General features: G+C 37.7%; 1 protein-coding gene across 3 annotated transcripts; it reads left to right on the forward strand.

The window, feature by feature from the left end:
* The first annotated feature begins 10,460 nt into the window (after positions 1 to 10,460).
* ZMAT4 (zinc finger matrin-type 4) lies at positions 10,461 to 461,470 on the forward strand. 3 transcript variants are annotated; one of them, XM_079142182.1, is made up of 9 exons: positions 10,461 to 10,584; positions 82,095 to 82,200; positions 128,299 to 128,388; positions 221,426 to 221,582; positions 244,367 to 244,594; positions 334,357 to 334,453; positions 337,899 to 337,929; positions 459,756 to 459,825; positions 461,253 to 461,470. In XM_079142182.1, the coding sequence occupies exons 2-8, from the start codon at positions 82,099 to 82,101 to the stop codon at positions 459,801 to 459,803; spliced, it is 753 nt and encodes a 250-aa protein (XP_078998308.1). In that variant the 5' UTR covers positions 10,461 to 10,584; positions 82,095 to 82,098; the 3' UTR covers positions 459,804 to 459,825; positions 461,253 to 461,470. The 3 variants fall into 3 exon arrangements, with proteins under 3 accessions (XP_078998308.1, XP_078998309.1, XP_078998310.1); XM_079142183.1 differs by lacking the exon at positions 337,899 to 337,929; XM_079142184.1 differs by lacking the exons at positions 337,899 to 337,929; positions 459,756 to 459,825; positions 461,253 to 461,470 and adding an exon at positions 377,252 to 390,841.
* The last annotated feature ends 115,246 nt before the right edge of the window (positions 461,471 to 576,716 follow it).

Consider the following 576,716-nt stretch of genomic DNA (forward strand, 5'->3'; position numbering starts at 1 on the left):
GCAGATGTAGCTCAGTAGTAAAGCATCCCTGTGTTAAATCCCTGTTACTGGAAAAATGATTAAGGTTTTCTTTTTATTAATTCATTCTTAAGAAATTTTCTTCAAAGCACTCCTTGAGTTGTATCCAGTAGCTTCTGTTAAGTAGTGCTTTCATAGCTCAGGACTATCAGTGCTAGACACATGTCTCTGTAATGCCATAGTTAATATCATGATCTTGAAGACTTTTGTTTAAAGGAACAAAGATGTAGAGTCATAAACTTATATGAAAGAATTTTATGCTCAAATATTTAGGGGAGGAAATCAGGTCAAATTAACATAAGTTGGATAAGTGTTTAAAAACTGCCAAGTTGTACTTATTGTTTGATTTCCTTAACACATTGTTTCTGAACACTGTCTTTTGAATTAATGACTATGCTTAAAAGGATTGATGTGCCTTTTTCAACAAGTTTTCCAAAAAAAAAATTAAAAAAGAATCACTGTTATCTTTGCCCTCCAAAAGTCCTTTCAATAGCAATTTTAAGAGGAACTGACTATTTTAACATTCATAAGGAAGAAACCATAGTTTACGTTGTAGCAATGTATTTCAACTGAGTACTTACCTGATAGGGAGTAAACAGTTTGGCAAATGGTGGAAGATACATTAATAAGAACTAATGCATTGTTCTCATGCAATGTTATTCAAGTTCAAAATATATTTGTAGAGGACAATTACATATACAGTCCTGTGCTGATGAATTCATCTACTTTAGTTCATGTGGAAATACTCCTAACAATGGCCAAGATACGTGTTGATTGGCCTTTTAAACTTGTGGAAGTTGAACCTCAAAGGAGTTAGGTTCTTTTTCTAGACAAAAAGGGACATCAACACTAGAGCCACTGACTCCTAATCCAGCTCTTGCTAAATAAAAAGAACACACTGAACATTGGTCCATTGCTTCTATCCTGCTATTAAAATAGCAGTTATGTCAGATTAACAGACGTGCCATTCTTTCTGTAAGCATTTATCAAGCATCTACTTTCTATATATCTCTCCTCCCACTGAGATCTCCCAGTGGAGACCCACGGAGGGTCTGCTCACTTGACAAGGGGGTAGGTAATAGGGCTTATGGCAGAGCACCTCAGGAATCAGGAAGAGATCAATTGAGAAACATGCAGACTTGGGATTCCGGAAGAAGCTCCAAACATTGAAGATGCAGTTGGAGGCTATTAAAGGCAGATAATAACAGGCAGGAGGAGAGATAGTGAATAGTTCAGGATATCAATAATTGTGCATATAAGTTTTGTTTTACTATGCTTTATTTTAAAATTCTGCTATTGAAAATTAGTGGACTTAATGGCAACACTGAATGAAATGAAAAGGGAGAGGCAAAATAAAATGAAAGGAAAGGAAGGTAGTTTCCAGAGTCATAAACATTTACTTTGGGGAAGTATGAGATATTGGGATGTTGCCCCATTCATTCTATTTCTTTATCTCTAGGGATAATAATCCTTAAACTATTCTAATAAGATGAAAGACCGCTGTTATGGGCAGAATAATGTCTCCTCACCACCCACATGTTCATATATTGAAGCCCTAACCCCCAGTGCGATTGTATTTGAAGACAGAGCTTTTATAGAAGTAAGCAAGGTTAAGCAAGCTCATAAGATAGGCTCCATTCTGATTCTATAGAACTAATGTTCTCATTTGAAGAGACATCATTGAGCGCACTCTTGCTCCACCACCTGAGAACACCATGAGAAATCTGACATCTGTAAGCTAGGAAGATTGATCTGGGACTCCCAGTCTTCAGAAATGTGAGAACATGTTCCCTTTGCTTAGGTCTCTACATCTGCAGTATGTTGTGGTGGTAGCTTGAACTGACTGATGCAAGCACTTCATATTTTAGAATAGTTTCCTAAAACTAGAACTACTCACTAGTCACTCATAAGCACCAGTGGCCTTGGCTGTGACCAGATATAAACAAAGGAAAGGTGAGTAATGAGGTGAGAAGGTCTTCCAGAGAGGCTCACTAAATCAGTAAGTCCTTTATTAATCCCATGTACCTATTGTCCAGAGTGTAGTTTTAGGCAGTGTTAAGGAACCTCTGGAAATTTGGGGAAGATATTTGATGAGATAAATTAGAAAAGTTGAGGATACCTTTGTGTGATGTTGCATGCATGTATAGAGACTTACAGAGATGTGATGGTTTGGAGACGTTAGCCATCTTTAAATGTGATGTCAAGAAAGAAAATCCTCCTACACACATATCATTCTGGAAACATAAGTCATAATAAGTAGGCCAAAGGTTTAAGGCCATAATAAAATTAATTAATTAGTTAATTCATTCATCCACCCATCCATCCATTCATCCAGACCTCAAAAAATATTTATGGAGCCCTAGTGTGTACCAGGCCCTGGGATCTGGTCAGATCAGGAAGCTGATCACTTAGATTTTCTAACTTACATCAGCATTACTTCTCAAACAGAAAACATTTTGGTTGATCTTCTTAGATTTTTGATTCTCTTGGGTTGTTTTGGTCAGAGCTCTTTGATAAAGTTTTGTTTATGGTGCCGCTTAAGATGTTCACTATCAAGGTGAAGAGCCCAGCAGTAGTCTCCAAAAAGCTCCGCCTTTGCTTCATAACCTCAGGAAATATTTTTGTAACCAGTCAAGACGAAGAATCCCAGCTGGGCCTCTCTGTGCCACTGATTATAAGCTTTATTAAAACTTCCCTTTATGACTCTGTAACATTTGTGCCGATCAGGTATTCCACTGTGCTCATTACAAGGGCAGAAGGACCATATTTTCTTACACAAATGCTGCTCTCATTGGAGCCGAGAGGAAAGAATCATGAAAGGAATAACCAGTTCATAGATGCTATAAATCACAGAAGCCCAGCAGTGCCTGGAAAGTTGGAGAAAAGATTAAAGTCCACCCCCCAATAATGGCAGTGGCATTGCTATAAATACATTGGCAGATCCGCCCTTTTCCAGCTCTTCAGTGTCTTGGGCTATGGAGACTGTCTTAAGGCACTTGTGTCGATTTCAAAGCTTTCCTCTGGAAGCTTAAACCTTCTTAACAGTTCTTTAATAGCTGGAAAGCGGAGTTGGATTCTGAAACTCCATCACTCAGACATTTTGTAAAACTGATGTTAAGAAGATTTAAGCCAAAATGTTGGCACCACCATTCTTTTCTTCTTCATCTGCCACTCTGCTCGATTCTCCAGCCCCCTCAGACACTCACTGCACGATCCGAAATGGGATTGATTTGAATGAATTTCAGCACTATGGAATCACTTGTTGAGATTACCTGAGAATAATCTCCCAACTCAACTTTTGAGAAAAATCGATAAAAAGCTCAATAAAACCATTACGCTATGACTTGATGTCACTCTGCCCTCATAAATACCTTTTAGTTTAAAATCCTAAAAAATTACTTGCTGTTCTGTTTTTCCCCCTAACCAATCTAGACAAATAAGTGGGATTTTATTTCCCCTATTTGGTTAGATTTTCCTTTTCCTCTAACTGGTTCACTAATCTGCATAGATTGATTTATAAGAGATAGAAGGTAATTTGGGGAATATTTATCTGGAAGGTCCAATATTGAAAACTGAAAAGGACAGTCGAGTCATAAAGAAGGGAAGAGATGAGAGAAAGGGACACGAGGGGAAGAATGGGGGAATCCTAAGAGACAAACTGCTAGATTTAGAGGGAAGAGGAAACCTGTTGGGGAACCTTTCAACCATTCCAATAAGAGAGGAGGGTCTTCCTGTTACCTTAGATCCCTACAAAAACTGACACTGACCTCTACTGTAGGATCCAGGATGCCCCTTCATAGCCACAGCAAAAACCAGTGACCCCTTCCCCTATCTCTATGGGAACTGCTAATAATGGGTCATTCCCCACCCTTCAATGTGTGAAGAGACCTAATTTAAGTAAATCCTGTTGTTTGTATGATCATAAAATGAAGTTCAAAGAGAAAGTGTCTGGCCCTTTAATAAACTGGGCGTTAAAATAGAAACCTCTCTCACTAAGCAGGACGGAGGCTTTGTTAGTGGGGAAGGGGTGGCTAAGGAGCATCTGATGGAATCTTATCAGCTCTCTTTTAGCAAGAGTAGTTCAGAGCCTTTGGCAAAGACAGAGGATCAAAGGCTCGGAGCTCTATGAGCAAGGAAGAAGGGCTTTGTGGGGAGAAACCAAGGGAAACTGGAGTTCTAGAGTTGTTATGGAGGAAACCACACCTCAAAAATCACATGCTCAGAAGGTACTGAGTAGTGGTCCTTGTGCAAATCCGAGCCTGGGGGATTTGCCTTCTCTAAAAGCAAACTCAGCTAAACATTCAGATGACCAAAGCCCACAATGGTTATGTATAGTTAATTTCTACTTAGGTTTTTGTATTTTTTTTTTTTTTTTAGCTTTTAAAATGCACAGATTATTGAGGTAGCTTTTATGACAAAAAGGGAAGGCATCTATATCATACAGTAAACCCTTGGGGAATGTTATTCTTGAGAGCTCTTTTCTAGACACTTGATGCTGCCTTAAGAGTGTACTTAAGCATAATCTCAACTTTCTTTAATAATTTCAGAGCATCACTATAACATCACCTATCTGTTCCTGTTGCATTATAATGTAACTCATTGGTTGTGCCACAGTGATGGGAAAGATGCACAGTTATTTGCACATCTGAAGACATTCACTATTAGCCAATCCCAAGTATGAGTAGAGTGCAGAGGATTGTGTAAAACCATTGGTTGTCTTTCCATCAATCACCTTTTAACTTTAACAGTGACCACTCAGAGGAGCACCCAGGAACTCAGTCCTCCTTTATTTTCCTCTTCAATTCATCTCTAACTTCCCTTTGGCCTTTCTACCTTTTGCTCCCTCCAGGACCTTCTCTCATCCTTTCTGTTCTTTTTAATTTTTAAGAATTCGTTCTTTTTATATATACATCACAATAGAGTGTATTTTGACATATTGTACATACATGGGATATAACTTACTCTAATTAAGATCCCATTCTTGTGGTTGCACATGATATAGAGTTACACTGGTCGTGTATTCATATATGAACATAGGAAAGTTAGGTCCGATTCATCCTACTGTCTTTCCTATTCCCATATTCCTTCCCTTCCCTTCATCTCCCTTTATCTAATCCAATGAATTACTATCCCCCTCACTTTATTGCCTTATTATGTGTTAGCATCTGCATATCAGAGAGATCATTTGGCCTTTGGGTTTTCTCTCTTCCTTTCAAAAGGGGCAAATACACTAGCTCTGAAACATTGGAATAGAAAGGACTTTCTGCAAATACATCTTCCAGACACAGTAATGTTTCTTTTCTTATATTTATCACTTTTCTAGGTAACTTGAATGCAGTTTTTTGCTAAAAACAAATCTCTTAGGCACTACTAAGACTCCTTGCCTGCCGGAGAAAGAATGAGGGTGTAGAGAGGAGGGAATATTTGGTGCTGCCACCATTGGGATGTTTTGGGGCTTCCTGATACTAATAGATTTGTTTATAGATGATCAAAGAGGCGAAGATGGGTCACTTTATTCTCCCCTGAACATCTTGAACAGGCCAGGGTGACCTGATATCCTTCCCTTTGTGAAAGCAGTCCATTGCCTTCAGCCACGAATAAAGTAGATCCATCTACTTTGTAAGGAGCCTCTCATTTCTGGTGTTTCTAAATGTGTGTCCAACATGGTCCTGGCTGCTGTCAGCATTGTTGATTGGGTGGTAATGTGGGTCATTTGGAAAAATAATAAAAATATAAACAGAGATATAATTGACTTTCATTTGAGTGGTGCAGGGTAAAATTAAAGGCCTGGCAGACAGCAATGGTGAAGGGAGAGAGATGTGGGTTAGGCCTTGAAGAATGACTGTAATTGCACTAGGAGAATACAGGAGGTGGGCAAGATCTGGGAAAGCCATGGGGAAGTCAGGAGGTTAGACCGTGCAGGCTCATGGAAGGACTGTAATGGATAGGAGCACAGGAGGAGAGTGGAATGAAGCTGGGTAGATGGGATGGGGTCAGATTTTAGTTATCTCTGGAAGTCAAAGAGAAGGGCAGTCTAGAGGCATTAAGCTTATGCTCCTCAAACCTCGGGCTCCACAAATTTGGGACATTTTCCTTGAAAGTTAGTATTGCAAAAATAGGACAAGTTCTTTCTTAAGTCATGCCCTGAAACAAACATGCATATAGTTTAGAGTTTGTATGATTTAAGTAATAAACAATGTATATCTGAAGAAAATTTGCCTGTGGGAGGAGGGATGACACCTTCACACACCCAAGTCCTTTCCTCCAGCCTGGTGTACATGGATGGAAGAGTTTTCCTATTCATTAGGCAAGAGCTGTGGCCCTGTGAGTGGAGCATCTCTTTGGTGCTCTGAGTATCTTCAGGTTCCACTCTGAGAGCTGATCTGACATCTGGTCTAATAGATCCAGATGTTTATGTATCACATTTATACTGGCTCATGCCAAGACATTATTGCTTTATCACGAGGCCTAATATCCCATGATAGGGTATTTGTTTAGTCCTTTGTAGGTTGATTTGCCATCATTCTTTTAATAGCCTTAGAAATAGTATTATCACCTGTTTTATAAATGAGATGACATGTGGCAGGTATTGTAAATATGTTTGATGAGTTCTTTGAAGAAAATGTCTCTGTTAGGATGTGGGTCCTGGCTGGCAGGAGTTCCAGCAGCCACATTCATGTGTGCAGCCCTTTGTCCTGGAAGAGTGCTTCATGTCACACGTGATCTGCCAGCCTCACGGTAGGCATGCTGACCTTCTTAATTCAATTCTCCAACTCCTGTCAATTGGTGCATTGCTGGACAATATTTCATGACAGTTTTCAGCTCTGTATTTCTTATGAAGAATTTAACTGAAGCAAAACAGAATTTAGATGGGCAATTTAGCCTTGCAAATCTCTTTCTGTCTCTCAGTCTCTGTCTTTCTCTTTCAGGTTATTTACAATGCTGGCTCACTAATAAACACAATCATGATTTGAATGAACAGAATCACCTGCTTTTATTTAGCAGAGTGTTTTAAATAATAAAATATTCCTTACTGTCTTGAAACCTCGTGAAGGCCTATCTGATACCAACTTCCTGGAAGACTCATTAGTAATTAATGAAATCATTAAGAATGGTTCATGGTGACTGATACCCTCCTGGCAGCCAAATCTCCTCTTACACTTTGTTGAAATGCCATTGGCTCCATAGGTTTGATTTGGGGAAATGGGTTGGGGAGGTGGAGGGGAGGGAGTTTGATTACATTAAATTTTACAACAGCCCTCCACTAGAAGGGAAAGCTGTGAGTATATCCTCTAAGGTTTTTGCTTAGGAAACTGCTGGGAGAAGTTTTCTGAAAAAACCTTTCATTTATCCAGTGCTAACAAAATGATTTTTTTAAAAAAAGAAATGCCGCTAATGTCATGGTTCCACTAAAATGGTATCGGGTGGCTTAAGTCAATAAGCAAAGATGTAGTGTTGAAAATCACCCTCCTTTTTTTTCCCCTCCTGTTTTCACACGTTTCCTTCTTTCTTGGCATTGCCTAGATTTATTCTCTTCTTCTCCCTTTTAGGAACAGAATTTGGTATAAATAAATGATAACTGAGAAAATGGTATAAACAGACTAGTAAATGCCAGTTTCTCCAGTCTCCTACTGTAGGTCATGATAATTTGTTATATCAAGTAGTTACCCACAAGAAAGATAGTGACTTTGGTGACTGCTATTCAATTTAAATTTTAATACTAAAAAAAAACCCATTTTGTTTCTTTAATGATGTATCTAAAAATGGAAGGGGAATCCCCCAAATCCTTTCAGACTACTAATGCACTCAAACCGTTAACTCAAAATGGGCTACTTTGTCAGAGTACTGTCCACAAAAATGGAATTTGGTACATTTCATAGCCCAGTGAATTTAAATTGTATGGAGCTGATATTTAATACAAATGCAAGTACTGGTGGAATCTGCATAATTAATATGCATTCTCTAACTCTCAGAATTAAGCAGTTGATCTATGGGACACAAAGGGATCATCCTTCTCTCAAAGAGAATATTTTATGACCAGGAAGTTAAAAAGACACTGACATAAACAACTGTTTGCATCTCTCTCTCTCTCTCTTTCTCTCTCTCTCTCTCTCTCTCTAACTCCCCCATCTCTCTTTCTCTCTCTCTCTTTCCTGTCTCTCATCTTCAAAAGAAAAAAAAGGTAGATGTAAGGACATGCTGTTTTAGACAAAGCATTTTAGAAAATCACTTGATATGCTTTCCTTTTTCTTTAGGGACAACTGAACCTTTGATAGTTGCTCAAGTGAGTTCCTGTAATTTAGTTTATTTATTTCTTTATTTTGGCATGGGGGAAGGGACAGTATGAACCAAACTTCCTTGGAAGTGGAAATAATACTGCTTACATTATAAAGTGTAATTCATGGTTTTTACACCATGACTAAACATATCAAATTTTCTGGGACCATGTCAATTTTAAATGTTTCATTTCAATTTAAATTGTTTAATTCTATCATTGTACATTTGTAAGAAGTTCACCTAGATAAAGTAGGAAGATAGAAAATAAATATTTTGGTACATTCCTTGTCCTAGTTTTTGATTCCTAATATACAGTCACTCTCTTTTAGTCAGGCCAATATTTAGAAAGACACTATGAAAGTGACTGAATTTTTGAGGTGAGACCTCCCATGAAAAGCAGGCATCCCCTAGTTTTTCCTTTCCTTCAGGTGCCTGAGGGAGAAGGAAGACATCGGGTGAAGAGTTGCCTCATTTTCTTGAGAGAAAACAGTGATGCTGAGAGCCTGGCGTGACTTCTGTATCTGCCGCATTTCCTAGTGTTCAGAATTGAATTTCTGGCTCCTGGACTCCAGGGTGGGCCCCCTCCCCACTCTGCCCACTTGGGTGAGCATCACAGTGAGAAGATGATTCCATGAGGCTCAGAGCTATGCACACTTTTTTTTTTTTTTTGAATTACGTTTTATCAGGCAGCCTGCTTATTGAGTGCTAGGTGCTGTCTGTGGAGTTATAAAGATATACACGATACTATCTCTGTCCTTCCAGAGCTTGAAATGTACTTAGACAAGCCAGGCATGTACACATGAAATAGAGACTTGCTGTACCAGGTGGTGGGGGACATGCTATTTGCTACTGAGGATGTAGAGGAGGAAAAGGATTACAGTTGTATGACTGGGCTGGAACTGTAGCCTGTCAAAGACGTGGGGTCGCAGTATGAGAAGCTTGGAAGACTAGTTTCTGATTGATCTGGAACTTGATTTTCTATGTTTGTAGTGCCAGGGGATGAACCGTAGGGCCTCATACATTCTAGGCAAGTGAGTTTGCCACTGAGCTACACATCCAGTCCCAGAACTTGATCATTTAACAGCTTTATTTCAAAGACCCTTTCTAACTTATTTTTTTTTTCCTCTTAAATTCAGCTGCTAAATAATGTCCTTTCTATGTGGTGAACAAATTTATTTAAAGGGGGAAATCAAAACTTGGGCTTTATGATTCTCTGATGAACAAGGAAAAGCTGTTTCCACTGCTTGGTGGATTGGTTCTCCACTCTTTTCTTGCTTTGGCTGATAATGTGAGTGTAAGCAATTAACTGAAGCCAGATCAGAATAAGCAAAAGCAAGAGTCCCAGCAGAATGATTAGATCAAGAATGCCTGTCCCTTGGACATTCCCATGAGGATAGTGAAAAACTCCAGACTTTTATAGACTTTAAGAACAGCTCTTTGGAGACTCTTTCAATAAGGTCCAAAGGGAAATTGCCTCCTTACGTTGTTGTGTTGAATGGACCTGGAGGGAAAGAACTGACATGTAAACTGTAGTTTAGGTACACAATATGTTCCCCTAAACGATCTAAAATGACCTTCACATGCCCTCCAGGATGTAAAAATATCACTATATTCCTTCAGCCCTCAACCTTGCTCTGCTTTCCAGAGCCTGTCTGACACCAACAGAAACCCCACGGTTATAATTCTCTCTGCCCTCAGGAACATTTACCAGTAAGGGGGAAAATAAGGCCAGAAAATTGTTGCTATGAGCTCTGTTTTGTGGAAGTTAAAATGCTGGAGCGAGAATCTGATTGCTTGATAGCTCCATCCCTCTTCCTCCCTCCCTCCCTCTCTCTCCCCCTCTCCTCTTCCCAATCCCCCCCCCCACCCTCCGTTCTCTTTCTCCCCCAACCCCCACCTTTTCCTACTCTTCTCCCATCCCTCCACTGGACTCCCAGTTCTGCCCCCACGCCGGGCCAGAGAGAGCCTTACAGGTTGTCAATGAAACATGGAATTATTTCCTTTGATGGCTTAGATAATAGTAGGAGCCAAAGCAATGAGTGAGGTCGGCTGAGACCAATGCAGTCCTGCCCGGGACTGGAGAGCCAATCGCAAGAGCAGAGGGCGGGGCGTCGGCGCCAGCAGATAATTGCTAAGTGCATCGCTAGCACAGTTGGTCCGAGCTGCTGAAAGGTCTGGTCGCAGAGACAGAAACGCGTAATCCTCGCGTGCTCCATCCCGACAGCATCCTTCCACCGCTCCGCAGGGCAGCGAGCCTCTAGGCAGCAGCCCCTCTGCTCCGCGGAAAAGGTACCTCTGCCTGCGTCCCGGGGGTTGCCGTTCCTGCATGTCCGTTCTCAGTGGCTTGCAGTTTAGCAGAGGTGCAGGGATTGCAGAAAGAAAAGTTTAGGGGAGGAAATGTGACAAAGGTGGTAATTCACTGTCTTTTGTTGGGAGGAAAACAAGTCGACAATTTGGAAAACTTCTGCGCTGTCAGGAACTGGGCTTGTTTACTACTCTTAATTAACTGCACTCAGGTCTGTGGGAATCAGTCGGTCTTAGGCTAGGGGGCCTGCAGGGTTCAGGTGTAGACTCCGGTTTGTTGGGTGAAGGAAGCTAGACCCCAGGTTGTGCAGTCTCCTGGCCCCCAGGACGATTCTGTGACCCATCACTGGAAGGATGGTTCTGATAAATGTGATTGGTTGGTTGGGTTTTCTGCTATAGGGTCTGCCCCATCTTCATTACCTTGATCCGCCTTCCCAAAACTATTGTGACCTTCAAGTCAAGTCCTTTCTCAAACTTCTGTCTCCTTCTCCTTCTGCCCCTTGCCTGCTCTGTCTTCATTCATTTTATTTCATGGGAGAAGACATTTCCTGGGGTGTGGGGGCCCGTCCAGTTTGACCCGGTGAACATCTGCGTGTCACACAACTTGGTGAGAAACCAACACAATCTTTGTCAGAGAAAGAGGAATCACTTCATTAATTAGCTCCCAGAAACTCTGGTAGACTTTCCAGATTTGGTGTGTCCCGAAAAAATGGGGATGGAGCTAAATTTTATCCCATGTGTGTCTTACATCCTTACCAGAGAAGTGTCCATCCTTGAGCATCCAGACAGCTCTGGGAGCTCAGGCTGGTGGGAGGGACAAGTGGTTCAGGGCTGCCTCTTTATAGGTGTGCAGATTGTTTAGGTACGCAGGTGCGTTTGTGGCAGAAAGATGGTGCTGAAGTCACCATCCACACTGCTGCTAGTAACTGCTGTTCAGGAAGAAAAGCTGACCATGGCAGGGAGCTGGTTCAGCCCTGCATCATCTCTGAGCATTCTACATTGTAGGACCATAAGGGCCTCCCTTGCTCTGAGACCTACTTTGGGTTCTATGGAAAACTCCTTTTCTCCAGCATCTGCCAGGGGGAGATGTTAGGAAAGTGAACCTTTACAAAGTGGTGTCCCTGTGCGGGAGAAGGTGATGAACTTGGACTTGAACTTCTTTTCTGCGTTTGTGCACACAGCTCCTTTTTTCATGCCGCACAGCTCTTTACCAGGTATGCCCTCCATCATACCTGATGGATACTCTGAAGTGGTCAGGCTCTGCCTAATATTACAAGTCTGCAAGCCTTCGAAGGGGAGGGTTCAGGTGAGTTTTCTTCTTCTGATTTCTGTCCTGGACTTGAAGTTGGGGAGTCCTGGCAAGAGAATATTCTGGGAGGGACTTTCCAGCAACACTTCTCCCTTATGAACACCTCCAGCCAAGGTGCAGATGACAGTGTCAGTTCTCCAAGCTCTACAAATCACTTTCACCTTTTAAATTCTTATTTCCTTTCAACACCTGCACACAACAGGTTCTCCTCACCTCCTTTAGATAGCTCTTCTGGGTGGGAACTGTTAGTATGGAAGCTCTACTCACAATGGTTTTAAAAAATAGCTGCCTGACTTTTTGTTGTGGGTCAGGATGCAGTCAGCTTTCTCTTCTGCACATGCCCTCTGACAGTAAACAAAACCAACTTGCAGCCCTGCATAGTGTGATTCCTTTGTGTTCCGGGGGACCTGGAGTGGAAACTGAAATCTGTTCCAGGACTTTGTCCTTTGTGGTCTGTTTAGGGCATGTGACCACCCCCCCAAAGGGAGCCCAGAAAAGGCAACATCCAGCCCATTGGGGGTCTTGACTGCAGACCTCTTGGTTTTCATGAAGACAGTAATAAATTAGAATATGCTTTTGAGTTTGAGGGGTGTCTAGGACCAGAAAGCAGGAGCAAAACCAGAACCAGTGACCCCTTCAATTGATGCTGATCTGCAGGATCCTATCGTGATAGAGAACATTAAAAGTAAGGCATTTAAAACAGCTCCTGAGTGGTGACTCATACACAGAGGAAAAAGACTGGGCTGCGGGGAGAGAGCAGAGGGAGGTTTGAAAAGTACAAGTGGGACACGCTGGAGGAGCACTTGCTTTTTCTCCCTTTCCCTCCTCCTCATTCCTTTTCCTTGTATTTCCCCATTTGGAACAGAGATCATTAAAATAACAACTTAAACGCTAAAAAAAAAAATACACACACACACACACACACACACACACACACACACACACACATGTATATATTTAGAAACTGAAGAATAATTGACAAAACATAAAACACCATCATAGCAGCTTCACCTGGGGTAGGTTGGGGTGTGAAAACCAGGATCCTGTGCCTCTGCTGTGATCCAGTTTGGAGAATTTAATTGCTGGTGTTTGGCTGATTAACTCCTTGTGAAGCTGGGTGCCTGTTTGTATATGAAGGGACTGACTGATGTTCAGGAAATTAAATTTGTTACTTGTCATTTCATCCAACGTGATAGCTTTAGTCAGGACCCTGCATATAAGCAACATCCAGAAATCCAGCATTTTCTCTGTTCTCCGACTGGCCCAGCCGGGATTTCTCTCATTTGGCCACTGTGGTGTGGAGAGGTTGCATCTTCCTGCTTTTCCAAGATTTACCTGGCAAGTAAAATTCTCATCCCTACTTTCCTGACCTTCTATCTTTGTCATCCTTTCTGTCATCTCTTTTCATCCTACACACATCAATAAATAATCTCTTTGCCAACCCGATTTGATCTTGTCATTTTGTGCCAATTTTGCTGTTAAAGAAAACTGTCCCCTGAATAAGATGGAAAACATATTGTAATTTTTTTTTTTTTTTTTTTTTATCAGAAAAGTGCCTTTTTGTCTTCTCTTTTAAAATCTAATTTTGTGGTTTTGGGGAAATCAAATAAGCACATTTATTGGGTTAGGTGTTTTGGTAAATGCTATCACAGTGTTTCCTTTTTCTTTTGTGGATGTCTGAGTCCCCCAGTTATCCTCAGGGAGGGTGTGTCTGGAGATTTCAGTCTGGAACATCCCTGAAAGTTGATGAGATTGGAGCACAATGTGCTCCTATTTATTCAAAATGGGGAAAAGGCTGTTTTGAAATCTAGGCTCTGAAATGTATTCAGCACACTTTGGTATTGTCCCCCTCCATGCTTCACTTAGGAAAATTTTGTGGGCATATTTTTAAGCAAAGAGTTCATCTGACTCATGCTTCCTTATATTCACATCCCCCTTCCTTTCACCTTGATGCAGGTATATGAAGAATCTTACTCAGTCTTACACCTCTCTTTCTTCCTTCCCTTCTGGTTCTTCCTTCCTGTCATTTAAGAGCACCATCAGGTTGAGATTTACTTTTGGGTGCCCTGCTTGCCTTACTTGGGGAAAGAGTTAAGCAGAATACTTTAGGGAATCTGGAATATTTATGGGAGCCAGCCCTGTGGGAGCTATAAGGTCATCCTTTCACCAAGTTCAGTTCTACTGCAGACCTTGCAAGAACACCTGGGGCCTCACAGGTGACCTGTGTGAGGCAGACAGGGCAGATGTGTCTGAGTCTAGGAGATTCCCACCAGGCATAAGGTCCTGCTGCTCCAACCTCCTGAGACCTACCTCCTCCCACAGCCCCACGTACAGCCCTGACTGACCTTGGAATCATTAGCAAACAGCCTGTCATTCTCTCAGGTTCTTTTTTCTTTGTTTTCTTGTCACCTTAAATCTATCAATAGTTGAAAAAGATTAACTCTATTCATTCATACTAAGGTGTGAAGAGTGAACAGTATTGCCAATTACAGAGGTATTAGGAATGTTTTTAATTTTAAAATTTTAAAAATTTTTTGATGCTGGGGATTAAGCCAAGGGCCCACTCATGCTGCGCAAGTGTTCTACCACTGAGCTACACCCCCAGTCCAGTATTTGAATTTTTCATGGAAATCAAAGATGTGCATAGTAGAATTTCAGACATCTGCTAGTGGGAAGATGGGAGATGTGGCCCCTTGCTTTTCAATTAAAGTTAGTTCTGCTTTTACCTGCATTGACGACACACTGTGGCCATTCAGGGCTTTGTAGCAGTATTTGGTGTCTTGTGCCTGGTGCCTGATCCCTTAGTCTTGACCTTGGGCACTAAATTTATTTACCCTTTCTGACTTTCAGTTTCCTTCTATGTATAAAGCCAGGGCCTTGAACCATTTTCTCATTGTGCTCTGACCTTCTCTCTCAATCTTGCTGTAGAGTCCTACATCTTGCTGTGGATTCCACGGCTCTAGAAAGAGGTGGAGCTTGCAGAGCTACCTTCAGTGTGGGCCACAGTGACCGGCGATACTTTCCGAGTTAGAATCTATGAAGGCAGGTCGGGAGGAATGGTGTATGTTATGCCAGAAGAAAAACAGGCTGAGGGGTGATGTCATAACTGATTTTGGTTTAGGAGGGGATGTTATATGGAGGATGGCGACCAGCTGTTCTCCATCTCCAGTAAGGATTGAACGAGAGAAAATAGACAGAAATTGCAGCAGATGGACTTAGATTAGGTATGAGGAAGAATTTTCCATCAGCAAGAGTTTTTAAAAAGGGAAGGTTGTGGAGCCTCTGTGATGATGATCTTTAGGAAGTGGATAAACTAGAGGTTTTAGTTGGAGGAGGAGTCAGAGGACCATGAGGAGGCAGGGGCTAGAGTCTGGGGATCCATGCCCTCTCCCAAAGAGGTTTTCTCCAAAACCTTACCCTTGCTCTGGGCCTATTGAAGTGGTTGAAAATCGAAGCCCCCTGGGTGAGTAAGAAGGGAATACAGTCAACCTGTGTTCCCCTCACCCCCAGGCATTGCTGCCATCGTGATGGGCAGATCCTGTTGGTTGTTTGGGGAGCTCCCGTCAAATCTAATCATTAATTTCCAGAGGTGGCAAATAAGGCCCAGAGAGATAAGAGGCTTTGATGTTGTCACACAGTAAGCTGGTGGCAGAACCAGGACCAGAATCAAGGTTCACCATCTCCCAAGTCAGTGTTATTTTTTTCATAGCTCATTTCCTTTTTGTTTCCAAATTGAATAAACCATTTGCTTTTTCTGGGCTCCTAATTTCTTTCTAACCAAGTGGCAGAGATAGGGACACCTACAGTTAAGCAGTATTTATTGAGTGCCCATTTCTAACGCTGTGTACTCTAAATTCTCTGATATATGCAGCAAACTCTTCAGTCTCCAGTCATTGGTTGGGAGGGGGTTGGCGAGCCATGAAATATATTTAATCTGAATTTTTAAGCATTGAATAAATGAAATGAGAGAGGCCCATGGAATGGGCTATGCCCTGGTTAAGCCACTTCACCTATTACCTTTAATAAACAGAACAAATGATGAACTTTAGGGGAGGGTAGAGGGACAGTCCAGGGAAAGGTGTAGCCTGCAGCTCCTGGGGGTGGGCTATGACAGGGCTCAAAGTCTGGCCCTGGGAGGGATCAGGATGGAGCCTAACACTCCTCCAAATGAGGCTTTGCTTCCTTGTGGGCTGAACTACATAGAAAGCAAGAAGAATTGTTGATATGAGCACCACAAAATAAATCTGGAATTAGTAAGTGCATGCATATAGTTGTTGAGCAAAATGAGGACAATGACCAGGTTTGTGCTGTGCTAGGGCAGCATGGAATGGGCAGCAAGTGCCTGGCAGGGCAGGCATAGCCCTTTGATACCCACAGGCTGCTGACATCTCTCCACACTAACAAAGCTATCTGGGGTCTTTCAGCTGAGCACTGAGGTGGGCATGAGGGGGCCTACCAGAAAGAAGATGTGGTCCTTCTCCTGTAAGATGTTGCAGGGCAAGTCCCTCAGCTCCAGAGACAGCAGGGCAGAGTGTCTGTCCAGAGAATGGCCACAATGGAAAATGTAGCAGATCACAAAGGAGAAAAGGTCCAGTGGACACCAAGTGCTAACTGGCTGACCAACCTGCCTGGATGCCAGGATAGGAGATGGGCTTGAAGAAAAGAGAGCTATTGGGAAGATGAAGAGGAAGGAAGAGGGATGGGTTAGCACAGAAAAGGCACAAAACCACAGGAATGTGAAGCTTGGCTGCAGAGGGTAAAGTTGCCCACCAGCCACAAAGAGAATCTTCAGTAATACATCAGAGAGAAAGGCCAGGGTACCAGTTCACGGTGCTTTCACCATGTGTCCTTGTCATTCAGAATGATGTTCAGTTGAGTTCACACTTGTGTCCTCAATTTTGATGCTATGGACTATACTCAAAGACAGTAAGTGGTATTAAGTGTAATAGAGATGTGACCTGAATGCAGGGTTCAGGGTGAGTGTCCTTATTTGGGGTGGTCAGAGGAGGCCTCCTGGAGGTGGGTGGGGAGGGGAGGGAAAGAGGGGTGTCATGTTTGCAAGACTCAGAAGCATGAGACTGGATGATGAGTTAGTGATAATCAAGAGTTGCTGAATCTGAACATATGAGATGTTTGGGGTAAGGGTTAGGTGCAGGTGCTTGCTGTGGGGTGTGTGGTCATATACAATTAGCCAAATCAAGGAGTGGAAAAGTTTTAGGCAGGAAATGACATGGTCACCTTTGGATTTAGGAACAACAATCTCAGTAGTTTCCACGTGAAGAGTAGGTGTGAGGCTTGGAAGGGGCAATAAAGAAGGGCCCAGCCTGGGACAGAGAGGTCTCTTCAGAAGTAATTTGCTGCTGTCCAGATGAGAAATGAAGAGGGCCCGAAGGAAGACCTCGGCAACAGGGAAAAAAGGGGCAGCATCAAAGGGCGAGACTCTGACTTCTTAAGTTACACTAGATCAGGCAAAAATAAAGAGGAATTATTCATCCTTGGGAGGAGAAGCTGACAGGTGACAAGGAAGGTCACACTGTTATATAAGACAGCAGCATCCCCAAGGAAGATGGGATGAGAGGAAATGGGATTAAACTACAGGAAAAGGATATAAGTGAGACATTTGAATTAATGCTTTAATGGAAGGGATTGTTAAACATGGGGACAGGGTCACCAAAGGAGGTGCTGAACTAATTTTCTTTTTCTGCAGTCTTAAAAAAAAGCAGTCTCTTCTCTGATAAAAAAAAAAAAAGAAGAAGAAGAAAAAAAACAAAGTAGGCAAAGAATGTGAATAGGTAGTCCAAACACATATACGAGAAAATAAGTGGCCAGAACATTATGTAAAAGTGTCCAGCCTCGTTTCTAGCTAACATGTAAAATTAAAACCAAGATATCATTATCCACCCAGCCAAAATGAAAAATGATAATATCCTACCCAGAGTTGTTAAGAGTGTTGTTGGGAGTGGACGTTTTTAGACTTAGCTGGTGGGAAGATAATTTGCAAACATGGGAGACGTGTCTCAAAAATATATATCCTTTGAACCAGTAAGCAATTCTTCTTCTAGGAATTTATCCTAAGGAAATAATCAGAGATGTGCAAAACAGTTCTAATCAAGGGTACTCCTTTCAGCATTATTCATTATAACAAAACATTGCATGGGGGGGATTAATTAAATCTAATATGGTTCATCCATAAAATGGAAATCAAGGAAGCTATTAAAATTACATTGAATAATATATAAGACTATGGGAACATGCTAATAATATATAGTAAGCAAAGATTTAAAAGTAAATAGAGTGTAATTGCAATTAAAATAAAAGGTATGTGAATTCCTGAAAAATGAAATGGAATACAATATATCAAAATCTTAACAGTGACTACTGCTGGGATTTAAAGAAACACACGATTTTTAATTCTTTTCTATATTTTTGCATTTCCCAATTTCCTACAGGAAACATGTTATTTTGCAAATCAGAAAGCATGCTTTTTAAATCAGCCATTCCAAGCACAAATGTTCAAGTGGTGACTATACATGACAATGTGTTAGGTGTGATGTTTTTCAGTAAAGTGAGTAAGTTCAGCCCTGTGTCTTCAGTCCATTTGGTGAGATAAGATAAACATGCTCATGAAATCCAGCAAGTTCTGCCCTGCATCATCAGTGAGTGCTAGACATCTGCATCTCTGAACAGAGCGTAGTCACTGTGGGCTCGGGTATCCTCATTCTTCCTCCTCTCCCCAGTCACTCAGTCCTCCCACAAGGCCCCTCACTTACAATGGTCATTCTGATCTTAGCATTTCCAGTAGTGTGTTTTCATGCTCATTTCACAGACAGAGAAGCTGAGGTTCAGAGAGACTCTGACTTGAGCAACTCATGAAGATAGATAGAGAGTGGCATTGCTAGGTATGAAACCAAGGAACATTGGTACCAGATGCCCTGCTCTTTACTTAGTTGACTGTTCTGTGCGCCTGCATGTGCCCCTGGGATGGGGAGGGCTGATAGATTTCCACAGGAAGATGTGGTGACGTTCTTTCCTCCTCCTTAACATGAAATCAATGTGCTGACAGTTATCACATTTAGAGCAGGGGTTTTGGGTGCTGAGGGTTCTCCAGAGGCCACCCTCTGTCTTTGGCTCCTCCTGACTGTCTCATTTGTTACTGCTTTTTTGGAATGTGTGTTGCTTTCCTCTGTGGGTTCCTTTGTTGCATAAACTGGGCATCCTGAGACAGCCTGCTCGGGCTGGAAGTCACAGCTGGCTGACTCCATGATGTGTGCTGGAGCCACATGGGGGCTCTGAGGCACCTTACAGCAGCAGGGCAGGTGGTGGCTCTGATGGACATACCCTTGGGGTTTTCATGGGTTTAATTGGGAAAAGTAGACAGGCCTGCTGGAAGGTATTGCAGGATGAGGAGGGGTATGGGCTGCACAGATGATTTACCGCTCTATTTATTTTAATAAGAACTCAAATTTGTTTGGTGTTTTAGTTTCACAAGCTTGAGAGGTGGGTGGGGAAAGGGTCGCTATCCCCATTTTGCAGAGGAGGAAGTTGATACCACAAAAGCAAAAGGCATTCATCTTAGTTTGTAAAGGCAGCAGGCACAAGTGCCAGGCCTGGAAAGAGCTAGATTTTCTGCCTGCAAATATCACTCCATCTTATAATCAGCAAGGATCTCACTGGCCCATGGTTCTGGATGAAGGAGGGGTGTGTAATAGTGCTTTGTGTGCCCCTAGCCACTACTTGGGAATTAACAGCAGCACGCACGTGATGACTTTAGGTACAAGGGTGTGTTCAGCTGAGTCCTATGATGTGAGGCTGATAGACGTGAATGTCAGTGAGGGTGAGAGTAGTCTCAGAAGGCTCATGGAGGCAGAGGGTTCTGAACCCTGAGCACTGAAGTGTGAGGGACATTATGAAAGTGAATGGACATCTGGAACGAAGTGCACCAGACATCTTTGGCAGCTGAGGGGCTGAGGGGCTCTGTCAGGGTGAGGGTGAGAGGTGCCATGAGTGTCCCATTATTTTAGGCTTCACTCCATTCTCAGAGATTTCTTCTGTTCAGTAGACTCAGGACAATGTGGCTGTGAGAGGAGTGAAGAGAGGAGTTACTAGAGGCAGGGGAGATGGACTTGTGGGTCTCGTAGGTTCTTGTTCCCTTCTCCTGTCTCCCTGTATTTCTGTCGAAAATGCAGTTGCCGTGCAGACTTAGAGTCAATAGCAAGGAGATGGCTGCTATTCAGCTAGCCCTTCTTTCCCTTTCTGGATTTCTAAAATGTGCAACAAAGGAGGAAAATCTGAGACAATAATAAAAAGGAAAAACTAATGGGAGTAGAGTGGACAGTAAGTGGGGAACCCCAAAGGGAGGTTTAGACGTGAGAGAATGACGGCACATCGAGAAACCTAAATTAACCTCTTTTAAAGATATATGTTGTAGACTCTAAGTGTGATAATACACAAATAAAAAAGAAAGAAAAAGAGCCCCAGGTTGCCCTTTGATTTTAGTTTTTTATACATTTGGTCATCACTCTCAGGAAACAGACACAGAGTGGTTAAAACTCGCCAAGGTAACGCTGCCAGAGAGTGGCAGATTCATAGCCCCTGCTATGAACCCCAGCCAGCTCCTTGTCCTGTGTCTGTGACCAGAATTCCTACTTTGGTGACTATGAGGCCCCGGAGGGACGTGAGAATGAGGTAGGGCCAGGGGTATTACCCAGTCTGTTTCCAGAGAAGCTGCTTCTTTGTTCTGCCTCACCTGATCACCAGGAGGCCCTGCAGAAGGGTCTGAACTTGTAGTTCCAGACACTGGATTGCCTCAATCCATTCCCTGGGACAGGTTAGCAAGGGATATCACTGGTTCCAGAGCCATATAAATCTTGGGATGTGGCCCTATTCTCTGATTTCTTCATAATGCAAGCAACGTGCTTCTCTTCCACATCCTTCAGTTTCCTTAATAGGAGACACAAGCTTCTGACAGTTTATGAATTCATTTATTCACTGCTAGAAATTGAGAATCAATAGGCATGCTTCCAAGGTTTGAGAATCCAGCAGTGGGCAAAACTGACCCAGGTCCCATCCTCGCTGAGCTTAGATTCTAGTTGGGGAGACAGATGGCAACCACATAAGAAAACATGTCTGAGGGCCAATTCATGCAGAAAAATGGAGAAAAACGAACCTGAGCAGGGGAACAGAAACAGTGCATAGGCAATGGTGTGTCCAGGAGGGCCTTGCTTATGAATAATAACTGAGGTAGAGACTTGAAGGCTGTAGAGGCTGGTCCATAGGGATATTTGGGGAACCAGTGGTTCAGGTCAGGAAAGTCCCTAAAGCTGGAGACACTGTGTGCTTCCTTAAATCCCTGGAAAGTTTTGAGCCATAGAGTAATAGTATATGATGTGGAAGGATTCCTCTGGCTGACACACTGAGAGCACACTGTAGGAGTGTCATGTGCAGGCAGAGAACAGCCAGGAGATGCGGATCCTGGGGGCTTAGATTAAGGCAGTGATCAAATTCTGTATATGTATTGATGGGGGACCTGGTAGGATTTGCTGATGGGTAAATGCTGGCTTGGAGAGCAGAGTTCAAGAATGTTTGGTATGAGATGGAAAAGACTGTAGAAGGCGTAAATGGGCATGGGGGCAGGGAGGAACAGGAAATGAGGAGTTTGTTTTTGGAGGTATAAAACAACCAAGCAAAATGTCCACTGGAGTGTGGAGTTATGGGTCTGGAGTTCAGAGAAGAAGTCAAGGCTAGAGAAAAACTTTGGGGTCACTGGTGCATCAGATATAAAGTCATGAGGTCAAATGAGATTACTCCCTAGAGTGAGTGTAGGTATAGAGGAGGTAGAAAGACTGAGCTCTGAGATCTGCAGTATTTATAGATTTAGGAAAGGGGCTGGCAAACTTTTTCTTAAAGAGCCAGATAATAAATATTTTATATTTTGCAGGTCATATGGTGTTTGATGCAACTGTTCAACTTTGCTATTGTAGCACAAAAGCAGCCAAAGATAATGTAGAAAAGAATGAGCATGGCTGTGTTCCAATAAAACTTTATTCACAAGCCAGACAACTGGGAGATAGATGCCCCTGACCCAACACAGAAGGAGAGGGACAGAGATATGACAAAAGAGTATTCTGACTCCCTAAATCAAAATTAAAAGGTTTCTGCCAATGCTATGACTTGAGCTTTTCACTGAAAGAGGGGCTTTCTAAATTCAGAAGAGTTATGACTGAATTAATAAGGCCAAGATGAGGGTATGAATGCAAAGTCCTTAAAAAATAGTCTGGTAGATTCCTGCAGACCTGGGGCTGCCTACTACTGTGTATTACTGCATTCTAAATAAACAGAATAAATAAATAAATAAAAAAGAATGCCAGGAATTATTAATTACTTTCAGAAACCATACAGGTGGGAAAACCACAGGTGGCCTGGGTTTCTTGGGGAATTCAAGGGTAGCTGCTATACTTTTTTCTCCCCCTCCCCCCATAAAACTTTTTTTTTTTAAATTGATACTTAAAAGAAAACATTTTTCTATTAGACAGGAGTGGGGAGTAAGATGAAGATTATCTTCTCTGATATTTAGCTTAAAGTTTTTTCCTAGAGAGAGAAGGAAATTACTCAAGGTAAGGGTGAAACTCAAGAGTTGGAGCTGGGTCCTCTTCTCTTTCTTGCTGATGTCTAGGAGGAAGTGAGAACCGAAGGAGACAAGAAGAGGATTTGCTTCTACATTTCAGGCAATCTGGGAAGAGGGAAATGCTGGTATGGACTATGAAGACATAGCTCACTTCTTTGTTCTGTGTCTATAGGGGGTAAAAAAAAAAAGGAAAACAGTGAGAACTAGTTGGATTGGAAGGAAGGAACATGAGTTGGGGCTTTTATGAAAGAGAATAATCTAAGAGCATGCCTTCACCAGGCAAGCTGGCCTGGGACTTTGTGCAGGGGCCACTGTGTTGTGGCCGAGGAGGGAACTGCAGCTCCCCGGAGTGGTGTGTCTCTCAGGGAGCTTCCAAAGAGTGCCAAGTGACCTGCTTATGTCAATGTACCATCAGTTCAGTCCCAGTAGAGGGATGGCTGTGACCCATGATTGATCCTGGGTTTAAGTTTTTTGGAAAGGGGTCTCTTCTTGGATTGCAAAGGGTCTAACACATTGTTTTCATATTTCAGTTGAGTTTGTCATGGGAGTAATAAAGACAATGAGGAGTTTGTGGATCAAGTTGGAGGATTTAGCCGTCTTTTCTCCAAATCTTATTCCTGAGGGGTCTTTTTGAGATAAAACATAGGATAGGGAAGAACAAAGATGTAGATACTCAGAGTTTATTTAAGCCAAGGTAATGCCACAGACCTGGCTCAGATAGACAGGTGACTTCTCCAAACCTTAGTTTCCCCAGCTCAAAAATACCTGATACTGGCCAAAAGGTTCGTTTTAGAGGTTAAATGGGGTGTCAGATGTAAAGTATTTAGCATAGTGCCCATAATATAGAAAACACTCACAGATCTAGGGTAAGTCATGAAAGTGATGAGGTAGTGGGGAGTGGTTTCTATCTTAGAATGGTCTAGACTCATGGGCTGATCATTGATTCTGCTTGGAGATCCTGGAGTATTAGTGAAAGAAACGACTGAAATACCTGTTTTCATGATTCAAAGCTCAGGCTGGTCAAGGTTTTTGCATTCTTTGGAAGACACGAGAGAGGAACAAAGTAGAGCTGCCAAATAGTGTAGCACCTTCAAAAAATAAATCCTGGGGAGGAAACTCTGAAAGCTGCAAGAACCATAATATTGAGAGAGATTTAAAGGGAACCAGGAATTCCTGCAATGCTTAGAACAGCAGGAACATAGATTTCTCATACTAATCAAGTGATTTGTGGGAAAATCCTATCCATCCCCTTACCTGAGCTGAATCAAGCAAATGATCAGCTGTGAGTTGCAGAGTGAGCTCTGAAGCAGGCGCAAGGCTGGTTTATGATCCTGCGGAACTTTTCTGCGGTACAATTTCCTGGGCAAGCAGGTGACTTCTAAGCAAAGAAATGCCCTCAGTCCTGGCCTCCCTTTGGCTCTCAGTGCAGGGCTCTGACCAGGACCAGGGTAGGGCTTCCAGGGCTCTCATCCTTTGAGATGATTCTACCTCTGGGGGTGAGAAGGGGCATGACATATTTCCTCAGGCCTCTGAGGAGTGGCTGTGATGGACAGTGGCTGGCCTGGTGATGCACTTGATCGTTATGTTGCCATAGAGCTGTCTGGTCATGAGCTGCTCCCATCTATGTTTGAAGAGAGCACATTGACTTCTAATTCTACCTCCTACAAGGAAGGAATAGATGTTCCCATAGAACAGGTCCTTGCAGGAACTGTGTTTTCAAACTGGCCCATTATTGAATCCCTTGCAGCTGTTCCTAAGGATCACATTTTTTATTGAACTGGTATTTCCAAATTGCGGTTTACAGAACTTTCAGGATACATTTAGTTCTCTCAGGAAAGATTAGGTGAAGTTCTTTAAATTCTTTTCTACTGATAGAGAAGTCACTGTGCCTCATACTTATCACTTGTAGGGAGATGGGTGGTTGTTGGGTTGAACTGAGACAACAAGGAGAGTCAGGGGTGATATGTGGATCTTGGTACCGATTAAGAGTGTCAAACTACCCCAAATGCTTGGTGGGTGCTGTGGCCCACACCTGTAATCCCAGTAACTCAGGAGGCTGAGGCAGGAGAATCACAAGTTCAAGCCCCACCAAGGCTCCTTAGTGAGACTCTGTCAAAATAAAAAGTAAGAAGGGCTGGAGATGTGGCTCAGTGGTTAGGGGCATCTGGGTTCAACTCTTTTCACGCCAAAAAAAAAAAAAAAAAATCCCAAATGCTGAGAATTGTTTTTCTACACAGAAAAATAGATTTACTCTGATTAAGAGAAAAAGAAATACGGTGACTGAAAATCTAAAACAAAATGGTTGCCTCCATGAGTATAGTACCAGAGTTGGGTGGAGTCAGGCTCAGAATCCTGGCTCTGAACGTTAGTTGTTTGACTTGGACAAGTCACTTTCCTGGGCCGTCTTTCTTCCCCTGCAGAATGAGGATGAAAGGGGGCAGCCTCACAGGGATGCAGTGTGGTGGTAAAGTGAGTTAATTCTAGTTAAGTGCTTATCACCGATTACTATTCCAATAATAACAATAATAAAGATGCTAATTAAAATGGAAATGAGATACCATTTTTCCAGCTATAAAATTATTGAAGGTTAAAAATGACATTGCTTGGTGTCATAGAGATACAGAATGGTACACTGCCCTCTTCATGGAATTGTAATTGGTACCAGTCTTTCTGGGAAATATGGCTTTCGAGGGTAAACTTTTGATTTACTTCTAGGATTTGATTCTAGGGAAATGATCAGAAATATGTGTGCACAATATCATTTACTGTGGTGCTACTTGTCTTCCTGAAAAACTAAATTCAACTTCCCCCCACAGTTGGAAATAAATAAATAAAGTTAAATAAATTATGGTACATCCATACGATGGAGTAGTAGGCTTCTGTATAAATTTATTTGAAGAATTTAATGACATGAGATAATGCTCATGAAGCTGTAAGTGAAATATCTTCTAACCTAATGGAATATATATGTGTGCAAAAACTTGCACAAAATACACCAAAATGCAAATAGAGTTTAGATGGTGAGAATAGAATGATTTTTGCTTTCTTTTAAATATTTTTTTGCTTGCAGCTTTCAAATATTTTATGGGCAGCTTTTATTGATTTTTATAACACAAAATAATAAAAATTATAGAAAGGAAATGAGATCCTGTAACCCCTGAGTGGATTATGTTCTTATGCTGTTTAGGAAAGTGTTCTTTTTTTTTGTGGATCAGACCTGGCATGGATTCCTAGCAAGCCTGGCTTTGTGTGGCCTCACCTCTTACCCCTCCGTGACCCATATGGAAGAAATAAATGTTTTGGGAATAGACCCAAACATTTTGAAATAAAGAGATAGAAGTGGGTGTGCTGTGGAGCCCATTGCTCTCTGCCCTGAAATCCATTTGCTTCCAGCAGCCCCAGACATGATAGACTCCCAACATGTTAGTCACTAACAAAGCCACAGCCAGACTGGGAACCGCTGTTCCCTCTTCTTCAGTTGTCACTGGGAAGCCAGGAAGAGGTTTTGTAAAACAAAAAAGCAGGCCTGCCTACGCAATGCTAATAGAACATGGGGGCTGGAGATGCAGGATAATGTAGGAAAACACTTAGCAAAGAAGATGGGCGTCTCCCAGGAAACAGGCCTCCTCAGCCAGCCTGCATCACTGATATGTCCTCCATGACCTGCGTGGAGATGGGGCGGCCTAGGAATTCAACATTTGTAAATTCTGTAGTGTGTTCCTTAGTGTACCAATGGAAGCAGCTATCCCACAGAGACACTTTTTTTTTTTCTTTTTTTTAAGTGACACATATCTTTTGAGGATGTGCTGCCTGTAGGGTCTTGGACTATGTGTTGGACATCCCTGTTGAATTAAACAAAGGCCTTGGTCTTCGCGGCATTTACTCTTCGAAGTTGAACCGCTTCGTTCTGATGTCTCTGTTTTCAAAATCTGGATTTAAAAAAAAAAAGATATTGGTTTTGTTGAAAGTAGGGCACACTTGCTTTAGGTCTGCAAAATATTGTAGAAATAGTAATTTTATTATTCTTTTTAGTGTCGATGTCCCAAGAGTTTTATAAGTTTAAATATCTGTCTTTAATTCATTCTTACAACATCTCTGTGAGGCTGGGCAAGAAGGGGGCATCATCTGCCTTCACTTGAGGATTTGGGGAGCAGTTTGGCCCTGCCAAAAGCTCCAGTTTAAGAAGACCCACCTCTCACCATTGATCACTGGCTGTGGGCCACGTGGAAACCCTGCACCTGGGAGCTGTTGTGTGTTTTCTGCCATCTAGCAAACTATTCATTCACTTTAGAACTTGCTTTAAACTTGAAAATACAATGGCTATTGTGTTCTTCTTTCATTACACTGGGTGCCAGAATGAGGTTCCCAGAGAGTCTCTAAGGCACAGGATTATGTTTAGCAAATGTAAATTGCAACTTTTGTGAAGATGCAGCTTTGCACTGTGGAATATGTTGTGACTTGAGCTCTTCCTTTCTGCTTTGGAATGCGCCCAGATGTTTTGCCTCTTTTAAAGCTCTGACATGACCGTGGCCAGCTCTATAAATAGCACCCCACATCAGCTATCATGCTGGCATGATTTTCTTTTTTTTTCTGCCACCCACTGAAAGTATTGGGAAAAAATTCTCCTCTCTCTCTCTCTCCTCTAGTCCCCATCCCCCATTCTCCACCCCCCCCCGTTTCTTTGTTTCTCTTTCTACACATACTATATACACATACATGCACACACATTTATAGTTATATGTCCAAATAAGTAAAAATCTTGAATGTACTTAAACCCACTGTGTTTTTATTTATTTTCTTTTTTTCATTCTTTCTTTTTGGAAAGAGGTAAAATGAAGTTAAAGAGCTTTCAACAACAAGGGAAAACGAAATGACTTTCCTAAGATTGTACTGTGTCCAGGCACAGTGCTAAATTAAATTAGTTCCTGTCATCGAGACTCACAGTAAACTAAGAGAGCAGCTTCATTAGCAACTAATCACGCGAGGCTTCCTGGGATAAAGTGTGAAAAGATACTTTTATGAGTTCCTGGGGTTTCTCCTGTTTAACCTGGAGGAACTTTAATGGCTGTTAGTTTTAGTGACACAGCCCTAGTCTGGGTAGCTGGCTTAAATAACAGGGATTCACTGTCTCAGCTTTGAAGACTGGGAGTCCAAGATCAAGGTGTCCATAGGGCCAGTTCCTTGGGAGGGCTGAGAGAAGGGTCTGTTGACTCTTTCCTTGACTTGTGAGTGGCCTTCTCAATTTGTCTCTTCATATCATCTTCCCTCTGTATGTCTTTATCATAGATGCCCTAATTTCTCTTTTTAATAAGAACACTAGTCATAATGGATTAAAGTCTACCTGCCCCAAAGATCTATCTCATTTTAATCTGATACTACTGTCAAGACCTTTTCTCCAAATAAAGTCACATACCAGAATACTCAGGGTTAGAGCTTCAACCTATGAATTCTGAGAGGACACAATTCAACCTATAACAGTCTTTTAGGTAACATTTCTAGCTTTGGGAATAACTTTCCATAAACCATCAAGATTGTCAAATTGGTAATATTTCTCTTCCTCTCCCCGCACTAGAGTTTCCAGGATCCACATTTCTGTCCATTTAATTCTGCTAACCTCACCCGCTCCACATAGCCAAACACATTCCATTTTCTGTGGAGCAAAGGAGGACACTCAGTCGCCACTCTTGGTCTGTGGCTTTATAGACACAACCTCCTCCTTCCTACTCACATCTCTGCCTCCCTGTGGTAGAGAAGTCTCCCCCCTCATCATGACCAGTGGATACCTATAAGGGAAGTTTTGGAGGAGGTCCTGTCCTCTGCCAGATGGATGCACAGATGGGCAGATCACTGGCCTCCCCTGCTCATCTACTGCCTCACTATCCTGGGTTCTGTGGGAGGAATCAGTGCTGCCTGGGGAAGAGGAGCTCACCCATCTTTTAGCTCGCAGCCTGGCCTTCACTGTCCCATCCCCATGCCCTCCCCAATGGCCTGGAATGTATCATGTTCCACACATGTACCGTTTCCCATGTTCTTCCTAAGTTAGAAATCCCCTAAGTCATAATTCATATTTTTATTGTGTGTCAGTGGCAGGTGGTGGGGGGGTGTAGGCACAACAGGCTGTATTGGTATCTAGTCTTTTTAGATACATGTTCATTAACTCCAGACTCTTCCCTCTTCCATGCTTCCCAAAGACCCTTCTTTCTCTTTAATCCTTTTCTCCATGCATTAGCATGGTCTTGCCTCTTTGGGAGGCAGTATTCATGGTATGGAGATTATAATATAGGTTAAATTCCGTGGGGGTCTTCTTTCCCAAATCCCTCGTTCCTGAAAAATAAACTTGTACGCTTCTTAGTGTCCACATGGTGGACATATTCACAGTCATCACCCTGCGCTCTGAGGACAGTGCTGGCAAGGAATAGGAGTTGGATCCAGGGACATGTTTGTGTGAGAATACATGTCTAGAAAGAGGTTTTATGTGTACTACAGGAGGTGAAACTTGCACAGGGACTCAAGTGTTCAGTTATGTCTGCCCAGGGAGAACCTGGAGTCCCCCTGTTCCCAGGAGGATCTAGAACTCCTAAGGCCAGGGACAGAGAGAAGTGAGAATTTGACTTCATCACTGGCTGCCCCAGGATGTTCTTTTGATGCTGTGGGGGTTATATTGCCATTTCCCAAGTGAGACACAAAGAAACGCAGCACATGGAAGATTGGCTGGCATGTGTGCATTTTCTTGGGACTTTCACTGACCCTCCCCTGATGTTCCAAAGATCACTACATGCTGAAGATTGGAAATCTAGTAGGAAACCAAGAAAAAGGAAGCATTTTTTTTTCCTTCCCCTGAATTATGTGTACAGTCAACGCCACCTTCTCTGGTTTTGTCTATTGGAGTAACCTAGGTCTGAAGCCACAACTGCTCTCTTCCAAGCAGCTTAGGCCAACTATTATAGTTAGGGAAGGTCTTAGCCACTGATCACAGAAAAACTGCTAAGAAATATTGCCAGTAGCCCAAACCACTCATATGCAAAAGTATAACCATCAACAAATTATGTTTTTTAAGATAGGCTTGCTTAGCTCCCCAGGGAAGGGTATGGAGATAACAGTCCCAATATCTGGGAGAAATTTGGTCATTTTTCACCTGAGGGTCAGAGGGAGGGAACACATGGGAAAAGACATGATATGTTGCTTTAGGGGACCAGTCTTCCCTAGAGTGTCAGCCATGGCTGTGAACTCAGTTGTAAGATTTTACGTGGGTGGATCATTCTAATCGCAAAGTAGGAAACTATTACAGTGAATTTAGATGTTCACTCCCACTCTGGGGATCTGCCAAGTATGCATTTTATCCATTAGTTAGCAAACCCAATTTATTCAATATTTACCAAATACTCACCTCCCCACCATCTTTAGGTGAGACCAGAATTTGACTCTTGTTCTCCCAGAAGATTCTTTTCTTCAGAAGAATCCCCAGTAGTGGTGGTACCAGCAGATGGAAGTGCTGGGCATGGTCACTAGGGATGCTGCACTGGATCAGCTGGGGTCTGCCCATGGAGGAGCACATGGGTACAGGCCTTCAAAGGGACACTCTGTGGTACTTAGATTGTGCTGAAGTCACAAAAGAACTCTATGGTATCAACTGGCTTGGCCCACAATAGCATATCGTGTGGATAAGGAGGCAGAATGCATGTCAAATGACCTGACAGCAAAGACAGATTCAGTGAGGTGCAGGAGGATGCAGTGAGCTTTCTTTCTTTTTCTTATCCTTTTTTCATTTTGGTACTGAGGAATGAACCCAGGGGCACTAAACCACTGAGTCACATTCCCAGCCTTTTTTATTCTTTATTTTGAGACAGGGGCTTACTAAGTTGCTTAGGTCCTTTCTAAGTTGATGAGGCTGGCTCTGAACTTATGATCCTCCTCCCTCAGCCTCTTGAGATAATGGGATTTCAGGTATGTCCCACTGTGCAGGGTAGCAGTGAGCATTCTGAGAAGGGGTGGTCCGTGGGTGGGTAGGCTGAAGGGTGCAACTGCAAAGAGGAGTTGAGCTAGGGTTTTATTAATCTTTTGCAAGTAAGAGATGGGAAAGAGCAAGGACCCAAGCTAAGGGAGGAGAGGTGAGGATCCAAGACTTCTAGGGCCTGAGCTTGGAAAATGTTGGCCTAAGCCTCTGGGCCAACATTCTGTAAAGGTATAAACACAAACAGTCCCAAGTTGTGTTTTTATGGAACAGAGGTGGCTGAACAGAAGCCAGTACCTCCAACTCATCATAGTATATCGGCCACTGCCTTCCAGAGTCCTCTCATTCGTCCTGGAGGCTATGGCTCCAGTCTACATGCCTAACCTAATTCTCCATTACCTACCTGCCTGTCGTCTACCTTGTGCCTGATGGGGCCACCCTACTCTTCTCTACCAGACCTTTATTGTCCCAAGACATACTATTCTTCTCTACCTGAATGCCCTTCCTGTCCTTCAGGGTTTGGTTCAGTTCTTATATCCTCTGTGCACCCTTTGCTGATTGTCTCTCCTCTCCTGTCCCTGGCTGTCAGGAATGTCCCTAGTCATTTATATGAACTTCTCTTACTTGTTGTTACTACTTACTAGTAAAGGATTGAGCACCTACTATGTACCAGGCACTATATTGTCTGGGCTTTGGATAAACCAATGAACAGATCAAAGACTTCTGCTCTCACTGTTTACCTGGGGCAAACAGATAATGCATAATAGAAATAGCACACCAATAAATTACATAAAAACGTTAGAAGGTAAGAACTATTCTAGAAGAAAGAAAATGGAGAGCCAGAGAATGGGGCCGGGAATGCTGTGATAAGGGAGTGGCACTGGGTTTTCATTTTAAACAGGGTGTTCTTTAAATTGACCTTCTGAAGAGCATGATGTGTATGTGAAGGCCTGAGATGGAGGAAGAAGCCAGGATGCCAGAATTGTTATGGGAGAGTGAAAAGTGGGCAGCGGGGAGGAGAGGTGGGGAACAGAGTGAAAGAAGGAATAAGAGGAAATGAAAAATCACAGAGAGGCTTTTGGTCATCTTTAAGGACCAAGGTCGACATGAAGCCATTGTAGGATTTTTTTTTTTTATTTTAAATTTTCTTTGTTCTAATTAGTTGTACATGACAATAGAACGTACAAGAGTAAGATGGTATGGTTTATTTTTAACAGAATTGCTCTGGGTGCAGTGTTTAGAATAGATTGAACAAAGACGAGAGGAAGCAAGAGACCAGTCAAGAGGCTTCTGCAGTAGTCTAGGTAGGTGAAGGTGAGAGAAGGCAGTCAGATTCCCCATGAACTGTGGATTTTATTGTTATTGAATAGATCATGATATATAGGAGAAGGAAGGAATTGAGAATGACTGTGGGGGTTTTGGACTGAACAACTGGAAAGCTGTAGTTGCCAAACCAGAGATGGTGATGGATGCTTCTGAGTGGGGCAGCTGGCAGATGAAGAGTTTTGAACTGGTGCCCACTGGATTGGAAACTACTTAGGAATAGGTTTGCCATGTGATTCATCTTTGCTGCCTCCTTAGGGACTCAGGAATTATAACTGATGGATGCATCAGGCTGTTATGGTTACAAAGAATTCCTGCTATGGGAGGACGTCAATTAATTTCCTGATGGTTTAGGTCAGGTCTCTGTGTCCTGCTGCTTCTCCAGCTGGAGATTTTTGCTTCTTTGACACCATCCAGAGGGTCAGTGACAGGTTGCCAGTGGAGCAGGGTTGATTTGATGAGGATTTGATCTGAGGTGGGCTAATCCCATGAGCCACCAGAACTCTCGATGTGGGCACAGAATAGTTTGATGACAAAATCTTTTTCTCGTCTTTTTCTCCCAGTCATTATCACACCTAGTGGAGATGATTAATCGGTGTTAATTGGTATGACAACAGAGTGTGAGTACTGTTAAAAATTAAATCTTCCTTTTGGATCTTGGGGAGAGTGAAGTCGGGGTAAGGAGAAGGAGGAGGAGGGCATATCTGGCTTTACACATAACCTCAGACTTCACACATGACTTCAGAGGTTCTTGTCCTAATGTCGCTTTGTTGGTTGAGATTTGGCTGAATGCATATGGCTGAAGCGGGGGTCAACGTAGTTGAAATATTCCCAGTGAAGTTATACCATTGATGAGAATTGGTTGACGTTGAATCTGCTTGTGTCTACGTCTCTCCACAGGTACTTAAGAAATATTTGCTTAGTGCCAGCTATTATGTCAGGCATAGGAGAATTTACCATGCCTGCACACCCAGGTCCTACCTTAACATTTTGTCTGTTGGGAGAGGAAGGTGCCTGAACAATGATGGGTAGAGTTGGGCTCTAGAAGAGGAAGGGGTGCATTACCCAGCTAGATCTGGAGGAGTATTCTAGAGGAGATGGTGGTTGAGTTGTGGGGAGGAGGATGTGGGATGTGGTTACTGTAGATAAAAGGGGAAGACCATTCCTGGGAAATGGGAATAAACAGTAGAAGATGAACCCTGGCAGGCAGGGCCCTGTCATGAAGAACCTTGTAGGCCTTAACAAGGAGTTTGGATTTCATCCGATTTGCACCTGATAGATATTTAAGATTTCTTTTTTTTTTTTTTTAATTTTTGATTTATTTTTATTTTTACAGACTGCATTTTGATTCATTGTACACAAATTGGGTACAACTTTCCTTTCTATGGTTGTACACACCATAGATTCACACCATTTGTGCAATCATATATATACATAGGGTAATGATGTTTGTCTCATTCCACTATGATTTCCAAGGGAAAGAATGATATAAATTAATGACGTGGTCCCTAAGTATCATGGAAGAGGGATTTGAAAGGTGGGATTCTGACGTCATAGACACTAAAGGCTTTTTTGCATAGTCCAGGCAAAGGTGATGATGTCCCAGTTTAAGGTCTTAATATTGGGGGCTAATTAGAAAGTTATTGCTACCTTTTTTCACCTGGTTTCTTTTGATTATTAAAACTACACTACAGGCATAATGATAATTATTAAGAGTGGGGCACTTTTCTCATTCAGTCTTATCAACCACTCTGTGGGGTGGGTACTCCTATGAATTCATTCTGTGCATGATGCAAACCGAAGCATATTTTTGATTAAAGCAGCCAAGGTCTTACATAACCAGAGTATTGATTTCACATCCCCTTAACCACACCATACCGTGATTACTGCCTCCCAGAGAGGCAAGACCATGCTAATGCATGGAGAAAAGCATTAAAGAGAAAGAAGGATCTTTGGAAAGCATGGAAGAGGGAAGAGTCTGCAGTGAGGAGTCTTACATATGGGGAATGTGAACATGCTGCTGATAGGTCTAAGTCTTCCATAAGGGGTGGAAGTACCTACTCCACAGAGTAGTTGAGATGATTAGGCGAGGATAGTGTCTACTGTTAATAGATTCCATCTGGGGTGGAAATGGGTGTGTTCCTGGAGGGAAAGACCTTCAATCTGAGATACAGGTCAAATCCCATGGGTTCTTCTTTCACAAATCTGAGAATGGGAAGTCTGGCTCACTCTGAGATTATCAAGCTTCCTTACCCCTTCTCACCAACATCCAACAGGGCTATGTTTTGGATAAATGTCCACAAAAGATCCATGTATTGAAGGCTTGATTGGCAGCTAATGGCACCATTGAGTGGTGGGGAGCCTTTAAGTGGCAAAGCCCAGTGGGAAGAAGTTAGGTTTCTAGGGGCATGCCAGCCCAGTCCCTTCTTCCTCTTTTCACTTCCTGGCTGCCTGTCAGCTTCCTCTGACACAGGTTCCTACTCTGATGTGCTGCCTCACCATAGGCCCCAAACAATACGATAATGAACCTCTCTCATACTATGAGCCCAAACAAACCTTTCATCTTTTCAGGTTGATTTATCTTAGGTACTTTGTCATAGTGATGGACAAGTGACTAATACAGAGGTGAAAGTCAGGTTGTCGAAGTGGAATTTACATCACCCAAAAGAACAAAAGTTGAAAACAGTAAGGAGGACTGATGGTCTTTTAAAGATCACATTTCCTTATTCCCAATAAAGTAGAACTCTTTTGAGACCTTCTAGGATTTGTCATTGGAGCAACCTTGTCTGCCCCAGTGCCGCATATCTGTGTCTTCCAAAAAAGGCTGCGGTGCTGGGGCAGACTCCCTCTATATAGGTCTTCCTCTATGACTAGACCACTAGGCTTTTTCATGAGATGCTGGGAGTCTGCAGAGACAACGTTGGAAGGAGATAACATTTGTCTACAAAGGCTTTCTCTATAAAAAGGGAGTCGGCCCTTCAGGGACCTTTTTACCATTCTGGGATCTGTCACTCCCTAGAGCAAAGTTGAGGGGTGGACATTTCTCTACTAAGTCAGGGGATCCATGCACTGAGTTAGGCCATCAGGAAAGTCTGGTGTTGATTTGGAAACATTTCCACAGCAACGGGGAAAGGTCATAGCAACAGCTTTCAGTGATTCATTTGCATCTTGGATAATGTTTTAAAATAGCTTTATTTCAGAGAGCCATTAAATCCTGATAAGTGGGCATTTTTGTAGACAGAAAAACAAATAAGAAGCGACATTAACATTATCTTTTCTGAGCACATGTCCCGGTGCATCCGAGGAAGGCTGATTTGGGGCTTGGGTTGCCAGTCAGGTGATGCTGGGGGTTTCTCAGATGGGCTGAAGGCAACTCATCCCTTAAAGCTGCAGCTGCCCCCTTTGTTCCTCTGAAGGATTCTTCATCTAAATCTCTTTGTCACCTTGCATGGAGAATTTTTTTTTTAACCTCTTGGGGCTTCAGAGACAGAGGCTTATTGATACTGACAAGCCCTGATTATTTAAAATCCTGGAGGCCATGGTTTCTGCTGTGCCAGTCCACAGGGAGTTCAGCTGGCTGGCCCCTGCTGATTACTCTAGTGGTCTGTGCTTTGTGAAGGGCTCAGAGCCCCCTTTAAATCCTAAAACAGCTATCCCAAACTAAAAACACATGAAATCCCCTTAAATCCTCCCACCCTTCACTCCAAGCAGCATTAACCCTCTCCCCAAATTCAAATCTGACAATTGTCTTATAATTTTAAGCACCCCAAATGTCACAGACATCAGGTGTTATCCAAGGGGGTATGGAGTGAGGGATTGCCGGAGGGGGCCTCACTGTCATGACCATCTCTGACCCACCTCACTGCCCTCTGCACCTGTAGCACTATGACCACTCCTTACACAGCTTACTAAGGCAGAGGGACAGATGATAACCTTCCCAAGAGAACAGCTTTGAAGGTACATTGGAGGCAGATACCATGTTGTTTACTCTTCTTCTCCAGGATTGGGGGGGGGGGGGGCTGGGGACTGGAAGGCAGGAAGGGAGGGGGAGTCACTGTTACCTAGCAACAGCCACATTCTGTGACATGACTTGGTGTGAAGGAAAGATGTTTCCATCGGCACCTGGAGAGCCTCTCTCTGTCTCTTCCCCAGCTGCTGAGCTTTTGGTGGTGCTCTTTGGGGTGCCCCCTTGAAATTTCCCTGCATTGCAGAGAGGTTTCCTGCTAAAAGTGTGCATGCACATACGTGTGAGACTGTGTATGTGTGAGGGTGACTGAGGTGACAGGAAGTGGAGATGCTGCGGAAGCAGCTTCACCATCCATGTGTAATGTAAGAGGTCTTGGAAGTTGCCCTCTACCTTCAAGTAGAAACTTCTCCCCTGAGGCTGATGGCTTGCAATGACCAGAGCTCCTGAACTTGCCAAAGTTGGCCTGAATTTCAAATGTTCTCTTCTGTTTTGAAATCATGTCACATACATACTATTTTGCCCTGAAAGTCCAGAATTTGAGATGAATTTCTTTTACATTAGGCTTTCATCTAAACTGAAAATCCAATATATATAGGAGGGGTAACTCACAAGTTCTTATTATCATTTTAGACTCATCAGGAGGTAGTTTATCAAATCTTGTCCTGAGAAGACATTTTTATGGAGGTAGAAAGAGTGTGAGACAATGGAGTCCTGCAATGGAAGGGGCAGGCCTGCACTGCAGAACAAGACAATCACTAAGAGCCAGACAGTGCTGTTGCTGAGGATGGATTAGGCCACACATTAGCGATGTCCCCGGCTGGTGGTGGTGTTCCTGTTCATCCTTGGGAAGACTGAATCCCCCATTGCTGATGTTATCTTTTATTGCCCCACATCCTGCCTGGGAATGTTTTCCTCATCCTCATTCCATCATTCTCTTGCCTTCACTCCTCCTCAACTTCTCTGCGGCTCAGTGGAGGTTTTGAGAATGCCCTGAATACTGTGACTTCATGCTTATGATATTTCTGGAGAAAGGTGGTGGTCTTTTCTCTGCAGCTTTCAGTTCCCCATAATTGTGTTTGTTTTCTCCCCAGCCATTTGGATGTGAGAGTAGGTGGGAAGAAAAGAGACAAGAGGCACTTTGATTCTGCATGAAGAGAAGGGGAAAGTGGAATAAAAAGTGAGAAGTTTTTAAATTTGGACCCTCATAGAAGCAGGTGGAGTAAGCATTTCAAAAAGTTCTCTCTTTCTGTTTTTTGTTTTTTTTTTTGTTTTGTTTTTGTACATGGAATTGAACCTAGGGGGGCTTATCCACTGAGCTACATCCCAGTCATTTTTTATTTTTTATTTTGAGGCAGGGTCTCACAAATTTGCTGAGGCTGGTGTTGAACTTGTAATCCTCCTGCCTCAGCTTCCCGAGCCCTGGGATTATAGGCATGAACCACAGCACCTGGCTCAAGTTTTTTCTCTTTTTCATCCTCTTTATCTGTCTTATACCCTGAATCAAATGTTATAGCTAGTAGTATGAGATAGGAATTCTTGCCTGATGTCTCCTTGGGGCATGGAAGACATAAGTTGCATTTTTAAAAACTTGTTCTCATTCGTTATACATGACAGTAGAATGCATTTAGACACATCATACATAAATGGAGTTTAACTTCTCATTCTTCTGGTTGTACATGATGTAGAATCACACTGGTTGTGTGGTCACATATCCACACAGGGTAATAATGTCCAACTCATTCTACTGTCCTTCCTCTCCTCTTTTCACTCCCCTCTGCGTAGTCCAAAGTACTTCTATTCTTCCCTAGCCCACACCCTCATTGTGAATTAGCATCTGCATATCAGAGAAAAGAGTCAGTCTTTGGTTCTTTGGGGTTGGCTTATTTCTCTTAACATGATATTCTCCAGCTCCATCCATTTACAGGTAAATGCCATAATTTCATTCTTCCTTAAGGCTGAGTAATATTTCATTGTGTATATATACTTTCTTTATCCATTCTTCTGTTAAAGGACATCTAGATTTGCTCCATAGTTTAGCTATTGTGATTTGAGCTGCTATAAACATTGATGTGGCTGCATCCCTGTAGTATGCTGATTTTAAGTCCTTTGGGTATAACTAAGGAGTGGGATAGCTGGGTCAAATGGTAGTTCCATTCCAGGTTTTCAGAGGAATCTCCATACTGCTTTCCATAATGGTGAACCAATTTGCAGTCCCAGCAGCAATGCATGAGTGTACCTTTTCCCCACATCTCGCCAACATGTATTGTTGCTTGTATTCTTGATAATTGTCATCTGTCTAGAGTAAGATGAAATCTTAGAGTAGTTTTGATTTGCATTCCTGTAATTGCTAGAAATGTTGAACATTTTTTCATATATTTGTTGGTCAAAAGTAATCACTTAAGTTCCATTTTTACCTGAATGAATATATAGTGTCTTAATACACTTCCTTTAAGTAGCTCTTTTCCCTTGGGGATAGAGAATATCTCCAGGGAACTGTCTCATTCATCAATCAATCTCCTCAAGAGGTCAATGGAAAAGTCAAGGGTCTGGCCTATAAATAGGATGAGGGAATGGTGACATACATGCCTCTGGACAACTACACAAAATGGGCAGGTAGCTTTGGAAATGGCAGCTCCTCTCCTTCTAAAAGAGAAGTGGCTCTTAAGGACTGTGACTGGTCTCAGCATCCTTTCCTTAGCCTGGGAAGGAAATCTTTTAATTTGCTAGACTAAATCCAGACCTATTTATGTCTCAAAGTTCTAAGATCCACAGTTGTAGAAGAGGTGTTATATAATCAGCCCTTTCATTCATTACTCATCAATTTTATTTTTTCCCCTAGCATCTATTTTATACCAGGTGTTTGAGGGATAAATAAGTGAAGAAATTTTCTTTGGCTCTCTGAATCCATTCTCAGTCTGGAGAACATAGGACATATAAGGAAAGAATGGTTCAGAGGACTTTAGTAGCACAAAAGAGATATGAATGAAATAAATAACTAGTATATAAAGAAGAATGATCTTCCCTTTCAGAATTAAATGGGCTTCTTAGTTATGTTGTGTGTGAAGGGGAGGGAAACATGGCTTCCTTCCATGATCTAAGGTTCTTTGGCTGGGTTATGAATTAAATTGGCCTAAGACTGATGAACAGGAGATAAACTGTGTTAATTATGTACACAGGCACACGAGTCTTACAAATGAGACTTGAGAAGGGCCAGATGATTGAAGCTTATATAAGTGTCCAGAACTACAGAAAGGAATAGGGACTTAGGGCTCTGTGGGGCCGGGTGGTAACCACAAAAGTTAGGGAGAATGAGGACAAGAAGACCTTGGTGAGTGAAGATTGACTTCTAGTGCAGATAAGAAGTCTCTCATGTAATAAAAGAGGTCTGGAGCAACCCTCTTCCTAATCCAGATATTTTAGTAATATAACTTTCCTTGAGAGGTGTAAATCTCTTTTACAAAAGCACAGCTCTTCATAGCTACTCCAGTGTCTGCAGTTTTTCAGAAAAAAGCAGCTCAAAATAGGCCAAAGGAGTATATTTTGGGGTGGCATACTCTGTCTCCAATTGTCATATTTTGGTGTGGTGTATCCTGAGCCCCAACATGTGGAACTTTGAAAAATCTTCAAGGAGGTTTAGGGAATGAGAGGGTTAGGGAATGGGCACCAGAAAGGGCTGAAGGGCCTGCCGGGAGCAGAGCAGGTCGAGGGGGCCCTATGGATGCCTGGCGGCTGTGTGCAGCAGCTGACTGAGTGGATGTGCATTCATCTTCAGTTTGCTTAAGCCTCGGTAATAGCTGGATTTTGATGATTTACCACATGTTGGGCATTGTACAAGGAATTTTCTACACATCATTTACTCATCTTTCTTATTTTTGATGGTGATGTGTCTGTTACTGTCCTGGGCACCAAGGTGAATAAGGGAAATTCCTGCCCTAATAGAATTTTGTGATTATTTCATTTTTTTTATTGTATTATTTTTGTGAGATTATCAATTTATAGATATGTACATATCTATATATATGTGTGTCCATATCTATATCTGTATTCTATAGGGAATAAAATTGAGACTGATGAAAGCTAAGTTGTTTAGTCAAATTCAGATATATTAAGTGGCAAGTTGGAACCTGAAATCCAGGTATGTCTGGTATCAAAGCCCAATACTATGTTTCTTTTTCATAGGCAAAACAAAAACAAAACAAAACAAAATAACCTCCCCCAAAACACCTTAGATATCAGTATAAGGGAAATAGACACCTGTCAACTAGTAAATGTTCACTGGGAAGCTTACATGTGGTCACTCAGTAACATATTGGTCCAGTGTTGTTATACAGACTGAAAGTATTGGAAAGTTTCATAAGAGGAATAGAATTTCTCAGTGAAAATGGAAGTTGGGCTGGGTCTTCTAGACACATGACTGGTGTTTGAGAGGCCAGAAGGAGGGGCGTCATGTTAAAGGGAATGACAGGATCATAAGGGAGAGGTAAGAAAATGCATGCTCATGTTTTCCCAGGTGAGGTGTGATGAGTACTGAGGTGTGATGAGAGGTAGACAGGCAGAGCTAGGCCCATCTCTGCAGGTCAGGAAGCAGCCGGTCAGTTTGGGGTAATAGCTCATTCTGCAGGTTTTCTAATAGGGTAGCTGCCTAAGCGTGATGGAGTCTGAAGATCATGCCTGGCAGTGGTGTGCAGGATGGATTGAACAAACAGAGCCTGAGGTCTGCTTTTGGTTTCAGCAGAGGCAATGGAGAGGAATGGACAGGCATTTTTCCAAAAGCTTGTTAGAATTCAGTCTTAGATCCCACGGGCAAGTTTTAGGAACCAGAGGGGTTTGTGATGAGCTTGGCTTGAAGAGGGGGGAAGGGATAGAAAGGTCAACAGATGACCTTGGATTCTGCTACCTCAGTAATTCTAACACAATCATTTTCTTTCCTTTTGTGACTTGGCTCTGTGGAGTCCTCATTAATGTCCCAATTGACCCTGACTATCCTAGAGGAGGGAGATGTGTATGGAGAGATGCTGGGAGTGAACCCCCAGACAGTGATCACGGGAGGGGCTGGGCTTGCTCCTGTTCCCAGACTCTGGGACTGAGGCTGGTTGCTCCTGCAGGCAGAGTCCTAGAGCCACTAGGAACTATAGGTATAAGGAGAATTTCTGCTTTCCTTATATGATATGTGTTTCCAAGCTGTTGTGACGGGCAGTTGTTTTGCCCACTGGTCCCTGATCTTCCTTAGATCTCTTGATTTTGTCTAATTTTATCATCATTATTTTTTTTAAGTATTTTTTTCTTTTTTAAAAAATTTTTAATTGTTCTGATTAGCTATAAATGACAGTGGAATGCATTTATATGATAGATCATTCATAAATGGAGTGTAATCTCTCATTTTTCTGATTGTACATATTGTAGTATCACATCACATCAGCCATGCAGTCATATATGTACATGAGGTAATAATGTCTGTTTCATTCTACTATCATTCCTACCCCAAACCTCTTCCCCTCCCTTCACTTCCCTCTACCTAATATAAAGTGACTCTATTCTTCCCTATACCCCATTATTGTGAATTAGCATCCGCATACCAGAGAAAACATTTAGCCTTTGGATTTTTGGGTTTGGCTTATTTTACTTAGCATGATATTCTCTAACTCCATCTATTTACCAACAAATGCCATAATTTCATTTTTCTTTAAAACCAAGTAATATTCTATCATATATATCATATATATATATAATATTACATATACCATATACATCACATTTTATTTATCCATTCATCTGTTGAAGGGCATTTAGGTTGATTCCATATTTTAGCTATGGTGAATTGAGCTGCTATAAACATTGATGTGTCTGTGTCACTGTAGTATGTTAATTTTAAGTTCTTTGGGTATAAACCAAGGAGTGGGATAACTGGGTCAAATGGTGGTTCCATTCCAAGTTTTCTGAGGAATCTCCATACTGCTTCCCAGAGTGGTTTTACCAATTTGTATTCCCACCAGCAATGTATGAGTGTACCTTTTTCCCACATCCTCGCCAACAATTATTATTGCTTGTATTCTTGATAATTGCCATTCTGATTGGAGTGAGATGAAATCTTAGAGTAGTTTTGATTTGCATTTCTCTAATTGCTAGAAATGTTGAACATTTTTCCATATATTTATTGATTGATTGTATATCTTCTTCTGTGAAGTGTCTGTTCAGTTCCTTAGCCCATTTATTGATTGGGTTATTTGTTTTTTTAGTGTAAGTTTTTTGAGTTCTTTATATATCCTAGAGATTAATGCTCTATCCGAAGTGCATGTGATAGAGATTTTCTCCCGATTTGTAGGCTCTCTCTTCATATTTTTGATTGTTTCTTTGGCTGAGAAGAATTTTTTTACTTTTAGTCCATCCCATTTCTTGATTCTTTATTTTATTTCTTGTGCTTTAGGGGTCTTGTTAAGGAAATCAGATCCTAGGCCAACGTGGTGAAGATTTGGGCCTACTTTTTCTTCTAGTAGTCCCAGGGTCTCTGTTTCAATGCCTAAGTCCTTGATCCACTGTGAGTTGAGTTTCATGCAGGTTGAGAGATAAAGGTTTAATTTCATTTTGTTAAATGTTGCTTTCCATTTTACCAGCACCATTTGTTGAGTAGGCTCTCTTTTCTCCGGTGTATGTTTTTGGCACCAATCATATGATTATCTCAATAGATGTAGAAGAAGCAGTTGACAAAATCCAGCACTTCTTCATGTTGAAAACACTGGAAAAACTAGGAATAATAGGAACATACCTCAACATCATAAAAGCCGTATGTGCTAAACCCAAGACCAACATAATTCTAAAAGGAGAAAATTGAAAGCCTTCCCTCTATAAACTGAAACAAGATAAGGATGCCCTCTATCACCACTTTTATTCAACATTGTCCTTGAAACTCTAGCCAGAGCAATTAGACAGAAGAAAGAAATCAAAGGTATACAAATAGGTAAAGAAGAACTCAAATCACTGTTTATGGATGACATAATTTTGTATTTAGAAGATCCAAAAATTTCCACCAAAAACTTCTAGAACTAATAAATGAATTCAGCAAAGTAGCAGGATATAAAATCGATACTCATAAATCAAAAGCATTCCTATATATCAGTAATGAATCCACCAAAAGAGAAATAAAGAAACTACCCCATTCACAGTAACCTCAAAAAAAAAAAAAAAAAAAAAAAAAAAAGATAAAATACTTGGGAATCAATCTAACAAAAGAGGTGAAAGACCTCAACAATAAAAACTACAGAACACTAAAGAAAGAAATTAAAGAAAACCTTAGAAGATGGAAAGAACTCCTATGCTTCTGGATAGGCAGAATTAATATTGTCAAAATGGCCATACCACCAAAAGTATTATACAGATTTAATGAAGTTCCTATTAAAATCCCAATGACATTCTTCATAGAACTAGAAAAATTCATCATGGAATTTATTTGGAAAAATAAGAGAGCCAGAATAGCCAAAGTGATCCTTAGCAAGAAAAGGAAGCAGGAGACATCACAATAACAGACCTCAAACTATACTACGGAACTATAGTAATAAAAACAGCATGGTATTGACACCAAAACAGACATGTAGACCGATAGTACAGAATAAAAGACACAGACAAACCCACATAAATACTGATGTCTCATGATTTTATTATTTTGGACACAGAAGATTTAAACATATAAACTTCAGTGGGATTATTTTTCACATAAATAAACTTGCAAGTCAAAGCAAATAATTTGTCCGTTCTTTTTTAACATATGCATTAGTAACACAGTAATATATTTGTGCTACTTGTTGTAGTTTCTGGGTTACAGCTCAAGATAGTAATTCCTTCCCTCAAGGAACTCACAATCTGCTAGGTAGAGATGAAAAGAAAAATGAATAGGCAAATTCTATAATATTTTGTAAGATAAGTGCAGACTGAGAAAATAAAACTGGGTATGTTGGCTAAAATGTCATAGTAGAGGGTTAGAAATCTGTTCATGGTGGCATTGAATAAAGACTCTGCAGTGTGAGAGAGGAGCACATGGAGAACCCAAGAAGTGCCTTTCAGGGGAGCTAAGAGCAAGTGCAAAGACCCTGTGGGGGAATGTCAAGTTTGAGAACCAGCAGGAGGCCAGTGTGGTTGGAGCTAAGGAGGAAGGCTAGAACAGCCTGTGATTTTGACAAGGAGACAAAGAGGGTGGAAAGTTATAGATCATGCCCAGAAGTTCTGGTAGTCACTATAAGGAGTTGGTTTTAATTCAGATAAAAATGAGAAGTCAGTGGGGAGGCCTGAGCACAGAGGTCACATGATCTAAATCTAACTGGGGTTTGTCAGCATCACTTTAACTGCTCATTTGAGAACAAACTGTAGTGGTTGAGAAGAGGACATGGGTGTCCAACTAGGAAGCTATAATAACATAAGTAGAGGCAATGGTGTCTTCTGACTGTGGTGGCTGTCGTGTTTTCGAAGCAATAGTAGAAGAGAAGAGTTAGGTCGATTTGTTAGAACATCTGTTCTGATCTCACAATTGCAAACGACAGATACCTACTCTGTGAGCAGTCATTAAGTTTACTGTGCCCTGAGGGTGTTGCCTAAATGCAGCACAGGGGGACAAAATATAGCATTGTTTTTCCATTTGTGTGCCATATGTATGTATATAAATATGTACATATGTGACTCATATGTATGTGTGTGGATGTGTGCGTGCATAGGTATGCGTGCATGTGTGTGTTTTTGTGTGCTAATACATGTAGTGCCTTTCCTGTGGGATACCCGCAACCACAGCATCAAATCCATTAATCGAGGCCATTATCTCTGGACTCCCCAGGCACTTGCCAGCTACTTACACTCTGGAGAGAGGCAAAAAAAAAAAAAAAAACCCTTTGCATTTTGGTTGCACATTTGTACGTGTTACCCTCCTTTTAATTATTCATCAACTTCCTTCCTAATCCCTTCTTTCTGGAACTTGTGAAGAGAGAGAGAGTGACAGAGAGAGAGAGAGAGAGAGAGAGAGAGAGAGAGAGAGAGAGAGAGAGAGAGAGAGAGAGAGAGAGAGAAAACAGCCAGGTGTGAATCCAGTCTCATCAGTAATCTATAAAACACCAAGTGCACCCCACTCATCTCTCATGCTTTATGATAAGTTAAAATTAAATCAGGGCAGCATTATTAAGCTAAGTGATTTTTGCTGGGTTCGGATGAATTCCTGTGTGTGCCACATTGTTGGGTGGAAATGTGCCTGGGGTGCCAGCAGGCTCAGAATGCACATCCACCAGCTATTAGTGGAAATGGATTTGCTCAGAATGGGGCACTTGAGGTTTCTAGTCCTGGGACCATGCATGGTAGGCAGAACCCTTGTACCCATAGCCCTGGATGCTCTAGTGCCCACCAACCATTAAAAAGCAGAAAGGCAAGACAAAAGCTAAGCGGTCACAGACACAATCCTGGTGTAGTAATGGACTGCAATTCAAGAGGGAGAATGGTAGGGGATCTTTTGGGTGCCCCTCAAAACTCAGGACTGGCAGTACCATATTTTGGGCATGCTGAGACTCAGAATTGTTGATCTGTGCTTTCAGCTGTGAGACACTGAGAAGCAGTGAGCAGGTTTGAAGCTTGGAGCCAGCTGGTTTGAAGCTGAGACTTTCTCGTACCCATGTACTTGCTTGCTTCACGGCTATGCTGTCTTTTGAGCAGCTGGAGAGTTTGTTGTTTAATGTTTTAAAGTCTAAAAAGTTATAGGGACAATCAGAAACATGTTTAGCAAATAGGTAGAAGTAAGGGATGTCTCTTAGAGCCCAGGAGTTGCCTCATTCTGTCTGCCTGGTGCAGTGAAAATAGCAGAGGATGGAGTCAAAAGGTGGGTTCACACTCCAGCTTTGCCAACTGAGGGCTGTGGGTGACACACTTTCTGAGTTCCAGTTTCCTCCTGAGTCACAGGAAAGTAGTGAAGGCACAATCCCTCCTAGAACTGTCCTTGGGAAGAGTATTTAGACATGTATTTAAATCACTCTGCTGGGTGTTCAGCATGGAAAAGATGCTGGACCAATGTCCATTGTTCATTTTTACAGGACCTGGAAGGAAGAGGCATGGAGTCACTAACTGGGTTGCTCCAGGGGGCTGAATTCATGTCCTGCCTGGAGGTCCTTCTGACACCAGTCATTCGCTGTCACTCACCCCACCACCAATCCCTAGTTCTCCAGATACTGCAATGGGGATGAAGGTGAAATCATTTGAAAAATATATATTTTTTAAAGGGGACAGTTTCTGAGGAATTATCAGTCCTGGCTTATACGTGCACATTTGAGTCTGCATTCATGACTTCGTTTTGTCATGGACTTTGTACCTCAAAACATTGTATAAAGCTCAGAAGTGAGAGGAAATGGCATTTGTCACTCTTGCTACCAGTTGTTGAGAATGTGTGATCTCAGCAAAAGGTTGAGTTTTCATTTTTTTCAGCCCTTGCTTTTGCTGAGAGGTATCTATGCACAAAAAAGGGGAGACATTTTAAAAGGGAACCTTGAATTGAAATTTGCCAAGATGATTTAATTTCATATTTTCCCCTGACCCTGCTCAGAATTCATTCAGTAAAATTCTGTGCTTTGCACAATGTCACTCTTTTATTTAAAGAACCAACATCCTAAATAGAGAAAGAATTTCAATAAGCACTTCAATAAAAGTGTTCAAGATTTTATATTTTTAGGAACCCTATACCTCATAAATATTGTAACTTCATATCCAAATCAGCTTTAGTGCATTTTCAATTTTTGATATGTTGTGACACATAGTTCAGTTTTTGAGAAATATAATTTGGTAGACTTTTTTACAGCCATCTCCTAACATGCTGGATAGAGGCTCTGTCTTTATATATACATATATATTTTTTTTCTCAAATTTAAGATATATCATCACAGCATAAAAATTTCAGTCCCTTGGGTAAGTCATGAACCCCACTGTAGTCACAAAGAATTTAAGACTGAGACATTATACCACCTGTATTAACTAGGGTCATGATGTCATCACCAGCACACAGGTGCCACAAACTGTGGTGGGTACCCCAGGCCACATAGGGTAAGCGTGACTCTTGACCTCTTTTGTCTCTGCCAGCATGGTGCCTCAGCCATCAGAATCACTCCTGCCCACCTATATGGAGAGGGTCTTGGATGCACCAGCCTAGCCATCTATCCCAGGGCCACCTTGTCTGACACTCCAGCATTAGATATCCATTTTTCTCAATTTCTCTGCAACCTGTTTTGAAATATAAACTCTTTCATTTTTTGCAAAGCTTTAGAGACAAATCTGTGAGCATATATCCAGTGTAGTAAGGGGAGAAAGGTGAACTCTCAAAGGGGAGAGGAATTCCAACCTGGATCATTCATGCTGACTTTCCTCACACTGGCAAATGGGCAAAGCTTTTCTTTCTGCTTCAGTGTGAGATGACCAGATTTCCTGAGCCTGGGACAACAGAACCCTGGTTTAATACCCATTCAAGCAAAAGTCAGATACATCTATTGTTTGGGAAGGGAATTAAGAAAATTATTTAATCAAAGAATTCCTTTCCATGCTGTGCACAAACACTGACTGAATCATGTTATATATGTTGGACATCATGCAAGGAACAAGTTACAAAAATATGTAACATACAAAGATATATTCCTATTTTCTAGGACTTTATGATCTAATTGCTAATATAATAATGTTTGATAATTATTTTATTTAGGTAAGTTTTGCAATAAAAGTGTAAGTGGAGGTAAATAATTTTTACATGAATACTAGATCATGAGAATTGGTGATGGATAGCTTTATTTTGTTTTTTGACATGAATTAATGATTTTCACAAGATCTTCCATAATTGGTGTCTCGGGAAAGTATATTATACTGATTGATTTGGTGGAGGGAATTCCATGTATCCCTCTATATCAATGAATACCATTATATGGGTTTTTTCCTCAAATCTGTATTTTCAATCTAAATCTTGTTCTATGCTGTTTTGCTCTGGTACATTCAGTTAGCTGCTGGGTATTTCCACCTAGAAGCTACATGGGAACTTCAAACTTAGCCAGCTATAAGTCAAACTCATTATCTAGGTATACACTTACAATCTCAACTTTTTTCCAGCTCTTTTTGGGTTCTTCTCTGCCATAGTGAAAGTAACTGCCAAGGTGTAGCTCCTTACTCTTCTTTAGCCATTTCATTAGAAGGATGCCCAAAGCATGCAGATCCTACTTTGTACTGATTTCTATGTTTCCTCCACTTTTTCCAAACTCTCTTCCAATTCTAGAACAGCCCACCATAATCCTTCTCATGGTTTCATAACTATACTTCTAACCAGCTCTCCCACTTTCAATCTTCTTTAAAATTCTTTTTTAAATAATCACATATTAACTGTATGTATTAATGGGTTGAGTGTGATATTTCTATACATGCATGAAGTGTACACTGATCAAATCCAACCTTCCATTTTCTGTCTTTCTCATTCTCCACACGATTCTCAATCTCTAATAATCACTTTTAACTTTCTTTTTAAAACTTCGACATATGGAGAGAACATGCAGTATTTATCTTTCTGCGTCTGGTTTGTTTCACTTAACAGAGTGTCCTCAGTTCCATCCATTTTGCTGCAATGACAGTATTTGATTCTTTATAGCTGAATAATACTCCTGTGTGTGCATGTGTGTGCACATAAGTGAGATCATGTTTTCTTTATCCATTTGTCTGTTGATGGGCATCTAGGCTAATTTCATGTCGTAGTTACTATAAACACTGCTGCAATAAACATGGATGTGCAGGTTTCCCTTTGGTTTGCTGATTTAATTTTCTTTGGAGATATACTCAGAAGTTGCACTTCCAGTCTTCATTCCTTCTAAACATTTTCCATATTGTAGCAAGAGTGATATAAATCCAATCACTTTGCTTCTTTCCTAACATTCTTAAGAGGTCCACAAGAGCACACAAGAAAATACCCACACTCTTTCAAAAGGCTTAGATGATGCTGTCTTATTGGTTCCCTACTTTCTTTTCTAGATTCAGTTCTGCTACTGTCCTGGCCCCCAGATGATCTCTGTTCACCTGAATGACTTCCTATTCCTTGACTGCATCCTCTGCTTCCAATCCTCAATCTCTTCTTTGCACAGGCTATTCTCTCAGCCTAGAACAATCTTCTCAGGCATAAGTCACCTACTGCATATGTACAGAGCACTTAGCAAGTGCCAGGTACTGGACCTTTTGTTGTTGGTAAGCAAAATAGACATGGTCCCTTCCTTTATAGGGTTTTGAATTAGTTGATGGTGAGTATTCACTCTATGTGAATACAAGTGGGAATAAGTAAGGGAAAGTACAGGGATGATGAGAGAGTATCTGAAGGACCTAATTTAGTTATGGAGGGGTGATCAAGGAGGGCTTTCTTGAGGAAGTGATGTTGAACCTGCCACCTGCTCTTCATTTGGATCTTTGTACCATAGCTTCTTGCCAGAAGTTTCTCTTGGCTTTCCAGATTGTGGTTCAAATGGTTTCTTTAGGGCTTCCATGGCACCACGTACTTCCCCATATGAGATTACATGTCCTATTCGATTGCAGCTATCTTTCCATCTCCGGATGGCAAACCCCATGGGTAGAAGGGCAGAAGTACATAAGTAGTTGCTTATAAATATCCGTTGACAGTTTTGGGTAACACCGGAAGCACTTCCTAGCAAATGGAGACACACTGTAGTGGATAGTCTGTAATTTCTGCCAAAATGCTCTATTAACTGAAAAGATTTGGGAGCTATTATCCTAGTTCCAAAGAGGCAAGCCTGTAGTTCTAGGGCTATGTTACTATTCTCAGTCTGAGGCTCTTCGGAGACTCATGTGTGGCCCTGGAAGCAAGTAGGAAGAGATGTTGCCATTGTGCAATGTAACATTGTCACAATGCAAAAGAATATTGTATCCTTTGAAGAGCCTAAGATGATTTTGGCTATTGTAATAAAGTGAAAATATGTCTATTCTAATTGATAAATTAATTATACATATAAATTCTGGAGGACAAAGTGCAAAAATGATCCTGGTCAGGTCTGGGTTCAGCTTGGTTTCTGGTCAATTGAGGGATCACTTGCCTAGCTTCAGGCTATACTAAAACTGTGCCAGTGATCATGGTTTTCTTGTGGTTTGGAACATCTTCACGAAAAAGGTTTTTATAGCAGGTGTCACTTCCAAACACTGGTGTGTGTGTGTGTGTGCATATACTATTATACACATTTTCAGTTGTGTAAACTGAGGCTAATATATCTGTGTCTTGCCCCAGGCTCAGGTCCCAGACTTGGGATTAGTCCTTGATCACTTTCTGTGCTAAAGTTCGTAGAAGTTTGTGATTACTTCTTTCAGACTAACTCAACATCTTTCTTTGTATTTTATTTTATTTTATTTTTGTGCTGGGAATTGCTGAGGGCCCTGTACATGCTAAGCCCATGCTGTTCCACTGAACTATACCCCAGACAACATGCATTTTAAAATGGTTTGAGGAGTGAGACTGGAAAGTCAATCTTGAAGATGTTGCAGGAACACCTCCTGTGACATCACCACACAGATCACCACAGCACTGTGGTGCTTCCTACCGTGGTTCTCTACTTATCTCTCATGATTTTGTAACTTCTCGTAGTTACAAAGCTTGGTTTTATTCCAGGGAAATTTATGTCCTCCACCAGTCCAGTGGCAATTGCTGCATCTCTCATATATATATGCAGCTTTTACTTTGACATCTGATGTAACTCATTTAAACTGGTGGTAGAGTCACTGCATCCTATCTTGAGCTTCTGTTCTTAATCAGCGTTATTTTGCTTATATTAAAAGCCTATGGAAGGCAATAGCTGGGCTTGTGGTTCTTGTCTGATAACAAACTCAGAATCCCTAAGGGATGTGTGTGTGTGTGTGTGTGTGTGTGTGTGTGCGCGCGCGCGCTCTCACACACATGCATGCTCTGGCAGGGGCTGTGAAGGATTGAAGACTTGGGTATGAGTGTACTCCTTGTGGTAGGGCAGGAAGTAGAGAGGTAAAGAAAGGAGCATCACCTTTCTTTCTGTGGATTTGTGTCACCTGAGTAAACTCTTCATCCTTTGATGTGGGAAGCATCTCTGCTGTGTAAGAGAGCCACTGGGACGCCTCCCCTGGCAGCTTCTGAGGCAGGAGAAAAGCAGTGAGGTCTTGAAGGCAGTCATATGACTTTATGAGTATTTTGCATAAATCCAATTTCTCTAGGGAAAACACAATCCTTCTGATGTTGCTGAGGTCAGGACCAGTAAGGCGGGCAGGCGCTGGCAGCCCCGGCCCAGCTGGGGAGGAGACAGCATTTCCATAGTGTTTATTCTCTCCTCAAGGGCAATTACAAAGGTTTTCTTTGGGCCTTTGGAGTCTCCCCAGTTTAGTTAGGAGCAAGTGAAGTACATCTTGATGATGAGAAGATTATAAGACATGCTTTGCCATTGATCATAAACATGGCTGTCCTGAGGGACCCCTTTTGATTCTCAGAGCAGGTAAATGGCAGAGATCCATGTATGAAGAGTGTGGACAGATTTCCTGTATTTGATCATGTTGACAAGAAAGCCAAGGGGCAGGAAGATGAACATGGCAGAGAAGCAGAGAGGAGAAGCATCAAGAAGGGAATTCTGATTCAAGGAGTCAGCTAGTACCTTGGAGATTGAGACAAGTCTTCACTGATGGAGTAGATGATATGGGCTGAGGGGTGTGAGAAACGCTTCTTATCCTATCTCTGCTGCTGGCCTTCCACAGAGCCTAACCTCTTACAATTAGTCATGACATGTCTCTGGGTCATGGCATTCAATCTTTTAAAGAATTACAGAAGGGGAACCAAATTTTTAGCTAGAGGTAGCACTTTCACCTGTCATCATTCATTAATGCCTCTGCTTATTAAACCTGTCAATCATAAGCTCCAGAGGGAAGAGAAGAAATTACCTCCCAATCTCAGTTGCAAGGCAGCACCCACTTACTGATAATCTGCTCTGCACAAGAACTTGTACTTAAGGGGACTCCAGGGAGCTTATGATCTAATTGGAGGGCAAAGACACAAACAAGTATCATAAAGTACAAAGACTCAGTTTCATGAGAGTTGAAAATGAGTACTGTATCCCTCCTTCCATTTCCCTTTGTTCTTAGTAACCAATTTCTTCTTCCTGTCTATCTGGTTACATTATTGAGTCACCTATGACTTGCCCTTCCCTCCGTCTCCTTGTATGAAAAAATGATGGAAACATATTTTCAGGCATGCAGTGAAGTCTATAGATGTGAAGTGCAGAGTTCAATGAGTTATGCTAAGTGTTACATTAGGAAACCCCCACCCAGATAAAAACATACACCTTCCTAACACTTCTGAAAGGTGGCCAGTAACCTTTCCTGCCAATAAATCTTTCCAAAAGGCAAGTGTTATTCCAAATGGCAAGAGTAGTCTTGCCTGGTCTTAAATGTTATATACATGGAGTAGGTAGTATGCATTCTTCTATCTCTGGCTTCTTTTGCTTCACATTGTATTACCTAAGATCATTCCTTCTATTAGTTCATTCCTTCTTATTGCTGATTTTTTTTTTTTTTATTGTTCCATTGCATAAATATACCAAAATGTGGTTATCCATTTTCCTGTTGATGGGCATATGGGATATTCCTATTTTTTTTTTCTTTTTAGCATCATTGCTATGTTTATTTCTATATGAGTCTTATTGGGAAGACATGTGTCTTTATTTCTCTTGAGTAAATATCAGGAGTGAAATAGCTGAGTCATGAAGGTATATGTTTAATGTTAACAAAAATTGTCATACAGTTTCCCAGCAATGGGAGAGTCTAGAGACTCTACCTCTTCCTCCCCAACCCTTAGTATTGTCAACCTTTTTAACTATAATCATTCTAGTGGATTTATAATGGAATCTCATTGTGGGTCTTTATTCAAAATTAACCATCGGATCCCAATGAATCTTATCTGAATGTTGTCTCTTGGATCCACCCCTCCCTTTTTCTATAGTTTTGCCATCATAATCCAGTCCAATCAACTCATCTGAACCAAACCATAGTCTCTTCAAGAAACCAGGCTACCAGGACCACCTAGGTAGCTTCCTTATTCCCTAGGTCCTTTGCTGCTGAAAGCTAGTAATAGCTAACACCAATACAAGGATTTTTCCAATTTTTAATTATTTATGATGAACTAAACTAAAAACTCTGTTCTTTCTTTAGATCAGAGCTAATCTTCCTGAAGGGGGATGAAACCCAACTACCCAACTTATTTACCACTCCAATTTGCCACCCATTGCTACTGTAGCTCTTGAAGTTCCTCTGTGAAACTGCTAGGGCTTTTTGAAGCGTATATTGAAAACTACCTACTGACCAGACCCTCCCTGACCAGACACCTGTCCACATCAGGAACAATAGCCCCTACATCTCCCTCACATTTTCTTCCAGTTCCACGTTAGTGATAAATTCTCCTGAATGCAAAATCTGTTCCAAGCCTTAGGTTCTGTTCATGCTGTCCTTGTCCTTGGGAAGGGCATCTCTGTTCATCTCCCAGTGTTTGCCTGGGAAACATGGTGTCCTTTAGGCCAAGATGTTGAAGCATCTGTCCTTCATAAAGTCTTCAGTGTTGGTATCTCACTACCACCAACCTTGTATTCACCCTTGCAGGGTATACCTTTTATACACCCTTGCTGCAGAACTCTGTTTTTACTGTGTCCTGCAGTCTTTATATTATGACCTCAACCTACTTTTCTTAGCTCCTACTTTTCATTAGCTCCACTAATCTGCATGCTTTACCTTGTTCTCCTGCCAGAGTGCTATACACAGTACACTATTCAAGTGACTCTTTCCACATCTTTGCCCAGAATGTCCTTCCTCACCTGGAATACCCTCTTCTCTTTGTAATTTTTTTTTTTTTTTTTGGTCTTTCCCATTTTGCATTGGAACCTGAATTCTGTTTCCCCCATGAAACCACTTGCTCTTTCTCTTCTGAATCACACTTAGTGTCTCCAAGTATTTTTTGGCACCTAACATCCCATCTTTAAGAAGGTTGCCATCTACTTGGAGAAATAAGACAAATACAAATGAAGAGATCAGTAACAACATGATTTGGGCCTCATTGTCCACCCCCTCTCTCTGTCCCACTTGGCCTGTGCAGACAAAGATTTACTGGTCCCTGTACTACTCCATGCATGGAGATTTGCAGAAAGGACAACTGGGGTTGGGGGTTGGGGCTCAGTTTAAAATGTTGTGGTGAGCAGTATGACAGCACCAGATGCTTGAGGTAGGGAGCTGCCTGTGTGTGGTGGGGAGGCCTGAAAGACAAGTGGTACCGTCATCAGGAGTTGTCACTGGTCGGGAAAGTACTCCAGCCTCCTTGAGAATTCATCTATCAAGGTCCATTGGCTATCTGCTGGAGGGCTCTGGTTCCCCACCCCTACTGAGACCATGGACTTTTGTGGGGAGGGAAAGTTTTCATCTCTGCTAAAGTTATCTTGGGCCCTCTGCTTGGAATCATCTGAGCCTAACAACAAAGAGCCTGAGGGGTTTTGAGTCATTTGGCATCAGAGCCGAAGCAGCCAGCAGAAAAGCCTATAACCACCTCTGATGGACTCCAGTGGGCCCCATTAGGATTCAGGACATCCTGGCTCCGCAGGGTAAAATACCACAGCTTGTCAGAAAAATAATACAGGCTCAAATGGCTTGTGGTCTGGACAAACCATTTACAAAGAGCCCAAGTTAAGTGGGCAGGTGGCCAAGTTTTGAAGTTTAGTGTCATTTGAAATGAACACAAACAGCGGGGGATGGCAGGAAACCGTGAATGCCAATGTGTTCAAATTAGCTGTGGGAGTTTCAGATATTGTTGGTGTACAGTAGTCATCGGGCACAAACCTCATCTCCAAAATGTCCTACCTGTCCTTGGATTTTGATCTTCTATCGAACCAACTTTATAGATTTATGTGTGGTGTGTGTGTATGTATGTGTGCCCGTGCATGCACACACATGGGTGGGTATGTGTTAATGATTAGAACTTTTAAAAAAATTATTATTTTAAAAGAATAATTTACACTTTAATCATTAGTAATTGGCTCTTGAAACTTTTAGCCCCTTAAAGATTAACTAGTCCTTTAACATTTAACCCTTTAGAGCATCCTATAGTATTTCCTATCCTGCCTTCTTTCTCTTACCTAAATGTTTAACCTGCCCACCTTGGGTGTGTTGCCAGGGACTTTTGCCCATCTCTTCTGTACTGCTTTAACTTCCAGAGTCATTTGCACATACTCTTGACATCCCTTCTCCCTGCCTATTCTGAACCCCCACTGCCCCTGCTGTCTTTAGTTGAGACTCTAGTCTTTGGAATCCTCATGAGGTGAAAGCACCTAGTAGTGAGGTGAGAGGAGAAATCCAGAGGCTTGAGCTAATTCTGCCAGAGGACTGACCTTCTAGATTCCCTGCCTTCCTATTTCCTATTCCCCTGACTCCCTGAGGATCACAGTCTGCATTCTCTTACCACTTTGAATTCTCACTGTAGTCTAGTCTGTTATCAGTGGTGAGTGCCTTTTTTTTTTTTGCATCTGTTTTCTACAAAACTACATAGGCAGGAACTTTTGCTTTTGTGCTATATTAGCTTCATTATTCACAGGAATTTAGAATTGTGATTATATACAGTTGGTGTTCAATATGTGATTGCGTTTTAGAGTATATGACCAGTAAATCATTCAGAACAGTGGTTCACAAAATGTGACCTGCAGAGCACTGAGGTTTCCTAAGACCCTTTCAAGGGGTCTCTGAGGTCAAAACTATTTTCTATTTTCATAATAGTGTTAAAATGCTGTTTTCATAATAGTGTTAAGATGCTGTTTGACTTTTCCACTGTGTTGATATTTATACTGATGAGGTAAAAACAAAGATGGATAAAAGTGTTGGCATTTTAGTCCAAATTAAGTCAATGTTACCAAAATGTTACCAGACTGGTTAAAAACTAAAAGCTAACCCCCTCTGAAAATGTGTCTTGAATGAGACAGACATCATTACCCTATGTACATGAATGATTACATGAATGGTATGAATGTACATCATGTACAGCCATAGAAACGAAATTATGTACCCCATTTGTGTACAATGAATCAAAATCCAGTCTTTAAAAAATTAAAAGCTGAAAAAAAAAAAAAAGAAAGAATGTCTTTGCTGGGCTGGGAATGAAGCTCAGTGATAGAGTCCTTGCCCAGCATGCACAAGGGCTCCTTGGGTTCCATCCCTAGTACTACAAGAAAGAAAGAGAGAGAGAATGAGAGAAAGAGAGAGAGAGAGAGAGAGAGAGAGAGAGAGAGAGAGAGAGAGAGAGAGAGAATATGTCCTTGTAAAAATGATTTGAATGTCAACCCTTCAATAAATACATGTCTTTTTAATATTCTGAGTGGCAAATTGAAGGCATACATAAAGGACTTTACTCCATACCAAAGTACAAAATATGTTTTCAGAAAAAGTACTTGCACAGTTTTTGAGTTGTGAAGTGACCTAGAACTTTTCTCATGGAATACCATTTTTACTTGTAGGTAAACTGTGGCTACTCAGATTTAGAAAGTTGGGAGATATTTTTTGAAAGTCAAGGAAATGAGCCTCCCGTTTTAAGGAACTCAGTTGAATGCATTCTCTCTCTCTCTCTCTCTCTCTCTCTCTCTGTGTCTATATATATATAATATATATGTATATGCTTATATATTACTTAATGTATTATATTAATTTCTCTTGTTCTATATATGTATATATAGGTATACATATATCTATATATGTGTGTGTATATATGTATAGGTATACATATACCTATACATATATACACACACACATACATATTTCAGCATTCAAGCAAAAATCAGAATTTTGGAAAATCCATTATGACCAGTGACAGTTTTCCCAGCTTGCAGACTTTTATGATGAGATGATTAATAGTAATGAATGTACTTTTTAGATACTGTATAATGAAAATGTGTCAACATTTGGAAGGTCTATATGACTCAGTGAACAGTTTTCCACATGATCAGTACATGATGGTACAAAATCATGTATAGGTAAAAGATCCATCCAACGTGCAAGGTGGACCAACAGAAGTTAATTTATCAGAGTGTAGTAAGTTCACTTGTATGGTTTCAGATAGCATAGAACAACTTAACCTTTAAGAAGCAACCTCTTTTTAAACTTTGGTTTAATAGCAAAGAAAAAAAATCCATAATTATGGTGAACCTATTAAATTTTCTCTTTTCCAACTATTTTTATGTGTGGGGATGGATTGTTTTCATTTACTTCAACTAAAACATATCTCAACAGATTGAATGAAGACATAAATATGAAAATCCAGCTATTGTTTACTTAGCCAGGCAGAGAAGAGACTTATAAAAATAAAAAAACAATGTCATTCTACTTACTATTTAAAAAAATGTGGTCTTAAAAATAAAGTTTTTAAAAAAAATAGTTTTACATTTAAAGAAAAGTTGCACACATAGTACAGATTTTCTAGAAAGAAATCACTGTTTCCCCTAAGGTTAGCATCTTATATGACAATGGTATGTTTTTCAAAACTAAGACACTAATGTTAGCATATAACCATTAACTGATTTCACCAGTTTTCTACTAATGTCACCACTGGCCTTTTTCTGTTCTAGGGTACCACATTGTATTTAGAATGTAGCTCATTTTTTTTGTAAATGTATTATGAATATTAATGTGCAGTGGTTTTATAATTGCTATTTTCAATAGTTTAACAAATAGTTTAAAAATTCTCAGTTTTAATTTTGAGCACAGTAAATTCAGATAGATGATACATATCGACAAAACCTTTTTTGGAATCTCAACAATTTTTAAATGTGTTAAAGGGTCCTGAATACAAAATGTTTGAGAACTGCTGACCTAGAATATTCTATAAGAAGAGAATATTTGTATTTGCAAACTTTTAAGCTGTGAAGATAGCTATAAGGTGAGGGTTTACATAATGTCTCTGGAGAATTTTATTCCCTCCTCCTTCAATGTGATCTATAAATATACATGAGTGTGCACAACTAAACTCACTGAGAAAGAACTTGGGCATTTGTGATAGCACTAGATTTAGCAGGTGAATTTCAGTGACCCACAGATATTTATTGGGAACCTTCTCTGTACCTGACAGCATTCCTGTAAAACATATGGAGCTTCTACCCCTAAAGATCTAGTTTGTTTGGGGGAGAAATTAGACAACAAATACATAAACAGATCACATCAGTTTATGTACTGATGTGTGCTCCTAGGAAGAACAAATAAGTTAGAGGGCCTTGTGGATAGAGAGCGTTAGATGGTGCCTGTGTGGAATTTGGTTGAAGGAGCATTCCAAGGATGAGGTGGGTGCTTTTGAGATGATCCTGGGAAGGTCAGTACAGCTGGAGGGAGGAGAGCGAGGAGGGAGCAGGGGAAGATGTGGCTGGAGAGGCAGACAGGGAACAGGTAGTGTAAGGCCTGGGTCAAGCCAGGGTCTGCAGTTTATACTTATGCTTAGAAAGTTTTTCCATACTTCAAGGAGTGAATGATAGAATCCCATTGACAATTAAATTTACCTGTTACATGAGGATGGATTGATTTTCATTGGCAAGATGAGGCAGGGAGAACATCAAAGTACTTTGCAGTAGTTCACATGAGAGGAGGTAGCAACTTGGGCTCTTGGTATTCTTCTGACACCTGTAAAACCCTATCAGAGTCTACACTGGAGGTGGAAACATTATGTCTTGCTCATAAATTGAATGTGAGTGGGAGGCAGAGAACTATCCAGGAGGGGTCCTAGGTTTCTGTTCTGAGCAGTTAGGTGAATGGTTGGACCAGTTACTGGTTGGGAGACCTGTGGGGGCAGTGAACTTGCAGATGTCAGTAGTTCTCCTTGAGTTTCCATCACATTTGAGCCCCATTGATTGTCCAGGAACATATAATTTAATTGAGCAGATACTGGGCAAGCACCTACTCTGTTCAAGATGCTGATCTAGATGTTGAATGAGGTTCCTGTAACTGAGATGCACATAATGAAAAATCATGTTTATCCTTCTCTACCATCATGGTGCTGACAGAATGAATAATGCCATCTGGGTGAATTCTCTTCTCTCCCCACCCTATTGTGGGGGCTGTGTGGAGGGTGACCCAGGTATAGGAAAATTTCAAACAATCAGGATAGTTGTGTGTTGTTAGGGGACAGGTGGCATAATTCCGTAACCATTTTGCAAGATGTGGGAACCCAAAAGACATAAAAATAACATCTTTTATCTCTTTCTCTTGGGAAGCTTAGAGCATTTTATCTTACTCCTCCTTCCTGTATCTGTGGGAGAGAGGTGGGTGGAGAAATGTCATTACTTATAAATATATTACAAGTAAATAATGAAAGTACTCAGGAAAAGCAGAAGGAAAGACTGTTCCTTGTGGAGTGACTGGCCATGTTTGTTTGGTTTAAAGATGATGAAAACAGGGTTGGGGGTGTAGCTCAGTAGTACAGTGCTTGCCCAGCATGAGTAAGGTCCTGGTTTCATCCTTAGGCTTGCAAGCAAGCAAACAAGCAAAACAAAACAAGATGATTAAAAGCAGGGTGGTTATGTGTTAGAGTGTCCTAGGGCCAGGAGTGGCCCTTGCAGATCAAGGATGAGGCTGACAGGCTTCACTTCTTCCTCCCACATATTCTCCCACCCCCACCTTATTTGTACCTAGATTTGCAGGCTTGGCTTCTTCTAGACAGCTGTGCAGTCCTGACCTGGCCACTGCGATGCCAGCATGGGGTAGTACCACCAGCCTGACAGCAGCTTGTCAGGCTCCCTGCAGGACTTGCCATCTGCCAGGAACAGAGCACAGTGACCTGCAGAAGACCTCTGAGGTTTCCTTGGTGGTTTGGAGTCTGCAGTCCCTTCTGAAGCAGGTTCTTTGAGGTTGGTTGGAACGATACAGGTCCTGACTTCATTTTTTATGGAACCAGAAACCATAAAAGGGATTTGTGAATTGGGGAAGGCAATGGATGAATACAGTAGACCCTTTTCCCCCACCAAGATGGAATAGCATTGGTAGGAATAAAGGTAATAGTAATTACCATTTATTTAATCCTTACTCTGCACCAATAACTCCTGGGCACTTTACATTATTTTTTTCTCCTCACAATGTTATGATGTGGTCATTATTCTCTCTATATTACAGATGAGTCACCTGAGACTCAGAGATTAAATGATTTCCCTAAAGTTATATAACTAGCAAATGGAAAAAAAAAAAAAAATCAACATTCACACCTTGATATGTGTGTCCTCAAAGCCAGGGCATTTTCTTACCCTATTTTCTACTGCTACCTGACTCATGCCAGCTCACTTCTCATTTTTCTTCAAAAGGTTCAGATCCTTCCAAACAATGGAAAATAATCAATCTTATTTGGTGATGATTTATTTGGAGATGGATGACTTAATTTAAATATGTTCTGGGAATACCCAGAATGCCTGATATGATCAACCCTGGCCACAAGTTCAGACTCTGGGTCAGAGAGTGGAAAATATGACATCCAGGGAGAGAAGAGGGGACACATTACTGTTAGGACTGCATTCTTTCTTGTGGCCTATTGTTGCTTTGGGACAGATTTATTTCTTTTAAAGACTTATTTTTTACCACTTGAAGTCCTTTCTCCTGGTTTCTCTAGTCCTTTGGATTTCATTTTCTTCTATTAGGATTACCAGCTTGTACCCCAGAACAGCTAATGGCATGAGCAGGTAGACAGAAGGGAAAAGTAAATCCAGAGTTCCAGTAGAGTTCCTCTCATCATTTTTGAAATTATCCACTACTGGAAGGCTGCCTGGTCCCTGTGGGTCTAAGACAAAGTCTGAGGCTTAAAATTAGAGGCCACATCATGTGTGGTTTCAAAATGATTTCACATAATCCATGGGTATGTTAGCACTCTCTGGAGGCAGAGAAGGGCTGACCTCAGTTTTCCTATTAGAGCCCTGCAGACACTAGCTTGAATGAGATAGGTTCAGTCCACATTTGTTTGGTGCATGGACTAGAGTTGCCACAGAGGGATGCCCGGGAAAATTACTCAGAGGTCACTTCTGCAGGTGCCTTCATGTCCCCCACAGCCCAGTTATAGGGAACATGCCAGATAAGAGGAGGATTTTACTTACCCTTGCTAATGAATGGAGACCCTTGGGCGGGTAGTCTGTGATGTGCAAGGGCTTGTCCATGGTATGAGGACTTTGGGAGCATCTTATATGTTGGAGAGGAAGATGTGGAAATTTCCCTGAAATACCCTTTTCCCTTCCGCGTCCTCCTCTTCCCTGTCCTTTCTCAGTGTTCCTTGCTTTAACTGGAGAGACCAAACTGCTTTGGGAACCAGTCAAGCTTGCTGCTTCTGCAGTCTTAAGATGCAGGGAGGCAAAAACATGCCAGCAACTGATGGACTTCCTATACTATGTTGTAGTTGGAGGAGAATCTTCATGTAAAACACATTGTTTAATTCTCATAACATCTTAGTATGACAAGTAGAGCAAAAAATCCCATTTTACAGATGGAGAGACTGAAACTTAGAGAGGCCGTTTTCTTAGTGGAGCTGATTGTCCCTACTTCTTTGTCACAGGAGGGGTGTCCTTAAAAGCCAAACAGAACTGCCAGAACTTAACACTTTCAACTTTTTTCTATAAAACAAAGATCTGCCTGGACCTCTTCTGTCCTGGAACAGTTGTGAGAACAGTGCCAACTTTTCCTGTGAGGTCATCCTCCAACAGAGCCCTTTGGGTGAGTCCTTCCAAGTCTCCACCCTCCCTCTGTGCTGCCCCTGCATCTGCATTTCCTGATTCAATCAACAAGGCTCCTTTGGCTCCCTAATTGTTTTCGACATTTATCAAAGGAAATGAAAAACAAACAATACAGAGATTTTCATTATTTTGCATCTAGGAGGTGATCAAACATCCAGTGACTTTAATTATGAAATCCAGAGGCAGGCAGCTCAGAGGTATCTCAAGGAGCTGTGTGGTGGCTGCTGCCTTGCCTAGGGTGGAGCAGGACTCCATTGTCCTCACAAGCTCCAGGACCTTTGTTCTCCCTGCATGTTAAGAAGGATACCTGGAAATGGGAGAGAATGTGTCTTCCTCCAGGGCTGGTATTGGGTTGGGGAAGCAATGATGGATGGATGAGGGAGAGAAATACATAAAAAGGTATAAGACAAGAAAAAGAGTAAGTGTTATTTGGGGAGCCCATTTGGAGCAAAGCTCACACATAATTACTAGCCGACTGGTCTGCAGACTATTTAGTGAAATGTTGACAGATCTGGCTGCTCTTTCTCCTAATGCCTCAGGAAGACTATTGTAGAGTTGGTCTCCATGGGGTTTGAAAGAGGCTCAAGTCCAAACCCCTGAATTCCAGGATTCACAAACCAGGAAAAGTCTTGCTTCCTCCCTGCTTGGAGCCCATCTGTCAGTTGGCTGGTCCTTTTCTTGACATCTTGCCGTCTTTGTGGGCTGATCCTAATTGATGCTTGGCTGTATGTTTGTTAAATACATTTTTACCCTCAATGCCTCTTCCAACTGTAGTTGTATTTGTTGTTGTTCTTCTTCTTTTTTTTTAACTAGCAAGTACATTCAGCTTGTAAGGTTGAAACATTTCATAACAGGCTCTTTGTGATTCCTTGGGACAGTCAACACAGATTTTCACCATGTACTCCCAGTGGTCTCCTGGGGTTCTCGCTATGTTAGGACTATCTTTCCTGAACATAAGTAACTGTCTTGCCTGCAGTCAAATTACAGGACACTGCTATATTTTTTCAGAAGGCTGCCACAACCTGCCAGTTGATAGACCATTTCACCAACTGCACTGAAGGTTACATTATCTTTTAGAAGCAGAAAAGTCATCAGTTGGCACACAAAGTCTGAGGGAGATCAGACACCTGAGGGTAGTATTTTTAATTGCCTGGAGATGCTCATCAATAACTTCACTTTTTGTCTACTTTTGTAGGCAACCAACAAGGTGTTGAATCTCAATATAAGAGTGTTTTCTCTGGAGAAACAAAGCTGTTGGAAATAATAATGAAGATGCTTAGAATTTTCTTTTTGGAGTCATTTGGATATATTGATCTGGGAACACACCCAGGGCTTCAACACATTTCTTTAAGGAGATAATCCAAGTCCCATAGAAATGGGGGAACTAAACTAATTGAAAGGTGAGGCTGTCAGGGTTTTTAATTCTAGATTTATTGGTGGTTGATACTCTGCTCGAAGGTTTACCTGGGTCCCTGCAATCATGTTAACTCAGACTGAATCTCTCAGGAGACAGAGGACTCAGTGCCTGCTTTCATCTCAGTGATGTTTGTGTACAGACTGTGGCACTGAGTCACCTTCCTTTCTGGAAGAACCTTATGGTTGCCACCCTCACCCATGCTATGGGTGCCTTAGTTATTACCCTAACTCTGGCACAGACTGTGACATTTAGGCAGGTCACTTCATTTTCCTAGGCCTCAGTTTCTTCATCTGTTTAATGTGAGATAAGATAACCAAAACATATATATATGTAAATAGGTATAAATACATAAATATATATATATAAACCATAAATATACATATACAAAATATATATGGAGATATGTATATGTATATCTGTTGTACATAGCTGGGCACGGTGGTACTTGTCTATAATCCAAGCTACTTCGGAGGCTGAGGCAGAAGGGTGACAAGTTCAAGGCTAGCCTAGGCAATTTAGTGAGACCGTGTCTAAAAAAAAAGGGGGGGGGGGGGCTGGGGGTATAATTGGTTAGAATGCCCCAGTTTCAATCCCCTGTAGCACAAAAAACATTCCAAACATATATTACACATATATAAGGAGATTTATTTCAGTAATTTACTTTTGAGATTATGGAGGCCAAAAGAAGGCCGACCATCTGCCCTTTGCATGCTTAAGAATCAGGAAGGTAGTGGTGTTATTCAGTTTAAGTCCAAAGACTTGAGAATTTGAAGTGCCAGTATGCCAGGGTAGGAGAAGATAGATGTCCCAGTTCAAGAAGCAGAAAAGAAAATTCACCCTTTCTCTGCCTTTTTATTCTATTACAACCCACCCACATTGGTGATTAGAAGATCTTTTGTGCTCAGTTTACAAATGCAAATGCTAAGCTCTTCTGGAAACACTAAAAATAATGTTTGACCAGCTATCTGGGCATCTCTTAAACTCAGGTTGACACATAAAATTAATCATCACACAGGATAAACTATTACTTCATTTAGATCCTTAAAAAAAAAAATTCCCTCTTCTGTCATTCTTCAATTATTAGGTCTGCTGATGGAATCCTTGGGCATTTTTCAAAGTCCCCCAGGCTAGGCTAATGAAGATGCTCAGAACTGATTGGTTGGACTTTTGCTAAATTGTTCTATTTCTAGCTATATGAGTTCAGGTTTTCTGGATGTACTGTGTACTCGGCTTATAAACCAGAAGGAAAAGAAGAAAGGGACAAATCATAAAAACTAGTGCACTGCCCTGCTGGATTTATTTATTTTCTCATCATGCCCCAATTGCCCAACCAACTAAAAATCAAAGTTAGTCTCAAACCCATTTTACCAGTCTTCATTTCTCTGATAGTTCTTGGGATGGTCTCCATTTGAGCTTCTAATGTTGCCAGGATATGTTGATGACTTACAGACACAAATTTCCCAGCAAATAGACAAGGAGCTCTCAGGCATGACACTTGAGTACCTAGAGTCAGCACTTGTTGAATAAATAATGCCCTTCTACAGAATAGCAATTGTGGGTGATGATGACTGCAGACATGCTAAGTACTTGGAGATAAAGTCCTGAAATATTTAGAGCTTACTGTGGCTGCTTGGGGAAGATCAGAGGACAGATTAGTTCAGCAGATGGAGGGAGAATCCATGTCCTTGGTAAACCTTTTGGTCCTTGGAAAAGCAAATTCTCTATGTCTCCCCCACCTTCCTAGTTCTGTTCTATTTTCCAGCATACAAATTCCACCTTGGAATGATCTGCACACAGGGTCCAGGAGATGCCATCTCTGGTTCAGCTAGCAGTTGGTCAACTGTGCATTGGGGTCTCTGTCCTGGAGCCTGATGCTGAGCAGCACCCGAAGGGTCACACAATGTGAACTGTGATAAACTAAAGGGCTCTAGTTCACATTTTGAATCAAGGTCATAGCAATGGGTCATGTTGGAACTGTTCAACTTAATGCAGAAGGGTGAGACAGAAGGAAACCTAAAGTGTTTCCTGGTCTTATCTGCCCAGGGCTTCAATTTTGTGTCTACACATACTTTGGAGAAGTTCTATAATATTTTGTAGGACTGTGGTTGATTGAAGACCAGCCAAGGACTAGTCAGATCAGTGCTCTATAATTATTACATTCTTCTTGCACAGATTTAAAGTGGAATTAAGTGATTAGAAGTGTCTAATTGCTTATGGACTCCCTTTATGACACTGGCAGGTGAAGACAGCTTTTAAAGACTGCTTTCTCCTGATCCCCAAATCAGATGCGGGAATTCAGACAGGCTCTAAGACTAGGTTGGGCAGGCTGCAGCTGCAACTGACTTTGCCTTTCATGGCTGGGAGATCTGGGATTCTGTCAGAATTGTAAATTATACTAAGAAAAGAAGATAACTTAAATGTTTTGATAAGGTTTAGAAGACCCTTAAAACAGAAATGATAGTCGTACCCCCTTTGTGTGTAATGAATCAAAATAAAACAACAACAACAAATGCTGAAACAACAATTTGATTTAAAACACTGGAAAAGCTGTTGGAAACACTGATTTGAATCCCTGACCTATTTATGCTAGTCCCATGGGCCTTACACTGACCTTTCCTTGGGCATGTTACATAGACCTCCATGGCAGCAAGCTCTACTTCCCAGGATAGTTGTGAGGATTGGATAAAATTATTATGTGGAATTATAGAAAGTGGCATAAGATGGTTGTTATTGTCTGTGAGCTGCTGTAACAGAGTGTCACACCTAGGGGTACTTTAGCACAACATCAATTAATTCTCTAAAAGTATTGGAAGTGAGAAGTCCAAAATCAAGGTGCTGAGAGGTCTGTGATTCTCTGAAAGCTGTAGGAAGGATCCTTCCTTGTTTCTTATAGCTCTTCCTGCTGGTTGGCAATCCTCAGCATTCCTTGGCTAATTGATTCATCATTCCTGTCGTGGCCTGTCATCGCTTGGCTTTCTCCCCTGTGTATTAGTGCTCATATTTCCCTTTCCTTATGAGGATACCTCATCTCCATTTCATCTATGAGGACCCTATTTTCAAACAACATTATGTTCACAAGTTCTAGGAGGTAGGATTCAACTTAGTTGATGTGTTTTTAATGTTTATTTTTAGAAACAAAATCTTTAAGAGCTGGTGAAAATGTTAATCGTGAAAATGAGCATCTAGTAGATCTTCTCAGGACCACAGGTACAGTCTGAGTAGTGGGCATAGCTAAACTAAGGCCATGGAGAAGTGTATCTCAGAGCAGAGGTACTCTTGGTGGGAAGAGGGAGAGTTAGTGAGCTCATGCAGTGCCCCGGATGTTGCTGCCCCTGCTAACCATCAGAGAACCTATTTACTTCTTCCTCTTAGTGTCACATCCAGTTTCAGCTAAGACCCAGTAAGCTCCACTTATGGAAGGGGAGGGAAAACCTTATGCTGATTTCTCCTCCCAATCCTGCTCCTGGTCACAGAGGCATCATTTTCTAACTGGAGACCAGACCCCTTACATTGACCCTGGGCACTAGCATGTGTCTGTAAGTAGGTGAATGATGCTGGGCTCTCTGTGGGGAAGGCTCTGCCCCAGACAGCCCAGAGATATGCCCTCTTGTGCTTTTGGAGTTATTCTCTTTAGGACTACTCTCTGGGATGTTTTTAACATTTTTCAGGACAAGTCTCAAAGAATAGAAACAGAAAGTCCTATTTAGGCATGGTTGACCACACCAGTGCATTTTAGTTTTGTTCTTTTATTAGGTTTTATTATATTTTTATTTTTATCATTTATTATCCAGCTAAAGTGCTTAGAATGGTGCTGGATACTGATTATAGAGAGGAGAGATAGTTCCTTCCTCTAAGGGGCTCACAGTGTATAAGTGAAGCAGGAAACCAAACACATCTTTGCAGGAGTGTATTTTAACACTAGACATAAGTGTACCCAGAGAACTAGGCACCTAGAAAGGGGTCCTGACCCAGCCATGGGGAGATTAGAGGAAAGGCCCCCTGGGAAAGGCTCTCTAACACTGAGTGATGAAGACAGAAACACAGTGTCATGTTTTAGAACACTTGGAGGAGAGAGAGAGTAGGGCACGTCTTCAGGGACGGTGACTGGAATGCCTGGAGTTGGTTGACAGTGCAACATAGCACAATGCATTTCCACTCAGGAGGAGTTAGCAGTTGTTCAGGTTTCAAACTGGTTCTCACCAGAAACTGTAAGAGCCTTCAAGGTCTTGGGGGAAGGCCAATCAGCAAGTGGGGCCGGCTCCTCTCTTGGTGTATTTGTGGAAAAATACATTATACTGTACCCAGTTTTACCCTAGGGTGGAGCTGACTGTGGGTCAAATGACATCTCCTAAGGATACCTCTTCTTTTAGGACGAGATAACCTGTGAGCTCGCTCTCTTTTTTGCACCCGACACTAGCTTCCAGTGGGGTTCGATTATGTACAGTTTCTGTTTCATGGGGTGCCATAGAAAATTAACCAAGGAACTCCCCTGGGTGCCAGGTGGCTTGAAATATCTCATTAGGAATAGTTGTGTGGGAAGAAACACTATTTTTAGCAGTGGGTAGGAAGTGTTACTGAAATATGACTTATTTGACATTATGGAACTTAGAAGCATCAGTTGGAGTCAGATGGTATGATAGTAACTGTAACTACACTGGGGACGAGATCAAAAGAATGGGAATTAGGATTCAGTGCTGGCATATTTCTCTCTCTCTCTCTCTCTCTCTCTCTCTCTCTCTCTCATGTTATTAAATAGTGCTGAACCTATCTCAGGATACAACATCATCCAAAACAATTGTTTGCCCAGTATTGAATAAATGCTACTCCAAGAACAAGTTTGTGAATTCTTGGAGGAGTTCTGGGGCATTGGAAATTGAAATAGTCTCTGGCTAAAGGATTTAGCATATTGTCAATTTCTAATGTGATGGGGTCTGCTGTGGGATTACCATGTGAGGTCCATCCCATGAGAAGGCAGGCAAGATGACATGCCACACTTGGGTTTCCTAGCAAATATATTTTGTAGATTGTGATGAGTGTTCATGGAGTGATGCCTGTGGAGGGGAGAAACAGGGCAGGAGAAGTCAGGGTAAGCAGAGGAAGAAGTTGGGTTTCAGGTACAGGAGTCTTGATCAAATCTAAATTTAGTTCTGGAGCTGAGATGGCCTGTTGGTATTAGCCCACGCTGAGCTGCAGTGGCTGGGCCTTTCACCTTTGCATTATTAGCCAGTGACTATGGAGCTGTGGGTGAGGCAGCTATGGGCAGCAGAGGCCATTCCTGAAGGGGCTCACTGCTGAGGGATGAAGGTCAACTGCAGTCCCCTCAGCCTGGGCAAGGGCTTCCTTCCTTCCCTCCCTCCCTCCCTCCCTCCCTCCCTCCCTCCCTCCCTCCCTTCCTTCCTTCCTTCCTTCCTTCCTTCCTTCCTTCCTTCCTTCCTTCCATCTTCCATTGAATTCAGAGACTCTTACTCCACTGAACCACATCCCTGATACTTTTTAAAAATTTTGAGACAGAGTCTCTCTAAGTTGCTTAGGGTCTTGCTAAGTTGCTGAGGCTGGCTTTCAACTTGCACTCCTCCTGCTTCAGACTCCCAAGTTCCTGGGATTATAGGTATGCCTCACCATGCCCAGAAAGGAATTCTTTCTTGAATGGGCACGTGGGGGCTGTGTATCTCCCTGTCCACCATAAAATGTTCTGAGTTTTCATCTTATTTTGGGCCCTGGCCACTCAGTCAGTAAGCAAGTCACAGCTCATTGACTTGAGAGAATGGCCTCCTATTCTTTGTTAGCGAGAAATAGGAATTACTGCTTACAATAAGAATTCATTGCTAGTGCTGTTTTAGATGGAATCAGTACTTAAACTTACTTCCTACTCTCAACCTGACATCTTCACATGTCAGAGGTATCTAGACTTTACTAGTAGACAAAATGTCACACACCCCAGCCCAAATACCTGCTCCTCCTGCTCTCAGCCCCTCCATAGCTTCTCTGGGTGTGACCTGGAAGATGGTTTTCATTAGGCATCTCTGTACCTTTGTCCTCCACTGGTCAGAGTTACATGGGTCTTATTTTCTCAAAGCTTAAAAGGTTAGACTTTGTTTTTCTTAGCCCCAAATGATTCCTGAAAGGAAAGCAGTAAGTATTCTGGACTAGGCAGTGAGTTGTAGGGGAGGAATGTTGTTTTAAGTGTTAGGTCTTCCCATTTTTCCTTTTACCTACAAGGGAGAATGTGGATAAGTCCCATCATCCTCTGGGTGTGTTTTTTCTGTCTACTTTGTGAATGTGAAAAGATTAGGCCAGACAAGTCCTAAGGCCCTGTCTGGTGTTGTGATGTTTTTAATTTCTGTCTCTGTTGTGGGATGTGACCTCATTCTCTCCCCACTCTGTTCCACTCCAGCTTGCCAGGGTCTCGTTCCCTTTTGACCTGCTTCACCTTTCATTCCTTTTTCCCCTGTCAGCCCACATGTTCTCTGTTTCCTTGCCATTCTTCCATGACACTGGGCTTTTCTTCCTCAGAGCAGCTCCACCTTCCCTCCCAGCAAGTGCAGAGAGGAAGGAGGAAAGCAGGATTGGCATCTTTGACTGAAGGTCAGTCTGGGCAGGATGGATGGAGGTGCTGGCTATTCCCTGTCAGTCAGGAGGCCAGTGTAGAACTGGAGCAGAATGATGGGGAGAGTAAGCAGGGGCAAGGGAAGGGCATTGCCATCCCATATCTATGCACCCACTCTTCCCACAGCCTAAACCCTGCCTAGCCAGGTGATGAATTCACATTAATACAATCTCATTTCCTGGAAACATTTCCCAACCTCTGCTTACCTCAGCTGAAAAGCAGAGAAGACTTGACTTTGGGGAAGAACCTGAAAGTGTAACTACATTAAGAACAGGAGTGTTGAGTTGCGTGCCTCCTCCCCAACATCAGGGCTGTTGCCAGACGGCCGAGCTGTCACTTCTGGCTGGGTGACAAGACCCGGATACTCTGATGTGAGGCACTTGCTCATTACCTGGCATCCCGGTGGTCATGACCATCTGCTCCATTTGCCCCCTCACAAGATGGCAAAGCAGATTTCACAAGACACCAACACCATGGTGCCAGGGGCTGAGTAGGACCAATCTGTTCAAAACTAGAAAGAGAGCAGCCTTCCTGGAAGGTGCCTTGGGTACCTAGATACTTACTCCTAGTCAATACACCAGTACACAGGTCTGTCCTAAAATAATGCTGCCATCTATTTTCACAAATTATTTCAATTTAGACCCCATAACTTATATTGTGTTCAAATGAAGACTAGATTGCTTCTGCCATGAATAAGCAGTCTCTGTGAGGTCTGGGCTGTTTAGTGCCATTTCCCAGAGCACAGAGTTAAAGAGGCAAGTGTAGGAGTCTAATCTCTGGAGTTTAAGACCCTTGAAAGTCTCTGACGTTTTCCAACTCCCCCATAAAGCACATAAGAGGTTTAACTAGGTAAAAAGTGCACTTCTGTGTAATTTTTTTCCAGCAGTATCAAGCTCCTTATATTCAAAGCGACTTAGTTAAGGTAATGCTTGATAAAATATAGAATCAGAGTGGCTTGGTATTGAGTTTTTTTCTCAGTCATATAAAGTTTAGTGGACAACAAGAGTGGGGACTTGGGACTCCTCCATGTTCAGGGATTGAGATTTTTCAGAGATTATGACATCTTCAACATTTTGCCTTTCAAGGTTGACCAGGGCAGTAGAGTCCAGCCTGCAGAAGGGAGAGAGGAGGCAAGATCACACTGCAGATTTTTAAGGACTAGGCCTGAAATGTGCATATCACTTTCATATATAATCTACTGGCCAAAAGTCAGTTACATGGCACACTAACTTCCAGGGAGATTGAGAAATTCAGTCTAATCTTTTGTGATTGGAGGAAAGAAAACAAACAAAAAAATCCCTATATCCTGAATCTTGGACACAGAGGGTGAAGAATTCATTTCTAGAAAGTCATCTCTCATGGTTAGTACAAATATGGTGTGGTGGTCAGATTTTCATCTTGGTGACCAAAATACCTGTCAAGAACAACCTAGAGGAGGAAAAGTTTATTTTGGGCTCAGGGTTTCAGAGGTTCATGTCCATGGTTGGATGACTCCATTGCTCTGAGTCTGAGATGAGGCAGAACATTATGGCAGAAGGGCATGGTGGAAAAAGCTGCTCAGCTTATGGCAGTCAGGAAGGAGAGAGAGAGAGAGAGAGAGAGAGAGAGAGAGAGAGAGAGAGAGAGAGAGAGAGAGAGAGAGAGAGAGAGAGAAGTTGAAAAGAGAGATGTATATGTATTAGGGACAAAATATAAACCCCAAAGAACCTGAGAGATCTTCCTCCAGCCACATAATACCTGCCTACAGTTACCACCCAGTACAGTAGTCTTTTCAAATTAATCCATCAAATAGATTAATCTACTGATTTGTTATAATTATCATAATCCAATCATTTCACCTCTGAATACTCCTGCATTGTTACATACATGGGCTTTTGGGGGACACCTCGTATCCAAACTATTTGTCATAATGTCTATCTATCTATCATCAATCAATCAATCATCTCTCATCATTTACCATCTTTAATAACACAATAAGCCTCAACTTACTTCTGGACATGGGGTTCTTTCTCATCCTTCTGCCTCCCCCACCTGAGGTAGTCATCACTCTGAATCCTGTCCTCACAAAATGGACAGTTTTAGGATTGTATTTTATCTGTTTCCCCAAGATGCATACATTTTTATTCTAATTGTTTTGACTTTACAACAAAGACTTATATACATGCTGTTTGCACTTGCTTTACTTGTGAATATTAGTTTACTCTGATCAGTCACTCTGGTGTGTTGTTGTGCTTCATTCATGTTGTGACTATATCTCAATTTATTCATTCACTCTCCTGTAGCTGTGCATGCAGGCTGATTGCAGGTTTGCTATTTGAATAATGCTACTATTATCTTCCTTTACATGCCTCATGTTGTGCATGAACAAGGGTTTTTTTATGCCTGCAACTAGGAGTGTGGTTGCTGGGTTGTTCATTTTGGTAAGATAATGCTTCACTTTCAACTTATTGTCCTCTCAAAAATTTATAAAAGATCTTGTGTTCAGACCTTCCCCAACACTTAAATAGCCAGATATTTTAATTGTCACTAATTCCTTCATTGCTTATTAATAAGCAGAATATGTATACAATAACCTTTGCATTCTTACTATTCCATGGTCGCTGAAATCCCTCATTACTTTCATCACTTCTTGCTGTGTCCAAAAGCATGAAGTGTCACAAGATCTCAAACCAAAGGAAATTCTGGTTGAAGGATTGCAGGGAAGGGGAAGATTTACAGTCATTTATCAGTTCATGGATAGGTAGTCCTTTCCCCTACCCTTGCAAATATTTTAATTCCTGAATCTTGCACCTTGGCTACTCCAGGATACCACTCCATATTTTCTGATTTTAGGAAGGTCAGGAGACAAATTAGAACCCAGCAGTTTGGATTCTCTGGAGAAGCCATGTCAAATTAGTATGTGGTAATAAAGAAGGGAGCTGGAAATGTCTGCTGGTTGACTGACAGTCCATGCAGCAGCCTCAGAGTATGGATGCAAAAAAAAGTAATAGTTTTCCCTGCAGCAGCTTGGTCTGTCTTGTCTGTGCTTCCCTCTGCAGTTGGACACAGGTGTAGAACTGTGCCTACCCAAATCCTGGATGTGATAGCTGCATTTAAATCTGCCCTCAATCTGTCTGGTTCAGTAGGGGCAGTCTTGTGAAGATAAATCATGTAAACAAGTTACAGTAATGGAATACTTATTTATAAACTGCATTTTTGAAGGCTTGCATCCACTGTTAAAAAGAAGGTTGTGTGGTCTTTCAGCTTGTTAGGAAGCTCGACCCATCTTGAGCATACACCTGCTTTATTCAGGTGGCTAATGTGTTGCAAAGTGAGGAATCCACTTTCCTGTTCTCCTGAGTGGGGGAGGGTGGGAGCCTATTCTTTAAAATGCGAGTGGCTTTTCCGCCTGGGTGCACAGCCCTTTTAGTTTGATGGAATGAGAGACAGAAAACATAAGAAGCATGTTTTACTCCCTCATATTTTCTCCTTCCCTCCCTTCTTTCTCTTTGTGGGTTAGTGATCTTTTTATTTTATTTTTCCTCTGCCTTTGACTTTCTTCCTGTAATGTGGGCTCTGTTTTTGCTCTGACTCCAAGTGGTAACCTAATTGAAAATTCAAGATTTCCACCCCCACCCACACTCCTCTCTGAAACTGCAGAAAGACATAGCTAATGCCTCTAACCCACTGTGATTGGTGAAGGTGCTTGAGTTTATCCAATAGTGTCCTACAAATGCAAAGGGTGCTTTCCCTGACGACAGTACTCCATCACCCTGCCTAGACCCACCAGCTGGGTGCTAACAGGCTTGTTACTGTCAGACCCCTCAGGATCTCCCCAAAGCTGATGCTGAAAAGACCTTTAGAAAACTCAGATAGAAAGATTTTCCTCTTTGGATTTTCTGCTAGTCCTGCTTGCCTTTGGGACTTGCATCCCCAGTCTTCTTGTTAGGTCAGGTAAAGATTCAGCATTGAAATCTTAGCCAGGACCAAGGGGGCAAGAAGAGATTCTGGAATGACATGAATGACATGTGAGAGTGCCAAAGTCATGTGTTCCAGCTGGTGTGAATATATTATTAATGTGAAGAGGGAAAGCCTGTCTGTGTTTATGTAGAATGGAATTTGCTGGATCCCAGGATGTGAACCTCCTCTATGAGATCAGGACCTTGTAAGTTTGTTCACAGTTGCACACCTCATACTCAGATCAGCACCAGGCACATAGTAAATGCTTGATAAAATCCATTTAATGACAAAAGAAAGAATCCAAATGAGGATGTGTAATTTCTTAGGCAAAGGCCATTTGGTGAATGCTATTTAATATCAGAGGAATTTATATAGAATTACATAGAAAATCTGAAGCCTTGGGCTTGTCTGGTCAGCACCAACTCCATTCATGCCATCTGGGATCTGTGATTCAAAGTTGCCCATTTAGACAAAGGATAAGAGATCAGAGAGGGGAGAAGTGGCAAGGAACCAGGCACATATGTATGCCCAAAGAGGTTGGCCCAGAGTGTCCTCCTGTGAGCTGGCGCTGTGTTTGCTGCCCTCCTTTCCAGATGCCACCAGGCCAGCCTGTGCCATATGTGAGCAAGACTGACAGATATGATTCCACTGCCCAGGGCCGAGGGTGAAGTGTGTGTGCCCAGCAGTGGCAGATGCCTCTGAGTCAGGAATCACAGGGCCTGGTTTTACAAGTGAAGAAAATGGTGCCATTAAAAGGCAATTATTCAAGTGGTGTGAGTCAGCTCTGCAGCTCCTGGCAATGCCAAGCAAGGGAAGGGAGTGGTGTGGGGAGTGTCTTTCTCTCTTTCCCTTTAAACAAAGCTCAGGCTCAAAAGCAGAGTTTGCACCTGCATCTGGATAATGAATGGTAAGGGGCCTTCACTGCCAAATTCCTTTATCTGAGCAACATCAGGAATAGGGCAGGCAGCACCAGCTCAGAAAAAAAGGTTCCCATCCCTAGAAACAGAAAAAGTCTTCAAGCTGGTCATGTATCTGCCTCTCACCCTGCTTTCAGCCACTGCATGGATGATTCTCCTGTCTGTTGACCTGTGTGGTGCTGGTGTCCACAGCACTGAGACCAGGGTCTAGACATCCTCGTATGTGCTGCTTTGTAACACTGACTGCATGCTGCCCCCTTTCTCTGGCCTGATTTCAAAGAAGACCAATACACTTTCATTTCTGGAGTACTTTTCTTAGTTGTTTTTTTTTTTTTTTTTTTTTTTTTTTTTTTTTTTTTTTTTTTTTTTTTGCTTGGTCTGCTGCCACGGCAACCAGCTTGCTTTAACCCACCTTTACTTGGAGGGAGTTATGATGGAGCCTGAGCAGGTCCCTGTTTCCAGCCCATCCACTCAGGCTCCACTCAGGTTGTTGGGCATCGGTGGAGCCTGCAGGTGGGCAGTGCAGAGATGTATTCTGAAGTCACCTGTTTGCCTCCCAGATCTTTCCCTTTTTGTTGTGTGGGAGCAAGGAAGAATTTTTGTTTCTAGCAAGGAAGAAGTTTTTACTTGCCTTGGAAAGACAGTGGCAGGAACCCAAAAGGGGAAAGGAGCAAAAATCAGGTCATAACCATGAAAGCACCAAAAGATGCTCCAGGGTTCAGGGAATAAAAGCTCAAAAGGAAAACAAAGAGGCAGACCAAGGTTTGCTTATTTGTTAAGTGCTAAAGATGGGCTATCCCTCATTTCCAGGTTTACCCCCTTTCTGAACAGTTTTATCCTCTCTAATATTAATAAGTCAATGATTTCAGCAGCTTTTTGGATATTAATAATTTTAAAATATGGGCAACTTTAAAGAGCAGTGGAATGCTTCACATCTATTTCACATTTATAATCAGAGGTGGTTAATTTAAATTCGTGGCATTTTTACCATTTTGTGCATCAACAATGAAGAGGGTTCTGGGAGGCAGAGGGTCAGAGCTGTTAAGAACAGCTGTTTGGTGTTGGGCATGTGGTATATAGTGGCAAGTCCCAAGTGGGAGAGGAGGAGCCAGCTGGCCTGGGCAGGGCATCCAGAGCCTTCTTGAAGTGTTGGCCCACATGGAAGGGTAGCAGTGAGTCCTAATCTGAGAGTGGTCAGCTTGCAGAGGTCCAAACTCTTTATGGAAGCAGAAGCAGAATATTGAGGAAGATGTTAGTGGGATTCCAGCTTGGTTCAGGCATACACAAAGAAGGTAGTTGGGGCACTGAGGTCAGAGGCAGCTTCCAAGGCTTCATTCACCTGGACAGTCTGGCTTTTATGGCCCCATCATATTCTATGTAGGATGTCTACTCTTGACTTTCATTTTAGTAGTTTTTAGTATCCGTAGATTGAGGAAGTAGAAAACAGACTGATGGCCTGTCCCTCACTGAGGAAGGCAGACCAGGGCAGAAGTTAAACTTGTGTGCATAGGACTCAGCCCTTGCTTTAAAAACTGACCACCACATAGATTGTGGTGACCTGTGGGCAAGTAACTCAGCCCTTAAAACTTTGTTTTCTCATGTATAAAAGGAGGTTGGTGTTTCTACAAATCTCTTTGAGGGAATTAAACCAGGTGATGTGCATATAATAAGGCCCTGAGTGCAAAACCCAGCTCAGGCAGCACTTAAGAAAAATATGCCTGGCAGGTCAGGAATTTTTGCAAGGAGGAAAGCACACCTGAGGCCATCTTTAGAGGAGACACAAACCCGATGCTGAAGAGCTCACAATGTCACAATGAGTGGTAATTGGGAAATTCAGAACCCCTGTTCTAAGGGCAGGAGGAACTCCTTGGTTGAGGATGACATGAGTTTTAAATACTGTCCTTAAAGGAATAGTGAGGCAAGAGAGTGGGTGGAAGGCAGGTTATTAGAGCTCCTGGATGAACTTTCAAGTGAAAAATGCCCCAGTCTATGACAAAGCCTGACTCAGTGGGTCCCTAAGGCAGGGGCTTCTGCCTACTAGAGAATGGGATAGTGGAGATGCCACCCAAGAAGCATGATTGCTGTGGCTACCTTGGAGAAGCCACAGTGAGTGACTGTGTGCTCAGATTGGGCCTCTGCCAGACTTGGATGACATGTGCTTCTCCTGTGTATCCTTGGGGTGCAGGTTTTGGGACAATGAGCACTAATGGGAGGGACAGAGGGTGGGTCAAAGTTGTAATCAAACTCTCTGCTCCTATCAGCACCTTCTGGAAACAAAAATAGATTTTAGGCATTTTATGAAGTGCTGGGTCTTCATAGGCACAAGGCATGCATATCAGCTGGCAGGAGGCATTGCCAGCTGCATTTCAGTGGAAACAGGCCGTTTCTGAGGATTATATTGTTAATACAAAAGACTATAATAGCAATGAAAGCTATGATTTCAGTACACCGGCTCTGTTATCTTCCCTCTTAGCTTCCAATATAGTTCTATTTATTTCTCTTCTTAAATATTTACAGCATCATTCCAAAAATAAGAATGACAAAATAAAGTTAATAATATTACTAATAATGGTGGAATGGTGGTAATATTGGCTTCTTGAGTGTCTGCCATGTGCCACCGTCTGTTTGATGCTTCATGTACATCATTTCTAATCCTCACAATAACCTTGTGAGAACTTTTAACCTCTTTCACAAGTGAAGAAACCAAAGCTCAGAGGGAATGGGATATGATGAACAATCTAGTTGGTAAGCAACCAGACCTGAATGGGAATTAGCATCTTTGTCCTCTGAAGAGCCCTGCATGGGTTTTGAGATCTCTGGTGAAAAGTTATTTTCACACCATCAGAAGTAGAATGAAATGAAGAACACTAGTCTTTTCTATGGAGCCCCGGGTTTCTCTTGAGGAGGTAAAAGGAAGGCTTCAGTTGTGAGAACCCTGAAAAAGGCTATTGGTTGCATATGGAAATTATTTACGACTAGGCTCTTTTCCCTTAGTCTCTCCTTCCTCCATATAAGTCTTGAGTTTTTTTTTTCTGATGTTTTTCTGCCCCCCATGTTGTATTTTATCCCAAATTAGCTCTGCCACTACCCATCCTGTGTATCTTCTTATGCCTATTGGTAATAAGATTTTTCTCTGTAGCATAGAAGAGAATTGCTTCTGAGTTGAAACCCATTCCCCTCCCTGCTAATCCTACCCATCCTCAAATTTTCAACTCTTATACAATGTACAGGAAGAGTTCTTGATAATCCCTTCTGTCTTCTCCAATTTTCAAGCACTTTTCACCTGTAAAATTACACTCGCTATTATGATTTAAATGTGGTAACCCCCCACAAGCTCACGAGACAATGCAAGAAGGTTTAGAGGAGAAATGATTGGGTTATAGCCTTAACCTAATTAGTAAATTGATCCCTGATGGGATTAGCTGAGTAGTAATTGGAGGCAGATGGGGTGTGACTGGAGGAAGTGGTTCATTGGGGGTGTGGCTTTGGGGTGTATATTTGCATCTGGAGAGTGGAGTCTCTCTTTGCTTCTGATAATAATGTGAGCTGCTTCCCTCCTCCACACTCTTCTGCCATGATGTTCGGCCTCACCTCAAGCCCCAAGAAATGGAGCCTGTTGTTCATGGATTGAGATCTCTGAAACTATGAGCCCTTAAATAAACTCTTTCTCTTCTATGGTTGTTCTGGTCAGGTCCTTTAGTCACAGCTGCAAAAAAAGTTGACCAAAACACTTGCATGCTGTATCTTAGGTACTGGTGTGTGTGTGTGTGTGTGTGTGTGTGTGTGTGTGTGTGTGTGTTCTCATTTACTAGTTCAAGAAAATTTGGAGTCTGGCTGCGCCTTCTATTATCCCTGAACCTCAAACATGGTAGATTCTCAATAACCCTTATGGAATAAAAAGTTAATAGCCTCTATATTTACTTCATTTATTATATCTAGGTGCACATTTGACTTTTACACTGTCACTGCTACCCACAATAATGGATCTACTGAAGAATAGACCCCTGGGACAGGAAAAGAGAATCTGATCAGACTTTAGTACAGCCTCCACTCTGCTCTGGACCTTCTAACTAAATTACATGTGGCACTGTCCTCTGTGAGTTCTGAAGACTGACAGAGAAATTATTCAAGTCCTCCATGGTTGCTTTTGAATGCACTTTTGAAATGTTCTGGGGTTGGACAGCAACAAGAAAGCATTTTTTTTTGCATATCAGGTTCAAACTCAGGAAATTAGATTCCTTTCTTCTCCTATTCTTGTCTCCATGCCCATGTCCCAAGATCTTATGGTATTGTACAATAAGCATGTTCCTAGTGTGGATGTCACCATACATTGGTTGTGATGGAAGAGTGTGAATTGACCAGCTGCTGGTTGAGGCAAGGACTCATCAGGACCATGGATAAGGCTAAATAGAAGCACTGTCTGTTTTGCCTTTATTTTTCTTACCATTTTTCCTATGCTGAAAACCAGAGAGGTTGAGATTCTCATTCCAAACAAACTAGGAGAGGGGAACTAGTGGCAACTTTCCCCCTGAGAACTCCAGGCTTTGAGTCATAAATCAGACTCTGGTTGTCTAAAGCGACCTACATGGAGAGAGTTCTCTTCCTGGAGGAAGGTCTTATGCACAAGCCAGGCTGACACTTGTCCACTAATTGCCTCCCACTAGAATTCAACTTACTAAAGTATTTCATTCATGTCTCAGGTTTCAGAAGGGCCTTTATTGCCTTTTTTATTACATATGGACTTGTTCAAATCAATATTCTTATATAAAACTGTGGAAAAAGCCATGATATTTTCTCTGCCTTTGAATTTTTTTTTTTTTTTTTTTTTTTTTTTTTTTTTTTTTTTTTTTTAGTATACACATTTTATATTCTGCCTTTAAAGCTATTTCTGCAGCACAGCTGCTTTACCGAGACACAGACTCCTACGGGCCTCACTCGGTCCATCGCGTACCTTGAATATCCTTTCACAGTGTTTGATTTCTGCAGTTGGTTGTATAATGAGGAAGGAGTGTACAGGGAGTTTGGAGATTCCTATTAACCAGGTCACCCATGAATCTATCTTCATGCTCTTCTTTATTAGAAATAGCAGAGAACACGATCATATTTAAACACAACCACTTATAGAAACTTGGTTTTAAAAATATACTTTACTAAGTTTTCTTTTCCCATTTGACATTTCAAAATGTTGTACTACATTTTCTCATCATCAAAACTCCTTTTCTCCATGTTCGTTCTGGGATGTGAGTAGAGACCACGACAAATGGCCGTTGATGTTTGGATGGTCATCTGGATTTGTGCTCCTCTTCCCCAGGTAGACTCTCTCTGGAGTGCCCCATTCTGTTCCAGGCACTGCTTTAGAAGATGGTGAAATAGAAAACAAGATGATGAAGCAGAGCAGGACTTGGGAATAGATAGGAAAGAGTCGTCTTCAAAAACCTGAAATATGTCTCATGAAAAAGGGAGAATAGAACCATTGTGTGCTGAATCTAAGACAATTCATGAAAGCTACGGTGTGACGGATTTTGATTCAACCCAAGAAAAAACTAACAGTTAGAGCTTCCATCCTCTCTGGAACAGGTTGCCTCATGAGGGAGTAGTGACCCTAAGGCATGGCAGGTGCTGGACTCCAGGCCAGCTGAGCCATCTGCCAACAATGATGCTTCCAGAAATAACATGTCCACATCAGCTGTGAGACTCAGTGGTTTTAAGTATCTGGCATGATTATTGGTTGCTCTGAGTACTGAAAAATCAGAGGTACTTACTATTGTCTTTCAGGAGAAGAATCTATTTTTGAATTTTTGAAAACAAATGCCCTCTGAATGGAACATTATAGTGAAGCCATAGAAAGAAAGAGAATTTCCAGTTGTTAAGGAAACAGGATTTTATTGCAGACAGATACTGTACTTACACGGCTTAACTATTTAGAGGGTTTTAAAAGTCACTTTAAATGGACCACAGTTCTTACATTGGGTTGCATTGCTTAGGTCTTGGTCAATATTTTACCAGCAATATGATTGTCATTAAAAATATGATAACACTTCCTTACAAATGCAGAGAATTTTAGACTTTATATAGTGCCTTCTTATATATTTCTCTATTTGATCTTCACTGAAATTTCTGAGGAGGCATGTAAACTATTTCATCTTGATTTTTATGGGGAAAATTGAGGCATGAACAGTTGAGTGACTCACTCAACATCACCTGGTTTCATTAGACCTGGAATGGAGTTGATATGTGGAAAGCGAAATCATGCAAGAGGCAGTATTTCTTCCTATCCAGTAGCCATCAATGTGATCTTGGACAAGCTTACAGGTGAAACAAAGGCACTGGAATAAGAATGCCAATGTGCATACCACATTATTGCTATCTAAGTTTCTCTTGCTTCTCCAAACAGACTGCTGTCTGGCACAGATTTTACTTTTTACCTGGCATACAGTAGGTGAAATGGAGTGGAGTTTGTGGGCATTCTGATGCACTGGTGTGTGTTTCTGAGTGGTAACATGACCCTCAGCTGCTATAAGACACAATTCTGACAGATCACTTTCACAAGCATGGGATCCTTGGCTACATTTTAATGTAGGGTTTGTAATCGGAGGATATGTCTATTTACCCTTGTGGGTTCAGTTGTGTGGACTGGTGAAGGTGGCTTTGATAGTGTTTGGCAACCCTAAGTGTGTAAATTAGCATGTAACAGTCTCCCAATGTAACAAGGTATGAGGTTGCAAAGAAAGTCGTAGTTTAGTCTATAGTTTTTAATTTCATATATGCAGTTATTGAACTCAAAACTAAATATTATATTGCTTATAAAACTCTTGATGAAGAGTGTGTTTCTTGACTAAAAAGCAGAGTGTGCATTATGATTACACAAATGGTGTGAATCTACATTGTGTACAACCATAGAAATGAAAAGTTGTACCTCATTTGTGTACAGTGAATCAAAATGCAGTTTGTAAAAATAAAATTTAAAATAAATAGACAATTTCAAAAGCATATTTATCTATAATCTCTGAAATATAACTGATATTAAAATTTTCCTAAAGCTTCTTAGAATGTTTTCTATGTATCTATATTTAAAAATAAATTCAGCACCATGTTCCACACGCTTACTGTAAATCTTTTTTGTTATTTATGGTAAACTTTTTAAAATTATTTTTTAAATTTTTTACAGACTGCATTTTGATTCATTGTACACAAATGGGGTACATCATTTCATTTCTATGGTTGTACACAATGTAGATTCATACCATTTGTGTACAAAATTTTTTATATAATTAAATATTCTCTCAAAAGGGATTTGACTTGAATTTGGATTTGGGAGTCACATCTTGTTTTACTGTGTGGATGTAACAAAATTCCTTTGAGCTGTTTCTTATTGTTGCATATAATGGATGCTTCATAATATTTTCTTAATATACCTCACATGTATATACCCTCTCACATAAATCCTTGACCAAGAATTAAATACATGTCTGGTTTGTTTGAACAGAAAAACTAAAGCTAGATTCTTATTTTTTTAAGGTACCAACAACCCTACTGGGAATTTATGAAACAAGTATGAACTATATACTTTTATAGTTAGTCCATAAGATAACTTCAATATTTGTAGAGACTTATACTGCACTTCTTAAATGCCTTGCATGAACATCAAAGCCATGGACTCACTTTTCTTTTCTTTTCTGTTGATTTCCTTTAGCCTGATGAAGTCCTCCGATATTGATCAGGATTTATTTACAGACAGTTACTGCAAGGTGTGCAGTGCACAACTGATATCCGAATCTCAACGCGTGGCCCATTACGAGGTAAGGACAGCTTTGCCCACTCAGGCCTCAGAGTTGTGGTCATGGAACCTGAGGATACTCCCTTCTGGACTTGGGGTGGATTTTCAGAACCACAGAGTGTGAGCCTGTATGATGTGAGGTCAGGCCGTGACAGATAAATCTTGTCTATGTGAGGTAGGAAGTAAGGGGTTAGGCATATCATTCTCAGACCATAGCTGCTTCCTAGATTTATTTACTTATCTGTTTCCCTCCCTCCCTTCCTTCCTTCCTTCTTTCCTTCCTTCCATTCTTTCTTTCTTCTTTCATGTGTGACTCATTTCCTAGAAACTTCAAGGATTTTCTCTATTTGTTTTATCTGTCATTACTCATCCTTGATATTTTGTTCAGGAATACATGGCAGGGTGTGTTAGTCCCAGCTCCTCTTTCCACCAGTGACCCTGAAGATAAGCTCAAAGGCTTTCCTTAATCATTAGAGGGAAACATGGCAGATGAGACAAAGGCACTGGAGACCACTTCATCCCCTCAAATTTCTTCCACTTGGTGACTGATGTCTTAAATATGTGGCTCAGAATGGAGACAACCCCTGCAGAGTTATAACAAAGTTGGGAAGTCCGGTTATTCTTGAAGGGCATAATATAGGAGCTTTGACTCTTTAGGATGGAAGAATTGGCAGCTACTTTTTGTTCCTTTTTTGGGAACAGAGGCTGAGGGAAGAGAGGTTGTTCTGTGTCCCTGGAGGGAATGAGGTACTATGGGTGGAGGAAAGAGAAGCTACTGGTCTCAGGATGTTGAACACTGCAGGGTGTAGTCTGTCTTTCAGAGTCCATACACCAATGGGAATTTGAGTTTTCAGGTGTAACAACTTGTAAGCAATTTTAGATTGGAGGGCTTGTCTAGCAATTTTGTTTTTGTGATGATTCTGACAAATGCTCATCTGTCACTAACCAGACTCCTCTGGACCTCAGATTCTGTGAACCATGAAAATGACAATAGTAATAACACACACATACACACCCAGAAAGATAATAATTGTCTGTGCTTTCTCTTTAGGGTTTTGTGCTGCCTAAATGAGACCAATTGAAATAGTATTTGTGGAAATTTTTAGAAGGTGTAAAGTATCCTAAACATGCAAATTATGTTATTAGTCATTATTAAGTCATTTGCAGAAATATTTGATGAAGTCAAATAAAATTTACCCTTTAGAGAAAACTTTTAAAGTCAGCATGAACAAAAATGAGTACAGTTTCCCTCAGGATTGCCAAGAGATTGGTTTCCAGAACCCCCTGTGGTTATCAGAACCTGCAGAACCTCAAGTACCTTATATAAAATGGTGTAATACTTGCAATAAAACCTATACACAGGCTCTCATATGCTTCTTTAAGTAATTTCTAGATTGCTTACAGTCCCTCATAAAATGCCTGTATTTCTCTTTGTTTGTATGGATTTAGCATAGTTTCATCTTGCAGCAAATTCAAGTTTTGCTTTTTTTGAATTTCCTGAACCACCTCCCCAGTTCTTTCTGTCTGTGATTAGTTGAATCTATTGATGCGGAAACAATGGATCCAGAGGGCTGGCTATATTCTTTTGTCAAGAGGGAAGCAAGTATTGAAAGAAGTATATGTGAACTTAATCATCTCAGAGGGAATCAGTCCATTTATTTTGAAATTAAGAACTTTCTAATTTCTGCAGATATTGCTTTATAAACACATAAGGTTTTATTAATATGAAATCCCTAGTTAAAAATTGGGGGAATTTGTCCCTGCTCTGAAGTTACATATCCCCCTATTAGTCCTTTTCTAGCCTTTTTGTGTTTGTTTTTAATCATCTTTCTAGATTCCTAAGGACCAAAACAAAGTTTTATTCATTTAATCTTCTATAGTTCCTGAAACACTATAGATGTTCAGTTAGCATTTGCAGAGTGAATGGATGTGTTACCAAAATATACAATGGTATCTTCCAGTATTTGGTTGTTTATGTGAACCAGACAAGTAATGTCACAACACTGAGAGCAATAACTGATATTTCTAAGGAAAAAAAAATTTATCTTACCTGCTCAGTTACAACTTTAGTTATTTGATTTCAAATTTTTAACATTCTGTATCCTTGTAGCATTATCTGGAGACTTTAAAGAATGTATTAGTATTTATTGACTGTACCATAGATAGAATAAATAATTTATTTGCTTCATTGCAATTACATCAGATCAGCAATTAATACATTGTCCGGCAACATTAAATAGGTTCCCTTGAAATGTAGCAGGAACTCTGAGTGATGCTTCCTTCATCTCCCAGCAGAGGTGTGTGTGTGGGGGGTCTTCCTTCTCTAAGAAATAGCCTGTGTGTTCTTGCTGCAAAGCTGCCCAGGTTGTGAAAATGGCAGTCAGAACTGAGGAGACCTATGCCTGTCTCATATCTTCTAACTCAGCTGGGACACTTCCTTCAGTGTCACTTCCTCATCTCTAAGAGAATGGCTTATAATTTTATGCTCCCAGATGCAATCAGATCCTCCCTAAGACCTTTTGAAAACTGATATTCTGATTCTATCTATCTATCCCTTTCTTCTGCTCACATCCTTTGCTGAAATTGCACATAAAGTGAGACTATTCAAATTGAAATCCCACTCAATTCACTGAGAATGTTGTCGCACTTACTCTCAATGCCCTCAGACTGATTTATTGTTTCAGCCTGACTTCACTCTCCAGTTCAACTTGATCATATTCTCAGTTTCCCTACGGGGCAAATTAGTGAGAATCCACTGTGCACTTTCTGTATGTCCAACAATATTACTGTTAGTTATGGTAGGGAATTCCGAACCTATATGAGAGATAGTCTCTGTCCTTAATAAGTTCATCAACTTCATTAAGAAGAAAAAATGCAGATGTGATGCAGATACTTGTGTGAGTACTGCATATGAAATCTGTAGAATTCTTCAGCCTGCTTCTGTGGAGCTTCTGATTTCATTTGATACAAACCAAGGTATAATTCTTTTTCCATTTGGCTTCCTGATGTATGCTCCATCATGCAACTAACTTTTTAGATCTTTGCATATTCCAAATTCCAAAGAGTGAGGTATCAGGAAGAGCTAGTATGGTCAAGAAAGAATTGTAGGGGACTATCATTTATCTAGGCTTCAAAAGACGGGTTAGTTTAGGGGTTGCAGGAATGAGAAACATCTCATCTGCAAGGAGTATTGAAGAGGCTCACCTGGAAAGTGTGTTAGGGAAGGGGGCAGGCAGCAGTGTGTATAGAATGGAGTGGTTAGGGTGTTAAGAAAAGGGGGAGTTTGGACCCTTGTTAGCCTCTTTAGCATCTGGGAGCATAAAATTATAAGTGAGCATTTCTAAATGATAATCATCTAGTGGTGATAAGGGTGTATTTTTGAGGAAAAGAACAGCCTTTGATATAACTTTAGCCATGAAACTACTGTGCTAGTATTCTGAAGTAGGAGAGAAAAGCAAATGGGTTAATGCCTAATAGCTGCATGCCCTATTTAACAGGCTGAATCTTCATACAAGAGGACAGAAAAGCCTAATATATTTCTAATTGATCGAACCCTTCCATGCTATACTTTAAAAATCTCTTTTTGCATATGTGAAAAAATCCCTGGGAAATATAAGAACATTATTACTTTTCTTACTTGCTAAGCATTAATAGCATGCTAATGTTTCAGTGGAAAATATAATTAGATGTTGCTCTGTTTACTGGATGAATAGTCTGGAATCAATAGAACAAGTAGACATAGACACAGAAGGAAAGAGAAAGCTTTCAAATGAGAGTTCCTGAATGTTTTGGAGACTGGAAATAGTTTCCTGAGGAGGCCACTTGAGTACTTTGCTGTAGTTTCAAGTGGCTAAAGAACAATTTCCTACAAAGGGAAAGTGCTGCTTGCATGAGTGAAGGGGTGGCTTCCTGGCATGTAGAATGAAGAGAAATTGTACAGGGCAGATCACAAGAAATGGAACCAAAAGGATAGACTGTCTATATATCATATGCTACCATATGATATATATATGTATATATAGTGTGTGTGTATATGCAGTATATGCATACATGTGGGTGTGTGTTTTGTAAGTATATACATATATATGTAAAGCCCAGGGAAGAAAATAGATGGGCAAATCTGAAAGGACAGTGAAAAGGAATTCTTGTTGGATAGGTCCCATAATGCCACATGATGCAGCTATAAGTGTGGCAGTTTCTATTGCTTGTCTATTCCTGTGGATTCTAATACCCCTATGTTGCTGTGTCACATATCTAATTAATTAGATTTTGCAAAATCAGTGCCATAAATATCCTGGTACATCCAAACAAAATTGTAAGTTTTCTGAGGCAGGTGGGAGTCATGCAGTGAGCATTTATTCCCATAGCACCTGACATAGAGTTTTGCTCCCTGGCACTTATAGGTTGATGAACTGGCTGTGTGGAGAGGGGTGGCTGGAGGAGGAAACAGGGTAGTCTTAGGGTCTGCACCATAAGAAGCATTGTTATGTATTGCAAATCCATCTCTACTTAGGATCTGGGTTTCAAGGTATAGATGGTGGTTTTGTTTTTGTAGTTATGGAAAAGACAATTCTCCAACCCTTTGGGAAACACTTTTGATATCTCTCACTCTTGATGCAATGTCAGTCCTGGTGAACATAGCCTATCAGTCCACCTGGGAATGGTAGACTCCACTATTGTTTTCTCATCAGTGTAGCAGCAGGCACATTGGACCTAGAGAGACATGCCGAAACAGATTGTTCCTATTTCAGCAGTCCTGATTGCCTTCCAACAGAACTTTGGCTGTCTCTAGCTTCTATTTAATCCAGGGAACAGCCAAAAGGACACTTTATGGCTTCTGTAGGTCCATTCGGAGATGAGATGTAGGTGTTGTGTGGGTAGTGACAATGAGGTGAAGGTCCCTACCATGTGCAATTGAAGTTTCATGACCTCCAGAAGTGACAAATGCCTTTATTTCCTTCTCTCACAGTGTCTCCTATCTTCTTCTCAACTTTGCTTATTCTTTTGTCTCATTGCCTGAGTAAGCATACAGGTTGAACAACTCCTTTCTAATGTATGTGAGTTATGAGCCCTATATCAAGATGTGCTTCTGTAGCTTATTGGTCCTGCAAGGTACAGCACTAACTGGACTTAAGTACAATGTGAACTCGCTGGGTCCACACCTACCCTAAGGTTTTCAGCTGAAGTACTCCTGCAGATTCAAGTACTAACTGGGTAAATGCAAAGCCAGGTATTCACAGCAGAATTTCTGGGGAGATGTCTTCTTTTCACTGTACCTTGGGATCATTGTTTCAGTCTCCTCAAATATGTTGACATGCCTAATTTCTCCTAGATATTGTTAATATAATTATTGGTGCATTTGCTAGACTAAAGTAATTTTTATTTTCTTTCATCATGTCAAATGATGCCAACCTATCTCTGACTGCTTGCTAGTCTATACCTTTGTTTCTTTGACTATTTCATTGAGGATGCTATAAAATTTATAAGTATTTTATGTATTTTTTTGTTTTATTCCAGCAAGTCCAGCATGGTCATCTTACCTTTTATTAGTTACAACTTGTCAAAATAATTCACTAGAACACAAAATGAGCTGCTAGTGGAGAAGCTATAATAAAGGAGACAGTAGTAGGCTGAAGAGCACTCAACTCAGGACAACACACACATTGGCACACCACTGTTGATGGTGTGCTTAATGCTCATTGACTAAGAATATGTAGATGTGCTCTACAGCATGAGCTCTCATTTTCTGAGCACACATGATGTGCCAGTTATAACCTCATCAGTGAATTAATCCACTTTGTGGATTAAAAATTTGAATGGATGGATGGTCACACTAGGCAAGTTGGAGTGTGACTGGAGAAAGTAGGTCAGTGGGGGGCATGATCTTGGAGACCCTATCTTGTCCCTGACTCCTTATTTTCTTGCTCTGCTTCCTGGTTGCCATAAATTGAGCAGCTTCCCTCCACAATAACCTTCTGTCATGTTGCCTTACTTCAGGCCCAGAACAATGGAGTCAGCCCACTGTGGACTGAGACCTCTGAAATGTGAACCCCAAATAAACTTTTTCTCCTCTAAATTGTTCTTGTCAGGCATTCTGTTCACAATAATAAAACTCTGACTAGCACAGGATCATAATATCTTTATGATTCTCTCAATAATCTGGGAGGTTTATGATTCATTTTCTTTCAGAAAGCCCCATGTGTCCATAACCATACAATGCTCTTCTAGACACAATTTCAAAGCTATGTATTTAATGCTTCTTAACCTTGAGATTAAGTTAAAATTTTTAAGATTGAAAGGCCACACCCTTAATCTGATTTTTACTAAAATCCCATCGTGTTCTACTGAAAAGTCTTGCTGTGTCCACAACACTTAATGTCTTCTAAAATGCCATTTATCACTGTTTGGTGTCTAGAAACAGTTGTCAAATGACTTTTCCAACTCTCTAGGTACAAAATTTTTGGATTATCTCTATTCTGCCTGCTAATGAGTCAATTACACTCTAAGCTTTCTTTTTTCTATGAAGAATCTAAACAAATGCCAATAACAGAAAATTAGTAACAAATAAGATTACATTCAAGTGTTCTACTCTTCTTCCTTTCCTGGTTTTTCTAGAACTATCTACACCTCCTAGAATAGAACTATATGCTCAAGTGGCAGACAGTATGCTTTACAAAGTTTACGGGCAGTAGTTTTGCCAATATTTTGCCACTGTACTGTATAGCTTAGATATGCAATATCTGTACCCTTCCCAATTACCATCCATCTGCTAAGCTAATGTCATACATTTATGCTTTTTTTTGTTAAGAATGCTCCCAATTTCTACATAAGAAAAAGCAGGTAACTGTGCTAAGGATCTCAGCTCTTAGAAATAAAACCTTATTTCTTGTTCACATTATAGCCCATTGTGTGTCAGTAGAGGAAGATTTTGTGCCACAAAATTATTTAGAACTCAAGCTGTCAGAGGAACCACCATCTTTGCTTCTGACATTTCCCTGAACATCAAAATCCAGCTGACATCTGGGGGACTAATGGGGAGTTTGGAGGAATGCATGGGACTTCTTAGGGGACAGGACTGGAAGTGGTAGTACTGTATCTACCCACATTCCACTGACCAGAACGCAGTTCCATGTTTTCTTCTTGTGGTAAGAGAGGCTGGGAAATAAGAATTCTCTGGGTGATCAGGAGAAAATCAAAACTGCTTGGTCTGTGTGTGATGTCGTGGGGTCCTAGGGATTAGGATCTGCCTTAGGGATGTTGGGGATGGAGAGTGGGGTTGAAGAATAAAGGGAAGAGATCAAAGGCTGTGATTCCCTACAGGAAGTGGTCTTAGCACATCAAAGCAACTGAAAATTGAGTGGCTGGGGGCTGCCATGAAGTAGATTCCTGTTTGTTTAGAGTGCCATGTAGAAACAGAAGCCATTAGCATGCTGTTTGTATGAGAGACAAAGAAACAACATGCTACTGAATTAGGATTTTTCTGCCTTTCTCTTGACTTAATTCATCAAACACAAATGATTTTTCAGTTGTGAGTTGGAGCCTGTGTGCTGAGAGGTATTGTGGGATTCCTCTACGTGGCACCTTTGCCAGGCCCAGCAGTCTCCCCAGCCTTGAGCTCTGTGGCCTTCCAGTGGTGAACAGCCCACTCCATACCAATCACTGTGCTGGGGTGTATAAATTTGTGAATGTCTAATCTTTTTTCCTCCACATTTTATTCATTTTTTTGAAAAGGCAGTAATTCATGTGATTGAAAATTGAACTAAAAGGATGTAGAATATGAAAAGTCTACCACTTCTTCCTGTTTCTTAGGTATTCAGGTCTTCTCAGATAAAACCAGTGTAACCGGTTTTCTTTGAAATATTCTATGCATGTGGATGCAATTTAATTTTTTCTTTCATATATTTTTCACCAATGGAGATATGCCATATTTTTTATTTAAAATTTGTTTTAATTGTGGCATAGAGTTCCATTATATGGTCACATCATAATAATATAATTTATTGACTGATAACTCCTTGGTAGACTTGATAAAACTCCATGTGATCACTTGTTTAGTAAATTGCAGATCAGTTGCTTCTCAGATTCCAGCTTGTACAAATTGGTTATTGACATTGATGATTTTTCTCCTGGTTTATCATCCCTAGCATTCACTTAGAAACATATGCATTCCTGACCTCTAAGTAACTAAGCCATCTGGGATTGTTAATTTTTTCAAAAAGATATTAGCAGGATTTCCTGCTAATAATGCCTTATGGTCTAAGTAGGTGGAATTGAGAGTTGATCTAAACCGTGTATCTTTGCTTAAATTTCTTTTGATGCTCAGAGGTATTGAAATAGCATGCTCTTCTTTCTCTCTGATTTCAGAATTTAAATTAATTTTCTTATGTTTTACTAAGATATCTGATTCTGAGTAGAATTTTTCTAACTCTGAATTGCATCACTTTATCTCAGGATCTTATATATTCGTGATTGTATCTGGTCAGGAAGTAATTGGTCAAGTTCTTTCTTCCTGAACCTGCTGCCTCACCCTCTCTATCCATCCCCACCCAACCCCTTGTACCTATTCCCCCCACTTTTACTTGGTCTTTACATAGTACCCCTGGCTAGTTGCTTTAAAGGATCTATTCTAACCTTGGAGTTATAACATTTGCCCCTGACTTGGGAAGTCATCCTGGCTTCTGGTCCAGGAAACCCTACCCATTCTTGTTTTTCAGTATTTCTATGGTGCTATTCACACGTCAACAATTCTCTCTTCTATAAACTCCTGGATCTGCCCAAACAATGCTTCTTATCTTACTGACCTGACCGGTTTTCTTTGGCCCTAAACTCAGCTCCCATCTTTGACTACAAGAAACCATTCAGGATGCTATCACTTGCTTTAAAGACTCAAAGTAACTTTTTCTTCTTTTTCCACTTTATGGAAAACTCCTTGCATTCTGTGGGCTCACTTGCTGAATTCCCTATTTACTACCTATAGAAATCTTACTTTATCCTCAGAGTGGGTCAAGCAGGCCTCAGTTATAAAGAGAGTCTTTGGTACACTCAAGGTCAGAAGGCCTGTGTTTCAAATATAGTCTTAGCTAACCCCCCTAACCTTTCCTGATTTTAGTTCCTTCATCTGTAGCATCGGAGAACGAGGTGACTCCTTTCTTTCTATCACCTATCCTCCTGCCCATCCCCTCCCTGCACCCCATGGGTAACCATTTTGTTATATTTGATATGTCTTTTATTTGTACATGATCTTTAAAATGTGTAGATATCTTTGGGGGCATGGATTTTTTAAACATGATTTTTAAAATTTTAGACTAGTTTTAGATTTAAGAAAAGTTTGCAAACTAAGTATGGAAATTTCCATATATCCTTGACCCAATTTCCCCTAATGTTAACATCTTACATTATTCTGGTAAATTTGTCAGCTAATGAAGCATTATTGATGAATTATTATATAACATGCATTATGAAATATTAAGTCCAAACTTTATTCTGATTTCCTTATTTTTTCCTTCAAATCCTTTTTCTATCACAGGATCTCATGTGGGCTTTCACATTACACTTAGCTATCTGTCTCCTTAGGCTTCTCTAGACCAGGACAATTTCTCAGACCTTGATGATTTCTGATGATCTTGACAATTTTGAGAATTAGTGGTTCAGAGATTTGGTCAAATGACCCTCAACTGAGATTTGTTTGGAGTTTTTCTCATGAATAGATTGGGCTATGCGCTTTTGAAGGGGCAGACCACAGAGATACAGTGCCCTTTTTATCACATCATATTAAGGGTACATGCAAACAACATTCTTATTATTGCTGATATTGATCTTGATCCCCTGGCTGACACGGTGTTTGTCAGCTCTCTCCCTTTCCATAGTATACTGTTTGGAAGGATACCGTGATGCTCAATGTAGGCACATATTTTTAATGTACACGAATGTCATTTGATGTGGGATCCATTCTTCTCTATTTGTAACCTGAGTTTCTGTATTTGAAAAGGTAGGAATCCACTCATTTTCTGCTGTACAGTGAACCAGTTTTCCTACCACTGTCTATAATCCATTCTTTCCCTCTTATTTGCAGTTTCATCTTTAGCATATGTTCTTTTTTTGCATGCACATGATTCCAATGTTTTTTCCTGTTTCTGTTTTTTCCCCCTGTTTCTGTTCATCTTGATCTGTTCCAGTTCATACTATAATTAATTATTACACCCTAGTATTATGTCTTGATATGTAAGAATGCAGAATCATATCTCTTTGTTCTTCTGTTGAAGAGTTGACTTATTAGTCCAATGTATATTTTTTTGGTGTGTATAAATACTTGAATAAGTTCACAAATCCAGTTGAAATCCTCATTGAAGATTTATCAAGTTCAAGAATTAAGTTTAAATGAATTGATATCTTTATAGTATCAAGTTCTCTTGAAGCAGCAACATCTATCCTTCTATTCAATTTTTTTTTTTATCCTTCTATTCAATTTTAAAGAAATGTGTACATTAACATTCCAGAGAATGGTGACTTAATAAACATGTAAACCAGGAGAACACATATATATCATCATTGTGTAATTTGGTTCTTAATGTTATCCTTTTTCTCTTATACTCTTCTTTTTCAAGATTTAATCATTATACTTCAAGTAAAGTGTAATCATGTTGAAGAAAGGGTCATGCTTTTAATTTATTTTCTTTCCTCAACTCTGTCTTAACAGAGTTAAGAGAAGCCTTTGTAAATACCAGTTATTTTTTTTTTTTTCTTTAATTAATTGACCTCTAGGAGAAACATCCTAATGGAAGTTTATTTTTCTGGCCTTATTATTTTATCCCTCCATGTTTCTTTCTTTTCCCTTCTTTGCTGATTTGCCTGCTCCTCCCACCTTATTCTTTTTGCCTCCCCCAAGTGAAGATGCCTAAGTGGCCATTTAACTAGTAGCTCACACCTACCTCCATTTATCCAGTAAGGCTCAGCACTTTTTTTTTTTTTTTTGCAATGTGCTATGGTTTCTCTGGGGTTGAGCAATGTAACTTAAAACTCAGCTGTGTCAATAAGTCAAGGTGAATTTTTGGCTTTATACGACTGCAGTCCCAACCCTTAGAAAGATGTTAACATTTATAGTCAAGCTGTCTTTTAAATATCCTGTAATAAAAAGTCAAAATATGCTGTCTTTTTTTTCCTGTTTCGCCAGTAAGCAGCATTTTCATTACCACATTTTCTTTGTAAAGTGCTATAATATTCTTGATTGAAAACTTCATTGTTTTCAGGTATTCCCATAGTAATCTCCTTTGATCTAGAGAAGAAAAATGTTTTATACTCTCAAAAGAAAGATAAGTGCAGTCTCTTTATTTTGCTGGTAGCATGTGTAACTCCTGCCCAGTTGGCTATTATTGCCTTATGTCTTATTTTCAGCCTGTATCATTAGGATGATCCAGAGATGATTTGACTTTTACCCTATCCAAATCTGTATATAATAAACTTTATGATAATGAGGTTTTCCTGCTTTAAAGAATATTTTAATTCAATTTTGTCACTATGCAACAATTGGTCATCAGTTTTCTCTTAACAGTATGTGTGGTAGGAAGTCAAGACCATGTTTGAAAAAAATCATTGTAAAAGTCTAATGCTGAATACACTGAAGGCACTAAACAGGCATGGATGGTACTCTGTGGTTCGAGTACTATAAGAATCCAAGTGTTTTTTTAATGCCTGGCATGCTTGAGATAAGCAATCCTGGTGATAGTATTTGTGAACTAATCAATATTCTGATCCTGTCAAGGAGGAAAAAAGTTTTGAAGTTAATCTGATGTCACTGGGTCTCTATGGAATTTCAAATTTCTTCATGAAATGTTTTCTGAGCAAAGGAATATGAAATCATGTTTATTACACAAGCGCTTTAAAGGCCACATACAGAAGGACACATTGATTAGGGGAGGTTTTCTATATTTAAGTCACCTAAGCAGCATAGGCTCCTAAGAGCTGGGTAACTTGAAGCTATTTCTGAGCATTTTCTTCTGAGTTAGGAGCTTGGTGATGAACAGCTCTGATGTGTCTCTGCATTTTTTTCTTCCAACGTTATTTTTCGAACATCTACATTGTGTAATAGCAGCATAATCGATTCCATTTTCCTACTCTACGGGGATCCCTAGATGAAAAAGACAAAAATTCTGCAATCACTTCTGGTTGGAAGTTTTGACAGCAGCAGAAATGACAACCATACAAATGAGAAGTGTGCATATAGCCTGAGAGAGGCACAGGTATGTGTTATCGGTCCCAGAGAGAGACAATGACTTGTTGAGAAAGAAAATGCAATTTGACTTGTTCTCTATTCAATAAAATGTGAAAATATCTAAAGTATTGCCTGTGTCTTTTCTGTCGATTAAATTTGTATATGCAATATCTTTAACATTTAAAAGGGGAAATGCAATTGCTTCATATGCAGAACAAAGCCCATTTTATGACAGCACATTTCTGAGAAGTAAGGCTGCTCTAATTCAGACTCGGGAAGCCTTGCTTTTCTGTCATTTGGACATTTGTCATTTGTGTGATCATGAGGAACTTGGTATCCATGTCATTAAGAAATAAAGCCATTCTGAATGCCCTAGATTATAAAAAAAGAAAGAAACAAAGCAAAACTCTGATAGTGATGCTTTTTGTTTCCTACCAGGCAGGTTTAGAAGTTTGAAACTCCAGGTGGCTCAGTGAACATTCATATACGAGGTGCTGAGCAGTCCAGTTGCAAAGCATTTAGAATAGTGTTGCTTGAACCTGGGTGCAAGGACACAATCTTGAGAGTCTGCACATTCTTTTAGACTTTCAAATTTTGGGTTTCAGTGATAAATTTTAATGCATATATTTTGCCGATATATAGATGCATTGTTCCCCCTTTCCGTTGGAACAATATTTTTGGAGATTATTAACCTGTTGTTTTTTTTCCTTTGACAAGATTCATCAGATCCTTGAGAATTTTGTTCATGTGAACACTTTAAGGGTTTCTTCTTTTGCTTTTTTTGGAGAAATATTGGTTTAAACTATGCACACAATAGCATATTGGAGCCACCTCTCAATCACCTCTTTTTGGTCTGAGTATTTTAAAATTGTTTTGGTGTGAATAATTTCCAGAGTCATTCAACCAACAATTTAGTTTATCAAGATACTCACTAGATTGATTGATTTAATGATTGATGCATCCATTTTCAAGATATATTGATGTTGCTTTTTTATGGACTTTATTTTTTTAGAGCAGTTTTAGTTGTATGAAAGGTACAGAAATTGTATGAAAGGTACAGAAATTTCTTATATGGTTCCTGTTTCTACACATGTATAGCCACCTCGGTTAGTAACATTCCCATATGCTAAAATTAATAAACCTACATTCTCACATGATTGGCATCCAGAGTCCATAGTTTATATTAGTTAGGTTTCACTCTTAGTGTTATGCATTCCATGGTTTTGGAAAGTTATAATAATGTGTGTCCAGCATTATAGTGTCATATATGGTCATTTCAGTTCTCTAAAAATCTTCTGTGCTTTGCTAATTCATTTCTTGGTCCCTTCTGCCCCTTGTTGTTGTTGTTTTTTAATACATATATATTTTTAGTTGTCAATGGATTTTTATTTTACTTATTTATTTGTATGTGGTGCTGAGAATTGAACTTAGTTCCTCACACATGCGGGGCAAGCTGTCTACCACTGAGCTACAACCCCACCCCGCCTGCCCTACGTTTTTAACTGACTTTTTTTTTTTTTTTTTAATTGTATCTTTAGTTTTTGCCTTTTTATTTTAGCATGTCATATGCTTGGAATGATCTAGTCTTTGGCCTTTCTGGGTTGACTTAGTTTGTAAGAAACCCTCAAATTGCTTTCCAAAGTGGCTGTGCCATTTTACATTCCCACCAACAATGAACGAGAGTTCCCTTGCTCCACCTCCTGACTAGCTTTTGATGTCAACACTCTGGACTTGTGCTGCTCTTTTGCTGCGATGGACTTTTGCTGATTTACAGTATAGGTGTATAGTGATCTCCTTGTTATTTTAATTTGTATTTTCCTGATGATATATGCCTTTGTCCATTTTGTGCTACTACAACTGGACTTCAAAAAAGTGGATGATTTATAAGAAACAGATTTATTTCTTATAATTCTGGAGTCAGAAATTCAAGATTAAGGAGCTGTCTCTAGTGAAGGACTTTTTGCTTTGCTATTACACAGTAAGAGAAAGTTACAATGGGCTGAACTTGATTTTGTAGCAAATCCACTCTTGTGGTAACAAAGCAATTCCGGTGATAATGACATTAATCCATTTTTGAGGCCAGAGCCCTCATGACCTAAGCGCTTCACAGAAGTTCTGTCTGTCATCACAGTTGCATTGTCTAAATTTCTAACACATGAACTTTAGGGGATACATTCAAACCATGTTGCTATGATCTGATGTGAAACGTCTTTTCATATGCTTATTTGCCTTCTGTATATCTTCTTTGGAGAGACATCTTTCAGGTCTTGGGCCTATTTTTTAATCAGGTTGTTTGAATTCTTATTATTGAGTTTCTAGATTTCTTTGTATATTTTGGATAATAGTTGTTTACCTGATAAAGCTTTTTCAAATATTTTCTTCCAGCCTGTGGTTAGTTGTTTTCATGACAATTTCTATTATGGAACAGAAGCTTTTAATTTGAATAAAGTTCAGCTTATTTTTTTTTTTTTTTTTTTCTCTAATAGCTTTGGTGTTAGAACTAAAAAGTCATCACCAAGCCCAAAGTCATCTCAAATTTTTAAGTTATCTTCTAGGCACATCTTAGTTAGTATTTTACCTTTAGGTATATGATTCATTTTAAGTCAATTTTGGGAAGGGTATAAGGTAAGTTCTGTATCTGGATTTTTTTTGTTGTTGTTGTTGTTGTTGATGTCTACTTGTTCTATTTATTGAAAAGACTGTCTTTTCTCCATTATATTGCCTTTGCTCTGTTGTTAAAGATCAGTAGACTCTGTTAGGAGTTAGGAGTATTGCTGAAAGAGTTCATAGAGAATTGGTTTAATTTCTTCCTAAGGTGGGTTTGGTTAAAGTTGCTAATGAACAAAACTGGGTTTGGTGCTCTCTGTTTTGGAAAAAAAGTATTAATTCGATAATCCTCTAAATGAGCAATTTCTTTAATAGTCGAAAGCCTATTCTCATTGTCTTTTTTCCTTGTGTGATTTTTGTCAGATTGTATCTTTCAAAGAGTTGCTACATTTCATTTAGGTCATCAAATCTGTGGACATGGAGTTGTTCATAGTATTCCTTTAATATCCAAGGGGCTAGTAGTGATGTCCCCTCTTTCATTTGTGATAATAATAATTTGTGTCATCTCTCTTTTGTTAGCCTGGGTAGAGGCTGATTAATTTTACTGATCTTTTCAAAGAACCAGATTTTGATTTTGACAATTTTCTCTTAATTTTGTTTCCAATTTCCTTGTTTTCTGCTCTAATTTTCATGTTGTCCTTCTTTAGATTTAATTTGCTTTGTTTTTTCTAGTTTCCTAAAATGTAAGCTTAGGTGATCCATTTTAAATCTTTTATTTTTTATTCCTTATAGTCAATGGTATAGATTTTATTTTCAGTCCTCTTTTCATTGCATATCACAAATTTCAATAATATGTTTTTATTTTCATTTGTTCAAAAAAATTTTTTTTCATTTTTCTTGATTTCTTTTTTGACCCTATGTTATGTATAAGTATCTTGTTTAATTTCTGCATAATTGGGGATTTTTCAATTATCTGTCTGCTTTTGATTTCTAGTTTAATTCCATTGAGGTCTGAGAACAGATGTCACATAATTTCTATTATTTAATTTGTTAAGGTGTATTTTATGACCATACTGTGGTTTATTTTGGAGGCTTCTGTATGAGTTTCAGAAGCATGGGTGTTCTGCTATTCTTGGATGAAGTAGTCTATAGATGCCCATCATATCCAGTTGGTTGAGAGTGGTGTTGAGTTTACCCATGTTTTTACTGATTTTCTGTCTGCTTGATCTGTCCATTTTGGATAGACGCATGCCAAAGATTCCAATTATAATAATGATTCATCTATTTCTCCTTGTGTTTTCATAAGATTTTGCTTCACATGTTTTGGTGCTTTGATATTAAATGTATACACATTAAGGATTATTGCATATGCTTCAAGAAGTAAACCCTTTATCATTATATAATCATTCTCTTTATCCTTAATAACTTTCCTTGGTCTGAATTCTGCTCTATATAAAATTAATATATTTTTGCTTTCTCTGATTAATATTAGCATGGTGTTTCTTTCTGCATCCATTTAATTTTAATCTTTATGTGTCTTTATATTTATAGTGGGCTTCTTGTAAACAATATATGATTAAGTCGTGTTTCTTTGTCCACTCAATCTGCCTCTAAATTTTTGTCCTTAGACCAAGGACATTCGAAGTGATTATAGATACATGCACACTAATATGTAACATGTTACCATTTTCTTATTCTTATCCTTGTTTTTTCTTTCACATTTTATCTTATATGGTTTTGGGGCATTTTATATGATGCCATTTTCTCTCCTAGTTAGCATATTAGTTATATGCTAATGTATATATCATTACTCCTTTTAAGTGGTTGCCCTGGATTTGCAATGTACACTTAAATCAATCCAAGTTCACTTTCAAATAACTCCATGCTGTTTCATGGGTAGTGTGAGTGGCTTACAATACCAAAATTGTCCTAATTCGTTCCACCCATCCCTTGCACCTTCTTTACATATATATTTACAGAATTAAACAAGCTATTGCTATTATTATCTTGTATAAACTGTTATTTCTTAGGACAATTAGAAAAATAAAATTTTAAATTTACCTTCTTCGATTTTCTTCTTGATTTTGTATATATCTGTTATGGTTTGGATGCGAGGTGTCCCCCAAAAGATCACATGTGAAATAACGAAAGAAGTTTTGGAGGAGAAATGATTGTTTTATAGCCTTAACCTAACCTGATGGGATTAACTGAGTGGTAACTAGAGACAAGTGGAGTGTGGCTGGAGGAAGTGGTTAATTGGGGATGTGGCTATGGGGTATATATTTGCATCTGGAGATGCTTTGCATCTCTCTGTTTTCTAATCATCATGTGAGCTGCTTCCTTCCTCCACACAATTCTGCCACAATGTTCAGCCTCACCTTGAGCCCCACGGAATGGAGCCAGCCTTGTATGGACTAAGACCTCTGAAACTGTGAGCCCTCAAATAAACTTTTCTTCTTCTACAATTTTCTGGTTGGGTCCTTCTAATCACAGTGAAAAATCTGACTAAAACAACATCTGAATTTCTGTTCTTTATCATTTTTCTTTAAATTTTTTCATACTTTCAAATATTTGAATAGCTGCTGTCTCTTGTGTATTCGATTCACAAACCATTCAGAGAGTCCTAAGAGCTCTCAGAAGAAAGATTTGTTGGTGAAATGGGACAAATTTGTAAATATGAAATAAAGAAAAAACTGTTTCTTTTCTTGCCTCTTTGCTTCTCTCTTTTACTATCTCTGTCTATATATTGGGAGAGAAGGGTGATAGGGAACGAGAGATCAGAAACACTGTTTCTTATATCTGAACATCATCTGATGGTCAAAGGTAGTATCTATTTATATAGCTATCTAGACAGAAACAGATTAACAGATTCCTGAAGAGATAACCTTGGAGTAGTTGCTAAAAGTAAGATGAGCTGGGAACATGTCCCACTCACCATCCATTGAGGTGATTGGCTTGCAAACCCTTTCTGACAGAAGTACAGTTCAAAAACCTGGAGTGGAAAAGTTGGGGTGAAGAAAAGTCTGTATGCTGCTAAATGTGCTTAAAGTTTAGCCATTATTTTGCACACTGATAAAACACTGTGTTGGCCTGGGTTGAAGCCCTAGGAAGTAATGTTGAGAAATAGCAGGAGGAGCAGCAATGGTAAGGGAAGATTAATCTCAGCTGAGTGCTGCTCTGGGAAAGCAGGGGAGAATTATCTACTTTGTCAGTGAAGTTTTCCTCTGTCAGAGCCACCAGGAGTTGGAAGTGATTGGGACTATCAGGAGGGCAGATGGGGATTTCTGCAGCTCTAAAATGGGGTGGATTTATGCAGCACATGGAAACTCAAGGCAGCTTTTCAAGGTAGAATCAGTCAGGGAGTAGAGATGTTTATTGGTTTCTAAGTGTTTTTTTTTCCCCCTACTTTTCATAAAGCTTGCAAGCAGACCCTGAATAATAAGATGTCTTACCCACTGAAGATTTTCATACATTAACAGCCTGGTATTAGGACCTTGCAACAGAGTCGGGGAGGTTGGCAAGAACACTTTTCACTGTGGGACTTGATAAATAATTTGTCAGAGAAGCAGGATGAGAACATTGAAAAGTTCTTCCTTGGATGTGTTTGAGTCATTAACTTACAGATCAAGTCTCTGAGCACATATGCCCTGGTTCATGGTCATATTCAAATTCTTGAAGACTTTAACTGACCAGGACAAAACACAGGAAGAACCGGTAAAGAGCCTGAAGCAGAAGTCTCCATCCAGATTATTTGGGGTATGTTGTGCCATTTAACTTCCTCTGCTGTGAGGCTATGACTGGGGAGCAGTCAAGACCCTGGAAAAGAGTGGAAGGCCTGAACCCCTGTCTTTGGCCCTCTTAGGAACTTGCCTCAGAGTGACCAGCCAGCACCCTGCTCACGCCAGCCTCTATCAGCTTGCTGTTTAGTACCACTGAACTGTTGAGGAGTGTGTGAATTGTCAGGTGACTCTCTGTCTTATGTGCTTCTCTGCCCAAATCTTATCTGAGGTAACATTTCCATATCCTGAGGACTGTGTCAATCTTAATCTATATATGAATTATATCATTTTATCCTTCCCTTTTAAAAAATATTTTGAAGTGCTTGGAATGGAACCCAGGGTCTCTCACACATGCTAGGCAAGTGCTCTACCACGGAGCTACTCCTTCAGGCTCATTTCATTCTTTTGATAACCCTGCAAGTGGTAGATATCGGGATTTTGCATTTTTCTTTTGAGGAAATTGGGGTGTAGAGAACTTATGCCATTTTTTGTTTTGGTCCAGTTGCAACCCAACACCTGAGCCCTGTTAATTGGGAGCCCTGTTAATACTCCTCTTGTTCCTTCCACTTTTCCCCTTCAGCTTCTCTGAGGAGAAAGGACAGGTGATAATTCCATTGAGTTCAATTGTGTTCAATTCAATAGTAATTGTGGTCTTAGAGTGTGCCAGGATGGCTGGGTGGCTGCATCCTCAAGGGTGGGAACTAATATATACACAATTGTTATATAAACCAGAGGGATCCAAGTGGTATGAAGGAGTTACATTGATTGCCTTGCCAGGGGCTAGTGCTGTTTCAGTAGTGGTAGTGGGAGCAGTATGTGGGGTCTGGTAGTAGGGAGACATGAGTGAACCTCTGAAAAGTGAGTGTTTTCTGTAGACAAGGGGAAAGAATATTGCCAGTAAATTGTACAAGAGCTCACAGTTCAGGGTGGATGGAAGTCACCTGTAGCATAGATTTGCTGGAGCTCAGAAGAAAGGGAGTGAATCTGGGAAGCAGAGCAGGCCCATGTACCTTCCTGTGACCTCTGGAGGTAAAGATCAGGCTCAGGGGCTGACTGCAGGTGTGAGGCTTTGTGCTGGAGTGAGTCCTACCTGGGGGTTGGTTCTCTGAGTACTGTCTGCGACTTCAGGCAACCCCTCTCACACCCAAAGGAAGAGAGAAAACAAAGTGACCTCTGCCTACAACGGAAAGAATTCTAGATTGAATTTGATGAAGAAGCAAAAGGCAATACTGTGAAAAATGCTTCAGGCTTGCAAATCCAGGCACCTTCGCCTCTCCTGTGTCCACGGCAGCTGTTAGGGGTGGCGCCAGGGAGGGAAGGAGATACCCTTCTAATTAGTGCATTTAACGTAGAACTGTAGGTCTGCAGTTTTGAAAGATTTTTTCTTTTTTTTTTTTTTCTTCTTTAAATACCACTGAGACAGTGATAAAAAGCTGGGTGAAATGCAAGGGTTCTGGTGAGCAGACCATCACTTTGTGAGTTGCTGACTTAAGCACTTGTTCTTTCTCTCCTTGAGTGCTTTTCTACTCCCATGCTAAACAGTACCCAAAGAAACATCCTGAGATGGAATATCAATGATCTTTGTTTCATTTTTCATACTGCTCTGAGTAAATTCTGCAGTGACCATTTACCTGGAAAAAAAAAAAAGGTGGTGATGGGGTAGAGAGTGTCATGACTTGAGGTGGGGGTAATGGTGGGGGTAATGTTGGGACAGGTCCAACAACAGTGGGATCTGTTGTGTTTAGGTGTAAGTTGAGAGGTGAAATTATTGGGTTATGAGAGCCTTAATATAATCAGTGCATTAATCCACTGATGTGAATTTACGGGGTGGTAACTATAGGCAGATAGGTGTGGTTGGAAGAAGCAGGTCAGGAGGGGTGTGCCTCTGGGGTTTGTATTCTGTCCCTGTTGAGCAGAGCTCTCTCTGCTTCCTGATTATCATGTCCTGAGCTGCTTTTCTTCTCCACACCCATCCAGCATGGTGTTCTGCCTCACCTCTGGTTCAGAGCAATAGAGGCAGCTGTCTATGGACTGAGACCTCTGAAACTCTGAGTGCCAAATAAAATTTCCCTCCTTGAAAACAGTTTTTGACAGGATTTTTGGTCATAGCAATGCAAAAGCTGACCAAGACATTTTCTAATGTCTCTCCATGGTTCATCTTGGAACCTGCTGTTTAGTGTGTGCACTCTGGTATAGATGCATACTGTCTGCTGACACCTAGGCATCCAAGGCAGTTTAAACATGGAATGGAAGCTCCCTGGTTTTCTTATCTTCTCTTGCCCTTGACAGGCAGTTAAAGGGGGAATGTGAGGTTGTTCTACTAGAAAGAAATCATAAACTTCTCTATCCCCTCACACATTTAAGACTGAGTGAAAAGACAGAGGGGCTATGGGGAAACAAAGAAAAAGAAAATGCAGAAAACTCAAAAGCCGTGCTAATATAATTTTAAGAATTTCTTTTTTTTTTTCAGGTTCAATTTGTAATAGGAGGAGATCAAAACCTAGCTAGGCTCAGTCCTGTATAAACTGTGTGATAGTGGAATGGAATATAAAATTCCACGTCAGATGTTCAAGAATGTCATCAGTTTGCATTTTGTAGAACAGAAAATGTTTATTGTAAAGCACGAAGAAGTTTTTATATGCAACATGAATGCAGCAGATTGTATAAAATAAATCTGGGGAGAAAGTTTATATCCCAAGTCCCGGAGTCTCAGACCTTTAAATCAATACTCCACTCCACTGATGAGGACAGTTTCCCAATTGATGTATCAGTGTAGCCAGTCAAAACATAAAAGGAGCCCCCAGGGAAGAAGCAGGTGTGACACTAAATTCTCTTCTCAGTCTAGGGACAGCCTGGCCTCTGAATTGAATTTCTGTAACTGTAAATTCTACAGTTAACTATGTTGGCTAGAAATTGCACTAAAAAGCAGTCCTACGGTCTAGCAATCATGGTATTTCAAGGATACCTTGCAGTCTTCAATACTTGTCCTTGAATGCCTGATGGGACAGACCTGGTGGAGTTTATGTTTGTGTCCTCAGGAATCAGAGACACAAGGCCCTCTTTGCAGAAGCTCATTGTCATTTTCAAACCATTGGCCATGATGGCTCATGGAGTTTGTCACCAGGTCTGCTGGAGTGATGGACACAAGGCTGTTATCATGGGCCCAAGGTCAGGGTTTTCAAGGCAAGGACTAACTAAGTTCACAGTAACAAAGGACTGTGAAGTGGTGACCATTATGGTAGAGCCACAGAATAAAATGCTGATGAGTTTTTATTGAGAGGAGGAGGAAACAGAAGCCCAGTGAGGACTTCTGAGCTATGTTGTGGGTTTCTAAGCGGGGGCAAAGCATTTCTGCATCTGTTCTCCTCCCTCTTCTGAGCTTCTGGGGCCATCTGCTCCTTCTCTGCTATCAGGAGGATGAGGTTACAGTTGCTATTATTGCCCATCTAAAGGTTCTTATCCTCACACAATGCAGTGGCACAAAATCTCAGTGATGACAACTGGCTTGCTGGCCATCTGAGTACAGAACTGAGATAGAGACACAAAGAAGAGAAAACTGAGTTACAGGGAGGTACATGGGCTGGGAACACCTGTGTCCATCAAGGAAGAGAGTGTTGCAAGGGCAAGAGGCCAGTGTATGTGTCATAGCATAAGTAAGCCAAGATCTACCATGTCACCACATGGTTTCTTGCTCCAAAAGTAATTTCTTACTGATGGCTCCATTGTTTCTCTCCCATCCCTGTACTCCAGAGAACTCCTCAGGAAGAAGCCTGATATAGAAGCATGTCTAGTTTTTTTTTTTTTTTTTTTTTTTTTTTTTTTGTACCAGAGATTAAAACCAGGAGTAGGCTGGGGAGATAGCTCAGCTGATAGAGCACAAGGCCCTGAGTTCGATCCCCAGTATCGCAAAAAAAAAAAAAAAAAAAAAAAGGCCAGGAGTGCTTAATCACTGAGCCACATCCCCAGCCTTTTTAAATATTTTATTTAGAGACAGGGACTCCCAGAGTTACTTAGGGCCTCACGAAGTTGCTGAGGCTGGCTTTGAACTTGTGATCCTGTTGCCTCAACCTCCTGAGCTGCTGGGATTACAGGTATGTGCCACCTCACCTGGTGAAGCATTACTATTAATCACTCTGTAAATAACACTTGACAACTTTTGACTGGAAAAACACTTCATGAGATGCAATATAGTGGGTGTTTCCTTTCCAGATGCCCCAAGTTCCAGTTAATGATGGAGATGTATAGTACTATATGGTTGTTCTTTTACAGAGCATTGAATAAATCCATTGTATTGCTGAAACACTTGGTGTCTAAGTTGAGTCAGATCCCAATGCTCAAAGTGCCAGTAGAGTCTCTTCACCTATTTCCCATCCATGTTAATGAGTGCAGTTCTGCCCTGGATGTATCTCAACTTGCTGATAAAGCTAGTAAGGCTCATTTTCCTGTTCTGTATCATGTTATGCACCAACACTAAGGATCAATGGATTTTATTAAATTTTATCTGGGTTTTAGTCCATTAAAGTTAAAAAAAAAAAAAAAAACAAAAAAAAAAAACCTTTGAATCTCTTATAAGTCAACTGGAGGATAACTTATTCCAAGAGAACTTCTCTTCAGTGGAAGTGGGCATTCTGCTTAACTGAATAAGAGTACAGAGGAGGAGGAAAAGTCAATACATTTAGCTGGGCACAATGGTGTATTCCTGTAATCCCAGCAACTCAGGGGCTGAGGCAGGAGGGCCAGAAGTTCAAAGCCAGCCTCAGCAACTTAGTGAGACTGTCTCTAAATAAAAATATAAAAAGGGCTGGGATGTGGTTGATTGATTAAATGCCCCTGGGTTGAATCCCTGGTACCAATAAACAAACAAACATGTTATGTCTTCTACAGATGGAAGCATACAATTGTCCTTGAAAAGGGTACAGATCTGGGGAAGAAAACATATAAATATATGCTTCTACCAAGATAGCTATAAGACAGGCAGGTCTGTGACCCTTTTTCTAAAGAAGGTGACAAAAGGGCTCTAGATGGATTATAATTTCAGATGTCATGTCTCAGGGTACCCCTCCACCTTGAGAAACCTCAAGGCTAGAAAAATGTCATGGATAAAAAGGAGTGACTCTAGTCCTCAGAGACCACTAGGTCTTAAAAACACCAGGGACACTGCTTGTTGTAAGCAGTTCATTTTACTTGTAAATGTTTAAAGTGTTAGACTTTTAGGTATGGCTTGGAGATAAGATTAAATGTCACCAGGGCTTTAGAAACACCCCCAAATGGAAAATTTGGTATGCTTGAAAAGAAGCAGCAAATTCACTAAAGGATTTCAAGGCTGTTGTTAATTCATGCTATTAGGAAAGAAAGGTCAGTGTTAGGCCGATTGGAAAATTGATGGAGCGTGTCTCAGGGACTTGTCTATGCTCCTTGAGGGCCTGTGTGGACAGCCAGAGACTGCACCCACTTCCACATGCATAGCCTTCTATACTTTCTCTCAGTTCTCGCCTGTCCTTCTGTCTTTCTACCTGGCAATGAAAGCCAAGGTGAGTTCATCATGCTAGCAGTTTCACGTGGTTCAGTGTAACATAGGCTCACATTAGGTAGCACAAATACAGAATTGTAAAAAATTTAAAAGGTAACATAGGTGTTTATTATAGGTAAAGTAACACATCATTAACCAAAGAATATTTGAAGCCTCAGGGCCCATCTAGACTTGTGTGCCCCTTACCGAGTCCCAAACTGAACTTTCTCTTTCATCTGAGAAGAGTATGACTGCATGCCTTGGATGGGTAAGAGGGCAGGTGCACAGTGAGGCCCCACCTTGGCCTGGAGGCGTGGCTTCTGAGCTCTGCAGTGAATAATAAACTATCTTTTCAGTGGCAATTATCTCTTGATTTGTTGGCCTATCGTACCTAACTTTTCTATATATTCACTGTGTTTTAGAGTACACACAAGGAAGCTGACCTTGCCTGATTTAGCTGAAGGTCAGAGGGCAAGAAATTGAGGAAGTTCATAGAGATCACCACTTGGGTTCTGAGAATTATGGTAAATAGGATTAAGGAAATGGATTTGGTGGGGTGAAATACATTCAGCACATACCTTGTCTTTCCTAATAAGGTGTCATGAATTGGTATTCCTTTAATAAAGGACCTAAACATCTTCTATCTTATTTTACTAGTAGTCACTAGAGAACAATGAGGGTGAAGTATGCCATTTCTTGCCTGACATGGGAGTCATTTTCCTTAATAACTTTATTAAAGTATGATTGACATAGAATATACTGCCTATTTTAAAAATGTACACTTTGATCAGGTCTGGTGTATGTACACACCTGTGAAAGCATCACTAAAATTAAGGTAGGAAGTGTACCTTTTCATCACAAAATATTCCTTTATCCCTTTACACTTCTTCCTTCCTGACTGTGTCCACTCTCAACTGCCTCTGGCAGCAATTGATCTGCTTTGTTACATATATTTGTTTACATGTTTTGGAAAATATGCATGGAATTATAGAGTTGATAGTCTTTTTTCTGACTTCTTTCACTTCAGATTATTCTTTCATATATATTTATTCTAGTCAGTTTTATGTCACTATGCTGAAATACTTGAGATAATTAACTTATAAAGAGAAAAGGTTTATTATGGCTCACAGGTTTGGAGCTTCCATTGCATGACCAGGTGGCCCCCATGGACCTGTGACAAAGTAGCACATCATGGAGGGAGTGCATGGTGGGGCAAAATTTCTCACCTCATGACTGGGAAGCCAAAGAGAAAGAGGGAAGGGCTGGCATCCATTATCCTCTTTGAAGTCACACCTCTAGTGACTTAATGACCTCCTCCTAGACTGCACCTTTTAAAAGTTTAATCACCTCCCAATAGTGCCCCCTTTGGGATGAAGCCTTGAACATGTGGGTCTTTGGGGGGGCATTTAAGATCCAAACTATAGCAATATTTTATATATGTATATATATATATATATATATATATATATATGAATAGGTTATGCTTTTTAATGATGAGCTTGTGTTCTATTTTATGGATGTATTGCAATTTATTTGTCCATTCATCTGTTGACAGACATGTGTATGTTTTCCAGTTTCTATCTTTGAGAAATAAGCTGCTATGAACTTAGCATGTTCAAGTCTCTGAGGGGACATATGCTTCATTTCTGCTGGGTAAATATCTAGGAGTCGAATGATCAGATTACATGGTGGGACATGTGCTCTGAATCGAGTCCCCACCCAAGTCCATATGTTGACATTAGAACTCCCAGTAATTTAGAATGTGTTCATATTTGGAGATGGGGCCTTTAAAGAGGTAACTTAAGTTAAAATGAAGGTATGAGGGTGGATCTCATGCAATATAATTGGTCTTTTTAAAAGAGGAAATTAGCATATAGATACTCACAGAAGGAAGACCATGTGAGGACAGGCAGGAAGGGGGCCATCTTCAAGCTCAGGAGAAAGGTCTCAGAAGAAACCAAATCTGCAGACTCCTTGGTCTTGGATTTCTAGCCACAAGAACTGTGAGACAATTCATTTCAGTTGTCTAGGTCATTCAGTCTGTGGTGTTTCTTATGGTAGCATTAAAAAATTAATTCAGTAGTTACATGTTTAACTTGTTTTCAGAAACTGCAAAACTGGTTTCCAGAGTTTTTGTACCATTTTTATAGTCAATGAATGAAAATTTTAGCTGCTCTGAATCCTTGCCAATACTTGTATGGCCAGTTATTGTAAATTTAATATTTTAATAAGTATATAATGAGATTTCTTTGTGGTTTCAATAAGCATTTTCTTACCAACAAATGATGTTGAGTATCTTCCCATGTGCTTCTTCAACATTTAGAGATATTAAATTTAGAGGTATGTAAATCTATTGATTTTCTTAAAAATTAAGGTAGTTGTAATTGAAATTTGACAATTTTTATATTTGCATGAAAATACACTACCATATTGAGATATGCAAATATTTTCTCTCAGGTAGTGGCTTATTTTTTAATTCTCTTAATCATGTCTTTTGGATAGCAGGAATTCTTAATTTTAACTAAATTCAAATAGTCTATTTGTTCTTAAGTGGATTATGTATGTTGTGTCAGATAAAAATCTGCCTAAACCATGACTTTGAAAATTGTATCATTTTGTCCTGAAAGTTTTATTATTTTGGGTGTTACAATTAGGCCCGTGGTTCATTTTAAGTAACTTTTTAAATATGGTTTCTTTGATTGAAAACATTCTTTCTCCACTGAATCACCTTTGGCAAAAATCACTTGACTGTGTGTATGTGTGAGTCTGTTTTTGGCACTGTTCTGTTTCATTCATCTGTTTGTTATACTGATGCCAATACCATACTCTTGTGATTATTGTAGCTTTATAATAAGTATAATAGGTACTGTAAGTCCTTTCACCTCATTCTGTTTCCAAAGTTTTTCTGACTTTTCTAAGTGCTCTGCAAATTCATATGCATTTTAGAATCAACTTGTCAATTTCTACAAATAAAAGGTGCAGAGATCTTAATTGAAATTGCCCTGTTTCTTTAAATAATTTGTATAAGAATTGACAGTTGAACAATGTTTTGTGATTCATTAATGTGGTATATCTTTCTAGCTATTTGGGTCGTCTTTAATTTCTCTTAGCAATGTTTTTATTTTTGATATATAGGTCTGATATTTTATCATACTTATCCCAGAATATTTCATATTTTCAACGCTAAGTGAATAAATTTCTGATTGTTGCCATACAATTGATTTTTTTAATATCAATTTTGTATACTGAAATATTGCTAATGCATCAATTAGGCCTAGAGACTTTTAAAATACATTTTAGGATATTTTCCACTCATGCAATCCTGTTGTTTGTGAATAAAAGCAATTTTTCCCTTTATTCCATGAAAATAAATGAAAACTACCCAAATGAGAGGAAGCAAAGCATATTTACTCATAGTGTCCTACAGCAAGGGAGTTAACCACCATCGCTTGTGTTTGGCAGAGACCCAAAGGCAATTAGAGGAGTGGGAAAGCTTTTTAGGGGACAAAAGGGAGATTTTATTTTTTTTATTCTAGCAGCATCATTTTTATAGGTGTATTGTAATTGTACACAATAGTAGGATTCATTGTTATATATTCATACATGCACATAATAGAATGATATTATTTGGTCAATTTTGTTTCCCAGTATTTCCCCTTTCCCACGGGGGATAATCTGAGTATGCACTGCCTGGAGGCTGACTTGGGGAACTTGTAGGTAGATTAAGTAGAAGTGAGGCATCTATATGATTGATTTGGTGGATATTTGGCTGTTTCCAATTGATCCCAAGTGAGAAATGGACAAAATCAATCATGTCCTGGTGGTTTGGAGTTGATTGCTACAAGTATTGTTTGGCTTGTTTGCTACAGACAGTAGTTTGTCTGTCTGGACTGATTACAGATCAGGTTGGTTTCTTGAACTGGATGCTGCAGGTTGTTGGTCAGAGTTCTGGTTTTATATATGGTCTGACCATTGTCCATCTGTTTATTTATTCTTTTGCTTTGCAATCTGAATACAATTTATTTCTTTAGCATGCTGTGTTGCATTGATTAGAATCTTCTGTAGAACATTGCAAAGAAGAGGTGAGAGTGGCTTTCTTTAGATGATTGGGCAATCATCTGTAGAAAACATTCAGTCTTTCACCATTAAGTGTTAGCTATAGTTTTGTTTCATAGATGCGTTTTATAAAGTTTAGGACTTTACTTCTATTCGTACTTTTGATGAAAAATTATTTAAAAAAAAACAAGAGGAATTTGTTAGATTTTCTCACATGCATTTTTTAACATCTATTTCAATGTCGATGTGAATTCATTTTCTTCTCTCCCTTTCTCTTCCTCTTTCTGTAGAAATGGTAAACTTGATTGATTGATTTTTAAATTTTTAACCTACCTTGTGTTCCTGGGATAAATCCCATTATGTCATGATTTTTATACATTGTTACAATTGAATGACTAAAAATTTGTCAAGAATTCTTACATGTGTATTCATGAAGAGTCACTTCCTGGTTTTCTTTCTTGTAGTGTCTGCTTTGTATTAGAATAATGCTGGCATTGAAATGATTTGAAAAAAAAAAAAGGTTCTCCTCTTCCATCTTCTGTAAGAGTTTGTGTACAGTGAATACTGTTTCTTTAGTGTTTGGTAGAATTTCCCAGTAAAACTATTCAAGTGTGATGTTCCCTTTATGGAGAGATGGTTTAACTACAAATTCAATTCCCTTAATAGATACACTATTTGGGTTATCTGTTTATTCTCAAATGAATGGTAGTTCCCCCCCCCTCCGCCCCCAAGTAATTTGTTCATCTTATCTAAGTTGTAGAATTAATTGGCAGGAAGTTGTTCATAACATTGCAATCTGTAATGCTATTATTTCTCTCATTTCTGAGATTGGTGATTTGTGTCTTTATTATTTCCAGTCAGTTAGACCAGAGCCACCAATTTTACTGATCTTCTCAAAGAACCGGCTTTTACTCTCATTATGTTCTTTATTATTCTTTTTTTTTTTTTAACTTTCTTGATTTCTATTCTGATATTTCCTTTTTACCTTCTACTTTAATTAGGATTAATTTAGTATTCTTTTCCATTTTTTTAAGGTAGAAGCAGAGGTCATTGAGATTTTTCTTCTTTCCTTTTATAAGCACTTAGTACTATAAATGTAAGGTGTATTTTCAAAATCTCTGATAAAAACAGTTAAAGTTGATAGAGGGTACAAATTTTCATGTTCTATCTTTATATTTTGTAGTTAAGGAAATATATTTTAGCATCTTAAAATTAATTTATATGCCTCCAATGATGCTTCATTTTGAAATCTGTTTGAGGATATTAGAGGTATTTGTACTCAGACTAATATTCTGTCCTGTTTTCTTTGTAACTGATCTTAAAATTACCTTCTATCTACACATTGTTGGATCTAGAATAGCCTTTGGTGCAATGCAATCCTAATTTTCTTCTGTTAGCACAGCCTATGTTTGTGTATATCTATCTTGGAGGTCACAACCCAAGGGGAGTGCTATTAAAAGCCCAAAGAATATGTTAGAAGAGTAGCCATGAATTGTGGCTAATAAGTCAAAGGCACAAGAACTGAATTTGAAGGGCAAGTGAATATGTGTTTCATGGAAGGAATGTTGAGATTTTACAAAAAATACTAGAGAGTTGGTTCTGGCTGTTCTTTGTTTTGGTAGCAATAATTCAAACCAAATAATCCACATTCCAGATGATTTATGCTGGTGTTTTTCAATTTATGACTGCATATCATATGCATCAAGGATTTGGAGAACAAATGAATGCATGATATGAAATTCTATGTACTATTTACTTGCTATAGTTTATGGCTATTTAACTGCTCTCATAGCTAAAATATGTCTGGAAGGATTTTTTTTTTTTTTTGTAGAGTTAGTTTAATCTAGTAAAAAGAAGCCAAGAATATTAATAGGCCCCCACAATTATTAATTTCCTCCTTACTTTGGCCCAATTTCATAAATTCACTCTTGGCTGAGAGGAATAAAATTAGAAATACCAGGAATTGGATTGAAATATGACTTAACATCAACATATCACCCCTTCTTGAAGTCCAGAAGAAAGGACTGTGTAGAGGAGAACAGATGGTTGTGTTTAAGGCACTAATTTCTGCTGGATTCCTAATTCAGCAAAGAAGAAAGGAACCAGCAGCCGCAGCCTCCCCTTGGCTGCTGTTTTTTGTCATGTAAGTCAGAAACAACTGCAGTGGGCTGTCGAGGAGCTGAAGACAGCTAAACCCTCTCTTTTTTTTTCTTAAATAATAGTCATAATTTTTCCACCCTTATTCATCAGTTTTCAAAAATTTAGTGCATTTATATGGAATAGCAAATCAGTCAGCAGGTGAAAAGAAGTGGGACAGGCTCACTTGAAATCTAGTTAAGAGCAGGTGGCAGGAGGGGAAGGGCTGAGCATGGTGCTGCATAATCATGTGATGCCCATTGAGGTTCGGAGGAAGATGTGATTATTTTCCTTGGATGAGAAAATGTCCAGCCTGAATATATGATGACACTGGTTAAACACTTCTCCATCGTCTTGGACTAACTTTATATATGCATATTTATCTGTGGGCTGACTTTTGAGAAAAGACTGAATCAAAATTAGATTTTCCAGAATGATGAGGGTAAGGGAGAAATTATAGAATACTGACCATGTTTTTGAGAAAGACAAGCAGAACTGGGTTTGACAGACAGTTCTGTTTCCTTTATTATCAGTCTCAACACAGTAAGACTAATGAATATGCTATGTGTGATCAATTGAAATCGAGGCATTTTTTTTTTTTTTTTTTTTTTAACGCCTACAGTGTATTCTGCCTTGTTGGAATGTAAGTGATTGATCTAACATAGTTTTTGTTACAAAAGGGGTTGTGTTTGGGGGCAACATGAGATCAACAGGGCGGGGGTTATTAGGCTGTAGGATTATATTTGATGAATTGTTTAAATAAAAATAAAGGGACTAGAATGTATACTAAGCACCATGAGACACATGAGGGGTTAGAACAGGGTGAAGTAAGTGTTCTGGACTTACTAGAGGTTTTTGTTGTAAGGAGTAAGTCTTGGAATAGACATAGAAAGGTTGGTATAGTCAAACAAGTAAATAAGAGGCACACACGTATTCCTGGAATTGGGGCAATAATCAACAAACAGAGGCAGGGATATGCTTTCTGTGACCTTAGAATGGAGAGGGGAAATTATCCTGTGGTACAGCATAATCTTGTAGTTAAGACTTTGGCCTCTCAATGCAGACGATCTGGATTCCAATTCTTGCTCTATCCAATCCCCTGGTTGTGCAGTCTTGTAAATTAAATATTAATCTCAGATGGAGAGAGTTAAATGAAACATACTCAAAGTTCATGATACATTCTCAAAACTGATCTATGCAAATATTCTTGTTATTTATTTATTTATGCACTTTATCACTGTATTCTGGGAAGAACTTACCTTGGACAAGGCAGGTCTTTCTAGCTGAGGTGATCCCTACAGGTTTGACAACTGATGATTGTCTGATGACAGTAATCCCAGTAGTAGGACAACAAATTCTCCCTTGAAGCAGAATTGGCCGGTGCATCTTTGTAACTATCAAGGTGATTGACTTCTCTGTGTTCTAAGTCTCTGTATTGATTTTGTCCATTTTTCTAGGTATATATTTGCATTATTTGCAAACAATGAGTTTAGTTTCTTTTTTCTTTCTTTACAGAGTTTATGAGAAATTCTAGCACTGTTTAGCAGCAGTAGTGATGACCGTCCTATTCTTGTTTCTTTTCTTGAAAAGAATGCAACAAGAATTTCTCCACTAAGTGTAATGGTTGTTATAGACTTCTAAAATAATCCATAAGGAATGAAGAATATTTTTCTCTTTTCCTATCTTACTGAATTAAAAAAAAGTTATAAATAGGTGCTAGATTTTTATCAAATTATTTTTTTGTATTGGTTGATATGATTTTTTTCTTCCTTCAGTCCATCAGTGTGGTGAATAACAAATTTTTAATGTTGTGTAGTGCTTGTGTTTCTCAGATATGCTAATCTCATAAAATGATCTGGGTCTCTACACCTTTGTTGGTGATGGTAGTTGTGGTGATGGTAGCCCCTATTGCCAATCTATTTGAAATAGATTGGATTGGATATTTCACATATGTGGAGTCATATATATATGGTCTTTTGTGTCTAGCTTAGATCACATAGCATAAGGTTTTCAAGGTTTATCCTTGTTCTAATGTGTATCAAATACCATTTTTTTTTTTTTATGACTGAATGATACTTTTTCAGGATATACTGCATTTTGTTCATTCAGTCAACAGTTGGTGGACATACAGATTGCTTTCACATTTTAGCTATTAGCAATAATGTCACTGTAAATAATTGTGTACAAGCTTTTGTATGGACATATGCTTTTAAGTTCTCATTAGAGTCTGTCTGGAGTAGAATTTTCGGATCATATGGTACTCTATCTTTTTCAGCAACTGCCAAACTGTTTTCCAAAGTAGTCTCACTACTTCACACTCCCACCAGGAATGTATGAGATCTCAATTTCTTCACATTTGAGGACACTTGCTATTGTCTATCTTTTTGATAGCTATCTTGTGTGTGAAGTGGTATCCCATTGTGGCTTCTCTTTGCATTGCTTTAATGTCTAATGATGGTGAGCATTTTCTCATGAACTTATCGACCATTTGTGCATCTCTTTTGGAGAACCAACATCTCACTGTAACCCCCACCATATCTACAACTTACTCCTTGACTTCAAATTTCTACTTGTTCTGGAATCAAACTCATTTTATATAGGAGTCTCTCTTTCCATTCTGCAATAGTATTTTTGAATAAAATCCGTTTCAGTGTTTTAAGGCCTATTTGGCTCTGGCTTTAAGAAAGTCCTTTGCTCATTATTTTAATTGAGATATGTGTCTTTTTATTTTTATATTGTACTAGTTTTTAATATGTTTTGAATAAAAGTAGTCCTTCAACAGACAAATATTTTCTCCCATTCTCTTGGTGTCTATTTACTTTCTTGCTAGTGTCCTTGAAGCACAAAAATTTTAAGATTTTTATTATGTCCATTTTGTCTTTTTTTTTTTCTTATAATATATGCTTTTGGTGCCACTTGCCAAATCTGAGATTACAAATATTTACTTGTATATTTTCTACAAAGGGTTTTGTAGTTTTAACTCACTACTACTTCAATGTCAATAATAAATTTTGAGTTAAGGTTTGTGTATGAAATGAGATAGGAGTACAACTTCATTCTTCACATATGGATCTTCAGTTATTACACCACCATTAGTTAAATTATCTGGATACTCTCGTCAAAAAAATCAATTAACCAAAAATTTAAGGCTCTATTTATAGATTTTCCATTTTGTTCCATTGATCTATCCTTATTTGTCTTGATTACCATAGTTTTAAGTTTTGAATTGGGAAATATGAGCTTCCCAATTTTGTTCTTTTCAGATTGTTTTTGCTAATATGAGTTCATCTGGTTTTTACAATTAGCTTATCCCAAGTATTTTTTTTTAATTTTACCTTTTTATTACCTTTTTAAATGAAATTGTTTTCTTAATTTCCTTTTTGGGTTGTTCACTGTTAGTATCTTGAAATGCAACTGATTTTTGCATATTAATCTTGTATTTTGTAACCTGAATAAACTTGTTTATTAATCATAATTTTTAATGGGTTCATTAGTGTTGTGCCTCTGAAAAGAGATAATTTTGTTTCTTTCACTGCACCTATAGTAGAATGTTGAATAGAAGTGGTGAAAAGGAACATTCATGTCTTGTTCCTTAGGAGAAAATCTTCTGAACTTTCACCATTAAAAATGTTTTAGGAGGGCTGGGGATGTAGCTCAATAACGGCAGTGCTGGAGATTGAACCCAGGGCCTTGTGCTGGTGAGTCAAGCACTCTGCCAACTGAGCTATACCCCAGCCCCAAGAACCTAAGTTCAGTTCTCAGCACCATATGTATACAAAATGCTGTTAGGAAAAAATATTCTGTTAGGATTTTTCTCTGACCTTATTAGATTGAAGAACTTCACTTACCTTCCTAGTTCTTGAGTGTTTTTCTCATCAGAGGATGTCAGATATTGTTCAGAGCTGTTTTTAACCATATTTAGATGATCATGGAATTTTTTTAATCTCTCATTGTATTAATGTGGTATATTACATTCATGGATTTTCATCTATTAAATCAATAAACCTTATGCTTTCATGTTTTTGTTCCATATTGGTATAGCTATTCAATTCTTAAAATATAATTATCTTCTTTAAAATTTTTGGTTCATATATTCAATGTTTTTGCTCCACTTGGTTTTGTGCCTGCTGCCTGTGAGAATATTGGTGTTCCAGATGAAGACAGGATCCAAAAGGGGATTAGATTTAGGAGGGGAGATGATGAGTCCTCTTTGGAAGTGTTGAGGGGCTATGTTCTGAAGGCTGTTAGGAAGAGGCAAATGAAAGTGTGTGGGGGTGGGAAAGAGAAGATCCTAAGAAATGAAAATTGGCAGCCTCAGAGTTTGAAAGCTGGAAGCACTAAGTGGTGCCCCTGCCAAAACCTGGCATCTTTCAAGCTCTGTGCTTTCCACCTTCTCTTTGCAGGTCCCTGGGAGCCTGGCCTTGACACAGGTTCTTCCTGATTTTGCCTCTTGCACTGAAGTGCCATCCAGCTGAAGCTCGGAGATAGCTCTCAGTCTGTTTTCTTTCCCTGCCAATCTGGGCTTGGCAGCCATAGAAAGGAGGGGAAATGGGAGGGTTAGGAAGGGTGGAAAGTCAAACCATGGTTTATAAAAATCCTCTTTCCTAGGAACTGAAAGGGAGCTGGTGAAAACCTAATTCCCAGACCTCCACCCTAGTAAATGTCATTATTAGATCTGAAACCTTCCCTTTTGAAACTCCCTGTGATGCTGAATCATGTGCGACAGGGACCAAACTTTCAGGAAGACTGGGAAAAACTTCTTCAGGTGTGACCTGCCTTTAGAGGGTTAAGTGATAAAGTGGGGCCTGGGAATCTCTGCAGTTACCCCTCAGTCCTCCCCAAGAGAGTGTGCTTGCCCCTCACACCATGGAAATACACACTTTTGTCTGTGTTTCTCTCTCATCCTTCTAGTTGAGGGACAAGAGTGACATACAGACTCAGTACATTTCAGAGAGGGGGATATTGCTTGAGTAAAATTATCTTCCGCTCAACCACCTGTCTAGAGAAGATGGATTATTTCAGAAATTCGCTATTTTTCTTTAATCATGCGATCAGTTGAAAGCAACCTGCAAACAGAGTAAAATCTGGGACTTGAGTAGGCAAATAGATAAATTGAAAAGCAGGTGGCAATTGAGCTGCCGGTGATAACAGAGCTGCAGCTGTCGGTGTGTGCAGGTTTCCCCTTAAGGTCTGTAAAATAGTATTAAAACAAACATCACTGGAAAAATAAAACATGCTTCTGAATAGTTAACTCTGTTTGGGGATGCTGTAGCATGTGATTCAAAAGAAAAAAAATTGTTTCCCCAACATTAGGTGAAACAAAGCTACTAACCTAATTTCCTACTAGGCATCATCGCTAAACCCTATGATTTCAGAATTGATGTGCAGTGATGGCCATGCCTGCCACATTTCAGTTAGGTAATTTTATGTGCAAAAAACTAGCTGAAATCTACATGTGTTAAAGTGTATGTGGGGTGGAGGGGCAAAACAGAGAGTCAAGATGGATATGCTTTTTGTCTAAATTTTTTTGCACTGACTCAGAAATGTTCTTCATAAAATTTTCTGATCACTTTTTTATTAAAAATGTTTTCTACACCCTGAAGTATTTTTTCAATCAACTCGGATATAAATTCTTTGAAAATAAAATTATATTTCAAGGAACATTTAAAAATGTAATTTGCTGAGAGATGGAGAATCCTTTTGTTAAGCAATTTTTTTTCCTTGCATACTGGGGATTGAACCCAGGGGTGTTTTACAACTGAACTATACCCCAGACCTTTTTATTTTATTTTATTTTGAGACAGGGTCTTGTTAAGTTGCTTAGGGCCTTGCTTAGTTGCTGTGACTGACTTCAAACTTGAGATTCCCCCTTCTTCAACCTCTTGAGTTGCTGGGATTGCAGGCATGTGCCACCACACCTGGCTAATTATTTTATCAGTTCACATTAAAAAAAAAAAACTTGCTTTGTTTAAAGTAGGGCCCAGTTATGTTCTGTAATCTGATTTACCTGGTCTCTTGAACAGTTAATGGGTATTTATAGAGGAACTTCTCTATGCTGATTGTTTAAAAGTGCATTGTGGGGATAGATCAGGACTATAAAAATAATAGGAGATGGAGGATTCAGTTTTAGAACAGAGTTCAATTTGGGAATAATTATATGCCAAGGATTATAAAATAATAAGGTAAAGAATTTAATGAGAAACTGTTATGCAGAATAAAGAGGGATCAGAGCAGAATGGGGCAGCACAGGTGAATCCAGTTGCTGCTGACCTCATTATGGTTGCTGGTGTGATTGTCCCACCTTGCCCAGCTCATCATCCATCTCACAAGAACAGAGACTCTTATTACCTTGTTTTCTTTCTCCAACTAAATTCACTCCAAACAAATAGGAGGTGATTGCAGTAATGTTTGCCAGTGGCATTGTTGGGGTTAATCTTGGAAGACTTCACACAGTGGTATCTTTATAAAGTGCTAAAATTTTTCTTAGTCCAGCTGTGAACTTCATAGGAGAAACCAAGAGACCTTGGGAAATTATAGCCTAGGATTGGCTCATGTTGTTTAAGCTTTCACATTTCAGGAGGATTTGATAGCTTTGTTACTTCAAATTGCTCAGTGTTCTCTGACTTTAATCACTGATCTCACTGCCTTCTTTTCCCCCTCATCTCTAATGTGAACTTCTTGACAAGGGACTTATGGAGGAATTGCACTTTTGTTTTTTTTTTTTTTCTAAAACAGGAAAAAAAAAAAAAAAAAAAAAAGGACGAGATGAGCCCATGTTCTTTTATTTCTCATGTGACTGCTTAAAATGCATAGACATCATGGAGACATATTTAGCTCTGTACTCACACCACAGAAAAACTCTTCCTCCACGCTTTGGTGGTAATTTAATTTTTTGAGTTGCAAGACTTTGATTTAAAATTGTAATGCATTGATGTAGTCACTTGTGTAGGCAGACAGCAATATAGATTTTGTACAAACATGTTTACAAAATCATGGTAAAGCTTACCCCACCATACTTGTTTTCTTCAACAAAATTTATTTTTTTCCTAATAAACTACTCATTGAAGATAAGATTTTCTCATCTTAAATGATCTTTTAAAAATATTTGAGAAAAACAAAGTGATCTAATTCTAGAAACTTTGAGACTATTCTTTCTGCTTTGGAAAAATGGCCTGATTACTGTGTGCAAGAGACTCCAAGAGAACATCTAGTTTAGATGGATGGCATATGTATTTGTCAGCACTGGCTGTCAAAATGAGATACCACAAACTGGGGGCTTAGATAACATTTATTTCCTTACAGTTCTGGAGGCTAGAAGTCCAAGGTCAGGTGCCAATTCGTTGCTTTCTGGTGAGGGCTCTTCCCTGTCCTGTAGATGGCTGCCTTCTTGTCCTGTCCTCACATGGCCTTTCTGCTGGGCACAAGGAAGGGAGGTAGAGGGATGGAGAGAGTGAGGGAATAAGGGGGGTGGGGCAGGGAGAGATTGAGTGTTTCTTTCCCTTTTTATAAAAACACCAATCCTGTTGGACCCTTATGGACCTTATTTAACCTTAATAACATCCTTAAAGACCCCTTCTACAAATACAGTCACATTGGGGATTAGGGTTTTGACACAGGAACTTTGAGGGACTCTATTTGATCTATAACAGCACAACTGCTGGGATGGTATAATTAAAAACTAAGAGATGCTGGGGTTATGGCTCAGTGGTAGTGTTCCCCTAGCATGCCTATGGCCCTGGGTTCAATCCTCAGCACCACATAAAAATAAAATAAAGGTATTGTGTCTACCTACAACCAAAAGAAAATAAAAATAAAGAAAATCCCCAAAACTAAGAGACACACGACCCTTGGCCACAGCAGCCTACGTGTCTGAGCACAAGTTGAAGTAGACTTCTGCACAGTGGAGGAATTAATTCTGCTTTGTCCAAAATCTCTCTTCCTCCACAGGCTAGCTCCATATGTGCCCTGGTATCTGCAGCAATGGATCTGCCACCCTGAATCTCCATTTTTTGCACCAGTTGCAACAATTCCTCTATTTCTCCAGAGCTTTCGCTTCTAATACAGTCTTCATCAGTTCACCTGCAGTGAGGTTTTCCTCCAATGCGCACATTCTGCAAAGTGCCTGCAGGTGTTGTTGCTTAGGACTCTGGACTGCAGGCTCCCTGCTTCTCTCTGACCAGCACTGCAGCAGTCAGTGTAGCAATGGAAACAGTAGGATGATGGTCTTGATTTCATTTTTAGAATGCAAGGGAATCTGCACAATGATGACTTCAAATGCACACAATACTTTCATGCACTTGTCTTCATGGGGCATCTTGGGCTCTTCTGGGATTGCCCTTTACTTTCATCCCGTGCTTAGTCACCCACTGGACAGATTCTTACTGAGCACTGGCTATGTGTAAGTCATTGCGATAACTTATGGGGATATGGTAATGACCTAAACAGATATAATCCCTGTTCTCTGAGAATTTATAAATTGTGGAATATCAAACTTTTTTTTTTTTTTTTTTTTTGGGTCTTTCTGAAACTAACATTTCTCATCTTAAGGTAAGGATTATTAGGAGGAAAAAATGTCACTGTTGGAAAGAATCTTTATGATTGTTATTTTCCCTTCTGATTACTGAAATGATCTATCTCTTAAAATTTTAGAAAATTCAAACTGGTATATATAAAATTAAAAGCCACTCATAATCCACATAGGCAATATTAATCCTTTGGTATGTCTTGACTTTTGCTGTTATGTAGGCATTCATCCAGATAAGTACATACACACATATATTTTTGTTAAAAATTGGTGCCTTTATATTCTGATTTGAAATTGCATTTTTTCTTAATATTAATTCAGATAAAGGAAGACTTTTTATTTTTTGGCAGTGCTAGGGATGAAACCTAGGACCTTGCACATGCTAGGCAAGTGCTTCATCACTGAACTACAGCCCCAACCCAGTGTGATAACTGATAAAACACCCAGAGGATTGACAAAGCCTCTTCACAAAACATTTGCTATTATAAGCAGAAGTAATTTTCATGTCATTGAATAACATTCTGCCTGCTAATGGCTGCTTGGTAATCTATCATAGAGATACATCATACTATTTATCCCTCTTGTTTCAAACATATAACTATTTTTCCATTTTCATTATTATAAATCAATGGAAATGCATGCTTCTAATTGCTCCCTTGAAATAAATTCATAGATATAGAATTATTGGATAAAGTAAGTGCCTTTTGAATATATTTTGCAAAATTTTCATCCAGGAAGCTAGTGTCAACTTACATGCCTGTTAGCTCTGTACAGAAGAGTAGTTTTCCTGCATCTTCACTGATATAGATATGCATATTTTGTAAATCCTTGATGATTTCATGGGTGAAAATTTATGTTTCTTTAATTAAAAATTGTAAGCATTTGATGAACTTCTTTGTAAGTGTCCTTTAGCTATTTGGGTGCCTACAAGTCTTATTTATAGTTTTTAAAATTTTTATATTATTTTTTCGGTGTAAGTTTGTGACAGTGTTATATCTCAAAGGTATTCAACAATTTTTTTACATGTTGCAAAGATTTTTCGTACTTTGTTGGGTGCCTTTTATATACAGTATTTCAGGTTTAAAATATCCATTTTTTACGGTCTACTTCTCAATTCTGCTTCTTTTGCTTCATTGTTTAGAAACTTTCCAATTCCAAGGTTTGACACATTTTCCTAATTTTTTTGGTCTAGTTATTGGATCTATTTGGGGACATTTTTTGGGGATGGTGGTTATTGAGATTATTTTTTATTGCTACATTGCTTAAGGTCTTGCTAAAGTTACTTAGGCTGGCTTTGAATTTGTGATACTCTTGCCTCAGCCTCTTGAGTCACTGGGATTATAGTCAGACACCCTCACACCAGCTTATTTAGGGACTTTGAATTCTATTTCATTTGTTTGCTTATTCATTCTGCCAATAACGCCATAATATCTGTCTTCTGGTTTTTCACGTATTAGTTCTAGTTTCATTTTTTTCCTTACTTCTTTATTCTGTCCTCTGTATTCTAAAAATTATCTCTGTCTTGACTTCTACACAGATCTGCAGTATTGATTCCAGTCTTGAACTGCAGTGAAAGACCTTCAGTAGATGTATGATATTTTTATTTTATTTTTAAAATTTATTTTTATTTTATGTTTTAAAGACTGCATTTAGATATTTTTAATTTCCTTACTTTTGTTAACTCAGTAGACAGTATCATCTCATCTCAATCAATCATCTCATTTTTTAAAAGACCCACATTAATCATCTCCTTGTTTAGCTTTTACCCTCAATTCATGTTTTCCTGAATTAAATGATACAAAAAATGCACCATTTACAATTACTTCTGCTTATAATAGCAAATGTTTTGTGAAGAGGCTTTGTCAATCCTCTGGGTGTTTTTTCAGTTATCACACTGGATTGGGGCTGTAGCTCAGTGGTGAAGCACTTGCCTAGCATGTGCAAGGTCCCGGGTTCCATCCCTAGCACTGCCAAAAAATAAAAAGTCTTTCTTTATCTGAAGCGACTTCTTAAATAAGTGCCACTCATTCCTGGTAGAATAGAAGTTTACTGTGGCTTGCCACATGTCCCTGCTTCATGCGGATTGGCCTTGCATCCTTTCATAGTTCATCTGATTCCTTTTTAGGATCTTCTGGTCCAGTTCCAACTCCAGGACTGGATTACAGACCATTTCATTAATCCAGCACCTCCAGTGGGAAGCCAGGACCTGGGGCCTTGGGAAGTTCCAGCAGAGAAACTGTATCTTTCTCTGTTGGTGAAACCTTCTTCCAGGGACTAGTTTTCTCTTCCTAGTTTTTTCGTTAGCCTATCTTTCATACTACATGCAGTAAGTTTTTGTATCCAGAATCCTTCTAGTGGTAACAAGGGATGATGCATCAACAGGGAAAGATTCCCCCTCAGTAGAAGAATATAACACTTGAATTTTTTCTCTTTGGTTTGTCTGCATTTAAATGTGACTTCTTAATACAGCTGTGCTACAGCTTTTCCAGGGCTTATGTCCAGAGACTTCAATAATGGAATCTTAAGGGGGATCTGCGGACATCCTCTCCTTCCATCCCACGAGAGAGAGAGCTCCTTTCTAAGTCAGCCAGTCATTCTCTGGACCACCCAGTGCATTAAGCCCTTGGTACTTTTTGTCCTTTTCCTAATTGTCTCCTCTTTGCCCTGAATGTGTAGAAATACCTCAAAGTGGTGGCCTGTGAAAATCACTGTTCTATAATTATCAGTCTGTTCCAGGTTTTCCCTTTTTCTTGAAGTCCTTGGCTTATTTTAGTTGGTTTCTGGAAGAGGTATAATTAGATGCCTATGATGAAATAAGATGGTGGAAGACTTATCTAGGAAATCAGGAATGGATCGTAAAGCTTATTTGAGATAACACCTCTCCTGCCAGCCTCACAACTGTGATTTAAGGATGAAACGAGATGATAAATGTGAAAGGACTTTGAAGACTGCTTGAAGCATTATGCAAATATAAACTTGCTTTGTTATCTCTACATTTTATAATACCAGAAATCAGTAGCCTTGTTGGAAGCAAATTTGAGTTGTGAAATTTTTTTTAAGGAATGTGTGATAATGGAAGATGGTTATTTAGGTGAAGCACAAAGCCATTCTATTTTTATGTGTTTCGCCCCCTTCTTTCACAGAAATACATCTGAAATAGAGGTTTGTCTTGTTCTTTATCCCCCCAAAGAGAAGGCTGGCCTGAATTTCTACTTTAGACAATTCCTTTGAGTGCCAGGAGATTGTTTCAACAAAAGAAACTAATCTTCAAATAGGTCTGACCCTATGCAATGCCTATGATGGGGGCAAAGGGTTTAATTAAAATGGAAGAGTTGGTGATTTCTGGCCTATCTGGGAAGCTTAAAGTTGATGTGGTTTGAGTGAAAGTAATGACTTTTGCTTAAAATGCAAATATTAATGCAGGAAAGAGTCTGGGATGGACTCTCTGTGCAATTGGAAGAGATTGTTGTTTCTTTTTCATGTTTCTCCTTTAAAGTAATGTTCCCTTTCCTCTCTTGAAACTTTGTAATTAATACATTTAACATGTGGGGTACTTTTTTTCTCCTCAAATTTCCCTTTATGTGGCATTTGTTTGTCTTTTTGAACTTTTGAAAGCAGTGCAAATTTTAAGTATTAATAAATCTTTGAAAAAGTAATAGGATTTGCTATTTTTTCTTGTCTGTTTGAATGACACAGAGTCAGCTTCGAATGCATGTTTTCCTCCAGTCTTTCTGTGCATAGTCTGGGATTGCAGTGGCTTTTGTGTCCTGGTGTGTCTATACATGCTCAGAAGCTGAAAGTGACCACATGGTGAAAGCACAGATATTTACCGTGGCATTTGTGGGTACCAAACTAAAGTTTTAAAGTTTTAAATTGAATATATTGTCCTTGGGTTATGAAGGCTCATCTAATACCAACTATTGCAATGAGAAAAATATGCATTTTGATTGTTACTAAGCTATTAACAAGAATAGATGGAAATGTCATCAATTATGCCAGTACATATTAAAAGCATTCCAGATCAGTGATGCTTTTTATTAATTATAATAATTCTGAGAAAAAGTATACTTAATGTGGAATTATCATGACTTGAGCATTGTAAAGGTATCATTATTATGCTTATATTACAGGCAAGTTTGTTATAGAAATAAAAAATGAAAACCATACTCCCTCTAACCTAATAAACCTTTTTTTCTTTTCCACTTCTTCTTGATGTATTTACAGAGTTATACATAATTATAATCCTAATATATGCGGAGTATGAGTTTAGCATTTTTTATTTAACATTCATTATGTAGAAAGCATTGCTTTCCATCTCTCTGCTTACCATAAGGGCATTCCATGGTTGCTTTAATATGTCTCTTATTCAACATGCAGCTGCCCACTCCCGCCCCCCCCCCAATTTTTCTTCAGGTTTAGGTAATGCTTCAGTGAACATATTTGCTCCAATTTAATTTTAGCTTTCTTTTTGTGGGGATTTTTTTTTTGTTTGTTTGTTTGTTTGTTTGTTTTAGAATAAATTGAAAGTAGTGAGATTACAGTGCCAAATTTTAAGGAATTTCTGGTAGGCAAGGGGTTGAGAAGAGCCAGTTGGAGGCAGACATTGGAAGTGACTTGGAGAATCTTCTAGGGAAGATGTGATGCCAAAAGAAGGGAGTGGACTCATAGCAGTGTTGCAGGCTCATGTTGACAGCCCCAGAGTGGAGGCAGGGTAAACTATAGTATGCTCAAGAACAATCTGCTGGGAACCTCTTTCCCTTTGTCAATCACCACAATTTATTTAGAAGCAGCATTTGATTTGGATCAATCTACCTGGGAAGGTGACTCCTAACTCTCAGCACTGAGCAGTGGGCTGTCCACAGGATTTATATTTCCTACTGGAGTTAGGGTTGGCTTCTAGACAGAGAAGGCAGAAATGAGGGGGAAAAAAGATGCCCGAGCAGAGCAGAGGGCATGCTCTATAAAATGAACAAGGATGCCTCTGTCATCACTGTAGAGTTAGGTGGTATTTACCAAAGTTCTGTTGCTCTTCATCCATAACCTGAGGCAAGGTTGCCACCTGTATTGTGCTCTGACCATCTTCACCAACATCAGAGTGGGGGAGCTAAAGGATTAAAAGAATCCCCAAATAATTCAGATTGCTCAGAAGCCTCAAATTCCAACCTCTTTCATCACTAATGGCTTCACAGAAGAGCATGTCATTTATTTGCCTTTTCTTTTCAGCTAATGGGCTTTTAACATGTTTTTTTCAAACTGGAATTAAGGAACTCAGTGAACTTTGCCTTTGCTGGAAAGTCTTTTGAAAAGAAAGGGAATACTTTAGAAAAGTGAAAAATACCAGGCACAAAACAGGCAGCATTATGAGATTTCCAATTTTGCCATAATTTTGTTCTCTGGAAATCCAAGGCTTTAAGTAGATTGATGATACAGGAACTGCAATGAGAAGTTTTTCGGTGCTAACAAATGCAAAATTGAAAACCTACTTGGGCCACGTTTGAGCTCACACACTTACCACTTTATCTTTTCGCCAGTTACCATCTACATGCACTTTTCCACCAGCCCAGACTCTGTCCATGTTCAGCAATTTGCAGGTTTTTAAATGTGTCTTTTCATTCTTTTGAATGCAGCAGCATTTCTAATATTACTATTACCTCCAAAAAGTCTGACGAAATGGTAGAAAACACAGATTTTAGTAATCAGCATGTTCATTTGAAAAACAAAAAACTAGTCTACACCATGTCAGTCTCAAAACAAGCAGAAGTTGAGCAATAATATTGAATCATCTGACATCCATTCACACAGATCTATTTCTCTGCTACCAATTTTTCAGTTAAAAAAGAAGGTCGCCAGATAATCTAAATTAAAACCTACTTTGGAACATTGAAATAGCCACAAATGTTGACAATATATTTCAAGTCATACTTTAGTACTTTTATACATCTTTAAAAACTTCTCATTCGATTAGCACTTTTAAACCCATTTAAAGGCCTTAAAAGTGTCCAGGGACTGTTTAGGGAAGCCTTCTTGCTTTAGGCAGAATAAAGGAATTAAAAAAGTGATGAATGAGGAAAGCCAGGCACAAAGGATTTACAATGTATCTTGTAAACAAGATGCAACTTGCTGTGTGTTCTCTAAAAATCACTCTGCCTTTGTGGCTAATCCATAAAAGTAAACCATCATGCCAGAGATTGGCTAGAACTCAACTGTAAATAAAGGCAAAGTGGAACAAAGACCTTGAAAAAAAGAACATAATCTCCAAATAAAGAAAGGGAAAGGGGATTGATATTAGCTAGAAATGGATTCAATGTTTGGAATTGATGTAGTCAATAGTAAGAAATGATTAGCATTATGCAAATTACAATTTTTCATATACACTGTCTCATTTGATTCTCACAGCAACTGTAAAAATATTATTATATTCATTTTGTACCTGGACAAAGCCTCTTTGGATTATAAACACTTTCAATCAATGACTAGTCCAGCATTACACAGCAAGAGAGTGGTAGAGCTGAAACTGGGATTCTGAACTTCCAGAATACTTTCTTATTGCTCTTTAACTCTGCCATCCTGCCTCAGAGAGAACTTGCAAGTGAGAACTGCAGCATTCTTCAAAATGATGAAAAGTGGGCTTTCAGTTAAGCAAAGGATAGAGGAAGGGTGAAACTGAGCAGGGATTAGTTTCTCTGTGATGACCTTAGACCAGTTAGCACAGCCAGAAATCCACAATCCCATGGATCCCTGAGAGGTGGGCTTTCATTTGTTCACTTACTTCTTCTCACTCCCAGGAAACTTGGGCTCCAATCAGTTCCTAGACATGCATACAATATCATTTATTTGTTCATAATACCAGGCTTCAGAGAGTTACTCTTGATAGCTGGTTAACAAGATGAGACTCTGGTTCCGAAGAACCAGAAGAAAGGACTTTTGGGGATGTGGGCCTTGCTGTGCCTCCCAGGCACTCACAGAGGCCACTGCCCAGATCCCTTAGGGCAGAATAACCAGAGTGAATGAGAAAATCCCTTTGCCTCTTTTCATCACAATTAATCCTTGTATTGTTTCTTCTGCTTACATGTTTTACTTTCCAAGAAAATTAAATACATTATTCACTTTAGGCTAAACAATCTCAATGCTTTTTACTCTTCTTCCTTAGTGTGTTTTTAGTTATCCTGAAATGCTATTTGTTTTATGACTTCAGGCGAGTCACTTAATCTATCTGAAACTGTATCCCGCATAACTCAGGAGGGCAGGCGGAAGTGTTCTCTACTGAAAGTACCTCTTTGCATTTGTGGTCACTGGCTATGTTTCAAAGGATTTAAAATTCCTTCTCTTTTACAATATCTCTTTCTGCTTTTACTTGCCAGAGTCGAAAACATGCAAGCAAAGTCAGACTGTATTATATGCTTCACCCCAGGGATGGTGGTTGTCCTGCCAAGAGGCTCCGATCAGAAAATGTGAGTATCTGGTACCACTTGATATCCTCAGATGATTTGTTCTGTTTGCTAAGAACTTTGCAGGTAATTGGAATTATAGTCATATCCAGTTTAGTAGCAAAGCTAAGTAGAAATATTTCTTATTAAATATTACAGAAAATAATGCACATAAGCCAGTCTTGTTTGTTTGTTTTTGCTTTCCTGCAAGAACTTACCAATTTTGGAGGACTTTTTGATGACATTGCACTAAGATCACATAGAGGGAAAATGTGTAGAGGTCCTGGGACAGAGCAAGGCTGGGTGATTGGAGACAGGGCATTGAAGTTCAAAGTGTTAGGAAAACAAGACCTAAGGGGCAAACCTGTCAGAAATATTCGATGCTTTGCTTTTTACATGTTTTGTTTCCCCTCTGCTATGTAGAACAGAATGTCAGTTTGTTAATTTATAATGAAGACTGTACATATCTTGCAAATAAAATACTCAGGCTTTGACAAATGACAATTAAAAAGTTGCTTTGAGGGTGTAAAGTCAGAGCAAAGGGTTTATTTCAGCGAGGCTAAGGCAAAGACTGATGAAATAAACATTCCTTCCTCCCAGGGGTTATTTTTCCTAATGAGTGGAATATTCATATGTACCAGCTGCAGAGGCCCTTCATGATAAACACTGTGGATTAAACACAGAAATTCCTTACTCTTTGAGTGTGGAGGAGGCTGCAGGCAAAGAACTGTTATCCCTTGCTATCAATTGCACTTGTGATCCTTTTTCATAGATGTGTGTCCTCTTTTCCCATTAAGAATTAATATAGGATTATTGAAGAAAGTTTACAAAACATGGACTTGAGGATTTCTGAGGGGAGAAAATAAAAAAGGGGAAGCAAGAGAATTGCATGTGACCAAAGGTCAGGAGAAGAACACCAGGGCTGGTGTTTTTAATGAATTCCAAGCACTCCTCTCAGCATCACAAAATGAGCTGTTCATACACAGACTCATCTGGAACACTGCTGAAGCTGCCTTTAGTTCAGGGTGAAATGGCATTTAGAGCTCATTGGAGGCAAAAGATGTCATGAAAACTCCTCAGCTGCTGAGTTAGGATTGACTCTCCCTCACTCGTATCTTGAGCACCTTGGGCAAATAATTGATCCTTGGAGCTTTTAGTTTTCTCAGTCAGGCTATAATAATCATACTTTCCTCAATGGGCTTTTGTGTCTTTTAAATTAAATCATAAATGGGAGGTGCACTGTGCAATGAAGAAACAGATAAATAAGACACAGACTTCCCTTAAAGAAATTCAGGATAGTGAAGGAGATTAATGTTGTATCAAAAAGTAGCTATGATCCCACAATGTAAGTGCTAATTAACAGTCAGCACAAAGAACCATGGTGACAAAAGGCAAATGAACAATCATGTCAAGAGGGTAGTGTGAGGGTGTATCTTGGTGGTATGTGCTTACCTACCATATGCTAGTTCTTGAGTTCAATCCCCAACACTGCAATATTGAAGAATTGATATTTGCTGCCATCCTTGAGTGTGACTGGGTTTTAGCAGCTGGAGGAGGGTGGCAGGGGTGAGGAGGAAAACCTCCTGATTTCTCTGATGTATTTCTACACACACACACACACACACACACACACACACACCAAACAACAACAACAAAAACTTGATAAGCCATAGGAGAGTTAGAATACACCAGCTTTCCTGTAATCTCAGAATCCTGTTTCTATGGTAGGATCATGTCTTGTGTTAGATGAAGATCTATCAGTGGGTAGAAAAATTTAGTTTTTTCTTCCTCAAAATTATCCAGCAATGGCACCTGGATTGTGTCATTCAATAACTGTTTAGTGTCTAATTGTAATGTTCAGCAAACTATGTGGTTCTGGGCTACTTGACAATCAGCTGTTTAGACAGGTTACTTTCTGACTACTCACATTCTAATCTGGAATGTTTTGCTTACATCTGAGCTCCCAAGGAGGGCTCCAAATATAAAGTAGACAAAGGACCTCAACCTGGTGTTTTGTAGACTTGAGGACACTATCTTTGTCTCTCTGGCTTGATCCGTGATTCACCTCTTGGGCTCCATTCCTGCCAGTAACCTGGGACTGTGTTTGTGGAGGGGGAGATGTTTAGATTTGGGAATAAAGAAGCTTTTGCAAGCACTCCTTACCAAAAAGCCCTTTGAAAACATTTTCCTTTGATGTATCCTGGGTTTTGAAAACTTTTATCTACCAATGATTTATTTATTAAATCATTTTCCTAACTTATTAATCATAGTGTAAAAGCAAATCAGTTGACAGAAGCAGTAAGATAATCTTACTTTTTGAAAGATATGGTTGATGTTTTGGTTACACTGTGTGTGTGCTTCACAGTTGAATATATCATTTCTATTATGCATTTTGATATATTGGGTACAGTGTAGGACCTGTTTCCAGTCCCTCTCTGAGACTGTGAGGGTACGTGTGTAATTATTTGAACCAACTTTGTTTTGTACAGACTCATACTGAAGTATTGACATGCTGACTATATAAATGGACTACAGCCAGACCATTTAAAAATAGAACTCTGATTCCCAAGTCCAAGAAAGCAGCCTGCTCTAAGTCAGACCACCATCTCTAGTAATAAACCAGGATGCCAAGCAATAACCCCTGTGACAATAGGTTAAAACAGACAGGATTTGAATAATGACAGAAACTTTAATTTTTGCCCCTGCTTGCAAATTAGGGCCAAGTGGAGAAAGTAAAGTATGCACCCCTGAACAATAACTCAGATACCTTATTTCTACTTACTCTTCCTGTAGCTTTCTCATGCTGACAGGCTCTGATCAGGCCATGCCTGAAGGCTTCCTCTTTTACTGCTATAAAGTTTTTCCACTCTTTGCCTTTGAGTCTCCTCCAAATGCATTTGCTGGCAGCTGACACCCTTGGTATAGGAAGCTCCAAAGAGATATCCTCTGCTTTTCTCTTTGGGTGGTCCTTGTTCAATCCCATTGGGCTACAAGATGGGACTAATAATAACATCTGAGATATAGGTTTATCATAAGACTCAACTGAAATGACTCATATTATTTAGTACTTTGCTTTCACAGCACTTTCCATGTGCATTTTATTGCTCCAGTCTTTTCACCAGCCCCATGTTCTCAAAAGGATGCAGTTTCTTCTGTTTGCTCCGCTATTTCTACCTATCCTCTTGCTTCCAGGGTCTGTGGCAGGTTTGCATCCCAGTATGATTTGAGAAAGCTTCCATATCTGCTCTGGATTCTCAACAAAGTGAGTGGTTTCTGAAAACAGAAAACTTGTTTCCGATTTTCCACAGGCTGACCACACCTGAGCCAACTCACCCATCATTCATAACCCTCTGGGAATACATGAGAACTCCAAATTTACTCAGAATGGAAAAGAAGTGCCTATTATTGTTCCCATGGTCTATTGGGCCTATTCCATTTCTACTTCAGATCCTTTGGCCATTTTGTTTTTTATTGTTGGTGTCATTTCCTTCTAAAAAATGAAAATCATTTCCAGCTCCTCTTTTAGCATTTCCAGTTTTTAAATGCTGCCTTCATTTAGAACCCTCATTTGGATCTTTTAGTTTTTTTTTTTTTTTTTTTTTCCTGAAATTTTAGAGCGAGACATTTTCCCCTTGAGGCCCCAGAGTAAAATTAAATGAGAAATAAATTGTTATAGTTGATTGCCTTAGAGAAATGTTCAGTAATCCCCTGAGCCGTAGAGCTGAAAGGACTTTAGAAATCATCTAGTCCCCTGCATCCCTCAGTTTTTCATCACTGGCCCCTTTTTATTATCTTCTTCTCTGTGGATCATAGAATTTTTGGGAAAAAAATCTGTTTGGGAAATAGCACTTTCTAGTAAAAAGGTGATTTAGTTTTATTCTTTTTATTTAAAATTCTGGTAAGACATAATTAACTGCCAATCAAAATTGCCAGTCACTATTAAATAAATGATGTTTCTACATGGAGTTAATATAATTTCCTCTAAAAGTGTAGAAACTTAACATTTGTTTAGCATGATTAGGTACATCACTCCTAATGTTTGATGCTTTTTTTTTTTTTTTTTTTTTTTTTTTTTAGATCTGAAACATCCAGCATAGTTTCAGGCTCCTAACTGTCTTAGATTCCAGGAATCAGTCTCATTTAGACTCTTATTATAAAAATAAAAATAAGGACCTAAGTAATACTATGACTTGCTCAAATTAGTCAGACTTGAGATTAAGATTCTGTTTCTGTAAGTCTTATTCCTGGATTTTCCCCACATACCTTGAAGTTCCATCTTATCTTTGGGCATTGATATGTTGCTAGGTTCGGAGCCAGGGAACACTGCTGTTCTGGGCAAAGTCAAAATAGTAACTGGTGCTCATTTGGCACTTCCCATGTGCATTATAAATGCTTTACATGCATTAGCACAGTTAATCCTCACAACTCCTGTAAAAGGTAGGAACTGACACTATCCCCACTATACAGAGAGGCAAGCTGAAACAGAGATCAAGTAGATTAAGTAGCTCTGGTCACACAACTTGTAAGTGGCAGACAAAGTTGGAAAGGTAAAACTAAACTTAAAGGAGAGACCAGTAGAGTAGAGGAAGGGGACCAGGGAGAGGGAGGAGGAAGGGAAAGGGAAGAACTGGGGTATGAAATTGACCAAATTATGGTATGAGCGTGTATGAATATGTAACAGTGAATTCCACTATTATGCATAATAATTATGCACAAATAAAAAATGAGAGAAAGAAAAAGGAAACAAAAGACCGTTTCCTCTGGGACTGCAACCAAACTCTACCATGTCATTCTATGAGACAGGTTGTAAAACATCTGCTAAGCACTGGGAGATGTGGAAACCCTCCCCAACAGAGGTTAGGGTCTGGGGGGAGTCAGCTGCATAAGTTGTGTACCTTAATTCAGAGTGGTTGATGCTGTCATAGGTATATGCCTGGGCAAAGGGGAGGAGTCTGCAACTGCCATTGGGGTGATGGGGTATGAAAAGGTTTCTTGAAGAGAGTGACTGAACTGACTCTTCTAGGAGGGCTATGTGTGTGAGCCAGGTGAAGAAGGAGGCTCTTCTGAATGTGGTCTCAGCATGAATCATGACTTTAGAGAACCAAAGTCAAAAGTATCTCTAGAATTGTTATGATGTGAATCTGAGGTATCCCCCAAATCTCATGTATGAGACAATGCCACAGTTTTCAGGGGTGAAGTGATTAGATAAAGAGAACTTCAGCCTAATCAGTGATCAACAGGTGGTAACTGTAGGCAGGTAGCTGTGGCTGGAGGAGGGAGGTCATGGGGGCTGTGCCTTTGGGATTTACATTTTGTCCATACTGAGCAGAGGCTTGCTTGCTGGTTGCCATGTCCTGAGCTACTTTCCTTTGCCATGCCTTTCTGCCATGATGTTCTTCCTCATCTTGGGCCCAGAGCCCAAGTCAGCTGACCATGGATGGAACCTCTGAAACTGAGCCAAAGTGAACTTTTCCTCTTTTACATTGTTCCTGTGGGGTCTTTCCTCACAGTGACAAAAAACCTGATTGAAACAAGACTATAAAGTGTTCATGGTCAGGTGTCTGGTGTTTAGGCATACTGCAACAAATTACTACAAGGTAGATGGCTTTACAGCAGACATTTATTCTCTCAGGCTTCTGGAGGCTACAAGTCTGAACCATGGTGGAGATTGGGCTATCCTCTGGAGGTGCAGTGTGAACCTGCTCCATTAGAATGGATCTATGACCCACTCTAATCCAGTAGAATCTCTTCTTAGCCAGTTACATTGTACAAACCCCATTTTCAAGTAAGATCCCAGGTCCTAGCTGGATGTGAATTTGGGGGATTGTTACTCATCAGTACAGTGACAGAAACAAACGTTGAGGTTGGAATGATGGACAAGGGTTCCCACTGACATGCTGCACAATTTGCTGCATTGCCTCTCAGTGGTTCATGGGCTCAAATAAAATCTTGTTTCTGAAGAAGCATGATATATTATAATGTGTATATAAATTGTTAACTTGGGCAATTTTTTTCTTTCTTTGTTGTTCAATTATTCATGATCTCTGGCACCTCCCACAATTAATCAATTAATCAGTCAGTTTCTATGGAGCTTCTATAGAAGTACAGGGGTTTATACTGCAAAGGACAGAAAATGTATGAAACATGGAGCTTATCAGGTAGCTGGAGAGAAACGACATATATAAAGCAATTTAAAAACAATTAAGGGCTAATTTGTATCATCCTGGTGTTAATGAAATAGGTGATCAGAGAAGTGATTGGTGGGAGCTGGAGTGTTTAACAATGGCTTTCCCAAAGTAGATGCTTGACAAAGTTCTGGAAGACAGGATGGGATTTGTATGAGTGTGGGACTCATAGGTGAGGTCACTGCTGTGCAAAGCCTCCAGGAAAGAATGGGGAAGACCTATGGGGAAGCGCCTGAGGCAGAGACTTTCAGAGTCCCTTTTACACTGACTTTTATTCTTTATTTAGAAGTCCCTTTGAAGAAATGCCAGTAAGTAGTTCTTTTATATTCAAAGTAAGGTATCAAATCCACAACCCAATTATAACATTAAAACTTGTTCAGTATTGGATCTGTTGTGGATAGCTACAGTTACATGCATTTGGTAAAGATACAGATTATTTTCATGGATACAATTAGGAAGTGTCATTTGAAATGTTTTTATAGTATCTCTTTAGTGCCTTTAATTATGACAAAATGTTCTCTTCCTTCTTTCTACTCCTTTCTTCCTTCTTTCATTCTTTTACTAATTTTTGAACAAACAACTACTTGGGAGGCCAATTAAAGGTTGATAATTTAGGTAATAATATAAATCCCCCCTCTTTTCAATGTGCAGGGGTTTGAGCCCAGGCCCTCATATATGCCACACCTGAGCTTTTACCGCTGAGGGCTTTACCCGCAGCCTCTAAATCTCCCATTTTTAGGAAACCACATGCATTATTGGACTCAGGATTTTAGTTGAATTCCAGATTGTCCTGCCCCCAGTGTCAGTGCTGAAACCTGTAGCAGCTCTGTGCAACTTACACATGGAGAGAGAGAGGGAGGAGAGAGAGAGAGTGAGGAGAGAGAGAGAGTGAGGAGAGAGAGAGAGTGAGGAGAGAGAGAGAGAGAGACAGAGACTGACTGTGTCCAGTACAGTGTTTGCTAGGAGCAAGGGCTATTTAGATTTACTTGATGGAATCTTGGCTTAACAAGCATTTCTCTTCCTCTTCCTTATTCTTCTTTCCTGATTTCTTCCAGCACAGATTTTGCACCACCTCCATTATGTGACCCAAGCCACTACTCAGCTCAACCACTCTGAGTAGGGTCTTGTGAAACTGGGTTGGAGCCTGGGGTGCTTTTGAGGAGTAGAGGCAACCGGGTTGACTGTGGGGCAATGAAAAAATGTCTGAGGGTGAATAGAAGCAAGTGCAATGTCGATTTATAGATATTTAAAAAGTATGTGTCAAATAACAAGATATCTGGTCTTGGGTAAGAATGCATTTTTAAAGAAAGTCTCTTGAAATTGACCTCTTGTTCCAGGAGTATCTCAGAGCAAAGCTTCAACTTTGTTCTATGGGAAAGAGGTACAGGGCTAGACAGAATACATGTGGGAATGGAGGAATAGGTGCTATGATGGAGCAAAACACTTCCTCAGTGATAAATTAACTATCATTATCATTGGTACATTATTGGGAGGGACTACTGGTGGCGTGAGGTGGAGGCTTCTGTATTCTAATGCTTGGCATAGATCTGGATGCTTGCTTCTGCCTATGGGCTTGACAGAGTTCATGGGCCTTGGGGAAAGGTAAGTAGGTGGACTACAGTTTGGTCAAGTCAAGTTAGTGTGCATTTTGTCCAGGTTGATTTTTAGTGACCACAAATAGTTAGCCTAATTATTTGTGAGACAAAGAATGGGAATTTGAGGGTCTGTGTCTAGCCTAGGCTTAGGTGAAGCCAGTCATTCATGATCCTTACTTTAGTCTTAAAGAGAAGGTTTGGTTTTTGCAGTGATCCCTTTCCTGGAACACAGAAGGATGGGGGATTTCTTAGTATCCTTGTTCCCCAGGAGTGTAGAGCTCAGATAAAGCTCAACATTGTCATATGGGTGGGACATGACCAAGGGTGTTGACCTTGCTTGGACAGTTATAATAAAGATAGAACAGCCCAGGTGGCTTCAAGACAAAAATTTATTTCTCTTGGTTCTGAGGCATCTAAAATGAAGGTGCCAATTTGATTCTTTTTTTTTTTTTTTTAGTTTACTGATGGACCCCTTCTTTCTTGTATCCTACACGGCAGGGTGATATGGGTTGTAGGAGGAGATGATGTCATCTCTCTTGTATTTTCTCTAATAAGGACCCCAATCCCAGTCATGAGGGTTCTACCTTCAAGATGAAATTACCTCCCAAAGATTCTGGCTCCAAATACCATCACATCAGAGATTAGGGGCTCAATATATAAACTTTGGAGGGATACAAACATTCAGTTCGTAACAACCACAGACTCCAAGCTGGCTTTTATCAGATACCATTCCAAAAGGCTAGTTTAATATAATTGTAAAGACTACAATACTGTTCTAGAAAGTTTTTCTTTTCTTTTTTTTTTTTTTTTAACTCTTTAGTAGGCTACTAGAAGGCATTGCTGACTCTCTTCATTTAGTCCATTGAATATGTAATATTTTTCTAGTGTTTTATCTTGAACCAATACATAGCCAGTTCACTTTGTAACCCTAAGAGTCTGTTTTCTTTATAGAATCATATTAGGGACTAACTACATTAAAAGTTTACCATGCAACCCTATAAGTGCCAGATCTTATTTATTTTCAAGACATATTTGTTTTTTCTTTCTTCTGAAGGTCTCCAGGTATTCAGCCTTTCTTCTTCTCACTATTTAGAATTTTTCTATCAGTGTACATTTTTTCATTGTCCATACAAATGAAAAATAAGACCCCAGACACAATTTTCAATGAGTCATTGTTATGTATTGAGAATCTACATTCAGAGAAGAAAGAATGGAAGGTTCTAGCTAAAAACCTGGTCATGACCACATCACTGTAGGTCGATGTGTAGGGATTTTTGTTTTACTTATTTTTGAAAGAGATATTGATGATATACTTTTGAAAAGAGTCATGGTAACTAATGAAAAAACATCATATAATGTCATTTTCTTGAGATGATTTATGCCTTTATTACTGACATGGAGTACTTTCTTTCTATGGAGAGATTGATTTCATGAGCATAAGAGAAAGGAGATGTAAAAAAATTGGCTTCCCTACTAGTCCCTCAGACACTCAAAGGTTAAAAAAAATTATCCTCCTAGAGATACTTTATGTGTAGATCAGTTAATAGGTTCATTTCTATATTTTACTTATATTGTAAATATACACGTTGTTTTGCTTTTCCTTTTTTTCACCTAATGATATATATTGTGGAGACCATTCTAATACTAAGTAAAGTGTGTGTGTGTGTGTGTGTGTGTGTGTGTGTATGTGTGTGAGTGTGCATATGTGTATGCAGGAACACAATGGATCCTCTTTATTCACTGATCATATAATTGCAAATTTGCCCATTTACTAAAAGTTGTTTGTAACTCCCCGCCAATACTTGAATATGTGTATGGTCATTCACAGACATGTGCCTCTAGAGCAGTGAAGAATTCAAGTCATCCAACGTGCATATTCCCAGACCAAGTCAAACAAGGTGATGCTCAGCCTTCTTGTATCAGCCATACTGTAACATGTGTCCTCCTTGAAGTCTATTCAGTGCCATGTTTTTCACATTTCTGTGCTTTTTGATGATTTTTCTATTTAAAATGATTCCCAAGAACAGGGCTGAAATGCTACCCCATATCCCTAAGAACTGGACGGCTATGATGTATATTAGAGAGAAAATACCTGTGTTAAATAAGCATGAGGTATATAGTTCCATTGGCTATTAGTTCAATGCTAAAGAATCAACAATACATATTAAATAATGTGTCTTTAAGCAAAAACATGCATAAAACAGGTTACATAGTAACTGGTGATGTAGATATGATCAGAGACTTGCAGGAAACTAATATTGTGTTTCTCCTGGAACAAGGATTTGATATTTGTTAATTCAGTGTTCACACTGATTTTCATAGTACATAACTACCACAACATCTTCTGTCCAGTATCTTTATACATTTACATATATATATTTGTATATGTACAGTTTGCATAATATTCCATTATATGTATATCCCATAATTTATATAGTCTGTTCCTGATAGATATTTGGGTTTTTGTTATCACTTGCTAATAAAAAGAAGGCCATGATGAATAAATATGCATGCTCTTTATCCAAGGTATGCATGAAAATAAATATAATAAATAGTAAATAAATAGATGTATTCAACACTTTCATATACATATCTGTAAATATATATTTATATACTCTATCCTCTAGGTTGGGTCTCCTAGAAGTATAGTTGCTGGGTCAAAACATATGTGTCTTTGCAATTTTAATAGCTATTACTCAACTGTCTTCATAGAGACTGTACTCATATACCTGCCTGGCACTGCCAGTACCTAACATCTCTTGGAACACTTGTCCATGAGCCAGGCAGCATAATATACCAGGACTCTGGATTATTCTTTATATTTTCTAAGACAGACTCACAGAACCTTATTTCTGAGAGGTTGTGCTGTATGCCAGGGACATAAGAGTAACTTTAAGTATATAGATATTTTCTGGTTCTTCTCAAAGAACCCCTACATAGAGAAAAGTGAAGTGGTACTGTGCAAAGTTCCCAATAAGAGAAGCAGTGGTAAAGGATGCATGCATATGGGTCCTTCTCTTTGGGTCTCTTTAGTGCAATATAGAGCTTCTACAATCTGGTTAGGGACACAGGCCTGCTGTTCCCATCTAGAAGAACTGAAGAACAATTGGAAAATCAATAGAATGAATTAGCATTCATTCGTATATCCTACAGTCTTTAGTCAGGAGTCAGAAATTAACCACTGGCCAAATTCAGCTACTTCCTGTTTTTGCAAAGTCCACAAGCTAAGAATGGTTTTTATGCTTCAAATGTTTGAAAAAAAAAAATTCTAAAAGGAGGATAACTTATATTGTGACACATACAAATTACATGAATTTCAAATTTAATGTCCATAAATAAAGTGTTATTGGAACACTGCCACACTCATTCCTTTAAGTTATATCTATAGCTGCTTTCTTGCCACAGAGGCACAGTTGTGACAGAGACCTTATGTCCCAAAAGCCTGAAATATTTACTCTTTGGCCTTTTACAGAAACTGATTGCTCATGTCTATCTGAAGTGGATCAATCATAAGGAGGAAAATGGGGTTGCCATTTCTCTAGGTATGGGTCTTCTCACTCCCAGGGCATGACAGACTTCAAAATGCCTTTGTCAGCTTTCCATTGCAGAGTGGTAATTTTTTATTGGCCAAGAAGTTGAAGATGGCCCAATGGAAAGCATCATTTCAACCCCTGATCTAGTATCTGCATGTTGCTACTTTGCTTTGCTTCTGTCAGTATAGATAGTTTGAAATTTAAGATCAGGTTATGTTAAGAACTTTGAAGCTTGAAATGCTATAGAACCAATAAGCATAATTTGTGTCTTACATCAGGGACATACCAAAGCTAATTTATGGCAATCAATTTCTGTAATCAATTTCCAAGAAGTCCTATTTGAATATTCTTTCTTTTCATTAAAAGTCACCTTTCCCAACTATGCCTGAAAACAGAATGAAAAACTTTTGTCATATGTATACAAATTTATAGAGAATATGGTCATGCGTAATTGACATTTTGATCAATGGTGCACTGCATATACAATGGCAGTCCCATAAATTATAACACTTAGTGATACGCCATTTTAGTTTGTGCTACGATGTTTGCACAGAGACCAAACAGTATCCCTGGTTTAAGTGATGCATGAATTTAAATGGGAAAAAAATACATATAGCAGCACTTTTCACTAATGCAAGAGTTCAGTCTCTGCTTCAGCTAAACACGATTTTCTAGGTCTGAGACTAATTCTCTAGCTTGGAACTCTGGTTTGAAACTCCTTTATACTGACATGTATAATGGGGTTATGATTTCTGCCTAGAATCTGACACAGAGGAGAGGAAAGAAGGATTCCCTGAAAAGACAGCTGTGTAAGTTATTTTTTTAACCAGTAGAGATAGTTCAATGGGTCTTTGATATCTAGAAAGCCTTGTGCCTGAACAGGATCCCTTCCCCCCATATTCTGTAACTGTATTATTATTTTCTTGATACATCATTCTGTACATTTTCTTTTAGCATGCTACTTATTAAGTCTTCTTTATATGTCAGGCCCTATAGAAAATACCTGGTAAATATTTCATTTGAAGTTCACAAATATTGTATGAGTAAAATCTTTATTGCCTTTGTTTAAAAAGTTATGAAAACTCGAGCTTAAATCAAGAATTTTGTTCAAAGTTACATACTCTGTAAGCAATACTACCTAGATTCAAACTCCATAGTTTAGTTATAGAACTTGACATCACTATCCACTATGTATTCTTCACACATCTAGTCTTTCATTTAAGAGATATTAATCAATGATATACCAAGAGCTAGGTGCTATGTTAATTTCTGAGAAGTTAATGGTGGATGAAATAGATATAGTTACAAGTTTATAGTATTTACAAGGATAATGAGGGAAGTAGACATTAATTTAAAAAAAATCATACAAATATATCAATGTAGGAAAGTAATGGAGAACCTTAGAATGGGAAATCCACAAAGTCTTTGGAATCTGGGAAGACTTTCCTGAACAGGTGATATTTAAACTGAATTTGGAAGATAATTAGGTCATAAATAAGTTAAGAGGTGGGGAGGGGGTAGGAGGTGGAGAATTTCAGGCAGAGGGAGCAGTCTATGCCAATCCCTGCAGTCAGAGAAAGCATGCTATACTTAACAGAGGAAAAAGAAAGCCACCATGGCTTGTGTTTGAGGTAGCAGTAGACAGTGATACAAGAACAGATTGATGGAAAGGAGAGTCAGGTGAGCTGTCAAGTGTCGGGCTCACGATAGTCCATTGAGACAGTGTGTCCTTGGAGGAGAGTAATGGCAGCAGTGAAAAATGAGAAAGAAAGGTTATAATTAGGTAGGTAAAACTTGATGAATTGGATAATACATGTGAAAGAGAAGGACATTTCTCAAAGACTTTCAGGTTCAGAACTTGTGCAACTGGAAGGATGCTGCCTGGTCCTTTAGTCACAGTAACTTTGATCTTCAAGGTCATGACTGCAGACAGCAGAAAGACCTGAAAAGCAAGGAGGAGGCAAGGAAAACCCTTTCTCTAGGTTGTTCCAGGCTGATCCAGGTCCAATGGGACTAAACTTTCATAAAGCTGCTGTGTGTCTCCAGCCCAGTGGGTAGACGAGACTGAGAGAAGGGACTAAGTAAACTTTTGTCCTCAGAGCTTTTATCAGTTGAAGCTTTCTACTCTCTGATGGAGGGGTAATCAACGCAGAGCAAACCCTGCAGGGGTAGAGGAGTCCCACAGAGGCACACTGCAGAGGCACATGCTGGAGGTGTTTTTGTACCCAAAGCTGGGTGTGCGAGCTGAGAGAGTTTCAGCCAGGCACGTGACGGGGCACGGAGGAGGATAGTACCTACAATCTGAAATCACAAATAAGAGCAAAAGGAAGTTGCCTGGAGGTTTCCTGAAAGGGATGTAGAAGTCAGCAGTGGTTTGCTAGGTGCTTCCAGTAGAGGGCTGGGATTATGTAGACAGTTGGCACAACTCACGTGTGGTATTGGAATCTCAGTCCCAGTGAAGTTCCATTCTGTCCTTTTGTTTAAAAGGCAGTGATGGGCCTTACCTTATTCATCCTTATGTCCTTGAATTTTATACAGAGGGGGGTCCCTGTATGATTGCATATTGCCATAAGACATTGTCCTATTTTTTGAAAAAATTATCATTCAAAAAGTAATTTTAGGTAAAACTATCCTTTGTACAGAAAGTCTTACAGAGTAATAGCTTCTAATCAGGTTTCAGTTATGCACCTATCCTTTGTTAAAAATAGTATTTTGTGAAATTGTGTTTGTTCAGGAAAACCTGAGGGTTAGGGACACTGTTTCCATAAGAACTTCAACATAATCTTAGTGCCATGCAGATTACACCTAAGTGGGGAAGCTGGAGGAAAGGGAGGGGCAAAAGCTTGAAGCATTGCTCTTGGGAGCACAAGCTGTCCCTCCAGCGGTTGCTTCTGACCTGGGACCTCTGTGCTCCGGCCCCATTTGCCCTTTCTATAACTGATTCTCTCTTGCAGTCAGTGCTTCCCTCTCCTGCTTGCCCCCAGCTTGACTCTCTTCACCACAAATCAGTGCAGAGGTTGATCTGCAGCTCACAGAATACATCTCCTTCCCAAATCTGCACCAAGTTTCAGTCATGAGTTCCAGAAGCACTTCTCTGGAAAAAGTTACAACCCATGTTGGGGTAAAGAGATGGATCTACCTATAGAGTAAAGGTCACATACCTTAGCATGTGTCTTTGCCTTTGTATGTGAAAAGCACCCTTGAATAGTGAATCAAAATATTTTTTAATTTTTATTTATTTATTTATTTGGGGCAGAATTCTGGTGACAGTAGACTGGAAAATTGCTATTGTTGTCATGCAGCAATTGCTCTCTACTGCTATTCTGAAATGTTAGTTTTATATCCTGGCTTTTCTTTTGGGAGGGGTGGGCTGAGGCGTGCAGGGATCTCCAGACCCAGTTCCATGACTCACTTGTGTAAGGCAGCAAGCTGGGTTCTTCAGCTTTCTCCTCCTCTCTGCTCTGCTTCCTTTTTTTTTTTTTCTTTTTAGGTGTCTAAATCTTAAACCTGTCTTTCCTATCTCAATTTTCCCCCTGATAGATAGATTTCTTTGGTTAGTATGCTAGAATCCCACAAAATGTTAAGTTTATTTTTCTCTTAAATCTCAAGTCTTTTCCAAAAACTGTTTATCATTTACTTCTAAACACATTTCTTTCCTTCTGTGTCTGAGTTCATTTATCTTTATCTTTTGCCCAGCTACAGGGAGGGATCTGAGGGGATTTTACCTGTTTGCGTTTCTTTGTCCTACATAGCACAGTGAGTCGTTCCTTTCATAAAGCTGTGTCATAAATCATGCTTGCTGTCTTCCCATTAGGTGACCCCATGTGACTATTCTGTTTCTCCTTAGTAACCTCTGGGCATTCCTCATGCTCAGAATATTATTCCTGTAGAATGAAGAAGTCTATTTCCTTCACTACATTCTGTCTTGTGACTGGCTTTGTTCAGGTTAAAGCATTATATATACCTGTGTGTGTGTGTGTGTGTGTGTGTGTTTATAACATATATATATATATGTATAAACATACACATATGTATATATGTATATTGTACATATATTACACACACACACACACACACACACACACACACACACCTTTGTTTTCCTTAGACTCAGTCAAGGGTGTGTAGAATACAAGATATATTTATAACTTCATGTGACCTGGATTTGGTGCAGGTAATGCCAAGACAATGATGAATGTCTCCTGATAAACATCCGAAAACTTTACAGAAAATACATTTTAAAAATAGGAGTCTTGTATTGAGTTCTACTAATTTGCTGTTAAACATCTTTTTGGACTTGGATCCAGTAAACCTTTCTTGTGCACCCACCCTATATCACAGACTGCACTGGGTGTTCTGCATATGTCATCTTACATAATTTTTAGAAAATTGCATCATGTGACCATTCCTATGCTGGTTTCATACATAAGATAAAGAAGGTTCAAAGGCCAGAGGAAGCAGAGATAAGATCAAAACTGAAGTTATCTAATTCTAGTACCTTTTTCAACTTGCCACCTCCTGTGACCACCTTTAATGTGTTGTTTCTTTATTTTGAAGAACAAAGTCATCCACTCACACCTGGCTCAGTCATTTCACATTTGATGACACGAGAAGTTCCAGGGTGCTGTCGAATATTTTTCAGGGGAGTGGCTTATGAATTTTTCCCATTATAAGTCTGTGGTGTGCTAGAGCAGTTGGCAGAGTATCATCCTAATCACATTCTTCTTTTCCCCAGGTCCTTGCTGGGGGGCAGGGTGGGAGGTTGATGGTCTCACACACCTGTTTAAAATCTGGTGGATACTGTAATGCCATCCAGCTCAGTGTTGTGTAAGGGAAAGGTCATTAGTCCTGGGGTGTGATCTGGCTTCTAACTTCTGTAGCTGAGTGGCCTCTGTCAAGTTCCTCAATATTTCTTAGGCTTAGTTTCCTCATCTGAAAATTATGAAGAATAGATATGCTAATGAAAACATCAAGTAGGGAATAAAGGTCTGGTGAGACAGACGTGCTCAGCAGTTGCTACTTTCCCTCCTCTCTAATAGACTGGATGATGGGGAATCCCTTTCCTATCCTATTCTTGATAGGGAGAACAACAACCACAACAACAAAAGACTGATTTGAATGAGCTAGTGGGGCAATTCAGTGGTCTGGATTCCAGGACTAAATGCTGTTCAGATATACATTTTTTTTTTTTAAAGTCATAAGTAATTGCCAAGGAACTGGAGAAACTGAGTGAAAATGTTACTGTGTTCAGTACCATTCTTGTTTTAAAGAACTTCAGCTAATACAAAGAGTGAAAAATATGGTGTTGGCATTTACACATCAGAGCTTTGCTTGGAGGAACACGTACATCTTGTCATTACTTGGCTGTTATCCAGCCCCAATATTTAAGTCTAGCCAGAAGAGAGCTAAGATATTTAGAATAGCTCTGGATGAGCGTGCACAACCCTCAGCCATGTGTGCAAGCATTTGGTTGTATTCCCCTTCCTTCTGCTCACGGGTAGCATTATTCAGTCCTGGCACGGTGACTTTAATAGATATTAAAAATGCAACTGTTTAAGCGTGTCATTCTTGAAACCCCATTGCAGCTCTCTCTGGAAGCATATGTGAATGAACATGGTATAGGACCATTACCTGCTCTCAACAGGAACCATTCCTTTTGATCTGTGACACTGTATAGCAAAATGCTCTTGTAATCATGTATAATTCCTCTATTAGCTTTGTCTTGATGCCAAGCATAGTTAAAGGAAAAATTGCATGGAAAAGGAGATTATTTTTATTGTGAGTTCATGATGGAAAAACACATTTCCTTTCAAGTTATTAACTTGGTTTTACAACTGACCTTTAAAGGAATGTCTATAACTTCAGCTACTCAAGAGCTCAGCAAATATTATCTTCCATATCATTTAAATAGTCATTATAGCTTTGGCTATAAGCATAGCATATGTATCATAAGACACAATGTTGGTTTTTAAAATTTTTTTGATGCTTTATTGTAAAGAAAAAATCTTGTTTTGTTGGTGCGTTGAGTGATAGTTGACCTTTTCTTATTAAATTTTCTCTTCACATTTCAGCTGTATGTAATCCTAGAAGGTCACTGGCTGGCATTAGCAATCCCAGAAATGAATGGTCATGATGTCATATCCTAGAACCAACAAATTAGTTTGTCTGATCTCTCATTATATATTCTGTCCATTGTGGTAATGGACAATGGAAAAATTCAAGATTGAATTATGGGCTGAAATGTCTCGAACACCAAGAAATGAGGATCTGTAGTGTGTCTCTCCTTGCACTCTCTTGTGATACAGACATTGTATGTTTATGGTTTTTCAAGGGAAAAGTACATTTAAATCATAATCAAAGAATATCTGGATGTGGAGGAGATTTTAAGTCTTCTTAATGGAGTTTTGTCAATGACAAATAAAACAGAAACCCATAGACCAGTCTTCATTTCATTTGGACTTTCAAAAAGGCTGAGAAATCTTGGATGAATCACTTAACTTTCCTGGATTGATTCTTCATATAGTCTAAATGATCACTTATTCCATTCCAATTATAATAACATGTGATTTAAATAGTCTCTGGAAACCAATACTGTGATTCACAAAAGGAATTGGTAGATTGCTTATAATTTCAAGTGTTTCTTTTCTTCGTAATTTAATAATTATTCATCCATATAAGCTGTTAACAAGAGTTTAGTGGCTATTTGTAGAAAAAGAGGAAAAGGTGAGAAAAACCAGACAGAGCATCGTCGACTCCACTAAGTGCTGTGGGTGAGTAGGCATGGCACCTGGGAAGAGGAGTCTTGTCTGGGAACTGAGGGAAGTTTTCTCTAAGAGTGGTTCCTGCTGGAATTTGAAGGATGCATTGGCATTAACAGGGCAAAGAAGTCAGGGAAGAACATTATTCCAGGCAGAGGCAACAGCATGTGGAAGTTCTGGGAGGGATAGAAAGGCAGGGATGATTAGGGCAGAACAAAGCCAGGTGTAGTGGTAGAAAAGACTACGAAGAGCCATAAGTAGGGGACAGAGAATGTGAGGTTTCTGGAGGAAAGGTGATAATATAACTTAATATCCAAACCTGGACATCTCTGAAAGTGAAAGGACATTAATGATAATGAATTGGAAGAACCTGGAATAACCTGATATATTATGATTTAGGACCCTATTTAAAAGCTATTTTAAGAGCTTTTGTCTTAAACTTAAGTGCAATGAGAAGACATGGAAAAATTTTAAGCCAGTGGACTGAAATGAACAAATTTGGTCTTTTAGAAGTGCTCTGTTGCAGGGTAAAGACAAGACTGGGAAAGGTCCTTGGAAGGGAGTGAGCAATCCTATTCAGTCTATTCTAGAAGTCTAGGGCAGACATGAATGGAGTGTCAACTAGGGTGGAAGAGGTGGTATTAAGAGGAGGGAACAGATGGAGGGAATTTGAAGTTGACATCTCTAGTGATGGAGAATTGATTACACAGAAGGCCTTTATCTGTTTCTATTTTCTTAAATCCTTGCCCTTTAATATTATTCTCCAAACTGACTCAGGGATGGATTATGTGGTTTGCTTTGTCCAGTGGAATAGTGACCTATGTACCACAAAGCAGGGATATGAAGAACATGTGTATTACTCTTCGATTCTTCTTGCTTTTGGATGAGAGAACATGTGGAAAGTGGCCTGGGATTCCAGGTAGAATCCACTGTAAACCTCAGAACCACCATTGCCAGTCAACCAGATAGCTGACTGTAAACCCAGAGAGCAGCAGAACCTGGTTTAGACCAGGAGAGCCACTCAGCAGAGCCTTGCCCACATGTCTACCTGTTGTTTTAAAATCCTGAAGTGTTGGTTGGTTTGTTATATGGAGGTAGATGCAGCAGCTATTTGTTGGAAGCAAGTTGGAGAAGAGGACCCGGGTTGGTCTAAACTATTGAGTGTAGACACGCTGACTTTGAGGAGTGATAAGGACATTTAAAAAACGAAAAAGGTAATATCCAAAAGGAGTGGACATTTCTGTCTGGGGCTGGGACTCAGGGAAGTGATTTGGGTGGAAGATGTAAACTTGTATGTTAGCTGTGTGGTTGAGAACCTCTAGGAAGAGAATGAGGAAAGTAGAAAAAAGAATCAAGATACTCAAGGCTGCACAGGAGACGTGGAGGAAACAGGCAGAAAGTAGAAGAATGGTAGGGCTGTGCTGTATAGGAGAGCTGAGGGAAGCTTAGCTGATTCCTAATTAATGATGGAGGATAAAATCAGCTATCAAACACAATTTTTGTGCATTTTACTATTATAAGTTCAATAAAATATACACCGAATGGCCCATTTGTGTTTATCCGAAAGGGGAGTTGAGTGACAAGCTGTATAAAATACCAAATGTCCCTTATTTTCTTAACTTCTGGCATTGGTTTTAATGACCACAGAGACTGGCATTGAATAAACAGATCCTTTGACTGGAAATGAGCACGATCCTATGGGGAGGGATATGCTGTTGGTCGTCCTTCTTCTGCATCACCATTCCCTCTCAGAGCCACTGTGCTTGTCTCTCAGACCCTCCCTTCACCTCACTTCTAGAATCTTGGCTGGGGAATGAACCTTCCTAGCTCATTTATAATAAGAAGAAAATGACTGATAAACCTCTCCTGTTTTCATTAGTGTACTGAGAATTACCAAAAAATTGCTCTTTGTTCTGGGAAAAGACTGTTCTATGCATGTGGGAATAATGTTTTCAACATGTCTCTTATTTGGATTATCTCCTTGCAGGTTCACCCACACCCAGCCTAGCATAGAGGGAACAGAACCCCTTATTCACAGAATCATAGACTTTTGGATATTTTCAGTCTAAAAAATTCACATCTCACTGAACTTATTTTTTGTTTCACCCCCAAACCTGCTTTCTCTTCTATGCTTTCGGTAATGGTTTGATTAATACACCAAAATTATTCCACTATCCAGGCTAAAAACAATGAGCCTGCCACATCTACATCCTGCATTTCCCCATCTGACACTGTTCACCTCCTCTCAGTTCCTTCCTGCTGTTTCAGAATGAGATCAAGCCTTTATCAACTCCCACTTGTTGTGATGCCTCTGCCTTTTGACCCTTGTTCTATGTCTGTTTTTTCTTCCATCCAGCCTAGAAATCTTGCTGTCAGAATTGCTTTTCTTGTGTAAAAATCTGGTCTTGTTCATATCTCTATTAGACACTGCTAGAGTTTACATCTTGACTTCTGAAGGCCTATGTTAAAGCCTTGATCCCTTGTTGGACTTTATTGGTAAGTGGGGGACCTGTAGGAAGTGGGGACTTATGGGAGATTCTTAGGTCCTTGGGACATGCCCTCCAAAAGGGATTATGGGAGCTCAGATCATGCTCTGTTCTTCTTTGCTTCCCAGCTGACAAGGGATGTTTTCTCTGCCTTGCACTCTCTGCCAATGTCATTTGGCAACAATGTAAGAGGTCCAAAGCAAGGAATCCACCAAATCTTAGACTGGAATCTCCAAAATTATGAATCAAAATAAACCTTTTTTCTTTTTAAAATTAATTAGCTTAGATATTTTGCTTTAGTAACTCAAAGCTGACTAACATATGTGCATTTGATCATATATTTTATCATAAAACTTAACTGTCTTTAAGGAATAGACATGTTCTCTAAGGGCGGACATTCTGGGTTTTGCCTCATTACTTTTGTTTGAAATTAGATGGAAATTGCAAGTTAATAAGGGTGCAGCCCTGCTGAAGAATTTTACCCTCCCTTCATTCTCAGTCAAATGTAGTATCTGTAGTTTTATGTGTCTGTGTGAAGATGCAGACATAAATCCAGGGAGGGTGTTGCTGAGTCATTCAGTGGGGAGGAATGATTGTGAGTAACAGCTGAGTAGTACCAGGTTACTCTACCAAGGATGTGGGTAGAGGGATCATCCTGGTGTGTTCTTTTAATTAGGAGAAAAGTGGTGGGCCCTGGGACATCTTATTATATTTATCTTTCCTTATTTGGAACACTGAAGACCAGGGTGTTCCTAATATTTATATGGAAATGTAAAGGTGGAGTGAACTTGATGTCCAAAGCAGCTGGGAACCTACAGTTGGGTCATGCTCCTTGGCCAGTCCTCCATCTCCCCACCCTACTTCCACTCCAACTTTGGACAGGGTGATTCTATTCCTGCTGGTTAGGGTCAGACTCCTTGGATCAATCTTATTTAAGAACCCAAGATGGTGGTTTCAATCTGTGAAACAGGCCCTTATGCTTCTCAGAAGAAAAAACATTTTAATTTGTAGTGTTAGAAAGTCTTAGGTCCCACAAAGGGAATTTTCTCCAAAAACTCCCCTACCAGAGCTTGGTTATCACATCCCTGCCTATCTTGTTGGACTCAGTTTCAGGAATTCACCCAGCTGAACCCCAATCATTCTAGATGAGATACTTCTCATTACTGGAAGCATGTGCCACCAACCTTCTTTTTTTCTTCTTCCTTCCTTCCTTTCTTCCTTCCTTCCTTTTAGTTGTTCACCCTTCTGGAAATGAATTTCCATTCTCCCCTTCTTTGTTCAGAGAACTCCATTCCTCATTCATGGATCATCTCAAATAATACCTGCACCACAAAGACTACCATAAGCCGTGACCTTCCAGAGAGAATTTATTACTCTGTCTCTGTGCCCCTCTCAAGATTCTCTTCTGTGGCCTACACATCTGTGTTTCCTGATGATGGAGGGATCTCTTGCTCCATAATGTGACCAAGAGGTAGGAATTATATTAGCAAGCATGGTCCTTCTACAGCACTCACTCTTTAAGTCCTTATATAGTAGGTACTCAGTACCATGGGATGAAAGAATAAATGAAAGACAGAATGACCCTGGGGCTTTAGCTAGATCTGCCAGCATGGAACATCACTTGTAGAGCTGACCTTGTGGCCTTTTGGAAATGCTCAGTACACAACCTTATTTGGGACAATCTTAACTCAGCTATCTGGGGCCTCTCCTGACATTTGGAACCATTAGGCAGTGATCAGGAAAGAAGCTCCCTGTTCAGCTGACATCCCAGGTTATGCTTTCAGGTATGACTTGAAACAACCCAATTAAATACATGTTCTAAAGCGCTGAGTTCTTGTTGGGCAAAGAAAAAGCTCACTTACTCAAAAGCTTCTTTCAAAGAAGTTGACCTTTGGCTGACAGAAAACACATCACTTTTCTCCAACAGAAATATCATTACATATTAGAAATGATATTTCTAATTAAAAATGGTATATAATGATCATTATTTTCTATATTCTCTTATTTATTTTGTGTTAAAATTAAAATTTCATCCTTAGGAGGTATCACTGCTAACAGTATGGTATAGTTTATGGTATAGCTTCTTTATGTTTATGTATCTGAAAATCTATCTGCACACATACTTATATATATGCCATATATACTTACTACATAAATTAAATATGAATATCTATACATAAATTACATTATAGAATGATATTTATAAACTATATATAGTAGGTTTTTTTTTTTGTAGTAGAAGTAGGATCATGCTACAATAATGTTCTATAGTCTACTATTTTAATGCACTAAAATAGTTTAGCCAAATGCCTATTTCAGTACTTGTAGATATGTTATTTTTAATGCTTTCTCTAGTACATTATATTGAATAGATACTCTAATTATGTAACCAATCTCTTACAATGAAAATTTGTTCTCAAAATTGCACTGTATTTTTGTCCACTTGTAGCAGGTATTTAGAGTAATGTACATGTGGTAGTACATGTACATTTTATAGCCTTTTTAAAAAATTTGTTCTAATTAGTTCTACATGACAGTAGAATGCATTTTGAAACATACATAAATGGAGTATAACTTCTCATTCTTCTGGTTGTACACAATATAGAATCACACCAGTCTTGTAATCATATATGTATATAGGGTAATAATGTCTTTTCCATGTATATTTAACCACATTGCCATCTGAAAAGATGGTACTGATTTATATTCCCATGAAGAATGTATGAAGGTCTCTTTTTTACCTCAACCACACAAATACTAGACTTTATTAATTTTTTTCAACTTTGCCAATTAGGGAGGCAAAAATAGAGTTTTCTCATTTCGTTAATACAGATTTAATTATTAGCAAGCATGTATATCATTTCATATGCTATGCCTCTTTTCTAAATCTTCACAGGCTTTTCCAGATTTTCTGTTCTGTTACTTATTTTCAATTGTTGATTTTACATTTTGTTCTTTGTGTTTTTTCCTCATTTGTGAAATTGTTCTCTAACTTGGGAAGTGGTTTGTGTATGTGTGTGTGTATACATGTGTATTCATCAAAAGTCAGTATTTTGCAAATGAAGCTTCACTAAAGGAGATAAAGTTGACTGAAGAAATTCTTCCAGATCTACATAAGAGTGGATTAAAGAAGAGGAAATGAAAATTGGGGAAGCATCTTGAATCTGTGGTCCTGATAAAATTAGAATATTTCTGTCCCAGCATTTTCGTCCTTCAACAATGGGTCCGTGAAGTTCGATGGGTAGAATTCTAGAGGTCTATGAACTTGGATGGGAAGAAAAATCACATCTTTCTGTGCACCAGTGTCTTCAAAAATAGTATTTCTTTTCATTTATTACCTTTTTAAACTTATGAATCTATTTCATTGTTTAAGCTGTGATAGATTCACTTGCAACATAGATTATTTGTTTTATTTTAAGGTAATTTTTTAAAAGTATTTGTTCTAATTAGTTATACATGACAGTGGAATGCATTTCAACTCATTGTACAAAATTGAAGCACAAATTTTCATGTCTCTGGTTGTACACAGTGCAGCTACACTCCTCATGCAATCATACATGTACATAGAGTAATAACATCCATCTCATTCCACCATCTTTCCCACCACCATACTCACTTCCCTTATTCCTCTCTGCCCAATCTCAGGTTCTTCCATTCTTCCCTTGCCTTGCCCCACATTATGGATCAGCATCCACATATCAGAGAAAACATTTGGTCTTTGGTATTTTGGGATTGGCTTATTTTGCTTAGCATGATATTCTCCAACTCCATCCATTTACCTGCCAGTGACATAATTTCATTCTTCTTTAAGACTGAGTAATATTCCATTGTGTACATATACCACATTTTCTTTATCCATTAATCTGTTGGAGGGCATCTAGGTTGGTCCCACAGTTTAGTTATTGTGAACTGAGCTGCTATAAACATTGATGTGGCTGCATCACTATAGTATGCTGATTTTAAGTCCTTTTGGTATAGACAAAGGAGTGGGATAACTGGGTTAAATGGTGCTTCAATTCCCACTTTTCTAAGGCATCTCCCTACTGCTTTCCAGAGTGATTGTACCAATCTGCAGTCCCACCAGCAATGTATGAGTGTACCTTTTCCCACATCCTCACAAACATTTATTGTTGCTTGTATTCTTGATAATTGCCATTCTGACTGGAGTGAGATGAAATCTTAGTTTTGATTTGCATTTTTCTAATTGCTAGAGATGTTTCACATTTTTTCGTATGTTTATTGATCAATTGTATATCATCTTCTGTGAAGTGTCTGTTCAGTTCCTTAGCCCATTTATTGATTGGGTTGTTTGGTTTTTTTTTTTTAATTTTTAAATTTTTTTTTTATTTTATTGTAAACAAATGGGATACACGTTGTTTCTCTGTTTGTACATGGAGTAAAGGCATACCATTTGTGTAATCATAAATTTACATACAGCAATGTTGTTTGATTCATTCTGTTATTTTTTCCCTTCCCCCCACCCCTCCCACCCCTCTTTTCCCTCTATGCAGTACTTCCTTCCTCCATACTTGCCCCCCTCCCTAACCCTAACTCTAACCCTAACACTAACCCTTCCCTCCCCCCCATTATGTGTCATCATCCACTTATTAGTGATATCATTCGTCCTTTGGCTTTTGAGATTGGCTTATCTCACTTAGCATGATATTCTCCAATTTCATCCATTTGCCTGCAAATGCCATAATTTTATCATTCTTTATGGCTGAGTAATATTCCATTATATATATATATATATATACCACAGTTTCTTTATCCACTCATCAATTGAAGGGCATCTAGGTTGGTTCCATAGTCTGGCTATTGTGAATTGAGCAGCTATGAACATTGATGTGGCTGTATCTCTGTAGTATGATGATTTTAAGTCCTTTGGGTATAGGCCAAGGAGTGGGATAGCTGGGTCAAATGGAGGGTCCATTCCAAGTTTTCTAAGGAATCTCCACACTGCTTTCCAGAGTGGCTGCACTAATTTGCAACCCCACCAGCAATGTATGAGTGTACCTTTCTCCCCACATCCTCGGCAACACCTGTTGTTGCTCGTATTCTTGATAATCGCCATTCTAATTGGGGTGAGATGGAATCTTAGGGTGGTTTTGATTTGCATTTCTCTTATTACTAGAGATGTTGAACATTTTTCCATATGTTTGTTGATTGCTTGTAGATCTTCTTCTGTGAAGTGTCTATTCATTTCCTTAGCCCATTTGTCAACTGGATTATTTGAATTCTTGGAGTAGAGTTTTTTGAGTTCTTTATAGATTCTGGAGATTAGTGCTCTATCTGAAGTATGATTGGCAAAGATATTTTGTTTTTTTTTTGGTGTAACATGCATGATTACTAATGAGAATTTCTTACACTAACCTGATTGTCAAAAAAGTTTTTTCTTATGAATCAAAAAACATTTGTGTTACTTGAGGTATAGTCTATGTGTTGTATCAAAATATATTTTTTTCTTTTCTTTTTTATTTTACTTTTAGTGGTGCTGAGGATTGAACCTAGGGCCTCAAGTATTTCTTTTAATTATAAATATGTCCTCAGCAACTTAGAAGATCCTGTCTCAAAATAAAATATAAAAAGGGCTGTGGATATGGCTTAGTGGTCAAGCACCCCTGGGTTTAATCATGGGTACAGTCAAATAATCAATCAATAAAATAAATATGAACAACAAAACACAGAAGTATTAATAGTTTCTGACATGAAGAACCAATATTTTATAATCACACTATGGTTGTTGAAGATGTCTTCAAATATCACTACCTATGACATCCAACAAGATTTTTATTGTATGGAGATGTATATATGTTCTCCTACCTTTTTATCATGAAAGCATTAAATATTTTGATAGCTGCATTTCAATATAATTGGTTTCTTTTGTGATCCTGTGCATTTTGCTTTATGCATTTAAAAGCATTATTTTGAAAAGGCTTCTTGGGACTTCATCAGACTGTTAAAAGCATCTGAGGTACACACAGGTGAAGAATTCCTTGAGGAGGAAGTGCTAAAGCCTCCAGACATTTCTAACTTGCTCTTTCCTGAAATGCTGGGGTTTCTTCCTTGCCTTGCCTCCCTTCACTGTGTTCTTCCTCCTCAGTCCTGACCTCTCTGCTTCCTGAGACCTCTGTTTCATGTAATTTCTTTAAGACCTTTTCACAGGTTCCCGGAAGCTTTTCAAATGCTATACCCAAGATACTAGCATCCACTCACATTCCCCATTAAAAATATTTTACTATAACAATTTAAAAGAATGATCATAATTTTATTTTTTAAATCCTTGCTTATGAGAATCTAGTATAATTTACAACTGACTGTGATTTCTTGACAACCATCATGCTTACTCAGGGATTCTTGCAGAGTGGAAAAATCTAACATACAAATTGTTTTCTAAATGTAATGAAATTTTTATGAACACTAAATTTGACAATTAATGAAGTTGACATAATGATACAATTTGTGTACATTTAATGAAACATCTAGAAATAGCAATTTTTTGCCAGTTGGCTTTCGTATTTTGGAGTCATTTTTTAAAGAGTCTATTTTGTTGGTTTGAGAAAGTACCTAGCTCTTAGGCACTGTACTTGTATGGTTGAATGCAATAAGTGCCCTCAGAGGCAAATTAACAGCCTTTCTTTGTCTTTATTTATTTGATTGAGACAATATTTGTACTTTATAAAGTATGGTATTATAACTCCATATGTATACAATAATCAAATCAGAGTAATAAGCACTTCTATCTCCTCAAACATTAATCATCTCTAGGTGTAGGAAACTTTTGTACTGTTCTAGTTATTTTGAAATATAGCATAGATTACTGTAGACAGTTGTTATTCTACTGTTCCATGGAAAACCAAAAGAATTTCTCTTCACTGTGTTGGGTGCCCCTTAGCTAACTGTCCCTGCATTCCCTTCTCTCTTTCTTCCCAGTCTCTAGTGATCACCTTTCCATGCATTCTTCTAGAGTGAAGTTTTAGTTTCTACAAGTAAGTGTGAATATGTGGTGTTTGTGTTTCTGTATCTGGCTTATTTCACTTAACATAGTGTCCTCTAGTTCCATCTATGTTGCTCCTAATGACAGGACTTCATTGTTTTTATGGCTGAGTAATAGTCTACTGTGTATGCATAACACAAGTCTTAAAGTCGACAACTTGCTTGATTCCATAGCTTGGCACATAAACATGGGAGTATAGGTATCTCTTTGATATAATGATTTCATTTTCTTTGCATATATATACAGTAGTGAGATAGTTGGATTGTATAGTTGTTCTGTTTTTAGCTTTTAAAGGAATCTTCATTCAGTTTTTATATTGGTTTTACTAATTTACATTCCTGCCAACAGTGTCTAAGCATTCTTTTTATACATTTTTGCCAGCATTTATCATATGTATATATATTCAAATTGTAACCATTCTAACGGTGACATGACATCTCATTGTGGTTTGACTTTACATTCCCCTGATGATTAGTGATGATAAACATTTTTTCATATGCTTGCTGACCATTCAAATGGCTTCTGTTTGAGAAATGTCTATTCAGATCTTTATCCTGTTTTTTAAACTGACTCTTTTGGGGTTTTGTTGTTGTCATTGCTAAGTGTTTTGAACAGCTTTCGTCTCATCTTTTCATAAAACATCCTCTACCTGCTCCTCATAACTGAATTCCTGATTACCTCTTCCTATGGCCATGGGGCCCCCAGGAAGTGGAGCACATTCTCTTTCTTTCTCCCTGCATCCATTTCAACCCTCATGCAAAAGCCTCCCTGCCCTCAAGTACTCTCCACCCAAATTACTAGGTCTTCATTTGCTGTAACGCATGGTCTACCCTTTATGCCCTTGGATTCAGAGTCAATGGTCTCCTTGCTGCCATCTGGCCACCACCTTGAACAATTTTCACATCTATGGGGAAACAGCACCCATCTTCTAACCCCAAAGCTTACTATCAGGGTCAGAATTTGTTCAAGGTGTATCTCCAGCTTTCCAAAAAAGCCATTTCTCAAGAACTATTGCCACTCGAGAATGAACACATGGTCTTTATTTTGTTCCAATTCAGCTCCCATTCCACAGTCTACTCCCTCTTTTATTTCTGGCACTAACCCCCTTCTGCAGTACTAAACTTCTACTCATGACTTTCTACTCATTTGGATCTCCAACTGTAACTCCCAGGGATGCTTTTACTTTACCTCATTTGTGTCTCTAATCTCTTAAATGCTTTTCTTTTCAACGCAACTTCAATAACCACTTTTGCTTCACTTTTCTCATCTCTCTCCTGAACCAGTCTTTAGCCAGAAACTTCAATGTCTTAGCTGAAGTGGCAACAATGGTTGTCATATTAATAACTAACATTACAGAGTGCACCTAGTGTGCCTGACTCTATGCTAAATGCTTTACATGCGCTGTTAAATTTAATTCTTTGACGTGGGTATTATTATTCTCTCTATTAAAAAAAATTAAACAGAGGGCAAGACAAATTAAATAGCTTGCCTAATATAGTTTGAAAATTGTTAAGTGGATATTTTCTGTCATCTTCCACAATCTATATATGTAAGAGGTGCCCAGTCTATAATGATTTGACCTAGATTTGTTTGACTTTGTGATGGTACAAAACTAGTGACATTTAGTAGAAACCGAACTTAGAATTTTGATCTGGGCTAACAAAATGCAGTATGGTACTATCTTGTAATGAGGGGCAGTAGCAAATTGTATGCAGCACTAGGTCAAAAGGGGAAACGGCCAATATACTACGTTCTTAAGCTGTTATGCTCAGTAGATATATTAAATACATTTTCAATTTAAATATTTTTAGTTTATGATGCATTTATCAGGACATAACTCCATTGTAAATCCAAGAATATCTCTCTGTATAACCAGTCCTCCCCTCAAATGTACTCCCTTGAGCAAGTTTATCCTGGCTTCTCATCTCATTCATCTCCAACTCACATGGCCATCTGGCTTTTCTGAAGTATTAGACAAGGTTACTAATGACCACTGCCAATGGGACTTTTTAATTCTTTTCTCACATGATATAAGGACATGACACCAAGAATTACACCTATGTTATTAATAAATAAATCTTTTTTCTTCTCTTGAATTCCATGACTTTTATTTCTCCTCCTCCTTATATTTCTGACTACTTCTTTTCATTCTCCATGCCTTTTGTTGTCTAGTTCTTAAATTCTTAGAGTTTGTATCCTTACCTCCCATCCCTTCTGTCTAAATGTTTGCTCTGCATTCTGTCATTTAGTGAAAAGGCTTCACTTATCACCCTTTGTATTCACATTCAGATCTCCCTTCTACTTCTATACAAATGCTTTAAGGATCTATTCATGTGGAAGATCCACTGGCACTATTTTTGTCCAATTAGAACTAAATCCATTCCCTGTATTTCCTGTCTTGGTAAATAAACATCCTAGTGGACACCCAGGAGTCATTCTTGCTTTCATTGCCTATTTTCATTTCACAGGCAAGACCTGTCTCTTGTGCCTGCTTAGCTTCTCTGACCAGTTTCCTCCATTCACCTCTCTCTGGTGTTCAGATCCTGTCCACTGCACTCACTTCTTGCAGGCTGGCAGAAGTTTTGCTAATTTGCAACACCCATGGCTTCAAGATCTTTCCTTTGTGCATTTCATTACCTCTGATCACTCCCTGTTCTTGAAGAATGGCTCCTGTTACTCCTCCATAAATTGCTATATACTTGTACAATGCTTCTGTCAATTTTTTGTGACTCCTTTTTTTCCTGTTGTTCTCTAACTTGACTTTATAGTCCTCCTAGGCAACCATTATGCCTTTTCACTTTGCTTTTCCTGTGGTTCTACTTTACCTTTATCATAGTAGTTTTTCAATCAATATCCACAGAATGAGAATCATAGAATGCTACTTGGAATTGTTAGCTAACACTTACTGTTGAAAGATATAAATATGGCAGTTCCAGGAAAATAGAGGTTCTAAGTCACATCCATTTGGAGGGAATGTGTTTTTCATTTAACAGAAGCCAGCTCCAACATCACTGATATTGATCCTTCGTGGTAGTATAACATAGTCAATGGGGTCCCTTCTTTTTCCTGTGCATTTACATTGTGGGTCATTTGCAGTATATTAGCAAAAGTTAAAGGAATTGTGATCATTTTTATCAGCCTTATATATATTCTTGGACTTGAATATTCAGCTAGCACAATGGATCCCTTTGTGGCTTTTATTCTTTATGCTCCTGGGCTATAGTTGGAGCTCAAGTGAGCCTCGTCAGACTCTTCCTGATTTCCACCTGGTGGTCTATAAGTCTGATCAGTTGTGAGGTGGACTTTTCATAGGGTTTCTGCTATGCACGCTTGATTCACTATATCTGCTGATATATTTGCTTATCTATTCATGTTCCTAAATAATTCATCTTGGATTCTTAGCATTTAAGGAGACTGAATTTAAGAGATCTAATTTTCAGTCTCATCTCAGCTATGAACTTGCAATGTGCCCTGGGACACATAACTCAGACTCACCATGCCTGCTTCTTTTTCTGTAAAAGGAATATGCTTTCCCAGCTCCCTTCCAGGCATGCTATTCTGGGACTCTTGAGCATTGTGGCGGTTCCTATAGTTAAACATCCATATGCTTTTGTTCATGGGATCTTGATAGAGGGACATCGAGCTCACTGCTTTACAGAGGACTGTTACATGCACTGAGCCCCATGCTCTGTAACTATGGGCTACGTAATTGTCTATTCTCTGTGAGGAGAGTTGGAAGAGTGGCATCAACATAAAACATTTCCTTAGGCTTTCCAGTGGTTGAATACCTGAAACTCTCTCTCAAGATATTTTTTTTTAAATCAAGGCTCTAACTCATATATTGCATTTTAGCATATTTTTAAAAAATCTGACACCATCTGAAAATGTCCTATTCTAGATAAGGATTTTTTCAGATAACTGGCTATTTTTCTTGTGAACATCAAAAATGAATATTGAACCATTTTGATGGAAATCCTTGTAAAATGTATGGGACTTTTTTTTGTCCTCTGCAAACCTAAAATATCGAGAATAACTTTAGTTTCCATTGTGACAAAGATCTCTTTTATTCCTTTACTCAACAAATACTTATTAAATGGCAAATATTCGCCAGATTCTATGTTGAACATTGGGCATTTAGTTTCTTCATTTGCAGATTTATTAGCATCAAAGATTTCTTATGATAGCTCCAGGTACACAACTTTACAGTTTTGCTGTTACATATTAAATTTGGAGTTTGAGCAATGATAAGGTAGAGTTTTTGCCTACGGCATCAGATTTGGTAAGCAATTCAGATTGTCACATGCTCAGTCAGATAAAAGCTGAGTCAGCCATGTCTCAGGCTGGCCGTTTTAGTCATCTAGACTTGGGCATTATCCCAAGGAAGAGAAATGGTTTATGTTCTTCAAACATCAAACTCAACAGGCTCTGTAATCTTTAAGTCACAATAGTTACTGATTTTATTGTACAATCTGCAATAAAAATTGATCTAGAGCCCATATGTTATGTTTAGGATACTTTTGAAATTCTGACATTCATTTCATTAAAAAGCAACCAATATTTGTTGCAAAATTTAAACAGGAGCATTCTTGCAAAAAATGTGATTTCTGTGTTCATGTCAATTAACAGATTAATTTGGACAATTCATATTTCTTTTGGTGGGGGATTATCAAGGCTCGCCACTGTTATAGTTGAATGCAGCCCTACAGACTAGCTGTGCCCAGGAAAAGTTGCTGTATAGTGTAACGTGATTCCTACTTTCCCCTTCACTTTCATTGTAAACTTGAGATGGTTTTCATAGAGGACTAATAGGTTAAACTTGCTTTTGTCATAAGATACATGTGACTACCATGATCTTCCTGAATAGTACGGGATGCCTTCTCTACCTCTTTTTGCCTCACTTTCCTCTAGGACACTGGGGCACTTTCTTAGAAGTGAACATTCTTTTTTTCCTCTCATATGCAAATTCATCTAAGTCGCATTCAAATCTTCCAGACCTTTTTACTCCCTTGATTCTGCTGAGTCTCATGAAGTGGTTGTGGTTCATTTGGAGATACCAATAACTATTATGCATTTCACATACTGGGTCTTAAAACTAGCACCAGCAGGTGTGGTGGTGCATGCCTGTAATCCCAGAGTCACCAGAGGCTGAAGGCGGAGGATTGCAAGTTCAAAGCCCAGTCTCCAGCAATTTAGCAAGGCCCTAAGCAATTTAGCAAGACCTGTCTCGAAACAAAAAATGAAAAAGGGCCAGGCATATGGCTCAGTGGTTTACATGCAACCTGGGTCCAAGCCTGGTACTGGAAAAACAAAAACAAAAACAAACAGGCACCTATCGTTCCCTTTTAGGGACCATTGAAATAAGGATGATTTTGGTTGTTAAATTGGGTGCTACTGGGACTGGGGATATAGCTCAGTGGTTAGAGTGCCTGTCTCTCATGCACAAAGCCCTGGGTTCAAACCCCAGCACCATAAGGAAAAAAACACAAAATTGGGTGCTACTGTCCTTTAGCTGGGATCCTAGATGTCCTGAAATGTATCGGATACTTTTTTTTTTTTATTGTAAACAAATGGGATACATTTTGTTTCTCTGTACATGGCGTAAAGGCATACCATTTGTGTAATCATAAATTTACATAGGGTAATGTTGTTTGATTCATTCTGTTATTTTTTCCCTTTCCCCCCACCCCCCCCCCCCCCTCTTTTCCCTCTATACAGTCCTTCCTTCCTCCATTCTTGCCCCCCTCCCTAACCCTAACTCTAACTCTAACACTAACCCCTCCCTCCCCGCTTATGTGTCATCATCCACTTATTAGCGATATTAATTCGTCCTTTTGGTTTTTTGAGATTGCCTTATCTCACTTAGCATGATATCCTCCAATTTCATCCATTTGCCTGCAAATGCCATAATTTTATCATTCTTTATGGCTGAGTAATATTCCATTGTGTGTGTGTGTGTGTGTGTGTTGTGTGTATATATGTGTATATATATATATATACACTACCACAGTTTCTTTATCCATTCATCAATTGAAGGCACTCTAGGTTGGTTCCACAATCTGGCTATGGTGAATTGGGAAGCTATGAACATTGATGTGGCTGCATCTCTGTAGTATGTTGATTTTAAGTCCTTTGAGTATAGGCCAAGGAGTGGGATTGTTGGGTCAATGGTGGTTCCATTCCAAGTTTTCTAAGGAATCTCCACACTGCTTTCCAGATTGGCTGCACTAATTTGCAACCCCCACCAGCAATGTATGAGTGTACCTTTCTCCCCACATCCTTGCCAACACCTGTTGTTGCTTGTATTCTTGGTAATCGCTGCTTGGGGTGAAATGGAATCTTAGGGTGGTTTGGATTTGCATTCTCTTATTACTAGAGAGTTGACACACTTTTTCATATGTTTGTTGATTGCTTGAGATCTTCTGTGAAGTGTTCTATCCATTTCCTTAGCCATTGTCAATCGGATTATATGTATTCTTGGTGTAGAGTTTTTTTGAGTTCTTTATAGATCTCTGGGAGTAGTGCTCTATCTGAAGTATGATGACAAAGATTTTCTCGCACTCTATAGGCTCTTTCATCCATTGCTGATAGTTTCCTTGCTGAGAGAAAGCTTTTAGTTGAATCTATCCCAATTACCGATTCTTGCTTTTTTTTTGTGCGCCTATGGGAGTCGTGAGGGAAGTCTGGTCCTAAGCTGACATGTTTGCAAGATCTCGGACCCTACTTTCTTTTCATAATCTGCAGGGTCTCTGGTCTGATTCCGAGGTCCTTAATCCATTTGCGTTTAGTTCGAGCATGGTGAGAGATATGGGTTTAGTGTCATTCTGTTGCATATGGAGTTCCAATTCTCCCATGCACATTTGTTGAAGAGGCTATCTTTTCTCGTTGTATATTTTTGGCCCCTTTGTCTAGTATGAGAAAATTGTATTTTATTTGGGTTTGTGTCCGTGTCCTCTATTCTGTACCATTGATCTACCTTTCTATTTTGGTACCAATACCATGCCGTTTTTGTACTATTGCTTTGTTCTAGAGTTGAAAATCTGGTATTGTGATACCCCGTTTCACTCTTCCTGCTACGGATTGCTTTAGCTATTCTGGGTTCTTATTCTCCAGATGAATTTCATTAATTGCTGCTCTATTTCTGTTAAGGTTACCTCATGGGATTTTTAATGAAATTGCATTGATCTGTATAGCACTTGTAGGTAGTATGGCCATTTTTTGACAATCTTAATTCGGCCTATCCACGAACATGGGAGATCTTCCATTTTCTAAGGTTTTCTTAATTCTTTCTTTAGTGTTCTGTAGTTCTCATTGTAGAGGTCTTTCACCTCTTTTGTGAGATTGACTCCCAAGTATTTTATTTTTTTCCACGATATTGTGAATGGGGTAGTTTTCCTGATTATTCTTTCCAAAGATTCATCACTTATGTATAAAAATGCATTAGATTTATGTGCATTGATCTTATATCCCGCTACTTTACCGAATTCACTTATGAGTTCTAAAAGTTTCCTGGTGGAATTTCCTGGTTCCTCTAAGTATATAATCATATCATCAGCAAATAGGAATAGTTTGAGTTCTTCTTTTCCTATTCGTATCCCTTTAATTTCTCTGGTCTGTCTAATTGCTCTGGCTAGAGTTTCAAGGACGATATTGAATAGAAGTGGTGAAAGAGGGCATCTCTGCCTTGTTCCAGTTTTTAGGGGAAATGCTTTCAGTTTTTCACCATTTTGAATGATATTAGCCATGGGCTTAGCATAGATGGCCTTTACAATGTTAAGGAATGTTCCCACAATCCCTATTTTTCCAGTGTTCTGAGCATGAAGGGGTGCTCTATTTTATCAAATGCTTTTTCTGCATCTATTGAAATAATCATGTGATTCTTGACTTTAAGTCTATTGATATGGTGAATTACATTTATTGATTTCCTGATGTTGAACCAACCTTGCATCCCTGGGATGAAACCCACTTGATCATGCTGCACTATCTTTTTAATATGTTTTTGTATGTAATTTGCTAAGATTTTGTTGAGAATTTTTGCATCTATGTTCATTAAGGATATTGATCTGAAATTTTCTTTCCTCGATGTGTCTCTGTCTGGTTTAGGTATCAGGGTGATATTGGCTTCATAGAATGAGTTTGGGAGGGTTCCCTCCTTTTCTATTTTATGGAATACTTTGAGAATTATTGGAATGAGCTTTTCTTTAAAGGTTTTGTAGAACTCGGCTGAAAATTCATCTGGTCCCGGACTTTTCTTTGTTGGTAGGCTTTTGATGAAATCTTCTATTTCATTGCTTGAAATTGATTTATTTAAGTTGTGTATGTCCTCCTTGTTCAGTTTAGGCAATTCATATGTCTCTAGAAACTTGTTGATGTCTTCGAAATTTTCTATTTTGTTGGAGTATAGATTTTCAAAATAGCTTCTAATTATGTTTTGTATTTCAGTCGTGTCTGTTGATATTTCCTTGTTCATTCCAAATTTAGTGATTTGGGTTTTCTCTCCTCTTCTCTTTGTTAGTGTGGCTAAAGTTTTATCAATTTTGTTTATTTTTTCGAAGAACCATTATTTATTTTGTCAATTTTTTTGTATTGTGTCTTTTGTTTCAATTTCATTGATTTCCGCTCTGAGTTTAACTATTTCCTGTCTTCTACTACTTTTGGTGCAGGTCTGTTCTTTTTCTAGGGCTTTGAGCTGTAGTGTTAGGTCGTTTATTTGTTGAGTTTTACTTCTTTTATTGAATGCACTCCATGAAATTAATTTTCCTGTAAGTACTGCTTTCATAGTGTCCCAGAGATTTTGATATGATGTTTCTTTGTTCTCATTTACCTCTAAGAATTTTTAAATTTCCTTCCTAATATCTTCTGTCATCCATTCATCATATAATAGCATATTGTTTAATCTCCAGGTGTTGGAGTAGTTTCTGTTTTTTACTCTTTCATTTATTTCTACCTTCAATCCATTATGATCTGATAGAATACAAGGTAGTCTTTCTATCTTCTTGTATTTGCTAACATTAGCTTTGTGGCATAATATATGGTCTATTTTAGAGAAGGATCCATGTGCTGCTGAGAAGAAAGTGTATTCGCTCTTGGTTGGATGGTATATTCTATAAATGTCCGTTAAGTCTAAATTATTGATTGTGTTATTGAGATCTATGGTTTCTTTGTTCAATTTTTGTTTGGAAGATCTGTCCAGGGTGACAGAGGCATGTTAAAATCACCTAGTATTATTGTGTTATCGTCTAGTTGGTTTCTGAAATTGAGAAGGATTTGTTTGACATACATGGATGAGCCACTGTTTGGGGCATAGATGTTTATGATTGTTATGTCTTGCTGATTTATGCTTCCCTTAAGCAGTATGAAATGTCCTTCTTTATCCCTTCTGACTATCTTTGACTTGAAGTCCACATTATCTGAAATGAGGATGGATACTCCAGCTTTTTTGCTGAGTCCATGTGCATGGTATATTTTTTCCCATCCTTTCGCCTTTAGTCTATGATTATCTCTTTCTATGAGGTGAGTCTCTTGCAGGCAACATATTGTTGGATCTTTCTTTTTAATCCAATCTGCCAGTCTATGTCTTTTGATTCATGAATTCAGGCCATTAACATTCAGGGTTATTATAGAGATATGATTTGTATTCCCGGTCATTTGGTTCATTTTATTTATTTTATTTATTTATTTATTTATTTATTTGACATGACTTGGTTCCTCTTTAATTGACAATTCCTTTAGGATAAATCCTCCCTTTGCTGATTTGCTTCTTTGTTTTTCATCTCTTCCTCATGGAATATTTTGCTGAGAATGCTCTGTAATGCTGGCTTTTTTTTTGTAAATTCTTTTAGCTTTTGTTTATCATGGTAGGATTTTATTTCATCATCAAATTTGAAAGTAAGTTTTGCTGGGTATAAGATTCTTGGTTGGCATTTATTTTCTTTCAGGATTTGAAAAATGTTGTTCCAGGCCCTTCTACCTTTTAGGGTCTGGATTGAAAAATCTGCTGATATCCGTATTGGTTTCCCCCTGAATGTAATTTGGTTCTTTTCTCTCATAGCCTTTAAAATTCTGTCTTTATTTTTATGTTAGGTATTTTCATTATAATGTGCCTTGGTGTTGGTCTGTTGTAATTTTGTGTATTTGGAGTCCTGTAAGCCTCTTGAACTTGATTTTCCATTTCATTCTTCAGATTTGGGAAATTTTCTGATATTATTTCATTGAATAGATTGTTCATTCCTTTGGTTTGTTTCTCTAAGCCTTCCTCAGTCCCAATAATTCTTAAATTTGGCCTTTTCATGATATCCCATAGTTCTTGTAGATTCTGTTCATGATTTCTTACCATCTTCTCTATTTGTTCAACTTTGTTTTCAAGGTTAAATATTTTGTCTTCAATGTCTGAGGTTCTGTCTTCCGTTCTATCCTATTGGATGGCTTTCTATGGAGTTCTTAATTTGATTTATTGTTTCCTTCATTTCAAGGATTTCTGTTTGTTTTTTTTTCAATATCTCTAACTCTTTATTGAAATGATCTTTTGCTTCCTGTATTTGCTCTTTTAACTGTTGATTGGTGCAATCATTCAATGCCTGCATTTGCTCTTTCATCTCATCATTCAGTGCCTGCATTTGCTCTTTCATCTCATTGTTTTCTTCCCTGATTATTTTAATTATGTACATTCTGAACTCCTTTTCTATCATTTCTTCTGCCATGCTGTCATTGGGTTGTATTGATGTAACATCTAGATTTGTTTGCGGCATTTTCTTTCCTTGTTTTCTCATATTGTTCAGGTGTCAGTGGATCCCTGAGATATTGCAGATTTCCTCTATGGACTTATAATGTCTCTGAAGATTTGTAGTATATCCCCTCTTAGCCTTCAGTAGGCTGAAGTCTTGGAGGAAGTTGATAGTGTGGTGCTCCACAAGGAAGCTGCCTCTCTATGGGTGGTGTCCTTCAGGTGGGGTATATTCCCTGCTAGTGCGTAGAGGTGCCTCCAATGGTCATCCAAAGGGGAACTAGGCTGCGGGCTGAGGCAAGGCCTGTTTGGGCCTGTGTCTCTGGTTTTACCATCCTTGTGGTAAAACCTCACCTGGCAGGGAATACTCACCTGGTGGGGAGATCTCGCTGGTCAGTTCCCCTCCTAGAGCTTCCCCTCAATCTACAGCTACTGCCTGGGCTGGGCTGCCTTCCTCTGCAACGTTCCCAGGGGCCCGGACCTATCTCCTGGGCCTGGGAGCCTCACCCTTTGCAGACGAGTCTCCTTAGGCTGCCTCTCCTCAGAGAATCTGCCCGCAGTTCTGGAACCTTCGCTCCGCCCCTAAGTGTGTCTCTGTGCGGCTCTTCCACCAAGAAGCCTCCTAGGTCCTGGGTCCCTGCTCTGCACCTAATCGCCTGGCTATGCGGTCCCTCCTCTGAGCAGCCACCTGGAGCCCCATACAATCGCTCCGAATCCCAGCGACCCGCTGCACACCTCTTCCTCCAGACAGCCGCCCAGTGTTCCGGTGTGACCTGCCTCCTCCTCCTCCGGGTAGCCCCCCGGATGTTCAGGAGCGGTCGCTCTGAGTCCAAATGACCCGCTACAAGCCTCCTCCGGGCAGCCACCCGGAGCTCTGGTGCAGCCACTCTGAAACCAAGCGACCCACCACGCTCCTCCTGCAGGCAGCCCCCGTTGTTCAGCAGCGGTCGCTTTGAGTCCAAAGAACTCACCACTCACCTCCTCCTCTGAGCAGCCGCCTGGAGCTCTGATGCAGTCACTGCGAGTCCAAGTGACCTGCCGTGCTCCTCCTCCTCCTCCTCAGGGCAGGCCCCGGCATTCAGATGGCCCCTCTAGTCCGCCATCTTAAACCTCTAGGATACTATTTTATAAGAATATTCCTGTCTAAAATGCCAAAATATGTCTGATCAGAAATAATAATTTCAAAATAATTGATGTTTATTGATCAACTGACTCAGAAAATGTATACTGAATATCTACTGATTACCAGACACCATTCTAGGCATTGAGGATGCAGTAACAGGCAAAATTCCCTGCTCCTCTGAGGCTTATATTTCAGTGATTTGTGAACCAATATAACTTTTTGTTTGTTTTAGAGTTGATTTAGTTTTTTCATTTTTTTTGTTTTTGTTTTGTTTTGTTTTGTTTTGAGTGTGCAGTTGGAACGCACTTGCACAAATGGTCTTGTATACAAGGGAACTGGGGTCTGTCTTGAAGTATGAATCTGCCTTATAAATTTTGTGTTTGAGTGTTACTTGAATTTATGCAGTCTAATTGCCTGCACATCTGAGGGATACAAGGAAGAAAAATCCAGTAAATGGGACACAAGACATGAGTTCACTGCTGAATTTATGATTTAAAGGTTGACTCCCAAAAAAGATAAAACACCAGTAATGTTTTCTAAAATTGACTCTTAATTTATAATCACAAACACACCTGAAGCTTGGAATGTTTTAAATATAAACTTCCAGCATTCATTAATTTTATTAAAGATCATATTACTAGCAATTATTATATCATCGATTTCTGATGATATTAATTCAGTAAGTGAGTTAACCAAACTAAGAATGAGGGACGTAGCAAAACTTTACAGTTCCTTAATTAAAGTTAAATCCACTAACTGTATAATATTTCATCATTTCACTTGACCTGTCAACAAACACATTCTCTGGACACAAAATCTTAACTTTAAATTCCTAAAGGGTACTCTTGATTCAGTAATTAACAATATATTCTTATCCTAAAGCAGTTCCTCTTGGCATTTGATAGAATTAATAACAGGATGCCTTGTGAATGATCACAATCTACACTCTAATAGAAGCAATAGTTGATTTCCTAAACAACTTTAGGTACAGCTACACATGAATAGATTGTGAGTTTTCATAGAAGTCTGCAGTCCCTCCCCCTACAAGTACCCATGAGAAACTTAGGAGCAATATCACAGGGAATTGATTCTGAACTGATCTTGTCTTGCTCTTGCTATCTGAGATTTTCCATTGCTCTTACCCAAAAGAGGTCTGGATCTTTCTGGAATGTCCATTACATGTTCTGGACCCTATCAATGATAGGGTTTGGTTTTATCCTGTACAAAATATGTCTGTGACAACTGAGTCCCAGCTCTGGCCTCACAGTGCCAGCATTCTATACCTCTGTGTTTGTCATATACCTTCATCTTCCCTAATACCAGTGATGGTGGGGCCCATTGAAAAGATTTCCTGGGAAGAAGAACTCCTCCTTGGGGACCAAATTTAAAATGTATTGTATGTTTAGGCTGCACCATGGCACTCCTGGTGTAATATAATTAAACCTTCCCTGAGCCACAACAACTCGTGGTGTTATAGCTTAAGGGAACTCTTATACACACATGGGATCGAGTCATCATAACTTCTCTACTAAGGGTGGTGGCACATTTTTATCTGATATTGCTGCTTGCCATCTTTTTTCTCCCTAGAAGACCTCAGCATTTCAAAGCAAGTGCGGTTCTCATTTAATAAACATCAATCCTGTTCTTTCTCTTTGCAGAAAGCTTAGTGCCTCCTCATTGCCCAACAAATCCATCAAGCATGTTTTATTCTGGCATTTATGGCTCTCCTTGATTTGGCTCCAGCTTATCTCTACAATTCTTTTCCAAAAATCTCATTCTTACTCGAAGTCTACACCTGGGCAAGTTGGTCCCTTTGCCATGTTTCACACACATGCTTATTATTTTCTGTCCTCATTCTTTGTTCACTCTTCTATACATGTCTGGCTAACTCATCTTTTCTGCTTATAGTCCCTATCTTTTCAAATCCTATTCCTTTTGAGTCTTGGCTAGGCTACCAATTCTTTTGTGAAGCTTTCCTTGAATTTTCTGCTAAAAAGGGTGTCTCCATCACTTTTCATGTTCATTGTATCCTATCTTTACCTGTTACCTCCTGGATGTAACTAATTGCTAACATGTACCTTCCTGGGTGTCAGCTTCTTTAGGGGAATGTGCTTATCTTAGTCAACCATAGACTCTTAGAGTATTCCTGAAATTCCATGGGAATTCATGAGAACGCTCAGGAAGTTATTTGTTGCATATATGAATGACAATTATTGAGTAAAATAAAATTCTTTATTAAAGCAAACAATCTCTTGCTCATTTAGCTATTTCCTAAGATACCTTTCACAACGAATATTTCTCAAACTGAAACCCACCTGTAAGAGTTGGTCTAGAATTCATGTATATGTCATTCTTAATGAAATCTGAAAGTAGTGCCTAAGGCTTCACCAAGAGCAGCAATTCTCTTTTTCCTGTCCCTGAAATTGCCTTGACACAACCTGTAATAGGCTATGACTGCCCAACAAATCCAAAAGCTTCTGCATTTCAGCAACTTGTTAACAGCCCTTGAACAACTCTAGTTAAATCTGTAGAATACATAGGATGCACTTTGAAGTGTATAATATTATTAACACAAGTCCTATGAATTACCATTATGACTAGGCATGCGTTGCAAATTAGATGCAGTTACCCTTTCTCTGGCTATGACTTTCTAAAATGTAGAACAAATAGAGTTTCAAGGCATTTTAAGCTCAAAATGGAATATACTAGAATTTTGAGTTTTCAGAGACAATGACAAACCTAATGACAGACTAAGAATGAATTTATTCTGTCCTCTTGAACTCCCTGTGATAATTTTCCCCCTGAAAAAATGGACTCAGGACCCTTATGAAAGGAGGTCAACTTACTTCATCTGTTTTGTTTTGTTTTCTTTTCTTTCTTTCTTTTTTTTTTTTTTTTTTTTTTTTTTTTTTTTTTTTTTTTTTGGCGGTGTTTGTTTTGGTTTGGTTAAGAGCACAGAAGCCATTTTCAGCCTGTGTTTGCCAGGTATCCCTGGTTCGCAACATCTGCATTCTTTCTTTTCCTGTAAGTTGCTGCCATTGGACTATCCAGTCCTCAGGAACATTTTGGGGAAGGAATAATGAAGGCCTGTCCAACAGTTCTGGAAACCAGTCTCGTAATGTTTGCTTCAAGAGTTGTGCCACCCATATGGACCTGTAGATACTTCGAATAGCTCTAAAATTGTCCTTTCCCTTCTTAGCCCTGTGTTGGTATGTAGCAGCCCCTCTGAGGCCTGCAACTGTCCTTGCATGGTTTAAGAGTTCTAACACGAATCCTGGCTTCTTGCTGCCTGGCTGTACCAAGGCCAAATGCCTCTCTTCTGATTGGACCTCTGTGATGCCTCTCTTCTGATTGGACCTCTGTGATGCCTCTCTTCTGATTGAACCTCTGTGATGCCTCTCTTCTGATTGGACCTCTGTGATGCCTCTCTTCTGATTGGACCTCTGTGATGCCTCTCTTCTGATTGGACCTCTGTGATGCCTCTCTTCTGATTGGACCTCTGTGATGCCTCTCTTCTGATTGGACCTCTGTGGGCTGCAGGCCCCTGGATTCTTCCTATCCATTCTCTTCTAATGCCCAATGTGTGCCTGAGCTGGCTGTTTCTCATTTGCTGAAACTGCTTCTGTATCTGACTTTCCCATTGTAGTCATTCTAACCAGGACCTTTTGTCTCCCCCTGCCCTGTTTTATTGGCAAAAAGTATGCATAATACAGAGTTTACCATCTTAATCCTTTTTAAGTATGTGTTTCAGTGTTATTAAGTGTATTCACATTGTCCTACAAACATCGTCACCATCCATCTCCAGAACTCTTCTTAAAACTAAAACTCTGTTCTTTTTTTAAAAAAGAGATTTTGAGTTGTAGATGGACACAGTGCCTTTATTTTATTATGAACTTTTATGTGGTGCTGAAGATGGAACCCAGTGCCTCACACGTACACGGCAGGTTCTCTACCACTGAGCCACAACTGCAGGCTCTGAAGCTCTGTTCTTATTAAACAGTAACTGCTTTCTAGCTCCACTGAGCTTTTGGCAGCCACAATTCTACTTTGTGTCTCTAGAATTTTGTCTATTTTTTTCTATTTGTCTGTTTGTACCTTATTCAAGTGTAACATCCTGTCTTTGTCTCTTTTTGTGACTTATCAATGTGTCCATAAATCCTCAAGGTTTTTTCATGTTGTAGCATATGTGTCAGAATTTCCTTCCTTTTGAAGACTAAATAATATTCCATATTATGTATCCACTATATATTTTTGTCCATCTATCAAGAGACACTGAGGTTTCTTTCACATTTTAGTATGAATGAGGCAGCTATGAACATAAGCACAAATATTTCTTCACAACCCTGCTTTGAATTTTTTTGGATATATACCTTGAAGTGGAATTTCTGGATCAAGTGGCGATTCTGTTTTTAACTTTTTGAGGCACTGCCATATCATGCTGTTTTCCACGGCAGTTGCACGCATTTTACATTCCCACCAATAGTGCATAAGGGTTCTAATTTCTCTACATCCCCACGAACACTTGATATTTTCCATTTGTCATAGTAGCTACCCTAATGGGTTTGTAGTTTTGACTTCCACTTCCCTAATTATTAGCAATGTTGAACATGTAAAATATATTTAAAAGCCTCTGGTATAATTTCTTTCCCTTATCAGATATATGATGTGTAAATATTTCCTCCCATTCCATGGGTTGCCTTTTTACTCTCTTCAGAGTGTCTTTTGATATATATTTTTAAAATATATTTTCATGAAGTTTAATGCATCTATTTTTACTGTGTGTTTGTGCCTTTAGTGTCATATCAAAAAAATCAATGTTAAATCCAAAGTTTGTGAGGATTTTGCCCTGCATTTTCTTCTAAACATTTTATATTTAGGTCTTTGATTCGTTTTAAGTTTTGTATATAGTATTAGATAAGAGTTCAACTTCATTCTCTTGCATGTGGACATCTAATTTCCCCAGCACTATTTACTGAAAGACTCTTTCTCAATTGAATGGTCTGGTACTCTCTATATGTTAGAGTTTATTTCTATTTCATTGGTCTATATGTATCTTTTTTTTTTTTTCCCAGTAATAACTGGTTTGATTATAGAAGCTTGTCATAAGTTTTGAAATCAATAATCATGAGTCCTCCATTTTGTTGTTAGTTTTCAAGATTGCTTTGGCTATTTGAGGTTGTTTGACATTCTATACAATTTTAGGATTTTTTCTATTTATATAGGAAATATCATTCAAATGTTGATAGGGATTACCTTGAATCTGTAGATTGCTTGGGTAATATTGACAATGCAAAATCTTCAAATTTGTGAACATGAATGTGTTTCCATTTATTTATGCCTTTAATGTCTTTCAGCAAGATTTCATAGTTTTTTTTGGTATAAGTGTTATTTATGCCATTCTGGTTAAATTTAGCTCCTCAATGTTTTGTTCATTCTGGTGATATTATAAATAGAATTATTTTTGTAATTCCTTTGTCAGACTGTTCATTGTTGGTATACAGAAATGCAGCTGACTTTAGTCTGTTGACTTTGTATCATACTACATTGTATCTTACTACATTGCTGAAATCATCTATTAGATCTAGGAGATTTTATGTGAGTTTGGATCATATAAAATCATATCACCTGCAAACAGAAATAATCTTATTACATCCTTTCCAATTTAGATGAATTTTATTTATTTTTCTTGTTTAATTGCCTGGACTAGAACTTCTAAAAGTGTGTTGGATAGAAGTGGTGAGAGTGGGCATCCTTGCCTTGTTCCCCTGTTCACTATAGATTTTTCATATGTGGCTTTTTTATTATATTGTGTTTGTTTCTTTCTATTCCCAATTTGCTAAATGCATTTTATCATGAAAGGGTGTCAGATGTTGTCTGTGTCAATTAAAATGACTATGTAAGTTGTCCCCTTTCATTCTGTTAGTGTGGTGTATTACATTGATTGATTTTCATATGTTGAACCATTTTAATATTCCAAGAATAAATCCCACCTGACTATTGTATATGATCATTTTGATGTGCCATTGAATTCAGGTTTACTTGTAGTTTGTTGAGAAAAAAAATGTTTTTACAGAAAAAGTCATGTTTATTAGAATAAAATTTATAAACAATAAAAGTCAACTTTTCATTTTTGAATTTTGATTAATTAGGACAAATATTCTCACAAACATGATCAAAATATAGACCATTTCTTATGTTTTGAAATGTCCTCTTGGCTATTTTTCAATCAATCTCTTTCTTCACTTCCGGACCCTAGTAACCTCTGAGGTTTTCTCTAGAGTCTTTAATTTCCAGAATCCTATGAACATCTCACAAATATGGTGTGTAGCACTTTTTGTCTGACTTTTGTTCCTGAGCATTCTGTTTTCAAGATACGTTTATGCTGTTACATACTTCAATGGTTTGTTCCTATTCATTAGAGAGTACTAGGGCTTTGCAAAGATACATGTACATTTTTTACCCTTTCACTAGTTGTTGGGCATTTAGGTTGTTTCCAGGTTTGGCTACTGCACAGGATTCTTCTATAAACATTTGAGTACCAGTCTTTCTGAGGACATGCATCCTTATTTCTTCTGGGTAGAATTCTCTAGGAGTAACATTGCTAGGTCATATGGTAAATAATATTCAACTTTATAAAAAGGTACCAAACTCTTTTCCACAAAGTATCATTTTTCATTCTCAAAAAGATGTGAAAGTTCCAGATATATAATTTGAAAATTCTATATTGGTTGAATTTTTTTGCTTCAGTATTTACAAGGGATATTGGTTTGCAATTTCTTTCAGTTTCTGGCTTTGGCATCTAGATAATGCTGGCTGAAGGATTTTTCCAGTTGAAAATGTTCCCTCCACTTGATTATTATTATTAATTTTTAAGTTTGAGAAGGTTTGGGGTTAATTGGTTTTAAGTGTTTAGTAGAATTCACCAGTGATTCCATCATGTCCAGGACTTTTCTTCATTGGAAGATTTTTTATTACTGATTCAACCTCTCAAATATCTATAGTTCTTTTTAGATTTTCTATTTCTTCACAAGTTGGTCATTGATAGAGTTTGTGTTTCTACAAATTTGTCCATTTATCAATTCCAATTTGTTGGTGTACCATTGTTCATAGTACTTTTATAATTTTATTTCTGTAGAATCTTTCTTAATGTCATCACTTTTATTTCTGATTTTAGTAATTGAGTCTTTTCTGTCTTTTTTTTTTCTCCCCTTAGTTAATAGAGTAAAACTTTGTCAAGATTTTTACTCTTTTCCAAGAATCAATTTTCAGTGTCCTTTATTTTTTCTATTTTGTTTCTATTCTCTATTTTATTTATCTCTGTTTTAATCTTTATTATTCATTCTGCTCCTTCTGCTAGTTTTAGGTTTAGTTTGATTGTTTGTTTTAGTTCCTCAAGTTGTAAAGTTAGGTTGTTGATTTGAGACCTTTCTGTTTTCTTTTTTTTTTTTTTAACGTAAGCATTTGTAGGTGTAAATGCCCCCATATCACTTCTGTGGCTTCATCTCATAAGTTTTGATATGTTGTGTTTTCATTTTCATTTACCTTTAAACATTTTCTAATTTTTATTATGATTTATTTTTTGATTCACTTGTTATTTTCCACAATTTTGAGAAATGTCTAATTTTAATTTTGTTATTGATTTATAATTTCATTCTGTTCTGGTCAGAGAAGATCCTTTGTATGATATCTCTCTTTTTTTAAAGTCTTCTGATAACTAATTTAGATCATAACATATTATCTATCCTGGAAAATGTCCCATGTGTATGCTGTCATTGTGGGGTAGAATGTTCTGTATATAACTGATAAATCCATGTATTTGTTTTATTGTGTTGTTCTCTAGTACCTTATAAATAGACCCATTATTGGTTGCAGTTATCCATTATTGATAGTGGAGTTTTGAAGTCTCCAACTTTTATTATAAATCTGACTATTTCTCCATTAAGTTCTGTCAATTTTGCTTCATATATTTTGATAGTCTGTTACTACACATGAATGTTTATAAATTGTTATATTTTCTTATTTTTTGATATTTTCAATTAATTTATACTATCCTTGGCTATTGTAACCACTTTTGATTTAAAGTCTATTTTGCCTGATATTAGAATAGCCAATACATCTCTATTTTGGTTATGATTTCCAAGGAATATCTTTTCTTATCCTTTCAATTTCAATCTGTTTATATCTTTGGGTCCACACGGAACCTCTTTGAGACAGTATGTAGCTGGATTGTGTATTTTTATCCATTTTACCAGTCTCTGCCTTTTGATTGAAGATTTTAATCCATTTACATTTAAAGTAATCATCGATAAGTATGAGTTTATTTCTGTAATTTTGTTATTTGTTTTCTAAATGCCTTAAACCTGTTTTGTTCCTAAGTTCCTGAATTATTATCTTCTTTTGTGTTTAGTATTTTTTTTGCATGTGTGCTGAAATATTTAAAATCATTTCTTATTTCCTGTTGTATATATTCTATAGCTATTTTCATTGTGGTTACCATGGTGATTACATTTAATATCCTACAATTAGAACCCTAATCTGAATTCATACCAGCTTAAATTCAATAACATATAAAACTCTGATCCTTTTACAGCTCTGTCCTCACCCCTTTCAGTTGTTATTGAATTTTATCTTTTTATATTACATGACTAGAAGCATCATCTAATAATCTTTTGGAATGCTTTAGTCTCCTAAATAATGTAGAAAACAAAAGTACAATTACAAACAATCATTATAATAATACTAACTTTTATTGTTGCCCATGTTATCATCATTGAGAATTGAACCCAGGGGTGCATAATCACTAAGCCACATCTCCAGCCCTTTTTTATATTTTATTAGAGACAGGGTCTCCCTGAGTTGCTCAGGCCTTGCTAACTTGCTGAGGCTGGGTTTGAACTTGTGATCCTCCTGTCTCAGCCTCCCAAGTTGCTGGGATTATGCACCACAGCACTCAGCAACTCCTGGAGTATTTCTTGCAGAGAAGGTGCTAGCAAACTTGCTCAGCTTTTGTTTATTTGGGATGTATTAAATTTTCCTTCTTTTTAAATTTTTTACAGGGCCAAGGACCAAACTTAGGGCCTTATGCATGCTAGTCAAGCACTCTGCCATTGAGCTAAATCCCCAACCCCAATTATTCCCTCATTTTTGAAGGGCAGCTTTGCTAGATGAAGGACTTTTGGTTATATATATATATATTTTTTTTTTTTTCTTTCTTTCTCATGTGTAGTGCTTTGAATTTATCAGCTACAGTGTTCAGGTCTCTGAAGTTTCTAACAATAAATTTACACATAAATTAGTTGAGGATTCCTTGTATGTGATGTGGTTTTTCTCTTGCTGCCTCCAAAATTCTTTGTCCTTTGAAATTATGGTTATAATGTTTCTTGATGTGAATGCCTTTGAGTTCATTTTATTTGGAGTTCATCAAGCTTCTTGGATATTTGTATTCACGTTTTTTATTAAATTTGGAAAGTTTCAGTCAGTATTTCTTCAAATGTTCTGTCTCCTCCTTTGTGCCTCTTATTGATCTAGGATTCTCACAATGCTTAGCTGTTCTGCTGGATGATGTCCAGCATATACTTTAGGCTCTTTTCAGTATTCTTCCACCTTTTTTTCCCCATTCTTCAGATGTAGTGATTTTCATTGTTCTATCTCAAGTCCACTGATTATTTCTTTTGTATGCTCAAATGCTCCTTTGAATACTCCTAGTGAAATCTTCATTTCAGTTATGGGACTTTTCATCTACTGGTGTTCTTTTTGTTTTGTTTTAAATATATTTAGGTTTTCTTTATTGAAATTTTCATTTTGTTTATACATTATGTTTTGACAGTTTTTATATAGGCCAATATTTACATATCGTGTGACTAGAAGCATTACCTAATAATTTTAGAAGAACCAGTTTCATAGACAAACACTAAAACCACAATATAACAGTAAAACAACAAGGTAGTTGTTTTAGTGTTTGCCTAGTAAACCTGTCAGCAGGTGTTTTTCAGGGACAGTTTCTGTTGATTTGATTTATGTTTTTCCTTTAAGTAGTCATGTTTTTCTGTTCCTTTGTATGTCTTTTGATTTTATTTTTGTTGTTCAAAATTGGGCATTTGAATCTAATAATATGGTGGGTCTGGAAATCAGGTTCTCCTCCTTCCCTAAGGTTCGCTGGCCTTTTTTATTTGTTTGTTTGTTTCTGAAATTCTTATAGGCTATCCCTGTGCCAAGAATCAGTCTAAGTGTAAATTTAAAGTCTGCTAGGTTCTCTTTTGAGCTTGTGTTATTCACTGGGCATGTATAGTCACTTTCTTTTTCATGTTTCTCAAGTATTCTGTTGTTTTTGAATGTCCTAGTTTTTGTCTGTATCCAAGGAAAAGAAAAGAAAAACAAAAGGGAGGGGAAAGGGCACCAACCCATAAGCTTCATAGAGGTCACTTCAGCCAAAGGAAGAGGGGCTTGCAACCACGAGGGAAGGAAGTTCAACAACAATGTTGTTTCCTGTGATCAGATGCAGCAAGCAGTGATTAGAGCATAGATCCCTTAGGTATGGAGAACAGGTCCTCTTCTAGTCACCTGGCTTCCCCAGGTTATGTGCTTGTTTCTTTAGGAATATAGTTGCCTGCCATGGGCTACAGGTAGAAGATGAGTTCTTATTACTCTACTAAGAGCAGAAATTGACTGAAATGAACCTCAATTTACAGTCCAAGTCTTCACCTGGAAGTTGTAAGCTTAAATGAGTTTCAAGTTCCAAAATGGTTATATCAGATAGATTCTGCCACTGAAATATTATTCAGGTGAGAAGAATAATGTTAAGAAAGTGGTGGTTCCTACTTTGACATTTTCCCAGAACCTTCTCTTTTTTAACCAGATTTGTATTCCCTTCCTGCAGGGGAAGCTATTTCTCTGGGGTTTTAGTTTTCTTAGATTCATATGAGACCCTTACCATGCCTATGTCAATCAGACCCTGTATGTATACTGAGATCCAAATCATTTCAGAGAACACTGGTTGGAAACACTTTTAAGAACACACATAGAAATGTTCAATGAGTACTAATAAAATATTTTAGGAAGAACAAATTAAAGAGTAAAGCATGGTGAATGAGTTAAGTTAGGCAAATCAAAAAACGATCAGCATATGACATATTCAAAATTTCTCTTTTTATATTGCAATCCTGATAGCTATGCTCATCTTTCTAAATTAGGGATATATTTCTATCAATTCATCTTAAATCACAGTTTTGCTTTTCTGTATTTTTAATGAGTTTCTGTATATCTTAAGGCATTAGTAAAAATAAATCAGAGAATGTTAGTATAGTTAATCTTTTAGCATTATTCCAACAGAAAATACTATTGTGTTTTTTTGAGGAAGGTGCTGAGATTCCAGCCAGGGTCTTGCACATGCAAAGGACATACTCTATAATTGAGCTACTCCTAGTCCAAGACTACTGCATTTTTTCAGTATGTTTTTAAGCAGCTCTTCAGCTCTGGAAAATATTTTACTTTGAACATATTCATGAATTCGAGAATATGGGCTTCCATTCATGTGTAAGTGTGATAAATGTTCAATTTACATTTCTATTATTATAGATTCTTTTTCTTTTTAGTTCATGTTAAAACATAATGTACTCACATCATGTGAAATTAAAGTTGAGCCTTCTGTGAATTGCAAGTCTGCAGATTTTAAACATAATTATGGTTATTCAAACATATTACTATTTATACATGGTCAATCATGTTCTAATGAATGCCAAATAATTTATTATAAAGTATTGAACTTTCCAGAAAGAAAGTACAAAGAAAATCCGAATATGCATTAGCTAAAAGTTCTTTGCTTCTCTGAATATTTGTTGATTATTTAGTATTTAGTATATGTGAGTAATGAATTGCAATATGTTTGTTTTCTCATTTAGCATGGTTAACCATAAATGTTTAAATGGATGATAATTTTCAGACTGTTTTCCAAAACTTACTGCTGTATAATACAAGTATTTCCAGCAGCTTTTAGTTCTTCCAGTTTAAATGTCTAAGCAATGCAAAGGTCTCCCATTTGGTGCTAGAGGTGACAGAGATCATGTACTGCCCTCCACAGATATATGCCACGTCTCCCAAAGTACAGAATTGTCATTGCAAGTGTCTGCTCAGCTAAGGACATCATTTCTAATCTTCCCTTAAATTTAGATGGGTCATGAAACTAGTTCTTCTATTGATTAAGAAGAGAACAGATAAACAAATGTGTAGTATCATTATTCAATGAAAGACTATTCAGCAATAATATGGAAGAATTCAAGAATTTGTACAACATGTGAATGAACTTCAAAACACTGTGTTGAGTAATAGAATTCAAACATGAAAGAGGCCATATTGTACACAATTCCGCTTCTTCCAAGTCCTTGAATGAACAGAACTAATCTATGGTGATAGAAATCAGAAAATAGTTGCCTGGGAGAGAAAGATGGATGGACTAGACAAAAGCTTTGAGGAATTGTCTGGATAAGGAAAATGATTGGCATCTTGTTTCAAAGGTGATTAAACTGGTATAACAATTGTCAAAACTCATTAAATACACATTAGATCTGACTCCTCTCTCTCTCTCTCTCTTTCTCTCTCTCTCTTCCTTCCTCTCTCCCTTTCCCTTTCTCTCTCTCTCTCTCTCTCTCTCTCTCTCTCTCTCTCTCTCTCTCTCTCTCTCTCTCTCTCTCTCTCTCTCTCCCTGTGTGTGAATTACAATTAGAATAAATGGGGATGTATCCTCTTGATTATTTTTACCTCCTCCTTTAACTTATTATTTCTTAACCAGAAGCAATTTTGTCCTGCAGGAGACACTGGTAGTAGATGGAAACGTTTTCGATCGTCACATTTCTGTTATTTAGTTGGTAGAGGCCAGTAATGTTTCTAAATATCCACCAATACACAAGATGATCCCTTTCAACCAGACATTTTTCTGAAATGCAAGTGGTGCTCAGGTGGAGAAACCCTGCTTTAGCTGACTACAAAAAGCTCTGAGTCCCTAGAGAAGCATGGACCCACAAAACAGAAAGATTATAGTCACCATCATTGGCTGTTATGTGAGTAAAAAGTAAATTTCTATTGTGTTGAGACACTGAGACATTAGGGTTTGTTTGTTTCAGTGGTTAGTATCACTTTAACTAATATGCCAGACTTTAAAGTGCTAAAACTAAGAATGATATTTATTGCGGTATCCTCCTCCTTAGGAGACATGAGTAAAATTTATTTTAACCATTAATATCAAGCAAAGCTATGCTTTCTCTAAACTTGTATTGTGTTTTTATCTTATGGACATTGTCAGTTTTATAACTTAATGTTTTCCCTTTTTCTTTTAAATCATAGAGTGCTCAGAACTCAATTTTTAGGTGCTTCTTTCAAGCAGCTCTTCAGGAACATATGGTTTGCATTTCTGCACATTCCCTTTATCCCTGTCTTTATGTTTTCCTATCCTTATTTTTCCCTTAGCACCAATGCATGGCTACTTATTTTCTCTTTGGATATTTAGTTTAGTTTAGTTCTTTTTTTTAAAGCTTAGCCTGAATTCTTTGTGTAAAAATGCTGCTTATAAATAAAAAAGCATAAATAAAATATTTATTCAAATACCCAGTGTTCCTTTATTCAAGTTTTGAATTAATAATGATTTTTGCATCTCAGACGTTGAAGGGATTTTCATCTTATCTTAACCTCTTAAGGTTGAGAGACATAAAATGATGTACCCAAGTTCATAATGATAATTCATAGAAGCATTTTACTTTGAAAACAAAGTGTTTTTGTGTGTGTGCACACAAGTGTCTATCATTCTGTACTTTATACTGATAGTACAACTTACTCACAAATTGGACATACTTTGTGCTTTATTGTGAATTGTTTTTCTAGTGGTGACACAGATTCATGCCAATCCATGGCAATCCTTATTGGTGGTCTACCTGGCAATCATCCTTTCTTCTTTTTCCTTTTGTCATAGTCCAAATTTTGTTCAAGTATCTACCCTTTTCAGCTAAGTTGTAAGCATCAGGGGAGGAAAACATAGGCCTAAGTAGCAAGAGCTGCATCAGGCTTGGAGCAAGCAGTGACCCTTGTCTTCTTTCCAGAAATTGGTTTAATACACAGATCTATGCTATTCTGCTTAGTGAGATATAGTAGCCTGCCAAAGGTGGGTTTGAAGAATGGTTTTTCTCAATCTTAAAAAGAGACAAAGAGGAGATGATTGCTCTACTACTGTACAAGTCATATGTGCATAAGATGACTAGAATAGCCATCATAGGGCCATACAGAAAGGGAGCCTGAAGAACAAATCAAACAGGCTGAGGCTGGTAGGCCAGAGTGATTAAAAGAACCAGGTACTTGTTAAACTGCCAAGCCACTGACAAAAAACAAAACAAAACAAAACAAACAAACAAACAACAACAAGAACAAAAACCCTGTATCTAAGCCATCTTTCCAATATAAGAAAATAAATTCCTAAAGTTAGTTGATGTGGTGTTTTTACCTGTAGTTGTGTTTCCTTTCAAAATATCTCCCTCTACCTCTCTGATGACCTGGGGTGACCTTAAATGTACTTCGTTCCCTATTTGTGGCCAGTATGCAATCCAGGCTAATGAACTGGAGAATGCAGGTCTTCCCCTTAGTCATAGATTGCTCTAAGAAGGCAAGGCCATAAATCCAAGCACTGAGGGCTGGGGTAGGCACACCTTTTCCTGTAAGGCACTCAAAAGTAAGTATTTTGAACTTTACCACCCAGGAGGTTTCTGTTGCCACTGCAGGCAGGTACACACAATGTGTAAGTGAATGAGCATTGTTTTGCTCCAATAAGACTTTGGTTACAAAGAGCAGACAATGGACCAAGTTTGGGTTGCGGGCTATAGTTTGCTGACCTCTCACCTAGAATACATTCTAGACAACTCTAAATAATCATGGGCACCAAGCAGCTATGAGGCCACTTGTCTGGCTCCCTTTCTGTCCTACTTACGTTGTCTGCCCTGTGAGTAAAAACCATTTTGCAATAAGATAGTAGAAAGGCCAGAATCCAAGAGAGAGAAAATTGAGAAATAAGAGATTTATATAATTGGCATTTTATTAATCAGTTACTGAAGAATTGATGGCTGGCTAAATTTTTTGGAAACCATTTGTCTACAAATGATGCCACTGAATGAATGAGAAAAATACATCGGGACCAGGTTTACTGTCTGTGGTCCATCTGTTTTAACACAAATGTCTTTGACCAAATAGAAGGCAACATGACTAGCCTTCATAATTTGCATAAAGGCAGGTACATCTGGGCAGTCTGTTCAAAAATGTTGTTCTAATTAGGGAATAGAAAGACCTTATTTCCAAAAGTGCTCTTCTGTTGCATTTAGCCAGCATAGTACTTGAGATAATAATGAATTCCATCAAAAGCAACATGGGATGAGGGAAATCAGATAAAAATTATCCAGTAAAATAACAATGATGAGGATCTGTTAAGAAATAAGTTAAGATAGGAACAGCAGAATGGGAATTGGAGTATCCTGCTTAGATGGTACAATAACAAAAATGTGTACAAAACCAAAGGCCAAATGTTTTCCCTGTAACTAGATGATGATATATAATGGGGTGGGGGTGAGAGAAGAATGGAGGAACTTTAGATTACATACAGGGAATGAGAGGGAGGAGGGGGCGGAGGTATGAAAGATGGTAGAATGAGACGTCATTACGTACATGTATGATTACATGAATGGTATGAATCTACATTGTGCACAACCATAGAAATGAAAAGTTGTACCCCAATTGTGTACAATGAATGAAAATGCAGTCTGTAAAAATAAAAATATTAACAAAAAATCTGTACAAGTACATTTTTAGCACATTGTTTATTAATTTTACTCAGTCTTTTATATCTTATTTGCTGTTTATTTAAATGCAACATTTTCTCTGAAAGTAGGTTGCAATGAAATTGTGGTTTTAAAGTAGTTCCTTAGTGTCCATAGGTCCCAGAGAGAGAATATCCTAGTGGAACACTTGAGTCCTCTGTGACAGCTGCTCAGGATCAGCCAAGTGTGTGCATCTTTGACTAAGCATTTTCCTTTCCAGTTACTGCTCTTTGAAGCCCATTTAGAGTAGAAGTATACATTGCATTGTGCTAACACATGCTACCCTGGTATACTCCTCTCCAGCACCTAAGTGAATTCTAATTAATATACACAAAAACTGAAATAGAATGGAAGAAACCACCCTTTAAGAAGACACCTCAAGAAAGACATCACATTAATTTTATTTCTAATTACATCCTCTCTTCCTTTTTGGGGAATGAGTGAACACAGCATCCACAGAGATGTGAATCGCTCCTGCTCTTCCATATCACTGCTTCCCACAGCCTGATTGCCACTTTACAATTAATTGAAAAACCTATCCTTTGAAGTCGATGCCAGGTGACTTAGCAGGAATAAACACACTTACAGGTGTCTCAGGAAGCACAGCTATAATGCCTGGTAATTCTTAAATGACTTTGCTACTGATTGTACCCCCCGCAGTTTGACTCCTAGCTCGGTAGGCATTCTATAGCAAAGTGGTTCACTTGCAAGTCATTTAGTGATGAAAAAAGACTCATTATTTCAGAGTGATTAGTGGAAAATATAGACAGATTAAACAAGAAGCATGATCTTGACTTATGCTTCTTTGGTTAATAACAAAAACTTTTAGCATTGGGTACTTCAGGACTCATCCCAGGTCGTTAGTGTCTTTTAAGTCTGGTTCCTGCCTTCCTGTCTATTTCACTCATCCCTCATGCATCCTGCTCTATACTTCTTCCCTTTTCAAATTGCAATATTTTCTTTTTTGTCTCCACATTTTATATATGCTTGGTCATGTCCTACCTGTCCTTCAAGACTCAATTTAAGTATTTCTTGCTCTGTGATTATTCCCCAGGTCTTTCAGGGACAGTTATTCTCTCTTCTGCGATTCTCTTGTCTATGATAGGACATATTGCAGTGTACTGAATGGACAGCTTCAACTGTTTGCCATTCTCTTCCTTTAAGTTCAAGTTCATAATGATCAGAATCTATAACTTACTCACCTTTGTCTCCCTTGTGCCTGGAATATATAGCTGATCAATAAATATCCTTGACTGTGAGTCAGACAAGTAAAAAGCTAGATGTCATTATCAAGCATTGTCTGATGGTGTACTGTTCCATGGAACAGGTCAGAACAAAATCAAACTCTTCTAGGAAGGCTGTCAGAACACATTACATATATGCAAGCCGAAAAGCTCCACATTTTATCAAAAGTATAGAGAATACTTTTACATATGGACTTCTTATGAGCTTTGGGCCCACTGGAGGTAACACATCTTGCTTCATGAATTATTTTGTCATCAATTCCTTCCCATTCTGTTTGAATTATATTCCCCAGTGAAGTGCTAGAGAGTGGTCAACCTGGCTTGTTTTCACACAGCTCTTAAACCAAGGTGGCTCTGCTAGGCAGAGATTTGAGAACAATGAGTACATTGGGGAATGGCTTTTGTATAGAGAAATTAAAAGGCAAAGGGATGATCAAGCTCAGAGGATAGGAAAAAGAAAACTAAGAAGGATAGCTGACTTTGATTTCTGGAGAAGTCTTAATGGGGTGCAAGGAGAGGGATATTTACTGGGGGGATTTCAGAAGGAAATTTTGCTCACGGAACTCAGAGAAGTGAAACTAGAATGCATTTAAGATATGATATTCTCTGGACGTTCCAACTTTCAACTGACTTTTTCAGCCACTGGGAACATAGACCTCTTCAACAGCAGCATCTTTCTCCAAGACAAGGGACAAAAATCTACCCCAGACCTTCTCATTAATCACCAAAGTTCAAATATATTGTGTTCCAGTGATTCATTTGTAAATCTATTGCCCAAATTATTCAACCTTCCTACTCACCGCCCAGGGAATAATATAAAATCTGATTGGATTTCTATTTGGTCCACTAATCCTCATTAGCCCCTAATGTACCTGAGGTAGAGAATAAATAAACTTTTTATCTGTACTTACCCAATCTTTGTAACATTATTTCTAGGAGACAGTATATTTTGGGCCCCCAATACACATGCTAACTTTTCCTCTTTCTCTGATTTGACTGAGGAAGTTTCTGGATCCTCAGTATCTAAAATGTTCTGGGAATCAGTTTTTCACTTTTTAAATAGGTTAAACCTGTGTTCTGCATAAAAAAATAAAAGATATTTCTACATCTCTATCTTTTCCTGGGATGAAGATATACTTCCAGGAGCAATCAGGTGAAGAAGAAATGACATGGTCCCCAGTGGGTGGGGGCTTAAGGATCTTTGAAAAACCTTTTCTTATATGTGAGCTGTTTATCCTTTGAGAGTTATATGTTGGGGACTGTGAGAACTAATTTATGTGTGTGTGTGTGTGTGTGTTTGTGAAGGTATGTGGATGTTCATGGGAAGTGATGCATATGTGTATCTCTCTCAGCATCTGATTCCACTTGCCAGTCTTCTGAGTGTAGAGCACATCTTTCTGTAGGTGTTTTCAGCTTTCTACAGGTTCCCTTAGTTTTTTCCTCCTGTTTATGTGCATGGAGGGTTGCTTTTTGGTGTTATAAGTTTGATTTTTTCCCCTTGGGATTACATCAGATAGTTTGGTTTTGTGCCTCACAGAAAAAAAGAAAAAGGTTATTAAATTTTTAAAGAATAATTTCAATGTCAATTTATCATATTTGATGGCAATTTAATTAAGGAGACATTTAGGGCTCCTTATGAAGAGATGCAGAGTCTACAAAAAATCTTTCCAAGCATGACAAAGCAAGAGGTGGGGAAGTGGTTTTAAGATATTTGTGACCTGATTGTGTACTTATCTGGTTATAAATACAAATTCCCTGCCCTTGAAGATGCTTCTGGATAATAGAGCTAATATACAGTCACATGCTTTGGCTATAAGACAAAGCAGGAAACCTCTGCCCTCAGTGTCACCTTAGGGCTTAAAAATAGCTTTCTCATGACATTTGCTACTCTGCCTCTAAGCCTGTCTTTCCAGTCCCCTTTCCCTTTACTCAGATTGTGCTATCAGGAGATGGGCACTTTTCAAGGACTCTACTCAGCGATTCTGAAATTTTATCTGGCTCATGACCTAGCTGGCTTCCTTGTCTTCCTTGGCCTGTAACTCAAGTGGACAATTAGAGCAGGGAAAAGGAGGAGAACATGAGTCCTTCCGACCTCAGACTAATATTTGCATTTACCTGAAGCCATAGTCAAGCGCTGTTCCATTCATATTCAATAACCGTTCTGGTTAATATAATCGATAGTGACAACAATCACCTAAATGAGATTGCTTTGGGTGGGGGGAGGGATCATTAAATAATCTAAACAGGTTGCTGTTTCCAGACAAATTACTGAGGATAAATAATATGCCCAAGAAGTAGATAACTACATTAAGATTCCAACTTTCTTATTGCTTTGAAATTTAGGAGATGTGAGTCCCTTGCTGACCTGGGCTGTGGAAGGCAGAAGACTATTCAAAGAGTTGGTTGGTCCTCCTGCAGAAGTCACACTAGAACCTTCCACAGGTCTTAATGTCTGAACAGACTGGCCTTGGGGAAGGACAGTGCTGCTGAGGAATGTAGGAATTCACACCCTTTGCCTCATGGGAGAGCAGACATAGAAAGTTTTCGAGGACCTTCTCTGTGCCATTTGCTTTTGGCCACTGTTATACAACTGAAAATTTCCCATGTTTTTTCTCTACTGTGTTTTCATTAAAGTCTTAATAACTCTCCTATCAATTTCTTAGTTTAAAAATTTTGAAAAGGGAAAACATCACTTTGGTATAATGGACTTAAGGGGAGCCACCAGGTTTATTCCTGGTTCTGACCCATTTCTCCTCCCAGTGATCATAATGTTGAAGCGCCTCTAACAAGCTGACTCCATTACTTGTTTCTCCACTTCTAAGGATTCCTGGGATTCCAGGTTCATGACAAAGTTGATACTTAGGAAGTGTATGTCAGAGATTTAGAAAAAGAATATTATCAGAAATGGGATTGTGAATTCACAAGAGTGTGAGATGTAATTGCTTTCACTCAGAGAGTCATTTTCTTGTCTTCCAGAAAACTTAAGTACACAGCAGGCCTAAGAATGATGGTGCAGATAGGCTGTTCATAAACTTCACATTTTTCTAAGGGTTTTTTTTTTTTTTGGAAAGGTTTTTGTTTGTTTTTCTCTGTGCCTCTCTTTCTTTTTCTCTCATTGGTGTGGAGATAAATTAGGTGAGGAAATTAGGTGGAACTCTGAGTGAGCAGGTGATGTACACTAGGGTTGTTGTCAAGAGAATCTTGTCCAAGGAATCATGGGTCATTTCTGCTTTTCTCCCACCATTGTCCAGACCTCCCTACCTCCCTATTTTTTTTTTTTTTTTTTTCATGGTGCTGGGGATTGAACCCAGTTCCTTGTGCATGGGAGGCAAGCACTCTACAAACTGAGCTATATTCCCAGTCCTATTGCTTTTTAATAAACTGGAATTTTTTAGTTAAAACGTTTCAAAATTTATTTTCACATACAGTTTGTTGTTTTGATTCATATATATATTTGGTAGTAATTAGCCCAGGGTAATTAGCATATTCATCAACACAAGCCCTTATCGTTTCTTTTTGGTGTATGCATTTCTCTCTTCTAACACTGGCACTCCCATGTTTATTGCAACAGTATTAACAATAGCCAGTGGATAGGGAATCAACATAGATATCCATCAATGGACAAATGGATAAGGGAAATGTGGTCTATAAAAGTAAATAACTGAATTTTCATAAATATTTGTCATTCCAACCATTTTGAGAATGTTGTTACAAAGAGTTTCCCCCAGAACAAACCAGCTTATATTTATCTTCAGGACCTGGGATCAGTAGGACTTGGTTAAGTTGTTGATTTCATACGGGACAAAATATTTTGCTTTCTTCTTCACCTACCTAGGAGGGTATCAAAATCTGGAGAAGGTCATCCTAACCTTTAGGATAGGCTGACCACACTGCTGACTTAGACTGGCCTCTGCACAATGAATTGCAGTATGTATGGAACAGAATTCCTGCCAGCTATGAAATATAAGATGCTGTGTTAGTTAATTAACAGTTATTTATAAGTGGCTACTCTATATGAAGTTTTAATCCAGAAGTTGGCAGAAAAGAGCAAAAGAGAACTGAAAAACAAAATGTTAAATGCAGTGTGGTATCTGGTAGAGATCCTGGAACAGAAAAGAACATTAGTAGAAAAACTAGTAAAGTTTGAATAAAGTCTGGAGTTGTAATAGTCCAGTTTTGATGAATGTATCATGTTCGCATAAGATGTTAACATTATAGGAAGCCAAGTGAGGGGTATATGAGAACTCTTGCAGTATCTTTGAAACTTTCCTAGAAATTTAGAATTTTTCTAAAACAAAAAGTATATTTAAAGAAGTAAGAAAAAGAAATGTACCATCCAATTCCCACAGTTGCCTCACTTTGGTAGAATTAATTGCTTTTAAGAGATTCTCTGAAGTTTGAACTCCATGGAATTTTTTCAAGGAATATATATTTTACCAAATGTCTTATTTTACATATTTAAAAATTATGAGATGATATTTCTCAGTTGAACTGATGTAGAAAAACTAATCAATAGATGATTTGTTTTGACCTTTTTTACCATCTGTATCAGAGATCAAGTACAAATTAAATGGTCAATGGAAATCTTCAGAATACTTTTCATCTAGGCCCTTCAAATTGGGGCTTAAGAGCCTTCGGTGTGTGCAAAGTTTAATTGCAAAGGGATAAGTCCACCCTACTGGGAAAAGATGGTATTACTGAGAAATCCAAGATAAAATCACAGGATTATAAGAAGGGTTAGTGTTAGGGTTAGAGTTAGGGTTAGGGAGGGGGGCAAGAATGGAGGAAGGAAGCACTGTATAGAGGGAAAAGAGGGGTGGGAGGGGTGGGGGGAAGGGAAAAAATAACAGAATGAATCAAACAACATTGTTCTATGTAAATTTATGATTACACAAATGGTATGCCTTTACGCCATGTACAGAGAAACAACATGTATCCCATTTGTTTACAATAGAAAAAAAAAAGAAGAGTGATACAACATGTTTCAGCTATTCTCCTTGTTAAAAGGAAGTGCTCAGAACTTTTCATAGGAGGACAGTGTTGAATATCCAGAGATTAGCTTACCCATGAAGCACTTTCACAATGACAGGTTGCTGCTGAGGGAACAAGAGGGAAAAAGAGAGCTGCATGTGTTCTTCAGAGGCTGCACTGGATGCTGGCAATGACGTAGTCAAACTGCCTCTCCCTTAAATAAAGGGAGAAAGAGCCTGAAGAAATGACCTTGACAGGGTGTTTGTGGCATTCTTTAACATGGGGCAGAATGACTCAGGGGACTTGGTCCCCCACTCAGCATTCCTGATACAGCAGATCTGGCACAAGGCTCTGGGGGTTTGTATTTCCAGCAAGTTCTCAGGTGCCTCTGATCTTGAAAGAGCTAGCCTTTCTTTTCTGAGTATGCACAGTGAATCTAGTTGAAATTTAAAAATTTTGTCTTTAAAACCCTCCATTAATGTTTTATTTTTTCTTTAGGTCTGATTATTCTATCCTCCCACCCCCATGCTGTAGAGATAAAGATAGAAGTGGAAATTGAATTAGGAAATGTCCTAATTCTGATTGGCATCTCTATAAACAGCAAAAGACTAAAAGAAGCCATTGGGGTAGTTAAAAACAGAAAACCACAAGTATTTGTAGTCTTGGACAGAAAGCATCCATCTTGATGCCTTGGCAGTTTTTCTTCATGACTTTAGGGTCTGGGTGTTTCCAAGTTATGTCTTGTTGGGAAGTCTGCAGAGTGCTTAAATGGAGTCACACAGAAAACTGCTGGACACGGGAACCCAGATCTTTAAGAGCAGGGGGAGGTTGGGGGAGCCCTCTGTAGATCTGCCTCAGGCATTGCCAGGTTCCTTCCCACAGAACTGAGAGGAAATCTCATCCCAAAAGTCATGATCTCTCCCCTTTTACCTGTCAACTTTACCAAATGGTAGAAAGAGGGATTTTTCAAAATTCAGCATCTGTTTTAAAATTAAAAGTAACACAGAATATGGAATGTTTAGCAATTCATAAAAGAGAAAAATAATTTTACAGAATAATATATGCATCACCTTTTAATATTTAGAGATATGTCATTCAGTTTTTGTTTACATTTGTTCTTTCCTCTCTCGTGTACATATAAATAAATAAAATGCATGCATATCAATGCCAAAAATTTGTAGATGGTATTTTGTGGATCTGTTTGTTGTTTCCTGTATTTGACTTTGCATCTCAGAGTAAGAACTAATGTCCTTGCTATGACCTACAAGGTTCTGCTTGATCTGTATCATTTCCCCTTCATCTCTATAACCTTACTATATCTTTCACTCTGGTCCAGCTTCATTTCTCTCTTCTTGATAATCTGTAAACATACTGGATAACATGTTCCAGGCCTCTCTACTTGCTCTTCCCTCTACTTAGAATGATGTTCTCTTGGTTTTTCATTCCTATCAGGTCTTTCTAAAATTTTATTTGTTCCTTTTAGTTATACATGACAGTAGAATGTATTTTTACATAATATGTGCACAGAGTATAACCTCCCATTTTTATGATTGTACATGATCTATCAGCTTTTTATTCAAAAGTTCCTTTTACAGTGAAGACTGTTAGACTCTTAAAATTTCACAGTCTTTTTCTCACAAAGTTCAAATCCCCCTTTACGTTTTCTCTTCTCTGTAGCAATCATAACTAATATATGTATTTTACTTATTTATCTTGATTGTTATCAAGCTTCTCCTACTAGACAATGAACTTCACAGTAGGGGTCATTTGACTTGTTCTTTATCCTGTCCCTAAGATAGAAACTCTTGCAAAGGTGATACTTCATAAATATCCATTTTAAAATTGGAATGATTGGGTTTAGCACTACAGCATGCACCATAATCCATATTCCATGTCCATTTGTAATTTTCTATATCATGATTTTTAATAGCTGCATTGTTTTCCTGTATATCAATATATAACTATATCATGGTTTATAAAACATTATATTTTGTTTATATATCCTCTGCTAACTTCAGTATATAAATTTTTACCTATTTGCAGTTTGATCAAACTGTCTCAAATGACCTTGTATATATTTGCTCAAATCTTTAAAAAAATTTCTTCAGGATAGATTTCCAGAGGTAAAATATCTGGATTAAGAAGAATATGTCTTTAAGGTTTTTGATACACATTCTCAAGTTCCTCTCCAAAAATGCTGTTTGTTTTTCAAAACAGTGGTTGAGAATGCTCATTTCTCTTCAAATTTGACAATACTAGATATTATTTTCAAAAATATTACCAGTTTCATGAGTGAAAAATGGTAACACAAAGTTATGTTTTTTATATTACTAGTAAGAGTGACAATTTTTCATATTTGTGTTGGATATTGACAATTATTCTTATACAATTTTAGTTTATGTTCTTTGCTTAATTTGGGGAGAAAGTTGCTAGCTTTCTCTCAGTGCTTTGCAAGAGTTCTTTATATAGGCATGCATTTTAAAAATATGTAGTATTAATATTGTTTGCCATTTCATTTAAATATCTTCATGGTATTTCTTGATAAACAGAGAACTTTTTATTTACAGGGTGGCATATTCATATCTTTCCTATTTTGTGTTGTTTTGGTGTAATGTTTCAAAAACTTAATTCATCCTAAGATTGCTTATGTCTATTTATTTCTTCTAGTCATTTATGGTTTTATTATTTTTCCAAAATTGCCATTGGATCTTCCAATTCCATTTATTGAATAATGTCATTATCCTCACCGATTTGACATTTTCTTTTATCACATATCAATTATTATATGTTCTTTGGTTATTTCTGTTCTTTTTGTTTTGTTAACCAGTGACTGTCTGCAGCAGAAACCCACTTTAAAAATTATTAGCTTTTTGTTTTTCATATTTGAGACTGCAACAGCTTATTTTTAAAAAATTTCAGTTATCTTAGCTATTGAGTATCTGTTTTCTTAAAGAAGAAATTCAGAATCATTTTCTTTCAACCTCCAGTGATTTAACTTGTAACAACTCTGTAAATACATTTGAAAAGAAATTACTTCTGTTGATGTTCAATTGGCTAGTTCGCTAATCCCTTTCTTAGAACCATTATTAGATGTAGCTTGATGTGCAACAGCTCCTGGGCCAATTCCCATTTTTGGAAATTCTTCAACTCATAAAGCTCTGTTCCTCTGGGTGGCATCTTTTCATATCCTTGCTGCCTGTCTTTCCAAAATTAGGCGAAAGTGCCTAGGATGAAAATTATGATTCTCAGGATGCTGAGATAGTGGAATTTTTCCCATCTCTGCTCTTGTAGCATCTTTTTTATTAGTGATGTGGGAAGCTACATCCACCAGTATGCAATGTATGAGCTGTTTTCTTTACCTGGCTGATAACTAAGAATGGATGTCCAGAATGTATGCAAAAAGTGGACAAGCAATATGTGTTTTATCAGTTCAAGATGGCACACGGTAGAGGAAATCTGTTCTTTTTTTTGTTGGTGTCAGTCTGTGTGAAGAGGAAGGATAGTGGGGGATGCATACAGTGTCTCAGAGGTCTCTCTTTTATGAGACAATCTGGATAGGTTTATAATGAAAACAACAGCTAATTATACACAATGGTGGGATTCATTATTACATATTTATATAGCCATATAAAATAACAATATAATTTGGTCAATTTCATTCCCTAGCACCTCCTTTTCCCCTTCCCCTCCAACAATAGCTTATTCTTAACTATCATTCATGCTCTAGGTCAGGAATCATTCTAAGTACTTTCTACGTATAATATAATTCTCACTTCTACCCATAAGGAAATCCTATGCTTATTCTACTTTTATAGCTTATCTCAAATAAACTGCTTATGCCTTTCAGCAGGTAGAAATTCAGTTTAACTTCTGGCATCAGGTGGTCTATCAAATTAATTTTTAGTGTACATTTCATTCTTTTCTATCTTCATTAATATTTTAGAGTTATATTTAGGGAGATGCTCAGGGCTGCTAGCCAGGTACATTGTAAGCTGGAATTCATCTTTTTAAAAAATGAAACGGATACAATTTTTTAAAAAGATGTACCACTTAATGAGTTCTAAGGTAAACACCTTTGAAAACACTTTCTAGTTGGAGAAATTGATGTTTTCCACTCATTTTTAGAGCTCCAACTTGACCCTTTCTGTTCCACCAAAAGCAACCAATATCCCTCCTCCTTTTTCTGTGTAGTTTTACCACCACACATTTCTCTAATCACCATAATTGAGTGTTGTCCAATCTTTGAAACCTCAATGTACTTTTTAATTTTTTTTTTATGGTGCTGGTGATTGAACCAAGGCCTTGTGCATGCCAGGCAAGCACTCTACAAACTGAGCTATATCCCCAGCCCTCAATGTACTTTTTATGCTTATTTTAGTCTGTAGATTCCTTTTCTATTCCCCAGAATTTACCTACAACAGAATCAGGGACATTTAACTTGAGTTTTCTCAAGTGTAGGTTTTGCTGAGTGTGTTTTTGTGATCCCATTCATTACTCTCTGTTCTTTCTGTTCCCTGAAAACTGGCAGATGGATCCAGAAACTTGATCAGTTTTGGGGTTGATTCATTTGGCAAGACTATAAATGTTGTTAGTATTTTCAATAAGAGGTGCATGATATCTGATTGTCTCTCTTTTTGTGATGTTAGCAGCTGTTAGTGCTCAATGCCTAGATCCATTAATTTGCTAGAGGTTGGAAAGTTGTTTTATTCTATCATTTTTTCATTGATTAATTGGAAAAATTTTAGAACAAGCAATTTTCTTCATTTACTTCTCAGACTCTGGGCTATAGTTCTTTTAGGAAAGGCAGAGAAATGGCTTCATCTTTTCCTTTCAACAATTTTTTCAATTAAAGAACTGGTTCTCTATCATTATCCAGAGGTGACCAAATAGGTGTTCAGATTTTTATGAACTCATAGATTTAAGCACATTTAATGAATTTTGATCAATTGCAATTACTAACCTTTTGAAGATCAAATTGTCTAATTTTTACCCGTGGAAGCCTCTTCAAGTTTGCCCCTCAGTTCTTGTGTCATGACTATATCTGCCATTTATAACCTTATTATTACCTAGTATGCTGAGATACTCTGCTTTCATCTTCACACATCCTAGAATAAGCCATATGGTCCTTCCGAAAATATATTTATTTTCATCGGAATGGTATTTCAAGTTTGCTAGGATTTCTGAGTGTTAGGGATATTGTGTTGAGTTTGTAATGGGTTTAGGCCTCTTTAGTGGCTATAATTAAGAAATTAATACATATTTATAAGTTTGTATACACATATATAAAATGAGTTCATACTGACATTTCTAATTCAAATAATAGAAGTTTTATACCTACTTTTCTATACTCAATTGGTTTATTCTAGTCTATTATTTTGGTTCACAGAAACACAGGAAATGGAATCAGAATATCCCATAATTATTCATTTACTCAATCCAGTATCATGTGCATCTCCGATAAATGACAATATTACTGTTACACCACTAATATAATTGAGAAACTGAATCTTTTTTTGCTGCATGTATTTTCCCCACTTCCTTCCTTCCACTACTCTTTCTCTCTCTTTTCTTTCTTTCATTTACCTGTTGGCTGATTTTTTTTTTAAAAGAGCAAAGTTTTTTTTTTTGGCTCATGGTTTCAGAGTTTCAGTCCTTGATTGGTTGGCTGTGGACTTGTGGTGAGGCAGAGCATCATGGCAGAAGGACATGGTGGATCAAAGTTGTTCACTTCCTCTCTATTTTTAAATAGCTATACTAAATCCATATTGTTTTAGCATTTGCCATTAAATAATATATTTCTCCCTACTAATTCTCACTTACTTAATTTTGTAAGTGCATGCACACATCTTGCTCCCACTAGTTCTTATCTTGGTTTCTTCCTCATCATTTTGATTGACTCAGACTTATACTCTAGTAGATGAATCAGGGATAGTTCATGAGATCCAGACCCCCTGAAATCTTGTCATTTATCACTTTGGACACTTTATAATTCAATGTCAGTTTTTCTGGATGTGAAAAAAATTAGCCACACATTTTTTGGTTTGTGGTTTTGAGACTAAAATGTGTTATTCCATTTAAAAAAAAATAAACTCTTGCAGTCTAGTGATAAACTAGTTCTGTTTTTCTTATAAATAAGTTATTTTCTTAGAGACTCACTTAATTCTTTTAAAAAATTCTATTAATTTCAGTAATCTTACTATAATATTTCTTCATGTTGGTTGTTCTAGATTGACATTAGAGGAATACAGTATGTTCTTTCCACATTCTTTAAATTGAGTTTTAAGAGACTTTTCTCGATCTATAGTTTTTAGTACTTGCACCTTTTCTCTGGTTTTGTTTTTCAAAATCTTTTAACATTTACATATTATGTCATTATTATGTTTCATCAGTTTCTCAGTAGCTATTGAATCTCTTTGTACATTTTTATTTCCTTAATATTTTTAGAAGTTTCACTTAATTTTACCTTCAGTTTCTCTTAGAAAATTATTTATGTGTATTCTTGTTGGTTTTATTTTTGTTCTAGTTTAGTCTTCATTTCTGAAGTGAATTGTTTACACATTTATTTTTGTAGTTCTTCCACCTAATTAGTGAATTTTCTATTTCTTATTTATTTGTATTGTTCTTTTATGTCCTCTTATCATTTTCTTTTTACAGTCTCTTGGTTTTTTTTGAAATAGAAGGTTAGTGTTTTGCTCTTTTTGTGTAAACATGTATGGCATGCTTTCAGGGTTTGAAAGCCTTCTATTTTACTCATTCTAAAAATAAAGATTTTTCAATTTAAAATTTGATTTTGATATTTTGATATTTTTCTTTTCCTATTGCTATGGGTTGATTCTTGAACTTTTAGGAGCAGGTAAGGTTCCAGGTTGTTTCTCTAACTTAATAGGACTTCCTTTCTTTTTAAGTTTGTGTGTGTGTGTGTGTGTGTGTGTGTGTGTGTGTATGGTGTTTTAAGATATGATGGTTTATTTACTGAAGTTCATTAGCTCCTTCTCCCACTTTCATGTTGTCTGAACCCTCCATTGTCCTGGTCCTCATCCCTTCTGTGTCTACTTTTAGCAATTTCTCCCAGTATGAAGCTTTGACCTGGAATGAAATTCTGTTGGGCTCTATCGAAAACACATGAAGGTTAGACTGGAACTGCTCCTTCAACCCTACCTAGATCTCTTTTCTCAGTGTGATACTGGGATGGGACAATCCCTTCCAGTGTCAGCTGCTATTCTTGCCTTGTAGGTTCTTGGTGGTTCTTCTGCTCTGAGGATCAGATGGTGCCTCCTTGCTTCATCATGTTTCCCTATACAGATGCTGATACCACTTGGATTCTGTGGCTTTTATTGATTTGCTTTTATTCACTTATATTTCGAGATTCATGGGAATACCTTGATGTGTTGTTTTGTCATAAATATTGTCTGCGATGGTTTTTTAAATGACTTTAGTTTTATTTGAGAATTTAGAAACTAAAAATCTATGTCATTCTGCCAACATGTTCCAGTATCCTCATTTTATTTTGTATGTATAGTGTTTTTCATCAATCAACAGATGCTCATTGAATGCCTATGACAAGTTCTATTATAAATAGGGTATAGCTATGAACAAAATGGAGTTTTACCCTCAATCACTATACATTATAGTGCAAAAAGACCAATATCGAGCATGTAGACCAATGACTATGTGAGAAAATAGCAGTATAAGTAAATTCTATGAAGAAAATAAAATAAGGTAATAGGCATCCATTGTTTACAGCATTTGATTTGGTGTGTGTGTGTGTGTGTGTGTGTGTGTGTGTGTGTGTGTGTGGTGTATTCTGACTTTTATCTCATGAATGATCAGATAGGGTGGAACTTATTCCTCATTTCACAGAAGAAAATTTAAGTCCAATCATTATAAATGGCATTCCATTCATTTAAAGAAAAAAACTAAATAAGCATCTTTTGAATCCAAATCTGCTCTTTTTAAAGTTAATATTGCTTTTTTTCATACCACATTTCACAAAAGACTTTTTTTCCCTATTCTCCTCCCTCCTCCCTTCCCTTCATTCCCCTTTATCTAATCCAATGAACTTCTATTCTTTCCCACCTTACCCTCCCTTGTTTTAGGTTAGCATCCATGTATCAGAGAAACCATTTACCTTTGGTTTTTAGGGATTGTCTTATTTCATTTAGTCATGTGTGTTAGTCACGGCTGTGACTAAATGATCTGACCAGCACAGTTATTGAGGAGAAAGGTTTATTTGGGGGTTCACAGTTTCAGAGGTCTTAGTCCATAGAAGACCAGCTCTACTCCTCAGGGATTGGGGTGAGACAGAACATCATGGTGGAAGAGCATGGTAGAGGGAAGCAGCTTGCATCCTCAGGAAGCAAGAGAGAGAGAGACTCCACTCTCCAGATCCAAAATATATACCCCAAAGCTATACCCCAATTCCTACCTCTTCCAGCCATCCCCTACAACTAAAATTAATCCCATCTGGGGTTAATACACTGATTGGGTTAAGACTCTTACCACTCAATCATTTCTCTTCTGAACCATCCTGCATTCTCTCACTTGTGAGCTGTTGGGGGCACCTTACGTCCAAACCATAACAGCATGATATTCTCTAGTTCCATCCATTTAGCAGTAAATGCCATAATTCCATTTTTCTTTATGGCTGAGTAATATTCCATTGTGGTATATATGCACCACATTTTCTTTATTCATTCATTTATTGAAGAGCACTAGATTAGTTCTATAGCTTGGCTATTGTGAATTGAGCTCCTATTTACATCGATGTGGTTGTATCACTGTAGTATGCTGATTTGAAGTCCTTTGGGTGTAAACCAAGGAATGGGATAACTGAGTCAAATGGTTCTTCCATTCCAAGTTTTCTAAGGAATCTCCATACTGATTTCCATAGTAGAGTGCATCAGATGTAACTTTCCTTTGCTCATATATGAATACATGACCAGTGTAACTCCACATTATGTACAACCAAAAGAATGGGATCCTAATTGGAATGGGTAATATTCCATGTATGTATAATATGTCAAAATACACTCTCCTGTCTAAAAACATAAATTAAAAAAAAAAAAACAGACTTTGGTGGAGGGGGTGATTTATTTTCAAACTGAAAAATTAACATTTAATTGCAGGTGAGAAGATATGTGTTTAATGGTGTTATATGTGCAGGGCAGAACTCAATGAAGTTTTGTGGGAGTGTAGAAGGGATGAGATCTCTCTGTGGTAGGGAATACTGGGAAATCTCTGATGAAGGAGATGACATTTGAGTGACCCTTGCATGTAGAGAGACTAGGGAATTCCTAGTTGGGATGAACCATGTGAACAAAACACATAGGGATATACTTACATCATTGGAGGATTGGGAGAGTCCAAGTATCTGTTAAGTATTTACTTCATGCACTCATCGTTCAACAACTTTTAGGCTCTTGTGCTCCAGGTGCTGTGCTGAGGCAGAGATAAAAACACAGGTAAGGAAAGAGTAGAGTCTAGTGCGGGAGACTTCTGCTCTCCATCCTAATTTGAAAATGAGGCCTACAGGACTGTGTCTTCCCTAATCTCCAGCATCCAACAAGGACAAGCAGGCATCAGATGAGGAATGAAGAAATTTAGAACTGAAATTTTGAACCACTTTCTTGGCATACTCACTGATGTTCCTAACCTTGAAGAAATGATTTTTCTTGGAGCTTTTTAATGCATGAAAAGCAGTGGTGGGGAAAAGACTAGGACAATATGTTGAGAGTTAAATTTCAGCAGACTTTCAACGTCATTCTAAGAAATTAATTTGTAGGTAGTAGAGAGCCATTGAAGTCATTTGATGAGAAGACTGACCCAAGAGGCCAGTGCAGTATAATGGAAATAATACCACCTGCATTAGGCCAGACTAGGACTAAAAATCAGTACCACCCTTTTCTAAAAGTATGGCACTTTGGAGAATTTATTTATACTCTCTTATACTCTCAGTTCATCTGATTTGATCTGTTATCCACTGACTGTTTCATCTATTTGTTTATTCATTTTTAAATTTTGTTTTGGTATGATACTGGAGATTAAATGTAGGGTCACACATATGGTGGGCAAGAGATTTATCATTGAGCTGTACCCCCAGCTATATATTAATTTTAAAATTCAATTGATAGTTTATGGTTGCTTACTACGTTCTAGTGTTACATTGTCCAGGACAGTAGCCATGAACCACCTGGAGTCAGAGCATACTTGAAACACAGAATTGAGAGGTGCTGTATGAAATATACACTGGTTTAAAAGTCTATATATGAGAAAAAAAAAGAAGTTTTCTCAGTATTTTTTTATATCGAGTACATGTTGAAATGAAGATTGTTTGGATGTATGGGGTTAAATAAAATGTGTTTTAGAACTAAATTCACAGATTTTTTGTTTTTAATCAAATGGTCATTAGAAAATTTGAATACGACCTCGTTTGCATTTTATTTCTATAGGACAGTTTTTCTAGGTACTGGAGATTGAAGACAATGTTTTGGTAGTAAGAGACAGATAATGAAAAGTAAATTTAAATATATAAATCATTTAATTTAAATTAATTTATTTATTGCTTTTGTGAAGTTGAGTATTGAACCCAGGACCTGGCACATGCTAGGCAAGTGCTCTACCACTGATCTATATCCCCAGCCATATTAAATAAGAGCTGGGAAGAAAGTAAAAGAGAGGCCTTCAGTAGAGAGGGACATGCCCCAGTGATGAAGTGAGGGATAGAATAGTGAAGGAGAAAGAAACAAGTGGACAGTTTGAGGATATAATTTGGAGGTCAAGCTGAGAGGATTTGCTGATGGACTGGATTTAGGGGATAGTAGTAAAGGAAATGGGAATAAATCCTGAGAATATCTGAAGTTATGATGAAGAGTGAATGTTACATAGTATAGAAGGTGCCTAAAAAGTGTTAGGCACCTGGATCTCCCAAAAGAAGGAAGCACGCTGGTTCTGTGCAAGATGATCCTGGCGAAGGGAGTTCTCTCAGGGAACATTCCAGGGAACTGCTGAATCATACCTACCCAGACTTGAAATTTTGTCTCAAACATGAAGTACAGCTTTACCTTGGTACTATTAGACATTTCCCACTTGCCTTTTACACTGTCATTGTACTCTATAGTACATCTACTCATTTGCTGCCTTTTTATTAGCTAATTCTCTTGGTTAGTGCGGCTTATCTACCATAAGTATCTGTCCTCTCTCAGGAACTCTGGCTGATTTCTCTCTTTTGAGGTCTTGTAACTACTGTGACCATCTGTTTTAACATTTCTTCACTGAATGAAAAAAACAAAGAAACAAATGCCTTCCAAATACCAAAGGTACACAGGGAACTCTATATACCTCCTAAACAGAAATCCTCACTTTCTCTTTCCTTTATTTTCTAAATGACCGTTTTCACCAATACTATGGAAATTGAGGGTTTCTATCCACGGAGTGGGAGGTTTCTATCCAAGTAACCAGGCATATTTCTTTCTGGTTGGCAGTGGAATACAAGGCTTCATGTCAACTTTAATGGGGACTCTGCAGAGGTAGGCATTCCAGCTTCTCCATGGGGTATCTGAACACCACCCACCTCCCTAGGCAGCAGGATTCAGCCTTCTTAAATGGGCACAATAACATGCCATTGCCACTACATCCATCTTCTTATTGGGAATGAACTTTTTGCCCATTTGCCTTTTCCTGAGATAAATGTTGGTAAGAGAGCAAGAGAGAAATTTTTTATATGGAAAATAGACTGTTTTAGTCAGCTTTTGTAAGACTATGACAAAAATACTTGACAAGCACCACTTAGAGAAGGAAAAGTTTATTTATGGCTCATGGGTTCAGAGGTCTCAGCCCATGGATGGCAGACTTCATTGCTCTGGGCAGAAGGTGAGGCAGCACATCCTGGGGGAAAGAGTGCAGCGGAAGAAAACTGCTCATCTCATGGTGGGGTCAGGAATCAGAGTGAGGAGCAGGGAAGGGGCTACAGGAAAGATGCATCCTTCCAGGGCATGCCCATGTTGACCCACCTGCTCTAGATATTCCCCACCTATCTTCAGTCACCACTTGGTCAAGTCAGTCCATTCAAACCTACTGATTAGGTTACAGCTCTAATAATCTAATATTTTTACCTCTAAATATTCCTGAATTAACAGGAGCTTTTGGGGGACACCTTATATCTAAATCATAACACAGATTCAACTGGTAAAGTTAGAAATGGTTAACGAATTGCACTTCAAGTCACTCATTCCATAACTATTTCATGTTTACTGAGTCATATGTGTGTGTGTATATATATATATCTCCAGACCTGAGACAGACATTGTAGGTATGGGAAAAATGATTCCTAAAGTTCTTTTATAATTGTTGCCATTGGGATGTTGTTGGAGTGACAATATTAGAAAGGCAGGAAAGTAGAGAAAGAAAAGAAGGAAATTAAAATCAGAATATGACAAGGATATTAAGGGTAAGAAAGGTCAGCAAGGAAGAGGAAGATGAAGTTGTCAGGGAGAACAGCAAGACCTCAACAGAATGCAACAGTGAGCATGAAAGAGAATAGTGGAAGATATGGTCGCTGAGGGTCCTGAATGAAGCATGACTTCTAGGTGTTGTGGTCCTACTAAGTGGGAGAGCAGGAGGAGAGAGATACTCTTTTCTGATTTCTGTCTCTCTCCAAAGTTAAATACCAGATCATAAGCAACATCATGAGTAACACTGGAAAGGGTTGCATTTGTTAGATATTTCATATTACTAGAGTGTAGGGGCTGAGAGTTAAAATTATTTCTGCATCTAGAAGAGGATATCAGATGACTGTTGCCTTTAGGTATAGTTAGGAGCAGCTGCATGTTTATTATAGCCACAGAATATCTGTAGCCACAATGAAGACAGGGATCAGAATTCAAAAATGCCTAGCCAGTGCTCAGAGAAATTCCATATGCTGCAAAGGAGCCTGCATAACCACAATAATTCTCACTATACTTTCTGAATGGGTTTAGTCTCCAAGCAGAAGGTGCCCAGAAAAGAAAATAAAACGTGTATGTGCATCATATTTCAGTATTCTTTTAGTATTTTGGAATCATGTAAATGGATCTCTTAGGCTTTTCCTGTGAAACAGATTTATTGAGATACAATTCATATGTCACAAAATTGACCTACTTAAAGTCTACAATTCCTGGGTTTCAAGTATAGAGCTGTGCAACTGCCAGATTCAGGATAACTTTAATACTCTGTATCCTTTAGCATTCTCTGTCATTTCCCCCTACCTTCCCTACTTGCTCCCCCTGCCTCACTTCCAGAAAATTGCTAATTTATTCTCTGCCTTTATACATTTTCCCATTCTGGAAATTTCAATTAAATGGAGTTTTACCATAACTGGTCTTTGGTGATAAAAGTTTTTATGTGGACATATATTTTATACCTCTTGAAATATCATTTATATATATATATATGTATATATAAAGTTTTGTTCTATAAACTCGCCACCAACTCTGGATTAGCAAATACCTAACCAATACCCCTAGATAAAACATAGATTAGGTAGGTTCCTTTGAGCCTCTGATCACAAAATTTTTGTCAACTGGCCAATACATAATTTTAAATGTGTTTCTGTCTAGAACCACCTAGATTAATATATATTCTTATCAATAATTGGTTATATGTAGTATTTCTTTATAATGAAATACTGGGAAGAGTTTAACATTTATCTAACCCTAAGCAATGTGACTATAAATTTCTCTAGTGTTAACCTCTCAACAGTGTTTTCCACTATACTTTTGTCAGTCATTAACTCAGGAATTCACATCTTTAGAGGCTTTTCCATCTTTTCCATATCTTTATTACACAGTATAGAAATTATTTTAACATTTTCCAAGAGTGTTCTTACATACAGATCAGTGAACTTACTTTTTCTTATTTTGGATACACAGTATTGCTAATGGATTTATGTCAAACTCATTGCCCTCATCACTGTGTTAGACTAAAAACACATTTGTTTTCTTCATAAGTACTATCGAAAATTCTTGTGCTTGAGATTATTAGACAGCACTTCAGCGTTACCCTTTGGGTCATTTTAAGCAGTTGAATCACCAACAAAAAGCAAAAACAAAAAAAAAATTGCAAAAAATTATAGCATTAAATAGGCTACAAAGACAAACTTATTTACAGTATAAGAGCTGAGGCTGAAAGTTAAGAGTGTCACCATTTTTTGCCTCAAATGGGACTCTGCCTCTCAAACGACTTGCTGCTCCCTGTGATTCACAAATGTGAATCTGGAAATAATGAGGATTGACTATACCTGAAAATGGGATTATTGAGTCATGGGGTAACTTTATGTTTAAACTTTTGAGCAATGTCAAATGGTTTTGCAAAATGTCTGCACCATTTTATATTCTCACCAGCAGCATATGGGGGTTCCTATTTCTCCACATCCTTGCCAGCACTTCTAATTAGCCATCTTTTTGATTCTAACATCCTAAGATTTTGAAGCATTATGTCTTTGTGGTTTGATGGTTAGTGTTGAATATCTTTACATGCATTTACTATAGTCTCCCTTTATCAGTGGGGGATACATTCTAAGACTTCCAGTAGAAGTCTGAAACCACGGATGGTACCAGCCCTATGTGTACTGTTTTTTACTATATACATGCATTACTATAATAAAGCTCAATTTATAATTTAGGGTCAGTATGACATTAATGACCAAAAAATATTGAACAAATATTTTACAGTATTCCAATAAAAGTTAGTAGTATGTCAAATAAGATATCAAAATATTGTGCTTTCATTTTCACTTAAAGAAAGTACTTTATGGCTTCTCTTTGGCCTATCTAAATTGCTAGCATTCCTATTATTGCACTTTGGGGCTCATATTAAGTAAAATAAGGGTTACATGAACCCTGGCACTATGATTTCATGATGGGTGATCTGATAACTGAGAAGGGTACTAAGAGACTAGTGAGTACTTGACATCTACAGGGTGGACATGCTTGAAAGAGGAATGATTCACATCCCTGGCAGAATGGAGCAGTCCAGTGGGAAGTTTCATCATGCTATGAAGAATAGTATGAAATTTAAACGTTGTGATTTATTTCTGTAGTTTTCACTTATTATTTTAAGGCTACAATTGGCTGAAGGTAACTAAAACTGTGGAAAATGACACAGCCTCTGAGCTAGGGGAACTGTTAGAATGGCCATTCTTATATCTTCTTTGTAGGAATGTCTATTCAGATCCTTTGCCCCTTTTTTAATTTGGGTAATTCTCAACAACAGTAGCTATTATTGTGTAGTTCTCTTCTCTCTTCCCAAACTTTGTGCTGCTATTGTTACACATATCACAACTCTAGGTGTTGCAAATTAAACAATATTATCATTTTACTTTATAATTTTCTAAATATATTTCTATATATTGTGGGCCCTGATTAAACAATTATATACATGCAATTTTTGTACACGTACTTTTAAAAATAAAGAAAAGAAAGAATAAATATTCAATTATATTATCCTTTATCATTAGGTAATCGCCTTTACTAGTGTTTTGGTTTATTCATCTACACCATTATGTTAGAGGGTTGACACTGTCTTCTTCTAGCAGTTGCAAGGCTCTGGTCTAATACCTAGGTCTTTGATTCACTTTGCGTTGATTTTTATGCAGGGTGAGAGTTACGAATGTAGTTTTATTCTCCTCCCTCTGGATATCCAGTTTCCTGCACCGTTTTTTTTAAAAGGCTATTTTTTTCTCCAACTTGTTTTTGACACCTCTGTCGAGTGTCAGATGACTGTATTTATATAGGTTTATCTCTGTGTCTTCTTTCATTCCAGTGGTCTTCACGTCTGTTCAGATGTCGGTAGCATGCTGTTTTTGTTACCATTTGCAGTACAATTTGAGATCAGATGCTCTAATGCCTTCAGCATTACTCTTCTTACTCAGTATTTCTGTGTCTTTTATTTTTCTTCTTTTTTTCTTTTAAGATCCAGTTTTATTTTGTAACTGATATACAGAAACATAAATGTTATATATATATATATAATTTAAGTCATATATATATTATATGTATATTTTAAAGAGGTACCATGTGATGTTTGATACATACATTCATAGTGTAATGTTTAAATCAGGCTAAACATGTCCTCAAACACTTATCAATTCTTTTTTTTTTTAATATTTGCAAATCACATTTCTTTTTTTTATTGTAAACAAATGAGATACATGTTGTTTCTCTGTTTGTACATGGAGTCAAGGCATACCATTTGTGTAATCATAAATTTACATAGGGCAATGTTGTTTGATTCATTCTGGTATTTTTTTCCCTTCCCCCCACACCTCCCACCCCTCTTTTCCCTCTATACAGTCCTTCCTTCCTCCATTCTTGCCCCCCTCCTTAACCCTAACCCTAAATCTAACCCTAACCCTAACGCTAACCCCTCCCACCCCCCATTATATGTCATCATCAGCTTATCAGCGAGATCATTCGGCCTTTGGTTTTTTGAGATTGGCTTATCTCACTTAGCATGATATTCTCCAATTTCATCCATTTGCCTGCAAATGCCATAATTTTATCATTCTTTATGGCTGAGTAATATTCCATTGTATATATATATATGCCACAGTTTCTTTATCCATTCATCAATTGAAGGACATCTAGGTTGGTTCCACAATCTGGCTATGGTGAATTGAGCAGCAATGAACATTCATGTAGCTGTATCTCTGTAGTGTGCTGATTTTAAGTCCTTTGGGTATAGGCCAAGGAGTGGGATAGCTGGGTCAAATGGTGGTTCCATTCCAAGCTTTCTGAGGAATCTCCATACTGCTTTCCAGAGTGGCTGCACTAATTTGCAACCCCACCAGCAATGTATGAGTGTACCTTTTTCCCCACATCCTCTCCAACACCTATTGTTGCTTGTGCTCTTGATAATAGCCATTCTAATTGGGGTGAGATGGAATCTTAGGGTAGTTTTGATTTACATTTCTCTTATTACTAGAGATATTAGGACTGCTTTCTCGAATTGTTGAGAATGTCATTGGTGTATTGATGGGGATTGCATTGAATCTATATATTGCTTTTGGTAATATGGCCATTTTGACAATGTTAATTCTGCCTATCCAAGAACAAGGGAAGTCTTTTCATCATTTCAGGTCTTCAATTTCTTTCTTCAAGCTTTTATAGGTTTCATTGTAGGGATCTTTCATATTCACGATTAGATTTATTCCAAAGTATTTTATTTCTTTTAGTAATTGTGAATGGAACAATTTTCCTTAATTCTTTCTCAGCAGATTTCTTTTTGGATTATAGGAAAACAATTGATTTTTGTATGTTGATTTTGTAACCTGCTGCTTTGCTAAATTTATCAGATCTGTAAGTCTTCTGGTAAAATCTTCTATACATAGGTTCATATCATTCATCAAAAAGAGATAACTGGATTTCTTCTTTTCCTATTTGTATTGTTTTACTTTCCTTCTATTGATTTCTCTGGCTAGAGTTTCAAGAACTATATTGAGCAGAACTGGTGAGTGTTGACAACCTTATCTGGTTCCTGATTTTAGAGAAAATGCTTTGAGTTTTTCTCCTTTGAATATGATGTTGACGTTGGGTTTGTCATATATATCATTTATAATGTTGAGTTAAGTTTCTTCTATCCCTAGCTTCTCCAGCATTATTAATAGATTTTTTCAAAGAATTTTTCTGCATTTTTTGAGATGATCATATAATTTTGTTCTTGTTTCTATTTATGTGATGAATTACATTATTGATTGCCATATGTTGAACCAACCTTGCATCCTTGTGTTGAAACTACATAGATCATGATGTTCAATCTTCTTAATGTTTTTTTTTTAATTTTTATTTTTAGTTGTTGATAGACCTTTATTTATTTATTTGCAGTGCTGAGAATCGAAACCAGTGCCTCTCACATGGTATGCAAGCATTCTACCACCGAGTCACAACCCCAGCACCTTAATGTGGTTTTGAATGTGCTTTGCTAATGTTTTATGAAGGATTTTTTCATCTGTGTTCATCAGGGATATTGGTCTGTGGTTTTCATTTCTTTTCCTCTTTTTCTGGTGCCCAGGGGTGCTTAACCATTTGAGCCACATCGCTAGCATGCTCTCTCTCTCTCTCTCTCTCTCTCTCTCTCTCTCTATATATATATATATATATATATATATATATATGTATATAAAATATTTATTTATATTTTAGACAGGGCCTCACTAAATTGCTTAGGAACCCAATAATTTGCTTAGGGACTCGATAAGTTGCTGAGACTGGCTTTGAACTTATGATCCTCCTGCTCAGCCTCCAGAGCCACTAGGATTATAGGCATGCACCATTCTGCACAGCTGTAGTTTTCTTTTTTGTTGTGTCTTTGTCTGGTTTTGGTGTTAGGCTGACACCCCTTCATAGGATAAATTAGGGAGTATTCTCTCCATTTATTTTTCATGGAAATATTAGAGGAAGATTGACATTAATTCTCTTTTAAAGGTCTGTTAGAACTCAGATGAGAAATCATCTTATCCTGGTTTTTTTTTTTTTGGTTTTTTGTTCGTTTGTTTTCAGAAAGTTTTTAATTTCTGCCTTCAATTTCATGGCTTGAAATTGGTCTGTTTTCAATATCCTTTTGGTTCAATTTGTGCAACTCATATGAATCCAGAAATTTGTCAATGACTTCTAAATTATCTAGTTTATTGGTTTATAAATTTTCAAAATAGTTTCTAATGATCCTCTGTATTTCAGAGGTGTCTGTAGTGATATCTTCTTTTTCATATCTAATTTTATTGAGTTGGTCTTTTTTCTTTTGATTAGTTTGTCTAAGGGTTCATTAATCTTATTTATCTTTTCAATGAACCAATTTTTGTTGCTTTGATCCTTTGTAATATCTTGTTCTCAATTTAATTAATTTTGGCTCTGCTCTTAATTATTTCCTGTCTTCTACTGATTTTGGAATTAGTTTGTTTTTTCTTTTCTAGGGTTGATAACATTAGATTATTTATTTGGGATATTTTTATTTGTTTGTTTTTATGTTGGTGCCCAGTGCTATAATTTTTTTCTCTTAGAACTGCTTTCATATTTTCTTAGAGATTTTAATATGTTTTATGTTTTTATTTGTTTATAGGAATTTCATTATTTCTCCCTGATTTCTTCTATGACCCATTACTCACTCAAAAGTATATTATTCAATATTCCCTTGTTAAAATGGTTTGCTTTTCTCTTGTTCTTGATTTCTAATTTCATTCCATATGATCTTATAGGATATAGGAAATTAACTTTTTTTTTTTTGTATTTACTATGACTTTCATTCTGTCCTAAAACATGGTCTATTTCAGAGGTTTCATGTGCAGCCAAGAAGAAATTGAATTTGGTTGTTGGTGGATGAAGTATTCCATAGATGTCTGTTAGGTCCATTTGACTAATATTTTTTAGTTCTGATAGGTCTTTACTTAGTTTACATCTGGATGGTCTATATATTGGTGAGAGAGGTATATTGAATCATATAGTACTATTGTATTGGAGTTTATTTGAGTCTTTAAATTGAATAGGGTTTGCTTTATGTGTATGTACAGTGATTTAGTCAGCTTTTTAGCTGCTGTAACTAAAAGACCAAGTAGAACAATTTTAGAGGAGGAAAAGTTTATTCAAGGACTCAGAGTTTCAGATTTCTCAGTCCATAAACAGTAAGCTCCATTCCTCAGCGATTCTAGTTAGATTCATTCATTTGCCAGCTCTGATTTATTTTTTTACTTTTCCTGAATACAGTATTTCATTAAGTATGTTTTGAAGTTCTGGCTAAGTGGATATGAATTCTTTTAGTTTATTCTTATCATGTAAAGTTTTTATTTTATCTTCAATTCTGAAGGATAAATTCGCTGGATATAACCATCTTGTTTGGCAACCATTATCTTTCAAGGCTTGGTATATATTATTCTATATACTCCTGACTTTTAGGGTCTGGGCTGAAACATTACAGAAAGTCTTATGGGCTTACCTCTAAATATAACCTGGTGTTTTTCTCTATGGCTTTTAAAATTATATCCTTGTTCTGTATATTAGACCTTTTAATTTTAATTTGTCTTACTGGATCTTTTAAAATATTGTCTATTTGGGGTTCTAAATGAATCTTATATTTGGATTTTCATCTCATTTCTAAGCTTTGGAATTTTTTTTGAAATTATTTTATTGAAGAGATTATTCATTCATTTAGTTTTTAGTCCCAGTGCCTTATTTTATGCCAATGATTCTTATATGTGGTCTCTTAATATCCCAGATTTTTGGAATATTCAGGTCATGATCTTTTCTTTATTGTTGACTTTTATTTTTGACTTTGAGGCCTGAAGAATCTGTCTTTTGTCTATTCTAAACTATTGGTGATACTTGCAACTGAATCTTTTATTTGATTTATTGAGTATTTTCTGGGATATCTGTTTGGTTCTTTTTCAGAATCCCTATTGCCTTGTTGAAATGTTCTTTTACTTCTTGTATTTTTCTCTCTTATTTAATTCAATACATCTTTTAAATAATTGAACATTTCAACTATGGACTTCCTGTATTCTTTATCTAACATTTCCTTCACTGTGGTGTCAATGGGATCAGTGTTGTGGGCTTATTGAGTGAGGTGGTTTGTTTCCTTGCTTTTTTTGTGTTTTTGTCCCTCTGCCCAAATGATTATCTCTTCTACTTTTATCTAAGGTACTATTTATTGAGCTTTTGCTCTTAAGAGTCTCAGGTTGGGTGAATATCTAAGTGTTTATACATCTACTTAATGTGGTACCTAGCCCTATTTTGAGAGAAAATGCTAAATCCTTTTAACTGCAATCACTTCAGAGAAAAGCCATGTAATAATAAACCTTAGTGGGGAACTTATTAGAAATATTTTCTGCAATTACTGTAATCTGAGTATAAATTTGGAGTAATGTTCTTAATAGGTTGAGGAAATAACTATTAAAAATATTAAAGCTATTATTAAACTACATAGAGATTAAAAGGGGAAAAGAGGAAAAAAATTGGCCAACAAACTAAAAAAATAAATAAATAAAGAGGAAAAATATGGTACTAAGATAAAAAAAGGAGAAAAAATGGGGGAATTTTAGACAGTTATAGAAGACTAAAAAGAGAAACTAAGAGGAACAAGTGTAAATTGGAGTCAGGAAAGCAAAGATAGAGTGATTGTAGTTAATGCTTTAAAGCATTAGAAGAAACACTCAACTGAGTTGAAGATTTCAATATAGAATGATGAGGGAACATCTTTCAATTCAATAAAAATAATATCTGTAAGACCAAAACATGAATTACAGTCATCTATGATATTCCATGATAAACTATTTGAGGTAGAAAGACTTCTTACTGAGTCTTCCCTATTTGAATTTCATCAGGATTTGGGACCTTTAGAAGATTCCCACCAGTCCTTGGCATTACCTTTAAGTTTCCCTGAGTATGGAGGTAGTGATTACACCAGCTTACCTCTTATACAATTCTAGGAGACCCATTCCCAGGTACCTACTAGCTTTCTGGTTGGTTAGAGGAGAAGGTCTTTAACTGTCTGAGACTTGGAAGTCAGGTTACTCCCTGTTAGGGGGTTTGTACTTGTGTGCCCTCCTGAAGAATAAGTTTGTGTCCAGCATTATCAAATCTACTGTGGCTTCTCCTTTGTATATTTCAGAATGTGTGCATGTGTATATGTACCCTGTGTGTATACTAGAAGGGTACGGTACTCTAAGGCCGAGGTACTGTGATGCGATTGAAGTGGTTCCTGGTGGCCTATGGGAGGTGTAGGGCTACTGTCCCCTCTGGAGTTCACAGGTTCCAGGTTGGTGTGCTCATGTCTGTGCTCATTGGTGGTGGTTGGTGTCTGTGGGGTATTTCTCTATAAGCCCCTTTGTGAGTACACTGTGCTGCATATGTGTGAAGTTGTCCTGTGGCTGCTTGACATTATCCTCAGGAAATGTCTTCTATTGGTCTGTGTTCCTGAATGAGAATTGAGTTAACTGGAAACTCTGGGACTCACAGTTGTGGGTCTTCCAAGAGGTGCTGGGGCACAGGGCTCTGCTCCTGACTGCTATGATTTTTTTTCATCAGCCAGTGTTAGTCAGCCCAGAGGCCAAAGTCTATGTGTTTGGAGGGTCCTACATCTGTTGGCTATTTTTGTTGGTTGCAGGAGCACAGGTCTTATGTCTGTCACTGGCTGCTGTGATAACTGATCACCTGTTTTCTTCTGCTGGGTTTGTTTGCAGTGATGTAAGAGCTTGGTAGTTGCCTGCAACAGTGGCACCTTTGACTGTAGCCTATCTGTGGGTAGTCCATGGCACATAAACCTTCACCATGGCTGCTTCAGATTACCAGAGTGTACCTATTCTCATGACTCTGGTAAGAAGTCAGCTGATCTGTCTTCACTTGAGCTCCTGTAGAGGCTGTGGGGTACACTAGGTTGGGGCTAGCACTACTTGGGCATGATTTACTCAGGTCAGCTCACTCCCCTTGTCCAAGGTGATGTGAAGAGGATTATTGTAACCTTCAGCTAGCAGTCATTCTTCTATAAGTTCCTTCTAGATGGATTATTGATACAACCCATTTCAGAGGCACTTCCTATGGTTTTATTTGTTACTATCTGTAGACAGAAAGAAGCTGTATTGATTTAATTTTTCTAAGGAGGCATGCGAACTGTGAATTCTATAAAATGTCTTCCCTGTCTGGTATGGCTTTCTGCCAACAAATTTGGGCTGAATTGTGTGATCTTCTTCACTGTCTCTGTTGTTCCTGTCAAGTTTTAATTTGGTTTGCCTTTCCAAATGTTGTTAAGGAAGTAAACTTGTGGACTTTTCTCCTCCTTTCTTTTTATTATCCCTTACCCCAAATATGCTTGTGGTTTGGGGTCAGGAAGTCTTTTATTAATTTCTGCTCTAGTAACCAAATTTCAACTCCCTCCAAGTCTTGAGCTGTCAAATATTGAATTTTAGACTGTTTACTGTGTCACCCACCTCTCTGGTCACTGTTCTTTCACTTCTTCATTTCTTGGCTACAGAGGAGTGGTAGAGGAGTGGATGATGGCTGCCTAGATCCACTCCACCATCTTCATTATCTCCCATCTCCAATCTTGAGTCATTTTATTTCTTATTCAACTCAGTTCCACAATTATGGAGTGACCACTATGCTTAGGTCAGTGTGATGGGTACCTTGTTTTTGATAAGCATCTCTGTGGAAAAGACCTTTGCAGATGTACTAATTTTCTTTGTTCTTGGAGACATGTAAAGAACTTTCAGATTTACAGCTTTACAAAGTCTGATGCTCTCTGATGCATCACTTAGCATCATAGTATTGTTTCAATTATAAGTAAGTTAATTATAATTATCTTATAATTCATGCTTCCACAGAGAGGATCAGCAATGCCAAGTTGGTCCTTCTAAAAGACTAATGACAGCCAAGGATAGTGGCACATGCCTGTAATCCCAGCAACTCAGGAGGCTGAGGTAGGATGATCTCAAGTTCAATGCTAACCTCAGAGACTTACCAAGACCCTGGCACTTCTGGCTTCTGTGGTGTCCTGTGTCCCTCCTAGGAATTCTTCCGGAATCTTCAGGTCATAGAAACTGAAACTGTGGCAGAGCCACCTGGGAATACTGAGGAGAGGAATACTGTAGCGGGATACTAAGTACAGAGGCTCCAGAAACTCTTTCAGCACTTTTCAGTATGTCATCCTACTGGCTTTGGGCCTTCACTTTTTTTGATGAAATGTCAAGTGTTTTGGTTTATGTGTTTGGTTATGTCACTAAGTGACTCTGTCACTTTCAACAATTTCCTTGTTTTTAACATTTATACTATGAAATAATTGGTGTAGATTGTTTTGCTTTTATTTAAAATTTGTTGAACTTCTATGTGCAGAGGAATGCATTTCTTGAAATATGGAAAGTGTTCAGACATTATTCCTTTGAATGTTATTTCTGTTCTCTCTCTTTTTTTTTTTTCCTTTCTCTCTCTCTTCTTATATTTTGATTTTTGGTTAATGTGCTTGATAGTATCCCACATTTCTATTCAATTTCCTCATTCTTTTCTCTCATCTCTCTTTCTGAAATGCATAATTTCTATTAATTTACCTTTAAGTTCACTTATTGTTTCTTTAGCCGGTTCAAATCTACTTCTGAGCCCTTGCAGTGAAATTTTAATATCAGATTTTATACTTTTTAATTCCATGATTTCCATTTGGCCCTTTTTTAATAATTTGTATTTTTTTTAATTTTTTTATTTTTTTATTGTAAACAAATGGGTATAATTTGTATTTTTTATTAATATTTTCTACTTGATAAGACATTGTCATCAAATAATCTGTATTTTTTAATGCATAGCTTCCTTTAGTTGTTTGAATATTCATAATTTCTGAAGTTTTACTTTATTTATTCTTCTTAGTAATATACAACACCAGGAGACACCCTGATATTATCACAAAAACATTGAATACAGCCCATTCCAATTCAGTCCCCAGCACTTCCATCCTGTCCCACCCTGCTCCCCTCCTGTCCTCCTTCTATTTCAGGGATCACTCTTCAATCCATTTACAGTTTACTTTTTTAAAAAAATTTAGTGTCCTGTGGACACACCCAATACCAGGACCCACTCTGGTTCACCCATGCAAGCACATACAAACATTCTGTCAGATTCATTCCACTGCTTTTCTTTCCCTTCTTCTTCTCAATCCCCTTCATCTCATCTACCAATCTTTTCTCTATTTTAATGAAATTCCCTCTCCCTTATTTTCCCTTTCTCTCTCTCTTGCTTTGTTATTTTTTTCCCCCCCCCCCCATTTTGGATTAGCTTCTGCATATCAGGGAAAACATTCAACATTTGACTTTTTGGGACTGGCTTATTTCACTTAATATGATAGTCTCAATTCCATCCATTTATGGACAAATGCCATGATAGCATTTGTCCATGGTAGCAATAGTTCACTGTTTAATATATATACATTTTCTTTATCCATTCATCTATTGAAGGGCACCAAGTTGGTTCCATAGTTTGGCTATTGTGAATTGTGCTGCTTAAATATTGATGTGGCTGCATCATTGTTAGTATTCTGATTTTAAATCTTTGAATATATACAGAGTAGTGGAATAACTGGGTCATATGTTGTTCATATTCCTAGTTTTTTGAGGAATCTTTATACTGCTTTCCAGAGTGGTTGCACTAATTTGCCTACCCACCAATGATATATGAGTGTACATTTTCCCCCACATCCTCCCAGCATTTATTATTATTTGTATTCTTGATAACTGCCATTCTGACTGGAGTAAGATGAAATCTCAATGTAGTTTTTATTTGCATTTCCCTAATTACTAGAGGTGAACATTTTTTTTCATATATTTGTTGACATTTGTATTTCTTCTTTTGAGAAGTATATGTTTAGTTCTTTGGTTCATGTATTGATTGGGTTATTTGTTTTTGAGTGATAAGTTTTTTTGAGTTCTTTTATATTCTGAATATTAATGCCCCATCTGAGGAGCAGGTGGCAAAGATCTTCCCTTTTGTAGGTTCTCTCTTCACACTCTTGGTTGTTTCTTTACTATGTAGAAACTGTTTAGTTTGATGCCATCCCACTTGTTGATTTTTTATTTGATTTCTTACACTTTAGTAGTCTTGTTAAAGAAGTCGGTTCCTGTGCCAACGTGTTGGAGAGTTGGGCTTACATTTTCTTCTAGCAGTTGTAAGGTTTCTGGTATAATTCCTAGGTATTTGATCCATTTTGAGTTGTGTTTTGTGCAGGGTGAGATATAGGGGTTAGATTTTATTCTTCTACATATAGATTTCTGGTTTTCCAGCACCATTTCTTAAAAAAGCTGTCTTTTCTCCAACATATGTTTTTGGCACCTTTGTCAACTATTAGATAACTGTATTTATGTGGGTTTGTCTATTCTATTCCATAGGTTCTCATGCCTGTTTTAGTGCCAGTACTATGCTGTTTCTGTTACTATAGCTCTGTAGTATAATTTGAAGTCTGGTATCAAGATGCCTCTTTCTTCACTTTTCTTGTTAAGGATTGCTTTGGCTATACTGGGTCTCTTATTTTTACAATTGAATTTCAGAGCTTTGTTTTTAGTTCTGTGAAGAATGGCATTCGAATTTTGGTGGGGATTGTATTGAATCTGTATAGCACTTTTGGTATTATGGCCATTTTGATAATAATAATTCTGCCTATTCAAGAATGTGGGAGACCTTTCCATCTTCTAAGGTCTTCAGTTTCCTTCTTTAGCATTCTGTAGTTTTCATTACAGAGGTCCTCCACCTTCTGTTTGCTCAATTCCCAAGTTTTTTTTTTTTTTTGAGGCTATTTTGGATGGGATGATTTTCTAATTTCTCTAATTTCTTTATACATAGTTTCCTTTAGTTATTTGTATACATTCATGAATTTTTTTTGAAGTTTTTTTTTGTGTGTGTTTTTTTTATTGTAAACAAGTGGGATACATGTTGTTTCTCTGTTTGTACATGGAGTAAAGGTGTACCATTTGTGTAATCATAGTCTTTGATGTGCAGAAGTTTTACTTTGAAGTCTTTTGAACTCTCTTTATTTTTCCCCTTGGGATGGATTGAAATTCCCTGTCAATTTTATTTGTTTGTTTTTACTTACATTTCACTCTGGTTTGTTTTGTGTATTTGTTTTTTGCATCTTGTGTGAGTTTTGTTGTTGAAACCTGAATATTTTTGGTAGTATATTGTAGCAAAGCTTGATGCTGGTCCCCCTCCTGGGATTTTTGTTTTTTTGCTATTATTTCCTATTTGCTGAATGCATTGGCTAGACTTTTTTTAGTAACATCTGTTTGTAAATGTGCAGCCACTACTGTCACTGCTCAAAGGCACAGACTTAAAAATGTACAGTCACTCTGGGATGACAGAGGTATTTTCAGGGCTCCTTTGACTGTCTCTTTCTCTGATCTTCTTTTTTAAGTTGTCTGTTTCTCCGAGAATCACCCAGCTTTTGGGGACTGTTCAGTGTTCTTAGATGTTTCTTTTCCCACCTCTCTCTGGTAGATCATTGCCACCTGGTTTGGCTAGTTTCTCTACTGGGTTATCAGATTTCTTTTAATTGTTTATCCCTAAAATTCCCATTGTTTTTTAAATCACCCTTAGACCTAAAGTTCTCTATACACTGTTTCAAATAGGTCCTTTGAAAGCAGTTTACTAATACTCTCTTCTTATGGACTGTGTATGTCATTCCCTGTTCTCATGGAAAGAACTGTGAACCACTGCTCCTGAGAGAGGGCAGGAATAGTGGTCTGCTTCTCTGACAGTCAGTATATTTTAGCTGGACAAGGATGGTAGTCTTTGGTCTTCTCAGTTTATCAATCCTACAAAAGGGTTGGGGCAAGTGCTATCAGGACATCTATATTCATAGCATATTATACCTGGTATAGAGCTTCAGTCCTATGACTGCATTAAGGAAAAGGGTGCCTTATGTCTCAGTCACATTGCTAGAAACTTAACTTCTACAGTCAGAAGCCATGAAGGATAAAGCTGGTAGCTTGCCTGTCCTTGTATCCCTTGATTGGGCACTGATGGGAGAGCACAACCTAAGTGGTTTTTTTCCTTTTTTTTTTTCTTCTTTTTCTTTCTTTCTTTCTTTTTTTTTTTTATTGTGACATTCCATCAGAATGGAGCTTCCATCACACTGAACTGGAAGGCTAATGCAGAAGAGAGGGTTGTGGCCAGAGTGCCTAACCCTCTTCTTTAGATTTAGTAAGTTTTCCTCAATGAATGGTTCTTAATGTGATGTTTGCTTTTAAGATAACATTCAGAGGTATTAAAGGATTATTTGTTCTGAAAAAAATTTTTTTAGCAGTTATGATTATTTTCCTAGGGAGCAGTTTCGCAAAACTCCTAATTTCACCATTCTGAAAGTAATTGTCACTCTCAGCCTTTTTTCTTTTTTTACATTTACCTAACATCAAATAAAGGCAATTGTATGAATTAAGAAGAAAAAAACTCATTTTAAAAAAGGCTTTTTAAGGACTAGATTTCTAACTTATCAGATTCAGCTAGGGTTTTCCACTCTGAATGAATTCTACTGACAACTTCTTAACATTTCAAAATTTAAGAGCAGCCTTAGGATACTTCACAAACTTTTTCCCCCCCCTTTCTTTTAGCATTGTGGACACTGCATTAAAAATTTTTGCCTCCAGTTTGAAACCCTTATTTTAAGATAATCTTAGGTTCCCTCTTCATTTACATGATAGCTTGGGGCCATTCTCAATTCTTGAACCAGAAATTTAAAATGTATTCATTGAGGTCAGTTCATCAAAATTTATGGAGTTTCCACCCTGGGCCATATATCAACCTTGTTCTGGGCGCAGTGGGAGACTAATAAAGATGATATGATCTGTAGTCTTGAGGAGTCATTAAATTGAGATTTAGAGCGCTAAGAATACATAATTAAATTCTTGCACCTTGTAGGTATGTGGTTAATATTGAGATTCTTTCTGGGTAGTTGTATGTCCATCAGAGTCATTACAATAGTAGGAGTTGGTGGTATTTAAAATTGCACCATGTGAGATACATTGGCCCCTTCAGTAAATTCCCATAAAGCCTGTCCTGCTGGTCTCAAATGCTGCCTAATTTCCCAGGATATCATAGCCCTTCTGTTTTCAGGTTATCTGTACTTTCTTGGTCTCTCTTCTACAGTGATGGCATAACCATATTTCATGATATTTCATTGCACTACAATGGGTTTCCTCTTCTATTAGTCTTTGATTTGTGAAGTGAATGACATTGCCCAGGAAAGCAGAAATGAAATCTTGGAATATATATTAAAAATACCATCCTGAAACTAACATAAACAGTAGGGACATGTACCCCTACTTGAACCCTCAGGCTAGCTTGTGAATTATTGACACTTTTGATTTTTTCCTGGCCATCTTCTTGACAGTCCTGAAAATTTTGGTTTGCAAGTCCCTGCTAGACCTGTCACTTCTTTTAACTTTTATGTCATGCAGATTATTAACTCCACAATCCAAACCTCACCTCCATTCATTTCATTGGAAGGTCCCTTATGTGTGGTAGGTTCTGGGTCTTCTCTATTACTGAAGTCATTTCCTTGACCTTAAGGGAGTTTTGTAGTCTCATGAAATGGAAAAAAAAAATATGAAAACAAACAAATGTAATAATTTAGTGTCATACTTAGAAAAAGAATACATAGAATGCCCAGAGGACTCAAAGACTAATTCTCACCTCTGCAAGACAGTAGAAGAAGTCAGAAGAAACTTTATCATAAAAAAGTGATAATTAAACTAAGCCATGCATTATAAATTGTGGTGAGACTGGATTAGACAAGAATTGAGGAGGAAAGGCATGCCAGGTACAATGAAAATCCACACAAACAGACTCGATTTCCATTATTGGTCTTTTACCTTCCTTTGTGGAGAGTCCAAGAAACTGCTGCATTTCCTTGATTATTATATTCTCCCATATTTCTTGTCTGCCCTCTTCAGTTCTCTTGGTGCCAACCTCTTTGATAACAATGAGTAGAATAACATGCCTCTAGCACAGCATCTAACACACTTATTAGGCCCTCAAAAATAAGTTGAATGCATGAATAACAAATCCATAAATCATTATCCAGTTTAAAAGCAGTTATTTGCCCTGGAAACTAGTGCTGAGCGTAGTTGGTATAATGACATCAGCCACTGTGTCTGGGTTTCCAACTTTTCTTTTAAAAATTCTCATGTTAAAACTCCAGGGAGAAAGTCCAGGCTGGCCTGAAACTTTCACTGAAAGCAGCAAAAAAAATGTGCGGATTCTAAAGGAGTGGATTGTGAATTAAATTCTGGTCTATAATCTTATTATGCTTAATTTTTTTAAAAAATTACATTCTTTGATCTATATCATGCATAAGTAAGTGAACATAGGCTAGTGAAGCATCCACATTCACCTAACAGTCTTCCTATTTAAAACAAAATAAAGTAGGAGTAATAAATATCCTCTAACATACAGTGGATGAGTACCAGATTTGGTCTTTTATTTCTTCTTAGCTATCCACTTTTCATTTAATGAGATAGAATCCTCCAGTCATTCTGTGATGTGTCTTTCCCTGGTTTATCCCTTCAGTAGTATTCTATGCCATCTCCTAAGTCAGTTGAAGATCAGAAAGCCTGTAGCCCAATGCCCCACTCCCATCCTCTGCTTTACTCTGCCGGGTCCATTTAGTCTGCACAGTATACTACACAAATGGTACAAGTGTTTATGACATAGGCCAAAACTCAAAGTGCCTTGACTTTAAACCCTCAGCCAGGGTATCCCTAGTGGGCACAACCTTACTGCATACCAGGAAAGGACCTATTGGGAAAGCTCTTCCTCTCCCCATGGTATCCACTACTTCTCATTGACCACCTGCTCCTGATCCAACATGTTTAGTCCAGTGTCACTCCCTTATGCCCATCTCTCAATTGCAGATCTCCTGGGACACACACAGGGCTGTCCTCTTGGAGGACAAAAGCTAATTATTGACTAATGCCTTAAGGAGGAAGGAGTTAATTTTCTAACTACCGCATAATTTTCAAGGCAAGGCTCTCTCCAGCAGTCTGGACATCCTATTATTATGCAAAAAATATACATAATTCTCTTCTTCTCTGCTGTTCCCACCTTCTTCCTCCTCCCCATCCAATTTTAAATTGCATTTTCTAGACCCTCTGGGAATCAGAGAAGGGGCTATTGTGGGGCCATATACTTATCCAGCAGGCTCTTTAACAATGAGATGTTTTGCTATTGCAGTTCCATTAAGGAATAGATTAACTCCTTATCTAAGAGTCCACTTTACCCTCAATTTCCAACTAGGTGGGAGGGGAGGCAATGGATTAATCTTCCCCTCACATAAGTATAGGTAATTGATGACCTGTGTGCACAATGGCCAGGTCACATGGTCTGACAAATGATTTATTTTTTTTTCTGAGTCATGATTCATTTCCATTAAATCTTACAAAAGAATGAAAATCAAACTGGATTTAAGCATTTTGTGCAGCATTTAATGAATCACCTTTCTTGAAGAAAAGGGAAAAATTACACAAATTTTTCCCAGAAAATTCAGCCAGCATGGTCATCATGGCTTTATGATATATACTCAAGTTAATTATGAAAAAGTGTTCAAGTACTTAAAGAAATCTTAAAAAGGAAATCTTGAACATCTCAGCCCTGTATCCTGGTGAGGCTAAAATTGGGCAAAGGCAGAGCTGAATGCCAAATGATAATTTCTGCTAAATAATTCAGGCCATGTGAACTCTGATATTTTACTTACTTTAATGAGTATAATGGGTGCAATTACAGGCTGCTTTTCCTCACGGTGCCAGACACAATGTGCTCTCTCCTAATTGTGGGCTCCATCATTTTCTTTTTTTTCTTTTTTCTTTTTTTTCCAGGTTTAACTCACACCTGCAAAGTTTTCCTGTAATCCCAGTATCTGGCTTTAGTAGCCACTAAATAAATGCATTTTGAAATCAGTCACTAAATTTTGGTGACAATTATCATAAAGAAGAAAAGAGCTTTTAGACTAAAAACTGGATTTATTCCATAAGGCAGTCTGTGATTAATCTCATTTGCAGACCAGAATAGGAAAAAGAAAGTCATAGGATGTGAATTTCTTCTGACATTGTTCTTTTCCTTCTCCCCACACAGGGAAGTGATGCTGATATGGTGGATAAGAATAAGTGTTGCACACTCTGTAACATGTCTTTTACCTCAGCAGTGGTGGCTGACTCCCATTATCAAGGCAAAATCCACGCCAAAAGGTTAAAACTATTGCTAGGAGAGAAAACACCATTAAAGACCACAGGTATGTGTGTAAACAACCATTCTGGGGAGACACTGATCATCAAGCACTACATCTATAACATGAATCAAGTTCCCTCTCCAGAGGCAGCTGCTAGCTTCAGGATCTAATGGTAAATGCCATTCAAAACCCAAAATGATGAATGAATTGCCCCAATAGACCTTGCTGTCATAAGACCATTGTCATAAGACCATTTTGAGTGCTCCTTCTATCAACCCAGCTCCTTCAGATTGGTAATTCAGCAACTCACATCTACCAAAAAGCTGTTTATATTCTTCAAGATGTTGTCTACCCTATCTATTATGTATTATATAAACATTGTAGCTATTTTCTTCAGTCTGCAATCAGCATGGATAATAGGTAGTGTATAGTGTATAATAATTAGATCCCCTACCAATGTTTGTATGAAGAATAAAATGCTGTTTATGCCTTAGGGGGAAAGTGGCAGAAAAGAAAACTGGTCTTTAAAACCATTTTAGTTTGCAGAGAACTGAATTTTTATATGGCATTCCAGTATCTTTGTAGGGCATCCTGTGACTTAAGCCTATTGTTAACAGATTACTTGATCTCATTGCTTCACTAAAAATTTCTTCAGAGTTCTATCAAATTATGGAATTAAAATATTGTTATAATTTAGTAAAGGTAGCCTCTTTGGACAAGATTTATATTGTGATGAAAGTGTTACTAGACTGAGTTATAATCTCAAAAAGTTGGGAGTATTTTTCATGGTGTCTACTCTTTCATTGCAATTAAAATTTAGCAGTGCATTTTATCTTGCTGTCTAATGAATCATGTATAAATCGTGGGTGTAATTATTTTTTAAATGGTATTTTGGAAATTGGAGAGTCTAAAACAAATCTGGGCTTTTATCTTCACCAGTGTTTTTCTTAAAAAAATGTCTTCTTTTACCAAGAGAATAGCAAAGGATCTTTTCACTATATTTTTCTATTTAGTTTAACTAAAGAATATTGTTTTCATAGAGGTGGCTGTGACATTCAGGCATAGGATGGGGTTGTAAAACACGTGAAATCTGGAGACAAGCTCAGCTTGTTTTGGAATACCCTGTGTGGTTTGGCATTTGATGAACAGCCACTCAGTCGAAACTCCTAATTCTTGCTCTCTGAAAGGTTGGATATTCACCTTGTAACCTACTCTTCATGAAATCGCTTTAAATAGATACCTGAAAGAAACACTTGCTGGAAAATTTTACCTGTTTTCCATGAATGAGTAACTATTCCATTTGTTCTTTCTGACTAAGCAGAGTACTGCTGTTCAATTTAATTCTGGAGGTAGCCATGGAAGAAGAGAGGCTGTATCTTTGTTCTTCACATTGATTAGCAAATGGAAGAGTTATTATTTCTGTAAAAAATTATCTCAAGCAAAAATAGTTCATTGTGAATTTAAATACATCCTCAAGACAACTAAGCTCCAAATTGTTTCCCCTGAATTCAAATACCCTTAGAGTTGGTACATAGAAATCAGGGGTAATTTATTAGTTTCCATTAGTGTATTTCAAAGAAAAAAGCAGAAACATTTCACCTACAGCCTTAACTTAAAGGCTTAGTCCTAGCTATCCATGGTGCTGATCCAGCCGTCAGAGTTGCAAAAATCAGGGTCTGATTAGGCAAAAAGGGAATAGGGGTGGAGAGTATGTAGGTAGCACCAACATCTTGTAACTTGGGTTGGGAGAAAAAAACAACAACAAAAAAAAAACTATTGTCATGTTCCTGAATTCTCTTTTCTCTTCTAGCTCACATCTCCCTTTTGCAGCATGTTCCCCTCTGAAGCTGCTTTGAGCAGAAAGAATCTTGGGAAATGACAACCTCAGATAGAATTGGAGATCCTGGGAATCAACCCTGGTCCCTAGACTTGTGTTGGTATCATCCCAGCTTCTAGCAGGGAGTCAAGAAAGTCATTCACTCTGCTAGAGGGCAATGAGTCATTAGGAACAAGGGTGAGCTGAGATAGGCATTGGGTGAAGCACAGGTTAAAAACCTGAAGACTGATAGGAGGTTAGAGCCTGCAGATAACCAAGCAGATTACTGGCAGAAGGGAAGTCTGGGAAGTGACAGCAGGAACTTGAATGCTATCCTTGGGTCCTGGGAAAAGAAGAAGGTAAAGGCTATAAAGAATATAGGATATCATCACTTGAGAGAAAGGCATTGTGCTGAAAACCAGGTAGAGGAAACAAATCAGAAACCTGGGTTCCAGATTTAGCAAGATCGAAGTGTGATATCAAGCACAATTCAGTTATTATAAGTATAGAGCAAGAACCAAGAGGCATCAGAAAGGAGTACCCATGGGCTCCCTGAACTGCCAAGTATATCTCATTCAACTCCCTAGATGAAGTCAATATTGCCTTCTTTCCTGTCTTGGTGCAGTCAAGCCCAGCCACAGCTACTGAAGAATGTTACCCTTCAGTCTTTGGCTGCCCTGTGCACATCCAGGAAATGCTCTGCCAAATCAAGTAGGTAGGTTTGAAATTGCATCTGTAATGAAAACATGTGAAAAAAAAAAAAAAAAAAAACAAATAAAGTCCAACCCAATCAAGATTGCAGTAAGATGTAAGTCCTTTGCTCAGGTATGCTGCTTAAGCTGCCTCTCCATGGATGACAGGCTCTTGAACTGTAGTGATTTCTGGATAGGAATCATTGAAGCACAACTCAGTGCTTCCCCTAACCACTCCATCTGATGAGGTGAGCAACTGGGACCTGTGAATCACTACCTTTCCTCCACCTCAAGCTGCACTTTGACCATGTGTCAACAGAGTGCCCTGTAGGATAAATTGCAATTTGGGTTGCCTCTCTAGATGGGTGTATATTTACTAGCATCTCTGAAATGTTTGACAGGGCCACTGAAACACAAACCTGTTGCAGTTCTTCTTGGCTAGTATTTCAGAATCTGAATCCTAGTTCATGTTTTCCTGGATCCTGCAGTGAAGATGAAAGCACAAGGAGGGACTCTAGACCCAACATGAGCTCACAGGGGCTGCTGACCTCAGGGTGGAGATTCTTCCCAGACAAGTGGCGAGACTGAAGATGCTAAAGTCTTTTTATGTGAAGTGGAAATTAGAGAAGCCATGCTGTGAGAAGGATCTAGGGGATACTCAGAGGATAGAGAAGAATAAGGATGTGTTCATTTTTCTGTCACTATAACAAATAAGTAAGATAATCAACTTGTAAAGAGAAAAGATTTATTTCAGCTCACAGTTTTGGAAGTTCTAATCCATGACTGTGCAGACATAGTGTGTTTAGGCCGTTAGTGGTGGGGGTGGGGAGAGCAGAACATCCTGGCAGGAGTAGAGTAGAACTGCTCCTCTCATGCCTGGGAAGCAAAAGAGAGGATGAGAAGGGAACTGGAGTCCCACTGGGTCCTTCAAGGGCTCACATTTAATGATTCAAAGATCTTTACCTAAACCCCACTTTTAAAAGGTCCTGCCACCTTCCACTAGTGGCATGGGTTGAGAATTAACGATTTAACACATAGGTCTTTGGGGGTGAAATTTAAGATCCAAACTGTAGCAAAAGAACAACTTGAAAATTCTCTCATTAGAGAAAGAATAAAGGAAATGGGTTGTTTAGCATGGAAGAGATCACTTGGGGCAAGTGTTTGGAGAGTTGTCATAAGAAGAGAGATAATCAGTGTGTGTGTGTGTGTGTGTGTGTTTGTACACATATATGTGTGCTTATATGCAACAGATATAACTATGGTAATATGAATATGAGTTGGTAAAATGAATTGAGGGAGTTAGATAGGAGCTTAAGATAAAGTAGAGTTTACTAATACTGAGATGCATATAGTCCAAATATGTGACTTGGGAGCTGCTGATGCAGAGGCTGGTTGGTCACTCAGCAGGGAATTTTCAGCTAGGGCTTCAGCATCAGTCAGTGCCTAACATAGACGACATTTAAAGTCCTTCAAGCCTGAGATTCTCAGCCAGATGCTGTGTATAAGCCAGACCCACTGACATAATATGGCTGATGAGAATAATGGCCTTGTAGTCAGGAAATGTGAACTCAGACTCAGCTCTACCCTAATTAGTTGTGTACAGGATTCTTGTTAGGTCCATTATCCTTTCCAATTTCAGTTTCTTTATATGTCATTTCCTTTTAAAGCTAAGTATGTGTCTCAGAGGCTCCCATACGGTTGTCACAAGGAGTAACCTGGCTCCCTTCTTCTATCAGAGTGTCTGATTTCCTGTTAACATGTTTGGGGTTGTTCACATCCTACATTGGCTGTAACAAGGGGCAGACATGAATCTAGTGCCACAGGGCAGACATGGAAAATGGGTGGTGCACAAATAGGAATGGGCGGGAAACCAGATGTGAGTAGATGTTAAGTTGGAGGGTAGGATAAATGGGCCAAGCCTCCAAGAGGCTGGACATGATGCTTTGCATTGGGCCTGGGGCTTTGGACAAGGGCCAAGGAGGATGTCATTGTATATGTTGACCTGGTCTGGACGTCCAGGGTGTGGGCTAACTGATGCTGGAGATGCAAGGAGGAGAAGCCATAGTTAGTGCAGAGTCTGTGGGGTTGGGGAACAGATGAATCATTAGGCTGGAAGAACAAAGTATAATAAGGGTGAGAGTAAAGCTGGAGTCTGGGGAGGCAAGCTGAGTTGGGAATACAGAATATGAGGTGTGTGAGATGGGAGCAGGACAGGGCAAACACAGAGCTGGGCAGTTATGCCAAACATGATTTTGTTTTACTGCCCTCAACTGCCCTAGTCTCACATGATGTTGAGCAGCTTCTGACACCAAGCTCAATAAATGCTCATGCCTTCATGATTGATGCTTCTAGGAGTGACTGCAAAAAGTAGTCATATGTGGCTCTGGATGGAGTGGCTCACTCTGTGCAGCATCAACCAGCTCCAGTCCCACAAAGCTTCCTGGTCAAAGATGGTACATGCTCCATTAAACCTGGGGCCTTCTCTTGGCAACTGATCCACCTAGCAAAGGCTAGCATGCTAGAATAGAAAATGCCCACCCTAAGGGATAAATGTATCTTCTCTATGAAAGTTGAAATTTCCTTATCTGGTGCCTGCCTTCAGAGAGTTCATGCTTTAGAGATTTGATTTCATGATTTTCTTAGTCTAGTTTCTCTCAGCAAACATTCCCTGTCTTAGGATTATAAAGGCGAATAAGATCACACTTGCCTTCTGTGTCCTGTGAATATAAAGTTGCATAAGATATCCCTACCCTCCCCATATAATAGAAGAAACTTATGCATCCAACTATTATAAAGACCACACCAGGAAGATCTATAAATACAATATGATAATAAGGAGGGGCAGTATAATTTCATTTGGAGAGTTTGGATCACAATTTATGAAAGATGTAATTTAAATAAGACCCTAACAAATGTGCAACCTATGGAGATTTGTTCAGGAGGTCTCCTTTTCTTAGTAATCCTGAATCTACATATAGTAGGTATAGTAATCCTATTTCTAGATCAGAGTTTCCAACCCTAGTAACATTGACTGGACACTGCCTTTTTGGGGCGGAGGAGAGGCTGCCCTTTGCATTATAGGATGCTTAGCAGTATCCCTGGCCTCTACCATTAGATATCAGAAGCACCCCACCAATCATAACACTAAAAATATCTCTAGACATTGCCAAATGTTTCTTGGTGGCAAAATTGGCACCAATTGAGAACAGTTGATCTAGATCAAGGGTTAACAAACTATGGCCTGAGGACCACACTTGGTCTGCTGCTTGTTTTGTATAGTCTGCAAGACAATAAAGGTTTTTATGTTTTTAAGCAATTAAAATAAATAAAGGAATATTTTGGGACACAGAAATTCGAAATGAAACTTAAATTTCAATGTGCGTAAAGTTTTCTTCTTTTAAAATATATTTTTAGATGTCAATAGATCTTTATTTTATTCATTTATTTCTATGTGTTGCTGAGATTTGAATCCAGTGCCTCATACTTGCTAGACAAGCGCCTTACCCCTGAGTCACAACCCAGCCCCTGTATAAAGTCTTCTTGAAGAATTTTCACACTCGTTCTTGAACACAATATCTATGGCAGTTTTTGTGTGTGTGGCAAAGTTGAGTAGTCATGACAGGTGGAATAAAGGCCACAAGATGTGAAACGTTTGCTGCATGTCCTTTACATAAAGGGTTTGCTGATGCCAGATCTAGGTAATGAATTGATGTGGAATGACATGGACAAGGGGAGAGTGGTAGCAGAATAAGTCTGTGTATAATGTGGAAGCAGCCTCCAGGCCGTGCGCCATCAAGTAGCTGGGGAGGCACAGGGGCTAGCAACTGGTGAATAGGATTGAAAGTTAGAGGGATGTGCCCTTGGGAGAGAAGAGAGGATGAGGGGATCCCAGCAGCTTCCCCTCATTAGGAGCAAGAAAGTTCTGCTGTGATTCTGCAATACCTCAGTGATAGCAAATCCACTAAGTCTAAAATTCAAATATTCCTGAAAACTAAAAAGATAAAATCATAATCAGATTTTGCCAAAACCTTAATATGCTTATACCTTCATATGCTTATACCTTCTGATTTTAAAATCTTATCTAAAATCTAAGATCCTGTTTGTTTAGTATCCTAAGACTGCTGCAGAAGATTACCCAAGAATTTACAAGTAAACTGATAAACTAGATGCTTAAAACAACATAAATTTACTGCATCCTGATTTTGAAGACTGGAAGTCTGAAATCAAGGTATGAACAGGGCTGTGCTTCATCTGTAGGTTTTAGGGAGAGATCCTACTTCGACCCCTGCCTTCTGGTGGCTCCTGGCATTCCTAGGAATTTTAGTGTGTTACTCCCATTTCTGCTGTCATAGATTGTCATGCATACTTCCTCACTGTGTGCTTGTGTCCTCTCCTCTTAGAAAGACACCAGGAACTGGATTCAGGGCCCACTCCAATCCAATATGATCTCATCCTAGCTCAACCAATGACATCTGCAAAGACTCAATTCCCAAACGAGCTAGATTCTGAGAAGACATGAAATTGGGGTGGGAGAGGGAGGCAATATTCAACCCAGTACACAAATCAGTTCCACTTAATTGATGGCAGCTGGCAAAGATCATAGGCCTTTCATATTATGTTTGATGGCTAGTGATCCCCCCTTTTTAATAGTAAACTCTTAAGCAAGATAATTGGAGTAAGAATGAAACAATATTTACTCAAAATCTGGAAGAAAACATCATTGAGCTATTTTCTTTAAAAATATTGTTTTGAAGAGAATATGATTGAGGAAATATGATGCATGGAAGAAAATCTCTGTTATGTATTACCTGTGTTCTACCATTAATCACAGTGAAAAATTAAGGCTCTGCATAATCTGGATCGTTAGGTGCCCTATCTAGGATTAGTAAGAAAATTTGTGTTTGTGGCAAGACATTACTTATCTGAAAGCCATTTGCTTCCTACCCCATACATTCAATTGATTTTGAGTAGATGCAATGTGCATTACTTTAACAGACTCAATGTGCATTACTTTAAGAACAGAGTACAAGATGAAAGAGGACTGTTCAACCTATATTAGACTTTGCAAGAACAAGAAATAAGTCTTTATGGTGATACTTTGTGGTTGTATGTTATTATTACAGAAGAGCCTAATCTATCCTGGTTGATACATTGTCCCTTAAAGTTACTGTTTCACCTGTAAGCTGTTATTAAATACATCTATCATTCATAGCAAAAATGGATATTGAGCACAATCGTTTATATAATCCCCAGACATCATTAGCTTGACAAGTAATGACATTAAAGTTAGCGGTAACCTATCTTTCATTTTTGATCCTTTGAAGTTGCTGCAGCTTTTATTTCTGTCTTAACAAAGCTAGAAGATGGGTGAAGAGCTGTCCTGAGGGGTGCAGGGACCCTGGTATTATCTCTTCCATTCATGGTTGCACTTCTTGGCCCACAGTAGACATGTAATAAATATTTGTTAGGTGAATAAAAATTAGAAGCATACATTAGACTAATGACAAGCATTTAATTGTCTATGGCTTTATTTTCAAGTGAATAACCTTGGTTATTTGAATTTCAATTAGATATGATAGTCTAAGACAGTGATTTTCCAATATGGCACAAAGTAGCATGCTTGTTCACTTGCTTGATTTGACCGTTATCCTCTCGTGGTAAAATTTGTGAGATACAGAATAAGCCTCTGAAGTCAGACCCAGTTTTAAATTCTGGTTATACCCATTCTGGTTATACCTTTCACAAGTTGTTTTAACTCTTTATTCCTCAATTTCTTATTTGTAAGGTTGTAGAAATATATTATAAAATTATTATAATAAAGAACATTTATACCATGTATACATATATGTATAAGGCTTAATCTAGTGCTTATCATACAACTAGTGTAGAATTAATATATTATCCCACGTAAATATGAGTGTACACACATATACCATTGATCTTCATTATTTGAGGATTTCATGTTTGTAAATTTGCCTATCCACTAAAATGGAAGTTTGTAACTTCCAAAGCAATACTTATAGCACTTTTGCAGTCATACCCACATTTGTACAAAATTGTGAAAAATTGGTGTGGTGCCCTTGAGCACAGTCCCAACTGAGGTTGAACAAAGCAACATTTTGCCTTCGTGTTTCTTTTGTGATGTAAACAAGTGTCCCTTCTTCAATCTGTGTAGTGCCATGATTTTTGCAATGTCTGTGATTTTTGTTGGTGACTTTGACATTTAAAATCATCCACAAGGGTTGTGCTGAAGTGCTATCTAGTGTTACTGAGTGCAAGAAGGCTGTGGCATGCCTTATGCAGAAAACACACGTAATAGTTGAGTGTCTTTCAGGCATAAGTTACATAGCGCCACTACTAAGAGTTCAATGTTAGTGAATTGACCATTTGTATTAAGTAAGGTATCTTTAAAGAAAAACACACATGAAACAAGATTATATATTGATGAATTGATCAAAATGTTGTGACCACAGTCTCATAGGAACCTGTGCTTCTCCATGTGTTTCCCCTATTAGTTTTTATTCAGTATTCACTAATCTAGCACTTCTGACAACTTTACAGAACATAACTACAATGACTAATGAGAATTGACTCTGAATAGTGAATATTATATTAATTACTTTTAAAAGTTAAGTTTCAAAAATTTGCTGTTTGTCACTCAGTAATGAAATTAAAATACCTGGTATTTTAAATATCCTGGTGGTAAAACTATATGTAGTTGAGTATACTGAATCTAGCTTAATAATAAAATCAATAACCAAAACCAATAATTGTAAAAATATTGCATGAGAAACATCATGCTTTTGTTTCTTTTAATCTTCATTAAAAAAATGAAGGATAAAGTAGTATTATATCCGTTTTACTGATAAAGAAATGAGACTTGTGGAGTAAATAACTTGCCTGATGATATATAGTAAAATACATAATTGGAAATCAAAGTCAGGGCTTGTGATTGCTGATTCCAGCACTTTTCTTTGATCTCTTGTGATAAATGACGCTTCAGGTGGTTTTTGCTCACTTTCTAAACAGACTAGTTCAAACTCCAGCGCTCTCCCCCCAATGATTGGGAGCAAACAAAGCAACCAAAACAGGTATTTATAATCTTTAAATCAAATATTTTTCATTTGTAGAGACAGTGAACAACTTGGGAACAGGAACAAATAAGCAATGATCTTCTCCACTCTGCTTATGTTGTGTGTGAGTGTGTTTACCATATATTCCTTTTAAGAAACTTTGTTGGTTATCTTCTTTTTTTATTTCCTGTTGGAAAGGAGAGAGACAGAGCTTCAGAACTTTTCCATAAATTTCCATGCCAGACACAGAATTGCTTATTTGAGTTCTCTGTTGAATGAATAAAGATCAGGGTATTCTAGGTCTGTTTGAAAGTTACATAAATTCAAATTTTGAATAATGTATGCACTCCAGGTTCAATCACACCTCATATTTGCATATAAGAACATAACCATAGCACTTCTATCATCAAAATCAGGTTATTTGGTTTGCCTGGCGTAATCTGTCTAGATACTTGTTTTAATAAATGCAAACAATAGTTTGTCAAACAGTCAGTTCTTCATTGCAAGGCATTTTTTCTTAAATTAAGAAAGCTGGTACGTTCTGAGATATCATCTCTAGATCAATGCATTTCTTCCAATGATGGCATTGCCCTTTCTGTGCTTATAAATACAAGAAATAGATTTGTAGAATTGCAGAACTGGAAGCAGTTTAGTGATCTTTATTTCAACCATTTCATTTTCCCTCAGAAGGAACTGAGGCTCAGGGGAGTGAAATCATTTGCCCAAAGTGATGCAAGTGATTAATAGCAATGATACTTCTCTTCTCTTGCAGTAATTTTTCTCTCATGTTACTTGGGCAGGAGAACCTTGCCTGATGTGTCCATTGACTACTCTACAGTGAATAGGGCTTGCATTGATCAGCAGTGTGAGGTGGGCTGAATTCATTTGGTCATGACTTGTACACTGGGGCTTGGAACAAAGATTAAATCAAGACTTCTTTGTTCTTGTTTTATATTCTGTGATTAATGAAATGAGATCAATGATTAGATAGTATTTAAAATTTTATCAGTGACTTTACTGCCTAGGTAATCTTCACAAATCTTTTCAGGTACTATTAAGTCACTTTTCTATTTGGAGTGATCTCACAATAGTATATGACATCGATGGTTTCAGCAGCATGTAGGATGTGGTCTTATTGTTTTCCCCCAAACATATTTTTTAACAAAATTTAAAAATTTAATGAAGGAATATAATAGAACAGCAATCAATTTCTTGTGTTATTCTGACACTGTCAACAGGAGACCAGGTTAAGACTTGGAAGTCACACAGAATACATTCTTATTCAGAGGAATCTGGGAATGAAAGAGTTTCTGAGAAGAAATCTTAAATCATCTAGTAAAGATAAGAACCCTAAGTGTTGTATCTATGAAATTGAGAAGACACTCATGAAGGAAACATTACACCTGAAATAATTGGTAGTAAATGTCCCAACTATATTCTCACCCTTTGAATTATATATATATAATCTTTCAGCTTCAAAATTTTAACACTGGTTTCATAATCAGAGAGTAATCAATGTAGATTACCACATGGGACAAGAGTGCAATAAATACCACATTTTTTAATATTTTAAAAATGAATTGAAATTGTCCTCTGACCATAAAATTTAGTGAGGTCGCTAGTCACATTCATTCACTGGGGTTCTTTCTCCCTCTTTAGAGTCATGCAGGGATTAGGGGTATGTGGGTATCCTCAAGGAGATGTCTCTGCCTTGAGGCTCTGGCTACATTGTGATTGCCCAGGAGCCATTGTGTATAGGTCCTCCACAGGCTGATGGTCAGCCCTGGGTCTTCCTCTGATGTGGGTCTCACTCACCTGACTTCCTCTGCAGACTGACATGGTCCAGTCCTTGCAGGTCAGTGACTTCCACTGATGATGTCATATACTCTGCACCAAGCTAGTTTGTGGGAAAAGAGACCAAGACTTCACTATGGGCATTCCCAGGAAGGTGCCACCACCCAGGACACACTGTTTTTAACCTGCCTTAATCTCTACCCATACTTGCAATTCTATTTTTTTCCTGGTCCTGAAGAAGCCAATTGCTTTCCTAACATCAGGCATCATCCCCCTTGCTTCTGACCCCCACTCTTGACATTCAGATCACTTTGCCTCTCAAACAACCCAGGCCAAATGCATCTGTTCATTCTGTCCTGGGGGCCTGGAAGACCAGACCTCCAGATTTAGCTATCACTTAGCAATGCAATGGAAGAACATTTCTCATTTTTATGAAATGAGTCTAAAAAAAAAAAAAAAAAAAAAAATGACAATTCATTTCTCAACAGGTTACTCTGCTATGTAAATTGTCATGCAAGAGACACCTTGCAAGTTTACTTAACTGAAACCAGAAAGATGAAATTTCATTCTCCTTTTTACTCAAATGTCAGCCTTCAAAGAAGTTGCTTCTCTGGTGGAGGATTTCCTGCTAAGTGATTTTCAATTGTCTGTTGAGCACACAGGGATTGCTGGCTCTAACTGAACACTAATTTTCAAGAGTATTTTGGCCACCTTGAAGAACTATGAATTGCAAAGGAGAAATTAAAGGGACCCAACAAACCCTCTGCAATCTTTTCTGGAGTCAACAATTTGTATTGTTAGTGATAGGAGCTAAAGATGGAATCTGGAAATGCTAAGCACTGTTCTTAAACCTGGGAAGATGGGAGGTCTTAGGAAGCCCAGTGCTCAGTTATTTGAAGGAGTGGCTGCTAATCTACTGCCACCTGTTGAGATCACTTAACTGAGAAGCAGGAGACTGGGGTTAACAGCCTACTTATGAAATCTCTCTGAGAGTAGATCTTGATTAGCACAAACTCTTAATCATTAGCATCTTCATTTTGCTTTTCAGCCAGTAGGGCAGATGAAATCTGAATGCCTAGACTTTTCATTTGTAGATAGTAAAACTGACATATCAAGAGAGCTGATGAGTGGGGAAGGCAAGAACTAATTCTGGCATATAAAGGAATATTTTACTCATTGATTCTTCTTAAAACAAAGGAAGGTCTTTTATTTTTCAAAGAGAAAGATGTTCATATAATTGATAAATTCTGATGCTTAATATTCAAGCATTTTGCTCTTTTTTTCTTTTGTTGATACTGGGGAATGAACAAGGGGTAGGAAGGGGGCTCTACCACTGAATTATAACCCCTGCCCTTATTTTATTTTGAGATGGGATCTTGCCGAGTTTCTTGGATTGGCCTCAAACTTGCCATCCTCCCTCCGCCTCCTGAGTTGCTGGTATTATAGGCATGCATCACTGCACCCAGCTTCTAAATTTTTTTTTTCTATATGAATGTTTATATTTCATCCAGAGACTGTAGAATTATATCTATATAGAAATTCACAGAATCTTGAGTTCCCATCTTATCTGACTTTGTTTCAGTAAGATTCCATACCATTTCATTCTAAGTTTTACTGTCTAGTATTAGGAGCATTTAAATGCCCTTATCCTCCCTCCTATGGGTATAAATAATGCTGAATTATACAAACCTCCCTCAGTTACCCATCTTGCAAGCAGTCAACATGCCCAAACATCAGGGATCATTAAGCTACCTCTCTTCTGAAGATCTACTGTTCCAGGCTCACACTAATTTCCCTTTTTTGATAGTTTTGGAAAACAGCTGTACATCAAGTCAAATTCCATCATCTTCTGGGAGTCTCAAGTATTATTAAGTTACACTTTAGCTGCTGTTCTTTAAGCCAAGTATTTCTGAATCCTTTAACCTTTACTCACATGCCTCTCCTCCTTAAGACATCCCCTCTGGCTCTCATGCATACTTCCTATTATTCTACAAGACATCCTGTACAACTTCGAAAGAGTCTTAGATTTCTGTAGTGGCAACAAACTCATGACCAGGTAAATGTACACCTCACTACCAGTATACCAGTTTTTCTGACTCACTTGTACAAACACTCCCCCAGCCTCACACCACATTCCTAACTTTGCTAGTTTCTCCTTTCTTTCAGAATGGATGGAAGACAGTGTGGGATTATGGAAAGGTCATGGAGGAGAAGTTAGGAGATGTGGGTTCTGGTCTTAGTATTCACAGTGACCAGGATGCTTACAAAACAACTTTTATCAATTCTTTTAATAGTCACAAAAAGGATATGAGATGAAACATTGGCCCCATTTTATTTTAGGAAAAAAAAATCTCAGTGTAAAATAACCTCATCAAGAGTTGTGATTTGAATCTAATTGATTTTATTTCAATACCCATATTATTTTCTCTATGTCTGTTAGTCTCATGATTGTTTTGAGTAAACACACAGACTTCTGTAGAATTCATAGATCTTAATAAAATAGTTTTTGAAATTAGATGAATATGTCCATTTCAAATTTCAAGTTCCATAAGGGCCAGGGTATGTTGATACAGAACACAGTTTCCAGAACATATGAACATATGATTGAATGAGTGAAACATCACAACTTAGATGTTTGGTAATGTCAAGGTGAAAGTGAGCTCATGCCAGATGCTGGTCCTCTGATGTGATGGTTCCCAGCTGAGGCTACACAGGAGCAGCAACTGCAAAACTTTAAAACCTACCATTGTGTGGCCCTATCCCAAATGAGTCATAGTTAATTAGCATGAGGTGAGGCAGGAGTCATCAGTGTTTAAACCTCCCCAGTTGATTCTAATCCTGAACCAGGATTGAGAACCTCTGAGTTCTAATCTAAAACTTTCCAAATTTAGTTCACATATGAGTCACTGAGTTTCTCATTTAGTGGTTGGGGTGGGGCTGAGATTGGTGTCCTTGATAAACTGCCGGGTGATGTGATGTTCTTAGTGACACTCAGGTGGCAGGTTTTAAGTAGCTTCACTCTCACTGGCTGTTAGTGGTACACTTACCCAAAATATTCTTCAAAAGAAATCATCCCTATTTTCTCTCATGCACTCACTTTTGGCTGTGTCTGCCTGGCAACAATGAAGTATGTAATTTGTGACCAAGCCACAGTGAAATTAATGATTATGGGTGATACACCTGAATAATTTAGATGCCGTGTAGGCTTCTGTTCCCCCAGGGACCGAATTAACCTAATGATTTTCCAACATTCATCTGCAGAGTCTGATCTAGCCTGAAACCTACTTCCTTATTTGCAATTATCCTTTGCTCACCAACCTTATTGTTCAATTTCAGAAGCAGTGTTATAAGACCCTGGGCTTCAAATTCATAGGGACTTGGGAACTTTGCTTTAGCATTTAATATTCTGGATTCTCTTGATCCAAGAGACCTGACACAGTGGAGGAAAGAAAGCAGCTCTATTCACCTCACAGTCTGATCTCAGGAATTTCTGGAGTTGCTTTGAGTTGCGCTGACTCAGAATAGTATCAAACCTTCACTTTTATCACTATCCAAGTGGCAGTTATGTACTTAATCTTTAGATTAACTCCAAATAGATGCATAGTTAATATTCACAACTTTAAACACAATACAAAGCTGATTTTCATAACTTGCAACCCAGGGATTATTAAGGCCAATGCTACTTTTAGGGGTATATGTTTGATGAAATGCAATATTGAGGTTAAATAGAGAAACCAGGAGATGCTTTATGTAGGGAGGGATGTTGGCAAGGGTGGAGAAAGAGTAGGTGTAGATGTGCATGTACTACTCAGAACAATGCCAGCAGGAACTTCCCACAACTGATTCCAAGTCTTCAGCTTCCTTCCCAGCTCAGGCCAAAAGGCTACCCTCTCACTTTTATTTCTCCAAACTAAGCTCATACTTTATCTCTGCTACACTTCTGGCAGTGATCATCTTTGAATCCTCTATAAATATTCATAGGCAATAAGAAATGATCCAGGAAGCTGACTCTCTAGTTGAATAGCTAATGCTGCTGGATAAGTACATCTTTCCCAATCCTGAACACAGGGTAAGGATTAGGTGAAGTGGGAATGCTGGCAGAATTAAAAGAACCAAAGCTGGTATGAGACCAGGTGTCAGCTGTCTGCCCTGCTTCTCTTACCATATTATCTGCAATCTGAGGGATGCCTCCAGGGCAGTTCCCAGAGGAAGCATGGTGCTTTTAGGGAGTGGGTGTTGGGCTGAGTCAACCTGTTCCTGTCACTGTCATTCTGTCCACTTGGGATACTGCCTCTTACCCATGTTAAATATGAGGACTGAGGTTTAGGAGAAAAAGTTAATAGCATTTCTAGTTAATTAAAGGGTTGTTGATTCTTGCCCAAGCAATAAGAAAAGTGTATACAGTAGTACTCCCTTGTCCACAATTTCATCTTTCTTAGTTATCTGCAGTCAAATGTGGTCTAAAAATACTAAATATTAAATGGAAAATTCCAGAATTAAACAACTCATAAGTTTTAAATTGTATGCCATTCTGAGTGGGGTGATGAAATCTCATGTCATATCTCTCTGCCCAGCTCAGTACATAAATCATTCATTGGTTCAGTGTGTAAATACTGTATACACTACCTGCCTGCTAGTTACTTAGTAGATGTTATGGTTCTCAGATTGACTATTGCAGTATCACAGTGCTTGTGTTCACGTAAGCCTTATTTTACTCAATAATGGCCAATGTGCAAGGTAGCAACGCTGATGATTCAGACACACTAAAGTAACGCCTTTAATAAGAAAAGAAAGAAAGAAAAAAACTTGTGTGATAAATTTATTCCTATCTACAATAAGAGTAAATAGAAAAAAGCATAGCATGCACAGGGTTTGGTACTATCCAGGGTTTAGGACATCCTCTGAGGATCTTAGACCACATTCCCCATGAAGGACTGTGTCATAATTGTTAGTATTTTCAAAATTTTACTGACATCTACTAACTCCATAGTTTTTCACTGTGCCCTTAGGTCCAGAGAAATATTTAAGTTTATAAATAGTTAGGTCCTAACAAGTAAGTATGTCCTAGTAACTCAATAGTCATCAGAAAACATAGTACATTACAATTCAAAGAGAACTTGATATTTTATTTTTAAATGACCACACTGATTAATGATGTCACCAAGTAACTTCTCAAACCTGGGAGTCGGATTGGATATCAATATCGTGATTTTCTATTCCTCATTGATTAGTTGAATTGGCTGAAAGTAGTGTCCAAATATCCAGATTCACAGAAATATGAAATGTCTGAAAGGGTTGTGGCATCTAATGTTGAAAATGTGAGTTAGTCATTCCTGCAACATCTAACAGATATTTCTATGTCTTTAGAATTTTGAAATATATCATAATTTTTTTTTGAGTTCATTACATTATTCCAGACTACCTCTGATCAGAGTTTGGCAACTATGACCATAACCAGAGGTTTTGCCATTGAATTTAAAGGGAGTGAAGCATCTTAATTGAATAGCATTTGAAGACTAAATGTCATGAATGCATCATATCCATAGAGACACAGCAGTTTTTAAGATCAATCTGGACAGACAGAATGTGATCACTGATACCAATATCAATCATTACATCAAACCAAAAGAATATCCTAAACTAAGTCCATGATTCCTTCTTGCAAAAAAACTTTACTTTATAATAATAAGTTGTGCCCCTTTTTCAACAAGAAGTTATTTTACATTTACTGTGTTAAGGCCCAGTTCTGGGTCCCTAAGATATATCAGTGAAAAAGAAAGGTAATACCCCTTGGAGCTTACATTCTTGCCTCCTGCTTTTCAATGCATGAAATAATGCAGTCTCACAGCATTTGGGTTCATTTGTCAAAAAACATGAGAAAATTATAGAAGGACTTTTATCTCCTCTAAAGTCCTATGTAATGGCTTATTTTCAAAGATTATGATTCTGCAGAAAACAGGCATTCCTAAGATATTTAGAGGCTAATCAGTGACTGAAACTAGAGGGAATTATTCTTTATTAATGAAAATCAATGATCTATGAATCCTATCTTAATGAAGACTGATGATATATGAACATGGGGTGGGTGAGGAAGCAATTCCTGTTAATAGACTGATTATACTAAGAATGTTGATACACAATTGAATTAGAATGATGGTTCCGTTAAGTCATCCTCATCTTTGTTTATTCTCAGGAAATGTAAAATGGCATGTATTTTGAAACATTGGATTTAATATAATGCTCTTTAAATTCCTTCATGGTACAGAAGAAACAGTGTGTGGATTTTTCTGTCTTGGGTAGGAAAATTCACTTCCAAACCCTTCATCTGAAAAAGAAAAGAGGTACTTCATTTAATCTAAATAATTAGCTCCATATTTTTGATCTGCTAATATAGTGGGAAACCCATTTTTCTCTGGATCTTTTGGAGAAACCAGGGAGACTGATACATTTACATTATATACTGACTGAACAAATTTTCTTCCATCCCATTTCCCAGAAAAACCAACAATAAATTAATAAATAAATCACTGCAAATGTAATCTTCTGAGATTTAATTTAAGACCCAATTCTGGCATCACAAGTCCCCTAAGCAGTGTTTTTCAAACTTTGCACTAAAGCAAATTAGCATGAAATGTGGCCTATATAAAAATTGTAAAATAAAAATGTTTTGCTTCTGCATCAAGGAGTATATATCTATGAATATAAAACAAATCACTCATAGTCCACAACAGAAACAACCATGGCTAAGATTTTGATTTATAGCTTAAGTTTTTATATATCGTTTGATATGGTATGTGCACCCACATTTAATATAATAAGTAATTTGGTTCACATCTGATATATAAACCACATCTTTAAGTTGGCATTCTATCTTGAATATTTTCCTATGTCACTAACATTTTTCTAAAATGTTGGTAATTTTTTTCCATTGCTGCATGGTATTTCAGAGCATAGATGCCCACAGTTTTTTTTTTTTTTAATGCAACACATATGATGAGTCTAATTTTTTTAACCATATAAAATGAATTTATTAAAACTGTCAAAGATTTAGAATTCAGCTATCATAAGATATTTATTAAAACATAACAGTTCCCCATGTTGATATTAACTAAGAGTTACTAGTGCTTTTCTTCTTTTATTCATCATATGAACCTTGAGAATCTACTATCTATACAAGAGGAAATAGCTTTTTGTATCTGTAAGATGCAAATGAAATCTGAGGATGAGCCCCAACTTTGCACAGTTGGCATTGAGTTGTGGCACTTACCTGCCAAAGAGACTGGACTACCTGGGGACTGAACTGCAGATTTGCCTGGTAGCTGCATCCTCAGCTAGGTGCTGAATGATCCAATGAAATTTAACTGTTGGCAGTGTTTGCAAAAAACATGATATGTGCTTATAGTCAAAGTTATTAATAATTACATCATAATATATTTGTATATATGCAGACTATGAAAAGTCTCATGTGACTTTAGGTCAAAATTTGCTAACAAATAAATCATGAAAGTACTTGATTTCAGGGGTTTAAAAGAATTGAGATAAGCAATTATAGACATATATAGAGAAGAGAGCAAACACAAAAGTAGAAGTTTATAGCCTGGCAGATGAATGCCTAAAATCCCAGCAGCTTAGGAGGCTGAGGTAGGAGGATTGCAAGTTCAAAGCCGGCCTCAACAGTTTAGTGAGGCTCTAAGCAACTTACCAAGACCCTATCTTTAAATAAAATCTAAAATGTGCTGGGGATGTGACTCAGAGATTAATCATCCCTAGGATCAATCCCTAGTACTAAAAAAAAAAAAAAATGTTCATGGTCTAATCTCCCTAACACACACACATACACCACACAAATGAACATTTATACAACTAAGATTACAAGGTAGTGTTTAAGAAAAGCCAAATGAATTGTGCAGTCAGCAAATGCTTTATAAGTTCAGAGGAGTGAGAATTAGTTTTTGCTTCGGTGTCAAGGTCTCTCTTAGCAGAAGGGATTGAGCAGCAGTATCACAGGTGAGTAGCTTTGGGAAGAATGATGGTCCAGTACTCAGGCAGTGCCATAATGGTGGCAGCTGAAGGTTGATGGTATGACAGCTCAATGTGTATTTGAGGTTTCTTTATGGCTACAAGAATCAGAATTGGGATCTAACTTTATCAATATTTGTTTTGATATTAGCTATTTTGGAAAAGTTTTTAGATTTAGAAAAATGAAGACAAGTAATTGTTACTTCCTTCTGTCTCATGGATAAAAATGTGACATTTTCTCTATAGCCTATGGAGAAACTAGCTTCATTGCCATTGGGTTTACTATATGACTATCTGTTATGTGGAGATCTAAGAAAGCTTTATTTTATAGTAATTTTCAAAGAAAATATGACAATAGATTGCTGGTTCTCAGTATCAGCTGCGGTTTAGGAAGAGGGAGGCTTTAAAAACATCTTGGTGCTTGACTCTCCCCTGAGACATCCCAGTCTGATTGGATTGAGGGACAGCCCGGCATAGAGATTTTAAAGCTGGGAAAGTCTAATGTTGAAAACCACTAGTTTTAGGGCTGAGTGTGGAGGCACATGCCTGTGATCCCAGTGACTCAGGAGGCTGAGGCAGGAGGATGGAGAGTTCAAAGCCAGCCTCAGCAACTTAATGAGGCCCTAAGCAACTCAGTGAGATCCTGTCTTTAAATAAAATACATGAAAATAGGATAAGGATGTGGCTCAGTGATTAAATGGCCCTGGTTCAATTCCTAGTACCTAAAACAAAACAAAACAAAAGCCCACTGTTTTTGATCGATTAACTCTTGGTTTAACATTTTACAAAATGTAGAAGAAGTCAGTATTCAGTTTAATTTTTTTACAATTGGAATGAAAATATAAAGTGTGAAATTAAAATAAAAATTAACCACATATTAACCAAATACGTGTTTATTAAAGGGAATTTTTTAAAGCAAAAGATAATCTTTACGCCACTTTGTATTCATTTCATTAGAATAATACACTTTAGCCATAGGTTGTGAGAGTTATGAGCCATGTACATGAACGGATTTATCATTAAAACCTGGAAACTGCACTCCTCCCATTCAATTTCCATATTTGGCATTGAGTCAAAGCCACAAAAGGGAGAGAGCTTCTAAAATGTGTTCCATTCCCATTCTGTGAGTTAGCAGTAAAGAATGGTAGCTTAAAAAGGGTTGGTGATCCTAAAATTTAACCTTGCGGAAATCAGAGACATCAGAGATGGGCTGAAGGTCATACAGCTCAGTGGTGCTGAAGGCCAAGTCAACCTTGATTTCTGACTTTGATTCAAGGCAGTTTCTATGCCACTGCCTTTGCCTTTATGAGAATTTAGAGAATATGGACTAGACTGAGATCGGAGTAGACAGTTGGAACACGAAACAAAAGAAATATTAAAATTTCAGGCTTTACCTTATAAGATAGTAAAATTATTCAGAAGTAGAAGCTACAGTACAAAAGTAGCATTACTCTACTTTCCTATGTGCTAGATCAGGTTATCTTATTTGATAACTATTCTATTGTGTGTCACTCCTGCCAGGCTATGATATATCAGGTATCAATTGATAAAACTGTCCAGTTTAGACAAAATTAAGTTATGCTTCAAGAGTCAGCATTCATTCAGATTGCAAATGTTTGATTTGCTTTCTGTTATCATCGAAAACAATAGGTGGGTATAAATGCTCAGCAATCGATAAGCAATTGATAAGCAGGAAACTTTTGAGGCAAGACCCAATTCCTTGAGAAGAATGGATAGTTCTTTCATATCCAGGTCAACCGCAGACTTGTAGCTTTTATTAGATTTCCCAAGTCCTAGAAGAATGACCCTTGGTGGGATGTATAGCACACATTTGTGTGTTCTTTCTCTATTGTTATATATAAGCAAATCTAGCAATAAAGCATTTAAGAAGCATGTTGTTTGTCAGAGTCCTTTTAGAAATAACACCATTAAATTTGAGTTAACTAAAACTTCCAAATCTGATGAATTCTCTGGATAAGAGGAGAAAGACTTCCTGAGATATTCTCATGATGCTGGCATTCCTTGAATTAAAATGTCATTAGGCAAGTATGTATTTCTGTATCAGTTATTTTATCTAAAATCTAAGAGTACACATGGAAGTTAATTTGAAAGCTCAGGGAGTTGATTAATTGGTTCCTTAACTCATCGTTGGTGCCCCAGGCCTCTGTTTTGCCTTGAAACAATGACCCTTATATTCATAGTTTTGTCAGCTACATTTCCCATCTTGGAGACAGGGAACTCATAGAAGGTGCTGCTAAATTGCATATGACTAATGAGCCATGGGAGAATTTAAATATTGTTTTTGTTTCAAAAATATTTGGATCCGAAATTTCTTTTTTCTAAGATGAATTGGAATCCTGTGTTTAAAAAAACATAAAAAACAAAAAAAAAACCCAAAAAACAAAAAGATGATAGATAGGTCTAGGGAAAAAAAAAAATCTCTCTTTACTTATTTAATTTAAAGAGTCCTTGGGGGTATTGGAAGGAACATGGGCCTTGGAAATTAAGCATTTGGTTCTGAGTCTTTCCTTTATTTTAACTAGATTTCTCATCTTCAGAAAGTCACTTGGCATCTCTGAAGTCAATCATCTGAGAAATAGGACAATAACCTGAGGCATAGTCATTGGAGGGATGGCAGAAACTTGTATGTTGTAATGCATAATAAGGTTATTTTTACTTTCCATTAGTAAACTCCTTCAAGTTAAATTTTTTTTTTTCTAGTCCAAAAATAACTGTAAGTTGACAATGGAAATGTATTAATAGCTGGGACCATGCAATCTCAAAATAGTGATATACGCCTTTTCAGTTTGGACAAGCAACATCTGCTCTATAGTGTTTTTTTTTTTTTTTTTTTTTTTTTTCTTTCTTTTCCTTTTTTGTCCTTTTGGAAAAAGAAAAAAAAAATAACCACTGTACATTCAAAATCAATTTTAGCAGGTATAGGTTGAGAACCTATCCTAATAAACAGAAGTAACTGACAAAATTAACATGATTTCCTCAGTCAGTACAATTCACATCACTGAAAGATCTGTCTGTATCACTTAGGAAAATCCATTATTTTTAGCCCACCGATGTCCAATTTATCCTTCCAGAATCTTTCAAGTCATGACTGTGCAATGTTTAAGTTTTGGCTTCATTTTGACTCAAAGATTACTTCCTTACCTTCAAAATTTATTTTTAAAAACCTATGTTTCCCCTAAGGGATGACCTCTAGAACTATTATATTTCAGCACAAAAATACACAAATTCTGATCTCTATCAATTAAGAAGTCTCATTTGTGTACCATTGCAAAAGTGAAGGTTGGCAAAGAAAGTTGTCCTGCTGTCAGTAAGCTCTCATGAATTTTTGAGTTCTAGAGTAAACATGAGACTCTAATCTTTGGGCAGTGAGTAAAGGTTTGCTCAGAAATTGACTAACCTGGACCCTGCTTCTCTATTTATTGTCTTTCTCAGCAACTCCCCTGAGCTCACTCAAGCCCCCACGAGTGGAAGCTGCTCCAGTGGTTGCATCTCCCTATCAAAGAAGAGATTCAGACAGATACTGTGGGCTCTGTGCAGCCTGGTTTAATAACCCTCTGATGGCCCAGCAACATTATGATGGCAAGAAACACAAAAAGAATGCAGCAAGGGTTGCTTTACTAGAGCAACTTGGGACCACCCTGGATATGGGGGAACTAAGAGGTAAGAGCAACTTTTCTAACTTTTGCCAGAAATCTGGGCTTGCCAAGAAAGGATTGTGTTTTCACAATCCTTAATGCTTATTTGTCTTATTGCTTTGACTAGTAAGGAGAATATGAAGATCACCCAAAAGAAATGGAAGAAAAAGAAAATGAACTAGCTTTTGCATAATCTTTGTAATCTCCTTTGTTTCCATTTTTATTTCCATATTTTTTTGACCTTCAGATCAAAGGCACCTATCCATAAATCAGATTATTTTCCTTCTGCTTCATCCCTAACTCATTTTGTCCCTTTGTCCAAGAGGTGGAACATTTGTGAAAACTTAGAGTACATACAATATAATATTAATATGTACTATATCATAAAATTTATGTTACTGTGAATGTAATTATAATATACAATGGTATTATAATTGTAATGTAATAGTTATATTTTAATATTAATATAATAATATATAAGATCTAGATTATGGTTCCCAACCTATTTTAATGTACTTGTGTCAATTTCATTAAAATATTCACAGAATTGAAAACCTGGGACTTAGTGGGTTAAATATGTGCTCTAGTGAATGCTTTGACAAATGAGCAGTGTGCAAGAAGATGCTAAAAAGGCCAAAAAGTATTATCTTATTTTAAACTTGTATGCTTTTATAAATTCAGACAAAATGATGGTGCTGTGTGACACTATGTAACTATTATCTCCTTGCTTCACCCCAACCTCTGATGGTGTTTTGGGACTACAAGAAACCACACCTCACTTGCAGTTTATGTGAGGAGTTTCATAAGGTACTGAGCAGACTTGGAAACTTCCCATGGATGCCTTAGGAAGCCATAACCAATTTATGGGACTTCATGGAATATTTCCACATCAGCTATCATTTAAGCTTTCTTTGATCACCTAAACTTTTTTGATCAGCTTGGAGTTGGCAGTACAGAAGCAGAACAAAACTGCACACTATATTTTAAACCGTGTTTTTTCAGAAAAGTAATTCTGCATAGGATCCCAGACCTCAGCTTTGGTATTTAAAATATCAGACATCCCTTTATTGTCTGGTCAGATAACCATTGTTTATAACAGCTTTTATGACAACATTTACAAATTGATTTGGAGACTGCAACATGCATTTAAATTGGGCTCTGCTTGTGAAACCTATGGTTCTTATTTAATCTGGCTAAGGAGTTCTAAGAGGAATAATTATTAGAGGAATTGAAATGTCTGATCCTTAACTAAATAAGTGGGATGCAAGATCTTGCTACTTGAGCTGAATAGAGGGACAGGTCACTTATAAATATGTTGCTTGAGAAAGACTACCAAGGAAAAGGACTTCAGCTGAAACTGAAAGAGGAGGTGGAGTTTTAACAGGTGAGGAGGCTTGCCACGTGAGCAGAATCATAACTATATGGGCAATTAAGCAGGAAGCATAAGCCATAGACAGTTAATAAATACATTATTCTTAAAGAATTCTTTATTACCATATAGATTTATTAGGGGATCATGAGCACATCTATAGAACTTAGTTAAAAACATTTTTTTTCCAAGATGTATGATTAAAACAATAATTCAGAGTAAATTTTAAAAGCAATTTTTGTGTCTGTGTTCTAGCTATGGAAAAAAGACATGTGGTTTAATATTTCACTATGTCAGATAATCTATTGTAGGTGGTTTTGAGTTTTTGGCATTTTTTTGCTTTTTGTTGGGGATTTCTTATGGTCTCAGTCTATGTCTTGTTAAAAAATATACAAGTCTCTATAGCTGAAGGCCTACCCCCTACTCAGCTGTTACTGGCAGATAACAAGTTGGCTCAGTGACTCCTTCACGGCAGGGCACTGAAGGAGAAAAATAAGGCTTTATTTATGTTTTGTGCCAGATATTATGACTTGAAGAAGAATTATTCCTAGAGCACATTCTTCCTGTCTATTTTGAATTATCCATGCTGCATCTTTTATGTACCACCACATCTTAATGACTTGGGCGTCTGAATTCTGCAACATTTGAGCAGCTTGTCTTTTATACAGAAGACAAAAAGGCTGCTCTTTGACTTGATAACTCAATGTGACTATGACGCAGTAGCACATGGAATGTGATTAGCATTGAACGCAGTGTCCTTGAATCCAACCCTTTTACCCACCAAGAGTGACATTCTGATACATATTTATTCAAGTATTAAATATTGCAAAAGCTTGAGGAAAGAAGCAACTATGGCAACCTAGCACTTCTAAAAACACACACATACACACTTATTTCTAGAATGATTCTAAAGCATTAGAATCATTGATTATTAATAAAGACAAAAAATGCTAATGACAAGCATATCCAGAACTTTAAAAAACAATGATATCAGGCAGCTGGAGCATGATATGCCAGGATGGTGGCAGGCTAGACATTTTCCTTCTTTCTCTCATAGCATATATCACATTTTTAAACACTATATTATTTACTTATTTATTATGGTTTTCTGTCTTCCTCCTTTCCAAGTAGATTGTCAGCAACTTGAAGAAGGCATTTTATGTCTATTCTGCTCATTGATGTTAGCATTCAAAACACCTCCACCATAGTAGGTGCACAATAATTGATGAAAAAATATAGAAAACCAAAAATGAAAAGAAATAGTTAATAAAACTTACTTAAAATCTGATAGCCCTAACATGGCAATCACTTTTATTTCTAAAATGATCCTAATTGAATACTTTTCATAAGAAATTATGTATGAATCTTTTGATGTTTTACATATAATAAAAAAATATCAAGTGCTATATAGTTTTATGAGTTTTGAAAATGCAAACTTTGGTGTGACTCACACCCATATTAAAATATGTAACTTTTATAACATGGGAAAGATTTAATGTGACCTTTTCCAGTCAACCCCAATCCTCTGGTCCAGGGGATTACTTTGATTATTTTTTTAACTAACAATTAGTTTATTCTGAAATTTCATATAAATGGAATCATGAAGAATATATTTTTGTGTATATTTCTAGCTTCTTTTGCATAGCATGTTATTTTTGAAATTAATCCATTTATAGCATATAAAGCAAAGTATTTTTATTACTGAGTAGTATTCTACTAAAGAGAAATCCCACAACTTATCCATTCACCTCTTGATGACTTTTGGATTGTTTTGATGCTATTTTGAATACAGCTTCCATGAATATTTATGTTCAAGTCTTTCATTTCTATTTTGGTCAACATGTTTTACTTCTCAGTAAATATGCAGGAGTAGAATTTATGGGTCTTGAGTTGTATATTTTTAACCATAAGAAAGTACTCAAATCTAGCTGTGTTTGTTTGCATTTCCCAAAATAATTTATAAGAATTCTTGATCCTCACTAACTTTTTCTTCTGTTGTTGTCTTTGCATTTGATTTTATACTTTAGTCATTTTGGTTTGTTTAGAAAGGTTATTTCATCATGGATTGAATTTGCCTTTCATGAGTGACTAATGATGTTAAGTACTTTTTCACATGTTTATGGGTCATTTCTATGTCTTCCTTTGTCAAGTGTCTGTTCATGTCTTTTGTATATATTTTTAAAAATCTGGTTGCCTTTGTATTAATGAGTAGTAGGTAGAAGTTTCTAACATATTATGGAAAAATGTCCTTAATCATATGTACACTTGGTGAATATTTTTTCCTAATCTGACACTGATATTCATAAATAAGTCTTTTGATGAGTAAACAAATGGAAAGCAGGTAGGTCTAATTTGTTTCTTTATTTTATAATAAGTGCTTTTTTGTGTCACATATGAAACAATCTTTGCCTGCATCCATGATGCAGGATAATTTTGTGTGTTGTTTCCAGGAGTGTCATAGTTTTAGTTGTATCAATTTAATTTTTGTGTCTGGTATGAAGTAGGGTGTTGAAATTCATTTTGCTTCTATTCATTTGCACAGTTGTTACAGAAAATTTGTTGAAAATACACACTTTTCTTCATTGAATTGCCTTGAATTACTTACTGAAAATCTATGGATTGTGTGAGTCCTTTTCTGGAAAATTTATTTGGCTCCATGGCTCTTTGTCTTGTATACCAGTGTCACACTGCATGGATTATTTTGACACTACCAATGTCTTGAAATGAGGTAGTGCATATTCATCTTATTGGAATTGTTTGACTGTTTTAAATCCTTTGCATTTCTGTGTAAATTTTAGAATCAACTTGTCAAATCTCTCTACATAAAAAGCTGATTAGAATATCGAATGGAATTTAATTCAATTTATAGATCAGTTTGGCAGAAAGTAAATTTTTCAAAATATTGAGTTTTCCAATCCAGGGACATCCTATATACATTTTTTATTCTATACATTCTATTAGCAACATTTTATAGTTTTCAGGGTGTTTTTTACATCATTTTTTATCCTCAAGTATTTTTTATTGTTTAACTTCAGTATGAATTAGATTTTTTGAAATTTTATTGTTATGTATTTGTTACTGACACGAACTTGATTCCTGTAATTTACACCAGCCTTTCTATGTATTATTTGTATGTAACTTAACAGTTCAAATAATTCACACTTTTTTTTTGTCATGTTCACATTAACTAGTCTTTGGAAACTATAGAACCATGTTATTCTTTTTCTTTTTTTGCTTTAATTAGTAGATCAAATTTAGAAAGGAAATTATTCTTATATATTAAAAAAGAATTATAAATGATAGTGCCGTAGTTATTAACATGAACAACTTGATATTGACTCAATTTTATTATTTGTTTCTCTCTCTACTTCTAAATTTTAATTTAATAACAAAAATCTATCTTCTCTCCTGAATAAGTAATGTCATGTAGAAAACAAAGTGAGTTATTGAATTATGAAATTATAAATTTCAATGGTCAGAAAATACTTTCAAGGTTTTCTTTGTAGTTCAAATTCTTCCTGCCAGCATAAAACAGTTAGAAGGCAGTTTCTTATTTAGTAACAGTGGTTTAAGGTTATAAAATTATGGCTAGTTGCAGATAAAATATTCATTTTACAGATCTTTATAATTTATTCTTTTAAACAATTCAGAATGGAAAATGCAGTTATTTCATTGTTTCAGGGGAAACGAGACTCTTCTGTTGTAATTCTCATCTGAAGACACAGAGAAAAAGAACTCATTCGGAAATTTAATAATGCTTCCAAGAATCACAAGATGAATAGTGCTGGAAAAAACATTAAATATCATTGAATTCTACCCTTCTTTTACAGAGCAGATTCTGAGGCTCAGAGATATGAAGTGACAGTTTCCAAGTCAGGAGTAGACTCAGACTCCTGGTTGCAGTATGCCAATTGACAGTGACTCATCATTGGTTAACTAGAACTCTGAACAATTAACCCTTGTTTAGAACCAGTTTGAGGGACTTATTACTTTTAAATATTTTTTAAAACTTGTTCTGAACTCAAAGTCGACCCTCAGTTTTCTGGAAATGAATGATTTGCAAAATGCATTATACATACCTTCAATAAAGGAGTTTACCCCACATTCATGAGTCCAAATCAGTTGGAGTGAATATAGAAGTGCAGAGCAATCATATTTGCTCTTTGTGGAGGCCTGAGTTTGAGAGGCCTAAGTTTGCTCTGTGGAGAGTAATCATACTCCTGAAAAGGCCACTGGGATTCACAACTCCCTCTGTAAGGCATTTGCTGCCCGTATTAGGAATAGGGATTAATTTCAAGGGGATACAAGCAGCTTATCTAAGATTTCAAATCATAAAAGTAATGCATAGTCAGAAGAAGCAGATTTACCTGGAAATTAGCAGAACATAAGAGTGAGATTTCCACTTTTGAATTATTTCTGCTGCAAGCTTTCAGGTAAGATAGAGAGTTGGGTGCCTCTGTCTTATTCCACTTAATCTTGGCTTGGCCTTGGCCCACATCCTGGGCAGTGGACAACTTGATCTTTAATGCTGTGACTCTCCTCTGCTTTTAGTTACCCACAGATCTACTCCAAGTTGCAATGAAAAAAGACATGCTAGATGAAAATATTAAAAATTTTCAAAGGCAACCAGAACAACCATTACCTCAAAACGTAGTGACTTACTACGACAAAAATAGAAATGCGTCGTGTCTCCTGGTTTCCATAAAGAGAGTTGGGAGTGACTGACTGAGTGATTCTGGCTTGAGGTTTCTCATAATATTGCAGCAGAGTAAAGTTACCAGTTAGGGCTCCTGTTGTCTGCAGGCTTGGATTGACCTGTAAGATATGCTTTTAAAGATGGCTTATTCCATTTTGGAAAACAGGTTAGTGGTTGCTGGGCATTGGACAGGAGGTAGAAGGCCAGACTACAGTGGAGCAGCAGGAGAGAAATTGTACCTTGATTATGGTAGGGATATTTGGCTTTATGCCTTTGTCAAAACTTGAATAACATATACTAGGGAAAGAAAGAGTGGCATGTGAATTTAGGAAGTTGAGTAAATGAAGAAAGAAAAGGTATTTTACTCATATGACTGGCTTGTTGATAGGAAGCCTTTATTTTTCTCTTCATGAACCTCTCTCAGAAGTTTTGAATATGCTCATGCTGTGGTGGAAGGTGTCCCACAGAGCAAGCTCTCCAGAGCATCCAGTGGAACCTGTCCTTTTTAATGATGCTTGAAGGTCACAGAGCATCACTTCCATTTTCTTCTTATTTAGAACTGAGTCACTAAGTTCTGCTGTATCCAAGGAGTGGGGGAGGAGAATTAAACTAAGCCTCTTTTAAAAAGAAAAGAAAAGTCTATTAGAGAGTATGGAGACACTTAAAATCATCACCATCAGTCAGAATGCAGGTGGTCAACTGACCCGTGTGCAAGCACTATGTTCCCACATCCTTGTGGACTTTGAGGTGAAAAACATCTCATCCACAAGGGGAATTCACACAGATAATAAACAAATGGAGTCAAAAGATTAATTATTTTAGCTAAAATCCAAAAGCTTTTTTTTTCTGCCCATTCTCATGAGAACTAAGCCAACAGAATATATCCCCAATTTCTCTGAAATCCATTGCCCAAGGCAGGGGCCTTGCCAAATGGATATTAGGCCTGGAATTGGTAGAGCAAAGGCATATTTCCCATCTGAATGTTTCTCCATTCATTCTACTAATATTTACTGAACTCTTACATATGCCAGGCACAAAGTGCTGAAGATGCTATACCGAACCAGAGGAGATGAGAGGAAATAAACATTTTGAGCCTGTGATAGAGATAAAGGGAAAGAAATAAGAGTAACAGGATAAATAATGAGATGAGAGGTAGGTTCCTTTAAATAGAATAGTTAGTGACAGCCTGTCAGAGACATTGAGAGGTTGAACTGCAATTTGAAGTAGAGGTACCAGCTCATTCACAGGGCCCTGTATGGGGAAAGAATGAGATGTATTTGAGGGTTAATGGCAAACAGGGCATCTGGAGCTGAGAGATGTAAAAACTGAAGCTGGGGATTGATTGGTTTGCATTTTGTAGGTTCTAACAGGTCATTGTAAGAAGTTTTGATTTTCTTCCATGTGCACAGAGGTGTTTGCTTATCAGCATACTTGTAAACGCAAATGCTTCACAATTTTATCTTTAAGAGATTGGTTCATTTCTATTTCAGTCACCTGCTCTTTCTTCTGTCCAAGAATGGGTCCTGCTTGTGTAATTTCAGTGAATACAACTGTTACCTTCTTTCTTTGTGTAAGGCCACATTTGCCAAACCACTAGCAGATTTGCATGATAGCAAACATTTCTGGCAAGAGGTCTAGAATTCATTCATGGTTGGCAGGGCTAATGCAAAAACTTGAAGTTCCTTTGGTATTGGAGGATGAGAAGAACATGATGCAGGTTTCTGTAAGAACTGTTGGCAGTGGGCAATTGGTAGAGAACAGAAATTCCATGATAATCATGGAGCTGAGGAAGAAAACAGGTTCAGGAAGAGCATCTTGGCTCCTGCAGAACAGCAACAATGTTGAAAGGGAATACATTAGGTGCACTCAGGGTCAGTTTATTTACAGAAAAAAAAATGGACCTGATAACCATCTAACTGAATGTTAGATAGTTTTCATATCAAGCAGGGCACTCTGTTGATCGATTAAGAATTTTTGTCCAAGTGGGTAAGAGCCATAATACTGAAAAAGGGAGATGTAAAGGTGTCAGTGGGATGAAGAAGTGGAACTTCTGGGTTGGATATTCAGAGGCATCAGGAGAGCTTTGAAAGACAATTAAAAGGTATCCAAGTCAGGTGGTTATGCTGGAGGGATGGGATTGGCAGGGAGCAGACAGGGTCTGTGAAGACATGGAAGCAGAGGAGAACATGGCCCTGTGAGGGGCCTTGTGGTATGGCTGGATCTTACAGCTATGTTTGGGAATAACAGAAGAGACTAGAGAAATAAGGAGTAAGGTCATAGTGGGAGAAGAATACTTCTACTTAAGCTGAAGGCAATGGCAATGAAGGAAAAATCTTTCCTACTCAAAGATTTTTGGTAGGAAATTCAGTTCACCTGCTGATATGTCTTTTTGAGATAAGTCTCTGCAGACAAGGAGGGGGCTGAATTAGAAGGCAGATATAGACCAATAAAGAGAACAAAATGAGAAATAAGTTGAATGTTACTATAGTTTGGATTTGCAATGTTCCCCAAAGGCTTTTGCATGAAGGCTTATTCCCCAGCTTGGTGCTATTAGAAGGTGGTGGAAGCCTTCAAGAGATGAGGCCTAATGGGAGGTCTTCAGGTCATTGAGTGCATTGCCTTGAAGCGGGGTGTGGACTCCTTTGCTTTTTTGCTTGCTGACCATGAACTAAATGGCTGTGCTCTGTCATGTGCTCACATCACACTGTCCCACCCTTAGGCTCAAAGCAACAGGGCCATCTAGTCACAGATTGATGAGCCAGAATAAACCTTTTCTCCTTATAAATTGATTTTCTTGTATACTTGTTATAATAACAGAAAGCTGATGAATGCAAATGTAAATTCAACAAGATTTGGTAGACAAATTGGCTGATGATTTACTTTCAACCTCTCCTGCCACATCCTGGTTGCCCTCAGAGTCTTCTTCTGGAGTGTGAATCCTGGGCATCTTTTCTTATGCGTCATGCTCTATTGAACCCAATATTATTTTTGTCTAAAGTTTATTGTGGGGAGGGTCCATGTCTTACTCTATATCACCAAAATATTCAAAATAATACATTGTTGGTGGTAGTTCTTAGTCTCCCCAACTTCACAACTGAAAGACTATAGTCCACATTACTTAATTTCTCTGGTGCAGTCAGAATTATGACTCTCAAGCAGATGATTATGCATTTCTCAGTGTTAAATGCTTGACAAAAATACTGTGTCAATGAAGGTGCACTTTTATTACCTTTAATCAATCACAACAAAAGCATTAATTTCTTCCTTATACTAATATTTTCAGTCCCTGAAAGCTGTATGTATTTGATCTAGTTAAGAATCAGCAGAAAATAAGACCTTTAAACGGATATGATAATTATAGAACACAATTCTAAATTGAATGGTAGGGGAAGAGGTGCCAGAAAAAATACTCAGCTTATATTACACCTGGTTATTTTTGCATTATTATTTTTAATGTGTTTTGACACCTCAGCTGTTGCATGTAGACTCACTCTGATCTTCAGAGCCCACATTTTGGGTTAGATAATTAAACTGCTTAAATGGCTCATGTTCCTGTCATACTCTTGGGATGGAAATGAGGTAGGAAAATGGTATTATACAAAAGAGATAATTTCTCTTATTCATTCATTCGTTCATTCATTCATTCATTCAAAGATGCCAAGCTCCTATTATATAAAAGTTGCTGAGCTTGATATTATAAGGGAATATTGAATTGTCTGTGACTCATATTCTAATCTAAATGGATTTAAAATCTGGCATGAAAAATGAGACGATTGTACTTATTGAAATAAATATAACACAAAATTTGAAAGAAAAGGAGCTCTCCAAACACAATACTTTTGGGAATAAGAATATAAAAAAAAATTACTTCCAACTGGGACATGTTCCCCATGACAAGGTTTCGTGGAGCAGCAGTCAGCAAAAAGGTATGGAGAGGTAGGAAGGGAAAAATTAAAAATCAAGGCAGGTGAGGTGGGAGACTCGGTGAAGTGTGAGTAAGGCAGATAAGAACCAAAGTACAACTAGCCTTGCAAGTCAGGCAAAGCTCACTGTCTGACAGTCATTGACATTTTTTTGAATAGGGAGATGACTGGCCTCATCTGTGCTTTAGGAGGATTGCTTGGCAGTAATGGATTGGATTGGGGAGATTCTGAAGGCCAGGAAACCAGATCGAATCAATGCATAAACCTGTTGCGGCCTGAAGGGGACTAAAGGGAGGAGGAAAGATATATTGCTCTGTGCACAATTTAGTATGTTCTCCCCCTCAGCTAAATGAAAATGAGCCAGAGCATTAGAATTCTCAAAGACACCTTGGCAAGGCCTTGGGAACACTAATAGGAAAAATATAAATTTAATGAATAATATGAGTAATAACTTAAATTTCTGTTCAATTTTGAATCCAGCAAGAAATCTAGCTGATGAACATTCACAGTAGTCTATTTACATCCTGTAGGGCAATTCTTTCTTCAGCTGGGACAGGTTCTTGCCTATTATTGTTATTAATGATGCTAATAAATGGAACGCTGTCTAAAAAAGCTTGGTGAACTCTTCATCATCACTGACTAGGTTCAAAAAAAAAAAAAGCTTGGATTTTTAAATGGAATCATTTATGCACAGCTATCTCCATGTATGCATCATGTCCAAATGCATTAAAGAGGGAATTGGAGACTACTTGGGTTTCTAATTTCAGAGGGAGTACTACATTCGAAGTAGTCATTAATCTGATAGAGGGAATCACTATCCTCTGCTGTGATATGTTGCCTAAGTAAAGGAAAAAAACAAAAACAAAATGCATCCACCCAAATCCAAGTCACTTCACTGTTCTTTAGTTGCCAATTTTGGCTACACTGACAAAGGTAAGAGCACCATGTGAAGCTGTTAAACAATTTATTATTGCTCTCAAGCCCTTCATTGGTGTTGACTGAAGGTTTCTATTACTTAGTTTAAGCTCAAGAGCTAGGATATTATTTTGCAGGAGCTCAGCACAGTGTTTTCATAAGGTTATGGAAAGATGTATTCATTATTCTGGCTCCTAAGTAGCTGTGGGCTTTATTGGTGGCATGCATTCCTTTGACAAAATAAGGGATGCTTTTGAAAAGATGCACAATCAGGAAAAACTGGTGTTTTAACAAATGAGTAAGTATTTTGTTTGTTTCTAAAATTATAACTAACATCATGCAAGAGATTAATCTTAAATTACTTGTTGTTAAAGCTACTACAGATGGACCTAATTTTCTTTGGTAGATGGGATTCTAAAATGTTGATTGTGAACTGAGATTTGAAGTACAAAACCAACTGTCAGATTTATTCAAATTAAAACGTATCTATTGACATAGTTTTTTTACATAATTACACAATGTTTTTGTTCTGCATATATATATATGTAATTCATGTTATCTGGAGGATGATTATATATAATTGGATGGATGAAACTTATTAGTATTTCTTCTATTTTGATAGTCAATCAAGTACTCAAATTTTAATTTTTTAAAGGAGACCAGTAAGTGCTCAGAAACATAGAGAAAATATGAGACATGCTTGTATTTCCAAATATTTTATTCTTCTTCAAATTTTTTATACTAAAATACATCTTTGAAGCTAAAGGGTCCTTGGATTTTCTTGATGGGGGACTGAATATTGATTCTATATCTTTCTTAGTGGCCAGATTTCTGATTTCTACATTTTTTCGTATTGATAGATTAAATTATTTTAGAAATGTATTTTCTTCTAGATTGTCCAATTTGTTGTTCACAGCAGTCTCTTAATGCTTTATATTTCTTCAACATCAGTTGTAATATCTTCCCTTTCTCTTATGATTTTATTTATTTAGATCATTTCACATTTTTTAGGCTAGTTAAAGGTCTGATAATATTGTTTAGTATTTTATTTTATTATTATTTTTATTTTTTTTAAATTTATTTAGATTCATTGTACACAAATGGGGTACAACTTTCACTCTCTGGTGGTACATGAAGTAGAGTCACACCATTTGTGTAACATACATGTACATAGGGTAATGATGTTTTTCTCATTCTGTTATTTTTCCTTCCCCCCATCCCCACCCCACCCCTCTTTTTCCTCTATACAAACCATCCTTCCTCCATTCTTGCCTCCCTCCCATGCTGCCATTATGTATTATCATCCGCTCATCAGAGAGATCATTTGGCCTTTGTTTTTTGGGATTGTTTATCTCACTAAGCATGATATACTCCAACTGCATCCATTTACCTGCAAATGCCATAATTTTATTCTTTATGACTGAGTAATATCTCATTGTGTTTATATATACCACAGTTTCTATATCCATTCATCTGTTGAAGGGCATCTAGGTTGGTTCCACAATCTAGCTATTGTGAATTGAGCAGCTATGAACATTGATGTGGCTGCACCACTGTAGTATGCTGACTTTAAGTCCTTTGGGTATAGGTCAAGAAGTGGGATAGCTGGGTCAAATGGTGGTTTCATTCCAAGTTTTCTAAGAAATCTCCACAGTGCTTTCCAGAGTGGCTACACCAATGGATGGCAACCCCACCACCAATGGATGAGTGTACCTTTTCCCTCACATCCTCGATAACACCAATTGTTGCTTGTATTCTTTTTTTTTATTATTATTTTTATTTTACTTATTTTTTTTATTGTAAACAAATGGAATACATGTTGTTTGTCTGTTTGTACATGGGTTAAAGACATACCATTTGTATAATCATAAATTTACATATGGTAATGTTGTTTAATTCATTCTATTATTTTTTCCCTTCCCCCACCCCTCCCACCCTTCTTTTATCTCTAAACAGTCCTTTCTTCCTCCATTCTTGTCCCCCTCCCTAACTCTAACCCTAACCCTAACACTAACTCCCCCCACCGTCCCCCTTATGTGTCATCATCCACTTATCAGCCAGATCATTCGTCCTTTAGTTTTTTGAGATTGGCTTATCTCACTTAGCATGATGGTCTCCAATTTCATCCATTTGCCTGCAAATGCCATAATTTTATCATTCTTTATGGCTGAGTAATATTCCATTGTATATATATACCACAGTTTCTTTATCCATTCATCAATTGAAGGACATCTAGGTTGGTTCCACAATCTGGCTATTATGAATTGAGCAGCTATGAACATTGATGTGGCTGTATCTCTGTAGTATGCTGATTTTAAGTCCTTTGGGTATAGACCAAGGAGTGGGATAACTGGGTCAAATGGTGGTTCCATTCCAAGTTTCTAAGGAATCTCCACACTGCTTTCCAGGGTGGCTGCACTAATTTGCAGCCCCACCAGCAATGTATGAGTGTACCTTTCTCCCCACATCCTCGCCAACACCTGTTGCTTGTATTTTTGATAATCGCTATTCTAATTGGGGTGAGATGGAATCTTAGGGTGGTTTTGATTTGCATTTCTCTTATTACTAGAGATGTTGAACATTTTTTCATATGTTTGCTGATTGCTAGTACATCTTCTTCTGTGAAGTGTCTGTTCATTTCCTTAGCCCATTTGTTGATTGGATTATTTGTATTCTTGGTGTAGAGTTTTTTGAGTTCTTTATAGATTCTGGAGATTAGCGCTCTATCTGAAGTATGATTGGCAAAGATATTCTCCCACTCTGTAGGCTCTCTCTTCACATTACTGATAGTTTCCTTTGCTGAGAGAAAGCTTTTTAGTTTGAATCTATCCCAGTTATTGATTCTTGCTTTTATTTCTTGTGCTATGGGAGTCCTGTTGAGGAAGTCTGGTCCTAGGCCGACATGTTGAAGATCGGGACCTACTTTTTCTTCTATAATCTGCAGAGTCTCTGGTCTGATTCCAAGGTCCTTAATCCATTTTGAGTTGAGTTTTGTGCAGGGTGAGAGATATGGATTTAGTTTCATTCTGTTGCATATGGATTTCCAATTCTTCCAACACCATTTGTTGAAGAGGCTATCTTTTCTCCATTGCATATTTTTGGCACCTTTGTCTAGTATTAGAAAGTTGTATTTATTTGGGTTTGTATCCGTGTCCTCTATTCTGTACCATTGATCTACCTGTCTATTTTGGTACCAATACCATGCCGTCTTTGTTACTATTGCTTTGTAATAAAGTTGAAGTTCGGATATTGCAGTACCCCCTGCTTCATTTTTCCTGCGAAGGATTGCTTTAGCTATTCTGGGTTTCTTATTCTTCCAGATGAATTTCATGATTGCTTGCTCTATTTCTGTAAGGTCCATCATTGGGATTTTAATTGGAATTGCATTGAATCTGTATAGCACTTTTGGTAGTATGGCCATTTTGACAATATTAATTCTGCCTATCCAAGAACATGGGAGATATTTCCATCTTCTAAGGTTTTCTTTAATTTCTTTCTTCACTGTTCTGTAGTTCTCATTGTAGAGGTCTTTCACCTCCTTTTTGAGATTGATTCCCAAGACTTTTATTTTTTTCGATGCTATCGTGAATGGGGTAGTTTTCATAATTTTTCTTTCTGAGGATTCATCACTTATGTATAAAAATGCATTGGATTTATGAGCATTGATCTTGTAACCTGCTACTTTACTGAATTCACTTATGAGTTCTCAAAGTTTTCTGGTGGAATTTCCTGGTTCCTCTAAGTATATAATCATATCATCCGCAAATAGGGATAGTTTGAGTTCTTCTTTTCCTATTCGTATTCCTTTAATTTCCTTGGTCTGTCTAATTGCTCTGGCTAGAGTCTCAAGAACGATATTGAATCGGAGTGGTGAAACAGGGCATCCCTGTCTTGTTCCAGTTTTTAGGGGGACTGCTTTCAGTTTTTCACCATTTAGAATGATATTAGCCATGGGCTTAGCATAGATGGCCTTTATAATGTTAAGGAATGTTCCCACGATCCCTATTTTTCCTAGTGTTTTGAGCATGATGAGGTGCTGTATTTTATCAAATGCTTTTTCTACATCTATTGAAATAATCATGTGATTCTTGACTTTAAGTCTATTGATATGGTGAATTACATTTATTGATTTCCTGATGTTGAACCAACCTTGCATCCCTGGGATAAAACCCACTTGATTGTGGTGCACTATCTTTTTAATATATTTTTGTATGCGATTTGCTAAAATTTTGTTGAGAATTTTTGCGTCAATGTTCATTAATGATATCGGTCTGAAATTTCCTTTCCTCGATTTGTCTCTGTCTGGTTTGGGTATCAGGGTAATATTGGCTTCATTGAATGATTTTGGGAGGGTTCCCTCCTCTTCTATTTCATGGAATACTTTGAGAAGTATTGGAATGAGCTCCTCTTTAAAGGTTTTGTAGAACTTAGCTGAGAACCCATCTGGTCCTGGACTTTTCTTTGTTGGTAGGCTTTTGATGACCTCTTCTACTTCATTACTTGAAATTGTTCTATTTAAATTGTGAATGTCCTCCTCGTTCAATTTAGGCAATTCATATGTCTCTAGAAACCTGTTGATGTCTTCGAAATTTTCTATTTTGTTGGAATATAGATTTTCAAAATAGCTTCTAATTATGTTTTGTATTTCAGTCGTGTCTGTTGTGATATTTTCTTGTTCATTCCGAATTTTAGTGATTTGGGTTTTCTCTCGTCTTCTCTTTGTTAGAGTGGCTAAGGGTTTATCAATTTTGTTTGTTTTTTCAAAGAACCAGCTATTTATTTTGTCAATTTTTTGTATTGTTTCTTTTGTTTCAATTTCTTTGATTTCAGCTCTGAGTTTATTTCCTGTCTTGTACTTTTGGTGTTGGTCTGTTCTTCTTTTTCTAGGGCTTTGAGCTGTAGTGTTAGGTCGTTTATTTGTTGATTTTTACTTCTTTTATTGAATGCGCTCCATGAAATAAATTTTCCTCTAAGTACTGCTTTCATAGTGTGCCAAAGATTTTGATATGATGTTTCTTTGTTCTCATTTACCTCTAAGAATTTTTTAATTTCCTTCCTAGTATCTTCTGTTATCCATTCATCATATAATAGCATATTGTTTAATCTCCAGGTGTTGGAGTAGCTTCTGTTTTTTACTCTTTCATTTATTTCTAATTTCAATCCATTATGATCTGATAGAATACAAGGTAGTGTCTCTATCTTCTTGTATTTGCTTACATTACCTTTGTGGCATAATATATGGTCTATTTTAGAGAAGAATCCATGTGCTGCTGAGAAGAAAGTGTATTCGCTTTTGGTTGGATGGTATATTCTATAAATGTCCGTTAAGTCTAAATTATTGATTCTGTTATTGAGATCTATGGTTTCTTTGTTCAATTTTTGTTTGGAAGATCTGTCCAGTGGTGAGAGAGGTGTGTTAAAATCACCTAGTATTATTGTGTTATGGTCTATTTGGTTTCTGAAATTGAGAAGGATTTGTTTGACATACATGGATGAGCCACTGTTTGGGGCATAGATGTTAATGATTGTTATGTCTTGCTGATTTATGGTTCCCTTAAGCAATATGTAATGTCCTTCTTTGTCCCTTCTGACTAACTTTGACTTGAAGTCCACATTATCTGAAATGAGGATGGATACCCCAGCTTTTTTGCTGAGTCCATGTGCATGGTATGTTTTTCCCCATCCTTTCACCTTTAGTCTATGGGTATCTCTTTCTATGAGGTGAGTCTCTTACCGGCAACATATTGTTGGATCTTTCTTTTTGATCCAATCTGCCAGTCTATGTCTTTTGATTGATGAGTTCAGGCCCTTAATATTCAGGGTTATTATTGAGATATGATTAGTATTCCCAGTCATTTGGTTCATTTTACTTATTTATTTATTTATTTTGACACGACTTGGTTCTTCCTTTATTTGACAATTCCTTTAGGATAGTTCCTCCCATTGCTGATTTGCTTCTTTGTTTTTCATCTCTTCCTTATGGAATATTTTGCTGAGAATGTTCTGTAATGCTTGCTTTCTTTTTGTAAATTCTTTTAGCTTTTGTTTATCATGGAAGGATTTTATTTCATCATCAAATTTGAAGGTAAGTTTTGCTGGGTATAAGATTCTTGGTTGGTGTCCATTTTCTTTCAGGGCTTGCAAAATGTTGTTCCAGGCCCTTCTAGCTTTTAGGGTCTGGATTGAAAAATCTGCTGATATCCTTATTGGTTTCCCCCTGAATGTAATTTGATTCCTCTCTCTTGCGGCCTTTATTATTCTGTCTTTATTTTGTATGTTAGGTATTTTCATTATAATGTGCCTTAGTGTGGGTCTGTTGTAATTTTGTATATTTGGAGTCCTATAAGCCTCTTGTACTTGATCATCCATTTCATTCTTCAGATTTGGGAAATTTTCTGATACTATTTCATTGAATAGATTGTTCATTCCTTTGGTCTGTTTCTCTAAGCCTTCCTCAATCCCAATAATTCTGAAATTTGGCCTTTTCATGATATCCCATAGTTCTTGGAGATTCTGTTCATGATTTCTTACCATCTTCTCTGTTTGGTCCACTTTGTTTTCAAGGTTAAATATTTTGTCTTCCATATCTGAGGTTCTGTCTTCCAGGGGTTCCATCCTATTGGTTATGCTTTCTATGGAGTTCTTAATTTGGTTTATTGTTTCCTTCATTTCAAGGATTTCTGTTTGTTTTTTTTTCAATATCTCTAACTCTTAATTGAAATGATCTTTTGCTTCCTGTATTTGCCCTTTTAACTGTCGATTGGTGCGATCATTCAGTGCCTGCATTTGCTCTTGCATCTCGTCATTTGCTTCCCTGATCATTTTAATTATGTACATTCTGAACTCCTTTTCTGTCATTTCTTCTGCCATGCTGTCGTTGGGTTTCATTGATGTAACATCTAGATTTGTTTGCAGCATTTTCTTTCCTTGTTTTCTCATATTGTTCAGGTATCAGTTGACCGCTGTGATATTGCAGATTTCCTCTATTGACTTATAATATCCCTGAAGATTTTTAGTACATCCCCTCTTAGCCTTCAGTAGCCTGAAGTCTTGGAGGAAGTTGATAATGCGGTGCTCCACAAGGAAGCTGACTCCCTAGGGGTGGTGGCCTTCTGGTGGGGTATATTCCCTGCTAGTGGGCAGAGGTACCTTCACTTGCTGACGAATGGTCATCCAAAGGGGAAGTAGGATGTGGGCTGATGCAAGGCCAGTTTGGGCCTGTGTCTCTGGTTTTATAGTCCTTTTGGGAGAACCTCACCCAGCAGGGAGGACTCACCCGGTGGGGAGGTCTCACTGGTCAGTTCCCCTCCTAGAGGTTCCGTTCAATTCACAACTATCGCATGGGCTGGGCAGCCTTCTTCTGCAATGTTCCCAGGGACCCGGTCCTACCTCCTGGGCCTGGAAGCCTTGCCCTTCGCAGACGAATCTCCTTAGGCTGCCCCTCCTCAGAGAAAGCTGCCTGCAGTCCTGGAGCCTTCGCTCCGCCCCTCAGTTTGTCTATTTGGCTCTTCCACCAAGAAGCCACCTAGGCCCTGGGACCCAGCTCTGCACTTAATCGCCTGGCTATGCGGCCCCTCCTCTGAGCAGCCACCTGGAGCCCCTTACAGTCGCTCCGAGTCCCAGTGACCCGCCACACGCCTTTTCCTCTGGCAGCCACCTGGTGTTCTGTGCGGTCACTCTAAGTCCAAGTGACCCACCAAGCACCTCCTTCTCCACCAGGCAGTCACCCAGAGATCTGGTGCATTTGTCACGAGTCCCAGGAACTCACTGTGCACCTCCTCGTCCCGACTGCCACCCGTAGCCCTGGTGCAGTCACTTCGAGCCCAAGCACCCCGCCACGCTCCTCCTCCTCCTCCAGACAACCTCCCTATGTTCAGGAGCGGATGCTCTGAGTCCAAACCACTCACCACACTGCTCCACCGGATAGCCGCCCGGAGCCCTGGCGCAGCTGCTCCAAATCCAAGTGACGTGCCGAGCCCGTATTTCTCCTTCTCCTTTGGGCAGCCCCCTGTGTTCAGGGGTGGTCCCTTTCAGTCCAAACAGCTCACCGCGCACCCTCTCCTTTGGGCAGCCTCCCAGAGCCCGGGTGGGTTGCGCCGAGTCCAAGCGCTGTGCTGAGCAGCCACCTCTCCGATGCTCCCAGTTGTCCGAGTTCACTGCTCCAGCAGGGGGAGGGGTGTCTCGCGGGGCAGCTCTACTTCACAAAGATCCCTGCGTTCGGGGCTACCGCCCCGTCCGGGACGCCTCCCCAATGGGAGAGACTCACCCGGCTGCTTTGAGTTGGTCCCAAGTCTCTCAATATCTCCTCTTCTTGAGTCCTGAGTCCTGGAGCAACACGAAATGCAGCCACCCTCTAGTCCGCCATCTTGAATCCCCCCGCTTGTATTATTGATAATCACCATTCTAATTAGAGTGAGATGGAATCTTAAGGTAGTTTTCATTTGTGTTTCTCTTATTACTAGAGATGTTGAGCATTTTTTCTTATATCTGTTGATTGCTTTTAGATCTTCTGTGAAGTGTCTGCTACAAACAAAAGTGCTATACAAATTCAATGCAATTCCAATTAAAATTCCAATGACATATGTTATAGAAACAGAGAAAACAATCATGAAATTCATTTGGAAAAATAGAAGACCCAGAATAGCCAAAGCAATCCTTAGAAGGAAGAGCGAAGCAGGTGGTATCACAATACCAGAACTTCCCCTATACTACAGAGCAATAGTAACAAAAATGGCATGGTATTGGCACCAAAATAGACAGGTAGATCAATGGTACAGAATAGAGGACACAGAGACAAACTGACATAAATACAGTTTTCTCATACTAGACAAAGGTGCCAAAAAATATACAATGGAGAAAAGATATGGTCTTCAACAAATGGTGCTGGGAAAACTGGAAATCTATATGCAGCAAAATGAAACTAAAACCTTATCTCTCACCCTGCACAAATCTCAACTCAAAATGGATCAAGGGCCTAGGAATTAGACCACAGACCCTGCACCTAATAGAAGAAAAAGGTAGGTCCAAATCTTCATCATGTTGGCTTAGGACCAGACTTCCTTAACATGACTCCCAAAGCACAAGAAATAAAAGCAGGAATCAATAGCTGGGATAGATTCAAACTAAAAAGCTTTTTCTCAGCAAAGGAAACAATCAACAATGTGAAGAGAGAGCCTACAGAGTGGGAGAAAATCTGCCACACACACTTTAGTTAGAGCACTAATCTCTAGACTCTATAAAGAACTCAAAAAACTTTGTACCAAGAATGCAAATAACCCAATCAATTAGTGAGCTAAGGAAATGAGCAGGCACTTCACAGAAGAAGATAGTTCTTTACTATATTATTTTTACCTATATTTAAATATTACCTACCATGTAGCAGGTATTGTGATAAACTCTGGAAAATAATGATGACATTGTCCTAGTATATAAAGAAGGTTATTCTACCTCTCTTCAAGATGTGTACAGCATTGTGATTCCTATGACAAATCCAATCCTATAGGTGTTTTATCATAATGGAGTCACTTGAAACAGACATCTTCATATATCCATCCATTGGCCATTTAACAAATACTTGTTAAATGATTATGTTTTTGACACTATACTCAATGTCAGGGATCCAATAATGAAATGTCATGGTCTTTGCCTTCAGGAAGCTTCTAAGCTAGTAGGCAAAAAAAGTATTTTAGTCTCATTTAAAGGACATTTCCAAATTTCTAAATGATTCTTATGTCTTTATTGTAAGAGATGGGAAAATTTCTCCTAAGATCTGGGAAAATCCACTTTAACTTAAAAATACACAGCAGTATAACTGAGGATTTCTTTAGAACTATGGAGGCTGCTGGTGTGCTGTCAATAGAATTGTTATTTACTAAAACAGATTTTTTAATTTTAATTTGGAAGGTGAGTATGATGTCTACATTATCTAAGAAGTGGTTTTAAGACCTGAATTATGAACAAAAATATGCAATAACTTGAATTTGGAGTCTATTTTTATAAAGTATGGCAGATAATGATACACACATACTGAAATAGCTAATGGACCAGTCAAGTGGTGGCTTAGCTTTTCACAGCTACCAGCTGGCAAACTGTTAAATGAGTTGAAATGAGTTATCAAGTATTGCGGTTTTATAAATAAGAGCCTTGATTTCTTTTGCAGTTATATATGAAAGAAAGGCATCTATCTCTCAGTATAAACCCTTCTTAGGGTAGCTATGCTTTCAAAAGTCCGACTGAAAGCGGTTGTGTTCCATGTAGTGGACTCAGTCGTAAACCATCAACCTGAGTCCTGTCTCTGTCACTGAGTAGCTGTGAGATCTTTAATAAGTCACCTCTTCTTTCTGGGTTTCAGTTTCCTTTTTGTAAAATGAAGATATTGGGGTTAAGTTATCTAGAACTACCTTCTGGCATCATTTTCCATCTAGTTTATTCTGGACAACAGAGGATTAATTTATTGTCATGTGCTTGGGTTATGAATAGTTGTTCATCCAGAATATGCTAAAGGTTGCCCAAGTCCAGTTTTAATCAACTAGTTCTACCCTGGGCTCCTAAGAAAGAGGTTTATTTTGTCCCCTCACTATTGTTTTTGACTATTCATGGGTTTTTATAGTCCAGGGGCAGTGTAAAGTCTGAAGACATGTATGTGATCATAGAAAAAAAAAAAACTTTTATTACTATTTGCTTGAGTGTGGATAAACTATGTGAACTTGCAGACATAATCAAAAAACACAAGGAATTCTAAAGTAATCTTAACTTACTCCCCTCATGGCCGAGATTGGCCTTTGATACCCAATGATCAGTGTATGCTCAACCTTAACTCCTGACTTCATCTCCTTTCTGTTCCATAACTCTCAATTTTAAGTGTTCATCTATAAGTTTCCTATTTTCAGCCCTCAGACATAAAAAATCTTCAGTGGTGTCAGTGGTCATTGTTTCTGCAATGCATGTGTATCGTACCCTCATAGGATTGTTGGTCTTATGTGTTGTTCCTAATTTTCACTCATTTTTCTCTACATGTGATTACTATATGAATGGAATTCATCATTGCTCCAATTCAATCATGAGAATTTAATTCCACTGATAGTGGAATAACCCCTATTAGAACAACCTCCAACTGACAGTATCTGTAGACTCTGGAGAACATATAAAATCATCTTCTTGAAGGCAAGGAAGAACAATCAAAAACAGGCCAAATCTGGAGGAAAGTGAACACCTGTGAAGCAACATTGAGCTTTACCCAACTTTTATGACTCTTTTTCCCTCTCAGGATTAACCCTAGTCAGCACCAATCTGACTTACTTAAACTCAGCTAAGAACCAAGAGAAAGAACCAGAGGAGAGACTTCTGGAGGACCCATTGCAATGGAAAGTGAAGGGAAACTTCAAGAGAGGAGAAAGTCATAGAGGAGAAACCTCAAATGTGTTATGTTCACTCTGCCCACCCCTGTCCCTGATATCTGAATAATTCATCCACAAGACCAACTCCAAACAGGTCAGCTCAGGCTAAGTACTGAGCAAAAATCTGAGCTGTTGTCTCCTGCACCCCACTGCACATACTGTAGGAGAAAGAGGTTAGAGTTTGAGTTCTGCACCTGCCTTAAAAAAAAAAAAAAAATCAACACTGGAAGGAATATAACACAAACCATTATGTCCACATAATTTTTTTTTTTGTACAGGGATTGAACTCAGGGATGTATTTTATTTAGAGACAGGGTCTCACTGAGTTGCTTAGCACCTCAATTTTGCTGAGGCTGGCTTTGAATATTCAAAACAAAAAATTCACTGGAAGGATTTCTAACAAGAACTTGATTTGACACACAAAAAAATAGTCAACTTGAAAATTAGATCAACAGAAATTGACTAATCTTAAGAACAAATCGAAAAAGTATTCTAAAAATATCCAAACAGTAGTGTTGGGGAAAATGTCAAAAAGTCTACTATATGTGAAAGAAACTGATTTACATGTTCGAGAAGTTCATGAGTCCTAAATAGGATAAATATAAAGAAAACCTTACCTATAATTATCAGGTATATCACAGTCCAAATACTGAAGACCAGAGAGAGAAAGAGACAATAAATTCTGCAAGCAGCCAGAGAAAAATACCACATTATAGCAAGTGTAGTAACAATATGATTTATAGCCAATTTCTCATAAAGTAAAAAAGTAAATATATCCAGAAATGAATGGAACTCTTCAAAGTGCTGGAACTCTTCAAAGTTAGGAAGAGGGTAAGAAAAACAAAAACAAAGAAACCAAGCAAACTTGTCAACCAGTGAAAATATTCTTCATGAATAAAGGTGTAATCAAGATATTTCAAATAAACAAAAACAAAAGAATTTGCTGCCAGCAGATTTGCAGTACTAGAAAGTGCTAAAAGAAGTACTTCAGGCTATCCAGAAATACCAGATAGAAAATCAGATCTTCAAGAATGTATGAAAATCACCAAAAATGATAAATATGTATACGAGTATAAAAGGTTCTTCCGAACTTTCTTTAAAATTTATGATTCTTTATGCCTTTTTTTTTAAAAAAAGGGATGTAATTCACACACCATAAAATTTACCATTTTAAAGAGTACAATTCAGTGATTTTAGTATATTCCCAAGTTGTGCAATCATGAACACAATCAGTTTCAGAATATTTTACCAGCCCAACAAAGCCCTGTACCATTAGGATATTGTTCTATAGTTTTCTTTTCATGAGATGACTTTCTCTTATTTTGGTCTCAGAGTAATATGGGGGTGAATTTGAAATATTTAGGTAAATAAGGAAAAAGATATGACCACAGGTAACAGTAGCCGACATGAACATTGTTGAGTGGATGCTTTGATTGCTTTGTTTGCAAGGGAAGTCCTTCATAGTATGAGACCATCCAGTGGGGACTACTGACCTGAAGAGGAGAAAGTCAAGGGAACTCCTGATGTAGGGAAAGGTCAGAGAGGGAGCTCGAGTTGCATACGTGATGCTACTCAGTAGGATGGCTGGGAGGCTTTTAGTCAGGGAGCTCTGAAGGTAGTAGTGACTTGGGTTTACCAAAAATACAGGATTTATTCCAATCTGTGGCTAGCAGATGCCGAATACAGCTTTATGGGGTATTCCAAACAAGCTGGCACTACCTAGCCAAAAAAATATCTCTTACTTGGGCTTCATTTAAACAATTGCTTGTGTAATATTTGAATTTGCTTCTGACAGACTTTTAGTTAGCAGGTCTCAGGCTGTTATGAAGAAGGAGAGAACTTCCCACCCGTATGTAGATGCCATCTTTGCCTCACTTACATAACTGAGGTTCATACTGTGAATTGAAAGTGCCTCTTTCTCCTCTGTTTTCAGGAAGGGTTTGTGAATAACTGTTGTTAATTCTTAAAATAGTAGAATTTGCCAACAAAGTCATCTGGTCTTTGACAGTCTTTGGGTGGAAATTTTTATTCTTTTTAGTAGTTCGATATCTTGTTATATGTCCATTCATATACTTTTTAAAATCAAGGGGTTTTTTTGTATGAATTCATCTATTTTAGCTAGATTATCTTATTTGTGGGCATATAGTTATCATAGTATTCACTTCTAATTTTTTTATTTCTGGAAGGTTATTAGTGATGCTTCTCTTTCATTACTCACTTCAGCAATTTTTGAGTTACCGTCTTTTTCTTGTTCAACATAGCTGATGTTTTATCAATTTCAGATCTTTTTAGAGAACCAACTTTTGGTGATTTTGTTGATGTTCTTTATTGTTTTTCTATACTCTGTTTCATTTATTTCCAATCCAGTGTTTACTGTTTTCTCCGTTCTGCTTTCTTTGGGTTTATTTTGATCTTCTTTATCTAGTTTCTAGGATGAAAGTGTGGGTTATTGATTTGAGATATTTTTTAAGTTTTTCAATGTTTGTGTGTATAGCTATACATTATACATTTTTCTCCAAGTACTGCTTTTGTTGCATTTCATTAGTTTTGATATGTAGTATTTTTGCTTTCATTCACTTAAATGTATTATCCATTGTCCATTTTGATGTCTTCTTTGTCCCATTTACTGTTTAAGTGTGTATGGTTTAATTTCCACAGATTCAGGAACTTCTCAATTTTTTATGCTATTGATTTTTAATTACATTTGATTGTGAACATACAGTCTACATGCATTGTCACTCAAATGTGCTTTTCTCATCTCCCATGTATGAACCTCTGCTCAGTGTTGGAAATCATACTGCCAAAGATGAAGCATTCCAATTATACTTCAATCTGGCATTTCCTTCAAGCACCTGTATCCTCAGGTGCTCCATACCTCCAAACTCTGGGCTATTTTCCTCAAGCAACAATATAGCTGGATGTCAAGTTTCTTTCCTCCTAATACTTTCTTACCCAAACATGCAGGCATTTTTCCAAATGAAGGCTCTTACTCAATGGACATAAATTTCCTGTGTGTTATTTTGACTCTTTGCATTCTTCTCTCTGATCCATCAAAGCTTCTTTAAATGGTTTCCTTATGTTATAGTTCTTTCTCTCATCAAATACTGTTTGCTTAGGGAACTTAGGTTCTTTTTTAACTTGGTAACTTGTGGCTTCCATTTCTACCCTAATTTCATGTTTACTTTTTTAAATAAGCATTTTATTTTTAGAATAATTCTAGATTAACAGAAAAAGTATGAAGATAGTACAAAGTATTTTAATATACTCTGCCCCTATCTTCTGCTATTATAAACATGTTATCTTTGTTTAGTAATATTTCATGATTGATCAGACAATATTGATAATTATTATTATATGAAGCCCACATTTTATGTAAATATCATTAATTTTTATCTATTCTCTTTCCTGGAATATTATATTTACCTATAATATGTCCTTAGGGTTCTCTTGGCTGTGACACTTTCAACTTTTCTTGTTTTTGATAATCTTAATAATTTTGATCATACTATTTAGATATTTCAAAGAATGCTCCTCAATTGGGGTGTTTTGATGCTTTCCTCATTAGATTGGAAGACCTTGGAGGTTAAGTGCCATGGTCATCACATCATATTAAGTATATGCACTATCAGTGTGACTCTTGATGTTGACCTGGACCCCCTGTCTCACATCATCTTGGTCAATCACAGTCATACTGAGCTTTTTGGAAGAAAGTCATTATGCACAGTTATCTTCCATCTCCTTGAGGATGGTGCATCTATATTACTTATTTGGAATTCTTCTGCAGGGAGGATTTGTTTAATTCTATTTATTCAATCATTTATTTATAACAGCATGGGTACCTGAATATGTTCATTTTAGGATTATAATCCAATTCTATGCTACTTTATTTTGTTCAAATTATTCTACGTTCTGTTTTGGTATGTGTTCTAGTTGGGTGCTGTATTCCTTTGATGTATTGTTAGCACTGCGATGGGGGAAGGGAACTATTTCATTTTTGCATTTTTGCATTTCCTTACTTTCTGTTATGATCAGATGCTCAAGTCTCATCTTGCAAATTTCCTGCCTCAGTCCTAGAATCAGCTATTTCTGGAAGGAATCCCAGTTTGTTCTTTTTTAATTCCAGGAAAATAATATTAGAAACCAAGATCTGGGCACTAGTTGCTTACTTACTTTGAATGATTCTCTTTTATTCCATCTAGTCAAATTCTTTCCCTTCAAGGCCTTTCCCTTTTTTTTTTTTTCAAATTCAGTCTATGCCTTCAAACTCATTATTCCTCTACTGTGAGTCTCTTAGATGGTCTCTCCTAATCTAATTCCCACTTGGCAATCGGAGAGAATTTTAAAATACAAATCTCATTATGCCATTATCCTGGTTAAAAATCTTCATAAGCTCAGGATTGCCTTCTGGAGAAAGATTAAACTTAATATTGTTGGATTGTTTTTTGGAATCTTGTTCCTCTTCTCCTCTCCAACTGCATCTCTAAAAACACTCAAACTTAGTTTATGTTCTATCCTTAGTAAAACGGTTTTAGTTCTTGGGAGACTGCATAGTTTTGTTTCTGGAAGACTGCCCTAATCCCCCCGCAACACACACACACACACACACTCACACACACTTCACTAGACAGAATTCTATCAGCATTTAGACCTTTTCTTAGATTCTTAGGTGAGCATCTTCTGGGAAATTTCCTCCAGAATGCCTCCCAACTGGGCTCCCTTCCCGTGCCACCCACCAAACCTTGTCCTGTGGTTTCTGGGTGCAGTACTTTCTCAATGGTCATCAAGCACCTTCCCTTGGAACTGGGAGCACTGTGATGGCAGTGACCGTGTACATTTGCTTCATCACTGTATTTTTAACACTTCAGCACAAATTCTGGCCTTTGACATATACTTAAGAAGTGTTTGTTTAGTGACTCAATAAGTGACCTATTGGGTATTCCACTTCATGCTCCTCTAAGGATATGGTAGTCATGGACATAAAAGGAATGCCATTTGCCAAGTGTTGCATATATTATTTTTTATAGGCAGAATAGACCTCAGTGTGTGGGACATTTCTTCCATGACAGAAAGAAATGAACAGTTAATGTAACCCATCCATTGTTATTCATAATAAGGCAGAAAAACTTATCGACCCACTTTTTTATTTATTTCCAAACTGAAAGCAAAAGAGAGGGTACAGCCGTTGGACTGTTGGGGATCATTCTCATTTAGTGTGTGGGCATGCCCTTGGTTACACTGACTGGGAAAACAGCCATGAAGCAATAGACAGGAATTCTAAACCTGCCAAAAATTTACACCTGCGCCTCAGAACTCAGAATAGACCACGGTCTCAAAGGTATTTCCAAAACAATTTCAAAATTTTGATTACATCCACCCTTGTTAATTATGGACTCACAATACAAGAACAAATAGATAAGGTTTGACACTGTTCATCTATACCCTTTTTTACTTGGAGAAAACTTTGATGTCTTTTAAATATCTTCCATAGGGAAACTGGGACAGTCACTTTGCTCTTATGAAATATGACTTGAATGCAAAGCTTCCAGAGCTGCTAGAATGGAAACGATCTCTGCTCCTTCTGAATATATCCACAACAATGCTCCTCCTCTAAATCTGATAGCATATTATAAACATTCCCTCCCTTTCTCGTATCTTAGCCCACATATCTCTTGGATGGGAAATAGAATATTAATAGCCTCTTCTAGCAGATAGATTTCTAGGTAAGACTCTTAAGCTGCCACAACTTTGCCATTTGTTCTTTTGAAGAAAGAGCATGCTTGTGTATCAGGTTTGGAAAGAAAATCTTTTACCATGATATTAAATAGAGTTAACTAGATACATTTGTCTTTAAAAAATGATCCTATTTAGCAAAGCAATTAGGAGAACTGAATACAGTAGTCCTCTCTTACCCATAGGTTGGGTACATTTTAAGACCTTCAAGACTTCTAGTGAATTCTTGAAACCATGGATAGTATGAAGCCCTATGTGTGCTGTTTTCTTCCTATATGCACATATACCAATTTAATTCCTTTTATATCTTAAGTAAGCATTTGTCATACACTGTGGCTGTAACGTCACAGTTTGAAGTAAAACCGCAAAACTAGCACAAAATTTCTTTTTGCTTCTTCACAATTTCTTTGATAAAAGATTATCCTTACTGTTGATCCTAGCAATCTCAGCATATGGTTTTCTTCTTTCCTTATTAACTCGATTAATTTCTTATTTTTCATGTAAAGGAAACACATAACAACTTCTCTTTTTCAGGATCACTAATCTTGTGGTTTGGGGTCATTATTAAGTAAAACAAGGGTCACTTGAACACAAGTGTGGAGATAGATACCTTGATTGTTGATCTGATAACTGAGGTGACTGGGAAGTGATTAAGGGGTAGGTAGCATATGCTACCAATGAAATTGCCACTGGATAATGTGAGATTTTTGCATGGGAAGGCAATTGAAAATTGATAAATTATTTATGCAATTTTCCACTTAATATTTTAAATATTTACAATTTTTCATTTAATATTTTTGGGCCATGGTTGACCATAGGCAACTGAAATTGAAGAAAGCAAATCCATAGATCAGAAGAGATTACTGTACTCTAAAGTATTTGGCTTCTCTAGTCACCTGAGAACTATGTTGACTCTATTTGTAATGTCCCTCTCACATACACTGATTAGGAAGACTAACTGCTTATTTTTTTCCTACTCTTTGTTCTTAATAGCCCATTGTAATTATTTTAAACACTCTCTATTATTTCATGTTCATCCACTAGAATAATAGTTCCAGTGGTGCAAATATAAGCTTTTTAAAGTCCTCCAGGGTTGTCAGATAAATTATAAGGTGGTCAGTTAAATTTGCTTTTTTTATGTTCACAGTGGTGACTCAACTTTTATTTAATGTATTAGGTTTTATGTATAGAATTAAAATTCTTATGAAATAAATATATCAGTCTTTTCCCTGATAATGTTATTTGCTTTTTACATGTTACTATTTTTATTTTTATTATAAATTGAAAACTTAAATTAACTTATCAGGTACAAAGTAATATCATGATTTTTTAATTCAATGGGGAATAATTAAATCAAGACAGTTAACTTATCCATTATCTTAATCAGTTAACATTTTTGTGCTGAGAGCATTTGAAATTTACTTTCTTAGCAATTTTGAAATGTTCCATATTCTACTACTAGTTATATACACCATGCTGTACAACAGGACTGAAAAGAACCATTTCTTCTGTTTAAAATTTTATACCCTTTGACCATCATCTCCCCATTCCACCAAAGCTCCATTCTCTGTCATCAGTATTCCTTTCTTCTGTGATTTTGGTTGTTACAAAGTCTACATGTGGGAATGCACAGTATTGTCCTTCTGAACCTGGATTATTTCACTTAGAATAATACTCTCCAATTTCATTCATGTTGCCACAAATGATAGAATTTCTGTTTTAAAATTGTTAAAAATTTGTTCTAATACATGAGAGCAGAATGCATTTAGAATTTCCTGTTTTCAAGGCTGAATGGTATTCCATCATTTATATGTGTCTCATTTCCTTTACCCATTCATCTGATGATGACACTTAATTGTTGCTGTAACTTGCCTATGGTGAACTAAATAGTGCTTCAGTGACATTTCATATCTCTGCGATAAATACACAAAGGTAGGATAGCAAGATTACATGGTAATTTGATTTTTAGTGTTTGGAGGTACCTTCACAGTTTTTCATAAAAGTCGTACTAAATCACATCCCCCAAAACAGCGCACAAGTATTCCTTTCCCTCCACATCCTTGCCATCTCTTGTTATCTTTTGACTTTTTGGTAATAGCCGTTCTGATAGGTATGATGTGGTATCTCATGGTGATTCTAATTTGCGTTGCTCTAATGATTAGGTATGTTTAGCATTTTTTTTTCATATACTTATCTGCAATATGTATGTTTTCTTTTGAAAAATGACTCTTGAGGTCCTTTGACCATTTTAACTATTTTTGTTTATTTGTTTTGTTTCTCTGCTAGAGAGTTGGTTGAACTCCTTATGTATTTAGATAAACATTATTTAATGTATGGATTACAAATATTTTCTCCCAATGCATAGGTTGTTTCCAAACCCTAATTTTTTAGCAGAAGTATACAATAAGTACACAATGTTTGATACATGTGGATACTAAAAGAATTATTTGTTGCTTATCCAAAAGTCAAATGCAATCTGTATATATTTTGAACTTTTTTTTTGTTGTACACAAATGAGATACATGTTGTTTCTCTGTTTGTACATGGAGTAAAGGCATACCATTTGTGTAATCATAAATTTACATAGGGTAATGTTGTTTGATTCATTGTTATATTTTTCCTTTCCCTCCACCACTCCCACCCCTTTTTTCCCCTCTATACAGTCCTTCCTTCCTCCATTCTTACCACCTTTCTTAATCCTAACCCTAAACCTAACCCTAACCCTAACGCCTCCCACTCCCCATTATATGTCATCATCCGCTTATGAGCAAAATCATTCATCCTTTGGTTTTTTGAGATTGGCTTATCTCACTTAGCATGATATTCTCCAATTTCATCCATTTGCCTGCAAATGCCATAATTTTATCATTCTTCATGGCAGAGTAATATTCCATTGTACATATATGCCACAGTTTCTTTATCCATTCATCAATTGAAGGACATCTAGTTGGTTCCACAATCTGGCTATGGTGAATTGAGCAGCAATGAACATTCATGTGGCTGTATCTCTGTAGTATGCTGATTTTAAGTCCTTTGGGTATAGGCCAAGGAGTGGGATAGCTGGGTCAAATGGTGGTTCCATTCCAAGCTTTCTGAGGAATCTCCATACTGCTTTCCAGAGTGGCTGCACTAATTTGCAACCCCACCAGCAATGTATGAGTGTACCTTTCTCCCCACATCCTCGTCAACACCTGTTGTTGCTCGTATTCTTGATAATCGCCATTCTAATTGGGGTGAGATGAAATCTTAGGGTAGTTTTGATGTGCATTTCTCTTATTACTAGAGATGTTGAACATTTTTCCATATGTTTGTTGATTGCTTGTACATCTTCTGTGAAGTGTCTGTTCATTTCCTTAGCCCATTGTTGATTGGGTTATTTGTATTCTTGGTGTAGAGTTTTTTGAGTTCTTTATAGATTATGGAAATTAGCGCTGTATCTGAAGTATGAGTGGCAAAGATATTCTCCCACTCTGTAGGCTCTCTCTTCACATAACTGATAGTTTCCTTTGCTGAGAGAAAGCTATTTAGTTTGAATCTATCCCAGTTGTTGATTCTTGCTTTTCTTTCTTATGCTATGGGAGACCTGTTAAGGAAGTCTGATCCTAAGCCGACATGTTGAAGATTTGAACCTACTTTTTCTTCTATAAGATTCAGGGTCTCTGGTCTGATTCTGAGGTCCTTGATCCATTTAGAGTTGAGTTTTGTGCACAGTGAGAGATAGGGGTTTAATTTCATTCTGTTGCATATGGTTTTCCAGTTTTCCCAGCACGATTTGTTGAAGAGGCTTTTCTCCATTGCATATTTTTGGCCCTTTGTCTAGTATGAGAAAATTGTATTTATTTGGGTTTGTGTCCATGTCCTCTATTCTGTACCATTGATCTACCTGTCCATTTTGGTGCCAATACCATGCGGATTTTGTTACTATTGCTTTGTAGTACAGTTGAAGATCTGGTATTGTGATACCCCCTGCTTTGCTCTCTCTGCTAAGGGTTGCTTTAGCTATTCTGGGTTTCTTATTCTTCCAGATGAATTTCATAATCACTTGCTCTATTTCTGTAAGGTACATCATTGGGATTTTAATTGGAATTGCATTGAATCTGTATGGCACTTTTGGTAGTTTGGCCATTTTGACAATATTAATTCTGCCTATCCAAGAACATGGGAGATCTTTCCATCTTCTAAGGTTTTCTTTAATTTCTTTCTTTAGTGTTTTGTAGTTCTCATTGTAGAGGTCTTTCACCTCTTTTGTGAGATTGGTTCCCAAGTATTTTGTATTTTTCGATGCTATTGTGAATGGGGTAATTTTCCTAACTTCTCTTTCTGAGGCTTCATCACATATGTATAAAAATGCATTAGATTTATGAGCATTTATCTTGTAATCTGCTACTTTACTGAATTCACTTATGAGTTCTAAAAGTTTTCTGGTGGAATTTCCAGGTTCCTCTAAATACATAATCATGTCATTAGTGAACAGGGATAGTTTGAGTTCTTCTTTTCCTATTCATATCCCTTTAATTTCTTTGGTTTGTTTAATTGCTCTGGCTAGAGTTTCAAGGACGATGTAGAATAGAAGTGGTGAAAGAGGGCATCCCTGCCTTGTTCCAGTTTTTAGGGGGAATGCTTTCAGTTTTTCACCATTTAGAATGATATGGGCCATGGGCTTAGCATAGATGGCCTTTACAATGTTAAGGAATGTTCCCACTACCCCTATTTTTTCTAGTGTTTTGAGCATGAAGGGATGCTGTATTTTATCAAATGCTTTTTCTACATCTATTGAAATAATCATGTGATTCTTAACTTTTAGTCTGTTGATATGGTGAATGACATTTATTGATTTCTGGATATTGAACCAACCTTGCATCCCTGCGATAAAACCCACTTGATCTGGTGCACTATCTTTTTAATACATTTTTGTATATGATTTGCTAAGATTTTGTTGAGAATTTTTGCATTGGTGTTCATTAAGGATATTGGTCTGAAATTTTCTTTCCTTGATGTGTCTGTGTCTGGTTTAGGTATCAGGGTGATATTAGCTTAATAGAATGAGTTTGGGAGGGTTCCTTCCCCTTCTATTTCATGGAATACTTTGAGAAGTATTGGAATGAGCTCTTCTTTAAAGGTTTTGTAGAACTTGGCTGAGAACCCATCTGGTCCTGGACTTTTTTTGTTGGTAGACTTTTGATGACCTCTACTAATTCATTGCTTGAGATTGATTTATTTAAGTTGTGTATGTCCTCCTCGTTCAGTTTAGGTAATTCATATGTCTCTAAAAACTTGTCGATGTCTTTGAGGTTTTCTGTTTTGTTGGAATATGGATTTTCAAAAAGCTTCTAATTATGTTTTGTATTTCAATCATACAAAAAATATCGTCCGTTTGATATTTCCTTGTTCATTCTGAATTTTAGTAATTTGAGTTTTCTCCCTCTTTCTCTTTGTTAGTGTGGCTAAGGGTTTATCAATTTTGTTTATTTTTTCAAAGAACCAACTATTTATTTTGTTAATTTTTCCGATTGTTTCTTTTGCATCAATTTCATTGATTTCAGCTCTGATTTTAACTATTTCCTGTCTTCTACTACTTTTAGTGTTGGTCTGGTCTTCTTTTTCGAGGGCTTTGAGCTGTAGTGTTAATTCGTTTATTTGTTGATTTTTACTTCTTTTGTTGAATGTGCCCCATGAAATAAATCTTCCTCTAAGAACTGCTTTCAGAGTGTCTTAGAGATTTGGATATGATGTGTCTTTGTTCTCGTTTACTTCTAAGAATTTTTTTAATTTCCCTCCTGATGTCTTCTGTTATCCATTCATCATATAATGCTGTATTATTTAATCTCCAGGTATTGGAGAAGTTTCTGATTTTTATTCTGTCATTTATTTTTAATTTCTATCTATTATGATGTGATATAATACAAGGTAGTATCTCTATCTTCTTGCTAACAGTAGCTTTGTGGCATAAAATATGGTCTATTTTAGAGAAGGATCCTTGTGATGCTGATAAGAAAATGTATTCGTTCTTTGTTGGATGGTACATTCTATATATGTCCGTTAAGTCTAAATTGTTGATTGTGTTATTGAGATCTATGGTTTCTTTACTCAATTTTTGTTTGGAAGATCTATCCCGCGATGAGAGAGGTGTGTTAAAATCGCCTAGTATTATTGTGTTTTGGTCTATTTGATTTCTGGAATTGAGAAGGATTTGTTTGATGTACATGGATGAGCCAATGTTGGGGGCATAGATATTTATGATTGTTATGTCTTGCTGATTTATGCTTCCCTTAAGCAGTATGTAATGTCCTTCTTTATCCCTTCTGACTAGTTTTGGCTTGAAATCCACATTATCTGAAATGAGGATGGATACTCCAGCTTTTTTGCTGTGTCCGTGTCCATGGTATGCTTTTTCCCATCCTTTCACCTTTAGTCTATGGGTATCTCTTTCTATGAGATGAGTCTCTTGCAGGCAGCATATTGTTGGATTTTCCTATTTAATCCAATCTGCCAGTCTATATCTTTTGATTGATGAGTTCAGGCCATTAATATTCAGGGCTATTATTGTGATATGATTTGTATTCCTAGTCATTTGACTCATTTTTGTTTTTTGACACAACTTGGTTCCTCCTTTATTTGACAATTCCTTTAGGATAATTCCTCCCATTGCTGATTTGCATCATTGTTTTTCATCTCTTCCTCATGGAATATTTTGCTGAGAATGTTCTGTAATGCCGGCTTTCTTTTTGTAAATTCTTTTAGCTTTTGTTTATCATGGAAGGATTTTATTTCGTCGTCAAATCTGAAAATAAGTTTTGCTGGGTACAAGATTCATGGTTGGCATCCATTTTCTTTCAGGGCTTGGTAAATGTTGTTCCAGGCCCTTCTAGGTTTTAGGGTCTGGATTGAAAAATCTGCTGATATTCTTATTGGTTTCCCCCTGAATGTAATTTGATTCTTTTCTCCCACAGCCTTTAAAATTCTGTCTTTATTTTGTATGTTAGATATTTTCATTATAATGTGCCTTGGTGGGGGTCTGTTGTAATTTTGTATATTTGGAGTCCTATAAGCCTCTTGTACCTGGTTTTCCATTTCATTCTTCAGATTTGGGAAATTTTCTGATATTATTTCATTGAATAGATTGTTCATTTCTTTGGTTTGTTTCTCTAAGCCTTCCTCAATCCCAATAATTCTTAAATTTGGCCTTTTCATGATATCCCATAGTTCTTATAGATTCTGTTCATGATTTCTTACCATCTTCTCTGTTTGGTCAACTTTGTTTTCAAGATTACATATATTCTCTTCAGTGTCTGAGGTTCTGTCTTCCAGGTGTTCTATCCTATGGTTATGCTTTCTATGGAGTTTTTAACTTGGTTTATTGTTTCCTTCATTTCAAGGATTTCTGTTTTTTTTTTTTTTCAGTATCTCTAACTCTTTATTGAAATGATCTTTTGCTTCCCATATTTGCTCTTTTAACTGTTGATTGGTGTGATCATTTAATACCTGCATTTGTTCTTTCATCTCTTCCTTCAATGCCTGCATTTGCTCTTTCATCTCTCCCTTCAATGCCTGCATTTGCTCTTTCATCTCATCGTTTGCTTCCCTGATTGTTTTAATTATGTACATTCTGAACTCCCTTTCTGACATTTCTTCTGCTGTGCTGTCATTGGGTTTTATTGATATAGTATCTAGGTTTGTTTGGGACATTTTCTTTCCTTGTTTTGTCATATTAGTCAAATATCAGTGGGACTCTGAGATATTGCAGATTTCCTCTTTGACTTATAGTGTCCCTGTAGATTTACACTGTATGACCTCCTAGCCTTCAGTAGCCTGAAGTCTTGGAGGAACTTGATAATGCAGTGCTTCCAAAGAAAGCTGCCTCTAGCCCGCTACTAGGTCCAGGGCTGGGGGCTCACTCTGTGTGGAAAAGCTCTAACTGGGCAGGTTTGCTCAGAGGAGCTGGCTGTAGAACACGCCTGCCGCCAGAGGGAGCAGGGCTGTTTGAGGAAGTCTCTGGCTGCCCTGCCCTGGTCCCAGAAGCCACCTGTGGGCCCGGGCCCGCTGCTGGGTCCGGGGCTTGGAGCTGGCTCTGTGCAGAAAGGCTCTCACTGGGTAGCCTGCTCCAAGAAGCTGGCTGTGGAACTAGCCGGCTGCCGGAGGGAGCAGGGCTGCTTGGGGAAGACTCTAGCTGCCCTGCCCTGCTCCGAGAAGCTACCCCTGTCCGGGCCTGCCACCCGGGCCGAGCTTTACCTGCTGGGAGAGACTCACCCCATGGTTCTATGTTAGTCCAAGTCTCTCAATGCCTCCCCTTCTTGAATCCTGGGTTCTGGAGTGACGGGAGATGCAGTTACCCTCTAGTCCTCCATCTTGGATCTCACAATCTGTATTTTTATTTGCTAAATTTGGCAACATTGAAGTCCTGCCTACTTCTTCAGGTTTAAACCATCTTTAATAGTTTAAATATCAAACAAATAAGGAATTTAATACCATCTTAGAAGGAGAAAATAAGTTTACTTCACTTTTGTAATGTTGACTTTTGTAATGTTGACTTTGACAGGTCTCCAAATTTGTAGTTATTAAAAAAAGAATAACAGTAACTTCATATCCTTTGACTTACATGTCCTAGAGGTCTATTATACAGTTTAGTACCATCAGCTAACAATATGTATTGTAAACTTAAACATTTCTAAGAACATATATCTTATATTTTCTTATCACAATCAAGATAATAATAATAAATAAAGAGGCAGGGAAGACATTGGGCTGGTTTAGAAAATAGATTGTCATGATAATTTCATAGGTATGCATATTTCTCTAAACTCATCAGGTTGTATACATTAAATAGTCTCAGGTATTTTAATGTCAGTTATAACTCAGTAAAGTAACTTACAATGAAAAAGAATAAGTCAACAAAATGATTTTTTAAAATAATTAATTTCTGCATAATTTATTGAGACATTTATAGTATGTGAAAGTTTGAGCTTTGCTCCCATTTCTGTACTTCTAGTAAGATTTGAAAAGTCACCTAACCAAAACAAATGTAATTTTCTTCTTCACATAAGTTTTATTACTTTTCCATTATATGGTGACATCAAAGCCTAAAACATTTTCTCTTTTCTTTTGAAGAAGTGTTATTTTTGTCCATTACTAACCTTTACCACATTTTTCTATTTAGGTAGGTTATTTTATGTGCTAGACTGACACATAAAATCTGTAGAGATACTGGGAATATTTAAGATACTTACAGAATAATTCTTAATGTGATTGAACTTACAATAGTTACTCTTTTAACTATTTAAAAATGTGGATTTATAAAGTCTAAGAATTCTCAAGCATATCATGTATAGTTAGTTGCTGGAATCGTAAGATATGCTGTCGTCTTGTTGTTGTTCCTAAAAAGTACTTTCTAGAACTATCAAGACAAGACTCCAATCTATTTTAAAAATTACTTGGCAAATAGATATCAAAACAATGTTTTCTTGTTCAGTGCTCATTAACAGGCACTGATTGTTCTGTATCTGTGATAAGAATCATACAAACAAGAGAGGGAACTCAGAATAGTAATACTGCCTCCCTGTTCACTCCAGGTGGAGTTGTTGCTGGAGCACTTCATAACTGAGTCTTTCTAAATATCACTAGATGCACACATGTGCTGGAATCTCTGGCATCACCCTTCCAACCTTCACCTCCTCTGTTAAGATGGGCATAAGGGAAAGAGAGAAGGTTGGGGCAGGGAGCCTTTATGTTAGACCAATACCCCACCTTTTGTAGTTTTCACATTTAAAGAGTCATTTTTTATTTCTTAGGAAAGTTGAGGGGGACAGTTCTCACCTGACCAAAAATAATTATAGTTTCATGAGTGGTTTCATTGAGTGGTTTCATGAACTATTTTATATATATATATATATATATATATATATATACCTATATATATATATATACCTATATATATATACTTAAAATATATATAAAATATAATGTATATATTTTTACAGACTGCATTTTGATTCATTGTACACAAATGGGGTACAACTTTTCATTTCTATGGTTGTGCACCATGTAGAGTGATATCATTTGTGTATAATCATACGCGTACCTAGGGTAATGATGTCTGTCTCATTTCACCATCTTTCATACCCCCAACCCCTCCTCCCTCTCATTTCCCTCTACATAATCTAAAGTTCCTTCATTCTTCCCTCACCCTCCCTCCACCCCCATTATATATCACCATCCACTTATCAGGTAAAGAATTCAGTCATCCTTTGTTTTTTTTGGATTGGCTTATTTCACTTAGCATGATATTCTCCAATTCCATCCATCTCTCTGCAAATGCCATAATATTATTCTTCTTTATGACTGAATAATACTCCATTGTGTATATATACCACAGTTCCTTTATCCATTCATCTGTTAAAGGACATGAAGGTAGGTTCCACAATCTAGCTCTTGTGAATTGAGCTGCTATAAACATTGATGTGACTGCATTACTGTATTATGCTAATTTTAAGTCCTTTGGGTATAAACCAAGGAGTGGGATAACTGGGTCAAAAGGTGGGTCCATACCAAGTTTTCTGAGGAATCTTTATACTGCTTTCCACAGTGGCTGCAACAATTTGCAACTCTACCATCAATGTAAAAGTATACCTTTTCCCCCACATCCATGCCAACATCTATTATTGTTTGTGTTCTTGATAATAGCCATTCTAATTGGAGTAAGATGAAATCTTAGAGTTGTTTTTAATTTGCATTTCTCTAATTAGTAGAGATGTTGAACACTTTTTCATGTATCTATTAATCACCTCTATATCTTCTGTAAAGTGTCCAGTTCCTTGGCCCATTTATTGAGTTTTTCGTATTTTTAGTGTAAAGTTTTGTAAGTTCTTTATAAATTTTGGAGATTAGTGCTCTCTCTGAAATTCATGTGGAAAAGATTTTCTCCCACTCTGTGGGCTCTTTTTTCACATTATTGATTGTATCCTTTGCTGAGAAAAAGTTCTTTAGGGCTGGGGATATTGCTCTGTTGGTAGAGTGCCTGCCTTGCAAGCACAAGGCTCTGGGTTCAATCCCCAGCACCGCAAAAAAAAAAAAAAAAAAAAAAAAAAAAAAAGAAAGAAAACAGAAAAAACTTTTTAGTTTGAGTCTACTTTGATTTCTTGTACTTTGGGAGTCTTGTTGAGGAAGTCTGATCCTAAGCCAACATGATGAAGATTTGGATCTACTTTTTCTTCTATTTGGTGCAGGGTCTCTGGTCTAATTCCTAAGTCCTTGATCCATTTTGAGTTGAGTTTTGTGCAGGGTGAGAGATAGTTTTAATTCATCTTACTGCATATGGATTACCAGTTTTGCCAGCACCATTTGTTGAAGAGGCTCTCTTTTCTCTATGGTATGTTTTTGGCTTCTTTGTCTAGTATGAGGTAACTGTATTTTTGTGGTTTTTGTCTCTGTCTTCTGTGTCATTGGTCTGCCTGTCTGTTTTGGTGCCAATTCCATGCTGTTTTTGTTACTATTGCTCTGTGCTGTAGTTTAAGGTCTGGTATTGTGATACCTCCTGCTTTACTCTTTCTGCTCAGGATTGCTATGACAATTTGAGGTCTCTTGTTCTTCCGGATGAAGTTCATTATTACTCTCTCTATTTCTATGAGGAACGTCATTGGGATTTTATTTGGAATTGCATTGAATCTGTATAGCACTTTTGGTAGTATGGCCATTTTGACAACATTATTTCTGCCTATCCAAGAACATGGGAGATCTTTCCATCTTATAAGTTTTTCTTTTTTTCTTTACTGTTCTGCAGTTTTCATTGTAGAGATCTTTCACCTCTTTTGTTAGATTGATTCCCAAGGGTTTTTTTTTTTTTTTTTTTTTTTTTTTTTTGAGGCTATTGTGAATGGAGTGCTTTTCCTAGTCCTAGTTTCTCTTGCAGAGGATTCATCACTTATAAATAGAAATGCATTAGATTTAGGCATATTGATTTTATATCCTGCTACTTTGCTGAATTCACTTATTAGTTCTGAAAGTTTTCTGGTGGAGTTTTTTTGATGTTTAAATATAGAATCATGTCATCAGTAAATAGTGATAGCTTGAGTTCTTTGTTCATATCCTTTTAATTTCTTTGGCCTGTCTAATTGCTCTGACTAGTGTTTCAAGGACAGTGTTGAATAGAAATAGTTCCAGTTTTTAGAGGGAATGCTTTCAGTTTCTCTCCATTTAGAATGATGTTGGCCATGGGCTTAGCATAGATAGCCTTTACAATGTTGAGGTATGTTCCTACTATTCCTATTTTTTCTAGTGTTTTAAGCATGAAGGGGTACTGTATTTTATCAAATGCTTTCTCAGCATCAATTGAAATAATCATATGATACTTAACTTTAAGTCTGTTGATATGGTGAATTATGTTTATTGACTTCTGGATGTTGAACCAACCTTGCATCCCTGGGATAAACCCTACTTGATCATGGTGTACTACCTTTTGATGAAAAGGGAAAGGATGAAAAAGGAAAGATCACAACAGACACCATTGAAATTTATAACATAATTAGAAGCTACTTTGAAAATCTATACTCAACAAAATAGAAAATATCGAAGACATTGACAAATTTTTAGAGACATATGTTCCTCCCAAACTGAATCAGGAAGATGGACACAATTTAAACAGATCAAATTCAAGCACCAAAATAGAAGAAGCAATCAAAAGCCTACCAATGAAGAAAAGCCCATGACCAGATGGAATCCCCCACCCTTTTAACCACTTTTTCATGCTACTTTCTGTCTGGTCCTCTCTATGGTGTAATAACGTATACCAGACTATATAGAGAGAATATATGTGTGTGTATATAACAAAAGTATTTACTTTGTTAGCTTGAGATATGCCCGTTCCCTACCTATCTATGAGGGATAGAACCAGATATGCAGGAATTCAGATATAGGCTCTCGGCAATTCATCATTGTGTATGTAAGTGTGTGTTCTTAACATCTCTTATTCACCTTCCTTCCTGTGCTCCTTAACTTTCTGCAGAAAAAGTTTGTGGAAAAATCCAACTTTACCTTGGTCAACTACAAGAAAAGTGGAACTTTTGTCTTTGCATTCCATCTCAGTAAGAGTTGTTAGGAAAACCCCCATGGTCAAAAATGGTCATTATTTCAAAGTTCAAGAATTATTGCCAACCTGGATCCCTAGGTAGGCTTAGGGACTCAGAACCTCCCAGGGTACATTAGCCTCAGCCTGTCCTTGTCATCTTGTAAACCATCCCCACTGCCATTCATAATACCTTGGGAAAATTTAACAGTATAATTTTGAGGTTGCAAATTTTCACAACTAAATCAAAGAGCCTAGTGATAGATAAGCAATAAGGATAAAAGAAAACCAAAGCTGAATGCAGGATTTCCTACTGAAGAGTAGCCAGCTAATGTTTCTTCACATTCCTGTCTGTGGCGTGAGTCCCTACAACTTCCCAATTCTGCTTAGCCTAAGAAGTTGGAGCACTCAGCACCTAGCCATAGACCAGGAAGAAGGGGTGGCTGGAGGGGACACCCTTCAGTGAGCCAGCATAGAGTGCACTGTGGAAGGGAGAGAGGTCACTGTCACTAAGAGTAATTATTCCATGATGAATAGGATAACTTAACTGTTATGTATTAGACTGATCACAACTGTAAATAGACCAAACTTATAAAAGCTTTTCTGTTGCATTTGATATTTTGCACACGCTTTTCATCATCCCTTTTCATTTCTCTATCTTATACATTTACTCAGTGTTTCTCTATTTAAAAGAAACCCAAACAGTAGATAAAACCATTGCTGAACCTCCTGGGTATGTTCTGTTTTCTTTAAAGCACTGCAAAGTTTTTCTGGGGACTTCACATAGGCAGATCCCTGACAGATGTAAAATCGAGAAGTGGGTGAGGTGTATCTTTAATGCTTCCTCTTGGTTCTTCTGATGCCTTTTCTACTCTCAAAGAGTTTCTCCTATGTTCCCTGAGTCATATGCCTGACTTCATTCCTGATAACACATATTCTCAGATTCTGATCAGTGGATACTTTCTCTAGAAGAGCCTCAAGGGTTTTCCTCTCCTAGCAGAGGTGGCTTTTAACCTTTACATCAGTTGTGCAAGGAATGACAGAAACTTTGTCCCCATTGACTCACCAACATGTCCCCTTTCCGCATCTACCTTTCAGCCTCTGCTAACTACTATTCTACTCTCTATGTCTATGTCTATTTAAGTGACATCATGAAATGTTTGTCTTTCTGTACCTGAATTATTTTCCTTAGTGACATATCCTCTATATTCATCCACGTGGTTGAAAAAAAAAAAAGAAAACAAAATTTTCTTTTTTTATGTGTATCTTCCGTTGTGTGTCTTGGCATTAACGTCTTCCTGACACGCCCCTAATTATTACACCATGGTATGTTCTGTTTTACTCACTGACCTCAAAGGGCTTGGTATATGGTATTATGGTGAGTTCAGAAATGACCCCTCTACTTCCAAGTCATAGCAAAGTTTTTACTAGATGTTCCTTTTGTTTTTGTGGTGCTAGGGATTGAACCCAGGTTCTCACTCATGCTAGGCAAGTGGTCTACCCCCTATAATTGCAGCAAACAGCCCACATAATAGTATTTGTTAGTAATGAATACCTACTAATTGTTCATATTAGTGGGATACCAGGTGATGTATACATTGTATAATATTTAAATCAGATTAAATCTATCTAACATTTATCATTCTTGATGATAAAAACATTTAAAACTGTTTCTACAAGCCTTTTAAAATGTACAGTACATAATTGTTATATTCAGCGATCTTACTATATAATAGCATATCACAACCTCTTCTTCTTAACAGTAACTTAGTACCCATTTGTTGGAAAGGTGGATCAGTGGGTGCCACTGAACAATTATTTTAACATGGCATCGGGAGGATTTATGTTTCTAACACTGAATCTTTGTAATTCTCTGATTGTGTCACCTTTATCTTTTTCCTCTTAAGGAGATCAGGAGGGTGGGTGCAGAGGTAGGAATTACATGCTCATGCCCTATTCTGAGTCTAGGCCTTCACTGATTCAAAGACTTGACTTTAGAAATCATCCATTTAGTGGTGCTGCAGCCTCTTCAAGTCTGAGTCAGTCTCACCATCATTAATTCTGATGTGGTGCTCAGCAATTCCCATGATAACTGTTGACTTTTATTGTCTCTCTAAAATTGGTTCCATTCTGAGAATAATCTGAAAATAATTTCATGTTATTTTATTTCCATCATATTCCTGTAGCATTCCCTCCGACCTCTTCTCCAACACTTGCAATTTGGCTGAGAAATGTAATTTCAAGACAGAGAAGACATTTGAGGAGTTCTGTGCTCCCACATGGGAATTGCAAAAGGATTTTAAAAACTTATTTCAGTTTTCAATACTTAAGACTCAGACTATCTTCTTCTTTTTGAAACTTTTGAAGGTGATTATGTATTTTTTTTTTTTTTTTTTTTTTTTTTTTAGGAACTATGCATAGTAGTCTTAGCTAAAGAAGCAATTCCTTTTTAAGGATGCCTAGTTCTGCATTCTGTAGCTCTCGGATCAGAAAAAGGTACTGTGACTCCCTCTGGAGGGACGTGTTCTTTAAAAAGATGAGAAGTTTTCATTTAAAAACTTGGCAATTGTGTTTTATAAATTCAACAAAATCAAAATTGATCCTAAGACTCTCATCCCTCATAAAAGATTCCTCAGTGCCCCGAAATGTTCCTGTTAGATTGTTACCTGATTGTTTCAGACACAAACTCTTTCCTGAGTTGGTCCTTTGTCAGTGGTTTCCAGTTGGCATCCAAAGCTCCACTATTGAAATAAGGGTTCCTCTAGGCTATGTCACTTGAGACTGTCCTCCTCGTTTTTGTTTTTGTTTTTTCCTCTTACAGTCCCCACAGCTTTAACAGGCACAGAGAATTATCCTCCTTTTCTAAATTGTTATTCATTTCTTGAAAGAATAATAGAAAACAGCTGAAGAAATGTGAAGGCATTTAAAGCCGACTGCTGAACTCCAAAGAAACCCCCCTGAAAGGTAATTTTGATGGTGTTTGTCAGAATGAATTGAGCTCTGCCTTTAAAAGTAATGGATATGCGCAGGACCTGAGGCAACGGTTTGGCTTTATGTCAGAGTTGCTGGCTTTTCCAAAACTGAAAGATTTTATGAACCATACCCCAACCCCTGCTGCTTAGTGGAGTCCATTTTTCAATTACAATCATTTCAATGAGTACAAGGCTGGTTCTCAAGAAGAACAGTCAGGCAAAATGTGTGCGTGTGTTTGTGTGCACATGCATGTGTGTGTTGGGGGTTGTGGTGTCCTCTAAAGAGAAAGCAGTGACACACAGAGTGTCTTAGAAAGCAGTCGAGGATCATTAGGGAAAAGAAAGGTGGCAGAGAGTAAGCTAGAAGGAAGCAGTGGCCCAATTCCCTTTAGTCATCCTTACCACTTACGTTCTGGTCCCTGGTGGAAACATTGGCCAAGATTTATTGAAAATTATTCCCCAACCCAATTTTTATGTGTGTTGTTTCCTTAGCTAAGTGGGTCTTTCAGAAATCTCCCAAATGGAAATGCTTTGTACGGGTTTGGAGAGGAAAATCTGGAAACACCATCTGTTGTTGATGGGATTTTTTTTGGAATTCGGTTATCTGTTTTTGTAGCTGAACAATTTATTCATGGGCCCCCCAGGGAAATTGTTACCCTTGCCTTTGAGAAGATACCCCGACCATCTGAGACAGAATGAAGACAGAAGCTAGACTCCAGGAATATGACTCTGAAACCCCTGTAAAACATACAAATTAATGTTCTGTAAATGAGGTGGAAGGTGCTAAAGGGCTCTGGGTAATGGACTCATCAGAGTCTGCAGAAAGCTATTCTGCAAAATAAATCACATGTCAATATCTTTTCTATAATTCTATGCATGGCTCCCTTCCTTAAGAGCTTTTTACACATGAGTGAATTGTATGAGATTATTGATGTCTGAGTTGTTTTCGGGAAATGATTTGGAGGTATTATGACTTAATATCAGGTAACTGGGCTTAAGCTCACTGCACTAGATAATTCCTCAAGAAAGGAACCCTTTATCCACAAATGGTACACATTCCTTGCCCAAGTCCTCACATGTAGAATTAGAACTTCAGGAGCCTCAATCAAGAGGTAATTATATGTGTAGAACATCTCCATGATGCATAATATTATTGTCTTGGCTTGCTTTTAAATTTGTAGGTGAAATTAAAGATGTAGAAACCACCTTTCTCTAGGATGAGTGTTCAAAGTAATGTTTCTGAGCTGTGAAAAATAGCTCTCTGTGACTATTTTAAGCTGGGAAAACTGGGGTAATAAAAGTCACAGATTCATTTGTACTATGCTTAGATACATAAAAGAATATAATTACTTTTTTGTCTAAACATATATATATATATATTTTTTTTTTTTTTCACAAACTTCTACTTGCTGGTGGGCCAAAAAGAAATTCACTTTATTTAACCCAAAGGTGTTTCAGGCTTAATTGTATCTGATCTATTGAATCAATTCCTCTAGATAATGTCCATCTAAAGAATATTTGCTTATATACCTCTTCTTTTATCCCTGCTCACAGCTACAATTTTTTTTAGAAGATAATGTTTTTATCCCTTTTACTTCTTAGTTTTCACTACCTTCCCGTCTACCTCTTCAAGGGAGAGTTTAGATGTATGTGGAAAGTCTTGGCTTCTGTAAGCTTATGGCCAAAGCTGTGCATGGAGCTTCCTGGTGCTCCTGGCTTATATAGACTGCTCTAGCTCTTGTGGCTGCTACAAACTTTAAGACTCTGACTGTGACAACTATTTATCCCTGTTTGGGTGAGCTATCCTGCAGCTATTCCTATAAGGTCATATCACTCTCTCAGCCATCCCCCAGGGACATTCATAGCCAGATGCACAGACATGTTTGAGCCCCCTCTCTGCTACCAGGGAAGTGAAGGAAGCTTGGAAAAGCAAAATCCCATGACCTCTTAGCCTATTAATGGGGTGCCTCTAGTTACGTTCACATGTTTGCACTCTAGGGTGATTTGGCATAGCTCATGATGATGTAGGGTAGAGAGCCCTTTTCTGTCACTCTTAACACACTGCTGCCCAATTATCTCTCCATCTTTTGCTCACTAACTGCCTACTTCTCAGGTCTTCCTGTTTGAATATTTATTTTTGCTACTTTATTTCCTCTCTCTGTCTTCACACAGCATATTTCACTGACAATGTCTGTACTACTGGAGGCAAGAGGGGTATTTCTTTCCCTAGAAGAATTCAGTGAATTGAAAGTTTTCATCATCTTGGAGGTGGTGGTGCCAGCATAGTCTCAGGTTCAAGAGCCTTTAAAGGGAAAGTTCCCTATCCTTTCATTCGGCATCTTTGTACAACCTGCGGTGAGCAGAATGATGTTATATGCACTAAAGGAAATACAGTGATATACTGGACTCAGGTCTTACTCTACTTACTCTTTAGAATACACAAAGATTTGCTGTATGAAAATATGAAAATATTATATAAATATACTTTAGGGGTTGATTACAAGATTAATAGTTGACCTCACATGCTTATGTGTGATTCTTGGATCCCCCATTATTTGGTTGTGTGTGCTTAGGTGAGTAACTTAATCACTGAAGCTTGGTTTCTTCATCTATAAAGTGGAACTAATAGCAGCTCTCCTCCCCATAGGTTATTGTGAGGTTTAGCAAGGCCAATTCACTTAAAAGTGTCAATTCTATGTCTTGTGGGGAGTATGTTCCCAGTGAATGTGAGCTATTTTTTTTTCCAACTATGATCATTGTTGAAAATAGAGGACAGGCATTCAAAGTATAAATAAAAATGCTGTGGATTCTTTTTAACAGGTAACACATACTTCTATTTGATGAAGGAATTAAAAATTCATGTAGAAAGTGGAATCTGGATGGGACAAGAGGGAATTTTGATAAATACATTTGCAAATTGGACATTGCAGGTGTAGGAATCAGTGCAAGGAATAGGGAGGCTTTTCTTGTGGAGCAGCAACTTGAAAATCAGGGTGGAAAATAAATTTTCTAAGGGGAAGTAAAAAGAACTAAGATTGAAGAAGAAGACTGAGACTTCTCAAGTAAGCATTATAATCTATCTACATATGATCTTTCATAGAATCAGCATGTACTTGTATGGAGTTTATGCACATAATTAGATTGTAAATAGTAGTGATTTTGTATAGTTTTGACTTGTATCAACTTCTTTTCTAGTGGCTACTCCTTATTTTCATTCTAAGTTCTAAAGAATGTGGATACGATGTTGATATCCTCCTATTTCATTTATGCCATCCCACAATTTCCACCCCTCTGCTACAAATTAGTACTCATGTTCCTTTGAGTCTCATACCATCCAGGTACCATCCTTTGGACACTCCTGTCACCTGCTGCAGCTATTCCTCCTTTCCATTCAGAATCTCATGCCTGGACCACAGCTTTTCTCAGTTAAAACAGTTTCTTGGTCCAAAATCTGTACTCCATGTGATCTTGTAGAATAAAGCATGAGGACCTCAGGTCTCCTAACCCCACCATTTATTAGCAGTTCGATGTTGTGTGATTTATTTAACCTCTCCAAGCCTAGAACAGATATAAGCTTACTCTGTATTTCCTAAGGTTATTATGAAGCATAAATAAAGGGATGTATATTAAATGTTTAGGGTGTACAGTTAAGTCTTCCAAAAATGTTACTAAAAAATGTTACTTCCAAAAATTTTACTAAAAAATGTTACTATTCAGTGTTAACAACCTTTAGTTTTGATATATGTTATTGTCATATCAATTCTTTCCTGTCTTTGTTTCATATTTTATTTATTCTGTACCTCAACATGTCCCTCTATTTTCAACAACACCCCTGTTCCTGAGGCCCTTTGCTATCTTGAGTATAGATCTTACCCTCCCAGACTATCCTGGAGCCAGTCAGTGGTCTTTGTGTCTGTTCCTATGATCAGCATATTGAGACCCCAGTGTAGAAAGTCACCCAAGCCTTGGACTGTGATAAATTAACAAAATCTTTTCTTAGCTCTTAACTATGTGTATCTCTGTATAACATTTTTTCCCATTTCCTATGAACAAACAATTCAAAGCTTGTTTGAAGTCATTTCTTAACCTTCTTTCTCTCAGCAGGTGGCTCCCTGCTACTGCAGGGACAAAAGTCAGGCCTTCAGGCTTTTGTATGCATCCAGGGACTTAGCTTTACCTCCTCCTTTTTCCCTTCAAAGCATTCTCTAAGAAGTAGGGCTGTTTCAGCCAGATTAGTTTGCTCAGTCCCACAATCCCAGCCACTCAGGAGGCTGAGGCAGGAGCATCATGGGTTTGAGGCCCACCTGGGCACCTTAGACCCTTTCTCAAACAAAATATAGAAAGGACTGGGGATGTAGCCCAGTGGTAGAGAATCCTAGGTTCAATTCCAAGCATCACAAAGAAGAAAGAAAGAAAGAAAGAAAGAAAGAAAGAAAGAAAGAAAGAAAGAAAGAAAGAAAGAAAGAAAGAAAGAAAGAAAGAAAGAAAGAGAAATATATCTCTCTTAATTATAGAACTTATGAACATAGCTATTTGTTGATTTATTGAATACAGAAAGTACTTACTGCTATATAAGACAAAAAAGACCATTTTCTTCAAAATGATCTCTAAAGCAAGAGGGAGTAATTCAAATATGGAAAAAATCATGTAGGAAGTATTTAGATAAGATGGGTTTAAGATGTTTCAATTATACATAGTTGAAACATTTAAGTGGTAGAAAATTAAATACATAATCCAAATAAATTATAATATTGTTAATATAATATTGAAGATTGATTTTAGTAGTATATTTGTTTTTCTGATCTGTGAAGACAGTAAAATATTGAATATTCTATGTGTGTATAAACACATGCACATGTTCACATACATATGCATATATACATGTATGTTAATATATGTGTATGTATATATTCTTGCATGTTATTCATTTAAGCATTAGATTCTAATGCCTGACTAGGATACAGATATATCTGGTTCTAAAATGTTTTAGTTATATAATGTGATGATACATTCTGAGTATGCTTAATGCCCTTGAAAATCTCAGCCACTCTAATAGAATATTCCAAAGCAATAGTCTTACAGTGAATGCAAATCTCAGATTTTCAAGGACAACCCAAATTTCAAATATTCTGACCCTATTAGTTGTTTGAATATTGATTGGTACAATAACCATTTGTTGAATATCTGCTAGACCAGGCACATCTCAGTGAGGGAAGGGAGGTGCAAAGGTAAATATTGACAAAGCAATTTTATAAACAGAATTATTTGGGAGGAATGTAGAAGGAGAAAAAAATTCAAAATGAGGTTATCAAGAGAAACTTCACAACATCACATGGCCTACATTTGGTTGGGACATTATTTCTTTAAATGTGTAATCCCATAGTTCCTCATTCTATCCTCCTTTTACCCAAATTCTAAATTCACTACTGTGCCCTTTCCAATACAGAGAGCTGCAGTGTAAAAGGCTCTCTCTAGTCTACCTCGCACCATCTCTATCTCCCCAGTTGAATCCTAATTGGTGCTCATCCATCAGACTGCTCCCATTAGCAATCTGCAATTTTCCCCTCTCTTAGCTCTGAAGATTGCCACCTTCCTTCAGGTCTGAATTCATAACAGTAGATAAAGATCTGGTCTGTTCTCTCAAACAATGTGCTGGGTACAAGGTAAGTTGCAAATAGATCCTGCTCCAACCAGCTTTGCCAGGTCTCCAGACATCCTGCCTGTTCACTGCTCCTGGCAAGGTGGCAGGTAGAATGAGACTGGATGGGACTTGGGTGGGGGAAGGAAAGGTCCAGAATGCACAGTCTCCTTCACTTTCGAAGACTTGTCTTGGTCCTAAGCACAAGGGTACATATTTAGGTATTTTTTTTTTCCATTTCCTTATTTGAGGATAAAGTGTAAAGTCTCCTCTAAATGCTGATCTTTCTAGAAAGCAGCCACAGGAAATTTTTTCCTTTTCAGTGTCCTCATCTTACTTAATTCAGGTGACTCATGTTTAATTTCCTATTGGTTTCTGAAATACCACACCTAACCCTGGTTTCCTCTTGTGTAAGAGGTGCCTTCTAAAGCTCCTTGACTGGATAGAAGTTTCCTGGAATTTCATCTGTAGTCATCTGTTCTTTTCCATTTATAGATTCTCCCTTGATGCATTAACCTGGCTCCATGGCTTCAAATGCCATCCTTATATTGATCACTTGCAGATTTATTCATCTAACCCTAAATTCTAGACTGATGTATCCATCTGCTTGTTCTACTTCTGCACTTGGCATCTACTAAGTGTTTCAACCTTAGCATTTCTCAAACAGAACTAACCATTTCTTCATCCCTTTCCCATTTCTCTTAAGCTTAGCATGCTTGAGTATACAGGGAACAAGTGTCATCACAAGTGTCTTTTGCTAAAATCAGATAGCTCAGCACTATAGTTGTTTGAATGGAGCAGTTGAAATATTTTGTTCTTTCTGTGGAGGAGGAAATGGCTATTATTTCATCTTAGGACCGATGTGACCTGGGAGGGATCTCTGTGTTTTTAGGATAACTTTCTGTCTCATGCCTTTGCCTAATGGAGTTTTAACCAACAAGAACACCATTACTTTCTGGTTGTTGCTGGAATGTTAGATGTTGTCCCTTTGTGTCCATGATCATCCCTGGTGGTCTCAGGAAAAACTATTGGACATAACCACTTCTATCAATAAGACTAAGCAGGGTCAAGCTGAGGCAAAATTGCCAAGTTTGTCTTCTCAACTTCTTGGCCCCTGTTTTGAGTCATGTGAATATTAGAAAAAATGAATAGAGCCAATGTATTAGGCAGTTGCTAATATTTTCTCATGCATCCTTCCATGTTAATCCTCCTATCCACCCTGCAAGGAACATAGTTAGTGTTGTTTTTCTTATTTAAAGAAGAATGCTTAACATGATTTTCTCCAACTTTATCCATTTACCAACAAATGTCATAATTTCATTCTTCTTTAAAGCTGAGTAATATTCTTTTGTGCACACACACACACACATCACATCACATTTTCTCTAGCCATTCATCTGTTGAGGGATACCTAGGTTGGTTCCATTGTTTAGCTATTGTGAGTTGAGCTGCTATAAACACTGGTGTGGCTGCATCACTGTAGCATGCTGATTTTAAGTCCTTTGAGTATAAACTGAGGAGTGGGATAGCTGGATCAAAAATCAAAGTCTAAAAGTTTTCTCTGATATATGGATGCTAATTCACAATAAAGGGTATGGTGCTAGGGAAGAACAGAGCTACTTTATATTAGGTAGAGGGGAGTGAAGGGAGGAGAAGGAGTATGGGGTAGGAAGAATAGTAGAGTGAAACAGAAATTATTACCTCATGTACATATATGACTGCATGACTGATGTGATCCTATAACATGTACAATCAGAAAAATGAGGGCTTATACTCCATTTATGTATGATTTATCAAAATGCATAAATGCATTCTACTGTCATGTATAACTAATTAGAACAAATTTAAAAATGTAAAAAAAGAAGAAGAAGAAAAAGAATGCTTAAGTAGCTACTCTATTTGTCTACAGGAACTTCCAGAACCTGCCTTCTTCCCACCATATCACATTTTCCTAGTACCTGCCATGAAGCCAAGTGCACAGAGGACCATGCTGAATTCTAACTGGTTTCTACTATATCAAGTGACTTTTCCTCTGTCCTTATGGTGTTCATTGCTGCCATTTTCTTTTCATCATTCTGCTTAGTGGTCAGCAGTATCCTCGCCAATCCCTCAGTTAGATAGAAGTCCTCTGATATGGTTTGGAGTTTGAAAGTCCATTCATTAAAAAGTGTGGTCCCCAATGTGGCACTTTTGGGAGAATATGGAACCTTAAAAATGTGGGGCCTAGTAGAAGACATTTAGGTCATTGGGGTTTTTCCCTTGCAGAATATATTAGGACCTAAGACCTCTCCTTGCTCTCTTTTGCTTCCTTGCTGATGAAGGGAGAAGTTTTGTTCTGCTGTGTGCTCCCACCACAGTGTGCTGCCTTGCCACAAGTCCAAAGCAATGGGCTGGAACCTCCTGAACTGTGTGCCAAAATAAAACTCTTCTCTTTTTAAGTTGATTATCTCAAGTATTTTGTTATAGACAAGGGAAAAGGGAGGTGGTAACACCTCCCTAAGTTCTTAGATGCTATTTTATTAATTTTGGGATCCCCAGTTCTTACTACAGAATCCAACATATACAAAGGAGACAATAAACGTTGGCCAAAGAATGCATTAACACTGTATAATCTTTTGGAATCAAAATAGTTAGACTGGCCTTAAATTTACCCTTTAGTAAATGAGGTACAAAGCCGAAAAGAGAGAACTGTGCAATTTTACCCAATTGGTGGAATTTTTAGAATAAACTTATTCTTGACCCAGTGATCTTTCTTCTCCATTATGCTGTACCACCCATGCCAGGCTCTTGAATATGTATAACCTGAGCCCCAGAAAGTATCTCCCTTCAATGGTTGAGAAGACAGATATTTGGGGCAAGGGTCCTTCCCAGTGTGCTTAATCATGAAACCCACATACAATTGTTTTCCTTCATTGTTTATCCCAAATGTCAGGAATAAACATTTTTGCCCCTTTGTGTTTCATATTTTTACATTACAAGCCCTAGCAATTAGTTGCTGAAAAGAATTATCAGGTCGTTTATCAATTACAGATACCCTTGAATCTTTGTTGTATTTTTCAAGTATTGCTGATGTGTAATCTAAGTAGGTTAAACAGTTAGAACTATTACTACTATGCTTATGACAACTATTCTGATAAATGGGAATAGAGTTTCTATTTTTACTAAAACTAAATGAAAGATTCAATATTTATTGCATCTTTTTAATAAATTTCCAAACCTCATGACTCTGTTCTGACATGCCTCAGAAAGGAAACCCTTGGGTAAGCTTTTTCAAAATGTGATTTCACCTAGCTTGAACAATTCATAGATGGTGTCAAAGAATCATTACAATAATTAAATCTTAGACCCTGAGTGATCTTAGAGACCTGGTTCAAGTTATTTATTTTACAGAGAGGAAAACCCAAAGAGAAAAAGCGTAATATTTTCTTGATCACCCACCCCATTTCCCAATAACCTTCAAAGTCAAGGCCTCGGACCCTCCACTTACAGACTGAGGTACTAAACCTGCCTGAGGCAGGGTCCATGAAGTCAAAGCTGTTAGCTTAATGATGTTAAATCAGTATTGTTTCTTGCTCCTTTGACTCTAACTCTGGTACATGAAATTCTCAGCTCTCCTTCCTACCACATTTTTATGTCTCTCTGCTTTCACCTTCCCTTATTTGCTCCAACTTCTGGACCTCTGAATCTTTGCAGATTATCAGCTGCTCAGATTCATCATTTTAAATTCACTTTGAAGCACCAGCTAGTGGAATTGTGTCCTGCTTCTACCCATTTTTTTCCTCCATATTTGAATCCTAGTTTGGGATTATTTCCTTTCTCTTATGTCTATAGTCATCCCTCAATGAACTGAGTTTTAGCATCACATAAGTATTTCAATATCTTCTCATTTCCCCATGGGGTGGCTTTCTATGGAAGGGGGTCCTGATGTGTGCTGGCCTGCCTCATGCACTCAGGTTCCATACTGAGCGCTTAATCACATTCCCTGGTAGGACTGAAGCCACTAGGGCTGTGCCTAGCCTCCTGTTCAGCCTGTTGTTCTGTGCATCATCTGTACTAGGAGGACAGAGACCAGAAATGGTGGATGTTACTTCTCTAATAAAATCAACTCAGGCCTCAATTTTGTGGAATAGGACATTGCTAATATTAGAATAGAAATAATTTTGTCCAGACTTCACTAAAAGTCTTCTTAGAAATGAGTGTGCAGCAGGGGACATTTAATCAAATGCCTCAGCTGAAAAATAAATGCGCAGCACAGACTCATAAGGAACTTGAGTCACAGGCTAGCCTGAGAATACCACAAAAATATCAACAAAATATCCTGGACCTTTTTGAGTCAGTTTCACAGACAGATTGTATTAAGCAGTATAATTGCAAAATTATACTCTACCAGGGCCATTTGTTGAGGGACAACTTGAGTAGAAGCAGCAAGAAACCAAGTGGCCAGATTGTAAGATTTTTTTTTAAACAAGAGAAGGGAGTGAGGAATTATTTGCTGGGTAGTTTGTGCTCTAATAATAGACAATAGATTTTACATTGACAGCGTTTCAAAATTTGAAACTGCTCTTTCTGCCTTTTGAATGAAAATCTCATCTGTTAAATGCTTAGTCTTCTGGTGGTGCTATTGGGAGACAGTTGAGCCTGTAGAGGAAATGCAGTCTGTTTCGAGGTCTTTAAATTATTAGGTATGTGCCCATTATGGAGATTTGGGGACTCCAGTATCTCTCTTTTTCTTCTTGGCTATGAGGTGAGCAGTTTTGCTCTCCCATGTGTACCCACCATGATGTGCCACCACAGGACCAAAGCAATGGGGCCAACCAGTCATGGACTGGAACCTCCAAAACTGTGAGTCATAGTAGATATGTTAATTATCTCAGGTATTTGGTTATAGTGATGGAACTCTTAACACATTGAGTTACAAAAAATGCTCTCTTACAGAAGAATTGAAGTGATAGCCATCAAGAAGCAATCCTCTAGCTCTGGATAAGATAGACCTCCCTGGATTCCAGTCCTGTGTCCTAAACCCTGCCAAACTCTGGGAAAGGCTGGAGTAGAGAGTCCCTAACATGTTTGCAACATCACACTTTGCTCCAGCATTGACTTTCTTATTACTTTCAATATCCAAACTTTTATTTTTTACTTTATAGTTTGCCTCTGTTATGGTTCTTCAGATTGCAGAGTGGCAGAGTTGAAATTATTACAAAGTAAGCCAAATAGCAATTTTTAGCCTGCTGCATTCCTAAATAAGCCAAGGCACTTTCATATCTAGAGATCACTAGAAACCTTAGACAGCTAGTGAGAAAAATCTAGATTTGTATTTCATGCCAAACACTCTCCAAACACTGGGGTTTTGTTTGGCTGGTGGCCGAACATTTTTCAGGCTGAATGTTTCTACTCCATTTTGAGAATGATTCATTCAAATAAACTAGGCTTAAGTATCTTGGGCCAGTGGTAATGGGCTGTGCTTTTGAGTCTGAGAAAGACATTATTGACAGTTAAAAGGCACACTCTTGAGCTGTTTGATAGAACATGGTATCTCTTTCTATTCAGATCTCACTTCCCTCTCAGGGAAGTATAGAAATGCCCAATTCATCTGCAGTGTCCATATTATTCAGCTTTCCATTATTGTAACAAAATACCTGATATTTTCAACTTCGGAAGAGGAAAGGTTTATTTTGGCTCACAGTTTTAGAGGTTTCATTCCACATTCATATGGACCCACTACTTTGGGACTTGTCGTGAAGCAGAACATCATAGCAGGGGAACATAAAGGGGTGAAGTTTGTTCTCCTCATGGCTGGAAGGAAAGACTGGAGAAGGATGGGGCTAGTGTTCTAATATCCTTCATATTCAAGGTCACACTCCTGTTGACATTAAGACCTCTCTAACCCCTACCTCTCATACGTTCCACCACCTCCCCATAGCACCACCAACTGGAAACCAAGGTTTCAACACATGGGCCTTTTAGGGGACAATTTCAGATTCAAACTTTAGCTGTGCCTCTGATTTAAATGCCATCAGTACATAGTTGATGCTAGGATATGAAATGGTGAAATAAAATTGTTGATTGGCATGAGCTCACCACTGAACATTGCTGCCTTGGGCCTTGTTCCTGCTCATTCTGTCCCCCAGGCTTACCTTGCATCTGAAAAAATGCTCTGTCACTGCATGTGTTCCACCTTGCCAGCAGTGCAGCACTGAGCCCTTTCTTGCTGTCTACATGGATGCAGTGGCATCCCCACCACAGTCTACCTTTATCCCATGAAGTCCCAAGTTTTTAATTCTCCAAATATTTCAGTGACACAGATGCATTAAAATAGGTTAAAATTCACAATAAAAATCTGCAACTTATATATCCTTTATTATCAGTGAAAGCAAAAATACAGATAATCCTATACATAGGGCACTAGATCAGTACAGTATCTTGTGCATATATATAAGCCACTGTATAAATAGGTCATTGGACACACACTACGTAATCTACAAAGAAATGACTTTCATGACCTGTTGAACACCTATTTTTGGTGGAAAGGAGTGAAACACTTTAAACAAAGGATTACATTACATTTTTGGCAATATGTTGTTGATTTCCCACAACATAGCTTGGTTTTGACATTGTTGTCCATGCAACATGCTGCACATTACTGTGCCGTCAGTGTACACTTGTCCCAGTGTCCTATTTATAGGACAACTATTTTGCACTATTGATAATTTGAAACAGAATGCATTGCTCAAAATAAAATGGCAACCTAGTTCTAGAAAAGAGCTTTCATAAGTGCATTTCTTATATTACATGTCAGTTATGTATACAATATTTGTTCAGTTAAACATTTAGTAGAAGTGTCTTTTGCAGCAAAGTTTATTCCATTTTCACAAATTTAAAATTACTTTTAAATGCTGTACTCGTTCACCTCTTACTCTTCTCAAAACAAGCAGATCTCTAAAAACATAATAATTGTTTCAGAGTCACCATAAGAGGTATACTTGTTGCTCAATTTAAGTTTTTGTAGGTGTTCTACATCTGGGATGATTGACAATGGGGGTTAAAGACAAGTTCAAGGACTCCTGCCTGACTCCCGGCCAATCCCAACAGCAGCATATCACAGGGACTGAGAATAACAAGTGTGCTCAACTCTGCATAGGAATCCACAGAAGTTGTGCTGTTATGATTTTCCTTACCCAATCCTAAGCATCTTCCTAAGGTATAAAGACTGCAAAATCCATTTGAGGCTGACTCCAATATGTCCCCTACCTACAACTCTTTGATGCACATTGACTGTACTAACTGTGGTCACCAGTCTTTGTCCTGAACCCTGCCATGAAGACTTTCTGTGTTCACAGCACCCACTTGCTGTTCTTATGGTCCACTGAAAGCATCAGAGAATAAAATGCCTTGACCTGTCCTCAACATCCTTCCACCAGTGACCGACTGGGAGTGGGTATCACAACCTTGGTTCCCTCTACTCCCAGGTGGGATTGCTCTGTGATGCTATGCACCTTGCACTCATTACCAGAGTCCTCAGTAGAATTGAGCCTTATTCATAGAACTAACTTACTATACAAGAAATCCTGTTGGCCACTTGTCCTTGTTTGTCTAATCTCCCCCTCCCTTCTTAGCATTTCCCGGAATTGCCTGTTTCTCAAACTAGTCACTTCTGGCAAAACCCAGACCAACACACCATTCAGTACTGGTCTGGACATGAGGCTGGAAGCTGTGTTTTTCAGGCAAATGAAGGTTTGACCTAAATGAGTCAGACCCTTGCTTCTTCTGCTTTCTATCTGACTTCTGACAGTACTTATTCTGTCTTTTTCTAACTACAGGAAAAAAAAAAGTAATATGCAAAATTAAAAATAATCATGCAGTTTCAACTTTCATTAAACAAAATGAGTTGTTTTCTTATATTTAAAAGAATCAAAAGACAATTAAAAACCTTGTACTAAGTAGTACTTGATTTTCTGTCAATGCAAATGGCATCCTTTTAAAAGATATTTAGACCTTGTTTTCATTTTTTATAACTGGAGCATCAGCTGGACACTATGAAATATATCTGGTGTCAAGGAGTATTATTTATACTTGTTTTTCCCTAGACCCTGTGACAGAATTGTTTGTGAGCGTTTAGTCTCTTAGAGCTGTGATATAGAAGATAAATACCAAGGGCTCCCGTGGGACTCTCCGTTACAAGTAAAAACATTGCCTCCTGCTGCTTTTGTCCTGCAAACCCCAAGACAGAGACTGTTTCCCTCTTGTTGTAATTGGACTGATATTTTCAAACACCTCTAAATATTGAGTCTGAAAAGTCATATTAACATGGTATCATTCCTAATATTTGTTAAACTTGCTAAAACACGCACATGGATGGCAGAACTCTAGGGTCTCTGTGTTCAGCAAACGAGTTCAATTCTGAACATCTAGCCAGCCTCCATCAGACCTTTTCGAGATTGAGTGGGGTAGAATCTTGGAGTCTGTTCTGGTGATCTGATCTGTGCAGTGTGCCTTATTGTGTTATTTCTAATCTCACAGCAGTCATCTGTGGCATAGCTATATGTGGAATGAGAATTTTGATTAGAAAAGCCAAAACATTCGCTGATGGTGGGCCTCCTGGGGGATGGCAGATTCCGTGCAGCTTGTGTCGGTGGGCACAGTTTATAGTACATCATCCACCCTAAAAGGGAGAACCCTCCGTTGTGTGTTTTTTTCCCCTGAAAGGTACTGTGAACTTTGATGCTGGACACTGCTTACATTTTTAGGCATTCTGCATTCCACATGTTCTGCTAGTCACTTAACAAGAGCATTGTAGGCATCCTAGGTGTTTGGGAATATTTCCTAAAAGACCATCCAAGAGATCATTGTGTTCCATTTCATTTTTGTAAGTTCTGAAATCCAAAACACACTGTCCATTTGTGTGGTGATACAGCATTCCATGATAATGTTTAGAATGTTCTTTTAGAATATGCCTTTGCTACTGAAATTGTAACCATTTTCTGAATAACATTTAGGTTGAACTGTTAGAAGGGGCAGACATTCGAACTTTGTTGTGCAATAGATTCACCCCATCCTAAAGAAACCTGGCAAGACCCTAGTCGTGGGGCTCTGATTCATGAGTCTGGACGAGAGCTCTGGGACATGCTTTCTAGGAAACTTCATGTGTACATCATATATTACAGCTTACGCTCTAACATCTTGCTATTGCCCTACCCAAAAGTCTAGTATAAGAAAAAGCCAGGAGGGAAACTCTCTGTGTGTTTGTAAACTCCTCTTTAAAATGTGTTTGTGGGGCTGGGGAGATAGCTCAGTTGGTAAAGTGCTTGCCTTACAAGCACAGGGCCCTGGGTTCGGTCCCCAGCACAAAACAAACAAATAAAAAAAACCCTCTGTCTTTAAAATGTGTTTGTGTGGGGGTGTGTGTATGTGTGATGATTCTTTAATCTTTTTAAAGAACCTCATGTTAAAGGCATCATGACATATCATGGCATCATGGCAAATTGTTCCTAAAACTCAGTGGTAGATTACTTGCTTAGCATGCAGGAGGTGATCTCTAGCAGTATATGAATAAGTTAATTAATTGAGTAAAATAAAAATTCTGCCCAAAACTAAAGGTCTAGTAATATTTGAGATCTTTCTTTAATAAATTCATTTATAACTATTGTTCATTTGTGAGTCTTCTAAATTTCCTTCTCTTTTTCTTTTTTCTTTTCTTTCTTTCTTTTTTTTTTTTTTTTTGATATCAGATATATAGGGGACTTACCTCAGGGGCACTTGACTACTGAACCATATCCCCAGCCCTATTTTTGTATTTTATTTAGAGACAGGATCTCACTGAGTTGCTTAGCACCTCACATTTGCTGAGGTTGGCTTTGAACTCAAGATCCTCCTGTCTGAGCCTCCCAAGCTGCTGGGAAGTTGCCTTCTTTATTCTGGATACCAAAAAATCTAAAGCCAGGATTATAAAATGACCGTAGTTTTTCTCCAAGAAACTTTTCAGCTACAAATATTCATTTTCTTTTTTCCTTTAGTACTTGAACCAGAAACAGGGAAATGAGCCAAGGGTTGTTAATGTAAAGAGTCTTGTATTTAAAGTTGCATCAAATTCTCTTTAGAAGTATACTTAAGTCCCGGATTCCCCAGACAACTGAGCTTGGGGCAAGGATTAAAACGCAGACTTTTTGTTTGCAAAATACAAACCCAGGGCAGTAAAAGTGAGGAAAAAAGCAGAGGTAGATGCAAAGAAGGCTGTGAAGTAATGAAAAGTGATACATTGTATCACATGGTGGCTGCTTCATGGTGAGTTACAGAAAGACTCAGAAAGTTACCCTGCAGGGCTGTCACTCAGTATATGGAATACTCCTGGGCTGTCTGTGTTAAGGAAACTTGCCTTAAAGCAACATATACCAGGAAGGAACAAGGGGAAATTTCCTAATCTCCTTATCCCGATACAGTCAATCTCTGATCCTTTTTGGGTTAAATTGACCTCACAGAGAGATTAGAGTCCCATACTTCCAGTTTGGATCATCTAGACCTTTTGGAGTCTGGCTGGGATGTTGGATCCCACACTCTGTAGTATAGTGTTTTGGGTTTTTGTTTTTTTTTTTTTTTTTTTTTTCATTTTCAGAAGTATCAAATGGAGCCAGAAACTAGTGTATGCAACTGGCTTACTATCAGGGCAAGTGTCCCACCAGCCCCTGGCAGTGATATAAAGTTCAGAAAACTGGCCAGGTAAGGGATTCCAGAAAATGAATAAATTTGTGTTGGATACACAAATAGATAGAAAGCAGGGAGAAGTTACTGGGTGAGAAGAAGGTAGAAAGTATTAAAAATCCAAACCTGAATCTAGTAATGGAGTGTTAGAAAGAGGGAAAAATTTATTTCACCCATTTAAAATATCAGGTGAAGGATTTTAGCTTGGCAAATGATTGGGTAGTGATACTACTAACTAGAAAACGAGGAACATGGTTATAGAAAGATGGAAGAGGGTATTGAATGGGATGAGGTAGTGAAGACACTTTAGGACTTACTGAGTTTGAGGTCAGCCAGGAGATATAAATAGGGCTTTTTTAAAAAAAATTATTTTTATTGTAAACAAATGGGATACATGTTATTTCTCTGTTTGTACATGAAGTAAAGGCATACCATTTGTGTGTAATCATACATTTACATAGGGTAATGGTGTTTGATTCATTCTGTTATTTCTTCCTTCCTCCCCCACCCCTCCCACCCCTCTTTTCCCTCTATACAGTCCCTCCTTCCTCCATTCTTGTCCCCTCCCACCCCCATTATTTGTATATGTGAGTTTAGAGTTTAGAAGGAAGCCAGAACTGGCTCTGTGATTTCAGATCATAAACATAAACGCTGCACCTGATGTCCAGGAATGGGTAAAATCACTGATGAGAGCCAGGAGAAAAGAAACCAAGAGCTGAGGAATACAAATTTGTGAAGAATGGATACTGTGTGTTCTTAGGAAGAGGATGGCAATAAAGAAAACTCAACAACAGGTGCCAAAGATAGGGATGAGACACATTCTTTGGTTGTCACTAGTAATTTATTTGGCCTAGAACCTGCATTTTCTGTCCATTTTATGTGTTGACACATGATTAGTCCTCAATTCAATAATGTGGCCCCAGAGTAATAGTGTCATATAGCATCGTCACACTCAGGAGAAATGGAAAAAAAGAGATAATATAAATATTTGTTAAGTATTAATAATGTATCATGAACTGTACTGGGTACTTTCTATCTGCCACCTACTATAGTCCTCTGTAATAACCCCAAGAAATGAAACCATTATTTTCACTCTTGCAAAGCAGGAAAAAGGGCCTCAGTATTTTATGATATAACTAACAATGCTGGATTTGGAGTCTCAGGTTTGTCTGATCCCAAAGCCCATGTCCTCATATCACACTTCTAATTATCAACCAGGACCATAGGAGTTTGGTCATTAAAAAAAATTCTTGCTCAAAAATTCATTTTCTAGATTACAGGGTGAGTCCTGCTTATCTATAAAACTAAGCTAGATATCTGTAAAACTAAGTTAGATGGTAGTTAAATTTTATTTTTAACCTCTCTTAAACCATATTGAACATTCAAAACTTTTACTTTGTACTGAAATTAAATACCTCATACAAACATTTCCTCCAAAAGGAAATCCTACATTGATATAGTGTAAGACAGAATAATGTTTTTCTAAATGTGATTACATGCACCAGACAATAAATTGAAATGTGAATTTCAGAGATCAGATCTATCCCACAGATAATATGTAAAATTTCCAGGCAGACACGATTAACGATGACACATTGATGTAGTTTAAATGGACCACAACCTAAATAATGCTGTAGTGACATGCTGGGTCTGTATTTTTGCTTTGAATAGATTTTCAACATTTGAATAGAATATTTATGCTCTTATGCTAAAATAAAAGAGCACAGTCAAATAAGCTATTACATGGTCCATTAAAACTACTTTCAAGTGACTCTCTACAGCAAAAATTTCCACAACTTTTACATTTGCAGAAGGAACTTTTCAATTAAGTAAGGACCTCTGTTCTCAGGAACTCAAAGAAAAGTGCAGATGCTACTTTGGGTCTTTTTGAAAATAATAATTGTATATTTGTATGTATTGATGAAGAGAAATATTCATAGCAGGCATCTTGCCCATGAGCTAAGACAAGCCAAAAATGTACAAGAATAAATCTGGGATTTTAAAAGTAGGAATAGGAGAAGGTTTAGCACTACCCTGGGTTGCACACAGCCTGCTTTTTCTATCGACTGTCTCTAATCCCTCATTTTTGCTGCTTACAGAACCTGTGAATTTAAATCAGGGATGTCCAAAGATTAAAAATTATACACAGCATCGTGTCTTTATTATTTAAAGAATTAAGGAAAGCAGGATCATCAAATTCTTATATCTCTGTGAAATCCAGGACTTTTCCTAAGAAGAAAAGATAACAAAATTAAATTGTATTCATGTCATTTTTGAATGATGTTCTTGCTTCCATTCCAGTGAAGCAGACGACACATTTTCCCATAAGTAGTTCAACTGGCAATCAGACTTCAGAGAGATGCATTGAAAAAAATGTATATGATTTGGTTGATTATCCATGTAAGGAGGATATCTTTGATCACCCTTGGACATCCCCTCATAGGATAAAATACCAACCCTGAATAGCTCCCTCATACAACCGATTTTTGCTTTGTAATTGTGTCTACCTAAGGCATGGTAAGCTTACAAAGGCTTACTTGTTTGATCTAGGATCAAAGATAAGTACACACTCAGGTGTTCTTTGTACAAGCAAAATAAATTGTTTTTGTATTCTTTAGATATATTCATAAGTGCTTCTGTGAATAATTTCTCCATTTCTTAGAATTACTGTATAAAATGGAAGCTTCCCAAGTTCTAGATTCAATGATCAGTGGCAAATTATTTATGGATTACTTCTAGTTTTGCTTTTAAATATTAGAATTTTTGGAATATATTTTTATTTTTTTATTCTATGTAGAGTTTATAGTTAAGATCTGTTATAATTTCCAAAGCATTAATTATCTCCTAATACTGTAAAAAGTCAGAGATGCTGGTTGAACTGGTTAACTATGTCAGAATAGAGTAAAGGAGTTGAAAGTGGATCTGATGCCATATGTATCCTTGATGCAGAAAATTCTGTGACCTTCCTCTCTGAATTGGAGCTCTGTTGGAACTTGGAATATATCCTCAAATGTAATTTAGTGAACTAACAAGGCTCGAAACTAGCAGGAAGGCAAGATCCAAAGCTACAAGTTAGGAGGAGTGATAGACTAAAGGATCATGAATCAGTTATTCATCAAGGAATTGAGAAAGTGAGGGTAGGTAAGAAGAAAATTGAGAAGAACTCAGGAAAAAAAAAAACTAGTCTTGCTGTTTTGTCATAGCAAGACCTATTTACATGTGGTTTAGTGTGATGGTAGGTCAGATTAATCAATATTCATATCTAACTGTAGGTTTTGAAAGTAAATGCTTACTGAAAGGCAGAACATGGTGAGCAACCTTTGGGCAGTGTTCAGCATATTGCTATCCAGTAAAACACCCAATCCATTTCAGGGATGCTTGAGATAGGAGTTTACCAATGGGTGGATGGAGCATGATTTGGGAGGTGTAGAGGCAATGAAGACAATCTTGTTAATTATAACAGTACTTCTCACAATCTAGCTCATGGGCTGGTGCTGATCTGAGAACTGATTTTCATTCATCTTCAAAGAGACAAGTACATACTCAAATTGAGAATAAGCATTTAGAGAGATTTAACTGTTAACTTTATAGAGTAATTTTAAGTCTGTTGAATTTAATCATAAAACTTTGGGCTTATGTTTTACTGATTTTGTTTTTATTTCCCTACTAATTTAATTTTTATTGAATTTTGCAAAAGTATGGTCTGCAACATATTGAAAATTAAGTCAATAAAAAGAGGGAAAATCTGATCCTTTACCATGTATACCTTGAGAAGCACTGAGAGCTTGCTAGAACATTTTTCATAAAATACTATAGTGATGGTTGTTAATACCCTGGACTATAGGTTTTCATTAAGTTAAAAAAAAAAAGAAAAGAAAAGAAAAGAAAAAGCTGCCTTCCTCCGTCAAAAACACAGACACACAATCTTGACTTTCCCTTAACCTTCAGAATCTTGAGTTTTTCAATTGAGAATCATTAGGTCTCTAGTCTTCCTAATGGCACATCAGTTAAACAGCACCTTTTGCATATTTAATTCCATTAAATTGCTTTCTTTGAATAACTGAAAACATCTAACCAACAAGAGATGCTGAAAATGGAACCCATTTTCAAGTCTCACCTTCTTGGGACTCAAGAGAAGGATGGAGCCACTGGATGGGCTCTGTGTACCACTTGGATGGATGGGATGGCAGTAGGGGATGAATATAAAAAAATAAACACTTCTCTAGGACAAGGACACAGGCACCAGGAGCAAGTCAAGAAACTGGTCTCTGGACTTGGGAGGTGATAGCATATGAGATTCTAAGCCTTTGGCATCCTTTGAAACCCATTTGTCAAGACTAGGGAACCACTAAAAGATCAAGTAATAGTAAGTGCTACTAACTGCTCGGTGCAGGGGTGAGTGATTAGAACTCCCTCACTTTCTCTTCTTGAGATTAGGATGGCAGTCAGAGACTGCCCAGGGTGAGGCCGAACCTGCTATTGAAGGTAACTGGGTTCACCCTGATAGGAAGACTATGTGGACTGGGACCCAGGTAGGATCCAGCCTATATCATTTACAGAGTGGTGTGGATGCTTCAGTTGATTCATTTTTCTCTTGGGAAGAATGTAGAAGTTAGCTTGGCTTGGGCAAGAAAGGAAGTCACGATAATGGAACATGAATGTAACTTTACCTTCCTTACCTGTTAACTTTTGTCCTAAGATTCAGGTCAGGTATTGGCAAAGTTGCAGATTGGGGTATCCAGTTTATGAAAGTAAGGCCAAAATGAACTTGTGCTGTTACCTGCATCCTCCTCTTCTGCCTGAACATGTAAACACATATGTGTTTAATTAAAGAGCCACTTTGTGAACAGACTGATAAGCAGGTGTGGCATAGGTAAAAAAAGTAAATTTGAGATGTTCTTGTTGCCTTGAGCCAGCTTTTACTTTAAATGGGGATATATAAACCTAAGAAAAATGAACTCATACTAACTTGAATAGATCAGGACCAAGAGAAATTCTAAACTCAACAGCACTAGTGGAGATAATCACTGTTCAAGGAACCGAGAGGCTGCCTCAGACACTGGGCACTGTGAGGAAGCACAGTCAGAAAAAAGGACTGGTACTAGGAGTGAAGTCTCCAGTGGACTGAGTGGTGGGGAACTCACCTGCTCACCCTCAGCAGATTCTCCTTGTGCAGCATATACTCCAGCAAAGCACCTCCTTATATCTGCCTTTCAGAGTTCTTCAGACCAAGCTCCCACCTGCTCCTATGCATAACCCTGGGAAGGAAAGCCACATGTAGAAAACCACACTGCTATATAATTAGGCATCTTTTTCATACTCCAGCTCCTAGGTTCAAAGGAATTTGACATTTCCCTGTGATTCCATGTTAACACATGAGGTATTCCCCTGTTTTCACCAAAGAGAAGAAAACTTTAACTTTGTATTCCTGCATTTGCTTTCATTATTTTTTTCATTTAGTATTCTGATGGGTAAAATTATCAGTAAATATACAATATTGACATAGTTTTAAATTGAGGTTTTATAAAGTACAGTTGAATACATATTTTATGAAGAAGATTCCTGAAATAATAGGAAGCTCTTTCTTTGGTGAAATTTTCCAAATTTACCTAGGGAATTTAGCTCTTGAAAGTTTGGTGTATATCTCTTTACATAGATATACTTGTGTTTTTCTAGGTGTGTCTGTATGTAGGTACACATGGATATGTGTTGATGTGTATATGTGTGTTAATGTGCATTTGTGTGTATGTATTTGACAATTATAGTTCTATTAGTTAACCTTAATTATAGAGCTAAATTGAATACCTATTATGTACCAAACCCTATATTAGAAATACACTAATAAATCAGACAGTTTTGTTTTTCTACAAGTTTATTACCAAGTAGTACAAGAGGTCAGAGTGTTAGATATTTAAAGTGTAATGCATAAATTCGAGAGGAAAGAAAGAAAAAAATTATAGTTAGAGAATCTGGGACTTCTAAAATTTCATTTCAAAAAATATCAAAATAGAAGTCAATGTCAGACATTTTAGTAGTTCAGAAAATTTCAAATTTAGAACAGTGACTTTGACTGTGCCTATTTATCTTATTAAGTTAATTATTTTTGGTCAACCTCAACTCCTCCAGCAAATTGTAACTATTACTTAGTCTCAGTCGTCTATATTAGCTGATCAGGAAAAACCCTGGAACAATCCAAACACCTGGTGATGATTACACCTAGGAACTGTTGGTTGTGGCATTCAGAAAACACATTCTAGTTGTTGGGATTTTGTAAATAGTAAAACTAATATTTATTTTCCTGTACATGTTCACATAGAATTTCATAATAAATTAATTGTGTCCTTTAAAAATAGACATTCTGCATTACTTTCATGTTCAAAATAAACATACCATTCACATATTAGTATATGAAAACAAAACCAAGTTGGAAGTGTTTTTTTTTCCCCTCAAACTTATATAGTCCAATATCATAATACTCGAGGAGTTTTAAAAATACACACACTTTTCACCCCTTTCAGAATTTTTTTTCAAGGGGGAAGATTAGAATGAGGGGGAATTATAGTTACTCCAGAAACTCCCTTCTTTACCTGAAAGCATTTGTTTTAAATTGCCATGAGGCAGTCTCAGAGCAAGCTGGCCAGTGAGCCAGGCCACCTACATGGCGGAGGTAGGCAGCAGGCAGCTAACCTGCCCAGCCAGGACCAAGGACAGATGTCATAACTGAGCAACCCTGCCTGACCCCTGCACCTAGGTTGGTGCCATCACTGGTTGGTTGCAGTCATGGAGAGAGCTGGCAGGTGAGTCAGGCCACTTGCATCTCGGAGGTAGTAGGTGCTCACCCAACACTCCTGCCTTGCTGAGCTCAGCAGTGGGTAGCCAACCCGCCCAACCACCAGGCCAAAGACAGACGCCATCACTGAACAACCCCACCCAACCACCACACAGAGGTTTCTCACCATCACTGAGTTAGCCAGAGGCTTCTTTATAGGCTGGTGCAGGCATTTTGAATTACTCTTGAGGGTGTGGCCATCATCATTGGAAGGGCAACTCCCTTCCTGAGACACCTACAGGAGGTTAGAGGACCTTTGAAAAGGCCCAGGAGCCAAGAAGAGAAGGTATTGAGAGACTTGGGACCAACTCAGAGCCACCAGAGAATATACCCCTCCTGAAGGCCACCACCCCTAGACAGGCAGCTTCCTTGTGGATCACTGCATTATCAAGTTCCTCCAAGACTTCAGGCTACTGAAGGCTAGGAGGTGAGTTATTAGAAGTCTATAGGGACACTATAAGTCAACAGGGGAAATCTGCAATATCTCAGAGTTTCACTACTAGAGAGGTAGATACCTGACCAATACGAGGAAACAAGGGAAGAAAATTTCCCAAACAAACCTAGATGCTACATCAATAAAATCCGAGGACAACATGGCAGAAGAAATGTCAGAAAGGGAGTTCATTATGTACATAATCAAAATGATTAGAGAAGCAAACAAGGAGATGAAAGAGCAAATGCAGGAATTGAAGGATGAGATGAAAGGGCAAATGCAGACATTGAATGACCACACCAATCGATAGATAAAAGAGCAAATACAGGAAGCAAAAGATCATTTCAATAAAGAGTTAGAGATATTAAAAAAAAAAACAAACAAATCCTTGAAATGAAGGAAACAATAAACCAAATTAAAAACTCCACAGAAAGCATAACCAATAGGATTGAACACATGGAAGACAGAACCTCAGATATCAAAGACAAAATATTTAATCTTGGAAAACAAAGTTGACCAAAAAGAGAAGATGGTAAGAAATCATGAACAGAATCTACAAGAACTATGGGATATCATGAAAAGGCCAAATTTAAGAATTATTGGGATTGAGGAAGGCTTAGAGAAACAAACCAAAGGAATGAACAATCCATTAAATGAAATAATATTAGAAAATTTCCCACATCAGAAGAATGAAATGGAAAATGGCTTATAGGACTCCAAATACACAAAATTAGAATAGACCCACACCAAGGCACATTATAATGAAAATACCTAACATACAAAATGAAGACAGAATTTTAAAGACTGCAAGACAAAAGAATCAAATTACATTCAGGGGGAAACCAGTAAGAATATCAGCAGGTTTTTCAATCCAGACCCTGAAAGCTAGAAGGGCCTGGAACAACATTTTTCAAGCTCTGAAAGGAAATGGATGCCAACCAAGAATCTTATGCCCAGCAAAACTTACCTTCAGATGTGACAACAAAATAAAATCCTTCCATGATAAACAAAAGCTAAAAGAATTTACAAAAAGAAAACTGACATTACAGAACATTCTCAGCAAAATATTCCATGAGGAAGAGATGAAAAACAATGATGTAAATCAGCAAAGGGAGGAACTATCCTAAAGGAACAACCAAATAAAGGAGAAATCAAGTCATGTCAAAAAAAAAAAAAAGAGCCAAATGACCGGGAATACAAATCATATCTCAATAATAAACCTGAATGTTAATGGCCTGAACTCATCAATCAAAAGACATAGACTGGCAGATTGGATTAAAAAGAAAGATCCAACAATTTGCTGCCTGCAAGAGACTCATCTCATAGAAAGAGATACCCACAGACTAAAGGTGAAAGGATGGGGAAAAACATACCATGCACATGGACACAGCAAAAAAGCCAGAGTATCCATCCTCATATCAGATAATGTGGACTTCAAGCCAAAGTTAGTCAGAAGGGACAAAGAAGGACATTTCATACTGCTTGAGGGACGCATAAATCAGCAAGACATAACAATCATAAATATGTATGCCCCAAACAGTGGCTCATCCACATACATCAAACAAATCCTTCTCAATGCCAGAAATCAAATAGACCACAACACAATAGTACTAGGTATTTTAACACACCTCTCTCACCACTGGACAGATCCTCCAAACAAAAATTGAACAAAGAAACCATAGATCACAAAAACACAATCAATAATTTAGACTTAACGGATATTTATAGAATATACCATCCAACAAAGAACGAATACATTTTCTTATCAGCAGCACATGGATCCTTCTATATAATAGACCATATGTTATGCCACAAAGCTACTGTTAGCAAATACAAGAAGATAGAGATAATACCTTGTATTCTATCAGATCATAATGGATTGAAATTAGAAATAAATGACAGAGTAAAAAACAGAAACTACTCCAACACCTAGATATTAAATACGTTATTATATGATGAATGGATAACAGATGATATCAGGAAAGAATTTAAAAAATTCTTAGAGGTAAATGAGAACAAAGAAACAACATATCAAAATCTCTGGGATTCTATGAAAGCAGTTCTTAGAGGAAAATTTATTTCATGTGGCACATTCAACAAAAGAAGAAAAAAATCAACAAATAAACGACCTAACACTACACCTCAAAGCCCTAGAAAAAGAAGAACAGACCAACACCAAAAGTAGTAGAAGACAGGAAATAGTTAAAATCAGAGCTGAAATCAAAGAAATTGAAACAAAAGAAACAATCGAAAAAATTGAAAAATAAATAGTTGGTTCTTTGAAAAAATAAACAAAATTGATAAACCTTTAGCCACACTAACAAAGGAGAGAGAAAACCCAAATTACTAAAATTTGGAATGAACAAGGAAATAACACAACAGACACAATTGAAATACAAAATATAATTAGAAGCTATTTTGAAACTCTATACTCCAACAAAATAGAAAATCTTGAAGATATCAACAAGTTTTTAGAGACATATGAATTACCTAAACTGAACGAGGAGGACATACACAATTTAAATAGATCAATTTCAAGTAATGAAATAGAAGAAGTCATCAAAAGCCTACCAACAAAGAAAAGTCCAGGACCAGTTGGGTTCTCAGCCGAGTTCTACAAAACCTTTAAAGAAGAGCTCATTCCAATACTTCTCAAAGTATTTCATGAAATAAAAGAAGAGGGAACCCTCCCAAACTCATTCTATGAAGCAATATTACCCTGATACCTAAACCAGACAGAGACACATCAAGGAAAGGAAATTTCAGACCAATATCCTAATGAACATTGATGCAAAAATTCTGAACAAAATCTTAGCAAATTGCATACAAAAATATATTAAAAAGATAGTGCACCACAATCAAGTGGGTTTTATCCCAGGGATGCAAGGTTGGTTCAACATCTGGAAATCAATAAATGTAATTCACCATATCAATAGACTAAAAGTCAAGAATCACATGATTATTTCAATAGATGTAGAAAAAGCATTTGATAAAATAGAGCATCCCTTCATGCTCAAAACACTGGAAAAAATAGGGAAATTGGGAACATTCCTTAACATTGTAAAGGCCATCTATGCTAAGCCCATGGCCAATATCATTTTAAAACTGAAAGCATTCCCCCTAAAAACTGGAACAGGGCAGGAATGCCCTCTTTCACCACTTCTGTTCAACATTGTCCTCAAAACTCTAGCCAGAGCAATTAATTACACAGACCAAGGAAATTAAAGGAATATGAATAGGAAAAGAAGAACTCAAACTATCCCTATTTGCTGATGACATGATTATATATTTAGAGGAACCAGAAAATTCCACCAGAAAACTTTTAGAAGTCATAAGTGAATTCAGTAAAGTAGCAGATTACAAGATCAATGCTCATAAATCTAATGCATTTTTATATATGTGATGAATCTTCAGAAAGAGAAGTTAGGAAAACTACCCCATTCACAATAGCCTTGAAAAAAATAAAACACTTGGGAATCAATCTCACAAAAGAGGTGAAAGACCTCTACAATGAGAACTACAGAACACTAAAGAAAGAAATTAAAGAAAACCTTAGAAGATGGAAAGATCTCCCATGTTCTTGGATAGGCCGAATTAATATTGTCAAAATGGCCATACTACCAAAAGTGCTATACAGATTCAATGCAATTCCAATTAAAATCCCTATGATGTGCCTTACAGAAATAGAGCAAGCAATCATGAAATTCATCTGGAAGAATAAGAAACCCAGAATAGCTAAAGCAATTCTTAGCAGGAAGAGCGAAGCAGGGTATATCGCAATACCAGACCTTCAACTATACTACAAAGCAATAGTAACAAAAATGGCATTGTATTGGCACCAAAATAGACAGGTAGATCAATGGTACAGAATAGAGGACATGGACACAAACCCAAATAAATACAATTTTCTCATACTAAACAAAGGTTCCAAAAATATGCAATGGAGAAAAGATAGCCTCTTCAACAAATGGTGCTGGGAAAACTGGAATTCCATATGCAACAGAATGAAATCAGCCCGTATTTCTCACTCTGCACAAAAATCAACTCACAATGGATCAAGGACCTTGAAATCAGACCAGAGACCCTGCATCTTATAGAAGAAAAATAAGTCCAAATCTTCAACTTGTTGGCTTAGGATCAGACTTCCTTAACAGGACTCCCACAGCACAAGAAATAAAAGCAAGAATCAATAACTGGGATAGATTCAAACTAAATAGCTTTCTCTCAGCAAAGGAAACTATCAGCAATGCGAAGAGAGAGCCTACAGAGTGGGAGAAAATCTTTGCCACTCATACTTCAGATAGAGTACTAATTTCCAAAATCTATAAAGAACTCAAAAAACTGTACACCAAGAATACAAATAACCCAATCAACAAATGGGCTAAGGATATGAACAGACACTTCACAGAAGAAGATCTACAAGCAATCAACAAACATATGAAAAAATGTTCATCATCTTTAGTAATAAGAGAAATGCAAATCAAAACTACCCTAAGATTCCATCTCATCCCAATTAGGATGGCAATTATCAAGAATACAAACAAAAATAGGTGCTGTCAAGGATGTGGGGGAAAAGGTACACTCATACATTGCTGATGGGGTTGCAAATAAGTGCAGCCACTCTGGAAAGCAGTGTGGAGACTCCTCAGAAAGCTTGGAATGGAACGACCATTTGACCCAGCTATCCCACTCCTTGGCCTATACCCAAAGGACTTAAAATCAGCATACTACACAGATACAGCCACAACAATGTTCATAGCTGTTCAATTCACAATAGCCAGATTGTGGAACCAACCTAGATGTCCTTCAATTGATAAATGGATAAAGAAACTGTGATATATATATATATATATATACCATGTAATATTACTCTGCTATAAAGAATAATAATATTATGGCATTTGCAGGCAAATGGATGCAGTTGGAGAATGTCATGCTAAGTGAGATAAGCCAATCTCAAAAAACCAAAGGACAAATTATCTCACTGATAAGCAGGTGATGACACATATAGGGGGTGGGAAGGGGGCAAGAATGGAGGAAGGAGGGATTCTATAGAGGGAGGGATAAGAGTGGGGAAGGGGGAGGGGAGGAGACAAAAAATAACAGAATGAATCAAACACTGTTATCCTCTGTAAATGTATGATTACACAAATGGTATGCCTGTACTTCATGTACAAACAAACAAGGTGTATCCCATTTGTTTACAATAAAAATGAATTTAAAAAATAAATTGACATGAAATATAAAACAATAGCCCAATTAATTTTCCTATCCAAGTAATAACAACAACAAAACAGATTATATGGCTATTTCTCCAAAAATTAAGCATTCATCAGAATTCAGTTCATCTATGTTAACTTTTACTGGTTTTTCATATTATTAGTTCAGCCATGTGTCCTTGCAAACATAACTAATGTGTGTCAAGCACTCCTCTGGGTTTGGGATGATAGAGTTAACAAAAGAAAAAGCAAAGAAAATCTGCCTTTCTGAATTGAAGATTTTAGTGCAGCATTTCATAAGAAATTAAAACAAAGTAAAATTTGTAATATATTACATGTTGCTGAGTACTATGGAGAATGATAAGAAAAAAAATGGAGTAGGACTGAGGATATTTGCAGTTTAGCTGGAAGGATTGAGAAGGTGAGATTTGAAGGAAGACTGAAGGGCCTGAGGGGAGAGTCCTGCACACATCTGGGCACTGAGCAAAGCAGCAGCACATGCAAGGCCATGTGTAAGGGAGCATACAAGGAGAAAAGGCAAAGAGTCAAGGGGCAATGGGCAGGGTGAGCATTCACAGGCCACTGTGATGACGTTGGCTCTTAACTAGGAAACCACTGGACTGAAATCTTAGCTGGATCACTCTGACTGTTGTGCTGAGAATTATCAAAAACAGAACAAGAATAAAGCAGGGAGACTGGTGTGAAGGCCAATTACAATAATTCAGATGTGAAATTTTGGCAGCTATAACATTGGGTAGTAGCACTAGAGGTGTTCAGAATAGATTCTGAATCTGTTTTCACCAGAAATTCTACTTTGAGGTATATATCCTAGGAAACAAAAGTGGAGGCTCCAATAGATGTTTGTATACCCATGTTCATAGCATAATTATTCACAATGTCCAAAAGGTGCAAACAACTTAGTGTCCATCAGTGGATGAATGGAGAAACCACATGTGGTATATGTGTAAATATTGATCAGCCTGAAAAGGGAAGGGAATTTGAGACTTGCTACATCATGAATGAACCTTGAGGACAATATGCCAAGTGAAATAAATCAGTCACACACAAATGAATACTATGTTATTTCCATTATACAAGGACCTAGAGTAGTCAATTTCATAGAAGCAGGGAGTGGAATGGTTGTTGCCATGGGTTGAGGGCAGTTTAGAAATGGGAAGATATGGGAAGGAATACAGAATTTTAGCATTACAAGATGGAAAAAATTCTGTGGTTTGATGGTGGTGATAGTTAATGTATTTAATAGAGAGAGTATTTGATGCCACTGGACTAAATTCTTAAAAATAGTTAAGATGGTGAATTTTATGTTATGTGTGTTCTACCACAATTAAAGAAAGGTTTTAAAAAATGTAAGAATAGATTCTAAGTTTATTTTGAAGATTCAGAACAGAATGTGCTGCTCAGTAGGACCGGGTTGGAAAAGGTCATGAGGATGACTGTACAACCTGAGCCTCTGCAAACCAGACTGAACACCAAGGACTATGGGGCAGCAATTGTGAGAAAAGGAAGAGCTTTTGGTTTTAGACATTTCATAGTTAAGTTTCTGTTGTTTTTCTTTTTCTTTTTTTTTTTTTCTTGAGGGTGAGGGAATAGTCTAATGCTATTTTTGGTTGTATATGCCTTTTGGGCTACCCTGCTGGTATGGGTCACTATCATTTCCAATCTGAATTATTGCATTTGGCTTCCACAGAAGAATCCCTGTTTCTACTCTTGTCTCTCCACCCCTTTTAGACAACTCCCTGCACAGTAGTCAGAGTGATCCTAGAAATAGTTCTGCCTAATGGCTCCTCGTCTCATACACTGACCAAAAGCCAAAGTCATCTAGTGGCCTGCAAGTTCTCACATTATCTAGACCTTCTCATTATTTGAGGTAACTTCTATTGAGTCGTTTCCCCTTCCTACATGGCTGGAATTAACCAGAATTAACCAGATCACTGTTCATGGAAGAAACATGGCCATCCTTCTATCCATTCTCATATATGCATAGATTATAACCTTAAATCCTAAAACCCTCTCATCCTAGTAGTTTGTTTTCTTCATTTTGCAAAAGAGAAATCTAGACTCAGAAGTATTAAATGACTTGCCTACATTTGCCACATTGACAGATAACACCATTGAGATTCAAACCCCAGCCATCTTTCTTGCACTATCCTGTACTGCCCCCCTACTGTCTGAATCCTCTGAGTCTCTGCAGGAAAGGTGAAACATGAGTCAGCATTGCCTTGCTCAGCCTTGGTGAGGAGCATCTCTTGGGCGGCTCTCCACACATCTGTGCATGGCCACAAAAGTAGTTTGAATATTGATATGGGAAAGAATATATATTTGCATATTTAAAAATGTTCCTATTTGGGCACATCAAAGTCTGCTGGGAAGTCAGTTTGAACAGTGGAAAAGGAATCCCCACTCTCACCAAAGCCATGCCTGTTGAGTGTTCATAATGACCTGAGAGAACATTTGGCATTGTTGACAGAGGCTGTTGATAAAAAAACGATCCTTCAGATGGGTCCTGGAGTGCATTCCTTAAGAAAAAAAAAAAAAAAAAAAGATGCAATTACACTACCTTCAATATACCTTCCACTTTTTACTTTTTATCTAATTTCTGAACTTAGCTAACTACCTATGCAGAAGCCTCAATCACTCAATTTAAGAACAAAGCAGGCAAAATATATTGAGATCCTCTGTGTCAATAGATTTCTTAGAAGCAGTGCATGCAATGTCACTTCTTCTATGTTTTCAAAAAAATGTTTAAAAAAGACTAGAGATAATTTTTGATTCAATTCAATGCCAAGCAAATATATAGGATGATTAGTATAAGGAAGCATTTGACCTGTCAAAAGATGTGTATGAACAGCATCTGTAGAGAAGGCAGCCTGCCAGAATAATTTGAATATTCCTGAGGATGCTAAAAAATTAGTGTTCTTCCTAGAATATTAAATATTGAAATGTTGCATGAGTTAGGTCTTTATTTTAATATAAAGCATAGGATCATCAAGATTAATAATACCCATTAGTTTGAATTTATTGAGCTATTTGCTTTGTTTTTCTAAGTTGCTTGCTTATATTAACTAATTTAGTTCTCATATGAACTCCCTTATTCTCAGCCCTCCCTACCATTGGGAATTAATGTGTTAATTTTCTGAACATTCTACAATATTTTGTTTTCCAAATATCGATAATTCGTCTTATGTATAATTTGTGAATTCCATTATTCTCTGCGACATTGCAGATCAAGTGAGATAAGGTGTTTCTATAGAGAGGTTAGGGCATTGGGATAATTGTATTAAATTGTGAGGTCTCCTGTCAAGTGTCCAAGAGAAAAGTCACTTATGAAAGGAATACAGGGCCATCAGGTGTCCTGATATCAGTGCCAGCCAGGCTGAGGGGAAAGGCAGAGCAGGCAGTGATCTGGTTGTGATGATTTGAGGGCTCTCGCCAAGCTCTCTCTAACACAACTGGTCAAACCTGAAATTCCACCTTTAAAGGTGTTTTCTTCTTTTAGATCTTTAAATTTCAAATAGCCCTCTCAATAGGCCAATTCTACAGGAAGCAGTATACATTCAGGACTTAACATGGAATTGGCTGACTAGCTGACTGGTGAAAGTGAGATAAAGACCTGGCTATCAGACATATGTCTGCAAGCAGGGGAGAAAGATTAGTGAAAGAGCTGTAAGGACAGTGGAGATTATGTTTGTGTACCTACAGCCAGCTTGGCTATGAGTAACAGAGGGAAATAGCACAATCTGATATATTAGACTGAGTGATTACAAGCACATAGTCATAATTAAGACTTATTTTGTTGCTTATGTTTTAACTTTGTCCTTGTTGGACTAGATTTCTTGCAAGTTGCCCCACAATCCCAGAGCACATATAGCTTCAAATCCAGAGGTGGTGAATATGCTCTAGGACTATAGCAGAGCCGACAATCACTGTGTCCTCAAAAGATGCAGCTAAAAGGCAAATATAATTTGACAGCTGTGGACCTATTGCTCCTATTGATGCTTATTAAGGGAAATCATAGGTGCCAAGAATCCCACCCCCTCCCAGAAGAAATGAGAACCTGGAAGAGTCACACTGTAGAGTGCAGAGAGGAGAGAAGAGACATGCACATAGACTTATTCATTCTGTCCCACACACCACTTTGCTCTTTACCAACCCCAGAGAGTAGCAATCAACTATTTGAGCCTTATTCTAGCCCAGTGTTTAACTTGATGCCTTAATCCATAATTTCATGTTAGGAGTCCTGTCCACTTCATGCATAAAGCAATCTGTAATCAAGAACTGTGTTCTAGAGAAAATAAATTTTATAGGACTACTACACATAAGAGGTTGCCTTGCAATGTGATTGCTTGCTATGTACATTGAGATCTATGGCATTGCCATGGAACTCAAAGGAAAAAGCACATTTCACGTTCTATAAATTTCCATTTACATCACATCAAAACTCAGATCAAGAAGGTATTTCCCACATTTGTTGTTATTTAATATATGGTTAAAAATCATTTGAGAACAATCCTAATGGATAGATTGCTTCAGAGAAAAGTCTATTTTTGTTTTCTAACCATTCAATTTTGATTACAAAAACAAAGACAAAATGGTTCAATTCCTTGGGTTTTTTTGTAGTTTATAAGCAGCAATCATATTAATAAGGATCATCTTGAAGACTTAAAAAAAGGTTGTATTCAGCCCAATTTGCTTAATGTATAAAAATGTATCATCTACTCTTTGCCATATAGAATACAACTAAATCTTCTTCCAATATAGTAGCTCTTTAAATGTTTAGGAAAAACTACTCTATCCTTTTTGAATTTTCACAGTATGGTGATAATTTTCCAGCCCTTTCTTGGGTCAGGCTTCCAACATGGCTAAAATCGTCTTTTAATTACTGAGAATGAATTTATTCCCTATCTTTAGGTTTTGTTTGTTTGGAAACAGCTTTCCGAGATGAAAGCCATTTTCCTCCTCATTCTATTTTCAAAGTTTTGCATATATACTATTAAAATAGAGAAAGAATTGTTTTAGAAAATGTGTGTTCTTTGTTTAATTGACTGTTTGGTACCCTGCAGTCTATGCCTGCAGGCAGTGGGTTGAATTCAGAAGGCTAAGCATTTAAACATCCTGTACATTGGAATGAATATAGTGTGGAGTAATAGACTAATACAGGCTTCTTAACTTGGACTATGGCAAACACTGATCTTAGTGAGGTTTCCTAGATTAAACCCACGTGGAAGAGCTATTTCCACTATGCCAAGTCTAAGATTGGATGTGTCAGCATTCCTCATATGCTGTCCTTAAGAGGGGTCACACGGTTGCTGTGGTTCCCCAGCTCCACTCCACACAGGGGTCCCTTACTTGAGGCACCTTAAGTTTGTGCTTGGAATTTGATGAGAAACTGTCAGGTGTTCCAGACCCCTAACTCCCATCTCAACCACTGAAGCTCTATGCTCCATTTTATTTTGTAACTTTAAAATAATTTTTTTTTTTATTTTTCAAAACCAGAATCCTTTTACTTCCCTTTACTCTCATTTTTCTTTTAAAGGCCCTAGTTATTGAGGTCACTAGCTTTGAAATGAGAAATAAGTTGGTTCAGATCTGTGTTTTTCCACGTAACTATTTCTATGACTTTAATGTCTTAGAACTATAGCTTTCTCCTCTGTGAAGAAAGCTAATAATGTTCATAAGGTGTCTTTGAGGATTAAATGTGATAATAACAATCTGTCCTTTTAGAAGAGCTTTCTTCTCTTGTCTTCCTCCATACTCCAGATTCTGTGTCAGTGAGTGTCCTCTGAGAAGAATGACCACCGTGGTTGACACAGAACAAAAAATTTATTCTCAGGGATAGACCTTGGGCCATCATGGAATTGGTGAGGCAGTGGGTTGTTTCTTCTAGATGTGGCCTTGGACCAGCTGTCAGGATGGCAGAATGGATGTGAGGTACAGGAGAGCAAAGACACACACTCAGTGAGGCGAAGCTGGACAAATGGGAGGCAGTGAATGTCTTAGTGCTTGTAGCCTCAGTAATAGGTGACCAACTGGGTTGGCTGAATTCCTGCACCAGGTTCTTCCACCCACATCTGACCCAGGAGTCAGCACCACTGAAGGTGGAGATGCAGCAGGAGCTGGAGATGCTTGGAGGCCTGACTCCTGCCTTGGGCATCACCATGAAACCACAGATCAACAGTGATCTGACATCTGCCTGTAGTTCCTGCTCCTTCACTCTCTTGCACTCTCTCCTTTTTTCCTATGCAATCTCCACAGATGAGCTAACTATCCTTTTGGCTGGAAATACCACCCACATGTTAATTACTCTGGTTTACCTGTGTATTCCTTGTCCTGACCTTTCTGTTGACATGTTGAAGCTAAAATGGCACAGACATGAAAAGCATGCCACTGTCACCCCACCCTACCACCCACAGACTCCACTAATAGATGATGGCAACTTATCCCTATCATAGGGATGAAGACTCAAAATCTCTTGGGAGCACTCTAGGCAGCCACTACCAACCAATTATGACAGACATAAGAGTTGAATTTTATGTGCAATTCCTGGAGGAATAGGCAGAATTCACTAAGAGGGAACTTAATAAGGACAGAAAAATCACATCTAAGTAATCAAATGTAAGGGTAGAAGAAATGAAGATTTGTCTTAGCAAAAGCATCAGTGGAAAATACTTAGGAGAATTGCCAGATAGCAGGTTTAATATGATTTTAGAGAGCAGTGCATCAGGATTGGCACACATAAACACACAGATTCCCATAGCTTTAAATGTGTTGATAGCCACAAGGCCAGTGACTCTTTCTCTATGCTGATGAGAATGCAGTAGGGATTTAACCTTCAGTCTGAGGGTTGCAGTTTAAGAAAGTAATCATCAAATCAGAAATGTGCCAAAAGGTAGTGATGGAGACAATGCAGGGAATGTGCAAACATACATAATGAACACTATGCAAGTGCCAGTGGTCTTTCAGTCTGCTTAACCTTAGAGGATGTGATAACTGCCTTCAAGAATTTAATGTATTTGACAAAATGAGAATAAACTTGTGCTAGGGACCTGTGTAAAAGCACAAGTCAGGCTGGGTGGGTAGAATTCAGCTGTTTTTAAGAAATATCTTCCCAATGCAAGGAACTTCATGCCACTATTGATGTCAGAGCAGATACAAAATCAATTGTTTGTCCATGAGGTAGCAAAGTCATACACCCCCATGGGATTTTTGTACTAGACCAATAGTTCCCCCCCCAACTTGAAGCTTTCAACAATATAGATTTCTAAGTTCTAGTCTAGTTTTCCTGATTCATAATCATCAGGGGTGAAATATAGTTTGTGTTTTTGACAACTCCCACTTGATTCTCACTTATAAGTAGGCAGGTGTAAGAATACTGACTGACAATCCCCAACAAGCCTTCCATACTTTGGTGATTCTATTCCTAGTCATCTGTCACAGGAGGCAATCTGCATGGTGGTTGGGATATGAATTCCCCTGAGCCATAGGGCATGGGTCCAAAACAGTGCTGGTTCCCACTAGCTCTGTTATTTTCAGCCTACGTCTGTCCCTCAATATCCTCATCTGTTAAATCAGGACAACAGTATCTTCTCCTAGGAGGTTGCAAAGACTAAGCCAATAAATGGGTAAATGAATAAATGAAGCTCAACAGAGCTTATATGTAGCATACATAATATAACTAAGCTATTGCTTTTTACACCGTAGGATGGCAAATGCATGTACACATCCTTCAAAATAGTTCCAGTCTTAGAGAGCATCATAATACAGTACATATGTAAATAATTCTTTGAGGGTTGCAAGGTTATCAAAGCATCAGTATGAATATAAAGTTTGCATTTTGGTAAGGAAAAACAATAGAAACTGGAGGGAGTGAATGAGAGCAGAAAACAGCTTAAACAAAGTTTCTAGTTTGCTTAGGTTTCTGTATAAAACTGCAGCCATCTAATCTTGGCTAAATAGAAATGACTTGTAATTACCATCCTTAACCAAAATATAGAACATATTCATTATTTTGAAAAAAATTCCCTTTTGTCCCCTTCCTGTCAATTCCCTCAAAAGGGCAATGTCCTTAAAGGCAATACTCTTCTGAATTGTTACCACAGAATAACTTTACTATCTTCAACTTCATGTAAATGCGATCATAAAATATTTGCTTTTGTGTGTCTCACTGCTTTTCCTCCTCACCTGTTTGAGATTTGTTTATGTTGTTGCATTAGTCAGTGTGTCTTTTTAAAATTCTATATATTGTATAAACACATAATAATTTGTCTATTAATTCTTGTGTTGATGGACATTTGAGTTTTTGGTAATTATAAACAAAGGTGATATAAACATTCTGTACAAGTTTTATATACTTCTGTGCACAAATATAAAGTTTTTGTTCTTCTATGTAAATGTTTAGAAGAATTTCTATAGGGTTAGGTTTGTGTTAAACTTCTTAAGAAACTATCAAATGGTTTTCCAAAGCAGTTGTACCATTTTGCAATCTCATTGGGAATGCGTGAAATTCCAGTTGTTTCACTATTTTATTTAATGTTGGCATTTGTAGTGAGTGTCAGATAGTTTTTAATTGTTCTTTTAATTTGCATCTCCCTGGTGACAAATGATGTCGAATACTTTTTCATGAGTTTATTGATCATTTTTATATCTTTATGGCATCTCTGATCAAGTATTTTGTCCTTTAAAAAATTGGGTTATTTGTCTTTGATTATTGATCTGTAGGAGTTAATTCTGTATTCTGGACACAAGTCCTATATTAGACTCATGTATTGCAAAGCACTTTTTCCAAGACTGTAGCTGATCTCTCTATTTTCTTAATGATGTCTTTTATAAGCAGAAGCAGAAGTAGTCTTTTTTTTTTAAATTCAATTTATTGTTTTTTATGTTCAATGTATTTTTGTTTCCTGGGAAATATATGCCTATCCCAAGTTCATGAAGCTATTCTTTTATATTTTTCTATAAGTTGTCAATTGTTTTTGATATTTAAGTGTATAAACAATCTTAGTTTTAATTAATTATGTGTTGGGAGGTGCAGGTTTGTATTAATTTTTTGTTGTTGTTTCAGATATTTTTCTAGTTGTTCTAATGTTGAAGGTATCTTGTCTTTCCCTGTTGGATTGCCCTGGCAACTTCGTTGAGGATGGATTGACCCTGGGTGTGTGCGTGTAGTTTGGACTCTATACTTTTCTTGGATGTAATATGTCCATCCTGTGATCATGAAGGACTGTCATGATTACATTAGTTTTATTGCCAATCTTGGAATCTTCAAGTGTGAGTTCTCAAACTATTTTTCGTTTTCAAATTGTTTTGGAAATTTTAGGTCTTTTTATTTCTACATACATTTTAGAATCTACATGTCTATTTTTACAAAAAGCCTGATGGAATTTTGACATATTTTTGATGAGTCCATAGGAAAATTGATGTCTTTACAATATTGATTTTTTTGGTTCATGAATATGATGTGTATATCTCTGTATCTATTTTGGTTCCTATTAATTTCTTTAAAAGATGTCTGTAGTTTTTAGTCTTGCACATATTTTATTAAATATTCCTCAGGTTTTAAAATGATATTTGATACTATCAAAATGGAATTAGAAAACCATTTTCTAATTGGTGGCAGTTATTTAAAAAATACAATTCACTCTATTTTTCTATTGGACTTGTGTGTGACCTGAATGAATTCACTTATTCTACTCAACAGTATCTTCTATGATTAAAGACAATTTTACTTCTTAATTTCCAATCTGCCTGCCTTTTATTTCCTTTTCTTTTGTGATTGCACTGCCAAGAATCTCCAGAGTAATGTTGAATAGAGATGATAAGAGTGACATTCTAGGGCTGCGTATATGGTGCAATGGTAGAGCAAATGCATGCCCAAAGCTCCGGTTTTGATCCCCAGCAAACAAATAAACAACAGTGACATTTTAGCCTTCCTCCTCATCATAGGAAAATCATGTTGTTACTTGATATAGTATTAGCTGTAAGTTTTTCATCAATGCTCTTTATCAAATAATGTTCTCTTCTAGTTTGCTGAAAATTTTAATCATGAATGGATGCAGAAACTTGTCAACTGCTATTTTCTGCATCTACTGAGACTTTCTTCCTTCTCTATTTTCCACTAGTTTTTATAAAATTGGTATTATGTAATCCCCCTAATATTTGATAGAATTCTCTAGCGAAACCCTCTGGGTTTAGAACATTCTTTGTGGAAAAGTTTTGACAACAAATTGCCTTTTGTTAATAAATGACTATCCTGATTTTCCATTCCATCTTGTGTTCTTGTAAGTTGTATTTTAAAAGACATTTGCCAAACACATTGTGAGATTTATTTAATATAAAATTATCCATCATATTTTTTCACTACTCTTTTAAAATGTCTATAGAATCTCTGTTGATATTCAGTCTTTTATTTTGGTAATCTGTGTTTTCTTTTTAAACCTCCGCTAGACTTACTGAGGGATAATACATATATTAATCTTTCCTAAGAAGAAGATTTAGTTTTAATTTTTTCTGTGGTTTCTTTTTTATTTCATTGATTCTTTGTTATTTCATTCCTCTTCCTTGGATTGTGTTTAATTGGCTTGTCTCATTTCACAAGGTTGAAACTGTGTCGATTTTAAGCTTTTCTTTGTTTCTAATATAAAACTATAAACTTCTTTCTAAAATCTGCCCTAACCTTAACATTCTCATGTACAGTATTTTCCTTATCATTCAGTTCAAAATATTTTCTCATTTCCCTTTGGATTATAATGATCATGGATTTTTATAGGTGTTTAAGGTCTTTCATAAAATCTTCTTTATTTCTAACTAAATTGAATTATAGTCAAAGAACTCCCTCTACAAAATGTAGTTATTTGAAATTCACTAAGACTTTAATGGGTCAGCATATGCTTAATCTGCATTTACTTTCTATATACACTTGAAAAGATCATGTTTTCCACTTATTGAATGGAGTGATTTACGAATATTAATTTTATAAATATCAAGGTGTCTGATACTTTTTTTCTGATTTCTTTAAACTTTACTGATTTTCCCCTCATCTTTCTAGCTATCACTGAGATAGGCAGGTTAACATCTCCTATTATTATTTCTTCCTTTAGTTCTGTCAGTTTGGGCCTTGTCTACTATTAATCTTTGTTGTTAGCTAAACTATACTTAGAGTTATGCCCTCCGCATGAAACTCACCTCTATCATTATAAAACATCCTCTCCATCTCTGATAGAATATCTTCTCATGAAGTCTCTTTTGTCTAATATTAGAGAAACTTAACTACTCTTTTGGATTCAGTGTATATTTGGGACTTGCTTTTTATCTAGTCTGAAAATTTCAGCATTTTGAGAGTTTAACTAATTTGTGTGTAATTTAATTATTAACCTGGATGAATTAAGCTTTATCATTTTGTTTGTTTTCTATTTGTACCAAGTGTTGGCTATTTTTTAAATTTCTCCTCTCCTACTTCTTTTGTGTTAATTATTTCTTATTATTCTAATTTATTTTCTCTAGCTGCTTTTTCTCTTTGTATTTGTTTAGTGGCCATTTTAAGGGATCACACAGAATGATCATTATCCTTAAATTTTCACTATTTAGTGTGGAAATAAAATAAATTTTCACTATTTAGTGATGTAAAACATAATGATCTCTCTGTAGTATTGTTCTATTCCAAATCATTTTTGTGCTTTTGTTTTTGTATATTTTACATGTACATACATCATAAACACCATAATATACAGTACAGTGTTAGGATTTTTACTTTAAGTAGTTTTCAGTCTTCAAATAAATTGAGAAGAATTTTAAAAGAAAGATACCCACATATTAATAATTTCTGATGTTCTTGATTTTTTTCCCTGCAGATCTGACTTATACCTGTTATTTTCAACCTAAAAAACTCTGTAGTACAATTTTGTTGGCAAACTATACTATTAATTGTTTTCTTTTAATTTTTCTCCCACCACCTTTTATCTCTTGACAGATTCAAGCCCATTCCACTTCTGGACCTCTTGCTTGCTGTTGGACCAGTTCTTCACCTCAAAGGCCATTCATCATCCTCTAGTTTCATTTCATACTTCTCAGAGAACTCTTTAACCAAACCAAACAAAGAAAAAATCACTCCTCTTTTCACTGACCTCCCCTCTCATCATCCTCTTTATTTCCTGTGCAACAATACAATACTTTCACAACCTTTAATTGTGTTTTTTTTAATCTGTTTACTTGTGTCTGTTTTTTCTCCCTGACTAACTCCGAAAGCAAATGTTTTCTGTCTGTCTTATTCTTTCCTATATTCTTGGCAATCAGCAAAATACCTGGCACTGTAATACAGGCTCAGTGATGTTTCTCTGATGCAGAGTGGATGCAGTTGAAGCCATGGGGACATCTAGCTTTGCTAGACTTGAAAACACACATCGAGTAGTCACATTCTGCTAAACTCTCCAGGACCATCTGTTTTATAAACACTGGGCTAGGAAATATAAATACAAGTGTTATGCATCTTCAAAAATCTTTTGCAGATCCTCTGTGTTAGAAGCAATCCCCTCCTCTTGTTCCCATTACGTCTTGTTTTTTTGATGGTCTATCTGCACATTTTACTTGTATACATGTCTACTCTCTCTAGCTGTACTGTCCATCAGCTCCTTGTAGGCAGGGACAATATTTTCAACTCATTAGTCAAAACAGCTGAAATAACCTTTAGGCTTGCAAAGGCTTTAGGATATTTTTAATATGGTATTGTGAAAATGAATTGAATAAGAAAGTTAGCATTTTGGGTTTAATAGTAAGATTCCTAGTTCTCAAAAGAAAAAGGAGTCATATAATTCCAAAGTAATTACAATTTCAACTGAACATTAATAAAGTGCTAAGTTCCCACCAAGGACACTCTGTCTTCTGTGTGGGAGGTTTCCTCTGCCCCTTCTTTACCTTTGTTCTTGTTTATATGCACTGCCTTTCCAGTTTATGATCCCTGTAGTTTGCATTGCAATAAAGTACCAAATATTTCCTGCCCACGCCTCTGTATGGCTGCAGAGCATGAGAACTGTTATGGAAAGCAACAGATTAGAATATTTTTTAGATTTGTTGGTGTTCTTAAAAATGTCCATTTTTAAACATAAATATTTATGCCTATTGCCAAACTGAACCTCCATTTGTTATGAAGAGACCTTTGATTAGTCTGTAGTCTGAAGAGGATTCATATAAATAATAGTTACTGTTTATTATGACAAGATTGATGGTGAACTCTGGAGGGAGTAATGCCTGAAGCTGGTTTTCATATTTTCATTTTATGCATAAAAGAGCAGAATGGATCAGTCCTGGGTAAGCATTCAGACAACTTCCACACTGGTTGTGATAACTTACAGCCTGTGGATTTGGGGACTATGATAATCTTTCTGAATCATGCACACCTATGAAATGGAAAGGCAATGTAAGTAGTGCTCTTTTATTTATTTTTTAATTTTTATCTTTTGGTACTGAAGATAGAACCCAGGGACACTTAACACTGAGCTACATTGTACCCAGCCCTTTTCATTTTTAATTTTGAGAGAGGGTCTCACTTAGTTGCTTAGGGCCTTTCTAAGTTGCTGAGGTTGGCCTCAAATTTGCAGTTCTCCTGCCTGAGCCTTCCAAGACACTGGGACTATAGGCATGAACCACTGTGCCTGGCTCAGAGATCTTCTTTATAAAATACATTTTCCTTTTTCTGTTTTGTTTTTGTTTTTGTTTTTTGAAGACCCAGTATTGTTGTGACGGATCCAAGTTTCCAAAGGAGTACAAGTGTATGGAGGAGTTCTTTTCAAGGTGTGAGAGAATGGTAGGGATGGGGGTCACATATATTTCCAGGGTCTTTCCAAAACTTACAGAAAAAGAATGTCCACAAGTTGTGCCTGGGAATTTGAAGGTTAGCATCATCACTGGAGAAAGTATCCACACTCAACTGAGAGTCATTTCTCCAGCAACTAAAGATTTGACAATTGTCTATTTCATCTCTGAGCTTGCAATCCACACCTGGAAAAGTTTTGTCCCTTAGGCTTTCCAGAAAAGATCCTGGATATTTCTGGTTTCATTGCATTATCTTTTTTTTTATTCTATAATTAAATTGACTCTTTTTTATGCACTGGGGATCAAACCTAGGGCCTTGTACATATTAGACAACCACTATACCACTGAGTTACATCTCCTACACCTTTAAATTGGCTCTTAATGGAGCAATTAGATAAGTCAGCATGTGACTGAAGTGAATAGTCCTCATGATAATCAACCCAGCTTACATGATACTGCTCATAGATTTCCCTGAAATGTGCATCAGAACATAACAGTATGAAGGACCCCAGAAAGCTCTGCTCTATTTAATTGTAGACATAAAAGCTAGGCTGATGACTGAAACTTTCAGTAAGCAGGACCTGTTGGATGTGGTGTCAGCAGAAAAGACCTTTATTCTTGTCCTTCACAGACCATTCGGATTATGTTTGCAGGGTTCATTCTTTCTTACCCCTTATATAAAAATTAGGGCATGTCATAAATTTTCACTTTAATGTCGTAAAGAGTCCTTTGCTCTGCATTGATATTCATTAATATATTCAGGATAGAGCAATATTTTTTTAAATATCTCCAAAAGTTTTAAAGGTCAGGTATCCCCCTCTTCCAGCTCTGTACTTGGGGCTATCTGCTTGCTTTTGGAAGGAGAATGTGCTAGGTTTTCTCTCTCTTTTTTTTTTTTCTGCCTGGCAGTCTTCTAGAACTTCACCTTCCTTTCTTTCTCTCAGCAGGTTGCCCCTGGTTCCTCCAGGGCTGAGAGATGCAGGGTGAAGAATTAGAAAGACATGACAAATGAAAACTAGCTTTATAGATACTATACACAGCTAGCCTAGTTGCTGTTTGAATGGCAGGGACTGAAAACTGATTCTTCTCTTAGACTTTGTCAGCGACTCACCATTACTTAATATCAGCTAAATATTTCATCTGGGGCCACATTAAGTACCTAGATACCCAGATGAACACTTTCTGCAGAGGTTCTTTGACCTCAGTTTCAGGCTACCCCTTTGGTAGTATCTAAGACATCACTAAATCAGCTTCTCTTATGCATAGTCCAATATTGTCTGTGGAAAACTTTAATTTGGTCTAACAAACTGATAATACAGGCCACATCCAATTCTGCCACCACTTGTATTTAATCATCAGAGTTGATAGTGAGTCAGAGTTGCTACTGCTTTGGGTCTTGCAGGTGGCATCAGAGTCCAGCTCATATCTTCCCAAGTGCAAGAAGATAATTCTCAAACTCATTAGGTAAATCTATTAAGAAATCTCCAGTAGGCTTGAAGTGGGGGGAAAATATGCTGTGCTCTCCTACGCAGAAGGGAAGGTGGAATGCACAGTAAAACATAGCTCCCTCTTTAGAAAGACTTCTGATTTTTTTCTTCAATCTCTTTTGTAGACTGGCGGTGAGTGGTCACTTCATGGTGAGACACTGGTTCTTGCCTACTTTCTTTGAATGCCCTTACTGCTCTGGGGTCTCTTCTCTCACTTTGGTATGTAGGTGCACTTATCATCTGTCTCATGGCTTCAGTATAGGGCTTCACATGGGACCCTGAGATATAGGGGATTCCATTTTGACATTTCTTCAAAATCATAGTCATAGCTAACTAATATCACATTTTATATACCAGGCTCCCCAACACCATACACATTTGACATATCACTCTGTCCAGCAATAAAAGGAAACAGAAGCCTACAGAAGTCAAATAAGTTGCATAAAGTGACCCAGGTAACAAGTTGCAAAGATCTTTCAACCGTTATGTGTCATTTTCTTCTTAGGGAAATAGGGAATAGCTTTGCCTCTTAGAAAGAAAATACAGTGCATTAATTAGAAAGAAATGTTGCAGTTGTTTAATATAAACAACTTGGGTTTTAAAATAGTAAAACCAGAATTTTATGGCAAAACCAATAATAATAGCTCTTATTTGCTAAACATTTTATTATTTCTTACAACAGCATTGTGATGTGAATGGACTTCTTCTACTTGTAGATGAGGAAATTGAGACTGGGAAAAAGTTATGTTACTCACCATGGATTGCACAATTAGGAATGTTTGAGTTAGGATATAATCCAAAGTTCTGGATCACAACTGACTCTTCTATCTACTCTGAAGGGACATACGAACAGAAGGAAATTGTTCCATTGTGGGTCTCTGAGCTGTGGGCAGATGTTTAAAGTTATTTGGTAAAAGCGGCTTGTAACACAAGTTTGTCTCAAGATAAGTCAATACTACAAAATAGTTATGATTTTTACTCAACTCCTTGAAAGCAAAAAGTTATCTTCTTCATCTTGGAATCCCTAGTGCCTGGTCCATAGTTGATACTGTTATTAATGAATTAAACTCTCTTTTAAACTCTCTGTTGGAAAGGCATACTTCATGTGAAAAAGATTGCTGTTTTATCCTTCTCCTGGGTATTTCCATCTGCAAAGATGGAAGGGAAACCTAAATGAATGATGTCTAAAATTGTATTTCGTATTCTGCCAATGGAAGGAAGGTAGAAAAGGAATGGGACAGAGGATATTTTTGTTGTTTGTTTTTTGATGTTTCAGATTTTACTGCAGGGATGACAACCAACCATCTATATGCCTTAGGGGAAAAAAGCAGAATCCTTTTTTGAGTTATAAAATGTCCAGAAAAACTTCGCTTCAATTCAAAGAACCAAGTCCCCATAATTTCAGTCATCCAAAAATGGGGTAGGCTGCTTCTAACATATCCACACTCATTCTTCTTCTAAGGGATATGCTGGCTGGGCTCCAGAAGGAGGGATGCAAAGTGTAGTGGGTGGTATGAACCAGAAGTCCTCTGGCCTTGAACTTTCAGATGTTCCAGAATTCATTCAGGTGGCTGATCCAGATGCAGCTAACCAGGTCTGTCTGTTGTCCACAGGTCTGAGGCGCAATTACAGATGTACCATCTGCAGTGTCTCCCTAAACTCAATAGAACAGTATCATGCCCACCTGAAAGGATCTAAACACCAGACCAAGTAGGTACTTTCATACTTTCACTTTCTCATTCTTTTCTATGGAAGTTTTTGCAAGATGACTAAAGGCTAAACATGTTATTTACTTCAAAATAAACAGATGGAAATTACATCTCTTCAGCTCCAAAGTTCCCTTGATGTTTGTGCTGCTTAAGTCTCCAAAATCTGCCTTGCATTACTTGAAGAATGACTTCTTTTTTGTTGTTGTTGACACAAAGAATGACAGTTTTGTTTTTTTCATTTTTTTCAAATTTAACTCAGCACCCTTTTATAATCTTGAGGGAACTTTCAGATCTATACTAAGTGATTTAAATAAACGATGTTACCCTTCTTTGTAGGATGTGCCAAACTTTAGTGTCCAGATGTCAAATTATATTAATGTCTTGTATCACTTTCCCTCTCTGGATGAAAACTGTTGATTGTTTTAGAAAAGACAGATCCCCTGGTATATTAACTCATAGCTATTTCCAATTAAATGGAAACTCATTTTATTTCTTTTTCCAAATATTCTCATGATATTAAACTAGAAAAGGCGGCCATGTATCATTTCACCTACTTTTATACTGTGCATTATTTTAAAACCCACTAACATTATGAGCATATGGGCATTTTTAAAGCAGCTGCTAGGACTGTTAATAAAATGCTAATAAAATAAGAAAAACAAAGACTGTTTCAAAAAGATGTAATTTTCCTGCATGTAATTGTTTTCCTTTCTCTAATATTCTTAAATCGAATCATTTAACAGATTTGACTGTGTCAAAGTCTCATGAATAATGCATGGTTCCAACCAACAAACATTTATTTGAGTGCCCACTATGTGTCAGATCCTGAGTTGTGCACTGGGGAAGAAAGAATGGATAGACCTAGTCTTTCCTCTGTGAAGCCTCCTCACAGGCTGGAGTAACAGTCAAGTAAACACACACAGATTGTTTTTCAATACCATGTGCGTAACCAGAGCTTCAAGGACAGGAGAGAAAGCAGCTCAGGCAAGCTTTACAGAAACATTAATGCAGAGACTGAGCACATGAGGATGAAGTCATGACTGAGTTTGTGTACCATTTTATCCCTGACCATATATATAAATTCACAAGTATTTTTAATGAAATGAACTTGTGATTTCAACAAATGCATAACAATTTCCAGGCAATAATATGAGAAGAAGCATTCCAGGCAAGGACCCTGTTTTGTAAAGAAGTTATAAAATGTAGGTCACAGTGGGTCTGGCTCAAGGTGAGCCAAAGTTAAACTCTGAGTTTAAGTCTAGAGTTAGTTTCTGACTTTCTCTTTGCTCCTCAGTATTGTGCTGTCTTGTGAGTCAAAGCCAATTTCATGGCTTGCCTTACTCCGATCCACCTCACAGGTCTTTTATCAAGGTCATTCTTAAAAAAAAATGATTAATTTATCATGGTTTGGTAAGTTTTGTCTTCCATAGCTGTGGAATACCTAGAGCACTGTGTTTATTACTGGTATTGATTATTCCACACTTCTCCCTCCAATAATCCATTTTCACCATCTCTGTAATTAATAATGTGTAAGAGAACCACATACATTCTAATTACTGTATTCTGATGGACAGGTTGACACAGATACTTGCAAGAGTAAATTATCATCAGAGCACATGTATTCATTGTTCTCAATGAGTACAAAAAGGTAGAGAGTAGTGACCTTAAAGTGGCATGAGTCATGCAAATAACCAGTGCAAATAGTATTTCCAGCTGCAGGAAGTTTCTCTCTCTCTCTCTCTCTCTCTCTCTCTGCCTCTACATTTAAAACTTCATTTGGTTGAATCTGTGCTGAGCATTTTCACATTTATAATCTCATTTTGTCCCCATAACTACCTTTGAAATATATATTGACCCAACATCTTACATGGGAAAACTAAGGCTCAGAGAGGTTAAGTAACTTACAGAACATCACCCTGCCAACCAATGGCAGAGGCAGGACTGATCCCCACAGGGGGTGACTTTGACCTCTTTTGGGTCACCCCATTACCACACACCTAGGCACAGGACAGAAGTGCCCATGGAGAGTACTGTGATGGGATTTGAAAAAGAGGACATCACCTCCCTGAAGTGATTCAATAAATACACAGTTTCAGAAGGACACATCCCCCCCTGTGCTGCCTTCTCCCCTTCAGAAAAGACTGTTCAGTTCCAACTCAGAAACACACAGCTGCTCTCCCCCTGAAGACTGAACCAAGGGAACTGTGAAAAAAGTAATTCCAACAGTCCTCTCCTTGATGTGTCTTCCCATTTGCACTTGTACTTAATTTGGACATCATGTGCATGCATGTAAGTGTGTATAAGAGACTGTGTGTATATAAGAGTGTGTGTGTGTGTGTGTCCATGCACGTGTGTGTGTGAAGTGCTTGTTACATCTTTGACCTATTTATGAAAAATTGAGTTTTCCTGTTCTTCATGGTACTGGAGATGGAACCCAGGGACTCAACCATGTTACCTTCTACCACTGACTTACACACCCACACCTTGTTTTTTCTTAATGTTATAGAAGGTTCTAATTTTTAGTGAAGTCCAATCTGTCAATCTGTTATTTTATGATTAAAGTTATCTAAGTGCCATTTAAGAATTTTCTGCCTATCTCAGTGTCATTGAGGTTATCAGTGATTAACATCCAAATGCTATGTGTTTTTTCCCCCTTATAACAAATTAGGACTTTGATCCATCTGGTGTTAATTTTAGGCATAGTATGACAGAGAGTAAAATTTCAGATTTTTTCCTATACAAATACCTATGATTCAGTAACACGTAGTGAAATAAGCCTTGCACGTGTGGATGAGTGTGTCTGCCCCAGTAGTCTGTATTGTCATGTTGTCATATTTAACTTTCTTTATCTTAATATCACATTACTTATTTCTTGTAAATTTATAAGTCTTGATGTCTGGTAGTACTAAATCTTCTAATTTTCTTTTCTTATTCAAAACTATCTTCAAGATTCTTGACTCTTGGTGTTTCCATAAAAATTTTATAATCAATTTGCAATTTCAAAAACAACCCTTAACTCTGTTGAGTCTTCTAATCCATAATTATGTTATATGCCAGCATTGATTTATGTCTTCTTTAATTCTTTCAGTATTGGTTTGTAGATTTCTCTGCACAGGTCATGCATCACTTTATTTAGATTTATTCCCAATGACTTTTTTGTGATGACAGGATAAATGAAATCACTTTAAAATTTTATTTTTCAAAATATTTTCTAGTATAACAAAAAGCTTATCAATCCCATATCAATGCCTTTAGTAAATGTATTTTTAATTTTTTCTGCAAATAATTTTTATCCAAAAGCCAAGTTATTTGCAAATAATGACAATTTATTTCTTCAACATTTTATTTTTTTTATCTTACTGCAGTGAATAGGGTCTTTGACAATATTGAGAAAAGTCATAGTAAAGTCATAGTAACACACATTTTTGTCTTATTCTTGATCTCAGGATTTTTTCAGATAACCTCAACAAGATCAAAGTAAGAAATTCATGCTTTATTCACAATTTGCTATTATTTGTATTATGAATGAATGCTGAATTACATGCTTTTACTTTATTGACATGATCATGTAGTTTTTTAAATTTTATAATGAATTATGTTGAGTGATTTTCAAATGTCAAACCAACTTTGCATTAAAATACCATTTGTCTTGATGCATTAATGTTTTACATATTTCTGGAATGAATTTTCTAATACTTGCAAAGGATTTGTGTTTATGTGTTTATGAGACAGATTGCAGCCTGGTGTTTCTTTCTTGTAATGGCCTTAGTATCAAAATTATGCTGGTTTCATAAAGCAAGTTGAGGGTTTCTCCTTCTATTTTTAATCCCCGAATATTTGTGCTAGATTAGTGCTGTTTCTTAAATATTAGGAAGAATTCATTGATGAAGTCATCTGGTCATGGAAATTTATACTTTGAGAATATTCATATTAAAAGTTTAATTTCTTTCATAGACTACAATTCATATTCTGTATTTCTTCCTGTATCAGTTTTTGTTTTAATACATTGTTTCTCAATGAATTTGTCTGGGTTGCCTACATTTTTAAACTGTATTGGCATAAAGTTGTTCATGATGTTCTCCAATTCCATCTTTCCTGGTAGAGTATTTTTATTCTTGACATTGTTTATGTGTTTTCTTGACCAGTTTTGTTGGAGGTTTATCAATTTTTATTAGTCTTTTTGAAAAATGAAATTTGGAATTTGTTGATTTTTCTCTATAAACTGATTTTCTGCAATTTAATAAAATCTTTCCTTATTTCTACACCTTTTGGATTTAATTTGCATTTTCCCCTAGGCATCTTAATATGAAAGCATAGATTATTAATTTTCAGTGCTTCTTTTTTCTAATATATGCATTTAAATCTGTACGTATTCCTCAACACCTTGCATTAGCTGTGTCCTACAAGTTATATTTTGTACCCCAGCTATTTTGAATGAAGACTTTCATTATTATTAATTTCAATACATTTACTAGTGTATATTAGGATTTCTTCTTAAATTCATGGATGTTTAGTATTTTTCTTAAAATCCATCCAATATATTGGAATCTTTCTGTTTATTTCTTAACAATTAATTTGTATCTATATTACACTGTGGTCAGAGAATGTACTCTAAATGGCTTCAATCCTTTGGAATTTGTGAACCTGTACTCAATGGGACAGGTGTATGGTCAGTTTTTATAATAGTTCATGTTCATCTTGAAAGAATAGGTCTTCTGTAGTAATAATGTAAGCTGTCCTTTAAATTAATGAGGTCAGGTTTCTTAATCTAATTCAAATCTTCTATGTCCTTATTTTTTCTTGTCTTTTTCTACCTGTGAGAAAGAGTCAAATCTAAATATGAATTTGTCTATATAGCCTTTTAATTCTATAAAATGTTTGTTTTATATTTAAAGGTATATCACAAAATACTTACAAATTTAGGACTTTTTATTTATTCTTCTTGAATTATCCCCCTTTAATTCACCTTTGTCATTATGGAATGTTCTTTGTTCCTAGTAACACTTCTTTAAAGTATATTCTTTTTGATATTGCATACATCAACATCAATTAAACTATTTATTCATTTTCAAATATTTCAAGTATTTTTCCTTTAAGAGCACCCACATTTTATTTTGTTCTCAGTTGGAGGGTCAGACTGATACGAATTACATAGCTAGCAATGAAAGTAAACTAAAGTTACTTAACCTATTTAGATTTTAGTATTTTTCTGGATTTTTACATTTATATGTTTAGTAAAAATATCTAAACAGGTATTAGTATGATTAAAGATTTGTAAATTATTCAGTGTCAAAGTGCTGAATTATGAGTTGGGAGATTTTATTCCTAGTACAATTTCACCTTTGCACCAAGTGCCCTTGAACCCTGACACATCTTTCCTTCAGTCTCATTCTCTCATGAGGAGTGATTATGAGAACATGATGAAGGTATTTCCACTTTCTTTCTTCTAATATACATTTATATATGTTCTTTTTAGATACATATGACAGAATATTTTGACAGATTATACATACATGAAGTATAACTTCCCATTCTTGTGGTTGTACATGTGGAGTTACACAGTCATTTATTCATATATGAGCATAGGAAAGATATGTTCAATTCATACTAGTGTCTTTCCTATTCCCATGCCTCCTCCCTTCTTTCATTCCCCTTTCTCTAATCCAATGAACTTCTATTTTCCCCTGCCCTTAATTGTGTTAGTGTCTACATATCAGGGAGAACACTCAAATCTTTTGGTTTTTGGAGACTGGCTCATTTCACTTAGCTGTTAGTCTCCAGTTCCATTCATTTACCAGCAAATGCCATAATTTCATTCCTCTTTATGGTTGAGTAATATTCCATTGAAAGGTACACCTACTTTCTATGCCTTGGTTCATGACTCTGACACTCCCCCTAGTGATCTTGAGTTCTGCCCTGAAATTCTTCTCAAAGCAGGTTCCCAGAGAGCCTTAATCATGCTATATGGAAGCTAGCACTTGGTGTATATGGTGGATTGAATGATGTTTCTCCAAAATTCATGTTCATCCAGAATCCCCAATGACCTTGTGTATAAATAAGGTTTTGTAAATGTCAGCTAAGACTCTAGAGAGAAAGTCGTCCTGATGAGCCCTAAATCCAAAGCCTGGAATCTTTATAAGAGAAAGAAAAGTGAGGTTTGGACAAACAGAGAAAGTATGCAGATGGAATCTAACATTAGGGTTACATTTCTAGCAGACAAGAACACCAAGGAATACAGGAATCTGGAAAAGTCAAGGAGGAATTCTTCCTTAGAGTCTTTGGAGGAAGCGTGACTCTGCTGACACCTTGATTTCAGATTTCTGACCTCCAGAAGGCTTGATTTGTCTTCTCTGTAAGACAACACAGTTTTTTTGCTTTAAGCCACTCAGTTTGTGGTGCTTTACAATGGCTGCCCTAGGAAGCCAATGTAGTGGAATCTACCTGCTTTGTTCTACAAGTAACCCTTCAGTCACATTTTACTGGGCATTTTACATTTTCACATTTTCCTTAGTTAGCTTTTTCTGTTGATGGCAGTGATGGTGGTGATGAGGTCACTGATGATAACTGGGGCAGAACTTGTATGTCTAGAGTATAGCAGAAAATTAAAATGTTTAAAATGTGTTATAGCATTCCTGTAGTTGACCTGATATTCTCATCTCCATTTTATTGGTTTGAAAATTGAGTCTCAGGGAAGTTAATGACTTACCTGAAGTTCTAAAAATAATTGGTTGGCAGAGCCAAGAACACAAGTCATATTATCTTCCCATCATTAATATTACTATTATAATATACCTAATGAAACTATAATCTTCATATTGTTCTTTGCTGGAAGTAGTAACACAGACAAAGGTCTTTTCTTCTTTTTTTGGCAAATATCATAAACAAAATAATGGTAGTCAGATTTTTCTCCATTGTTAAATAGCAAGAGAAATATTAGCTATCTAATAAGATTAAAGATTTGGAAATGCAAATGCTCACACTGACATATAAAGCAATTGCCTATTAGTAGATTTTTCAGGGCTTCCAGGGGATCTAGTGTGTCAATTAGTACAAATGATTAAAATGAAATTTAAAAGCACATGAGTATATGCCATAGATTAATGAACAATTTCCCTTAATGTACTTAAATTTGAGCTGAGGGAACACTCCAGGCCTCAGGACATTATATTACCTAGAAGCAAAGGATATAAAAGTTGTCATCACTTTCTTTGATACTTCAGTTGGTTGAAAATGAGGCACAAGTGTCTCAGAGAATAAATCAAACTAACCAAAAATTAGTAGTAATCTCTAGATTCATTTCTTCCTTTGAGAGGAAGTCTGAAATGATATCCATTGCTTTTTCTGTAGTTTTCCCTAACTGGTATGAATTCTCATGGCAAAGGTCTAATTTTATTCATTTCCCCTGTAAATTCACTTCATTTATTTGTGAAGTGCTTGAATGGAGGTTCAGACTAATTTTCAGACATGGAATATATTTGCTTTAAATACTTTGGAATTCAGTTATCACACTCAAGATAGTAGTGAGTTATCTGAGGGGTATACAATAATAAAACAGTTTTGCAAAATATGACAACCACAAAGCATTTTCTATACTTAATTAAAAAGGAAGCTTAAAAACCCAAGAAGTTCTCCTTAGAAACAAGCAAACCTAGAGAATCATACATGTACGTCTCCAAAAGGCTAAAGTAGAGATATAATTTATGAAATTTTCAAGAATTTCAATCACCAAAGGGCTTAGGGCTTTGGCATTGTGCTATTTATGATTTTTTTTTCCTGAAGAAATAAAACAAATACATTTGATTAGTAAAGTTTTTAGAGGTAAAGTTTCTAAAGATTTATTGAAAATAGAGCTATCCTTTCCCAAAGACAATAAATTATAAACTGCTTGGAAAAATTCAGAATGAAAAGGAAAATCCAGAACTCAAGGCTCATTCTTTGCTTGTCCCACTTTGTGATTCTGGCTATGCAAAACAGCTTTTCTCCCAGAGCCTGGGGCTTGTGGAGTGTCATTTAGTCTTTCCAGTCAAGGGCCATCTGAGGCATTATTAAAAAAGGTATTCGCTATTGCGACAGAGATAAGCCTAGAGCAGGGCCTGTGGATCAAAGGGTGTCTTTTTCCCAGCTCTGTCTTTAATAGACACAATAGTCAAGTTCACTTTTGTCAAGAGCCTTCTCTTCTATGAGGATGGACTCACCTAAAACAGAGACCAACAGGAACCAACATTATGCTGCAAAGAGAATTCCAGACATGCTAGGAAAATAACTGTATATCTCCCCACATATGGCACTAATACATATGCAACTTTAGCAGCTCTGTTCTTCCTAAATCTCAGTTGTATGTTTTTTCTATATATGCCATACCTAGAGATATGTTATAATTACAGTATGTGCCTAGATTAGGTCTTTTGCTGGCTTGAAAAGAACTAAGTGGAGAGTGCTTTCACTTTTTCATATTACTTCTAGAATTACTGCTGACATGTAGTATTCTTCTGCTTGCTCATTTCTTCCTCCCTTCTTCCTGACAGGATCTGTAATCATTATTTTGTCTTCCTTGAAATGTGCTTGAGTCATGTCTCCCTCCATGGTTCTGAGCTGATGATTTAATGCATCAGATTTAATCTTGAACCCATGGAATATCTCTCATATTCTTTGTGATGATACATCTGGAACCAAGTACCAAGGGTGTAGGGCCATACCTGACTTGGTTTGGAGAAATACATTTGCATCAAGAAAGAAAAGAACCAAAAGTGTGGTGGAGCCAAACGGGCCTGGCCTGACAGGCAGAAGCCAGAGTCCTTGTGTCCTGCCCACTACTCTGCCCTGTGTGACGTTGAGCAACTTTCAATTAATTTGAAATAAACCTATTGAAATGCATCTTAAATACAGGAAAATGCATAGATTTCAGGTATGCTGCTTGATGGGTTTTGATACTCCTATATCCACATAAACACCAGCCCCATCAAGATACAGGAAATATTCATGATCACCTAAGATTCTCTTAGACTCCGTTTTGGATAATAACTCATTGCCCCTTCAGACAGCAATTCTTCTATTTCTATGACCATAGTTTAGCTTTGTTTGTTCTAGAATTTAATGGAATAATATGGAATGTATTCTTTGCTGCCTGGCTTCTTTCACTTGGTTTTGGGATTTGTTCATATTATTGCAGGTATCAGTGGTTCTTTCTTTCCCTCTCTAAGTTTGAACAAAACATGTCTCCTTGTTGAACGGTAACATCCTCATTTGAACCATAAAAGGTTGAAATATGGGGTATTTAAGGTGCCTGTGAGTTCTAACATTCTCTAGTTTAATGACTCAAAGGCTTAGTTTCCTTAACTTTTTAATATTTTTCAGCTAGTCAAAGATGGCCTGTAAAATCTTTCTTCTGCAGTGTTAATTTCTCCATCACTGGGTGGCCCAGAAGTTGACCAATGCTGCTGTTAGATATAGTTAGTTCCAGAATATGGAAAGGGTTTCTGAAGGCCTATTTTATCTTCCCTTAAAATAAAATATAAGACAAGGAAGCATTTCACCTAATTATGTCTTAGGGCAAAGGGAATGAAATTCATTGTACAGGGAGGAAGTAGATAAAGAAACCCATTTTAACTTTATTCCATGTTATTATTTAGTTAGGATTCAGAGCAGGAACTCTGATGGCTTCTCAGGAGAACAGGGACAGGTATGAGGAGGTCAAGAGGACTTGAAAGGCTATTCTGGCCCCTCACCTGAACAGCCTGGGCTGCTGAACTTTCATGCATTCTGGGTCTTCTATAAGTTTTCATAACCCCTTCTGATATATTTCATCAAAATATCAAAATATGTGCAATTATTATGTGTCAATCTAAAAAGTTTTTAAAAAATTTAAGAAGATGGAAATTTTAGTTACCATCATTTAACCATCACCCACTATATACAGGTATCAAATTATCACACTGTAGTTCAAAAAGTTTTGCAAATAAAGTAAAAATCAATACTAATTAAAAGAAAGAAGAACATATCCACTTGTAAACTTTAGCTGCCATTGACTTACAAAAAGTTTAATAGAATTGAGTTTGGTCAGTGTTAGAACTCTTAGATGTTATCATGGAATGTGGAATATCAGGAAACTTAAATAAAGGTCAACACTTTAGTTAGATTTCATTGTGTAAGCAGAGAGAGGAGACAAGATGGGATTGGAAGCAACTCCATGGTTGTGTTACTGAATCCAGATCTCTATCACCTCTTTTATGGATAGAAGAGAGGATTAAGTGAACTCATTTTGTTTGAGATTTTAATGAAGTGAAGAGGGTAGGATGTGAATGATTGGACAAATCAGCCTTTCTCCCTATTTATTCTATTCTATAACCAAAATCTATTGAGTACCAACTCTGTATGGTCATTAAAACAACACAGGGGCAAGAAACAAAGATAATTTTGGTTCTAAATATATTTATCATCTAAACAAGTGAGGGGTTGGAATAAGTAGTTAAGTGATTACAAATAAAAGAACCATGAGATAAGCTAAGTAGAAGAGGCACAAAATACTAGTGGAATTCTTATTGTTTGGAGGCCAGCAGGAAAGGTTACCCTGGAGTGAGTACAGTGAAATGTCTTTGGAATGAGACCTGTTGGGTTCACTGATGATTCTGCTATTTGCTAATAATGTGACCTGGAACATGTTTTTTAAATGTTTCTTCAGGCTTGTTTCCATATCTGTGAAATGTAACATCATCATAAAAATACTACCCTGGGCGCAGTGGCACACACCTGTAATCCTGGCAGTTTGGGAAGCTGAGACAAGAAGATTGCAAGTTCAAAGTCAGCCTCAGCAACATAACAAGGCCCTAAGCAACTTACTGAGACCCTGTCTCAAAATAATAAATGAAAAATGGACTGGGGATGTGACTTAGTGGTTAAGCGCCCCTGGGTCCAATTCCCGGTACCAAAAAAAAAAAAAAAAAAAAAAAAAAAACTTACCAAAACTGACCATAATAAGGATGATTTAGTTTTAAGAACAACTCAAAAACAATCATAAAAATGCTTCACTGCTTTGGAAGTATTTGGCATGAAGATTGTTAATTATTATGCTGCATAATTAAATATTTGAAATGGGCTTGAGGAATGGGAAGAAGATTGTTGAGGTAATCCTCGTTATTTCCAAGATTGTGAGATTGTGCAGAATTTCTCTTTCTTTTAAGTATTCTTCTACATAAATATTACTTTTAAGTATTCTTAAAAACTCTTAAGTATTCTTCTATTCTACTTTCTTGCCCAAGTGCAGGGCTTCTGGATTCCCACAAACAAGTTCTAACCTGCTTCCAGTGTAGAATTTTGACTGGTCTTAATCAGGCAGTAGGATATAAGGAGTAATCTGTGACAGAATTCCAAGGACTATTCTCATTCTGAGTTTCTTTTATCTTACATTTCATTTTGTACTATACAGTTTCACATTTGAAGTTCAGTCCTACACTTATCAGAAGGGTCGTTTTCTAAATATTCTCCATATGTGGACTTTATACCCTGAATCCTCACTCAGCTTCCCACTTTATCAGCTCTTTGATTATTAGTTTCATTTTTTTAATCTTCTGCAATTAGTATATTGCTCTTCAGAGACCATGAAAATAAATAAGAGAAATAAAAGAAATTAAGCTATATTTCTGATTGAGTTTCTTAAAACTTTTCCTGGTAGTCTGTGAGACTCCTAGGTTGAGTTTACCATTCTGATTATGTGAGGCTCATTTTTCCCCATTTGCATTTTTTATTTCACCATAAAAAATAAATAATCTTTGTACTCAGGAATATTTTTGTTACTGCTCATACTAGAAATTCTGGCTAGTCTAAACCTTAACTGATTAAATCCAGCTGGGTGATAATATCTGATAAATGCTATAGTTTCCAGAATGAAAGAGATTTTATTAAAAAAACACACACACACACAAATGGTCACTCTGTATGAAGGATACACCTCTTTAAGTGTTAACCACTGTTATTTGTTATAACTTAGAGATCAACATTTGGGTTAATATTATCTAGATCATTTTGAATTGTGATAAGAAAAGCCAAATATGTCCAGAATATGGCCCTCAGTCAGAATATAAATTTATATAAACATAATTATACAAATATAAATATGTGTGTATGTATATATATTATTGCCATATATGTATTTTATATATATGTATTTTATATATTTATATATAGTATATATTTTATACATACATACATATTTTACATATATATACTTATATATATATATTACATAAAATCACCAATAGTCCTTAACACCAAATAGCAATAGGAAATGTGTATTTTTTTATAGCTTTTAGAGTTAAAGAAAAATCTCAGTCTATTTCATACTGAGTAGTCAAATACAAATCAAAATCTATAAAGTTCGCTTTCAGAAATGTTGGTGATATTTTGAGCCCTAGGACACAATTAGTTCAAAGTTCCATCCACAGCCTCTGGTGCTATTGTACTCTCCAGAGATATATCTGTCTTTTCTCTTCCTTACATAAGTGCCCTTCCTTCTAAAGACACCCAATAGGATAACATGTGCACTTTACTTTTTGATTTCTAAAACCATCACCACTGAACTTATTTCTGTTCTAACAAAAAGATCTTATAAATACCTTACATAAATGAGTTTCAGACCTCTGATTTTATTTCCTTGGTAATGGATAAAGTCCAAATAATAGGTCCAGCTTTCTGAAATCTTTCCAGCACTAAATAATATAAACTTACTAGACAGCTCAGATTTTCATGGGCAAATAGCTTACTAAATTAGAATCTAGTTGTCCTTGAGCATCTACATCAGAGTGGACACTTCAAGTCTCTGCGTAGGTGGGTGTAGCTGAGTGTTTTAATGTTTCTCATTTTAAATCCAGCTTTCGGTCAGCATAGATCCTATTCAAGGCAACTGAACTGGGGGAGTTTCAGACTTTTTGGTAGCCTCCATACCAGAAGGTTTGAATCTAATCACATAGATTTCTATTTCTTAGTCTTGGGACCAAATGTCATAATTTTGGTATTTCATATCATGTGAGAGTATAGAAGGTAAAAATGTAATTCCCCTGGAAAGAAGAAATGAGGACAAAGTAAATTTGAGAAAGTCAATGTAATGACCACCATCAGTTGTTTCTCTTCTTAGATGGAGGTCAGACTCAATCATATCAGCATGCCCAGAAAATATCCACCCAAGTAAAAGATACAGCAATGCTTTTCATTACAATGCACACGGGAAAAGCAAATTTCATTTCAAACTTAACTCAGTAGTAAGTAACTAACAAATCAACCCTCTGGCACATTATGTGAATTTAGAGAGTTCATTTCTACAACAGAATTTGGTCCACTTATGATCTGGAGATTTTTAATAGGAAAGCCTGCTATAGCAACAGACCACCAGACCATTCACTGACTGGGTCAATAACTTAGCAAATATTTTTGAAGTGACCCAGCATGTGCTAGGTTGTAAGCCACTTAGTCGAAAATGAAATCAATAAGTTGCATTCCCTGTCTTTAAAGTGCTCATGTAATTTTTTAAATGTTTAAACATGAAAAATTTATGATGCCAGAAAGAGATCCCCTGATTTTTGGGCCCATCAAAATTGCAGAAGAGGGTGATGATGACTCCTCACAGTGATGAAAATCAGTTGCTGAGCCATCTGAGCAGTGTCTGGGGAAGTGGAGCTGGGTGACTGAGCACCAATGTGGAGTTGCTGTGCCTCCAAACATGATGCAAATAGGAATGCAGATCCTAGAGCAAACCCCTAACGCTCAAAGAATCTGATTTAGGACACAGGAAAAGAAAGCAGGTTCAGAATGGGGAAGGGATATCAGAAATGAACACAATATTGACACCAGGGCAGCACTAGCTGCTTTGTTATAAGGGAGGTCATAGAAGCTTTGGCTTCAAAGTTCTTACCCAAAGGAAATTACTTTCTTCACTCACACATTCATATTTTCTGGGTCCTCTTTGAAAATCTCTCATTACTTATGTATGAGGATTAAATCCTGTAACACTTGATAGGATATCTCATTGCTATTAAGTGAGGGAAGAAACCAGCAATGAAGATTACATTAAGAATAAATGGCATTTGTGATCAAAGTATGATGATTAGAGACATTTATCTGTCCAAGTTCTGTTGAAAATCACTTTAATTATTCTTTCTCCCTTCATGCTTATAACACATTGTCTGGTGTCATTTAAGGAACTGATAGCAAATGATTACCTTCTATAAGATGGTGCGCAGATAAAAGTAAGATCGAATGTCAGATTTTCTTAACAAGAACTTCTTTCTTGTTCTGCAGATTTTTTTTTAACTGTGTGCAGGTGGTTTGTCTTTTAACCTTGAAGTAGAATTATTCCTATATCTTTTGATTAAAATATCTCATCCTGTGCTCACGATGGAAGTTCAACAATTAATAGTCTTTCTTTTCTCAGCTGTTTAATTAGGGTGGAGAACAACATACAATTTAAATGACTGAAGTCAATGCATATCATGAATATCATTCCAACATGTTCTCTGTTAATTGTGAATAATTTCTCCATTCCCATGAAAGGCTGTAACAGGTTGTCACACTGAGCCTACCTTGTGATGATTTTAGGAAATTGATTTCTTCTTTTAAAATGATTCTCTTCTTTTATACACACCTGCTAGGCACATTGTCAGGGTTTTTTTTTTTTTTTTTTTTTCCTCCCCACAGAGAAAAATATTCACTTTGTCTCCTTTCCTAAAGAAGTCCCAGGCAAGGATCACTGGACAGTAAAATGTGTAATTGACAAATATCAGAATCATATCTTTGAGAAGTTTAGATGACTGGGGCCTGATCTAGAAACACAAATGGTGTCACTGAGTAGATTAGAGAAGACAGAGAGGAGACTGAGACTGACCAGGACAGACTTGGCCTGTTTGGGTTCAGAGCCAAAAGAAAAGCACCTGCTTCAGTGGACTCTGAATTTATAAAAAATGTGAGAAATACAAAACTCAATGTGTTTATATGATCCTCTAGACCCCCTTTCTGTCATAATTTTGTTCAGTATGATTTCTTCAGCTTTTTTAACTAAGTGCTCCTAAAGGAAAATATTTTAAATATTCTGAAACTACCATAGATGTGCCGACACATTACCTACCTATATGATCCTTTTGGAGAAGAGACCTGGAATAAGTAGTTTCATTATCATTTTTAGTCAGAGATGCATGTCATTTTAAGTAGCAGATGTGTGGCCTCTCAGAGTCAGAGGGAGCCTGGGATGAGAAAGTAGAGAGGACCCCTTGTCTCTTGGCCACAGGTACCTCTGTAGGGGAGCTAACTATAGGGAGCAAAGGTGGGAGTGGAAAGGGGCTATGAAGCCCTTCTGTTGCTTCCCTCTCTACCCACACATCCCTAGTTGCTAGAATAGTTTTTAGAGTCTAGGGACAACTACTTTTAAGGACAGAACCAATGTAGTTTAATACATCATGTCTTTATTCCCTATCCTTAAGTGTATTGGTGTGGAAAGAGTTGGAGGTGGGGAGAAATACTTTCTCAGGTCATGCAGAATCATGCATGTGGAATAATTTCACAAGACAGTTCTGCTTCAAATTCTAAAGTCCAATTTAGAGCATTTCTTTGTCTTATATATTTTTCACTTTAAAATTTTTTCTCCTACTAGTAGTGCTCAAAGAAGATGAATTGCCTCTGTTACCTTTAGATTTAGACTGCAGATGTAGCTGTGATTTCTTGGCATGTTCCTCCTTTGCTAGAGACTTAATACTTGAGAACAATTCAATTCAATTTTGTGTCTATGTAAGTGTTAGATATTACAAGAATATAGCACCAGCTAAGAGTGTGACTCTAGCTTCCTAGAAACCTATAGTCTAATCAAGGAGACTGAATTAACAGATAAAATAATTATAGGACATTTAAAGTCTAATACAGTCAAGAAATTGAAAGGGGGAGAGATTAGTGTAGACATGGATAGTGAGAGATGCTGGGTTGAGATTAACCTGGGTTGGGGAACAAGTATGAATTCATTTGTGGACAGAGGGAGTTTGAAAAGCCTGGGAACATCCAGAAGGAGATGCCAAGGGGCATTTAGGTTTATGAGGACTGGAGTTCAGAACGGAGAGAACATAGATGAGAGATAGGAGTCATCAAGCTAAAGAGATGCTCAGATAGATGATAGGAAAATGGATGAGATCATTCAGGGAGAGAGTGTAGGATGAGAACATAAGGGATAAAGATGTATATTCAGATGCACATGTACCTGCGCACACACATACACACACACACACACACACACACACACACACACACAGAGTGAAGAAGGAAAAGTCAATTTCCTCCTACTGATGCATTTCATATTTTTCTTACAAGTAGGAAAACAGGACAGATTAGTGCTCCTCCAGAAGTCAAGGAAGAAAAACATTTCAAGAAGGATGGCAAAGAAATGAGTAATTGTTGCCAGAAAGGGTTAAGAAGAGCAAAGGCTTAAAAAAAAAAAAAAAAAATTTAGATGGCTGGTCAATTAGGACATGGTGGTTCATTTTTTCCAGGCGAGTTTAGCTGACATTTTGAGACCATGGTACCCACCAGAGCTGGGGTGGGAAGGAAGGGAGGGAGTTCCTTACCAGTGTCTTACCTGCCTGAGAGAGGGGTGACCAGAAGCCCCAGAGATGATAGCAGTGAGAAGAGTGGGTGACTGGTAGCTGGATGGCACACAAAGAGGAAGGAACTGTGCAGGAGAACTCAAACAGCCAAACCCTCTTAAAACAAATAGCACATGAAATTACATAAAAGCAAAGCTCTTTTTATTGTAAGTGAACACGTACTGTGAAAAATGCCACCCTGTGCACTTCCTCCTTGGTCCCTTCTGATCTCTCAAACTCTGAGGAACCATCAATAATCATTGCCAATACAGTAACTGACAAGATAATCAAAGGGGCCTGATTATCTCCAGCCTAGGAGATAGAAAAAATACTAATAGAGACGGGCAGGAACATTAGTAAATTAAGATTTAGACTTTCTGCTTTCCAAGTTATGATGCTTTATCCAAATAGAAATGTCCTAGAGGTAGGTGGAAAACAAACTTGATGTGCAGATACCAGTCAGAGCTTAAAATGAAGATTTGGGAGTCCTCTAAATACATGAGAATTGAATTCTGGAGTGTAGGTACAGAGAGAAAGGGTCAGAAAGAAAGAGTAGCACTGGGCAGTACATGAGCCAGAGTTCAATCAGAGAAGAAAAATCTGTCCATTTATCTGTCTGCCTGTCTCTCTTTTTCTCTCTTACACACATACACACTCACAAGGATTTCTAATAGAAATTTGACCTCAAGCAATTGTGGTGACAAGGTTATCTCTTAAGACCAATGTCTTTGCATCTGATGCTGGAGCTTGAAGTCTACAGAAGATGTTGGAAGATGTATATAAAGTGGGCAAGAGCAAGGACAAGCTTGATCTCATGAGCAGGAGCTAGCATCTCTGAGGATGGACTAAACACATTAGTTCTCCTCACCTTCAACCTCAGGGAAGTGAATGCTCTGCAGGAGGACCTGGTGCTTATTGTTTCTAAGCTGTAAGGATAGACTTTCTAATAAAATCGGAAATGTGCAGGAAAGTAAATTCTAAGAAACGTGCAGCTTAACCACATGAATTTGTTATAATCCAACACAGTATGCTACTAATGGTGCTAAATGACAATATAAGGTAGAATAGTTAAATGCCAAATGAAAGAAAAAAAAGCATTAAGTTTTCTTGTCCCTCACTGAAAAAAAAAAAAAAAAAAAAAATTAACAGGACTGGGTGCTCTGGTGGGCGCCTACAGTTCCAGCTACTTCAGTGGCCGAGACAAGAGGATCACTTGAGCCCAGGAGGTCAGGGCCAGCCTGGGCATTATCGACCCTGTCTCTAAAACAAATAAATAAACAAAGATACAATATAAACAAATCAAAAGATACAGTGACTGAAGATGTTTCCCATTTTCTCAAAAATGAATTTATTTTTTCTTTCTCATGAATGGCATTCTGAATCTCTTGGTATTAGGTATATATACAAAAACTTAGAAATGAAAGACCAACTCCTCTTTAAACTGAACTGTGTACCCTTGATGAAAATAGTACAACATCCCATGTGTAGGTAATTAATATCCTTCTAGAATGAATTGTGCTCAGGATACTAAGGAATTAAAATATAACCTGGAGAATGCATGGTTTTGTCTGCATACTGAGATTACCTTGAAGTGAAAAATATAATGATATCTTTTCTCAAAAAGAGCATTGATGAGTGAAACAGAAGACATTTTTTGCTGTTGCTAAGGCATGGGGAATTATTGCCTAGCTTTCACAGAAAATGGACCCTCTGTGATTGGAAGTAGTATTATTTATATAATTTGTTCTGGATAAGCCGTTATGATAAAATGTCCAATTTCCCTTGGTAAAACTGTCTATTTTGATTCCAATATGTATATTTAAAATTTGACAGGATTATGGAAAATAATTCCAAAGAAAATAACCTAGTCACTTTGTGAATGGAAACTGGCTAGATGACACAAATGTCAACAATATCAGGAAGTCATCTACCTCTGTTGGCATGAGGTGGGAATTAGTTGGAGAGTGAAACAGACCTCAGGAACAGAAAGGTTACAAAACTGACGACTGACATCAAGTTTTTCTCCAGCTCCAGTAACTGCTCTGCAGTATCTGCCTGGGAATGATGATCACGTAAGTTTGGTCACAAAGGGGATATAGGGTTCATTTCTGTGTTGTTTATTCTTTTCTATTGATTCTCTGTGGAAGATATCTAATTGTGTGTGTGTGTGTGTGTATGTGTGTGTGTGTGTGGTGTGTGTGTGCGTGTGTGTGTGTGTGTTTATGCACCTTCCAATCTATATCTTCAACTCTGACCTATCCTCTGGAAGTTCAACTCTTAGAGTAGATAGCCAACAAACATTTCAAGGTAAATGTCCCTCCACTATCCTCTATCTCGCTCTCTCCCAATCTTCCCTTATCTCTAAATGATATCATCATTTATCCAATTGCTTGAGCTGAAAGTCTAGATTTTAACTTTGGTTCCTGTCTTGCATTTCTACATCTATTATCAGCCAGTTCTGAGACTCAACCTCTACAAACCTCAGATCCGTACCCTGTTCTACATTTCCACTGCTGGCCCCCTTTTCTAAGCCAATTGTCTCTATTTTTAACAGGCTTTCTGCAACAGCTTCATGACTGGTTCCTGTGGGCAAATGGTCTTTTTATGTTCCATTCCTCACCCAGCAGTCAGAGTAAGCACTTAAAAATATAATACAGATTATCTTCTACTCTACATAAATCAATTGAAGGTTTTCCACTATATACAGAAGAGTATCCAAACTATTTTGTGGGCTCCAGGGTCCATGCCATCTGAAATCTGCTCAGCTCTCCTGTCCTGGTTTAGACCAAGCTCTAATCCACCCATCCCAACATGCCCTGGGCATACTGGCCTATCTTCTTTTCAGTTTTCTAGCAGAATTTTTCTGGCTTTAGGTAGATTTCCTGTAGTAGGCAGAATCTCTTCTTAATGTGCTCTCTTCTCCCCATCCCAATATTACATGACTGGCTCCTTATTGTCAACCAAGTCTCAATATAAATGTCACCCACCATTCTCTGTAACATAATCCCATTTTACAATCTCTACCTAGCATTTACTACCCACCATGATATTTTTATCATCTATCATCTATCATCTATCTCTCCTTTTACATATATGAGGATTCTCAAATCTGTATTTCCACCTAAATCACACCTTTAATCTAATCCTTATATTTTACAAATACAATAAAAATTCCATTAGTGCATGGCTTTTGTGGGTCTTGTTCACTGCTCGGGTCTCAGATGCACAGGTAGGAATAGCACACAGAAGGCAGGCACTGCCTTCTAGTATTTGGAGACAGTTGGAGACTGGTAATGCTGAGCCAGGGAGAACAGAAAGTGCTATGTGATCACAAAAGAGGAGCAGCCAGCCTGGTCTGTGAGAAGCCTTGCTTGAAGAGGTGGTACTCAAGCTATGGAAGAATGAGTAGATGTGTAGGGAAAGTAAAAAGGTTGGTCCAAGACTATTAGTTAAGGCTGATTTATATTTTTAGAAGTGACACTGCATGATGTCTTCAGGAAACTCCATGTCCTTAAAGTAGTGCTAGAAAAGAGACTGGAATGCAGAGGGAGGAGAGACATAGCCCTGAAATGTCAGCAGGAGGAAGGAACTAGAGTAGGAACTACTAAATGTCATTTTATTTTATTTTATTTTTTATTTTTTTTAAATGTCATTTTAAAAAGTAGTTATTGTACAGGGGTGGAATCACATTGAGTTCACTGTAGTGCAGGAGACTGAAAGTTGGTTTCAAGAAACAGAAGTAATTACTTCAAGAAACAGAAGTAATTAAGAGATTATTACAGTAGTTCAGTCAGGAGATGATGCACCTCTGAACCAGGAGGCAGGTTGTAGTACTGGATAGAGTAAGGGATAAGAGTCACAACCCTGTGAACTGGAGAAAGGAATGAAAATGAGTTCAGACGACTTCAGACTTGAGAACCAGATGGATGGTGGAGGTATAACTTGAATGAAGGAGGAAAAACTGATTCCAAAGAAAAAGTAACGTCATGAGTCCAATTTTATTCATGTTAAGTTTAGGAACTTTGTGGGTCATTAAGAAATATTTTTCAGTAAAAAAGGAGGGGAAAAATAAAACCTTGACTCTAAGAAATGGAAGGAGGCCAGATCTGGTGGCACATGCCTGTAATCCCAGTGACTCAGGAGGCTAACGCAGTAGGATTGGGAGTTCAAAGTCAGCCTCAGCAAATTAGTGAGGCTCCATGCAATTTAAGAAGACCCTGTCTCAAAATAAAACATGAAAAGGGCTGGGAATGTGGCTCAGTGTTGAAACATCCCTCAGTTCAATCCCTGGTTAAAAAAAGAAAAAAAAAAATGGAGGGACATAAAATTGATTAACGTAGAACTATAGATTTGAGAATCCTGGTATAGTGGGCAGTTAAACCCAGTGTGAGTGCTAGTGAATCAAAAGAGGATATAGAATAAGAAGAGAGGCAAGCAAGACTGAAACCTAAAAAATAACAAAATTCAAAAGTGGGATGAAGAAGATCAAAAAGGAATTTTTATTGAAGTGGAAAAGTCATGTGGCTAGTATCTCAGAAGACTAGGCAGATTTTGGGAAGAGGGAGGAAATCATAGCCTGGAGAGAAATCTGGTAAGATAAAGTCTGAATGCCATCTACATAGTCTACAGTGGGCTATTTAGGACCCTAACAAAGGCAATTTGTGGAGTGGTCAGATTGAAGACAGACTTACAAGGTATGTGGAAGGATCAATAGATGAGGAGACCACCTGCCTGCCAGAAGGAGGAAGAACACACACTGGGATGGGAAGGAGGTGAGGGAAGATGGAGATCTTGATCTGCAGAGGCTCAGCCTTACCACTGAAGGAGAGATCTGCCAAGAGGGAAGGAGGGCAGAGACAAGAGACAGCAGAACTTGTAGTGAAGAATGTGGTCTCTGAAGTTACCACTAGTTGTCACGGCAACTCCTTAGTTTTGCAACATTGAAAAATCAGCTTAACCTTGTGGGGTGTCAGTTTCTTCATCTGTGAAGTGGAGATCTCAGTACCTACCTCATGGAGTGATGAGGATTAAGTAAGATCATTCCCATAAATCTGAGGACAGTGCTTATCCCTGGACAGCTCTTAACAAATGTTAGCTGCTATTTGTTGTTGTTGTTGATCTTGAAGACTGGGAAGAGTATCTGAGATTGTGGTGATAAACAAGATGATCAAATGCTGTTGGTGATTTAATTGGGGTGAATGAGCAAGGGACATGAGGAAGAATGACATTCCCCCAAAGACTTTTGTTTGAATTCAATATAGTTATCATTGCTTTACACTTTCAGGTATTTCTATTAGGGTAGAAGTTGATATCTATTTTTCTTTCACTATTATATTCTCAGCACCTAGATTACTTTGTTAATTATTGTTTGTTTCACTAAAGAGAAACAGTGGCAGATTTGTTTTAAAAGACAGTGTTGGATTCATCATTATCAAAAGTAGAAGCAAGAGTTGGCAGTAATTTTGAAGATGGGGGTTTGACTGAAGTTGTAGTTCCCTTCCTTTTTCCCAAATACAAATTCCTTTAAGTGAAAAAAGTACTTAGGGATAATCCTTCCTTATATCACATCCTGTTATAATTACAAATTCCAAAAAGGGACAAAATATTAAGACTGAACAATAGTGGCATCTCTCTATATTTTTTTTGTTTTCATATAATCTATAGTATTGATATTCTTAAGTGCCACAAATAGTCATTGGAAATGCTCTTGTTAATTTCTTTCACCCTCTAGAGTCCTCATCTAAAACCATTATTAACAACGGCTCTGTCATTGGTTGTGATGACTGAATGAAATAAGGTTTGTAAAGTACCTAGTATACGTCTTGGCACAGAATGAATAATCAGTGTTTATTTCTTTCCTTCATTAGCTAACACTCTTTGGCTTGGGAAGAGATTTGTGTGGAGAGTATAATATGGAGGGAATCATGTTAGAGTGAAATTCAGGGGCCATGAATTCTGTACCATCTATATCTCTCATTATCTATGAAACCTCAGACAATTTACTTAATATCATCTATGAAATGGGGAGTAATAATTTCCCTTCTGCAGTGAAATTATTGTTAAAGATAAAATGACATCAGGCATGAATGCCATACAAATGCAAAATGCCATCATTTTGGTCATCAAATATATATTCTTATCCCGGGAAAAGAGTCAACTATAACTTCGAATATATTTTTAAGTATTTTCAGATCCCAAAGCTGACAGCACAAGAAATTCATCAGCTACCTTAAGACGCATCATGCCACCTTTTACTTTTAAAACACCAGAATTTCTTTATTTCCTATCCTGAGAAGTGTAAAAATTTACACCAAAACTAAATAGCTTAAAGCAACAAACATTTACTATCTCACAGTTTCTGTAAATCATGAATAATGTCAAGTTGTGGTCTGGGGATGCTGTCAGCTTATAGCTGGATTGGGGCTGGAGGATCTGCATCCAAGATATCACACTCACATAGCTATTGGCAAGAGACTTCTGTTCCTTGCCAAGGGCCATTGGTGGCTGTTTCCTCATGAGAAGATAGTTGGTCTCTTCCAGAGTAAGACATGTAGAAGAAAGAGCAAGGGGGCACACACAGTTCCTTTACTGACCAAATCTCCAAAGTCGCACACCGTTGATTCTATTTTCATCTACTTGTTTGAATCAAGTTATGTTGTGCCACGTAGTAAAAGGGGTAGAAGGAGATGAGTCTCCTCATCTAGAAGGCAAGGGTGTGAAAGATTTTGAGGGCATGGTTGTTTTTTTGTTTTGTTTGTTTGTTTTAATACCAATGATACTGCTGTTTACCAGTGACGAGTTCTGCTTCATCAGGTGTTGAAGTATAACATCAGAGAAGCACACCAAAGCAAGCATATTAAACAGGTTTTATTTAAAGGTAATAATACAGACTTCTCCTGGGAGGGAGAAGAGGGCCATGGCTGATGTTCTAGAATTCCAAGCAGTGAATATACTCTACATCTTTTATAGGTTAGAGTCTCCTTTGTTCTTTAGTCCCGCCCCCCTCCCGTTATCTCTCTTTATGTGACTAGGCCTGATTTTGCAGGTGAAATGCAAAAAGTGAGAAGCTGATGGGCAGGGGGAGCGCCAGGGGGCATTAATTAGCAGTTCCCTGCCTGTAGTCCTTGACAAGGGCAGGTAAATTTGGTAATCAATCGGCTCCAGAGCTCCCTGACATTCCATTCTTCTAGGAATAGTCTCCAACTTCCAGAGGCAGATGACTTTCATGGCCTCCATTTCCTTGATTTGACTCGATCCGATCCCCTATTTCCATACTAACTGCCTGTCCCCAGTTCTGGCTTCACCAACACACTTCTCTATAGTCAAAACCAGAGTGATCACCTGTGACCCCATTGGTCACCAGCAGAGTTTGTGACTATCTTTGTTGGCAGCTTGATTGACACAGGAAGACTCATCTTTCTCTATGAGGTCACTTGCACCTATTTTCTTAAGTTCTCCCAATAAATTTTATTTATGTGTATTTATAAGTTTTAATATTCTGCCTCCTTTAAAATATAATGTCTCTGGCAAGAGTGGACACAATGCCTGGTGCAGGTAGGAATTCAGCAAATATTAATTAAATTTACAGAAGTATCTCTAATGGAAATGATTTAGGAGCTTTCCAGAAAACAGGTTTTAGTATGAGGAATAAGGAGAGGATGGAGGGAAGGGACCAAGTGCGAAAAGTAGGGAGAGTTGGGCATGCAGATCACTATCTGCAATTGTCCAGGTTTATGAAAGGTTCAACTACTTCACAGGTGGACTGAAATCTCTGAAAAGTGGTAGCAGCAACTTGATTAAGTGACAAGATGACCAAAAAGATGGGGAGTCTATTGGGAAAATTTCTCAGAGCCTGTAAGAGTATAACTGTACTCAAAACTGGAGTTGGGAGTGCTACCCAAATAGCAAGTAGGTTCCACAAGAGTAAGAGGGTTATTATGAGAAACCTTTCCAAGTAGATTTTAATTTGGATAAATACCAAGTTGTCATTCATCTCAGACATTTAAAATGCATTAGGTGCCATTATAGCCCTGGCTGCAGATTCAGCCAGCATTTATTGAGCAGCAATTGTGTGTGAGAGATCATTCTTATGGCATACACATTTATGACCTCATTGAATCCTCACAAACACTGTATGAAAAATTTTAATATCATTCCCCTTTTATAGGAAATTAGTGCTCTGGGAGGTTAAGTTGATTGTTCAAAGTCACAGCTAGCAAAGAAAAAAACTGGGGTTTGAATCCAAATTTTTAAATTATGTTATACTGCAGCTTTCCCATTTTTCTGAAAATGAGAAATTGCAAATGCGGATACATCATAGATTAAACATTTCTTAAAATGTTTGCATCTACCTAGTTGAAAGACTGGTATAGGTAAGCTATGAGTCTCCTTCATTCCATAAAGTAGCTTGTTGTTGACAACATAGCTTTACTATAGTAACACTTAAAATGGGAGCCGTGATTTTCTTTAAGTCTCTTCTGCAAATTCAGATCTGTTCTACTTAGGATGTGGTTGTACATTCCTTACCAGAACCTGCCCACCTTTCTTGAATATTGATACATCTTCTACTGCATAAAACTTAACTACAGAACCACTATAACAAACATAAACTACAGAATTCTGAATACTTGATTTATAATTATGCCTTAAAAATGTTAATGGGACAATTTGGTATCTTTCTCACAATACTTCCTTAACCAGTCAGAAGTTCCTATTTTCTATTATTTCTTTTTTTTATTTTAATTTTTATTTTTTTAATTTAGATTCACTGGACACAAATGGGGTACAACTTTCACTTCTCTGGTTGTACATGAAGTAGAGTCACACCATTTGTGTAGTCATACATGTACATAGGGTGATGATGTTTGTCTCATTCTATTATCTTTCCTTTCCCCCGTCTCCTCCCCACCCCTCATTTTCCTCTATACAATCCATCCGCCCTCCATTCTTGCCTCCTCCTCCCCCCATTATGTATCATCATCCACTTATTAGAGAAAAAATTCAGCCTTTGGTTTTCTGGGATTGACTTATTTCACTTAGCATGATATTTTCCAACTCCATCCATTTACCTGCAAATGCCATAATTTTATTCTTCTTTATGACTGAATAATACTCCACACTTTCTTTATCCATTCTTCTGTTGACAGGCATCTAGGTTGGTTCCACAATATAGCTATTTTGAATTGAGCTGCTATAAACATTGATGTGGCTGTGTCATTGTAGTATGCTGATTTTAAGTCCTTTGGGTATAGGATTAGGAGTGGGATAGCTGGGTCAAATGGTGGTTCCATTCCAAGTTTTCTAAGGAATTTCCATATTGCTTTCCAGAGTGACTGCACCAATTTACACCCCACCAACAACGTATGAATGTTCCTTTCCCCCCACATCCTCGCCAACACCTATTGTTGCTTGTATTCTTGATAATTATTATTCTGACTGGAGTGAGATGAAATGTTAGGGTAGTTTTGATTTGCATTTCTCTTATTACTAAAGATGTTGAACATTCTTTCATATATCTGCTGATTGCTTGCAGATCTTTTCTGTGAAGTGTCTGCTCATTTCCTTAGTTCATTTATTGACTGTTTTTTGTAATCTTGGTGTAAAATTTTTTGAGTTCTTTATAAATTCTGGAGTGCTCTTCCTGAAGTGCCTGTGGAAAATATTTTCTCCCACTCCTTAGGCTCTCTCTTCACATTGTTGATTGTTTCCTTTTCTGATAAAAAGCTTTTTAGTTTGAATCTATCCCATTTATAGATTCCTGCTTTTATTTCCTGTGTTTCTGGAGTCATGTTAAGGAAGTCTGATCCTAAGCTGACATGAAGATTTGGACCTACTTTTTCTTCTATTATGTGCAGGGTCTCTGGGTCTAATTCCTAGGTCATTGATCCATTTTGAGTTGAGTTTTGTGCAGGGTGAGAGGGTTTTAGTTTTAATTTGCTGCACAGATTTCCAGTTTTCCCAGCACCATTTGTTGAAGAGGCTATCTTTTCTCCATTGTACATTTTTGGCTCCTTTGTCTAGTATGAGATAACTGTATTTATGCGGGTTTGTCTCTGTGTCCTCTATTTTGTACCACTGGTCTATTTTGGTGCCAATACCATGCCGTTTTTGTTCCTATTACTCTGTTGCATAGTTTAAGATATGGTATTGTGATCCCACCTCCTTCGCTCTTCCTTCTAAGGTTTGCTTTAGCTATTCTGGGTCTCTTATTTTTCCAAATGAATTTCATGATTGTTTTCTGTATTTCTATGAGGTATGTTGTTGGAATTTTGATTATAATTGCATTGACTCTGTATAGCACTTTTGGTAGTATGGCCATTTTGACAATATTAATTCTGCCTAGCCAAGAACATGGGAGATCTTCCAACCTTCTAAGGTTTTCTTTAATTTCTTTCTTTAGTGTTCTGTAGTTCTCATTGCAGAGGTCTTTCACCTCTTTTGTTAGATTGATTCCCCAGTATTTTATTATTTTTTTTTCTTTTTTGAGGCTATTGTGAATGGGATAGTTTTTATTTCTTTACGGAAAGAAAACATTTTCTTTTTCCCCTTGTGTTTCTTCAATTTCGATCTTTGCTCACAGGCTTTCATGCCATTCATTCATGTTTTCCTTCAGTTAGTGAACAGTCATTCACTTATGTAGTAAGCATTCACTATTTCAACACATTTTTGCTGAGTATTTACTATATGCGAAGTGTTTTCCTGGTTGCTAATGAACCATTTTTGGTCATGAGCCAGTCACTGTGCTCAGTTCCATGGATACAGAGAAGCTGTATTAGACGCCATCGCTATAATAAACAAATGCATTATGATGGGCGGCTTGATGGCACTTCACATAGAATGCAGTGGAGATGTGAAAATGTGCATCTTTCATATTAACGGTACTGTTGTACAGTTGTTTTATATATATATATATATATACATATATATAATAGGTTGTTACATATGATGTATTATTTTACTTAGGGATCATAAAGTACCTTATAGAGAACTAATGTGCCAACTAAAGGATAGGCTTTTACAGATTGTCCTATTAGTCTGTGACTGGATCATCAAAGCAGTAGATTCCAAGAGAGACTTAAACATGCAAGAATTTGTTTAGAGAAAGAAAAGGTAGAAGGATACAGGAGAAACTGGGAAAATTGTCAGATCACAAGTCTAGCCCTGAAGTGAAGGTAAAAAGGAAGGAAGGTTGTGTGGGACCAACCCAGACTACTGTGTGATCTTAGTTAGTGGGACCATTGGGTGGTAGAGCCCAAGTCTCTTCAGACGAATCCTCTGTCTTCCAGGAAAGGGTCTGCCTTATCTCTGCTGCAGTTGACAATGGTCTAGAAGCAGCCTGGGAGAAGCAGTCAGAGCTCAGGAGGTGGGACCCTTCATCCATTCTGGTCCCTAGAGGTATAGGTATGACAGGCACATTCTTAGGGACCCCACAAACTCAATAGGCCAGCACTGCAGACTAAAGGGCAAATTAACAAATGATGTACTTAAGGCAGTTTGATGCATTGCGGGAGAACTGCAAGCTCACTGTGTCTGGAGAATTAGGAACATTTGGTTGGAACAATAAGATGGCAAAAGGTAAAGGTATTGGGAAATAATATCAGAGAGATGCAACTAAATCAGACTTAAATATGCAAATCTAGTGAATTTAAGCACTGAGAGGAAATTAAAGTGTTCTAAGTAGGAAAGAGACCTAATCAATCCCCCCAAATCAATCAGTGGCTCAATTAGAAGATATGATAAGAAAGAGAAGAGTTAGAATAGTGTGTTTTCTGAACAACAGCATTAACAATGGAAATGCAGACGTTAAGAAAGATACTTGAAAAGCAGAAATGACATCACATGATCACTGATACTGTGTAAGGAGTCTGATTCCCAGGTTTCTGGCTTGGGTACTAGACAAGAGACATTCCCTAAGCTAAGCATTGTATAAAGAGACACAAATTTGGGGAAAAATAAGTTTTGGCAGTGTGGCATTTGGGTCTTTCAGGTACAGTTTTACCTAACTTTCAGCAGACAGCTGATTGCTTGAGATGCAGACATGAACACTGTGATCCTGTCTTTCTCTGGTGTCATTTTTCATCACCCCAAAGAGTCAGCTAGCACCTCAAATCAAATAAAGGGAAGGTATAAGCAACCTGCCTCTCTTGCACTTCTGTATCCTTTTTGATCTTTTTCTAATTTGCAGAAGCTAATAAGCACCATAAGTAAAAAAAGAAAGAAAAAAAACCAGTCATATATTAATGTATTAGTGTAATGACTACAGTATCATGAGATTCCAAAACAGATTTGTCACCAAACGAAGTGCTCTTTAGTTTCATCCCTGTCTTTGTCTTTCCCTGTGTCTTTTTGGGAGAATTCTTTCTTGCACTCTCTAAACATGTGTGAAGAGTGAACTGCACTGGCCTGTCAAAAGTATCCTTATCCCTAGGCTGCTGATGGATGATGAAGTGTTTTCTGATGCCCTTGACCCAGACAGGTAGAAGTCACTCACAGAAATCATCAGATTCTCTATCAAACAACATGCTTTGTTTTAAACTTAATTTCTATTATTCAAATTTCCTGATACTAATTCAGGTAACATAAAAATTCCCAATCAAAATTTTATGTGTAAATCATACAGTCTTGGTAGAAAGGAGAAGGCCACCATGTTGGTTGTGATTCTCTGAGGAATGTGAAGAGAGCTTCAAATGAGCATTTTAAAATCACCTACCTGTGTGCTTCACATACTTTTTCCTCTTCCCCCTTCTCTTCCTCTTCTTCGTCATCCTCTTCCTTTAATGCATTAAATCCTTAATAATCAGGTCATTCCTTGGTTCCAAATAATTAACAGCTTTCCACCTTCATCAGCTTTCAAGTCTAAGCCTGTACAATGACCAACAGGGCCCTCCACACAATTAAATATTCCTCTTTCTAGTTATCGTATTACCCACCTGCCAGATTCTTGTTCTGTCCCTGACGCCAGCCACACTGACTCCCTTGCTCTCTCTTGAAGACCCCATCAGCAAGCTCTGCCTTGATGTCTCTGCACTTCCCATCAGTCTGCCTACTTTTTCCCTGACAACCACATACCAAATAGCAATCTCCACACAAGGCCTTCCTGGACTACCTTATTTCCATTTGTAACTCCTAATCCCATATCCTCCTAACCCCTGCTCTGCTTTATTTTTCTTTAAAGACTTTCTTATCAGCTTCAAATGTATTGTATAATTTTTTTTTATTTTCATTCGTCACCAATCTCTCTATATGAAAATATAAGACATGGATTTCTGCCATTTGGATTTCCTGCTGTGTCCCCAGCATATTACAACAGTGCTTGGTTCTAAATATGTGTAAGGGGCAGATATCAACATCGCCACTCATAGGTGAGAGGTCAGGGCTAAGAAAACATTAGCAAATTTCCCAAGTCCCATGATTAGTAAACGGCAAAGTTTAAATTCCTATCTAGATCTGTCTGGCCCCCAAGGTCATGTCCTCTCCATCATACTATGAGTTACTCTATTTTCATGTAGCCAGTTAAATGCTTTCATGCAGTCAGCAGGAGGGTTTCTTGCAAGGAATTGCTGCTTTCTAGACTCTGAATTTTAGGTCACGGAGTCAGACTGTGAGAGGTTTGTGGGAGAAGCCAAGAAGAGAAAGAAACAGCATCAACAAAAGAGCAGTGGGGACTCCTATGCCAACCCCTAGTGGCTCACAAGATCACTGAAAACCTTCCGGATGCCCAGGCTGAATCGCACAGAGACAAACTGTGGGAAAACCAGTGACACACATAAGCCAGCCAAGGTTTCCATTTAGATTGCACACACAGATGTCTAATTGGAGTTCGCTGTTTATTAACATAAGCTGCTTAGCCATTCCGAAATGGGAGCTAATCAAAATATTGCAAATGATGTACCTTGAAAAATGTCACTCTTTATCATGATTACACTTCCATATTTTCCCCTTTGTTGTGTGTGTGTTAAATCCTTTTAGAAATTATCTTCTTCTGAGACCAGCCACTGCTGGTGGGATGTCTGCGAGTCTGTGCTCAGAGATTCTGGCAGGAAGAGTATTGAGCCATATTTCCATGCAGTTTTATGTGCTGCACATAACCTACATTTCTGTAGCAATCGGTTAGGAACAGAGCGATTTCCTGGCATTTGCAGCTCACACAGAGCCTTGGAGAGCCCTTCTCCCTTCCCTTTCTGTGCCTGTCACCAGGGAGTAAAGGTCATCAGAGGGAAGAAGATAATTATGCTGTCTCAGGAATCGGTGTTTTTCTCTGCGGACCACTGGAATGTAATTCATTTCTTCAGTCTTTCTTCTTGAGTATTAACAAAGTCAACAAAAAAGGATTTTCATCCCCACTAGGACTTCCCAGCACCGAATAAGAAGCAGTCAGCATGAATTTTAATCGGAGTGTCTGTTTTTCAGTCCTGCATTTTCCATAATCAATTTCTTTTGTGTATTAACGGAAAAGTGAATATGCCGAGTTTGAGAACTGATGGAACCTAATACCTAGAATCCCACTCGATCACATTCAGAAATGAACTTGGATGTGCTTCTCTATAGAGCCCAAATTTATGTAACAGGTACATTGGAAGACAATATTTTTTCTTGCTAAAGTGATTCATCCCATGGTTTCTTTAAATAGGTCAGCTAAATTGATTTCCACAAAAATGGAGTCAATTTTTCTTTTTTTCCTAGGGCTGATCATGTACTGCAGGTAACATTCATGTAGATTTTTCTTTATTGACTTTCCCTTACCTGTGCCTTGGGTTTTTGCTTTGTGCTGTGTTCCTGCTGCACTCTACCCTGCTTACCTTTGTGAGGTTGCAAAGGAGGTTGTGTTGCAAGGCATCTGCCCACTTGGGTGAATCAGGACATTGTTCTGTGATTATAACAGCCTGCAGAGATGGTATTTGAATAGTCTTGTTTTCTCACTAGGCTTTAGTTAGGAGATATCAGCATTTCGGAGGACTCATGGAGTTAGGTCAAACCTTTTCTTGGATGTGCCCCTCCTGCTTGGTACTCTATTACCACACTCCTCCTCCTATTCAGTGCCTGCCTTAATTGCTGGAGCTGCCATAACAAACACCTACAAACTGAATGGCATTAATGACAGAAATTCATTGTCTCACATTTCGCACTAAAAAGCCAAGATGCTCAAGGTGACAGTAGGGTCACATACCATCTGAAGGTACTAGGGCAGAACCTGCTCTCGGACTGCCTCTTAGGTCCTGAGAGCTGTTTGGCTTGTCCAATCTTCATGTGACATTCTCTCAGCATTTGTGTATCCATGTCCAAATTTCCCATTTGTATAAGGACACCAGTCACATTGGATTAGAGGTCAACTATTCCAGGATGACCCCATCTTAACTCATTATACCTGCTATGACTCTATCTCCAAATAAGGTCATATTGAGATAACAGGGGTTTGGACTTAGGGAGTGGCACAATTCAATCTATAACACTATTGTCTATTGTTGCTTACCCCAAAACTTAGTGACTTAAAGCAACTTTTATTATCTCATGGTTCCTGTGATTTAAGAATTCAGGTATAACTTAACATGGCTACCCACTCTTGAATTTCTTCTAAGGCTTCAACCATGGCTGTAAAGCCTTCTTAAGTCAACGAAGGATTGATCTGCTTCCAACCTCATCTGAATGAATTCTGGCAGGATTTTGTTCCTGGTGAGTTGTTAGAACAGAGGTCTCAGTTCCTGATGAACTATGGTCAGAGGCATCACTGGGCACAGGAAGCTCACAAAGTGTAGAAATAAGCAGTGATCAGGGCAAATAAGAAAGATAGAAAGAAAGGATGTACGCACCATATATACATCATAGTCTAAGAGTTAGAAACACTCCAGGGGACTGGACTCTACCAGGACATGGAATCCAGGATGCAGGGACCTTAGAAGACATTTCAGAAGGCCAAGCTGCCTGGGTTGACACAAGTCACTCATCCTTCCTCATGAAAGCTGGTGAAACTATTCAAGTAGTTTCTTGTCTGACTCCCTGACAGTAGAATTTCAGGAGTTGACTGACCTCTTTTCCTTTCATACTGTCTCTGCCCTTTTTAGTCCAAAATGGTGGTGTTTCCACTGATGTCATTTTCTCAAATACTTAGTGGGATCTTTGGAATCTTAATTGGGTTTACTTTACTAGGAAAAAAAAAAGTCATATTCACAAATCACTCTAAGAAAAGTCCTTCTGAACCTTGGGGGTCCTACTGGGAAGGCTGAGAGACAATGCTATTATATTTCCTAGAGGTCCTATGATTCCATTGAAGTTAACATGACTTAAATACTGTATGTTTAAGTATATAGTGTCAATCTATAAGGCACACCCTTTATTTCTTTATGGGCCTTTTTGTGGATAGAACAACACCATTGTTATTTGATCTTTTTAAGTCTTATTGAGGGTTATACATTATCACCCTTGTCTTTCTGTTGACCACATTTTCCTGACAGTTTACTAGTCCCCTCTAATGGACCATGTGTTTCAAGACCCCTCGTAGAGGCCTGAAACCCTGTATATCCTGTTTTCTTCTATGATAGAGTTTAATTTATAAATTAGGCATACTGACAAATTAATAACAATAACTAAGATAGAATGATCATAACAATGTAATGTAATAAAACTTATGTAAATGTGGTCCCTCACTCTCCCCCAAAATATCTTATTCTACTCTACTCACTGTTCTTCTGGTGATGATGTCGGATGTCATGATGAAGTGAGGTGAGTAACAAAAGCATTGTGATGTAAAGTTAGGCTACTATGTAAGAGTCACATGAATACAAGCAATGCAATACTGCAACCCTTGAGCTGATAGCTTAGACAGTTGGTAAGTGACCAATGGGAGGGTACTATATACACCACGGAAATGCTAGACAGGAATGATTAATGTCCCAGATAGGATGGAATGGAATGGTACAAGATTTCAGCATGTTGACCAGATTTAAAAATTGTGAATTCTTAATTTCTCACATATTCCATTTAATATTTTCAGACCATGTTTGACTACAGGTAACAGAAATTGTGAAAAGTAGATGTGTGGCTAAAAAACACTTGGAAGCCATTTCTTAATCTTAGCGTTTTTCTTCTTTCTGGAGAGGTAAAGAATTTTCCAAGTGATCAAATCTTGGTTTTTGTTTAACAGTTTTTCCCTCAGAGCATCACTTAAAACTTACTATAAGCAGCATGAAAAAGTCAGATAACACCTGTCACACTGTACTTGAAAATCTCCTCTGCTTACCAAGCTCATCAGTGCTGGTCAGGGCAGAGTCGTGAAGCAGAAAATGTATTCCAGCAACCCCCCCCCCACAGTATGTGGACCTCCCTGTGGGGCCTCTCTGTTCGCCTTTGCCCTGCCCACTCTGCCACTGGCTTCTTTGCAGTTTCTACCTGCCTAGGCCAAAGTGTCTAGGACCTCCAGTCTGACAAATGTCTTGTTTTCAATAGCCTAAATATACTTAGATTTGGTTCCTTGGAGACTTGGAAGTCCCTGGTGATAAAAGTTCATCATACAAACAAATCATTGATAATGTTTTATTTGGATAATGTGTTATTCATATTATCTTATCATTAAAATGATATATTAGTATTTAAGGAGTGTTAACTTCAAATGATAACAGAAAGTTAAAATGCTATATTTGCATCTGGATAGCTTTACCTACCACTAATTTTACCATTAACAAAGGGCTTTCATTAACTCCTCCATACTTCACAAATGTCCTATGCAGTAGATGTCTTATCCCCAATTTAGAGGTTAGGTGATTGAGGCTGAGAGAGGTGATATGATATGCTATGGATTATAGATTCAGATAGTATCAAGTCACAACCTACAATAGTGTACCTCACACTGCATCATGGGGCAATTGGGAGGATATCATTAATGAGGATTCCTACCCATGACCCAGTTGTTTCCATATCATTTAGTGAGTTTTATGCAGACACTTCAGATATTGCTATCCTCTGTAGTATGTACTTTGTTTTATTTTGATCTAGACCTGGATACCCTGGAGGATGTCACACCAGTCAGTCTCTAAGAGCCTCTCCATGATCACATTTTGATCTTCTCTAAACTCTTTCTGCGAATTTGGCATTTTGAAGTTTGTTGTTATTTAGATGAGAATCACAGAAAACTGCTGAACTTGGAATGTAGTGACATACAAGGTTGAATCTATTTCTGGTGTAGTCCTTTGGGCAGACCACAGTATTTTAGCACGTTGGAGGCAAAGAGAATCTAGAGAATAGGTTGGTCCTTTTATTCATTGAATAGATGAGGAATCAGGCTCAGGAAATGAAATGACACTTGCAATGTAGTCATTTCATGGTGAATCCAGGCATAAATTATAACTTTCTGATCTTTTTATATACATTCATTTCATCACATAATGTGTTTTTTAATGGGGGGTTCACTGATAATGTATTATCACATAATTTTTTGTTAAAACTGCATTTACATGTTATTACTATTTTTACTACTAGGCTGCCAGCCCAAATGCTAGAGTCCATCTCAACCCCTAAACCCTTGTAAATGTGGGTACAGACTCTCATGTCTCCTCCATCACCCTCCTGTCACTTTTTCTCCATTGCAGCCTGGAACCTCCCTCTGCAGGAAGGGTTGCATCCCATTTCATCGTAGTTCCCATTCTTCTCAACTGTATACCTCATACTGTATGCTTCTTTTCAGTCTTTACCACTTTCCTTCCCTCTGACCTCCCCACCAACCATACCCACGTAGGCTTCTACCAACTCAGTCCTTTGCTTCTGCTACTGAGCCTCACAGCCTTCAACCCATTGTGCCTGAGAGCCAGGTTTGGGCAGTGGCCTTCGGCTTCCAGAGTTGCTGACCTGAGCATATTAGGAGTTGATTGACATCGGCCTCCAGGTTGTTAAAAAACTGTACCCTAGGCAGTCTGCTTGTGAGCTCAAGGGGAAGAAGAAGGCATATCAAGAGTTCTAACATTTTCTCTTCATCTGCTGCCTAGACTGATGGGCACTGAAATGTCTAAGAGTATAGATTCTATGAACACAACAGTGGCCTGTCTCTCTATAAAAATTACCCTTCATGTTTCTTCCTTTTGTTTTCTGTTTGGGAGAAAATTAATGGATTTTACATGGATACAGAATTATAAAAAAATAATGTGAACTATGATTTACATTTAAAATATATCTAAAATCAGATACTTTTGATGGCTTCAGACTAACATTGTCCAAAAGAATGTTCTGTGATCATAGACATGTTCTATATCTATTCTATGTCATGAAGAATGACTAGTCACATGTGGCTGTTAATACTAGAAACATGACTAAGGTGAGCAGGGAAATTAATTTGTAACTGTGTTTAATTCCAATTCTTTGTATTTAAATAGCCACATGTGACCATTGGGTACATAGTGGGCAGTGTAGCCTAGACCATTGCAGTCCCCTTCTTTTGGGGGGTTAGTACTGTATACTTATCAAATATTATTATATCTCCAACCTCCACCATCTTTTTGCTAACATTCCATTGTTTCTCCCGTAATCCTTTATTTACCCTGAAACAGGTAGAACCAGAACTGCCCTTGTTTTCTGGAAAGTATCCCTGTCTGTCTATCTGTCTGTCTCTCTGTCATCGCTCTCTCTTTCTCCCTCCCTCCCTGCCCCACCACCGATCATGTAAGATTCATTACTTAGCTTAGTCTCAAACTGAGACCAATGTAGAATATAAAAATAAATAAAAGACCACATTTGTTTTTTTCTCCATATGTACCAGGTATGTAATACTTTCATATATTAACTCATTTTCTGTATTAACTCATTTTTCACTGCAGCCCTGTGAAATCTATGTATGTGATATAATAATACCTATTTTATGTATCAGGAAACTAAGGAAGAGGACACTGATTAGTATTTTCTAGAACTGGGATTTGAGGTCAGGCAGTCAATGGTAAATTGTACTCTCTGACATCTATGTCAGAAATGTCTTTTCTCTAGAGAAATTCCTGGGCTACCAATTTGAACCCCCTCAGTGATTTCCCTATAAAAATTGGGCTCTGTAAAATAAAAAGTTAACAGATAAGTTTGCTGTTGCAGTAGTGCAACATAGTCCTGACACTAATGAATCTGCTGATTCCACAAGTTAAAGGCATAGCCTTCAATAAGACCTCCCACACTTCAGACATCAGCTGCAAGGATCTGAGCTCACCTGTACAAACTGCTACAAATTTAGGAGTTTCATCTACTACTTTAAGTTCAATAATTCACTGGAAGGAATAAAAAATTTCAGGAAAAAGCTAGACTTTTGATTATAGTTTTATTATCATGGATACAAATCAGGGCCAGCAAAATGAGAAAGTGCAAAGAACAAGGTCTTAGAGGGACCTCAACATAGAGATTCTGTGCCTTGTCTTCATGGAATCAGAACACACTGCCCTCCCAACACACTGATGTGTTCACTGACCAGGAAGCTCAACTGAATTCTGGTATCCAGAGTTTTCATTATTTACATAAGGATGCTTGACTCATTGGCTATGTGATCTCAATCTCCAGCCCTTTTCTTCAGCTGGTATCATGTGGCCTCATCCCTTGACTAATGGTTGATCTTTCCAGCATAACTAAACTCCATCCTGAAACTATCTAGGGACTCACCATGAGTCACTTCATTAGCCTAAAGTACCAAGGTCCACCAGGAATAGCAAAGATACTTCTATAATTTGAGAAATTCCAGTGGTTAAAGATCTCCATCCCAGAGTCTGAGATAAAAGCTGAACAAACCCTTTATTATACATCAGAAATTTTTCATTCAAATGATTAAGAGTAAGGTTAAGGACATAAGCATTTTGTCCTCTAAATTTTTAATGATTCTTGGACACATTCAAACACATTATTTTATTTTATCCTAATGACAGTCCTATGAGGAAGCTATCACTGATGTATTTGTTTTATAGATGGATAGAAGAAGCTAAATAATAAGATTATACAGGAATATCCAGCTAGCGATAATTGACATGGAGTTTAAATCAAACTTTCTAACTGTCAATCACAAGCCTTTGGCATATATAAGAATAGTTAAAGGGCTAATAATAGAGATAGGGATGCACTAAACACTCGTTTTTCTCATCGGAAAATGCAGAGTAGGAATGGGCTTGCTCAAAACAGGATAGTGAAGGAAAAATGTGAAGATTTGGGAGTTAGTCTTTTTCTTAATTTGGCAATTGATTCCTTTTCTGGTTTTCTTCATGTGTTTATTTAGAAAAAGTTTATGCATCACTTGCAGGGCTTGTAATAAGCATTGAAAATACAGAAAGAGAGAGATACAGTTCCCAGGTTTTTTTTTGATGGGAGCAAAGACAGTAAGTAAAATATTGTCATGTGAGATGGTTACTGAAGTAATCAAGGAAAGCACTTAGGACAGGTACTCAAGTAGGAAAAAGGGGTGGGAGAAGAGTGCAGCACAGAACAGTTGGAAGAGTGAATGCAGGAGCTGAGGCTTGGAAATAAATAGAAATTAACTAGGCATCCAGTTCCATAGGTGAATGGAAAGGGGTGCTGGCTCTTTGGACTTCAGTCTAGGAGACTAATGCATACTAATGATGCCTCGAAGGCAGGCACTTAGCAGGCTTCTGCTCTGTTTGCATTTGCCTACTGTGGTTAGAGTCTGCAAAGGAGGCATGAAGTCACCCCAGTATAGGGGATTGGTGCATGAAGCTGCAGGCCTCAGGAATGGCAAGAATATATATATGTATTAGGGGCTCCTTCAAGTTTTTTCATCTGTGAAATGGTGATGTTGGACTTCTTGAGATGATCCCTGGGGTCCCTTCTGGATCTAACATTTCATTATTTTGAGATTTTATGAAAAATGTTTTGCAGAGTAAATGAATAGTATAAACAAGATTATAAAGAGAATATTTGCCTTCTTAAGGGACTAAACTGTTCTGAAGTGCATTAGGAGCATTCATTTGCATATAAACAACGCAAATTTTATATAAGCATAGGAGGCTTGTTTTCTTAGGTGTTTTGGTAAGTTAATTACAAATTGTTCTTATCAATTTTGCTAGTCTATATATTAAGAAGTAAAAGAGCTGCATTCATTTTAAATACCTTGTACTTTTGAATGTTCATTCTTTCTGTTCCTAATATCTGACATTTCTCTGAATTAGCCTGAATTATCTTCAAGTATATCTTTATCCCTTGGGTTATAATATATAGGATTTGTTTTAGCAAGAATTTAGATAAATTCATCTTGTGCTTATTAGATAGAGATGTCAGCTGACCCCATCCCACCTTCAGTTCATCTTAAACTGACATAGGACTACATGTTAGGGGCCAAAGCCAGGCTTGCACTTTAAACTCTCAGTGCCTGATGTTCTTTCTGTATCTTTCTCCCCTTATGCATTTGAGTGCATGTTCCTCCTACCCTGCTCCTATATCAATTAGGCTACATAGCATTACACTAAAAACTAACACTTGGCAAAAATTTGTTTAGACAACTATTTAAGATTTGAGTATAATGCAGGGAGAGCACTGTACATAGTACAACACCATCTCCCTGGCCCCACTCTCTTTCATTCCCTGTGCTCATGTTTTTTTTCTCTTCTTTTTGTTCCCCAAACCCTTTATTCTCCTGATATATACCCTTTTCAGAATCAAAGTGCATCAGACCCTTTGTCTTTAGCACAGAAATTTAATAGCTTTTGGCTCTTGAGGTTTTGTTCTCCTTTCCCAAGTGGCTACTGAAAATATCCCAAGTACATTTTGTGGTATCAGGGTGAATTCAGAAAGCATATCTGGAAGAGGCATGCTTCCACACAGAATGAGAGAATGTGGGCAAGTGAAGGGGGCAGAGGTGAGTTTCCAGACAGAAAAAGCAAGCTGTGCAAACTGAAGCAGTACAGGAGAACATGGCAGGTTTAGGAATCTCAAATAATTCTCTGGAATCATGGTGGTGCAGGGTAATCCTGAATGGTTCACTGACAATAGATGGAACTAGAGAAAAAGGCAGCAATCACATCATCAATGACCTTTGTGTATCTTGCAAAGATATTTTATTTTCTCCAGGAGTTGTTGAGACGCCAGTGCAGCACTGAAGTACTAGAATGGTGGTTGTAAAGATGCCAGTTAGAAGACTCATACAGATGTCAACAGCCTGGAATAAGACATGGGTCACTGGATGCAGAGGAAATAGCATATTCAGGAGTCAAATGGGAAGTCAATAGATTTGTGATTGATTGGTTATAGACTGAAGAAGAAAAATAAATCAGCCTAAGAAAATCCTAAATTTCTGCCTTTAAGATAGGGAATATAGGGGGCATGAAGAAATAGAAATTAGAAGAAGCAATTTAACTTGATTTATCATCGGACTATGTTGGTAAATTGAGCAAAGGTGTTAAGTCCTTGGATGCCATTCACTTTTCAGGTGGGCAGTTTGAATAACTTCAAAGTCATGACTGTTTAGCAAAGTGGTTGTGGTTGTGCATCTAAGAAATTTGGCCTTATCATTTCATGTGAGCCATGGACATGGTGGTTTCGTGTTTTCTTGTTATTTGTCACTGAACTTGCTACCTGGCTATCAGAAACTAGACTTTCTAATGGCTGAGAATGCTCTGCTTTGTTTTTTAATTGATTTATCAGACAGATTAAATTTAGTGTGTGACAAATAAATCATTAAATTTTTCCTGAGCTACCCCCTGCAAACACACAGTGCTCAAACCTCTCTTTTTGTACTTCTCCACCTTGATAATATCTCAGGAAGATTGCATATATTTCTGGTCGTTTATGAGGGTGGAAGCAGTTTCAGTGGTTTTATCAGTCTGCAGAAAGACTTCCATCTGACACCCAGCTCAGAGCCTCACACCTCTTCTGGGTCATTATAAGTCAGAATGTGGAAAAGAGGGGAAAATGGAAAGAAGAGGAGCTTTTTGTACTTAACTGGTGATACAGGTGTGATTCTCATCTGACTTGTCCTGAAGGCCATCCTCTGTATAGCTAAAGCTTCAATGGGGTCTGGAGTTCACAGAAGTTAGATGCAGCTCCACAGTTCCCTGCAATGCAAACTTCTTTTTGAGGATATGTTTGTACTCATTCCAAATGGTTCTAATTTTTTCTAATTACACTCCAAGGTACTAATAAAGTCTCTCTTAACATCTAGTTACATTTTTTTTTGCAAAGATGCAAATATGAAACAGAGGTCATGTGGATATCATGTTTACTGTTATATACATAGAAAATATGGTGAGTTATGTGATTTTGGTATATATAGGTTGGAACTGAAATTGTCTTATCCAGTCAAATCAGATTTAAGACTGAGAACAAAGATTGTCCCTCACTGCAAATAGAAACAATATAACAAATTCTTCTTATCATGCCTTTCTTCAATTTTCTATTTAAAGAAATTTCTGAAAATACATGAATTATGCAGCTTATCTCTCCGATGAAAAAGAATTTTCTTCTTAGATTGGATGGCTGCATATTTATTAATAGCTATAAAATTTTCCACGTTCTTTTGTTTCAAATGGAATGCTGACTAAAATCTGAAGGATCCATTCCAGCAATGATAACAGTAATGGATGAATAATTATAAAAGCTATATGGAACTGAAAGGCATTTTAATTTGTCATTACTTCCGTGTGTTCAGAAAGAATCCAAATAATTATGCTGACTATAAAAAGGAAATCAATGATATTTTCACTCATTTTGAGATCAAGTTCTTAATAGACCACTTTTACTCTAAGTTAAACTGGTTTTGTCTAACGATTTAATCATGACTGAAGACATCTCAGCTGAGGATAGGTTTGGTCTTTTTACTATGACACAGAGGTACTGTGCTTCAAGCTCATTTTAATTTGAAAAGTGTTCGTCTTTGCAGTTTATAAAAATGAAATTATACTTGTTTGCTCAGTGTGAACTTCCAACCTTTATGTCATATTAATTCATGAAGATGAGAATGACTGTAGAATTTCCTTAGGTCATGACCGGATGGTGGGGGAAACTGAATGTGAGATCTTTAAAACAGAATATTTTTTTCTTTATATCAACTATTAAAAAGTGGCCATGGTTACCAGAATCCTTCTAAGGCAAATTTTCAAAGCCATTTTTTTTAAATGCATGTAGTCTTCATTTTATTTTGGTTTGCATTCTACCAACAACATTCAAATTCTTATTCAGATCCTAGAATATTCTATGACAGCACTTTTCTTAGAAAATGAGATTTCAAGATATGCTGTGTGTTTCTAGGTGAGTGATAGACTTCTCCTTTGTAGCTTTTGAACTTTCATTTATCAGATTGCTATTAAGGTATTTGGATATTAGTGATAGGGACAGGAAAATCTATGAAAGGATCCTAACCCACTCCAGTACTTACTTCACACTCCTCCCTAAAATATGGCCTTAGGGCTCAAAGTCAGCTACTAGAGGACACTATTTTGACAGCCTTGTTTTAGCCAGAACACATCAATAGCATGAGGGAAATCCCCTGCACTTCAATGTCAAACAAAGCTCTGTTGCCTCCTGGTTTTGATTTTATTTTTCAGGGTTCAGATTCTATCCTTAACAGCCATATGATTGTATGCCATTAACTTAGCTAATTTAAGCCTTAGTCTTCTCGCCTTTAAAAAGAGGAAGTGGCACACACCTGAAAGGTAGTTGTGGGGTTTAAGTTATGTAGAATAAATATGAAATGACTGACACATAGTAGGCATGCAATAAATGATAGCATCTTTTATTAGTTATCAATGATCAATTCTTTTGAGAAAAAATGCCAGAAACACATTTTCCCTAGTAACCTAACAGAAAAGTCTGAATAAATGGAGAATGAAGCCTATGTTAATTTGAAATGTAAGTGCTAACAATATTGTTTTCTCCCCTCAACAAGAGGATTCTGTATTTAGTTAGACCTGAAAGTTAAAGATGGATATATGCAGCATGCCCTAAGTTAAAATGAATTTATTATTTTTATGTTAAGAACATTGGGAATGAACTTAGCATCTGGATTGGCCATGTAGAGGAATAAATTTTCTTCTACATACATGGAGATAGCTTTGGTAATTGAGTTATTATATGCACAGGTAATTTAGCATATAAAAATTCACCATATAAATTCAGCTCTATTGATATTTGATGGTTGAAATAATGTGGATGTGGGGGCGGATGGAGGCAGACAGAGAGAAGAGAGGGATATTGGAATATATAATATGAAAGAAGGTAAGACTGTGTTCCTTTCTGTCTTATAGCCTGAAGAATAAGTAGTGAAAACATCAATCAAGAGATTTTAAAAATGCCAGCATTTCTCTGCTGTGGAGAATCGCTTATCAACCATTAGAGGAGGATACCTTCTTGAACAATGAACATTTCTTACGAGGATTCACAGAATAACATAAGACTAATCTTGATTTTTGGGAAGTGAATGAGATTTCTTCCCCCCCCCCCCTTTTTTTTTTTTTTTTTTGTTGTTGTTTTTAGTTTTGTGGTAAGTCAAGATATTTGGACGGATTTTTAAAAAAATTATTTCCTGATAACATTTAGCATCTAAATTATAATCCTATAGAAAATAGTTGAAGTATTATTCAGACTTACAAAGAGTGAAAAAAAGTTTAATTTTCAATTTATTCTAGATTTCCTCAGAGTATATTCTATGAAATCCTTGATGATCGTGATGTAAATCACTTCTATCCAGAAATAAATGTTCTTTTGTCATCATGTTGAACATAATCGGTGACAACATGCACAAACCTGAACAAATCATTATTAGTAAAAAATATATAATGGACAAATACCAGTCCTTCACCTTCAAACATATGAGCCAGGCTTGACATCTAAACGAGAGCAAAGAGGATGAATAAAGGAAGAATCTTTATCCTTTTCTTCTGATCACTCCAAGGACAGTTTCTCAAGGTGAAGCCAAGTCCTCTGCAAGCTGCCAAATAGTAGCTTAGGAAAAGAATTAGTTTGCTTGCATGATGATCCTCTTAGGCAAAAATGACTTCACAGCAGTTGACCTTGGTAAAATCTTTTCCTAAAGGCATCCAAAAGAATCATAAACCCCAGAAAGCGATGAAAACTGGAATTTCTTATGAAACTGTCCTGAATGGTGGGCATTAATTTGGGGTACTGATGATTTGGAATGAAGTGAAGGAATCCTTGGGTAAGGCAAAGTACCCTATTTCTTCTGTTTCTCATTGAAGCCCTGTTGCTGAGCCAAGAGTCCATCACTTTGGGAAGAACACCACTGGATTGAATGATGCACTGGAAAAATCGTCCCTCTGTGAGGGGGAATGTCTCTGGTGCAAATCATTAAGTTCTTTCTCCAGGTTTCATTCTCCATGGTGACCAGAAGTGGTGTCTTGCAGGCTGACTACAAGCCAGGACATTGAGTTTCTGTTCAGGATGCTGTCCTGCTCCAGCTGGAATCTGGCCAGGGCTGCCCTTTGCACCTTGTGACCACAGGCAGTTGATCTCCAGGTGGACCTCCTTTGTTTTCTGCGGAGAGCTGAGGTGGTTATAACTCAGTGAGCAATAAATGAAATGACACGGAAATGCACAGTGTTGTTATTAGCGTGCCTGTTTTCCTGCTTTTGGAATTTGGCACTATTCCCTTGAGGAGGGTCCACTCAGGAGGGACCAGGGCTGCCCATTTCTGGGTCTGCAGAGAGAAGCAGCCCCACCAGCCACGTGCTGCCCTGTGGGAAGGAAGGAGGGTTTGATGGGAGGATATCTATTTTGCTGTTTTGGAAAGAAGCACACAAAACAGAGGTATAGACCTCGAGTGATGGCTTTTCTTTGAATGTGTAAAATAAAGCTTTATTTGTCAATTCTGCTGTAAAATAAGCATTGTCTGAGTTAAAAAAAAAAAAAAATCTTTGTTTCTGTTTGTGTTTAGTGACTGAGCTCATGCCCGAAGTGTGTTTATTTTTCTAATAACCTAATATAGAAAAGCCTACGAACATAGATTTCTTTTACTTTACAGAGAAGCTATGCCAAACCCTTTATAGATAAGCTTTCAGCTATAATAATCAGATTCTTTCAGAGTTGCTCATCTAAATACCATTGCTTTTTGGCAACCTGCCAAGTGAAAGTTGAAAACCCTGCCAGAAGTTTTGTCTGTTTGATTGTTTTCTAGTTTCTTTCTTCCTTTTTCCTCATGCAGATTAGGGAAATTATTTTTCCAGTGTACCATGTATATTCAGCTTTATGCAGGAAGGGCTCATACGTGTTTGTATTTTGGGAGTTCTTGAATAGAAACATCTCTACTTGGGAAGCTACCTGTTTCTTGTTCTTTGTTTGCTTTGGTGTGGCTACATGTGTTCAATTAAGTCATATCTCACTTTCCAATTTTATTACGAGTGGAGTGGAATGGGATGTCAGGTAAATGTTTCCAAATGACCAATTAATTCTGATGGAGAGGAAAGAAACCCATACAAACCTGGATGTGCCCCTGTCTTGTGGTCCCATCTGCCCTGGAGCTTCTCTGATAGACACCTGATTATAACAGATGAGAACTTGAGTCAACAGTGATTTTCTGTAAAATCTGAATCCAGTGAACTTAACAAGAAACTCATCTAATTAGAAAAAAGAAAATAAATTATCAATAACTGGAGTATTTTTTTTTAATTCCAGAGTCCTTGGAGTAATGTTAACTAAACTAACCAAGTAGTCCTGCTATAAGAGAATATGATTCAAAATTATAACACATGCAAACCTAATGGACTCCTTATATTAGAAAGAAATAATTATATTTTAAAGGACAGTTGTTATTGAAATAGTCCATCTTCTTTTGTGTGTGTGTGTGTGTGTGTGTGTGTGTATGTGTGTGTGTGTTGTTTGTTTCTTTTGGTGGTCCTGGGGATGGAACCCAGGGCCATGGCATGCTAGGCAAATGTTCTACCACTGAGCTACATGCTCAGCCCATCTCTCAGAGATAAATCATTCTTTACAGTTCTAGTCATGCAATTCAAATTCACTTTACAAAAAGGTCTTCCTCTTCAGTGCAGAGAAAAGGCTTCAGGCTAGCACCTGTGCCAGTGGCCACAAATGCCATGGTAGTGAAATCCAAATTAATGAGCTTTCTTTATATACAGTCTCCACAGCCCAGTGAACTAATAAATATGGTCATAAAGCAATCTGCTAAGTAGTGAGGACTACAGTGATTCCTTCTGCTGATAAAAGTAGTCATAAAACTCTCGTCCGCTGTTGCTGGACTACAAAGACCAATAGAATTTGTTTTTCATTGGCCTCTTAGATGACATACAAACATAAATTTGAATGCCAAGAATTTTCTACTGGAGTCAGTTTATTAGTCCAACTTGGCCAAAAGACAAAAAATATGGAATACATGCAAAATGTGAATGCTCTTATAGGGAAATTTGAGTTCTCTGGTGGTGATGGTGTGGGGGGTAGGAGTATTCACATTTCTTGCAGATTTGATTTTTTTGAGTGAGGTGTTTCTGACAGGTTCCTCAATATTAGAACCCCAAATAAAAAAAAAGTAACCTTTCTAAACTGTCAGGGAATAAATGTATACTCTCAATATTCCATCTAAACTAAATATCTATTGTTCGTTTGATCAACTTATCCAAAGAATTGATTGTTTTTCTTTTGTGACCAGAATAAGAAGGGTCTGATCAATATTTTATTGTGGGGACAGATTTTTTTTTCCTTTTTCTGGTTCTTAATTAATGTGTTCATACTAAAGGCATGCTAAACTACCTCATAGGTTTATTGTGTGGATTAGCTAATTAATAATAAAAAACAAATGCTTCAAATGTAAATCTCTATGTAAATGCTGCCTTAATTTGTTTCCAGTGTGAGATATGCTGTCAAATCAACTGTCTGAATATTTTATTGTCATATTCATGTTTATACATTTGGCTTGGAATTTAATATACAAAAACAAAATGAAATCCTAGATTTCCAGCATAGACTGAGGGCATCAAACCCAAGACTGTCTAATACAAAACTAGTGAAACAAAAAACACCAAGCGCACTATCAAATGTGTTAAAATTCTCAACAGGGGAGAGTCAGCATTGGTTTTAGAGTAGACAGAATAATTCTATATTATAATTGTTAAAGATCCAAGTTTGCCAGTGATTTATATTAAAAAATCAAGTGGGTTTAAGGTTGTGCCTATAATACTGTAACCCTTACTTCCTTCACATGCTAAATAAAAGATTAGGGGAAGACATGACAGTACATATTTCTGAATACCTGCAAGAGAAACTATAACAAGTGAAAATCTGCCCATGATTGTGTCATCCAGAGAAACTACTATTTAAAAAAAAAAAAATTAAGGGTATAGCCTAAGGAGAAAGAAATGGAATTAATATCTAACAGTTACTTAGTAGCATTATCTAAAGGCTGTGTGGTAACTAGTTAAAAAATAATTTTACTGCTGGCTCTACTTTACTGCAATTTCACCCTGTATGATTAATTATTCCTTAATCATTATTATGAGTAGCAGTTTTATTTGCTAATTTCAAATGCCTCAACTCAATTAGTAATTCATTCTGACCTTTAAAAACCACATTCTATAATCTTCAAATTATGAGTGAAGGGAAAAAATCTAATTTTACTTCCACCAACCCTCCAACTACCATTAGCAGGTTACATTGCTTCTGAAGAACAGTTCAACTACTGTCATGTGCCAGACTTCTAAGTTAGCAGGGTTTGTTTCAAGTCGAGTTCAAGTTCCCGTGGGGTTACAAGGGTCAGAAAGGGCTAAGGATGATTCCACTTTAGAGAGCTGAGGTTAATGTACAATGTAGCACATTTGGCCGATATGTTTTATTTATTTATTTATGTTTACTTAAGGAAAAGGTGAAATCACAACATGCAATTAATGAATTCCCTTATTGCTTGCAACTCTCTTTTGAGATTTCTCTACAAATTTCTACTTTAGTTGTTGATCTTCAAGTAATTAAATGCAATTTAAGGCTTCTTCTGGGTTGCCAGGTCAAGGGCCAAAGATTCTATTTTGAGATCAATCTTTTAATGTGTATTCCCTTATTTCTTGAAATTAATTTCATTCTTGGGTGAACTGTTAACCAGGAATTAGTGTTAATGATTTTATTGTTGATTGTCCAAAGAGTTGCCATGTCCAAAGAGTCAATCCTGCCACCCATGAATCCATTATTCTGGCTGTGAATATTCTCCAAAAACTAATAATGGGAGGATGTGGTTAGCTTCCCTGATATTAGTTCCAAAGAAATTATTAATACTACATGTGTATTAGCAATGTAATAGGAATAGTTTTCTACTTTGTCAAAAACATAATCTCTTTGTCTGGGATTTGAGAATGATAGAATGAAGGATGGTCATTTTACAAGGAAGGCAGTCTACATCAATATGGAGTCTTCCTGGATAAAAGCTGCCAGCACCCTAGGGACAGCATACCCTGAAGAGAAAAGATAGACCCTATCTCCCAGGCATCCATGGTGGTTGGCATTAGGTGCATCAATAATGGATTGCTTTTCCTCATTCTAAAGAATTAATTCTTCTCTTTACTTATTAGCTCTACTTTCTAGTTGATCGACCTTAAGAACTACATTTTCAGAAGTTTGTGATCTTTTGTCCTTTTGACCTTTTTCCTAACCTCTTTTGTTTAACTGCAGTAAGCTGGTATTTAAAAAAAAAAAAAAAAAGTAACTGGTGACAGGAAAATAAATTCAAAATTTGAAGAATATGTGCTATTTTAGAGATATTTTTTAAAAGCCAAGAAATTTCCCTTTTGATTATTTTTAAAATATTTATTCTGTACTATCTTCTACTTTGCCAATTAATTTAAAGCCAATTACAAGCCCATCTCCTACCTCTTAACATTTCTCAGTGTCCTTTAGGTATAGAGAGTTTAATTGTAATGAAAGTTAATCAAGTATCCTTACAAGCTATCCATGGGGGTCTGTGATCAAATGATGTCCCATTTGATGGGACTTTCATCAACCATTTGCTTCCTTGATATGTCCAGGTAAAAGTGAACTGAATAATTGAGGTTTTTTTTTTTTTTTTTTCCCCTTGACACTCACTGCTTGGCTTCCCATATGTATGATGAATCTGTGTGAACTTGGCCTCAGGTCTTGCCCATGTTTATATAGCAACACGTTTTAGTTGCTTTAGGACCTCTTCTCTGTCTATATGGTGCAAGAAAGAGTATAGTCCCTACTTTTATGACATTTCTGATATTATCTGACTTATTGTTGGAATTTAAAGGGAACAAATTATTTTTCCTCTGCAGTTATCTTCTTTAGCTAAAGTTCATCTGAGGATAAGGATGGGAGTAAGATCGAAACATAAACAAAACCGAAAACAATTTCTCTTTTGGCTAACTCCAGTAACACAAATCATCATAATAAAGGGATTGTATATGTTTATCATATGTGTACATATAAGTTTGGCAATTACTTATTGAATACAAAGTTCCTGACAAAACTATACTTTTGTGGAAATGAGTCAGAAAATCCTGATTTTAAAATATGATTCTGCCACTTATTTTTGTTTTGATCTTGTGCAAAGTTATAATTTTTCTGAACTTTGGTTACTCAGTATTTAAAGTGAAGCTCATCCAGTTTCTTCTTATACAGCAATATTCAAGAAACTCTGGGTATTCCTTCTTCTTCCCTCTTCTCAGCTAATCATTGTTTAATGTAGCAGAGTAGTCCAATGGAGACCTGGAACAGACTTTAAAACCATCGTGTCTGTATTCCCCATTTTGATCATTCTCATTTTTAAAAATATGTGATGAAATAGTCTTAAATGGGAGAGGGTAACTGATAGTATAATAACTATAGGGAGTAGATTTTTTGAAGAGCAGAAACCAGAGCATTCCAGGTGCTGTCCCTGTGACCCCCAACCCTACCAGGCTCATGTATCCCTGCTAGAACCCCTTCGTCTTCTTGAACTTCATGCTGCTCTCTGTCAGTTGGGCTTTTAATCAGAACAAGAATTCCACATTTACATATGGCTGAAGGACTGCCATTCTGTTATCAGGTCTTGGAGTGGATAGTTAGGAGACTCATGATCAGTTTTACTCTAGCACAAAAGGATTGGACGTGCAGTTCCTCCATGTGTTCTCACACGTGGAGCAGAGTGCAGCATATGTGTTCATATAATATTTGTATAGAGTGTATATGCATATAAATACAAAATCTATTACAGCATGACCTTTTATTTTTATACTTTTTTGTGTTCTTTGTAAGGTGCAAAATGAATAGCACAGCTGTGGATTATTCCCCTTTGTTCCTTAGTCTTATGATAGGAGCCATTTAACTGAAAAAATGAAGCTGAATTTATGACTGCCAGTCTGTTTGAGTAGTAATAAATGTCAGATAGACATTGCTGAGTCATAAACATGGTGAGTTTGAGACTAACCCACTCCATAAATCAGCTAACTACACATGAGCCCCCTATTCCCGAAAGTTGGCTCACTACAAATAGGCATGAAGCTCTAAGACCCCAGCTTGCCAAACATGTCTGCCCCTTGACACTTTATTGTCCTCAATTAACATTCTCTATGTTTTTGGTCAGAAATATACCTTATAATTAAAAGAATTCTCTACATTATAGATGCCAGAGAAGCTGGCATGGGGTTGGTGGTAGCCAGGGTCCTCACCACAGAGGACGGACACTGAAGCCCTGTGAGATTGAAGCGACTTATTTCTGTTCAGTCTTGTTGGGGGCACAACAGGTTCAGGAGGTCCTAAGCCAAGGACAGCCTGGGGAAGGAGTAAGAAGTTACTGTTGTGCTTCCATCTACAGCCTGGTGTACCTGAGCTATTCAGATGGATAGATATTCAAATACCTGACTGTAGTCTCTCCCTGTACACCCCTCAACATGATTCCCATAGACAGACTGCTCTTCCCTGAGCTCTGCTTCTTGATCCTCATTCCTGGGACCCAGAATCTAAATGGAAGTCATCTTTATTTCCCCAGCTCCCTCAGTGTTGATGGCTTGCCCTACTGATTTCTTTCCTTCAGAGAGTGGGTCCTGGTCTCCTGGTCTCTGTGCCAGCAGTACTTATCTTCTAACGTTTTCCTGCTGAGGGTTTTCTTATCATCTGTGAAACATGGGACTTTGATAATCCAATAGGTGGAGCAGAAAAAAGGAGGCATGCCTGTATATGTCCTGTACACCATTAAAATAATTCAGTTTCAATACTTCAAAAATCTGAGGAGATTAATCATTCACAGTAATACTTGTGAACGCAATTTGAAATTCAGTTTATGAACGAGGTTCAAAGTGTAGTAACAAGAAGGGAGTAGAAATTTAAGAGAATGGAGGTTTATAGCAATGTTCTGGCAGTAGAGGAAATTCAACTTTTATAAAGCAAGTAACCTTTCTTCAGGTCCTATTTTTATGGGTAAAGAGGGGCAAGAAAGGGATAGAGTCAATGGTCCCAGTTACTATATAAAATTTGAAGTCAATAGAATATTAAAGAAAGTGACCTTGCATTTTTACCATCACACACTGTAATGAAGTAGTATCTTCTACTTTAAGATTACTTCAGTGTTCAGGACTATGAATTAAAGCAACTCAGAAGAATGAATAAGATCAGATCTCATGAGGGTAACACAATACCACCTGCATCATTAAGTAGTGTTTGCAATGACTTCGCCCAGAATATTACTCTATCATAAACTCCCTAAGGCATCCAGAGAGTTTCCAATAATCCAGAGTTTCTATTGCCCATGTCCTCAGCTGCAATGGCATGATGTTCTTTTGGTGTCATCTCCACTCACCTTTCATATTATATGTACTTTGACTCATTCTACTCTTCATTTTTGTGACTATACAATTGTCTAATAGGTCTCTGGTTTAAAGTGACATGACAAAGGTAACTTAATTTTATTACTAAATATGTCAAACCATAAAAACAAAGCAAGAGCATCAAATCTGAGATCAAATCAAAGTATGACTCAAGGGCAGCAGAAGAGAAGCTCTCATCTCAGCTAGGTGATAGATTGTATTCTGCAGACCAGGTGTCATCACAAACACAGATGTGTATCTGTCATCAACCCTTAACAAGACTCCTCCTGTTACCGTCTGCCTCCGTGTGTGCTGCCCAAACAATGCTCTGCTTCTACCTACTAGCCCCTGAGCCAGAAAGAAATAGCACCTGCCAGAGTCCTTACAGAAGAAATGAGGCAGCATTGTTTAGCCTGTGTGCAGGCATGCCTGAAAGTGTCTGTATGAGGAACAGAAGAGGCTGGGGTGGCCAGTTCTGACATCAGAAGCCAAAGGTGAGAGTAGGGCAAAGAGAACATCAGCCTTTTCTATCCTGGGGCACAGAGCCTGCAGGGCTTGTACACCCTCCAATCGATCAATTCGAATCAGACTCACTACTGAGAGACGTGAAATCGCTGTCTGCTGTGGTGGAGGACGCCCACTTGGTGCTGAATAGCACAAAGGGAACAACGGAGATAAGGCTTTGGAACACGGCATACTGCAGAAAAGAATTGCCTGGGTAATAACACCAACCCCACGTCGGATAAATGCTCACTGCAGGGAAAAATCCTCTCTTGTGTAATAATGGTTGTTAGGATGGAGAATGTAAATAACGAGGAGAGTTTAAATTGAATATTTGACAACACTGAAATCCTGTGAGCGTGCATTGAATTTTTATGTTAAAAACAGCTTTATTTAAATAGAAGGCCTGCAAAGACTTAAAAAAAATAAATAAACCTTTGTATCACTTAGTAGGGGAATTATTTCCTCTGTTCCTCACAGTTGGACATGACAGATACTGTCTTCTCCATGGGGAAAAGAGTCCCTTGGGAGAGGATGTTTTAGGAGATTACTTAAGCCAATTTGCTTCTAAAATGACAAGATTGGCAAACTGCCCATTATCACATTGGCATATCAAGCGATAATAATGTTCCCTAGGAATATTAAGGCACTATATTAGTTCTACTTCCTGGGCAAGGGAGAGTAGGCAAGGAGGAAAGAACTGGATTCTGTAAAATGGCTTTGGCTGTATAAATGCTCTCCAGAGTTGAGGAAGAGGGTAGGAGACAAGATAGATGGGAAAGTAGAATTCATGGCTTCAAGAAAAGGACGAAGTATGAGCTTTCAGAAACTTCTTTAGCAACTTGATACTAATCTACTGAGGATAAGTTAAAGACTGAAATTTCTCATGTGACCCAGTCTGGGGACAGTATGCATGATCCTCCAATGTCTATAAAGAGTTCAGACACCAGAATTCTAGTTTTAGTTATATCACTTACTCTGAGGCTCTGGAAAAGTCTCTGAGCCTCACTTTTCCTATCTAGAAAGTCTAGGAATAGTGTGAGATGATGTATAAGGTCTAGCCTTTCTTCTTACCTGGTCTACAGAAGAATTTGATGAAAAAAAAAAAAAAAAATCAGACTGAGCCCCACCCTCTTTGAGGAGAATAACTCAGTCCAGTGGATTATAACTTTCTCACGTGTACATGCTTTTTCAGAACAGGGTCTTTTAAAAAAGGAGGTGTAGAGGGAACCTGCTGGCTACTGGCCTTGTTGATCTGCAGTGGAAACCGATCATCAAGCAGCCTTGGGATTATGAGACTTGCCACATCTTGAGTATTTGCCAGGTGAGAAACCCATGCACTTCAACATCAGGGACATGGAAGCAGCTCTGTCTGGCCAGACACAAAGGAGGCTGACCAAACTGCAAGGGCTCACCACAGCAAGAATTGCATGAAGGGCCACTGAACCATTTTGAAATGACCGTGCAAACTCAGATTTGATTCAAAAAAGGGTTCCTATCCAGTGGGACATGTTCTGGACATAGATATATGAAAAAGACCAAGTGGCAAGTTAAACGTTGCCAGTAAAAGGCTGGGAAGAGAGGGACTAGAATCTGGCTATCTAAGTAAAACACATATGGTGAGTTGGTCAGGATAATAGATGAGTTATCTTGGGCTTAACACAGCACTTCAGTTGGTACCTGAGGGAGAGCAGCAGAAAGGGACCAAGACTGTGTGAATGTGGAGCATGAAGCAGGGACTGGATGTCTACAAAGTGCTGATGCAAGACTGAGCAGGTGCTGAGCAAGGTTGAGAGCTAAGAGAGGACACCGATGCAGAGACGATGCAGATTTGGAAGTCAGAGAACAGAATGGAGAACTTGACCTCATTGAAGTCTTCAAGAGGTTAAGCCATGTGGACACACCAAGTACCACAGAGAATAGGGACTCAGAGTAGAACCAGTTCCCTAAAAAGATTGTGCCAAGTGATGCTGCTCAAACTTTATTTCAGGTTTCTCCACATGTTTCAAAGAGTTTTTGTCCCGGGGACTTAGAGGAACTCTACCAATGACTATCAAGATGGGATGAATGGCAGATTTTTGCTCTATTCTGTTATTACCAGAGGGGAGAGGTTAACTGAAAGGTGGGGATTATATAGGGATCATAGAGACTGCCTCAGTGGGCATCAAGCTGCCAATGAGCAAAGACCTGACAAAGGATTCCCTTAGGAAATTAGGGAAACAGACAGGAGCCAAGAGGGACCGGTGGGTAGAGGCCAGCTGACCATGTTAACTTAGGCTCTTTGTCAGCTCTCAATGACAAAAGATGGATCTATTTTTGTGGTCTCTTTTCAGTGTATTACAGGAGCTAAAAATACAGTACCAAAACCCATCCTTACAGGTTAAAGAAAAAGCTGTGTTTGTCATAAGCATAAAGTTCTAATTAGAAACCTATTTGCTAATCACATAATTGGCATTTGAATTTATGTATGCAGAAAAAATTGTAACCTCTTATTGTGCCGAGGGACAAATAGAACTGTGTAAGAGTAATGTGAAGCTCTCGAACACATAAATGAAGGGCTGTCTATTTGATTAAAGGCCTGCTTTTCACCAAAAATAACTTGTCATGTCAATTTCTTCTGGTAGTTTGTGAAATATTCCTAGGCCAATTCAAGTATTTTAAGGTTTTAACCAGTTTTGCAATATCTACCTTTTTCCTTCTGGAAAACTACTACCCCCCACCCACCAAGTCTGAGGAAATACATGAGATCAAATTACTCTATGGGGTGGAACAATGAATTAGTTCTTCACACATTTGAGAAAGCTATAGATCATACATGTAGTCTTTCATTGAGGAAAGTCTTTTAAACATAGTTAACTTTTATAAAATAAAATTAGACCTCATTTTTTAATTTTTATTTTTTTAATTATTTATTTTTTAATTTTTTACAGACTGCATTTTGATTCATTGTACACAAAAGGGGTACATCATTTCATTTCTATGGTTGTACACCACGTATATTCATACCATTCATGTAATCATACATGTACATAGGGTAAAGATGTCTGTCTCATTCCACCATTTTTCATACCCACCCTCTCATTTCCTTTTACATAATCCAAAGTTCCTCTATTCTTCTCTCACTCCCCCCCACCCCCCACCCCCATTATATATCATTCTCCACTTAATCAGGGAAAACATTTGACCTTTGGTTTTTTGGGATTGGCTTATTTTACTTAGCATGATATTCTCCAATTCCATTCATTTATTTCCAAATGCCATAATATTCTTCTTTATGGCTGAATAATATTCCATTGTGTATATATACCACAGATTCTTTATCCATTCATCTGTTGAAGGGCATCTAGGTTGGTTCCACAGTCTAGTTGTTGTGAACTGAGATGCTATAAACATTGATGTGGCTGCATTACTATAGCATGCTGATTTTAAGTCCTTTGGGTATAAACCAAAGAATGAGATAACTGGGTCAAATGGTGGGTCCATCCCAAGTTTTCTGAGGATTCTCCACTCTGCTTTCCAGAGTGGCTACACCAATTTGCAACTCCATCAGCAATGTAAAAGTGTGCCTTTTTCCCCACATCTACACCAATATCTATTATTGTTTGTATTCTTGATAATAGCCATTCTAATTGGAGTAAGATGAAATCTTAGAGTTGTTTTAATTTGCATTTCTCTAATTACTAGAAATGTTGAACACTTTTTCATATATTTATTAATCACCTGTATGTCTTCTTCTGTAGAGTGTCAGACCTCATTAATTCTCCCCTAAAATGACTTCTATGAGAGGATGAAGGCAGAAGACTGTTTTTATCCATTCAATTGTTATTGGGATAAGGGTGTTGGAAACATGAGGTCATGGTGTATGCAATACTGATGACGGATGATGAAAAGGAATAAACCAAGTCAGAACTAACATGTGTCTATTGAATTTGGACAGTCTCTTAAAAATCTATCAGGGAGCTGGGCACAGTGGCACACACCTACAATCCCAGTGGCTGGGTAAACTGAGGCAGGAGGATCACAGTCTCAAAGCCAGCCTCAGCAACTTAGCGAGACCATAAGCAACTTAGTGAGACTCTGATTCAAAATTTAAAAAAAAAATTTTAAAGAAGATTGGGTGCATGGCTCAGTCACTGAGCACTTCTAGGTTCAGTAAAAAGAAAAAAATAATCAAAACACAGAAAGATTAGACACTTCAGTTAGATAACCTAACATTCTGCAGCATGCTCTTCTAAGGACAGGACCTACTTCCTTTTGATTCTAATGTTCTTGGTGTATATTGTTCTACAGATGAATAAAATGAGGCAAAGAAAGGCTAGATAATTTTCCCCAAATTCCAGTCAACCAGCAACAGAATTAGGGTCAGAATCTGGGCTGTGAGATCATTCTGTAAATAAGGTACTTGATGCTTCCTAAAGAAATTGGGAAGGCAAAAGTCTGGAACCACAGCTTCAGTCCCTCTTTGCTCCAGTCAGACCCTGAGAATGCTTTAAGTGTCCCAAAGGTTTGAGGCTTGGGAATCAAGAGAAACCAGAAGAATATACAGGGTTCCAAATTGTAATCGCCAACCTAGTACAGCTTAGTGTGTAGCCTAACACAAAGATCACCCTTTATAGGTTTGCTATCTGTGAAGACTTCTCCTTGCTTACCTATATGTGATACCCAAAATTTTTCTAAAGTAGAGTAGTTGGTATACACCCTAAATATACTGACAATTACAGAAGTATGTCAGGGGAACTATTCAGTTCACACTGGCCTGAAGCGGGTCCTGCGGTGGGCCTCCAGGGTATTGCTTCTGAAGCACTTCACCATTTACACTGAACTCTCCCATGCCTCCTCCTGACTCTGGGGTTAACTCCATTTGGTCCATCACTTCTTCACATATTTCCTGATTATTGCTGCTGTACTGTATGTTTTGCAAAGTGCCCAATTTTCTCTGTCCTCCAGAATCACTGCAATAGTCTAATAGATCATTTCAATGGGCACCTGCAGTATTAGTCATGTAATAAAAAATCTAGTTTTAATTTTTCATGAATTATCTTGACTTCATTTTCCATCCTAATCAAATAGCTTTTGCAGGTGCTTTCAGTGACCTCTTCTGGTGCTCATTGGGCCTGTTGAACTTCATGATATTTATAAAATGCTTCAATACAAAGTCCATACTTAACCTAACCAACCAATTGAACAAGGATAATGACTAGGTTAAATTATATGAAAATAAAACCACATCTTTTGGTGGCAACCATAATTGATACTTCTGCTCTGACATCCTGCTTATTATTCTGAATATTATTTTAGTTAGTAATCAAAAAAGCTCTAAGAGCTGAGTTGTAACAAGTAAAACATTGTTGTTAAGCTCTTCCTCAGCTATTCAGAGCGTGCAAAGCTGTCCCAAATAGTCCTGTCTGGGGCCAGGGTCCTACCAGCTGGTAGCCATATATTCAGAGTACTTTCAGTCCTTAACCTATTTGAGTGCCCTCGGCAATTTTTCTGATGAGCCAAAACTGGACCAAGAGAGTAGGAGACTGGAATAATGATTTCCTTCCAGTTCTCCCCCTTCACCAACTAAACAGTCTTCCTCTAGGCACATGCTGAGACCTAACTTCCTGCCACCCATCCATCAATTATGTCAGGGACCTCTTGGGCATCCCAAAAATCTCTGTTACTGTTGCTACCACAACAGAATCTGGAGGAAGGAAGGGATTTCTCTCCACCAGTTCTGTGAATGAAGGCTGCTTTTGATTTTATTCCTGCCAATTCTTTTGTTTTGGACAGAATTCAAAGACTGACAAGGGTTTTAGCCATTTTTTTCCTCATCTGTCATTTGCACGTCCAAAGCTTCACCTTCACATTGTCATCTATGATTGAATGCTTGATTTCTTCACCTGCGATTTAGGAATGATATTACCTTAAAATACAATTATACAATTGTGAGGATTTCCTAAGGCAGTGTCTGTAAAAAAAAAAAAAAGTGCTTACTACTATTTTCTTAATTTTCTTACTAAAAGTCCTTCAAAACTGTTTGGTGCATAAGTATCACAGTTGTTATATATTTATTATGGGTGATGTTTATAAAACTATGAAATGAACTTCTTTGTCTTGGTTAATACTTCATACCTTATTCTCTACTCTTAAGATTATTCCATTCTTATTTTTAAGAATTTTAATTTGTCTGATTTCTCTTTGTTCATCTTTCCCCTAACTTTTAACTTGCCAAGTCATTTTATTTTGACTGTATCTCTTTTATTCATTTGTTCCTTTTACTTATGACAGTAGAGTCTATTTTGACACATTTGTATAAACATGGAGAACATCTTACTCTAATTAGGAACCCAGTCTTGTTCATGATGTGGAGATTCACTATGTGGTGTATTCATATATGTACATAGAAAAGTCATGTTAGATTCATTCTACTGTCTTTCCTATTCCTGTCCCTTCTCCTTTCCCTTCATTCCCCTTTGTCTAATCCATTGAACTTCTATTATTCCCCTCCCCACTTGTTATGTGTTAGCATCTACATATCAGAGAGGACATTTGACCTTTGGTTGTTTTGAGAATTAGCCTACTTCACTTAGCATGATGGTCTCCAGATCCTTCCATTTACTGGCAAATGTTATAAAGTCATTCTTTTTTATGGCTGAGGAATATTGTATTGTGTATACATACATTTTCTTTACCTATTCATCTGTTAAAGGCAACATAATTTGGTTCCATAGCTTAGCTATTGTGAATTGAGCTACTGTAAATATTCATGTGTCTGTGTCACTATTGTATGTGATTTTAATTCCCTGGGCTATATACTCAAGTGTGGGATAACTGGTTCAAATGATGTTTCCATTCGTAGTTTTTGAGGAATCTCCATACTGCTTTCCAGAGTGGTTGTACTAATTTTCAGTCCCACCAGCAAAGTATGAGTGTACCCTTTTCCCCACATCTTCTCTGATATTTAATGTTATTTGCATTCTTGTTAATTGCCATTCTGACTGGAGCGAGATGAAATCTCATTGTAGTTTTAATTTACATTTCTCTTGTAAGAGCATGTTACTTGGTTTGGTTGTGTGTTATTTTTCTTTTAATCCTCTTTAAGGGTCTTTGTCAAAGACCCTTGGAATCAAACCATTCTATACTATGGCATTTCCAGAATGTTTAGTCTGAGGTCATTTTCCTTTGTGTTTTGTGTGTTTTCTTACATTATATTCTGTTATATGCATCTGTCTTTTCCTCTAAGTAACTTGAATTTTTTTAAATTTATGTCTGTATTTTTAAACTTTTGCCACTTTTCAAAATGTTTTCAATTCAGATCTACAAAAAGGAAAATAGATTTGCCTCGGTTAGACACTATCATATTTAGTGTCAGTTTTGAACATAGATTTCATCCCAAGATACCTCATCACCAATAAAACCCCAGATATCTCTCCCTAGTGTAATGAGCGATTGCCAGAGTAGCAAGATACTTTGTTATGAAGTATGGTAATCTTAACTAATCCACCTGTAGCAACTTTGCTCAGAAAGGAACTGTATAATGAGCAGGCATCTTTGAGTTTTCTGGCCTGACAGACAGATGCAACTATCTATGCACTGTCTTATATGAAATATAACTGACAACAGTTTGTTGATTTGTACACACACTTGCATGAAGAGCATACATTGCCTGCTCATTATACAGTCCCTTTCTGAGCAAAGCTGCTACAGGTACATTATTATTTAAGTAATTTTTAATTGAAATATAATTTAAACATTTTAAAGTTACCTTTAGTTTTTCTAAGAATATATTCAAACTATGTATTTTGTAAAAACACTTTAAAGCACAAGAAATAAGTTGTACTTAATTTCACTTAATGTGAATTTAAGAAATTAGCCTGATTTAGGTCAAAATTATTCTAACCTCTTAGTGCACTCCAAGAATAACCTACTGTGAATCTTGTTCAATTGTATTCTGGGAGCCAATGTAGGGAAGGAATGTAAATCCAATCTCGATTTTTATTAACAGTAGTTTAAACACATAGTTTTTGTTCTTGTTTGCTTTTTCGTGTCACAAGAAGTTGAGAAGTGGGCAGGTCAGGAATAGTACAGATGTTCAAGGGCATTTTCAGGAATCCAAATTCTGGCTGTCTTCCTCTATCTTTAATGTGTTTCTGCCCTGATGTTTAATCTATGGATGCAAAGATCAACAAGTCACAGTTCTTGTTCTCAAAGACAAAGGATGGCCATTGTTTCTTGACACTCCTCCCACAAATAACATTTGGAGGCTCTGTGTACCCTTCTCTGACCCTGGGCTGGTTTTGATTGATAGAAAACATGATATAAAGCTAGTTCTAGGACTAAAAGATTGGCAGTTTCCAGTTCCTTTCTTTGGCAGAGCCCTGGGCTACAAATAAGTTTGATGACTCTGCTGCAGAAACTACAAGGGGACTGAAACTACATGGGGGAAGAGGCAACTGCAGAGCCCTATCTCCCAGCCATCCTCAACAAGGAAGACGTGAGAGCAACTGTCAGACCTTGCTAAACCAAACTAGCCACCAGCTGTATGTCATCATGTAACCCAGTAGATGCAACATGGGGCTAAGGATTCTCTTGGCAAGCCCCGCCTGAATTCTGATCCATTACATTGTGAGGTAAAATAAAATGGCTATTTTAAGCCATTCTTGTAATGATCTGCCACCCAGAAATAGATGGCCAAGAGAGATGCATATATAAAGAGTAACAAAACAATAATGAAAGTGCTGTAGCAGAGAGTAGAGAGTAGTAGAGGGAGAACAGATTTCAGGGGTATCATTGTTATAATACAGACTACTTTCTAACCAACTGGCAATAAACTTAAATCTAAAATATGTATTATATTTTTTTCAGTTTTATTTATTTCTGTAATTATCAGTTCTACCTCTTTAGTGGCAAGTGACAGATACCTTATCAACTCAGCCTAATCAAAGAGAAAGCCTACTGGGCTTCACAACTGAGAAGCAGGAATTCTGAAGTAGAGCCCAGGAGAGGACACTGCACATTCTTCCCACTTTTCTGCTCTCTTCTGCCCTGCTTGCTTCACACAGCAGTCTGTCTTTGTGGGAAGGAGAAGAGAAACTGACTGCGAACAGCCACAGAGGAGGGAGAATTTCTTCCCTACGTTCTATTTCCATAAAGAGCCTTGAACCCTCCTATGGTCTGAGGTTGAAGAAGTAGGAGCTATGAAGAAGTAGGAACTATATGAAGTTGAATGGGGTAGTGCATGGAAAAAGTTTAAAGCAATGCTTAGAGATCATTATTATTTCCAGGAGTTATTTATACCTCAGCTCATAAATTCTGAAGACATTCTAGAAAAGATACTTAAAAATGTACAAAATTCAATGTGGTGCTATGCACTATTACTTGGAAAATGCAGTTTTTTAGGACATATTAAGATTATTAAGTTCCAATAAGTCCACAGCACAGTGTGGACTCTATGCAAGATTAAAATGAAGAGTTTGACCTTAGGAATTTTCTGATCTAGTTTTATCATGGTAGATAAAAGTTTAGCCATTTTAATGGTCATAAAAGATATAAATATGAAAAATGATAGCCTATTTTGGACCAATTTCTGAATATTGTTAAAAATATAGTTTTATGAAGGGTTCATAATGTAATTACCTTGAATGATCCGTGAACGGACGTGCTGGAGAGGCAATCCTGTTCTTATTTTAAGTAGGAAAAAAACAACAATCTTATTGATGGATTGAATATTGAAAAACAAGTCAACATTCTTTCAAACAATTAATCTGTAGTTATTGTAATTAAAATTCAATTTAAAATATCTTTATCATTTCAGCAATGATTCTGTTCTCTACCCCCAGTAAAAGATTGCAGATGAGTGAGGGTTATGACTGAATGTACTCATACCATGCTGGCTATCAAGCTTGGCATTAAGGCAGCTCACAGATGTATTAGCATTTGTTATGCTGTCATATGTCACTCTTTTCCTTTAGGTTTTAGGGAAGTGAGAGGTTTGACTGAAAACTTGGAGTTTTTAACTAATGCTTGAAATGCACAACTTTCATTAAGACCTATTTGTTCTTGGCATCTTGTCACTCAACTTTAATATATTTCACAGTGCATTGGATCTGTCTTTATATTTATAAATATTTTCTCTGATTACATGTGTGATTATTGCTTCTGTTCATCTTCCACTTTGTTTGTATGTCTTTGCCTTTTTTGTACAGTGAAGGGGAGTTTTGAAAACTTGTCCTCCAGTTAACCCCTCTGATTTTCTTTTTTGTACTGTATTGATTCTGTTTGGGGAAACGCATAATGTAGATTGCAGTTTCATGATTGCATTTCAATTGTCTATAATCTTTGCTCATTTCACCTAACAACTTTTTATACCTCTTCCTGATACTCAGCTTCCTATTTATCCATCTCAATTTGTTGTCTCAAAACTGAATCCTTCAACTTTCCTTTTGATAGAGTGTTCCCATTCTTGAGTATTATTGAGAATTTAAGCATCAGCTTTGAAAATATATTTTTGTTTCCTGCACTAGGTGATAAAAGATATCTGTTTGCTGTCTTATGTCTCAAAACATATTCTTGGGTTCAATGCTTATTTTCTTTTTATTGCCACTCTTCTTTAAATGAGACAAAAGCCATTAAGATCTATTAACTCCCCTCAAAAAGACTGGAATTTTCTAGCTCCCCTGTCTTTACCTATTTGAATTTGCCTGTCAGATTTAATACAGAAGGACATGACAAAGTCATGAATTTATTAAACTTACTTTGCTGTAGCTAAATTTCCAGTGCTTAGCATTTACTTGTCTAATATTTATCCTTTAGATCTGCACTGTCCAATAGAACAGCCACTATTCACATGGGGCATAAGTTAATTAAAATTACATAAACTTAAAAATTGGCATCCTCATTTGGCAGTAGTTGAATTTCAAGTGTTCGTTAGCCACTGGCTGCAGACATGGACTATTTCCTTCACGGAAGTAGAAGAATCCCATTTGGAGACCAACAGGGGCAACTTAGCAAAACCCTGTCTCAAAATAAAAAAAAAGAAAGAGTGGAGGATGTAGCTCAGTGGTAGAGTGTACCTGGATTCAATCCCCAGTATTATAAATAAATGTTCTTATAAATGTGTAATAGTTATTCAAGAAAGAACAATAGTAGGCATAGCCTTGTATATCAAAGACATACAGAGTTAAAAACAAAATAGATCTTTTTCCAAAGCCATTGCTCACTCCATTTTGTACGGTGTGGTCTATATCACATGACACAGGAGCCCTAGTTCAGAGGTTTGTTCATGGTTGGAACTTGAGGACTGGTGAGGAGGTCTGAGACGGGGATAAGGTGAAATTAACCAGCCCACTGTCTACTTATGCTTATCCTTCTGGTATTTTGTTAAGAACATCAGGACATAGTCAACATACCATTGTCCTGCAGAGTCTCTGATGCACAGGTTGGGTTGTTTCTGATGCTCATGATAAGTATCTAATATTTTTTCTTTGTAAGTGTTAGGACTGCCTCCTTTTCTGTTTTGCTTCAGTAGAAAGAACTGTAGTCTCTTGTTTGGTGTAAGAAGCATAAAGGACAAAAATTTATATTGGTAAGAAAAAAGTTTAGTACAAGCAGACTTGAACATGAAGGTCTGACAAGGGAAACCTCTCCTTTAACCCCAACCTCAGGAGAGTGCAAACAAATCCTCTTCTCATTATGACTGTTCATCTCAGCTCTTACATCAGGGTCAAGCAAACTTTTTTCTCTAAAAGGGTCAAATAGTAAATCTACTGGTCTTTGTGGTCCATACAGTCTCCTATTCAGTTCTGACTTGGAGCACAAAAAGAGCCATATTTTATATGTAAATCAGTGTGCATGGCTATGCTAAATACAATTTTATTTATGAAGACCGAAATCTGGGTTTCATGTAATTTTCACATATCATTCATTTAATATTATTCTTCTCTTAATATTTTTCAGTCTTTTAAAAATGTCGAAGCCTTTTATAACTTGCAGGTTGAAAACAAAAAAAAGTCATTGGACCAGATTTAGCCCATGAGCTATAGTTGAATGCCACCCCTCTCTTCAATTGTAGACCGCACTATGAATGTTGAGATAATTTCAATGAGACAGAAGGAGCCTCAGGCAAACTATGCAAAGTAGATGTGTCAGTCAGCTTCACGTTAATATAATGAAATACCTGAGCAATTGATTTATAAAGAGGAAAAGTTTGTTTTGATTCACAATTCAGGAGGTACAAGTGGAAGATCAGGAGGCCCCATTGCTTTGGGTTACTGATATATCTTGGTGGGATCATATGGCAGATAAACAGCTTACATCAGCCTCCAGGAAGCAGAGAATGAGATGAAGGTCCCATAATCACATTTGGGGGATGCCCTCAGTGACCTAAGGACCTCCTCTAAGGTAGTTCTAACCATGTCCCAAAGGTCCACCACACTTCCCAATACTGTCACGCTGGGGACAAAGTCTTCACATTTGGGGGACACTACCTGTATTCAAAGCACAGCATTAGATAAAAGTTTTTTTCCCAGACCCTTCCACCTTCCTCTAAAGTGTTCATATGCTCCCTCTGTCCTCTGACTTTCCCCCTTAGTATGGGTTTTCAGGGAACTTATGCAGTCTCTTAGTCTGCTAGGGACCCCCACAATGATACATCCCACACATCTGCCTTTCCTGCCCCAGCCACCCTCACCTTACCACTGCTGAGGGTTTTGTGATCGAGTGGTGGTTACTAGAAATTAGCAAGAAATTAGGCTTTTTTGAATAATTTACACTGTCAGATTTAAGTTTCCATTTGGGTAAACATTGTTTTTAAAATACAAAATGCAATTTTTTGAATTGCTATCCTGAGTTGAAAATAATGAAAGCATTCCCAAATTTTTCTTGCCTACTCCTATCCCTTCCATAGTATCTCTTTTTTTAATAGATACTGGGGATTGAACTGAGGAGCACTTGACCACTGAGCCACATCCCCAGCCCTATTTTGTATTTTATTTAGAGACAGCGTCTCACCGAGTTGCTTAGCACCTGGCTTTTGCTGAGGCTGGCTTTGAACTTGTGGTCCTCCTGCCTCAGCCTCCCAAGCCATTGTTATTACAGGCATATGACTCCGTGCTACGCCTATAGTCTTTTTGATTTATTTTCTCATGAAGCAGTTCAAAAAGAGAGGATTCTATTGCTGACACCAAATTTCAGAAGAGTTACCAACCCCATCCCTGGCACCTCCAGTTTTTGCTCCCATGGTTTTCTAAAATGCCTAGACACATGCCTCTCTGGTCTGCTCACCGGATTGGCAGGACTCTGGTGCCTGTGGGTCTTGTCTCATCCCTACTAAGGGAATTCTGAGAGGCAGAGTGTCCCTGAGGGTCATTTCCTTATCCTTCCTGAGTCCAGCCACTCCAGACCTGGAACTCGCTCTGTTGGCTGCTGTGATTAGGAATGTCAGCTGGCAATTAAGCCTGGCAGGGACAGGAGATGGCTGCAGCAATAACCCCACGATGCTGTGAAGTTCCAGCAGAGCCTGAGGGGCCTCCTGCAGCAGGGAGCCCTGCCAGGACCAGTTCCCCATAACAGCCTTGCTTGAAGTCTTTCACTCATTAAAAAGTCCGTGCTTAGGCTCTGCATCCCTGTGGGACACTTGTCCACAAATCATGGCTTTTCCTTGCCTTACCTCAAAGCAAGTTCTGCCTTCAGAACTTGAAGCCTGCAGAAACAATAAAAACACCAAGAGCTTCTGTTCTGGTTCCAGCTTTACTACTAAATAAATGTGCCAGTGTCACTTAACCTCTCTGATTCTAGGCAGTTAATAAAATGAGGAACTAGATCAGATCAGTGATTCTCTGTATGAGACAGAAAAGTAGGAGTGGGGAACACATCCAAAAGTACCAGAATCTCTCAAGGATCAGATTCTAAATAGCGCCCCCACCCCCCATGTATCAGAGTTAGGGTGGGGCATAAGCAAGACATGAACTTTGAACAATTTTGGCCAAGCACTTGGAAAAGGAAACTCAGCTGCAGGAGAAAATTACTACACCTAATTCTCACTAAAGACCTCTTTGCCCTCTGATATCCTGTGATTTTGTGGAAAGAACAGAGTTAACAGTATCATCATTCTGTCTATAATAATCCATGGTGGATGAATGGATCATTTATTTCAAAGCAACTTAACACTGCAAATATAATTTATGTTGATATTTTTTCAAAAGTGAATTTGTAGGTAATTGGTTCCCTTGCAGCCTCTATCCTTAAGCTGATATTGTAAGAGGTGGCCCCTCTCTGGTTTGAAACAGTTGCAGGTGCATCTCATGAATGGTAGCAAGTTGGATCAGGCAGGGTCATCCCAGGTAGAAGTTGCACACTATAGAAACAGATCTGGAATGTGGGCAAGTCCAGTCCAGATGGGACAAGCTGTTGACCAGTGCAAGTCTGGCCTCAGACCCTGAGGAACATGTGTCTCTGCGGTATTTGGATTGGATTCTTCGGCTGCTTGATCCCATGCTTTCACTTGTGGGATATTCTAAGAACTTTTCCTGATTTTCTAACAAGGTCAAGATGTTCTTCCAACAGCCTTTTATACCTTCTGTTTGGGAACACATGTCACACTTGTTAGTTGCTTGTTGAATTGTCTGTTTTCTCCACTGGAGTGTAAACTCCATGAGAATGTGGACCTTGTCCTTCATGTTCAGCAGGTGCTCAGCATGGTGCCTGCACATTATGGAAGCTCAATAAAAACTTAAATGTGGATGTTATCTTGTTTAAAGAGTTCTTTCCTGAAACAACTGCTTATTTCTCAAACCACATCAGACTGGAGACCTTAATAATTTCCTTGTTCCCTATGCTTGCTCACTCCGTGGGAGTTCCTGTTACTCCAAGCCTCCATTCTAGCTCAGGGTTCTTTTATAGTTAAGGGAAAGCACTACCTCCTGCATGTTTATCTTCCACTCTCCCTCATCCTTCAGCCTCCAGGTCCCCCATGGGCTCCTGGTGTCATTGTTCTGCAGTGATGTCAAACCTTTTCACCTGTGTTAGCATTTGTCATGGGCCTGAGGGTATCACAAGGATGTGAAAATCGGATATGAAGGAGATGGTGAGTGACTAAACAGAAGGTAACTTCAGGCTAAGCAAAACAACTACAGCAAAACCCCAGCAGCAACAACAAACAGTGTAAGGAATTTCAAATAAACAGGGTAGATGAGTTGGGACTTACCTGAAAGGCAAATGAGACTCTCAAACAAAAATTGTTGCAATTCTCAACAGATGAAAAGGTAGCAGAAAAGAACAGGTAGATTGGAAGTTAGATACTGAGAGTGGGTTTTGATTTTTCCTATCCCTTCTGGTTTCCTTCTTTTCCCCCACTCTAAACAATGAATCTTAGGCAAATTGTTTCTAGGTTCTGTGGTAGGGCAGTGGAAAGGCTAGAGGAGGGGAGCACTTGTAACTGACACTAGATTGCCCCCTCAAGATTTTCTGTCCTTGGACCACTTCATTCCACGTCCTCTATAACTAAGCACTACTGCCTCTCAGCATTCAGGGGTTTTCCTGACTGGCTGGACTTATAAAAGTCATGCATGAGAAATCAAAGACACACCTTCAAAGTTCTATGAAAATAATGGACCCATTGGAGGTAATTCAACACAAGAAGGGAAAGAGCATTTTAAAACAAGTTGACTTGAATTTTATCTGTATTTATCAGTTCACAGGGCTCTTAGCAGGTTGCAAATTAATACTTCAGGCCAGATTCTGAATAAGCCACAGGGGACCAACAAGAACCTACATGCCTGGAAACTAGGAGCCCTAATGGATCAGCTGTCACTTCCTCTGTGTGGCTGGCAGTTAGCGTTTGTGTCAAGCCATTTCTTCACATTATCAAAGTCATGGAGTATTTTACATCTTCCAGTAACACTCTCAATTTGGCAGGCTAGGCTGCATCTTTCCCTGCCAATCTGCAAGATCATCTCTTTGCTGAGAACCCAATGCAGTTCCGAGTTATTTCTCTAGTCCAATAGGAAAAGAAAAGGGGGTAGATTTTAGATACCGATGAGGAAAAATCATAAATTTCAGGAATTGGGGAAGCTTTCTGAGCCAGGAGGATAACGAGGAGATGGGGAGTCCCAGCCTCCCATGCTGGGTGTGGGCTGTAAGCCAGGTGTTATCTAGAAAGAACTTGAAAAGGTTAAAAAAAGAAATGAGTCAGTCTCCTTTTCATTATCTATGCATCACTAATTCTAAACAATGCCAGTGATGAAATTTTCCTCCTGCACTGAGGTGGTCTATTCTCTTGGCCCCTCAGATATATAATTGATATGTGGTTGCTTGAAAGTGAATTAACCCACACTTCTCATTTATTGATGAGGAAAATGAGGCACCGGTATCCTGCCAAAGACCCTTCAGCTAGCCTCCAATAAACTCCACTTCTCTTTTCTGCCTCCCAGAGGCCTTTCCACTCCATTACGCTGTCTGACTCAGGGGTCAGAAAACACCAGGTGAAGCCCGTAACTGGGCAAAATTTGATCATGCTAAACAAATTAAGAAATCTAAAAATCCTGGAAAAAAGCCCAGCAGCTGCCCTCAGCACTTGCCTTGTTTACAACCCGTATTTGAGAATTTTCAGTCTTAAGGTTGTATCTATCCTGTCCTTCATTTTTATCAAAATAGTTTTCTTTTCTCCATAATGGAAAAGACAGCTATTTTCCTCTGGATTGATTTCTATCTTAAAATCATTGTGAAACTCTACTGACTTTTTGTGTAGTGGGTAGGAATCTCAGTCCCCAAACTCAGTTTTATAAGGAATATCACAAATATTGCACAATGATATGTATTTAATTTTTTCAATTAAAAAATCAATATTAGTTTAGATTCACAGCCTTCATCCTAGCTAGAAGGCAGGAAAATTCACTTCAGACATGTAAGAATTTTTTTCCACTTAAGGATTTTCGCCCTAAAGGCTTCTTTTTGCACTTTAGCCCACCTCGCTGGGAGTCCCACCATCTGCCTCCTGGCCCACTTGGATCACTCAGTGCCTTGGCCTTCTCTCAGGGGAGGATCTAGTTTTTTGTATGACTTTCCTTCTCAGTGTAGTTCAGAGGGCATTTTTGTTGTTGAACTTCCTAGCATTTTCATATTTATTATCATCTTATATTTTTCCTTCTGAAATAAATTATTTCTCTCTTGGGCTTTTAAGATCAGAAACATTATTTAAGAGCCACCTGAAAAAGGAATTAATCCAAGGAAAAATGCATACAAAGGAAAAGGCGAGCATAAGATGAACTGGACCAACACCCATGTCAGGAGCGATTTTATATTTGATTTATCCATATGAGGAGAATGAATTCATTACCTTGGGTGTCACTCCTCCCTGAATTATTTCTCTTGCTGACCTCCCCCGCCCATATCACCTGCTCTCCACAGGAAAGCTAAAATCATTTGTTTATGCTGAATCTTTGCCTTCACTCACTGCACTCTATGTGTCAAGCATACATCAAGCGTCTCTCCCCATCTGTTTTGCAAACCCTGATAGATGGAATAGAGAGAAGGACAGGGCACAGGAAAAGTTGGAGGAATTAGGAACAAATAGGAGGGGTGATGGGACCATGCACCAGAATCACTTTCCTGAAAAGAGGAGTAGGTAATGAAGGAAACAAATAATTACGATCCTTTGATTTCCTATGCTTCTTTACAAATTACCTATCATAGAATGTTTTCCTTTATTCCTCACAACTCAGGGCTGACACACTGCAGGTCAGGAAGTAGGACTATAGCCTACAGCCAGCAAAGGCGTTCTCTGGCTCATTTTGGGGTTGACAGTAGGGTGGGGCTTGTATGACTCACCCCTTTCTGGTGAACGCTCAGGACTGAAATCTAACATGGTGGGAAAATGGACTTCATCACCAATAAGATCTTGATGCTAACCCCAGCTCCAACTCAAATCAGCTTGGTGATCTTGAGGAAAGCTTTTCATGTTGTTCTTGGAGATTATTGTCCCTAAAAAACTTTTCTTCAGCAAATGAAAAAAAAATTAAAATAAGTATTCTAGTGAAATGTTTGGCACTTAGAAGTGTCTCCAACTGGAAGAATAGAAATTTCCATACTGGTTCCAGAATATACAGACAATGAAAAACAAACAAATACAAATTTGATAAGAAATGAGTGGGTAGTTTGATATCTAGGATCTATTTCCTACTTCTTTCAACTAAATTTAGGAAGTTTTCCTTTTTAAGCCACTTTAAAATCTTAGCAGCAAACTATAGCCTAGAGCTGACATAGCAAGTAGCTAAAACTCCAGTCCCTCAAAATTAGTGCTCTTCAAACCTCCAGCTGTTTTTCATGCATGTGTGTAGTTCTGCTGTAGGGTTTGAATTCCAAGTGACCAAATTTCAAAATTCCAAGTTATTATATTACGTTTATATAAGTGACTTCCCAGAAACTGGGTTGGAACCACTGAATTACCAGTGTTTTCCTCAAACTCCATCTGGGAATCTGGCATAAACTTTCTCTTGAAGTCTCTAGTACTGAATTGAATGTTACTCTTCCTTGGCCAGGTCAATAACAAACTATTGGGAAGATGAGAACAAAGTAACTTAGGAGGAAAGTGAACCTCAGTGGGCACAGAACAAAGGGAAACTTTCAGTTCAGGACTGGCACAGTATCCCTTGTTAGGGAGTGTGAGTTTTTTTTAACACCCCATGCATCCTTCCAGATGGGGAAACTTAAGGAGTATAAATTCTCGATCTATTTCTTCTTCTTCACTTCCTGTGCATAGGGGAGGTAGAATGATAATTATTTGATTGGAAAATTTGGGAACAGTAAATAGCCTTATTTATTACATCAGCTGCCATATTCAATTGTTCATTTCTAGGGATAGTTTCTGTCATGGTAGGACATTAATTGTGTCTCAGGGGACTAAGGGCTTCCAGGGCCCTGCTTGACCCTTACTAGGTATGTAAGTCTGCCTAATTCACTCTTCAATATTTGGAAGACTAAATGACGCCTATATAAGCCATCTCTTTCTGTTTTAGCCAAAACGTTGTATCTTCAGGTTATTCCCCTTTGTCTAACTGCTTAATTTATTCAGAGTGAAGAAAGAGAAATGTTATTTATTGACCTTTCTCAAAGACTTTATCACCCCTGGGTGCTTATGTCCTAGTCTTGGCCCCATACCTTGAAGGAGAATACCTCTGGGGTCTATAGATGTGTCGGGACTAAACTTTTAAGCATCTAATAATAAAAGAATGGGGTAGAAGAATGGAAAAAGTATCTCCTATTTTGATTCTATCTATGGGTATGTCTTAAGTTGGACTCACTGAAAATAACTGAACCAAATGGAAATAGATTAGGATCATGTGCCTCTGATGGTTAATGCATTCTGTTAAAGAGGCCAAGGTTATGGGTTCAACATCCATTATGTTTAGTTATCTCTGTAGAAGCTCAAACCTTTTTTCTGAAGTTATGGTCTTGGAAAGATACCTTGCAAATCTGCTTTAATGGTCACAGGGGAAATCTCATGAAATAGAGTAAATGGATCCACACAAACTCATTCCCATCAGAGGGAATACAGCTCAAAGTATTGTCCTATGTTTTCAGAAAGTAGAACTGATCATTGTGTTGAATGCATTAAATATAATAGCAGCCGGGAGAGTTCTCAGACTTCCATGTCAAAAATGAGAACATTTATTTATGAAGAAAATATTTATTACACATCTGCCTTGGACCTAGCTGCTCTGGTAGAAATCAATGATCCTGTGATACTTAGCTACTGGGATGTAATAGGAGAAACATGAAAAATTAATTGTCTAGAGGAGTGGATATAGAAAGTACCCAACTGCTGAAATAGACAGTAAATGTTAAAAAAGTTCCTTGAGTGTTGAGGGTCAAGGGCAGTTGAGAGAAGAATTAAGAAGGATTTTAATAAGTGAGGGCAGGCAGGTGAGGAAGAACCCAGATGCAAAGCTGCCTGAGCAATGGGTGCATCACAGGCAGATGTTATAAGGTACAAAGAAACAGGAATTATTTACAGTTTGTAGAGTAGACTTCATGTAGATAGTTTTCTTAAACCTGGGTGAGAGAGAAAATGAGAAAAAGCAGGCTGGATCCAGATCATGACATGGGTCATTGCTGAGCTCAAGGATTTAGATTTTATTCTGTAGATAATGCCTCAAACTTGAGTATTGCTGAAGAAGGGAATGCAATGATTAGGATTTAGACAACTTATCGAGTCTCCCACAGCTAAGGCATGCTAAGGCACCAGCCTTGCATCCTCATGGTAACCCTCATGGATACAATTTGACATTTGATTAAGTTGTTGATTAATACCTTAATGCCTGAAAAGACAATATACCCAATAAGGTCACTGTGTCCCTAGCTCCTTACCTAGTGCCAACTGCAGTTTAGATAATCAATAAATTTTCATGAATGAAAAAAAAATGAAGATTTTTAAATTTTAAGAAAATTAATCTGCTATGGTACAGGATGGATTGATGGGCAGAATCTAGAGAGAGAGGAAAAAACTGTTAAGTGATCAATTAGTTGAAATAAGAGCTCAACAAACATGGTTATGAAAGTCTTTTGACAAATGGAAAAGGTTCTCATGATAAAATGAAGGCATAATTATTATCACTTAATGAAGACTTAGATATGACAAAGTAGAAGGTGGAAAAAGTTGAGCCTAACAAAACTTTGAGATAAGATGACTGAGAAAATAGCAGTAGAGATTTCTGTATATAGAACACTTATTTGGAAAAGACTTTATAGTTCAAGCAGGTTGAATATGCATAAGTCACAGCTCACATGGTATCCTACCCCTGCCAACATGGCCAAAAGTATAAAAATGTGCTTCTTGTGGTCTCAGCTCTGCCTTCTTTCCTTACTATTTCAAATTCAAAGCTCCTCAGGAACTGTTTATTTCAAGAGAGGAAACTTTGCCATAGTCTGCAAGTCCAGGGACTTCTATTTACAGTTTCCACATCTCTTGATCACCTGATGGCTCAGTTTCCCTCACAGACTTTATTCCTCGTGGAATTTGATGTTCCTACCCAGGATCTGTGTTGGGTCTAGAAGTCATTTCTCAGACCAACTTTCCTTCAATGAACCCTCTGCCACGTTCCTGCTGCCCTGTATCCCAGAACTCCATCTTGCTTCCAGTTTATTCTGCCTCACTGAGACATTCCACCTGGATTTACCATTCTGGTGGTATCTCCCTATCACTAAGAGTTATTGCTGCTCAACCCATTGTCCCCAAATAAATCAAACCCCATAAACATGGGTGCCACTTTGGGATGGATCTGAGTTTTCACCCGCCCTTAGAGTAGGTGATTTGAAATCTTGGTTCTTCTTTAGAAATTGTTAGCTCTTCTTTCTCAACTGGTTATCAGTAGATTTTGTTTTGTATCAGAACCAGGTGATTCCTGCTTGATACCTTAGAATTTCCATGAGATGTACGATACAGCTGCTCTCTTAATGATGACTAATGGTAAAAGCATGGTATACACTTCCAAATGTTAGGGAGGTAGTTTAAGTTAGATAGGGAAGCAGACACAAGGCAACCAGATTTTGGAGTCACCTCCATAGATAAATACAATCACAGTTACCGCCAACATTGGTTGAGATAAACATAGACAAACGAGTCAGAAAGAAGCTCTGATAATAATACTTTGCACCACAAAATGTCCCAATTGCTTTATATTTTTGAAAATAAGACATTGATGAAAACAGCAATATTTGGGGTAGGACAGAGAACTAGTTCTGCCTCAATAAATTTTAGAGAAGAGAAACTTTTATAAAGAAGGGACTAATAAGTTGAATGTTGAGAACGTCTAATATTAGGGATATAGGAGGAAGAAGAAAAGGATCCTTGGAAGCAATCAGAGAAGTATTCAGGGCCAAGTGAGGGAGGCCAAGAGAGGCTGCGGCATGCTGTGAGTGGTCAGAGGTGACAAATTCTACAGAAGTATTGAAGAGACAGAGCCTGCTTCCCCTGCTGTAGAGGGGCTGCTCTTTCCCATTTTTGGAATAATTTCTCCTGAAAAAGTTTGTGATAGCAAAAATGTTGGAAAACAGGCTTCGGACTGATGCGTTCATCCTCAGACAGAGGGTCTGTGCAGGAAGCCACTCAGCCTGACAGCAATAATGAGGGATGATGGCCAAGTGCAGTCCTTGGTCAGGGCTCTGTGCCACTGTGGCTTTCACACTTATATGTCTGTGTCCGTAGGACCTAATTTCAAGAGGCAAGAATAGAGCAGGAGTGAAAATGTTTCCAATTCAGTATCAAATAAAAATATATCACGGCCTTGAGCCTGTAGATATTCTGGGACCAGCGTTTTTCCAGCCCCTTAAATGTAACCAGTTGGAAGTCTGTTTTAAGTGCTGTACTATTCAACCTTTGAGATGAAGGATTTGCCATTTAATGGGGAAGCTACTTTTCAATGTAGAAATGGAACACTAAGTTTGTAGCTTAATGATTTTGGTTCCTCCTTGAGAAAATAGATTTAATATATAAAGACAGAAAGGGACAAATGTGTGGTATAAAATCTGAAGGTGTATAGAATGCAAAGTTGAGGAGACTGATACTATTCTGCGTCCCTTGGGTACTGGATACCTTCTGATAAAAAAGCTTAAAAGTAAACTTATGAATTCATGTTTCACAGGCAGTGTGAGATTCTGAAAAAACAGGATCAAATATTTTTAGTTATTAAATCTAGTTATAAGTAAAGAAAGGCTCAAGTAGAGAGAAGTACGACTAGGTACCAACATCTAGCATTAATTTCTGCACCTTAAGATGTTGGCTCCTTTAAGACAAAACTGTGGCTACATTCACAGCCTTTAATGGATAGGGGAAGGGACCAGAATGAAGGTCAAAAATGTGAGTTCCAGTCCTGTCTATCTACTTTTTACTACTTGTGTGGTTCTGTGAAAATTGCTAAAATTCTCTGAATCTCATTTTATTAATCTGAAAAACAAAAATACTCATCTATGCTTAAATATCATTAGAAGGGTTGCATAAGTTAATACATGAGAAAAGCTTGGTCAACTGCACAAGCATCAGGAAAAGGGCCTTTTTAAAGTACAGTTAGCTAGAGAGATATCTCAGAATTCAGTGTCAAACTTCCAGGAGTGTAAATGACCAAAGTGTCCCAGAGGAAGAAGTAATCAAATCAGTTTCATTTTTAAAACAACAGGGATCTCCATTATTGACTTTATCGGCAGGTTAATTAAGAACTCTGTTAGTAATGGTGTTAAGGAAGGCAGCACATTCTCACTTCCCACAGCCATCACTGAATATGTAGTTGCTGCCCTTTGTTCCTTAAGACCCATTGCCCAATCCTTGCACAGATGTTTTCTATGTAAAAAACATCAACAGGAATTCTCAAGAGAGTAACTCTCATTTTTTTCATAGAATGCCCAAGCTGTAGGCACCCAGGATGAGGGGAAACCATATATGATGGTAGCTTATTTCAAAATATTTTCGGATATTTATAAAATTTGGGCAAGACATTCAACCTCTTTGTACCCATTTTTGATCTGCAAAAAATTAATAAATAACCCAACGAAGCAGGGTGTGATGAAGATTCAATAGAAGGTCTATGTGAAGACCAAGGTTGCCAGCACTAACACTAGAAGATAGAAGAATTTCAACACATGAGTTTCCTGCCCTTCCTCCATCCTCTGCTTAGAGGCTAGAAAGAAAAGAATATACAGCAAGATTGTGTATGCTTTTCTAAGAGTTACAAATAATTCCCAGGTGATGTTTTTCTTTGATTTTTACCTTCCTCATTCACTTCACCTCTGGATTAACCAGCAATGTTTTGCAATCAGATTCACAGTGAAAAGTCTCCTGATTGGGTCATAATATATGTGTCCTGTTGCACTGACTGTGGAAAAATAAGTTATCTTTTCCAAACAAGATTTCTTTTAATATTTTATTATTTTATATTTGTTTAATTAGTTATACATGACTGTAGAATGCATTTATGCATTTTGATTAATCATACAAAAATGGAGTATAATTTCTCATTTTTCTAATTGTACATGTTGTAGGATCACATCAGTCATGCAGTCATCTGTGTACATGAGGTAATAATGTCTGTTTTACTCTACTATCATTCCTACTCCCATACCCCTTACCTTCCCTTCACTCCTCTCTACCTAATATAAAGTAACTATTCTTCCCTAGCCCCATCCCTCTCATTGTGAATTAGCATCCATATGCAGATGCTAATTCAAATAGGATTTCTTATAGAATGCCAAAAGTATGTTCAATTAGGATATTTTATTCTCAGGGTTGATACTTAATTGGATCAGGATAAGATTGACAAATGGTAGATAGGCTCTGAGTATCTTACCCTATTTGGCTACATTTTTTTTTTCCTATTCAAAATTAAAGCCTTGAGTAGGCTTAAAGAAATAAGTCAGAAGCATGTTTGAGATAGCTTAGGAAAAAAAAGGTGGGAATAAACTAGACAGAAGAATTCCACTCTGGCTTAACCTCAGGCAAGTCACTTTCTTGCCTATATTTCCATTTTCTCAGATATAAAATAAAAATGGGGGCAGGAGACATTTCTGCCATCTTTCTTGGGTCATGGATAAGTTCAAATAAAATGACAAAGTGAAGGTCTATGTAAACAGAGAACTGTGAAATCCCCAGTTCCAGTAATTCCCTGGTTCACAGGACCCTGAGGGAGAATCTTCGAGCACTTCATGCAACAACACAGGTGTTCTCCAAGCAGTGAAATCCTCACTCCCTCCCTCTGTTGGCAGGTTCAGTGGTGCAAAGCTAATCATGCTCATTGCCCTCCCCTTCCTGTTCTAAAACTACCATCATTGCCTCTGAAATATCCGATGGTGTTCTGCCACTCTGGCTGGCTATTGCTGGCCTGCTGGTTCTTAGAGGAGCCTATGCTGACCTGGTGCTCATGGTACTTCTGATACACCTCTTCTGGTGTTATTATGCTTATCATTCTCTCTTAAAGAAAGACCTATCCCAAATTCTTAAGTGGAAGGTTGGAATGGGAGATCCTGGAAGGACATAGAGGGTGTGACATCCCAAAGAGTTCCTTGGGCTGTGTTTGGCTTTCTAGGTATATCATAAGAATCTTAACAACTTGGTGATGTAAAACAACAGAAATATTGTCTCTCATAGTTATTAAGGCCAGAAGTCGGAAATCGAGTGTTGGCAGGGCTGTAACTCCTTTGAGGAAACTAGGGGACATTCCTTCCTTCCCTCTTCTGATCACTGTTGACATTTTTGTAGCTGCATTAGTCCAATCTCTGCCTCTATCTTCACATCACTTCTTTTCATGTCTCTTTTCTGGGTTTCTCTTACAAAACATTTGTCACTGGATTTAGGCCTCACCCTGATAATTCAAGCTGACCTCAAGGATATTTATCTTAATTTTTGTCAGCAAAGATCCTTTTTCAAATCAGAACACGTTCACAAGATCCAGAAGTTAGGACATAGATGCTTTTATCAGGGGCCTCCATTCCATCCACTATACCCTGCTGCCTGGATTACAGATTACAGAGAGGCAAACAAGTCAAGAGTAACCCATAAAGGGGCTGAAAAGTTAGTCCAGAGAAGAAATGATGCTGGCTTATTGTGGTGGAAGCCATTAAAAAGGATTATATTCTTTTTGCATTTTGAAGATTCAGCTAACAAGGTTTATTGTTAAACTAGATGTGGATCATAAGAAGCATCAGAGGGATCCAGTTTTGGGCCTGAGCAACAACAGAATAGGGTTTTCACTTACTGAGTTGTTCATCAGTTGGAAAAGAACAGGTTCAAAAAGAACATAAGGAGTTCAACTTGGTGAATTAAGTTTGAGAGGTCTACTGTACAAAAAGTAGAACTATGAGGTAGTCAGTTGTAGACACAAATTTATACTTGAGAGGAAATGAGACTCAGCTTTCCAGGAGCCCATGACTGTAGTTTGGGGCACACTCATGGAGGCAAACAATAATAATTCACCTTGATAAGAACTAAAGAAGAGAAGGGAGCTAAGTCCCATGGGAACTTGAGAAAGGGAACAGAAAGTTGGGCTAAAGGGTTTTAGTGGTACTCCAGGAAGAACTCCTCAGGGGTCCCTGGGAATCTTCACTAGAAGAAGGTCACCCTGAATGAATCAAGAGGAAGAGGAGGAGCAACGGCAGAGAGAGGACCGTGGCCATAGAGATGGCACCAGTGCAGTCTGTTCTGTGGGCCAATAGCCTAGCCCAAGGCTGGTCTCCAAAAACTTGTCAGTGCCTAGGGAACCTGGCCCACTCACACCCAGGGTGGGATATTTTCCCACCAGGAGCGGGAAAGAATGTCCCTGTAGAAACTGGGAATTCATGTAGGCTTCACCCTCAGCAATGGAGGAGGGACAGCTAGAGAGCTTGAGACAATAAGGTTACAAGAACCTGGGAGAAGCTGTAAGACTCCCAAAGAACCAGAGGAAGATATTCAGGACTGATCTTTTTGCATATCTGCTATTGGAAGACATAAAATTCCTGCCCAGTTCCTAACTTGTGTGTCCCTTTATGTTCTAGCCTTTGTGGCCTGTGGAATCCGTCAGTATAGCGTAGGCAAATGCCCAGAGGCATGAAATACCTTGGCAGACACATATACTGCAGGGTGCCATTGTAGCCAAATTCAAGCTCAAATTCTTCCACTTCATAAATGGAATTTAGCCTTTTACTGACTTTTCCCAGTTTTGATGAGTGAGTGTTAGAATACGTACACACATAATTATATATCCCCTTTGAATGGTAGTTCTTCATCTCTATTTACATGTATGTGTGCTTATATGTACATATGTGCATATATACACTTCTGTAATAAAATGAATTAAAAGGGAGGAGAGGAGAAAAAAATATTTGTACCTGTCATATACGCATCAGATTTTCTTTGGCAGTCTTACATTTTTTTCCAGGGAGAAATGGCAGGCTGGACTTGAATGCTTAGAGTGCTGCTTCTATAGCAACCCATGAAATGTGATTATTGCTCACAGCCAATGTTAAAATGACTGTCCCTCCAACATTGAATCCTGTCAGGATGCCGTCAGGTCATGCTGTTTTAGAGCTTCCCATTTAGTTAGGATTTTTTAATTTTGAAGGTCATAACATGGAATTTAAGAAATTATATAGATGTATTATTTAATAATATACAATTATATATAATATGTATTATAAGTATATATATATTTATATATATTTGAGCAGGAAAAAAAAAAACTGAACAGGAATAGAACAGAGACTGTTCAGATGCTCTTAAAGCTATGTGGTGGACTGCCTTCTTCTGGCCTACCATCAATATCATCTCCTATACTTTTGATCAGATGTGCCTAGAGGTATAATCCTCAGCCCTGAAACTATGTGAAGCAAAAAACCTCAGAGACAAAAGTTGAAGACATCAATATTCACTAAAGTTTGCATCTCCACACTAGTGTTGTCAGGTGCAAACATGAGTTAATTTGATAATGTGACTATTTTGACTTTTATCCAATTTTAATTTTTTTAAAGGATCTGGTTAAAGAAATAAGCAAAGATGAATCTTAATCAAAGCTAGATCTGAAAGTGAGCAAGCTCCTCTCAGAATCCCACTATGATTGTTCAATTGACGTCATCTTGATTGAGTTAAGGAATGCCCAGATAGCTGATAAAACATTACTGGGTTTGAGGACGTTTCTGGAAGAGATTAGCATTTGATCAGTAGACTGAGTAAAGAAGTCCACCCCAACCGATGTGGGGAGAATTCATTTAACCACTGAAGGCCCAGATAGAACAAAAAGGCAGAGGAAAGGCAATCCACTCTCTCTTCAGGAGCAGGGACATCCTTATCCTGCATGCCAATCAGAGTTCCAGGTTCTCAGGCCTTTGGACTCTGGGAATTATGCCAGCAGGTCTCATTTCCTCAGAGGACTTTCTTCCTCTGGCTGAGAGTCATACCATTTTTTTCCCTGGTCTTTGAACTCCGACTAAATGAAGTACCAGCCTTCTAGGTTTACATTTCACAGACTCACAAACAACATATGATGCTACTTTCCAGCCATGATAATTGCTTGAGCCAATCCCCATAATAAATCTCCTCTTATTTATTTCTACTGTCTATTTATATCCTTTTGCTTTTATTTATGTAGAGAACAAATACACCCATTGGGGACATTTATCTTGTTCGTTAAAATGTGACAATGGCAATCTTTTGTGAATGATTAAGTGCATTTAATATTCATTTTTTTTTCTGACTGCTTTTGTTCTTCTGTTTTTCTGTCATCATGCTGTCTGTGGCACCACTAAGTTACGCTGACTCCAATGTATCAGACGATTTTATTTTTTTAAAGGAAATTTAAAAAAGGACTATGAACCCATCCTGTCCTCTCTTCTGATTAGTAGGGACATCGCTGTATTGATCTCATCTAGACTCTGCTGTGTTGAAACACTGATTTATGAGTATTGATGAAGAAACATCACTCACAGAAAGAAAAGTAGGTTTATAGGAATTTATTGACACACACAAAAAAATGTGTTGTCCCTTGTAATCAGAGGAAAACCCCACTGGCACTGTTTCAGTATTCCTCAAGCCTAAAATACTAAAAATTTAATTCAGGAAAAATAATTTAAAATATTCTTTAAATATTTCATTTCTATTCTTTTTCAAAGGGGATTTATTTGAGAAAACATAGAAACATGACAGAACATTTCACAAGCCTCTTTATATAATAAGATAGGCAATGATAAATTTTGCAAACACTCAGCTATATTAACAATAATCACATAAGTATAACAGTTATGAGCAGGCAAGCTGTATTTACAAAAAGTAGGTAAAAATGTGAAATATTTAAACACATGTCACTATGGTTGGTGATTGTACTCAGCTGTGTAACTGTGGTCATCTGAAGTATTTTAATGGACAACCTAAAGTCATTTGACAAGATTGACCAAAAACCATAAAGGGTCACCACCACATATGCAGCCACCCATAGATCCATGGTCTTCAGAAATTTATCATTTATAAATATACAAAAATAGCATTTATTGAGAACATTTCAACACTTGTATTACTAAATAATGCTTCACACAAAGTCAAAGTTATGATAATGTGCATCCATAAAATCAAGTTTACAAAAAATACATAAAACAAATTATGGGGACTGCTGACATAAGGCCTGGAATCCACAGGCCAACAAGCCTGGAGTTCTGATGTCCAAGACAGTAGAAGGAAACTGTCTCAGCTCTCAGAGGAGAATAGTTTATCTTTTGTGTTTGTTCCATGCAGGCACTTGATTTATTGAATGGTGTCCACCCACATCAAGGGCATATCTTCCTCACCTAATCCACTCATACTCACACATCAATCTATCTGGAAATATCCTCACAGATATACCCCGAATAATTCTTTTTTTTTTTTCTTTATGAGATTTCTAGGTATTTATTCCACCTAACGTGATGTAACCATCCTGCATTCAAATGAAAATGCACTAGGCCCTTGTATAGAATTCAGCTTTCCACTTCTCTTGAATAATCCCTCCTTTATTTTTTTTTTTTTTTTAATAATAGTAATTGCCTGCAGTCTTGGGGACTTTGACTCTCAGTATTTCAATATTTGGGATCTTAATCATTTGAGATTGTGATTTTTCAGGATTTTAGAATTTAGGGACTTTAGATACAGGTATTTTAGTGTTTAGGGATGTGGATCATTTAGGATTTCAGTATTCAGGATGAAGCTGTTCAGGATGGTGTCTTTCTGGATTATGATTGGCACTTCAGAGTCTTAGGTATGGTCCAGGAATAGGAAAACATCCTGGTAGGCACCCAATAGAAGAGTGGAAGAAGATATCTAGGAGCAGTGGGAGAAGGGAAAATAGAAACCATTAGGAATAATGTGACATCACAGTATTTTGGCATTCTCAGACCCTGGTATATGGCCCAGAAATTGGCCTTTAGTGACCAATATGAACTCAAAAATGAGATTCTGGCACCTGCTGCAGTGAGAGTGGCAAGTTCATGGGATATTCCACAGGGCAGAGCCAACAGATTCCTGACAGAAAGCCTGGGGCCCAAGGAGGAATTTGGGGTCTGAAGTTTCCTCTTTACAAAGTCTGTCCCCTTCTCTAATTCACTTTTAATCTTTTAATGTTTTGGGTAAGACAAAACTAATGCAGGAAATGGCAAAAGAGCAGTGAGTGACAGTATATGAATGAGATGAGTCAGATGAAGTTGTACAACTGCAAAGGTTTGAATATGTGGTATCCCCTAAAAGCACATGTGTAAGACAATGCAAAGATTGTTCAGAGGTGGACTGGTTGGATCCTGAAAGTTGTGACCTTATCAATGAATTCATCCTTTGATATACAGATTAACTGGGTGGTAACTGTAGGGAGGTAGGGAGTGGCAGGAGGATTTAGGTCATTGGGGGCATGCCTTTGGGGTTTTGTATTTTGTCCCTGGTGATCAGAACTCTCTCTGTGTCTGCTTCCTGATTGCCAGACTCTGAGTCGCCTTCCTCTTCCACCTGCTTCGGCCATGGTGTTCCTCCTCATCTCAAAACCAGAGCAATCGAGTCAGCCCTCTATGGACAGACCTCTGAAAGTGAGGGATAAATAAATTTATCCTCCTTTCAAATAGTTCTTTTGGTTGCTGAGACCACAAATTTGGCTATATCAACACCTAAGCAAAATATTAAAGAAGTCTGTTATTAAAAGGTTCATCCCATAAAACTTGAATCTTATAGATCAGATTAAATACACTGCTAAATTTGTTAGATGAAACCTTAAGGGAGTATTATTCATTTCTCTGCATCTACCACCATCTTCCCTGTCCTGTTTGTCTCCCAACTCCTTTGTCAAAAGCCTACCCCACCTCAATTAGGAGGGTACAAATTAATTCCAGATCCTGGATTCTTTTTCTTCCTCAAAGCTTGGAAAAATTAAAAGTGGCTCTGTGATTATTCTAGACATTGAATGGAGTTTTCCAGAGAGGTAAAATCTTCTTCCATAGATAGAGAAGGCAGCATCACAGAGCCACATTAGCCTCATGAAAAAAGAGACCCAAACATTTCCAGTTAGAAATAAAACTACTGCAATCAACATAGCAAGATCCCCAACCTCTTCATAGCTCACGGTTACCATTGCTCAGAGTATCAACATTGTTATACAAAGACTTAATTTTCCCCACTTTGCTTTCCAAATCAGTGGTTATGTTCCAGTCCCTAATGCTCAATTTGGAAAGATTCAATGAACCTGTACGTTGGAATGAATAACACCACAATCAGATCCTGAGCCCTCCTGAAGCTGTTAAGCCTCAATATATATGTTTTTAATATTAGTTGATGTAGATTTAATATAAACCAAGTATCCTAGTTAATTAAATGTGTTGCTAGGAATATTTTCAAAGCTTAATTCAAAGTCATATTCAATGGCCTTGGGTACCATTTTAATATCATCAGAGTATTACTGGTTCATCATGGATGAGTAATAAACACTAGGAAATCGACAGTGAATAGTGTGTGTTTTCCTCATTTCCCCAATACCAGCTATTTACAAAATAAAAACACTGAATCTTTAGGAGTTATCTTCCTGGTATCATGTTACCTTTTTTTTTTTTTTTTTTTTTTTTTTTTTTCTTCCTCAGAATCCTAAATAAATGTAAGTTCTAGTGTTCTACAGCACAGTAGGGTGACAATAGTTTACTAATTTATTGATTATTTTATAAAGAACTAGACAGGAGGAATTCAAGGGTTCCTAACACAAGTTAGTATTAAATGTTTAAGAAGATAGAAATGCTAATTACTCTGATTTGATTATTACATATTGCATTCATGCCTTGAATGATCAACACTGTACTCCCTAAATATGTGTAATTATTATGTGTCAATTAAAAATGTAAAATGATACTCTGCCAAAGCAAGTGAGAAAAGCAAATTTGCTAAGAAGACACCTCAGAGATTTCTGCCCCATAGAGGATAATTGGCACAATTTGGAAACAATTGTGATGGTTGCAATGGAGCTGGGGGTTAGATAAGCGCTATGACTTTAAGTGGGTAAATACCAAGGATTATGCTAAGCACTTTAAATACACAGGATGACCCTCAAAACAAAGAATGGTCCCATCTAAAATGCCAACAGTGTTGAGAGAGAGAAACCTTGCAGAAGGCTATAAATTTGCTGAGTGGGAGATGTCCCAGATGTGTTACAGGCAGCTGCAGATAGAGAAAACACAGGCTTCCTCTCCTGAAGTGTGAACACTGGCACTCCTGCACCCGGGCATGGGTGCAAGACTTGATCTTTCAAGCAGGGGCTTCTGCCCAGCTGTCCTCTTTAGGCTCTCTCCTGGTATTCTTAGGCAGATTGAAAACTTTTACACTTACCTCTGTCAGGCACTACTGAAACATAATGTGAATCAGACCTAGCTTATTCATCTTAATTATCCAAAATACATATATATCTAAATTTTTTCAGCTTTGTCTCCGTACTTATACCCTATGCTTCTTCTCTCTCTTCTGCCTAACAAGAGATGAGTCTCCTGAGGACTCACTATACAACTAGCCCCAAAATAAAAGTTCAAGATATATGCATTTTTGGATGGAATGCATATACTTACTTACATTTATTTATTTATTTTTTGCTTCAGTTTATAATCGTTTGTTCCCTTGAAGAAACACAACACATGGACAAAATTAAAAGAAAAATGATGGAATACATTAGAAACAAATATGCAAATAAATTCCATCCTTGATTAAGCTTGGATTCATGATCTCGTAGCATTTGAAAACCTGACAGAAGAAATTATTTACTCAACAAACCTTTAGTCAATAGCTACTGTGTGACTGGCTGTTGAGAATCTAGAGATCAACAGTTTTTTCTTTTGAAGCACAAGGTATACAAATATGAGAAGGTTAATAACCTGTTAGATGGAATTAGGATAACCTGACACACACACACAGTGCTATAAGAGTCCAGAGAAGGGAGTGGTGGCCATTTGAGCTTGGGGGAACTTTGAGAATATCGTGTGTAGATAGATAAGTAGGAACTTTCCAAGTAGATAATATAAAAGGACGACCTTAAAAAGAGATATATAAAACCACGTGTAAAAACTATCATTAATTGTCTGATGAAAAAGAAGTATCAGATGAGTTGAGTCAGAGTAAAGCTGAACTTCTAAGTTAAAGACAAATAATGAAGAACCTTATAAACCATGCTTAAGGCTTTAACTTTTGCCTAAAATCTTTATTTACAAAGGGGAGCTGTCTTTCCTTAGTTACAAGGCCCCATGATGATGATAGAAAGGTTTATATTTGGGGAAAGTTTTGGAGGAAAGTTGAGGAGGATTTCAATAGGTGAGTTAGTTACAATTCAAACAAGAATTGGTTGCTTCCCATTGTGCTTGTTTCAGCAGGCACAGAATCCACAGGTCTAAATGTTATTGTTCTCTGTGCAACTGAGCGACAGGCAGGGAGGGAAAATGGAGACATCATTGCACAGTTACTGGCAGAGAGCTTTCTTTGAGAGCGGGTTCACCCATCAGAGAGCACCTTATTTTCCTGTGGCAGGAATGCACAGGGATATGTGTCTACAATGAGGATGGCAGGGATGAACAGAACCCTCCAGAATCCACACTCCTCTTGCTGTCCATCACCCCCTGCTTTCTCTCTTCTTTTGACAGAGTGAATAAAGGGAAGCAGGAGCTACAGGCCTCCCAGAGCTACAAGAGGAGGTAGGAATGAATAACAGGACCTAGATGTGACTAAGAGGCTGGCATTAAACCTGGCCCATCACTTTTGGATTGTTTTCTTCTAACAACTGAGGTTCTGTCTTGTCAACTTTTCTCTTTTTATTGAGAAGAAATTCCTTATTCCCTTTTCCGCCTCCCCACCCCTCTTTTGAAAGTAAAGAGTTTTTGATTGGTTATAAAATGGTGTGTGCTTGTTCATGAAAATGTGGAGATATCCAGAAAGACATAAAGAAATAAAAAAAATCAAACATATTCTTAACTTTTAGAGATAATCACTGTTAATACTGGATGGTGGTATAATCAGTTGAAGATTCTATAGTCAATTTTGGATGATGTTCAAGGATAATTTGATAAGTTTCTATTTTGCAGAGATCCTATCACTTAACACAGGAATTAGAAGGAAAGAAAAGGAGGCCCCGGCTACCATAAATCTTTATCTACCTTCTTTCAGGAAACATGACACAAGGCAATACTTAGTTAGGTTCCACAAGATGTGTACTAGCTCAGCATGAAGGCATTTAGTGTATCTTCAGATGTGATACCAATCAAGTGGGTGGGCATGTGGGTGAGAACGTGAGTGGGCATGTGAGTAGACTGCTTCTGAGAGTATGAGTTGTTTCCTTAAGAATTCAGGCTCTTGTGTAGAACACAATGACTGTGGAAGACTGTAGTGGTTTAGGAATTAGGTGTCCCTCAAAAGGTCATATGTGAGACAGTATAAGAAAGTTGAGAGGTAAAAAGACCCTTCACCTAATCAGTATATAATCCACTTGAATGGGTTAACTGGGTGGTAACTATAGGTATGTAGTGGGTGGCTGGAGGAGGTAAGTCAATTGGGACATGCCTTTGGGTATATATTTTTTCCCTGATGTGCCAAGCTTAGTTTCTCTCTGCTTCCTGATTATCATGCCCTCAGCTGATTTTCTCCTTTACAAACTTCTGCCATAGTGTGCTGCCTTACTCTAGCACAGAGCAATGGATATAGCCATCTAGGGACTGAGATCTCCAAAACCATGAGCACCAGATAAACTTTTCCTCCTTCAAAATTGTTCTGTTGTTGACTAAAATAAAGACAATGACTGCCTGGTCAATATTCTGCATGGTCACTGGCGAAAAAAAGTCACAGACCAATTTTATTTGCCATCTTAGCCAATTTTAGCGCAGATTGAATGGTAGGCATGGGATGGATTGATCTTCAGTTGTTAAATGGATTTCCTTTCATTCATCAATAGAGTTTGGAAGATGTTCTCTCCATGTCTCCTAGTGACTTGAAGTCACATCCTCATTTATAAGGTCATATAATTATCCTTGTTAGACACAAGTTCACTGAATGAGACCCTATTGTTCAATCACTTCCCAGAAACTGAGAAACTGTGAGCAGCTGCTGGGCAGGGCCAATTTCAGGCAGGGCCAGCAATCATCAGAATAATCTGCAGGGCTATGTATGTCCATCCATCCTCCAAACTTGATTTGCCTAAAATATTCACTTTGGTGGCACTTCAGGCTCCATATTCAATGCCAATGAGGAAGAAAGAAAGAAAAGATGATGTGGGGAAGATAGGAAGTAGTATTTCTGTGTCCATATTTGTTAATTATCATTTTTCACCTAGCTTTCTAAAATCAGTAGACTGAGCTATAAATAATGCCCAGATAGTGTGAATAACAACATGCAGTTCTGGGTTATCATCCCAGATCCCTTTGGGTTTTCCCAAGATCTGCATGCTCTTAATTCATGCATGTAGTACAGTGACTTGGAACCACATTTCTCCTGTTTTGCTATCAGACTGCAGCTCTTTCCATTGAGCATTGAAACCCCCTCTTGATGAAGTGAACTTGTCTGCTATTTTCTGGAATCTCCATTGGCTAGGCCCTGGTGGTATTAGATGAAGAACCACTTGACCTACCCTTAACATCCTAAAATCTGAGCTCCTGAGACATTTTTTTTCTCAAGCCCAGTGTTACCTCACCCCCTTCCCATGGATCATTGCAGGACAAGGGAGCAAGGCAACAGACACAAATTTTACCATTCAACAGTCAGAGGTGTTCCAATTCTTCACTTAATAAGGGAAACCACTGACCCTGACCTCTGACCAAACATTGCTCTTGCTCTTAAAGTCTTTTGGGGATGAGGAAAGCATGGATGAGTCCAAACTCTGTGATCATGGCCTCCAAGTCTACCATATGTACTGACACAGCCAGCTCTGCAGGTGAAACTCAGGTGAGAAGTCTCAGGGTTGTGCTTATAATCAGCCACAGGAAATGAACACCAGCTTCCTAATTTCTCAAGCTCCTGTGACAGCTCCTTTCTTGGATGTTGTAGTAGTCCAAGTTTCCAGATTTCAAAGTACTACACTCACACTTACTAAGGATATGGTGAGTTTCTATGAAAGCAGGTTGTTGGTACCCAGCCAACAAATAGCCCAGACATAGTCTCAGTACAGCCCAGTTAGTAAGAGGGAGCTGGCAAGATCATGAGGTACCCCTTCTACCCTCTCCACCTGTCAGTCACTGACTTCTAGCTTTAGCCACAGGCTGGACCCTTCTGTGAGGCTGAAATAAGACTGAAACAATGGAGATGGGAAGGAAGTATGTATTCAAACCCATTAAGGAAATAAAATTTATCAGCCTTGGAGACTGCCTGGATGCTTTGGACAAGGACACTGGGGAAACAAAGTGTGCTAATTTATTTATAAATTTATTAAACATATTGCTTATTATTTTAAATATGTTAACATTAATTTATTTTCTACTGTATGCCAGACAAAACAGACAAAACCTCTACCATTGTATAGTTTTTATTCTAATAGAAGGAAGACAATACACAAGAAAAATAAGCAAAATATACAGCATGTGTTATTGTCTGAGAAGAAATTAAATCAAGGCAGAGAGATAGGAGAGAGTCTGGGAGAGTTGGATGTGGGTGGAAGAAAGGCCTGTGGAGAGATGACATTTGAACCCACTCTGCTGAAGATGAGAGAACAGCCCACACAGGAATTTGGTTTTAGGAGAAAAGAGAATGAACAAAGTTTCTCTGGTGTAGGTGCCCTTGGCATGACAAGAAAAGGAAAGGGGACACTCTGGCTGACATGTAGTGTGAGTGGGAGCAGTGGGAGCCAAGATTGAGATAAGGGTGAGCCAAACCTAATCCTGTCTTTATACACTTCAGTAAGGATTTTGATTTTAACCAGGAGAGGGATGGCAGATCTCTGGAGGATTTTGAATGCAGCACTATCATTGTTCAATAGAGATTATAAGATGCCAATGATTATATGATTTGGAAATACTAAACTATGAAGAAAAAGTAAGCATGTACTTTAGGGGTGGGAAAATGATTGTTTTAGAAGGGTCAAGGACAGGAGGGTCTAAGAGCGCCATTGCTCCTCTTGAGTTGATTAAGAAGATTTACTGCTTGGTTTAGCAAAGATGGGTGTTTTTGTCAGCTTTTATTGTTATGACAAAAATATCTGGTGACAAGAATTAGAGGAGGAAAAGTTTATTTGGGGCTCACAGTTTCAGGAATCTTGATCCGTAGATGACTGACTCCATTGCTCAGTGCACAAGATGTGGTAGAACATCATAGTGGGAAAGTGTGGAGGAGGAAAGTGGCTCAGGACTGGGCACCAAGAAACAGGGAGAGAGCTTTGTTTAATAAGGACAAAGACATGCTGCTTCAGTTACCCACCTCCTTCCACCACACCCTATCTTCCCACAGTTACCATCTAGGTAAGCCCTACAAGTGGATTAACACACTCATTAGGTTAAGGCTCTCATAACCCAATCATTTCACCTTTTGACTTACACATGAGATTTTGGGGGATACCTCATATCTAAACCACAGGCTAATGATAAGTAACATTTTTATTAAAAAAAAATTAGAATGATCCCAGAAGAGTAGGGACATTGTATCAATAATGCAATATGAGGAATGACTTCTAGACATATGTCTTTGAGTAGGAAGAGGAGATGGGATCTGGGATAGTGGACATATGCTGGATCAGGCTTCCTTAGGAATAGGTAAAATCAGTTTTCATTAATAGAAAAGAAAGCATGGTTTTAAGGGCAGGGGCAGAGCTAAGTAAATAGCATTGTGATGGGAAATTATGGAAATTTTCTGATTGCTTCTATTTCTTCAGTGATATGAATGTCATTCATTGAGCAGGAGATGCTGGTGGTTAGAGGGAAGAGAAGGAATGAAATAGTCATTCTATTAGCTTTTGATTACTGTGACCAAAATACCTGCCTGGTTCAACTTAGAAGAGGAAAGATATATTATGACTCAAGATTTCAAAGATTCAGTCCATGGTTGCCCAGTTCCAAAGTAGAAAAATATCATGGCAGAAGGGTATGGCAGAGGAAAGCTGCTCAGCTCATGGAATCAGGGAAGGAAAGGGACAGAAAGGGACAGATATTGTTCCCAAGCTCTCACCATCAGCAACCTACTTCAGCTATGCCCTATCTGCTTACAGTTACCACCCAGTAGTTCATGCAAATTATTAGCCCATCAACATCAATTGGCTTAATCTACTCATGAGGTTATAACTCATCATTTCACCTCTGAACATTGCAGCATTGCCTAAACAACAGGATTTGAGGACCGTCCAGATCTAAACAATCTAGTATAATTACTAGATTACTAGCAGGTATTAAGGGGCACCTTGAGTTTCCAACTCATAAATTTAAAGTGATACCAGATAGCATGATTTTTTTCTCTCTCCAGTCAGGTTCATCTATGTAGTGCATAGACTGAGAGTGGAAGAGAATTTCAGAAAGGATGGAGTTCATTGTAACAATGGGACAAGGCAGTGGGGTTGGGGGGCTATGCAGGGAGTGATCATTTTAAATTGGATTAGAGAAGTGAGGGAAGGATTGTGAAGAGAGTGTAAAAACATGGTAAAACCAACAGCTTGTATATAGGAAATGGTAAATCCAGAGTAGGCTTCTTGACATTGAAATTATATAGATATCAGTTACTGATAATGCTGAAGCCTGAGACATTCTGAATTTGAGTTGCTTACAAGATATTCAGATCGACATCACCAGGATTAGTTAGCCAAATGGATCAAGAAGACCAGGTCAGAAGATACAGGGCGGGTATTTGGTGCAGGTGATGTTTGAAACCTTGGTAGTGGAGTCATCAGAATTACTCAGGAGACCAGAGAGGGAGAAGTTATCAACTTCACTTGTCTTTTGGTTTGAGAAAGAGAACACCAGGCTTTCTATCACCAGTAGAAGCAAAACTAAAATGTTTGGGGAGATGCAATCCATTTGATTACGCATATACTGAAGTAAAATAGCTGAGACGAAGTCCCACGGACTTGTAGAATTTGGAACTTAGCATTCATTTTCAGACGTCACTGTTTGCAACAGTTTTGCCAGAAAGCTGCACTGGCTTTTTACCTTTCTGGGAATTACAAATTTTATCAATGTAATTACTTATTAAAATTGTCCGTCTGGATGATAAGACTGTGAAGGCTCAAACTTGAGTTCCTGTTCCTTGGCAAAGGAAAACAGAGCTCTCTATGAGCAGTAAGACCCACGGAGAGTCCTGCAATTAAACAAAGCTTGAAGCTCCAGAGATTTTTAGAATATTTCCCTGCAATGGAACTCAATTTTTTATTGATCTCCTTTAGGAAAAGGCTAATTATTTTTTATTCTCTTGACTGAATTACCAGCAGTGTGATTTCTCAGGCCGATTGCTTATATACATGTATATCTCATTGCATTTCCTGGTGAGTTCATTGTCTTGCCTCAACACAGACAGCCTTGAATTTCTTACTTTCAAGTGAAGCCACCACCAACAACACTTCTTTTGCTATTTTACCTTTGAAGCACTCTAAGGGAAGAGGGAAATTAAAAGTCTGAGCTCAATTCATGAGGATAAAACACATACCCTACAGCTTCTTCTTCCTCAAATGTTCACACAGCTGAGAGTCACATGGAAGACTTTTTTTTTAATTTTAAGAGTGCATATCTGCCCCTTTATGTTTATTTTCTCCCCATATATTTCTTTTTTATTATTTGTTCTAATTAGTTATACATGACAGCAGAATGCATTTCGACTCATTGTACACAAATGGAGCACAAATTTTCATTTCTCTGGTTGTACTTGATGTAGAGCCACCTCATTCATGCAATCATACAGGTACAGAGGGTAATAATGTCCTTCTCACTCCACCATCCTCCGCACCCTCACACCCCCTCCCCTAAACTCCCTCCCCTCTGATCATCCGAAATTCTTCCATTCTTCCCTTGCCTGCCGCACCCCCTTATGGGCCAACATCCACATATCAGAGAAAATATTTGACCTTTGGTTTTTTGGGATTGGTTTATTTCGCTTAGCATGATATTGTTCAACTCCATCCATTTATCAGCAAATGCCATAATTTCATTTTTCTTTAAGGCTGAGTAATATTCCATTGTGTATATATACCACAGTTTCTTTATTCATTCATCTATTGAAGGGCATCTAGGTTGGTTCCACAGTTTAGCTATTGTGAATTGAGCTACTATAAAACTGATGTGACTGTGCCACTGTAGTATGCAGATTTTAAGTCTTCTGGGTATAAACTGAGGAGTGGGATAGGTGAATCAAATGGTGGTACCATTCCAAGTTTTCTAAGGAATCTCCATACTGCTTTCCAGAGTGGTTGCACCAATTTGCAGTTCCCCCAGCAATGAATGAGTGTACCTGTCCCCTTACATCCTTGCCAAAACTTATTTTTGCTTGTATTCTTGATAATTGCCATTCTGACTGGAGTGAGATGAAATCTTAGTTTTGATTTGCATTTCTCTAATCGCTAGGGATGTTGAACATTTTTTCATATATTTATTGATCACTTGTATATCTTATTCTGTGAAGTGTCTTCTCAGTCCCTTAGCCCATTTATTGATTGTATTATTTGTTTTCCTGGTGTTAAGTTTTTTAAGTTCTTTATGTATCCTGGAAATTAGTGCTCTATCTGATGTGCATGTGGTAAAGATTTTCTCCCATTCTATGGGCTCTCTCTTCATGTTATTGATTGGTTCCTTTGCTGAGAAGAAACTTTTGAATTTGAATCCATCCCGTTTATTTATTTATTTATTTATTTATTTATTTATTTATTTATTTATTTATTTATTTATTTGCAGTGCTGGGAGTTGAAGCCAGGGCCTTATGCTTGCAGGGCAAGCACTCACTCTGTCAACTGAAGTATATCCCCTCTCATCATTTATTGATTCTTGATTGTATTTCTTGTGCTTTAGGAGTTTTGTTAAGGAAGTCATATCCGAGGCCAACATGATGAAGAATTTTTTTTGGATATATAGTAGATTTATTAATTTTAAAAATTTTTTATTTGTTCTAATTAGTTGTATGTGACAGTAGAATACATTTATACATTTAGATAAATCATACATAAATGAGGTGTAATTTCTCATTTTTCTGATTATACATATTGTAGGATAATATCCCGCTTGCAGTCTTACTTGTACATGAGGTAATTATGTCTGTTTCACTCTACTATTCTGAGCCTACTTTTTCTTCTATTAGACACAGGGTCTCTGGTCTAATTCTGAGATCCTTGATCCATGTTCAGTTGAATTTTGTGCAGGGTGAGAGATAAGGGTTTAATTTCATTTTGCTGAATATGGATTTCCAGTTTTCTCAGCACCATTTGTTGAAGAGGCTGTCTGTTCTCCAATGTATGTTTTTGGCAAATTTGTCTAGTATGAGAGATAGCTGTATTTGTGTCTCTGTGTCTCCTATTCTATACCATTGGTCTACATGTCTAATTTAGTGCCAATACCATGCCATTTTTTTTTTAAAACAATCTCTCTGTAGTATAGCTTAAGGTCTGTGGTATTGTGATGCCTTCTGCTTCACTCTTCTTGCTAAGGATTGCTTTGGCTATTCTGCTTTTTTATTTTTCCAAATGAATTTCATGATTGCTTTGTCTATTTCTATGAAGAATGTTGTTGGGATTTTAATTAGAATTGCATTGAATCTGTACAATGCTTTTGATAGTATGGTCATTTTGATGATATTAATTCTGCCTATCCTAGAAAGTGGGAGATCTTTCCATCTTCTAAGGTCTTCAATTTTTTTCTTTAGTGTTCTGTAGTTTTTACTGTAGAGGTCTTTTACCTCTTTTGTTAGTTTGATTACCAATTATTGGTTTTTGAGACTATTGTGAATGGGGTAGTTTTCCTAATTTCTCATTCAGAGGATTCATCACTGATGTATAGAAATGCATTGAATTTCTGGGTATTTATTTTGTATCTTGCTACTTTGCTGCATTTATTAGTTCTAGAAGTTTTCTGGTGGAATTTTTTTGATCCTCTAAATATAGAATCATGTCATTGGCAAATAATGATAACTTGAGTTCTTCTTTTCCTATCTATGTCCTTTTGATTTCTTTGGTCTGTCTGATTGCTCTGGCTAGAGTTTCAAAGACTATGTTGAATAGAGGTGGTAAACAGCATCCCTGTTTTGTTCCACTTTTTAGAGGGAATGCTTTCAATTTTTCTCCATTTAAAATGATGTTGGCCTTGGGCTTAGCATAGATAGCTTTTACAACATTGAGTTATGTTCCTATTATCCCTGGTTTTTGCAGTGTTGAACACGAAGGGGTGTTGTATTTTGCCACATGCCTTTTCTGCATCTATTGAAATGGTCATATGATTCTTATCTTCAAGATAAGAATAGATTCTTATCTATTGATGTGATGTGTTACATTGATTGATTTCCATATAGATGTTAAAACAACCTTGCATCCTTGGCATGAACCCCATTTGATCCTGGTGCACTATCTTTTAAATAAGTTTTTGTATGTGATTTTTCAGAATTTTATTAATTTTATTGAGAATTTCTGCATCTATGTTCATCAGCAATATTGGTCTGAAATTTTTTTCTGTGATGTGTCTTTGTCTGGTGTTGGTAGAGTGATACTAGCTTCACAGAATGAGTTTGGAAGGGTTCCCTCCTTTCCCATTTAATGGACTAATTTGAGGTATATTGGAATTAGTTCTACTTTGAAGGTCTTGTAGAATCTGTCTGGTCCTGGACTTTTTTTGGTTGGTAGGCTTTTTTTTTAATTCTTTTTTTTATTTGTTCAAATTAGTACTTGATAGTAGAATGCATTTTTACACATTATACACAAATGAAGCATAACTTCTCATTCCTCTGGCTGTATATGGTACTAAGTCAAACCAGTAGTGTCGTCATACATGTTTATAGGGTAATAACTGTTTCATTCTACTATCCTTTCTTGTCCCACTGCTACACCCCTCCACTCACTCCCTTGTGCATACCCAAATTTCTTTCATTCTTCCCTACTCCATCCCCAACTATGGATCAGCCTCAGCTTATCAAAGAAAACATCAAGCCTTTGCTGTTCTGGGATTGCCTATTTCACTTAGCATGATATTCTGTAGTTCCATCCATTCACCTGCAAATGCCATAATTCCATTCTTCTTTAAGGCTGAATAATATTCCATTAGGTATTTAAGATTTCATATCACTCCAGTCAGAATGGCCATTATCAAGAATACAAGCAACAGTAAGTGTTGGGGAGGATGTGGGGGAAATGGTACACTCAGACATTGCTGGTGGGCTGCAAATTGGTTCAATCAGTATGGAAAGCAGTGTGGAGATTCCTCAGAAAACTTGGAATGGAACTACCATTTGACCCAGCTATCCCACTCCTCAGTTTATACCCAAAGGACTTAAAAACAGCATACTGCAGTGACACAACCACATCAATGTTTATTGAAGTTCAATTCACAATAGTTACACTGTGAACCAACCTAGATGCCCTTCAAAGAGGAATGGTTGGTAGGCTTTTGATAGTGTCTTCTATTTCATTGCTTGAAATTGCTCTGTTTAAATTGTGTATGTCCTCCTATTCAGTTTGGTTAGATCATATGTCTCTAGAAATTTGTCAATGTCTTTGAGATTTTCTATTTTATAGGAGTATAAATTTTCAAAATACTTTCTAATTATCTTCTGTATTTCAATAGTGTTTGTCATGATATTTCCTTTTCCATCATGAATTTTAGTAATTTGAGTTTTATCTCTCCTTCTCTTCGTTAGCATGGCTAAGGGTTTATCAAATTTATTTTTTTCAAAGAACCAACTTTTTGTTTTATCAATTTTTTGAATTATTTCTTTTGTTTCAATCTCATTGATTTCAGCTCTGATTTTAATTATTTCCTGTCTTCTACTACTTTTGATGTTGATTTGTTCTTTCTCTAGGGCTTTGAGATGAAATGTTAGGTCATTCATTTGTTGAATTTTTATTCTTTTAATGAATGAGCTCAATGCAATGAACTCTTAGCACTGCATTCATAGTGTCCCAGAGATTTTGATATGTTGTTTTGGTGTTCTCATTTGCCTCTAAGAATTTTTTTATCTCCTCCCTGATGTCTTCTGCTATCCATTTGGCATTCAATAGTATATTACTTAGTGTCCAGGGGTTGGAGTAGCTTCTATTTTTTATTTTATCATTGATTTCTAATTTAATTCCATTATAATCTGATAGAATGTAGGGAAGTATCTGTATTTTTTTTTGTATTTCCTAAGAGTCGCTTTGTGACATAAGATATGGTCTATTTTAGAGAAGGATCCATGTGCTGCCGAGAAGAAAGCGTATTCGCTTGTTGATGGATGAAATATTCTATTAGTATGTTAAGTCTAAATTGTCAATTGTATTATTGAGTTCTATAGTTTATTTGTTTAGGTTTTGTTTGGAAGATCTATCCAGTGGTGAGAGAGTTGTATTTAAGTCACCCCAATGACATCATATAACTTATCTACCTCTTTGAAGTCCCTGTCTCCAAATACAGTTGCCTTGGAGGTGTTGGGGTTAGTATTTCAACATATGAATTTTAGGGAGACATTATTTTGACAATACTAAACTGTAGACTTAATACCATGAAAACTGAACATCTCAATATTGCTGACAAAGAACAGTGTGAGACAGACTTTTGTGAGCCTGCAAATCCTGGGGAGTCTCAGGGAAAGCTGAGAGGAGTGACAGTAGCATTAGATTTGTCCTAGGCAGTGTCCCAACAGTGAGACAGGCTAGTTTAACTTTAAGCAGACCATTCTAAGTGGTCATGAGCAAACCTGGTATTCCCAGGTAAATTTTGCTGAAGGTCTTTTTTCCCGCTAGCCCCACATTCTCAGCTTCGTTCACTCATTCGATATTGACAGAGTGTATATTCCATACTAGGCTCTATTCTGAGAGCTGAAATTGCAAAAATGAACAAAAATACCTCAATACTCCTACCCCTACTAAAGCTTATGGTCTAGTGGTGGGAGAGGCTATAAATAAATGCATGAGGAGGTATAATGTCCCACAGCAATAAATGCTGCAAAGAAGTGAAAAGCAGGCAGGTTGACAATGATGGAGGCTATCACTATGGAAGGCACCAGAAATCTGAAGAGGTGACCCTGTATTATACTCCTTGACCTTCAGGAATCCTGGTCCCTCTCTCAATCTATAGAGAAAAGATATAAGCAGCCCAGTTTTTGAGAAAACACACACTTTTGTAAACACACAGATGACAAAATATGAAGTATTCTTTGGAGCTAAGTCCTTTATTGTTTGCCTTAGAATCTGCAAAGCCTTTATTATAGACCAGGAGTTCTTGAAATCATTTGGTAAGGGTCCTCTTGGAGAATCCAATCTATAAAGCTATACCCAGAGAAGTGTACATAAGCTCATGGGGGTAATTTTATGTATAGCTTTAGGGTTTCAGAGATTCTTTGTAGTCTCTCATGGACTCAGAGACTTCTATTTATGGTAATAATGGAGATAGAGCTATAATTTTTTGAGTGCTTACCAGAAGTCTGCTAAAGCTATTATTTATTATTTCATTTAATCCTCACAAAATGACCATACATAACTATCTTGGTTGTCCTGCCAGTGTACTGGCAGTTGAGGAAACCAAGGCTCTGAAAGGAAAATGAGGTCACAGACTAATTAATGACAAGTCCCAGTGTGACTCAAGAATCATGGTCACATGTGCTAAGCTTTCTGATTTCCACCTTTTCTTTGTTAACACTTTGTTTTGAAATATTTTCAGGTTCACAGAAGAGAAATGCAATAGTACAAAGACCTCTCATTGACACTTCATCCAGCTTCCCCTAAGGTTAGCATCTCAGGTGACTAGAACTCATTTATCAAAACAACAAACAATTATAGCAGCCAACTTAATTAAAAGGAAGGCAAGAAAACTGCTGAATAAGCATCTGCTAGAACCACAAGCACAGCTGCCTTGGTTTGCTGACAAAAGGTCCCAACAACTGAACTATCTGTAAAGTTTGCTTGACATTAGCGTATTTGGAACTCACTATAGTATCAAGGGATTATGGAATTCAGTATTATTTTTAAAGATTAACAAAAGTTTTCAAAGTGTTCCTTTTCTGTTAATACTATTTTGCTTCTAGGATAGGAGGTTCAGTAGTATCTAGGAGGGAGAAATAGAATATTAGGGAAACTGTGGAGTTACAATGACCAAGAATATAATCTCTAGAACAAGGCCTGGGTTTGAGCTTATTAGCTCTGTAACCTTTGGCATGTTTCTCATTGTCTTTGTGGCTTCATTTTGTCCTCTACAAAATTAGAAGAACAATGATTCTACTGCTCTAAGTATTGTTGAGAAGGTCAACTTCATTAATATACAGTCAGGACATTTAGAACAGTTCCTGAAATGTAGCGAATCCTTTATCATATTTAGTGACAATTATAATAGTAATATTATACACAATATGCATTACATATCTTTTATTATAAAAATCACAGAGTAACTTATCAAGAATGCTCTCAAAGCCTAGGATCAGTTTCTTTACCATGCAGTTATTTTTGTCATTGAATTTCAAGTAAGTCCATTGGGATAAAACTTGGAAGGGTGCCCAAGGAGTTCCATTGTCTCTTTCTCATTGATCTGTCCTCCCCTCCCCACTTTTCTTCAGCATCCCTACTGAGGCTTTATTCTGCCAACCCCCAGCTCTAGGGCCCTGGTATATCCTTCAGTTTGTATAAGACAGAGAGAATTCTATTTTGTTTATTGATTTTCTTTTAGAATAACTTTAATATGTTATTGAACTAAAAAAAAAAATTGTTTCACTCAAATGAGGATGTAACACAATAAAGGGCATGGAGGTGACTTCTCCAGTCTGTCCTCTGTATTTGAGCTTTTACAGTACAGAGTTTGACTGCTTCCCCAATAGATGTTAAGTAGAGCTGGGTGGAAAGGATTGTTAAATAAGAGCATCATAAATGTCAGGTAGGCTCTAACTCCATGGAAAGTGAGGCAGAGACTCTATTTTCACCTCATTCTCATTTAGAATGCAGCATCTGGGTCTTGCAAGCTTGAATTCTAAGGCTTCTAGAATAAGGTCTCTGGAAAGCAGCTTACTCCTGTCTGATGCTGCAGAAGAGTGAAAACCAGTCTCCCTTCATGAAAAAACATTACTGAATCCCAATCCTGGGTGTGATCAACTCTCTTCATCTTCTTGTCCAATTTACTGCCTCCTCATTGAGGAAAGGACAAGATTCTTCCCTGGTTCTGCTTATTTTGTTCAGGATCATGGAGACTCTGAAATTTTACCCATTAAGTCTGCCTACGAGGGTGTCATACATGTTTATTGAAGACAAAAGGTGCCTGAGTCAGAAACAAAGGATTTTATTATTCATGGCATAACAGTTAAAGTGAAATTTAGGTTCACATTGGTTCATCTGGTTCCTCAGTCAAATGGGAGTGATGTGATGATGGACATAGTGCAAGACACTGGGTTCATATCAGCTGTGGAACCTCAAAATTAGTAAAACCCAATTTTATAAAGAAGTTTCTAACAAAACACCCGATCTTTGGAAGAAATAGTATCTTTATTTTCTGGTTAGGAAACAAATGTTTCCTCTTTCTCACAGGGAAGTACTATTTTCATTTTTGAAGGTTGTTTGTTAAACAAACTTTCTTGTAATATATGCTGGAAATAAGATGTCAATGCCTCATTACAAAATGAGAAGACATTAGAAATTCAAGACACTCACAGAGAATTGTCTTCCAACAGTTTTCCAAGGAACTATTGGCTAATGGTGATGACTGTTATAGAATTAGGTCTCTGCTGCTCTCCTCCATCAAAGAAGAGATCTGCAGGTGGTAGTCCTGGGACATTTGGGCATTTTGAGAGCAATAAGCATGTTAAGAAGTCCTTACTTCTTCAGTCTAAGGCTGTGCACCATAGGCTTCTTAGAGTACCTAAAACCTCCTGAACTCAGGACCAGAGAATTCGTCACTTGTAGATCATCTGTTCAGTATCCTTTAATTTATTCTTCACAGGGAGGCAATCAGACTCTAAGACTATACAATGCATTTCACAAAGAGGTCCTTGAAAGGAACTCTGAAGTCATTGTACTCTGACTGAATGATTCACGGTTAACAGTTTCTTAAACTTTTAAAACATTATGAAACTTTAATATCACAGACGCAATAATATCTATTTTTGTACTGTGTCTCCCTGTAGGGGCACAAACCAGTGTGATATCAAAATTTCCTTGTGCACTCAAGAAACAGTTTCCACATCCTTGGAAGTGATATCCTCTATATGAGAATGCATGATCCAGAAACTCCATGTATTTGTCCAGGTCCTCTGACAATCAGACACCAAGATAGATTAAATGTGCAAAGATTTTATTTAGAGAAATATTTGTGTGAATGTATATGGAGCAAGGCTCCATTGAATGTGGTAGCTGAATGTGTACCAAACATCATTCATAGATGATTGGCACATGTAAATATCTAATGCTTGCTGTCTGCCGCTGCTTGGCATCACTCTGCCTCTGTTCACATGTGGATATGAAACCCCTCCTGATGGATTTGACCTGGACCAGAACCAAAAGATTCTTGAGGCTTGGCTGGTCCTCCTGTGTGACCCAGGTTCTTTTACAACATGAATTTCAGAGTTTTTCCACAATGCATATTCCTGAGGTGATTTCTCCCTCATGAGTAAAAAAAAAAAGATGGGGGTCTTCCTTAACAAGAGACTCCAGGAATATGCCTAAGAAACTCACTGTTGTTTACCTGTTAAGGAGGAACATTAATTCATTTCTTTATAATTCTTCTGTCCCCACTCCCAATCTAGGTACCCCATGCTGTTTGCATTGCTGATTGCAGGCAGATTCATGGTCTTCTCTTCCATACAAATCAATTAAAATAATAGCTTGAATCCCTTATGTCTCCCAAAATGCATGAAGTTGGTCAGCAGAGTAAGATTTATGGGATTCCCACTAGCATGTGCTTAATCCTTACAAATTTTATCTCACTTCATGACACCTTCCTCTTTTCAAAGTCATATGTAAAAATATTTCTAACCTCATCAAAACCTGGGAGTCCTTTCCTTCTTTTTCTGCCAGGTGGTCAATAATTTAGTACATGCTTCCTCAGCAGTTTTTAATCTGCCAAAAAATTGCTCCAAAGCAAGCAGTTACTTAAGTTTCATGATTTTACGCCAGGTACCACTTCTAAACTCTCCAAGATTCCCTGCATTTCCTAACTTCAGGGACATTTCATTTCTATAAAATTTCCCTGTTATGTTTATAGCATAGTTCAAATTGGTTATCCAATTTGAGTAACTGAGAGCTACTGAATCTCCCTGCCCCACATCCATCCATTTCAAAGTCATGAGCTTTACATTTTAAGTAATTCAAGCACAGTTGCATGGTTTATCCTATATCTGTCAACCCAGCATTCCAAGGGAGAGAGTTCCTACTATGATATGGATTGGGATGCTTTCTCTAGGCTTAGCATACCACCCATGGATCTTTAACTTTCTGGAGTAATACAAATTTTATAAACCAAATTATAGGATATTTACCAATCTCTCAGCATACCTTAAACATGCTATTATTTTAAAATTATTTCTTCTCTACAAGGGTCAGGAACAGAAAGAGGACAGAGAATTATATCATGGTCATCTCTGTACATGACTAAACCTGGAAACACTACCTGTGAGAAAAAAGGGAGATGCTTTGACATTACATTTTCACATAACATGAAGGGAGTCTACTGTTAGAGCTGTTCCCAGTTGGAAAACAAGGTAAAGGGACTTGCCTCCTGGAAGGGGAAAAGGGTTTTTTTTTTTTTTTTTTTTGATCAGTTAATTTAAAAATAGCAAGAACTTCCAAACATTCCAGCCTGGAGGAACTTCTGAGCTAAGCATTCCTGTAAAATAAAGTTAGTCTTACTTTTATGCAAAGTTCTCTTGCTCATAAATTGAAGGTATAGTATCAGAAAATATGATACCATTGTATGCACTATGAATGCATTTAGCAGCAAAATAACAGAAAATTTAACTGAGTGGCTTAAGCCACTGACATATATTTTTTACTTAACAACCCTACAGGCAGTTGGTTTCTATGTTTGCACAGCAGCTCTAGCCTAGAGCTGATGGGAATGTCTGAGATTTTCTTGTCCTTCCCTTAATGGTCTCAAATAGCTACTTCAACAGTAGATATTTAATGTTCAAATGACTGTGCCCAAAGGTAGGAATTACAGTTGTCAGGGCAGTAAGAGAAAGCAAAGAATAAGAAAAAGAGGACATGAGGGAGGGTTCTTCTTGTGACCACTCCCCATTTCATCAAGGAGAAGAATCTTTTCTGGAAGTTCCCCAGCCAACTTCACCTAGCAACTTCACCTGAACTGAGCCAATACTACCAATCCCTAGATCAATCACTTATAGGTGGGATGGGATCCTGATGAGATCCCGATGGGATCTTAAGAACAAGTATAGTTCATCTTCCAACCTGTCACATTGCTACCTGAGCATTGCTAAGAAAGAAAACAGGCGGTGTTTGCTGACAGAGAAAGAGCTGGTGCATAATGCTGGTGTATATTTTAAGACATGGCAGTGCAATTTCTCTGTTAAATATTTTGAAAATTACAGCTGAAGGTAAGGACTTTGGGGATTACTATCTCAAATTCTTGCATGATTCCACCAAAAAAAAAAAAAAAAAAAAAAATCACTGCACGGATATGGTTATTGAAAGTCTTAATACTGCAGAAAAGCACAATGAACTGCATGGAGATCAGGATTTGGTCTTCACCTTCATTCCTCTAGTGCATTTTATTATTGGCACATAAATGACATTCAAAAATGATTTCTGAATTAAAGAGGTGAACCTCATGTTCCAAGTGAGCAAACTTGGTCTCACTGCAGAGAAATCGCAGATTCAAGGTCACACAACTAATCATTCCCAGAACCAGAACCACAACTTGGTTCTTCTGAGTTGGGATTTGATTTTCATTTCCTTGTTTTCACATACTACTTATGCAGAGGAAATATATAAGAGTTTTTGATGTAACCCTAAAAGTTAATTGCTTAGAAAAAACTTGTGTGACTTTTTGTCACAAAGTACCAGTTTTAAGTCCAAGGGTGGTAACGAAGAATGAGAAGGACCTTTGTCATTTTGCAACTGTCTCCTGCTAGCAGAATGACATTTGTTCTTTGAGACCACAGATGATTAGCATTTTTAACTTGCCATTTTAACAGCCCCAAAGTCAACAAAACAGAAGTTTAGACATGGGGTTACATCTAAAGCCATTCTCTCAGGGCTGAAATCTCAGCTCCACCACCAAATGCATTTGTTCTCTTTGCACTTTGCTCAACTTTGTACCTCAATTTTCTTTCTTTTTTCTTACTTTTGTAAAATAAGGATAAAGTAATAACTAACTGATGTTGTTGTGCGAACTGATCCTTTATTTACATAAAGTTTGAAAATATGTGGCACATAGGAAAAAATCAAAGTAGAATTTATATTCCATCATTTGTCTTGAAATTCATTTTAAAATGTTATAACTAATGCAAAAAAACACAAAATTTCTACATATTAATGTGGTACCACAGGGTGTTTTGATATATGTGTATAATGTGTAATGTTTAAATCCGGTTAAATGTATCTATCTCCTCAAACATCTATCATACCTGTATGTTGAAACATTTAAAATCCTTTCTCCAGCTTTGTGAAATATGCAGTACATAATTGTTATCTATAGTCACCCTACTGTGCAATACCACCCCAGAACTTTTTACTCCTAACTGTAATTTAGTATCCATTGATCAACTGGAATTATATTCAGAATGCAAAAATTGGAAAATATAAAAATAAGTATTCTTATTTACCAAGATAAATAACAGTTCTTTTTAATACTTTGCACACTAAAAGCTAGTACAATTTTAGCTAATAAATACACAGATATTTATTCACACAACATCTTTTATTTTTCTTTCGATTATCCTATAAATCCAGCAATCCAGGAATTCTGAGTGCTTATATGATTCATTTTGTGGGTAAAAAGGAGTTCAGTGGGTAAAATTATGGAAAGGCATTTCTATCAGGATAACATCAGTTCAGCTGGCTCATTTAGAAGCATGACCTTTCTGTTCCTTGGACCAGAATTCAGGAATGAGAAAGTTTCAGAGTGAAATACCAAGAATCACTTTATAGAGAACAGGTAACATTATTCCTTCCAGAACAACTTTCTGGTGTAGACTGGAAGAATATTACTCGGCCCAGTGGATTTCTATATTAGAGATTAGTTTCTTTTCAGGGAGTGAGAAGATTCAGGGGAGTCTACCAGAGAGCCTCGGAGTTCCAGTTGAGACAGGAACCTGTGTAGCTAAGGTAGGAAGTCACATCTGTACAAAATGTGAAGCATTTGATGCTTTTTCACTGTGGCCCAGTGGTCACTGCAGAAATTCTTAGAACAATTAGGAACATACACCTGCCATCGGATGACTTAGATGAGCTGGTTGCAATTTTTAATTCCAATGTGTTTTCTAATTGAGGACTTCTGCCACAATAATAAAGAGCCTCTCTGCTCATATCTATCAGTACAGGTGATCAAAAAGTTCAGTACTCACAGCTCTTGCATATAACCTTCAGATGATTCAAACACATGCTAGCCTTCTGCATACACTTGTTTCAAATTCCCAGTCCCTATCTTACAAAGGATGATTGCTTTACTGTGATTTCTTCCAATTTGAGAAATATTTGGCTAGTGATGTCTTGATAATACACTTTAGTTTTTGCTGAAATCATACAGTTTATGGCTCATTTCTTTGACTTTTGTGTGCTTTTCTTCTCTCATTCTACATTTAGCTATATGTACGGCATGGTTCCTATCTATAATTTTCATGGCAAATCACTCACAGATTGGTGTATATTTACTGGGGTTTTGGAGGTGAAGTGAAGTTATGACACAGTGAACCAAACAGGCTCAGATTAAACATTAAACATCCCTGATTTTAAGAGGTATCTTAGCCTTCTCTGTCTTCCTGGAGTCCATTTGGTTTCCAGGTTAACTGATCTTTCCCTTTTCTCTGCCTTGCTCCAACTGATTCACATTTTACCATTCGTTTTCAAAAGTTTATTAGGATATTTTATATAAACCTTCTTAGTTCATTTAAAAATGTAAAATTTGATGAGTTTTTATGTTTTTATGAGTGCATTATAGTCATACATAATCATGGGGTTCATTTTGACATAATCATACATGCATGGAATAGAATTTACTCCATTTCAGTCCCTGGTACTTGCTCTCGCTCCTCCTCCCTCTCCCTGTTCCCTTTCCTCTACTCTACTGGTCTTAATTCTATTTATTTTTTTAATCGGTTCTTTATAGGCATACATAAAGACAAAATTCCCTGTGGTATATTTACATATGTATGTAACATCATTTGATCAATTTCACTCTGCAGTTCCCGTGTCGACATACATACATGTGGTAAACCACTGCCACCACCAGAGGAAGAAGATTTACATCCCTGACAAAGATGTCTTCATGTTCTTTGAAGTCTTAGCTCCCTCCTTCCCCAGCAACATACAATCCCTGGAAAACTTCTTGTCATCATGAATTAATTGGCATTTTCTAGATTTGTACAAAAGTAGGATAATACTCTTCATTGCTTTACATTCCTCTTTTGTGTCTAATTTCACTCAACATAATCTTCTGAGATCCATCCACACTTATTCATTTTTATTAATAAGGAGCATTCCATTGAAATGGGAAAACCACATTTTTTCTGCCTATTCATCTGCTGATGAACATTTGGGTTGTTGCTAGCTTTGGGACTGTCATGAATAAAGTTGCTAAGGCCTTCATGTACCAATATTTGAATAAACATAATTTTATTTATCTGAAGCGAATACCCAAGGATGGAATGACTGGGCCATATGATTAGTCTATGTTTCACTTCTTAGGAAACTGCCAAACAAAACATTTGTATGTTTTACAGCATCTTTAGCAGTGTAATAAAGACCTTGTTGTACTCCATCTCTGCTAACAATTGGAACTGTCAAGTTGTTGTTGTTTGCTTACTTTTAAACTTCTAATGGGTATCTATATAAGGATATTCTAATTTTCAGTTTCAGAACTTCCTTTTGGTTCCCTTTTACATTTTTTGTGTCTTTGCTAAAACTCCTTCTTTATCATTTATAGCAAGTGTATTTTCCTTTACCTCATTGGACACATGTTTAAAAGTGTCTTATAACTCCTTATTCGAAGATGTCAATTTGAGGATCTTTGCAGGATTAACCAGTGTTTTCTTTTCCTTTGATAATGGGTTGTATTTTCTTGGTGATTTTCGGACTGAGTAATTTTGGAGTCTATTAGACATTGTGAATATCATACAGGAGCAAATCTGGATTCTATTTCTTTATCTTTCTATGTATCTGTTTCTTTATGATTGCTGATGCTTTGCTATAGTAAAAAACTAATTTGATTAGATTCAAATTAATGCTTTTACATTTGTTCTGAGAAACTTTTGTGAAACTGGAATTGAACCAGAAGAAACAGTTTACCACTGAACTATGTATCATTATCCCTTTCCTTTATATTTTTTGATATAGTGTCTCTCTCTAAGTTGCTCAGGCTGGTCTTGAACTTTTGATCCTCCTGCCTCAGCCTCCCAAGTCCCTGGGATTATATGCCTGTGCCTCTGAACCCAAATCAGATCAAATATTTTAGCTTCATCTGAAAGCTGCTTTCATATGTGCATTTCTCAGGGGCCACCTGGAAGCTTGGAAGGATTGACAGAGCGTTTGGGACTCTCCTCCATGGTTTTTCCATTCCCAGGATCCACTCTTCATCTCTGGCGACTGGGTTGACATGTGTTCTTCACCTTGGTCTTGAGCACAGAATGGCAGTTACTTTTTTGCCCTCCCTTTCAAAATTCCTCTGATTTGTTCATTTCTCCAGTGCCCTCAGGTAATAATAATTTGTCTGTTGTGAAGTGCTCATAGTTGTTACTGGTGGGTGACTCAGTTTGGTAGCATTTATGCTGTTATAACCCAAAACTTAACACCCTCATTCATTTTTTAATGCTATGAAGATTATCAAATCTCTTGCATCTTTTGTTTTGTTTTTCTCTTAACACTTTTTTTTTTTTCCAGTTTTACCTTCTAGCCTCAACTGACACTTATGGCATTTTCCAAAATAAACGTAGTCTTATTTGGATACCAGCTTTTAAGATAATCATTCATCTTCTTATTTTTTGTAAGCCAGCCACAGAGTCAACATTTCATGATGAGGGCATAGACAGCTGAGCCTAGGGCAATATACACAAAGAAAGCTGAACATGAAGCACTATAAAACATTCTATATTTCTGTAGAATATGATGCATTTAGTAAAAGAGACCAAGGAAGAATAGCAAGTGAGGTCCAGATAGCAAATGGAGCAATAATGAATAAGAAAAGCAGCCAGACATACAAAATAGTTGTTCTGCAATTGAGGTGTAGAAAAAGTCCCCTCAGCCTGTCATGGTGGCATGTGCCTGTAATCCCAGTGGCTCACAAGGCTGAGGCGGGAGGATTGACAGTTCAAAGGCAACCTCAGCAACTTAGGGATGCCCTCAGCAATTTAGAGATATCCTGTCTCTACATAAAACATAAAAAAAGGGCTGGGGATGTGGCTCAGTGGTTAAGCAACCCTGGGTTTAATCCCCAGTACAAAAAAAAAAAAAAAAAAAAAAAGAAAAAAAAAATAAATAAATAAAAGTCCCTGTAATGTGACAGCAAATGAATGAAGTGAAGCTCTGCCACATCTGGTCAATTCAGGGACAGATGATAGATAATGACAAGAAGTAGAAATAGAACTGAAAATCCAAGTTATGTGTAGTGAGATGATGAAGAGTTCCTTCCTTTCCATAGGGCATATGTTCAAAGATCCTTGTGGGTGCCTAAAACCATAGACAGTACCAAACCAAACAATATATATATATTTTTTTCCTATCTAAATATAACCTATGATCAAGTTCCTATGTAAATATACCTATAATAAGCTCTAATTCATACATTAGAGTTAGAGAATACCAACAATAATTGATCATAAAATAGAGCAATTATAACAATCTGCTGTCTCTCTCCACCCCCAAGATACTATATTGCTCTGTACCCACCCTTCTTTTTGTGGTGATGTGAGATAATACAATACCTGTGTGATGAGACAAAGTGAGGTGAATGATGTACGCATTGTGATGTAGCATTAGGCTACTACCTAGGGTTACTTGAACACAAGCACTGAAATATTGCAACAGTTGATTTGATAAATGAGATGGCTGCTAAGTGACTAATGGGAGAGTAACATATACAGAGTGGATACACTGGACAAAGGGAGGATCTGTCCCAGGAACCACAGCACACAACATGAATTTTTGTCATGCTAGTGTTAATTTTTCGTCAGGATAGTGTTAAATTTAAAATTTATGAGTTGTTTATTTCTAAACTTTTTTATTTAATAATTTTGGACCATGGTTGCCTGTGGGTAACAGAAATTGCAGAAAGGAATTCAGCAGATACTGATTCCCAACACCCTAACAAAGAGAGGTTGAAAATTATACCCAGAATGATATAATTTCAGTGTGACTTCTGTTGATGTGTTAAATAGATTTATTTGTACATTTTATAATATGGTCACTTACCAAGAGTTTATATTATTTCTCCCTGGAGTCTTAGAGTAGTGATGATATTCTTGTCTTGATTGGAGTGGAAAATATTTCTCACTCTAATGCTGTGTACTCAGTTCTGTTTCATTCTAGAGGGCTTGGAAGCTGCTGTTAGGCAAATGTCTCCTGCAGAGATGGTATAGGAGGGTAGCCCTCAGTTGTCTTCATGAAAAAAATAAGGCTTCCATCTGAAATTAAAATATTTTAAAACAGAATGTTTCCTGGGCTAAACTGATTATTGCTGGTGTATGTTTCTCCTTATATATACACAGTAGCAACGGTGTGTGTGTGTGTGTGTGTGTGTATATGTGTGTGTTATATAAAATGAGAGAACACAACTTGACCACTGAGATGTAGTCCTCTTTCCGGAGTCCCCAGGGTGTCTGAATTACAAATGACCTGCGCTTTCCCCCATATGCTCAGTCACCTAGGTTCATAAACTGTTCATATCCGTGTCACACTATAGATGATATTCTCAATCTCCTATCTTCCTCCAACTTCAAGTGTATCTATTCTCATTTGTTCTTAGTGAAGATACTTGAAAGATTTATATGTTCTTCCTCAATTTCTAGATGTTCCTTCATTCATTTAAAAATATGATAAAATGTGTTGAATCCTCAGATATTATATGTGTGATATACATATAAGCTATGATTGTTAATGTCTGTGAAAAAAGTGATACAATATAAGCCAGTAGACCCCTGTGTATCTCTCCCAGGGCATCCCTCTGCTGCCCACCTTGGGGGTCTCTACCATTCTAAATTCCTGTTTGTCATTTCTTCCTCTTCACTGAAGTTTCTCCCCATACATATGTATCCTTAACAATTTTTTGCACTCTTAAACTTTAAATAAGTTATACCTTTTTTCAATATTTGCATTTCCTGACAATTTGGTTAGACTTATCTATTTTGCTATGAGTGATTGTAATATCCATTTTTATTGATATGTTGAATTCCGTTTCATGACTATAATTTATTTATCCTTTCTCTTTATGAATGACATTTAAAATTTCTTCAATTTTCATCTTTTTTCTTTTTGTCCTTATTACATACACATCCCACTTAGAAGATCTTTATCTGCTTTTATAACATTTACAGAAATTTCCAAATTTCAATTTCCCCCATGTTCAGATTCAAATATTCAGATTTTGCTGGACATTTCTATTTTTTGCATCTTACAGTTACCTCATAATCCTTGATTGTATCCTAATCTCTAGCCTGCACCTAATAATTATAAAATCCTGACAATTACACCTAATAAACATTCTGGAATCCATTCCCTCTTTGTCCTTCCTACCATGCTTATATGACTGCAGTCTTTTATATTCCTCCTATGGGCTGATGAAATTATCACCCAAGTCTATTGGCATAAATCCCTGCCCTGTTACATCATTGATACAACCACCAGAATGATTTATCTGAAATACAAATATAACATATCACTCCCTAAATTTAAATAGCCACTGGTTTTGAGTCATCTGCATTGTGAAATCCAAGCTCCTTACCATGAAATCTAGAGAACCCTCACTCTGACCTTATTCCTTACCCCTCCCTGTTTTACCCTTTATATTCCAGAGATCCAAGAATCTGTTGTTTTCTGCACATATCATGTGATTGCTCCCTCCATGCCTGCTTGGAATACATCATTTCTTCTGCATAGAAAGCCATTCATAGCTTTCTTCAGTTGAGTACTATGCACTTATCTAACAAGAATCCATTCACTTGCCACCTTCTTATTGTGTCCCACTTCTCTCATAGACCTGACTACATTTGTGTTGAGAGTGTAAGTTTATATGTCTATTCTCTCCTAGATGCAAAGTAGTTAATGGGAATTCTTTTATTAATTTTTGTATGCTCTAAATTATGCACAGTGCCTGGCTCCTAATATTTTCTTCAAAGATGAAAATGACTATTGGTTTGAAATAAAGGACACTTCAGGTATTTCATCAGACCCTGTCACATGGCCTAATGAGATATTCCTTAGACCACTAATATCCTTTTTCCCAATTTCCAATCAACTGTCTGACGTCTAATTAGCTTATCTTAGTACCTTATAATATACAACACATAGTCACTATTGAGAGATACACACTATTGTAAGCTGAATATGTTGTTGAGAGTTCGTATACCCATAGTTCTAGGGATTAAAGGTGTATAACTACCCAAATTTAAGGACATGAAACAGCTACTTTATTGTGCCCAATTCCAAGGGTCAGAAATTCAAAGAGAACACAGTGAGACTATCTTATCTCTGCTCAATGATGTCTTGGGTCTTAGCTGGGGTGACTTAAAAATCTGGAAGCTCTAATCAATTGGGGCCTTCTACAAATCATATGTCTGGCAGCTGGACTGGCATTTTTTAAAGACTTTAAATACCTATACGTGACATTTCTAGGTGGTGAGCTTCTCACAGAACCATGGCTAAATATGATGGGGGCCCGCCAGTTAAATCAGGTGGAAGCTGCATGGCATGTAATGACTTTCTATGTAGAATCACTTCTACCTTCTCAGTTGGTTGAAGCAATCATAACTACATTATGTCTCATCCTTTGAAGGCATTGATAGAGTACAACTTTTAGATATCCAAGATCCAGGACAAGAACTCAGACTCATGGATGGGACTGCCTGTGTGCCGGCCAAAGTTGGCACTCCTCTTGGGACGGTGCTCAAAGGAAAGAACATGGCTTTCTTATTGACCTAGACTTCCTGGGAAAGGTGAAGTTGCTACAGATTAGTGAAAAGAACACTTTCCTCAGTTTCAAAGCCATATGCCTATGTGTTTCAGGGTTATCATTAATCTTGAAAATGGCTGACCTTCTGGGACATACTTAGAGTCTCCCTGTGGAAACCAGGCTGTGGGGATATTAGTCTTCCATTTCCAAACAGTACCTTTTCAGGTTCTCATCTGTTCCCCCCACTCCCCGACCCACTCTTTCCTCTTTTATTTTTTGTTTATTTATTTATTTTTTTTTAAATCAGTTAAGTGTCTTTGAATTTTGGAGAAACAACTATTGCCCCAGGGGATATTCCCATAAATGCAGGCAGTTTTCACCCCAATGCCAAAAAACACCATGTTTTGGAATGCATTCCTTTCCTTTGTACTAGAGCTTGGCAGCCAAGATTGCCTGGAGCTGCCCAGCCCAATCCCTGATCCTGGGTCCTCACCCGCCCCCTCCACCACAAACTTTGCTTTCTTTCTCCCTCTCCACTCATTCCCTTCCAGCATCATCATTGCTTTTTCTTTTCTTTTTTTCCTGCAGAGTAGGCAGTTACTTCTTCTCTATTTCAAAAGAGGCTTTCTTCTGGACAGAATTATATGTGCAGTTCCAATTCATGAGAGGATGGATAGCAGGCAGGTCATTTGAAAAGCTAGAACATTTTACCATCTAAGGAAAACTTCAGGGTATGCTTTGCAATTCCCCAGGTACACAGGCTCCCTTCAGGACTGCCCCGGTTTCAAGCTTCTCTTGTTGGTAACTCCTTTGTTATCAAAGGTTTGCAATTGATTCTAGGGACTGGGCCTCCAGAAAGGCTGCCAAGTCAAACCTCTCACCCTGCCTCCCAGGCTTGCTCCTTCATTCTCAATATTCCTTTTTCCACATGACATGCTTAAGGATTTTCCGCCTTTCTCTTTGAAAAATAATCAAACTCAAGGGAGAGTTCAAGAGTTTCAGGGTGGTGGTGGGATGCCAGAATAAGAAAAAGAAAGAGTTCATTCCTAAAGTTGAAATTCTAATGTGCCAGGAGGACAGGCATTCTGGGATGTGAGGCATTATGTTAAGGAAAAGTTTGAATCAATGGGTTTTGTTGTGTGTGTTTTGTTTTGTTTTATTTGGGTTCTGGTGAACTCTGTCTCCATAGATATTTTTCTACTTTACAGCAAGGGTGCTGCTTATGCTGTTTTGCTTGAAGGGAGGTGGGGATGACTGAAATTCTGGTTAGCAGTTCCTATGCACCAAAGTTAACAGATTTGTCCCATGGCAATTGGCCCCTGCTGCTAGGGTTGGCTGGGCCTGCTGTGCAGGGACTGCAGGACTCCTGGCCCCCTGCTTGGATTTCCAAATGGGATCATGCCCTGGGGCAGCAGAGCTGCTGCCTTTTGTCAGGCTCTCCTGGTGCATCCTTTACAGATAAGTGGGCTGCAGCTCCTGCCATATGGGCTGCTAATGGTGCAGCTGCCCCAACTGAGTGGCAAACTCAGGACTGAGGGAAATGGGTGCACCATTTGGCGCCTGTCCTGGAGAGAGCAGTGCACAGTGTCTGTGGAAGTTCCCTGGGGCTTAAGTACATATCGATGAAAGCCAAGCAGAATGTCTGAGAAATCTTGCCTGCTAAAGGCCAAAGTCTGCCTGCTCTGAACCAAAGGTATTAAACATTTCATGCCAACCTCCCTGGGGATCAAGTGCTTTGGCTGTTTACTGAGGCAATTGCAAATGTAGACACTGGAGTAAGATTGGGTTTTAAGGCACCCGCCACATAATACCTTTATGAACTCAGGCAAGGTAATCAACTCGAGCTGCTGTTTCCTTCTTTGTAAATTGCAGATTCTAATATCCATCTTAGAGGATTGCTATAATAGATAAGAAAATATATGTAAAGGGCATTGCATGGTGCTGGTAAAAAGAACATGAGATCTGCAGGCAGATGAACATTGGTAGCAATTCTGGCTCTACCACCCAGGATTGAAGACCTAATCTCTTGGAGCCTCAGTTTATTCATCTGCTTAATGGCTTAATTAAATAAAAATTTATGAACATTGGGAAAGCACATATTGAAGGCACATAAAGACTGGTTTCACCTTCCTTCACCCTCCACAGCAAACTCCCACTTATCTGGGAATTGTGTAGGAAGTGATTTCCCCTGCCACCATCACCAATTTATCAAGGCCTGCCTGGACCTTAGTGAAGATTCAATGCACCCAGATCACAACTGTAATCAGGAAAGGATTTCTGCCTGAAGTGGCAAAAAGAAAAGGTGCATTAATGCAGAACCTCCAAACTGTACCTGTAACAAAGACCAGTAACCATCCCTGAATGGTATGAGCTGAGGATTTAATATGTGTGATAAGTTGCAGATTTATCACATTTCTTTCAGACCACCCAATGTGCTTAAAAAGGAAAGCACATGTGAAAGTGATTCCCCTCTGTTTAAAAATATGAGGCCTAAGATGTAGAGTACAAAACTGTATATAAGCTGCTTTTAAAGAGAAGCAGCGTTTGATGAAAGAAAAAAAAAGGGGGGGGGGGATCAAAAGAAAAAGAAAGCAAATGGGGGAAACCCAGAAAGGTAACAAAAGCGTTTATATCCATTTCATGGAGGCAGATGAAGTAGAACAGTGGTAGAGGGAGAATGACAGGAAAGAAGAAAGGGAGCAGGTCAAGTGCACCTCTTCATACTCTCAAGCCTCTTCCTTGGGTAATTTCTTTGGGATGGGAGGGACCATCTGGTAAGGGGCCAGGCTTATTCATTGTACTGGTGCCAAGTCTGCTGGGCCCCGTAAAGAGTTCTGAATAGACCTGGGCAAAGAGCCTCAGGCCCCCAGATATCTTTATGCCCCTGAGGTAGGAGGTCAAGTTTAATAAAGATACATGGTAAATTAACTCTGCAACTGTATCTCTGGAAGATTGGCAGAGCTGGTATGTGCTCTTAGGGGGAAGAAGGGTGGGTAGTGATAAAAACGGGTATACTTGGGCATTCTGAGATTGTCAGAGCCCAGGACAGAGCTCTAAGAGCACAAGGCACCTGAGAGTCTTTCATTACTGTTATTTACATCTGGTGCTTCTGAATACCCAAGATTCAGCAGTCGGGTAAAGACAGCTGCAGAAATTAAAGTACAGGCAGTATTGGAATCATAGAGTATTAGAGATGCAAGGGATCTTGGTATATATGTTTACCAAAGGGATATACCATGGTTTATCATAAACACAGAGGTCTGTATATACTGAAGTTATTGACACAGGACAGAACAAAATAACATGAGAGAGAGAGAGAGAGAGAGAGAAACTGAAACCCCAAAACTCCTCTTTAAAATGTACAGCAATGGAGTTTTAAGCTTCCTAGCAACCAAAACAAAGGAAAACAAATGACCTTCCAGATCACCTAATCCAACCCCCTCATTTTATGGATTAGGAAATGATGGTCTATATTATTTTTAAAAGCTTTCCATCAATGAAATGTGTTTCTGTAGTTTCTGTAGCTAAGCATGGAATTATTTCCACTTTAATGTTTCAGATTGATTTTTTTTCAAATGGGCTTTTTTCACGAGGCACCGCTGACCTCCCAGAAACCAATTACGCATCAGAGCAGTGCAAAATGCTACATGAAAAGTTAACCTTCAAGGAGCTATAACTGTTCACACGACAAGAAAACAGTCCCTTTACTGGGAGTACCACTCTCCTGACCATCTGCAAACTGCATATTCTGAAAGCCTTTTAGGCTTCCTCCAAGTTGCCTCTAATACTTTCAGTCGTTTTATCATCTTGCTATGTGGCCTTGCTTTTCCCCCAGTTCTCCACTTTTACTTATAGTTGCAGGACGTAGGGCAAAGTGAGAGGGGCTACAGAAGTACCCTGACTTGATATCGATTATGTGCTGAAACTTACTCCAGGAATTGGACAGCCAATTTAACAGGTCACTTGGCAAGTCTCTGACCTTAGAGAACAGACTCCTCCTTCCTGATTACTGCTGGTACACCAGACAATGTAGCCTACAGAAAAATTTTGAGGGCCAACAAGTGGACCAATGGAGGCCTAAAGTGTCTGAGGCAGGAGAGAGGAAAATTCCTACTGAGTGAGAGCCGTGCTATATCACTGATGTGATGCAAATTGTGACCTGGGGCTGTGAGCACTGTGAGGGATGCTATGGAATAGCAACAAGGAGTCCTCATTGATTTTGCACCCATGAGCCTCCCTAACCATGAAACAGCAATAGATTCACTCTCTCTCCCATGCATCTAGTTCCATGCAGTGTTGCTGCAACCAGGTATGCAAATGCAACCACACAGGTGCAACCTAGTTGCTTCTTGCCTTACTCTATGCTAGTTGCCTCTGCCTCCCATTTCAGGGCTTTTCCACTCAGTAACATTCATGTGTGACCTGTGGGTAAACCTTGATTAGGGGATATGGAGGCAGTTTATGCTTCTTGGCAGATGGTCCTGAAGGACTGAGCAACTCATCATATCTAATGGTGATTGTCTCATTGATGCATTTTGGATCATTCTTTTTCCTTGTTTTATTCACCTTACTCCTTTCTCCTGTTCAGTGGAGTTCCCTACTGAATGAAAAGCACAAAAGTCTCTGCATCAGGCTTAGCTTCCTAGGGAACCCAGGCAAATACGTATACTCATCTTCCTGACCATTTGTCCTGCTTTTTAGTAAGCTGCATTATGGCTGTCTGGTCAGGATCACTGAGTGAGTAACTTAGAATCTATGGTTAGTTTGATTTTTTTATCTGTGGCCACCTAGATTTGATTTACTTCCTTTGGAAAAAAAAAATCTTTATTCTAATAGAGAAAGCAATCATGAAATTCATCTGGAAGAACAAAAGACCCAGAATAGCCAAAGCAATCCTGGGCAGGAAGAGTGATGCAGGAGGTATCACTATACCAGACCTTAAACTCTACTGTAGAGCAATAGTAACAAAAATGGCATGGTATTGGCAGCAAAATAGACAGGTAGACTAATGGTAGAGGATAGAAGACACAGAGATATACTCACATAAGTGCAGTTATCTCATACTAGACAAAGGTGCCAAAAACTTACAATGGAGAAAAGATAGTCTCTTCAAAAATGGTACTGGAAAAACTGGAAATCCATAAACAGTAAAATGAAATTAAACCCCTATCTCTTACCCTGTACAAAACTCATCTCAAAATGGATCAAAGACTTAGAAATCAGACCTGAGACCCTTCACCAAATAGAAGAAAAAGTCAGCCCAAATCTCCATCACGTTGGCCTAGGACCAGACTTCCTTAACAAGACCTCTATAGTGCAAGAAATAAAAGCAAGAATCAATAAATGGAATAGATTCAAACTAAAAAGCTTTTTCTCAGTAAGTAAACAATAATGTGAAAAGAGAGCCTATAGAGTGGGAGAAAATCTTTTCCACACACACTTCAAACAGAGCACTAATCTCCAAAGTTTATAAAGAACTTAAACTTTACACCAAAAATACAAAGAACCCAATCAATAAATGGGCTAAGGAACTGGGCAGACACGTCACAGAATATATACGGATGACCAAGAAATATATGAAAAAGTGCTCATCATTCCTAGTAATTAGAGAAATGCAAATTAAAACCACTCTAAGATTTCATCTAACTTCAATTAGAATGACTATTATCAAGAATATAAGCAATAATAAGTGTTGGCGTGAATGTGGGGAAAAAGACACACTCATACCTTGCTGGTAGAGTTGCAAATTGGTGCAGTTACTCTGGAAAGCAGTATGGACATTCCTCAAAAAACTTGGACTGGGGGTTGGGGTTGTGGCTCAGTGGTAGAGAGATTACCTAGTCTCCATGAGGCCACTGGTTGAGTCCTTAGCACCACATTCAAAAAGAGAAAGGTATTGTGTCTACCTACAACTAAAAAAAAAAAGGAAAAAAAAAAACCCAGAAACTTGGAATGGACCCACCAATTGACCCAGCTATCCCACTCCTTGGTTCATACCCAAAGGATTTAAAATCAGCATACTACAGTGATGCAGCCACATCAATGTTCATAGCAGCTCAGTTAACAATACTAGATTGTGAAACCAACCAAGATACCTTTCAATTGATGAATGGATAAAGAAACTGTGGTACATATACATAATGGAATATTAATCAGCCATAAAGAATAAAATTATGGCATTTGCTGGTAAATGGATGAAGTTGGAAAATATCATGCTAAGTGAAACAGGCCAAGCCCAAAACACCAAAGGCCGAATGTTTTCTCTGTTAAGTGGATGGTGATACATAATGAGGCAGGGAGGCGGGGAAGTGGGGGTGAGAGAGAAGAATGAAAGAACTTTAGATGGTGTAGAGGAAAATGGAGTGGGAATGGGTGGGGGAAGGAAAGATAGTAAAATGAGACAGTACTACCCTATGTATGTTTATGATTACATGAATAGTGTGAATCTACATTGTGTACAACCATATAAATGAAAAGTTGTACCCCATTTGTATACAATGAATCAAAATGCAGTCTGTAAAAATTAAAAAATTTAAATTAAAAGAAAAAGAATCTTCTGGCAATCCATTCTCTGCTCCTGGTTATACAGGCTGAATGGAATCAATTCCAACTCTAACTCAAGGAGTGAACATGTGATTTCCTTCCAGCCAACCAGAACACTGTATAACCACACCAATAACTGACCAAGTATGGTCACATGATCCAAACTGAGTCAAAAGAACAAAATAAACTTATGCCAGAATTGTTGGTCAGAGACATTTTACTTTCCTACTGAACTTGAAGATCTGAACCTAGAAAATGTGATAATGGAGCTGTTGAAGCCATCTTACCAACCCAAGGGGGAAAGTCAACACAGAGGAAACAGAGCTGAGGATTTGGTAGCCTAATTCTTCCAACTCTCCTTTTCAAACTGTGGCTTAGGCCCTAGACTTCATGTTCATTTGAGCTAATACACTCCCATTTTCCTTAAACCTCTTTTTGATATTGCTCAAACCTGCAGTGTCTTGACTGATACATGAAGCTCCATCTGTCTCAAATTTCTTATTTTTAAAGTCTTTCTTGTTGTAACTCCTAGGCTATGTGCTAAGATTGATTTTTACTAAATGTTAAGAAATTTTTAAAAAATCTGTATGACTTACAAAATAGCTATAAATAATACTCCTAATTATTTGCCACCCAACATAAGAAAGAAAACCTGTTACCTTTTGTCCTCTGTAGTCCTCTCCTATATTCTAAACCTTTACCTCAGACATAGCCACTACCTTGAATTTTGTGTTAGATTAATAAGCTTTTGTTTGTAATTTTTTCATACATATGTACCTATGTCATTTATTGTATTCTACGTGATTTTTAACTTTATATAAATGTTTACAATCTTTCCTTTGCATTTTAAACATACATTCTGGGGTTCTTCCATATGGTTGCATGTAGTTATAATGCATTAATTTTGAGGCTGTATACATACACTACAATATATTTTTGCTATTAGTGGAAATGTTTATTTCCAGTTTTTTTTGCTTAATATTACAAACAATTCTCATACAAACATTCTAATAATGTGTCCATATGCGTGCATAGTTTTCTTTAGGGTTTATATCTAGGAGAAGAATCTGTCATAGTTTATTTGAAGTTTCAAATTTACTAGATAAGGAAAAATTATTCCTTAGAGTGGTTTTACTAATGTGTATGTCTTATAAAACCACAAATAAGTATAGTTTTCTCCTAATTTCTACAAAACCTGATATTATCAAACCTTGCTGTTTGCCAATAATAATGACTATGAAATTGTATATCATCATGCTGTTTCAACTTATTTTTTTCTCATTAATGATATTGAAACCATAACTGCATCATAAGGATTTGATCAATATTTCCTCTGAAGGTAAATGTTGTAGGATATATTAATCTTTTATTTTAAAGTGAATACATGACAGATTTATTGCATTAACTAATCAATGAGAGCATAAACAAAATAGTGGGATTTTTCAATGATAACTAAAGAGAATGAAGTATTTGTACTGGATGAAAGGAAGAGTGTTTAAATTAGATGGCTATTGCCATACAAAATTTAGTTAATAGTGTAATAAAACTGCAAGTTTTGATATTATCTCTTCTATAATAGAGAGTCTTTTGGATTTGTACGATTTTTTTTGCATTCGCAACAGACAACAATCATCTGCATTACTCTCGGCTTCCTACAAGTTATTATCTACCCTTACAGAAGTTGCAAACTACCCTAATTAATAGTAAATAGTAAGTCAAACAGAGAAGACCACCTCAAGAGCTAAGTGGACAAAGCCATTTTTATAAAGGGTGAGATGGTAAATATTTTGGTCTTTTGGACCACATGGTCTCTGTTGTAGCTCCTCATCTCTGTCTTTGAAAGCAGGAAGAGATAATACCTAAATGAAGGGGTGTGGTTGCATTCTAACAAAAATTTTGTTAAAATCAAATTTAAAATAAAATCAAATAAAAATGGCCACAATATTTGACCTGTGAATCATAGTTTGAAAACCCCTGTCCTGGATAATTAGATAATCCACAGGCAGGCCCGTAGAAAACTCTTAGAAGTACTCTGGGAGGATATCCCTGTGGTCTGTTTATATGGTTTGGATTTTTTGTTTAAAGGGTGTCCCTTTTGACCTTAGAATCTCCTAGGATTATTCTTAATCACCAAAAAGATGATCTCATTGTGTTCTAGCCGGATTCATTTACACAGTTGCAGTGAAAAGTGTTAATTAATGCAAATAAGTCATTTTTTGATGCTGTCAGCAAATCGAGAGCCCTGTGGCATTAAGCAACTTGTAAGGGCAGAAAATTAGCTTTCTGTTTCTATCCATTTGAAGAAACAGAATAGTTTCTATTGTTTCAGAATGTGTGTTATTTTCTCTTCTAATGTGAGTCGAGGAAATAAACTGAAGGCATTTATCTCTACCAGTTTTGCCTACAATGTCTATAAATGTTATATCTTGAATTTCTATCTCCTGTACTAAGTTTCCTGGTCAATCAATAGGTAAACTTCCTTACCACCAAGGTTGGATGCTTTAAACCAAGGATCAGATAGTAAATATTTGACACTTTGAGAACCTGAAGGTCTCTATTGTACCTAGTCAGTTCTACATTATGGTATAAATCCATTCATTTTCATGGATGTGCTTGCATAACAATAAAACTTTATTTACAAAAACAGTTGACAGGCTGGATTTGTCCCATAGGTTATAGTTTGCCAATGTCCTGTTTCAGTTATAGAACAGGTTCTAGCACAATTCTCTTATTTGATATCTTAGAAAGTAAAGAAAAGCTGACAATATTCCAAGAAAATTCTGTCATTTTAACACAAAGAAAATCTAATTCTAGTTTTTCATCAATAACCTATTTGATACTAAAAGAATCACAACTCTTTTAAAAGCTCTTTAAACAAACTCAACAAAATTATGTCAAACTTTACAAAATGTTTCCAAATTTTATTTGTTCCTTTCAGACTCATTATTTGCCTATAGTATAATCCAAGGGAAATAAAATTCTTTCCTTAAATGGGAATTTATTTTTGTTCTTCACTATTCATTTTTTACATTTTAAAACACTGAGAACAATAAGAAAAAGATCAGTGGAGTAGACGAAAGAGGATGAGGGATGAAGGAGGGATGAGATAGAAAAAGACAGTGGAATGAATCTGACATGACTTATCTCACCATCATATACATCCACAAGACACTAATTTTTTTAAAAGCTGTAAATAAATAGCAGAAAGATCAGTAGAGGTACAGGAATGGGGAGAGGACAGAGGGAGGGAAAGGGGAAGTACCGGGGACTGAATTACAACAAATTATATTCCATGCTTTTATAATTATGTTAAAATAAATTCTATTGTAATGTATAACTAAAAAGAACCAATAAACAACAAAATGAACAGTAAAATAGTTTGTTTTATTTTAAGCAAAACTATCTTTTTTTGTCTAACCAAAATACTTCTTTAGATTTCATACTAAATTGTACCTTGTGCTTTTATTGCTCCTCATAGAGTCTCATTGATGTATATTAGTTATATCTTTTTGTCAAGGTATGTAATATGTAGTTAACAGAAAGAACTGGGAAACAGGTGGCAACTGTCATATGTAGGGATTTTCATAGTCATGCAAAGTTCATTTGCATATGTAGCATAAACCCTGTAAACACAAATATTTTTTGCACTTTCTACCTTGTTCAAGTGGTAAAAATGAACATGTTTGTTATTATCCATAATTACAGCCACTCTATAATGCATAAAAATTGGAAGCTAAGAAGACCACACACACACTCACACACACACACTTATTTTTTCTTGGTAGCATTTTATCAGAGAAATTAGCCAAGAATTCAAAGATTACATATTAAGCAACTCAATTAATATTGATCTAAAATATTGTAATTAACTAAATGATTTGGAAATGATGTTTAAACTGACACAGTGCAGAACATAATTACTATTGATATAAATCATTTGTCAGAATTACAATTCAATTTAAACACATCATTTTATATATTTTCATGATCTGAAACATATGTGAGTGATAAAAGCTTCTTTAGAAATTAAATTGGCATAAATTTAGGAAGATTAGATTACCCAGATTCATAATTAAAAAGTAAAATAGAAATCAAATAAACAAAACTTTATTTTCCCTTAAAAATAAAATGTAGTGAGTGAAACGTGCATTTTTATTATACTCTATACCAGTAAAATCAGAGAAACATAATTGTTTTGAAAACTAATTTATCAAGCTAGTCTGATTTGTTCAAGGATGCATTTTCATTATTTGAGTTTAGATTCTTACTTAGCAGTTTGTATGAGAAGTCATTTTTTTCTTAAAATGATTAGCATATTTAAAATCTTAGAAGTTGGGTGCCTTTGTTTTCTGGGAGTCATGGGATAATTACATTTAATATGTTCTCATCGATGTCCAAAAACCAATTAGAATAGAGTTCACTTATTTTATCAGACTTATAGTTTCGTTTATTACTATATTGTATATATCAATAACATACATGTGGACACCTATGTATATCACATTCATACCATGAGAAGCAAACTTATCATTCACAGATACACAGAGCTTGCAGCTTAAACTTTATAATTTCAACTATGGGACAAAATAACATAGGAAACAAAACTGAACCATCCCAGATCTTTCCAGTAGAATTGAGATATTTATTGCATAAACACACAAATAAAAAATTTAAGAAGACAGTTCTGTCATCTCTCACCCACTGAGGCTAGATCCCAACTCCACCTGAAGAGGTTACCTCATGTTGAGTCATAACCCATGGAGGGGATGTGAACAGGAGAACTGGGGCCCAACTCAGGAAGGAAACAGAATCAAAGAGAGAAGCACAGATTAAAAAGGAGGTAGACAAAGCAATCAACAGATATATGAAAAAATGTTCAATATCTCTAGTAATAAGAGAAATGCAAATCAAAACTTCCCTAAGATTCCACCTCACCCCAATTAGAATGGCAATTATCAAGAATACAAGCAACAACAGGTGTTGCAGAGGATGTGGGGAAAAAGGTACACTCATACATTGCTGGTGGGGTTGCAAATTAGTGCAACCACTCTGGAAAGCAGTGTGGAGATTCCTTAGAAAACTTGGAATGGAACCACCATTTGACCCAGCTATCTCACTCCTTGGCCTATACCCAAAGGACTTAAAATCAGCATACTACAGAGATACAGCCACATCAATGTTCATAGCTGCTTAATTCACAATAGCCACATTGTGGAACCAACCTAGATGCCCCTCAATTGATGAATGGATAAAGAAACTGTGGTATATATATACAATGAAATATTACTCAGCCATAAATAATAATAAAATTATGGCATTTGCAGGCAAATGGATGAAATTTGAGAATATCATGCTAAGTGAGATAAGCCAATCTCAAAAAACCAAAGAATGAATGATCTCGCTGATAAGCAGATGATGATACATAATGGGGGGTGGGAGGGAGGCAAGAATGGAGGAAGGAGGGACTGTATATAGGGAAAAGAGGGGTGGGAGAGATGGGGGAAGAAAAAAAATAATATGTGAATCAAACACCATTACCCTATGTAAATGTATGTTTACAAAATGGTATGCCTCTACTTCATGTACAAACAGAGAAACAAGTTGTACCCCATCTGCTTACAATAAAAAAATAAGTTAAAAAAAGGGGGGTAGACAAAAAACAGTGAAGGGAGGAAGGCAGGCAGGCAATAAAAACTTGCCTTAGAAGATGTGAAAGCATAAATAGCCCAGGAGTGGCAACTCTTGAGCCACACAGTCTAATTGGCTATGGAAGGAAAGTCAACTAGAAATCTGTGTAGAATCTCCAAGTATCAAATATGATTTTCAAAAAGCTAAATAAAAACCACATCTCTCACAAATATGAAGTATGCATGTGTTAGAGATTTATGTAGCTCATTCATGAAGGAATCAGCTAGATGATGAGGCTGATTCTCTAAATATTTATTGATAATTCTCTGCTCAAAACCTTCAGTGGATCATTTTTCTTTGCTTTCTTGCATCTTATTGGCATTAAAAAATGTTTAAACACAAAAAAATTACATGGATTACATGGAAAGCAAATTTATGATGAAATTCCCTGCCTCCTTATCAAGTTTTTTGGTTCTCCAAAATCAAATGGGTTCACAAAGTCACAAGTCCTCTAATAAAAGATGTCCAAGGACAATGGACACAAAAGATTTCATTTTCAGTATGTTTGGGGGATTCCAAGATAAGTGGATTATCAACTGATAATCAAAAGTTTGTTTCTTGTTTGCTACTGAAATCTCGGAAGATACAAGATTGAATAAACAGAAATGTGTTTTTCACTGATAAGTTTTGGTGTTCTCAGATGGACAGTTGAATTACAAAATATTTCCTATAGACCCATGTAATCTATTTTTTGTCTTTACTATGGAAGCTCCATTCGTAAGTATGTGGTAAGTTAATCACCCCTTTTCACTAAAAGAAAAATAACTATCCCCTTTTCAGGCAGTACACTAAAAGTATTTCTTGAACCTTGAATAACAACAAGAACGAAAGGAGAAAGAGAAAGCATGGAAGGACTGACTTTTCTACAAAACTATAAAACGAAAAGCACAAAGGAAAAATATCTTCTAAACAAATAGTTTAATCCTCTTAAAAGTGTGAATCAGAAACCATAGTAGATTCCTAAATCCAAAATGTAGTTAGAATGATTTCAGATACTTGAAGCAAGGTTGGAAACTTGGGAGAACTTGTCAAACATTAATCTTTGGGAACAAAGAAAATCCCACAAGTTTTGGTAGTTGACTGGATCAAGGCAATCATAGGAGGTTTAAGATGAGTGATCTAGGATGAGTGTGTCCACGGGAATAAGTTCTCTGTCTACAAGCTTTTCCTTTATTTTTCTCACCTCTATGGTAGGCAAGTCTCTGGAACTGCCTGTTTGAGGCTGCTCTGAGAAAAGACAGAACTGCTTTTCATATTAAAAAGTAATAGCAAGTGACAGAACTCTTTCCAGAGCAATATTTTTGTAAGAATATGAAGCAGATATGACTTGACAATTCTTTCCATTAAAAGATTTGAAGTTTGAGTATAGATTTCGTGTTATTATAGTTCTCCGGCCAAGCCCAAATTTAAACAGTCTAGCTATTTTGTTTCTATTTCTCATTAGTAGATATCTATATTCCACAGTGGATGTTGATTATGGTTCATGATCAACAGATGAATTTATTAATAACTTGGAGGATTTTTTAAGCTACCGGTTCTGTGGTCTCAGGATACTCAGATTCAATTGACCTAGGATGGGCACTGGAAATCAATATGCACTTTTAAATATTCTTTGTTCTTGAGTTTGTTTTGTTTGTTTTGGTACTGGAGATTGAACTCAGGGGCACTTGACCACTGAGCCACATCCACAGTCCAATTTTTTTTTTTTTTTTTTTTTAATTTTACAGACAGGGTCTCACTGAGTTGCTTAGTGCCTCGCTGTTGCTGAGGCTAACGTTGAACCTGCAATACTCCTGTCTCAGGAAATGTGTACCACCATGCCTGGCTTAAATATTCTTTAGAATTTCTGATGGGTAGGGACTACCTAGGAGTATACAGTATTACCTAGGAGCATAGAGGACAGAATTCAGTATAAAGATGAATCTGTTTATCTTTCAAGGTACATTCCAGAAGATGGCAGAGATATGTTTTAGGAGGAGAGGACTAGCAAGATGTGAAATCAAGAGATGGCAAGTTTGGCAAGTTTTTGGAATGCATGTAGTAAAAATTTTAAATATGACCTACAGAGATTATAATTTTGTCAATGGAGATAGTTCACAAGTCTTTTAATTAGTCCCAAGATAACCAAGATAAAATGTCCAGGTAATTCGTTAAGTCTTTCAGGACCTAGCTGCCATCAAGGAAGACCAGCCATAGTGATTGTGACCATGGAATGTCCATCTCATTCAAAAGGGAGGGCAGCAGACATACTGTATGTTAAGAGTAGTGAACTTTCTCAGGCTGTTAGATCATGTCACATATAAGATTAATGACACCTGATAAAGTATTAATCTCTGGAATCGGATTATAAACTAATTTGGAGGGAAAAAAGTTTTATGGATGTGATTAAGCTAAGGGTCTTGAAATGAGATCATCCTGGATTTTCTTCATGAAAAACAGAGGAAAAGGAGTCCATTAAAGATGAAGGCAGAGTCCAGAGGTAGGCAGCTATAAGCCAACAAACATCTAGAATCATCTAAGGCTAGAAAAGGGAAGAATGCACTCCCTATGGTTGTACCCCTCATCTCAAATACCATATGCAGAGAGGGGACAACACCCCTTCAGATGATGTGCTCAATTCTTTTTCATTAGATGTTAGGTCCAGTTTTTTCTCAATCATCCTCAGACTAACTATATTCGGAGTGGAGGAAAACTAAAATGCTGCCCAGGGGGATAATTTCCAGAAAAGTAAAAAGTGGCTTGGGAGGAATCTACGTTTTCAGATGTTTATTCAACCTTTCTCTTGCGAAGCATGAGCAGAAGGAGCATTCTTCCAAACAGTCACATTAGAGAGATTAAGGCTCTGTGCTCACCAGAGCCACATAAAGACCAGAAGAGGACCCTAGAGAGGATCAGATCATCAAGCTAATATTTCTTAAACATTTGCTTACCATTTACTTACTAGAAGCGGGAACAAAGATTTGTCTTAATAAATACCTTGAACAGACTTTGATATTAATTTTTAAGGAAACTTCTGTTTCCTAATTTTCATTGGTGAAGGCAGAAAATATAGGCATGAAAAAATAATGAAACAAACTTTGTAGAACGTTTCCTAGTTTTTAATTGTCCTTTGCTCTTTAGTTTGCTTTCATTATTTTGGGCTGCAAATAGCTTCTTGGGACACATACTCTATGGTTTAAAACATAGATACTTAAAGGAATTATTTAATTTTGGAAAAACGATACTCAAAATGGTATTGTTTTGTTTAGAACATCGGCTGGTTAGGATTGCCCATAAGACTGACAAAATTACTCAACAGACAGGATGGCACTATAGCAGTTTTCAGTTTTCTGTTCCAGATTTTTGTCTACCAATCTTGATTTCCCAGTTATATAGAAGTACTACCTAAAAATGTGTTAAGCAATGTCAAATTCCTGTGAATTTTTGTTCTTTACAGGTGGACATCTTTCTGCTGGCTACTTACTCTGGTGTGGGTCTAATAACAGCCTCTATCAGCCTGCTTTCACCCTAGACCTATGCCTTACTAATGATGTAAAGCTAAGCCTGTGGAAAATATTCTATTGATATAAACTGTCTCCATCCCTCAAGGCTGGTGTGCATCCTACACTTTCCCAGCCTTTCAGGAAGCGATAGTTTACACAAAAGTCTTTCCCATCAAGCCATTGAAATTATTGCATATGTCTCGATTTTGGCACTTAATCAATGAGCACTTTCTACTAAAACTGAGTTTGCTAATGTTGGAGACCGCTGCCCTGTAGGGCCCGCAGTGGTAGCTGGCTTTGCCCTAAGATGATGTGGAGAAGCCCAACCGCAAAGAAAAACAACTTTAAGGAAGTGCTTTCTATTGGCTGACTGATCTCCTCCGTGTTCGTGCTTAGCTCGTGATCAGTACATGTCCTCATTGCCCACCATTAAGTCTCCATAAGCCAAACGCCTGACCCATTAAGGTGATTGGCTGTTACATCCCATAAAGCTGCGTACTTTGCATGGCGGAGGCAGGCAGGCAGCAGCTGCGGGACAGAGAAGAAGAAGAGAGGCAGCGGCAGCGCGACGAGAGAGGAAGAAAAGAAAAGCAGCAGCTGCACGAGAGAAAAGAAGGAGAGAGAGCTGCGCGACTAGAGGAAGAAGAAAAGACGGCGGAGGTGGAGGAGGAAGAAGAACCAGGCACTCGGCTCGGAGGCTCTCCCATAAAAATAAAGACCTTAAAACTTCATCTGAGAGCCAAGTCTTCATTGTACTCGCTGGACGAGACAGTTAAGGCTTTATTATTTGTTTTAATCATAATGATAAACCTTACTCAAAGATTTTTCATAATTATTTTCCATTTTCAGGATAATGAAACTTGAAATGCTTTGCTCAGGACCACACATGGAGTGAGCAATAGCACTGGGATTCTAACCCAGGTTATTCATTTATTTTTCTCCTTCACAAATAACTTATTTCATTGATTCTAAGATGCATATTTTCGTTACATTTTAACATCTCTAAATCTGATAGTGTTCGTGTTTCTTAAAGAGTACAAAATATATTGGTGTTTCTCATAATCATGCTGTTTTAGATTAGATAGAATACTATATTTAATGAGGGCTTCCCATTTGCCCGGGCAAATGGGAGCAACAGTCATATTTCCCACTCCTGTGGTGTTTTCAGTGTTTTACCCTATGTTATTATACCACCCCACCCTAGTCTGTTGTAAATTGTTTTCTATTTTGTCCCACAGGTTAGATGCAATAGTCTTAACAAGATTACAAGCCACTTGAGATGCTGCATCTTGTTGAATTGCTTTCCTTGTATGTAACCCATGATACCTTTTCAGGGTATTTTTTGTTACTGCTTACTTTGGCTTTCTACATCAAATAGAAAGAGGTCTCAGGTGGTAGAATCATTATATTGATCCAGATTTTTTAAATAGTTTTTTAGAACTTGGAAAATCAGAGGTGGGCTAGTGGTATGGAGACACTGACATCTCTGCAATTTTGCTCTATTGTGACTTGCACTAGGAGCACAGGGGTGATAGGTAGACCCATCCCCCACATACAATGCCCCCAAATGGGCATTACACTGCCCAAAACAAAAACAAAAAGACTATAGCTGCCTTGGCATTAGCAGCTGTAGCAGACTCAATGCAATGAGGTCCTGAGAAACTGTACAACTGAGAAATCTGAGCCACAGCCCTGGCTTTCCGGCTAACCAGCTGTCAGTCTCTGAACCTCCATTGACTTGTCTCTAAGATGAATGTATTAGGTTGAATAATTTCCAGATCTCTAGGCTTTAATGGTATAAGAAGTAGAAGCCAGGTAAGACATGGTTGTTTTTCCACCATGTGCTTCTAATTAGGGATTACCATCCAGCAGATTGTGGTCCCTTAATTAAAGGACTGCCACAACAGTTGGGGAAGAACTGACTTTGGAAGGTCCCACATCAACAGAAAGAGTCTGGGCCTTCACAGTAATTTACTAATGGCTGCAGTGGCAGGAGGCAGAGGTGGTTGTTGACTTTTCTCCTCGGCCCTGTCTCTGCAAGTGAAACATAGAAAGCATGGGGAAATCAGAAAGGATTATGGTGGGCAAATAATCTCCTATTGCTGACTTGTAGGTTGTTTCTGTACCTGCTTTCCTGTCCAGGTTCATACACTACAGTCAAGTAAGAGAATGATGTGAACAAACAGTAAGTCCATCCTTCAAGTCGCGGAAAAAGTCACTTCTGATAATTAGAATGCAAATGCATGCCTGCAATTTTACTATTTTCTGTAATTTCTGAAGTGAGAACACACTCCACTCATATGTAGGTATCTTTGTTTGAAATTTTATTTCTAGGAAATAACCATACTATTTCACACATGTGAGTCTTCACTTACTTTCTCTAGACATCTCACATTTCAAGGGGCCAAGAGCTCAGGTACGGGTCCTCAAAAAGACTTGGATTCATACTTATGACTTCCGATTAATTATTGCTTATTAAAAGAAATTTTCAGAATCACCAACATTTCTGTGCAAGTTGTAAAGCAGAGCAAAGTGATAAAATAAAAAGACAAAGTCAAAGTCAATCAAAGAGTGAGAAGGGACCTTGGACATGTTCTTGTTCAAACCTTGCATTTTATAGATGTAGTGATGTGACTTTTCCTGAAATAGTTAATTCTTAAAACTAGATCCCCCTATTTAATTCATTCTTCTCATTTTATGACAGTCCACATCTCAGAGTCCATGGCCACATTCACTGGTAAGGTACAGAACTCTGCAATCAAGCAAAGGCTCCCAGAATTGGCACTTAACCTATCAGGAAGCACTGAACTTGAACACAGTTTTCCCAAGATAGTATCTCAGTCATAGAGACAGGGGATAAGGTGGAAAAAATTAAGCTTTAAAAACACTTTAGTTAGCAGAAATACAAAATTAAAAACATCTAACACTTCTGCTTTGATATGTTTTTCTATTTTCAAGTTGTTGGGAAACTGAGTTGTGGTAGAAACAATACCTGACATGACATCAGGAATCCAGTGTCTCTATCATTTCCATCTGGGGGCACTACAACATACAGATTAGTGACTATAAGTATCAGGAGTTTTTTATACTTTCCAAATACAAATAATAGCATGTACTTGCAGAAATGTTGATATAATACAATGAGCTTAGCACAAAATATGAGATATCCCTCAAAAAGTCCTGTGTGAATGCTGGAAGATTCAGAGGTGAAACCTGAGTTTTGACCTAATCAATCCATCCTAATTTGAATGGACTTACTGGGTGATAACTGTGGGTACATAGGTCTTGGATAAAGGAGGTAGGTCACTTATCACGTTCTGGAAGGGTCATCTTCCCTGCAGCCCCTCCGCTTCCTGGCTACCATGAGTGAGCAGCACTCTTGCACCACACTCCTTGGCCATGATGTTTTGCCTCACCTTGGGCCCAGAGCAATGAAACTGGTCAACCATGAGCTGAATGTCTGAAACCATAAGCCCCAAATTAACCTTTTCTTCTTTAAGTTGCTCTTGTTGGGTATTTTAATCACACTGATGAAGAGCTGACTCACAATGAAATTGAAATGTGGTACTATATAAGTTGACATAAAATGATGCCTGTTCCAAAAAATAATAACTATATATCAAAATGGCTAAAAAAAATTAAAAAACTAAAAAATAATGCCAAATGCTGGCAAGATGCAGAGAAAGTGGCTCACTCAAACATTTCTGGTGGAAAAGTGTATGATGTACAGGCATTCTGGCAAATAGTTTGGCAATGTCTTATAATATTAAACATATAATTAGCATATAAACCAGCATTACACTTTGATATAAGTTAGTGTTCATAGCACCTTTATTTTAACCCCAAACTGGAAATGACCCACATATTTTCAAAGGGTGAATGGTTGACCCTCAAACCTTGAAATGCTACTCAGCAATAAAAAGGAATAAACCATTGATATGTACAGTGTGACTGAGATACCAGGGAATTATGCTGAGTGAAAATAGTCTGTCTTAAAGAATATTTTAAGAAGAGTTTAAGATAGTAACTTAAAAGGTTGTGGTCTTGGTTCATTCAGGCTTTTATAAGAAAACATCTTAGACTATAACTTATAACAGAAATCTATTTCTTACACCTCTAGAGGATGAGAAGTCCAATATCAAGGCACCAGCAGATTTGGTGTTTGGGGAGTCCTCATTGTCTCATTTATATTCCCTTTCGATTCTTTGTACCTTTTGCTTCATTCTCACAGGTACACAGGGTCCACAGTGCCCTCAGGCCTCTTTCATGAGGGTACTCACCACTTCACAAAGACATAACCTCTTAAAAGTGTTCCACTGCAGATTAGGCCCAACATACGAATTTAGGAAGACATGAACATGCAGAATCTACAAGTTGTATACTGTAGAATTCTATCTACATGACATTGTTGAAATGGACAATGAACACCCACAGAACTGGAGAACAGATTAGAAGGTGAAGACATGAGGGATGGGAAGAGGATTAACAGAGGACTTGAGGTAGGTCAGGGCACAGAAGGGCAGTAAGGGGATTCTTGTGGTGCTAGAACTTTCCATCTCTGGACTGTGGTGATGGGTACATTAACCTACACATGTAGTAAATTTGCATAGACTTACACACTGCAGACGTGGGTAAGAAAAACAGAAAATTGGAATAAAATCTAGATGGTATCAATGTCAATCTTGGTTTTGATATTGCCCCATTGTTTTCAATAGGTTATCCAGGGGAAACTGAATAAAAGAAGCATTGAATTTCTCTGTATTGTTTGTTACAATTAAATATGAAACAAAAATTATTACAAAATAAAAAGTTTAATAAAAAAGATGAGGCCTGTAGTATTAAATAAGAAAGTAGACTACTGTTGTAAAACATGCATAGTGAAAGTTGGAAAAATACACTGTTACAGGGTTCAGTTGGGTGTACCAGAATCTACTCTAGCTAACACAGCAGGATTTAATACAGGGGATTGTTTACAAAGTCATTGGGAAGCTTGAGGAGTTTGGACTGACTCTGAACCACTCTGTAGAACAGGCCACAAAGAACCTGCTATACTTAGTTGCCACATCAGGAAGCTACTGCTACAGATGCAGGTGCTGGCACAAACTCCACAACTTCAGCTGTGATCACCCAGCAGCACAGGTGCTTTGTGCCTTGAGTGAACAGAATACAACACAGGCCCTGTGCTGCTGCCTTTACTGATTCAACACCTGTGCTGCTATCAGGAAAAACTGTCCATACATCAGAAGCATAAATTCTATCTCATTTTCACTTTCTCTAGCTTGGGGTAGATGAGTCAGGAGAAAAACCTGAGGTTTAAAGGAGTCTGAGCAATGTACCCTTTGCCTTTCCATATTTTAAAGGAAGCAGAACTTGATGTGAGAAGTTGGAGTTTAGTGAGACATTCTGCAGCACCTGTTACAGATATATACTAAAATTAATCCTAGAAATGGATCTCCTTTTATGTTTAGATGCCATTTTTTTCTTTATTTTTACTCCGTATCTATACCTATGTATAGCTTTCTAAAATAAAAACAAAAACCTATTCCAATTTAAAAAGCCAAACCAAACATGTAATCAGAGAACTAGCTTGGTTGGTGAAGGTGGGGTTACAGTGATTGGGATCTGATTCTCTTTAAAGTATGATTGAAGTCTGAGAGGTTGTGTTTCCATGACAAACGAACATCTCAGTCTAGAAAGCATTTGGTTCAGAGTTTAAAGCTACAATATCCACAATAAAAAATATTACAAAATATTGGGTGATACAACCTGGACTGGAGAGGCCTATGGTAAATTCATCCTGCCTGAAGTGGAAGGTGACAATTTGGTTCCAACTAACCAGTGCATGTGAAAATTCAGGTCAAGTATTATTCAACTGATTTATTTTTAAAGTTATTTTTATGAAAGATATTATGATTTTTAAATGTTATTTGTAACATATTAAAATCTTGGCTTCCACTGGTTGGAACAGACACAAAAGTTCCGTGGTAGCTTGTTCTAGAGGAAACTCAAAATATTTTCACTAACACTGAAGTCCAAATACAAAATTTATTCAAGTTAGATTTTTTTCAGAGAGTCAGCAAGCATGTAACCTCTGTTGTACCTGGTAGTCTAGATTAGAAGTTCTAGTAAATTCCTTTCTGAACATCTGAGATCACATGGAGGAAATCCAGCTAAGCCAATGGATAGAGATGCTATGAGAAGAAATTGTGAGGTTTGATAATTTTCCCAGAGAACCCCTTGGAACAAATGTAGGGATGAGTTCAGAGCTACTGAGTGGGGCTTGCTTTGTCTCTTCCCCTTCCATGGGCACCACGTCAGCTGGCAAGGATGAGGACAAGGCACAGTGGATGACAGGACATTCATATTTAAGATAATACTTCAGAATCAATCCCTGACACTCCCTTCTTATAATGTGTTCCTAAGAGCAAACGGGGGTGGGAGGAGATAGAATAAGCTTCCAGGGAAAGATAGAATTGGATGAATACAAGAACTCTCATGACTTCTCTAATACTGAAAGCTAACATTTGTACAATATTTTGTGTGTGCCAGGCAATGTCCTAAGCACCTTTCATACATTAAACTGTTCACCTCCACCACAGTCTGTGAGATAGGTACGTGATTGTCATTCCATATTGAAAAGGAAAGGGAGGTACAGAGAGTAGTTCAGGCAATGTACCAGATTCTGGAGGTCCAATCTCTGACCATAGTCTGTCTACAATGGCCTACATTGCTATCAGTAATATGGAACTGGGTCACTGATGCGTAGGGGCCAGCTACAGTAAGGAGCCTGCTGCAACCAGAGGAACAGCTGCAGCAGCTTCTTTCAGCTCCCCCTGCTGGTTATGAGCACTACCTTTTAACATCTGCCTGATACCAAAGCCATTTGTCTTTCACCTCCTTCCTGGGTTTCCTGTGACCTCAAAGGGGTGAGACCTACTAGTTTCCTATGCATGGGCAAACCAGTAGTGATGCACTTTGATCAAATGAAAAATATTCTATAAATAAGCTCTTCTTTGCTATCCTTGGGGAGTAGTTTTATATGGTTACTCTGAAGATATCTAGCACGACTGAGAAATCAGCCTGCCTTGGAGTGGTGATAAACCCACTACATATTCCCTTATATTTGTTCTCCCCCTAACTCTGCCTGACTTTCCCTTTCCTTCACTCAGTTTCACTGGGGCTGCACTCTCCACTAGTGTAAGCACATAATCTTTTGCCTTAGGCTCTGTGTTCTAGCGAACCCAGCTAAGACAAATAACTCAAAAAAAGTTATATAGCTAGTAAGTAATAGTGCTAGAATGAGAGCCCAGAAGTTTATACCCAGAGTTTGTGTTTTTTTAAACTACTCAATATAATACATCTAAAAGGAAAAAAAAAAAAAAATCTTGGGTTACAAAGTTAATGGTCTATTTGAAAGTAAACTTCCCCTATCTACTGAGTGTATTGCTGATTTCTTCTACCCATTCCCAAATATAAATCTAATCTCTTCTTTGCTCTAGGCTAGGTGCTGGAAGTCTCCTATATAAACTTCTAACTTTGTTTATTCTATATCTCCCAACAAAAGTGTTGGCTATTAGAGGGCAACATCTACCAGAACTCAGTGTGAGAAATCTGTAATATGTAAACATGTAATATGAAACACATAATATGAAACCTATTCCATAATGGTCATACAGCCGTTTTAGAGCAATTTTGTCTACGTTGGCAAATAATTCCAACATTCTTCCCAACAAATACTTATTCTCTTTTATTATGAAGCAGGCAGGAGGTCAGGTACAAAGAAAAGAAGCTTCCTAAAACACAAAAACAAAAACAAAAAAATACTTCTAGTGCTCATAAGAACCTACTTTTGGTGAGAAAACAGATATGTTAAGAAACAACTTTAAAAATGGGATCAAGTTTTACATCTTTATCTTCTACGGAGAACCGCTGCTTGCCGCCGGGGTTGCTTCAAGCGGCTCCACTTACGGAAAACCGCGGCTTCTTTGCCTGGCTTTCTCGAAGCAGCTAGGCGCCGCTTCTTGCGCTTACGGCTGACCAGCAGGTCGAAAGACACGTACACTTCAGAGGTTCATGAAGCAGCTTCCCGTTTATTCAAATAACACCCTCAATATATAAGCAGTCTCATGCATAAGCAATTGTAACCAGATATGTCCATCCAATCCTGTTAAAGGTCCAGCAATCACTCGCTGGAGCATGTATGTAAAGTATATCTGTCCACGCGCTAGGCAGCTGAACTGATTATCATGCAGCCAATGGTAAACGCTTCCTGCCATTCTCCAAGCATAATCAGAACGTTTGCTCTCTGCCAGTCGCCATCTTTAGATGCATGTGGCATAACCCTGGGCCCCCGGATTTCACCTGCCACAATCTTCCTTAATGAAATTTTATCTTTTAGGAGAACTTTGTTTATTTGCACACTGGAAAAACTTTAAGCAAATGAATGAGAGTCTTAATATAAATTTTAAAGGAGTGACTTTGCAGGACAATGTAGGGCAGGAAAAGCATAGAACATTCAGAAAGGATCAGCAAAGCTGTAATACATGGTACCTCATTCACAGGTGAAGTCATATTCAGCTTCCTCTTTGATAATAAATGCTGACATCTATCAAGTTGTGGCTCCATGCCAGGTTTTTCAAAGCATTTTCCATATTTTAACTCATTTAAGTCTCAGGAGGATAGTGTAAGGTAGGCACTACACATGTCTTTCTCATCTCATCTCATGACTAACTGGAGCACAGAGCATTTAGATACTTCATGGACACAGTACTGGGAGCATAACTGCAGAATCTTCCTTAACATCCACACACCTGCTACATCTCTCTCAGATATGGTCAGCCTCCTGGGCAAAACCCTCAGTAGTTGCATATCTTCCAATTTACTTAGAAACAATTTCTAATTTTTCTTTAAGAAATAATTTTGCATTTCTATATATATGCTCTCTTGATATGAAAATAATATATAGTGCCCAAATTGGGACAATTTTGAGAGCAGAAAAGGAGATATTAATAACTAAACCAGGACAACAGATGAAACCAGGATAGTTTCACCTCTAAACTGAGGTGTAGAGTTACTTGGACATACATCATTTCCTCCCTAGAAAGAAACAGCAGAATTTGTGCATGCTAGATCTAGAACATTTAAGCAGAACACTTCCATCATTATATTAACAGAGTTTAGAAGAAATCAAGAACACCTTTGAATGGAATCCTTCAAAGACTTCATTTCTATAAAATAATATTTCAAAATTAATGATCCAATCTCTTGAAAGCCCTCAGTTATCTGGTTTTGCCTACCTTTTCTACCTCATCTCCAAATTCCTTCCTTCTTCCCCTGATCTATGTCCTACTGGGTGATTATGTCAAGATTTCCATTATTTCCATGCCTTGAGCATACAGTACTGTTTGGACTTCAGTGAAACTCTGCTACTTAACCCCAACTAAAAGTGTATCCATCCAATTTTCACCATGCATGTTTTATAAAACTCTGCTGCTTTTTTACATAATTACTTTAAGTCTTTTTTTTTAACTGAACTTTTATTCTGAGATAATTTTTGCTGCACATTAAAAAATGTTCACATTAAGTTGTAAGAAATACAGAGAAATTCTATATATCTTTTATCTAGTTTCTTCTTGGCAATATCTTGGAAAACCATAATATAATATCACAAGCAGGATATTGACATTGATAAAATCTACAGATTTTATTCCAATTTTCTATGTTGTATGTACATGCCATCATTTTTTTCTTAGAAGGCCATGAACTCTTTTGCAAGTTGGCAAGTCATAAGCATCTTTAAAGAACTCAGAACTGATTTTTTTTCCTTTCAAAGAATGCAAGTCCCTTGCACACGAGACTTAGTCCAAGTACGCTGTAGATTCAGGTGGTTTATCTGGATTTAAATGCCTCTGAAGTCAGTTGATCTGGCTTTCAAAGGACGAGGAGGAGTTTTTTAGGTCAAAGTTTGAGGGAAGACCCTACAATCCAAGGGAATAGTATACAAAAGGGTACTGACTATAGGAATGTCATGAAGAAGAAGAAACCTGGAGAAGCAAGAGATGAGGTTACAATGAGAATGGGGCCCGGGTATGCAACATTGTGAAATGTGCTAACAAGACCCAAAGACAGACTGAGCTACTTGCTCAGCCAAAGGTGATCCTACTTTATCCTACAGTACCAAAGACTGCTCACTTCTCAGCTGAATTCTGAGAATATCAGGTTGCTTCTGGAATGGAATGATCAGATTCTCTAGCATACCATAGAAAAGAAAATAGCCTCTTCATTATTGCTTTGATTAGAAAAATGTTATTAACCTTTCAAAAACTTACCATTTTGTTTTCTTGGAGTTTGGTCAAGGTTTTACATTTATCTTGAAAATGCTAGTTTCTGCACTATTTTTAATTGAAGACCTTTAGGGCAAATTCAATTAAGTTGTGGTATATGAACTGAAACTTGCAATATATTAAAAATATTCCACTGCACAGTTCACTAATTGCCCAATTTCTAATTTGAGTCCCATTGTCATTCCAACTTTGCACTCAAACTCAGAAAGGCATGCTTCGAAGAAATGACTTCAACAATCACAAATAAGTCCCAAATGAAATTCTGGCTTACTTACAGAAGATCTATCTAAAATGATACCAACCTTAACTGATGCTTAGAGAATCACAGAGCTAGAAGAGGCTTCGAGATCTACTTTTAGACCCTTTCTGTTATAAAGGAGCAACTTGGTGTCCAAAAGGTTAACCCATTCAGCAAAAGTGACAGACTTATGACTGGAAACCAGGGTTCCTGAGAATGAGCTGTCTTAGCCCTGCCCCAGATTGGAAAGTATTCTCCTCACCTTCTGTTCCCTGGTGATATTCACTTTGTAGAGGTCCTATAATGAGGGTCCTAATGTTTTATGCTGGCAGATTAGTGAAGGAGAAAGAATGAAGGTTGGACCTGTCACAATTCTCTTACCCTATAATATCAAAATATCTTCCTAGCCTGTTATAAACTACACTATATTATTATCCTTATATTTCATTATCGCCAGACAGAACAGAACATGATACCCTCTCCTCCTTAGTAAAACAAGCTCCCTGTTATGGAGCTGTGTTCCCACAAAGTTCAACCAAGTCTCAGGAGAGGATGGGAAAGAGGAGGTTTAAGGTTCTAAATCTTAATCTCAGTCCCGCTGTATATTGGCAACACCAGAAAGCACTTCAAGGCTAAATTTGAATTATCTATTAGCAATTGTTTTTCATTAACCACAGCTGTCCGCCTCTTGTTAGCAAAGTGAAAGCCAAGCTAGTGAACAGCTGCTTCATATCCCCACACAATTGTTAGGGCAAATGTCCATAAATCATTATGCAAATTCGCTGACTGAGACCATGTTTATATAATGGCTTTCAATTGAATGTACTGAATTCTGTTTCAGGAATTTTTTAGACAGGTGTATCTCATAACATAGAAGCTAGTACTTGATTTCTCCTGCTTAATAAATATTGTTACAATGTCATTTAATTAACATACAGTTTTGATTAAAAAATATAAATACTGGTAATCCAATCGCTCAACACAACTTTCATTTTTGTCTGTCTGCCCTCCAGGCTTTAAAATTCTGTTTGAACATTTAAAAAGTATCATGGATGTGCCCTTTTGCAATTTTGCATTTTATAATTTAATATATAATAAGTATTTTTCTTATTTTATTTTTATTTCATATTTTAAATGACTGTAATAGTCTATCACTTTGATGTGCTCTAATTTAACAGTTTTTCTCTCTTTTAACTTTATTGCTAGTAAAACTTGCTTCCATAAACATATTTTGGATTTTATTTTTCTTAGGTTTTTTTTTTTCCCCTCTTGGGGAGGGGAGAATTTATGTTTGAACCAAAGATGTGAATATTGTTACATCACCTGTTGTACATTATTAAATTGATTTCCAAATGCAATATACTAATTTGCAATGTCACCCGGAGAATATGTATGTGGCAGTTTTCCAGGAATCTCACATCTTGTCTTTTATTAATTTATTTATTGCTAATTACTAGGTTGTAAAATGCACTCAGGTTTCAATATAATATTTATCTATTGATTTGTTCATTAAATTTATCAGTCAAGAATCATGTATCATAAATGCCTTGCTAGGAGGTAGAAAAAGAGATAAATGAAATCCTGTGGCCCAAAAGGACCTCCACATCTAAGTTGGCAGCAGGACACAGGCATTTACAGCAGAGCATTTCACGAATGATGGCAGAGTTATACACAGGCCACTGTGAGAGCATGCAGGGGCCATCAACTTGAGATGGAGGTATAAGAAATGATTTCAGGAGTGACAAATGGGGAACATGAATATTCCAGAAAGAGAACCAGAGGAAATCATGGGCAAAGACATGGAGACATGAGAGGGAAAAATCATCTTGGTAGACCTACGGAGCCAGGCTCAGATCTGCAGAACCATGTGGAGCTAAATGACAATAAAGACAAGTATATTAGTTAAGGTTATTTTGGCTTCCAAAGTCATAAATATCAAGGAGAGAAAACTTCAGCAAAGAAAAGAAGTAGGAGGAAGAGAAGGAGAATAATGTAAAGCTATAGCATCGGTGATTCTGAGGACAGCAATAGGTTCAGGTCTTAGAAGCAGCGGTATCAGAGGAAACAAACCCTGACAAGCATCTCTCCCATCTCTCATCTGTTTCTAACGAGATCTCAGTCTTTCCCCCTCTCTCCTTCATCTTTGCTTTTCTTACATACAACTGTATTTTCAGTTGTTTAGCAGGAAATGTAGCTACTGGCAGCTTTACAACTTAAAATTTAGATACCCAAATAGAAACGGACTCACTCTCCTAATACCAATTAAAACTTCCCAATTAGACCTCAAATAGCCCTGGTTTAGGTTAGAGACTCACCTGTGATAATTCCTATGGGAAATGTGACTATCACAGTGAAGATGATTATTCTGAGGAAAAGGGAGGTGAGTGGTAAGAGTTAAAAAAAAAAATCCATCATTATTAAGGAGAAAACTTGGAATATGATCATGAATTACATTGAATGATAGGCCAAGAACTTTTCTATGACCAATACAATTGTTTCAGGTGGTCAACTTATGTATCTCCTACTTTTCACAACTTGCCTGCTGTTATAGTTTGCATCTTAAATATTCCTCATAGGTTATGTGCCAAAGGCTTAGTCCTCAGATGATGGTGCTATTGGAAAGTGGAAACATTAGAAGGTGGACCTCATTGGGGGAAGTGTGTCACAGGGGCATGGCTTTAACGGTTTATGTAGTTCCCAACTCCATTTTCTCCCTCTCTTTCTCTTTCACTCTGTTTCTCTCTCCCTTCCTCCTCTCTCTTTTTCTCTCCCTCTCTCTCCCTCTGCTTCCCGTCTGTCATGAGGTAAACAACTCTGCTATGACACATCCTCCCTGCCATGGTGTTCTGTTTTATCACAAAACCCTAAAACAACTGAGGCAAGTGACCACATACTGAAAACACTGAAACCATGAGCGAAATACATCTTTCTTTCTTTATTTTTCCTCAGACATTTTGTCACAGCACCAGAAAGCTTACTGACACATTGTTTGAAATGACTCACTGTGGTCCATTTTTTGGGAGCTGGTATGAGAATAAGGAGGAAGTTACCTACCTCCTAAGTCTTTAATATTGGCTGAATAGCTACCAGGTTTTTTGGATATGACCAAACTACCACATTGTAATTGGAACGTGTTTTAATCTTGACTTTGACCTTGAAGAAGATCTCGTGAACCTCTCTGGCCACAATCTGATTGAGAGATGTACTCAAACAGTACCATGGGCTACTGTATGTTTTGTTTTTTTGGTCTTCTATCTCAGTCTCAACTTAGAGAATTGTGGCAAGTTTGATTCCTTCCTCATTGTCTAATATCATCTCTTTTCAGTGCTTTCCAAATAAGGGTAATCTATAAGGTCATTTTGCACCAAGTGGTTAAAGAGAAAAAAAAAAAAAAAAAAAAAAAAAAAAAAAAAAAAAAACCTGAAGAAGTCTGGGATAAGCAAGTTTCTTATTTTTAAATATAGGTTTTTAGGCTAGAAAGATCATGTGGCAGCTGCAAGGATGAATTGTTATAGACTGAGTTTAGAGAAAGCAACAGCAATTAGGGGGATTGTTCTATTAATCTATATGAGAAATGATGAAAACCTGAACTAAGGTTGTGGCAGTGGAGACAGTGATGAGAAGATAGATACTGATAAGACCTGATGAATCACTGATGGAACTTTCTGAACACATACTACAAAACAAACAGCACCAATTAGCCCCTACAATAAATAGGTCTGTTAACTCAACATTAGGTCCAGAAAGAAGATAGAACTCAGAGTCACAGTAACTCCTGCTCTGAACATCCACTTGATTTTCTTGGTCATTCATTGTCTTAATTTCATTCTTAAGATGGTAGCAAGAGGGTTATAGTTATGGACTGAAAGCACCCAGAAAAACCACTCCGGATGTAGAAACTCACACAAGAGATTTTAATAAGCAGACAAATACAGCATTTGCCCTTAAGGGGAGGAGAAGGGGGGAGAGGGAGGACAAGGGGGAGAGGGGGAGCAAACAGCAGGTGAATTACCCTTAAATAGTGAGAACCCCATGGGCTAATTGGACCAATGACTGACAAGAAAGTTCACATTCTCGATTACAAAATGGTGTGTGGGGAGGGGGCAGAATTGGGGGAGAAATAGCTGCAGCCTTTTTCCTTACACAGACTTCCTATCTATGTATGAAATCATCCAGATAAAGAGGATCATTTTGAGAACTCACCTGCCCAACAATTAGGGACAAACTTCTCAGAAGCTCCCAATCTCTCCTTGATTCACACAGAATCCTTGAATTTGCTCACATGTCCATTGCTAAATCAATTGCTGTCAAGTGGAATGGGATCCCTATTGGCCCATCAGGAATGTTCCTGAAAGAGATGATGGGAATCACTTCCCCAGAAGCAAGTTGGCTTTGTCCAACATGGAGAGGGGAAGAAACCATTTAAACAAAATCAGGGTTGTCTGGAAATGGCAGAGTGAATGCAGATGTGCCCTAGGCAGCTAATGTAGCTCAATATAGTCAGGAGTTGTCCTGGTTCAGGGGAATGGAGGCAGCTACTGTTACAGGTTTACTGAACTGCGTGATTAGGCAGATTCACCAGGATAAGGAAGCCAGAGTTAGGATAAACAGCTTTGGGAAGAGGTTCAGTTTGGATGAGAATGAGGTACAGTCACATAAAAATGTCAAATAGATATCTAAATAGGTAGGTAAGCACATGGGTTTGAAGCTAAAGAAAGGGTTTGTATTAAAGTAGTTCTGGAAGTTGTCAACATATGGAAGTTATATAGCATACAGGTGTACAGTGAGGTCATTGGATGAGATTACTCAAGGAAATGTGCAGAGAGAAACAAAGATAAGAATTCAACTGCAGAAAAGGCCAAAGTATAAGGTTTGGAACTCACTAAATGCATTTGCATATCAAAGTGGTGTTTCTTGAATTTGGATAGCTGTTGCAGTGAAAATTTCTACATAACTAAATGATTTCTAAGCTTCACTTGACAGCTCATTATTTCTAAAGCAATATCCCTCCCCTTGACAAAATATACTTACACTAAAGAGTATGGAAAAGTCTTTGGAGTTAGGAGCAGTGGGGTTTGACCTTAAATAATAAATACTTCATGGATTGTAAAAGTGTTTGAAATCCTTTTATGACACAAATAACCAGCTATGGTTAATAGGCCAGATGGCTTCTACTGGGATGAAGACACGTTTGGTGAACTTACAGTTGGTGACTTTGCAGTTAGGTTTAATAAATTAAACTTGACAATCTTATAGGAGGGACTTAGCAAGAGCTCAAAGAATATTAAGGTCAAATCTAAAAAATAAGTTTAGGAATCACAGGCTATTAAATTGAAAGTGAACAAATGATAAATGTAGGGAGAAAAGTCATTGAGTTTTCTGGACTTCTAGGAGCTATGAAGATGGTAAGCCTGGCTTTCTTGCCTTTCATTATCCCCCATGATAGGCATGCCACTTCGTGCTGGGATAGAGAAACCCCCCCCCCCCCCGACAAAATTTGCATGCTGAGACTCAGGAAGCAAAGCCTTTTCTACTTATTCACTTGAGCCCACCCAGCCAGAGAAGAGACTGGGCCATCAAAAAACTGTGATAGAGGAAAAGAAAACTAAGCAGGAAGCCCTGGCCTCTTCCAAGCATTCTAGTTCCTTATTTACAAGATATTTCTCATATACATAAAGAGGGTCTTATGGACAATTTTTCTAAGGCAGAGAGAAAGGTTGTTGCAATGCTAGAAGCAGCAACCCTAATAAATACCCTAGGAAATTCAGGAAAACCTAAAGGTGAGATTTTTCTCCCTCCTTTCTTAGCTATGTAATAGAGCCACTTAACTGATTAAAAAGAGAGACAGGCAGAGCAGGAGTTAGAGAATGCCATAAGATTCAGGGAATGCCAGGCATTTCCTTCAGCTTGTGGAATTTTTCTGTAGTCAGTAGGCACTGAGCTATCAAGCAGTAGGAAGAAGGGACAGGTCCAGGCAGATTGCACTGCCACTCAGCTGCTGCCTGCATGTGACCTTGCAAGGCAAATTTCCTTTATCCCTTTCTCCATTTAGAAAATAAGTGGGTGGAGTCGCTAATCTCTGAGTGAGAATTGTGGTCAAGGACAAATTGCCCATGTTTAACTACTAGTTCAGCTGCCCAGGTGACTTTGGGAAGAATTATTTAACCTCTCTGTGCTTTAGGTTTCACACTGTGAAGAAGATTTGCATCCTGCAAGGTGCCCAGAACAGTGCCTGGTACTTTGTGAACATAATGCAAGTTGGTTACTTTTATTCCAGCTTTAATTTTTCATAAATCTGAAATTCTAGGACCAGCAGTTAGCTTGATTCTTTTAGCTCATGTCAAGATTCTTAGGAATTAAAAGTGCTTCAATAGACATGGACATATCTGAAAGCCAGGAGCTAGGTTTGCTAAGCTGCCTTTTTAATTTCTGTCAAATATCTCTAAACCCTTTCAGGAAAGGTTGTTTTCAAAATAAGGTAAAGATTTCAATTAGGCTTTGCAATATCTTGTAAAACTATGCCCTGCAGGGTCTCTCTTCTTTGTATTAAATGGGGCAGTATTAGAATCAATTACCAGGGGAGATGGATGAGAGTCCACTGGCCGTTTGATGAAAACTCACTGTCCCTGGCACAGGACCCTCCATACCTGAAGTGAGAGTCCACTGTAATTACAGTGCGATGGGAAAGGAATGAATGACACACCCTGAAGGAAAGAATGCTCCTTAAACCTTTATCCAAGAAAGAAAAATATCGTTTTGGGTTCTACCATTCATTCATTCATTCATTCATTCATTCATTCATTCATTCATTCATTCATCCCTCCTTCATTCCTCTTTCTTCAATCTTTTATTTCACATACCTTTAAATTAGGAATATGCAGGAGAGGCTCTTGGATTTCCTTGATACAATTAGGATTCCTGGTCTTTTCCTCCTGGTTTTGTAAGGCTAAATTGGGGCCAGTGATTTGTACTTTTAACAACTAAAACAGAAGATTCCACTGCTATGAAAATGGGATTCCATTTGGAATACCATTATTTGATAGTAGAAGGTAAAGTCAAGAGTAAAGAGTACTTGTCAGAAATGTGGATAGACTAGTTGGTTGACTCTTCAACATTTATATGATAAACCTTTATTTGGTGACGTTTGAGAACATATTTTCATTAATATTTCTATTAATAGATATTCAGAAATATTTGCCCAATAATTTATTTGCACTGTTTAAAGCAAACTGAATACTGTGAAGAAACAGTAATACAAGATTACAACATGCATGATTCAGAGACAATTCTAGGGGCCAATATCAGAGGGCTAGCATACCATTTATAGTAGATATGAATATGCCAAATATTTCATTTGCAATGCTTTATTTAATTTACCTTTGAGGACACTCTGGAAGACAGGGCCAATTAACATTTTACCAGTTATCTAATAAGTCCCTATGGAAACTTGAATTAATTGGCATCATAATTCCTATTTATGGCAGCGATAGTTTAATGTCATTTTCAGATGGGTATGACATGTGCTTGCCCATCTCTTCTTTATCCAATCTATTCTAGATGAGGCCACTGGATATAAGGAAGAAAGAGAACACAAAAGGAGAGTCTGGGACTCTGGTCAGGCTCGGGTCAGGCTGTGAAGAGATCATGGCCAATTATTAACAATGGTACTGTTATACAACATGTCCATGGTGCTGGGTCTTAGGACCCTGTACCAGGACTCTCAGGAAAAGATGGTAGTAATTTGGTGTGGACTATGCACTTGGAAAAGACCACAGCCAGCATGGTCTTAGTGTATACACTAAAGCAGTATTGTATAGGAAGCAGGATTCTCAGAAGAGACCTTGCAAAAGTCAAGCAGGTGTCAGGCCTTGTCACTTGGCCTGAGTTCAAGGCAGAACACAGTCCTGGAGTGACTAGCAGAAACTCACATATGGGATGGCATGAATCCAGAGCTGCAGAGCCAATAAATACCGGGTTGTTCAAGGTTCAACCTAAGGTCACATGCTCACATTTTAGAACATCTGTCCAAAAATCTTTCTGGATCTTCTGTTGGGCATAAATTGTTTACAATTCTTTCTGATCTAATCAGCATTATCAGAGGATATGAAAAAGGTTATTTCAGAATTAAGTAATTGCTCCTAGTTCCCACTGCTAGGAAGAGAATACATAGGTAATCCTAAAAATGGAACTCTTTGGAGTCTTCAACCTGCTTGGAGGATAAATGCTGGTCCTAGAGAATATGTCCTCTAAGTTTCCAGTGTTCTAGGAATTGTTTGATATTCAGGTTTAAATAGCATTTTCCACTTTGGAAGCCTGATGATATATATAGAATGAAATCTCCAATGCCACACTTAAAGCATTTCTCCTATGCCCACTTCACAGTATTACACCTATCCAGGTAATGAGCTAGGCATAATATGTGTGTTTTTATGTGTATATATTTGTGTGGGGATATGTGCACATGGTTTTATCTAACTTATTCCTCAGTAACTCTGAGAGTTGGCACTGTTAACTTCATTTTATGAAGGAGCAAATGAGTTTCAGGTGAAGCAATTTTTCAACTTATTGAAAAACTGGCAAGCAGTGTTGTTGGACTTGAACTTGAACTCTACTTCCAGACCCTACCTCTTACCCACTTTGCTCTGTTGAAAAGCATCTTCAAGCAGCTGAAGGAAGCCAGGATCTGATGGACAGATAGGGCCCCAAGTGGCAGATCTGCCTTTATCTGACTTTGCAAACTTTCTTAATTATCTTCCACTCAATAAAAACAAACAAAAGAAATTGTAAATAATTTTCTATGTTCCAAGCACTGCTCTAGTTACAAAAACAGGCAAAGGTTCTGCTTCTTATAGAGTTTACACTACAACACAAGGTAACACAGTATCATCTGTATTGTTTACAGATAATAAAAAATAAATCTAATAAGTGCATTACAAAATATAATATAAAACAAAGTATAATAAGTTTGAAAATAAAATTAAAAAGTTAATAAAAACAGACATTTATTGTTAATAAGTAATGAATCCTACAAGGAAATTAAACTGCAGAGAAGGGATATTGGAAATGTGGGGGATGGGTATATAGTAATTTTTAATGGGTAATCAGGATTGCCGTAGACTCATGGAGAAGGTAATATTTGATTAAAAAAAAAAAAAAAGAAACCTGAGGGAAGTGAAGGAGTTAGACAAACAAATATTAGAGAAGAGGATTCCAAGCAGAGAACAGTGTAAAATCCAGAAGACTAGAGCTTGCTTGGAGCATTTGATGAATCATAGGTGACCAGCATGTTAAAGTGATGTGAGAGACCTGTGAACATCCAAGTCAGGAAGGATCTATCTCTTAGACTATTGTTAAGGATTTGGTTTCTGCTTGGTAGGAAATGGGGAACTGTAGAGTTTTGGGCAGGGGTGGGACACAACCTGGATTTACTTTTTAAAAGAATTTTCCTGACTGCTCTGCTAAGGATAGTCTCCAGAGAGGCAAGAGGGGAGGCAAGGAGACCCATTATGTGGAAGATATCACAATGTGCAGGTAAAAGAGGAACTAGGAGGTAACCTGAGGTAGGAGTAATGAAGGTGGGGAAATTTTTATCTGATTCTGAACTTAAGGGAAGCACCAACAAGTTTTCCTGATGGATTTGATAAGGATATAGGTTGGGAGAGGAGAAGAAGGGGTCTCGGAACCTAGAGCTGCATATATGGAAAGAAGGTGTTATCTTCGTTGCAATGGAGAAGACAAGGAGGTTTGGGGTCAATATCAGGTGGTCACATTGGGGTATGCCAAATTTGAAATAATTATTAGATATCTAAATTAAAATTTAAGGTTCCCCATTGATATATGAGTCTAGAGTTTAGAAGTCTGCACAGTAGCTCAAGAGTCACCAGCATATAGATAGTGTTATCTGACCAGATTCTGCAGGAAATAGTGACACATTCAAAGGGTCTAACTGAACAGAATTTAATAAAGGGACTATTTACAGAGATGTTGGCAGGATTCAAGGGATTTATAAGGGATAGTGAGCATCAAGGGACCTGCAAATATGGAAAGTCATTACCACTTTCAGGCTTGTAGGAGAAATGGAGAGGAAACAGTGTGCCTGGAGCCAGTGAGGATTAGAGCCAAGGAAAATTCCATTTCCTGCAGCTACGTTCCTATCGATCAACCAGATGGATGCGAGCCTGCAAGTGGATCTGGGTAATGTAGTTTGCAGCAGTGGTTTCCTGGGTTATGGAGCAGGACAGAAGAGAGTGGAGAAAGAATCCGGTGATGTAAAACAAAATGAAGAGCCAACATATAGATTATGTATAAAGTCTGTTATTACATAAGGTCATTAAGAAAATGAGAAAGCCACACAGGAAAGGAGACAAAGAAATGAGCCCAGGGCTCTCTGTCATTAAGCGGGAGCAGAAGAAGAACTAGTAACAGCCAGTATGTTAAAATAGCCTGCAAGATAGTCCAGGCACCAGAAAGTTTGGAATCCTGATGTTAAGAGACGATCATTTATGGAGAGTTAAGATGTGATCACTTGTATCAAAGGCAGTTGACCTATTAGGTAGATGTGTACTAACAACTGGAGTGAACACCATGGAAGTTACTGGAACCCTGGATGAGATCCATTTATTGGAGTGGTTGGGACAAACATCCCATAGAATAGCTTTAAGGGACAACAGGATGAGGGAGATTCTGACTTCAAGAGAAGCTATTTTTTTTCCCCCTAGGGGTTCTACTACAAAGGGAATCTAAATAATGGAACCAAACTTATGGAATAAATAAGGGTCAAGAGAAATCTTTGGATAACAGCATGTTTATTTGATGATAAAACAGATCCAGCAGAGGAGAAGAAACTAATACTCCAGGAGAAAAAGAGGAGAATTCTTAAAGGGATATCTTCTAGGTCATGTGTCTTCTGTGTACCTGGCATCTTTGAGGGGCATCATTTACAGAATGAACGAGATACAACAAAAAAACCCAGGATATCGTCCAACAATAACAAGCAGTCTTAGCATTAACATTTCCTACCTCCCCTACCTGCCTTTTAGAACATTCTTAAGCTCCTTTTAAAGGGAAGTAACAGCAAGTTACTCGGTATCTGCTATACACCAGCACTGTACTTTATAGAAATTGACTCTACTCTCCACTATAGACAGACTTTATCTCCAAGTTCTGGGGCCGGAAATGTTACATGGCAGTATTGCAGGGATATTACTGAACTTAAGTCCATAGCTTGTAGGAGGCAGAACTAAGGTACAAATTCCTGGTGTTTTTCACAAAACCCTTGTTCTATTATGCTCCTTGTCCAGCCTCAAATTCTTCTTCTTTTTCCTTTGTCACCTTTGCCTTTACTTATTTGGTCTGGGTTCTTCCCTACCTATCTTGTTCTCCAAAATTTCTACCTCCTCAGCCCCAACCACTTCCCCCTCATTAACAATCAACTCTGATAACATCAGCCCTTTAGTGCAACGAAGTTCCCCATCCAGAGTACTATTTTTCTCTTAAAATGAGCCCTTCTTGCAAAGATAGAGTTCTCTTCTCTCCCCACAATCAGCCTTTAATGGAGGAATTTCGTACCTTGGTAAAGGAAAGAATAGGGACTTCAAAAACCACTGAAACCTATCTTTGAAGACCAGCATCTATGCTTTTGAAAGATTGTCTCTCTCTTCATGGTATTATTTAGACAACTACTTATTCTTCAATTCAAGCTCTCAAAAATTTATGATCTCAACATCTTGGCAGGTCATATCTAAACTGCCTGTTTTCCTGGCTTAAAGTTGATAAATGCTGTTGTCTACACCCATTCTTAATACTCTGTTCTCTCTCTTGCTCTTTTTTTCTCTTTCCTGTTCTCTCTTTCTCTGGCTCTTTTCTCTCTGTTACACATGCACACACTTGCACACACATATGCACATACAGACACTGCTCTTCTTCAAAGGGTCTACTTTCATTTAGACTCTGCTTTCTTTCTGACCATGGTGCTTGGAACTTGGAGAGGATTTGGGAGGATGGAGTGACCTGCCACCGTTGCTAATAGGTAGGATCAATATCACAAAATGTGCCACATCCTTCTTCATTTTCTCATCATGCAGCAATCGATAGCCTTGCCTTGCCTGTAAACCTTTCTCAAAGGTTCAACACTTTTCATTTCCTGTGCTGGGCTTTTTTACTCCAAGATACTCAGTACAGAAAAGGAGGAGCTGACCCTAAACTTGCCAAGTTGGAGAGTTGTGCTCACTACTCTGGACACCATGTTATGCTCACAGGTTTACAGATATACAAGAATAAGCCTGAGTGTATGCTTGTGTGTGTATATTACCTAAAAATAAGTAGATCAATAACTTCTACTTTGCTGCAGGGAACTAATTTACCTGAGGAGGAACAAAGTGCAGAAATATTTATTCTTCCCTATAAATTAATGCCATGTGGAAAAACTCTTGTTCTCTTAAGACTTGATATAGTCAACAGCTGGTGTAGGCAAATAACATTACTAGGTTTCAAAAAATTCTACTCTACCCCAGTTTATGACAATTTTTTTTTTCTTTTGTGGTGCTGAGGATCAAACCTAGGGCCTTGGGTATGCTAGACAAGTGCCGTACCACTGAATCGCATTGCTAACCCTATGACACTCATTCTGGATTCAAAACAAGGGTGCTCTGATAAAGGATTTGTGGGACAATGTATCTGACCCTCAGCAGAACAAATAAATTTCGATATGTTATGATTAAAAGGGACAGAAATTCACCCTTATTGTTAACAGAAAAATAACGCCTACCCCAGGCCCATTTCAATACCTCAAACTCCCACATCACTGACTAATTTAGGGTTGGGTTTTAAAGGCAGCAGTTAAAAGGTTAGCATGATGTATGTATGTTAGAGGAAAAGAGCTATAGTTGCCAGTCAGTCCTGTAACCAGGAGGGCGAACAACATTCTCCTCAATATACTGTGTTACTAAGCTAGGATGTTCAGCAGATTAGTTGTATTCAATAGGTTTTTAACTTATGATCCTTTCAATCTATCCTGCCATCATTAATCACAGAGCAAATGAATAACAAATTAAAGTTAGCCCTAGAAAATTCTGAGGCAATGAGGGCCAGGAAAGACGTCAAACAAAATAGTAGCATCCCACAGACATTCACCTCTTACTCCTTGGCATCAATGAGTATGTGACCTTATGTGGCAAAAAGCACTTTGAAAAGACTGAAAGATGGTCCTTAAATTCAATGGAATAATAAAACACGTAGAATACCAAACCAATATTGAACAAGAAGAGCAAGGCTGGAGGTATCACAATACCTGATCACAAATTGTACTATAGAGCTATAGTAACAATAACAGCATGGTATTGGTATAAAAGCAGACATGAAGACCAGTGGAATAGAATAGAAGACACAGAGATAAACCTACACAGATACAGTCATCTGATACTGGGCATAGGTGCCAAAAGCAAATGTTGGAGAAAAGATTCTCTTTTTAACAAATGGGCTAGGATAACTGGATCTCAATATGTAGAAGAATGAAACTAGATCCCTATCTTTCACCCTGCTCAAAAATCAACTCAAAGTGGATCAAAGACCTAGAAACCTTTCAACTGCTAGAAGAAAACAGTGTCAACACTCGAACATATTGGCACAGGCACCAACTTCCTTACTAAGACTCCTAAAGCTAAAGAAATGAACTAAGAATTGATAAGTGAAACAGCATCAAATGAAAATTTTCACACAGCAGAAGAAACAAGAGCAGGAAGACAGACCCTACAGAATGGGAAAAATCTTTGTCAAGTATTCTTTTGACAGTGGATTAACAACAAACAACAACAACAACAAAATATATATATTTTAAATTTTATATATATGTGTGTGTGTGTGTGTATATATATATATATATATACATCTCAAAACTTAAAAAAACCCAAACCCTAAATATCCCAATAACTAAAAGGACAAATAAACTAAAAAGGCATTTCTCAAAAGAAGAAATACAAATGGTCAAGAAATGTTTGAAAAAAGATTCAACATCCTTAGCAATCAGGGAAATGAAAATCAAAACTACACTGGGGCCCCCTGTGGTGGTACTATAATCCCAGTAGTTCGGGAGGCTGAGGCAGGAGGTTCGTAAGTTCAAAGCCAGCCTCAGCAAAAGTGAGGCACTAAGCAACTCAGTGAGACCCTGTCTAGATAAAACACAAAATAGGGCTGGGGATATGGCTCAGTGGTTGAGTGCCCCTGAGTTTAATCCCAGGTTCCCCTCCCCCAATAAAATATAATAAAACTACACTGAGATTTCATCTCACTCCAGGTAGAATGGCAATCATCAAGAACACAAACAATAGTGCTGATGAGGATGTGGATACATTGTTGGTGGAACTGAAAATTAGTACAACCACTTTGGAAAGCATTATAGAGATTCCTCAAAAATCTATGAATAGAACCACCATATGATACAACTATCTGACTCCTTTGTCTTTATTTGAAAGAAGTAAAACCAGCAGTATAGTAATACACCAGTATTTATGGCAACGTAATTCATAGTAGCCAAGTTATGGAACCAACCCAGGTTCCCCATCAGCAGATGAATGAAGAAAGTATATGATTTTACTCAGTCACAAAGAAGAATGAAATTATGGCATTGGTTGGTATTTGTTGGCACTGTGGAACATAAGTAGAGTAAGCCAGACTCAGAAAGTTAGAGGTTGAATGCTTTCTTTCACATATGGAAGAGCAAAATAAGGAAAACACAATGGAGTGGGACTGAGTGATGAATCCCATGAAAATAAAAGGGAGATCAGTGGAACAGAGGAAGAGGGTTGCGGGGAGGGAGAAGAAAAAAGGGATGGAAAAAAAGGAGGATCCTAGAAAAACATGTTCAAAATGGCGTGCTAAGAGCCATCTAAGCCCAGAAAGTTCAAAGGACTAGCATCTGACTGCCTGATGCTTCTCTTCAGAGGTATTTCGTATGTAGTTCCATTAGTTCAATCATAGTCTGATGAGAGATCCCAGACAGGGGTTAGAAAGGACTTTTCCTCAATCCCAACAAGAATCTCAGTCATGGAGTTCAGGAGATTTCATTACCTGTGATGTGAGGCATTGTCAAACACAACTTCACACACAAACCTGTGAGAAGGGAAGTAAGGCATTGAGGACAGCCAGGAACATATCCAGAAAGCACCCATATTTAACAACCTGACTGGTGTAGAAAAAAATAATAAGTTTCAGAAACATACTACTTTTTTTTTTTTTTTTTTTGGTTGCTGAAGCCAAAATGTTCTGGCTTATGACAAATGACATGACCTGTAGCTTTCAGGAAGAAATTTTACTTCTGTTCTTTTTCTTAGATCTTAAGTACTGTCTGCAGTTAGGGATAGTAGACAATGATGAACAAAAACTGCAATGTTGATCTTCTTAGAAGTTGTTTTCCCATACATCCACTGAACAGGTAGGAAAATTACAGATACTCCTTTATTTTATTGTGTTTTGTTACTTTTTCATAATTATTACATCTGTTATGGTGATCATTAATGTTGCTGTTGTACTTGTTTTAGGCTCCACAACTGCATTCATATAAGATAGCAAATATGTATCTGATGAATGAACAAAGAAAGTGGTTTATTTTGTTGTTGTTGTTTTGATTACCAGGGATTGAACTCAGGAGCACTCAACCACTGAGTCACATCCCCAGTCCTATTTTGTATTTTATTTAGAGATAGGGTCTCACTGAGTTGCTTAGTACCTTGCTTTTGCTGAGACTGGCTTTGAACTCTTGATCCTCCTGCCTCAGCCTCCCGAGCCACTTGGATTACAGGCATGCACTACTGTGCCTGGAAAAAGTGGTTTCTTGAGATGGAATATACTTGTGGTGAAGATGCTATGAATATTGTTGAAATGACAACAAACGATACTACATACACTTAGTTGATAGAGCAGCAGCAGGTTTTGAGAGGATAGGCTCCAATTGTGAAAGCTCTGTGAATAAAATGCCATCGAACAACATCACATCCTATAGAGAAACCTTCTGAGAAAGAAAGTCAATCAATGTGGCAAACTTCATTGTACTCTTATAAGAAATTGTCACATCCACCTCAAACTCCTGCCACCTGATCAGTCTGCAGTTATTTACATCAAAACAAGACTCCCCACCAGCAAAAAGATTATGTCTCATTTAAGGTTTAGATGACTCTAGGCATTTTTTTAGCAAGAAGGAATTTTAAATTAAGGTATGTAAATTTAGAAACTATGCTATTGCACATTTAGTGCACTATGGTACATTATGAACATAACCTTGATATGCATTGGGAAACCAAAAAAATTTATGACTTGTTTTATTACTATATTCACTTTTTTGTGATGGTCTAGAACAGAACACACACTATCTATGAGTATACTCTTATGCGAAAGAAGGGAGTTTGACACACTTTATACAGTGACAAGACATTTACAATCTTGGAAAAGACATCTTTTTCTCTTCCCCCTTAAAGATGCCAGAAGTATACAGCATCTGAATCAGTAGCTTTGTGACACAGATTTCTCAGGTGATTGGTTTCATGGACTATTACCAGGGAGCATATTTCACCTCTAAACTCTACACTTCTGATGATATGTGCATTATGGACAAACGCCCTTATCATGATACAGTATCAAAAAATGTAATGAACAGAAAATACGGCAATACATGCCAAGTGCATGAACTGCAAATAGAAACCGATAATTTCTAGTTAAATTTGGCTATGAAATCCACTTAGTACCATCTCCATGGATAATGTATTCTTTTCTCAGTTGACATTTGAGGCCTGTGGATGCACTTGCTTCAATGTTCAGCTTTCCAATTCTCCAACTTCACTGAGGCTTGGCATGCTGTTTCTTCCACCTCGGCCCTGGGATCATGGCCCTCTCCTTCCTTAGGCTTACTTGATTACCTCAATGCCCTAAATGTTATTGCTAGGCAGAAAGCCCTCTCCTTCATGCCTTGAGAAAGTCCTATGGCTGCACCTTCAAGAATCTCTGGACCACAGTGACCCTAATGACACTGTCCTGTGTCACTAAATCCATTTTCTACCTTACAGGATAGAAAAGTTCACTTCTGAATGTTGTGGCACTGATTATCTTTCTCTCTTTCCACTCTACCCCTGCCTTTTAGCCTTTCCTTATCGAAGAGACATGTTAAATTCTCAGAGAAACTCTCTACCACCTTTCTGGGTTAAGACCTCTACTTCTGGTCTGCATATTATTTATGTCAGCTCTTCTCATTGTTAGTATATGAAGTTAAATTCAGGTGACTAAAAGTCTAAGAAATTCTATAGATTTTGGCAAAGTGCTTGGATTTTATAGATTTTAGAGTCTATTACCCTAATCCACATAGTAGAACATACATATAAAGAGAATGAGCAAATGAAGAAGAGGGATAAGTAGAAAGAGGGAGAAGGAGTACAGTGAGGTTTTTTTTTTTTTTTTAAAAAAAAAACTTAACTTCTAAAATAGAAGAGGGAAACAAGTAAAAAGGGCTATAACCAGCAACCAAACACAGTGAACACTGGTCCTTTCAGCCCTGCTGAACCCAAGAAAAAGGAAGGCATATGCCAAGTAACAAGGTCAGGATTCTACCCTGGGCATGATCACCTCTAAGAGACACACTTTTCCATTGACCAGGGCCACTAATATGGAAGACAGACACCACACAGGTTCCCAGAATGCAGACTGGATCTGCTAGTCCAATGTGTACTTGTAATTTCCCCAAAAGGCATTGTCACAAGGCCCTTATTCCCTCATGCTCACCACGTAGCAATCTGAGACTTTGTTCTGTTCTAACTTGAGCCTGTGACTGCAAAAAAACCCAAATATCATTATCAAACAGACCTTCCAAGTCTGTAGGGAACTGATGGGTAAATGAACCATGCAAGAAAAGCCATAGAAAATAGACATTGATCCGAACTTGAAGGTGAAGTGTGTGAAATTGTTTATAAATTGTCTGGATAATTGGAGGCACTGAAGTGGGACACTACAGTTTCCATCCTCTCTTGTTTTATGCACAACTTTAATTAACTTTCAAGAAAGGAAACACTATGCTCTTTAGAGCCGGGCAGAACTGGATTCAAATCCTGCCTTTAATGCCAGAACACTGATAACAGAGTAGTCACATATTTTTATTGTTACACTTTCCTTATTTTAAAATGGAGAAAAATATTTCTTTCCATATTGAAGCTATTAAATGAGATTAGCTTACATAAAACACCTACGACAGGGCAAGGTATTTACTAGATTCTTATTCAATGGTTCTTTGCTGTTTGACATTCCTTAGATTCTATTAGAACTTACATCCTGAATTTCTACATTTTCATCCTGTATGTCATCTTCCTCAAGTCTGATCTTTCTCCTAATTCCCTATTCATAGGAGGGGACCAGGGACATAGTTCTTAGATTTATCCCTTTTCCAACCTGCTCTCTATTCCAGTAGATTTGCCTGTGAGGATCACATCAATTGGCTCCCATGAACTTTTTTGTCAAGTGAGAGGCTCAGCAGATCAGAGGGAGGTGGGAAAGTAAGATTTAGATCTTACTCCTTGGCTCCTTCCTCTGTGAGATCAACTTGAGATAACTGACTCCTTTATCTGAAAGTCAATGTGCTGCTAAAGTGGGTCTGCTCTATAGAACTTGTCTTCTTGATTCAGAGAAGCATTTCCTACCCTTGGCCCTTTGCACCTAACCCCAGGATCCTGTTCAATTCCTTTTGGTTGCCCTCCACCTTACCAATATCTTTGCAAGTGCCCCTTCTTAAAACAGAAAGAGGGAGAAGAAAAGAAAAGAAAAGAAAGAAAGAAAAAGAAGAAAGAAGGAAGAAAGAAAAGGTAGAAAAAATACTTCCTCAAAACTTTTTAAATTATTCTGATTTGACTTGTTATATGTTCCTTGTAGAAATTTTGATTTAGGTTCAAGATATTTTAGATCTTCAACTTCAAAAACTTAGAAGTCATCTTAATCCCCTTTTCTCCTCTCTCTAATTTCCACTGATTATCCCCTTTCCACATTTCCTGACAGATATATCACCCAAACATTTTTGGAAATAGGCATCTCCTTTCTAATCCAGTGATAGTCTTATTAGCTGAGGTCTTGATCATTGCTTGTTTGAGGTTTCCAGCGGCTTTCTGAATGGTTTTCCTTCTTATGCTTTCTTTCTTCTTTTATCTGTCCTTCATGCTGCCAACAGTGTGGCAGATCCTTTCCCAGATTTCCAATGCTTAAAAGACAATCTCCAAACATTCTAGTGCGGTGCTCAAGACACATCACAATGTACACTTCACTGGTTTCCCAACTTCCTCCTTGATGTTTCCTCTTTTCCTGCTCTTAGCTGCTTTCCCTCAACTAATATCAGGCCATGTATAAACTCTGCAGTCAGCCATTTATGGTCATATCATAGGTAAATTCAGCAATAATCTTGGCTTGAGACAAACAGGAGTGGGGAGAAAAGTCAATAATGTAAATAAATTGTGTTTCTTTCTCCTGCTATGTTAGGTGGTATTTTCCCCAAGGTGCAGCATTGCTGAGAGACAGGAACCAACCAGTTTACTACCTAGTATCAGTGTGCTAACACAGCCTAGCATTCAAAGAGTAATGTGCTTTTGTGAACATGACTTTGAAACTCAAATATGCCAGTTGTTATTTAGATGAAGAAACACAGTCTTGTTTTCAACATTGGGAAGCAATATCTGTTTAATTTAATAAGAAATAGTATGCCATTTTCTGAAGAAATTTTCAAGGGTATATTGACTTTTGTGATTTTTCCCCTTCCATGATGACAAATGGCATCTGTGACTTTGGATTGTTCCATACTTCTTCACACCAAAGTGTTGTGTACATCTGCTCATCTACCTGGAACATCCTCTTGCTTTTTTCTTACTAGATAAACTCTACATTTTCTCTAAGACTCAATACAAAGCAGGCAGATAATTCATCTCTGAAGTTTCTTGGTATATGCTTCTGTTACAATATGCATATTATTGTTTTATAATTGGTAACTAGCCTATTTCCCCAAAGGATTGCTATCTCCTTGAGGGCAGAAGTTAGCAAACCTCTTTAATCCCATTGTTTTGCTAAGGGTCCAATTACAGACCACCTTCCTAGAATTAGGTTCATAGCACAGCTGAAATATTGTGGTCATTACTGAACAGGTCTGCTTTCTCTGCTTCATGACCTTAGAGAGGCATGGATGCATCTGTGAGTCATTAGGTGCTTTGTTCCATCCTGTTCCAGGAGAGATCTTTGTCATGGTGTCCAAACCATCTTAGCCTCTCAGAGAGACTGGAATGGTCAACCAGTCAGCTTTTTTAATTTTTCTCCTTTACAAGTTCAGTCAATACCATTAGAGAGATTCACTCAGCTGCTGAGGTGGAATTTGATTAGAACTGTGTATTGTTGCTAAGTAAATCACAGTCCAGGAAAACTCAAAAAGTTTAATTGAAGAGAGGTTTAATGAAGGAAATGTACAGAGGTATGGCAGGGCTATTGGACTAATAAGAGATCATGAAATATCCAGGAAAGAACAGCATTGTAGACCTTACCACACATAGGTGAAAGGAGCAAGAGTAAAAAGCTCTTAACGGAACCTAGCAAGAACTATGATCATAGAAGTGTGGATCTGCTCTTCAGGAGCTGTGGCCATTAGTGAGAGAAGATCAGTAGAAATATAAATGTACCAAACTTTCTCTCTTCCTCTCTTCTGATTCTGCTGGTGCCTCCTAATGATTGCACTCAATTGGAAGATAAAAACAGTGAATCTCTGAACAAGAACTCTGTCAATGTCAATTTGATGGGGCCCAAAACTGAAGAGAATACTGGACAATAGATTTGAAAGAGCAAATAGAGAATAATAGAGTATGATCACTTTAGAATATTCTCAATTACCAATTATGCCCTGAAGGGTGGACTGGAAATTTTAAGATCTAACATGGTTCCAACTGTGCTATTTCTCAAATTCATTTATTCAAGCTTTAACTTTCTGAGTGATAGTATTTGGAGGTACGAGTTTGGAGATGTAATTAGGAAGCGTGGGGACATAATCCAATGGGACTAATGTCTTGACAAAAGAAGGAGGAGACGAGCTCTCTCTCTCTCTCTCTCTCTCTCTCTATATATATATATATATATATATATATATATCTTCCCCTTCCCCCTTCTCTGCCTCTCTGCATACGGTGTGCCTATACAATAAAGGAACCAGAAATAAAGTGGCTATCTATAAGGTGGGATAAAGTGGCTATCTATAAGGTGGGAAGAGAGACCTCACCAGAAACCAATTATGTTGGCTCCTTAATCTAAGGCTCCCAGCTTCCAAAACCATGAGAAAATAAATTTCTGTTGCCAATGCCACCTAGTTTGTTATATTTTGTAATGATATTCCAAGAGACCAAAAAGAGTCCTTTGAAGGGGATCCCAAATTATTACAAAAGGACCATCCATTTTTTCAACTATACTAATAAATTTGACTTTGTAAAACTTGCTCTGATGAGTTTCCAAGGAAAGCCAGATTTCCATCTTATTGATTATATTAAATCCACAAATTTGTAGACAGGTAAGAAATTTAAAATTATTCATTTTCAGTTACTGACACTAATTTCTAGTTTAAGTTACAAGTTTTCCAGATAATTAAAAATTACTTTCAGATCAAGGACTTTTTTTTGTATAATGGATTCTATCATTCCATTTCTATTCCATTCCAAAGAGGTAGGCATTTGGTCATCGGTGTCTTCTTCAATTCTGCAGGTCCCTTGCAGGTCCCTCCTACAGCCTCCTCACAGCAGCCAGCAGGCCTCCAGACTGAATCAGGGATGACGAACTAGAGAGAACCTAATGCATCAGAGTTAAAGGATAAGATAGTCTGCAGAGAATCCAGACATGGAGGTTAAATCGCAAGGAGTGCCCAAAGGGACACAAAATCTGGGAAGGCCAAATCTGAGAAACAGAGGAAAAGCTAAGAGTAATGGGCCTGAGAGAAGAAAAGAATCCTCAGCAAGCGGAAGATGAATTAAGCAGAGTACATGCTCTGAGCCATCTGCTCTTTGGGCCTGCTGGGCAGTGATGGTCTAGAAAACAAGCTAAGAATTCAGAGTAGAGAAAAGAGTGATGCTATGATTACTTTAAGTTTTCCTGAAGCTGCTGGCAAATTATTCCTTCTTCATTTAAGAAAAATATTTTGCCAAATGGAATAATGCTATTTTATATAGAGATAGATACCAAATGTAGAAATAAATAGGTCCTACAGTGATGAGAATGTATACATTGCAGGTCTCTCCAGCCTGGGAGGCATTTGTCTCTTCTATGAGAGATCTGGAAGGGCAAGTTTACAGAGAATTCCCCAAAGTTGCCAATGATATTCATCACTGCAACGTTCCCTGGTTATAAATACATTAAACAGACACACATAAAATTTTCAAAGAGCTAAGTGCACTTCGAGAAATGAGGACTCTCTCAGAGAAGGCTAGATTGCTCTTGACTAAGTGGTCTCACGGCAGGTATTTACCTGGTGACTTCACTGTGACCATGAGTCCTAAACTTTGTCCTCGTCCTGGAGTCAAAGTGAACCAGGGAAACTGACTCACACTAACCAAATTAAAATCAAGTGCATTTGTAGATGGAACCCTTATTACTTCAAAATATTTCATGATGGGAGATATTTTCATCCAATGAAAGGAAATTTCATTTCTACTGTGGGGAAGGGGCAGCTTTTTCCTGGAGAGGACAAAATAATGACTTTCAGCTGCATGTGAGCATGGCATCAGAGCAAAGGGAGGTGTGGAGTCTGGGAGATTTTTATCCAGGCCATTAGTAAAGGGAGGTGTGGAGTCTGGGAGATTTTTATCCAGGCCATTATTGCATGGTGTGATGAATCATTCCTATCCCTTGGTACAGAACACCTCTGTAGTAATTAAATTAAAGTTGTTTTGAAGATAACTTCAGTGTCTCCTCAGCTTGGACAATACTGAAAACTCACTGCCAGTTTTTATCCTGTTGGAGCTACATATTTTGCAATCCATGGTGTCCCTTTCTCTTCACATATTATAATACAAGTGTCAGGGTTTTGCTTACTAAATAGGAATCATATTCCTGTTCTGCCGATTTAAAACTCAGGTCACCTTGTGTGAAATCAGGGCAAAATTCAAATCCTTTGGTCACATATTTACAAATGGTCTCTTATTTACTCATCTCAATTGCTGAACACTATGTGTGGATTTTGTTAGTTGAATCCATGGAACCCAACCTCACTTCTCTTATCTCCAACTTCTTAGAAGAAATCTCGCTCATACAGTCCCAGTCCCTCACCCACACCATAGTCTTCTGCTAGAAGACTGAAATGTGACAGGTAAACTTGTGTGTGAGAAAAGAGATGCATTTCAGAGAACAGATATCTATGTTACCTGTGATATAGGTAGGGTACAGGACATTATTTGTAACATAAGTATACAGTACTCCTTAAAGTTTAAAAGGGGTATTATTTAAGGAAAATACTTTCAACTTTCTATTAGTAAACTTATGAAACTAATTTCCAAGTGGGTTAAATGTATAATAGGTACACAAAAATTTAAATAAATTCTTGATAGATATTTCTATCAAGATTAAAAGGAACACTGGTATTATAGGTCATCTTGTCCCCTGCACCAGTTGTCACTGCAAGTAAGTAACCAGATGTTTCCATTGCATTAATCTAAGTCTACTTTAAAGAGAGACCACTGAACCAGGTGGTAACCCAAAACAGCAATTTTTTTCTGCTTTGTCTCTTCACCAAATAGTTCCAGTGTTGCGTAAAACAGACTCAGAGACTGAGATTTGTGTGTAGATTTGCTGAGAAATATTCCCAAAAACAACACCTGAAAGAGAAGAGGGAAGCAGGGCAAGGTCAAAGAGTAGAGTTTGGGCTGGCATGCACACAACTGCAAGACACCTCATAGAGTCCAATGAGGTACTCTATAGTCACATGCCCTTTAGAGTTATAAGTTGTGGGGATTTATTAAACCCCAGCTCTACCAATCAGACCAATCACTTGGTGAGAAGTTTGCCTTGGCACGGGCCATGGCTGTGTATAAATTGGTTTTCTTTGGCAGAGAGAAAACTTGAGAGAGGAATTTGGACAGCTTTTAGCCACTAGTACTCCCAGAATTGGGGGTCCGGGGGATGTCCCAGGCCTGGATGGTGCACTAGAGCCTCCAAGAAAAGGGTTCTCAAGAACCCCCTCCAGCTTAACAGCATCTGGTCATGAATGTTGGGGACAAGTTCATTGTTGCAACTGAAATATTCTGGATCTGCTGTATCATTTGCTAGCACTGGGTAAAAAGCATCATTTTAGGAGTAGATTGATCATTTCAACCTGAAGACAATGTATTTCCTATGATAAGTCATCCCCACTCACCCACCCAAAGGGAGAAACACATGGCACTGCCCAACAGTCCCCCTCCCACTCCCATGTTCATGGAGGTGACGTGGTGCAACATAGGTGATCTGGAAGTCTGCTCTGGGTGACAGGCAAGGCAGAAATTGCCCTTTCAACCTGTGACCCTGATCATGGTGGGGACTCTCTCAAAGGGAAGTACTTGTCTACCATAATGGCTTGGATGTGAGATGTCCCCCAAAAGCTCACGAGTGAGACAGTGCAAGAATGTTCAGAAGAGAAATGATTGGGTTGTAAGAACCTTAACCCAATCAGTGATTTAATCCTCTGATAGTGATTAACTGAGTGGTAAATGAAGTGAGCAGGTGTTGCTGGAGGGGTTGAGTGTGGCTATGGGGTATATATATTTTACCTGGAGAGTGGAGACTCTCTCTGCTTCCTGGTGATGTGAGCTCCTTCCCTCTGCCACACTCTTCCACCATGATGTTCTGCCTCACTGCAAGCCCTGAGGAATGGGGCTGGCCTTCTATGAACTCAAACCTCTGAAGCTGTGAGCCCTCAAATAAACTTTCCTCCTCTATAATTGTGCTCATCAGATCTTTTAGTCACAGCAGCAAAATAACTGACTAAAACATCTACTCATGGTCCAGGCATTGAGATGCCCTATGAGAACTAATGGTGTCTATTCCCTTTTTCCTTCTCTACTCTGATGCCTGCTGCCCTTGTAATTTCTGCTTTACCACTTTCCTTCTCACATCTAAACCCTCTGCCAGGAAGTGACATGAAATTTATTGAATCAAGGTGTAGATGACTCATAATAGTTGTACCCCTCCCCCCACCAAGAAACTTAGCTTGTCTGTTGGCAATCAGCTGTAATGCAAATGAGACCTTGCGCATATTCTTGGCAGCACAAGTTGGGGGAGAACAACATTTCTGGAGAATAGGAAGAGGCCAACTGTAGCCAGCCCAATCCTCTTTTCCCTCTTCTTTTTGCCAAGAGAAACCCAATTTTAGTTTGTGTGCACTCAGTTAAAAGACTTTTTACAGCCTTTTCTGTAGTTATATGTGGTCAAATTGATTCAATTAGTAATCATTGAGGGAAATACAGGAAAGGATCTCAAATCAAGTTGACTCTCTGGCACGTTTTCTTTCTTGTCTAAAACCCCTCCCTCTTTTTCTTCCTCTTGCTAGAAACATGGGCATGATGGCTGGATAGTCAGACAATGAGGTGACCTGGAAGATGGTAGAAAAGAAGGAACCTCTAAAGCTTTGAAACTTCTAGAACTGTTATTCCAATCTAGATTGCCTGCTTCCTTCATGTGAGAGTGAAGTAAACCTCTATCTTCTTTAAAGCACGTTTGAGTTTTCTGTTATATGCAACTGAAATAAATCCTGATTTGCACAGAAGTTGGTTCCTAGAATTGTGGCGCTGGAGACAGCAAGTCTCAAGTATCAGCCTGATGGACTGGAGGAAGTAGAAAGGCAGATGTTAAGAATTCGGATATTGTAGCCTGAAGACCTTGCAACTCTTGTTAACACAGTGGTCAAATGTTTTGTCAGTTTTTACCTGGAAACCAAAGTGTATGTTGACTGAAGCTGAATTTTAAGAACATGGTAGAAGAGTTAAAAATTCTGGTATCTACTGGCCTTTTCCTGATACTCTCTGTATCAGGAAAGATACTCTCTGTATGAGTCCTTTATGAAAGAGAGAAGCTCATGGAAGAATTCTCAATGCCATAAGCACTGATGGAGAGAAATACTAGTTTACTGAGAGAGATGCTCCTACCTCCAGTTTGCTATTTGGGTTGAACAGGAGTCTCATAATTTAAACTTTGTGCAGTTGAAAAGGCCAAATGCATTTGTACCCCAAGCTGAAGCAGTTATAAATAGTAGCTATAAAATTGCTGTCTTTACGAGAGATAAGACTGATGTCTTCTCAAAGGAAGTTAGGAACTCTTTGGCAAATATGAGATTAAAGTATTACATTTCCATCCAAGTTCATGGTTTCAGGCAAGTCTAGGAAGTGACCATTAATTTGAGGAAGAGAGACATTGCAAAGCATTGGGGAGGAGGGGCAGTGATAAAGAATGAGACCCTTACTGTTTAAAAGCTCTTTCTATTCTTGATCTGTGATTACTTTGTATGTGACTTAATAGAAGCAAGAAGACTAGATGCTTGCTCAACTTTAGAGAAACAAGATTATAAAAACAATAAATTTAAATATGTCCATCAATAAGCTGGGTCTTTTCCACCTCAAAAAACTCTGGACCCCTGCAACTGTACCGAAGGTAAATGGACTGCATAAGTCAGCTTTTTGTCCCTGTAACCAAAATACCTGAAAAGAAGACCTTAGAAGAGAAAGAGGTTATTTTAGCTCACAGTTTCAGAGGTTCAATCCATGATTAACTGACTCCATTTCTCTGGGCATGAGGTGAGGCAGAACACTATGGAAGGGCATAGGGGAGGAAAGCAAATCAGTTTATGGCAGTTGGGAAACAGAAAAAGGGAGAAAGCCATGAGTCAGGGACAAGATAATCCCCAAAAGGGCACAGCCCCAGTTTACTACTTCTTCCGATCTTGCCCCATCTGCCTACAGTTACCACCCAGTTGTCCATTCAAATTATTAATCCATCAAAAGGATTAATCCACTGATCAGATAAGAATTCTCATAATCTAATTACCTCATCTCCAAACATTTCTGCCTAGTATGTGAGCTTTTAGAAGAGTCACCTTATACCCAAACCATAACATGGCTATGAAAAGGATATATCCCTCTACAAGCATATTCTTCAGCAACTACTTTAGATGTGGTCATGGAGGATGAACAATGACAAGACCTCTAGAGCTCAGGGTCAAGAATAAAGGAAATAAGGAAAAAGTACAGGGATTCTTCCCCAAGCAAAACCAAGTCTTTCTGATAAACAAGTTCATCTTATGCTCTGCTGAAATCCTCCACTGATAGGGTTGAAATCATTGCTATTTTTTTTTTCCCAAAACAATTCAGTAACGTCTATTTATCATTTTTTCCATTAACTACTTTTCAGGATTGGAGGAGTTATTTATTTCTATGTCTTTATTATAATTTCCTTTTCTTCTCCTTTGTGATACTTGGGTTGTTTTGGAGAAGGAAACTTGTTGGACTCATGGGTTGATACAACACCAGGTACAATGGAGTGTACATCCTGCAGATACCCTAAACTTTGTGCCAGCACAGTAATTGCATAAGGATTTGGAATGACTCTCAAGGGAGGTGGTGAATACATTCCATGTAGTCTTCATGAATATTGAGTACCAAAGGGGCATACTGTCAGAAACAGGTGCCTAACCAAGACCCATTTTCCCCTTCTTTCTAACAAAATAAATACTGTTATTTGAGACAATGTTTCTGACTAACAAAAAAGAAATAAAGACTACTTTTAACAATTCTCTTAAATCTGGAGTGGCTAATGAGATGGGGTCATGGGGTCTACCAGGAAAGTTTCTTAAGGAGGGGAGTGTTTCCTCTGGGTGATATGCTCTCTTACACTCTTCCTTTACCTTTTCTCTGCCCCAAACATGGAGATGATGGCTGGAGCTCTGCCAGTCGACTTGAATTACAAATCAGCCTTGAGTATGAAGTCATGTTCTAAGATGGTGAAAGTGAAAGATGGAAAGAGCTGGCTCTCTCCTAGCCATGCCTGCATAATTAGTCTTCACTGTCTGCTTATTGTTTTTGTTTAAGATATAAATAAATTTCTTTAATTTATTTGTCTTCTGTTATATTCAGATTATTAGTTTCATCCTAACTGATATGATAGCAGTGATCAAAGTAGCCTTTATATTTCTCAAATAATTGCTGGCTCATATTATCTATCCTTAAGGCAGACCCAGGCACAGTCACAGATTTTCCAGTCCTGAGCAATCCTGTGCTCAGAGTGAATATTCTAAAAGCACCTATTTAGAAGAAACATGAAAACAAGTCACACAGAATCTGACTTCTGGTCCAAAGCAGGTTGTGCATGAAACTTTAGGACTCCTGGGTTAAAGCTCTGTCTACAGGCTGAGTCTAAGAACACAAGAGACAGACAGACCTTAGGGAAGTTGGTAGGTGAGCTGCTTGCTAGAAATCTAAGGAGCGTAGATACTTGGTTCCCTGATGGTCTTATGGAAAGCGGCTTCACTGATCAAGAGGCCTAGCAGAGAGAAAATTTAGGGACTTTTCCAATTATGATCATATAAGAGAAACTATAGTCTGTTGTTGGATTTATTTTTCCAAAGGTGCTAGTGATCCCTGAATTAATTGACATTATATTAATTTTCTATTGCTGGTATAATAAATTACGACAAACTTAGTGGTTTAAATAATACCACAAATTTATTCTGTTATTATTCTGAAGATTGAACATCCTAAAATGGATTATTAGGGCTGCCTTCCTTTTGGGGACTCTAGAGAATATATAATCCTTGGTTTTCCTAGTTTCTAAATGTCCTGCAATCCTTGACTTATGGGTCTATTTACCTTCTCCAAAACCAGCATCGTGGCATCTTTCAATCTCTGGGACCCTCTGCTTCTGAACTCACATTACCCTGTCTGATTCTTATAATCCTATAACTACTCTCTTTAAAGATCCTTGACAATCTAAACTATCACCCCATCTTGCAATCTTTAACTTAATCATAACTCTAAAGTTCCTTTGCCATGTAAGCTGATATAGTCACAGGTCTCAGAAGATCAGGATGTGGACATTTGGGGCAAGTTATTATTCAGCCTACAACTACTAAGGTCAACTTGATATCCTCATTTCTGTGTTTCCCAATTCCCTAATTAGCTCCCTCCATAAGCCTACAATGTTGTCTGATATTTTTCCACTCAAAGTTTTGTTGGGAAACCTTTATGAAAACAAATACACCACTTGTGGTGTGAAAGTATAAAGCTGTCAACTGCTCTTTGTTCTTCAGATTGGCTGTCAAACTGAAACTGTCTTGGAAAGGAGAAGAAATTGGCTCTAAGCCTATTAAACTCTATTAAGGGAGAAGTTGATATAATAAATTGTGTTGCCAATGTGAATTTTCACATGGCACTGATGTGCAGGCCCTAAGCTAGATGAAGACTTGGTGGGTACTTCACTAACAGTGGGGTGAGGGTGGTTCATAAACTCAGAGTTCAGCAAAGAAAGAGGGCATTAGAGATTTGGATGAAATCAGAGCTTTCCTTATTTAAAATTATTTGGGGTAGTGCCATTGTAAATAGCTAACATTAATTGAGTTTTTATTAAATGTCAGTGTTGTAGATTAAATTACTGGTCCCAATTGCTCATACTCCCTCCATTCAAATCCATGTCCTTTGCCATATAAGTTTGCAGTTCATCCCATGAAGACAGAATATCATTCTTTGGTTTTTTGGTTTGGGGCTTGTCCACATGTCTTGTTTGACCAACACCAAGTCAGAAGAGAAAGAAGCAGACTCTCCATGTGCTTGCTTGTTAGATTTTATCCTCTTATAGTTCTGCCATACAAATGAGCAATTATTCCTGCCTCTGCCCACTGACCCAAGGAGAAGTAGAGCAACATGAAAAACATCTAATGCAACCTGCAGCCTATTGTTGCCCCAGGTGATCTGCAAACAAATGAGAAATAAATGTTCACTATTTCATGCAAATGAGATTTGGAAGAATGTCTGTGGCAGGTTACTTATTTCCTGAGCCAGCCAGAGTTTGTTACCCATGTTACATCTAAACCATACCTTGATCTTACAAAGTAGATATTATTCTTTTTATCTCACAAATGAGGAAACTGAAGCATCAAGCTCTTAAGAAACTTGATCAAAGTCATGCAACTTATAAACACTAGAACAAATATTTGAGTCAGGAAACATGTCCATTTAATTCATAACCATAGGATCATGCTGGGGCCACAGACACAGGCATAAGCTTCCTTTCTCTCCTCTCCTCTTTATGACCCATTTTCAATCTGTCCTAGGATTGGTGTTTAAAGTCTTTCATAAACTGTGTCAGATCAGAAATCCACTAGGCTAAAAATCTGGAAACCGAGTTTCTGATTCCATTACCTATAAGAAATCCAAGATTGCCTAGATATAAGCAAATGTTTACTTGCTAATTCACTACCCATATCTTTGTTCCTGATCTGGTAAACAATACACCAGACAAGCAAGGACAGAAGTCAACCATGGCAAGAAGCAGCTGCCAATGAAGAGACTAGCCATGTTCTTTGCTTCAAAATCATGAAAAAGTATGTTATTCTTTTTTGGAAACTGAGTACACAGGAGAATAGCAGAAGCCTAGAAGTTAGGCAGACATCTACAGAGAAGACTTAAGAGAACCTCAAATTTGAACATAAACTTGGGTACTACAGAAAGAGATTTTCACATGGCACAAAAGAAACTAGAAGGAGATCCAAAGATATTCTGTTTCTAGATGAAACAAAAATAAGAAGCCAGAAAATCTGCTGAGATCCAAAAGAAACAAAAGGTTGAAGAATTATCGAGAATGAGAATAAAGGGCAATGAGGATGAGAATTTTTAAAGATTTCTATAAAAGTTTTGTGACATGTGGCACCTGCTATCTTTTGTCTAGTAGAGTAATAATAAAAATCCTTAAAATAAGCTGGTACTGTTATTGTATGAAGTATTAAGGGAGTAGGGAAGATTATTTCTACTTCTCAGTCTTGAAGGATGATGATGATATTGGCAATGACAATATCAACCAGCATTTATTGAGCATTTATTGTGTGAAGATCTTTATGGAATTAACATAATTTTTCTCATTACCACCCTCTATGTGTGGTACTAATATTATATCTTCTTTTGTGCAGATGCAGGGTTTGAAAATTAGAAAAAAAAAATTATTCTCTGAAGTCCCAGAGGTAGTCAGTGATTGAATTATTAATATCTAAATATAGAAAATTTGATTTATTGACTTCACAAACCAACAAAGAATCCCTTGAAAGAGAGGATGCAATTGCAATTTTGGAAAGGGAAGGATAGGTGGCAGATTCCCCTGGAACATCTATACTGGATAAAGGGGCACACATTCTGCTGACCAATGAAAAAACCTCTGTCAAATCGGTAACATATTCCATCCTTTGACAGTCACATCTTCCCTACCAGCTCTAGATGTACTATACTAGGAATCTCATTCTTCCCTAGCTCCTATCTTGTGTATCCAGCCTATCCAATAGAAGCTTTTCAGATGCAACCTCATGTGCAGCTAGGGCTGGCCAGGGCAGGCAGGATGTGGTGCATTCTGTGACCCCAGCAGCTGGATCAGGGAGTTTTCCAAGAGAATGGGGAAGAGCAGGTTTGCAGAAGCAGACTAAGTCAGAGGCAGCACAGAAAAAGAGTCTGGAGGAAGAAGAGGTGAATTTAAATGTCAAATCTTTGGAATTAGAAATAAAGGCCAAGCAAAGGAGGTTAGGGACAAGTGGACAGGCAATGGGGATACTTATTTTGAATGCAGCTTCCTGTGTGTCATTGGCTTCTACAAGTCTGCAGGGCATGGTGCTTGAATGCATTGGTTCTTCATAAAGGGCCAGGCATAGATAGGCCCTTCTAGGAGCAAGGTCAAAGTTTAAGCTCTTCTCTGTTCCCCTCTTTCGAAAGTCTTCCCTTTAAACCTCTAGCTGCTACCTAGCATCCAGCACAAAAATGAGTTGGTCACCAGAAACCAGAAAGTAGTCTTTATGTTTGATTACATGGGTCCCCAACAATGTACATTTCTGCTATAATATTGTTCAACCAATGCATCAGTTTTGAAACCCCCAGACACTAGCACAACCCCAGTGACCTAGGCCCACTTCTGTAGTCTCATCAGTTCTACTTGGCTCTGTTTCAGTCATCTTCAGTCGTAGGCCTGTCCTATTGAACAGAAGGAAAATTTCCCAGTACAATTAAGGATTCATTTAGGAGAATAAAGTTGACGGAATTCACTGCTGTCCAAAGTACCATTCTTTTTGCCTGTTGTCTCAAGTAAATTCCCCACCCCTTTTCTAATCTGGCTTGTACTTCAAGAAGCTGACCTATGAAAAACCAAATTTTCCACTCTCTCTTGCTAATCTATTGAGTCAATCAGTGGGAATCATTATAGGAGAGAGGGGGCAGAAGGAAGGGAGACATCAAGGAATTTCTCTTCTCCCATCCCTAGGCTTTGGAAGTTGTTGGAAGTGTCTTTGTCACCTCCATGATTCCAGTTCCCTTCAAACTATCCCTCTCCCTCGTCCAGCTTCTACAGGAGCTCCTGACGTGGACTCAGCTTTTGCTGGGAAGTTTTAGCTTTTAAGCCCTGTTAATACCATATCCTTTCTAGGTTTTTCCAGACCTAGAGAAGGTTTTATGGTAAGAGTTTTATGATATTGGTAAACTTTTAGGTTGCCTCACAATCCCCTCTTCGAAGTTTTAGCTCCTCCATTATTGTTCTAACTACCTCTTATATTTTAATTGCTCTGTTAGCTGGAGCTAGCCTGACACAAACACACAAGGCAAATTCAACTAGAGGAGGGAAAGAACACAGTGAGAGTGGAGTGCAATGAAGACTACAGAATTTGGGGGCAAATTTTAGAATTGCTGATTTCACCTCAGGGTAGGTCCTAATGCAGCTGGTGGGCAGGAGGCTAAATGAGGCAACTTGAGGCACCCCATGTAATGGTCACTAACTTGTGCAGATTGACCAGGGTTCTTCACAGTCACAGAGACCAGACCTAGCATGACCCAAATTCCCAAAGGGCAGATCAGTTTGGGTCACCTTCCTGTTGTATAAGTGGTCTGGAAATGCCTTGTTTTCAGGAATTTTTTGTTAAGATTCAAATACTGTCATAAAATATCTTCATCACAATAAAAATGCAAAGTACAAAGTTGCCGTTCTGCACCACATCACAGAGGGATGCAGAGACATTATTCAAATATGTTCAGGACAATGGCTGCACATGCACTTGCAGGCTGATGGGGACTTAAAAATAGCACATTCCATTAAAAGAAAAAAAAATGAAAGACTCTTTGGTAACAAAATAAGTGACTGTTCTCTTTGTCCTTTTTTTATACAGACCTCAGCCCCCTCACCAGACTTTATGAGGAGTTGCAGCTTTCCAGGAAATGTTAGGGACAAGCAGCATATACCTGTAATAAGAGGGACTCAGGGAAAGGAGAAAGGCTGGGGCAGGAAAATGTAGGACACTTGCCCTCTCCTGCTGCCTGCTGTCTCTCTATTCCCCCGCATGACTTCCCTGTTGTTGCCTAGGTACATTAACTGGGCTTGCTGGTGCCACACGGGACTACATAAAGGATAGTATTAGAAAGTAAGGATAACTGATACTTTGCAGAAAGTTCCAGTTGTCAATAACTGAGGTTTTATTTTTATTTTTTTAACTTATTTATATTACAAATGGGGAATTCAGACAAAGAAGGACCTAATGACTTGCTCAAATATCCTTAGCATAAGAGGCAGATCAAGCACATGGGAATCTGCTACAATATTCTTTACAATCTCTTTAGTATAGGGCTGAGTCTAAGAAAGAACAGGTCTGATGAGTTACATTTACATCCTTCATCCTCAAACAAACAGAATAGGAAGTCTCTTACCCCAAAGCAGAGGTAGTGGAGTACACAGAGAATGAGATAACTATTGAAAAATCTCAATGCCAGTCTCTGCTGGCTAGTTCTAGATGATGTAAAGAGGGCGAATCATATAACCTTTCTGAACTTCAGTTTTCTCTTCAGAAAATTGGTCATAAGACACAAATCACATCTACTTCATAGTGCGTTATGTTGCTAAAATGAATCACTATGTAGAAATGACTGATGTGGAACATCTCTCACATGTTTGCAGATGTTAGGAACCAGGGATCAGCAAACTGTTTATGAAGGGCTATGAGAGTAAAATTCTAAGTTTCCAAGCCAAATACAGTCTCTATTGCAACTACATAATTTTGCTGTTGCCACAGAAAAGCAGCAATAGCCTATATCTAAGTGTGTTTCAATAAAACTTTATTTGTAAAATAGGCAGCAGATTGCATTTAGCTTGTGGATCATAGGTTGCTAACCCTGGATAAAGTCCTCTCATTTTCAGTTCATCTTTACTGAAAAGGCCTCCCTAAGTTCTCTACCATTTCCCTTCTCTAGGCCCAGGACTTGATGACTCAGCCCAAGCCTTATTTTTGGAGCACCAGCTTTTTAAAACAAAACATAGCTCACTAGAGGGGTTTAAGACACATAGTCATCTGTACTGGGAGAAAAAAAGCTAAAAGCACATTTATAACCAGAGTCACAGCCATCTTTATGAATATGTTTATGTCTGCATTTAGACATAGAGCCACATATAGAAAGTGATATAGAAAAAGGAATATAGCTGTGGATTTCATTGAGGCTGTAATATAGGACTAGATATAAGTATAAACAACACTTTTACACCCCAGCTCTAACTTTTTAAAGCATATTCATGTTTATTTTCACTTATCATAAGATTATTAGGGAGTTTTGACATATTGGGAAGGAAACAGATACTTACCGACTGTGATGTATCAGCAAGCACACAGATTTGCTACTACATTGCTGTAGTTTAGATCTTGAATATTCCTTCAAGGTACATGTGTTAAAGTCCTGATTTCCACTGTGGCACTGTTGAGAGGTGGTGAAACCTTTAAAGGGTAGGGCCTAGGGGAGATCTTTAGGTCATTGAAGGAAAGTAAGACGCCCCCTCCAAATGCAGTCCTTTCCTCTTCTCTTTCTGAATTCCTGGCCATGATTAGGTTTTATTCCACCATGTACTCCTGCCAAGATGTGTTGCCATGCCATAGTCCCAAAGCAACAGGGTCAACCAATCATGGTCCTCTTCTTTTAGTGATAGAAAGTTGATTACTATATTTCACCACATAATTGTTTAAGTCATACCAGAACATTTTTTTCAAAAAACTTCACACATGATTGCACCCAATTTCTTTTGCAAAAAAGAAAATTGGCATAAAATCTATGATGACTATGCAATGAAATACAGTAATACAGGCTCAAGCTAGTTATTTGCAGTGTTTTATGAAGTCAACTGAGCACTGTCTCCACACTCCACAGCCCCAGGAAAGGCACAATCAGGCCTGTACTTGGCCACAGAGTGGCATGTTGGCTATGGCTATGTTTCTTAACAACTCCTTCCCTGAGTATTACAAAATCATTTTTTAAAAAAAATATTACCTTCATCTCTCCTGATTAAAATTGTCTGCTATGTGAAGATAAAGAGTACTTTAAACACTCTTAAATTGGTGGGAGAACACATAAATCATCCTCAAAAAGTAGAGAAATTGGACGGTGCTAGGATGATCATTTCTTGGGCCCTCGATAGGTTAATCATCTGTGAGTCAGCTGGAATTAGAAATTTTCTTCTGACTAAAAGCAAGGATTTAGGCATGTCTATGATTTCTATTGAAACCTATGGTGGGGGTCAGTATCCTTGAAAGAGAAGAGATGCCTGTCTGTAGTGGGCTTTTACAGAATAAGGAACATAGCCCTGACACTGACCTTATCTAGAAGAACAGTGAAGAAGGCTCACATTGGAATTGTGACAACTAAATTAAACGCTGATGACTCTCCTTCACATCACAAAATAAGGCACTAAGAGTATAGGCCACACTTCTATGGCTGAGCCATACAGCCCACCTAGAGGTAAGTGAATTGCTTGTAAGGCGAGGGGAGAATGGTCATGGAAAGTATGAGGCCACTTTATGAAGTTCTTTCTTGTCCCAGCAAGCCCGAGTTTAAAGAATCAACTAGGTCATCAATGAAAGGTTGGTAAGTTTCAAAAAAAAGCCAAAAAGTCCATCTGCCCTACTACAGACTCACATTGAAATTTAACTGCCATTGTAACAGCATTAAGAGGTGGGGCCTTGCCAGGGCCTTGCCAGCAACCCACACTGCTGAACCCTAGAAACTGGTGAGGGGGCAATGGGAAATTAAGAGAGACAAACAAACACTTATAGAGAGAAAGCTGCGATCAAGTGGGACACAACCCTTTGATGGAGGAAGAGTGACCCAGAGCTAGCACAGCACATTTATTATATAGGTTTCATCATCAAAAGGTTATTTGTGGGAAAATTTCTGCAAAGCAGACAGACTTGAAGGTCATGGCGCTTGAGAGACATTGTGGTTATCTTGTTAGGCCCAGAATTCTTTATCCCCAGCAGCAGGTGTCTGAGTTCAAGGTCAAGACTGATATAGTTCCAAGCCTTTGCACAGTCTCCTCAGGCAGGGTATCGCCCTAGCAACTGGGCAATCTTGTCCTACACCTTTGTACAGAAAGTTGCCAGACCAAGCACAGACATAGCTACAAAGCAATCAGACACCATGATCCAAGTCACCACTCTCCACAGGGCCTAATGTGTGGGAAGAGTCCTCATGAATGAATGAATGTCAGTTTTGCTGGGAGCAGATTATGTTAAAAGTGATTGAGTATCTTTGCTTTCATGCACATGCTGTCTTGCCCTTCCACCCCTCCATTACAAGATAACACAGCACAAAGACCTTTATTGGATGTTGGTAGCATGCTCTTGGACCACCCAGTCTCCATAACTATAAACAAATAAACTTCAGAAAATACACTACAATATGCACTACTGACCTAACATCCACATTTGTCTAGTTGTAGCCTGATGACTGTTTTTTAATCCAAATGAAACCAGCCTGAGTTGGGATCATAAAGGGAAGGCAAACTGAAGCCAACTTATATAAACGTATAGTCAATAAGCATTTATTAGAACATATTGAATTTGGATACAAAACTTGTAAAGCACTACTTGTTCTTAAAATTTCTCATGATTATTGTTTTCTCAATATTTACTGTTTTGCCTAAACCCTGTGGTTTATTTGTATACAGTCTTTTCTTGGAGAAACAAGGATTTTCTGATTTAGAATGCTGAAGGTATTTTCCTTTGGGGATATTGTAATCTACTAAAATTTTTAACATTAATGTTTAGGAGCATGTGGGCTAAAATGGGCCTTTATGCCATGTTCAAACGAGTTAACTATCTTTTATAGTATTGTTTCTCTGGAAAGTTACTGAAAATAATTGATTTATAAATAGATGCAATCTCGGAAGTTCATTTTTTTTCAATTATTTTTATTTTTAACTTGAGCTTAATTGTGCATATTTATGGAGCACAGGATAATAGTTCAATATATATATAAAATGCATAATAATCAAATCAGGGCAATTAGCATATTCATTACCTCAAATATTTATCATTTCTTTTTGTTGGGAACATTTCAAACCCCTTCTCTAGCTATTTTGAAATATACAACACATTTTTAACTGTAGTGATCCTAATGTGCTACAGAACACTGGAACACATTCCTCCTATCTGCTATGATTTTTGTATTCATTAACCAAAGCCCCCACGCCCCATTTCCCCACACCCTTTCTTATCTCTGGTAACCACTATTATCCTGTCTTCATCTAAGATCAACTTTTTTTATCTTCCGAATATGAGTAAGAAATCATTCGTCCTTTTGTGTCTCTTATCTCACTTACCATACATCTTCCAGGATTATCCATGTTGCCACAAATGATAAGATTTCATTATTTTTGTGACTATATAGTATTCCACTCTCTAAGAACACCACATTTTCTTTCTAGTGGATCCTTCAGTGGACCCCTAGGTTGATTCTGTATCTCAGCTATTGCAAAGAGTGGAGAGATCTCTTTGAGGTACTGATATATGCCTAACAGTGGGATTTGGGAGTCATATGGTCATCCTACTTTTAGTTTGTGAGAAACTGCCTCATTGTTTTCCATAATGGCTGTACTAACAAATGTACAAGAGTTTTCCTCTTTCTTCAGTCAGAGGTTCTGATTTAAGTTTGGGACTGCTGGTCTATGCACAGAGGGGTGTGGCGGTGGGGTGGTTAACTAGTGTCTCCCAGATCTTCTTACTGTCTGTCCCACAGAATAAAAGTCACTCTTTCAGAAGCCTGGTCCTTAAAGCCCTGGTTTTGCTTTTGTTTTAAACAGCCCTCATATGAATATATTCAATTATTCCTATTGCTTTCCAGCCCCCAGCAAATGAAAGACTGTTTGCCAGAAACAAATGCCTCCAGCAGCACCTTCTACTCTCAGTCATTACATCCCCTGAAGAAATCTGCAGTGCCACCCATGGGCTTATCTCTATTGTGTTGAATAAATAGAATCACTGAAGCTATATTTCTGTTCTATTTTAAATAACAGTAAAAGGAGATGGGGGAGAAGAGGGCTCATACAGTTATTTCCGGATTACTCTCACAGTCAGGAGGATGGAAACCTCTGCAGTGAAGGAATGAGGGAGATCAGTGCAGGTTTACACGCTGGTATCCTCCCAACCCAGCAGGTCAGTTCAGGCAGCAATGGATCGATTCGGTGGGTCCCACACAAAGGTCTGACGAGCAGGTGTGCCCCTTCCCATAAGTGAATCTCAGCTTCTGAAAGGTAAGAGGTAAAAGAGAGGCTGCTAAAAGACATGTAGTGAAAATATGCCAAATCTCTAAAAATATAAATAAACAAAGAAAGAAATGTAGAAAAAGGAAATTCATCTCTCCTGTTTTGATTACGAGTCCCCAGGGAGATAAATGACAGGAATTAAAATCCCCTCGCTACCCTGTGATCTGCTTTGAATGTGCAGAGTCACTTTTGCCCTGTCCTACTTTAAGTCCTTCATTATCTCTAGGACAAATTGGGGTCCTGTGATCCTTCGAGTTCCTTCATAAATTGTTTTTCCACACAAGAGTCCACGGAATACCAGAACATAAAAACACCAGGCATGCTAAAAGTTTTCACTTCTTAATCAGAGGTGTAATTTGCAAGGATATCCCAATTCAAACAGGGGCAGAGGGATTTTAGTAGACATATGCCTGATGTAAAAATGAAGTGGTGATGTAAGCTGGTTGGCTGAGAAGAAGGATGATTGTTAGCATGCTTGAAGCTCCAGTGTGGAACAGAAGCTGAAAAATCGAGATTGCCCATCCACACAGTTCACAATATCTATGGTGTAATAGGAAGTACATGGAATTGAAGTGAGAAATCCTAAAGTGAGTCCCAGCTGTACCACTAGTACATAATAGTTGTATGACCTTGAAATGACATTCATACTTTCTGAAACTCGCTTTCTTCATTTAATATCTACACTGAGATAATAGTATTCTAGTTAGCTTCAAAGTATTTTATGATAATCAAATGAGAAAATGCATTTAAAACATTGTGAAAACTGTGAAGCGCAATGCAAATAATAAGTTCATATACATTTTAACACCTTTTATAAGGTACTTAAAGTAAGTCAGGTGTTAAGAAGGCACTAATTTCCAGTCTTTCTAAAAATGAATTCTGAATAAGATTATTATTAAGACTTGGCTAATACATAGGTAGTTTCTTTTGCTACATAACAAACCTATTATTTTGGTCTATTCCTGTTCATTAGTTACATTCCAAGCATTACTATTTGGATACTTAGCATACAAATTGACAAATGAACCATTGTTCTAATTTAATTAGGTTTGGAACAATATTTTTAGCATATAATGACTTTCTAATTTGTAAATTTACATTTTTTAAAAAATTTTTTTGCATTAGTATGGCAAACAATAAAAATCTTTCATAGTTATATAGCATTTCTTAGTTCACCAAACATTCTCATTCATTTTATTTCCTCTAAAAACTCTATCAAACATGTGGGGCATAGATTATTACATATATAGTACAGACAATAAAACTAATGGAGAGAGAGAGAGAGAGAGAGAGAGAGAGAGAAAGAGAGAGAAAGAATATGTGGCTTTTTCAAAATCACATAGTAAGTGACCACAACCAGGCATGGAACCCATAATGTCCCAAAACTCCCCATTATATAATCATTGCCTGTCCCTAATTCCAATACTTCTACCCTGACCTCACCATTAAACTGAAAGTGCCTTAGGCTATTCACGACCAACACTATAATTAGCAGTCTTGTGGGCTCACGAATTTGCTGAGACATCAAACAGCCATGACAGCCATCTCTCTGTTCTAGGTGAAAGGGAAAGATGGTGAGAAGGCCAGTCAGGTATCTGGAACTCTAAGCCTGTCTGGATAAACATTCAATCCCCAAGGTGGTCACTCAATATCAGGCTCTCTGGGACAAGAAGTCACTTTTTTTTTTTTTTTTTTTCCATGAGGCACTACAGTCTTTTCCCTGGAGCTGAGGTCATCCTATACTTGGTTACAGGCAATTTATTTTCCTTGGGTTGTATGGCCGGGCCATAGAAGTGAGACAGAAACCAAGCAGGATGGAAGTGAATACACACCACTGGGTCTTTTTTGACCCAATCTTGGAAAAGACATACCATTAGTTCTGTCGTGTACTATTATGTTCACAGAACAACCTTGGTGCACAAGGACATGATGATCAGGAGACAGGGATTCTGGCACCATCTTAGAGTCTGGCTATCACTTGTAGGATGGGGATGGAATATTCACAGATGTTGCTCAGACCATGATAGGGTAGATGCTGTCAGAGGAGAAATGATGGCTGTTTCAAAATCCTAAGAAAGTAGCAAGTATTGCAACTTGAATCCAATCACTGTAGCAAGGAAGAATAAGAGGAAAGTTCTGTGACAAAGGCCGCACCTGCCAAAGAGAACAAAGGAATCATTTACCATGTGTCTAATTCGTGTGTTATAAGGCTGTGAGGCAGAGGGCCCTAAGCAATCTCACAGTGTGGTGACTGAATACAGCCACAGATGTTGTCAGGGCCACTCTTGCTACAGGCCAAGTTCAAACCTGGCAGTGTGATGTTGCAAACCGGCTAGTTTGGTCATGTACAACTCACTTTTTTCTGGTACATGACAGTAGCCAGCAAAGTTTGAGACGGGAAGATTAGTTCTAGCTCTGCAATTTTACGAGATTATGATGAAAGCCAAGTCTCAGATCTAATTCTTCCCCATAATTGGAAATGTATTAAAAAAGCATTTGTTATCAAGTAAGCATCTAACAATCCATACATTATCTACTGTAAATGTGACAAATTCCAGCCTCTGTTCTTAAAGGTCATTCAACCAATCCTGTTTAGAAATCTCATTTAAGGTCCAAAGAATAATTCTATAAAGACAGGAATCTTTTGTCATTAGAGTAGTTATTGTGTATCAGAAACTTTGAATAATAGCTGGACACTATACCGGACAATGGCAGGGAAATTTAAAAATCAGATCCCAAGTGTTATCCCTTGGAGAATAGGTTACAAAGCTATTTGATGCTCAAGCAAAAGTGAGATTTTTCTGTATAATTTTCCAGTATGTTGCACATTTTGAATACCATTCATTTCATTTATGAGAACCCATATTTAATATTCATCATTCCTAAAGTCTCTGATGTTACTGAGAGATAAAGATAACTGAAATGCTTTTATTATTCATGTATTAATATGACTTCATAATTTTAAAGCATTTAACCCAGTGCCTGGCATCAAGTAAACATTATGTGTTTGTTCAGCTTAACTTAAAATAAAAAATTAGGCATCTCTGAAGTGAACCAGCTTACCATGCTAGGAGTGAATTCTAGAATAAGACAATTGACAACCCTAGAATATAGTGTTAGCAAATGTTCAAATAATATCACACTGTTTAGGTTGGTGTGATTTTAAGTGAATCACAGAATCCATGGAAGTGATAATTTAAAAAGATGACCAAAGAACAGATGTGATGAGTTATAGTTCCACAAATGCTAGAGGAGGGCAGAGGACAGGCATAGACCTCCTTCCTCTGCATGATGCCAGAGAAGTTCCCCTGAAATTTTTGCAGAAAAGGATGAGCCTGAAAAAATGAAGATTGTTGGAAAGTGACTAAATTAAGTTCTCTGCTCCATTAGGTTTAGGAAAAACTGCAATAATTGCTCTATCAAGTAAACTTCTTTCTTAATTTCTTTCAGATTCCAAAGTGTTATTAGTCATCACCTTAGTGGTGTTCAACTATGTCCTTTGAATTCTACAGTTCTGATGTACTCTCTCCCACAGGCTATGCACTTGATCAGCTTTCAATTTCCATGCCATCACCTGACATTATGTTGTAACCCCTCTACTGAAGTTTAGGTGTGAAGTGACTATATAATCTTTAATACCCTGGAAACACTCTTCTCAAATAGATCCTCACTGCTCCTGATCTTTATGGTAGTCAGCAAGTCCCCACCCCCCAGGGGTAGCAGCTGTGGCTGGGCCACCCATATGTTCTCTTTCTGGGGCTTTGCCATAGTCCACTGCATGCCCACTCACAAGTGTATCACATTTCTATTTAGACACATTCCACCTGCCCTGATTATTTTTGGCTACTTATTTGCATGTACATCATTAGCAGTCAATGGAACTGTGCGACCTCCTTGCCCCTTAGCATGCCACAGTCTGTAGGTGAGGCCAACATGGATAAGTGTAGAAAGGAGAGGGTAAGACACTTGATGCATTTCCTGTGGGGCCATGCTGGTGGGCTGGTGGTGAGCTGCCAGGGCAAAGCGAGGGAGCGCTGGTTACCTGTCAGCCGAATGGTCACTAACAAGGGACAGTGAACATACACAAAGCCTGCTTTTTAAGTTGAGATAAAGTTTGCATAATATAACATTTACCACTTTAAATTAGTTTCAAGTAAGCAATATTTAATAGGCTCACAATGATGGGCAAATAACTAGCTCTATCTAGCTGTAAAGCATTTCATATACTCCCAAAGAAAACTCCATATCCTTTAAGAAGTATATCCCCAATTCTCCCTCTTCCCTGCACCCAGAATCTACATTCCATTTCTATGGATTTACCTATATTTCATATAACTGGAATCACACAGTATGTGGACTTTTGAGTTTGGCTTCTTGTACTTAGCATCATATCTTAAAAATTCATTCATGTTCTAGCATCTATTCAGAACTTCTTTCATTTGTGCTAATTGACATACAATATTTGTATTTATGGGGTACAGTATTACAATTCAATACATGTATACATATGCAATGCTCAAAACAAGGTAATTAGCATTTTCATCTCTTTAAATATTATTATTTATATGTGTTAGGAAACTTCAAAATTTTCTCCTCTAATTATTTTGAAATAGATAATAAATTTTTGTGGACTATAGTTATTCTACCATGCTATAGGACATTAGAATAATTCCTTCATCTAACTATTAATTTTGGTACCCACCACCCAGCCTTTCTTTCTCTCTCCTCTCTAACCCTTCCTAACCTGTCAGGATAACTATTCTACTCTCTACTGCTATGCAATCACCTTTTTACAATGAATAGAAACATGTATTATTTGTATTTCTGTGTCTGGCTCATTTAATGTAACATAATGTCCTTCAATTGTATCTGTTACCACAGATGAAAGAATTTTATCATTTTTCATGGTTGAATGATATTCCAGAGTATATATGCACCAATTTAGGAGGCTGTTTATTCATCCACTGAGGGGCATCTTGGTAGATTCCATATTTTAGCTATCATGAATAGAGCTTCAATGAACATGATGGACATCCAAGTATCTCTTTGATGTAATGATTTTAGTACCTTTCATACATTTCATTTCTAAGTAGTGGGATTGATGGATCATATAGTAGTTCTATTTTTAGTTTCTAGAGGAATCTGTGCACTGAATGAACCTCTGTACAAATTTACATTCCCATGAACAGTAAGTACTAGTTCTCCTTTCTCTACATCTTCAATGATGTTTGTTTGGTTTTGTTTTTGTTATGTGTGTGTGTGTGTGTGTGTGTGTGTGTGTGTGTGTGTGTGTGTCTTTGGATGACTGCCTTTCTAACTGAAAGGAGAGAATATCTCATTGTGGTATCCCTGGCTCTTTTCATTTTTTTTTTGTTTGTTTTGAGACAGAATTTTGCTAAGTTGATTAGGACCTTACTAAGTTGCTGAGGCTGGCTTTGAACTCGCTATCTTTCTGCTTCAGCCTCCCAAACCTCTGTGATTTCAGCCATGTGCCACCGTGCCTGGTTCATTGTGGTTTTGATTTCCAGTTCCTTGATTAGGGATGTTAAATATTTTTTCATAAACTTCTTAGCCATTTGTATGTCTTCTTTTAAAAAAAAGTCTTCATTTTTTCCCATTTTTCTTTTGAATAGATTGTTTTTGTCTTTTTTGTTTGTTTGCTTTGCTTTGTTTTGTTTTGATGTTGAGAATTTTCATTTCTTACATATTCTGAATCTTAATACCTTGTCAGATATATAGTTGCAAAAATTTCATTCCATTATGTAGGTGATCTCTTCAATCTGTTGTTTAGGAGCTTCTTAATTTTATACAAACTCCTTTGTCTAATTTTGCTTTTATTTTCTGTACTTTAGGGTCTCAACTAAAAAAGTAAAACTCTTTACCTTTACCAGTGTCACTGAGTATTTCCCTTATTTTTTTTCTAGTAGGTTTTTTATTTTTTTTATTTTTTTCAGTGCTGTAGATTGAACCTAGCATTCTACCAACTGAGCTATATCCCCAGCTCCTTTTCTAGTAGTTTTTCAATTTCAGGACTTACATGTAGGTGTTTTATCCATGTTGAATTGATTTTGGGGTATGGTGAGAGACAGGGGTCTAGTCTCCTTCTGCTTATGGATGTAATTTTCCTAGCACCATTTATTGAAGAGACTGCCCTTTCCTCAATATAAGTTCTTTGTTGAAAATCAGATGGATGTAAATATGTGAATTAATTTCTGTATTCTTCTCTTCTCTTCTATTCCACTGGTCTATGTGTTTGTTTTTATGTCAGTAGCATACTGTTTTGAAACTGTAGCTTTGCAAGATGTTGTGAAGTCAGGTATCGTGATACCTCCAGCTTTGTTCTCTTGTCTCAGGATCACCTTGACTATGCTGGGTCTTTTGTGGTTCCATATGAATTTTTTGATTATTTTTTATTTAGGTAAAGAGTATCATTGGTATTTTGATGGAGATTGCATTGATTATTATAGATTACTTTGAACAGTATGGACATTTTAACAATATCAATTCTTGCAATCCATGAGCATGAGATGACTTTGCAAATTTTGTGTCCTCTATAGTATTTTTCATCAATTTCTTATAGTTTTCATTGCAGAAATCTTTTACTTCCTTAGTTAAATTCATTCCCAGGTATTTTTTGTAGCTATCATGAATAGTATTGCTTTCTAATTTCTTATGGAGCTTGTTCATTTTTGGTATATACAAATGCTATTACTGTGTGTGTATGTGTGTGTGTGAAAATTGGGTTCTGTACCTTTATTGAATTCATGTATAGTTACAACATTATTTTAGGTGAAATCTTTAGGGTTTTCATATACAAGATCATATCATCTACCATCAGGGATAATTAATTTCCTACTTTTCAATTTAGATGGCTTTTATTTCTTTCTCTTTACTTCTTAGCTCTGGCTAAGACTTGCAGAACTAGGTTGAATAAAAGTGGTAAAAGTGAACATTCTTGTTTTAGGATTTCATTCCTTTTTATGGCTAAAGAGTATTCTACTATAGGTATATAACACATTTTATTTATCCACTCATTCACTGATAGACAAAAATTGTTTCTATTCTTTGGCTATCATGAATTATGTTACTATGAAAATTCCTATATAAATATTTGCTTCATTATCTGCTTTCAATTATTTGTAGTATACCAAGGATTGAAATTACTAGTTTTTATGGCAGTTCTATCTTTAACTTTTTGAGGAACCATGAAAATGTTTTCCAAAGCAACTATACCTTTTTACTTTCCTACTGGCAATGGATGAAGTTTCCCATTTCTCCAGAACCTTGCCATCCCCTGTTATATTCTGAGTTTTGTGAGGTTTTTATTTTGTTGTTGTTGTGGTGGTGATGGTGTTGGTTTTCATCTACTGGGTGTGAAGTGTTACTTTGTACTTTATTTCCCTAGTGACTAATGACGTCGAACATCTTTTCATGTGTTTATTGACCATTTTTATGTCTTCTTTATGGGAAATGTTTATTCAGATTTGCTACTCATTTTTTAATTGGGTTTCATTGTTGAGTTGTAAAGAGTTCTTTATGTACTATGGTTACTAGGCCTTTGTCCTATGTGATTTGTAAATATTTTGTCCCATTCTGTGGATTGTCATTTCATTCTCTTGATTAATGCCTTTTGCTGTATAGAAGTTTTAAATTTTAAATTCAATTTGTATATCATTATACTTTTGGTTTGTTTTTTACTTGTTCTTATTATTTATACATGACAGTAGAATGTATTTTGCCACATTATACATATGTGGATTACAACTTCTCATTCTTCTGGTTGTATGTGATGTAGAATGACATTGGTCATGCAATCATACATGCACATAGGAAAGTAATGTCCAATTCATTCTTTTGTCTTACCTATTTTCATTCCCCCTCTCTTCCATTCATTCCCCTTTGTCTAATCCAATGGATTTCTATTCTTCCCTACTAATCCCTTTATTGTGAGTTAGCATCTGCATGTCAGAGAGAACATTTGGCCTTTGGTTTTTGGGGATTGACTTATTTCACTTAGCATGATAGTCTCCAATTCCATCAATTACCAGCAAAAGCCATAATTCATTTCTCTCTATGGCTGAGAAGTACTCCATTGTGTAGGTATACCACATTATTTTTATCCATTCCTCTGTCGAAGGGCACTTCTTTTGTAGCTTGTGCTTTTGATATTATCCCTCAGACACCATTGCCATTGAAACCATTGCCTAGTAAAATGTCATGAATATTTACCCCTATGTTTTCTTCTCAGGCTTTTATAATTGTAATTCTTATATCTAGGTTAATTGTTTTAAGTTAATATTTCCATATGATTTGAGGTAGGGGACCATTTCCTTTCTTTTGCATACAAACATCCATTAGTCCCAGACTATTTGTTAAAGAGATAGGTTGATCCTAATACTCACTGGCAATGCAAGTCACAAAGAATAGCCCAAATAATTTTGAAAATGAAAAAAATCATTGAAGGATTGATACTTTCTGCAATGGACTGTTTATGTGCCCATTCTTCAATTCATACTTTGAAATTATAACCAATGAGGTGATGATATTAGGAGATGAGAGTCTCAAAGGATGATTTGATTACTGTTGGGAGCAGTGAATGAATTATGGCCCTTGAGCTGTCTGGTAATAGAAGTGATGCCCCTCCTGGGAACTCTCAGCACAAAGGCATCAGTTTGAGACTGCCCAACTGCTGTGGTGATGCTCTGTCCAAAGAAAAATTCCATGCCAGCCATAGATTGATCAGTTCTTAACCTTGGGTTCACACATGTTACCCAGGGGTAGAGAATTATGGGAACAAACCGATGGTTATAACTCAATTTTGGTTCTGTTTATCTTGAAGAAATTTTCTCACAATAAATCCTTTTGATGTTAAGACCTATATAATAAACATGCTAAGTTTGTTCATGGTCACTATTTCCCTATGAGGGTTGTGGTGAACTACTAAGTCCCAGCTTTTTCTCTATTTGTGTGTCTGTTTGTCTTTTCTTCAACCCTTCACAGCCCGGTCTGGTTGCCTGAATTAACAGTTGTGCAGGTCACTGCAGATTATAATGCAGAGCCTTCATAAATGGAAATGCATGCACTCAAAAGCGAGACTCCAGATATTTCTCCACCTATTCCACCATGAGAAGATGTCATCTATATGAAATCTGGCCCTTATTAGACACTGAATCTGCTGGTACCTTGGATTTCCAAGGCTCCAAAACTGTGAAAAAAAAATGTGTTATTTATAGGCCACCCAGTATATGGTAGGTTGTTATGGTGAACTAAACAAACTAGAACTCTTCATGATTTCAAAATTTATTACAAACCTATAGTAATCAAGGCAATGTGATACTGTTATAAAGATAGATATGTAGAGCAATGGTATAGAATAGAGACTTCAAAATAATTCCTTATATTTATACTAATTTGATTTTAAACAAAGGTACCAAGATAATTTAATTGAATCAATAATTATTTCAAACAAATTGTGATGGAATAGGTAGACATACCTGTATGAATGAAAGATGTTTTGAACCCTTTCTCATATCATATACAGAAATAATGCAAAATAACTCAAAATTATATAAAACTATAAAACTCTTCAAAACAAACATAGGGTAAAAATGTTGATCTAAAGTTAATCAAACATTTCTTAGATATAGTACAAGAGTAAAAATGACAAAAAATAGAAACTTGGACCTTGTCAAAAGTAACATGTTTCAAAGGCTATCTCCAAGAAAGAGAAAGAAAGAACTGCTTAAAGAATGGGAGAAAAAAGAATGGCAGAAAGTATTTGTGAATTATAAATATATATATATATAATATATATATGTATCTAAAATATATAAAGAACACTTGCAACTCAAAAATAAAAAGACAAATGAGCCAATTCTAGCAGAATAGGGAAATAACCATTCAAGTGAGTAATCTTTCTGACAGGTTGAAGAAAATAATACTAAATAATACCAGTTGGCATCAGCAACATGGGCACATCTTTTGATGGTATGATGAACTTGAAATCTAGATAGCACAAACCATATAATTTTTAGGAAAAAATAAAAGAAGATGATGAATAAATATAATTGTTTCAATGAGAAGATGGATGAAATGAACAGATCCTAGATCATCAATTTGATGGGTTTTGATGACAATTTAGAAGAAATTTTATCTATTAATAATAAAGAGGGTGGGGATTATCTCTCAGAAAAAAGATCTCTTATTATTTGTTTCACCACTACTTTACTGCGACAGGCATACCAATGATCTGTTTACATATCTGAATCTCCAGCTGAAATGAAAACGTCCCTCCCCTTAAGGGAATTGCAGTGTCTCTCACCTAGTAGATGTACAATGATAGGCTTCTGCCGAGATTAGGCATAATGAGTGTTACATCAACTACATCAAACCATATTGGTTTGTTAAGAGAATGAATAAAGGAATAAATTCATGATAAATTAACTGGTGAGTTTAATGTAAAAAATGATTGTTGCAGACAATTTTTTGTTTTATAATGTTTATACAAAGCTTAGAACAGAGCCTGGCATGTAGTAAGTATTATATAAGCAGCATTAGTGATCTAGTAGTTTCTGGTGGACCAGATGATTAGAAGTCTGCATAAGTGCTCTGAAGGGGTTGAGAAGACACTGCTCCTTGGGTTCTCCATGCTATGTTATCACATATAATCTAGTCAGAGCGCTGGGTCTTCCCAAGGTGAGTGGAGCAGCAGAGTAATACAGTCCTGAAGATTTCTCTGAGGGTATGGTACACTCTGGAGGAGGTGACCTAATTTTCTACTGAAGGAAGTAGTAAACTGGTGGTGCAGACCTCTGAGGCCCCTGGTGAAATTGTTACCTCTCTCTAGAGGCTTAAAATGATGAGGGGAATAGCTTCTTATGAGATTCACAGGGACAGCAGAAAAGAAGTTTCTTTGCTACAATTGCTAAAAAATAAATATGGCACAAGATTTTCCTGTGTCTTAGATTTTCTTTTTATACCTGGCGATGAGAATATTTGATCAAGGGACAACAAGCTAAGGAGGAGATGTCCCTGTACTTTGAGATATTTGTTCCAAGAGACAGGGGTAAATCTCCATAGTGTTACCAGTTTGTCCTTTCTACAGAGGTCCCTAGGAAGAGGTTATATAAGACCGCCCTCCTTTCCTACTGTGGCTAATGCAGAGGCAGCTGTGCTGAGTACTGAGTGCAGACAGTGTCCTAGAGGATTGTTCCATGCATTAAAAAGACTTTGTGTGTGGAAGCCAAATCCCTGATGCATTTACATATCTTTCCAATAAACTGAGGCTAATGGGCTATCTTTCTTTGAAGAGTTTAAAAGGAAAGCAAAATCTCAAGGGAAGAAAAAAAATTAGGTATCCTGGAACATCTTCCTTTTAAATGAGAAGGGAGAAGTTAATTCATATCTTGCAACAAAGAATTTCAGTTTCCAAAGTTCTGGTCCCTTCTGATGTAAAACAAATGTGTGACAACCAGAAACAACAGCAAGAAGACTTCTTAACCCAGGAATATGGCTACATCCTCATCTGAAGATGTGCTAATGACCCTTAGTGATACTAAATTGTGCAATTAGAAAGATGGGAAGCAAATGCCCTTAATTTGAAGGCTACACATTGTGTTCACCCCCTGCTGATACCAGACCCTCTTTTTGCTGAACTCATCTGTCTGCTGCTCTTGAGCCATGAAATTATTTGTCATTTCTCTCTCGTGGACTGTTAATGGAGAGCACTAAAATTCAATTTAAGTGTGGGAGTTAATACTTAATACTATTATTGATGATGGATTATAGGATTTAAAGGAATGTCCACATTGTAACTTTTTAAAGGGTATAAACTATCAAAGAGAAATGGCCTCTGTAACACATTAATACAGATGAAGTCAAACATGTTCTTGAGAAAACAGCTATTTGTGAGACTTCATCATTATCTCATGGACAAAATGAGCTGAAAACCTTATCATCTAATTTCAAAGACTCCCCAAAGAAGAATGCACTTGATCTATGTGATTAAAAAATACTACTGTACTTCATGTACAGAGAAACAAGATGTATTTGTTTACAATAAAAATAAATTTAAAAAAATACTACTCTTCAGATAGGAATAATGACATCCTAATTTCTGTGAGCCAAGACTTCTAGTTGTTCACAAAACTTGTTTCCTCTTCCATCTGAGGCCATATCTGGATTATGTTTCTAAGTCTCCCTTCTTGCCCTGTGAGATTGTGTGACTGGACAGAAGACATGATGTGTGATTGGTAATGATGTGTAGCATGCCCCAACCATAAATACCTCTGGTGTAGTATATTCTTTTACTCTTTCCCCATATTCTTCTCTTTGAAAACCATATGTACAAGATGGCTGAGCTAGAAGACGGAATGAGCATGCTCCCAGATGATTAGATGGAAGAAGTCCACTGAACAGAGATATTCTGGGGTTACATGAGTGAGAAATAATCTACTTTTTGGTTAATTAAGCCCCTGAGCCTTTTGAATTTATCTATTACATCAGTGGTTAACATTTTCATTTCTTTAGCATAATTGATAAGTAGTTTTAAAAAGTGATCAAGAATATGGGCTTTGTTGTGCAAATGATCTCAGAAAAAAAAAGGGGAAAAAAGAATAAGCTTATTTTCCCTAACTTTGAACCTTTTACCATGATCTCTCCTTTCCTTCTACCCCCAGCCTCTGTTAACTACCTTTGTATTCTCTGCTTCTGTAAGTTCAATTGTTTCAGAGTCCACAAATAAGAACGTGCAGTGTTTATTTTCCAATGTTTGCTTCACCTCACTTAGCATAATGTTCACCATGTTGTTGCCAAAAACAGAATTTATACTTTTTAAGACCAATAGCATTCCATTATGTATATAGACCACGTTTGCTTTGAATATTCTATGCCTTGATGGACATTTGTCTCTTGTGAATATTGCTGCAGTGAAAGCAAGGGTTCAGATATCTCTTCAACAGACTGATTTAAAATCTTCCAGATAATTTGCCAGAATTGGAATTGTTATGTCATATGGGAATTGTATAATGAACTTAACTAATAATTGAATACTATATGTGTACTTTTTTTAGGAGAACAAATTTTAAATTTCATGTTTCAATGACAAAAAAGTTATTCATTTGAGGGGATGAAAGTGTTAACTTGATTTAATCTTTCTACATTGTGTTAAAAATTATAACATCATTTTGTACTTCATAGATATATGCAACTACAATTTGTCAATAAAAATAACAACAACAAAAAGAATAAAGGCTTTGGTGTCAGACAGATCTCAATGTAAACCAGTTTTGCCAACCATGTTCTTATAAACCTGGAAAAATTGCGTAGTCTTTCTGAGTCACAGTTCTCTCCCCTGGGAAACCAGGATGACCACATCCAGCCCACACATCATTGAGAGAAGGTAATAAGATCATATTTGTCAGGTGCTGTACATAGGTGATCACTTTCCTCTTCCCTCAAACAGTTTATTCACATACATAGACATAGATGCAATGCTGGCTCAAACGAACTTTTCCAAGGTTGGGGATACAGCATGTGCAAATGTGTACATAAAATTACAGAGCAGAGTTATAGATATCCATCCATCTGCTATGAATTTCTTGAATGCTAATATGGTGAACTAAAAGCTTTAGGCTGAATTCAACAGTCAGCCATATTTCGTTTGTTTAAAAGTTTTTAGTTACCAATATTTAAAACTCCAAATTAAATCCAATTTGTAATTTTTCTTAAACAATGGAATCATCTGGAACACATGGTTAAATTCCCCACTTCAGTATAAATGGAGTAGAGCTGAATAGCAGTTGCTGCCTGGATGGGGTCTGTAGTCTCTAGCTGCTCCAGTCTCCAAAGGCCCTACCTCACCAACTATTACCTATCTGGCTCCTGTAGGTCTCTGAGTTTGTAACCCCTGGTCTGCTGTGAAAGATCCCATGTAATCTTATGGTGGGCCACGTACTATTCTAAGCATTCTGTCTATAATGTAATTTGATCCTTACATCAAACTTATGAGCACTTTCAATATTTCTATTTTTTCAAAGAAAAACTGAGGCATAAGAAGGTCAAATAACTTGCCCAAGGTCATGCAACCAGAACTCGCAGAGATGAGATTCAAACCCAGGAAGTCCAGGCCCAGGATTGTGCTCTAAAACTGCTATGTCACTCATTTTTTATATAAATCACACCCTGGTACACTAAACATTGTGTGTATCTGTGGGTGTATGCATGCATGTGTGAACAATATCCTTTTCTACCAAGTCCTCTCAGTTGGCAACTTGCAGGAATTCACTGCTTATTTGCAAGAAAAGTTAGATGGAGATTCATTTCTGAAATTAATTCTTAAGGGAACAGTGCACAGGACTTCAGTGACTTAGTAGATGAAGGTTAATTACCTGTGACTTTGGTTGGGTAGAGAAAGTACCAAATGAAATGGAGAGAAAGCCAGATTTAGACAAAAGGAAATACCTGCCAAAAGGCTCTTTTTTTCCCCTAACTCTGTAGGAGGAAATAAACTGTATTGCAAGACATATCCAGATTCCTTTATTCTACAATAATAGGCAGGTAGTTTCTGAACTAATTTTTGTCTTTCTCATATCTTATAATGAGCTAAGACCTTAAGTAGAAGGCAAAACAATCAAGAACCTTGCTTGTGATGGTCTATCCTGAGACTCTGTGAGGTAGACAATGTAATAATATCACTATTTAGCTACTGGCAACCCTAAAGTACCAGAAGGTTAAGCGACTTCTCTGGGCTCAAAATTGCCCAGTTCTCCTGGCTTTTGCCCAATGTTCTAGCTTTGTCTCTCCATGATTCCAGTAATAATTTCTACATTATTATGCAAACTGTGGGGTTGTTTATTCAGAATTGAAAAAATATTTTATTTGATTTTGAATCTCATAACAACTCTTTCTTTGCCCAAAGGACACCTAATTTATCATATTTCTCAAATAACAAGGTCTGACTCCAGATATACTCTAAGAGAAATGATTAAATATGCTGCTTGTCACAAAGCAAAAAGTACTAGAGAATGAAATCCAGCTGCTTGGATTCCAACTCCAAAGATTATCCTACTAGATTAACTTGCTGTGTACCACTTTCTCCCCAGAGTTTAAACTCTTGGAGCTACTTCTCAGGGCTGAGCACAAAGTAGCACTACCAAAAATTATCCTGGGGTGAAGAAAAATGGTCAAGTTTCTAGTGTTGTGGGAATCAGGCAAGAAGCAGTAAATAACACTCAAAGAATAGGAGAAACCAAACTTTATTTTATGCTGATGGGCCCAGAGGAGATCAGCACTCCAGATTCCGAGTGCCCCTTACCAGTTTTTCACAACATTTATAGGCTAGTGTCATACATTTTCTAGTCTAAAATGATACATAGTTGTGCACAAGTTTTCAAAAAACGATATATGATTGTGTGCAAGAGTTTTCAAGTGGGAGATATGTTTACAGAAGCAGAGTGCGATAAGGGGATTGGCTCCTCTTACACAGCTTTTAAATCTCTATCCTTGGGCTTGGAGTCTTCATAGGGCGTTTTCACTTACCTAGTTAGATCCTAGGGAAAGTCCTTTACAATCCAAAAGGAAGGAGTGAATGGTGCTAATTAGGTTCCCTGAAAACCAACTGTTGGGCAAGGGGAGGGGAACTTTCTCCCTTGCCCAGGCACTAATTTTACAGACAATGTCCTTAGTTTATATTGTATCCAGGCCTGGGTCAGTTACTCGCTACACTAGATGGGTAGTCCACAAAGGTATAAGATCTAGGAATCTGGAAATATGAAGCGGTAAGGAAGTGTTGTCAAAAGCTAGGGAAGCCAAGTGACAGAGTTCCTTACTTGAGACACTGGAGCAGAAAAGTCAAGAAGGTTATAGAAATAGCATCAAACAAGTAGAAATGGAGAAAAATCCTAAGTATCACTTAGAATGCATTGGCTGCATGTGACAGAAACAACCACAGTGACTCATCCATCTATTCTTATTAAGCAATAAGTAATCTGGAAGTCAAAGACCAGGGCTACCACCATGACCCCTTCAATGCCTTAGACTCTCAGACTCCGTAGCTTTCTGCTCTTCCATCTTTAGTATGTGACTTTCATTCTTCTATTCAAAATGTGAACATTGAGCCCATTGTCCATGAAAAATAAAAAGTTAAAGGGCTAAAGAAACAGGCAAATGAACTGATATTGATCATGTTTAAGAACATTTCTAGACATCTCCCACTCCGTCTACAATATTTGACTCCATTTCCTTGGCTTGAATTAAGTCACATGGCCACTACTGGTTGAAAAGGAATCAGATAACCCAGACTTTTTGTTTGCTTTAGGAAATCACAGGTAGCTAGCTATTATGAATAGAACTAATTCTGTAACTATCTGTCAGCAGCCTACCAGGGAACAGAGGGCACCTTCAAATTATAATATTTGCATACAACAGTGTGGCTAGGTGTAGGGTGTCTCTAAGGACTGATAGAGTAACATGGGTCTGGTAACAGAATGTCCCTAAGGCAGGAAGTGAGGAAAAGAGAGTGATACAAGAACCAGGAAAGGCAGAAGTAAGTGGAGAGTGCTACCCTGAAGGAAGCAGTGATGTCTGGTGATCAGTCAGATAGTCACAGACAGAGAAGGAGGTTAGAGACTAATAGGCTGTACTCACTTTCCATCTTTCCTCTGATATCTGCCAAAGCTCCCACCCTATTGACCAAACCAAAGAGAAGCCAGAGGGCTAATGAAACATTTGATGATGTCCACATAGGTCAGTATCCAGAGGCAGACAGCAAACCCACAGGAGGTAGATTTGTAATCAAAGAGGTAAATCTTTTCTAGAAGTGGAATTTTTGAACAGCACCTCTCCCCCTCTGGTTCTCATCCACCATGCTCCCTTTGCCTAAACATTATCAATCCTGCCCTTTTCCCTTCTCTTGGCTACAGGCTTGTCATCTTTCAGTTGAGACTTACATCCACAGGGAAGCCTTCTTTGACTGCCTAGACTTTTGCTGGGCCCCTGCCCTATGTTCTCAAGGTACTCTCCCATGTGACAGACTCAACTCCTCTATAACTACCTGCATAGCAGGCGGCATGTACTTTTGTTGTTTTGTTTGTTCCTTAATTTTCCAGTGTAAATATAGCACTGGGATACATATTAGACATTCAATAAGAGTATTGGCTTAGATTTATCATTGCAAATTAGAAATTGCTCATGGCTTGGAGAGTGTGGAATATATGTATAGACAGACTTTCATTTCAGCCTAGAAGATTATCCCTACTGTAATGTTGAAAACTGATCTGTCAGAGACTGAAACAGCAGATCCATTGTCTCTTCCTTGGATAATACTAGAGAGACATAGGTAAATTCTTCAGGAGTTCAATACAGACCCGTCCTTTTGCAACAAATTTGGAGTCCCTTTACCTCTTGCAATTATTTCTCCATGCACTAGAATAAGAAATTACTTTGGTATGTGTGTGTGTGCATGCATGGGAAGGAAGTAGAGAGTAGGGCTTGGTCCAATGATGCCTACACATCTCTCTGGCTATGAATTAAGATGTGTGAATGGTCCAGGGAAGCCTATTGGCTAGCATGAGTTCATAGTAGCCAGAACTCAAAGTTAACTGCATTGTCCACTTATCTTGTCCATTTCTGTCTCTCAGGAAACAGTAGGAGTGTAGTTATTACTCTAATAAACCTTTTGTTCTTTCTGTGTCCTAATAGACACAGGGCTATGAATTTCCTTTATACTCTACAAAGTCCTTATCCACTTAATTATGTAATCTGAATTAGACAAGGAGGCTGAGCACATGTTTATTTCTAATTTTTTTCCTGGACTTAATTAATCATGACAGTCAACAACTAATAGTTTTGAATTAATACATATGTAATACATTGTCATGATACTTTTTGTCTTTTATGTTAATACTTCAGGCCCTTTTGTTCTTCATGGTAACCCTGAGAGTATTATAATCATCTTGCCATAGTCCTCTGTCCACTTCAAATATCCTATTTTCCTTACCACTTATGATATCTACAGAGTTGATCCCCTTGCTGGATATGCAATTACTTCAAAACATATTATATGATGTAATTAACACATTAGTGTTTATATTACTTATATTTGAGCACTTTTAAGATATTTGAGAATATCTGGACAAATTTTAGGATACAATATATTATTATTAAAAATTATTTTTTACTTGGAAATCATAATTCCCCTTGTTTCCAAACTATTGAGAAAGGTGTGGTTTGAATTCCCACATTAAGCATTCTGAAAATGAGGTAACTGTGCATATGAGGTACATTCTCAATAACGTGAGGACTTCCTTCCAAAACTAATCCAGAAAATGTTTCTTTGAATATTCTATATGTAGATTTCTGTAACACCTTTGATTTTGCTTGGAATTCACAAATACTCATGTGTATAGTAAAGGGATGAAGTTTCAATCATTGGCAGCTTACCATCTTATTATATCATCTGCCCAGCTGCCTCTCATCCTTCCAAGCCCCATACAAGCATGGACTCTAGCTGTTCATATTCAGTGCTGTCTTCATGATTTATCTATCCTGCTATCTCCCCAAAAAATCCCATTTTAACCTATTTCATCTGTTTTCTACTTAACTATGATGGGTAATTTCTTATTTTATTATAAAATTTCAGTTTTTATGTATGTAAACATTTTGTCACAACTAATTATAAAGGGTAACACTTACTGAGCACTTTTCCTATATTAATTCATTTAATCTTGCCTCTTACTGTAAAGTATGCATTATTATCATTACCCTTTTATCAGATGGCATAATAGATGCAAAGAGAAAATAAGTAACTTTTCCTAGATTCCATATAATTAGGTTAATTCATCCATTCTTTCTGCAGTCATAAAATATGTATTTGCAACAATGTTGTATTGATGTTAGTTACTGCAAAATCAGTTGTTCCTGGGCAGGGGCAGTACCTTGCCGTTTTGCTACTATTGCAATATCTAGAATAGAATTTAATATAATGCCAGAACATAGTGCTTGCCAAATGTATGTTTGGTGATAAACTGAATTATTATAAATTATGATATTGCATATGACACATGATTTTTAATTTACCCTAGAAGAATTTTATTGTCATAAACTTAATGATAAAGTAAGGTACAATTCTAAGAAGTTATGTGCCCTCTGAGACCTGTGCTTTTGCTATGAATAAGGCTAGACAGCCACACAGCTCAGCTTACCCAGGAGAATACCACCTCTTAGCACTCTGCTCTTCCACAAAAAAAAATTTGATTTGAGGATAAGAATCAACTTTCAAACCAAACTAGCCAAATCCTGCTGTTTTATAATTGCGTATTGACCTTAGTGTGGGAAATGTCAGGTTCCCTCTGTCCATTCGCCTGTTACTCCAGGAAATCTTTTCCCTGGAGTCTTTCCAAATTATCAGAGTGTTGCAGCTCTTGGTTTCCTTAAAGTTAACACATTTGTTTTCATGAAGATTTTTAATGAAGGGATGAGATATGGCTTGCATAGTATGTACAAGGGTATGGGTGTGATCCCCAGCACTGCAAGAAAAAGTGGAGGAAAAGGTATTGTTACAGATAGATTTATTTTTTAAAAAATGCTCTGTAGTAGGAGAAAATATAGCTTTGGTATATTTTGGTTCAGTGATTAAAAAAAAATTAGAGTGAAGTACCAATTCCAGAATATATGGTGAAGAAAATAGGGTTGTCTTGGTGTTAATGCACACTAACATTTCCAAGCTCACATTCGCTCACTAGGTATACAGTAATTCTTTGTCAAATAATTTGTAGAGCTGGATGGAGTCTAGTTATTAAAACTGCCCATCTGACTATTAATTAGATGAAGGTCTTTATAGGTTGTGACTTGTCCAAAGCTATGATTACATGACTAAATAATGTCAGAGTGGATAGTAGAATACAGACTTTATAATTTCTGTTTGAGAATTATTTCTTCAGTGCTCTGATATTCTTAGCTTCCTGTAGACTATGTCACTTCTACTACATTTAAAATAGCAAGTTTGGGAATTTCTGATATAGATAGAATGTCTGAAAAACAACCCACAAAGCAAAGTGAGACATGCCTTCAACACAGACTATTTATATTGCTGTATTGTCTGAGGGTTCATTCCTTACAGAGTTGGCATCCTGCTTAGAAACTGTGGAAAAACCAGAAAACCAGAGAAGGATTTGAATGTGGGACTAGCATTGGAATAGCAGAGTAAAATGTAACAAATGTCCATTGATTTCATTGGGCTTGCATGTACCTTTGTCATGCTTCTGTGTTTGCCCAGACCTGTCCTTTAGAGGTGGCTTCAGTATCATCCTGACCAAATGAAAGCCACAGAATTCCCACACCCTTGTCCAAAATATGAGTATCAATGGATGGGCAACATAAAAATTTCATGGCTTCTGCTAAGTGAAGTTTGAGGAGCAACACAGAGAGGCAAGTCCCAAGTTTCCTCTGCTTGCTAGTGTATCAACAGCAGACAGACCCAAGCTGAGGCTGGAAGATCAGGCCTCCACCAGGACAATTTCTTCAAAAGACGGGCTGTCATATTAGTGTTTCCATGACTTGCAAAAAAAAAAAAAAAGAAAGAAAAAAGAAAATAGAACAGAGGTCAAAACACACTGTATTTCAACCCCCACCCCCCAAAAAAAGCCTACTTCAAAAACATAAAAAGAAAGAATTTTTTTCGGCACAACATAAAACTTATGGGAAAATCTTCCTTAGCAGGTCATGCATATGGAATAAGGTTTCATAAGCAACTAAACAAAATGGCTTAAAATTTATGAGAGAAAAATTTTAGCACTCTTTTATTTGATTTTTTTATGGATTTAGGATTCATTTAAATTTTTATTTAACATGGTTTTTAATATGAATATCTAAGGACATTTAAAATTATTTTTCCTCTTACTCTGCATCAATTATGGCATCTTAATATTAAAGTCTAATTTTTGGAATAAGATAATTTTGAAAAAGACAATTTCCCTGGTCATGAGGAAATATTATTTTTCTCCAAGAGTAGTTTAAAACAGGTTAACGTACTATTGTTGCATATGAAAATCATTTTTATGCCTTTGTACTAAGGCACTTGGCAGCTAGCTGATTTCTCACTCATCTTGCCTGTATGCGGTTGAGTTCTGGATACGCACACATTCCTGATTCAAAAATCTTTGGTCAGAATATCAAGACTGTTGTGCTTCTATTTTTGTGCCATGGATATTAATTACTTATGATCAAATGAACTACTTGAGGTTACTTTTCTGTGAGGGGTTCAGTTTAACTGGCAAGTAAGGTAAGGCCTTATGAACGTCTACTGAATCTATTCAGTAAAGTGGAGAAAGACAACTCAGGTCTCATTACGTTTATTTTGAGATGCCAATGGAGCCTCTAAATGGAGCCATTCAGAGGCATTAATTGTGTAATTATCAGGAAGAAGGAAGGGATGATTGGCCCATTAGGTGAATTATAAGTTGGTCCCTACAATTTCCATCTCTTGGAGGACATGTCCTAGGTAATCATTTCTCCTTAAGTTTGGGAGGGACTTGCAAATACACTGGTCTTTCACCTCTATGAATATATTACTAATTAGTTTATTCTGAGTTAATCAAAATAGATCATCCTGAGTGAACCCTTAAAGGGGAAATTGGGTCATTGCTTAAAAAAAAAAGTCAGATTCTCCTGAAAGCCTTGAAGAAATAAGCTGCCATTTTCTGAAAGTTCCTATGGTAGGGATAACCTTGCAAGGACCTGAGGACACTCGACCCTTAGGAGATGAGGAGATGAGAATAGTGTTTAGTGGACAACTGGCAAGAAAACAAGTACCTTAATCACATAGCTGCAGGGAACCAAACTTCACCAACTATGTGAACCTGGAAGAAGACCCTAGATTTCAAGAAATATCAAAGTCACAGCCATTAAAGACAGTTTGATGTTGCCAAAGTCAGGTACTATTGCTTTAGGTCTTTGGTGGCACAGAAAATTCTGGTCAGAGTGTGTCAGAGGATGACCATGAACTCGTGGTTCAAAGGACAAAAGAGAGATAAAGACAGCAAAATCGGATGATTCCCTTAAAGAACATGCCCAAAGAATCTATTAAGACCCACCTCTTGGCTGGTATAGTGCTCACCTTGCAAGCACAAGGCCCTGGGTTCCATCCCCAGTACCAAAAAAAAAAAAAAAAAGACCCACCTCTCAAAGATTCCCCCACCTATCAATAGCACCATGGGCTGGGTAGCAAGAAGTCAACCAGTTCATGCTCAGACTCTTGACCCACAGAAACTATGAAAGAATAAATGTGTTTTTTTCTTAAGTAAATAAGTGAATTTGCAATGATTTGTTACACAGCAATAAAACTGTAGTTTTTGTAGTCATTAACATGTAAATGATAATTGAAACCATAGGAGGGTACAAGATTGAATATTGTTGGTATGTGTATACAGAGATGGAAGAAGGGCTTAAAATAAATTCCAAATGAAGAGTAATATTTAAAGAAGCAAAGAGAGAGAGAAACTATGAAGAATGCCAGGCAAGGAAGAGTAAAATCAGACAAGTATTGTAAGATAAATCGTCCTCTCCTGGTATTTCTACCTTATCTTATAAGATAGGAACCTTCATACTCACTCATTGCTCTCTTTGGTGAGATTGGTGAGCAAGACTGACAGCCTTTTCTGGACTTTGTCTCCCAGGATCATGACCACAAAGGGTCCTCTTCTTTCTACCCCACCTTCTGCAAGCAGCAAGCTACCTGTGATGAGGAGGAAGGAGGCGAGGTAAAGAGGGAGGTTTGCAAGTGTAATCTTTAACTGTCTGGGTCAGAGGGGGCTGTGATTTCATGTGGGTCCAAACTTTGGGGACAAAGTCCTGAAAGTCTCATTCTAACCCTGAGTAAAGACTCTAATACAGTTTTATCTGCAATTAAATGAAAGTGTTGATTCTGATTTGATTTCTATTTTATTCCTCAATTTGTTCAGAACCATTAGGGAAGAATATCATTAGCATTGCAGTAACAACCAACAACATTAAAAACTCAGGATAGACAGAAGGTCAAGAAGGAGGAAGGCACAGAAGCCTCCAAAGGGGCAGAGGTGTTGCACACTACTGGAAGCTTGAGTGAATGGCCACGTGCTAGACAGGAGCTGAGCTGAATTCATTATATGCAGTTCCTCATTTAACCATCATGATCATCCTCTGATGAAGGATTTCTGATATTCATTGTACCTAGGAGGAAAATGAGATTTAAACTTAAGCAACTGTAGAAAGTCAAACAGCTGGTAAATGGAGGAGCTAGAATTTATACCCAGAGCATCTGACCTCAAAACCATTTTCAATTATCATGGAATTTGACAAGAAAAGACTGTGCTTAATGACCTTGAGAGCACTGTTGATTATTTCAGGGAAATGTTGATGTTGTGTACTAGATCACAACTGGTTAATTAGATAATGAGAGGTAGGGAAAGAGAGGCAGCAAATACAGTTTAATGTTCATTGCAATTTGCCAATGAAGATGAGAAGAGATGGAGCGGGGTAATGCGGCCCAGGTATTTTTTAATGTTAAGATGTAAGAGATTTTTTTAAATACTTGAATGATGTTGGGAGACAAATAAAGTGGGAAAGGAGTATACACCTAAAATAAAGAGGTGTATTAGGTGGATTTTCATCACTTTAACCAAAATGCCTGACATAAACAACTTAAGGAGGTAAAGTTTATTTTGAACCATGGTTTCAGTGTATGGTTAGCTGGTTTCATTGCTCTGGAACTGAGGAGAGGTAGAAATACCGTGGTGGAAGAGCATGGTAGAGGAAAGCTGTTCCACTCATCAGAGCGAGGAAGATGAAGGAGAGAAAGAGGGAAGAGGAGGGGGAGGGGAGAGGGAGAAGGAGAAGGAGAAGAAGAGAGGGGCGGGGGAGAAAGGGATCAGGGATGCTATAAACCCTTCTAGGTCATGCTTCAAGTGACACAATCTCTTTAAACAGGTATCACCTTCAAAAGATTAATCCATCAAATGAGTTAATCCATTGATGAGGTTGTAGCCCCCATGACATAACCATTTCCTAAAAACTCTACTTTTGAATATTGCCACATGGGACCAACCCATTGAATATATGAAACTTTGGAGGACATTTCAGATCCCAACCATAACAAAGGATGATTGCAGGAATGAAGTTCCTAAGCAGGCAAGAGGGAAAGGACAACCAGCTAAGTTGAGCAAGTTTCTTTCTCTTGGTTTGTATTTCCTTGGTGAAATGGGAAGTGAGATTATCATTCCAAAATAAATTGAGAGGAGGAGGTGGTAAACATCGTATCTTGAGAATGACTATGAATCATGGACCAGTATCTAAGACAGGTCTATAAAGGAAATGACCCAAGAACCAGCTCATTCAGACAGTCCAGCCTGACAAACATCTCTCTTTAGAGACTATTTGAGCAAGAAAATTAGTGCTCATCACTGCTTTTACTGTAGTTTTCCTTACACTTTTCATGGCAGATGAGGTTTGTTATTGTTATGCTGTTGCTTTGTTTATAGGTTGCCTAATTTTTATTTTGTTGTTGTTGGCTTTATTTTTTTTTTTGTAACAGAAGCTAATTTTTTTTCCTCAAACAATGCCAATTTTACTGGACATTAAAACAAAACAATCAGTCGAATATCATCCACCTTTTAACAGAAGACATTCAGTGAGGTCTACATCAATACATTCATCCTAACTCTGATTTCCTGATACATACACCTTGGACTTAGATATATTTCACTAAGGCCTCTAAATAATCCCATAAATATTTTGAATTTTCTCATAGAATTCCCACCCTTAATTAAGCCTTAACATTTTCCCAAATAAACAATTAAATGCAAGCTCTTACACTGTGCCCATTGCTGCAGTAGGTGATGTAGAATTTTTTAAAATTAAATCAAAATTTCTAAACCTACGGAATTCATATTTTAAATGCCACTGCAAAACAACATGAAATAAATAATAGAGAACAATATAAAACAGAAAGTGCTGCATCCCTTAGGGCAGACAGGTATCAATATCAGTTGATAGTTGTCTTAGTCGGATTTCCATTATTGTAAATAGAATGGCTGAGATAATCAGTTTATACATATTATGGATCACAATTTTGAAGGTTTCAATTCATGATGGATTGGCCCTGTTGCTTTGAGCCTGTGGCAGCACAGTATATCATAGAGGGAGTACTTGGCAAGGGAAGACAATTCACCCTCTGACTGATATTAAAAAAGAGAACAAGAGTCCTGAGTCCCCTTTGAGGGCACATCCCAATGACCTAAGACCTTCCTCATAAGTGTTGCATCACCTCTTAAGGGTTCCGTCACCTCCCAGTAATACCACAGGCTGGACAACAAATTTTTACATGTGGGATGTTGGTAGTCATTCAAGATTCAAACTGTATCAATGACCTTCATGGATAGAAAGAACTGAAGTGGTATCTTCAAAGGAAGTAGAACTGGACAAGCCAAGAGAAAGAAACAATGCTTCAAATGGGGAAGACATGATGAAAAGGCATAGAGGTACTATTAAAACTTTTGGGTAGGTTGGTGAGAAATCTGTGCAAGGGGGTGTTTGAATTAGGAAAACTTTGGTAAATAATTTACTTGTAAAATTTAACATACACACACACACTCACACTCACACTCATTCCACTAGTAAATAGGTACTGTTATTGCCCCACTAAACAAATGAGGAAACAGAGACTAAGAGAGATTAAAGAAAAGCATGGCCAAATTCACATGAGTATAATGACTAAAACCGAATTGCACACAGAATTATAGGGAGGAATCAACTTTCAAATCAACCAATAATAGCCCTGCTTTTACAGTCTGGAAGACTAAGATGAGAGGTAAGCAAGTTCCTGAGTTCTCTTAGTAGGGATGAATCAAAACTAGGTTAAAGATTCAGTTTTTTAAATTTATTTACAAGCATTGTGAGTTGAATGTCTCTTCAAAATTCATGTTGAAGCCCTAACCCAAATGACATAGAGTTTGGGGAAGTTCATTAGGTTTAGATGAGTTCATAAGAAGAGAACCCTAGTCCAACTAGGATTAGTGCCCTTCAAAGAAGAGACACTAGAGGGCTTTCTCCAGTCCCCGCTACTCAGCCCCACATGTACCAAAATGCTAATTTTAGCATACAGCAACATGGTGGCCACCAATATGCCAAGAGAAACAGCCTCAGGATGAAACAGACTTTGCCAGTACCTTCATCTTGGACTTGAATCCCACAGAATTGTGAGAAATATTTTTCTGTTATTTAAGCCACCTAACATGTGGAACTTTGTTATGGAATCCAAAGTAGAATAAGAGAGTAAGTCTTGATTGCAAGACAAAGACAGTCCTACAAACATTTTTGCTCTTCCAGGGCTATTTATAGGGAGACATAATAACATAGGAGTTAAGCTTACTGACTGTGTGACAGCCCTGCATGAAATATTGGTTTTAGTCATTATACTCATGTGAATTTGGCCATGCTTTTCTTTAATCTCTCTGAGTTTCTGTTTCCTCATTTGTTTAGTGGGGAAAATAACAGTACCTATTTACTAGTGGTGTGTGTGTGTGTGTGTTAAATTTTATATGCAAATTCATTATCATAGTACACTGGAGATATTGATTATGCAATATATGTTACCTGTTGTTTCAGTGAAGATTTTTGTTTATTTCTTTTTTGTTGTCATTGTTTTGTTTTCATTAGTTTTTCATTCAACATTTATTTAGTGAAACACTGCTATGTTTTAAAGGCTATTTTAAATATATAACAATAGAGGAGAAAGTACTTCCTACTTAAAAGGAGAAATAAGAGAGACAAAAAACATAATGAAAGGTTAAGAGTGATCAGGGTTATCAGTAAGACACAGATGAAACAGACAAAATATTGTGTGAAATAAAAATGAGTAGAAATTTCTATTTTCACAATTGAAAATAGCTTTGTAAGTGGTGGATTGTTTTTAAAATAAACATGACAGAAAGTAAACAGCAAAATAAATACTGTCCTTTGGACATATTGGGAGGCTAGATTAAGTGAAACTTCAGTTAATGGTGAAAGATTATTGGTACACTGTGTTGGGAACTGCCTCTATCATCATTTACACCACCGTCAGATTTCATATTGCCAGAGGTTCAAGAGATGAGGCATTGTATGATAAGGATGGCATGTTCAGAAACGGAGCTGTGCGTTAGGCTGCACCTTGTATGGAGGGTTGGAGCTTAGGTAAGAAGAGACTGTCATCTGGTGAGGCTGAGCTTCCCTCTCCTGACATTCCTAAAACTTTCACTCATTTCTTATTAATATAGTCAATCTATTGTCCAGCAGAATACCAACAATTATTCCTCCTGTCCAACCATAATATTATACCCATTGACTAACCTCCTCCTATCTCCCTTCCTAAGGAATGATAAATGTTTAAGGAGAAGGGTATGCTCGTTATCCTGATTTGATCATTAAAGAAGGAAAATGTCACATTGTACCCCCAAATCATGTATAGTTATAATGTCTACTATGTCATTAAAAATGTAATAATTTCAAACTGATAACCATAAATTATCTAGGATAAGTTCCTTAGAGGAAAATTTGAGAAGAGCCATGGATGGAGGTATGTTGAGAATACCCAGAAATGAGAGTGGGTATGTGAGTGAGAACCCATGCCACCTGTATTTTCCACTGCCTGTATTTTCCTCTAAAAGTGATTCAGTGTTGACTGAATTTTAAGTTGAATGATGATACAGCATACTGAAGAGAAATATTGCCAGACATTCTTGACTGTTTTATTATTAAAGAAAGTAATTTCAACATTTTAAAACTAAATATGATTTTCACAATGGTTTTTTTAATTTAATACTTTATCAGGTTAAGGAGGTTTCTTTTTTTCCTGCTCTAGGTTTGGTAATATGTTTTAGCCAGCTTTTTTGATCCTGTGACTTAAGACTGACCAGAATAATTTTAGAGGAGGAAAAGTTTATTGGGGGCTCACAGTTTCAGAAGTCTCAGTCCATAGAAAGTTGGCTACATTCCTCAGGGCTTTATGGTGGAAGAGTATGGCAGAGGATGATGATCAGAAAGCAGAGTAAGAATAAGGTAGATAGATAGAGAGAGATCTCCACTTGCTGGATATAAAAATATACCCCCAAGGCATGCCTTCAATGCCCACCTCCTCCAGTCACATTCTACAAGCCTTCAGTTACCACTAAATTAATCCCATCACATGACTAATTCACTGATTGGGTTAAGGCTTTCATCAACCTATCATTTCTCCTCTAAGTCTTCTTTTATTGTCTCATACATGAGTTTTAGGGGGATGCCTCACATCCAAACCATAACATTCTACCCCTGGCCCCAAAAAACTCATGGCCACATTACAATGCAAAATATATCTTGTCCATTTCCAAGAGTTCCCAGTCTCAACAGTTTCAAGATTACCCAAAAGTTCAAGTCCAAAGTCTCCTCTGAGACTCAAGGCAAGCTCTTATCATGAGCTTCCGTAAAAATCTAAAGCAATTACCAGTATATAATACACAAAAGTACAGAATAAACTTCTCATTCAGAACAATAGGGGCACAGAAAGAAGGGATGAGACCAAAGCAAAACAGAAATCCAGTTGGGAAAACAAGCCCTGTAGTTCCATGTCCAGCTTCTGGAGCACATGGCATCATGGTTTTTTTCTCCCAAGGGCTTGTGCAGTTCCACCCCTGTGACTTTTCTGGTTGCAGCCCACATGGCCTCTCTGTTGTCTTATCTTTGCTCAATTCCTGCAGCTTTCCTTGGTGAACATCCCATATTACAGACATTTCTTAATCTTGAGGGTCTCCACTGCAATTTCAGCTTTGTCTTAGGGGGTGCCCAAAGGATTGTACCCTGAGGCACTTTGCCTGACCTCCCAGGCCTTCCTTTGAAATCTTGGTTAAAAACCTCCATAACCCTTTAACTCCAGCATCCTGCAATCCTGCAGAACCAGCACCACATGGTGGAAACCAAGGTCTGATGCTATCTCAATAATAAAGCCTCCAGGGACCCTGGCTGCAGCAGTGCCTTTGTGACTGAGCACACTGGAAATAATTCCTAGGCCTTCTTGTACAAGAAGGGTGCTCTTCTGGTCTCTTCTCAAGAAAATTTTTACTTTTACTCCCTTGAGCCTGAGATGGGTATGGTCTTACCAATTCCTGAGATGCCCCCAAACCACCTTTCTTTCTGTCTTTAGGCAAAGTCTTTAGAATTTCCTTAGTGGTAGTAATGTCTTTAACAACTGCAACTTCCTTAGCCCTAGTTTTAATCTTGTCTTTCAAATCCAGGTTGTTCAAGTTTCTGCTCTGCTTTCTGATCCTGAATATCACAATAAACTTGGCTTAAAAGTCTCCAGCAATATCCATGCCACTGCCTGAATGCTATGCTAACTAGAAATTTCTCCCACCAGATTAAGAAGTTCATTGCTTTTAAAATCAGCCTCACAGAAAGTCTTAGGACATGGGCAAAATGCAGGCAATTTCTCAGGCAGAACATAACATGAATGGCCTCTAGTCCAGTTTTCAATAGAGTCCTCCTTCCCTGAACCTTCTTGATCCCTGTCTTCACTTGGCATTCTAGTCTTCTGAGCTCTCTCCAGAAATAACCAGTAAGCTCCAGTTACAATAATCTAAAGATTTCCAGCTTGACCTGTTAAACATCTCAAAATTCTTCCCACAAATTCCAAAAAACCTCTAAAATCTTCTGAACCACATGGTCAAATTAGTCATGGCAATGACCACACTTCTGGGTACCAATTTCTGTTTTATTTAGCTTTTGCACTGCTGTAACTAAAAGACTGACCAGAACAATTTTAGAGGAAGGAAAAGTTTACTTGGGGCTCATGGTTTCAGAGGTCTCAGTCCATAGACAGCCAGTTCCACTTTTCAGAGCTCAAGGTGAGGTTGAACATCATGGAGGAAGAATGTGGCAGAGGGTACCAGCTCACATGATGATCAGGAAGAAGAGAGAGAGAGAGAAAGAGAAAGATTTCAATCTCCACTTGCCAGATACAAATATATACCCCTGAAGCATGCCTCCAATGACCACCTCCTTTAACCACATCCTACCCACCTTCAGTTATCACTCAATTAATCCCATCAGGTAAGTAATTTACTAATTTGGTTAAGTCTCCTATCACCCAATCATTTCTCTTCTAAACCTTGCATTGTCTCACACTGAGCTTGTTCTATTATCTTCCGTGAGCATTTTGGAGCCACTTCACATCCAAACCGTTATAGTAACAGTGGTTTTCTTCTTCAAGGATGTATTATTTAATTTAATTTTTGGCTTCAATTGAGTTGTGTCATACTTCTATTTTAATCTATTAATGTAAGGAATTATATGGATAGATTTTTTAATACCAAATCAACTTTTCATTCCTGAGATAAACACAACTTGGTAATGATGCATCATTTCTTGTAGATGTTGTTGGATCAGGTTTGCTAATGTTTTGTTTAGGACATTGTATCTATGCTATTGAGAGAAATCAGTCTCGTTTTTCTTTCCCTTGAACTGTCCTTTTCTGACTTGTATTATGACTATAAAAACCTCATAAAATGAGTTTGAGGAGTATTCCCTCCTTTCCTCTGGAAGAATTTTTATAGGATTTGAATGTGTTCATTGAAGATAGCATTGACTATAGTATTTAGGTGAGGTAAATTTTTAAATTAAAGGTTCAATACACATAGTGGTTAAAGGACGATTATTCCTTTTGAATCAAATTTGCAGTTTTATGAATGTATATTTTTATTTATGTTCAAAATTATTGTATTAATTTATTAGAAATAATATTGTTACTTTTATTTATAATTTTGACTATTATAATTGCATTTTCCTTTTTATTTCTAAAATTCATTGTTTTTATCATATTTTCCTTTTTAATAATTACTAGCAAATATTAATTGTACAAATCGATGTGTTTAACTGTAATATTTCTATATATGTTTATCTCATGCTGATCATGTCTACCCTTCCTTCCACACTAACTTTCCCTCCATCCTCTGGTGCCTTCCCTTTCCCTAATAGTCCCTTTTCTACTTTCAGAGCAACACTTGTTTCTACATATGAGAGATGTAATACTTGTCTTTTTGTGTCTGGCTTATTTTCCTTACAATAATGATCTCCAGTTCCATTCAGTTTCCTGCAAATGACATAATTTCATTTTGTATTGCTGAATAATATTCCATTATGTTCATCTATTGAGGAGAACTTAGGCTGATTCCATATCTTGATTATTGTGACTAGTGCTGCAATAAACAAGAACATTCAGCATTCTTTTTTGTTTACTGATTTCATTTCTTTTGGATAAATACTCAGGATTATAGTTCTTTAAGAACATCATACTGTTTTCCACAATGGCTATCTGTAAGCATAAAAAGGTTTCTTTTTCTTCACACCTTTCCCATGTTTCTTATGACTTTAAGCCAAAATTGAAGTCTATTTTGTTGGATAACAGTATAGCTAATGCTGTTTCCTTTCAGATTCCATTTGTGTGAAATACCATTCTGAAAACTTTCACTTTCAGTCTGTGTATATCTTTGACACCAAGGTAAATATCTTGCAGACAGCAAATAGTTGGGTTTGTTTTTCAATCCAATCAGTTTGTCTGCGTCTTTTAATAGGAGAATTAAGATCATTAAAATTTTGTGATATTATGGAAAAATATATACTAGTTTCAGTCTTTGTTTTCCCCCTTTGATGATTTTGAAAAATCTGTTCCTATCTCCCTTATTCATCTTAGAGATTTGATAGTTAACTGAAATAATCATAGTTGATTTTTTTCCTATTTAAGACTTGTCAATCTACTTTTCAAATGTGATTTATCCTTTTCTATACTTCTGTAGTGTTTATCTTGCTACCTTCTCTGGGTATAGAATTATGAGTAGCTTCTGTAATACTGGCAAATTACTGTGATTTCATTTAGTTTGTGCTTATCTTGGATATGTTTTGAAGAATAACTTTGCTGGATTAAGTATTCTAAGTTGGTAGTTATTATCTTTCAAGACTGGAACTAATATATCATTCCATGCCCTCCTGGCCTTCAGAGTTAATTCTGAAAAAACTATGCTATTATTCTGATGGGTTTGCCTTTATAACTGATGTGGATTTTCTCTCTTGCAGCTTTTAACATTCCTTCTTTGTTCTGTACTTCTGGAAGTTTAACTATAATATGTCATGGAGAGTTTCTTTTTCGAGGTTCTGAATGTCTCCAGTTTCTGCATGTACATATTATCCCAAAATTTTCAGAAAGTATCTATTGTTATTTCACCAAACAAATGTCATTAGCATATAGCTGAAGTCCCTCATTTTTTTCCTATGATTTTTATGTCTGGTCTTCTAATGTTGTCACAGAGAACGTGTATGTTCTGCTCTTAGTTTCTTTTTTTCCCTTTATTAACGTTTGAGTATGAAATTTCTTCCACCTTGTCTTCAGGTCCTGATATTCTTTGTTCTGCTTGATGTACTCTATTAGCGAGGTTTTCAAGTGAGTTTTTATTTGACTAATTGAAATTTTATTTTTCAAGATTTGGTTGTTTGTTTTCCAGAATTTTTCTCTGTTGAATCGATTTTTTATATCCTACACTGTCCACCTTAATTCATTCAGCCATTTATTTGAATTCATGGATCATTTTAAGAATTAATCTTTTGAATTCTCTGCCTGGAATTTCATTCAATTTAATATATATGAATTCAGTTGCTACAGACCTATGAATTTTTGGAGGAGACCTATATCTTGTTTCTTCATATTTCTTGTGTTTCTATGTTTAAGATTTTACATCTGTTCAGATTGATATCTCATTCATTTTTATGTGAGGGTGTCCTCAGTGAGCATCCTTCTCTTGATGTTGTGCTCTGACCTATCAGCTTATTGTTTGATTGTTAAATTTAATTCAAAGTAGTCATACTAGTGTCATTTTCCTGAAGCTTCTCTGGCTTTGACTTGTGAGTTTTGACATCTTGTGTATTCTGTTAGATCCTGAGGGACCCATTTCCTTGATAGGCCTCACGAAAATAGAGTTCCTCTGGTAGTTCAGGAAGGTATGTTGTAGATAGTAGAGTATATGGGTATAGTCTGTGTTTTTGATCTTCCATTCTTTTTCTACAATGATTTCTCTTTTGTTGACATGACTGTTCATACATGTTCGTTCAGTCATACAAAGGGGAACTGTATTCCACCATTTGCCCCTTCTCCCTCTTAACACTTTTACAAAATTTAGATAAGAATTGGTACAAATTCTTTTATAAATATTTTGTAGTATTCATTAGTGAAGTCATCATGTTCAGGTCTTTTTGATTACGCATTCAATCTCCTTACCAAGTATAGGTCTTTTGAGATATTCTAGTTCTTCATGATTTAGTCTTGGTAGATAGCATGTTCTCAGAATTTGTCCATTTCATATAGTTTATCCAATTTGCTGGCATACAATTGTTCATGATACTCTCTTGTAATACCTTTTAAAATCTATTTTCAAAGAACAAACTTAGTTTTGTTGATTTTCTCTATTTTTTTATTTTACTATTTCATTTTTCTCTTCCCTAATGCTTGTTATTTACTTCCTTCTCCTAATTTTGGTTTAGTTTGTTTGCATTTCTCTTGTTTCTTAAGTTGTAAAGTTAGAACTGATGTGAGATCTTTCTTGTTTGATAATTTAAACATTTATGACTACAAATCTGTTTTCACTGTATTCCATAAATATTGGGTTGTTGCATTTTTATTTTTGTTCATCTATTTGTTCTAATTTTTGTGCTTTTTTACCCATTGACTGTTTAACAGTGTTTTAATTTCCACCAATTTTTAAATTATCAAGTTATCCTTCTGTTTTTGCTTTCTAGCTTCATCTCTTTGTGGGCAGAGAAGGTACCTTGCGTATTTTTATTGTTAAATTTATTTAGAACTCATTTGTGGTTTAACATATGGTATGTCTTGGATACTGTCCCATGAACACTAGAGAACAATGCATTCTATTGTTTTGGGGTAGGGCATTTTGAGTATGTACATTAGATATACTTAAGTTTCTATGTTGTTCAGGCCTTCTATCTCCTTACTTATCATTTTTCTATATTTACTAGTCATTATTGAAAGTAGAGTACTGGGGTCTCCATCAATTGTTGTAGAATTGTCTTTTTTTCTTTTATTATGTCATTTTTTGCCTTATTTATCTTGATAATCTGTTATTAGAAATGAAAATATTTGCAATGATTGTATCTGTTGAGCTTTTTATTAATACAAAAAGTCCTTCTTTGTTATTATTTTTAAAATTTAATGGCTATTTTTTCTGAATTTAACATAGGTACCCAGAGCTTTCTTTGGGTTATACTTTCATAGAATATCCTTTTCCATCCTTTCATTTGCAGCCTCTTCTTATCTAAAGTTAGTTTCACATACATAGCATATAATTGGAATATTTTATTTTACACATTTTTCAAAACTGCTATTTGATTGGAGACTTTAATTCATTTACATTTAAAGTAATTACTGACAAGAAGGGACTTGCTTCTGCCCTTTTACTATTTTTTCTGTATTTCAGACAAATTTCCTTTTTCAATCTCATTTCTTGCATTACTTTCCTATTCTATTACATTTTCTTTCGCATTTAGTCGATTTTTTTTGTCGTGAAATATTTAAACTCCTTTCTCATTTCCTTTTGTGTATATTCTTTAGGTATTTTCATTGTGGTTACCATGGAGATTGAAAAATTCAACATCTTAAAGTCATAAAACTTTAATTTGAATTTATACCAGCTTAACTTCTATAACATATGAAAACTCTGCTCCTATTATAGCTACATCCTCCACCTCTCTCAGTTGTTGATGTAAAAAAATGCATTTTGATACATTATGGGTCCAAAAGCATAAGTTAAAAATTTTAAATACAATTCCTCTTAAATTATGTAGGAAACAAATGTGGAGTTAAAAATCAAAGTTTCAGTAATAGCAGCATTTAAATTAATAATTGAATCTCTTAAGTCAGGTAAACAACAAAAAAAATACAGTTACACATCATTGTTACAATTCTAGCTTTTATAATTGCCCATATGCTAATCTTGACTGAGATCTTTATTTCTTCATAAAGCTTCAAGTTTCTGTCCAGTGCCTTTTCATTTGAACCTGCAGCACTCCAATTAGCAATTTTTTTGCTAAGCAGGTCTAGAGGTGGTAACAGACTCTCAGCTTTGGGTTATGGACAAAGTCTTAATTTCACCCTCATTTTTGAAGGACATTTTTATTAGATACAGGATTCTTGATTGATTTTTTTTTTCTTTTAGCATTTTGAATATAGCAACCCATGGTCTTCTGGCCTTTCTTTCTGATGAGATAATCTGATCATTTTATTTAGGATCCTTGTATGTAAAAAGTTACTTTTCTCTTATTATTTTCAAATTTCTTTCTCTGTCATGTACTTTGATCAGTTCAATTACAGTGTATCTCAATGTACACATTTTGATTTCATTCTACTTATCCTTTTGGAACTTTATTGAGTATTTATATTCATGTTTTTCACCAAATATGGAAAATTTTCAATAATCATTTCTTCAAATATTATCTGACATATATGTTATATATATATATGTATATGTGTCTATATAAATAAAGTGAGAGAGAGAGAGGAGAGAGAGAGAGAGAGATTTTTTGGTGGGAGGGAGAGTGGGTGAGGAGTTGGGGAATCACAAAATCATATAATGATGTTTGATGGTGTTCCATAGGCCTCATAAACTCTACTCACTTTTCTTCAATCTTTCTTTTCTTTCTGTTCCTCAGACTGAATAATTTCCATTACCCCTGTCTTCACATTCACTGATTTTGTTTTTTCTCCCTACTCAAATCTGCTTTTAAATCACTTTGGTGAATATGTCATTTTAGTAATTTTCAGAACTTCTTTTATTTTAATCTTTCTAACTTTTCACTGATGTTTCCATTTTGCTCATACATAGTTTCTTGATGCATTATCCATGTCTTTCCTAATTTTTTTGAGTGCCTTGAAGATAGCTGTTTTAAAGTTCTTCACTTGTAGGTCAGAAAAAAAGTTACCATTGAGCTGGAGATGTAGCTCAGTGGTAGAGCTTTTTCCTAGTATGTTTGAGTCCCCAGGTTTGATCTCCAGAAACACAGAAGAAAGAGAAGAAAAAGAAAAGAAAAGGAAAGAAAGAAAAATAAGAAAACAGGTGCCATCAGGTCTTTTTCAGAGACACTTTCTATTGGTTTATTTTATGTTTAATTTTTTAGTTTCCAATGAGTCATACTTGTCTGTTTCTGTGTACGCCTGTGGTATTTGGTTAAAATGTCATTTGAGTGTAATAATATGGTAACTCTGGAAATCAAATTCTTCCTCTTCCCCAAGGTTTGCTGGGGTTTCTTTGGCTTGGTTTGGTTATTGGTTTTTGGATTGTTTTAAACTCTATACTGCTGATGAGTCTACTGTGTAAACTTAGGTCTTTGTATTCCTACACCTTCACTTGTGCCTATACAGTGATTTTTAATTTCTTTTGTAAGTGCCGCTGCTTTTGAAAGTTTGGCTCACAAAATGGAGAAAGAGAAAAATGGAGAGGGAGATAAGCAGAAATATACTGGCCCTTTAAATCTCCTGGGAATAATTTTACCCACAGAAACAGCATTTCAACAACTGGAATAGGTAAAACTATATGGCTACAACCTGTTTATCTACTTCTCTGTGTTCAAAAACGGAGATCATCAATCAGGGGAAAGATTCTCAATATTTTAGGACAGCATTCTTTTTGCTCACATAGATTCCCACAAGCTTATGCAAACTGCTCCCAACTGCTTATTGCAACATATTGGGAATTTCTGGACTAGCGACTAAAGTGTTAAGAGTAGAGGTTGATCAAAATTAATAGTGATTCACCATCCAAGTCTTCCCCTGGAAGTCTCAAGACTTCAAAAGATTTTAGAGCTCCAAAATAGCTATATCAGAAAGATTCTGCCAGTGCAGTTTTTGCCTACATAGGACACAGATTTCTGATACTTCCTACTCCAACATCTCCCTAAAATTCTGTTGTTTTTCAGCATAATAGTCTAAAGTCATATGTTTTTTCCTAAGCATGATTTAATTTAATCCACAAAAATTTTAACAACTTTATTGTGATATTATTTACATTTAATAGTATAGCATACAAAATATACAATTCAAAGGTTTTTAATGTGTTCACAGAATTGTGTAAAAATTATCAAAATTATCAAAAAATTATCAAAAAATTATCAAAATCTAAGTAATAACATTTTATTCTCCCCCAAAAGAGTCTATATAGATTAACAGTCAATTCCCATTCCTACATCCCCTACCCCAATCCTAGGCAATCACTACCAGACTGTCTCAATATTTTTTCCTATTATGATTAGTGAATATTCATGGAGTCATATAGGATATGGTCTTTTTGTGACCAGATTATAAACATAAGTTTTATTGATATTGTAGAATTTTGTAAAACTTTATTTCATTTAAAAGGTGAATAATTAATATTCTATGTATTTGTATGCCATACTTTATCCACTCTTCAGTTTACGAACTTGTAGGTTATTTCTAGTTTGGGGTTATTATGAATAATGTTTTTATAAACACTAATACTCAAGTTTTTGTGTGGTTTTGTGGGTTTCATTTCTTTTGGATATATAGTAGCAGTGAAATTACTGAGTCTTAGGATTATTTTCTCTAGATAGCATTTTCAGAAATTTTCAGACTGTTTTCCAAAGTGGCTATACATTTTGCATTCCAACCAACCATTTATGGGGCTTCAACTTTATTCATAATTTCACCAGTTCTTGTTATTGGCTCTTTTTTTAATGGTAATCATTCTATTGAATGTAATGTAATGCATCTTGTGATTTCCATTTACATTTCCATGACACTAATGATGTGTTGAGCATTGTTTCATATAGTTATTGGTCATGCATATATGTTCTACAGAGAAATGTCCCCCTGAATGATTTGCTTATTTTTTTTAACTGAATTATGTTTTTATAATTGTGTAACATTTCTTTATGTATTCTGGATATTGAACTCTTATTAAATATATGATTTTAAAATATTTTTTAAAATTCTCTGTATTATCCTTTTAGTCTCTCAATACTACACTTCAAAGCACAAAAGGTATTTAAAGTTTGATTAAAGTTTGATTTATCTACTTTTTTCTTTCTGTATTACATCTAAGAAGGCATGACCTTACCCAAGGTCATAAAGATTCATACCTAATACCTATATTTTCTTATTTTAAATTAAAATAAAATTAATATTTTATTGTTTCTCTTTAGTTATACATAACATTAGGATTCATTTTGACATAATTATAAAAGCATGGAATATAATTTGCTCTAATTCCCTATATTTCTCCTTCTCTCTCTTCCTCCCTCCCTATGTTCTCTTTCATCTATTACTGATCATTCTGCTCTAATACCTAAATTTTTATATGTAGGAATTTTATAGAATTAGTTCTTACTAGCTCTTACACATCTTTTCTTTTCTGTCTTTCTTTTTTTTTTTCTTTGTGTGTTTTTTGTGGTGCTGTGCCTTATACAAGCCCAATAAGCACTGAGCTATGTCCCCAACCCTCCAGCCCTACACATACACACATACATTTCTTATCCTTTTTTTTCAGTTTGGAGATATATTTGTTACAGCATCATTTGTTGAAAAGAATATTCTTCCTTCATTGAATTGTCTTGGCATCCTTATTAAAATTCAAGTGACTATAAATGTAAGGTTTCATTTCTAGCCTCTTTTCAAATTCCTTGACTCTATTTTTATTTATACCTATTCTTATGCCAGTAACACATTTTCTTGATTATAGTTGCTTTGTAGTACATTTTTAAATTGGAATGTGTGAGTATTTCAACTTTTATTTTCTCTTTTAAAGATAGTTTTGGCTATTCTCAGTCCTTTGCAATTCCATATGGATTGTAGGATTACCTTTTCAGTTCCTCTGACAAATTACTGGAAGTTTGATAAGAATTTCATTGAATTTGTAGATGAAATTGAGTATTATAATCTTAACACTTAGACTTGAAACTCATGAACATGAGATATAGAATTATCTACATTTATTTAGTTCTTTTAAAACTTTTTTCAGTGAAATTTGATAGTTTTCATCATGGAAGTCACAGAGTTTGTTTGATATATATGTAAGTAATTTATTTTCTAAAGTATTATAGTTATACATAATAGTTGGGTTTATTTTAATAACTCATACATGCCAGGAATTTAATTTTACTTCCCATTCTCTCCTTTCCTTCCTCTCCTCTCTCTTCCTATTCTTTCTTCTCTACTCCACTGATCTTCCTTTTGCTCCTTATTTATTTATTTTTATTAGCACTTTCTACATATACATAAAGATGAAATTCTCTCTGGTACATGTATATATGCATAAAACATGATTTTGTTAAATTCATTGACTATTTCCTCCTGTTTTCTGTCCTTCTTCCCTCCTTCTCAGTCTCTCTCTCTTCTATTCCACTGATATTGGAATTGGAATTTTTTTTTCTCAATTTTATTTTTGGATTTTCCATTACTAGTGTAGAGACATAACTAATTTTTATATATTGACAATATATTCTGCATTCTTGCTCAACTCATTTGTGGGCGTATAAGTTTAGTCAGTTTCTTTAAGTGTGTCTCTATAGCATTGTGACATCTGTAAACAAAAATAATTTTATTTCTTCCCTTCTAATCTGGGTGTGTTTTATTTCTTTTTCAAATTTCCTCGACTAGGACTTAGAGTAATCTATTGAGTAGAAGTGGCCAGAGGAGGCATCCGTGACTTATTTCAGTGTTAAGACGATTGAAGTCATGGTATTTTCATAAATGCTCTGTATTTTGTGGTGTTCCTCCAGTCTTAGATTTTTGAATCTTTTGTTGTTCTGAAAGGATGTGGTATTTGACATGTCTGCATCTATTGGAATGAACTTATGGGTTTCATCCTTATTGTATTATAATGATATAGCATGTTAATTGATGTTTGGTTATTAAACCAACCTTCCTTACATTAAATAAATCTCACTCGCTCTTCTCTTATAATCCTTGTTATATGTTGCAGGATTCACTTTGTAACTATTTGTTGAGGACTTTTACATTCCTATCCATAGAGAAATGTACCTGTAGTTTTCCTTCAGTTGATGTCTTTGTCTGGTTTTGACATCACAGTAATAATTCCCTCACAGCACAAGCTGGCTGGCGAGTCTCTCTCTCTCTCTCTCTCTCTCTCTCTCTCTCTCTCTCTCTCTCTCTCTCTCTTTTTCTTTTCTCCCTTGGAAGATTTGATAAAGCCTTGGCATTAATTATTTAATTGTTTAAATTTCTGGTAGAATTCACCAATGGAATCATCTAGGCCTGGGCTTTTCTGGGTGGGCTGCTTTTTTATTGATATTTCTCCTTTTTTTAATTTTAGAGGTGTTTTTGAATATTATATTTCTTCTTAAGTCAATTTTGATAGTTTATGTCTTTTTTGGAATTTGACCATTCTTTGCGTGTAGTTGCTCAAAGTACTCCATTGCAATAGTTATTATTTTTATAATATTAATAGTGATGCTTCCTTTTTGATTCATATCCAGCACCTTGAGTTTTCTTTCTCTCTCTCTCTCTCTCTATCCCTGCCCACCCCCCTTTTCTTGGTCTGTCTAGTTCAAGGTTTTTCAAATTTGTCATCTTCTTAAAGCAACAACTTTTGGTTTTTTTTATTCTCTCTATTGCTTTTCTACATCCGCACATTGTGATATTTTGTTTACATTGTCTACTTCTAAATCTTTTTCAGGTGTTTTATTTCTTCTTTCATGAGCAAGTTATTTCAAAGTCAGTCGGCAAGTATTTTGACTTTTTTAGTTATTTTGTTGTTAACCAAGTTTCTAATTTGATTTCTTTGTCATAAAACTTATTGTAAAAGTATTGTAATATCTTTCCATTTATATGGTTTACCTTATGAATATTCCATGAAAACTTGAAAGGACTGTGTATTCTTCTGTTCTTGGGTATATTCTATAATTTAGTTGATCATTTTTTTTCAACTGAAGAAATTCCCTTACTATTTCTTAAAATAGTGTACTTCTTCAATAACTACTTTTAACTTTTGCCTTTGTACTTGAAAATAAAGTATATTTTTGTTAGTCAGCTTTTTATCAGTGTGACCAAAATACCTGACAAAAGTGACTTAGATGAGAAAAGTTTATTTTGGCTCATGGCTTCAGAGGTCTCCATACCTGATAGGCAAATTCCATTGCTCTGGGCCTGAGGTGAGGCAGAATATCAAAGCACAAGCGTGTGGCAGAGGAACATTACTCAGTCCATGGCAGTTGGGAAGCAGAGACAGAAAGACAGGGAGAGGTCCAGGATGGATATGATTCCCAAAGCCATGCCCCAGTGACATACTTCCTTCAGCCATTTAAGTGTTACATATGTATGCAACTGTTGAATTTGTCAGGTTGGATCCAATATGACAATAAAGACACCCTCTTTATAAGAGATAGCATTTATTTTAGTAATACTATGAAAGTAAAAGCAAAAGTAAAAGATAAGAGAGAGAAGAACATATACCACCATATCAGGAAAACAACACCTATAGTCATGTGTCTGGAGAATCTTGAGGCAGCTTTTCAGGGTCCTGACTGGAAAGTCCCAGGCAGGACTTTCCCTGTGTGAGACTCCCAACTCTTATCCCAGTGGGACTCCTTAAATACAAGTTAGAACAAAGAGAACTTCATTCTAACAACCTGTACGACCTAGTGACCCTCTCAAGGACACTTCATCCCCACAAGGATGGGCCAGATCGGCAAGAGAGGGAGTGATGGCCTTGAAGTACATGAATCACTCTGAGTTTCCCTGAGTGAGCCAATGAGAAGTCAGCATTATTTAGATATTCCATTAAGGATGTGCAGAGGTCACAGCTGAAAGCACCCAGAAACCACTCGGAACATGGGCGCTCATGAAAGAGATTTTATTAAGCGAATAGGGAGAGTGTCTGCCTGCAGGGTGACTGACAGAGAGAGAGAGAGAGAGAGAGAGAGAGAGAGAGAGAGAAATGGCAGGGGAGCTATTCTTCAAGTAGTGGACCAATTACTGATTAGGAAGTGTGTAGGCTAATAATCTGGACCAATGACTGCTGAGAATGTTCACAGGTTGATGAGCAGACCAATGGCTGGCTAGGATGTTCACAGACTGATGATCTGGGTTGTAAAATGGTGTGTGGTGGGGGTGGGCTGCTGATGCCAACAGGCAAGCACATGGACAGGAAAAATCTTTAATATTTTCCTTCACCCCAGTTACTACCCAGTAGTCCTTTCAAATTATTAATCCATCAAATGAATTAATCCACTGGCTTGATTACAGCCCCCATGCCATCTCTGAACATTGCAGCATGCCTAACGCAAGAGCCTTGAGGGATATTCCAGAAACAAACCATAATAGTATTCTGTTCTTCCATGCAATATTCTATAATTGTCAAATGACAATCTATGGAGGATGTTCCTTTAATACTTCTTGTCATCTAGATCTGTAGTGATAAATTTGCTCAACATTTATCTAAATCTGTCTTAATTTCATGTTCATTTTTGCAGGTTGTTTTTTCCAGATACAGAATTCTGAGATGATATTGTAACAGTAGTACACTTTGTGCTTTGAATATAGCCCTTGCTGCTCTACCATAGCAACTTATTTTTAAAAGGACATGTTTCTTTCTCTTCCTCTCTCCTTGCTTCTCCCTAATCTCTCCCCCTCCCAAATATCAGAACAGGATTACCTTTCTTCCCCATCCTAGGCAGAGTTTATCTGTCCTTGCATATACACCCACCATAGGCATGAAGTAATCCAGACCTTGGGGAAGGTACCAGAAGATCTCAGAAATAACTATCTCCCAAATGGACAAGTAAATTACAACTCCAACAGAAAACACATGGAATGTAACCTTTGAATCACCTCTTTAAAAGTCCCCTGTTGCTACTAATGGACAGAATTCTGTCCTTTGGGACAGGAGTTCCCTGTGTTTTTCCTTTGCTAGCAAAGCAATAAACCTTTTCCTTCTTCTCAAAACCATGTCCTCATTATTGTATTGGCATCTGGGATAGGGACCCAGCTTCAGCAACAATGTGGTCTTTAAAAAATATTATTTTGTGACTTTAATATTAATATTTCATTCTCTTTCTATTAATATTATTTCTGATGAGAAGGGGACATTCTTATTACTGGTTTTCATGCATACTTTTTTCTCTGATGGTTCAATATTTTTCTCTTGTATCATTTGTCTTCAACTGTTTGGAGGTAATGTACTCTTCTTATGTGGTTTTCTTTGTTTCCATGCTTCTTGGATGTCTTGGATTATGGATTACATTTATATCAAACTTGGGAATTTTTGGCTTTTATTTCTGCACATTTTTTTTATTCCAATTATTTTTTCCCTGAAATTTGAATCACACATAGATTGTTCCAGTTATTATCCCACAAGGTTATTGGTGCTCCTTTCACATTTTTTTCCACATTTTCCATGTGTTTAGATTTGAACAGTTTCTGTTGTTTCTGGTTAGACACCTCTATTGAGATACTGTGCTTTCTCTCATTATGGCCATATTTTTCTTGAATCCTTAATTTATTAAAAGTAGTTATAAAGTCCTTGTCTGCTATCACATCTGCTAGAATGTCTTCCATCTCTGCATCTGGTTTTATTGATGTGTTTTTGTCCTGCTTCTTTGAACACATAGTATTTTAATTGCATTTTGGGCATTGCAGATCCATGTGATTGTTAGGATCTCAACTTTCTTTAAAAGGTGTTACAATTTTTTATGGATCACTTTGAATATTTCAGAATTTTCTAATGTTTTGTAAGAGGGAATCCAGAGTATCTGTCTAGCTACAATAGTCCTATTCCAGGAATGTGACTTCTCAATCATCTACCAAATATTGAAAAGGGAGCTAAACCGTGGCCATGACAGGCTGCATTTAGGGCATGAAAGATTTCAGGCCTAGATAGCCGATTCCAGGAAGGCTACTAGATTAGGACCGGCCTTTGGTAAACAAGCAATCGGGAGCTAACAAGCCAATGCCTAACATTCCAAACCATATATGTCAATATGTTAAGACCTGGGTACCCTAAGCCAAAGGAAACATGCCAAACCTCACATGTTGGCAGATCAGCCAACTGTATACTTTGCTTTGTTCAAATTTCCCGCTCTACTGTGGAGCTCATAAAAATCCCACTGAATCGAGACTCGGGACTCTCAGCCAGTACCTGCTGCGTCAGTGACGCTGTGAGTCCAAGCTCGAGCTTGCAATAAAGACCCTTTTGCTTTTGCATCGAGACGGCTCCCTGGTGTTCTTTGGGGATTCGCGATCTGGGCACAACAATATCAGTCAGAATTACACCATCTCCTATTCCAGAATGAGCTCCTAAATCTTTCCCGGGCTCATGCTTCCCCAATAGTTACATTTTTCCTCTAATCATCCTGGATTATAAAGATACTACATGGGAGCTGCTTGGTTTCATCTAAGACTCAAGCCCTCAAGAGGAGCCCTCTTTAACTTTTATTTTAAAATTTTTTTTCTGCTTCTTCACAAAGCTACCTCCTCTACAGCATTGTCTTATAAATTCCATATAACTCTACTACCCAAATTTTGATGTATCTGTCCTTAACCCTATATGATAGTTTTATCATATAAAATAATATGATAGTTTTCTCCCCTGCTTTGTTTTTGGTATGGACTTGCATCCTGAATTTGTATGGACTCTAAATTTCTGAGCTGCTCTTCAGGATCAGCCCCCAGGCATAAATCCAGGACAATTGTATGGCTCATTTAATTCTTTTCCATCTTTCTAGGACTGCCTTCTCATGCTGACTGTGTCTAAATCTGAAGATAATTGTTTCAAATATTTGGCCCATTTTTATAATAACCTGTGGAGGAGGGGATAGTCTGGTACCAATTACTTTGCAATAACCAGAAGTTGACATATTAAAAAAAAATAATAAGCATGCACCTTTTATCATTCCCCTAATTATAAATTCCTACAGAGTTTTCCTGCCATACTCAGAGAAAAAAGTCTAAGTCCTTTTCAAGGTTGTTTTAAGGTCCTGAATTGTTACTCTCTCTTGTTTCTCTGACCACTAATCAACATTCTGCTCCTCCTCCTTAATCCACACAAGCTGGCAGCCTTGATCTTCTTTAAACACACTAACTAAACTTCTCAGGATGTTTACTTAAATTTTTTTCTGACCAAATGTTTTTTCCTTGCTTATCTTTATGTTTTATACCCTAATTTCTTTTAGGTATTTTCCCAAAATTCACTTATAAATATAGCCTTCCCTGATGATTCTGCATGTAATACTTACTTCCCTCCCTTGTCACCTTCTATCCACTAATCCTACTTTTTTTTTTTTTTTTCCAAATACCACAAACTCATAAACTCCTCAGTTCTGTAGAACTTCTGGAACCTTTATATGTCTCATAATACCTCAGTGGTAATTCTGTGCCTGATATCATAAAGTCTGACCTACATGTGAGCAGCTTAGAATTTATCTAAGACTCAAGGAAACTCCTTTGCAAGTTTTGTTTGCTTTCATTCTGTACTAGAATATAAAGCACAACTATTATTTTACTTTACCCTTGCTACCTGTGACAGCGCCTACTAATACTGATTGCTTAATTTACAGTTGCTGACTTTGAATAACAAAATTTCTTTGGAGAAAATGCCATCCTAATTTATAATCATGAATGAAAACAGGATATTAGGAAAAATAATACATATTTGGGCTTTCTCTAATAGGTAATGTAGGAAAAGAACAACTAGAAATGATTAAGAAATTTTGAAGAACATCGAGAATGTACTGGCAAAAGAAAGTCATAAATTTGGAATGGGTCTAATTGATATAGTTAAATCCCCTTTTTCCACATCAACCCAGCTTTTTAAGAGGAGGAGGGAACTAAAGTGATCAAATAGCAGGAATTAACAAAGCTGGGATAGAAGGACAAGGTAGAAGCTGGGCATGGTGGCTCATGCCTGTAATCCCAGCAGCTCAAGAGGCTGAGGCAGGAGGATTGTGAGTTCAACACCAGCCTTAGCAAAAGTGAAGTGCTAAGCAGCTCAGTAAGACCCTGTCTCTAAATAAAATACAAAAAATAGGGCTTGGAATGTGACTCAGTGGTTGAATGCCCCTGAGTTCAATCCCTGATACACTGTCCCCCGCCCCAAGAAAAAGAAGGGCAAGGTGGAAAGGGGGCTGAGAATAGTGATGAACAGTTAGGATTGTTCAGATAGTTAAGAGAGGCTAGAAAGGGAATAGGACCTGGAGACCATGGTAGGGCAAAGAGCATGCAAGGTGAAAATGAAAATGAAATCTAGGTGGCAAACACTGCTTGGATTATGTATTTCTCCTTTCACTCTCTCTTTGAACTAGGAAGGGCAGAAGAGATATTAATGATGGCTTGACCTAAGTTCTTCATTTTATCAATGAGGAAGTGGAGGTCCAAAAAGGGGACATTATCTCTTCAAGGTCTCTTAGTTAAAGAGATGTTTATCTGAATGTAGCCCAAGTCCCTGGTAACCAATGAAGAACAATCCTACCCCTGGGCAACTTCCCTCACAACTTTCCCTTCAAACTCAGTCCCAACTAGGGTTACTCATTCTCAGCCAGTTTGCTGTCAACTTTAAAATTCTCAATGACCAAGGAAGGAAAATACCTCAACTAGAGCCCTACACTGTTTTCTCTGTGGTTCAATAAGTTTTTGGCTTTGGAGCATTTGGAAGTTTGTTTTAGAGACAAGTTAAAATGTAACTGCCTCCAAACATTTAGCTTGCCAGCAGGACGCCCATCTCTAGCTGACAGGATGGCTGCCTTGTGTTGTTTGGGTTTCTAACCAGGTTGTCTGACAGCAGGGTACTTTTCAGATTGATCAAGGACAATGGGCTTTAGATCAAAGCTCCTCATTTGTCAGATTTTCCTCTCAGATTGGGAAAGTCTCACATCCATGTTCAGCTGGACTAGGGGAAAGGCACAAGTGTCTCACCTGGTACATAGGAATTAAAACAGTGGTCCACCCTATGCTTTGAATATAGCTCTTGCTGCTCTGCCACTGCAACTTGTTTTTAACAGGACATGTTTCTTTCCTTCCTCTCTCCCTGCTCCTCCCTAATCTCTCCCCTTCCCTAATCTCAGGGCAAACAGGATAATTCCCCATCCTAGGTACAGTTCATCTGTCCTTGAGTACACACCCACCATAGGCATGAAGTAATCCAGACTTAATGACTATCTCCTAAATTAACAAGTGAATTACAATTTCAACAGAAAACACACAGAATGTAGCCTTTGAATCACCTCTTTAAAAGCCTCCTGTTCCTGCTGATGGGCAGAATCACAGCCTCTGGGACAGGAGTCCCCTGTGCTGATCCTCTGCTAGCAAAGCATTAAAACTTCATTTCCTTTTTCTCAAAACCATGTTCTTGTTATTGGATTGGCATCAGGGACAAGGAATGAGCTTTTGGGACCTTCTGAATTCAATGTGGTGCCTGGAAAGAGGTCTTTGTGGTGAGCAAGGAGAACAGCACTTCTGTCCTATTCTATTGTCTACTTGGTACATGTTATAAAAAAAAAAAAGTCATTCCTTCTCACCAAGACTTGGTTTAATCATCTCCAAACAGAAGCAGTGAAATAAATAAGTTTTAGGACTTATTCCATTTTGAAAATCAGGAATTGCATAGAAATAGGCATGTTTTTGTGTGATGACCTATGAGGTTAAACATAACACAAATGAACTGGTTTCCTAAGACATTTCTATTATGGGTGGTTGTTTATTGTTACACAAAATGAGTTGAGAATGAACCAATGTCAGTCAATGTCAGAATTCCAGCTTTTTCAGGGCATTAAGGGAGATCCTGAGCTTCTTACCCATGAATATGTTAAACCCCTTCACGTGAAGCACAGAGAGGAAGGGAGACCTGAGTCTGGCTAGACAGTAAGCCAAGCAGCAAGCCTCAATTCTAGGGAAGACGCATTTGCTGATTTCTCTGTTTTATATTGAAGATGAATTGATTTGGAGCCATAGATGTTAATTATAGCCAGAAAAAGGACGGAACACTGTAATTGCAAGATATATTAGGAAAAACACATGATTTGGAATTGAACAGGCCTGGAATCTAATACAGTTCTGGAACTAACTATGCATCTTTTCTGAATCCAAATTCTGTCATTAGTAACTTGGGAATAATTATATTTTGCATTAAGTTTTATGAGGATTAGAGATAATATATGCAAAATGCATGACACATGATAAACATTTCTTAAATGTTATCAAATTTTATCAATGAAACAAGGAAGGGGATAGAAATTTTTGCTTAAATAATGACACAGGTACACTGAAATTTTGCCAAACTTAGCACATCTAGGAATACTTACAAATTCATGGGTGATTTTGTAGGGAGGTCTATGATATAACCACAAAAGGACCGTAGTTCCTCAGAACCCATGTTGGCGCTGTGAAAAGACACACAATCACTTGTCCCTGAGCTTTCATTTCTATAGAAGTGAACCAGAATGGGAACTGAGTTGGAATTTAAGTCCTAGGGCCTTTTCTTTAAATTAAATTTGTACGTAAGTTTAGGAATGACCAGATAGTGCAATTTATTCATATCAAAGGATGGGGGGAGTGAGGTTAGAGAGAAACATCCTCTTCCTGACTTCATTTCTTGATGCCTCCACTCATGTCATAGTAAACAGATATAAAAGCAAAATTTTGACATGTAAAACTTCATGCTAGTCAGGTCAACAAAAACCATCACAGCCAGTTTCCTCTTTTTATAGTGGTTGAAAATAACAGTAAGCAGGAAAAAAAAAAAATCTATTGGCCAAATGCTAATCAGTGTAAAGGTATGCATATGCACAACACATGATTTTTGGCTTCAATCTCCCTTTACCTCAACATATGTGCATTAACACATATACACACACAAACACACCCATTGAAAATAGACCTAAACACCATCAGACAGGAGGGTGGGTTCTCCATTCACATACTACTGTTTTAGTAAATGTAAACATATAAATTTGACTTCAAAGCAGAGATGGACAGAGAATGGAAAGTAACCTCTCTAAGTATGAGTGAAAGAATTATGTGAAATGTAAAATGCAGATTAAATTGATTAAATACTGGCTGATATTTATATGGAGATTCAGAAATAAAAGTTGGCGATATTCTTGCCTGCAAGGAACTCTAGTTCCACATGCAGCTTAACTTAAGTGTTCCTTGTGGTTTGTGTCCACAACCTACTGTGGGAATGAAAGGAACATAGATGTGGTTAGATTGTTGTATATACCTAAGAGATAAATGTCCTTGAGCAAGTGGCATCTTTATTATAGAAAGGTGTTATTATACCTGCCTTACTAGATTTTAGTGAGAATCAAATGAGTTAATGTAGGCAAAGGAGCTCTCTAAACTTTAAGAAGCCTATACAAACTCTAATTGTTGTTATTTTGTTCTCCCTTAAGGTACACAGGTTCTTCTTGATAAGGCTTTTAAGAAAAATGTTAAGCAGACCCTGAGCTTTCAGAAAAGTGCTCTTTCAGATGCAGTCGATGAATTATGATTTGAACTTTAAAAATAAGAATGGGTAACTTTGAAAAATTAAGTTTATTCTCCTTCACACATCTCCCTTTGCCATTTCTTACAGTTACTCAGATTTAGCCCCTTCTGCTCACATCTTCCCAGTGGCAGTTTTCTTTTTGCTTTCCTTGTTCCCTCTCTCAAGGCAAAAGCTCTAAGAGAATCACAAGCTAACTAGGAGACTCTCAGCAGAGAACTCAAAGAATAGGCAATCATGAAACTCTAACAAGAAAAGATTTAAGCTGATCTTTAGAAAAAGTTACTGTCAGGAATGTTATAGAAATGACTAATACTTTAATATAATAACCACTTCTTTGTCATACATTTTGTTTGATGATAACAAAATATCATTTCTAAAAGTATCCCAGTGTCCTAAAATTGGGAACAGAAATTTAAATAACCAGAAGCAGGTACCTGAGGAGGCAGGGTAGCAGAGCTGGTGATGTGTCCGCCCTGAGTCAGAGAAGTGCAAAAAAGCCTGAAGGGAACTGCAGCTTCTACTTCTATTTACCTTTTCTAATGTGGACACAGGCTTCATTAGAGCCAGAGCAATTAATCTGGATTTTTGTGTAATTCTGATATTTAAATATTGTCAATTGATTAAGAAAAAAAGGTAACAGTCCAACATTCCAAGAGTCTTGGAAAATACATTTAAAAAGTACCGTGGGTCTTACATTTTTGACCTAATGAAGCTAAAGGAAAAGAATAGCAATCCATTCGCCCAGAGCCAGCCTTGCTGCTATTAAATAACTCCTACTGAAGGCATGTGAATAGCAACAACTTTGGACTTTCAAGGTCACATGAACATTCATGTTGATTTACTTATTCATAAAATAAATATATTATGTATCAGATTATAACTTAATAAAATGGGTGATAGCTATTGTAGATCTCTGAATAGTATATTGGAAAAGATGCAGAGAGGACTAAGAAAATGCCTGGATTTTGACATATAATCTAAACGAAAGACAAGGTATATACTCTTGCCACACGTCCATCGTGAGCAAGGGAAAGGGTTCCTGTAGTAGGGATGATCTGACTGTGAAATAAAAGCTATGAAATTTATTTATCAGAAATAACGACAGAAGACATAATTATCTTAAAGGCAGGTGCATGACCGATTGAATCATCCATAAGGGTTTGGCTCTAATAAAGGAAGGAGCCCACGCTTGGTTTACTTATACTGGTACAGATCTAAAGGGGACCGGTAGGAGCTTCTAGAAGATAAACAGGATATGAGGTGGAGTTAAGCAAGCCATTTGGCTCTACTGGGTCATTCCCACATCCAGGGGTTGCATTTGAATTGCAGCAGTGAACCAACCCAGGATAAACACATGACTCAGGCAGCTCCTGAGGCCAGATCTTCCTGTCTAATAGCTCAACCAAGCTTAGTTCTTATAAGCCATGGGTGGTTCCTCGCAGTGTATACAAATGAAAACAAATGGTAAGAATTAATGGCTGGGGAGATAACTTAGTGGTGCTTAGTGGTAGAGCACTTAGGTAGCATGCCTGAGGTCCTAGGTTCAATCCTCAGCATCATTTAAAAAATGAATTAAATAAGCATATATAATGTAGTGGCTAGTAGCACTGACCACGGAGTCAAATAGATATGGCATCGGACCTTAGCAAATCATTTATCCTCATCTTCCTCAACCACAAATACCTCCCTCAAAGAAACCTTCCTCATAGGAGTGGTGTGAGCACTAAATAAGCTAAACTACATTTAAGGTCCACTCTTAGCACAGTATGTAACACTAACTTGATAATACAGATACTGGAAATAAGAATGATAGAAGTGAGATAATAAATGTAACACAGCTACAAAATAGCATCATATGAGTTTTACAGGTCATGTGAGCAAGACTCTTGAGACTTAAGGTGGCATGCATAAACAGGCAGCATTGAAATCTTCTGGGAGCCTACCAGAAAGAAGGAGCTCATTCCCCACCCCAGACAAATTGCATCAGAATCTGCATTTTATTTAGCAGTTTTTCCAGGTGCTCTGCTTGTACACTGAAGGTGGAGAAGTGTTGTGCTAGAAAATATCAGAGGAGTGAACAATGTGTGCTAGAGGTGAATGAACAGAGGCCTCTGGTGAGTAGATCATATTATGGTTTGGATGTGAGGTGCCCCCAAAAGCTCACGTGTGAGACAATGCAAGAAGGTTCAGAAAAGAAATGATTGGGTTGTGATAGTCTTAATCCAATCAGTGATTTAATCCATTGATAAGGATTAACCAAGTGGTAACTGAAGTGGTAGGGTATGGCTTGAGGGAGTGGAAATTGGAGTGTGATTTTGGGTATATATTTGTATCTGTTGAGTGGAGACTCTCTCTCTGCTTCCTGATCACTGTCATATAAGCTGTATCCATCCACCACCTCTCCCACCATGATGTTCAGCCTCACCTTGAGCCCCGAGGAATGGAGAGAGCCTTCTATGGATGAAGATCTCTGAAACCATGAGTCCTCAAATAAACCTTTCCTCTTTTACAGTTGTGCTGGTTGGGTCATTTAGTCACAGTGGTGAAATAGCTGACTAAAACAGATCACAACCATTTCACCATGTTAAAAATTAGGGCAAACCCAGGGATATTTATGTGTTTTGTTTATCTGTCAAATGTTTACCACTAGAAGACAGCTGGATTCTTTTATCTGCTTTAACATTCAGTTTGTTATGTTACATCATTTTGGTTGATGTATATGAAGAAAATTTATCCTTACATAAATATGTAACTTGAATAGATAGGAGATTTTAATATGCTTTTCAGATAAATTGTGGGTATTTTCTCTTTCTGTTTCATAAAAATTCTGTAAGTAGTTAAGCTTGGGCATCACAAATTTAGTGAGTCAACATTTGGAAGACTTGCATAGCTCTGTGAACCAATATGTTCCAAATAACCAATGCATGCTATTGAACAACAACAAAAAAAGAACATAGGCAAGAGACCCATTCAAAGTAGACTAATGGATTTTAATGTAACTGTATGGATATAGACTAATGGACTCTACTATACCAGTACAAAATGTTCATTTCACAAGTGTTTTCCCTGACACAACTATCATATTTGTTACGCAGCAGAAGTGCTTTTTGTGTAGTTCCCATTTCCTCTCACAGAATATTAAAAAGAAAAGTGCTGAAGTGTCAAAATTAATAAAATTAATCATTTTTGCTGTTTTCTCCAGAATATCGATAAATGAATATATTATTGGAGTCCTAGGCCAGAAGTCTGACTTCAAGGACCCAACAAATCAGGTCTGAACACTTGCCCCAAAACCCAAATTAAAAAGGTAATAGTGAAAAGTAAGAAAAGAACTAACCAACGTGGCCATATTGGGAAGGCAACACGAGATCCAGCCTCTCAGCCATGCTGTCAAGGTGCTGACAGAAGTTTAAGTTCAAATAGAGAAATAATTGTGGCAGGGGTGAGGGCATGAATAATTAAGTAGTTTTGATCAAACAGTGGTCTGATTAATCATCATTTCAGTTCTTCTCACTGGAGGGAGGCAACTTTCACTTGCTGCTCAGGATGTTTACCTATTAAACCTGTGATCCTGGAAGGGGGCAATTTAGTTTCCATGAGATGATTGCTATTGCTTAGCAGGGCAGTCTCATGGTGCAATGTATCTGCCTCTCACTGTTCCTGGAAAATGCAGGACAAGAACAGAAGACTTCTAAATGTCATTCCAGGGGTCTGAAACAGGATGCTGCAAATCTTGCCTCAGTCTTTGAGGACAATAAGGTATGTTTGGTATATTTAGGATTCATGAACATTGTATTACTTGTTTGTAGATGAAAACTCCTTAAATGATTAATGTGTACATGCAGAGCTGAACAGGTCACAAAGTTTAAGGTAATAAAGAAGAGGCACGAAATAAAAGCAGAGGTGTCAAGCTTTATCCAGCATTTAATTACTCCAGGGGCACCTGTAGGCCTAAGTAGAGGGTCACTGCTTTAAGCAAAGACAACCTAAATCCCTGTTATAACTACACAGTGGTGAATTTCTCACAAGAATGCAGGGACTATTGGCATGGTTTGGGGCCACCACTTTGATTAATACTAGGCACCAGCAGTTTTACCCACCACTGCTTTTCACCATCAATGAAATATTTTACTCAGAGAAAAAAGCAAATAAAATCTTAGTATTGTTACAAAAATAGTTTTGATCTGTCAGACATTCGTGAGAAAATCTTGGGTACTTTAAAATTCTCCAGACCCTACTTTGAGAACCAATAGAGTAGAACATTGGAAGACAGAAATAAGACAGAAGATAAAGGGTATATTGGTAAACTTTTTGATGATGTGACCAAAATATCTGACAAAAACAACTTAAAGGAGGAAAGATGTGTTCTGATCCATGGCTTCAGAGGATTTAGTTCATGGTCAGCTGGCTCCATTGCTCTGGGTATGAGATGAGGCAGAATATCATGGCAGAAGGGCATGGTGGAGAAAAGCTGGTTATCATGGAAGGTTGGAATCCAGGAAAGAGAGTGAGGAAGGAGCCAGGGACTCACCTGGAGTGACCTACTTCCTCCAACTAGAACCCACCTGCCTATAGTTTTCACCTCTTCCCAATAGTCCTAGTCAAATTATTAATCCACTAATGAGATTACAGTCCTCATGATCCAATTACTTCCCAAAAGTTCTGCCCCTGGACATAGCTGAATTGGGGACCAAGTCTTTAAGTACATGAGCCCTTGGGGGACATTCCAGATCCATAACAGGAGGCTAGGTCTGGGTTGCAGCTTAATGGTAGAGTATGTGTGTGCATACATATGGCCCTGGGTTGCATTCTCAACATCAAAAATAAAAAACAAAAAACAAACAGAACACACAAACGAAAGCCAAACAAGAAAATCGGAGTAATACACAGCATATAAAAAAAATGGAATTATGCCAGCAGAGGCCTGGAAACAGGAATAAGTAAAGCACGCTCAATCAGTGTACATGGAACAGAGCTTCTACAATTCAGAAACAGCTGTGTGGTCTGCTTTATCCTGTCCCTAAAAACAGAACTCTGTATATTTCCTTTCAGCTTGTTTATTGAAAAGTAAAACTCAGTAAAGTAGTTTTAACTTCAACTAGTCTACATTTTGTAGGTCAATAAGAACATCTTAGCAATTGATTAAAGTTCAAAATTCAAAGAGAAGACAAACAGGGATAAATCCCTTTTGGTATTATATTTAACTAAAGAATCTGTACTTTTCCTTAAGGATAGAAGGAGAGAAAATTTATTATTTTTTAAAGCAAATTGTCACTTTGGTTTCATAATTAAATAAATAATATTCTTTCATATTAAGTATACCCCCTTCCAATAGCCAAATAGTTATACTATCACTAAATTTTATTTTATATACTAAGTTTTGTTTTAGAGAAAATACTTAAAACTTGGCTAACTTAAGGGATTTGAAACCTTGATTACCACACGTATAACAATTGTTCTGTCATATTCCGGTGTTTTAAATTGTTGACTATGGGGAATACAATAATAAAAGTTTAGTTAGAATATAAATTATATTGTCTTGGCTTTTTTTTTTTTTGGTCCCAAATTTCACCCAAAGATAGGGGAATACTGTGAAAAACTAACAAAGTGAAAACACTCAAGGAAGGGACATATGTTACCCACAGACATGGCTGTGAAGCCTCAATGCAGGAACTATCAATCAGGATACAGATGGAACAGTCATGCCATCTGAGTTCCTTGGGAATCTTTAACTCCCCACTACCCCAGGTTGTGACCATCTCTGATTCTCGGGTAGCCTCCAATGTACTTGATGTAGTATATCTAGATCACTCCACCTCCTCCCAAACTCTGGAAATCAAGCTCACATGGTTAGCTGATTTACCTTATGTGATTAGTCCTAGATGGTCCAGCTTCCTAGCTACTCAGGAGGACGAATTCCTTAGGGAGATGTACAGTGAGACTCCTTTTCATTCAGATGCAGTTTTCACAGCTCTCGCCTGGGGCCTCTCTCATTTTCTCTGAAATAGACTTTAAGAGATGCTTGGCTGCTTAAAATCATTAGTGAAAATAACTCACAGGAGGACTTTTGGGCTAACATAGCTGAACATACCATTAGAGTCCTATTCAAAATCCTGCTTCATGTGTTCTTTTTTTCTTTTCTAAAAGGAATTAAGTGTTTTACTCCTATTTACAGAGGAATACACAAAACGGTATTTTTCAGATTATAAAATGAATGTTTCTTTTTACTTAATACATTGTGTAAAATTACTAAAAAATAGAATTTAAAGTATTCACACTTTGGTCAAGAAAAATTATTCAAGAGTTGAAAATAAGACAGATGGGTGATTTGTCCATTCCAAATCATAGGAAAGCAACAGCTCACCCAAGATTATCTACAGCCAATAAAAGTACAATAGGAAACATAAGTGAAAACCACATTATTTTAAATATTCTTATAGTCATATTACAAATGTAAAAAGAAACAACATTAATTTTTATAATATATTTTATTTGATCCAAAATATTTCAAATGTTATTGATTTAATAGGTAAGAGACACAAGAAATAATTCTGGAGATATTTTATATTCCTTGTTTATATTGAGTCTTCAAAATTTAATATAATTTTATATGTACAGTGCACCTCAATTTGGGGTATCTCTCTCAACCGTTCAAAAGCCATACTTGACTATTGGCTACCATGTTGGTCAACACATATCCAAGGGAAGGTACTTTGTTTAGCTCACTATTTGATATTCATTGAAAGTCCAAGACAGTTACAAATTAGCTTGTAGATTTTTGTCCAGCAAAGATTCAAATAATTTCTGTCCAGTAGGAAAAAACAAAACAAAACAAAACACAATAATCATCTTGTGCTGTAGATTATTCACCAATTTTTAAAAAACTAGTCTAGGAATCATCTCCAAGTATTTTTCCATTAAATTGCCTATAAACATCTAGCTCCTTAAACATTCTTTGGATCAATCTTACTGGTTCCTGCATTACTCAAAAAAGTTAAATAAAACCTAGAATGTGTGTTATTTTGTAATTTCATGAGTCATGAGGAATGCAGTTCCACTATCCAGAGCCACTGTTAACATGTTTCAGTCTTTTCTTCTCTTTATGGCTCACTGTGTCTACATTCCACATGTATCTCTCCACCAAGTCACTTCCTATCTGCATATGAGGTAAACTCACATATTTTTCACTGTCTGAAGTTAAAGAACTCCATGTATGTGCCCAAGGTCATTCTTGTGTATGTCCATGGCTTCTGAAACACATTACCAAATAGTCTTTCTGAAATGTTTATCCCATTGTTATTACCAGAGTATTAAAAGTGACAATGTCTTACTCAATAAAAAAAATTCTGCATAAGAATTGGGAACATTGCTTTCCCTTTTTAATCTATATTTATTTTATCTTATTACAATGACCAAAAAGTCCCGTATGAAAATAGTCTAGTAAAGGGAGCTTTTATGTTTTATGTCTGATTTGGAAAGAGTAGTATGAGCATTCTCAATGTTAGGCAAGATGTTTGCCATTGTTTTGTAATTGTCTTCTATCATGTTAAAATATGTTCTTCTATCCTTTTTTAGTAACTTTAAAAAAAAATCTACAATGAAATGTAAACTCTAATATATATTGTTGTTTAATCTACTAATATTATATACATTATGTTTATAGGTCTTCTAATATTTAATTATCTATGAGTTCTTAAAGTTTACTTAATCAAGTATATTATTCCTCTGATATAGCAATGTATTTGATGAGCACCTTTCACTTTTAAATCCTTTGGAACCATTTAAATAGCTCAGAGAATATCTGTTCCTTGAATGTTTGAAATAACTGTTCTACAATGTCCACTGGCTTCTTCCCTAGAGGTTACCCTTTTATAAACTTATATAAATTTCTTTCACTTTTTCATCAAATTTTCTTCTTCTAATTCTGTCATTTAAGAAGCCTTACATGAACATTTCATTAAGAGCTTTAAATTTAGTACTGAGATTATAAATGTATATCTCTATGTACACATAACTAGGCATATGTATATATGATGTGTATCTATATCTATATCTCAACCTATTTGTATAAATCTATCTTGTTTTTCTCTATAGCTTTTTTGTTATTTCAACTATACAGAATATACTGGTTCTATTTGTTAATATATCTACTTTGGATTTTAACGGATTGATTTTTAAAATTTTTCTTTATTTCTTATTGTAAATTCCTTTTCCTAGAATAGTAGGAGAGCACTGAAGAGTCTTAAGCAGGGGAGTGGCCTGAGGAGCTTGTGCTTTGAGTGGGCATCTTGCCAGCTGTGGGGACATGAGGTAAAACACCAAAGCAGCCTGGGCTCCTAGTTTCACTGCACCTCCAGGGCCCAGCTACTGGGCAAGAGAGACCAGGGATTGAGTGGGGGCAAAACTGAGAGAAGAACCAATGTAGCTAGAGTATCATGCTCTTCCCTGATTAGAGGTTGAAGATTTTGCTTGATGCAGGCCCAATTCAACATCTGGAAGAAAGGCCTCTTTCTAGGAGGTAGAGCAAACCACCAACACATTTCTCAATAAGACAGTGCAGACCCAATGATTTGTTGAGACAGGAGCTTTGCCACAGTCTGGAGATATAATCCCCAACCTACAAAAAAGACACTGAAATATCAGCAACAGGTCTATCACAGGTCCATCTGTGCATGCACAACTCCTAGGAGCAGAATTCATGTCCTACAGCAAGAAGAACCACCCTTGGAACTGTGCTGTGCTATAGGCACCATTGGTCTGAAAATCTGAATAAGACTCCAGTCCCATTAAGCAGAAAAAGACTAAAGAAGAATTTAAAGTAGAAACTCAGACATACAAACTGGGGCAACTGGGTGAGGGAAGTTGTAGACTGAAAGGTGTTTGGGAACTCTAGAAGACCCCCAGGAGCATGATCCTACAAAGCTGAGACTAGACTTTAGCTGCAATAATAAAGAGATTTCTATTGTATGTCAGACTGTAGGATGAGTCCTGGAAACAGATTGAGCAGTAAATCTGAGTGAAGTGGTCCTGAAAGATCACAGTTGAGAGGGAGGTAACATTTCTTTTCCTTCTCCTTCCTTTTATTTCTCTCCTTCCTTCACATCCCCTCTTCTACTCACTCTTTCCCTTTTGTCCACACTGTCATTTGCTCACCTTCGATGCTTCAAGTGGTCATCTCCCAGCGCCAGGATCTGGTTTCTACCCACTGAGAAAGAAGGCCAGGCTGATGAGCATTTCTCACTCAAGAACAGTGCTGCCCAGAGACTCATAGCAAGACGTTAATCTGTCTCTGAACAATGGCATCTGCTTTCTGAGAAGATATAAAAGCTACTGCTAAGTAGAGCGCGCTATGCATAATAGTCTTGCGCAGGGGAGGGTGTGTGATGGGGATGGTTGTGAAGCTAGGTCTGATAAGGTCTTCACCCGGATTGTCTGCATCCCAGAGCAGCTGGCTGTGCAGCTGCTGTGGAGTCTGGCACTCTGCACACTGCTAGATGCCAAAGAGCACATTCAGGTGTTGGGGGAAATCCAACCAGGCAGGAAACAGCTTGACCAAGACAAGCTCTCTCTGCATATCAAAGTGGGGCTGCTGAAAGAAGAATGCAGGAAGGGACTGTATTGAGGGCAGGGGAGTAGTTTAACCAAATCTGCTTCAGTGAGCTCAAATAGAGGATATGAATCTGATGTGACAACACTTCCCATTAAAATAGGACCCTTGTCAAGTAAAATAACCCTCATGAGTTGGCTGCAAACCCCCCAGCAGGGCAACTGACCTCGTGGTCACTTGGCAGTCACAGAAGCTAAAAACTAGCTCCAATTAAATTTTAAAAGAAGCAAAAACCATTGTGAATAACAAACATTATCATTTCTCTGAGGCAAAGGCTTATATTTTTCCCTTAACGACCTTGGGACCATGAATGACTGAACTCTAGTTGCAGAGGAAACACTGGAAAGCTTCAAACTTCTTTGACATTACTCTCTGTCCCTCCTGGCCTCCAGGCAGGATGGAAGAGCGTGTGAAGTCATTGGGCATAGATACTAAACTGTGGTGTAAGAGAAAGGGCAAAAACCCTGAATTGCAATGTCAATTTCTGCAGATAGTTCCATGTAACTTTTAGTTTGATCATTTAATCACCCAGAGATAATTTTGTTTGTTTTATATAAGGACTAACTGGGAATGTTATCTGAACGTACCTACTATAATTCTTAGACTCTTTTAGGTGATCACCACACATAAATTCCTATCATCTTGCCTATTAAAAATCTCTATAACCTAAGAGAGCAGCACAGAACTTGGAATATGGACTCAGTACATGAACATGTTAACAGTCTACTGGATACTATGAGCAGTGCTCAAACAAACCAAGACAATTTCTGAATTAGTTCATGAATAAAACAGGAGGGCACCATTCAAATTTATTTATTCACTCCAAAATAGTCCTTAATTGTCTTTTGTGTTATGTACCATGTTACACCTTGGGGAAATAGCAGTAAAAAAGATAGACATGGTCTTTAATTCTGATATTCAGGATGCTTTTGGTCATATTTCACAGAATACCCCTATCAAAGTAAATAATAAAAAGGGAATAACTTACATAACTAGAAGTCAAAGACAAAGTTGGCTTCAGGAAGATTTGATTCATTCACTCATTGAGTTCATTTAGTCCTCTTGTTTCTTTCCATCTCTGCTATGCGTTCTGCAGCATCTGCCTTGTGATAAGGCTGGTTGCTGTCAAGTTTGTAAGATGATTGCCAAGGTTACCAGTTTTCTCTATAGTATGAAGAAAGGTTCACATTCTAGGGAGCTCCCAGTCAATCCCTCTCCCTGTCTCATTAGCACTAATTGAGTCATACACATCCTTGAATATATACATGTCACTTCACATATAATCATGAAAACATTTAATAAATGTAATAGCTAATCTATTCAATAAGTGTCTGTATGCACTGTGGGACATAAAGAAAAAGTGTGAAATTAGAGTTGTTATTATTAAGACTATGTCATGATAATTCCCACTATTACATATAAATATAATGCATCAATAAAAAAAAGAACAACAGAACAATACATAAAATATTTATTTCACAAAAAATTACAAAGAGTAAAATGGTGTATGTGGCAGCTGCCCAGTGAATGGAACAGATATGATGTTTACAGGAATGTGGATTGTCAATTTTGGTATGCCTAAGGATCACCTGATAAGCTTGTTAAGAATGCAGATTTTTGGCCCACTGATATGGAGTCAGAGACTTAAAAGGATGCTCAGGAATTTTCAGAGGCTTAAGATTGTGCTTTGAGGGTTTGTTCTCCCTCTCTCTCTCTCTCTCTCTCTCTCTCTCTCTCTCTCTCTCTCTCTCTCTCTCTCTCTCTCTCATTTTAACTAGTACTTAGTGATCACGGTGCAAAAGACAGATTGACCTTGGGCTCCTGTGGTCTAAGAGGTTCTGGGAAGAAAACACAAAAGTCATGGGTCAGGTTTATGCAGGGTAACATCAACAATTTTCAGGACTCTGTGAAGAGAATGTAGGACTTGGTTTCTTTATCGCTCATTGCAACATCTCCATCAGTACCACAGTGCCTCCTTGTTCAGGCTAAATTCTTGGGAAGGAATTGAATGAATGAATTTGTGGAGGGTATATTTCAAGTTGGAATGGAGGGAAAAGGTAGAAGTAGGAAGATGAGTTCATTGGAATGATCTTCCCAGGATGTAATATGGAATTAGCCTCAAGGCATTAAAAAGAAAGAAAGACATTTCTCTGCTAAAGCCCTTCAATAAATGCTATGGTTGCTCTGCAGATAATTTATATATATGCCATAGAAAAGTTGGCAGGATGCTTTAATTTATCTAAAGTATGAGTGGGTGTGAAAAACAAAAACAAAAGACACTGAGCTCTTCTTTACAATGTTATCACATTGCCCTGTGTTCATGTGAAATAAAAAGAATTAGACAGGGAATTAGGAGATGTGTGGCCAGCATCCACTTACTTCCTGTTAGCTGTGTGACCTTGGGGGAAATCTCTTTTCTTCTTTGGAGCAATTTTCTCATTGGTAAAAGGGGTGGAATCAGATACTCTCTGATGTTCTTTGTCACTGTGGCAGAATATCACTGCACGTACTGCCATAAAAACTGTACTGTAAATATAATTTATTCTTTGAAAACAAGTATGGTTAAAACAGAATACATATGTATTCAATGTATGTGCTTTCTAATTATCTACTAGACCAATGTAACTGTAGTTAAATTTATGATGAGAGTAGCACATACATTGGCCTGATCAGGCTGTAGTAAATTAAAACTTACAGCTGCCCTTTATATTAATTTAAAGGCATCCTTTTGCCACCAGCAACAGAAGTCTTATCAGCATATGAATGAGGTCCATTAACACAACAAAAGTTGTATTACATAATGTCAAAGTCCTGTGCTAGACATCTAACCTTGTAAACATTGTACTTGTATCTAAGCAGAAATTCATGTTTATTGCCTCTGGCAGTAGCCCAGCTTTCCCTCCTTCTGTAACTGAATTCAAAGGGATAGAGTAAAAAGCCAGACAAACTTTTTTCTTTTTCTCTTCTCTTTCACGGGTATCTGGCATGGGTGTATTGTATCCCTGTCAAAGTCATAATATTTAAATATATAGGACAACCCACTGGCCATTTGAAAGTTATAGTTTCCTTACAAAAAGGTTTCTCTCCTTTCAAATAAAAGTTAAGAAAGGAATTTATTACAAGCAAATTCCCAGGTATATTTAAATATGATTTAATGACTAAAAACTTAACACAAGGCAATAGTTTCAGAAATGTTATTATGTAAATAACAATATAAGATACCCTTTTGAGCTTCTATAAGATGATGGGACTGTGCTAATATTCTTCCTTATCCTCCTAATTAACCTGGAAAGTAGGTATCATCTCTTGCCTATAGCTAAAGCTCAAGAAGTTTAAGTCAGGTATCAAAGGTCAAACATAAAGAAGGATTCATATCTGCATCCATTGGACTCTAAAGCACATAATCATTCCACTTTGACTTGCTGTTAAAACTTTTTTTAACAATACTATTTAACATTACAGAATTTACCTAATTTTAAGTGAGATAGTAACTTATTGCTTCCAAGTCCTGTGTATATTTTCTTTCTTTGAACTTTGGATAGCTATTGCTAGTAAAGCACATTTTTTGACTGTTAACTAAGGGTGTGATAGCCTGGAAATTTTCAAAACAAAGATTTTTAGTTTTCCCATGGACTTTTTTTTCAAACGATTAAATAATTTTAGATCATGGATGTTTTCATCATGCTGAATAAAGCACTTAAGATGTATTAACTTTAAATTATTTCTAATGTCTATTATAATTTCAATATGAGGTATCCTCCAATAAAGCTCATGGTAAGCAATATAGCAGGGTTTATAGGTGAAATTATTAGATTATGAGATCTGTTACCACATCATTGGATTAATCCATTTGATGGATGAATAATTGAAATGGATTAATGGGTGGTAACTGAAGACAGATGGGACATGGTTGGAGGAAGAAGGTCACTGGGCACATGCCCTTGGGAATTATAGTTTGTCCCTGACTTCTCACTCTATTTCCTGGCTGCCATGAGCTGAGAAGATTTCTCTGCCACACCCTTCTGCCATATTGTTCTGCCACAACTCAGGCCTAGAGTAATGGAGTCAGCCTACAATTACCATGAATGGACTCAACCTCTGAAACCATGAGCCCAATATAAACTTTTCCTCTTCTAGGTTGTTCTTGTTAGGCATTTCAGTCACAGTGACAAAAAAAAAACACAGTTTAAGAAATTTTAAAATTCTATGTAACCTGTATAGCAGACTCTACATTTGAACTGGACTATACATTTTCATGTATTTTTTTCTTCACACTTTGTTAAATTAAGTACTTTGATAATTCAACTGGGTATCACCTTCACTTAAGTAACAGAAAAAGAAATCTGAATTGTGTAGACCAACAATACCTTCTCTACAATCTCTAAATCTAGAATTCTGAAAAATTCAATCTTTAAAAATAAATGTATTACATATTTCTTAAATTAAAAAAAAGAACTGAGAATAATGATATTTTTGCAGAAGAAATATGAAGGAATATGAGGATGATTGTTATCCCTAGATCTTTTGGGGGTGATTATGAGATGTAAAGTGTATATATATGCTGTTCTTCTAAAATCTATATTCAATACAGGTGACCCATGTAACCAATCTGGTATTGTATGAATAATGGCTAACTACTTTTGAGATTAGATTACATGAATAAACATAAGAAATACTGCAACTCTGCAGACTTCATTATTCTTTTTTAGGTAACTGTAGAAAAACAGTTAACTTGTTATGAAACACACAAGCCATCCTACACAGAGATCAAAATGGTCTGGAACTGAGGCTACCTACTAACTGCCATGTTATTGTGTATCATGGAAGTGGATCCTTCAACTGACTGTATCCATCTGACATCTTAACTGCCACCTAAAGAGTGACTGACTAGAAATCACTCAGGAACTATCAACTAAACTGCTTCCAAAGTTTTGAACTATAGAAACTGTGTAAGAATGATAAACTTCTTTAACTCACTAAGTTTTGAATAGGTATCAAGTATATTATGTATTTTTTTAAGCTTCCAAGAATTAAATTCTAAGATCCAAAAGCAAAACTTTAGGTGAAACATTAATTGGATTATTTAAAGAATAAAATAGTCAATATGCTGTTTAAAAGAGAAGTTTCAAATTTTGTATAATACAGGATATCTGTTGGAAGATTACCCAGGAACAAAATTGGTTCATTGGCTCCAGCACCTCCTCATTGACATAAGAAGGACATCTTTGTATACCACAGCTCTTGACTGCACTCACTTTTGCTGTAGATTACTCATTTCCTACAAATCAGGGAATAATTAGATTACTCAGTCCAAATCAGGAAACACACCATAATTGAAAGGTAGAAAATTTGGTTTTTAATTCAAGTATAGCTTTAGTGTTCTGATGAAGCCAAAATCACTATATTAGTGCCTTCAATTGCCCCAAATAGCAAAGCAACAACAACAACAAAAACCCACAAACTTTCTTAAAATAAACCAAAAAATTAAAGGAGACTAAACTTTCTTGAATTAAACTTTAGTCATGTGTAACCTACTATAATTAGTCTAACTTTCTGTTGTATGTTTCATTTTAATATAACATTGATAATGTTTTTCTTGTTTACAAGAAGCAGGAAAATGTGGAAGTAAAAATATATTTCACATTCTTTAAAGAAAATTAAAACTTAATTGTTAGCACAATATGATAATCCAACAAAAACTAGATGTACTGCTTAAAAATATCATATCAATTTGTTCATTCAATGAACAAATAAAACTACTTATAATGTTGCTTCAAATCCTTTTACAGCAAGAATGAATATTTCTATTTGTATAATTTTGCATAATTTTCTATAAAATTATTTCTGTATTTTATTAATTATCCAGCAACTTAAAATCTGAAGTTAACAACTTGAAACATTTATAATCTTACAGTGTCTGCATGTCAAAAATTCAGGAGCTGCTTAACTGGATGATTCTAGTCCAGGGTCTCCTGTTGTTCTGATCAAGATGTCAGCCAGAGCTGCCATCATACAAAGACTTGACTGGGGCTAGAGGATTCACTTTTAAGATCGTTCAAACACATGGCTACTGGCAGGAAAGCTCAGTTCCTTGGTTGTAGACCTTTCCAAGGACTTCTTGAATCATAGTAACTGGCTTCCTCCACAGTCAATCATCCAACAGAGGTAACAAGCAGGGAACTGCAATGTCTTTTTTGACCTAATCTCAGAATTTCACATTTTGATGATGAACAAGTTAGAGGATCAAGTGTGTTGAACAGAAATGGGGGTTTCTCTCAATAGATTATTTTCTGATAAATGTGTTTCCAAGACTGGGGAGTACTGTGCTAAGTGTGCCTGAGCAGTAGGATAGGATACAACACTTTTCCTGGTTTTCCTTCAAACTCGTCTTCCTTATTAACAGTCTTCATGTGGATTACGCTCCACTTGGAGACTCTACTTCTGACTATGGAGATTTATCTTTAAACCTTAGTATAAAGATATGTATTTCTTCTATTCTGTCCAGTAGCTAGTTGAGAAGAAAGGTTCAGGGCAATTATATTTATGAACTTGATTGCAGAGACAATGTGTATATCTGGGCCAGTTTAGGAAGAACACTGTGGCACTTTGGTATCCTAAGGTGGATGTCCAGAAACCAGAAGAGATAGATTGAAACAGAGTGCCAAAGTGACTTCTTACCTTTGAAACTATTAGAAATGAAGAAGAAAAAAATATTAAGAAGGTGTGAGGGAAATCTCTGAACTCTTGGAACTCTGGAATACCACTCTGCTGATTGCTTTGGCCTTTTAATATCCATTGTACTGAAAAAGTTGTTTAGGCTAAGGTGTAGATCCCTGACTATAATGCCAATAGATTACACCTTCAAATGTTGCTTTTCCTATTGA

Source organism: Sciurus vulgaris, assembly GCF_902686455.1.
Source record: "Sciurus vulgaris genome assembly, chromosome: 5".
Taxonomy (NCBI): Eukaryota; Metazoa; Chordata; class Mammalia; order Rodentia; family Sciuridae; genus Sciurus; species Sciurus vulgaris.

What these genes read in the sequence shown, in the direction of transcription:
- ZMAT4 (XM_079142182.1), top strand. Translation starts at nt 82,099, where the DNA reads ATGAAGTCCTCCGATATTGATCAGGATTTATTTACAGACAGTTACTGC. An exon ending in AACGCGTGGCCCATTACGAG is followed by an intron (nt 82,201 to 128,298) that starts GTAAGGACAGCT and finishes TTTACTTGCCAG; the next exon opens with AGTCGAAAACATGCAAGCAA. An exon ending in ATAACCTCAACAAGATCAAA is followed by an intron (nt 337,930 to 459,755) that starts GTAAGAAATTCA and finishes TTATCTTTCAAG; the next exon opens with GTACATTCCAGAAGATGGCA.